The following is a 448,538-nucleotide window of genomic DNA, read 5'->3' on the forward strand; positions in this document are numbered from 1 at the left end:
AGTTTTGACTCGGTTCCCTTGCTCGTGTTTCAAGATATTCCAAGTGCACTGTGTATATTCTCTAATACATAGCAAAATCTCGTAGCTTGGTGTTTCTGCTTCTGTTCCTCCCAAACGGCAACACCAATTTTTATGGCTATAGGTTTTATACTATTTTTCACGTTCCTAACACCATCCACCGTTCTCAAATCGGGATTTTATTTTAGTGTTTTTGGATGAACAATATAAAATTGTTGATTGGTGCTATGGACAAATATGAGTCAGATGGCATAGTGGAATGGAAAAGTGCAACAACTGAAACTGAGACACGATTATAACCATTGAACGGCTTTTTCATCGGCACGGATCCAGATTCAAACCTAATTCTTCCAAATGAGGCAAATAGTTTGCAGGTCGGATAGTATATGTTAAATATATTACATGCTATAGTATTAGACCCTTTAATCAATTTCAAGTTCAAACATGGCACACTCCGAGTCGTTTCGTTTGGCCATACTATTGCTCAATAGACAGTAAATAGTCGGCACGGCACGCATTTAGCTCTACTACAGCCCCCTTTCATCGAGTCTTGGATCACGTTTCTGTGTGACAACATACATATACATATGTACAAAGATTGTATAGTACGTTACGTATACGTATATACTAGTTTCAGTTTAAGTTTTAGTTCCAGTTTCACTTTCGTTGCAGCATCTCGGGCCACTTAGTTGTCAACTCTGTGTGTTGGCTAATAGCCAGCGCTGCCACGCCCTGTCAAGTCAAGCTACCAAGAAGATTAAATAAGTAATATGCGTCCGGTACTTGTGAATCGGCTTAATCTGTTCAAATCTGCGCGCACGATAACAGCCAAAGCAAAGGCCAATCATAAACTGATTCCGCACTCCCAGCTAAGTGTTCCGCAGACCCCTGGACAGAGGTGGTATCGTACCGGACCATTGCACTCGCCAACTGCTGTTCGGCTTCGGGTGGCGCTGGCTTACATAGAGCGTGCTTTAATTACGGTCTGGCTACCCGTTCCCATTTCCTATTTGTATGCGCAACCTGTCGCCTGCGTGGCCCACGCTGACGCCCGCAACTGAAAAACAAAAGTGGTTCGAAACCGTATTGAAATCTTGGAAGCACGCACCAGGCCAGGCGATGAGAGACGCGCAATCGGATTCGAATACTCATAGATTCACTTGACGCGGCCACGCTCGAAACACGTATGGGCCTGGTCGGCTCTGGCGTGAGTCGGGAGACCAGCTAATGATCCAATCCAACCCGTACTCTGTGCACAGTGGCTTTCTCAGAGTTAGCTACGAGTCCGAGTCCGAGTCCGAGTGCGAATGCGCGTCCGAGTGCGAGTCCGAGTATACGGTGACTTTTCCAGTTTTCTTTCTTTTGATCTTGTTTTCTCAAGAGACCACAGCTTTGATTTTATTGCGATTCTGGTTAGGGCACAGCTAATTAAATAACGAAAGTGATGATGATTGATGCGAATACAAATAATAAGACCGACGAAGCCTTGAAGCCAGGGCTAAAGGTGGGGTGGGCTAAAGATCATCCATACCTTCGATAACCATTTGTTTAATCTCCCAGTAACAGCAAACCAGTGAATAGTAAAACCAACAAATAACCGGTTACGGATAATAGTTTATTTCTATTTGAGTGCTACGAGTGTTAGGTATCGGCTTCGGGCAGCAAGCCCTGACCATGAAAGCCGGAGTCTGAGGCCATCTGCCTCTGCCCGACATCAAGCTATAGGTGGAGCATATTAGCGTGTTACCCGCCAGGGAAATAGCAAATTGCTATAATCTTGCCCCACATCGAGCTGGATTCTACAAGTACGAGATTTCATTAATTACCCGTTCTCGCCATAAACAGATAATGGCTCTGGACTTTGGTTATGTTTGCTCAACATTATGCCCGGCAAAGCAAATCGAAACGGAAAAGTGAATTGAAGTGTTTCCAAATGAAGCCCCACCAAATTTGAAGTCACGCAATGATCAAAGCTCAAATGGAACTTCAGCACAGCACAGCACTCCCTCACTGCTCACCTTTTTCTCCCAGTGCAGATACAATTGACTCGAACACCATTCGGGCTACGGCTTCATACAAATCTCATTATGCACGAGTGCTTAGCGCATTCCTTTTGATATTCTAATGGCCTTTCGACTCAGCTCATATTTGACAATGGCAGCATCTTATTTTTGCGACGCATGTGAATAGTACAATGAAAGGTATCCAGCCTTGACCTACGCTCTGGGTGTACTTTATGGAATTTCCCCAATTTTGACGAGAACTCATAGTACGAGTACATGAAAATACACACATACTATAAAGCGAAGCTTAAAAATGGATTGGTGTTGTTGCAAATAGTTGTTAGATACGTTAATGACATGATGGATTACTTGACGTCTTAACGTCTAAAATAAGGCATCTACAGCTGATTTCATGGGTATTTGTTGAAGTTCATACACAAAAAGTATTGGAATTTCTTCCCCGTTCAATATTCAATATAAAACATCCAGTCAAAGAACACAGGAAATTTCCACAATTATTAGTGTATAATTTATTATTAAATATGTTATAAAATTTGTTTATCGTATAAAATATACTCTTACTCTCGTTTTACCCCCATCTATGTATGTATATATACATATATTTAGGTATATAAATATGTATGTGTATGCGTGTATATAGAAAAATTACAATCCACGATGGTATATATGGTATTGTTGTTTCCGTATTCGCTTTTCACTATTAGACAATTACAATTTTTAACTGCAACTCTTTATTTTATTACAATCTGTCGCTTGATTTTGGTAGATTTTTCTTATCTGCTTATAATGTATACATATATATATATATATATATATATATATATATATATATATATATACGATTACATTTATGTATGTATGTACCTAGTACACATTTATATTTATGTATGCATGCTATGTGTGAGAATGTATGAGAAAATTTTTCTCTATCGCGAAGCAAAATCATATTTAAAAGGTTTAAGGAGGGATTTTTGGTAATCGTTTTCTCGTTTGCTCTAGATTTAGTTTATTCGGTTTAGTCTATGTTTAAGTAACTATGTAAGTATTTAATGCATATGTATGTATGTATGTATGTGGTTAGTATGTTCATGCTTAGCTATCGCATCGATTTTGGTGTAGATCTTCTGTGAAAAGAAGATTTTCCGTCTTGATCCTGATTCTGATCCTATCTACTATCTAGTACCCTTCCTAACATATACATATACTCGCATCTATATGTTCATTTAGTATTTCGTATGCGAAACCAGTATCTGGCTTATCTTTTATTTCTTGTTCGATTCTGTTCGTTCCTGTGTGCATTTCTGTTTTCTTCTGTTCCGTTTTGTTCTGTTTTTCATTTTAATGATTAATGTTTAGAATAAAGTTAAACTGCGACACTGTCCCGTCTCGTCTTGTCTGGTCACCGTTCACGTTGTCGTCTTGTCTAGTCTCGTCTGATCTGGCTTAAAGTTTAAATTTGTACTCGTTTTGTACTCAATTGCTCCATAATTATAACATATGTTAGTATTTATGTGTGTATGTATGTATATTCGAATTTTGGAGGTGTCCAAAAAATATCTTTTAGTAAAGGTAAATCAATTTGTATTGCCAAATAAGAAATGTTTTCGATTTTAAATACAATAATGTTGATTTTTGTTTTTGTTTTTGTTTTGCATGTTCGAAGTTTGTTACAAACTTAATTGCTAAATGATCTTGACAAAATATATGTATGTATGTATGCACGCATGTACGATATACGATATTTATGCATATGTATGTATTGTATTTAGTATAAGTATGTTATAGATCTTTCTATAGTTATGAAATCATTTCTCTGCGCTAACCGAGAATTGCATTGTCATTAAAAAAATTTGACTCAAAATTGTATTTTGATATAAGAGTTCATTTCTTGTTGCTTTAGCATCGATTTCTCAATCGATTTGTTATAAAAAGTTTCTTTATAAATATGTTTTCGTTTTGAATTCGTCTGCTTCTTATTCTTCTTTTGTGCACCTCATTACTTTTGTTTTTTGTTTTTTTGTTTTTGGAAATCGTTCAGTTCAGCTCAGCGGTGTTTTGCTTGGCCGCACATCTCGAAGGATCTTTAGTCATTGAGTCAATTGTTTTGAGTTTCGCTGTTCTTAATTGCTAAATATGTACGTAATACCAAAAAATTTGAATACCTGATTTAAGTTTTGGATTCGTTTTTAGTATAGTATACATGTACTATACTTTAGTTAGTAGCTACGTGTATATGAGCAATTCGTTTTGCTTAAGGTGTTGTTGTTGGTTGGGCAACTTGTTTATTTGTTTGTTGTTTTTTTTTTTTTTGGAATATGGCGTTTATTTGAAAAAAATACCTGATTGCAAGTTTAATGTAGTATTTTTGGTATGGTATGGTATGTATTTATGTTGTAAAAATTTTAATTAACTATTTATGCGTAGGCTCTTGTTTTGTGTATTTATGTGTATGTGTATGTGTATGTGTGAGTGTATAGTGTCTTTATGTATGTATTATTTGTTACGCTCTTTCGTTTTGATTCTTAAGCCTTTGGCAAATTGTTCAGTATTCTCATGACTTTTAGTATTCCCATCGTGTTCTGTTTAACATACTTTAGTACTGTACTCTATAGATCTATAGTATATATGTATAGTATATGTTTAAATGCTTTTTATTTTAAATTATGGCATTCTGTATTTTCTTACATCTCAATAATTGGATTCCGTACTCGGTTCGTTTGTTTTTTGTTTTTTTTTTCTTGTTTAGTGCAATTATTTTTTTTTTACACAATTTCTAAACTGTGGCTTTTAGAAAACGGCGCTCATTTGTAATGATATAAGTATTTGTTCTTTAGTATTTGTTTTAGTAAACCTCACACAAATAGTATAAAATATGGCATTCTCAAACGTCTCGCTAGACGCTATACTATATGCATGGTATATATGATATATATACTATATACATATATCTATGTATGTACATATGTAGGTGTGGTCTGGCGTGAGTTGTTGTTTGTGGTGTGAGTGGTTTGAATGATTCGATCTGGATCACAAGAAATGAACGGCGCGTCAAGGTATGTACGATTGAATAAAATGAGGTGAGGTTGTGTCATGTAATGTTATGGCAATTTCGTTTGGGGCTCGAGGCTCGAGGACCGAGGATCGAGGGGGCTGCCTAAGCTAAGGTGTAAAATAATTACGATTTCTATTCTATATAGCTCTATATAATAGGTTTCCCTTTGTTCTGTCGTGTATAAATGTATTGTATATGTATAAATATTGTATAAGTATATGTTTTTGTTGCCTGTGCTCTCGTAGAGCAAGTGTGGCATTTTTGCATCATTTTTATATTTTAAGTGTATTTTTAGGGATTTTTTAAAATAATTTTGTTTAAGGGGTTTCTCTTGCTTGTTTTTTTTTGCGCATTTTATGCAATGTTGCTTTATACGTGGAAGGAGTGTTAGCTATATATCTCTCCCTTGCACACATTCTGGTACTATCTCTTTCACTCTCTCTCTCTCGCTCTCTGTCTCTCTCTTTCGCTCTGGTTTGATCAGGTTCTGAATCCGGGTTGAAACACAAATAGATATAATAGAATAGAACATAAAAATAAACTAAGTAACTAAGTTGGCTAATACATTTTAAGCGCCTTTCTAATCACGCATTGCAACTAATGCCAGGTGCGGTGCCGGGTATAGATCCAGGCCCACCCAGGATCGGTTCTAGTCGGTTCTATGTGTGTACTATATATTTGCTATTAAAATCATCTCACCTCTCTTCGACACAAAATTCAGCTAATCCATGCATTTACCTTCTGTTCTGGCTGCCCTTTTCTTAAGCTTTCATTTAGTATCATTTTACTTGTTTTCTTGTTATGTTTTGTTTGCGAGGAACATGTCACCTTAATGTGTATTCAATACGCCCATATATTGCTCTGGATTTTTCATATGCCTGCCCTACGTCACGCTAAATCTACTAAATGCTAATGAACACATTGAGTCAAAAATTATGATTTTTTTCGTTTTTGTTTCCTTTGTTTGTTTTCGCGACCAACCCCTCCCCTCTTGTTTTATCATCATTCCTTTAGCTAACCCCTCTTCTATCAGCCCGCTCTGCTGCTGCTTCTGCTGCTGCTGCTGCTGTGAGTACCCTGTGGGGGGAATCATTACAATCCATTACAATCCGAAATCCCTGCGATGAATATAGGATGAAATGAATGTTGGTGAATGTCAGTTAAACTCGGTTTAGCTATGCCTATAATGATTCATGATGTGACCGTGACTGGATGTGGATCTCTCTATATATAATATATATATATATTATATATATACTATATGTATATGTATATGTATATGTTGTATGTAAGTATGAGTGTTATGCTAAGTTAAGTTACTTTACGTTATCAATGTCATTGCAATTTGTCTGTGTGTTTTTGTGATTTTCATTTCACTTGTTTTTGGCCTCACCATATATGGTTCTTCAGTTGGCTCCGAAATTGCGGTTTAGTTAATCAGTCTTTGTTAAAAGTTCAACCAAAAGTCAGCGGGTTTCCTTAATATTTGTTCTTGATTTTCTATTCTTTCCTTTCCTTTACTTTCGTTTCGATTTGTTTTGTTTTGTTTTGCTTTGTTTCCTTTTACAAAGTTTCGTGTACTCACTTGCTCAGTCTCAATTATAAGAAATAATTAGTAAAATAATCAAAAAAATATTTTAAAAACCTATGTATGTGTGTATAAATGAAAAAAATATCTCTAAACGGAACTAAACGAATTAAGATAATAATACAAACATTAATACCATTCCAAACAATTCGTCTGAAAATTATTTTGTAGTAACTCTTGTGGAAACAAAAATCTTATTTAGTAGTTCTTTCAGCTAAGCAACCCCCCATAAAACGCACTTCCCCGCTAATGGAAGAGTTTTCCATTCCACTCCATTCCTCTAATCCTCCGGCTAGAAAACTGCTTTTCAGTCTAACTAACAGGTAGTAATATTTTCATCTAGTAATCCTTATTGTTGTGTCCTGCTCTGCTCTGCTCTGCTTTCGTCTTTTACTAACCCCGCGGATCCTTCACCAATTAATGTTGTATATGTATATATCTCCTATGTCCCCTAACCTGTGCTGTTGGTTTTCGCTTTAGACCTAATTGGTTGTGTTGGGTTGGGCTTTTTGTATATTCGCTAGATACATATTCGCATACAGATATATACAGATGTATAGATATCTGCATCTGTATCTATATCGGTACGGTATACATATGTGTAATTCGTATTGTATTGTAAATTACCAAATCGTAACCATAACTCTTAAGCATTATCGAGGTAATCGTTGTAGCACTTATGCTAAAAATTTTTTCTAATTTTCCATGCTCTCAATTCAGATTTTCTCTTTTTGTTTTTTAGTGTTTCGTTCTTTGTTTTGTTTTTGTTTTTTTCTTTTTGGATTAGATGTCTATTACGCTAACGTTTAGCTCTTGTAAATGGTCTAAAAAAAGATTGGTATTCGTATTCCCCTCCCATTCCAGTTGACGGCTATAAGCTTATTTAGAATACGTGCACAAACCGCTTGTAAGGGTTAGACCCTTCTTTGGAGTCTGGCGACAGTTCTATGAGGAATACGATGCGACCGTCTGGCATCATGGCCACATCGCAGGTTCGATCCTTCTCGTCCAGCGTCGGTGGCATTAGCGGATTGATGGAGGGTCGCACTTCGATCTGTAAACAGGATATACATAAGTTATAATCCGTCGTTCAATCGTGTAATTCAAAAGAATGAAAGATGATTGTATTGGATAGGCACTTACATCCCACATAAAGTCAAGATTTTGATTGAAGACCAGGATGCGTTGATTCTTGGAATCGGCCACTATAATGCGGCCCTCGTCGTCACAGCACAGGCCCGAGGGCCTATTGAACTCATGGAAGCCCGAGCCCTCATGTCCCTTCACGGACAGAATCTGTAGAAGAACGTATACAAGTCATAAATATTCATTTCTATATGCGCTTGCTCAAGGGTACTCACGTCGTTAATGTCAGGATCGATTAGATAGAGGCAATGGTTGTCAAAGTCGGAGACAATGATGTTCCCCGTGGGCGTATAGCAGACACCGCGGGGCGAGGCGATGCCCTTCGTCTGGCCATGGTTGTCGAACACAATCTGGCGTATGAAGCGTCCCTCGGAATCGAACTGCTGGATGCGATGGTTGCGCGAATCGGTGACCACAATCTGGCGACGCGAGTTTACTGCCACATCCCACGGATACTGGAACTGGCCGTACTCCTTGCCATAGCTGCCGAACTTGAGCAGGAAGACGCCGCTGGCCGTGAAGATCTGCACGCGATGGTTGTCCTTGTCCACCACAATGATGCGATTGTCCACGTCCACACAGATGCCGGCTGGCAGATCGAACTCCCCGTTGCCCACGCCCTTCCGACCGAACTTAAACTTGAGCGAGCCGTCTGGATTGAAGACCTGCACACGGTTGTTGCGCCGATCCGAGACCAGAACATGGCCCATCTTGTCTACGCACAGGCCCCACGGTCGGCTCACCTGCCCATCCTCGTGGCCTTCGGTGGCAAACGACAGCGACAGCGAATTGGAGTTGCGCACCTTCACCAGATCCATACAGCCAGGAATCGCCTGCGTCGTCCGAGGGGCGCTGAAGTGAAGGCCTGGGGAGCTTCGCAGTCCGTTCAATTCCCAGTCCAGGGCTGCGCTGGACATGCCGCAGGCGCTGCCGCCACGGGGCTGCATTATGGGCGACGGTATGCGGAAGCTATTGTCCCGGAGCAATGGACGACGCACGTTCGAGGATGCTACGCTCAGAGGATTGTTGGCAATGCTGCCGATGCCAAAGGCCAAGTCCATTCCATTGCCAGGACCTACACCGACACCGCCACCGATACCGACACCTACACCGCCACCGACACCTACACCGACACCACCACCGACACCGATTGGATTGACACCTACACTAACACCAGCTCCAACTCCTCCGATTCCCACGGAGGCGGCAGTGACGGCATTCACATTGGAGACGCTGGGTACGATGCCGCTGGTGCTTGTGACGATGGGCAGGTTCTTATCGTCGACAAGTATGACGCCTCCCTGGTTTCGGATATCCTGCAGAAGACTGTAGTCGGGTGGCGCAAAGGCAAAGACCTCCTGCTTGGGCTGCAGGTCCTTGTAGATGCCGGCGAACTGCTCCATCTGGCGCTGTCCGTTGGTGAGCTTCATCGCGATCTCTATCTGGTCCATGCTCAATGCGTTGTCCGCCACTTTACTGAGCATATCGGAGGTCTCGGAAAGGCCGGCCAGAGCGGACTTAAGTCCCGCCATCTGGTCGTGGAGAATGGCCAGGCGGCGCAATCGCAGCTTCTCCACAAAGTCGAGCAGAAAGCGCTCGCGGTCCTCGATGGCAATGATGAACTGACGGAAGGCCTTCCGTATGTTGTCGCTCAGTTCGCTGCAGTTGCGTTCGATGAGCCGGATGAATGCCAGGGCCTTGTCAATGCTGCTCTTGATGCAGCGCGTCCCCACTTGGCTGCTCTCGATGGCGCCCTCCAGCTTTTCCTTGGAGCCGACCATGAAACTCTGAATGGATGCGTAGCTGTGCTCCTTGTGCTCGTGCAGAGTACAGCACTGGCACACCAGCTTGCGGCAGTAGTCGCACACGTAGCGCAGCATCTCGTTGTGAATGTCGCAGATGAAGTTGGAGCTGGGCGGCGTGTGGGCGTGGGTCGAGCTGCCGCCCGTGGGCGAGGCCCCGATGGGCGTCGGCAGCGACACGATCGAGTGGTTCGAGGAGAGCGGACTGTTGCGGTGCTCCCTCAGGCAGTCGTTGCACATGAACTCGTTGCACTCGAGGCAGCGTATGGAGGCGCTCACCTCGCACCAGCCGCAGCTGATGCTCGAGTTGTTGGAAGACTCTGGAGACATCTTTGGGTTGCTGCGCGGCCCGCTTCCAATGGGTCCGATGCTGAAGTCGCCATGTGTGTCCAGTCCGCCAAGAAAGTTATTGATAAAGAAGTCCGTGCGTGGTGGGGAGCTGCACAAAAGCAAAATGATTGCTAGCACTGTAACTACTGCACTGTTCTGTACTGTCACTTACCTCTGTCCCACATTGGGCAGCAGTCCGACATTGAGGTCCCAGGCGGGGAAGGACTCCAGTATGCCTGCCAGGAGGCGCTCGGAGGAGTTGCTGGCGTTGCTGCTTACACTGCCGCTGCCATTGACAGTCGAGGAGGCAACTCCGTTGGCGCTGGCCGTATTGCTGCTAGCCATTTGTTGCGGAACCGAATTGTTTGACAAGAGTTCCATCATAAGATTGTTTGAGATCACTTTTCTAGCACAAGCGTAGTCGTAGTCGTAGTCGTATGTGCAGTTGCAGGCGTGGCCCTTTGCTGTCGATGAGTGACACTTTTACGCTGCAAATATCGTCGCGAAATAAAAAAAAATTTAATTGAATTTCCTAGACGTTTGTATGTGACAGAAATGGTTGGGTTGCTATTTGTTTTTCGGTTTCTAACTGCGTTTGGAACGCGCGAGAGACGTTGTCAGGAGACGGGAGGAGGCAACGAACTAATTTGGCCACAGCCGTTGACGTGCATTAAGTAGTCCGAAGAAAGGCAGGGCAAGACAGCCTTGAGGATCGAGCCTTGAGTTGCAGCTGCATCTGGGCCTGCGGCTTAGGTAGCCCGGAAAAACTCAGCCTTTTCGTCTTCGATTTTCCTGTCCTGTCCGTCCATATTGTGCCTACTTACAACGCGCTGATCCTTGATCCCTTTCCCTCTGTGCCGTCCCAAATTCGTAAAACGAGACCCGAGCAGATGTGTGGCGCGATCTGCAGCAGCACAAGCAGCAGGTCAGATTTGTTTTTGCTTGCCGTGCATCCTTAAGATACATTGGTATGTGTATGTATGTTGGCCCTATTATGAGATATCCCGCTGTCGGCACAACTCTAGGAATTGGAATTTAGAATTCGCCATGCGTATCCCTATTTATGAGCCCTATTGTCTTCAAGCAAACCTAAAATGGCGCGCAATCCATCGATTTGCGTCTAGTCCTGGCTGTACTCCCGTAATCCCAAGTTCCTCATAGTCCCACTCCTACTCATTTTGTGCAAGCTTGGTAACCCAAATAAAGGAGACCAGACCCCACCATCCCCCAAATAAACCGGAAAACGGAAAAACGGGAGAGTGTGGAAAGGAATTGAACTCAACCCACCCCCGTATACTGTGCAGTAATCTCAAATCTCATTGCGTAGTTCTAGCATTTTCCCGTTTTTCCGACCCCACCACCATCACCACTTCTACCCCCTCCCACTCACCCTCCTGTTCATGCTCCTTCAATGCGCTAGCTAGCGGCTTTTTGTGGATGGAAAACCCAAAACGAAAACGCAATAAAACGACGAACGAACGACTGGTTGCCATCTTCAAGACGGGGCCATCCACGTCGTACGCCCAATCAACCGACCCGACCCGACCGACTTTCATCCCCTCTCATGGTAACAGCCGGACGAGGAGGAGGGGTGCTGCAGAGCAGCATTGGAAACGGTTACATTTACACTCGAAGAAAACAGACCGAAAAGCAAAGATCTTGTTTTGTTTTCTTGTGGATACTTGGTAATTTGAGTTAATTTATAGCATAACTTCAAGGGTTGGACGAGGGGCTAAGCAAATCCAGTTTGGGTGGCTTTTGCTGGGTTGCTATCAACGAAAGAAGGATAAAGTAGACTCTAGTTGGTCTGGTGCTTCCGATACATGCAACGCCCCGGAATGGGATGCATTTCAAGGATATTTTTGTGCCGTGTAGACGAAGAGAAACTACCCTTGTCACCCTTGAACATTTTCCATTGAAAACGGGTCTGTCGCAGTCGCAGAGCCTCAGAAAGTGGAAAAAAACATGACCAAGAAGTTAAAGTCCTTTCACAAACAGACACACCACTACAGGGACACTTTCATATCCGTGTGTGTGTGTGTGTTTGTGTTTGTGTGTTTGTTTGTTTGTGTGTGTGCGGATACGACGCAAAAACGTGATGGGATGGGGATGAGGGTTGTATTTATACAAGAAGTCTCTCTATATCTCTCTACTACATACATATGTAGGTGGTTCGTTTGCGTTCCTGCGGCACACACACAGAAAACAGAAAAACGAAAACGGAAAATCCATCGAGATGTAAGAAATCTTGAGAATCTCGATATTTAGATTTAAACGAAGTAAAATAAAATATTTGCATTCAATTCAAGGCAATAGTTTATACATATCATTCTGTTGACAATAGTTCATATCAACCTCCCACTCTCTGCACCATCTACAGCACTCTCCTCTTCTCCGTCATTCGTACACACCTTTTTCAGCAGCCTCATGCAAGCCGCTGTGGAACGGAACTGCACACCTTCAATGGGTCTCCGTCTCCGGCCCGACACAACCGACACGACAAAACCGAATTTGACTCGTCGCTGATTCCCAGATTGTTTGTCAATTAGTTTTGATTCGATTCGGGAAAGAATATTGATTCTTATTCGCGATTTTTCAGTGGTATTCTTTGCGATTTTATGTTATGCGAGATTCTGTCGTTTTTCGACCGAGTCACCCAGAGATCTTATGCGTAATTCGTTTGCCCGTGCACATTCATTCGCTCCGACATTCATGTATTCCTTTTTCCGACTAAAAGATACATTCGACTAAAAACACAACGAATACTGTGTCAGCGCTCGACTCGCTCTCTCTTTCTCTCTCCCTCTCTTCGTGTGCGTGCTGCTCTTTCTGTTCTGTTGCTTTTGCTTATTCTGATTCAGATTCAGATTCTGCTTCTGTCTCTGCTACTCTTCCTCTAGCTAAACAAAAAATAAAATAAAACAAACCCCAAATGTATCTCGCAGATAGTTTTTGATTTTGATGTGCGCGCGCAATTCCTCTTTCACGCTCTTTTTTGCTTTTAACTTAGCCAGCACGCACACCAGTGTTGCGAGCTCAGCTTTTTTTCGTCAGATCTAGCCCGCAGCGGGAATTCATATTTTTGGTTTTTTTTTTTAATTGACGCACTATTGGGATTTTCCCACCTCCACATTAAACTAATTAAATTATTCTAGCCAAAATCCATAGTAGATACCTTCCCTGTTGCTTTGACTCACTTTAGGCTCACAGAATAAATAAATAAATAAAATAAATACATATTTAATCATCCCAGCTGATCAAAATTCTGCAATTCTACTTCTGATTTTTAGATTTTAATTAATTAATTCAAAGAATTTCATATAGCAGTATATTATTATAATAGTACTACTAATTTTGTTAACTAGTGTTTTTTTTTTTAATTTTTGTAGCCAATCTAGCTTTGTTTTAATCAAAAAAGTATTGTCGACACTGACGCACACAACTCGGGTCTTCTGCCTCTCTCACACTCTCTCTCTCTCGTTGGTTTATGCTCATGTGCACATTTTTATCTTCTATTCATTTTCACTTATGCCGCAAAGAACTGCAACCAAATGCGCCCCACATCCAAGAGGGTAGTGCCTGAAGTTAATCACTAGCCAACAGGGAACGAATAGAGGATCTATTTTATGAAACAGTTACATCAACTTACTAATAACTTAGCGCTAGGGACGACCCTTAAAAAGCCGATTGGATCATGGCGTCTGTTTTTATACAGGGTACTCGTGGGAGTAGAGGGGTATATGTTATTTGTGGAGATGCATGCACCTCACAGCAGGGAGAAATGAAATCCAAATTCTTAGCACTCATGCCTCATTTAGTCTCTATTTTTCTGCACCATTTCCAAAGTCACTTGGGAAGATGCGATTGTGCACTCACAATATTGTTTCACTTTCTCAGATCCAGCACAGAAAACAGGATATCGATGCTATCGATATCGTTGAAAAACGTGTATCGTGCTCAAGCCGACAATTATTTAAGTACACTCTTCCCGAATTTAATTGCTGTACCTAAATTTCAGTTGGGTCGACTACTCTTTGAAATACCCTCGTGTAGCCGTATACAAGACATATCAAATAAAAATGTTTCTTTTCTTATTTCAAAATTTGCGCGTCCATTGTTCGTTCTATTACTTTGGCGTGCGTGTTTTTCACTTGAAGTTTTAACCGCTCGTTGCGCGTGATTTTGTTTAGTTTTCCGAATACTTCTGACCCACTTAACGTGGCGACGGACTAGGACTCCTCGAAATCTACAACCTTCACGCTCAAACTGGATGCAAACTCTGTCTCCGACACAGCACTGACGCTGCTGCCCTTCTGGCGTGCTCATTATTGTTTTTGTTATATGCTCCTTTTGGGTAGGTATAGCCGAAATGTGGTCCAGTTTGTGCATCTTGGCTTAGAAGCGATATTTTTTACCTAAAATCAATTAAAAAATATTTGCCTATAGCTATACAAGGTTATACATGTTCCTTTTGGACAAAGTGAATTTGCTGTTTCTCGAACAAATCCAGCTTCTTTCATATATTCAATATAAGAAAAATATTAGGTTAGGTTGAGGCGGCTGCCGGGCTCGCTCGGAACCCGTCACACTTAGGCCGGTTTCGGCCCGTTGTGTAAAAAGAAAAATGTTAGAGTTAGGGCATTACAAAGCTGGCCTCCGCCGAAGGGAAGCTCATAGAGAGCGAGAGAGTAAACCAACGTGAGAGAATTCTCTTCACATTAACGGCGCATGTGTGTGGCGGGAAAATACTGATGGAGACAGACACCACCGGCAGAGGCAGAGGGCAGACAAGAGAGACCCAAACACCCTTAAGGAACTCGTTTTGCACTGACAAAAATTTGTAGCCCCCGTGTTTCCTTCCTTGGCTGCAGCACTATTATCGTATTAAGCCCGATGTTTCAGAGAACTGCGGGCGGCTGACGCTGGTCGCTACCTGCGCAGGTGCACCCGGCCAGGGCAGGAGGGACAGGTAAAACATGAGGTTATCCTCCGACACAAAGACAATGAAGCAGGACGATCTATGCTGAATGTCTATTTTCTGTTCGCCTGTAAAAGTACATATGTATGTATGATACGGGTCTATGAATCTTAGTACACAAGTGTACATTTGATGTATCTGCGTGAAGGGTCTTAAAACGAGGGCAGGAGTACTGATTACATGCTAAGTATGAATGCAGATCCACAGTGTTATTCAGTCGCGTGCTTATAATACTGTAAGCTAAGCTTAAAGTCTACAGAGCCAGGCTAATAGATCCGAAGCCGGCCGCCTAAGATTAGCCAAACTCCAACTCTTCAATGAGGACATTCTGGAGCTTCTGTCGCACACGTAGCTTCCGCCGCTCGTCCAGCTTCTGCAGGAAAGGCATCAGGCTGAGCAGAAACATACGATCGGCATCGTCTTGTAGCTCTGCCAGCGAGGTCTCGGTGTTGGTGGCTGCATCCATGCTGATGTACTTAAAGGGCAAATTGGATGTCGGTGACTGTGATAGCGACGGCTTCACATCGGGCTCCGTCTTCTGGCTATTGTTGGAGGTGTCATTAGTTGTGCACTTGACATTGGAGCTGGACAACTCCAGCTCCTCCTCATCGTCGTCCAGCACTTCGATGGTGAAGAGACTTGGGTCCGGTGTGTTTATAGTCTCGCTGCGCTTTGTGCGTTCCTCCTCGTTCTCCGAGGCAGCATCCTCGTCAAAGTCGTCGTCATCCTCCTCCTCGGGGGGGCTGGGCTCCAGTTTGATCCGCTTCCTATCCGGAGGCTCAGCCGGAAGGCAGTCTCTGTCCTCGAAAAAGGAACTGATGTCGGAGAAGCTTGGCTGGTGCAGCTCCGAGTCGTAGCTATCGCTCAGTTCACAAATTGGCTCCGTGGCCACGGCGGGTCCGTCATATTTCTCGTCCAGTATATTGTTGTTCTCCGTCCAGTGTCCTGGCGGGTACTTCTTACAGCTGCTGCGTGTCTGTCGCATGATGTTCTCGTGGACGGCGTGCTCCATAAACCGCATGTCATTGTAAAAGCGCCAGGTCGACGGCGTTTCGTTGGACAGATTGTTTCGGATGTATACCTTCCGAAAGTTGTCCCTCAGATGGCCCCACTTGATCCGGCATATGTCCGCTAAAGAAAAACGAGAGAGAGGGGGTAGTTTTAATACCACTGAATGGAATCAAAGGGGGGAAGGGCAGGGAACGACGGCGATCGTGATTAAACAGAGTTGGCATGTCTGTGTGGGCAGCACCAAACATCAAGCCACATACGAACATACATACATACATATGTATAAATATGTAAGTGTGTATGTACATACATGTATACATACATACAGCCATATAGGAATCTGGGCATTGGCATTGCGATACCTCTCTCCGTCTCTTCGCTCACCTGGCAAATTCACATCCTGGCCAACCTCAAACCAAATTGGCGTAATGTCGCTGCGCTTTTGGCCACTCACGTTGTTTCGCAACCAGAGCATGGGCCTGCGAGAGACAGCCGCAATGAGACGCTTCACCGTCTCAATTGGCAGCTTGGCTGTGTTCGTGAAGGCGAAGGAGGCGGAGAACGCGGGCGGCGAGGCCGAAGATGATGACGCATTGTTGTAAGCTACCTCCATAGTGCCGCCGCAACACAATATACACCATACAACAACGAGTCCGAATAAAGCGACGCACGCAGCTCAAGCGCTGAAACGGCACTGAAAACTGAAAAATACGGGTACGGTCCAACCAGTTTACGTGCCTTTTGGCTCTCAGGCGATGGCAATGCGAGGCAATGGCAATGGCGAAGGCGAGTCCAAAGAAAACCGAGAAGAGAGCGCAGGCACAACGGGCGCACAGCAACAGGCTTTGCCGCAAACTGGCATCAGCAATATTGTCCGGATGTAAAGCTTCCGCTGGCAGCTCGCGGCGGCTAGCTGGCAACGCCGTTGTCGGCTCGTATTTGTGCGCTTTACGGTTGTTAACTCTGCGCTGTCGTATGCATTGCTGTGGGGCCGTATCGAATCCAATGTGCTCTGCTCCGTCCACTCCCATCCAGCCAAAGCCAATCACCTCCAACTGAACTGTCTGCAGCAAAACTAATACAACAATACAAATCAATACAATCGGACACTGCTGAGTCCTGCAAAGGGGGTGACACTCTGATTAGGCTCAACGTTGCGCAGCACGCCCAGATCTAAAGTCCTTTTCGGGCTGTCGTATATGCTTACACAGCGGAGTGTAGCGTACTTGTTGCGCTTTGTTTATTTTTATCAAAACTGGATTTTACTACGGTCGGCTGGACTGCATGGAAATGGAGATGGAGTGAACGTAAAATATTCACGCTACGGAGCGCTGTCGGAAAAAGAGAGAATACGCACACACAAGAATGTACATCCATGTAGACCCATCTTCGGTTTTCACGATCGTGAGCCTGGGCCCTGGGACGAGTAGTATCTCCAATTGGTGCTGCCGTTGTCTGTCTGTCTGTCCGTCCGTTCTCTCCTCGCTCCCCGCTCTTGTGCCTGTGTGTACGTACGTTTTGGGGTTCGGCTCTTTTTTTCGTGCTAAGCTGCTAGCGAAAATGCAAGTGAAGCAAACATGGCAATTGGCGACTGGGTTTATTTATCAGATGTTGCTTGTTCGTTCTCGTTCTCTGGCTTTGTGGTTATGTTTCAGGCTGACATTTGATCCTCGAAGCATTTTATTTCTGAAAGAGAGCACCTACAACGTCTGCAACCACTGGATGCAATTTAATACCGTAATTGACCATTTCCACGACCAGTTTGCGATCCAAACTATCGACGTACACATAAGCGTACAATTCACAGACATTTAGATTACATTTATTGACACATTCAACGAAACTTAAGGATTGAGCGAAAATACAAATATTGTATACATACGAGTACATACGTATATAATAAGCCATAAGTACTCGACTCCGGAATCTATTAGGACTTGTAACAAATAGACATTCATATGCGCTTAACATTACGCTTAAATTCATTAATAGTTATGAGAAATATCGTTTTAAGAATCTGGAATAATATATGTATATATTGTATCCTACACGTACTGGATGTACATAAACGTACGGTAATGGATTACTTTTTGCTTAGTACTACGCCTTTCCCTGCCCTGCCTGTTCCAGACGAAAGCGCCTGCGCTCATGTCGGAGCCTGTTCCTATGGTAGCTGCCGATTTTTCCTAGAACTTTCCACGCATAAATCTATATATGTACATATGTCACTTAGATGGTAACCTGGTTTTCTTCGTTCTCATTATCTTCTTCGTCTTCCAGGGTCATGGGTGCGGGCGTTCCACGTTTGCTACTTGCAGTACCAGCAGCACCGCTCGCCGGCTGGCCACCAGTCATAATGGAGTAGCTCTTCGTCGAGGGCTTTCGGGGGCAAGTGGTAGAGCTATCTTTATCCAGTGCGTGCTCCCCATTGCTGTGCCCGTTGCTGCTGTGTGGGGAGCAGCTGCCGTTGCTGTTCCCGTTCCCGCTTCCATTGCCATTGCCGTTTCCGTTGCCAGTACCCGCTTCGTTAAGGAATGCATCCATGTGATCGATGGTATCATTCAGGGCAAAGCTCTGGTCCCGGCGCTCGCTCTTCTTCCACAGGTAATAAAACTGGACCAGTTCGCGCATGGTTCTTGTGCGCACCTGAAAGACCCCAACCATCCCACTAATTAGTCGCTAGGAGACGTTGAGCAGTCCTTTACCTGGTTCTGGCGTATCTGATAAAAGTCCTTGCCGTACTTATGTATGCCCTCCTCAAACTTAAGGCACTCTTCCTCCGACCAGCTGCTCATGGTGTCGCTCAGGGGCAGCACATTCAATCGTTTGCGCCGCAGGGCCTCATTGAAGTCATAGCCACACTGGACCAGTAAATGCAGGGCCTGCTCGTTGTCCTTTACCACGGACAGAGACTCGCCGTCACTGGCAACATTTGGCGCTGGCAGAACTCTTGGCGGAGCTAACGGGGCGGGTAAAGCTACGGGCTGCTCGTCGGTTGCCACAACTTCCACTCCCTCTTCTAGCGGTGGCAAGGCTCGGGTCTCTTGGATCTTTGCCAGATATTCCTCCACTTCCCGCTCTGAGACTTGACTCGGCTCCCATATTAACAGATCTTCATTCTCGTACGGCAATATATCTCCATACTGTGAGAGACCATCGGGAATATCAGCTTGGTAGTCCACTCCAACCATGATAATCTTCCTCGCGTCATCAGATTCGTTATCCGACTCTTCGTCGTCGTCAGCTTCAACTTCTTCGAAGAGCTCCTGAAGCGGCGTGACTGAAATTAATATTACATAATGAAATCTTCAATCTAGCAACTAGACCGCAGCCGAATCTCGATACTTACATCTTTCGAGTTCTTCCAGGGGTCCGATTAGGGGCGAACTTGCTCCAAAGGACTCATCTGGATACAAATCCAGTAAATGAGAGCGATGCTGTTTTTTTGCGACATCGGGCGGTAAAATAGCCTGCGGTTCATCTGTCTCCATGGGGCTCTTATTTCGCTGAGAGCTACACGATGTGTTCTCTTCCGAAGGGTCAACACCTGGGTCCTGTGGCTGCTCAAGGAAATCATCGACTTTGTCCTGCTGTGCTGCAGCGGCGCAGGATGTGGATGCGTGGGCAGTTTCTGTGTCTAGCTCCTGGTACTGCCGCTTGGTGGCTCGTCGCCGCCTTGAGCCGCCGCTCGATCGCTTCGAGCTGCTGGCAGCGGGCGAGGGTGCCATACTGTATTTGGCCAGCAGCTCCTCAATGGGCATTTCGCTCTCCTCCCTGAGCGTGGCAATCTCGTCATCCGGATTGTGTGCCTCCAAATTGGCCAGCGCCTCTTCCTCGTTCAATGTGGCCTCATCGTCAAAGTCATTCACCATCATGTCAATGGTGGGCTCGAACGTTGTGTCCGCCAGCGAGGACGTCGGCGACATTGGAGCCTGTACGCTGGTGCTTGTGTTATCAGAGCTGGTACCTGGCGATTTGCGTCGTTCCCGCTTTGTGGGCGTTAGTGTAAGTTCGAGTCCCGCCATTGTGAGATCGCTGTTTAGCAAGCTCCCAGAGTCCGCCGATGCCTCGGAGGCACTATGTGACGAATGTTCTGACGATTTGCCACACTCCATTCTACCTGTATGGGGCTTTTATGTTTCTGTTGAATTGGCTACCTCTGCTCTGCTGCTTGTTTGGCATTGCATTGGCAGCCATTGGTCACACTGTGATAGTCCAGTTACACTGCCGCGCATTTGCTATCGATATCGATATTGACGCAATTCTAGTCTGAAAGAGGAAACGACCCGTTTTCCAGCACAGATAGTGCAAACGGGGCATATAGTTGGGATTTTTTCCCACAGTTCGGTATTTTGTTGGCCAAAGAAACGTTAAATTCTTGTAATTTTTATTTGTATTTTCAAATGATTTTGTAATGATGCTGGGAATGAATAAGTGATTGGCATTAGCCGAAATTAAATTAACAAATGCGAATTGTATTTTTGCCCATTACAACAATGGCGCCTTCATCCTGCACTTCCTTCAGGGCATCCTCAAACTGTTCGCGCGTGATTAACTGAAAGGAAAAATATTATCATAGCAGAAACAATAAGCGGTTTGCCATGGCTTACAATTTGGGAGCCCTCCTTGATCTCCTTGAACAGTTTTTGGTAGGGAACGGTAGGCACTTTGCCCTTCTTCTTCAAGTTTTCCTTTATGGTTGCCACCAGATCTGCGCGCTTCTTGCGCGCCGCCGTAGAGAGACCAGTGGTCAATATGCCCACGTCGATTTTTCCTGACAGAGGATCTGTTGCAGATTGCTTTAAGGCCTCGCGATGGAGTCGCCAGGCCTCCTCGACGTCCAACAACTCAACCTCGTTGCTGAGCCGCACCTTGGCGTGGGCTTCGGACAAACGTATGAGGCTCTCCAACTGACGGGGATAGGCCGAGATCTGGCCACGTCCAGCGCCAACCTTGCGCATATCTACGTAGGCCTGGATCAGGCGCTGCTGGGCCTCGTCCGACAGTGTGGGGGACAAATGTTCGCGGGCATAGGCAATGTAATCGCGCAGCACACTCATATCCTGAGAGTTTCGACAAAAACAGCTCAAAATTTTTAGAAAAATACAACCAAAAAAAAGGTACTTACAAACATGGTATCCTCTTCCTCATGCCTGGTCACATAGTAGAGCGATACCAAATGACTGGCCAAACGCTTGTCGAATATCTCATCCTGTGGGTCCAGAACCAAGAAAATCAAATCGAACCGCGAGAGTAGGGTGTGTGGCAACTGTACGTTGTCGATGATGTTCTTGCGCTTGTTCCACTGCGACTCGGCGGGATTGGCAGCTGCAAGTATGGAGGTGCGTGCATTCAGCTGGCATATGATTCCTGCCTTGGCAATGCTCAGCGTCTGCTGCTCCATTACCTCGTGGAGAACGCTGCGGGTCGAATCGTTCATTTTGTCGAACTCATCAATGCAACAGACACCGTTGTCGGCCAGTACCAGAGCGCCCCTGCAACAACATTCGTAATCCATTAAAAAATATTTCCAAGCCCACAAAGAATAAAGTATATTTACGTCTGCAGGACCAGCTGGCGTGTCTCTGGATCCTTGGTCACATAGGCGGTTAAGCCGACGGCCGACGAACCCCGTCCGGAGGTATACTGCGACCGCGGCACTAGGTTGTAGACGTATTGAAGCATTTGAGACTTTGATGTGCCTGGATCACCGCAAAGCAGCAAGTGGATTTCCGATCTAAAGTTCTGGCGTCCCAGGGTCGAGTGTTTCTTCTTGGTTCCACCAAACAGCTGCAGGAGGACTCCCTTCTTGATGTCGTCATTCTCATAAATGGAAGGGGCGATGGCCCTGGCCAGGCGATCGTAAATATCCGGTTTCTTGGCCAACAGCTGCAGCAGCTCAATACGCTCAGGAGGGAAAATGTGATCTTTCCTGGAAGTTTGGGAAGAAATAGTTACATAGTTTAAAAATCATTTGGAAGATCATACGTACCCCTCTTCCTCCTCGTACAGACGCTTATTATCTACTTTACGGAAATGCACAACATCGACGTGGGTCTTGTACACGCTTTTCACTTGCTGGCCACTGCCTTTAAGGGGCGTGGCCCGATAGATGCCTGTTACTGTGACACGATCGCCGGGCTGAACCTTGTCGACGAGATCGTTGTGGGCATAGAGAAGCACGTTGTGGGGCGTCTGGCCGGCGGCCATGTCGTCGGGCGATTCCTGCAGCTTGATGAGCTGCTTGTCCGTGAACTCTGATCGGTTATGGATGAGACGGAAGCAGTGATTGGTGTTGCAGTTGGTGCACAACGTTGGTTGCGAAATGCGACCTCGATCCACCTCGACGGTGGTGCTGAAGGAGCAGATGTTGCAGCTGAAGAAGGCTTCGCGCATTTCCGGTATGATGTTCGAGGAGCGGATTACCATGCCGCAAATACTGATCAGTTGATCCATGTCCTCGGGATTGAGGGAGCGCATATTGCGCGTCTTGTCGGCGTTGAAGGGACGCACCTGTATCTGGTGCTCCAGCAAAGCGGCCGGATATCGTTCGAAGAACATCTCATTAATGGCCATGTCGAAGCCGGGAATCACCTCCTGAGGATAGCAGATCAACTGGCGGTACAAGTCCTGATCAAAGGTCTTCAGATGGGCACTGTTCAGATTCAGATACGGCTCCTCCAATGTGTGAATCTCCTCGAGCTTTTGCAGATACAGAGGTTGATTGACATCTATGTTCTCAGAGATTTCATCCTGCTCAGCGGTCGGATCAATAAAGCGCATAATGAACGACTTGAACTTGGACTTGCACTGGCTAACAACTACATTGGTGCCCCAGACCACTAGCTGGGGAGCTTGCGAAGACTCAGAAACAGGATCTGTAGTCTCAGAGCCCTTTTCGGGAATTGGTTCCAGCTGCAATAGAGGTGGATTCGTAGAGTACAGTTGGAAAGTAGGAGATCTTTACTCACACCAGAGCCGCCACCAATGGTCACTTGACGAATTCGCTTGTCTGTCCGAATATCAGGACGTGCACGCAGCGGAGTACCGCGAATGCCCGAACGGGGCGTACGAATGGAGCCCATGGAGCTGGGCGTGCCATAGTTGAGAGGTGAACTCAGATCGATCTCACTCATGTTGAGTCCGAGACCCCGCGCCGGACTCGTTGCAGGCAAGCTTATATTTCCTGGCGATGTGGGTGGCAAACTAATATTGTCCGATGGCCTGGCCGCACGGCCAGGACCCATTCGCATGGGCGTCTCCACATCCTGCGTTGCGATGCCTGCAATCGCCGGGAACAATCATTTATATATTTGTCGGCTGGACTGGACTGCTTTCTTTACCTCTGGTTGGTGTACGAGCTCCCGCTCCTTGCTTTGGGGTACCAGATCCGACACTGGGAGATCGAGCGGGACTTGACATTTCAGATTTAATCGCTTTGCTTTTTCTGTTATCTAAAAACCTTAACTGGAGCTTCTAATATTTTTTTTTTTACAATGCCTCGCTGGTTCTTCTTGAGTAAAGCGCGGGAAAAAAGGAGAGATGCAGCTGTGCTTAGTGTTGGAAATTACATTTTGGTACGTATGGTATATTCCTGAAATGTTTATCATTTCACGTCATATCTCAAGGGAATTGCACAGTTTATGGTCTTCTTATAGAGACCAATAATAGGTATTGTGATCGAGATATATGTATGTAAGGAATGAGTATAACAGGTAAAATGAAAAAAGTCATTATAACATATTCAAATCAGCTAGCAAAACCGAATTTTAACATTAATTAGGAGAAACAGGGTATAAAAATGTCCATACCCTTAGCTAAATCCGATTGACAGCTTTTATTTTTTGTTGATCAATCCAAAAAAAATGAGTACTTAAAATTAGCCAATCTTGTAATCCATCAGATAAAATTATGTGTTCAGGGTTGAGTGTCCTAGTTAGTTAGTAATATTAGACCGAATATCAATATCTATGAAAATGATTTCCGAACATGGACAGGGAACGATTAACCCATTGTCGATCAGGGAGTACTAAAATATTGAATCAAATAACCATTGAAGTGATGAAACTTGAAGAATTTTTGGCGGAGTTCAAGTGATAAATATTTTAAGTAAAGATAATGGATTTAAAAACAGTATTATTTAACGCGGGCTAACTCAAGTTGTTCACCTGTTTAAATAGGCGGTTAATGGGGTTAAGTAATTATATCGACAACAGTAATTATATCGATAAGTCCACTGACAACACACATTCAAAAGTAGTCGAGACGGGTGGCAAATACATATTTGTTTTTGTTATTTATTTTGGTTATCGTTTAATTACCAATGTAGTTCTTTTAAAAAGTACTACGCTAAATTTTAAAATTAACTAACTTTTGGCTGCAAAATTAAAATACCTAAAAGAAAAAGCAAACAAAAATGGCCATCTGAACATCGTGTGCAAATAGTATAAGTATTTGCTTGAACTGGAATCCAATAGAAAACACTAGGAACAAACATCATCCATATACACCGCATCGCCAGCTTCAGTCTGATAAAGCTAACGGGATTTTATGCACGAAATCAGTGCTGTGGATTAGTGATAGTGATTAGTGCAGAGGAGAACGTAACGGAACCATGTCAAGCGAGGAGATGCTATATGCAAAGGTATTCCGCACATTATATTGATGCCCTACAAGTGCATTGTTGGCAAATTGCGGCGGTGTCGGTGTCGGTATCGCTTTAGGACGCCAATAGTGCCAAGAATGGGGGGCTAATAAAAATGCATACATAACGTGAATTCTGCTCTGCTACTGTTTGCGTGTGTGTGTGCTCTCGTGTGTTTGCGCCATTTTCGTTTTTCACATTTCTTCATTCTACAAGCAGTGTGTTCTTGCTCTATTAGCCCTTTCCATGGCAGGTGATGACAGGTATTGATGTCATCCAGTCAATGACTGCAGCAAATATAAATATTTGGGAATGAATCACGGGTCTTATCAGACTCTCTCTGATAAGCCTCGATAATTGCACACAAACATACACAGGTGTACATATGTGGGTGATACAGGAGGATAGCTGATAATGAAGAACATGTTCCATGCAATGTTTACTGACGTTGTCTACATTCTCTTTTCGCAGGGGGCCAAGATCTGGGTGACCCATGCGGAACAGGTGTGGGAGAGTGCCACCTTGGAGGAGAGCTACCGCAAGGGAGCAAGCTTCCTGAAGATCTGCACGGAATCGGGCACCCTCAAGGAGTTCAAACTAAAGCCCGATGGAAGCAACCTGCCCCCGCTGCGAAATCCGGCCATTCTGGTTGGGCAAAATGATCTCACAACCCTCTCGTACCTGCATGAGCCCGGGGTGTTGTACAATCTGCGCGTTCGCTTCTGCGAGCGCCAGATTATCTACACCTACTGCGGCATCATACTGGTGGCTATCAACCCGTATGCGGAGATGCCCCTGTATGGGCCCAGTATAATCCGAGCCTATCGCGGTCAATCCATGGGGGATCTGGAGCCGCACATCTTTGCCCTGGCCGAGGAAGCCTACACGAAGCTAGAGCGGGAGAACTGCAACCTGAGTATCATTGTCAGCGGCGAGTCGGGGGCAGGCAAGACGGTCTCCGCCAAGTACGCCATGCGCTACTTCGCCGCCGTCGGCGGCTCCGAGTCCGAAACGCAGGTGGAGCGCAAGGTGCTGGCATCTTCGCCGATCATGGAGGCTTTTGGCAATGCAAAGACTACGCGAAACGACAACAGTTCGCGCTTTGGCAAGTTCACCAAGCTGCTCTTCAAGAACCAGATGGGTGTTATGTACCTGCAGGGAGCCACCGTGCACACCTATCTACTGGAGAAGTCTCGGGTGGTCTATCAGGCACAGGGGGAGCGCAACTATCACATCTTCTATCAGCTGTGTGCGGCGCGGGCTAAGTACCCTGAATTGTTGCTGGGTAAGTGGAGCGATCTGATCTGCTCGGACAAACTTATCTGATAGAATCCTCCTCCCACAGACCACCAGGACAAGTTTCAGTTCCTGAACATGGGTGGCGCCCCGGACATCGAACGGGTCTCGGATGCCGATCAGTTTAACGAGACTGCCCAGGCAATGACAGTACTAGGGTTCTCATTTCAGCAGATAGCGGAGATTGTGAAAATACTGGCTGGCATTCTGCATCTGGGCAACATTGAGGTGACCAAGAAATACACCGAGGGCGGCGATGATGAAGACACCGATTCCTGTCAAATATCCGTAAGCACCACTCAAGAGCACTTAACGAAAGGCATTAAAATTGAATTTTCCTCTTGTGCAGCACAACGATATTCACCTGCAAATCACTGGGGACCTGCTGCGGGTGAAAACAGAAGATCTGCGTCGCTGGCTTGTAATGCGTAAGATAGAGTCGGTCAATGAACATGTGCTGATACCGAACAGCGTTGAGGCCGGGCAGGCGGCGCGCGATGCGCTGGCCAAGCACATATACGCCAAACTGTTTCAGTATATCGGCGGTGTGCTGAACAAGAGCCTCAACAACGGTAGCAAGCAGTGCAGCTTCATTGGCGTGCTCGATATCTACGGCTTTGAAACGTTTGAGGTGAACTCGTTTGAACAGTTTTGCATAAACTATGCAAACGAGAAGCTCCAGCAGCAGTTCAACCAGCACGTCTTTAAGCTAGAACAGGAGGAGTACCTCAAGGAGGGTATTACCTGGACCATGATCGACTTCTATGACAATCAGCCGTGCATCGATTTAATTGAATCCCGTCTGGGTGTACTCGATCTTCTCGACGAGGAATGTAGGGTAAGATATACCTTACATCCCCTTGCAGGATCCGCGTTTAGCTTCCTTAATGGTTTTCTAAATAAATGTACAATCCATGAATGAATCTTATCTCCTACAGATGCCCAAGGGCTCCGACGAGAGTTGGGCCGGCAAACTCATTGGAAAGTGCAGCAAATTTCCGCACTTTGAGAAGCCCCGCTTTGGCACCACAAGTGAGTTTTCTCTGTCGCTATCTACGCAATCATAATTCCTAATCACACTCTCAATTCGTTAAAGGCTTCTTCATCAAACACTTCTCGGATACCGTGGAGTATGATGTGAACGGATTCCTGGAAAAGAACCGCGACACTGTCTCCAAAGAACTCACCTCCGTCTTGGCCCTGTCCGACATGTCGCTGGTGAAGCAGGTCATGGCCCTGGAGGACATTGACACTCTTGGTGTGGATGCCAACACAACATCCCCATTGGGCGGTCGCGTAGTTATAAGCGCCGGCCGAAAGCAGGTTTGTGATGAACATCAGCATATCATTTGATGAAAAGCTTATGTAAACGTCCATAGTGAATATCCATCTTTGATTATTGCTAATTCGTATTTTCCATTCGCTTGTCGTTCACTCCACCAACAACGGCCCTGGAACGTCCAACAGGAGCTCAATGAGACCCGTCGAAGAGTTAGTTGCCACAAAAGTATTTGTATTTATGATCCCAGCAAATGACTAACCCAAAACACATTGATTAACCAGGGTTTACTTTTAACAACGCCCGCCCCCTCCGCCATCCCCAGCTTGTTTAGTATAGTTTTTAGAATTAATTTAATTGGCGTTCACACGGATGATGGTACTGTTTATCTAGTTTTTATAACTTGTATTTCTTTTGTTAGTCCGCCCTTTCCCTAGACCGTACTCTGTGTGTGTTCTTCCCTGCAATTAAACCCATATTGATACTGCTTTCTCCGTTATTAGGTGGTGCCATCCAAGCAGCATAAGAAAACCGTTGGCGCCCAGTTCCAGGAGAGTCTGACATCGCTTATAACTACGTTGCATGCCACCACGCCCCATTACGTGCGTTGCATCAAGGTGAGTTATCCAAAGGAGTTTTTAGATTCCAATAGTCATACGCTTTCTCTGTGGTACTTTAGCCCAACGACGAGAAGATTGCCTTCAAGTGGGAGACCGCCAAGATCATACAACAGCTTAGGGCCTGCGGCGTGCTGGAAACGGTGCGCATCTCGGCCGCCGGCTTCCCCTCGCGCTGGCTCTATCCGGACTTCTATATGCGCTACCAGCTGCTGGCGCATCGCTCGAAGATAGACAAGAACGACTTGAAGCAGTCGTGCCGCAACATTGTGTACAAGTGGATCGAGGACGAGGACAAGAGTCGGTTTGGCAACACACAGATATTCTTTCGTGCCGGCCAGGTAGCTTTCCTCGAACAGGTGCGGGCCAATCTGCGCAAGAAGTACATCACGATTGTACAGTCCGTGGTGCGGCGTTTCATCCATCGACGACGATACCTGAAGTTGCAGATGGTGATCAGCGGTATACAGCGGTATTCGCGTGGCTTCATGGCCCGCGAGCGCGTCCAGAATATGCGTGAAGTTCGAGCCGCCCTTATACTATCAAAATACGCCAAGGGATGGCTGTGTCGGCGTCGTTATCTACGTCTGCGGCACTCTATTGCAGGGATACAGACTTACGCTCGCGGCATGCTGGCCCGCAGAAAGTTTTATGCCCTGCGAGATCACTATCGGGCCGTACAGATCCAACGCTTCGTACGTGGCGTGCTGGCGCGACGCGCCTACCATCACAAGCGGCGCAATATCATCATTTGCCAGGCGGCGGTGCGTCGCTTCTTGGCGCGGCGCAAGTTCAAGCGCATGAAGGCCGAGGCCAAGACCATATCGCACATGGAGAACAAGTACATGGGCCTCGAGAACAAGATTATTTCCATGCAGCAGCGCATCGATGAGCTAAACCGAGACAACAGCAATCTGAAACACAAAACCAGCGAGATCAGCGTCCTAAAGTTAGTATTAGTCGGTGAGCAAATGTATTCTCCTCTTAACACATGTTTCTTTTTCAGAATGAAGCTGGAGATGAAGAAGAACCTGGAGGGCGAGTTCAAGAACGTGAAGGCTGCCTGCATGGACAAGGATATGCTGATAGCGGCCCTCAACAAGCAGCTGGAGGCGGAGCGGGACGAGAAAATGCAACTGCTGGAGGAGAACGGACACTCGCAGGAGGAATGGCAGAGCCAGAAACAGACGTACTGCCTAGAAAACGAGGAGCTGCGCAAGCAAGTGGACCAAATGATCGAGATGGCCAAGAACGTAGAGGCTACACAGCACGACCAGAACGTGCGTATTCTGGCCGAGATCGACAACAACGAACTGAACGAAGCCTATCAGCGCGCCATCAAAGACAAGGAGGTGATAGAGAACGAGAACTACCAGCTGAAGGAGGACTTGAGTCGACTTCAGCAAAACGGCGTCTACAGCCTGCGCGGAAGGAGCGCGAGCAACGCCTCCAGTCAGAACGAGGAAGACGTTGGCTATGGCTCGGCCAAGAACACGCTTGACATTAATCGGACGTCAGATTTGCAGAGCAAGAGCTGTACGAGCGAGGCCTTCTTTCCAGATATATAAGATGGATCTGATGGACTCTAATTTCTTTGCAGATGATACCTCTGCGGACTGCACCAGCCTGGTGGTGAAGCTGCGCTCCATCTTGGAGGCAGAGAAGTCGAAGCACAAGGTCCTGCAGCAGCAATACATAAAGCTGGCAAGTCGCAACAAGCCTACGGAGGACTCGTTCCGGTAAGTGTGAAAGCCACCTTTCTCCTCAAATGACTGCTCAAAAATGTAGCCACAAGATTGATCGCTGGATCGATGTTACCATGCTACAACGACAACTACATTTATGTATTATTGCATGCCACACACTGCTTACCACACCACACACCATAGCGTCTCCGAGCTTGAGGTAGAGAACGATAAATTGCGCAGCGAGCACGAGCAGCTGCGAACGAGCATTAAACACGGTGTTGAGATCAACGAGCTCAATGGTAACAGCCTTCGCATGCCGGGCGCTCCACGCGGCTACCGTACTTATTCTGGCGTCCCCTGTTCCCCCCTCTTTACCATTGCAGCCCAGCATGCCGCCCTACAGGAAGAGGTTCGTAGACGACGCGACGAGTGCATCCAGCTGAAGGCTGTCCTGCTGCAGCAGAACCAGACACTGCGATCCTTTGAGCCGGAGAGCATGCATCTGCGGGGCAACGATGCTAATGAGCTTCTAGAAGCCTTCCAGTCCCAGAAACTTGTCAATCGGTGAGTGCTGACAAAAGAATCAATCGAAACACGTTCTCCATTCTCGCATTTCCATTCGCAGACAACTCGAGGACGAGTTGAAGGCCATTACGGAAGAGCACAACAGTAAGCTTGTGGAGATGACGCAGGAGATCGAGCGTCTGCACAACGAACAGGATGAGCTGCAGAAGGTAATCTTCGAGAGCATCGATGCGTCCGAGGACGCCAATGTTGAAACACTCAAGCAAAACGACCGATTCCTACGCCGAGAACTGCAGAAGGCTGTCGCCCAATTCCTGCTGGTCCAAGAGGAGCTGAAGCTGGCGAACGCCAAGCTCCAGGCCTACCGCCAGAACGGTGGACAGCTGGAGCACAAGTTGGAGGAGGAAATGAGCCGCAGCAAAGGTAGCGGCTCGGGCTCGGCTGACCAGAAGCGCCTCAGCAATGACTTGGGGGCGAATGTAACCAAACAAAAGTCTCAAAATCCGCAAGGCCTCATGAAGTTCCATAGCATCGACCTGGACAAGATACTGCAGCGTCTCCTTAGCACCATGACGCCGCGAACAGTAGTCGGCCTTTTGCCTGGATTTCCAGCGTATCTCATATTCATGTGCATTCGGTGAGCTCTAAAAATCTATATATGTATATATAAGGTTAGGTTAGCCCGGACGGCCACTCATGGGCCAATATCGGATGGGGGGTAAAAACTGTCGCGGGTACCGTACTCTATCCGCTGCTTGGCCCCTATATATATTATATATTATATTATATTCTCCTTTTCCTTTCAAGATATACTGATCTAACCAATGCCGACGACGATGTGCGCGAGTTGCTAAGCAAATTCGTGATTCAAATCAAGAAAATGCATCGCACACCGCATCCCATTGAGAACCGTGTCATTTGGCTGGTTAACTCTATTACGTAAGCCATAATCTCAGCTTCCATTGGTTGGCATCGCAATATCAACATGCTTCTCTCCCTATTCCCACAGGCTGCTTAATCTCCTCAAGCAATACGGAGACGTAGAAGAGTACGTGAAGCTAAATACGGAGAAGCAGAACCAGCAGCAGCTGAAGAACTTCAATCTCTTTGAATACCGTCGCGTCATTCTGGATCTGATCGTGAATCTGTACCAGGCCCTAATAATGCAGATTCAGGGACTGTTGGATTCCAAAATAGTTCCCGCCATTCTTAAGAACGATGAGATTCAGCGGGGCCGGCAGCCACACGGCATGCGCGGTCGCACGACTTCGATCGGAGCGGGATCCTCGCCGGAACACGGCGGCGGGCCAGCTTGGAAGCAGTTGATCGGCCAGCTGGAGCACTTCTACAAGCAATTCCAGCACTTTGGCCTGGACAATTGCTATGCAGAGCAGATATTCCACCAGCTGCTTTACTTCGTCTGTGCCGTGGCCCTCAATTGTCTTATGTTGCGCGGCGACATCTGCATGTGGGAGACGGGCATGGTAATACGCTACAATATTGGCTGCATTGAGGACTGGGTGCGCAGCAAGAAAATGGTGGGACTCCTCGACGATTATGTCATTTATATATCGAATTCTTCCACTAACGCTTGGTTCTTCTAGTCCAACGACGTTTTGACGGCCCTGTCGCCGCTGAACCAGGTATCCCAGCTGCTGCAGTCGCGCAAGAGCGAACAGGATGTTCAGACTATCTGTGATCTGTGCACGTCGCTGAGTACAGCGCAGGTCCTGAAAGTGATGAAGTCCTACAAGCTGGATGACTATGAGAATAAGATTACCAACGTGTTTCTGGAAAAACTCACCAAGGAGCTGAATGCCCGACAAACGGTAGGAAAATAACTTCATGTTGCCTTGTTGCGTATACGCAATGTTTTGGTTCTCTCTTTCAGCAAAAGGGCAACAGCGATGAGTTCACCATGGACCAGAAATTCATTCAGCCTTTCAAGGTGATCTTCAGGTACAGCGATATCAAGCTGGAGGATATCGAGCTGCCGTCGCATCTCAATCTGGATGAGTTCCTCGAGAAAATATAAATGTGTGGGTCCCGCCTTTTCACAGATCTGACTGCAATGCCATTTAGACCGACAGAGAAGCGCTTTCTTTTAGTGTATTATATAATATACATATTTATATTATAGAAAAATAATAATGTTCTTAGCAAATCAATTAGAATATGAAATTTTGAGAAATGTTTGCCGAAACGAAATCCATTTAGTTCCTGTTTAGCTTAAAATGACAAACACAACACTTGATTCCAGCTTACTTTAAGCTCGTGATCCAAGTCCATTCCATGTTCCCCCTGGCATCCACCGAAGATTGCAAGGTTTAGGTTATTATTATGCGATTTGTTTGAAGTGAAAGTGATGAGCGGTTCTGAACCGATCGTAATGTGAAATGCAATAAGTGCCGGGAGTAAGACTCCCTCCAACCATAAAGAAGAGCATTATTTGCCTCAGCCTTGTACCTTACAAAAAATTGTAGTATACCATGAATTTACTCGAGGCCGACTTTTGCCTTAAACTGTTTGTGTGGCTTATAGAGATCACAGACGTTAGGATAAGACTCATGATGAACACCGAAACGTTGCTTTACTCTATTTATTTATGTGTAGTCTCATTTCTTGTGTAGTTTATAGTTTTGTGTTTCTCAAATGGCGCCATGGCTGATCTGATTGATCCGTAACTGGAGAAGATTGGCCAATTAAAAATACGTTGGCATTTCTTTGAACTATTTATAATAAGTATTTTCCCTACTTATACACATACATATGTATATCAACTTAACAGATGCGCGTGTACAATTAAATACAATATATAAAAGTGAACAAAAAAAATAGAGGCAGCCGCTTTAGCTGGTTACTACCGCCTTCGACAACTTGTTCTTGGGGAGATCAAGGGACGGCAGTCGCTGAGTTATCATGCCCGTGGCCACAGTAGCTCCATTCTCCCGAATGGTAAACGCCTGGCCCGATGTCATGACCATTTTTCGCAGCAATGTAACCCGAACCTGACCGTGCTCACCCGGCATTAGCATGGCCTCGCTGGGCACTGTAAGATTAGTTATTAGTTGGGAGCATAGTTTAATAATATTAAATCTCCTCCTCACCCATGTCAATGCGCGCTGGGACATTCCACGTCATGCTGAACAGCTGCTGGATGTACTTCGAGAGCATCGGCTTAAAGCGGCCACCCTCGGCACGCGATAGCAAATACATAGAGCCCTCAAAGTGGTTCGAAACATCCTCTGAGCCCGATGCACAAAGAAGCATGCCTCGCTCCACGGTGGAAATTTTAATGCCCCGCAGAAGAGCACCGACATTTTCGCCGGCCAGGGCCTGGCGGACGCTCTTGCGAAAGATCTGTATGTCACTGACGCTCGTTTTGAGGTTCTGATTGAAGCCTAACAGATCTGCATCGGCATTGCGCAGAATGGTGCCCCTCTTGATGGTTCCCACAACCACTGTGCCACGTCCTGGAACAGTAAATGCATTATCAATTGGCAGGATGAATGGAGCCTTCACGTCGCGTTGTGGTGTTGGTATATAGGAGTCACAATGCTGCAACAGCTTCTCAATAGCCGGTACTCCAAATTCCGATTGATCCTCGCGGAGTGCTAAAAGAGCCGAACCACAAATGACTGGGCTGTTGACGCCATCAAAGCCAAAATCACTCAGCATCTCGCGCATCTCGATCTCCACCAACTCCAATACTTCCTGATCTACTAGATCGGCTTTGTTGATAAACACCACAATGCGCTGTATGCCCACTTGCTTCGCCAGCAGCAAATGTTCGCGAGTTTGGGGCATTTGTCCGTCCGTCGCCGCCACAACGAGTATAGCACCATCCATTTGGGAAGCTCCTGAGATCATGTTCTACATACAGTAGAGAAGGACAGTTAGCTGCTAGTTAATTCTCTGAGCTGGGTAAGTTTACCTTTATGTAATCTGCATGCCCGGGACAATCGGTGTGGGCGTAAGTACGCTCCGTGGTGGCGTAGCCGATGTGGCACGCGTTTATGGTTATGCCCCGTGCCTTTTCCTCTGGCGCCCGGTCGATTTGGTCGTAGGAGCAGTATTCAGCCAGTCCCTTATTGGACTGGATTTTTGTAATGGCAGCAGTAAGCGTCGTTTTGCCATGGTCTACATGACCAATAGTTCCCACATTACAGTGCGGTCTTTCACGTAATTTAGTCGCCGGGTTCTCACTGCCACTGGTGGCCAATTGACGGGTGCTCCTCCAGCTCCAGCTGCAGCTGATTCCCTTGACAACATATTTCTGGGAGACCGTCTGCCGAAAAACAGCATCACATTGATGCCACAACTTCGGAAGAAACCCTCTCATTTCTCAGTCAAGCCAAACGGAAAGGGAATAAATATGCACGTAACGTGTTTGCTCAATCAAAACAGGAACGGAACAGCTGTTCATACAGTGTTACACAATGCCCAGCACAATAAAGAGCTAGAGGACCGTTTGAATAAATTCTAGCAAATTGCAATTTCAAAATGTATTTTATTTGTCTGAAATGTCGTGAGATTGTGGGAATGTATGTTTAAGTAGGGAGTCGTTGGTAGTCTCAGCTCCTTTCAAAGTGTTTTTAATAATCTTATGGGTGCGCCTCATGTGAACACCCAAGCTAACCCGCTCAGAGAAACGGGTGCTGCAGAGTGTGCACTGAAGCGTTTTCTCCCGGTGTATGTGCCGATGCTTGACCAGGGCGTTGGCGTTCGTAAAAGCTTTCTGGCAGACATCACATACCTTGTCGCGTATATTTAAGTGCGCCTTAACATGATCCTTGAGATCGCGCTTGGTGAAAAAGTCTTTGGGGCACATTGTGCACTTGAATGCACGAATTTTGGTGTGCACGGCGGTTACATGCGTGCTCAGTTGAATCTTTTGTCTAAAAGATTTTCCGCAGAATTCGCAGATATACGGCTTGTCCACATGTTTCTCATCATGAGAGCGTTTGTGAGTGGCTAGTTGGCTGGCAAAGGCAAAGCTTCGACTGCAGATATTGCAGGTGAATGTTTTGCTCATGTGAACACGCTGATTATGCTGTTGCAGATGGCACCGTCTCTCGAAATTCAGCTCACACAAGGGGCATTTAAACCAGCCACCATCGCCTAGTTTGTGATCTTTGAACTGATGTGCCTGCAACGCATGATCAGTGCTGAAACTTTTTTCGCAAACATGGCATTGTAACTTCTGGCGGAACGTCTTCGTCGGCATAAAGTTCTGGCACCTCTCAATGTAGTCTTTCTCAGCCGTCGATAGGCCGACAGTCTGAACCTCAGTCAGAGTCTTCATCTTTCGAGAATACCACTGGCGTAGGCTTAGAATGCTGTCGTAGACATCGTAGTGGGTGATAACTCCCAGTGGAACTTCTGAGGAGAGCACATCTGTAATTTCTATATAAGCATTTTTACGCTCACTCAGACTCGAGAAGTTATTGTGGGCCGGATCGTACAGGTGCGGAAATTTGGAATACAGTTTAATAAAAAGACTTGTCAACAGATTTTCTTCCGTAAACAAGAGCTGCAAGAAGGCAAGTTATTATTAAATTATCGCATATTCTTTTAAATAAAGCTAACCTTGATCTTGCCATCGCCGCCATCGTCATCGCTGTCACCTTCCTCTACAATTCCTCGCTCCGCCAAAAAGTTGTATTTTGCATGATAGTACAGTGGGACCCTGGTCAGTTTTTGTATCTTTTTTTGCCGCGTTATTGCTGCATATTGAGAGTGCAGACTGGCTATAGACTTCTTCAATCTATAGATCGTCAGATGAATGTTGGCAGACGCTTTCAACTTCTCCATCAGGGACTCGTATGCATCAGTACGTTTTTCTTTGTTTTTATAGGACTCATCTGAAGGATCCCAAAGGCACGGATGATCTCTATAGAGCTCGATGAATTGAGTAATGCGTGGACTGCGTCGGTAGAAAGTTGGATTAAACTAAAAATAATCCAGACGACGGTTTGGATCAAAGTTTTCACCTACAAAGGGGTCATGTATGTGCTTACTTTTACTACTGGCGAGAAGTCTGTTGTTGTATGTGCTCGTGCTCCTTCCAGTTCGCGTGCAACCGGCATTGATGGGGAGTCTTCATCATCGCCTTCGTCTTCATCGGATGATATGGGAAGATCCACAATCATCCCCTCGGCTAAACAATCTTCATCATCCTTCACAGGCCCACGCTGCTTTGTCTCTGTTGGGGAGTTGTCACTGCTCTCACAAGCATCGAAGTCGCTATCACTCGCTTGATCCTCTTCTCCATGCCGCTTAATGTGCAAGACGAACTCCTTCCACCTCTCAATATCCATTTCCACGTCACAGTCATTGCACAGCCCACAACTCAAAACGAAATGTTCGTATTTGCTCCGTGCTAGAATGTTTCCACAAATCACCATTATTAAATCACATTAAACAAAACAGTAAACACGAAAAAAGTTCTACCGATGTAAAACAGCTGCTGTTCCAGCAGTGCTGGGAAACGAGAAAAGTTTGATGTGTTGTATTTGTGTGGTGTACACAAAATTTAAATAAATTAATAAATAAATGAATTAAGATTAACATAATAATTTATTATAATTTATTTCCAGAAAACAAGAAAACCCATTTGGCAGCTTTATGCAACTCCTTAAACTTATTAAATACAAGTCTGTTTTGTAGAGACTAACAATATTAGGTGCCTAATCTAATTTACTTCTATGATTAAATCTACGATGCCTAGACAGAGAAGAATGGTCATAAAAGGAAGCGTCGCATTTGTCGCATTTCTTATCACGGATATTTAAATGCCCCTTGAGGTGATTCGTCAGTTCAAATTTCTTACGGAAATTTTTTTCGCACATATCACACTTAAACGGCCGTATATTCAGATGGAAACCATTTATGTGGTGATCCAGCAGTAGCTTGAGCCGGAACCCCTTCCCACACATATCACACACATATGGGCGCTCGCCGGTATGAACTTTCGTGTGCACTTTTAGATCACACTCAACTGAGAAAAACTTATCGCAAAATGAGCATTGAAATTTACGTTCACAGTGTGCTCGCAAAATGTGTTTCTCCATGTCGTTTTGTCTTTCGAAGCGTCTTGGGCACTGGGAACAGAGGAATGGCGGTTCACCCTGGTTATGCTGCTTGAACATGTGCGTCAGGAGGTTGTAGTCCCCGTGGAATCGCTTGCCGCAGTGTTCACAGTACCATACGTGGCCGTCTGATTTGACGGGTAGAAAGCTGCACATTTGCAGGTATTGAAGTTCTTGTGGGGTGACGGCTTTAATTAGTTCCTTCGCCTTAATACGCCTCATGGCTTCGTATGCCCATTTCCGGAGTTTTTGGATCGCAATATAAACATCCGTATCGTTGGCCAGAACCACTGGCCTAAATTCGACGGCCATCCTTTTGTACGCACTTGTACGTTGCTCCACCGACTCAAAACCAGGATCCGAGGTATTGTAGAGAACTGGATAGTTTGCGTATGTATCTATAAAAGAGCTGGTTACCTCGTTCTCTACTTTGAAGTTGAGCTGAAACGGAATTGAAGTCTTAACGTTCTACATATACCGACCGTACTCACCTTAATTGTATCCAGTTGGATATCTTCCTCGTCGTCGGTTAGCGTTGTACAGGGAGTGGAACGGAGGAATTCACATTTGGCAAAGTATCGGGCCGCCAGTCCAATGAGCTTATCCTCGCCAGCCATTTGCGCTGCAAGAGTGTATTGACTGTGCAACTGCTGGATGGTTTTTATTAACTCTTCTTCGGTGAAGAGCACATTGGCTTTTTCGTCCAATCGCAGTATCATCAGGTGGTATGCCTCCGATCGTGCCTCCTCATTTTCGTAGTACTCGTCCGAGGGATTCCAAAGGCAGGGATGCTCCTTGTAGGCTTCAATGAGGTGTAACACGCGAGGATTGCGTCGAATAAATGTAACCTTTAACTGGAAGGATGTACAAATTAGTGCTAGGTCAAAGAAAGGTACATGGCAGCGTACTTTAAAAACTTGTCCGGGTCGCGTCATTCTGGGGCGACGGCCAAGTCTTAGTGTTTTTGGGCCCTCTGCTTCTTCTTGTTCATCATACGAGAAATTGTCCAGGTCATCAAACATTTCATCCTTTTGAGAGCCAATGCTCGAAAAACCGTCGTAGACAATTTCATCTAATTGGGCCTGCGCCACTTCAGACGATTCCATTTCCTCATACGTGAATTCTGTATTGTTATTGTCATATTCAATATCCTGGACGTATTGCATGTTCTGCGAATGTTTGAAGAAATAAAAGTGATTTTAATCTTATTATGAGTGATTTACTTACGTTGTCATCCGCCTCATCTTTGGGCCATTCCTCGTCTTTGAGTATGCAATATGGCAACACACTCTGGTCATCTACTTCTTCAATCGGTTCCGCATCGTCTAAGATCTGAGGGACTTCATATGCGATTGTGGAGTCCATCCTTGAGTCTTGCTCGTTCCAATTTTTGTCAATGTTTTCATCATCATCAAATTGGTGGGCATTTCTCACATGAATTGTGAACTGTTCCCAATCTTTTAGGTCGCTTTCAATTGTGCAATAAATGCATTTCAAACGAAACTGCTGGTAATTGTTAACCAAAACGCTGCCGCATACCTCCATTATGCAGGCTTGCAAATTCTCTGAAGAAATGAATATTCAGTGCACTGCGTTTGTAATATTTACGAAGCCACTTTGGTGCAATTATTGTCATTTCACCTAGTGCTGCAAAACGCGTAAATACTACCCGCAGATATCGAAATCGATATCGATATCGCCTATCGCATGGATTGAAAAAAGTATTTGACTGATTTCGAATGTTTATTTACTACATTTTAAACTCGTTTTAGCTGATTTCAGTCTCCACGATGTCGGTTGCCTTTTGTAAATTGTTTCGAACGATATTATGGGTGCGCTTCATGTGAGAATTCAGTCCCACAAACTGCGAAAAGCGTGCATCGCACAGTTTGCACACAAATTTCTTTACCTCGGAGTGTATTTGGCGGTGGCGGATTAGCGAGTGGCAGCTCGTAAATCCTTTGCCGCAAATTGTGCAAATTTTGTCGCGGATATTCAAATGGCTCTTGATATGATCCGACAAGTCGACTTTTTTCACGAAATCCTTGGGACACATCGTGCACTTGAAGGCTCTTACTTTCGTGTGAATTGCAGTGACATGGAGATTCATCTGCGACTTCAGTCGAAATGCCTTTCCACACAGCTCGCAGACGAAGGGCTTCTGGCCAGTATGCGTACGGATATGCAATTGCAAATCCGACTTGACGGCAAAACTCCTTTCGCAATGGCCGCATTGGTGCGTCTTGCCAATGTGAACCCGTTGCTTGTGGTTGGCTAGTTCACCCCGTCCAACGAAGCTCCGATCGCATAGAGTGCACTTAAAGGGCAGCTCGCCAATATTATGAGCCTTGAAGATGTGCGACTGGAGCACGTGATCGGATGAGGTGACTATATGGCAAATTTCACAAACCAACCTCTGCTTGAACATTTTCGGAGGCAGGAACCGACAGACCTTCAAATAAAACTGCTCTGCCTCATTGCCAGCGTTGATACCATGTTTCGAGCTCTTGTAGTACCATTGTCGTATGTTTTGGATGGCCCGAAAGATATCATCGCTGTTGATATCCACATTCGGCACCGAGATTTCGACAGCCAAACTCTCATAGGCCTGCTTGCGGGAATTCATGCTGGAGAACTCGCTGTGGGTGTGATCGTAGAGTTGCGGAAAGTTCCCGTATAGCTCTATTAGCTCTGTAGTAAGCTTATTTTTCTTGGTGAAGTCCAGCTGTAAAAAAAAATGCGATTAGCACTCGTGTTTTTCGTGTTTTTAGTTCAAATCTTGCCCGTATTTTTTCGTTTTTGTACAGGTCCTTCTGATCCCCGCAGTCTTGTAAAAAACTACAGAGTGTGTAATGGGTGAACGCAACTGATTGGGACTTCTGGGTGCCACAGAGCATTCGCTTGTGAACGGTGTTGTATTGCAGATGAATCTTTCTTAAAGAAGCTTTTAGCGAGATTTCATTTAAAAACATCGCTGCCTTCGCCTCCAAATCACGTATCATCTTTCGATAGGCTTCCTTGCATGCATTGGGGTCCTTAAAGTGGCTATTTTCCGGGTTCCAAAGGCAGGGATGTTCCTTGTAGAGCTCAATTAACGTTAGCGTTCGAGGATCCCGGCGAAAGAACGATGGGTGAAACTGAATTATTAAGGTGGGAACTAGTTTGGCTTGGTTTAGTTAGGCATTGTCTATAGCAGTACTGTACCTTGTATATGGGAGTAGCCAACGCAGCCGTTTCATCCTCTTTTTCTGCAGATCTATTTGAATCAGCCTCCAAGTCCGTTTCCACATACTCGGTTTGACTTTCCTCGGAATCCGACTCGTATAGCGAGGAGACTGTCTGCGATGTGACAGCCTCGATTTCCAACTGTATTTTTGTGCCATCTTGAACTTCATTATCTTGAGGCAGCACGTCTTTTAGATGGTCCAGATGCTTCAGATGCTCTTTTTCGTCATCCTTTTCACCTTCTTCGTCGGTTGCGTCGTCATCCTGGTAATCTTCATCCAGAAATTCTGCTTTAATGCTGGAGTTGGCGTCCAAGTCCATGCCCCCATGTTCGGCATCCAATTCCAAAGCGCTGTGCATAGTGCGATAGTGCACCACAAATTCCTGCCATTTTTCCACCTCAACGTCTATGGGGCAATACGAGCATCGCATCAGAAACGTTTTGTAGTCTCTGCTCACATAGATAAACCCACAAGTTTCCATTTTGGTGAAACAAGAAAATACTCAATTGTTTACATCCCGATCAGCTGCTGCAAAATCGAGCTCCATCGATAGTTTTTAATGTTTTGAAAAAAAAAATCAGTACTATCGTGATAGTATCGCGCTCAAATAATTAATATTATAAAAGGCTATTTTTCAATATATATTCTTATTTTTGCTTAATAAAATCGTTGTAATAGTTCTCGAAGATCTCACGCTGCTCACAGGCCAGGTACTCCAGCTTGCCCCTCATCTCTTGTTGCTGCTGATCGCTGCGCTTGCATTTGCTCAATGCCCATAGATCCCACAAATAAGTCATCTGGCTGAGATACTCCATTGAGGTGCCACCACTGTGAGCGGCAGTGCCCTCCAGTTGTGTCCCGATAATTCGCATTAGATTCTCATAGTCAACGTCGTCCAAAACGCAGCCCTCTGTACAGGAATAGATGATTGCCATACTCTTTGAATGTCTCTTTCAGCTATCTTACCGTCCATCTCAGCAAAGCATGCTTCGATGATCATTTCCGCTAGCTTCCCTTTCAGGATGTGGTGTTCCAACAACCACTTGTCCAGACCATCGAAAGCCTTGTAGAGTGCTCGCCTTGCTTTGACCTCACCACAGCAGTCGATGAGACACAGAAAATCGTTGTACCACGAAAAGGCTTGTGTCTCTTTGCAGACAGGGCAGCAAACGGAAGCCACCGTTGCATCCGGAGGGTGCATCCACCAGTTGAGGTTTGTCTGGTGGGGAAGTGGCTTTGGCACAAATTCTTGAAGGCAGTTCGGATTTTCACAGCGATACCGATGAAACTTCAACTGTCCAAAATATGCATGCGATTATTTAATTGTTGAGTCAAAGAAGAAAACTGCATAATATTTACGTAGTCCTGGTCCGGATCCGTTCGAGTACACTTCTCACAGCTGCAGTCAAATTTGTAAACTTGCTGCAACGGCTGCGACCTCTGGCGGATCATGCTCCTTTTGTAGTCCATCGTGTAGCAGTTGAAAATCTCTTCGCCCGCTTCTAATTCCACCGCCGACTGGCAGACCGCCGTGCAACCGTCGAATTTCGTGCGTATGGAGGGGGCACAGGCATGATTGCAAAGGCTCAGATAGGGCAGATTGATAGCTGTGAGGGGCTCCGTTTGGCTCAGATTATGCATTTGACCCAGCTTGAGGTGGCGCGGTTTCAACCACATTTCCGGCTGCAGTAGGCCAAACTCGCTGGCCTCCAGGTCCACTGGCAGGAGAGCGTCACCGACATGGCCGTTAACCAGGAGCTGCCCGGCACTACGGAGAATCAAAGCGGCTAAAATCAAGTGCCAGTCCTCAATGGGGGCAGTCATGGCCTGGAACTGATCGAAGAAGTTGGTGTAATCCTTTAAATAGAGCTGCAGCAGGTTGGCGCAGAGCATGTGGTAAACCAGCTCCGCCTGAGGCGCCTTGTCCAGGTGGCTTATCATGCGGAGACTCTGCAGATACTGCGGTGTCGGCTCATTTTCCTTGTCGGCTCCCTTTGCCAGCGTCGTGATAGTAGCCCACATCTCGGACGAGTCGGGGCATTCTTGCAGCTTTGGCAGCATCGACGGCATATAGCTCAGGACCATGCGCAGCGCCAAGTGCGAAACGCCTACCATCTTGAGCAGATCTTTACGGTAAGCGGCACATTCAAATCTGTGGATGGGTTTGTGGCGCTCGCGACATTCTCTGGAGCAGTAGACAACTCGCTGCCGACACTGCGGACAGGGAATGGGAGCGCACAACAGGCTGGCTGCGCATTGCTGGCAAATCAGTCTTTGCTCAAGAGGCACAAAGCAGGTGGCCTGCTCCCTGAATATGATTTTGCCTTGCGGTATGGCTTCTTTGGCAATCATGTAGCGCCCACGGCTGCCAGACTCTGTGACGCTGAAATAATGAAAATTGATTAGAACGGACCACACCACAGGAATGTGTATTCAATTACATTTCATGAATGGGACCGGTCTTCTCTTGATCATTGAATGATTTATCATTCGACGACTGGCTTTGTAGCAACTCCAAGCTCCTTTTCAGATCCTCCAGCTGCTGGCGAAAGCTTTCGTTCAATTCCAACTTCTCCAAACATACTATGTGCTCCGCCAGTTGCTCGATTCGTTTCAGTTTCCAAGCACAGTGAGCTTGCCGGAAGATTACCTTGTGCTGAAGTTTTGTCGGGTAGCCGCAGTCCAGGGCATTTGCACAGTCGTCGTATGCCTCTTGGTAGTAGCCGTATTCCTGCAGTGCCATTCCGCGGTTAGCAAATGCCAAACAGAGTTCAATTTCAGCGTCTTCTGCTGCTAATACGGCCTTTGTGTAGAGGCGACATGCCCCGAGGACCCGTTCCGCGTCCGCATCTGAACCAAGATCCTTTGAAGAGGATCTAAATAGGAGGTTCCCCTGCTCGCGCCACAGCCGTGATCTTTCGGCACACGATTCCGTAACATGTGGCTGTTCCAAGTCGTCAAGCAGCTTGAGCGTCAACTCCTGGAAATGCTGTCTCTTTTCCCCCGGCAGAGAGTGGAGTGCTTTGATGGCTTCATATTCATTCTGATATGCCCCAACCGGAGCGATTAGCTCGTCCTGTTGTGTGAAAACCTTCGCCAAACGGTCCATAAAATAAGTTGTTTGCCAAAATATTCAACAGAGACGAAGCTGGTTTTATTTAGTACACAAAGTTATCGGAATAGCCGCGGCAAAAATGTTTCGATACCCATAGATCGAAATATATTGGTGCAAACATTTTAAATTTAATTTTCTTTTTAGCAAAATAGTTTAGTGGACTCTCTTTTAATGGCATTACGGCCTTAAAAAAAAGATGTGCAAACTGGAGGGCCACGTCCATAAATACGGACAGCACACGAGCATAAAGGTCTTGGGTGGATTCCTTGTACGCATGCCAGCGGGGATTGAAGTTCACATTGGATGTCCTGCAAATCAGATCGCAGTCGGGACGACATATGGGGAAAAGGGTTTCGATCAGGTCACGTTGCACAACTTGCCGAAAGCTAGAGCCGAAGACCTGGGAGTCAATACAGCAAATTCGTTTGGTACATTGCCTGTGCCTGAGCTGACACAAATATATATTGTATCGTTAGTATCGTCTCTCGGCTGCTATCGATACGCTTTGTTTATCTTCTGAAACTGACAGGCGGGCGGCACTTTCGGAGTTTACAGTGAGCCGGGCAATTTTCAATGCAAAAATCGAAATGGAGCACCACAAGAGTCGGATGGGGTACACGCTCTGCATGCTAACTCTGTTCATGTGCGGAGCCGTTCTCTTCCTTATTGGATTTTTTCCAGCCTCTTATTCGGCGTCGGAGGAAGAAAAGAGCATACCCAATGACCGGCCAACAACACTCCATGGCATAAAGTAGGTGAACTATATCGGTGTCGGCACGCGACCAGATAACAACCTGATAACGTGTTCTCTTTTCAGGCTGGAACCGCCGCCACCGAGCTACGACTCCTTGATACTATTCCTTGTGGATGCTTTGCGCGAAGACTTTCCTAGTGCCACGTCCATGCCGGTAGCGTTTTCCAGGGCCTGCGAAAAGTTGACGCTTCACGTGGACATACCGACGGTGACGATGCCACGACTGAAAAGCATTACCACCGGCACTCTCTCCAACTTTATCGACATAGCACTCAATGTGGGCCACACAGAGCAGTTGGAGGACTCACTGCTTCATCGGCTTAAACAGCGGAACCGCGTCGTGTCCTTTGCCGGTGACCACACCTGGGTAAACCTGTTCCCCAGTGAGTTTACACGGCATGCGGAGAACAACGACTCCTTTTTCGTCAACGACTTCTACGAGGTGCGTAATCAAATCGGATCAAATCGGATCAAATAATAATTTTATTTGGCGCAGGGCGACAGAAACGTGACCAAAGTGCTGGAGTCAGAGCTGGAGATGAATGACTGGTCCTTACTTATACTGCACTATCTAGGCTTGGACCACATTGGCCATGTCGAGGGCAATGAGAGTCCAAAGGTGCAACACAAACTGAAGGAAATGGACGAGGCGGTTCAAAAGATACTGGATCATAGGGTGAGAGAAATTTGAAAAATCAGTTATTTCTGCTAAGTCGAAATATTTTGAAATGAACACAACCGCAGAACTTTCCAAACTACCTGGTCCTGTTGACAGGCGACCACGGCATGGCTGATGGCGGTGGACATGGAGGCAACACGCCAGCGGAGACTCTGGTGCCGCTGTATTTGTATTCGAAGAACTGCTCCAAGCCCAGGTACAGGCCCGCTTACATTAAACCTGGGTGCTTCTGTTAATCGAGTTTCAACTTTGTTCAGTTCTGGCAGTAAGCGATATAACCAAATCGACTTAGCACCCACCTTGGCGGTGCTACTGTCTGTTGAGATACCTTCCCTGTCCATTGGCTGCCTGATACCGGAGATGCTGCAGTCATTATCATTGGAGCACGAGATGTACGCATACTTTTACAACGCCCATCACCTGTTGAACAAGGCCAGAGTAAAGTTCGGCCATGAAATAGTGCGCCGCAGCGGTGTGTATGCTACAATATCCACCTTATTTATATTAACTGAGCAAGCTATATAATATTTTTAGATTACTACACCTGGTATCAAAACGCGACTCTGCTGCACAGGCAGCTGCTGTTGCCGCTTCGGGATGGGGACGGCAGCGGGACCAGCCAGGTGCTCTATCAGAATGCCAAGTTGAATTACATTCGTTTGGCTCGCGAGATTTCCGGGCTTCTCTCAGAGTCGCTGGTAAAGTTTGACTATGGATTCATTGTATTGGGACTGTCTCTTACCACCGCCGTAAGTTCATGAAAGGCATTCAATGTTCAGCATCCGTTTTCAATAATTTTTCAGACATCCCTTCATATCGTGCTTAGTGTCCTGTTCTTGGACATAACGGATCAGTTAAAATTGGACAGCCTCAAGGCGGGGCAATTGCTGGTCTGTATGGCTATGGCTGCTGTGCTCAATGTGGCCAGCCATATATTCGATATAATCTTCACAAGCTCAATGATTTATAGCATCCTTATCGTCGTGCCCCTGGCCTTGTCCATTTATATAACATTCGATGTAGCGCAGGCTCTGCTGAAGATAGCCCTGCCACCTTTATACACTCGTCGCCTGAGGCTCTCCATTCCATTGCCGCTACCCCTGCTCATATGCTTTGCCATTCGCACCTTCACGCTGGGATCCTCATCATTCATAGAGTTCGAGTACAAGACCTGGTACTATTTGGGCAACACTCTCATCCTGTTCACCGCACTTAGAACGTTGCGACGACGCATCACCAAGGCCAATGTGGAGCTGGACGGGCGGCACTTGCACAAGATTGCCTATGCATGTCTTTGGCAACAGCGCAAGATTTTTGTGGTGCTTATTCTGCTCACGCTCATGCGTTACCTGCACAGGTTCCATGACATCCGCAGCACCCTCATGTTGTTCTCGCTGATGTTGCTTTGGGCACGTCTGCGCAAGTTTAGCCAACTGCCGCAGAGCATTGCAAGTGGAGCGGCATTTATTGTGGTATACTGCTATCGCGGACTCAACGGCCAGGTGCAGTTCTTCGAGCTGCCCCCGTACCTGACGTATGCTTAAATCGATCTGTAAGCCGAAAAAACTTTACTAATCGCTTAATGTTTTACAGATCTCGCATCATGGTCCCCACTCTGGTGCTCTTTTGGTGCTGCCTTGCGCTGGTCTTGGTGCTGGGCTATCGGGCGGCGCTTCCACAAACTCGTTTAGATAAAAGATTCGATGAGATGCCGCCAAAAAGCGCTCTACTGCAGTTGCTGCAGGCTAATCTGACTAGCTCCCTACTGCTGGTGGCTTTGTTGCAGAAGGTGCAGAACGTTATACTCCTGCCTACGCTGCTCATAGCTCTGGATGAGACGTACAAGCTATGCGATGCCTTTGGCACCAGTGCCAGAAAGTTCTCGGTGCGACTTGTTCATGTGTACAAGATCATCATGACCATATTTGTGGCCAGAATGTTCTATTTCTACCAGGGAAACTCGAACAGCCTCTCGACAATTGACCTGACGCCGGGCTACATAGGCCAGACGAGCTACAATCCGGCCATTGTCGCGCTGTTCGTCACCCTCAATACGTACAGCGCGGAAATACATTCCTTCCTCTACCTGATTGTACACACGCTCCGTTCTGATCTGCGCAGTGTGGGCATTATGCAGCTGCAACCACCCTACTCGATTGCCGCGGACTCGCTGGTAGCTCCGCTCTATGCCAGCCTGGTCATGCTGCCGGCAGCCTTCTACCTCTGTCTAATGGTTGGCTTCCGCTACCACCTCTTTATTTATTCCGTCTTCTCACCGAAGGTGCTTTACGACTGTTACACGGTGCTGGTGTTCTATTTTGTTTTTTTAATAACGAGTTTGTACTTTAAATTGTTTAAACATGACGCTTAAATATTAATTATATTACTTTTAAAACGCTTAACGTAATCAAATATGTGGATGGATAGTGAGCTATGAAATTGTCTATTAAGTAATATGAATGATAATCAGTTGGCAGCCGCAATCTCTCCCACACGGAGTGCATAGTGGATATCGTCAGCGCTGACGTTCAGCAGAATTTTCTGAAAGAGATCGTTGCGCGAGTGCTCGCTTATGATGAGGCGCTCGGCCCCCAGCTTGGCGCAGAGCCGCAAGGCTCGTCCTGGCGGTGGCAGGGAGACTCCCATGAACGCCGCAATTGTCTCCACCTGGGTGTACACACCCATAAAGGTGGATTCCTCGACACCAGTGCGTGTGACCTCGGCAGCCACAGCTTGCAAGAAGATCTGTTCCAGTCGCGAACAGTTCTTTATGGCCTGTACCTTTGCGCTCGCTATCATCTCGCCAAGCGCCTGCTGCACGTGCAGCATTGTTACACACTTATCACGAGCCGTGTCAGCTATTTCCGTGGCCCGACGGCAAATATCCAGCGCACGACGAGCATCACCCGACACAGCGGCCACCTTGCGCGCCACCAGTTGGACAGCCTCCCCCTTGAACGCCTCCGACCCGCCCAGGCGGGCGGTGACGATTTCCTGCAGCTGCTTGTGAGTATATGGCTGGAACGTGAGGCGAGTGAGGCCCAGACGGGATGTTACTTTGCCTGGAAAATTGTCAAGACTTTAGTGGAACAGCTTGATGGATTTGGAGGATTGATAGCTTACCCATTAGCAGACGTTCTGGGAGATCCATTGTGTTGGCTATTGTGACCACAACCAGTCTGGCAGCTGATTTGGTCGGCCAATCGAGCAGATTGTAGACCACATCCTGGCGCCTGTTGCACAATATGTCCAGTTCATCGACTAGCAGAACTGTGGTCACGCGCCTCGGTGCTGGCGTGGTGAAACGCTTCTCCAGCAGCGTGTGAGCATGCTCCCAAGACACAGTCTTGCCAGTGAGCTGTTTGTATATCTGGACGTAGGCCTGGCGCGGCTCGGTCAGGCGCATTCCGTTAATCTCAAGAAAATCAAAGTCGGCTAGCTTGTCCTGGCTGACTAGGCGTTGCAGTGTGCGAATGACTCCTGTGACAGTGGCAGTCTTACCAGTGCCAGGGACGCCAGATACATACATACAGCCGCCGCACTGGTCCTGAATCTTGCCCTCCAGAAAACTGTAGATGTTCTCGAACTCCTTTTCGCGACACGGCAGGCTCTTGGGCACAACGGAGACGTGTAGCTGCTCACGTGCCAGCTGCAGCTGGGACTTGCGAGATTCATCCACGGGCTTGCCCGATCGCTGCTGCATGCTGGGACTGAGCTCGCCGGCGCGTATTTTCTTCAGCTTTTGTGAAGGTGTTATCGGTGCAGCTGAAGCTGAAGTTGCAGCGGTGCCACGAATCGGGGTCACTGTTGACTTGGCAGTGGCGCTTATGCGTCGAGCTCGAGTGGGCGTTTTCTGAACAGATCTTGGCGAGTAGTCTGCGTCCGCGTCCTCAGTGGACTTCGTTTTGCGCCCTCTTTTAGGTGTCGATATTATTTCATTGTCTTTGAACACACGCTGCTCCACAATGTTGGATAGTTGGATGCTTCTTCTGGGTGTGCCCTCAGCTGTAGTAGAGAAGATTAGAGTGGGTCGCCTAATAGGGGACAACCTATCGACTTACCCAGTCGACTAGTGGCCGACTTAAGGATGCTCTTCCGTCGCGTCGAGGGAGTCTCCTGTGCACCGGTATTGATGTCCAGCGGTTCCCTCGCTTTCTTAGTGGGAGTGTGATAAATGTCCCCATTGTTGACACCAAGTCGCTTGCGTCCCTGTGTGGTAGGTGTGTCTTTGGGATCGTCAACGGCTAGGGGATCGTGATCTATCGAAGCAAGGCGCACAGACTTTCTTCGCTCCGAAATGCGCAGTTTGATTTTCATATCATTTGAGGGTGTCCTTGGGTCCGGCGTCTGCTGCACTATTGAATAATTCAGACAGTCCGAGTCCGCTGTGCTGTCTGCGCCTCTGTCCAAACTCAGATTCAGGTTACGGCGTGCAGCCGACGCCCTGGACTTGGGCGTGTCCACTTTGGCGTTCTTTTCTGTCAGAGGGGAAGCCGTCAGGTAGTTGGCATTAACCTCTGCCTCAGCTCTGGAAGAGCTCTTTTTCTTCTCCGAAAGCCGCACCACGCTGCGACCCCCTACTATCTTGATGGGTGACACTTTGTTCTCGCAGTTGAAGTAGTTGACATCCACAAACTCCAACGAACTGGCCGCGGCCATGGAAGCCCGCCTTCGTTTCTCCGTGGTAGCTGCCTCACCAGCAACAGCCAACATCTTAGCTTTTCGCGCTGAGGCTGAACCTGATTTGGGTTCATTACGGTTTGATAGCGATTTCCGTGATCGGGATGATGATTTGTCATTGGGCTCGTCCAGCTGTATCTCCAGGGGTATCAGGCGATAAAGCTTCTTCACCTTGATGAACTTGTATCGGCTTACAAACATGGGGTAGTCGGAAGATTTCAGTTTAATTGAAGCGCGTTTCACTATCTGCTCGGCAGAGAGTTGTGATGTGCTTTCCAGTACCAGACACTTTCGGTAAATGGCTCCCAAGGCCACGTCGTTGTCGTAGGGACGATGCTCTTCGATCACTTCCAGGTTGAAGTCAATGGCAATATCGTCTGCATCAAACTCCTTATGCGGAATGGCGCTTGGGCGAGAGTACCACTGGACGATGGCTCGACAGGGCTCTTTGTGAGTCATTTCTCGAAGCTCGTACAGATAAAGGATCTTGGCGACATCGCAACCATCCACCGTATCTGGTTCTGCCGCATCTGCATTGGACACCAATATGTAGTCTCCCACTGTTAGTGTCAATGGCCCGTAAATGCACTTTTCATAGAAGTACACGTTTTTGTGCTCAAGATTTTTCACAAACTTGCTGGGGTCGTGGCTACCGATCCACTTCACCTGCTGGCAACAACTAATCACATTTTCTTTGTTAACCATAGCGTTGTTGATTTATGGAGAGTCGAGCTGTTTTAGTGCCGAAATTCTGATTCGTCAGCTATTTTAAATAGGTTGAGTTTTCTGTGCCACAATCTCTTCTTTGCGTTGCTTCGTTTTGGCGCAATTTATTTTCGTCTGCTTTCCAACACTGTTCGTCGCGTTTGTTATTATTTAGTTTATTACGAAACTCACCACAGACCACACCTCAATAAAACGTTAAAATTTAAATCCAAGACATTCGATTTTTAGTTTATGCAGTTAAACCCAGGAACAAAATTGTTGGCAATGCGTGCCTTCCTTCCATTTGGTCAACTCAACCCCAATTTACAACAACCTCCTCAGTTGTGGTCGTGCTGTCTTCATAACCGCTTTCTTTAGAATTATATGAATCTGTCGTGTTGGACGGCGTTGACTTTTTGTTGTTGATGACCTGTGGGTAGATGGTTAACATGTAAATGATGATGAAGTCGTTGAAGAGGATGAGAGATGCCAGCAGGTAGTCTCGGATACGCATCTCCGCAAAGCGTCCGCCATTGATTGTCTGGGCATGGTACATCACGAACTGAAAAGGATAAGGATAAAAGACGCCTTATAGGAGTATATCCATGGGACGACACCTAGACCTACCATCAGCACAATGAGCCCAATACAAACCATATAAGCGTAGAACGAATACGACATATTCATAATTTGATGCATCATACTCATGAAGACGGTGATAGAAAGGATGAGGAAAGCTATCACAAACAGAATGACTACATTCAGAGTAAGGTCTTGCTATGAAAGATTATGAGGTCGAGATCGCGGCTTAGAGGTGTATATACATAGCTATATTTACCGGTAAAATGGATCCGATTAATATGAACAGATATGTCAAGAGCGCACAGATGAGGAACCATGCGATCAAGTTTTTCCAATCAGTTTGCGCCGACAGCGCGAATAGTCCGATGATCAGAAACTCCACCTGAACGGATATAAGCATGAGAAAACTCAACCGACTGTCTTACCATATCGAATCACAACTACTCACAATGAGTAAGCTGAGCAGCCAGTTTAGGCAGAGCACGAATCGCAGCCTCTTGATGAATATAAACATCGTGAACAAAAGCATAGCAGAAATAAAGAATATCAAACTTATCCAATAATACTTGTTGACGTTATCTCGGAAGTCCTTTCTAAAGATTAGAATGCAAAGATTCACCTGGTGCACCACTGCACCACGTCTCAACTAAACTTACAGCAAGCAGACAGCCAACCACTGGGATAGGGCCAGCACCAGCCAGGCCAAGGTAATGCCGTAAACAGTGCAGGAGAATTTTCTGCGTGACTTCCGATATGCCCGAAGTCTTCGGCGGCGCTCTTGCATGATCCAGAATAAAGAATATAGTCGCTTATCCGTTTATATAATATTATACTTTTTTATACGCTTCCAGTATATCTACAAATCGGAGTGGTCAATAAGCGCCTTCTATGATGTGTTGTCGGATAAGGAGGGCTATAGTACACAGTCTCTAATACAAAGTGGAATTGTCGGGGCATGGCTGTCAGAATATCACGGTAAAAACTTAATTCACGCTAAAATGTAAGAATTTGATACGATACTATAGTATCGTGAAAGTAAAGAACTAGCTCCGAACAGTAGCATGATGAGTACTGAGTCATCGTTGGGCTATAGATGGCTGTCAGAGATTTTTTTTGCATTGGTAATTGGTGTGCTTTTATTTATGAATAAGAGTAGAGTATAATGTTGTTTTGGGTACGTACGTAATGAGTATAAACATCAAGCAATTGAATTAAACGTCTTGCATCGCATGCGTAACAATTTTATGTATAATACGTATAACATTTATTCTGTAATCCGCTTCTGCTTTGTGTCCTGTACTAAATCATTAAAGAAGCATAATATTCGACTACTGATTCTCATTGGGTTGTTTGGGGTTAAGTTAGTGTTGGATGACCTGTACTCATATACGCAAAAGTACGAGTATCTCGGGTGTGGTTTGGTTTGGTTTGCTTAAAAATAAAATAAATCACAATCTATATGTACATACAATAATACTCAAAATTCTTAGAACTCTAAACCAAATCAATGAAACGAAATGAGGATAAGCATCACTGCGTATGGCTACAGTCCTAAATAATGTTACAAAACAAGAGCCAACAACAAATTAAGCACAATTGAATCCGCTTCGAGAGTGTTGCAGATTGCTAGCAGTGTTTTGTGGTTGTGTGTCACTTGAATACAACTAACAAATATCGATATTGAATGAATTAATGTTTTGATAGCAGAGAATATGCTGCTTGGCCTCCGACCCAACGTCTATTCTATGTCGTGGAAGCGAAGAATGGCGCGTCCTGGTATCTCGGAGTTACACAGCTTCTGGATAACCTCGGCGGCCTGCTCGCAGGGGAACACGGAGTGTGGCGGCGGCTCAATCTTCTTTGTGGCAACCAGCTCCACCAGTTCCGCCAGCTGTTCGGCGGTACCATTTGAAATTGGTGTAATCTCCTGCTGGTACTCGTTCGACAGCCTTGAAAACTTTGGTAGCAACTTCTCGGCCACCTCGTCGCTGATCAAGACCACACCACCCTTAGACAGGCAGTGCATGGACCGATGGAGACTTCTGGAAGTTGTGCCAAAGTCAATCACCACATCGACAGCCCCACCGCATACATCCTTGGTGCGCTCAATAAGCTGTGGCTCATACAAGCATTCGTTCCACTGAACAACACTGACACTGCAGGGGGACAGACACAGACACAGAATTTTAATGTTAGTATTCAGTCTGGAGCAGCACAATTCAATTTCACTTACTTCTTAATTTCTGTGGCCAAACGGAAGCCCTCGTCTCGAAGACTAGCCACTGTGATGTCCACATTATCGGCGCCAGCCAAGGCAAAATGATAGGAAGCAATACGCACTGCCCACAGTGCAAGGCCGCCAGTTCCGACAATTAGGATTTTGCACTTCTTCTTTGGATCAGAGCTTGCGCGCTGAGCGAGGATCTGTGTGACCACGGCTTGGGCCTTGAAGACGGCGTTCATGGCCAAAAGGGCGCCCGTGGGCAGCATAGCCGCCACCTCCATTGGCAGGCTGTCGGGTATGGGCACGATGTGCTTCAAATCTGGTACCACCAGGAGCTCGGCATAACCGGACGGGGTCTCATCGAACGGATAGACAATAACGCGCTGTCCGATCCGCAGTCCACAGTTGTTGGTCTCCGTGACCTCTGAGCCAAGGGCCTCAATTACGCCTGCCACCTCGAAGCCCGGAAAGAACGAGCCCTCTCGAATGCCCTGGTGAGCGGGCGACATCGAATTCACCGACGGACAGTAATCGCTCAACTCTGAGGACACTGACGACATGCTGGTTATAGAATTGGAGCGATCCCGTCGACGGTAGCATGCGCCTGCGCACACAATCCTGATCCGAGCACCCAGTGCTGGTGTGTCCTCGATGGGCACAAAAAAGTTGAAGACGCAGTTTTTAGCCCCCGGCCCGGGCGACTCAATTGACACTTGGCGACACAATTTGTTCATGTTGTGTGGTGTATGATGAAGATCTGTATCGGTCGGCGGCAGAGCAGACGTCAGGGACAATGAGTTTAACGACAGCGAGGTATCTGTTGTTCCGCTGCAAATGAACAAAGGATAAATGATTTTGATGTCACAAGGCAGGATAAGTACCCCCAAAGCAGGATATCCCCAATAAATATTGTCGAGTTCTTGGCAGCTACGCATAATTTGACTCTCTTTTCTAAAAGTTGTCGGAAAAGGCAAGTTCGCGTCTCTAAATCATATAGCCACCATAGCAATGATCGTTCAAAAAAACAATATAACCTCTTAAATATGTGATAATAAAAACTGAGTCAACAAAAAAATACAAATGTCGTCACTATTTGATATAGTAGCTGCATTAGAACAAATCTTTCGAAAAACAACTCCCATACAAATACACGAACGCTCGAAATTCAAGGGCACTCAAAGCTTCGGCCCCCGAAGATAGCCTGAATAGATTTCGAATTTCGAATGCATTAAGTCTATTTCCATACCGGCGACAAAGTCGATACATTTTAACAGATTTTACAAATTGAGGAAATGGATGAAAATCTTGATCTGATTGGTCGGACTGGGTCTAAATCGCTTTCTCATCAGAACTTGATATGCTATAGCAAATTTGTTCTCTCCGTCCGTTCAACAAAAACGATAATTCTAGATTTCAATGCCAACAACATTTCAGCGTTTCCCATGTAAATAATATTCAAGTATGTAATTTGTTTTTTTCGTGAACTAACAATGTATGGGGTGCGCCAGCTAAGGCGTATCTAAAAGGCCAAGTGGGCAGGCATTCGTAGATAAATATGGTTTATGTATTCAGCATTCGGAAGAGCGGTTGCTGTTCGATATGGATCCCTTCACCTCAATGACTTGAAAATACTTTAATTATCAGATAACGCCTCTCATTAGATTTGCTTAATATATGACCAGCGTTGGAAAAATAATTGCTCATAAAAAAGATAAAATTTGTTCGCTTCTTTTTACCACGAGTATCATATATGTTATTTATAGTATGTACTGGCTCGTCTAGCTTGCCAATTAGTGGATATTGCAGTCCAGCGCGATAAGAATGACTGGATGGATAATCGACCATCGACCATCACGAAATCGTACCGGGATAGGCTAAATTTCAATATATTTCAGCCCTGTCACTTTCATTGAGCCATAATTTATACATATGTATGTACGTTTAGTTTACCTTCTTGAACTGAGCAAAGTGTGGGGTTGACTACAAATATCGACCGGCATTTCGTAGTCCTCTCTTCCCTACTGTGCGTTTACAGTTGCTTCTATGGCTATCTCAAGGTAGCACAATTTTGTAAATTAGTACTGCTAACACTTTCTTTTAACACTTTTACTAATGTTTTTAGACGGATCTTTCCCTTTGATGCACTTTGTTTCAGATTTTCGCGTCTTGACCAGCGCACTTCCAAAGAACAACTCAGTCGTAAATGCGCCGGAGCGGCAGCTAAAAGCAAAACAGGCCGGCCAGAGTATATTAAACAGAAGGTAAGGTAAGACGAATTAAGCGACTTTTCGTGCACTTGATATTCTATTTTTTTTTTTAATCGCTTAAGGTGGAAGAAAAAAATCAGTTTATTCATACATATGTACTCCAGTTGGTGAGATAGAAAACTATGCCATTGTGAAGTGCCTACTTGATGAGTGCAGACTTGCTGCATACCTGTGGGGAGTCTGCAATCTATGGCACCTAAACAGTGGGCTGCCATACCTTCTGATTAATGTACCCTTCGAACAACAACAGCATATTTTGAGCACGCACGGACTGCCTGATATATAAAGGCCATGAATATCTTGTTCTTCCTCTCTCTGCTTTAGATTTCCCTCTCCCCAACCCTTCTCTGCTGGAATATAAAATCTGTAGAAATGCATATAATAATTTCGTGAAATGAGAAAATTTCATATTTATTTATAGCGTAGTCGTTGCACCAGCAAATACCCCTTTCCCTGAGTGTACACACCATTCGATGTACCCCAACTGGCGGGTATCTCTGAGATGGAGAATGTTGTTTATTTGAATTTACACTCTTGAAATATGTATATATATAAATATATACATACATCCATATAGCAGAGTAGCGAAAGGGGCATAATAAAACAAACAAAAAAATACTAATCAAGAAAAACAAATGCACTTGGCCAACGCGTGCGACAGATTTATGTCCAAAACAAAGTCCGAGAACTGGTCAGAACGAACCTCTTGCCAAAATGTAGTCGATTGTGTTGCCGGGTGGCGGCCAAAGAAGTTTTTTTTAGATCTTTCTACGACAACATGTATTAAAAGTCCATGTGTGGGCGGGGGCGATGAGGATGCCCCATTAGTCACGTCGGAGTCTTTACTACAGCGCATCCCGTTCTGATTTGATTGCAATCTACACCTACTGCACTAGAAAAATCCAAGCACTTACAATATGTAATTGAAATGCGTCGAATGCGTTACCAGGCAAAAACCAGAATAAACAAACAGCAATCTTGCATAAGTGTGTTATATACAGTGCACAAAAAATTCTATATACGACCTTGGCGCTTATTACTATGCAGTTTATCAGCGGTATCTCATAAATATTTATGTACGTATGCACATACATATTTGTGGCTTCACTTTTTTGTGAAATGTGTTTCACTTATTCCAAATCACCAAACATCTTTGTTGACCTAGGTTATGACTGATAGAGATTTGAAAATAACCCAAAGAGATTTCTGTAGCAACGATAATAATACATATTACGGTTTAAATTTCGTTTAAAGAGATTTCTGTGTCGCCTCTTTATGTACATAACTGAAACATAACGACACTTCATTCAAGCAGTTCCACAATGTTCATTTAGAAATACAATGCTACTGGGATATACAAATGTATGTACATATATGTATGTATACTTTTTTAAACCACAGTATGTATCTGTCACTCTCTGTTTGTATTTAGATTGTTTTTGTTTGTAAAGCGCGAGAGAGTGGTGAGGTGGATGTTTGAATGAGAGTGTAAGAGGGCAAGAACAACAGAGCCAAAGCCAAGCCAAAAGCACGTGCTAGTTGCGTGATAATCACGCACCGCACGTATGCCTGGACAACGTCTCGTACTCTCTTTCGCTCTCTCTCTCTCTCTCTCTCTCTCTCTCTCTCTATCTCACTCTCTCACTCTGCATTGGTGTTCTGTCTGCCTCCCCACTGTAATGGACTGGAAAAAATGCGGCAGTCGAATGCGGAGTTGAATGAACAGCTTCTTTGTGCGTACTTTGTTTTTCTTTGTGAGCCATATATACCTAGGTATGTGCGTACATATGTATATACATAAATATAAAAATGCAGTTATGTATGTAAATTATTATTTTCCTGAAAACTGCATCCAACATCAACCGTCTACCCCGTGTTCAGGAGCTCTACCCTAATTACAGCCACATACAGCCGTAACAGAGTTCGTTGTATCTATGTATTTCGGATGCAACATCTGTTCGGAGGAAAAGGCAAAAGTACCATTTAAAACAAAACGAATTTATACAATAATTACGAGCAATAAATGTACACAAATACATATGTACATATCTTTAATTAAAAGCTCGGTCTCGGCTCCAATTAAAGCAACAAGAAGAACTTTGGACATGCCGAAGAGATCATGATCCTCTCTCCTCATCTCGATCAGCTCCACACAAGCTTACTGTTTACTGAATTATTTATTTATTTGTTATTGGACCACATTCCAGTTAATTGTATTTAATGGGCTGAATCAATCAAACTTAATGATTGATCGGGAATGCAAATTTGTCGCGTCGTCGCGCCGAAAAAATGTGTGCCGCGGGCTGCAGCAGATGTAAAAAATTATGCAGCAATGAGGCATAACATTTTATTGCACTCTTTGACAGTCGACCGCGATGAACTGGCTATTTTTAGTCCCTTTGTGTGCGAAAGCGATCAACGGCGATCGCAATCAGGAACAGAGCCGTCCGACTTTGTTTTTCCTTGTGTTTCCATCAACCCCGAGTGACATATACTCTAATTTACTATCCTTGATTGTGTTTTAATAAGCTAAATATGAATTATAAATTGTGCGATATTCTTAATGCTTAGTAACCGGTGATATTTCTGGGGTATATTAATTTGGCTTGTGACTGAATGATCTTCTGATCTCGTGCAAGAGTATCCCGCACGTTGTAATTATGTAGCATTAAGTAAGTTTTAACATTGTAACAAATTTTCATGGGAATCTATGTTGAAGTATTTTATAATTTTCGAGCGTGGAAGCGTTTTGCCAGCACAGAGCTGGCCCAAATCTTTAAGTGCTGATAAGAAAGTGCTCTTTTAATGATAGTATAGTTGAACGCGTGCTATTGTACTTGTAAAAACAAAAAACAAACTTTTTAATTTACAAGACACTTGACTTTATTTTTGTTGCTCCCTTCAAATGTTGTTTACGCTTTGATTCGATCTCACGCATGAGTCCTGCCCATGATAGAAATTATAATGTTTATTACGGTAGGTAAAACAGGATACTAGGTCGATACACATTGATACATAAATCTATGTATCAAAATATGTACATATTTGCATACATAATCGTATTATCCGGCAAAAAACGCCCTGATTGGGACTCAAACTACGCAGTAGAAATCCTCAGAGGGTGAAAAATCGACACCGGAAATTTGAGTAAGGTGGAGCAAGAGAGTCTCAGCTCCACCATGTTTTTGCACGGAAGCAAATTGCGTAATATGGATTAATTCACTACTTACCTTGTAAAAAAGTTAAAAGCTTCGCTACTCCTCAATTATTTATATAAAATGCTTCTACTGTTGGATATCAAAATATGTTCAGTGTCTGTTAACTTTAATTGTAATTATAAAAACGCCTCTGCAGCGTTGCAATTTTTAGTAACTTTTGCCACTCTTGTTTTGCTTGCCAATCCTTGGCTACTGTTTCGTTTGAGATACTGGAGCTGCAGGATAGGTTTGACTTTGAAGTCTCCTTTGCTAAATATAAGCGAACCAGGGCGTACGCTTAAATGTAATAATTGAGATTGCGCAGAGCAAGGTAAGATTTTGGCAGTTCAAAAAGTTAACCGTTATAGCTTGGTACAGTGGAACTAGTTCGTTGCTAGATGTGTTTATTATTTTTATTTGTTATTTTAAATCAAATCAAATATCGAAATAGGGTAATTTGATTTCCGATCATGAACGGAAACAATTACCTAAAACTTGAATTTAAGAGCAGTTCAGGGGAAAGATATCGTGTTTTTGTCGTCGTCTCGGGATCTATTCCACATGGTACAAAAAGATACCGTCGTGCCGACGCAGGTTTTTTGAATTTTCGCTATCTTAAATCGCACTTTAGTGCATCATTTATTCCAATGGATTGCATTTAAATCCCTGTCGCTCATTCACTTTCAAACAATTTCTATTTGGCGCGTATCCAGTCGATAGTATCGATAGCCGAACTTGAATCGGGTAAAGTAACAATGAGACTTATTCCATGCATAATGTTGCGGGCGACATTAATTTATAAGCCCTGGTTTAGTCAAAGTACAATACAATGCGGGTACTTGAAAGTAGATAATCTTGTAGAAAATTTATTCAAATTATGTGGACAAAGCTGAGAGATCTGAATTTTTTCGGTATTTTTTTAGGTCAAAATTGAACCGACGGTATATTTACGGTATATCGGTATATAATGGTATATTTTGCCAGTTTCATCAATCTATTAAATTTCATTTTCAACGTTATAAAAGCTATTATTTAAATTAAGTCAATCAAGTAGAAAACTGATTCATCAATCGTATAAAATTGAGTGGGCATGGCTTAATTTTCTATATAGATAGTATTATTCAACGGAATATCAAAAACTAAGAATAGGTATAGTAGAGCTAAAAATCGTCAAAATTTTTACGGTATATTTCGGTATATTTCTGAGGGTCAGACCGTATATTTTAGGGACAAGTCCGCGGTCACTTTCGTTTTTTTCTTCCCATTTTTGCTAAAACCTCTTTTTACGCAAAATGCAATAAAAGCAAGTATTAAGAATACACCAGTTAACTAGAAAATTGATTCATCAATCGTATAAAATTATGATGGCATGGCTAAATATTCTATCTAGCTAGCAATATTTCACGGAAGATCAAAAACGAGGAATATCTAAAATAGAACTTGAATTCGTCAGTATATTTACGGTATATTTTTCAAATGAGATTTTTCAAATCGAATGATTAACAATAGTGATGTAAGTTTGAATGAATACATCGATGTCGATTTAAACAAATGTATACCATCTATAGTAAATTTGATTCATTTTAAGTCAAATATGTTTACGGCATTGCTGTGTTGCTGCTTACAGACGACAAATACGCAATGATATGAAATTAATCTACCGATGTTTTGCAAAACATCACTCAACATCGGCAGCAGCAAAAACATCGGAAAACATCAGTAAACATCGGCAGAAAAACATCGATGTTTTTTTACATCACTAGCTCGAATGATTAACAATTAAACGCAACGCAACGCGTATTAGCAATCAAATCAACAAGTGAAGTGATCAACATTCAACATGTCTGGCGATGGCAAGAAAAGTTTTACGCGGGCCGAGGTTGCTAAGCACAACACCAACAAGGATACCTGGCTGCTCATCCACAACAGTGTGTACGATGTCACGGCGTTTTTGAACGAGGTGAGAAATCGACTGGGGTGACAACAACAAGATTGGTACACGTCGAATCTAGGACGCCCTTATCTGAGGCTTTGTCTACAATGCTGGAGTACCTGGAAAGGCAGACACTGGCAGGCAGAGGCAGACACACATGTGCTCATGAAAAATGCACCCTGCGTGTGAACAAAAACAGTCGGAATTAGATTTGTACTTTGACCCGTGAACATTGATTGACCTGTGGCTGATGTCGACGATTATATTTCGAGTTTCACAGAAATTTCTAGTAGACATCGGCACGTTGCTTTTTCTTTGCTCCACCACATCTATCCGAGCCCCCTTTTAGCTGTCGAAACTGCTGTTGCCTTCCGCTTTGTCTGTTTAAATCGCTCGACGCTTTGAGTTGAGAAACTATCCGCTCACAATATTCATAACTATGTACGTGGATACATATGTATGTACATATGTATTGTACGCGCACATGGGTATATGTAGCGAGGGGTCAAATGTTAAGCAAAACCTGGGTCCGCATTTGCATCTCATTTGGGTGGGTAGACAATTCCTATGCAATACCATTGTTATTGGGTGTAATATCATATCATTTGCTTTACTCCATCACCCCGATGAAGCAGGTCTAAGATACCGCCTCGCCCCCACTGATATCATTGAGATTGCTTCGTGCACTCTTGATAAGCTGGCTAGAACCTCAAACTAACGATGACGCTGCATTTTGTGGCTTGAAAATAGTAATAGTGTGGATGACAATGCTTCGCACTTCAGTTTAATTTCTAATTCCAATGTCTGCCGCAGCCGCTCCCAGGAAACGAAACAACCACTAGTCGGTCATGTTTTAAACATTCGCCCGATCACCGTGATCTTCGCTGTTTGTGTTCCCTTTTTTCGTTACTTGTGGATGTATTCTTTCAGGGTCATTCATTAGCATATTTGGCCAGCATATCAATACCAGCAACGATGATGTATGCGAATATTTATTTTCCTTTCTTTTCCGTTCCTTTTTGCAGCATCCCGGCGGCGAGGAAGTGCTAATCGAGCAAGCCGGCAAAGATGCCACAGAGAATTTTGAGGATGTGGGACACAGCAACGATGCCCGTGAAATGATGACAAAGTACAAAATCGGAGAGCTGGTGGAGAGCGAACGCACCAGCGTAGCGCAGAAGTCTGAGCCCACCTGGAGCACGGACACGCAGAACGAGGAGAGCTCGATGAAGACGTGGCTGCTGCCCCTGGTCCTGTGCCTGGTGGCCACCCTCTTCTACAAGTACTTCTTCGGCAGTGCCAAGCAGCAGTAGAAGACATTAGGAGCCAGAAGAGACTACGCCTGCTTCAGCGGAACGGCCGTGCGTTCCTCCCACTTACCACTTAGTTAGGTATACACGCAATCTACAAATCACACTCGGTCTGGACCCGGACGCTTGTAGAGGATTAGTTAATGGAATGGGATCCGATGATTGCATGGACAGGAGCAGAAGCAGGGCGTAGTGATTTTTTATAGTACATTTCTGCTAAGTTTTAAAGATAATTCTGCTGGATGTTTTTTAGCATTTGACCTTCTTTTGTACTCTTACTCTTTGTAATTCCTTCAGGCGGTGGGCTTGGCTTGAGCTCTGTTATTAATGATATTCTAACTTTGCGACACAAAACGAAAACCAAATAAAAAAAATAAAACATCTAATATGTTTGTGTACGTTGAACAGATTTCGAAAAAAAGAAATGAAAAACTTATTCAGTTTTATTTGTTAGTTCATCTGGGAGAAACCATATAAAAATTCAATATTTTAAATATCTAAATTTCAGCTGCTGCAAGTGGATATTCTCAACCGAAGGAAAGTAGACCGGCGCCAACCCAGACAGATCTAGAACATTCCCCACAATGGCCAAGATCCTGCAGATGGCAGTGATGTTTGGCAGTTCCAAGCTGGCCAACAGCAATTTTTCATATGATGATATGTCCAACGGAGTGGAGCAGATTCCACAGATGAAGCGGGAGCTGCCCACGCGCAAGTTTTGCCTGGACGCCTTCAAATCGAACATGTACGATGTCCTCATCATTGGCGGCGGCGCAGTAGGAGCCGGTTGTGCCCTGGATGCGGCCACGCGGGGCCTTAAAACGGCCCTAGTCGAGGCCGACGACTTTGGCAGCGGCACTTCTTCCAAGTCCAGCAAGCTGTTGCACGGCGGCTTCAGGGACTTGGAACAGGCGATAAGGCGTTTCGATCGTGCCGCCTTTCGGCGCGTGCAGAGCTCTCTGATGGAACGAAGCAGCATTGGGAATCTGGCGCCGCATCTCAACCAGCCAGTGCCAATCATGCTTCCAATACATCACTGGTGGCAGGCCCCCCTCTACTACCTGGAGCTAAGCTTGTACCACATGCTGGCTCCTAAGGGAACAAAGAGCTTCCAGTATCTCAGCGCCGAGGAGGCTGTGGATATATTTCCAATAATGCGAAGAGGGGATCTCTTTGGAGCCTTTATCTTCTACGAGAAGCAGTATGACGATGCCCGCATGTGCCTCTCAGTGGCATTGACGTCGGCCCGCTACGGAGCAGACATCTGCAACCACATGAAAGTCGAAAATCTGATCAAGAACAAGGATGGAAATATTGGCGGCGCCAAGGCCGTTGACCAGCTGTCGGGCAAGTCCTACAAGATAAGGGCGAAGATTGTCATAAATGCCACCGGACACTTGAGCGACAGCGTGCGCTTGATGGAGGATCCCTTGGCAGAGCAGCTATGCACTAGCAGCTGGGGTTCTATTGCCGTCTTTCCGCGTTTCTACTGTCCCGAGAATGTCGGCGTGTTCGATCCCCACACGAAGGATGGTGGTTCGATATTCTTTCTTCCCTGGCAGGGACACACTCTCGTGGGAACCAGCAACGAAGTCTTCGATGAGCCTGGAAATACGTCTGTACAGCCGCAGCCGTCGGAGCGAGAAGTGCAGTGCCTGCTGAACGGAATCAAGCATTTTGTCAGCCCCAACTTCGATGTGCGCCGGTGCGACGTTCTTGCTGTTTGGGGCGCCTTCAAGGCAATGCCGGTCGAATCGGCATCACTGAATAACACCCTACTGAAGAATCACGTCGTCAACCTGGGTCCCAGGAACATGGTCTCCATTGTGGGTGGCACCTGGTCCTCGTTCCGCATGCTGGCCGAAAAAGCCGTCAACGCTGCCATTAAATACGGCAATATAGACGTTCTCCGGCCACATTCGGTAACGGCGGACGCTTGCAAGCTTGATGGAGCCAATGGGTGGTCGCCAAGGATGTTCATACGGTTGGTGCGGGACTTCGGCATGGAGCGTGATGTCGCCGAGCATCTCTCGAACACGTACGGTTCCAATGCCTTCAAGGTGGCCGTTAACGCCACCAGTAGCGGCAAAGGTTGGCCCATAGTCGGAAAGAGGCTACACTCGGAGTTTCCCTACATAGAGGCCGATGTAAAGCAGGGCGTGAGAGACTATGCCTGCACATTGGTCGACATGGTGGCTCGCCGGCTGCGCGTGGCATTCCTCAATGTGCAGGTGGCGGACGAAATCCTGCCACAGGTGGCGAACGTTATGGGCCGCGAGCTGAAGTGGTCCAACGAGCGCAAGGCCAAGGAGATTGACGATGCGCGCAGATTTCTCAATACCCAAATGGGCCAGCTGAGCGAGGATCCCATCCATCTCAGCATCCCCATTAAGATGTCAGTGCGGCAGGTACAGAAATATGTGACGCACTTCAGGAGCCTAGAGGAGAACAACACCGGCTACGTGACAATCAACAACTGCTGCAAGGCGATGAAGGCGATGGGTGTCAAGGAAGTGCCCGTCGATCTGATGCACAACGTTCTACGCGACATCGACTGCCACGCACAGGGAAAGGTCAATCTGTACGAGTTCCTGCTGCTCATGTCGGCCGTAGTTCAAGGGGATACCGAATACCTGCGCTACGCCAAGATTTGTGTAGATCAAAAGCTTATGTCTGTAAGCAACCACCATCCCCATACAGTACCAGTGGAGCGGGCATGCGGCGGACTTTAACACTCTGAAGGCTAGCATGTTGTTAATGCTTGTAGTATCAATCCTTGTAGAGTATTTCACGTAGGAACGGATCCTTTGGGACCGAGACCATAAATAGAATTTATTTGAAGCATTCCAATTCACACATAATTCGGTTAGTCACAAGTATTTGTGGTAATGCATACACTTTGTGGATTTTTTCTTACTCCTTTGGCTTCGCTTTGGGATCGTAGGGCGTCATTAGGTTCTCAGAGAAGGCCTTGATGCTGTCCGGACCACGTACTTCCTTCTCGAGCAACGGCAGCTTGGTAACATGGAAGTCCTCGTACAAATCGGCAATCTGGTCCAAGTATTTCTCTTGTATCTTATAGCGAGAGGCGCACATTTTGCAAGAGCTGTGTGAATTGTTCAGGAACAGCAGCTGATTGACGATTATGTTGTGTACATCGATGCCGCACTTTGTCAGCTCTTGGATTAGTCGTTCCGTCTCATATAGGGAGAAGAACTCGGCAATGCACACGCAAACGAATGTGGTTTGATCCTGTCAACAGAAGCAATGCAGTCCCAAGTCCGAATTTTGGTCTGTTTTGGCTACTTACTGGATTTTTAAACTGTTCGTTAACCTGGGTGATCACTCGCAGCATGTCGTCCAGCTTCTGCGACAGGGTGTCCACATTCACATCGGCCATGCCCAGCATGGAGACGAATTGCGTTAGAAGAGGGGCCACCTTCATCTTGAGACGCAGCAGCTTGCCCAGGCCTTTCTCCACCACCTGCGGGAATGCAATAAGGCGAAGCGTATGTCCGGTGGGTGCTGTGTCAAACACGACTACGGAGAAGTTCATGCCCTTCACCAGCTTCATCACCTCGGCGTAACTCATGGCCTCATCGACGCCGGGCAAAGCGTTGATCATCTCCTGCATTACGCCCTTGCTAACGCGTAGAGCCTCGTTTTCACCCTCAAAATACTCCTCGGGCAACTCGTTGAGGCCCGCGTTTGGGTCTATTTCCATAGCAAACAAGTTGTCGAAGCCATTCACCTGGTGGATAGCAGCATCAAATCGAATTAGCTCACTCTGCGAAAGTTGGCAACGGTCTCCGAATTACCTTTGTGGGCACCTTGGTGAACTTCTGGTCGAAGGCATCTGATATATTATGTGCTGGGTCTGTTGAAATAATGAGCACCGACTCGCGCACCTTTGCCAATTGCACGGCCAAGCTCGAGCTGAGAAATACACGAACGCAAACATATGTAAATGGAATTAGCCAGACGTTCTCATGTGTGCACCTGTTTGTAGGTGCTCGTATCGTCTCACTCTCACCTGCAAGTTGTCTTGCCCACGCCACCTTTACCGCCAACAAAAATCCACTTCAAGGAATCTTGCTCCACGAGATTTTGCAGGCTTGCGGGTAGCGGCTCTAGGTTGTCGACCATATTGCCAAACCAATCAAGACAACGCGAAAGAAAATTAAGTAAAATTAGGAATTTTTTTTTAGGTTTTAAGTTACCATGCTACCCTTAAGTAGCGTAGGATTCTATGGCCGCCCGCCTACGTGAAGGTGGAGATTGCCGAGTCAAGGAATAGATGTTGGAGTACTTGATGTTTTTACATCAATTGCTATTGTTGTGGGCGGAGAGCGGGTGGCGCGACGCGACGGTGAGTCGGAATAATAAAATTTTGACATAAATTTTTTTTTTATCGTAAAATATACCAAAATATACTTTGTCAATTTAAAAATATACCGCAAATATACTGACAAATTCAAGTTATATTTTACATATTCCTCGTTTTTGATATTCCGTCGAATATTACTAGCTATATAGAACTTTAAGCCGTGCCCACATAATTTTATACGATTAATGAATCAATTTTCTACACAGTTGGTTAGTTTTTAGTCCTTGCTTTTATTGTATTTTGACTAAAACAAGGTTTAAACAAAATAGTTCAACAAAAAAAACAGTCGCAATGTTGCTGGTATTTGAAGACGTGATGCGTGTATAGCCTTTGTACACCCTATTTCGCTAATTTTATATGAAGATCAAACGTAATTTATTAAGACCTTTTCTCAAATTGATATTCTTTAGACATATTCAAGTACATTATTAGTATCTTGTATATATTTATGTCGATCCTGATACCTACTGAGCCTTGGAAGACAAACATTTTCTCAATTATATAATATCCTTTTCTCTAGGGTATGAGAATTATTGTTGTCAACAGCTATTCACCAATAAATGCTCGTTTTTGATCTTCCGTCGAATATTCTTAGCTATATAGAACATTTAGCCATGCCCACATAATTTTATCCTATTGATGATTAAAGTTTTTCAAGATTGGCTAGTTTTTAGTCCTTGCTTTTATTGTATTTTGGCTAAAACTAGGCAATAACAAAGTAGTTCAACAAAAAAAACAGTCGTAATGTTGTTGGTATTTTAGGTCACGATGCGCGCATAGACTTTTGTATACCCTATTTCGCTAATTTCATATGAAGATGCAACGTAATTTATAAACTCCTTTTCTCAAATTGATATGTTTTAGACATATTCATGTATATTTTTAGTATCTTGTATATATTTATCTCGATCCTGATACCTACGGAGCCTGGGATGACAAACATTTTCTTAATTCTATAATATCTTTTTCTCTAGGGTATGAGAATTAGTTTTGCCTGTAATTATTGTTGTCAACAGTTATTCACCAATAAATGCTCGTTTTTGATCTTCCGTCAAATATTCCCAGCTATATAGATCTCTCAGCTTTGCCCAGAAAATTTTATATGATTTCTGAATCAATTTTGATCAGGATTAACTACTTTTTAGTACTCGCATGTATTTTATTTTGACAAAAAAACGGTTTTAACAAAAATGTTCAAAAAAAAAACAGTCGCCATGTTGTGACGTCAATGTTGCTGGTATTTGCAGGGTTGCCATGCTACTCATAAATTAGATTTAGTTCAACTGGCGCAACAGCCAAAATTTGAATAATCAAATCACCGTAGATTCGAAATCAATCAAGAATTGCCTAAAAAACATTGCATGGTGGCTCTAGTACTCGAATAAAGATCATAGTCAAGTATCGCGCCACTGTGTATGTTATTGCGACCAATTTCTCAGGGCTCTGCTTCTTTCTTTCGTGCCTATTAAATGCACAAAAGCGGGAACGGAACGCAAGAAAATCACAATAAAGTGTCGCGGATGCTTGGCGTCTCTGTCTCCGCTCCCGCGCTCGCTACGGCCGGGACTGTTTATTGAGCAAATCGCGAGCTTATCACAAACAAGCCCTAGAAAGCGAAAATTGGAAAATACAAAAAAAGAATACATATACATATGTATAATTATTAACCACAAGCTTCACAAAAGCTGGCTCCAGTAGCTATAAATAGTGCCGAAAATACATTTAAAATTCGGATGGCTAACGTTGGTTTTTCTTTATCGTGAATCGCAAATCTCTTAGGCTGCAAATTCCATTGTCGCACCTCGCCGAGTTCCTTTCCAGTTCGCAGTGATCGCAGTAGCGGGCAAAAGCCCGGCCCGCCTAGACTATTTGTCTCGCCTAGTGCAGACGTACTCACCCATTAGTAAACCCAAAACAAAGTTCTTTATCGCGTATCGCGTCATACGGAAGCTGTGCCCCACCGTCCACCCACCATCAGCAGGGGTAAGTAATATGGAAATCTTTATACACACAATCCGACAGCTCATCTAAAAAAATGTTGAGAGAGCTCACGTAAATAACGACTGCAAATAGTACAGTAGATATCGGCTATAAGTGAATTTTATGAACGATAAAGAGAAAGGAAGGCCCAAAATATTTGTTTCCATACCGATCAATCGTTGCCATTTTTAAGACATTATATTTCACTTAGCTTAAACTTTATTACAAAAAAAGAAAATCTTCCCAAAAGACGTTTCTTTTGGGCGATTACGAGCTATTGTATACTGCATCGGAATTCATTCACTTATAGTGCTTAACAGGAATCGGATGTCTCACCTTTCTGATACCATGCTGGTACGAATGGGAATATTTTTATCATAAATAGAATAAAGGAAATTCCTTCCACTCGTGGCAGCTAGTAAATTAAATACACATCAATTAATGGTAAATAGATAATCTATTGACAATTCGATTTTTAGATATTGGCTCCCTGTTATTTGCAAGGCTAAAAATACATTTTGTACCGCGGTATTAGTTGACATTCCATTTAGGCCGAAACAGTTCAATTTCAATCAGTTTCAAAGTGAGGGTAAAATGATCTATCTATTTATTTCCCACCCCTGTTTCATTAAATATAAGCGCTTTAAATTTTATGACCATTTCAGCTTTGGTCCAAAGCACACACAATACACATGCAAACATATACATGTATGAATGTTTGTACATATATACCAACATACGCGCCCTTTCCCCCTTTTGTACGGGGGCTCGCGTGGACGAAAAGTGGAAAGTTAAACAATAACACTTCCATAAACAAAAAACCCAACCGCACAACCCACAACACCCCACCCCACCCCACACACACCCACACACACACAAGCACACCAACAACTGCAGACGTATTCCAGGGAATGCCAATTTTGTTGAAATAAGCGTTTCAATTACCTGGACCTCCCCTTTACCCATACCACTCATGTATGTATGTATGTACATACGTATATATACAACTTTCAAAACCAACTCTGACCTGTCCTGCGGTTAGCACAAGGTATATTAAGTTAAAGGTAAGCCAGCACCTACGCCAAGCACCCTGCCTTCATCAGATCTGCCAAATAGAGGCTATCGTGAAAAGGCTTGTGTGTATGTATGTAACAAATGTTCTTATCAGGCGCGTTTTGATAGGGAAATTTCCTCACCTCACCCCCAGCTCCAGGGCATGTTTGGGATCAACATATTTTGTTGAGTGTACTTTATCATAGCTTAGCACCTGACAATTTGCTATGAGGTATACGGCCATTTCTCTTTCTTTCCCTCTTTCTTCATCGCGGGATTTTCCCTCTCCCCCCCTTAGCCTTCGCCTTGTCTTTTGCAATGTGGTGGCTGCTATGCTGTTGTTGCCGTTAGCTGCGCATCGTCTGAAACGAGTCCCTCCCCGGTTGCTGCTCCTGCAGCATGATGGCTGTCGTTGCCGCCTGTCTCTTCTCGCCTGCCAGGCAACGCTTTTGAGACACGAAGCGCAGCGGCAACTAATTTAATTAAATCCGATTAGTGAGCCGAGCAGTGGAAACTTTTAGAGTCCTTATCGCTTGGCTTCTTGTTGCCGCTGGAAACGGCTCCTCTCCCGCCCTTATCATACTTATCCTACTATCCTCGTTCCCTTTTTAGCTTAATGCTCTGCCACTCTTCGAACTGAATTATGTTGAGCATTTCGGGTTTTAAACAATTCAATCCGTTTGGTAAATAAAAAAACGAAGAGGTCGTGGCGCGCCACGTGCATGCAACAGGCTCCTTCCGCCCCCGCCCACACAGCGAAGGTCTATTGAGTTGACAGCCCCATCAGTCACTCGCAGAAATCCCGTTGAATCACGGGCCGCAGTTCTGCATAAAAAAACAAGAGGGCCGGAATTTCCATCGCAAAGAACGACCCTTCCTTTGCTGTGCTATGCCTCTGTTCGACATTCCCAAGCACACTTCAGCCGGCGGCACTCCAGCGACAGCGGATTAGATTCCACAAGTCAAAGGATTCGACGGAAGTCGGTAAGTAACTGTGAAAGCTTAACTCCAACGATTGCCGACTGAATAGTTGCATCTTCCGCGAATAAAGTGCGCCTTGAGATTAATTTAATGATAGTTCGTTTTGCACAGATGTAAACACGGCTGTGCTATATCCCCTCGAAAGGCGAACATTTCAAATACACCTGTTGACGTTTTGTTAAATTTATGACTTCCTTGCCGGATTAAAAGTTATACTTGGATTATGACCAATACTTGGACAGTAACGGGTATCGACTAGGGTATCTTTCCCTTCGGCCCCAGAGGCTGTCCTTCCCCTCATGTTTGCTTGTAGTTTCAGGTTCGCCAGGAACTGTGATTGTGATAAGGGGCCCAATGGGGAGGGTATGTTCATCTGTGAAAGGGGGATGTGTTTGTAAGGATGTCATAAATCAAATCAACAATGCAAGTCGACAACAACTACTGACTACAGTCACACAAAAGCTTAGTGTGAATAAGTATACCACCACCCTGCTTTCTCTTCCTAGATTGTGCGGCACGTGTCATGCTGTTGAGCGAGTCTATAACTATAGATATGGTTGCAGGGTTCTCGCCAGCTAGTAATTAATATTAAACCGAATATCAAAATCGCGGAATATAATTTCACAGAACGCTTAACCCAGTAATATCCCCACAAAAATAACGAAACTGAACAATTTTAGCGCAGTTCAGGTGAAAGATATTGTGGAACAAATTTTTTTTTAAATTAAATTGGAAATATTTACTCAAGCTACCTGCTTAAATATAGGGGGGTTAAGTGTGTTAAGTTCCGTTCGCCTTAAAAATTTCACTCAAACCATCTTTGGTTTGAGTTCTTTTCTCCTTTTTTTGTTCTGTTGCCTTACTTTCTAATTCTTTCTAAATTGTTTAAACTTTTCAACCAACCAAAATTGTAGAAACAATGTTGGAAATTTTAAATTTTTCTAAGCACCTTGAAAAATTAAGATAGAGATAATTTAAAAGAGAGAATTATTATTAGAGAGGTTTGGTTTTGTTGAATTTAATACGTTGTTTGATTCCGGACTATGATTTCATAAGTTGGTTTAATCACCAAGAGATTCTTTACGAGTATATAACTGTATGGGTATATATTTAATATGAGATATATATCATATATATAGTATAGGTATCAAAACTATATCTAATTTATTTTTTTATCAAGCAACTGGCTAAATAGCTTTTTTACCTATTTTTGCGTTGCAAGTATGAGCCTTAGGTTCGAACATCGTTCTCTCTCTGTCTCTCTCTCTCTTTGTTGTTGTGGCGTTGGTGGTTTGATGGCGATTGCGCTCAAACCCAACGCAACTCGAATCCAACTTTTCCACTCATGTTGGATGGTATGTTAAAATGGTTATAACGGTATAGTCGTGGGCTTTGGGCCTCTTTCGATACCTCTATGTCGTGGGCAACAGCACGTCTATCCGAGTGCGGCGCGTGCAGCAGCAGCTGTTGTGGCCAGCAACAACAACAGGGACCACATCGGCATCACCATCCTCGAAGTAGGAGCACTGGAAGCAGCAGCAGCAGCAGCAGTGAACGGAAAGGAAAGTAAAGGAAGGGAGGAGGAGCGGGCTTAAGAGGAAGTGCTGAAACGGCGCGTTTATGTAAAGGAAGGAGAAGAACAAGGTGAAATTTGAGCCACATAAGAGGAATAGTTTATCAAAAATACAATAGATTAAAGAGCAGCAAATGAACAAACGATTGAATTGAATTGAATTGAATTGCATTGAAGAGTGTTTTCCCCTTGAACAATGTGACAATAAATTAGCCGTAACCTGCACCTTGTTATTAGCACCTGGATCCTAGTGGATTATACATACACACATACTCGTATTTGCTGCTCGAAACCGTTATTTTGTGGATTGTACTGGCGCTGGCTTGGAAGCCCAGATTAAAAAAAAACCGTTAAAAGCCAAACAGCTAGTAATCAAAGTTAATTTACCAATACAAAGGCATTGGATGCTGCATGCCTAAACCCACCATACACAAGTATCAACGGGCACAACGTGTCGAGAACACGTAAATTCTATTTACGCAAATAATACTAAAGAAAGCAACAAAAAGAGAAAAGAAGAGACGAATAAAAAGAATAAGAGGCTGCGAGCGCCAGAAAGTAGGCAACAGAAGCCACAGCAGAGCAGCAGCAGCGGAGCAGCGCAAACAGGATACTTAAAATATACACACGCACTTTCAGCCACACAAAAAACTCATACACCCACATACATATACTGTCGTCCTGGTGCCTGCTCAACGTCAACTAAAATTGTATTGCCTCTGTCTGTGTGAGTTCATATTTTTGGACTGCCTCTCGCACATGCCCTTGCCCTAGCCCTTGCTCCTCACCCCCCGCCACCCAGCCACACAGCCACACAGCCACCCAGCCACCCAGCCAACCGAAACAACTTGTGAGCAAAGCACGAAATAAATATAAAATAGACCCGAAACAACAACAGTCACTGCTGCGCGCTGCCGCTGAGGTGTTTTGGCCCGAGGCGAGGCGACGGGCGCAAAGCAAACACCAGAAAAAAGATACAGAAGAAAGATGCCCGAATGCTGGACAGAGATTGATGCTGGCTGCCGCCGACGTACAGCAACAACGACAACAACAACAACAATACCAACGACAGAGAGAGAGACAACCGACAGCAATTGAGAAATGTAAGTAATGCACACACACACATATTTACATGCATACATATATACATACGAATGAGCTATATATACATACATACATATATATGAATGTAGATATGTATTGGGAAAAAATCTTTATGCATATTTTTACAGCATTTAAGTGTGAAATGATGTGTTAGCGCATTATTTGACTTGGGCTCCGAAAATGCTAAGCCACACAGAAACAGAAAAAGACAGAATAATAGAGAGACAGGGAGAGGAAGAGAAAGAGAAAGAGAGAGAGCGGAAGGAAGGAGAGACAAAAAAGTTTGGGGCAGAATGAGATAGAATGAATTTGTTGAACCCAGTCCAATGCCCAGTACTGGTCCCAGGATCAGGCGGAGTTGAAGTGGAAAACAAACAGGGCAACATGGCAGATACACACACACACACACGCACACACACACACACAGACACAGGCTACAAGGAATCAAACTTAGACATCAGGTTGTATGATACACAAGTTGTATCAGCTTGTGCCTGTCCCTGTCCTCTCCAACTCGCGCAGCATTCGAACTCAATTTGGATGAAATAAATACACACACACGAACAGGGACACGATGCCTGCTTACTGAGGGGCATAATATACTCTCTGGGCAGGAATTGGTATGCCAAAAATTCCAAAAATCGATGCAACGCAACAGAAAAGGCCGAGCAACGAAAACGGAGGAAGAAAAAGCAATACAGAATATTTATCTGGAACTCTGGCTAGCATAATACCAAATATTTATGCATAAAACGAAATCAGCATCATGTTTCAGGATAAGTCAAAATTACACGACCCGATCAAATACTTAAATCAACAATTCCATTCTCGATAAAGTGCACTGGGAAATCAATTAGCAATGTCTGGCCCGATAGCAGCGACCAGACAAGGTCAGAATCAGAGCAGACCCTGCTCGGGTTCAGGGAACCCAAAGACATGGCCAAGACTTTAAATGAGCTTGATTAAAGGGATTGGAAATTGTATTCCTAGTGTTCACAGGGGTCAAGGCGCCATCAATATTATACTCGCTACTCAAAGTAAACAGAGTTCACGTGTGCATTCAAAATGCAGCAAATCTCACCATCTTGCTTTGCTGTGATATCATCGCACACACATATCATCGTTTTTACTTTGGTAATTTTTGTAATGATTCGATAAAAACGTAAACGCAGAATCATAAAGACTGGTTATTTTATATACCAGATTTCCGAAAAGTGGAATAATTATTTACGTTATCTCTCCCAGTGTGGCTTAGCTTTGAAGGGTAGATTAAATATCAATCTATCGCTGCAGCACTAGCTTTCTTTCAGTGAGACCTGTAATTGAAAAACAGCGCCCTCACTTTCCTGGCTTTAACGTGTTTTGATAGCTTGAAAGAAAACATTCCAACTGGTTAGAAAATTGTAAATTTTGTTAAGTAATATCACAAATGCATACCAAAAGTATCTGAAATACATATGTATATCATAGTCCATAAGAGATCGATTTAAATTTAATAGCTCCACAATTCAATCATTTATTTTATGATTGTATAAATGTGTGCAAATTTCTTGGTAAGCGCCCACAGATTAAGAATTATTCGTAACATATTTAACTAGTCCAATTCCCATTTCGTCCTGGAAATGCACGTCCCAAGCAACAACAACAATGGAATAGATAAATCGCTTCATTCCACTGCTCTGATCAGATTTTAATGAAACTCCCTGTGACCGGGAAACACTCCAAGCGGATTAAATCTGCAGTGGGAGGAAGAGTGAGGAATGTGGAATGTGGGGTGCGGGTGGAATAGAGAAAGGATAATTTAATAAAAGTCTGGGAATTGCGCAGTGAGCCACAGAGACAGACACGGACAAAGATAGGCCATGACACCGCCGGTTGCAGTCGCACCGCAGCTCCTGAAGTCGCCTGAAGCTGCAGCCTTTCTCAGAATTCTCTGCGTCCTTGACATTCGAAATGCACCTACACCTACCCGCCCTCCGCTCTGGCCTCCTACTCAGGAGAGCGGACTGGCGCGTGGTGGCCCACCACGGGGACGGCTGGCCAGACTGTCAAGTATTTGTAACTAAAAGCTTAAATTCTTCGTAACTTTGACTATCTGATTAAAATTTGAGGTGAAAAGGAGGAATGTCCGTTGGGGGGAACCACTGGAGCTGGAGCACTGAAGGTGGAGAGTAAATTATAACGGACAACAGAGAGAGGGGCGGGGGCGAGACAGAAGAAGTGTTCAAGAACGAAAATCAATTTCCGTAACACCCGACGACAAGGCAAACCGAACAAAACGGAAACTGAAATCGAAAAGAGGGAGGGAACGGCAGGGCCGTGATGTCTTCCTTTTTCCATCCACTGTACATACATATACGCTGCATACGAGTATGACCACGCTGCCCCGCTGCCCCGCTGCCCCACTGTTCGTTCGTCTGTCTACCGTTAACGGTTCGATGAGCACGATATATGTATGTATGTACACTCTGCAAACTGTATTTCTCTGGCGGCTCTTCTGGCTGTCGCCTCATTCTCCCTTGCCACTTGACACACACGCATACAGCTGTACGAGTAGAGGAGGCTGACAGGCACGACACCCATCATTGCCGTGGCAGGCAGTATAAGCCGCAGCCTGCCACGTGCGCCCAGCGAGACGTTAGAAACAAAGCGCCAGCGTCAGCGTCAGCGCCAGCGTCAGCGTCAGCATCAGTCAGCGCTGCCTGGCCGCATTAACTAATGAAAGTAAAGCATGTCAGCCCAGGACTCTGGACTCAGGACTCCGCCCCCCGCCCCCCGCCTCAGCTCCCTTCGATCAAAATGTAAACTGACAAAGAGGACAATGGCGTTGACGATGACAGTAAATATTGTACGTACAATGTGTACAATGTGGTCCCCATCCCATCCCAGCGAACGCATCTAGTATTCGTACACTTCGAAAAAGTTTTTTGAAAATTTACAGAAAATGTGGCATTTATATTCCTTCCTATTCTATAAAAGCGCAGTGCTGCTTTCCACGAAAGTTTGTTTTTTCCGAGTGCAAAAATATCAATTGCAAAAATGCTCTCTTTTGTCATCGGATTTGGCTGCCAGTCCTTGCTGCTCACCGGAATATATGTACGTGTATGTTTTATATGTGTATTTTGTAAGAAATAATTGGATTTGTTATTAATGAAGCAGCCTCAGTTCTGTGCATTCCCAGTAATTGCTTGTGGCACAATGGCATTACCTATTTTCCAAGAAGGGAACCTGTATGTAATGCTCCGCGTGTATCTTTTACAGACAAAAAGAATCAAACAAGTCTGAGCTTGTCTTGCGATAGTCACGGAAATAAAACTAGCAACCTAAAAAAACACTTTGGAAGCGATTAACGAGTAGACTAATAGAAATGGAAGGAACTTTTTGCAGATTGTACTCGTAACTCGTGTTTCTATCACACATTTCCATCCCAAAGTGACGCCCCACATGGCGATAGGCTCCTTCCTATTTGCACAGCAACCTCCATGGGCAGCTTCTTTGCAAAACTTTGAGGGCTTGTGTCTATGCAAATACGAGTACGAGTACGAGTAGGAGTAAGTTGTGTCAGTTAGTTGGGGTCCTGCGCCAGAAACCCTACTCGATGGCACCGGATCGGCATCGGCATCTCACTCGTACTCGCGCACAAATCTATCATGACAGCTGAGTGGCAGGCAAACAGCATCCAATTGCAAGGAGTGCTCCGGGGACGGGAACGATTGCGAGTATGTGCATCCGCATCTCATGTGGCCGATCAGATGGCAGCGGAAATGAGACGCAGTGAAAAGGAGACCAATCGATGGGGATGGGATGGTTGGGTTCCCAGAGAGAGGAGTTCTCGTTCTCATTCCCCGACAAAGATTGTCAATCAGTCGAACGAACGCCCTTTGAATGTAAAATGGAAATGGAAACCAAACGTTTAATGCTGGGAAACAGCGGAAACGCAGGCCACATAGAAGCAAGCACATGCAAACGTTTATCTATAAGATACAGATACATAGTACAAAATTTAAATTGTTGAACAATTCGTCCTTCTCCGTTTTGACTTTGAAGTCGTCCCCCAGTCCCTGTTTCTATCCTTTCTTTCCAAAGCCATTTGCAGCACGCGCTCGAACATCTATCCATACTCGTACGTGCCCGTTCACAATCACATTACAGGACTAGTATCGCACACCATCGCATTGCTGATTGCACAATTACGAACAAAGGCCTACTCTCTCCACATTCGCTGTGATATTTGGTTTGTTAATTGTATGGGCGTGCCCAGCAGCCTCTATACTGGCCGCCAGGCTGTCTGCACTTGCGAGATAAAATAGATTGTCACATAATTTCACAGTAGAATCAACTGTGAATCAAAACTTGCAACTGACTTTTCAAAACGAGGTATCCGTCTGGTCTGTCCTGCAGCATTGACGGATGCTTTTGAAGTTCAGTAATGTGAGATACATATTGTACATACTCGTATGACATCTATGGGCTCCCGAGGGCGTCGACGTCCCGGCTTGGTTTGGGACGGACGAGACCTCAAAGTTACCTGGAAGGCTGTTGCCGCCTGCTGCACAAACTAATTAAATGCTCAGCCATAATTTATGTGTGTCCCGTGTCCGACAAATAAGAAGCGGCAACATAAGCAGCGAGTCGGCCATAAATTTAAATTATGGCTGGAGCTGGAGCCAGAGCCGAACACGAGCCAAAAGTGAATACATACGCATACAACAACAGATAGAAAGAGAGAGATAGGATGGAAAGAAGTGAGTGCAAAAGTGCCAGCACATTTTAGGCATAGCTGAAGAGCCCTGCACAGCCAGCACTTCGTCCTCTCTCTCTTTGACGCTCTGAGCCATTCTATCCTCCGACAGCGCTGACCAGGATGTCCTTGTAATGAAATTCCTAGAACTTTGGCTTGGACGGTGGTGTTGGTCCCTGGATGCGCTGGATGTGATGAGCTCTAGGCAAATATGCCAAGGACGATAAGGAAACCTGAATTTGAATATGTTACATGTGCCTAATCTGTCTCACCCATGTCATCTGACCCTGATTGCACAGTCTTGGCAGGATGTAGGATGTGTGCCAGACATTGTGCTCTACCCTCGATAATTGGCCCCGTCCGTCCTCCAACCCTCTGCGCCATGGACAATGGACACAAGTGTTGATATTATTATGATTCTCAAATTCGAACTCCTATTACTCAACGGCTTAGTGAATGTTCGACTGCAAGCAAGGGTTCGAGTCTTAGCAAACAAAATAATTTGCCACTGTCCTCTTTAAGGGAAATTTTCCGCATTATCCGCATTTTCCCGACTGCTGATTAACTCAGAATTCCATTTCCATACGCAATACTTCGGGAAAATACTTTCGAGCATCAATGGTAGGAAAAGAAGAGTGGCAAAAGTAGGACTCGGAGTAGGAGTAGGAGTAGGCGCGGGCCAAAGGCATCCGCACAACTAGACGTATACTTAATAATGTGTACCAAAGCTATCAGGCCCACAGGAACAATTGCTGGCGTCCTGTCTGGTTTGGGTTTGTGGAATTTCAACCTTTTCAGACTTATATAAGCGGGTCTGGGGCTGGTGCTGGTCCCATCTGGACATCACTGAGATTTCTGATCTGTGAGTGGAATTTGAGAGGCTGACACTTGGCAAATGCGTCAACAATTTGGATAATAACCTAAAGGTCAGCGATAGATTAGGGAGCAATGCCAGGGAACGGAAGGGGAGATCCACGCCCCTAATATAATTTAATAGCCTCGTGCTCCCACGCCTCCTCCTCTACCTTCCTGGGGCAGGCTGATTGCTTTTGCGTTGCAAATTCGTTGGGTAACTTTTTGGGACAGGAACGCGGGACTGGGCCACACAAAAGCAAACAATTTATGGTTCATATGAGCTGGGAATTGCTGCTCAGCATACAAATTCCAGGCAAATAGAATTTGTATGTTTATCCTGTCTCCATATATATTCCTCCCTCTCTTTCTTTGGTTGTGTGTGTATGCTAATAGGAAAATTCTATGCATTTCCATGTGTGTCTACATACGAGTATTTGCTTATAAAACTGAGGAAAGGAAGCGCCTGATAAATGAACGTTTTAAATGTGTGTTGAACTGAAAGAAGAAACCTCATTCCATCTTATGATTTGTATGCGAATGTATAGATTATGAACCGTGATTTTTATACCCGATACTCAAAATGAGTATTGGGGTATATTAGATTTGTGGTAAAAGTGGATGTGTGTAACGTCCAGAAGGAATCGTTTCCGACCCCATAAAGTATATATATTCTTGATCAGCATCAATAGCCGAGTCGATTGAGCCATGTCTGTCTGTCCGTCTGTCCGTCCGTCCGTCTGTCCGTCTGTCCGTCCCCTTCAGCGCCTAGTGCTCAAAGACTATAAGAGCGAGAGCAACGATGTTTTGGATCCAGACTTCTGTGATATGTCACTGCTACAAGAAAACTTTGCCCCGCCCACTTCCGCCCCCACAAAGGGCGAAAATCTGTGGCATCCACAATTTCGACGATACAAGAAAACTAAAAACGCAGAATCGTAGAAGATGACTATATCTTCTAGAGTGCAAAATCTGAACCAGATCGTATAATTATTATAGCCAGAATCAAGAAAACAATTTCATTCTTTCTCGCCCTGTCTCTCTCTAACACACGTAGCATAGCCGGCTTTGCTTAGAGTAAAACATTAGCGCCAAGATCTCAGAGACTATAAAAGCTAGAGCAACCAAATTTGGTATCCACACTCCTAATATATCGGACCGAGACGAGTTTGTTTCAAAATTTCGCCACACCCCCTTCCGCCACCGCAAAGGATGAAAATCTGGGGATATTCAAAAATCTCAGAGACTATTAAGGCTAGAGTAACCAAATTTGGTATCCACACTCCTGTTAGATCTTACTATAAAACGTGTATCTCAAAATTTCGCCCCACCCCCTTCCGCCCCCACAAAGGACGAAAATCTGTTGCATCCACAATATTGAGGATACGAGAAAACTAAAAACGCAGAATCATAGATAATGACCATATCTATCAGATTGCTGAATCTGGATCAGATCAGATCATTTTCATAGCCAATAGAAACAAATCAATTTGCAGTGGCTACGCAGCGCCCGACGTCACGCTCAGACTGATTTTCTGTCTCTCTCTTTGTCGTGTCGTTTAATATTAGCGGCGTCTGCATGGAGGAGAGCCATACTGACTTAGTATCGGGTATAACCGTAGAGTTGAGGTCTCCGCAGCAACTCACAACGTTCCCCCTCGTTTTTTAATAAAATAAATCCCAACAACAACAATTGAGAAAATCCAATATGCTGCCATTTTTATGGTCAAAACAAGCAGAGAAAAACTTTCAATAAATACTTCGTGCGAAAAAGCACTTGTTGCTGTTGTACGATAACTGCGATTCCTACGAAGCATCTAATTAAATGTTTTTTATTAGATAATTAGCTGGAATGCCAAGGAAATAAATAGTTCAGCAAAGCAGATTTGATTGGAAATCCGACTTAAATACAATTTTAGCCGAGGAAAACTTATCTAATTATGGTTTTCTATCAGTTATGGGTTCTATGAGTAAACTTTCTCCCAGAGTAAATAGAAAACTTTTTCCTCGGGGAAAATTTCAATTCAGACAGCAACTCCATACAAATGCCAGGCATATGCAAACTCGGACGCAGGGATATGGAAATGGACACGAACAAGGGCCTAGGAATGCACGTGGTGGTCGAGGTGGAGATGGACATGCCGCCTTCTCACCTGCCAGAGTTGATTGCATCCTATTAGTGTCAATAGACGTCCTTGACACATCATGAACTCCGACAGCTCGCCTCTGCTCGACTAAGTGGGTGGCCAGTGGGCGGGTGGGCAAGCGGGTGAGTGGGAGTGTGGGCGTGTGCGCCTGCAGCTACCAGAAGAATGGATGCAAAATGTGGGTTTGTTTTTCCATTGTTCTGTGTGTTTGTTCGCCCATCAAACACCCCTTGCAATATTTCACCTGTTGACTGTCTCGCTCTGGCATAGGACTCTGTGGATTTATGTGCCTCCGATTTAAGTAGGTCACACCAGCATATTGACGAAATCCTTTCCAGGCTTGCTGACTCGTAGCTAGCTCGTAGATAGATTATCGTATAAAAGTATTGCATACTCGTATAGATTGTGCGCAGGGACCTTCTAGAGCCATCGCATCCTCCGCATCGATTTTAGAATATGCAAATATTCACTGTATTCCGAGAATTGCTGTATCCGAACATTCCAGAATCGGAGATAGCCACGTGAGTGGTCCTGGCCATTTGGAGTTGCAGTGTACCAGTCTCTGAAGGACTCTACCTATAGAAGAATACTCGTAGAACTCAATTCAGGGCACTTTCATTTGTCCCCATTTGTTGCTTAAATGAATTTCGATACAAACTCAATGAAAGCTGTGCTGCAGGGAGCATCTCTAGGGCCCAAGAGCCAACATTCACTCTGACACAATGAAGGCAGCAGGACAGTCGGTGCGAACGCGAAGGCGATGGCAAAGGCAATTTGTGGGGCAAGAGGAAGTGGCTGCTCTTTGTGTTATGAACCAACTAATGGCATCCATTAGACACAAAAGACCAAATTGCGTGGCACGATGCAGATGGCATCAATACGTTACGTTCCATACAGGAGTGTGTGTGTGTGTATGCTGTATGGCAGGGATCTATTGTCACGTGCCCGTGCCCGCCTCTACATACATATATGTATCTCCCTCAGGCTTGTCCCATTCCAGTAGTAGTGTGTGATGGGGTCGATTGTGTAGCTGATTCGTACGATTTGAATGACTTGCACATGCCGCACAGGCCGAGTCAGGCGGAATGTCAATGGTATAGTTTCCTTTGGATATGCATGGTGGGCAGACCGCTTGGGCCTGGGGACTCAATTTGGTAACAAAATTGCAATTGTAATTATGGTTTTTTCGACTTGTGATCCACATGAACGCGGAGATCACTCCGATAATCGACTCCATTTCGTTTCCCATTGCAGCTTAAACGATTAAGCCCTGAACGCACTCGAACATGAATAAACAATTCCTGAGCGTCTCCCAGGAGCAGCATCCGCACTCGGCCGACGACCAGCGCAGTCGCTCGCGGTAAGGTGCCGTCCCATCCTCCAGTCCTGGCTCCTGCCTCACCAGTAGAGGTCTCCTTTTCTATTGCAGCTCGGAGCGTGCCGCCAGCCTGGCGCTGCCCCTCAACTCTCTGCTGGACTTTTACGACAAGCAGCAGGAGCAGTGCAAGTCCGTCACACTGCTGCCACTGCCCAGCTCCAACCACAGCAGCCAAAGCAGCAGCACCAGCAGCATCGTGCGACGCCACTCCTCCCACTATTACCCCATGCTCGAGGATAAGCAGAAGCCGTCGCAGCTAGGCTCCAACGGGGGCAACGAAAGGCTGGTAAGTCCAACCCCCAGAAAAGCTAGCAAAAAGTCGGCTTTCTTTTCAATACTCACAGCCGATGTGTCAGATCTGGCTATAAAGCTATGCAGCCATAGGAGGGGCCTCTCTCCTCTGTTCATTTCATTTCATTTCCTCCTGCCCCGCTGTGGCAAACATTGTCATCATCGACATCATCACCTGCAACGCAGAATGGACTCGAGAATGTCCCCTTTTTACAAATCCGGATCAGCCACACCCACACCCACAGCCCCACCCCCACCAGTGAAAGCTTTTTCCGCTATTTGCCATTCGTGCAGAATCCGCGCCCAAGCTACATTCGGCTTAGCAGCTTAGTCCGTCCGCCTGGATCCAAGGGATTTGGCTCCGTGGGCTTAGACTGAGCCACAGGCAGCTCGCGGAATATTGCTATTTGGCAAGCTATAGCTTTATGTACATACACCTCCGACCTCTGACCCAGCCTCTACTGTTTCTCCCGCTTCTATGGCTTCTATGGCCCGTCGACGCAGGTTACCATGACGGACCTCAAATATGGCAAGTCAGCGCCAATGGGGGCTATTGGGGCAGCCAAGCAGCAGCAGCTGGTACGTGTGGACACGCCAGTCACGCCACCGCCGCCCATCCCGCGTCGCATGCTGCGAGGCAAGTCTGGCTGGCAGCCGGGCCCAGCCGGACAGGAAGGCGCCCACGGCATTGGGACAGTGTTTGTTTATCCGCAGCCAGCAAACGTGACCACAGAGGCAGCCGGGCTGCAATCAGCACTTCTTGTTGACATAGCCACACGTCCGGCGCACGGATATTCGGATGCCGATGGTATTTCCGATGACGACCGCATGAGCCTGGAGAACTCCGTGTTCGATGAGTCGCTGACCTCCACACCTGTCAAGGTCGCTGGCTACCATGCCAACCGCTACGCCGGGCTGGGCAACATGGCCAAGCGGGCCCAGCGCTCCTCCAGCAGCACCGTCGACTCCGCCTACGGCTCCTCGGGAGGGCACAGCGAGCGCTTTGCATCCAGCTCGACCAGCGTCGACTTTCGCAGCCGGTTCTCCTCGGTGGACACACAGTCCTCCCTCGACGAGAAGCCCTCGTCCATCCCCATTGACTCCCCCCTGGCCAAGGATACGTTCCGGCTGGAGCGCGACCGGGAGAGAGCCGTCGTCAACGATGCCATGCACAAGCTCAACAACAACAATCCCAGCCTCGGCCTCGGTGTCGAGTTGGCCAGCAACAACAATGTCGTCGCCAACAGCAGCAAGCTACCGACGGTGCCGGCCCGAAAGCAGCCACCAGTCAAGATTGCGCCTCCCATCAGCAGCGGCAGCGGCAGCGGCAACAGCAACAGCAACAGCTCCGAGTCGAATAAGGAAACCAGCAGCGTGTCTGCATCGGCCTCCACCTCGTCGGCAGCTTCGGCTGGCTCCAGCACCATCTCCAGCGGCACCATGTCGTCCATGTCGCTGGGCTTGGGCATGGCTCCCGTGCCCGCTCCAGCTCCGGCTCTAGCTGCAGCTGCAGCTGCTGGCAATCAGAAAGCCATCAGCCAAAAACGTCCAGGGCCACCGGAGCCGCCGCAGCGAATGAACAGCTCGTTTGATTCCGTGGATAGTACTCCCAGGGTTCACGCGGCACCGCCCTTGACCGTGCGCAACAAATTGCGAAGCAACAAGCCGCCGCCCATTGTCTACCCGAAGCTGCAGCAGCGCCAGGACTCAACCTTGTCCAGCGACAGCTACTCCATCAGCTCCAGTCCCGGCTACAACTCGAAGCTTATGGAGGTGCCGCTTCTGCCCTTGGCATCATCGAGTCAGAGCGGTCGCAAGGGCAACAATCCGGGCATGGCCCAGCGCCAGCAGACGCCACTAATGGACCTGGCACCCACACGCTTCAGCAAGCTGCTTCCGGCAGTGCCGCCGCCGCGGGGAAAGATCAATTTCCGCCAGGACTCGACCATTTCTAGCGATAGTTTCAGCCAGACTTCCAGCCCCGGCTACAATTCGAAACTCATGGAAGCCCCACTTCTGCCCTCCTTGTCGGCAAAGCGACTGTGCAGCGGTAAGTGATAAGAGGACATACGCGACACTCAAACTGTTACTAACTGATGTCGAATCCTAGCCCCGGCTCCGATTGTCTGCCGCCAGGGAGTGCAACACGAGCCCATCGAGGAGCTGGAGCCCCCGCAGACGCTGTCGCCCCTCAACAAGACGAGTGCTCCGCCCAGCAGCTTGCAGACCATTGTGCGCTTTCAGAATGGAGCACCCCACACCATGTCCTTGCAACATCAGGTACAGTGGCAGAACCTTGAAGCCTAATCCTAGAAAAACCTACTCAATCGATGACTTTTTAGATCATCAATCGACGCAAGAGCTCCAATCCGTACATCACCAACGGACGCTTGAAGTTCCGCCTGTTCCAGATACTGATCAACGCCTTTGCTCTGCTGGCCATTGCTGGTGGATTGGCCGCGTACTTCAACGCCTATCCGACCATCAAGTTCGTGAATAAGACCATCATCAACACCATCCATGTGGAGGAGAACTCGAGCTTTGGCAAGAACCCCGCCCCCGGCACCTGTCTGCCCATCATCGTGCGCTTCTGTCAGGGCCCGCAGATACCCTACAACTACACGGTCTTCCCCAACTACATCGGTCACTTTGGTCAGCTGGAGACGCAAGTGGTAAATATGGTGCGAGCTCCTTGCCATCCTATTAATCCACCTCGCTTGCAGGACCTGGACTCTTACGAGGCTCTTGTGGACGTCCGCTGCTATGAGCTGGTCTCCCTGTTCCTGTGCACCCTCTTCGTGCCCAAGTGTGGTCAGAGTGGGTGAGTTTTGAGTGGGTGAGAAAATGCATGGGTGGATCTAAGATGAGAGGCGATGAACAGACTCTGAAAGATGGGATACAAGTATTTTGGGGGAACCTGATAAAAAAGATTAGGGATTAGGTAGACTGAAAAAGGGCCTCAAAAGAACATGTGCATGATGTGCATCTTGAATCCTGACTAAACAAGTTATATCCATTCGATTCCATAGTGCCACAGTGCCGCCGTGCAAGACGCTCTGCACTGAGACAATGCGCCGATGCGGGTTCTTCTTCGACGTGTTCGGGCTGAGTCTTCCCGAGTATCTGAACTGCAAGCTCTTTAAGGACTTCCCCAGCTCCGAGGACTGCGTGGGTCTGGAGGAGGTGCGTGACGTTATGATAGCGGCCTCTAATCCCAGGTGCGATGGCTTTCAGTGCGACCAGAACCGCTGCCTGCCGATGGAATACGTCTGCGATGGACACTTGGATTGCATGGACCAGACCGACGAGGGAAGCTGCGACCGGTGTGGCGTGGACGAGATCTACTGTGGAGACAACCAGTGTATTGCAATCAAGCACATCTGCGATGGTATCATCGACTGTCCGTACGGCCAGGATGAGCGTAATTGCCGTGAGTATTGGGATCCTCTTGAGTCTGATTGAGCCCTCACCATGATCCATCGCCTTTGCAGTGAGGCTGAGTGAGCGGAATGGGGATGTGGGCGCAGGGGTTCTGGAGGTCTACCGCATCGGACAGCGCCAGTGGATGCCCGCCTGCGTAAAGAACTGGGACCGGGCCGTCTCACCCAGCGCCGTGTGCTCCATTCTTGGCTACTCGGCCGTGAACGCCACCAGTGTCCTAACTCAGCGAACACACCGTCCGCTACTGGCCTCGGTTAACGTCTCCACCGACATCTGGAAGATGTACGCCAAGCGGCGCTCCACCCTGATGCAGGAGTTCGCCAACTGCAAAAAGACCGAGGACTATCCCATGGCCGAGCTAACGTGCTCCAACTATGGTAAGTCGAGAAAAAGTTCTCCACTGTTGGAATGATGGCTGACGGCTGTTTTCCACCCTCATAGAGTGCGGCAGGGTGAAACGTGGACGCCACAAGCCCTCCAGGCGGATCATTGGAGGCAGCCAGGCCAATCCCGGCAACTGGCCCTTCCTCGCCGCTATTCTGGGCGGGCCCGAGAAGATCTTCTACTGCGCCGGCGTCCTCATATCTGATCAGTGGGTGCTCACCGCCTCCCACTGCGTGGGCAAGTAAGTACCGCATCGCCCTTACTGCCACTGCCATTCCATTTCCGACTCTGCCGCTTAATCCTGTCCTGTGTCCTTTCTGTGGTTGCAGTTACACCGTCATCGATCTGGAGGACTGGACCATTCAGCTGGGCGTGACGCGCCGCAACTCCTTCACATACACGGGCCAGAAGGTCAAGGTAAAGGCTGTCATTCCCCATCCGCAGTACAACATGGCTATTGCCCACGACAACGACATTGCCCTGTTCCAGGTAGGTTTTCTGGTCTCACGAACATCACTACATCCATGTAATGTATCAATTTTCCCACAGTTGGCCACGCGTGTTTCCTTCCACGAGCATCTGTTGCCCGTTTGCCTGCCGCCACCAAGCGTGAGGAATCTCCACTCCGGCACCCTCTGCACCGTCATCGGATGGGGCAAGCGCGAGGAAAAGGACCGTGAGTGAAGCCACTGCCAGTCGGGACGGGACGGGAATATTGGACTGATCTCTTGTTTACTCCACAGCCAAGTCAACCTACGAGTTCATAGTCAATGAGGTGCAGGTGCCCATTATCACGCGCAACCAGTGCGACGAGTGGCTCGACAATCTGACCGTCTCGGAGGGCATGGTATGCGCAGGCTTTGATGATGGCGGCAAGGATGCCTGTCAGGTGAGTAGCAGCTTCGAGCCGCTTCGAGCTGTGTGTGGATAAGGTGATCTTTTTTGCAGGGTGACTCGGGTGGTCCGCTGCTCTGTCCGTATCCGGGCGAAAAGGACCGCTGGTTTGTCGGCGGCATTGTGTCGTGGGGCATAATGTGTGCCCACCCAAAGCTGCCCGGTGTTTACGCGAACGTGGTGCAGTATGTGCCCTGGATCCAGGAGCAGATGCAAAAGCATGCACGACCTATCGGCGAGGAGCGCATCAACAAATATGATTTGCATCCGGGCGGACCTGACATGCTTTCCAAAATAGCCACGGATCCCTCGCGAAACGGGAAGCCCTATTACTACACCCACGGCAAGGTCATGACCCATGACTAAACACAGACATAGATTTAACAGAAGTAATGTATATGATGGGATAAGGAGAGAGATGAGATGCAGGAGAGACATCAGTGGACAGACGCAGCAAATACTTGAATACAGCATTTGTGCTTACAGCATTGCAAAAAGTACACAAAATAGAGTTCCAGAAACCGGAAACACCCAGATCAGAGGTGCTCAATGTGGCGAGCGATGGATAGGATATATTTTGCTACTGAACTTACGGTATTTTGGCGGATCTCGACGCGTATCGAGCTAGCTAGCATAACACCGATGCAGGCAACATAATCATGTGTCAATTTGCCGAATTTATTTGTCAATTTTTTTACAAAGAGATTTCTATGAACCCAAAAGAGAGCAACTGAAGGAAAACCAAAGATAATCCAAACCAAAAAGGCGAAACTATATGTCAATAAATAATGAATAACCGATTTATATATTTACACAAAAAAAGAAGATAAACGATATACAATACATATATAAACACGGAAGAGGATGTGGAGTATACCCTAAACCTAATCTAACCGATATGTAACCGATTGGTAAATGTGTCTAAATATCCCGAGTCGTCCCAGACAATAAATCAATTTCATAGCTGAATTTCGTGTTGAAAGGTACTGTTAATGGAAGCCTTTCTATAAATAAGAAAACGGCAAGCAAACATTTTATTAATCCCAAGACAAAAATGTATGATTGCCGCCAAATAAATATACAAATATATTTACATATATCGAGAAATTAATATAAAAAAAAATAACATACCTACCATATAGTAGATCCAAAACTATTAAGTGTTAAAAACTAGAACGGAAAATAATTTCTGTAGACACGATCTATGTAACTAAAACTAAACAAAAGGAAACTGCTGATCTACAGCATTTAAGGGGTGTTCCTGTTGCAGAATCTTCTTCAGAGAGCTGGTCGTATACCAAAGAATCTACATGGTAAACAGAGTGCAGTTGACAATAAAGATAACTACAAATGCACAATAAGCAAAATGTTTGCATCTAGTATATAAGTAATGAAAATAATAACTATAATGCGTGGGTTTCAGCTTTAAAAACACGAAAGAACAAAGAGAAATGTCACAAGGAACAGTACAGTACAGTACAGTACAGAATATAAATGTATATGTTATATAATAATATAGTATGATGAGCGATAATGAAGTAGTAATCCATATATGTGCTGCTTGTATTATTTACTATTCACACTGTGAATATCAGAATGTGTCTGTCTACATTCTTCTCAATAGATAATAGACATACAAAATATATAACTAAATATTTAGAGATATTTACACATCGGCTCAACTTGTTTCGCACGTGCCCCAACCAAGAATATCACCATGATTGGTACTATTTTCCCTACATTTCCCTCACTCATTCTATACCCTGAACCTATGCCACCTATGCTTACCTTAGGCGTAGGGTAGCACCTAGTAGACATGACATACTAAGGTACAACTATTTTGCTAACTGAAAAAGGAGAAACGAAAAGGAAGAAAATGTATGTAAAATATTCGTAACGTAACAAAAGACTCAAAATTGGTTGTTTCAGCTGACAGAATACACTAGAACACATACTACACACCACACACAAAGTTGAGCTTTGAAAAATGTACAGCTTTGGCCAGGATTTCAAGTGCTTGATTATTAAAAAACCTATGATTTCTAACGTATAACCGTTTACCGTTTACTAATAGCTCTAGTTGGCCTGTATACATATACAAATATAGCTATATAGCTATACATACATTCATATACATATATGTATATATATATATATATATATATATTATATACATGCATGTTTTGTACAATCAGTTTACAAGTGAAAAAAATGTATTACTAGTTTTAATGGGGGTTTAGTTTAATGAAGCGCATATTACACAAGGCACAACAGCATGTTTAAAAAGAACATGCACACAGAAAGCGAAAAAAAAAAACACACAAAAAACAAAACCAATATGTAACTGAAATATATACAAGAAATATACATATAACGGTATAGATATATTCTATATATATATACATATTGTAGCTGTAGCTTTTAAGCAGATGTGATGGTGTCTAAATATATACATACATACATACAAACATGCATATTAACAAGTGGAAAAGCTTAGTTTATACACAAAAGAATCTGTGGCTTTTGTAGAATAAGCCGAGGAAAACCAACAGATAAGATATATCAAAGACAATACATATAAAGATATACATATACGAGTATTATGCTTGTTTCGATTTCGTGCATTATATATATCCATACATATATAGAAAAATATGTGCAATTTTTGTTTGACCTCTTTCCCTTCAGTTTCTCGATCTGACTCATATTCATTTTGCAGTTCTGATCCATCCGATGTGATGTGGATGGATCGTCCACTTCCAGAGCTATTTTTATACACCCATGCTAGAGGCATGCTCCAGGCTACTATCAAAACGCTTAGCTTTATGTACACTTAGTCTAAACGAAACAAAAAATGAATAGAAAAATGAATACGTCAATATGTTTAAATGTAAAAATGCTTAGCATTGTCGTCAAGTGAAGTGTGAGTGAAATATGTTACATGCGGGGGTCACCCGATAGACAGGGGGCCCGGCATGAATTAGCAGATTAGATAAATACTAAGTACAATATGCATACAATCACAAAACAAAGTCCCACGAATAGGGAGCCCGCGCAAGCCCCAGCATCCTAGTTGAATAGCCGTGCTTGAAAGATTCGGTTCTTTTCCGCATGCTCCATGACACTTAAAAATTACATAAACTAAATATAAATTATGAAGAAAACCGATTAACCGAAAAAAACCAGAAAACTGTAGCGAAACTTGAATGTAAATGTAGCAAAATTCCAAAAATTAAGAAAAACCTGGAAGCTGATTAACAAACTAGATGAATTTACATGCGTCACGTCACGAAAAAGCATACACAAGTATCAGAATATCAGAATATACGATTACGAGAATATACAATACATATATGTATGTATGTTTAAAGAGCATAATTCGATTCGAGATTGAGGAGAGAAGCAGGAAGCACTTGTTATTTATGCACAGATGGAACTTTGTAAAGAATTTACAAGATCAAACATTGACAATAAAATACAAACTGAATTTTTTCCTTTGAGCTGGACAAGCGCAGCGCATCGGAAGCATTGAGAATTTATGAAAAGTTTTACAATCCGTGAAATTGTTGAACATTTTTTTTGGACAAAAATAGAGATTAATAACTTTGACTTTGACAATGCGGCGGTCATTTGGGACTGGCCATACAATAACTGGAAGAGTGCAGAAGGCCTAAATAAAACTACATATAATACACACAAACACGTATAACCAACTAAATGCTAAAAGCAAAATGTCATACATATATACATGATATATACCTACACACGTACATACATATATATATATATATAAATGTTAGAAAATAAATGTATAAAAACACATGTGTATTGTTGCCAATGTCTTTTTCTTCACACTTTATGCCTAATCTATGTAATTACTTATTTCTATGTACTATAGGTAAATGCAGCTTCATTTGAGGTAGCTCTGTACAACATCCCGCATATCCTTGATGACCTGTCGCTGATCGGTGGCGCCCACCACCGCTGTGCCCGAGACAATCATGTTGGCTCCCGATTTGGCACAGCATTCAATGGTTTTTGGGCCCACACCGCCATCCACTTCAATATCCAGATTGGGGTAGTTTTGGCGCAGCCATTCCACTTTGGGCATCATGTCGGCCATAAACGATTGACCCCCGAAGCCGGGCTCGACAGTCATTACCAGTACAACATCGGCTATGCTTATATACTTCTCCAAATCCGCCACCTGTAAACATACATACGTAGTGGGGAAAACATGTGTTATAGCGCTCAATTGGAATTATAAACATAACCTCAACTGACTTTGGTGCCCGGCTTAATGGCCAATCCCACCTGCATGCCGGCCTCCTGTACCAGACGGCTGACCTTGTACACATCATCCACCGGCTCAATGTGGAACGTGTAGAGGTTAACGCCCGCATCAGCCATGGGGGATATCCACTGCTCTGGATTCTGGACCATCATGTGCGTCTCAAAGAACGCGGTCTGTGGATTTACACGGGTAAGTCAAAATAAAGTGGAGTGGACCAAAAAATAGCCAATTTACCTTGATTTTGTTGCGCAAGCTCTTGACCATTGGATGACCAAAGGTGAGGTTCGGAACAAAGTTTCCATCCATCACGTCCAGGTGCAGGTAGTCGGCCCCATTGTCCAGTAACTTTTTGGACTCCGCAGCCAGATTGGCAAGATCGGCGTTCAGAATGCTAGGACCGATTTTAGCTTTCACCGACATTTTCTTGGCACAGCTACAGAGTGATCGAAGCAGTTGGGGGCTTGAGAACGCCGTTTTGTCGTGTTAAGGTCAAACAAAGGGGAGCCGGAGGAGCACGCTCGGAGTTTGCATTTGAGAAAAAAATTTGAGAGACTGAGAATTTGAGAACGCATCAGGCAGCTGTTGTTTGTGTAAAATGTCATATTTCTCGGATTTTCTGTTCGGTTTAGTATTAGTAGCTAGCTCAGACCCTCAGCACTAAACAGATAGTTTTATACGATAAATTCATATATTTTCCACATGATTGGATAAGTTTCTGTACTTTATATTTTCGGATTGCTTATAAAATAGCGTTTAAGTAAAACAGGTCAAACAAAATTTCCACAATTTACATTGTAACTACAGATTTTATACATGTCTATCTACACCAAAAACAAGAGATATATTTTTCACATTACCGATACAAAAGGCGCATCTCGAAGAAGTTGCAAGGTGTGAGACCTAGAGAGGGTGACATGCGAAGAGTAAAAGAATAGGGGTATACTCTTCAATTAATTAACTTTATTTAAATTTGTTCATCTTTGTGCTTAAAGGACTATGTTTAATGAGAATGTAAGTTCCAGCTTGCGCGGTGTCTAGAGCTCGTCCTTTACGTGTATGCCTGGGTATTCCTTGTTCTCGATGGAAACGCCCTTGCAGCGGTCCTGTTCGACCAAGAAGTCCTTTGCCTCCCAGGCTTGGCCACCGTCTTTGAAGAGAAAGATGGCACGGTTGTCATCGACCATATACCTCTCTGCCTGAATGTGGTTATTCCATAGGCTGGTCTGCCAGAGCTTGGTAATGGTTTCGCCTTCCTCACGCGTTGGGTTGCCGGTAACGGAGACGAATGTCATGAGCGTGCGTCCCTTCTTCGATACTTTTAACAAGTCTTCGGGGTTCTTGCTGTCCAGATTTGAGAGATCAATCTTCGGCTGAGGGCGCAAGTGCTCGGGCAGCTCGTCCGGCTCTAGTGGCTCCTCATCTTCCTGTAAAGACTCCTTTTCATTATTCTGGCTCTTTTGTTGCCATTTGTATGATACTTGCATCCCACTGGTCCAGCAGACGTTCCAAATCAGCTTCGCTATAGTCGCGTATGTCCTTCTTGGCCCATGCCGGTTTTTCTTCTTCTGCGAACTTCTTTGCCAGCACAACAGGCGCAAGTGCCAGGCACAGCAAAAGAAGACTTGCTTGCATTTTAATTTAATTTAAAGTTTATTTCGCACGCAGACAACCAAACACGTCACCTATTCATGTCCAAATAATCACAGAAAACATCGAAACAGAGAAAATCGAAGTTCTTCCACCTCTAGCACACACGTACACGTAAAACACAACGAAATATCGCCGGACAGCTGGGAGCGCAACGGACAAGAATTTTGTATTGCGTATTGAAATGCCGCACTCTATGCGGGTAAATAGTGTTTAGTAAATAGGGATAACTAAGTTTAACTATAGCTAAAAGCGAAGAAAAGACACGTGCAATAAACGGGAACAGTGCGCCGCTGATAGAGGGTTTCGGAAGGTGTGGAACTGACCACTACCTCACTTCGCGTCAATTAACGTGGGATATTGAAAACAATGCGGTCTATTAATATGTGTCAAAACATTTGACTTGCGTTCTCTGTCGGAACAGTCGGTAATGCCGATGACATCATCATCATTGTGTTTATGTGTTTGCCTCGTTCCATCTGTTTTGTATTTCGTATTTTTTAGAAAAATCTGTACCCACACAACGAAAGCGAGTGCAAAAGTGTTTAACGCAAGATACCCGCTAGACGAGCGCGGCGGCCTCTCCCACAAATTGTTTAAACAAAAGAAAGGAAGGAAGAAAAATCAATAAATAAAATCAACACGCCCAGCTGCTAGTACAAGATGGTCTTCGAGGCAGTTGTTGCCGATGTCCTCAACAAGGTGCTGGGAGACTACATCGAGAACTTGGATCGTAACCAGCTCAAAATAGGCATTTGGGGAGGTAAGTTCATAATTTTATTCTGAACCCCCCAAAGTATGACACAATTGGGCTCCACACGAACGCGATTCCAACTACCTTTGCCTTTGTTTAATCCATTTTATATATCACCCGCTATTTTATTGCTCTATCTGCACGCACTGTTTGCTTTTGCGACCCCCAACAACCACACCGATGACCTTATCCTTCGTAATTCATGATTACGCGAAGTGACCCAAATTCAGCCTTCGCTGAACGAACATAATAGAGAGGCATTGGCATGGGCCCGAGAGGCACAGCTGAGAATAAGTTTCACGCTCTCAACGGCACTCCCATGATTCGGATTCGGATTCGGATTCGGATTCGGATGGGTGGCGAAGTGGGGAGCGGCCAACTGTTGCGTCTGTAGAGAGCCAGCAGATGCGCCATGTGTATCATTCGTAGGGCCAGCCAGGCCACCCAGCTGCAAGCATCGGCAACAGGCGAATGTTTTTGCGGCTTCTATTTACACTTCTTCTTTAGCCTACATGTACAATCTTGATATTTATATAGGTATACATGTACATGCACATATCGAGTGGTTGGAAACTGTAAACACTTGGTCTTATTAAATACTGCGCCCATTGAAACAGTTTCTTTGGCCTCAGACAATGCTGCGATAGACCAAGTCAAGTGCACGTGTACTGTGGTATATAGGGTGCCCCTGAGGGGCCGTCCTTGGGGTCCACATCACCAAAAAATACCAAGTTCAAGGGACTAGTCAATAAATAAAAATCTACCAAACAAACTGGTTTATTTCAGGTCGGAGCCACCGCCAAGCTTGGTTTTTTTTATTTTTTGTGTGCGTTCAACTTGAACTTGATGACATAATGCTAGCCCGTGCAGCGTCATGAATTAATTTCGAACTCAAGTTATTTTGAACAGAGTGTATCCGAAGAGAAGAACAGTGGGCTTTTGTTTTATGTGACCAAAGGCAGTCTAGTAAGGGGTTATTTGTAATACGCCACTAGAATAAGACGTCTTTTCCGGCTTAGTTTTTGTAGGGATTCCCTTTCGACTTGAGATTATTGTATCATCAATTTTCTTGCGAAAATACAAAGCTCTCAAAGCATCAACATTATATATTTCATCACAAAAATGCAATGGAAATACGAGCACATCATTTATTTGTCATCATTTGCTGATAGGGCAGAAAAATTGCACCGAATTTGTTTTTTTTTGTAAAATAAACAATTCTTATCTCGGCTGGCCTCAATCATGCGAGTAGTAAACAGATGATTGTTTTCCTAATTTCTTGAGTTACTTTTTCTTATTGAATCGTTTCATTGATAAACTGAGCCTTTGTTTGGATTAATTCTCTTGCCAGGAATCGGGAATCACTTGTAGGTTCAGCCTCTATTCATAAGATAGCACGACCCGCTTGTGGGGCCTCCTATCAGTGGCTCTGTGATGTCAGTTGCATATGCTTTGTGTGATTAATGAACTCGCTCGCCAAACTATTGACCCACATGCGTTTAATTCAATTAATATTCAACGTTCTCCCTCTGCTCATTAGAAATTCCAAGCATTCAAGAAAACACTCGAAACTCAAAATATAAAAAGCGGCATGCCCAAAAGCCAGACGCTTTTTGTTGGAATTGATATATTGGGTGGTGTGCTGGTTCCTATAAATACAGCATACAGTGCGTATAACTAGCATAAGACAGCAAAAGAGTTAGTTCAATAACCGGAAATCTCTATTCAATGTCACTTTCTTGTCGGTCTGGGCATATTCTACTGTCACGCACTGTAAACCTTATTTGTTTATCGCCGCTTCGCTTTTGCTAACATGCATCACCCCCGCCCCCGCAGATAGTAGCAATACATCAAAAAGTTGACCAATTACTGGACAAATTTGAAGCAAATGGAATCGCATTTATTTCCCATTATATGTGCATATATGTACATATGTGAAATTACATGGCTCTTTACCCACTCTTTGTTTTTGTTTCTTATCAGGCGATGTGGTTTTGCAAAACCTAAAGATACGCGAGAGTGCCCTGGAAGATTTGGACCTGCCGGTTCAGATTGTCTACGGATATTTGGGTGAGTGTGAGGGACATGTAAGGGAAGAAAATGGGCACTGAAATGAGTCTCTTGTTAGGTAAACTGGTGCTGAAGATACCATGGAAGAATCTGTACAGCCAGCCCGTGATCGTGAACATTGAAGATCTCTATGTCCTGGTCTCGCCCAATAACAATGTCCAGTACAATGCGGAGAAGGAGGCCAAGTATGAACTGGATGCCAAGAGGGCGGCGCTAGATGCCCTCGAGGCGGCCCGCAAAAAGGAGATTGAGAAAAGTGAGGCTGAATAAAAATTAGACAGAACGTACTTGCGAACGCTTCATCTGGCCTCCTCTCTTTTCAGATACAGCCAAGCCCGATGCTGGATTTGCCGAGAAACTAACTGCGCAGATTGTGAACAATCTGCAGGTGACGATAAGCAATGTGCATTTGCGATACGAGGACAGCACAACGACCGGCAGTCCGTTCTCCTTTGGCGTATCGCTACACAGTCTCGAACTCTTCACCACGGACAGCAACTGGGACAATACCTACATGACGGAGCAGGCCTCCCAGGTGTTCAAGATAGCGAATCTCTCCTGCCTGTCTGCCTACATGAACTGCACCGCTCGTCTCTTTGCCAAGGAGGCGACATCGCTCACGGAACTCTTCCAGACGAGCATTGCCCGCAAGGACTTCAAGCCCCTGCACTACAACTACGTGCTGGGGCCCATCTCGTGCAATGCCAAGCTGAAGCTGAACATGAATCCCGAGCTCGATAGCCCGGCCTTCCAGATACCCAAAATAGATCTCTGCTTGGAAATGGAAACCCTGAATGTGGGTCTAACCAACACCCAGTTCGACAATATTATCAAGCTGGGCGATGCCATGAACCGCATGCAGTTGGGCCTTCCCTACCGCAAATATCGACCGCACAACCTGCGTAAGAATTCCCCAGTTTCCCATTCTGAATGATACAGCACCTTTTGCGTTTAACTTCTCTCCACCGTAGCTATCAAGGGCCATGCCAAGGAGTGGTGGCAGTTTGCAGCCACCTCCATACTCGAAGTCCAAGTGCGGAGACCGCGACGCTGCTGGACCTGGGCACACATCAAGCAGCATCGGGACCGCTGCAATACTTATGCACAGGTGGGTCTTCAATGCAATATTATCTGTTGACTCTTTGCTGACTTATCCCTGTGTCCACTGCAGAAATACAAGGAACGAGAGCTGAGCAAAAAGCCCCCAGCCATCCTTATAGAGACTTGTAGTCTGCTGGAACAGGAACTGGATGCTTTCAATCTGCTACTGATCCGACAGCGTGTCAACATCGAGATAGAGAAGCTGAGGGACGCAGCGCCTGTGCCGAAGACAGGCTGGCTGAGTGGCTGGTGGGGCGGCGGAGCCAAGAAGGAGAACGAGGGCCAAGATCAGAATTTTGGCAAGAAACAATGCTTAATACTTTCTTTCATGTGTCTGTGCATGGGCACATGTCTACAATCTAGAATTTTCATTTGCAGTCCAAAAATTCGAGGCTGCCATGACGCCGGAGGAGAAGGCCAAGATGTACAAGGCGATTGGTTACGAGGAGAACGCGAAACCTCAGGATGTGCCCGTAAATTATGAAGCGATCAGAATGAACTTTAAGCTGATTGCCTTGGAGGTGGGTCTATACCAGGACAAGGGCTCGGCCACCGACAATAGAATTTCGTACGACTACCAAGATCTGCCGTCGCTGGTACTGCTCAAGTTCTCCATGGCCACGGCCTCGGTGAGCCAGCGACCAGCTGCTGACGCCATCACCATCACCGCTGGCATGAAGGAACTCAAGGTGTCGGGCCTCGTTCGCGATGGCCGTACACCCATGATCGTGGAGTCGAAGATAACCGACGAATTTAATCTGCTGGACATATTCTTCGAGACGAATCCATTGGACGGACTCTGCGATCAGAGAGTGAAGATCGTGGCGCGTCCTCTACAAATCATATACGATGCAGAAACAATCCTGAACCTCATAAGTGTGTTCCAGCCGCCTAAGGATATGACACTCTCAAGGTTCGAGAACGCTGCCAGCCTGCAGCTGAACAGCATCAAGGAGCGCTCGGCCACGGGCATGCAGTATATGATTGAAATGAAGTCAGTTCTTGATGCGGACATCCTGCTGATGCCCAACGTTCTGGTGGTGCCCCACAAAGGCGTATATGCTGCGGACCAGTCCTCCCTTGTGGTCATCAGCATGGGACAGGTGCACTTGACGACCAACACCCGGCGCCGTGCGTCGACTAGTGTGTTTGGTTCCAGCGAGGAGCGCGGCGAGATTCTCAAGAACGTCATGGAGAACGCTTACGACAGATACATCATTAAGGTGGACGACATTCAGCTACTGGTGGCGCGCCCTGGCGAGCCGTGGGATCATGTCCTCAAGGCTGCCGTCTCCACGGATATGCATGTGCTCCAACCCGCCTCCCTGATGATCACTGCCGCCCTCTGCGTGGTGGACAATGACCCCCGAATGCCCAAGATGAAGGTGGACATTGAGATTCCCACCGTCCAAGTGAACATCTCCGAGGATCGGGTGATTGATGCCATCTCAGTGGCCACGAGCATACCCCTGCCAGAAGCGTCCGAGCCAGCGGCGCAGCTGATAATGACGCGCTCCCGCAGCTCGCTCTCCAGTTTCCTCAACAAGGACGTGATCAAGTTCGGCGGCAGTAATGGGGGGAACACCGCAACCTCGGCCGTGGAGGAGATCATACAGTACACCAATTTGGAGGTGAACTTCTCACTGAAGGAGATCTCTTTCGGCCTGTATCAGTCAAACAGGCTGTGCGAGAACGATTCGGATGTCACCATTGAATTTCTGACTCCGGAAGGAACTGCAATGCCGTCCCCTATGGATGCACCGCAACCGAAAACAACGGTGGAGGAGCCGAGCCTGGAGGCGGCCTTTGCAAGGCGTTCACCCCAGATTCTGTCCGTCCAGGTACACCAGCTTGAAGCAACATTGGCTCAGCGAACCTACGAGACAGTTGCCACAGTCAAGTGAGTAGATTCTCGTAGATTCGTGCAAGAAATGCCTCATCCCTATTATCCACTCTAAAATTCAGGCTGGGGGGCGTGAAGATCAAACAGTTCGACTGTCAGGAGAACAACCAGGAAGTTCTGGACATAATTGACACGCCCGGATACAACCAGGGCGAGAATCTGGACCAGAATGTGAACTACCTGTTCACCGTCTCGTATACGATGGCTGACAAGACATCGCCAGAGTTTAGCACCAAATACAACTTCACGGAGCAGCTGATCGTCGCCAACTTCGAGATGCTTCAGATTGTGCTGCATCAGGAGTGTCTGCTGCGAGTTCTGGAGCTGGTGACGGACTTCCAGAAAAATCTGGACGATTTGCTGCAGACCGACAAGCCGCGCGATCGCTATGCCCTCGCTGGTGCCGGCGATGGTCTCAAACAAAAGCTCAATGTCATCCTTGAGGACACTGAACAAATCATGGTCCCCAAGCAAACCAAAATGAGACGGATGAAGGCATCCCAGCGGCGTGTGGAGAGCGTGAAGCTGCGCTTGATCGCCAACCTCAATCAAGTGGGGTTGATGCTAACCTCGAGAAGCCGCCCGTTGGCGGAGATGAATGTGAAGAAATTCGTTGCAAGTCTGACCATGAAGAGCTCGTACACGGAGCTGAACCTCGGTCTCAAGGATATTCAGGTCATTGACCTAAACCCCCAAACGATTCACGAGAATGTAAGTGGCCTTGACAGCTGCCGGAAACCTGAGAACTTATTTTCTACATTTTCCACATACAGATATTGAGCATTGTGGGCCAGAATGCGTTCAACTGCCAGGTGGTGCTCTACAACAAGCCCGAAACAGTCGATTACAATTCTGATGACATGAAGATCACCGTAGACATTGGCTGCATAAAGATTATCTTCTTGAATTGGTTTGTCGCTGGCATCCTGGTATGTTCTTATCGATTATTTGTGGACTGGAGGCTTAATTGCTTTGATGGCTTTAATGCATTTGCAGAACTTCCTCAACAATTTTCAAGCAGCTCAGCGGGCGTTGTCCGAAGCCAGCGCTGCGGCAGCGGAGTCCGCCCGTCAGAAGGCGATGGATGCCTACGAAACGGCGACGCGCATGAAGCTAAGTGTGCGGATTAAGGCACCCATCATTATCATACCCATCGACTCCAGGAGCAGGGATGCACTGTCCCTCGATCTCGGCATGCTGGAGCTAACGAACAACACTGTGACTGTCCCAGTGGCCGACACAACCGAGCGGGCCGTCATTGATGAGATAAAGTTGCGGCTAAGAAATGTCAAGCTATCCAAGGTTATCATATTGACTGGCAACGAGACCGTGGTAGATGGTGAGTTTTGAATAGACGTTCAACCAATTCCAACTATGGCTTCTTCTGGCAATTAACTGTTTCGTTTCGCCTTAGACGTGGATGCTGCCGTTGGCTTCAAGTCGAAATTTAATATGATGAATCCCATGAGCTTCACCATGCTGGTCACTCGCAATCTGTCGAGCGCCTGGCACAAGGAGCTACCCGAGCTTAATCTGTCCGGTCGCCTGAAGTCCATCGAGGTAGAGTATTCAGATAAGATATTTTTGTATTGATATATTCGTATATCATCAATTAATGTAGCTCACACTTTTCTCTGACGACTACGCTCTGGTCATGTCGATCTTGAACCGCAACCTCAACGAGGGCGTGCAAGAGTTCCCGCCACGGGACGACCCACCGCCCACTCAACCATCGCCAACGCGGGCAAGTGTACTTGCTGAAGGTCGCGGCACTCGCAAGCATTCCTTCCAAGTCACGCCAATGCTAAAGAACGAGAAGATCTACGAGGTGCTCAAGTTTAATTTCCAGTTTGATGGCGTGATAATAAATCTGATGGAGGGTAAGTGGGAGAGGTAGAGTGGGGGTACGATCGGTATGATCAGTAAGATCTAACTGAGAAAATTCCCACTTTTAGACGAAGATGAAGGACTGGCGCGGTTTGGCATATATTTCCTATCTGTCAAGGGCACAAAGCTGGTCAACAACACCCTGAGCACTTCCCTGGTCCTCTGCAACATTCAACTGGATGACACGCGCACGAAAACTAACAGCCAGATAAGGCAATACTTGAGCCGCAAGGACTGGGTAGAGGCCAAGCTGCAGACGGACGAGATCATCGACGCCTGCTACAACGAGCGCAATTTTATGGTTGATGTCACGGCCATAGTCAAGGAGAACGATACTTTTGGTAATTGTCATCCCCGAACAAAAGTCGAGCAGAAAGATAACAGATTGATTTGCTTTTGCAGCCGAAGTTCGTGTTCGAGGCTTCGACTTGATCGTCTGCATAGACTTCCTACTCAAGCTGACGACGTTCCTGACCCTGCCGCCAGACAGCACGCCGCGACAGTCGTTGGAAGTGGAGCCCATTTCGGAGACGGCCCACCATGCGCAAAGTTCTTTCCGGGATACAGCCGTTTTTGCAGCTAGCGAGTTTATTGACCCGGAGTCAGTGGGTATGTATTCGAATGGGGTTCAACGTCCGATATCCGACAATAATCGGTACCTCTTCGCTTTAGTTGTTGGGCACAACAAGAAGATATATCTTATACTGCATGTGGATGAGCCGGATATAATCCTCGTGGAAAGCCTGGACGATCTGAACACAAATGCCATCATCTTCAATGTAAGTAAACAAAAAGGAACTTCCCTTGTCGTAACTTACTAGAATTCTAGAGGATAGCGCTGAAAGCTCAGTTATTGTGTTTACCGAGACCTAGGTAGGGCCGGGCATCCTTAGTTCCGAAGTTTGGCCAGATCGGTACAAAACTTTTAGAAATAACCGTTCGTCTCGATGTGCAGAAGCGGTTCTGATTGCAATGGACTCCAAAATCACGCCGGAACATTTCACCGTCCAGGTACAAAAAGAACTGCAATTCCTCTGAAAACTCTGCGTGGATCCCTGCTTAAACTATTCACCCTATCTATTGAATCTTCATGCTGCCCCCCGATCTGGAAGGAATCGTTTATTATTCCTTTCCATAAGAAATAAAGCAAGTCTTTTTTTGTCCTTTTCAGGCTCAAGCTCATCTAAATTATCGCGCCATAGATGACAAACAGATCATTAATGGACAAATCGATGCACTCAAGATTTACATGAGCGCCTTTCTGCCGGAGCGGCGGGAGCAGACGCGCCACTACATTTTGCACCCGTGCGTGATCAGCCTGCAGGGCTCCACGCCCGAAGAGCAGGGTCTGCATATTAGTCTCAAGCTAAGCGATATCATAATCAACGTGTCCCCTGCCACGATCGAGCTGCTGAATAAGGCGATAATGAGCATAGCCAGCGGTACTGCTGTAAAGGCAGTCATGGAAAAGGAAACGAAGGACTACACACAGCTCTGGTATCCGCACAATTTCCGCAACCGATTCTTTTGGTTCACCAGGGTGGATGAGGGCCTCGATGCCCTGCAGTTTATTAACAACGAATTGAAAGAATCCGCGAAGCAGAAGACGGAGAAATGCGTCATTGAGCTGCCCAGCATCACGGTTGTAATTGAGTCGGGCGTGGGATACTACACCAAGCCCCTCATATCGCTGGATACACGCATCACAGCCGTCTTTAACAATTGGAGCCGTAACCTGAGCGCACATGGATCGCTGACCCTCAACATGGTAAGCAGGTGCATCATATCGCTTGGAGGCTTCAATTTTATTACTGAAATTTTATTGCAGAACTACTACAACCAGTGCCTCGCCGAGTGGGAGCCAATTATTGAGCTAAACGAGGTGGTGGGCCGCAACGGAGTCAGCGAGTACACGCCCTGGGAGCTGAAGTTTGACTTGGCCACGGAGAAGGTGCAGAGCGAGACGAACGATGCGTTGGAGCAGCAAACCATCAACATGGTCATCCATTCGGATGAGAATCTGGAGATAACATTCAGCAAAACGAGCTTGTCCCTGCTCGGCGAACTGAGCGAGGCCTTCTCGCAGGCCATCGACCAGAAGGGTCTCGCCAAACCGGATGTAGTCGCGCCCTATGTCGTGGAAAACGACACGGGCTTTGACCTCACCCTCAATCTGCGCAGCGGCATCTTCACCCTGCACGAGGTGCATCGGGGAGGCGGTCATTCTGTCAACAGTTCATTGCTAATGTCCTCCAGCGAACTATCCTCCGAGGTGGATCCCAATGACAAACAAATTTGCACCATTTCAGCCGGTGGACGAGCCTATCTGCAGACCAAGGACCTCAGCACATTAACCGATGATCAGGCCGAGGACTACAATCTCTATTTGACGGTAGGATGGCACTCGTATAGCCTGATAGCAAAAGCCCCTAATGATCTTTATATGTCTGTTGTTTTAGATTGGTTCCATCGAGAAAGGAGTCGTGGTGCCCGTGTCAAAGTCCGATACAAGATACTTCCCCCTGATGCGGGGCATATCCCATGATCCCTGGGGCATCATTTCCGAAGTGAAGCAGGACTATGGCACCACCACAGTGAACATTCATGGTGTCGTCAGCGTACGCTAAGCAAAGCCATTATTTTGTACGAATTTCAGCTACTAATTGGACAATCTTTGCAGGTCTTTAACCACTTTACTAACACCATCAGCGTGTATCGGCGCAAGGCGACGGACAAAAGTGATATTTTTGTTGGCAGTGCTGGTCCCGGGAAAGTGTTCAATGTGCCCCTTCACGCCATTTACGCGGACTCCAAGGATTTGTTCTTCTCCTTTCCGGGCTACAAGACCTCGGTGCAGGGTATTTCCTGGAGCGCCAGTCCCTCGGACTTCAACTACTCGCATCAGCTGCAGTGCGACCCCATCTCCACATTTGAACCGCTGTACATAAACGCCACGAGGACAAAGAATGAGGTCTATCACGAGAATACCAACAAATTTAAGCTATTGAGCGCCTTCTACACCATCCACTTGCGCCCGCCTCTGTACCTACGCAATGCCCTCCCCATCAACATAATGGTTTCGGTGGCTGGGTGCTCTGTGCGAAGGGACTCGCTGGAGGTCACCAGCAGCTCACGTGATTTGGCTATAAAGAACATCAGAGAGGACTTCCTGGATTATGGCGAGAAGCAAGTGAGTCCCGGCGACGTTCTGCATTTGCCTACTGTCCGCCTGTCGGAAAAGGGAAAGGACGGCAAAAGCTTTCTGGTTGTTCGAGTAAGTATATCTGCATTCAGCCCAATTCTCCAAGAGCCACTTTCTGAGCCTCTGTCTTCCCAGCTGCTACAATACCTAGAAAAGGACTGGTCCTGTGCCACCGAAATTTCCGAGTGCAGCGGCGAACTCTGCACGTGGACGTTTTCATCGTACGACTCTGAGATGAAAGTGGATATGGAGCTCAATGTGCGGTAAGCGAATTGAAATCAGTTGCCATTTCTGTCCGATTTTCTGATTTCCGCCCGCGCAGACCAGAGGATCGACACGGCAGCATGATGCTCACGTTGTTCAGCCCCTTCTGGATGATCAACAAAACGGGGGAGATGCTCACCTATAAAACAGAGGCCACATCGGTGGAGGTGTTATACCATCCACCGGAGTACAGTGGACCTATACTCCTTACCTTTCGTGACAATATGTTTTTCGACAAGAAGAAAGCTTCGATTCGCTGCGACAATGGGGATTGGAGCGAGAAGATTCCCCTTGACGTGGCCGGTTCGGTGGGCGAAGTCACCTGCCATGCCAACGATCGAAAATATCACATCGGCGTTCATAATCACTTGACCCAGGACTCGTTGACCAAGCAGATCACCTTCATACCATTCTATATAGTCTGCAACAGATGCCCCTACAAAATCGAGCTCCAGGAGCAGAGTCGTCCGGGCGATCCGTGGATGGCCCTTCAACCTAATCAGTTTGAGCCTTTGTGGCCGAAAAACGACAACAAGCACAATCTCGTGGTTCGGGTGGAAGAGAAGTTGACGCCTGCCTTCGACTACACCGAGGTGATCTGTACCCTGCTGAAGCTGGAGAACAGCAGACATGGAGGCATCAACGTGGACGTGCAGACAACAGAGGGCGGCGTATACATAACATTCACAGAGTATCAGAAATGCGATGCACCGGGGTTGCTCATCAATCACACCAGAAAGGAAATCTGCTACCAGGAGAAGAACACCAAAGAGGGTAAAATTCTGTATGCCAAAAATAATATTATGTTCGCGTGGAGTGATCCGACGGGTCCCAAGATTCTTGTATTTGGCAAAAACAAACAGGAAACCGACTTGCGACGTGACGACATTGGTGAGGTTGTGTAAGTATCATATCGTACCGATGTTTCTTTAGTTTCCGCTAATGGAAATTCCACTCGACAGCATGCAAGACGGCACCAAGGCCTTCTGGGTCTCCTTCTTGGACGGCTTGCAGCGTGTGTTGCTGTTCACCGAAGTCGAGTCGATAGCCAAACGTACAGAAACCACCGCCTCCCTGCAGACGATTACGCAGAGCATCGATCTGCGCATCCATGGCATCGGTCTGTCTGTGATAAACAATCAGACAGGCCTAGATATACTGTACCTGGGTGTCACCAGCTCTGGCATCATTTGGGAGTCCAAGAAGGAGGGTAAGAAGCGTTTTAAGGAAATGACCATTCACGACACCGACCTTCTGGAGGCCGAGTACCAGCGGTATCTGGTGCACAAAAGCGTTAACGATGTCCAGAACTACAAGCTAGACAATAAATTTCCGGTAATATTCACTACGCACTGACTACATTCTACGGACCGCTCTATACACCTTTATTTGTATTCATTTTTCAGATCGATTTCGACGGAATGGTGTTAAAGAAGGCCGTTGATCGACAGCTGAGACGCAGCTTCTACCCGGCCATTTGGGTGTCGAACAAGTCATCACCATTCCAGAATCAGCTGCATATCAAAATCAATCGTGTCCAGGTGGACAACCAGTTCATCGATCCCATATTCCCAGTCGTGCTAGCCCCGATACCGCCGCCCAAGAGCGTGGCCAGCACCACGACTCTGAAACCGTTTATTGAGTGCAGCATGGTGCAGCGCGTCATGCCCAACTCGACGGTCAAGCAGTTTAAGTATGCCAAGATACTGATTCAGGAGTTCCACTTCAAGGTGGACATACTGTTCCTCACGGCCATTGCTGAGATGTTTGCTAAGGAGGTTTCCGATAAGGTGGCGGCCAAGCAGTTCCGCCAAGACGTCGACTCCATTGAGCAGCCCCTGTCCGCCTTCTTCGAACTTCACTCGCAGCAGGAGCAGAAAAACTTCTACGACAGTCTCCACTTGGGGCCACTCAAGATACATGTCAGTTTCTCGATGGCCGGATCGGACACCACTGCACTGCCAGGCTTCCTGGGCACCCTAGTGCAAGGCGTGGGCGTGACCCTAACCGATGTGAACGATGTCGTTTTCCGGCTGGCTTTCTTCGAGCGCGAATATCAGTTCTTCACGCAGCAGCAACTAATCAACGAGATTACCTCGCACTACACGGGGCAGGCACTGAAGCAGCTTTATGTCCTCGTCCTCGGCCTGGATGTCCTTGGCAATCCATATGGCTTGGTGGTAGGACTTAAGAAGGGCGTAGAGGACTTGTTCTATGAGCCATTCCAGGTACACCTACCATACTCTTTTTTCTACATATAAAATTAAAATATTTTCCATTTTTAGGGGGCTATACAAGGGCCTGGCGAATTCGCTGAGGGTCTCGTCCTGGGCGTTAAGTCCCTCTTCGGCCACACTGTAGGCGGGGCAGCTGGTGCCATGTCCAAGTGAGTTGAGCATTTTGTTAATGGATTTTCCTATCGAGCGTAATATTACCATTTACTAGGATTACTGGCGCCATGGGCAAGGGGCTGGCAGCACTTACCTTTGACGAAGACTACCAAAAGAAACGGCGCCAGGGCATGAACAACAAGCCGCAGAATTTCCACGAAGGATTAGCGCGAAGTAGCAAGGGCTTGGTGATGGTACGGTTCTAGACATTGAACATTCTGAGGCATTGAATATTTTTTAATGTTATTTCAACTTTTTCACCTTCACCTAGGGCTTTGTGGACGGGGTGACCGGTGTTGTAACTAAACCTGTGACTGGAGCTCGCGACCACGGAGTTGAGGGTTTCTTCAAAGGATTGGGCAAGGGAGCTATTGGTCTGGTCGCCCGCCCCACCGCTGGTGTGGTCGACTTTGCCAGTGGCAGCTTTGAGGCGGTTAAACGCGCTACAGAGGCTAACGAGGACGTCAAGCGGCTGCGTCCCACTCGCTTTCAGCACAATGATCATGTGCTGAGACCCTATTGCTACAGCGAGGCCATGGGCAACAAAATGTTGAAGTAAGTGGCGCGCGTAGGCAGATTAGATGGCCTGATTTGACTAATTGATTGCTCTCATCCACAGGGAACTCGACAAGGGAAAGTATGCCAGCACCGACAGCTTCGTGCATTGCGAAGAAATTATCCAGAAGGCCGAGTATCTTCTGGTCACCAACTACCGCCTGGTGTATATCCAGCGAAACGAGATGTTCGGCATCTGGACGGTACGTTGAACTTTTGCCCCCATTCAGAACCTATTGAGCATGCATTAATGAGTCTGGTCTTAATTTCAGTCGCTCTGGTCGTACCTATGGAATGACATTAACTCCGTGGATGCTACGACGCTCGGTGTACAAATCACTGTCAAAGTGGAGAGCAAGAAAGTGCTGGGATTTTTCAGCTCCAAGGAATCGCCCCGCAGGCTGGTGCTGCTGGCAGATGACCGCAAGCGCCGCGCCCTCAAGGAAATTATCGAATCTCATTTAGGCGACGCAATTTCCAACGTCACAGCCACATCCTATTATCCTGGTCAAAAAAATAACTAAATCTAAATTTATCTGCTAACTGTATTATAATCCGGCACATCCTCATGGCGGCTCCAGTGGCAGCTACTGAGCTACTGCCTTGATCCACCTTCTGCCTCTGCCTGCGTCTCTGCAACTGGTTTGAATAAATGCAAGCAAATCCACACTTAAATCCACATACAATAATGAATGCTTTTACTTATGTTAACAATTATGCTTTTATATTAAAATTGTATGTCGGTATAAAAATGTGACATCCAGAGAGCGGTTTCCACTAGCTTAAGGACTAAATCTACAATACATCTGTGCAGGGAAGGACTGAAGCGAGCGCAGAGGCGAGACGAGCAAGATCGCGATGAGTGCACCTGGATTTGGTCTACACCTTCTTGAGGAAGCTGCTGGGAGGTGTGGAGAGTGGCATGATAGGCTCGTAGTTGCTGCAGCTGTCGTTGTCGCAGAAGGAGGTGAGCGAGGCCAGGGCATTCGCCGCCAGCGCCTCCACGCTGAACATGGTGGACAGATGGCCGCTGCTCTCGAACTGATTGATGATCATGTTCACTTTGCTCTTGGCCTCGGCCTTCAGGCTGGGGGAGGAGGGACTGCTGTTCGCCAAACTCAGGTCGCGTTCGCCTGGAAGTGCCCCATCATAGCCGTAGCCCTCCCCGAGATCCGGATCTGTCAGCAGATTCTCCTTCTCGCTCTGCTTGCACTTGGTATTGGCAGGCGCAGCGCTGGCCGTGCTCGCTGTCTTCTGTCCTGTGCTCTTATTGAGACGACTGAGAAACCAATTCCTCGCCAACTTATCACAGTCCTTCCCGGGCGTGGACGTCATCTTCTGCGGACTCGTCTGTGCGGATGTCTGAGATTTGCGTTGCTTCTTCTGCTCCTTGTTGTTGGGGCTTTGAGCAGGACTCGTCAGCGACAGCGACAGCATTTCCGAATCGCTGCTGTTGCTTGCGCAGGAGTAGCTCTTCTTCACCGCCTTCTTCAGGCGCTCCGGACTGGGACCGCCTGGCGACAGCTGAGTAGACAGCTCACTGTGGACGGTCTTTACCTTGGCGTGGAAGTCCATGACCAGACTGCCGTGCAGACTGGACGGTTGTGGTTGTGGCTGTGTCTGCGCCTTGGTTCCGCCATCATTAAGTAGCACCATCGTTTCCACCTCCCCGACGGATGATGTCGCTTCCTGCAGCGGCTGCGGTGGACACTTTGGCACGTCATACTCAAAGCGTCTGGCCAGGGCGCTTGGACTGTGGGTCTTCTCAGGCAGTTTGGGTGGCGTCCCCGACAAATCCACGGTAAGGTTGTAAATGGGCGAAGGCTCTTCGTAAATGCAGTCCGTTGTTGTGGGCGTAGCTGAGTAGTTTGTTCTCTTCGTGACTGGCGGTGTGGGCAGTTTGCGTGGAAGCGGGCTCTTCAGGGACTGGTGCACAGTGGTGGTGGCATCGCCACGTATGGCTGCCTCAATGGCGTGGATCCACTCTTTGGCATCGACCTCGTTGTTGGCCTGGTAAACGAACTTCTTGTTGGGATCGTCGGTGGTTATCTGGAAGCAAATGTCGCGCCGCTTCCCCTCGCCAAAGTGCTCGATCTCAATGGCGGAGCTTTTCAGGTAGAGACTGCTGCTGGGCCGGCAGGCAGTCGGACCATCCGCATAGCAGAGCATCCACTCGTTGAGGATGCCGCAGTAGCACTTTCTGGTCTGATCGAAGAACAAGCGCTTTGGTACGATCCGCTGAAGCTGTCCGTATTTGGTGGATCTCTGCAGAGACAGGTGTCCGGCGGGGAGGTCCGCGTATGGACAGTCAATGATCAGCTCGTGGGTGAAGGTTATGACCTTTTGCGCCTCATCCTCGCCCTGGTCTTGGCCCTGACCCTGGCTCTGGCAGGTCTCATACAGCTGCTGTTCCTTATCATCCTTAGACGCTGAACCTGCTCCTGGTTGGTTGGCGGAGAAGCGAAAAGTCTTGTCATTGTCCAAGGAGCCACTGCTGCTCAGATCGATATACTCCCGCGAAGCGGCCACTGCAATTAGGGGTAATTACTAATTACTGGAGGTTCCAGGCAAATAACTGGGCTCGTTCTTCACTCACGCGAGTTCTTGGACGACGATGGCGAGGACAACATCTCCAGATAGCAACTGGGACCGGTCTCCGCGCCCACTTTGCTATCGACACAGTCGCCCATTCCATTCCCATTCGACTTGATGCTTGGAGCTGGCACCTGGACGTCTGCGTCTGCATAACCCGCCAGCAGCAGCTCGCAGCGCTCCAGCAGCTCCGCCGTCTGTTCGGAGGCCGTCATGTGGAAGAGATTCGAGGTGTTTTCGTACTCGGATGTCTCCAGCGAGGCACGAAAGTGGGCGCGCACATCTGCAACGAGACGAAAAGATCACCGCCATGAGTTCTAATGTTCGGTTGGGTTTGGTTCTTGCTCTGTTCTTGCTAAATATGGTGGCGGCCTATTAGCCATTAATTTCGAAACGCATCATTGGCCTTAATAGCCTGCCCTCCCCCTGCCAGCCGCAGTTGAGCAGTTGAGCAAGAGCCATCCCATTTCCATTCCCTCTGCGGAGGGCAATTAGCTGGCAGCAGTGTCTTTTGCAGTGACTCAGAGCAGAGCAGGAAGCGGACAGGCAAGGCTTCAGTTAATTGCTCTGGGCTGGCTCTGGCCCAGTATCAGTGCCAGTAACAGCCGAGCACCAGCCCCAGCCCCAGCCCCAAGACTACACATGAATGACCTCATAAGCTCTCTCGCTCAAGAGTCAACTGCGAATTGACCGCGGCAATTAAAAATAATTTCACTGACCAAGAAAGTAAACTCTTCGTCGGCGTTTTTTTAATTTTTATTTTTTTTTGTTCTTCTCTCCGTCTCCTCCCTTGCTAAGCTAAGTTTTTTGTGGTACATACAAACATATATAAATTATTTATGTAACTGTAAACCGAAAAGTAAAGAAATTTGCAAGAAATCTTGTTAAAATTTGAACACGCAAGCTATGAATAAGTCTGTAATCGTAATACTTCTGTTTATTTGAATAAGCCACCAGCAACAGAGAGTGCTATGCTTGAAAACCGAACAAGAGATGCTCTTTCAACAAAACTAAATGGAATTTTCAGATGTTAGTAGTAGTGAAGGGGGTATTCTTTCATCCTTTCTCGTCTCTCCTGAACTCTTAGCCTTGTCTTCGATAGGAACATGTAATTACCCAAGCATACTTTCATATGTATTCAAGGAAAGATTTCCATTTTATTTCGTCATTATGATATATTGAATCCACAAGGAGTTCAGTTTATCCCTTCTGCATTACCAAACTAAGATAAATTCGAAGCTCTGAAGATTGCTCTCTTCGCTCCGCTCGAACTTTTTGATATGGTTCCTACACTATGCCCTTCCTCTTGCCCAGTGTCAGTGGCAGAGTACAAAAACTTGTTAAAATATAGCCCAGAGATGGAGGCTTAAACAAGCGCTTTGAGCTGCGTTTATCCTCTTTTTATGGTATACCTTGCGGGCATACGGACTTGTATATATGTATATATGCTTCGACAGAGCCAAACGCCTTCGACAAAGTGTACACAAAAAACAAGAGCATGAGCCAGAACAAAAGCGTATTTAAAAATGGCCCCATCCAACGCTGCTGCGGACGCGACGTCGTGGAATGAGTCAATAATACATTGGGTTATTATTAATGTTTATGTGTTGAAGTTTCAGTTGGATCGGATCTCGTCTGTACTGCTCTTGTCTGCTCTTGTCTGCTCTGCTCTGTCTGTGGTGTGCGCCCCGGGCGGGCAGGCTCAAGGCACGAAGTTTTCTATAAAAGATTTTGTGTATGTAATTTTTAACTATGCAAAACGAACAAAGTTTTAATGATGAATCTGCCAGTAACTGCTTTTAATTTTGTTGTTCGGTTTGCTTTTGTAATGTGCTGAATATTCGGGTTTTTAGTTGAAGATAATTACACTTACCCAACAAAAACTGTTCCATTTCTGGACGTTTAGTAGTTGCCATTGTATCCATGTTATATTTTTTTTCTGTTTGTTTTTCAGTGTTAATTTGAGGCGCTTTGCGTTAATATGCGTTGAATGCTTGTTCTGTAGATCGTTTGATTTCTCGCTCGGGTTTTATTGTGGCTTCTCTGGCGGCTGTTTTTGGATTCGGATCTGTCATGTTCATCGAATGCACACAGTTTTGCCTTTTTGCCTTAGAAATTAACAGTTTGCTGTCAAAAGTAGATAACACATTTTATAAGATCACATGCACTGTTTATTGCGGGGTAAATGGTTGGAAATGGGGATCACAAAGGGGAACGGAACCCAGTAGTGGACTGCAGGGTAGCTACAGCTCAGCACTAGGGATAGAGAGCAATACAACGAGTATTTTGGGAGACACACGACACACACGCACTAGCAGAGACCGACTGAAGGTGTAGCTGGATGTTCTCCACCGCCTTCTCCGTTGAGGTTGAAACTCCCCCAGGGCGCCGACGAGCAACCCGCTGTGGTCCTTGACTGCTTTGTCTGCTCTGGTTGGGATATTAATAGATGAACTATATATGTATGTATACTACGTGAGCCTCGGGAGCACCACTTGATTCCATCGTCTAACAGCTACGCGTCGAAACACAATACAATTTGTATTGCGCTTGAATCGTGTTTTTCTTTTTGTAATTTTTTATTTTTTGGTTGCACGCTTCGTTTGGCTGGAAACTCATGGAAAATCAGCGGCTGATGACGTTATGCTTTTCGTTTTTCTTCCCCACTATACTACACAGTACTGGGTACAGGGGATTGCGAGTATATACATTTTTACACTCGCTTGTGTACTGTATTTGTCATTAAACGTTATTACGAAATCTGTTTCGGGCGCCCAATGGCACTGTGAACTTCTCGGGGTGTAGCCAAGTGAATCTCTATATCTTCCTCTATCTCTACCTCCTCTGTCACTTGCGGTTTCCACTGTTTTGTGGCTAAGAATTGAACATAGTTATATGTACATATGTACATGTGTGCCACAAAGACACACACCTACAGAAGGGGCAGTGCCTGTGCCTTGGCCTGGGCCTCCACCTTCTCCGGCCAAGCCTTTTGATTGTGACTCATCTGAATGGCGACGCGTGTCGTCGCCGGAAAGCAACAAAGAGCTTCGCCAGCGCCATGCAAATGAGTGCCAAGTGCTGTTGACCATCTCTCCCAGCACTTGCTGGGGGTACACGCTTTTACTTTTTAGTTTTAATACCACCATAAACGCAAATTGTAATATTATTTGCACTTGGCTGCCGTTAGTTGTTATTGTTGTACGGTGGCATCGCAATTTATCGCCGCCATAACATTTCTTTTTTTTTTATTGATTGAACACACATGTGAAACGAAACCCTAAACTTCTGTTTCTTCTGGCCAGAGCTTCTTTGAAATTGATCAGGCTAGGCTATTGCTTTCCGACAAATATGTTTTCGTAGAGGCTTTTCCGGCATGAAACGGGGAATGGCCTGTGCGCAGGCGTGTCAGTTGTTCTCGTCGTCGTCGTCGTCTCTCTCTCTCTCTCTCTCTCTCTCTGCCTCCATAGATGTGTGTGCATTTCCGGTCATTTTCCAACGACGGCCTCTGACGGGTCGCCTTCCTGCAGCCCGGACCCACAAATTACGAAATGTATCCACGCACAGAATTTAGTTTTGCATCCGGTTTTCAGTTCTTTTTGACTTTTAAGCACACGATTACACTTTGCGCTTGTTTGCACTGACAACGTTGACACCTTTTCTTTTCCGTCCTCTGTTTCTGTTTCTGTTTCTGCACTCGCCTAAGAACGATCGGCAGCCATTTCCCCGCTCTGAGTAAAGAATCAAGCGCGGCTTGTTCGGTGCGCGAGAATCAACTGACGGCCGCCGCTCCACTGGGCTGTTGTTTGCTCGCAGTGGGAGCAGAAGCAGAGGAGCCGAGTGCCCGAGCGTCGTGGAGCCCAATCGGGTCTGTCTGTGAGAGAGAGTGTGTGTGTTTTCGCAAATCATTTTATTACGTTTCGTTTCGTTTTTGGGGAAACGCTGGAGACAGCTGGAAAGCCGGCCGGCACGTTAGTAGAGGCAAAAGCTTAGTTTGGGCCAGTCCTAGTGCCATGCCAACAACTACCTACCCTACCCAAAATATCTGTTTTGCAGAGCTCGCCTTTGATATAATATTTTAGTGCCCATCATGACCAAAACGGTGCGAGCAAAAACAGGCTCCTTCATGCCAAAACCAACTTAAATAACCAGAAATCTTCTAATGTGCGCAGCCAACAAGAAAGCGGTAGCAGGCAGATGTTGTTGCCGCAGCTGCTGCTGCTTCTTCTGCGACCAAGAAATCCGAGAGCCTTTAGAGAAGCAGGGAAGCCAATCTGCGGCTGTCTGTGCGTGTGCTCTTTGTGCATTCGGCGGCAGATAAAGATTTGTGGCGGAGCCGAGTCTGTCGCCTTTTTTGGAAGCACCATGAAGGACGTGGACGAGGAGACATGGCTATAGCAAACAACTCAATTTTAATTAAATGTTGCCCTCCGAGAAATAAATTAAATATGCTGGCCCTGTTCGCTGCGCAATACCTTGGCAACCTTGAGTGTGGACGTCTGGACGGGAGTGGCAGCAGCAGCAGCAATGTTGCTCCAACTGCAGCAATGATAACTCCATTGCCGTTGCGTGACTCGACCTAGGCCGGCCTGGATAACAGGTTCCCACATCGGCTTATTTTTATCAAGTGGCCAGCCAGCAAGTCGCTCGCTCGCTCGCTCTGGTTCAATAATGGGGCCGGCTGTGGCAACCATCGATTCGATCTCTGCCTGTTCAGCACCACAAAGACTCGACTCTGATTCATGCCCCAATGGGTTTAGTATTGTGCTAATGCTTAATTATGTGCAATAACAAGTATTTTCATTCAACTAAACAACAATCTTGTGTACTTAAGTCCATTGGCAAGCGCTTTTCGCTTTTGCTTGGCACGCTACTTGAGGAACGCTTGCAGGCGGTTCTGCTGCGACTTGCTCGCGTCTTTAAACGCGTGCGACTTCAGCTGAGCAGCCAGCTGCAGCAGCGCGTTTTGTTTCTGCGTCTTTGATTGCGTCTTCGCCCCATTGCCAGAGCATGGGGCTGACTGCGCTGCTTTCGTTTTCTTCTTCTGCTTCGGAGTTTTGTGTTTGGCAGCGGCAGGATGGGTAGATTTCGAGGGGCGTGCTGGAGTTGTGGGCGCCTTTGCCTTTTCCTGCTGTGGGATCTTCGGGCCTGCTTTAATCTCTTTATTCAAGACCCTCTTTTTGTTTCCTTTTTGTTGGTTTGTGTCTGCAGTCTCCTCAAGTGACGTCGGCGTTGTGCTTGCTATTGTTTCATCGTTGGCTTTATCCCGTTTCTTCCCCTTCCGCTTTTCCAGTGGCAGCATTGTCTTGTGCTGACAAACGGCACAGTCCACAACCTGAAAATGCATTTAGTTTTAGAGAGAGTTTTATAAAAACGAAGTTTCTGCCACTCACAATGTTGCTGGCCATGTGCTTCCTCATCCACTTGGCCCTGTTCCTTGCCCCAGTGCTCAGCAAACCTTTCTGTTGACTCGCCTTGGCCATTTTCAGCTTTGCGACGAGTCTTTTTCTTTTGGCAGTGTCCGCCAGGCGCTGGGGCTGCAGGTGGAGCTGTTAGTTGCCATCGGTCCACTGGTTTCCACAGCGGGCGCATATCCGTGCCGCTCCGAAGCTGTCTTCGGGGAGTTTTTCGACAGGTTGTACTGCAAAAGATGAAGATTGGATTTTGGGTCCCAAAGGATATCTGCATATGCCACTCACATGTAATGGGATTTTAGCAGCCGTTCGACGTGCGATTGTGCTTCCAGTTTGTTTGCGCAGTTCCACACAAAGTCAACTGTCTTTTGCTCGGCCATATGCCAATAGTTTCCTACAAGAATAACATGTTTTTATATAAATACAAAATTGCGCGCTCAAAACAAACTGCTGTGCGACCGTTTACGGTATTTTTAATATATATATAGATATTCCACGGAATATCAAAAACGAGGAATATGTAAAATATAACTTGAATTCGTCAGTATATTTGCGGTATATTTTTCAAATGAGACCGCATATTTTGGTATATTTCTGAGGGTCGGACCGTATATTCCGAAAAAAAAGCTACGCGCCTAATTTCGAACAACAACGTTCGCGTACAGAGTCAGAAAACAAAAACAAAAAAACAAAACGTCGCAGACAGCAAAAAAATTGTGTAGTGCTAGTAGAAAAAACAATATTTGAAGTGCGCGCAATAAATATTCGCATTCATAGCATCATTAGCAGCTGCATCAGCATCAGCAGCAACAAAAATGGACCCCTTCATTCAGGTACACGGTTTTGGCCCCGCACACAGTGAAGCCCTTTGTCTAACTGCATTTGCATTTGTGTTGCAATTTTCCAGCACATGCTTGAAAAGGCGGAACAGCGCAGTCGCGCGCTCGGCATCAGCAAACCCAGCAAATTTCCTTTAACCGAGTGCAGCGTAGCATCATCTTCGGTGGCTCAAAATTTGGAACCCACCAAGCCCATGCCCAACAGGAGTCACTCGCCAGCAGGTCAAAGTATCAGCAGCAGCAGTAGCAGCAGCGGCGGCGGCAAAGTTGTGATCCTGGACAAGGCAATGCTGGAGGCATCGCCGACCAAGCCGCTGCGTCACTATGCGGCCATCAACAAAGAAAACATGGCAATGGGCATCGAGACAAACATAACATCAGCCAAGGAAATTGGGGTAAGTTTTGCCTCTACTCAGTCCTCATTTCCCCGTGTTCACTCCCGTGCCCTAGTCTTTGTCTCGGTGCTATTTGTTTTGGTGGTGTCCTTTATCATTGAGTTTCCTCTTTGTGCTTCGCTGTTTCACACATATGTATGTACATTCCACTAGGTGCAAGTTGAAATTCAAGAGCAAGAGGTGACGGATGAAGAGGAGACGCCTGGCGATGCTGTGGATAATCCCGTCCAGGCGATCAATCAGCCGCTCGCAAGATTGCGGGACACCACGAGGAGTCAATTGAAGCGAATGGGTGACTTGTACTCCAATACTGCCGAGCTGTCCTCTCCCATTCATCGTACGGAGGCGCAGTTCCATACAGGTGACGATGACGACGACTCAAGTCGACGGTCTCCTCGTCAGTGCAAACAGCTATTAGGCAAGCTGGCTGCACTGGCCGACACCGTTAACCAGTGGGAAGACGACATAGCGCATCACGATGTGCACAGACCAATTAAAGCAGTGGCAGTACCTCCACCCAAACCCAGCCGGCAGGGAAAGAAAGGACCTGCCCCGCAACCGCCTAAGCGAGACGAGGGCGACGAAGGCGGGAAAACAAAGCAATTGAAATGGGATCCCAAGGTACTGAGCTCATTGGAGGCCCAAGGTTTTCAACGCCGTGATTCGTCCACCATTAAACATACCTATGATTATGCCAAACAGGGAGAGGCGGCAGCCACTGCAACTGACACTGCCAAGCCGCCAGTTCCGGGAAAATCGACGGCGGTCAGCAAGGTGGCCAGGACTTTTGGGCCCACCGCTTCAGCGGCGGTATCCACGAAAATAGCTTCTGTCTCTGGTACAAGCGTCAAGCCTGGCTTAGTATCCGGGCGAGCAGCCATCTTTGAAAACAAAGCGGGCGCTGGAGGGCAGATGCAAGGAGGACACCGCTTCCAAAAGGATCCGTGCGAGTTTTCACTTAAGGAGCGTATGAAGCTTTTTGAGACCGGCAACAATAAGGCCATACTGCCGAAGGCTCCAATAGCAACTGCAGCCAGCATTACTCAGATAAGACAAGAGGAGTCGAAAGGTGTGTGCGTCTTCGGTGGTATATTAAGCCTAACTCCCATTGCTGCTTTTCCTGATCCCATAGCCCATGTTGCTGCTGTGCATCCTGTCACAGCGGCTGCTGTCTCCTCTACTGTGAGCGCTGTGGCGGCTCAAAAGCCCAAGCCAGAGAATAAGTTGCGCGATAAGGTGGCTACCCTTGTGGCCAATGCCCAGTCCAGTGCGGAGAGCCGCATTAAGGATATTGATCGCCAGCGTCAGGAAGACATGCAAGTCATCGCAAATCGCTTCAACAAACAGAAGGAACTCTTTGTTCCGGAGCCAGCGGCAAGAGCGACTCCAGCGCCAGCGTCCGCATCAGTACCGGTGACAGTAAGCAAACAGATAACACATTTTATAAGATCACATGCACTGTTTATTGCGGGGTAAATGGTTGGAAATGGGGATCACAAAGGGGAACGGAACCCAGTAGTGGACTGCAGGGTAGCTACTAGAGCCCTGCATAAGTGCACAGTATTACAAAAATTATCCCATCTGGCTTTACTGAATCGTGTGCTACTCGAACACTATCAATATTTCACACTGTCTACAAAAACACATTGACAACATTCTCATGTATGAGCTAGAGTCATGATTCAGTTGAACTGTCAAAAAAAGCCAGTGTGAGTGCGATTCCCAGCAAATGATTTAGATACACATCACAGCAAAAGCAGAAAGGCTACGCTGCTACTGTCATTCCACAAGCAACAGTCGATATTGTTGAACTGTGCACTGTGAACACTATGCACACTGTGCACACTCTGAGCATTGTGAACACTGTGTTAAAACCAGATTTGGTAACCTTATAGCACTTATGCCGCACCAAATTGGACGTGGCACCAGTAAACTTGAAAATCGTAAAACAATTTCGACATGCCACAATGTTTGGAATAACATTGCTGTCCTCTCCAACGACAGGACCAAAAACTTCCCACACCTTGCTTTTGCCACGTTTTTGTCTAATTTTGTATTGGCCAGCCATTATTTTTGCTTTTATATCGGCTGGTAATTCGAAGCCAGATGGTGACAAGGACTGCGAATTAAATGTGCATATAATATTCGAATAGAAACACACGTATACATTTTTCTACTAAACTTACATAATCAAAAGAACCAACAATCGAATTTTCCATTTTCAGTAATTAGCAAACAGTACAAGCACCGACAGAAAATTAAATGAAAATGTCCTTCTCGTTAGCTTTTTGACGTTTTCTTTTCTTTCGATTCGTTTGACTCACACATTCCACACTGCAGTGAGCAAAACAATGCACAACAAATTGAGCGAGAGAGACACCTCATACACTCTCTCTCTGTCACAACGTTTTTCGTAACAGTGTGAGTGCGAGTCATACGATTTGACAGGAGTCACTCGACAATTATGCCTTGAGTCAATGAGTCAGCAAATTAAGGAAAGAAAATGAATTGAAAGGTAGTGTGAAAAGGATACATGAATCATGTTTTGATACTGTGCACAGTGTGGCTCCTAACTGTTAATACGAATTAGTGTGTACTCGTGCAGGGCTCTAGTAGCTACAGCACAGCACTAGGGATAGAGAGCAACACAACGAGTATTTTGGGAGACACACGACACACACGCACTAGCAGAGACCGACTGAAGGTGTAGCTGGATGTTCTCCACCGCCTTCTCCGTTGAGGTTGAAACTCCCCCAGGGCGCCGACGAGCAACCCGCTGTGGTCCTTGACTGCTTTGTCTGCTCTGGTTGGGATATTAATAGATGAACTATATATGTATGTATACTACGTGAGCCTCGGGAGCACCACTTGATTCCATCGTCTAACAGCTACGCGTCGAAACACAATACAATTTGTATTGCGCTTGAATCGTGTTTTTCTTTTTGTAATTTTTTATTTTTTGGTTGCACGCTTCGTTTGGCTGGAAACTCATGGAAAATCAGCGGCTGATGACGTTATGCTTTTCGTTTTTCTTCCCCACTATACTACACAGTACTGGGTACAGGGGATTGCGAGTATATACATTTTTACACTCGCTTGTGTACTGTATTTGTCATTAAACGTTATTACGAAATCTGTTTCGGGCGCCCAATGGCACTGTGAACTTCTCGGGGTGTAGCCAAGTGAATCTCTATATCTTCCTCTATCTCTACCTCCTCTGTCACTTGCGGTTTCCACTGTTTTGTGGCTAAGAATTGAACATAGTTATATGTACATATGTACATGTGTGCCACAAAGACACACACCTACAGAAGGGGCAGTGCCTGTGCCTTGGCCTGGGCCTCCACCTTCTCCGGCCAAGCCTTTTGATTGTGACTCATCTGAATGGCGACGCGTGTCGTCGCCGGAAAGCAACAAAGAGCTTCGCCAGCGCCATGCAAATGAGTGCCAAGTGCTGTTGACCATCTCTCCCAGCACTTGCTGGGGGTACACGCTTTTACTTTTTAGTTTTAATACCACCATAAACGCAAATTGTAATATTATTTGCACTTGGCTGCCGTTAGTTGTTATTGTTGTACGGTGGCATCGCAATTTATCGCCGCCATAACATTTCTTTTTTTTTTATTGATTGAACACACATGTGAAACGAAACCCTAAACTTCTGTTTCTTCTGGCCAGAGCTTCTTTGAAATTGATCAGGCTAGGCTATTGCTTTCCGACAAATATGTTTTCGTAGAGGCTTTTCCGGCATGAAACGGGGAATGGCCTGTGCGCAGGCGTGTCAGTTGTTCTCGTCGTCGTCGTCGTCTCTCTCTCTCTCTCTCTCTCTCTCTGCCTCCATAGATGTGTGTGCATTTCCGGTCATTTTCCAACGACGGCCTCTGACGGGTCGCCTTCCTGCAGCCCGGACCCACAAATTACGAAATGTATCCACGCACAGAATTTAGTTTTGCATCCGGTTTTCAGTTCTTTTTGACTTTTAAGCACACGATTACACTTTGCGCTTGTTTGCACTGACAACGTTGACACCTTTTCTTTTCCGTCCTCTGTTTCTGTTTCTGTTTCTGCACTCGCCTAAGAACGATCGGCAGCCATTTCCCCGCTCTGAGTAAAGAATCAAGCGCGGCTTGTTCGGTGCGCGAGAATCAACTGACGGCCGCCGCTCCACTGGGCTGTTGTTTGCTCGCAGTGGGAGCAGAAGCAGAGGAGCCGAGTGCCCGAGCGTCGTGGAGCCCAATCGGGTCTGTCTGTGAGAGAGAGTGTGTGTGTTTTCGCAAATCATTTTATTACGTTTCGTTTCGTTTTTGGGGAAACGCTGGAGACACAGCTGGAAAGCCGGCCGGCACGTTAGTAGAGGCAAAAGCTTAGTTTGGGCCTGTCCTAGTGCCATGCCAACAACTACCTACCCTACCCAAAATATCTGTTTTGCAGAGCTCGCCTTTGATATAATATTTTAGTGCCCATCATGACCAAAACGGTGCGAGCAAAAACAGGCTCCTTCATGCCAAAACCAACTTAAATAACCAGAAATCTTCTAATGTGCGCAGCCAACAAGAAAGCGGTAGCAGGCAGATGTTGTTGCCGCAGCTGCTGCTGCTTCTTCTGCGACCAAGAAATCCGAGAGCCTTTAGAGAAGCAGGGAAGCCAATCTGCGGCTGTCTGTGCGTGTGCTCTTTGTGCATTCGGCGGCAGATAAAGATTTGTGGCGGAGCCGAGTCTGTCGCCTTTTTTGGAAGCACCATGAAGGACGTGGACGAGGAGACATGGCTATAGCAAACAACTCAATTTTAATTAAATGTTGCCCTCCGAGAAATAAATTAAATATGCTGGCCCTGTTCGCTGCGCAATACCTTGGCAACCTTGAGTGTGGACGTCTGGACGGGAGTGGCAGCAGCAGCAGCAATGTTGCTCCAACTGCAGCAATGATAACTCCATTGCCGTTGCGTGACTCGACCTAGGCCGGCCTGGATAACAGGTTCCCACATCGGCTTATTTTTATCAAGTGGCCAGCCAGCAAGTCGCTCGCTCGCTCGCTCTGGTTCAATAATGGGGCCGGCTGTGGCAACCATCGATTCGATCTCTGCCTGTTCAGCACCACAAAGACTCGACTCTGATTCATGCCCCAATGGGTTTAGTATTGTGCTAATGCTTAATTATGTGCAATAACAAGTATTTTCATTCAACTAAACAACAATCTTGTGTACTTAAGTCCATTGGCAAGCGCTTTTCGCTTTTGCTTGGCACGCTACTTGAGGAACGCTTGCAGGCGGTTCTGCTGCGACTTGCTCGCGTCTTTAAGCGCGTGCGACTTCAGCTGAGCAGCCAGCTGCAGCAGCGCGTTTTGTTTCTGCGTCTTTGATTGCGTCTTCGCCCCATTGCCAGAGCATGGGGCTGACTGCGCTGCTTTCGTTTTCTTCTTCTGCTTCGGAGTTTTGTGTTTGGCAGCGGCAGGATGGGTAGATTTCGAGGGGCGTGCTGGAGTTGTGGGCGCCTTTGCCTTTTCCTGCTGTGGGATCTTCGGGCCTGCTTTAATCTCTTTATTCAAGACCCTCTTTTTGTTTCCTTTTTGTTGGTTTGTGTCTGCAGTCTCCTCAAGTGACGTCGGCGTTGTGCTAGCTATTGTTTCATCGTTGGCTTTATCCCGTTTCTTCCCCTTCCGCTTTTCCAGTGGCAGCATTGTCTTGTGCTGACAAACGGCACAGTCCACAACCTGAAAATGCATTTAGTTTTAGAGAGAGTTTTATAAAAACGAAGTTTCTGCCACTCACAATGTTGCTGGCCATGTGCTTCCTCAGCCACTTGGCCCTGTTCCTTGCCCCAGTGCTCAGCAAGCCTTTCTGTTGACTCGCCTTGGCCATTTCCAGCTTTGCGACGAGTCTTTTTCTTTTGGCAGTGTCCGCCAGGCGCTGGGGCTGCAGGTGGAGCTGGTAGTTGCCATCGGTCCACTGGTTTCCACAGCGGGCGCATATCCGTGCCGCTCCGAAGCTGTCTTCGGGGAGTTGCACGTTGTGTCTGGCGAATTTTCGACAGGTTGTACTGCAAAAGATGAAGATTGGATTTTGGGTCCCAAAGGATATCTGCATATGCCACTCACATGTAATGGGATTTTAGCAGCCGTTCGACGTGCGATTGTGCTTCCAGTTTGTTTGCGCAGTTCCACACAAAGTCAACTGTCTTTTGCTCGGCCATATTCCAATAGTTTCCTACAAGAATAACATGTTTTTAAATAAATACAAAATTGCACGCTCAAAACAAACTGCAGTGCGACCGTTTACGGTATTTTTAATACTTCTCGGTATTTTTACGGTATATCGGTATATAATAGTATATTTTGTCAATTTCATCAATCTATTAAATTTCATTTTCAACGTTATATAGAAATCTAGTAAAATCAATTATTTAAATTAAACCAATCAAGTAGCAAATAGATTCATCAATCGTATTAAACTGTCTGGGCATGGCTAAATGTTCTATATAGCTAGTAATATTCCACGGAATATCAAAAACGAGGAATATGTAAAATATAACTTGAATTCGTCAGTATATTTGCGGTATATTTTTCAAATGAGACCGCATATTTTGGTATATTTCTGAGGGTCGGACCGTATATTTCCTACCGCCGAAAAAAAAGCGACGCGCATAATTTCGAACAACAACGGTCGCGTACAGAGTCAGAAAACAAAAAAAAAGAACAAAACTTCGCAGACAGCAAACAAATTGTGTAGTGCTAGTAGAAAAAACAATATAGGAAGTGCGCGCAATAAATATTCGCATTCATAGCATCATTAGCAGCGACATCAGCATCAGCAGCAACAAAAATGGACCCCTTCACTCAGGTACACGGTTTTGGCCCCGCACACAGTGACACACAGCCCTTTGTCTAACTGCATTTGCATTTGTGTTGCAATTTTCCAGCACATGCTTGAAAAGGCGGAACAGCGCAGTCGCGCGCTCGGCATCAGCAAAGCCAGCAAATTTCCTTTAACCGAGTGCAGCGTAGCATCATCTTCGGTGGCTCAAAATTTGGAACCCACCAAGCCCATGCCCAACAGGAGTCACTCGCCAGCAGGTCAAAGTATCAGCAGCAGCAGTAGCAGCAGCGGCGGCGGCAAAGTTGTGATCCTGGACAAGGCAATGCTGGAGGCATCGCCGACCAAGCTGCTGCGTCACTATGCGGCCATCAACAAAGAAAACATGGAAATGGGCATCGAGATAAACATAACATCAGCCAAGGAAATTGGGGTAAGTTTTGCCTCTACTCAGTCCTCATTTCCCCGTGTTCACTCCCGTGCCCTAGTCTTTGTCTCGGTGCTATTTGTTTTGGTGGTGTCCTTTATCATTGAGTTTCCTCTTTGTGCTTCGCTGTTTCACACATATGTATGTACATTCCACTAGGTGCAAGTTGAAATTCAAGAGCAAGAGGTGACGGATGACGAGGAGACGCCTGGCGATGCTGTGGATAATCCCGTCCAGGCGATCAATCAGCCGCTGGCAAGATTGCGGGACACCTCGAGGAGTCAATTGAAGCGAATGGGTGACTTGTACTCCAATACTGCCGACCTGTCCTCTCCCATTCATCGTACGGAGGCGCAGTTCCATACAGGTGACGATGACGACGACTCAAGTCGACGGTCTCCTCGTCAGGGCAAACAGCGATTAGGCAAGCTGGCTGCACTGGCCGACACCATTAACCAGTGGGAAGACGACATAGCGCATCACGATGTGCACAGACCAATTAAAGCAGTGGCAGTACCTCCACCCAAACCCAGCCGGCAGGGAAAGAAAGGACCTGCCCCGCAACCGCCTAAGCGAGACGAGGGCGACGAAGGCGGGAAAACAAAGCAATTGAAATGGGATCCCAAGGTACTGAGCTCATTGGAGGCCCAAGGTTTTCAACGCCGTGATTCGTCCACCATTAAACATACCTTTGATTATGCCAAACAGGGAGAGGCGGCAGCCACTGCAACTGACACTGCCAAGCCGCCAGTTCCGGGAAAATCGACGGCGGTCAGCAAGGTGGCCAGGACTTTTGGGCCCACCGCTTCAGCGGCGGTATCCACGAAAATAGCTTCTGTCTCTGGTACAAGCGTCAAGCCTGGCTTAGTATCCGGGCGAGCAGCCATCTTTGAAAACAAAGCGGGCGCTGGAGGGCAGATGCAAGGAGGACACCGCTCCCAAAAGGATCCGTGCGAGTTTTCACTTAAGGAGCGTATGAAGCTTTTTGAGACCGGCAACAATAAGGCCATACTGCCGAAGGCTCCAATAGCAACTGCAGCCAGCATTACTCAGATAAGACAAGAGGAGTCGAAAGGTGTGTGCGTCTTCGGTGGTATATTAAGCCTAACTCCCATTGCTGCTTTTCCTGATCCCATAGCCCATGTTGCTGCTGTGCATCCTGTCACAGCGGCTGCTGTCTCCTCTACTGTGAGCGATGTGGCGGCTCAAAAGCCCAAGCCAGAGAATAAGTTGCGCGATAAGGTGGCTACCCTTGTGGCCAATGCCCAGTCCAGTGCGGAGAGCCGCATTAAGGATATTGATCGCCAGCGTCAGGAAGACATGCAAGTCATCGCAAATCGCTTCAACAAACAGAAAGAACTCTTTGTTCCGCAGTCAGCGGCAAAAGCGACTCCAGCGCCAGCGTCCGCATCAGTACCGGTGACAGTAAGCAAGCCGGTACGACCCATGCCGCCGCCGCCACCGCCGCCCATGTCTGGCCTCTCACCAGCCATCGCCACCAGCAAGAGGAGCTCACGTAAGCACCGATTAATGGTACATGAACATTGTAGCTGACACTATTGTAATTTCAGCTGGGGATGCGCCAATTATCGACGAGGAGTCAAAACGCGCTCGCAAATCAAATTCAGAGCGCCTCTATCCCGCCCTATCTGACCTCGACTCGAGTGGAGAAAACTGCTGTGCGACGGTAACAGCCACAGCCACCGACGACAGCGACCGACAGGAGCAAGACGAAACTGAAAGGTGCGCTGACAATTGCTACTCCTGCTTGCTTTTCTTTCTCTGCATTGAATAACCATCTTACCTTTTGACTGATCGACTGATGTAGCCCTAGCCCTCACATAGCTTTAATTCCCCCTAGACAAGGCCAACAATAAAAATCTTGCTTAATTAACCGTTTATCTTTGATTCGTGCAGTTGCATAGATGAGTCGGAGGACCAGTCGCAGACTAAGGACTGCAGCACCGGCATGTGCAGCCTTGGTCGCGAGATTATGAAAGCAGTGCAGCGCAATGAGGCGGAGATACAGCAGCAAGGCAAGAAGGTAAGTTCAGGTAGAAAACTCTGGGATCAGAGGGAGGTCGCAACTAATCTAATTGTTCTTTGCAGACTGTGCGCTATGCAGATCAGGATTTATACTACAACCACGAGGGTCAGGACAGTTCGGATAATTCGTCGCAGGTATCGGCGGGCATTGACGACTATCTGGATGAGGCTCTGGTCGAAGACTTTGGAAGCACTCAGGATGATGACAGCGATGGCGCGGACGAGCACAACTCCAGCCACCTATCGCTGGGCGTAAGTTTTCTCTGTTTCCTCTTTTGTTCCACCTACTTATAATCCGTTTTTACAGAGCAAGGGTACAACTGCCTCAAATAGCTTCTCCTTCCAAAAAAACCCGACTTCAACGAGTTTCCTGCCTGTTGACGAGCATCAGGAGATCATGGACGTGCAGACGCCGCTTCTGAGCGGGGCCCAACCGGTCAGGTCGGACCTGAGCTTAAAGCAGGACAACGACAATCTGGTCACCCTCGTCCACACAGTGAGCTTCTATCGCCGCCAGCAGAGTGCAAATGTGCGTTACCTACCCCTACCCTCCGCTTCAGCGTGTCGCTAATATTTTACTCTTTTACAGATCTCAACCTCTACACCGGTGCGCAAGATATTTCGCGAACAGCAGGTGATGCGATCGGCTTTGGCTGGCGACTGCCACGCCAAGCACAAGCTAGAATACGACTCACCTCAGCATGGCGGGATGGCGGAGGCCGGTGCCGGAGCCAGCATGGATGACCACACCGATGATGATGACGAGGAGCTGCAGAATGCACGCGACTCCAATGATGCCACCCAGGCGCAGGACAAGATCAAGAAGTTACTGAGCGAGGTGTGCAAGCAGCAGCAAGTTATTGGCCAGACCAGTCAGGCCTTGAATCTGTGCGCAGCTACCGTGGAGTTCTCCGGCTCCACAGAGTCCGTAGAGGGAGAGCGGTATCTGTTGCTGGCAAGTGAGTTCCGCGTAAACGTTTTTCACATTTATATCCGTAACTAAATTCCGACATTCTTACAGCTCATCGTCGACAGTCCTGTTTGGATGAGGTACAGCGTCTGCGTGTGGAAAACAGCGTCCTACCGGTGGGTGGACCAAAAGAAAAGGGTCTGTTGACTGTCAAGGACATTATCATTCCGTTGCGGCATGAGTATTTGCGCAAAATGGCCTCGGGCAGCATCAATGGCCATCATCTCGTTTGTCTTCTCAAGTACAACGAACACGTGCTGGCCACCAAGACTGTGTCGACCATGCCCGGACTGGTGTCCGTTCAGTTTCCCGATGTTCTCCAGCTAAACAATGTCTATGCAGACTTTCGGGTTAGTTTAAAGCATATTTTTTGAGGATTGAGCGCCTTTAATTGATGGTTTTCCTTTGCAGATCACGCTTGGAATCTATGGAATGCTGGCACAACGGGAACAGTTGCCACACGACCTCAAGTACCACATAAACCTGAACAAGAAGGGCGGCGTAAAGACGCCAAAGAAAAAGGGAGGCGAGAATCGCTTAGTCATGCCACCAGTGCAGAGTCCGGCCGGCCCGCATGTAGTGCGAACGCCTCAATTGGTGCAATACGGGTTCGCCATTTTCTCGCTGCGAGAGATACAGCGCACCAGCTGGACGCTAACCCAAGTGCTAGGCGTCAGCCCTCTGGAGGGTGTCGTCCACATGAAGGTCAACTGTGAGCTGTCCGTGAGCGTGGAGTACAAGGGATTCCTCACCATTTTCGAGGACATATCCGGTTTTGGTGCCTGGCATCGTCGCTGGTGCTATCTCAATGGCTCTGTACTCAACTTCTGGAAGTACCCCGACGATGAGAAGAAGAAGACTCCCATAGGCAGCATCGATTTGAATGCGTGCAGCTCACAGAAAGTCACCACCGCGCCGCGCGACATCTGCGCCCGCCTCAACACCATGCTGCTCGAGTGCGAGCGCCCGGCCAAGGACACGGATCAAGAGTCGCTGATAATAGTGCCCAACGGACGCACCACCACAATCCGCCACCTCCTCTCCGCCGATACCAAGGAGGAGCGTGAAGAGTGGTCCGCTTACTTCAACAAGGCTTTGACTCTGCTGCGGGCCTGGGGGCCCACCCAATGATGGGACTAACTAACCGCTAACATTTTTGCAATTGCTGTCACCCGTGACCCATGACCCCTGACCCTAGATCCTGACAGGGGCTCTTTAAAGTTTTCTCTTTTTAAGTTTTTTAATGTTCTAATTTGCATTGCGTTTGGTTTTATTTTTTGTTTTTGTCGTTTCTTTGTTCAGTATTTAAATATTCTTCGTATTCTACTGGCACATGTTTGTGTTCGAGTTAGATATGTATAAGGTATTGTTTTAATACCTTTTATATGTACGACCAGATCATGTATATTGCCTTTAGGATGTGTCTCAAAATATATATGTATGTAAATCCCAGTAAAATCGCTGTTACACACTGATAACTTTATTGGATACTTTTAATATACACATACACATAATAACTCTTGGCTATGAAGTTGTGGGTACTTGTGTCGCATTAGCCCTGTGTTAACTATCTCTTAGAATTCCAAAAATCCAGTGAGAGTGGCTGCTCAACCATTTTCTTATGTAGTTTCCTGTGACTGCTTTGGCTGCACAGTTCTCGGGCGTCTTTTCTGTATGTACTGTGTAGGTGGTTGTCGGTTGTTCTGTTGGTAACAGATCATGTCAGGTAGTTTATGTAGTGGGTGCTCCCTCCTCTGCCATTTGGAATTGACTCTAGTTTTAATGGCGATAAGGTTACGTATGTCAGTTGGCCATTGGCCTAAAGGCTATCTACAAAATTTGAATACACTTTTCCCTCGTAAGTTTTCCTCTAGTTCCCAACGATATCATATGTATATTATATATATATATATATTTTGGATATATATGTAGGTATATTGTGTATATTGTGTTTGACTCTAATTGTTCTGCTCGTCACAGGCGCTTGGTGGTTGTAAATTCTCCAAAATGATTACAAGAGACGAACAGCTGTTGATCTTGCATGTAGAGTGTGTAGACACCCCTGAAGCGAAGTACCAAATCTTGTATTATTCTTCAATGCCAGATATGCTTATATGCAGGATTTACTCGTGCTTTGTACAACAGTAGCGTGATCTCTTCCGGATCGGGTCTGAAATATACTTATATACATGCATAGAAGTACATACATTTGGGGGAAGTGATGAAGTCTCGTTTCCGCTACTGTTTGTTTATAGGTCTGCCTGGGTTACACATCCATACAAAGGAGCTCGTTAAGGTCTGCTCAAGCGTCCGTCAAACTAAATCATTTCAAACTGCCTTTGGGTTCTGTACCGGTCGGTACATATTGTACAAGTATTTCTCTAGAATATTTTTTTGTGGCTAGAATACTGGGGGATATTTCTATATAACATTGTGTCTTTGCGAGTGTTGAGTGTGGTGGGGCATGGACAGTTGCAACAGAATGGATAAAGCTGAATTTCGATGCAAGTCATTGTATTGCAAAAGTTAACTTATTAATTACTAAACCTTATGCCTTGGCCAATATAAAATATAAAAAATAATTGTCTAAGCTTACTCATACATACAGGTGTGGGTGTGTATATGCAGGACTTTTGTGCACATACGTGTTGTGCGTGCACTTTTAATGAACATTTTAAAATTCAACACTTAGGGCTACAATAGAAGTGTACAGTAAACAATAAAATAAATTAAAATGTTAAACAATTGATATGCGTAGACAACTCGTAATATACATAAAAACAGTCGACAGCTCCTGTCTCTGAGTTGGGGTGGATGTTGTGGAGGATAGTGGGTGTGGTTAGTGTTTCCCGGGGAGAGTGGTGTAATGTGTTTAGGGATTGCCAGCCGCACTTCCAGCTTGGGCGTTCTGCCGCCGCAGATCGGACCGGGTGGCGGCCGTGATAATCGTGCCGACAATCAGCATCACAGCCATGGTAGTATTAGCGGCAATGTCCCCGAAAGCTGTGAAGAGCTCCGAGTAGAAGAGTGTGAAGCAGATTCCAAAGGTCTGGGCCGAGGCATTCAGCAGACCGGATGAGGTGCCCTCCGGCTCGGGGAACGTTAGTTCGGCGCCAAACTCAAAGCCCACCGGCAAGTACCCGGTCATGAAAAAGCTGGAGAGGAGGTTCGCAGAATTCAGTTAACGTACTAGTCTCCCTTTGGGTGGATCTGTGAATGTCTATCTGCGACTTACCCCAGCAGCGACGCTGTTAGGTACACCACCGCAATGTGTCCTGTGTCCAGGGTGAAGGTGAATATCCACATGCCCACCATGGAGAGTGCATATACCGCCAACGTCGTCTCCCTGAAAAGAGAGGGAAGAATAGCTTTGAGTAGCGCTCATTAGACATGGAGTGGCCTCCATTTAATTAATTGGAATTTGTGCGTCCGCCTGTTCAAACTTTGCCAGACCACATGGCGTATGCGTAATGAGTTTTCATAGTTTTGAACAGTTTTACGCCTGCTGTTCGTTGCTGCTGTACTCACTTGAACTTGTGCGTCTTGTCCAGCACAATGCCAGATATCACGGAGCCCAGCATGCCAGCCAGAACAATGCTTAGGCCAATGCGGCCAGCATCCACCTCGTGGTTGGGATAGTACTTGAGCACCACCTGAAACGCAGAGGGAGAGGCTAGCAAGTTAGCAAATGATTGAAGGCTCTTGGAGGGTAACGGCAACTCCTACCGGATTGAGCAGCGTGGAGATGGCGTAGAAGACGCCCACATTGATGCCGTAGGAGAGCAGCAGTAAGATGAAGTTCCGATTGGTAATCAGATTCTTCAGCGACTGCATAAAGCTGACCTGCTCGGCTTCGATACCCTCCAGCCGCTGGGAGGCCTCCTGGGCCGCCGACGGCGGGGTAGGTGGCCTGTCCTGGAAGACTGCAAGAGCAGAAAAGGATTCTCGTCCATTACCAATCCTCTATCCGTTCAAGGGTTTCGCTTACATAGCACCATTAGGACGAGCAGGATGCTGGTGAGCCCGGCCACCATGTAAAACATCATCTGCAGATCCTTGCCCACCGTTTCCAGATCTTCGGAGTTCGGCACCAGCATCGGCGGCAGTACAAAACCAATTGCCACGCCCAGCTGGAAATAAGAGGAGTTACACATGTCTACAATATGTGAATATGTATGTTTTCCTACAAGTTGCTCATAACGGAATACTTTTCCGCTCTAATTCAGCTTTGGATTTCGCCACCTGTTCTGGTTGCCATCGGGACTTTCCCTACCAGCCCCAGGCTCAGGGTCTCGTCCCCGTCCCCGTCCTTAACCCTACCCTATTTTATTTACAGTGAAACTGTGAGATTGATTTATATGGAGCTGCATATTCGAACTCCTGCCACAACAGCTCTCTGCTTCTGCTTCGGCTTCCGCTTCCGCTTCTGTTGCTGTTCTGTTTTTTGTTTTCGTCAAAGTTTGTGGCGCAATGCCGCGGATACACACGCCGGGTTCTAGGTCGACCCCGGGTCTGCTGTGACAGCTCCGTTTTTTTCCACACGCCATGCACAAAGTTGAGCTATGCAATTTTGAAATTTATTTCTTCACTTTTTGCGCTGCGTGTCAGGGATGTAAGGTTTATCCGTGGATTTCGACAGATTTTGTAGGAAAATGTTATGTGCCATATGCTCTGAGAATTTGAGCAGACAGATTCAGATTTGGCGTTTGGCTCTATACCTGGAGGAAAAGTCAATCTTTGGCTCTGAAGACTACCTAAACGCATACACCTCCGACTTCAAGTGAAAGTCACCAGAGTAGGGGGTATCTGATAGTCCTCACACTAGATTTCAGCATTGTTTGGCCTGCCATAAATCGGTTTTAGTGGCAGTTTGGCGTATTTAAGGCAAAGGGACACTTGACAGTCACGAAAATAAATTGGTCCATAAAAACCAGTTTTTCAAGCGAAATTTTTTAGTTTATGTCGCTCCAATTTAAAGTCAATTAATCGTCCATCCTTTAACTACTCGTGTATGCAGTAATTTGGCCATTGAAAAACTCCCACCTCTTAGGGTTTATCTGGGCTTCCGTAGTTGCATATTGAAATGAAATGAAGTACTATTCCAATTGTTTTTACTCAAACAAATAAAGCGAATATCATTTATTTGACCAGACCTCGAATACATTCAAAATATATGTATGAGTATTGTACAAAGCTTATTGTTCCGTCATAGCCAGGAATGGGGCAGGACACAAGCTAATTGGCTGATGGTGCAGTGAGAATTTTCCTTTCGGGACCGTGAAAAGAAATCCATTGTCATGACTACACCGACCATTGCCAAGAGATACCCAAGCTGCAGGCTGTCGAGAGTGTGTGGAGCAACAACACATAAATACATGCGAATGAAATACAATTTTCACTTTCACATCTATATTAAATCCCTAAATAACTAATAAATAAAGGGGTCAAAGAGAAATAGCGGGACAATATTGTAAGAAATAGAAATAGAAAGAAATTCTAGAACTGAACTAATAGTTTTCGTACACCCTGGAAAGAATATAGAATACTCAACCCAAAAAACTACTCCAGTGATATGGCCTTGTCTTTGTAAGGACCAAGGAATTGCTATTCAACTAAAAAAATCCAGGAAATGGACGGTGATAAAAGCATTTACATATCTACGAGTATTATAAAAAATGTATACAAAATAAACCATTTCTACGGACTGCCTTTCAGTTCCATTTTCCATGTAGGTATTTACAGCAAACATATAAACTCTATGAAATTCAATCGATTCCCATCAATGCCGTTAACAACAATATGAATAAAATATGAATAATTTTGTTTATTGTTTATTCCAGAAATGCCTATGTTGGCATGAAGAAATTCATAGAATTGCAATAATTTGAATAAATGGAATCGAGATATGGGCCGTAATCAAGGCTGGCCCAGAGATTATCCTTACCTTATCCCTCCTTCCGTTCTGTTCTGCTATTTGGCTTTTTTACAAAGAGTCGCGAAAGGATGTTCGAGTGAATTTTGGAGCCACTCGGCCCCTCCTCTCCTCTTCTTTCCCCTTACTCTCACTATCTCTATGGTATTAAGAATAAATATTTGAGCTGACTGGAGACTATGGCTCAGGGTCCCCGTCTGGGTCGCAGTCTCGGTCTCTCGGTCTTGGTCCCAACAGTTTTGTGCAAATTGAAAGAGCATCCATCGCATCGCAATAGCTTCACGGCTGAAATGGCCGCGGTAGAACATTTCTCTTGGTGGCAGAATTCGCTCTTGCCGTGTTTACATGCGCCTCAACACGGCGCGGCATGCTGTTGTCGTAGCAACTACGTATACGTATAAAACGAACGAAAAAACACCGAAAAAATAGAGGAAAAGAAACTATGTTTGCGCAGCACTCTGAAACAATGGAAGGCTGCCATGCCCGGCCCCGACCCCCAAATCCGCCGCAGCCGAGCTCAGCGGAGCTCAGGAATCACTGACAGTGCGGCGGGGCAGCGTGTGATGCGTTGTCCTTGCCAGATAAGGCGGAGACGAGTCGAATCAGCAAAGTCGGGGGAGCAAAGTAGGAGGAGGAAAATGCGAGCCAAGCGAGCTCATTCAATGCCACACCGTATGTGGGCCATTAAGGCGCCCCCCGTTGGCTTTTTGTGAGCGATGCGCGAGGTTTTTTGGGGACAAGTTTGGCTTGCCTTGCCGTTTCGACAAGAGACTACTCTGGCTGACTTAAAGCCTTGCTTCATCTCGCCTTGCGACCCAGTCGTCTCGAGCCAGGCCACTTGACCTACTCTTCCTTTCCAGGCTGCTCTTCACTCTTTGCTCTTTGCTATTGGTTGCAGACACGGACACGGACACAGGCCCCTCATCATCACCTCGTCTCATATTGTCACATCCCATGGTGACTTCCTGGCCTCTGTGTGCTGTGTTCTGGCGAACAACAAGCGGAAATTATACGCCTTTTCATCTGCACTCGACTGAAAGGCAAATATGACAATCCTTACACACACCTGCACTCACATGCTCGTACAATTACAGGTTAGGATGCAATGCGTCCTGCCAGCATGTCATTCGATGTTTGCACTCGCATCGAGGCAGAGACGTTGCATGCAGCATGCACGACGCACGACGCACGACGCACGACGGCCTGCCAACTGAGCGCACACACTGCACGGCACACTGCTCTGTCTCGTAAACCAACAATAGGAGCAAACTGCTACTATAACAACCCCCTGCCCTGTCATCCCTTTCCATTAGCATGCCTCACCTTACACCCCGAAACCCCACCTGACCTGGCTGGCATTCCAATGGCTGAGCAAGCAGGCTAATTGTTTTGCGGTGTTATAAGCCCATAAAATGTCCACAGCAAAAGCATTTGATATTTTGTCCTGGGTCAGGACAGGAGTGCAGCATGCCACAACAGGCCGAACTGAAGCGCTTTGACTGTTGGCACTAGCGGTATTGGCTGTGGATTTTAAATGGCTGGTTACGAAACTTGACCCCTCTTTGGAAGGAATACTCTTTGGCATGTAATCACAGGCAATACATTCATTCCAGACAAAGATAGAGTTTCCTTTCCAATTATGTACACAGTAATATCCCATTTCATCCTTTCTTATTCACTCCGCAATTAGCTTAAGGTCTTCTTGCGGTTTGCCACAGACAAAACAGAATTTGGCTATTTTCTCCGTATTTGCTGTGATTCGCGTGCGGTGACTGAATGGTGAGCCACAATCTCAAATCATCCAGCCGCATAATGCATCATTGGAGGGCACCTGCCCCACTGACAATTCAATTGTCTGTCCACTCTCGTCCCCCGGAGGACTTGGGGCCGTGGTCCTGCCAATCACTTAGTCGTTGGGGAATTCTGAAGAGGCCATTCCGTTCGTTTTCATTGCAGAATAAATTGAACTTTGTCTCCGAGCAAATGCAGTGCGGCAAATTGATTCGCCCAAAAGACTCTTTCGCATGCATTAGCATCGGGGAGGATGTCCACTGATGTGGAAGGAGCGGACGACCTTGTCGTTGTCAGTTTTGTTTAACTTGTGATGCAGCTGCCCCGTATTTCTCCTGGTTTTTCGCAATTTCGTGATTGCCAGTTAACCAGAGCGGACCAGAGAAAATGTCAGAGAAAGCCACATCCGCCTAGCCCAGCCGGAAGTGGGCAGGGCTCCGGGTCCGTGCCAGGACTTGCTACTGCCGCATCAATCTGCCGGCTGCAAATGGGCGTCTTCTGCCTTTTCTGTGTTAATGCAAATTTTTCGGCTGCAAATAACTAACTCGACAATGTCACAGCGACCGAGTGAAAAGTACGAGAGATGTCTTGCATGCTTACATGGCAATTCCCAGCGCAGATTGCTCCATCAATAGCAAGTGCAGCATGGCCTTGCAACACACGACTGACGACTTACCTGGTTGCCAAACACACCCACACTGGTGGCCGAGGAGCACTGATCGGGTCCGAACCAAACGGCAGCCAGGCGGGCCGGCAGCGACAGGATGCACACTTGGGCAAGGGCCACAATCGCCTGGCCAATAAAGCCCACGTAGAAGAGCGACGGATCCACCGAGCATACCTTTATCCAGGCTCCTATGCAAGTCCCAACGATGCCGACTAGGGCGGTTATACGTAGACCCTGTCAGAGACAACGAAAGAAACGAGGCAGGCAATTATAAAGAGTGGAGCCGACATCGCCTCGGCGTCTGCTTCCCACTTACCACTTTGTCCAAGAACCAACTGCCAGGAAATATGAGCGGTATATACAGGATCATATAAATCATGGATGTCCAGTCCACCCATTTATCGCTAATGCCATAGTAGCTGTGGAACAACAAAGGAAACACGATTAGAATGCAAGTTCGCACCGAAACAGCTCTTGGCTGGACGTGGCACTGGATGGGGGGAGGCCTGGATGGGGTCCGATTGAACTAGTCCCTCCGAGGAGTAAACTATTTGAATTCATTAAGCTGTGGTCCCCGGCCCCCCTCCCCAACCAGCAGCCACAGTCAAGCTGCCTAATGAGCTTTATGAAAACTTTTAATTAAATATGATGCACGATCCCAAATTGGATGGGCAGCAAAGCCTTGTTCGTTGCGGGCTGTGGCATCTGGCCCCCTCGCTTCTGGGCTACCGGCACTGCCATTCCCACTGCCATTTTCTTACCGTGTGATTATGTTGTTGATGATGGTGTATTGTATCCATTGCATGGCATTCGATGCTGAATACAACACAAAGAGAATGAGCACCGCCCAGCGTCGGGCGTAGACTTTGTAGCCTGCAAATAGAATGCGAGCCAGGTGAAAGCCACTTGAAATGCTCGTTGGAACAGCTTAGGTGTAGTCATGTAGTCATGCTCAAGGCCACCTTGGCTCCGCCGCCAGCAGCCTCACAGGATTAACTGCATTAAGAAGATGGCTTACCTGCTGACACACCCAACTACTTACTTAAAGGTAATGCTCTTTCCGAGCAGACATTCATGCAAATCAGCGCAGTTCCTGTTCCAATTTCCCTCTCGCGCGGTTTACAAAAGGTGTCCAAAGATTTTAGAAACTACTATTCAAAGCTGCTTTTCTATCGCTATCTATCTACCCCCAAGCCACAGACATCCCCCCTCTTGTGATAATTGACTGACTGACTGACTGCTCTCCAGCTTAAACCTTGCGTATTTAAAATCACAATCCGATACATGCACTTCGAAACACGCTTTGGCTCTATTTATATTGCCATCTATTCTCTCTTTACTGTGCACGTTTCCAGTACATCTTTTGTGTCGATTCAACTGTGATGCGATGGATGTCACTACCCGGCTGGCTGACAACATTTTGGTATGCATGGCATTGAAACACACACAACGCTTTGAAGTCTTTCTTATTTATTTGTTTGGGTTTCATGAACACACAATATATGCACCGTACTGTGCCATATGTGGATGCAGAGAGGGATGGGAGTGCATCTATGTGAATGTGTGGCTGGGGCTGTGGCTAGGGTTGGCTCTTGCCACGTGCTCGTGCTCGTGCTCGTGCATGTGTGAGTGTGAGTGTGAGAGTACCACTGCATACAAGTCCCAGCCACAGCACACACATCCACTAAACTATTGCCTACCTTGAGGTGCAGTTAGTGGAAAGAAAGTGGTGCCACACACACACATTAATGCATGTACGAGTTACTGCCGTCTGAGTTGTCTCAAATGATGGCTTACAAATTTAGCGTACCCTCAGAATAGACGCATACTATATTAACATCCACGAAACAATATGTATATCACCCTGAAATGTGCCACTCACCTTCTGGCGGAGCGTTGCCCGTGCTCACGCCCACTCCCCCTCCCACCTTGGCCGCCTTACTCTCCTTCTCCTTGGGCGAGATCATGTCTGTGGATTTACTGGCAGCAATATAGGAATCAGTGTTCTCAGCAGCTCCAGTGCCGCTGTGTTTCAGATCCATCCTGCTGCTGGGATCGCTTTAGGTTTTGGAAGGTCGTGCTGTGTGGCAGCTATAGCTGCGATCGGTGGTGTCGTTGACGTGCAGTGGTGGTTCGGTTGTATTCTGGTTTTCTTTCTAGACGATCACTCGTGGAAGCTTTCAGCTAATATTCTGCAAGTAAAATAACATGAATGTTGCCAATTATTATAAAAGCACAAGCCGCAAAGTAACAGATTTATTTTCAACATTCGGACTACTAAACCTAGCCATTAAAAGCATACATTTGTGGTCACAAAAGGTAGAATAATATTCATATGTAGGTATATATATTACAGCCTTTGGAAGACCTTGAACTTGGATATTCGATGGATTTTCGATATTGATTGATGAACCGCAGTTACAGCTCAATACGAAATACAATACGAAATCCAGTTGTACGAAGATTTTTAACATAGTACAAGGGCAATAAACTATAAAATGCGAATATCCTGATAATAAGATAACCTTAAGTTTCACTTATCCTAGGATATACAGCAGGGGTTCACAAAGTATAAATAAATGATAACATTCTGCCTAGTAGATGAAACCAAAAGGTCGTTCTGGTTACCGCTATTAGTGAAATTGCTTTTGGAGAGATGAAATGGTTTTGGGAGGGCAAACCAGATAAGCGTAATACCCTTTATTAATAAGCCCCAATTAACTTTTTGATGATGGCTATTACACGCAAATTTCCATTCGTTCAAGTGGCATATTGCTGCTGCAGTCGCTGCTGCGCTGCTGCGCTGCTGTTGTGACATTCCAATTTGCGTACGCTCGCTCATCCATTGCTTAAATCAAGTCATTGAATCAAATTTAAGCACAGCATTTACCCTCACGGCCACTTGTTGCTCAGGGACTGGCTCTGCCTCTGCCTCTGGCACTGGCTTTGGGTTTGGCTTTGGCTCTCGGCTCTCGGCTTTGGGAAATGCAATCATCCATCTCTGACTGACTTTGAGCGCCTCTGGCTCTGGCTCTGGCTCTGGCTCTGGCTCTGGCTCTGGCTCTGGCTATATCTCTACCTTTAAATAAATTGAGCGAATTTCACCCAGCGAGCATGCTGCCAAATTGGAATGTCGGATTTGGCTGGTGCGCTGATTTGGTCTCATTTTCACTGGTATTTTTCTGTTGGCTTGTTTGGCACGTGGCCGTAATGCATTCCGTGAGGTGCACTCTTTTAATTCCATTAGCTCCACTTGAATAAGCCAAATCGAAAGGGAAATGCTGTTTTCCCCATTCAGCATGCCGTGTCCAGTGACAAATTGTACAAATGAATGTCATTTCTAATTTCCATATCGCCTAATTAGATCGCTCATTGGGTGGATGCGTGGGCTAGGTCAGGAGTGCACTGCAGTGCACTGCCGTCAATCGCTATGCGTTTATTTAGAGCTGCGTGTGCACCGTAATTGATTTTAAAACTGATAATTAGTTTGTTTGAATCAATTTGCCTCATTAACGGCTCTCCCTGGGAAATTTTATCCCCATTCAGATTCAGTTTCGTACAATCGCAGGGCCGGCCTTTGAGGGAACGAAGATAATTACTGGCCTTTAATGGCCTCGACATGGCGGATTGTGTGTGAAGAAGTTCTCTCCTTCACATTCTTCCCACAGCACTCGCCATTATCTTCATTCTTTCTCAGTCCACCAAGGTAGGGGATTCTCTATCAATATGAGTACTCGTAAATGGAGCGAGTAGTTCACCTGCACTCGATGAGTGGCTATGAGCGATAAGACATTAGTCTTAGCCAAGACCTAGACCCTCGGCCCTGCCTGGCATGACTATGAACAAATCGCCGTAAACTTCAAATTGAACTGGCTGAAGGTTCCGACCTTCGTCTTTTTCCACAACACCGCAACGACACGTACATTTTGGATTTACCAGTGCACTGAACCCAGGGAAATCGGGCCAAACCAGAAGGCTTAAAGGTTAGACCACACTTCGACTCTCGACTCTCAACGTTGGAGCTGACAGTGACGGAGGCGGCGGCGCAGGTGGAGCACGACGCAGGTGGGGATACGAGACGAAACGAGACGGGACGTGGTATTGAGAACGCAATCGCGAACGGACAAAGCGGCACTGAAACGGAATCCGACAAGCGCTCAACTCTCGTCATAAAAAGCAATGTTGATTTGCAAAACGCTTTCGGCTCGCCGCCGCTGTTTGTATTTGCCGTTATTGCTGTAAAACAGCTGATTCGATGGCAGAGCAGCGCAGACCGACCTATACAGAGTAACCAACTACGATACCCTCACTTCGAGTGGGCCTGGGCGCTCCAGTGAGCGATTAGAAAACAGCGAGGGACTACACTGCGGGTATTGCGACCCCTCCTCGAAGTGGCATGCTCGAGTGGTGTCCGATCTGCTTGCCACATCGTACTATCAACCCAATCAAGTGTACTGTATTCGGCAGTCGGAATGTGTGATTTTGTTCTCCAGAAATTATCACAAAGCATTGGGGTGACAAAAATAAAAAAAACAAGTTTACGACGCAACGCAGCAGTTAAGCTGTTGACGAATTTTTAGTTACACTTTTCGGTTGCATAACTTTTTTTGGGCACTGTTGGGACTCAATCTGTTGTGAGAGACCGCTCATGACAAAAGTCCAGCTGTCATGAATCAGCATACAGTAAGCACCCGCTTTAGGGAATCAGCTTTGTTATCAGTACTCATGTGTGATGTTAAGATTGGTATACATACATATATGGATGTATATTTACAGATACAGGTACAAATATGTATGGTTATTATTGCATTAGTCCGAGTATTTCAATATTAAACAGGTACTTGGCATCTGACGGCTAATGTTGCCTCATGTTGGGTCGTTCATTGCACTGCCTGCCCACTGTAGTCTCTCAAACATAATTGCATTTTCAGTTCACTTAAAATTGACTTTTATTTGCTCTGCTCTGCTCTGCTCTGCCCCCGCCTTTATCGCACTTCCCTATCACCCACCTTTTCCTGGCACTGACTGCAGCACGTGTGTTCGGGCCTCGCTCTCGTCGGCTCTCCACTCTGACACTCTCTCTGTATATTTGATTTACGTTTCTCTGGCTTTTTTGTGATTTGTTTATTGAATAATTTGCCTGCGGGAACTTCCACTTGCACTTCCCCGTCCCGAGCCCCTGTCCCTGTCCCTGTCCCTGTGCCAGACGGGGTCTGGCAGGGCTCACAGCGTGCTAGCGACGCCATCGCCGTCGCAATGTCGACTAGATGGCTGGGGGTCATTATTCGATTAAGGAAAATTATTATGTTTTATTATTTATAATGCAAACATTAGTGCAGACACCGCCAGGGAATGGGGTCAGCTGTGGCAGGGGGACTGGAGGAGAGTACTCGTACTTTCATTTGTTTCAAGTGCCCTCGTTTGATGGATTCCAGACTTATCTCCCTTTTGCACATCGTCACTCTGTTCTGGGAAGTGCGAAAAAGTCGCGCGATTCGCAAACGAGTATACGAGTGTACGATAATAAGAACCTAATTCGAGTGCTGATAAGCATTTAACATGTCATTAGATTGATTGTTGTATTAAAGGGAGATTACTATTATTATGCGATGGCAACCAGTTTGTGACTCCGTAAATCCCCGTGATCGGATTGGTTTTTCGACTCCAAGTATTGTAATTCCCTGTCAAATGGAGTGGTCGTGGTCACGTTTCAGTGCCCGGCAGTCAAAGTGCACAAGGCTATATATGAACCTCGTGTGGATACTTTTAACATCCAGAACTATATATTGCCTCGAGACATAACGGCCGGATGGTAATTCGTTGGTGGAAAGAGAGAGTATGTTACGGTCGGTGGGATATAGATACAGCTAGAATATTTTGTATTGTAGACATAAGTTTAATTTGTTTAAATTCCATATGTAAACACTGAGTACCAGGTAGTATATTGTGCCTCAACTACCAAAGTCAGTCCTGTTTAATATGTGATTATGCAAGGTAGCAGGTTTCCCAGTTAGACAGACAATTAACGACTGGCTTCGGGGCCTCTACGTGTATCGTATATCACGCTGTAAGTAACGCAATTTAAAATGCAACCGCAAAATCTCGAATCATTAAATCAGTGATACTCGCAGGGGAAACACATATGTAACTAGGAAAAACCTTTATCATCGACAAGACAATAATGTCTCAAATGAGTAGCAGTTGTTACCAAAAAGTTGTTTCTTTTGCTAGAACACCACTAGTATTCTGGCAGCGGCAAACGGATTAGCAGAGACACGTGTGAATGGCAAAAAAGGGGAACGAAAAACGAAAGTGTTTCGATTCCCACACAATCTTAGAATCAATATATTTCTCGCTTCCCGACTTCCCAAATGCCGAGCCAGTAAAAAAACGAAGTCAACGCTGGTGCATGTGCATGCTAGTAGACCCACCAGGCAGCGGGTTATTTGGCATACTTTCCGTACTACCATCAAAAGGACAGACTGTCTATAGGTAAAAGGCGTTGCTATCTTTTCTTCGCTTGCTAGTCTGTTGCGAGCAGGCGTAATCAACTGACGTATACGCTGCTAATGGATTCTCGGTGCGCCATCCAGTCTTAATCCTTTTAATGTCCGCTTGCTCTGACAACCACCGCACCGCACCTCCACCTCCACCTCCACCACTCGTTCCGTGCCGTTCTGTTCCCACTTCTGCCGCGTGCAAAGCTAAGCTCGAGGGCTGATTGCCACATATCCCATTCACTTTTGCTGTCTGGGAGTTAGGAACAGTTGCAGTGGAGCAGTGAAATGCTTTTGTCTTTTGATTTCACTTTAGCTGGCGCCTGAATTCGAAATGCAATTTGTAGCTAACAGATGCCCGGCGGACATAGAAGTGTATTCTCGCAATTCTCTCGCACTGAGTCCGGCCCCAATTAGTAGCCTCGCAACCGGGAGCAGCAGGAGAGGTCCGCGCAACGGGGGCCACGGAAAGAGAAATATTTATACAAACAATTCGCGCGAGCAGCCTTAACAACACCCTTTGGCCATTTGCGGCCAGCCTCATCAAACTTGGCTCTAAATTAAGTTAAATGAGAGGTGGGGGTGGGTGTTGCCATAGCCCCGGGAAGGTATGAATATGATTCCATTGCCCCCGCGCAGAAGTACCTATAAGTGGAGAAATAATTAGCAGGAAATATTAAGCTGCTAAGACCATTTTGCATTTGCATTTGCAATTGTGTGTGCGTTTAAGTGGGATTTTTGCTCTTTGTGTTGGTGTCTGCTGTCTCTCTCTCTCTCTTTATCTCTGCTTTGTGGTCTCCCGTTAGGCAGCTCATTAATGCCTGCTTGTCGCCAGTGGGTGGGGGGGTGTAGGGCTGGCCGGGGCATTTGTCAAGCCCGTCCTAATCCCCAGCAAATCGCGTAATTATATACTATGTGCGTCATGCATACACGGGCCGGGCCGGCCCGGGCGGCCTGCTCCTTAGAATGCGATAAAATTTCCGCAACATTTATTTATTAATTAAAAAATTTGTGCCATTGATGAGGGGGGGCTTTCGCTTAAGCTAGATAAATTACCATAAATTGTACTTTATTGCTAAAGTTTGTCTCAAAGAGAATACAGCCCACAGAAGCACACACACACACACACAGATAGGTAGAGCTTTTCAGTTCTCTAAAAACGTGTAGCATACTTCTGAGCGCGCATAACATTTCCAAATTATCAGCAGAAAAGTTTCCGCGGCAGCAGCTGCTGCCGCAGTTCTGTAGCCATTTTTCTGTTTCCGTCACATGCTGCGGCTTCTTTGAGGCAGGGAAGTGCTCTGCCGCCCCAATTATGCAATTTTCGCCAGTGCAGCAGAGCCAGGGACAGAACCAGTGAGCCAAATCTGAGATTAGTATGCAGTTTTGTTCAGCTTTCGATGTCCAGATGCATTTTTAATTGCATCAAAAACGACATCCGCCACCAATAACCACCAAGCCTTGTCAGCTTCCTAATTGGACATTTGCAATTAACTTCAGTGGCAGTAACAGTGTCTGGACCTCTTTTCTTGTTGCCAATTTCCTCTTTTAGCTCATTTTTCACTCTGCATTTGGCATTTTTACCTCTCATCCTTCAGTACTTTTCCCCGGCGAGCTCTCTTGTTTCCTTTGATATTTATGTTTCGCTCGTTAATTTCCGGCGGAGTCTTATTTATTGACCTGAATGCGGCGGAAAAGTTCTTATTTGGTCTGCGATCGAAGTATCTGCGTTGTCATAATTAATCCTGCTATGATCCTATTATGATAATTGTAATTCTTGATTTTTATCGTATAATTATTATTATAATTGTTATTCTTGATTTTTATCTAATAAGTATTATTATAATTGTTATTCTTGATTTTTATTGAATAACTATTATTATAATTGTTATTCTTGATTTTTATTGAATAACTATTATTATAATTGTAGTTCTTGATTTTTATCGTATAATTATTATTATAATTGTTATTCTTGATTTTTATCGTATAACTATTATTATAATTGCTATTCTTGATTTTTATCGTATAATTATACCCGATACTCAAAATGAGTATTGGGGTATATTAGATTTGTGGTAAAAGTGGATGTGTGTAACGTCCAGAAGGAATCGTTTCCGACCCCATAAAGTATATATATTCTTGATCAGCATCAATAGCCGAGTCGATTGAGCCCTGTCTGTCTGTCCGTCTGTCCGTCCGTCCGTCCGTCCGTCCGTCCGTCCGTCCGTCCGTCCGTCCGTCCCCTTCAGCGCCTAGTGCTCAAAGACTATAAGAGCTAGAGCAACGATGTTTTGGATCCAGACATCTGTGATATGTCACTGCTACAAAAATATTTCAAAACTTTGCCCCGCCCACTTCCGCCCCCACAAAAGACGAAAATCTGTGGCATCCACATTTTTAAAGATACGATAAAACCAAAAACGCAGAATCGTAGAGGATGACTATATGTTCTAGAGTGTAAAATCTCAACCAGATCGTATAATTATTATAGCCAGAATCAAGAAAACAATTTCATTCTTTCTCGCTCTGTCTCTCTCTAACACACAGGTTTCATGGTCGGCTTTGCCAATTGCAAAATATGAGTTCAAGGATCTCAGAACCTATAAGAGCCAGAGCAACCAAATTTGGTATCCACACTCCTGTGATATCTGACCTTGACCGTTTCGTGTCCAAATTTCGCCACACCTCCTTCCGCCCCCGCAAAGGACGAAAATCTGGGGCATCCACAAATCTCAGAGACTATTAAGGCTAGAGTAACCAAATTTGGTATCCGCACTTCTGTTAGATCTCACTATAAAACGTATATCTCAGAATTTCGCCCCACCCCCTTCCGCCCCCACAAAGGACGAAAATCTGTTGCATCCACAATATTGAGGATACGAGAAAACTAAAAACGCAGAATCATAGATAATGACCATATCTATCAGATTGCTGAATCTGGATCAGATCAGATCATTTTCATAGCCAATAGGAACAAATCAATTTGCACTGGCTACGCAGCCACCGACGTCACGCTCAGACTGATTTTCTGTCTCTCTCTTTGTCGTGTCGTTTAATATTAGCGGCGTCTGCCGGAGGAGAGCCATACTGACTTAGTATCGGGTATAACTGTAGAGTTGCGGTCTCCGCAGCAACTCACAACGTTCCCCCTCGTTATTCTTGATTTTTATCGTATAACTATTATTATAATTGTTATTCTTGATTTTTATTGAATAACTATTACTATAATTGTTATTCTTGATTTTTATCGTATAACTATTTTTATAATTGTTATTCTTGATTTTTATTGAATAACTATTATTATAATTGTTATTCTTGATTTTTATCGTATAACTATTATTATAATTGTTATTCTTGATTTTTATTGAATAACTATTATTATAATTGTTATTCTTGATTTTTATCGAATAACTATTATTATAATTATAACGTTATAACTATTATTATAATTGTTATTCTTGATTTTTATTGAATAACTATTATTATAATTGTTATTCTTGATTTTTATCGTATAACTATTATTATAATTGTTATTCTTGATTTTTATCGAATAACTATTATTATAATTGTTATTCTTGATTTTTATTGAATAACTATTATTATAATTGTTATTCTTGATTTTTATCGTATAACTATTATTATAATTGTAATTCTTGATTTTTATCGTATAACTATTATTATAATTGTTATTCTTGATTTTTATCGAATAACTATTATTATAATTGTTATTCTTGATTTTTATCGTATAACTATTATTATAATTGTTATTCTTGATTTTTATCGTATAACTATTATTATAATTGTTATTCCTGATTTTTATCGTATAACTATTATTATAATTGTTATTCTTGATTTTTATAGCATAACTATTATTATAACGCCAGAACAACTTCATCGAGTGGTCAACTTCGCGCTTGATGCAATGGAGCAAAAAATGTATTCGGTAGCTGTGTTTATGGACATTCAACAAGCGTTTGACAGGGTGTGGCATGATGGCCTCCTCTTTAAGCTGAGAAACATATTGCCGCCGCAGCTATTCCAGCTGGTGAGTAGCTTTCTAATGGACAGAAGTTTTAGAGTTGTTGTAAATGGAGCAAAATCATAGAAGCGCCCAATCTGTGCAGGCGTCCCACAAGGCAGCGTTCTTGGACCAACGTTATAGTATACCCTATATACAGCCGATATGCCTTCCTCAAGGGTAATAACTGGGTTGGACGAGGACGATGTGTTGATAGCAACCTACGCGGATGACACTGCAGTGCTGACCAGAAGTCCAAGCATAAATCTAGCTACGGAAGCTCTGCAACAATATGTGAGCAGCTTTGAGGTCTGGGCTCAGAAATGGAACATAGGCATCAACAGCAGCAAATGTGCTAATGTTACTTTTGCTACGAGAACACTTTCTTGCGGAGGCATTAATATGCTGGGCTCCACACTTACGCACAAGAGCTCGTACAAATACCTGGGTGTTGTACTCGACAGGTCACTAAATTTCAAAACCCATACTACCATGGTTCGACAGTCGGTGATGGCGAAAGCGGGAAAGATGGCGTGGCTACTTGCACCAAGAAATAAGCAGTCGCTGTACAGCAAAGTCACGATATACAAGTCCATCCTCAGCCCCATATGGAAATACGCACTTCAAGTTTACGGCATCGCGGCAAAAACCAACTTAAATAAAATTAGAGTTGCTCAGTCAAAAATTCTACGACGAATATGCAATGCTCCATGGTACATACGAAACAGCGACATCGAGAGGGACCTAAAGGTTCCCAAAGTGGGCGATGTTATACAATTACATGCAGCAAGGTACTTGCAACGACTTGGTGGTCACCCTAATGCGCTAGCCAGACGTCTAATTAACCCGCCAAGGAAAAGAAGACTCAAAAGGTGTCATCCACTGGATCTCCCTACTAGATCCCTCCTATAACATCTCATTAACTTTTTGTAAATATTGTAAATAACAGTTATACCCGATACTTAGTCAGTATGCTCTCCTCCGGCAGACGCCGCTAATATTAAACGACACGACAAAGAGAGAGACAGAAAATCAGTCTGAGCGTTACGTCGGGCGCTGCGTAGCCACTGCAAATTGATTTGTTCCTATTGGCTATAAAAATGATCTGATCTGGTCCAGACTCAGCAATCTGATAGATATGGTCGTTATCTATGATTCTGCGTTTTTAGTTTTCTCGAATGTGCAATATTGTGGATGCAACAGATTTTCGTCCTTTATGGGGGCGGAAGGGGGTGGGGCGAAATTCTGAGATATACGTTTTATAGTGATATCTAACAGAAGTGCGGATACCAAATTTGGTTACTCTAGCCTTAATAGTCTCTGAGATTTGTGGATGTCTCAAATTTTCGTCCTTTGCGGGGGCGGAAGGGGGTGTGGCGAAATTTGGACACGAAACGGTCAAGGTCCGATATCACAGGAGTGTGGATACCAAATTTGGTTGCTCTGGCTCTTATAGGTTCTGAGATCCTTGAACTCATATTTTGCAATTGGCAAAGCCGACCATGAAACCTGTGTGTTAGAGAGAGACAGAGCGAGAAAGAATGAAATTGTTTTCTTGATTCTGGCTATAATAATTATACGATCTGGTTGAGATTTTACACTCTAGAACATATAGTCATCCTCTACGATTCTGCGTTTTTGGTTTTATCGTATCTTTAAAAATGTGGATGCCACAGATTTTCGTCCTTTGTGGGGGCGGAAGTGGGCGGGGCGAAGTTTTGAAATATTTTTGTAGCAGTGACATATCACAGAAGTCTGGATATAAAACATCGTTGCTCTAGCTCTTATAGTCTTTGAGCACTAGGCGCTGAAGGGGACGGACGGACAGACGGACGGACGGACAGACGGACAGACGGACAGACAGACATGGCTCAATCGACTCGGCTATTGATGCTGATCAAGAATATATATACTTTGTGGGGTCGGAAACGATTCCTTCTGGACGATACACACATCCACTTTTACCACAAATCTAATATACCCCAATACTCATTTTGAGTATCGGGTATAAAAAAAAAAAAAAAAATTTCCACCGCAGCAGCTGCTGCCGCAGTTCTGTAGCCATTTTTCTGTTTCCGTCACATGCTGCGGCTTCTTTGAGGCAGGGAAGTGCTCTGCCGCCCCAATTATGCAATTTTCGCCAGTGCAGCAGAGCCAGGGACAGAACCAGTGAGCCAAATCTGAGATTAGTATGCAGTTTTGTTCAGCTTTCGATGTCCAGATGCATTTTTAATTTCATCAAAAACGACTTCCGCCACCAATAACCACCAAGCCTTGTCAGCTTCCTAATTGGACATTTGCAATTAACTTCAGTGGCAGTAACAGTGTCTGGACCTCTTTTCTTGTTGCCAATTTCCTCTTTTAGCTCATTTTTCACTCTGCATTTGGCATTTTTACCTCTCATCCTTCAGTACTTTTCCCCGGCGAGCTCTCTTGTTTCCTTTGATATTTATGTTTCGCTCGTTAATTTCCGGCGGAGTCTTATTTATTGACCTGAATGCGGCGGAAAAGTTCTTATTTGGTCTGCGATCGAAGTATCTGCGTAGTCATAATTAATCCTGCTCTTTAGAGCATTCCCTGAAAGTGCTTTTTGTGGTCAAAGGGCAAGTTTAGAATTCATTTATGCTGCCACCAGGAAATGCCCTACTTTCTGGCCAACCCAATCAATAACGTTGACCCCAGTCCCAATGTGCACTGTTGCCAATTGACTGCCTTTGTGCCGCAGCTCTTGTGCACTCAATTACGTGTCGAAAACCTTCGCCCACACTTTTGACGCCTATAATCTCGTATCTGTGGCCGGGCCACCCAAAGGTGCCAATTGACCAATTCGAAAATAGTTTGTGGTTTGCTGTGGCGAGTGATAAATCCAATTTATGTATGGCATTTGTGTAAATTTGGGGACCGAACCTCACACCAAAAATAAAAGTAAACGGCTAGAAAAGGCTTAGGTTGGAGATTATATATCTTTTGCCAGTTTCCGTTCGGATCTATCAGCTATTTAAGAGCTTTGTACAGAGCCTTGCCCCAGCTTCCGATTCTGATCGGCTTAATTTTCGATGCATGCTACTTTCCATTGCCCATTAAATTCTAGATTTGTTTCTACTAGGGGCATTTTCATTAAAAATATGTGGGCATCTTTTCGTGTCTTCTAGGATTAATGGGCGTTTAGATTAATTTAACTTAAAAATATTTAAGAATTTTAAAATAAAATTGTATAAGAAGCAAAGATGCAATCAATCGAAGTGAAACCGAGTATATGCTCAGACAAAATTGGCTTAAGAACATCCATATATCCACAATAAGTAGATTTCAGAAAACGTATCGAAGACATTGTCATGTTAATCATTAAACATCCTGCATATTCTTAAATTAAAATTAAATATCACATCTTCACTCCAGGTCCTGCATGATTAAATGTGAGAATAAGTGGCCCTGGGCAATACAGATTTCAGTGCTGCCTAAGGACCTTTCACGCCTTGAGTTTGAGGCGTTTAAGAATTCCAATGCCTTGAAGTTTTTGTTTCGGTGTGCATTTGCTTGTGTGTGTGTGTGTGTGTGAGAGAGCTCTTCAGTTCAAAAACCCCCAAACATTACGTCACACTCTCACAGACACAGACGGGCCCACATAAACACTTGGAAGAGGGCTGCGGGCCAGACACGCATACATTCATCGCAGCTCTCGCACACATCTCTGCCGTCGGATGGCATGGTCGAGCTTTGGACTCAGGCGGTGAGTGGCAGCTGCACGGCAAGCCACAGGAAGTGCGGAAGTGAGAGAGACGCTGGGCGACTGCGAGAGAGAGAGGTAAAGAAACAACCGCTGACTGTCTGTGTCTGTGTCTGTGTCTGTGTTTTGGCTTTGTCTAGCTTTGCTTGGCCCGCCTTCTGGCTGGGGCTTGGACTCGGATTTGGTAAAGGCTGCTTAGGCGCAAAAAAAGCAGACACCTGGACCCGGATCTGGGCAAACGTTCTGTTTGTTGTCCTCCACGGATGCAAGCGGAAAAATCAATTTATGGATTTTGGTTTCACTTAAATTTAGTTTTGTTTATTGCCTCGCTCAGCATCTGTGTCTCAGTCTGATGCGGTGGCAGCTTGTTGATGCCACCAGCTAAGAGAATACGTATACGAGCACGAGTACGTGTGCAAGGCTGCAACACGCAATCAGAGGCGGCCTCCCCACTCGGATGCCCATGCAATCGTCCCAGCACTTGGCAAGTCGCAATTACAGCAATTTCTTTTAATTGCAATCAAATGAGTCGAAAACTTGAGCACTTACCCTTCCTCACTCTTCGTACAGGACCCAGCCAGGATCTTTCGTTTGCGCGCTAAAACGCGTGGCGTTGCGTGGCGTGCGTTTGTGCGTCGTTAGAGTTTTTTTGAATGGAAACAAGAGGCGAAAAGGAATTTTTATTAGAATGCTGCTCGGGATGAGGATGGGGTAAGGAGAAGAGTTAGGATAAGGACATTTCACTGCACTTGGAACCGATTCGATGTGGCACAACTTTCAGGATTAACCCACGTGTACTTGGTATTCACGGTCTAAATATTTGTTTGCACAGGACTCGCCAACTGCAGAGCGGTCCCTCGTGTTTTGCTGCTGCTCCTCTGCTTCGCTACGCTCGTTGCCAACCCTTGGAAAGAGTTCAGCAAATGCCACTGCCTCTGCCCTTTTATACGCCAGGCTTGGGTTCCACACCCCGCCATCAGCTGTGTTGGATGCTGATGCTGTGGATGCTGATGCTGTGGATGCTGATGCTGTGGATGCTGATGCACAGGACGAGGCTCTCTCGGCTCTCGGCCGCAGTGCGCAAGTACAAACAAGCAGGCGGCTGCCTTCCTTCCTCCTTCGCGGAGGAGCTTCATCTGAAGATAATGAATATTTAAAACGGTGTTGATAGTGTCAGGTGCTCGGTTCGGTCCCAAAATTACCTTTTAAACTGAATTTCTTCGGTCACAAATTGGATCAGCCTAAAAGATGCCACATGTTTCGGCATTCAGCTCTCAGTGGCACAGGGTGTGCCGTGTGTTCGAAGCTCCACAGCCACTTGTTGCGGCTGTTCAGTGTTTGATGTAAAATTAATAAACTCAAATCTTAAAATTATCATTAGTGTTCTTTGGGGAAATTCCACTTTAATTATCATTAGTTTTTAATTATTTGTACGACATTGATTTAAAGATGCCAACCTTTACGCGCATAAGCTCGATTCTCATGCCCGGAATAAGGCCAATCATAAGCCATTAATTTGATTTATGCAAACGAATTAATCTAAATTGTCTGGCGGTCATCGAAAGTGGCGGTTGATGAAATGCTTTCACCGTCCAATATTCGGGGCGCCAGCGTATTGGCCCTGAATGAAACTCGTTGATATTGGAGATCTGTCCCACGTTTCGGCCATAAACAGCTTCGGTTAATACACATACACATACACACATATGCGAATTGTTAAGTGCACTCTCTTCTTTCTCTCCATTCACTTATCTTAACGGACTTAAGCATTTACCGCATTCTTTGCTGCCTGCTGGAAATGCTGGATTTTAATAGTCATATTCTGTATCAATAACCCAGCAAAAAATCTATCTATCTTTGGGTTCGAAGCTTTGATACCCATGCAGATCGTTTAGTCGCTAACTTAGATAAAATGCTATGAAACAACAAAAATTATTTTAATTATTTTCAAAATACGAATAGTCATTGAAACCGATTGTTTCATTGGGAGCAACACGTATTGTCAGCACTGTACTTACAGTAGACAAGAGAATCATAATACCATCTGTAAGGGTACAAAAGTTTGCAAAAAAGTGAGGGAAAGAAATGCCGAAACTATTTCTAGTATGTACTTTGTCTTATTCTGCTATTGTTCGCGGGGTTCCTCCGAGTCGAGTGAGTGTATCAGGAGAGGGAGTGGGAGTGGGAGTGGAGGAAGCGTACATAAAACGAAAAGAAAACGAAGAAAATACAAACTCCGACAAAGCTCTGTCTGGGTCTGGGGCATGTACTCGTATCAGATGTCTTTCAAAGGTAGTTAAACGCTTCCTACTCGTACTCCAAGCCGAACCCAGGCGGCGAGACTCTGGGCTGGGTCAAAGCGAGGTAATAAACAAAGTCCGACTCCACTGCTACTCTCTCGCGGCCCCTATTACTGGATGGACAGTAGAGTATTTCCCGTATTGCCTGGTCGGTCCATAAACTATTTATAGCTTGACTATTATCTGTCTGTCTGTCTGTCACTACTTCGCGAGGCTTCTTTCTAACTGAACTTGCGTAACCGAATATCCCCCCGCCCACTCTTTCTTGAGTGGTCAGTCTCCCAACTCCAACGCCCTACCTCTTCCAGGCACTCCTTCTCTCCGCTGTGCCATCTCATCTCCCATCTTCAATTGCTTCCTTATGCATAGAAATTAACGTTTTAGCGCACGTCGCGGTAAGTGGAAAAGTTTCAAAGAGCAAGCCAGAGAGTGTGAGAGCGGAGAGAGAGCGCTTGCAAAAGAAGAAACAAAGAGGAGGAAAGTAGATAAGTACGTGTGACAAGAATTGGTGCTATGCAAATGCTCTAGTGTGCAGAATAGTCGCACTTTCCATGCCCTAGACTCTAGGCCTAGACCTAGACCCGATACGATCCCGAAGCCAAATCACCAGCTGAACTTGAACGGGGAACGGAACTTGTTTGGCAACGCAACCCCTACCCGCGGCGGGGTAGAACGTGTTTTACCCCTAGCCCTGCTAGGTACAAAGAGTGCAGAACAAAAGTTTGCCGCTAAATTTCTGTTCGCTTACCTTGCCAGCTGTTGAACAACAACAATAGAGAGATAGAGAGCGGTCACACACAGAGAGAAATACAGAGACTGAAATTGAGAAAGAGAGAGAGCGGCAGCGGGAGCGGGAGCGGGAGCACAGACAACAACTTCGCAAAGCCCGACTCATACCTGGGGACTGGCTCCGGTTCCCCACTCACGGCATTCGCGTTCAAACCTTTGCGTCGCGTGGTGCGCTTTGATAAAACAACTGCAACTCTTTTGTACTAAGTATGTAATGTAATGTACGATACGACAGTGTCGCGGAGCGCGGCCGATAAGTTTACTGAGCGGCCAGCGCAGCATCGCATCGGACCCAACCGTAGTCGTTGAAGCGAAAACTGTGAAGGGCAGGCAGCAGCCATAGGGCAGCCCCAAGCCTTGTCCCAAAACTGAAAACTAAAACTGTTTGAGTGTTCTGAGTGTGTATGTGTGTGTGTGTGCTGCGAGTGCTGCGATCGCTGTGCACTCCTAGTGGGTCACTGGAGCGTGCGATATGCCCAAAGCGGCGAGAGAAACATGCGACTCATGCGCTAGCTCCGAGCCAGTGGAGGGCTCCGGTGGCTTGGGTGACGGCTTAAAAGGGTGGAGGTGGACGGACAGGTGTCAATGTCAGTCGAAAATGCCGTTTGCTTAGCATTGAAAACCTTTGCACAGCAGCGAAAACGAGCACCGGGAACACAGAGTGGAGTCCGCGAGTGTGAGTGTGAGAAATGGCAACAGTTTGCTCAACCCGTGCACTTCCGCTGGAACTCAATCATTTCCATTGATTTTTGAGTGTGTTTTGACTTTTTTCACATTATTTTCTTGTTAGCCATGGCTGTGAAAACAACTTTTACAGAGAAAAAAAAGCCATTTCACCCGTAAATTGAAAACGAACAAAAGCCGAGTAACAACGCCGAAGAGGAAGAATGGGAAGCAGGAGGAGCAAGAAAGAAAGAGAGACAGATAACCAAAACCAATCGGACGGCATCGGTTAACAGTATTAAAGCAGCGACTGGACTGGCGTCTGTGGGGCCAACTTCCGTTCGTTTAAGCAGATTGTTGGTGGTGCTTCTGTAGCTGTTGTTCGTTGCTGCAGCGGGATAGATAGTGGGAATTCCGATAGGTGAAGAGGGGGAATGGAATGGAAACCTTGTGGTACACCACGAAAAAGAGACATCAAGTAAGGCCCGAAGTTTTGAATACTCTTGTGGATCGATCATATGATCATTTATTGATTTGAAGCAGCACATTTACACAAATCCGGATAAAGAGACGGATGATCGGAAGTACAGTGGTTCATGCGTATTTATAGAAGTACCCTCTGGAAGGGTATATAGATGCATATATGTACATACATATGTATATACAAAGAAAAGCATCGCATCATTGGCATGGAGTGGCTCCTCTGACTAATTTCCCAATGAATCGGCAGTTGAGTTGCGGCTGCGCCCTGCGGCTCTGCCCCTTGTATGTACATACATACATATGTATTTATGTGTGGTGCCACCAGCAGCGGCAATTAAAGCTGGAAAAGAGTGTGAAACCGTTAGTAAAAGTTACATTGATACCTCGGAAGACACTGACTGCTGTGGGCCTACTTCCAGCCCCCTCGCGACGGTGGGTGCCAGAGCCACATCAATCATGTGGCAAATATTTACACAGGAAAAAATGCAGTCATAATTAATTGAGAGACTCCTTGAGACTCTCCCCCCGTCGGCGGCGGTTCTCCGGAAGGGGCACGGGTGACGTGACGGTGACCCATTTGCCGGCGACCCAATTGCATTCGAAATCGTTGTTTAATTAGTCAGCAGATTAGTTACTGTAACAACTTAATTCGACATGCCATGCGAATGCGGCAAACAATTGTGTGAAAATTGCACAAAACTATCTCACGGATACTCTGAGATGCGGAGAGAGGAAGGTGCACACGGGCAACACTGTAGCATTGAGCAATGCATTTGGATTCGAAATCAATTTCTGTTGACCAACTTCAACAAAACTGCAGCCGACTCAAAATGATATGCAAAACGGATTTGGATTCGGATTCGGATTCGGATTGGGAATCGGCTTTAGAGCGGGGAAGTGTTGCAACTTGCAACTTGTCCGGGCTAAATGCATTTTTAATTGCTGCATTGTTTGAAAAATGCATATCATGCTGTTGCACGGGCCAAAATGACCCCTCCTCGCCCCGTTCGACCAAATCAGCAGCAAATCCCATTCAGAGAATTTCAACATTTGGCGTTTTCACCAAACACGAAATTTCTATGGCCAAGACCACTTTTGCCGCCTGCTGGCTGGTTGGCCGCTGGCTGGTTGGCTGCTGGTGGACACTGAACAACAAGTGCGACGCTGTCAGCTGGGCCGAAATGCGATACGGAATCGTAATCATCTTGTTTCTCGGTTCGACTCGGTTCGGTCTGTCTGCCTGTCTGTCCACAATCAGCGTTTCATGTCATCCATTTAAGTGGCCAACAAACCCGAGCTTGACTGAAGCTGCCCAAGAATTTCTCTTTTCGAATTTTGTGGGATTTTCGCCTCGGGGCCTTGCCAAATAATTGTACACACACACTCGTCAGGTTGATTTGATAGAAGATGCTGTCGAAGATGAATGGCTGGCCACGCCGCTCAATCCGTAGTACTAGATCCATGGATGAGCTTTGTTGCCGTTTTGGGAATCACTCTCTCCCTGGCCATCACCGTCACATGGCCCAAATCGATGCATTACCAAATTAATTGGCCCAAATACGAATACGTGCCCCGTCCAGGTGCTGGCAATTTACATATTTGGGCGTGCGGCCCAACAGAGCCGGGAATGCATATTTCATGCGAGTATTTCTTATTGGGTGCAGCAGATTTCAGTACGGTTTCGATGGTGACAGACAGGCAGACAGACAGACAGACAGATAGAGAGAGAAGGAGAGATCTATATCTGTGTCAGACCAACGCACAGCCAATACAAGCAGTGACGTCAGGGCCTTTGAATTGGGGGGAGGATGGGCCCAGCGTTCTGGTTCTGAAGAATCTGGCTATCTGGTTATCTGGGCTGCCGGGCTGGGGGCGAGAAGTTCGTTATCTTCTGCTGAAATTTGTTTATGGGTCTCACGCCGTAAAAATAAACCGAAATTCCTTTGATTGCAGTACGAAACCGAACGCTCACAGGCACACACAATACCCCCGCACCGCCTCCGATGCCAAGACTTGAATTTGTGTATCGCGGGACCTGATAAGCTGCTCCATAAGCAGCGTTTTCGTGTTTTGGAGCCCCCAAGTTAAGGCCCGCTTCCAGGGGCAAAACAATGGCGGCATCTGGCGCGTAATTAACACACAAAAAGCAAAAAGTAACAAACGAAACAAAACAAAACAAATTTTTTTTGGCAAAAGTGTTTCATGTGCGCGACAATTGCGAAGAATGAGATACGATACGATACCCGTGCATCCCATCCCATCCCATCCCATCCCATCGCGTCCCATGAGAGTGCGTGTGGCGTGAGTGCGGAAATGGCCTAATGCCTGTGAAAAGCGCGAGAAAATCACAAAGAAATCGTTCCGTACCAAACCAAAAACAAACACCAACGAACAACAAGCGCCCAAATGGCAGGCGAGTCCCCAGCAAGCAACAGCTCCGAGAGCAGTCCTGTCCAGCGGCAGTTGAACGGCAGCGTGGACAGTGGCATAGCCGTGCTGGAGGTGGAAACGCCGACGCTGAGGCGGCGCCAGCGACTGCAGCAGTGCCAGCGCATCCTCCAGGTGCTGCAGCGAGACCATTCCACCCACAGGCTGCTGCGCGATAGATTAAGGTGAGTATTTGCTCCAAGAACGGAAGCAGCTGCAGCCGCAGCCGAGGTGGGGCTCGGCTTGGGTGCGCTTCGAGTGAGTGACTGGCTGGTAGCCCACAGTCTGCGACCATTTGTTGCATGCATCTCCGTTGCAAGCGACGGATATCAATTTATGCAAATTTACCGACCTCAAAATGAAAATAATGACAAAATCTCAGACGCAGTCAGGGAATCTTTCAGCCAGAACTCCGATTCACTGAGTACTTGGGCGGCATCGGAATATTGAAAGCTTTTCTGGGAATCTGTTTATACGATTGCCACAGCGAAACTGAGTCAGCTCTTCTTTTGGCCCCAGAGTCCACTGCTGCAGCTACCCCACTAACGAAACGATTCCCATGCAACTCCGAGTGGCACTGAAATGAGTTTGCCATTTGCACAGGGAACCATGAATGAGTCGGGAAAGTTTCAGACCCATCCAATTGGTTGGCAACTTTATTTCAAAATAATCTAATTACGATAAATGTAAATTTGTACAATTAGATTTCCATACATTTACAGATCCAGATACTTATTTACTCAATTGCGTGTCTTTAAGAGACCCTTTGCCCTCTCTGAGATCTATCATCGTCATCTTCTAGGGTATCCAACATTCGTGGGTAGTAGGCCTAGACCAATGCCATGTTCCGTTCGCCACTCCATGTTTGTTTCGCTTTCCAACGTGCCTCTTGCTGCCTTGCCTACGGAGGGGAGCCACAATCTTATCGAGTATTTCATAATTAATTTGATTAATGCCAATTAATTGCTGTAGGCTTTGTATGGCCAATGGCGGGGCCAATCGATTTCGGATATTTTCTTCGGGCCAAACTGTGGTCATTAGCCGCCTCGGACATGTGACTGGCGGCTGGCAACGCATTCCACAGCTGCAGTGGCAGCGGCATTTGCATAAGGCCATATGAAACCATCGGGGCTGGACTGGGCTTTCTGTCTCTTTGTCGCTTTCTTGGGGGGATTTGCGGGCCATGCCCCCTTTTGTTGCATGAGCAGCAGCAAACCTCGGACCCAGTTCGCAATTGCGGCCAGTTCCGAATTGGTTACTCGCCAACAACGCACATCAAATCCAAAAAAAAAAAACAAAAAAAGTCCCCAAAAAACCCAACCATAAAACGTATAAATAATATCAGGGCAAAGAATACAAATACTACCATTCGTAGGCCCCGAATATGTGATATAACCGCGGAAATTGTCTTAACACTTATCTGCGAATTCGGTCACCGCGCTTCTTCGCTACCTTTATATACAGATACAGATAGAGCTACAGATACAGCCACAGACACAGATATACTTATATTTATCATTGTCCGCGAGTGGAGCTCTTATCAAATCAACAAACGGCTTATATGGCGAACCGCAATAACGAAATGGGCAAACAAATTCCCCCCCTCCAATAGCCCACTTATATATTACGGTTATACTCGTATGCGTATGTACAAACGGAAAGTAAACAATCCAAATAAAACTTGGCTAAAACAAACCTGTCGCCGCTCCAGTCGCAGTCACTGTCCCAGTCGCATTCGCATTCCCAGTCGGAGTCAATCGTTAACTTGAAGATCGTTTCCAGTGGAGGGAGCCCTTGGTTTAGTCCGCGCCTCGTGATCTTAATCAGTTCGGTTTGGTTATACCCATATTGTCGCAGTCGGAATTGTTTCAAATATAGCGTCATGCTTTTGGGATTGTTGTCGTTTTCGGGCTGAGATTGTGCTGGGCGGCGGGATTGACTGACTGACTGCCGGGGAGGTGGTGACGGCAATTAGCGAGTTCATGTGGCAAACACCTCGAAAGAATCACGTACCGAAAGAGTATATTTCCCAAAAGTGATTGATTGTAATCGTTGTTTGTACACACAACACAATATATGTACGGACGCGTGGAAACAAAAGCGGAGAAAACCCTCAAAATTGTGTGGTAATTATTTATCCAGATATTGCCCAGTGAAGTTCACTGCGTGAGGTCTGTGAAGTATTCTGTGAAGTCATAATCAATAAAAGTGAAGAAATACCGCATAGTTTGAAGCCAAGTGAAGTGAATTACACAACCAATAAAGAATCTTTTGTTTTGAAGCACACAAGCACACAGCAAACAAATGAATAATGCAAACCAAACCCCAAGAGCCCCCAGGATGTTATGCAACCCACACAGTGATCTCAGAAACCTTCTGCCAGAAATAGGCAATAGTCAAGCGATACAAACATACTCGATAAGAATCTTGGCTTGGAGCATGAGCATCTCGCATACATTTACCAACTTTAATTAATGATAATCGCAGCGAAGTGCAAAAAATAAACACAAAAAAATATATTAGTAAATAAAAAAAATGATGTATTTAATCGTGAGTCAAAAGAGATTGGTTGGAACTTTGAGTTATTGCAGTTTTAATCAATATTTGATTAGATTAATACAAATTTAGGTTTCAGTCTGAAACGTGCTGCAAAAATACTTAAATTTCCAATAAGTAGCTTGTATAGTAATTGCTTTTTTTAAATATCATAAACTCAATAGTTTTCGAAACTCAAATGCCTCACGAAGGGTACATACCCCACCCCACACACCTTCGCGTATAAGCCTTCTGATAAGGCTCCCTAAGGCCAAAGTATGAAACAAAATAAATCGAGACACGGACAAGGCCAAAACCAAGTACGTGAAGTACTTGGAGGAGAACTTTTCTGTTCTGTTCTGTTCTGTTTTGATAATCCAAAAGTATTTGCGATTGCACTCTTTTAGTTTTGTCAAACCTTTGAGAGGAATAGAACTAGAGTTACGTCGCGACGGGGGCTTAAACTATTGCGGGGGAGAGGGGTCTTGCTGTGTGCGAGTGTGTGCTTCGAATGCAAATGCTGCCAAATCGTTATTATTGCCGTTATCGAACTCAATGTCACCTCCGCAGTGCTGCAAGCGTTTGATACGCCCCTACATACGCCTCATGCAGCTGCCAATCTATCGTCCCGCAGCCGCCAACCTGCTGCTGGGCCTGACTTCGGTGGTGGGACTCGTCGGCGGGGCCTACCTGCTCCAATGTGGCGCCCAGCGTCTTCTTGGGTGAGTTAATCGAGTAGAGTAGCGATAACCAAATGAGTGTGCCCCCGTGTGTGAAACTGTGTGTGTGAGAGTACTGGAGGGCACACGTACGCGAGCGTGCAGATGCCAGCAGATGCACTCGCACATACTGGCACAACCACAGATGCAGATGCAGATACAGATACGGTCTCGGATGCAGGTGCAGATACATCCCGGAGAGATAAATACTGGCAGTGAAACTGAAACTGAACTTTCCGAGCTGCAACAGCAGCTTCAATTCGATTACGTGTCCATCGTTTCGCATGACTTGATTGCGTTTGCGTGTACGAAGAAAGCAAAGAAAAATGCAGAGGAAAAGCATTTCGCATTAAAAGAGATTTGACATAATTGTTGCCATTTTTATGCTTGGCACAGTTGCAACTGCTATTGCTGTTGCCTTTCTATGGTCTTTCCTCATCTCAGTTGGGCATCCAGTACGTACGTAGCTTCGCCTTAATTAAGGATTGCGTAAGAGGCATCAGGCCACCAGCTGCAGCGTATCATGGTGGCTCACAAATTCATTTTGCACCCGTAAATGCTTATGGATAACAGTACCGTTGGCCGTTTTATAACATTACCTGTTCATACATTACTGTCCATTCAATGGACTTGTGGTCAAGACGAATTTGGCCATCTGGCTAACCAGACAGAACCAAAGACTTGCGACGAATGGCAAACGGAAATCGTTGGCCAACAAAGGGCAGAACCCGCTGCTGCCGCTTCCAGTCATACTCCACAACAACAACAACAAAAGTGTCACGAAACGCCAATAACAATTAGCCGCCCGCAAATATTTGCCTTTTGTCACTAGCACTAGTCAATGGCAACTTAATTAGCCGTTATTCTTATAATATTAGAAAATACGAGTAGGGGTATGCGAGTTTTAAACATATACATATGTATGGTACCTAGTAAAGAAGTGTAGCATTTAATCTTGGCTGGCTGGCTCCTCCTTAAAGCAATGTTCCATTGAGCACAATATTAGCCGAAATAGACGAAAGCTGTGTTTTCCTTTTCTCTATTCAGAGACAGAAAGTTGCACGACAGGTTGCATTATAGTGCAATAGAAACCAAAACAAGTTCCGAAATTGTCGAAAGTCTAGAAAACAAAACTAATGCTAACCTTTGTCGCATTTGATACGGAGATAACCACACCTATTCTGCGTTTTAATATACCCGTAGTGCTGAGTAAACTGAAACGAGTTCTTGCAGTCGGTCGAAAGTAGCGTTGAGAGTGAGAGCCATCAAAAGCCAGTCACAGTGACAAATTGTATGCATAACCACAGTCGATTAGAAGCAATACTCCTCAAGGGTTCGTTCTTCGAAGAAGTCACCACCAGGACACAACGACACAGTTCCGACGATGAAGCCGGAACGCTGCTAGAAGGCGGCCTGGTACGCTAGTTAGCCGGAATCAGACCAAAGTACGCTGGCATATATAGATCTCATCCTTGAGTAATGGTGGTGGGCCTTTTTAGCCCGACTGTTCCTGTCAATAGCTGCAAGCAAACGGAACCAACAAAGGGTCGGTCAAAGTTGAAGCTTGCTTCTGGAGATGGCCCAGAGCCATAGGGGTAATTTGTGTAGAATATTTAAATGACCACTTAGTGGCGTTACCCGCCCTTTAGACAATACATTTATATTCCTGATCTGCGTCGAAATGAAAATCGTTTCATTTTAAATTTCTCGCGGAATATTCAAAAATGTTGCGCTAAAGCTACCAAATGTTGCGCAACTTTTCGACAATTTACCAAAATGTTGCAAAGCGCCACTGTGAAATTTTGCTACATGGACATGAGTTGGCATGTAGATATTTTGCAACTATTAAAAACACGTTGGTTAGGCCACTAACTGTATACTGTATACTGTATGGTTAGTGGTTAGGGTTTAAGTGGAGAGGGGACGAACGGCCCCAGCTCACTTCAGGTTGAAAATATCCGCTAGTCAACTTTACCATCGATGAATATTGAAGAGGGGATCGCTATGTCGTAGGCTTGTTAGTTAATTTCTAAAACTGTTTTATGATATCTTTAAAGTAGTGGGCTCAATCTAATAATTTATTGTTCTTCTGGCGATACGGGTAATTACTTTCCAGCCCCAGAAATCCTCCACTTATGCTGGCCAAAATTCTGCGAAAATTGAGAGCATCTTGTTCATCCCGACTAAGCCATTCATCTAAGCCAACCCAAACAGAACGAGACAGAAACAGGGCCACTTGACGATCTCTCGGGTTGAGAAATGCTAATGGGATGTGCCCAGCTTACATGCATATGTTAACCCAGATACTTGAGTCAGATTTCAGGGGAATCTGTACATACATATGAGAGCTCTCGCATCATCTTTCTCTTTGGGAATTTCCCAGCTGATGCTGTCGCCATTTATTCGCGAATCTAAAGACTATTCCAGTCACCATTCGATTGATTCGTTGAGGTTCCCCTCAATAATGAACGGCTTGGAGCATGCATAGATTTAAATAGACAGACAGACAGACAAGATCTGAGGCTAACTCGTTTGCGGAATGTTTCTCACAATTAGCATTTGGAAATTAATGAAGTTCAGGCCGAGACAAGAGATTGCCAAAAATTAATTTATAGACAAATGAATGCATATGCATACGGGTATGAGGCCCGAAACGGTTCCTGCTTGACCAGATGTCTACATGTTTGCGGATAAATCAAGGAAGAAAGGCGATAGATGGCCAGGGAAATATGCCTAGTCACGGCTGATTCCGCTACGTAGACCCGTTGGGCTGGTTTTCTATCCAGTGGGCAGGGGGCGTAAGGTAAGGTAAGCTAAGGCCTTCTTCTCCAGAGTTCACAATTGAATCTTACGTCATTAACGAGTTAGCTGCCTGTCTGCCTGTCTGCCACTCTCCCGAACGCTGCCACTGCCACTCTCTCTCTCTCTCTCTGGGTAGGCTTCTCTCCTCAGACATGAAACCGGCACGGGCATGACGCGGAGAGACGACTGTCACTGCTCTGACTGAGGCTCGCTCGGTCTCAGCTGTTGCCCGCTCAGAGCCAACTGCGCACAACAAAGGCAAACCTTGTCCGAGAAAGTTGTCAGTGTCGGAGTGAGTCGCAACGCGTTTCGTTGGCGAATCCAAATTAATGTGCTTCCACTCGAATATACATGCAAATCGGCGAAAACAGTTTAATTCGAGTGCCATGCCAAATCAAAGCAAACAAAGCACCAAACATCTCTTGACAGGCCACTCAAATACCTAGCACACCAAACACCAAACAACACTAAACCCAAACCAAACCAATTAAACCAGAGCAAACCAATCCGAAACCAAGAAACCGATCAATCCCACAGAAGCCATCGCAGCTATAGACCTCCACACCGAAGGGAGTGGAAGTGTGCGATAGAATGGTGTTCGCGTCCGTTGTGGTGTGCCAGGTGGAGAAATTGATCTGCATGCCAATCAGCTTTGCCGTATTCGCCTTCCTGTTCATGGCCTGCGCCATGGAGGTGGTTCTGCTGAAGATGACCACCAGTGAACCGGTGTTCGGGCGGCCTCCCGACGACGGCGACGAGGCCGGGGACGACGAGTCCGAGGAGCAGATCTACTACGAGAATCTCGGAAACAACTACGAGCACTGGGCACGCCGTCGGATGCGATTCCACCAGCGGCACCAGCAACAGCTCCAGCAGGAGGAGAGCCAACGGCAACAGCTGCTCGTATAGGTGTAGCTGCAGCATTGGGAATCGGTTGGATATCGGTTATGACTGGTTTCTTCTGTTTTCAAAATTATATGGTATATAGTATATGGATATGGATAGCGACGAGGGGAGAGAGTGTAATGATTTTGGTTTTTGTTTATGATTTCGTTTGTAAGCGATTTCAAAACGAGACATATTCAAATGTTAAGTTGAGCAAATTGTTTGTGATTAATTGTCAATTTTGAGCACGTTGTACCACAACTTCCACAACACACAACAAAACAAAACACGACTCATGCATGGATACGATTAAGTGTACAGTACAGTCAGTCGGAGGAAATCCCTTCTTGTCTCTGGCACTGTGAGAACTGAATGCATATCTAGATATATAAGTAGATATATCTGTATGTACATATAAGTATGTGCATATGTCCTACGAGAGTAGTTTGTAAGCCGTGTGATATGCTTAGTTATTCGATACCTACATACATAGATCCTAAGTGACGCGAATAAATCTGGCTATAAAACTCAACTCGACTGATATTTCGCTTGCCCCTGGTCCAACTGGTTTTGCCTGTGGCTTTCCTCCGCTTATGCAATCTGCTAGATGGGGGCGGGGGGGGGATAGGCAAGAGAGAAAGTCCATTGCTCGATGCTCGATGCCCCTGCAGTGCGGGACCCTCATACTCGTAGGTGGAGATCTGGGGAACTGGAATTTTGTCGACTCGACCAGGCGCTAATTGTATCTATCGGCTGAGCGCCATCCAATTAGTTGATTTCCTCATTTTTTTCAGCAGTTTGTTTATCTTAACCTGACCTTCTGCTGGTTGATCAACCCCAGCGATTTCGCAGAACTGACCTGACTAATCGCCATGTATCGAACTAATCGAACATTCTCCGTGTTCTATGAATTCTTTTCAGTAAAATAGCCGATAGGAAGTGGAAGAAGGAGGAGGCCAGCGAGCAGCAGAGCTGCAATGTCTGCTGTGCAGACTTGGACCAGAGCAGTCCCAAAACGTAAGTCAACCTCCAGCGAAAGCCCCCCTCAGCGACTAAGTTAGGGATCGATCTATATTTTTCAGCTATGTGACATGCTGTACATGCGGAAAGTACGTTTGCCGCGGCCCCAAATGCGCTGACTGGCGGCCCAAGGATGCCGACTGGGAGTGCCAGCTGTGCCACAGCTCCAAGGAGTCGCTGGCCCACACCTCCTCCTGGGTGGCGGAGCAGATGTCCTTTAACCAGCACAAGTTCGTGTATCCGATGCGGGCTCGCAGCGAGGTCTACATACCCATCACTGGCGATGGTGATGGCGATGCCAATGACAGCACAATGCGTAAGGAGAGACCCCATAGAAATATCCCTAACGTGTTTATAGAACGCCAAACTTTGGTCCTTTGCAGACATTGAGAGCATCAGCCAGATAGGGCAGAGCGTTCATCTCGACGAGCGCGCCAAGATTCGTGCATATGTGGAGGAAATCGTGGCGGAGATGTTGGGCGGCAGTCTGGATCACATCAAAGTGGGACAATTGTCCAAAAGCGAAAACTGTAAGTACAGCCCGCTGCAATCAGTTGTCGCGCGCCCAGATTGTCTTCGATTTGATTTGTGCAAATGCAATTGTCAGCGAATTCAGCTGCATTCGCGCAATTTACAATTTCCAATTTGCAAATGAGATTCAATTGGGCGGGCAACATATGTGCATATGTGCTTTTCGTTGGCAACATTCGCAAGCAACACATGCTGCCGGCCAGCGAAAGTTCGCTGCATACTTTTGGGCGAAGCTTTTGCTAAACTTTTTCCCACACATACACTCATAAACACACACAAACACCCCTCACACTCAAACTCACACATGCAAATGCAATGCAGACTTGCAATTCTTCCACAAATTTCATGCGAAACTTTCGAACCTGCTTATCAATGTGGAGAGCGACCTGCTCAAGGGAGGTAAGTCATCGGCCAGTACTATCCAGTAATCGAGTACTTAGTAATCGAGCGAATGCAATGTAATCGTTTTGAATGTAATCTAACCTCTCGATCCTGCATCCGTACTTGTACCTGTACCTCTCTCTATCTACATATATCTGTATTTTGTGTTGAGCACGTAGAACCTTGCCCCAAATATGTATGTAACAGAGTGTGAGAATGCCATAAAATAAATCTATGAAACAATGATTGGAGCTTTTATTGAATGCCAGTTGAAGTGCCGGCCAGCCTTAGTTTACTGGTAGTACAAATCGAAAGCCTAAATAAGCACTCTCTCACACACAGGGACAGGGACAGGGACCCTGACAGACAGAAAATCGGAGTCAGATAAGGCTACATAGCTCTGATAAGGTGCTTTAGCTATTGAAGTGCCGACAGAAATAGCAACGGCTACAGCAGGGAACATTGTGATTACAACGCTTTGTTGGCGCCCAAGTTCTGTAGCCTTAGAAAGATGACAGACCGATATAGGCATTAATCATACGCACCGTAGCATTGCTCACCAACTGGTTCGAGACTCGATTCGGAGTCTGCTCAGTGGTGTAAATTTCTAGCTTACACGGCCATTCATGAGGTTCTCTGTCTTAGCAATTGATTGACAGCGTCACGCTCGGAGCCAGGCGACTAATATCCACTAATTTGCACGGCAGCGTGCATGTAAATCTCAAAGCCAAACTCAGCTGTTGGCCAAGAGGAGACACCAGACACCAGAGAGTCTGGTGGAACGGCCGGGCAGTGCCGAAACACCCGAGACCGCTCTGTGTAGGGTCCACACGCACACAGACCTACGAGAGCGAGCGTGTGTGTGTTCGTGTGAGAGTGGGTCTGAGTGAGCGGTTAGGCGCTCGGCGCTCGACAATCGCACGGAACCGCTTCATTTGCCAGAAGCGTCGCGCCGTGATCGTAACGTTAAACGAGCTCCGGGTACACATACACACACACGCGCACAGAGACTGAAGAAGATTCCGCCTAAACGGGAGTACTAGTGATAACGTATTATATTATATTATATGATAACTACAAGAATTTTGGCCAGCCGCAAGAAACATACATATGTACGTCCATCTGCAACCGTCAGAGCAGAGATAACGCGAAGAAGCTGCTGCTCAGTTATGAGTTATCGTCAACCTTGACCCCGAACCCGAAGCTGGCAAAAAAGTTGAGAAAAAAGAGACAGTTGAAACTCAAGTCAATAATTGCGAGGTAAAACAGGCAAGACGAGGAAGAGACCTCAATCAACGCTAATCAATATTAATGATCCCGAGTCCCGCTTATAGCTCCACTGTGTGTAACCCAATCTGAGATTAACAACAACAAAAAATCCATCATTTTCCGACGATGATCGTGGACTTTTAACATGGAATGTGCTTTTAACTGTGCTCCTTAACGCTGTAGTTTACCTTTGACCTTAACCAATCAGAAAAACAAACCTCTCACCAAACTTATCGCAAAAAGTCGGCCCGATCCGAGCTAATGGAAAGTTATCGAGCCCCTCGAACCCCATCGCAGGGCTAAGCATTAAATAATCAAAATGGAATAAAGTGATACTCGTAATCCGCTCAGTGATAATTACTTAAGTGACTTGCTCGCTGAACCCCTGAACTTTGCTCGCGCCCAGTCGGAGAATACAGAAGTGATCCGTGTGGGTCTGGTACTGGTTCTGGGTCTGGGTCTGGGCCTGTTTCTCTGCCTGTTTCTGGTGTTATTTTCACCGATGACTCGCATGCGACTGTTTGTTTTCAATACGACAGTTTCTATCTTTGACATTTTTTGCACACCTGAATGACTAACGGCCTAGACATAGACCCGCCGACCATTCGGGCCATTCAGAGCATTCAGGCGGGCAGCCACCAATTGAATTGTTAGCAGACTTGGGCCGATAAAGAAATATGGGCGGCATTGTAACGCTAAATAGATAACTCCGGGCCATTCATTATTCATTATAAAATCGGGTATTTACCGCAATGCGACTATAGACTTAACATGTCAAAGGAAAATTATGAATATGCGAATGCGAATGCAAATGTGAATGCGAGCTGTGAGTATTCGCGATTTTCAGCATGAGTGGCGTTCGATTGGGTTGGGGACACCTGGCTGCTCAAGCGTTTAGGGGACTCGGTGATACACTTCTGTTTGCCAATAATTAGGGAGAAAACAAAACAATACAGCTTAAATATTTGTTTGAAATAATTAACAGCTCCACCGGCAGTTATATCAATGAAAACTCCAAACAAAACCCCAACACACTCCATTCAGACAGCAGAAAGCAGACAGCGGCCGCAAGTGTAGATAAACAAACAAAAAAGCAAACAAATAAACAAATAACCGATATCTGCGATTCAGCAACTTCATCTGGATCGCATATCGAACCATAACACCTATATAAACCAGTACTCGATCGTATGCATGCAGCATGGACTTTACTTTGGGCCTAATCACGGGCGTGTATGCCGTTCTGGCCGTTATTGTCTTTTACGTTGTTTACGTCATTGAGGTGAAATTAGGTATGGCTTATACACTCACTCACTCACTCACTCACTCACTCACTCACTCACTTACTTTCTTTACCTTTCACACACACATACACGCATACAAAAACACCTAGAAGTAAGTTAATTTTCACTTTTATTGTATCGGACTTGGCTAACCAAGCATTCAACTAGTAGTAGTTTTGGCCAGCCAGCATTCTCGGTCAGATCCAATTGACAATACTGTGTCACACATGCTTTCAGATCTGCCGGCCATTGTCAATGGGAGCAACAGCAACAGCAACAATAACAACAATGGAGACTCCGAGTCTCTGGCAGACATCTCGCAGACCCGTCTACGGAGTCTCATCGAGACCATCATAGCGGAGACGCTGCGCAACAGTGCCCTGAGCGTGAGCGGAGCCGTCTCGGAGATCAGCCTGGACACCCGCTCGCTGGCCGCCGAGCTGCCGAACAATGGGAATGGGCAGAAGCGCCGACATCGCACGGAGCACTACTTCGAGCCGAAGATTTATCAGGATCTGCTGGCCACAGCGGTGCTCAATAAGGTAAGCCTTGAGCCTTACACTGACCCATGCCCCTGCCACTATGCCACCTGTGGTACCACACATGACCTCTCCTCTACCCATTGTCGAGTGTCTTGTAAGCTGTGTGTACGGTCGTATTCTGGCCACTTCCGCCACGCGCTTCGTTCAGTTTTCGCTTTCATTCAACCCGCACTTGGCCGGCTTCGATTGTCCAGTTGCCACACCGATGAACCAGAACCAGACCACGCTAATTAGTTGCAGCCCATTGTCTCGACTGCTAAGACGTTTTCTTCAAGCAGCAGCACCACTCACAGTACAAGAATAAAATCAATCACGACGCTAATTGGATAAATCCTTATTCTGGAAAATCAAAAAAATCCCATTGCGGAAGAGTTTCTACATACAGGCCAATACAAGACAATGGAGGACTCCGGTGATAAAGTAAATATTAGTTACGACACGATTGCGGCAATTGAAACGCCAAATCCATGACTCAGCGAACCATATCAGCCACCATTACGATTACGTATTCAGTTCTAATCAGGAAATCCTAAACCTTATCGCAACTTCCATCCCCAAACTTCGCAACGTGGACAGCAAACTGGTTCATACGTCACTGAACACGATCGATAAGACGATTTTTCAATAATTATTGATTATAATCGATGGCGCTGGGAGCACAACGAAACCTTTCGTTGAGTGTCGTTAAGTGACGGACTGGATATGGCCGGGCCTAATCTGCTTAAGGGCCTTTTGTATCGCACTCATCGTTTGACTGAACCACAGACGACTCTCTGGGGTTCAACAACACTTTGCTGCCCTGCCACAATGCCAAGGTCAATAGACTAACACAACGTTCCCGTTGTTACCTTTGCTGTTTTCTGTTCCACAGATTGCCGATAAGGAAGGGAACACAAGGTTAATATCGGTGAGCACACCAGACTTGAGTGGTCACCTCATTGATGAGAATTACAATGCCGAAGCGTTGAGCACCACGTCCGGTAGTTCCATTGAGCCCCGAAGCGATTGCAGCCTCACCGACCATGAATTGGCCCTGGATGTAAGCTGCCATGCACTCATATTCTTATAATCCCCAGTATCCCCTGTTATTATCCCCAACATTCATCATTCCAGACTGGCAAATCCCAGTCCCTGCAGGCGGATTTGGAGCGTGAATCGGTTTTGAGTGATTATATAGCCGCCCACATGGTTCCCCTTCCGGACTTTTCGGCATCTGTTACTGAATCGGAGGATGGTAAGTTATATGCTACTCTCTAACGCTATGGTCCAGATTCTTCCACTCCCATTCTCCAATCCCCTTTAGATGTTGGATCAATCTCCTCGAGCATGATCGGCGATGGCACTTGGGAGGATAACTGGCTATTCAAGAAGAAACGCAGCTCCGTGCAGAGCTCGGTCACGCCGAGCAGCATTGGCATGCTGGTGCCGGCTCCCATGGAGAATGTGCGTGCCCAAATCGGCGATAGGACTGCGGACGAGGTCAGCGATCTGTCGGAGCTGGGATCGGATGTGGAGGACAATTCGCTTGATTTGCTGCGCTGCAACGATCTAAACGATCGCCTGCTGAGCAAGCATCTGATCGGTGGTCAGAACACAAAACTTGTGCTAGACGAGCTCGTAGATCGGACCAGCCTGATCTCCCACACCCTACCGGAGGAGCATGAGCCCGCATTTACGGAAACCACAAACACGTTCGTCGTAGCATCCTCGGCCGCGCCATCTGATATTATAGTTTCACTACCATCACCCATGGTGTTTCAAGATGACTCACTGAACGAGGAGCTGGTCCAGACTCCCATTGCAGGTAATTGCACTGCTACTTCCACTTCCACGTACCTCACGTACCACGTAGTACATCATCCTTACCCTTCTTAATATTGCGTTAACCCTCCCCTGTGATTAGACAGCATTAGAGAGCATCAATCCTAGATAGTTGATCCTAGTTGATCCTAGCTGTTTGAAGTCCGGAACCCTCCAAGTTATGTAGATCCTCAGCCCTCTTGTGCCTGATCTTGAAGCATCGACATTTAGCAGTCGTTTGTGTTACAGCCCAAGGCGAAACTGACGAACTGGCCAGCCTCGAAGGTTGCATTGGTTACAGCACAGTAGAATACATTGATGAAGAGCAGATGCGCCAAACCACACCGTCAGTTATCGAGATACTAGCCGCCATTGCCTTGGGACCGATGCTAGCAGTCCCAGCATCGGAGCAGCCGGGGGTCATAACTCCGAGTGAGATGCATACACTCAAGGAGCTAAGCGACTTGGCGCTGGCCGAAATAAACGCTCGCACAATGGACCTGGCGCACCATTCACTTGACATCATAGAAGAGGAGACAACCGAATTGATGCCGTTGACCGGGAGTGTCTCAGAACCTTCCACTATAAATGTCCATCCATCAACTCTGACAGACCCAACAACAAACCACCATTCTACAGAAACAACAGCCGCCCAGGAGCCAAAAGTGGTACCAAAACCTACCATAGACAGTGATGCGCCCATACATAACCCATCGACAACAGAAATTCTAACAGAAGATAAACCAGCAGCATTGGATCCTCCGGCAGCAGTGGAAATCAGTCCAGACGCAGAAAACGTAGCTGTGGTTTCTCCGGAAACAGTGGAAATTACTCCAGAGACTGAAACTGTAGCTGTGGATCCTCCGGCGCCAGTGGAAATCATGTCAGAAACAGCAACCGTAGCTGTGGATCCGGCAGCTGCACTGGAAATCGCTCCAGCCGCAGAAACCGTAGCTGTGGATCCTCCCGCACCAGTGGAAATCATTCCGGAAACGGAAATCGTAGCTGTGCATCTACCAGCAGCAGGGGAAATCAGTCCTGAAACGGACACTATTGCTGTTGATCCTGCTCCTCCAGCAGCAGTGGAAATCACTCCAGCAGCAGAAACTGTAGCTGTGGATCCTCCAGCAGCAGTGGAAATCATTACAGAACCTGAAACCGTAGCTGTGGATCCTCAGGCAGCAGCATTGGAAATCATTCCAGACGCAGAAACCGTAGCTGTGGATCCTCCCGCACCAGTGGAAATCATTCCGGAAACAGAAACTGTTGCTGCTGATCCTGCTCCTCCAGCAGCAGTGGAAATCACTCCAGCAGCAGAAACTGTAGCTGTGGATCCTCCAGCAGCAGTGGAAATCATTACAGAACCTGAAACCGTAGCTGTGGATCCTCAGGCAGCAGCATTGGAAATCATTCCAGACGCAGAAACCGTAGCTGTGGATCCTCCCGCACCAGTGGAAATCATTCCGGAAACAGAAACTGTTGCTGCTGATCCTGCTCCTCCAGCAGCAGTGGAAATCACTCCAGCAGCAGAAACTGTAGCTGTGGATCCTCCAGCAGCAGCGGAAATCAGTCCGGAAACGGAAATCGTAGCTGTAGATCCGCCAGCTGCATTGGAAATCACTCCAGCCGCAGAAACCGTAGCTGTGGATCCTCCAGCAGCAGTGGTAATCATTCCGGAAACGGAAATCGTAGCTGTGGGTCCTCCAGCAGCAGTGGAAATCATGTCAGAAACAGCAACCGTAGCTGTGGATCCGGCAGCTGCACTGGAAATCGCTCCAGCCGCAGAAACCGTAGCTGTGGATCCTCCAGCAGCAGCGGAAATCATTCCGGAAACGGAAATCGTAGCTGTGGATCTGCCAGCTGCATTGGAAATCACTCCAGCCGCAGAAACCGTAGCTGTGGATCCTCCAGCAGCAGTGGTAATCATTCCGGAAACGGAAATCGTAGCTGTGGGTCCTCCAGCAGCAGTGGAAATCATGTCAGAAACAGCAACCGTAGCTGTGGATCCGGCAGCTGCACTGGAAATCGCTCCAGCCGCAGAAACCGTAGCTGTGGATCCTCCAGCAGCAGCGGAAATCATTCCGGAAACGGAAATCGTAGCTGTGGATCCTCCAGCAGCAGCTGAAATCATTCCGGAAACGGAAATCGTAGCTGTGGATCTGCCAGCTGCATTGGAAATCACTCCAGCCGCAGAAACCGTAGCTGTGGATCCTCAGGCAGCAGCATTGGAAATCATTCCAGACGCAGAAACCGTAGCTGTGGATCCTCCCGCACCAGTGGAAATCATTCCGGAAGCAGAAACTGTTGCTGTTGACCCTGCTCCTCCAGTAGCAGTGGAAATCACTCCAGCAGCAGAAACTGTAGCTGTGGATCCTCCAGCAGCAGCGGAGATCATTCCGGAAACGGAAATCGTAGCTGTGGATCCGCCAGCTGCATTGGAAATCACTCCAGCCGCAGAAACCGTAGCTGTGGATCCTCAGGCAGCAGCATTGGAAATCATTCCAGACGCAGAAATCGTAGCTGTGGATCTTTCAGAAGCAGCGGAGATCATTCCGGAAACGGAAATCGTAGCTGTGGATCTGCCAGCTGCATTGGAAATCACTCCAGCCGCAGAAACCGTAGCTGTGGATCCTCAGGCAGCAGCATTGGAAATCATTCCAGACGCAGAAACCGTAGCTGTGGATCTTTCAGAAGCAGCGGAGATCATTCCGGAAACGGAAATCGTAGCTGTGGACCCGCCAGCTGCATTGGAAATCACTCCAGCCGCTGAAACCGTAGCTGTGGATCCTCAGGCAGCAGCACTGGAAATCATTCCAGACGCAGAAACCGTAGCTGTGGATCCTCCCGCACCAGTGGAAATCATTCCAGAAACAGAAACTGTTGCTGCTGATCCTGCTCCTCCAGCAGCAGTGGAAATAACTCCAGCATCAGAAACTGTAGCTGTGGATCTTCCAGCAGCAGCGGAGATCATTCCGGAAACGGAAATCGTAGCTGTGGATCTGCCAGCTGCATTGGAAATCACCCCAGCCGCTGAAACCGTAGCTGTGGATCCTCAGGCAGCAGCATTGGAAATCATTCCAGACGCAGAAACCGTAGCTGTGGATCCCCCCGCACCAGTGGAAATCATTCCAGAAACAGAAACTGTTGCTGCTGATCCTGCTCCTCCAGCAGCAGTGGAAATCACTCCAGCAGCAGAAACTGTAGCTGTGGATCCTCCAGCAGCAGCGGAAATCATTCCGGAAACGGAAATCGTAGCTGTGGATTTGCCAGCTGCATTGGAAATCACTCCAGCCGCTGAAACCGTAGCTGTGGATCCTCAGGCAGCAGCATTGGAAATCATTCCAGACGCAGAAACCGTAGCTGTGGATCCCCCCGCACCAGTGGAAATCATTCCAGAAACAGAAACTGTTGCTGCTGATCCTGCTCCTCCAGCAGCAGTGGAAATCACTCCAGCAGCAGAAACTGTAGCTGTGGATCCTCCAGCAGCAGCGGAAATCATTCCGGAAACGGAAATCGTAGCTGTGGATTTGCCAGCTGCATTGGAAATCACTCCAGCCGCTGAAACCGTAGCTGTGGATCCTCAGGCAGCAGCATTGGAAATCATTCCAGACGCAGAAACCGTAGCTGTGGATCCCCCCGCACCAGTGGAAATCATTCCAGAAACAGAAACTGTTGCTGCTGATCCTGCTCCTCCAGCAGCAGTGGAAATCACTCCAGCAGCAGAAACTCTAGCTGTGGATCCTCCAGCAGCAGCGGAGATCATTCCGGAAACGGAAATCGTAGCTGTGGATCCGCCAGCTGCATTGGAAATCACTCCAGCCGCAGAAACCGTAGCTGTGGATCCTCAGGCAGCAGCATTGGAAATCATTCCAGACGCAGAAACCGTAGCTGTGGATCTTTCAGAAGCAGCGGAGATCATTCCGGAAACGGAAATCGTAGTTGTGGACCCGCCAGCTGCAATGGAAATCACTCCAGCCGCTGAAACCGTAGCTGTGGATCCTCAGGCAGCAGCACTGGAAATCATTCCAGACGCAGAAACCGTAGCTGTGGATCCTCCCGCACCAGTGGAAATCATTCCAGAAACAGAAACTGTTGCTGCTGATCCTGCTCCTCCAGCAGCAGTGGAAATAACTCCAGCAGCAGAAACTGTAGCTGTGGATCTTCCAGCAGCAGCGGAGATCATTCCGGAAACGGAAATCGTAGCTGTGGATCTGCCAGCTGCATTGGAAATCACTCCAGCCGCTGAAACCGTAGCTGTGGATCCTCAGGCAGCAGCACTGGAAATCATTCCAGACGCAGAAACCGTAGCTGTGGATCTTTCAGAAGCAGCGGAGATCATTCCGGAAACGGAAATCGTAGCTGTGGATCTGCCAGCTGCATTGGAAATCACTCCAGCCGCAGAAACCGTAGCTGTGGATCCTCCCGCACCAGTGGAAATCATTCCGGAAACAGAAACTGTTGCTGCTGATCCTGCTCCTCCAGCAGCAGTGGAAATCACTCCAGCAGCAGAAACTGTAGCTGTGGATCCTCCAGCAGCAGCGGAGATCATTCCGGAAACGGAAATCGTAGCTGTGGATCCGCCAGCTGCATTGGAAATCACTCCAGCCGCAGAAACCGTAGCTGTGGATCCTCAGGCAGCAGCATTGGAAATCATTCCAGACGCAGAAACCGTAGCTGTGGATCTTTCAGAAACAGCGGAGATCATTCCGGAAACGGAAATCGTAGCTGTGGACCCGCCAGCTGCATTGGAAATCACTCCAGCCGCTGAAACCGTAGCTGTGGATCCTCAGGCAGCAGCACTGGAAATCATTCCAGACGCAGAAACCGTAGCTGTGGATCCTCCCGCACCAGTGGAAATCATTCCAGAAACAGAAACTGTTGCTGCTGATCCTGCTCCTCCAGCAGCAGTGGAAATCACTCCAGCAGCAGAAACTGTAGCTGTGGATCCTCCAGCAGCAGCGGAAATCATTCCGGAAACGGAAATCGTAGCTGTGGATCCGCCAGCTGCATTGGAAATCACTCCAGCCGCAGAAACCGTAGCTGTGGATCCACAGGCAGCAGCACTGGAAATCATTCCAGACGCAGAAACCGTAGCTGTGGATCTTCCAGCAGCAGCCGAAATCATTCCGGAAACGGACACTGTTGCTGTTGATCCTGCTCCTCCAGCAGCATTGGAAATCACTCCAGCCGCAGAAACCGTAGCTGTGGATCCTCCCGCACCAGTGGAAATCATTCCGGAAACAGAAACTGTTGCTGCTGACCCTGCTCCTCCAGCAGCAGTGGAAATCACTCCAGCAGCAGAAACTGTAGCTTTGGATCCTCCAGCAGCAGCGGAAATCATTCCGGAAACGGAAATCGTAGCTGTGGATCTGCCAGCTGCATTGGAAATCACTCCAGCCGCTGAAACCGTAGCTGTGGATCCTCAGGCAGCAGCATTGGAAATCATTCCAGACGCAGAAACCGTAGCTGTGGATCTTTCAGAAGCAGCGGAGATCATTCCGGAAACGGAAATCGTAGCTGTGGATCTGCCAGCTGCATTGGAAATCACTCCAGCCGCTGAAACCGTAGCTGTGGATCCTCAGGCAGCAGCACTGGAAATCATTCCAGACGCAGAAACCGTAGCTGTGGATCCTCCCGCACCAGTAGAAATCAATCCAGAAACAGAAACTGTTGCTGCTGACCCTGCTCCTCTAGCAGCATTGGAAATCACTCCAGCAGCAGAAACTGTAGCTGTGGATCCTCCAGCAGCAGCGGAAATCATTCCGGAAACGGACACTGTTGCTGTTGATCCTGCTCCTCCAGCAGCATTGGAAATCATTCCAGCCGCAGAAACCGTAGCTGTGGATCCTCCCGCACCAGTGGAAATCATTCCGGAAACAGAAACTGTTGCTGCTGACCCTGCTCCTCCAGCAGCAGTGGAAATCACTCCAGCAGCAGAAACTGTAGCTTTGGATCCTCCAGCAGCAGCGGAAATCATTCCGGAAACGGAAATCGTAGCTGTGGATCTGCCAGCTGCATTGGAAATCACTCCAGCCGCTGAAACCGTAGCTGTGGATCCTCAGGCAGCAGCATTGGAAATCATTCCAGACGCAGAAACCGTAGCTGTGGATCTTTCAGAAGCAGCGGAGATCATTCCGGAAACGGAAATCGTAGCTGTGGATCTGCCAGCTGCATTGGAAATCACTCCAGCCGCTGAAACCGTAGCTGTGGATCCTCAGGCAGCAGCACTGGAAATCATTCCAGACGCAGAAACCGTAGCTGTGGATCCTCCCGCACCAGTAGAAATCAATCCAGAAACAGAAACTGTTGCTGCTGACCCTGCTCCTCTAGCAGCATTGGAAATCACTCCAGCAGCAGAAACTGTAGCTGTGGATCTTCCAGCAGCAGCCGAAATCATTCCGGAAACGGACACTGTTGCTGTTGATCCTGCTCCTCCAGCAGCATTGGAAATCACTCCAGCCGCAGAAACCGTAGCTGTGGATCCTCCCGCACCAGTGGAAATCATTCCGGAAACAGAAACTGTTGCTGCTGACCCTGCTCCTCCAGCAGCAGTGGAAATCACTCCAGCAGCAGAAACTGTAGCTTTGGATCCTCCAGCAGCAGCGGAAATCATTCCGGAAACGGAAATCGTAGCTGTGGATCTGCCAGCTGCATTGGAAATCACTCCAGCCGCTGAAACCGTAGCTGTGGATCCTCAGGCAGCAGCATTGGAAATCATTCCAGACGCAGAAACCGTAGCTGTGGATCTTTCAGAAGCAGCGGAGATCATTCCGGAAACGGAAATCGTAGCTGTGGATCTGCCAGCTGCATTGGAAATCACTCCAGCCGCTGAAACCGTAGCTGTGGATCCTCAGGCAGCAGCACTGGAAATCATTCCAGACGCAGAAACCGTAGCTGTGGATCCTCCCGCACCAGTAGAAATCAATCCAGAAACAGAAACTGTTGCTGCTGACCCTGCTCCTCCAGCAGCATTGGAAATCACTCCAGCAGCAGAAACTGTAGCTGTGGATCCTCCAGCAGCAGCGGAAAGCATTCCGGAAACGGAAATCGTAGCTGTGGATCTGCCAGCTACATTGGAAATCGCTCCAGCCGCAGAAACCGTAGCTGTGGATCCTCCAGCAGCAGTGGAAATCATTACAGAACCTGAAACCGTAGCTGTTGATCCTCAGGCAGCAGCATTGGAAATCGCTCCAGCCGCAGAAACCGTAGCTGTGGATCCTCCTGCACCAGTGGAAATCATTCCGGAAACAGAAACTGTTGCTGTTGATCCTTCTCCTCCAGCAGTAGTGGAAATCATTGCAGAGACAGAATCGGTGGTTTTGGTTCCTACCGGTGCAGTGGAATTCATTCCGGAGACACAAACTAAAGCTGAGGAAATACCAGCTGTTGAAGTGGAGGCTAAGAGCGTTTCAGACCTTGGTCCGAATGCTTTAATCGACGATACGCAGTTGTTAAGTTGTGTTCCGAAACCGCTAAAAGAGTCAGATAACATGGACGCATCAACATTGGAACCATCATCGGAATGCATTCCAGCGCAAACATCCGTAGAATACACTAAGAGCGATAGTTCCGCTCTAGGTAAAGCGTCTCAAAAGTGCCTACGAAGACAGCCGAACATTCCTGACACAACACCGAGCGATGGAGACTCGGCTGCGAGACCCGAGCCTGTAAACCTCTTGGGGACCATTTGCAAGTTTTACATTAAAGACAAACGCCTATTGGCAACAATCGAACGCAGACGTCGACGCGCTCTGATCATGCACAAATACCTGAGCTCCTTTGATTCTATGGAGGAGACCATAGATGATATTAACGAGAGCCATCCCAGCCTTTTTAACGAATTGCACATGTATGCCGATGATAGTTTAGTTTCCAGTAGAGAGTCCCATATCCAAGTCAGAACCGAATCGGCAACCGTAGAAGAGGGAGTTGGCTGGGATAAGTGGGATAATGCCAGATTAGATAACACAGTGTCTTCAGTTCCTATATCCATAGAAGATACCTTTGCAGAAGAGCTACCATCGCAGTCCCATGACAGTAGACCCAGCGAATTGTACACAATAAATTTGGAAGATCCATTGAGTTTAGAGATTAGTCGTAGCAGTGAAACATTCTGTGATATAGCAGATGATATAGACATAGATTTGGAGACTGATTCAATCATTGTAGGTAGTTTGAACGAAATCACGTATAATTTTATTAACGTAATTCTCTTCTCAGATCAATTAAGTTCAGAATCAAATCACAGCGATGAGAGTCCGCCGTCCACCAGCTGTGAGACCTTCAACGGAGACGGCGACTCTGAACAGGAGTTCGTTAGTCAGAGAGTTCTAGTTTTGGACGAGCGCACGGCTAGGACTCCGTCGACAAACACTTACACTCCCAGCAACACCAACTCTAATACCAACTCTAACTCTAACACACATCCCACTTACACTGAAACCACAACTAACCACACAAATCCGGGTAGACGCACTAACGGCAAACTAACAAATGGTTCCCTAAGATGGTCGAACAAGGCGGGTGCCGGTTCCGGTGTCGGTGCCGGTGGCGGTGCCGGAGCCTGTGCCATGGCACTCCCGAACGGTGGCCACCTGGTGGCCCAACAAAACGACGTTGATGATGATGATGTTGTACTGTTGCGGCGCTTTGTGCCAGGTAACCCACAGACATGGCCACCACTGTCATCACTCGGTGTTTGTTGTCCTTACGTTGCTGCTGATTGCTTGGTCTTGCTTTGATTCTTTGCTGTTCGCCTAGCTTATGTTAACTGTCTATTACGTGTCCTGCACAAAGCCAACAGCCACACAGATGATCCCATTGTTTCTAAAACCCACACACCCACCCCACTTGCAGGTTCCATTGCTGAGCGCGAGGTCAAGAAGTGGTACAATGCCGTCGAAATGCCCAACAACCCTTATGCGCCCGACGCTCTGAAGCAGCGTATCAGTGGCACCCAGGAGCGGTACATGGATGTGCCAAATATCAGTCCCAGTGCCGAGCAGAAGGCTCTGGCCGCCGCCCTCACTGAAGATGGCGACCCGGCGCCACCTTCAACCGACTACCAACGGTAAGTCCAGACTCATCCCCAACCGGACTCCCCCCGTACATACACATATAACCATCCATCGATCACACAGCTACAGCCGCGACTACTACATCAACAATGCCCCCAATGGCACAGAAGTAAACGGAATCGTACGGAGAGCATCGTCCGGCGCAGAGAAGCAGCCGTCCGCAGAGGATGTTGAGCAGGACATAGTTATCACCGAGGTAAATCAACCAGAACCACTACCACCGCATGGCCGCATTTTAAGTAGCGCTCAAAGTAACGCGCCTGACCTCTCTCATTGGACACTGTCCACACCAGTGCGCCGTAGCAGTTCGCTAAAATTCATTAACAAGCGTCCATCCCCCTCATTAACGCCCGTCCCCATCAATGACTACGAGCGTCCTTCCACTTCAGCGTCGCACTACCGCGACACGAGCTTAGGGCTAGACGACGAGGACTTTGATGTGCGCTCCCACCGCTCCTGGCGTAGCAGCATTGGCCAGTTTGGCTATGGGTCCGCCAGCACTCTGCCCAAGCGTCGCACCCAGTCCAGTCTGAGCCTGCATAGCAATGGGAGCGGGGTCTCCTTCGGCTCGTCCGCGTCCAAGAAGCGCCAGGCTGGCCCCTCGTCCGGGGTTCTCACACAGTTCGAGAAGCAGTTGCTTCACAAAGACCTCAAGCGCAACAGTTTCCGTGCGGTGTCTGCCACCTCGAAGGATTTCGTGATGAATCCCCTATTCGAGAACGAGGCCAAGCTTGCGCTCAGGCCGGACACAGAGGACCCGGGGGACTCGGGAGTCGATAGCTGCCTAAACGGCTTCAGCGGTGCGGACGCGGACGCCAAGTACAGTAACAATAGTTTACTCTTCTAGATCAAGTGGTGGAAACAGGTTAGGATAGCACAGAAGGTCGGGTAGGATCGGGGTCGGGTCTATCGAGAGTTATACTCGTAGTTTATATTTGCCAAATCACGCATAGCTTAGTCAAATCATTGTTAATAAACACTAGTCAGTATAGAAAGCCAAGTTTCCCTGTATATACAAACGAGTGAAACGAAGGAGGGGCGGGTGTCGAACACACCACTACACACAGAATCTCCAGCACTGGAAGACCTATGAGCCAAGGGCAGGGTCAGGACATTCGTCACACCTTTCAGCCGCACCAATACGCACCAATCCAACAAGCTATGAGAATGTTTTGCTAGTGTTCTATCTATCTATGTCTATATATCTATCTAATTCGTAATTTTATTTAGCAAATATCTACGTAATGTAATGCTAATTCCCTAGAGTATGAAAAGTTTGTTTTTTAATCATTATATTTTGCTGTTAATTTTATTAAATAAATAATACGTAACAATAGTTTCAATCTGTATGCACTCTGCTAACGATCTTTTTATAAACAACAACCCCACACGTACATATCGTATGCCTATAAATATTTACAAAATATGCCTTAATTCCGAATAAAGCCAAACTATATGCAAACCAATAAAAACGCAAGCAATGAAACAAATGTTTTTAGTAGGTATCCCAACAAGCTATCCAATGGTGAGTACAGCCAAACCTTATTAATATTCAATTGAAATTTTCCCACTGTTTGGCGTTGCTTTTGGAATATGACTAACAGCATTTGTTTCGAAACAAACCATTTGAATAGCTGTTACTAATGTACTGTTTCGAGTGTTTGCATGATTCTGCTTGATCGAACATACTATAGATATACACCACACACCACACCACATCCACTCGTACATAACACGCAGACAAACTTTCAACAATAAAATCACCTACTTTGCCACACATACAAATGTACATAAATATACTAAAAAGCCCACTGTTCTTCTCTCCGTTTGAATGTTGACTTGACCGTAACTGCTTATGTACACTAAACCAACAATACACCCATCTACTAAACCAACTAAACCAACAACACACAAACCAACCTATCGAAACAAAAATGTCTTATCAAAAGGCGGCTCAAAACGCAAGCACAACTGCAAAAGAGCAGGATAAGGAACAGGAATCAGTTGCGGCTAACGTTTACACGGCCTTGCCAGCTCAGGTATTTGACGATTTGCTAGAGACCCAGTCGAACCCATCGCTTCACTCCCTGCAAACAACGACAACCACCAGCGATGAATCCGAAACGGTGCGCGTCTACGACTTTAACAAGCAGGAGACCACGGTCATCAGACCTGCCCCTGCGGAGCAGCAGCCGAGCTCCTCCACGACATCATCCATGGAGTCAGCTCAGAGCGCATCGGTGTCCTCTTCCTCCATAGACGCATCTGTGTCCAAAAAGCGTGAGCGACCAGTTGTCCTACAGTTTGGCCCTGCCGACTCGGTACCCACAATCGGTTCGCCAGTGAACACCCCCACAAGAGGCTCAACGCCCCCGGCGTTCCGCTTTCTCCAGCCAAAACGACGCCTCATCGAGCCGAGTCAAGTGTTGTCTGTGGACGAAGATGATGTGGTGAGTAAAAACATTAAGGTAGGACGTGTTGATTCTACCACCTTAAACAATATGCTTGACAGATGGAGCCTAATACACCCGTCGCCGAGAAGCCCGCCGTAGAAGATGAGGTGGTGCATGCAATGCCGTCAGTGAAAGCTCTGGCCCAGGCCTTCCTCTTGACCAGCAAAGCCCAGCAAGCCGAGCGACGATGGCGATCAAAGGTAAATCTGAGTAGTTCTGTAGAATACGATATATAAGTATGAGTTTTCAAATGGACGTATAATTTTACACAAGGTTCGGCTATCCTTACCAGCTGATACGTCAGACAAGTCTCCTACCTCCCTAGCACGGCGACACAAGCTGGAGCATGCTGTTTCCATGGCAGAGGTAGCCGATGAATCCACGATCGCCTCTGACTTATCATCCCTCGAAACGTAAGTTCTCTGTGTAGTTGAATAAAAGTTATGTTTCCGAGTTCTTTTCTACAATCACAGGGATCCATCTATTCAATCGGACGGTTCCACGAACCCACCTATCGCCTCTCCTGTGACCCCAGTCCCCGTACGTCATGGCTTTCTCCGGAGCAATATTGCTTTCTTTGAGAACTTAAAGTTTAAGTGAATAAGCGAAGGGGATGAGATGTGCCTCCATTGGTGGATATTCCTTGAGTAATATGCACGGTAATGGTAAAGCACTCCACGCATCGTCACCAAAAATTATGTGCCATGGCCATGGCCAGCATTTCCCAGCCAGAGACCTACCACACACACACAACAATGTACTTAACTTCAATTGTTACTTGTAGTCCGTATTTATTATTAATAACCATTATATCCATGGATACTTTTTTTTTTAGCCCTAAGATATGTATTATGTATGTATGTACTTATAAGGCGTAACAGAGCTATTTAAAGTTTTACCAAGAAATGTTACATTTTACCCGTACGTGTTTAACTGTTGCATACTTCTAATCAATAAATCTTACATAGACTCAAAGCTCTTTTGGAGTTCTCACAACTGAAATTCACAACGGACGAATATACATAGATTTGGGATTAACAGGACGGACCATGTAGCAACTTGGAAGACCCCACCATAATCCAAACAATTTAGAGAATTAATTACAGTACACAAAGTCCTTATTATTTCGAAAAAAGAGTCCATATAAATTTCTAGGGTTATATGTATATCAAATAAATTCAACGGCCAGCAGCTGCATTTAAAATGCGCCTGGTAGAGCTAGAACGAGTGAGAGGAAAGAGACGAGTTGTTGCCGGTACATTTGGAATGATGATCACTTCGGTGCTGGCATAACCAACACCAGCACCGGTCCGACCGGACCGTATCGGACCGGCTACTGCGAGCTGTGGTTGTGATGTGGATGCTCCGCAAGATAGACGACATAGACCAGCGGTATGACGACGCACAGAGCGAGTATGAATATCAGCAGACAGATCCAGGACATGTCGCAGTCAGAGCCGGACCAATCGATGGCACGCAGAGAGGGACCCGGTATGGGACGCACCAGAGGAGCATGCCTGTCCACAAGCAAGTCGTTCAACAGAGGTGCACTGTCGTCCGGCGATCGCTCCATATTGGCTGCGATAAAGTTTACAAAAAGAGACATTTATTAGCTATGGCGGAGAACAATTAAATGTTATGTTATGTAATCGTTTGCGAAACATCCAGAGGTAAATTTTTGTTTTATTTAATTAATTGCCAGTTGAAGGATATATTATCTATTACAGTTTCTCCTTCAGTGGATACAAAATAGTGCCAATAAAACTAGTCTTAATTATAGGTCATATAGCGGGGAGTGGCGCTAAACTTGGCGTAGCTCTTGATAACCTTGTTCACGGCCTCGAGGAAATCCTTTTCGGTGGCCACCTTGCGACGCGCACGAATGGCAAACATGCCGGCTTCCGTGCACACTGAGCGGATCTCGGCGCCCGTAGAGTTGGGGCAGAGACGAGCCAGCAGATCAAAACGAATGTCACGTTCCACGGACATAGAGCGAGCGTGAATCTTGAAAATATGCGAGCGGCCATCCTGGTCAGGCAGACCGAACTCCACCTTACGGTCCAGACGGCCGGGACGCATTAACGCTGGATCTAAAGTGTCGGGTCTGTTGGTAGCCATCAGAACCTTGATATTACCACGAGGATCGAACCCATCCAGCTGATTGATGAGCTCCAACATAGTACGCTGCACCTCGTTATCACCACCAGCACCATCATCGAATCGGGCTCCGCCGATCGCATCGATTTCATCGAAGAAAATGAGACAAGCCTTCTTGGAGCGTGCCATCTCAAACAGCTCGCGCACCATACGTGCTCCCTCGCCGACATACTTTTGCACCAGCTCTGACCCGATGACGCGGATGAAACAGGCATCCGTGCGATTGGCAACGGCTCGGGCACAGAGTGTCTTGCCAGTGCCAGGCGGTCCAAAAAGCAACACGCCCTTGGGCGGTTCAATGCCCAAGTTGACAAATTTCTCGGGATGCAACAGCGGAGTTTCCACAACCTCCCGCAGCTTCTCGATCTGCTCCTTGCAGCCGCCAACATCGCTGTAGGTCACATCCGGCTTATCTTCCACCTGCATCATCGTAACTGTCGGATCAATTTTCGGCGGCAGCGGTATGTGGATCTGGTACTTGTTGCGATCGACACCCACACGCATTCCTTCCTCAATATCGGTTGTGGCCACCGAATCGGCCAAGTCCACGACGAACTTGGCAAACTGCTTCACGTTGATAATGTACTTCGGGTCATCCGAGTCGGCGTTGATGATTTTGGTGCAACGTGCCACCTGAAGCGGTTGCTCATTTTGCAGAATTTGCTTATCAGCAGCCAGATCCCAGAGCGCAGGAGGTGCCAGACCTGTGTCGCTCTCCTTGATGCCAGTCAACTCATTGACCTGCTTCACAGCCTTTTGAATATCTTCCTCGATGTTTTTTATGGACTTGTGGTATTGACTCTGGCCGTATGTCTTGAGAAGTTCGATGTCACCCTCGTCCAGCGACTTTATTTCCTTCTCCTCCTTCTCGTCGTGTTTCACTTTGCGCTGATCATCTCCCAGATAGTCCGGCATCTTGTTGTATAACGAATTTATAATTTCCGACAGCAAAAAGGCAGCCTAGCTATGTTTTTCTTTTGTTTAAATGCAGAATGACTAAACAATTTAGCAAGCACTGTGACCAGTGTGACCGCGGACGGCGGTAAAAATATACGGTCTGACCCTCAGCAATATACCGAAATATACCGTGTTATTTTAAAAATATACAGTAAAAATACTGACGAATTGTTAAAGTTGTGCACTACCTCTGCAAATGGTCTCTTTACCGCACTGTAACTAAGCAAGTTCAAATTTGTCCTTATGCTAAAGTTGACATTACTATATAGTTCCCTGTTTGATTCTATGCACTTCCTCGCAGGAAGCGAAGGCTTAGTTTTTTGCTGACCGGAAGTTCCTCCGGTATTTGGTTGGATATAAATGTAATTGGACTTCACTTGACAAATTAGGACGTTGACGACCCTCACCATCTTTTATATTACAGTTCTTATATGTGTACCGAATATGAGCTAAAATTAGCCAGGGCATAGACTCACCTTCATCATTTGGAGACCCATGAGCTCCCTCGTAGTATTTGCTTGCCGCTTTACTCGTTGATGGTTGATCGTCGTCTACAGAGCCAGATGCATTTACTGCTGCTACAAGGAGTCTCTCGTCCAACATTTGGCGAGCATCCTCCAGTGGGTTGCGTTCAATGGCAGGCTCCCGTTCTATGTTGTGCCTTGGACTGTTGTTGCCGCTTCTGTGCACGGCTGGCAGAGCATCCTGAACTCCATTCCCCAAGAGAACATTGTGCACTGTTACAGGTATGCGAATGATGCGATGAGCGTGTATCTCATTGTCGCGGTCTATCATGTTCAGGCGTTTGATATCGGCCACGGAACAATGAAATTTGAGCGCCAACGCTTGCAAGGTGTCGCCTTCTTGCACGTTGACTTCTAGCGTGTTCTCATAGCGAGCCAATCTGGCGTGGCCGTTCGGTCTGTGTCCCAACGGCACCAGGTTGACAAACTCATCATCGTCGTAGGCTGGCCTCGCGAAGATATCCTCCACATTGTCTGGATCTGGATCGTCCCAGTTATAATTTTGGTGGCGCCTGAAAGACAAAGCCCGCGTCATAATACATATATTTTATTTTGTTGACACTCGAAGCAACAGTCGTGTTGGCGCTGACTCTTACACATTGCGTCTCATAGCTGACTTAGTTCTCGCGGAGGGTTTGTTTTCTTCTTAGGGAACGTCTCGGATGGTGATGCAGTGACTCTTCCTTGCTACGCTTTCAATGCGCCCAAGAAACCAATTAATTAGCTTATATTATAAGTGTAAAGTATCTTTCCAGCCAGACAACAACAACAATTACTTGAAAACAGAGCAATCGGTATCGATAGATACCAGTGTTAACAAACAGCTGTTTGTGTTTATTTCAATGTCCATAGATAGCGTTTAATTTATAGCTCATTATATTACTAAAATGGGTTTTTTTTCGTTCCTAAAGAGTCGCCCCATCTTCTGGCTGAGCGTCACCGGAACTACGGTAGGCGCCGCCTGCGCCATAAAGTCTGGGTTCCCGTATTCATTTACAAATGTCCGGGTTTGACTGCTTTCCCTCTTACAGAGACCTTATGCAAGGCGGCAAATTCACAAAAGAAACCGATGAAACGAACAAAGTATTCATTGTGACGGGGTCGAACAGCGGAATTGGAAAGGAAACGGTCAGGGAACTGGCGAAACGGGGAGCAACCGTTTACATGGCATGTCGAGACATGAAAAAATGTGAGGAGGCCCGAGAGGAGATTGTGCTGGAGACCAAAAACAAATACGTGTACTGCCGTGAATGCGACTTAGCTTCGCTAGACTCAATACGGAATTTCGTTGCCGCGTATGTATTCAGTTCTACTCTATCACTGTTTCTTAATATCTTGACTTTTTAGCTTCAAGCGGGAACAGAAAACGCTGAATATACTCATCAACAATGCTGGTGTCATGCGCTGTCCCCGATCACTTACAAAGGATGGCTTCGAGATGCAGTTGGGCGTGAATCATATGGGGCACTTTTTACTTACCACACTGCTATTGGATCTGTTGAAGGTGCTGGCTACAAACCAAGTGAAGTATTGCTTATTTTGATTTAATCTGTCTGCATTCTTAGAATTCAACGCCGAGTAGGATAGTCAACGTCTCGAGTCTAGCACATACACGTGGCGAAATCAACACCGGCGACCTGAACAGTGAGAAGTCGTACGACGAAGGCAAAGCCTACAGTCAGAGTAAATTGGCGAACGTCCTGTTCACACGAGAGTTGGCTAGACGACTGGCAGGCACAGGAGTAACGGCTAATGCCTTGCACCCCGGGGTTGTGGATACAGAACTCTTTAGGCACATGAGCTTCTTCAGTAACTTCTTTGCCGGGTTGGTATTGGTACCTGTTGTGAGCGTTGCAAAAATTCTTGGGAATCTCTTTTTCTGCTTTCAGACTATTCGTTAAGCCTTTGTTTTGGCCCTTCGTAAAGACCGCCGCGAATGGGGCACAAACCAGCTTATATGCGGCTCTCGATCCGGACCTGGAGCTGGTGTCTGGTGAATATTTCAGTGACTGCCAGCCCAAAGAAGTAGCGCCAGCTGGCACTGACACACAGACAGCGAAATGGCTTTGGGCAGTCAGCGAAAAGTGGACAAATACACCGCCCATCGATGTGAAAAAATAGGATAAAACGTTTATTACCGTAAAAAGACTTTCTGCGAGTCAAAAATGAATCATTTTCTACAATCAAAAGTATTCCTATCATGTTTTCAATCCTCTGTTAACTTGGCTAACAGCAGAGATTGCTATTTGCTTTGGGCGCCAGCTGATCATCGCTGTATGACCGTTTTTAAAATGTGTTCGATACCGAAACCGGTTGCTTGCCAATTTGATTATCATTGGTTTAAAATAGATACTGTGTACATATACATATTCCATTACATTTTAAGCTAAAAGCCCTCGGTTCAAAAGGTACGTTCCATAGTATCATAGGGAAATACAAGGCCTCTCGCTCGCTCACTGGTGTCGTCTACTTGTGCTTCCAGTTATCTATTTTAAAGGTTTGATTTGAGCAGCAGTTCTTAGATTATACGACATTCATACGTAGAGTGTTGCACTATCAATTTTATCAGTCGTCCATAACATATAAAGTTTCGTAGGCAATTCGCTGGTCACAATCTGGAATATAACTCACTTACGTCTGGACACTGAACGCGCCAAGAATGGAAATTATTATAAATTTTCTGCAAAGCATTGCCCCATTCTTTGTGGCACATGGAATTGTTGGAATTATTGCATTATGCGTGAGGTAATTATCGACTCGACCCAAAGTTAAGTGTAACGCCGATAGGTGCTATGAAATATGAGAGTGACATGGAAACATTACTATCAGAATTCGAATTTCACAATCTGGACACCAATGAAATAACTATTGTGTTACCTCGCCACAGGCTATACATGCAGGGGGAAAAGTTCAAGAAGCGCTCGGATGAGACGGGCAAAGTGGCAATTGTGACTGGCGGAAATACGGGTCTCGGCAGAGAGACTGTGCGTGAGCTCGCGCGAAGAGGAGCTACTGTGTACATGGCATGTCGAGACAAGGATAAGGGGGAAAAAGCTCGCAAGGAGATCGTGAAGGAAACGAAAAACTCGAACGTTTTCTCTCGGGAATGTGACTTGTCCTCTTTGGATTCCGTTCGGAACTTTGTCGATGGGTGAATCATTCGTGAACCGACATTCGTACTTTTTATCTAATCAAATCGACCTCGACAGTTTCAAGAAGGAGCAAGATAAGCTGCATATCCTGATCAACAATGCCGGTGTCTTCTGGGAGCCGCGTAGTCTCACCAAAGAAGGCTTCGAAATGCACTTGGGAGTCAATCATATCGGTCACTTTCTTCTCACCCACCTGTTGCTCGATTTACTGAAGCAGTCGGCACCTAGTCGCATCGTAGTCGTTTCTAGCAAGGCGCACGAGCGGGGCCGTATCCAAGTGGATGACATTAACAGCAAGCTGTCGTACGACGAAGGAGCAGCCTACTGCCAGAGCAAACTGGCGAACATACTCTTCACTCGGGAGCTGGCGAGACGTCTCGAGGGCACCGCAGTGACGGCTAATACTCTGAATCCCGGCATAGCAGACACGGAAATAGCGAGGAATATGATATTCTTTCGAACAAAGTTGGCCCAGTATGTAGTAGAGTGTGTCCAGTTCACCCTTGCCCTCTTGGGTATATTAAAAATTCTTCTGTATTTTCAGGACCATTCTCAGGCCTCTGCTGTGGTCTCTCATGAAGTCTCCCCGAAACGGTGCCCAGACAACACTCTTTGCAGCTTTGGATTCCGACCTGGATCACGTGTCGGGTCAGTACTTCAGCGACTGCAGGCCGAAAGAATTAGCTCCTGCTGCCCAAGATGATGATATGGCCAGGTGGTTGTGGTCACAGTCTGAGAAATGGACGGGTATAGGACTTTGAATTGGGTAGGGGGTATTTTTAAGTATGAGTTGCAATTTTCTTTATAAATAAAATTAGGAACGTCTCGCGACAATAGATAATTTTGTTTTCGCCAAACCAAATCAAACCAAATCCCTGACCCGAGAACTAACACACATACGGCACAGGTATCCCCTAACTTTGGTAACGTGTCAATTACTTTCGGCGTGGAAAGACCATGACCATGTTCATGGCCGCCTAATTTAGACAGTGTATACAGTAAATGTGCAACGAAGCCGCCAAATTGGCATGGCTCAAAAAGAACATTTAAATTACGCGGACAACGTAACGTACGTATCACGTAACCGAACTACGTTGCACTGAATCGGTATATAATTGATTATTTTATCAATTTCATCAATCTATTGAATTTCATTTTCAAAGGTTATAGAAACCCAATAAAAGCAACTATTTAGAATAGGCCAGTCAAGTAGAAAATTGATTCACTAATCGGATAAAATTATGTGGGCACGGCCGAGAGATCTATCTTGCTAGTAATATTCCACGGAATATCAAAAACGAGGAATATGTATAATAGAACTGAATTCGTCGGTATATACTTACTATATATTTTTAAAATGAGACGGTATATTTCTGAGGGTCAGACCGTATACTTTACCGGATTTTCCTTTTTTTTTACCACCACGTCTAGCTCACACACCACGCAATTTTATAGTATTTTCTAGTACTTTCCAGTATATTTTAAGACACGTTATAGACTCACCCTCTTGTGCAATGCACCAATGTAGAAACCGAGTAGAAATGCCACATAGAGCCATGTTCTAGGCCACATTGAATACTTATTCGTGATCAGCATCGAATTCCTGATCGTTTACCATCAAAACCTCACTTTTTTAAAAATGTCGGAAAAAACGCATGGTAAAAAGTGTATAACGGAGGTTTTTCGCACTGGCGCTTCCATAGGGATAATATGAAAAAAAACAACGGGTAAACGTACACACTTTCCCGTCAAGTGTCGCCTTTGGTAATTACATACAAGTGTAGTTAATATGTAGCAAATGTGAAGTTAGCGTGTAGTTACCATGTAAGAAAATATATGTAGTGGAAATTTTTGTTGACCGGCTTGGCTTAAACCTTATTTTATTAACAATCCAATAAAAATGAGAACTTACAGTTAACCAGTCTTGTAGGAAATTGATGTAGTAATCGGATAAAATAATGAATCCAGAGCTGAGCGTCTTAGCTAGCTGTTAATACTCAACCAAATATCAAAAACGATGAAATATGATGGAACTTGAATACAAATAATACGTCAGTATATTTACGGTATATTTTGAAATTTGTGACGTTTGACTCATAATATTCATTGGCATATTCATGCCAAATTGTTGAACTTTCGAATTATAATTATAATGCTTGTAAATCGCGCGCTCTGTAGGAGCTGGCTCTCCCAGGTGACGTAAGTACGGGCAACGGCGGTGTACGGGTCAGATTAACCATAGTTCGAGATCCCACAGACAAAGATATGCAAATGGTCAAAATTTTTCATGCCGACACATAGTACCTGCTCCTCGATCCAAGCCACCAGCACGATACGTTCACGGCAACAGTAAACAGAGCAGCAATGTAAAGCCCTCGGGCGGGGAGCCGGTCCCAGAAAGCACAACCGTTCCGAACAACAACTTATTCAAGGCGGTCGCATTCACAGGCGCAGTAAGTAATCAGTGTTCCATATGAAGGTCTTTCTGTATGTCTTTTCGATTACAGTTTACGGTGGGATGCTTTACCAGCGCCACCATCTGGGAATACGAAAACACACGGAGTCTGATCATTACCAAGGCTAAGCAGGCGCAATTTGGTTGGTGGCAGAGTCGATCGCTCGTGGACCGCAGCAGTTGGTCGCAGCTGAAACTGAAAATCCGCCAGCACTGGGACAATCTGAACACTGGCGAAAAGGTGTTTGCCCCCATCTGCCTTGTAAATCTGTTGGTATTTGGTCTGTGGCGTGTGCCACGCCTGCGAGCCACAATGATAACGTATTTCACATCCAACCCGGCTGCGCGTAAGTCAGGCGAGACCTTCAACTGAATCATCCGTTATGAACACCTGTTTCCCTGAGCAGGCATCGTTTGCTGGCCCATGTTTCTGTCCACTTTCAGCCACTACTCAGCCATGCACATATTCGCCAATATGTATGTGTTGCACAGCTTCGCCAACGCCGCGGCTACGTCGCTTGGCAAGGAGCAGTTCCTAGCCCTTTACCTGAGCGCCGGAGTGTTCTCCAGTCTGACAAGCATTCTGTACAAGGCGGGCACGCGACAAGTGGGAATGTCTCTAGGAGCGGTGCGTATGAAAAGGCAGGGTTTCCCTCGTCCCTTCAAATAAACCTTGTAATTTTCCTCTAGTCTGGAGCGATCATGACAGTGCTGGCATACGTGTGCGCCCAGTATCCAGATACTCAGCTTAGCATATTGTTTCTTCCCGCCCTGACGTTCTCCGCCAGTGCAGGCATAAAAGTGATTATGGGCATTGACTTTGCGGGCTGCGTGATGGGATGGAAGTTCTTTGACCACGCGGCGCATTTGGGAGGAGCCATTTTTGGAATGTAAGTAAACTGTAGGATGTGGCGGTTGACTTTCACTCACTCACTTGTTTATCCACAGATTCTGGGCGTATTATGGTGCACAGCTGTGGGCGAAACGCCTTACCCTGCTGAACTACTACCACCAGATCCGCGAATCGAAGCCGAAATAATGACAAATCAAAACCCTTTCCAACAAGAAACAATTGCAGTTCTGCTCATAGTTACGGATATCGTTTAGTCCCCCGGGGGCTCCTTACAATGTGTGGAAAGTAATAAAAGGTCAGACTCGGTCGTGTATTCATCCCTCGTCATTTCATTCTCTTTTTGGCCGGTGTTAAGTCCGTCTGGTCTGGGCGATTTCGCCTAGTCCGATGTTCCACCTCCTGGCTTCGTTTCATCAGTTTCTCCCGCAGCTCTTGCAGAGTCTCTCTTTCAGGCGCATAAGAGATGTGCAGGGTTCCGCCGTAAAACTGTTTGGCATCCAACTGCCGCTTTGCTCGTCGTGCTACCTCGAGTCGCTCAAACTGTACGGCAAAGACATCTGTAAAAGCCTCCAGTTCCACTGCAAACAGGTGTAACTTAGTTCTGTGATCAAGTGATCATGCCAGTGTTTTGCACGCACTCTTTGCAGCCATCTCCGAAGTTATACACGCACACGACTGCAATTTTCCAAAGCATTGCAGCTTGGTCTTGAGATTTCCCTGAAGGTTTATTTTAGGCACTCCGAAGATCAGCAAGTGCCTCGACTCGCTTGCAACAGTATAGACCTGAAAAACTGGGCATTCGTTATGGGCAAAGCTATCTAGTTTCTGTGTCCGTACCTTTACTGCCTTTAACTCCCGCCCCTGACGATATGGGAGTCGTGTGGTGCAGTATTGCAGTTGCTTGTGGTGATCGGTAGTTGCAGAGTCCATAACAAACGAAATTTCGAAAGGAAAACAAATTAATTAATTTTTTGCAAGCTGATTATCGATTTAGCGTCTTAAAATATACTGGAAAGAACTAGAAAATACTATGAAAAGTATAAAATTTGCAAGGTGTGTTAGCTAGATATGGTAGCAGGAAAATCAGTGTGACCAAAATAAATACCGATAACAAAACCGAACTTAGCCCACTTAGACCCCCTCTACTTTTCCCGCCTAAAGAAAATATGGGTTGTTTTCATTTTCTGCTTCTTCTCCAGTGCCATTCACATCAGGATTTCCATGTGTATTTTTTTCGTATTTTTGAAAGTGACTCTGTATATATCGGTATATTTCTATGGGTCTGACCGATAATTCCGTTTTGGCGGGAAAAGTAAATAGCTTGCCGCCCGGCATATAAGCCAAGAACCGCCGTTTTCCCAATCATTTTATTGTGAAATTTCAGACAACATACAACAGGTTTTCCGCGTAATATATTAACTTTTCTGACGACACTTTTTAAGAAAAATCAAATACAAAATGTCTCAGGTTGCTTCCAAGGAAAATATTGCCGACAACATGGAGAAATTCTCGCTGAAGGTAAGTGACACGTTTATGCAATGGAATTTACATGCATGCATACGAATGAAAATTACAAGTACATAGGCTATACATAGCCACTCGTTTTTCATGTGTATGTTCCCGTGTGAATACGTGAAATGGCGCAATATCGCGCATCACAACAAATGTACATACATACTATACATTTTTAAGGGTTTGCTAACCATTCAATTTACATATTTATCGTACTATGCATACATATTTAGAGCCCCAGCAAGAAGGTACTGACTGAAAACGCCAGCAACGTTCGCAAAATGTCCTTTGGCAATGAAGAGAATGGCGCAGTTAAGGAAGCCGATACCAGCAAGGCAGCGCAGTCCCTTATGGAGAAGACCGGATCGCCGTTTGACCCTTCTATTGAGCCCCTGCTCCGGGAGAATCCACGCCGCTTCGTTATATTCCCCATCCAGTACCACGACATCTGGCAGATGTACAAAAAGGTATGTACATGTGGGTGCTTGTATGTATGCGTATGTGTCTTCTTCTGGCGGGTAATTTCATGATAAAGCGCGCCAAAATCCAGTCACGTCGGTTGCGTGCACGATTGCATGAATCAAACTTTATGATAGGGCGTCTGCAGCCCCAGCCCTTGCGGTATGTGTTTACTTAATGAAACATGAACACGTTTTTGGCGGGAGATCCGACCAAAGATAATAACAACTACGAATAAAATGCATTGAATACTGTATATGGTATCATACATGTTAATACTTTGACATTGTATTCATCTCGCAGGCGGAGGCCTCCTTCTGGACCGTGGAAGAGGTGGATCTATCGAAGGACGCGACGGACTGGGCCCGTCTCACTGACAACGAGCGCTACTTTATCTCCCATGTGCTAGCCTTCTTCGCTGCCTCGGACGGCATTGTTAACGAGAATCTGGTCGAGCGCTTTAGTCAGGAGGTGCAGATCACGGAGGCACGTTGCTTCTACGGCTTCCAGATAGCCATGGAGAATGTGCACTCCGAGATGTACAGCGTGCTCATTGACACCTACATACGGGAGCCGCAGGAGCGCGACTACTTGTTCAATGCTATTGAGACCATGCCGGCTGTAAAGCGCAAGGCGGACTGGGCCATGTCCTGGATATCCTCGAAATCGGCCAACTTTGCCGAGCGTATTATTGCCTTTGCGGCCGTGGAAGGAATCTTCTTTAGCGGCAGCTTTGCCTCGATCTTTTGGCTGAAGAAGCGTGGTCTCATGCCCGGTCTGACCTTCTCCAACGAGCTGATCTCCCGTGACGAAGGTCTTCACTGCGACTTTGCGGTGCTCATGTATCACCATCTAGTGCAGCGGCCCAAGCGGGAGCGCATCATCGAGATCATCAGGGATGCTGTGGAAATCGAGCAGGAGTTCCTCACTGAAGCCCTGCCCGTCAATTTGATTGGCATGAACTGTGTTCTCATGTCCCAGTACATCGAGTTCGTGGCCGATCGGCTGCTAGGGGAGCTCGGTGTGGGTAAGATCTACAACACTAAGAATCCTTTCAATTTCATGGAGATGATCTCGCTGGACGGAAAGACAAACTTCTTTGAGAAGAAGGTGGCCGAGTACCAGCGCATGGGTGTCGTAACGAGTCGCTTAGACAACGTGTTTACCCTTGACGCCGATTTCTAGGGCTGGTCCCGTCCGAGGGCTGGCATTTCAATATTAATATGTAACCAAGAGTTTTTATATGTACTTTGTAATAGAAATGTAATTAAGATTAAGATCAATCACCTCCCCATTTATAACTTGACCTAGAACCTTTTGATGCACTTGACCTAGAGCAACACAACATTATTGTATATAAAACATGATAAATAAATTATGATATAGACAAAATATATACACTAAATGGACGAGTCTTATATTTTTGTAACGCCCATTTGAGCGGGCGGGAAATTTCAATAATATTCTCAATGGCGGGAAAAGACTTGTAGAGTCGCCGTTTTAGATTTGAATGAAGGCATATGTATTGTAGGTAGCGTGTGTATGCTTTACATTTTACGTGTATCGATAGTCACGAGGGACGTAATCAGCCGGATAGCAGCTTTTATCAGTTTTTAAGGTGATGTGATTGTTGCTGTTGTCTGTGAACCGCAAACAATTAATTCAAATACACCACTTCTGTTTATTTGCTATAATCAGTGCAATCACACTGCTGCTGCTGCTGCTGCTTGGATTATCAATTGGCATTAAAAAGATGCTTGGCAATACCTGAAATGCAAACAAAACGAACGCCGTCCACAGTGAGATTGCAGAACATAAAGATCAAATGAACAACGCAGGCACTGGGAATGAGGAGCAGTGTGCTCTGCTGGCGGACTCGTCCGTCAGCTCTGGGTCGACGGCATCTGTCTCCGATGAAGAGACAGCTGCAAGGCAGCCCAGGATCAAGCTGCGGGGAACCATGAAGCTGCAGCGGCGAACGCGCTTGCCTCTGCCAAGAATTTTGCGTCGGTTTGGATGCTACACCCTAATGGCATTATTTATTTTCCTTCTGCTCCTTGTCTACCTGCCATTGATGTACATGGATGGGCATAAGCGTCGAGGTAAGAGAAGCCGCTCAGGATGCTGAGCTCTATTGTATTGATCTTCGTCTTTTCGTTTTATATTCCGTTGCCAGTGGGTTTACCAGACTGGACACTGGAGACCTCCCGGAGCATAGGCGATTACATAGACCCTGTGCAGGAGACAGCACTGATTGTGCCGCGGGAATTTTGTCGGAACAAAACCTTCCTGATAATCGCCGTTTGCACTAGCTTAGGCAACTTCATCCAACGACAGACAATACGCGAGACCTGGGGAAACACTTCGGAGTTTAACTACGGAGCCTTTGTGAAGTTGCATGGTCATCTCAAGGGAAACTACTTGCCACCGATGACGGCGCGCCTGAAACATTATGCTGAGTACCTAAGCGGTGAAGGTGATTCATTGTCTGCCTCCGTACGAATTGTGTTTATTGTGGGTCGCAGCAAGTACGAATCCCTTGTGGGTAACGAAACGTTATCTCGAGTTCACAGCGAGGCGGAGAAGTACAACGACATTATTCAGGAGAGCTTTGTAGATAGCTACAACAATCTAACACTCAAGTCGGTGATGGCCTTGAAGCACATAAGCCGAAGTTGTGCCAATAGTACCGCCTACTTCCTCAAGTGCGACGACGACACCTTTGTAAATGTCCCCAATCTGCTGCACTTTCTGCTCGGCGGCTCCGTTCCGCTGTACAATGATACTCTGGACTATCATGATCGTTACACATTCCTTGTGAAGTCGCCGCAGAATCGAATGAACGACACGAGCGGGGTGATGTATGGACACCAGTTCTGCAACGTGGTGCCCGTGAACGATGTTAGCAGCAAGTGGTACATGCCCTCCTATATGTATCCGCCGGAGTCCTATCCAAAGTATTTGTCTGGAGCCGGCTACCTTCTCTCTATTGATGTGGTGCAGCGACTGTACGAGGCCTCCCTGAACACGACGCTTGTGTACTTGGAGGACGTCTACATCACCGGACTGTGCGCCCAGCGTGCCCATATCACGCGACATCATCACCCGCTCTTCAGTTTTGCCCACTCAAAGCATCTGTGCGCCTTCAAGGGCAGCATTACGCAGCATCAGGTAAAGGACGACACCATGGTGGAGGCATGGAACTATGTGTCCGACTACAAGATAAGGTGCCCGCCGCCAGGTCGTTACTTCAACCACATGCGATTGCACAAACGCCCAAATTGTTAGTAATAGAAGCGCCCAAGACAGGCTTGAATGACATTATATGTTCTTCTTGCCCCTACTTTTTAAAGACCCAGAAATACTTCATTATTATTTATACACGCCTCACAAGAACCCACTTTATGTTCCTGAAATTATAATTAACAGAATACTCTAGCACATCTGACATGTCCACATATAAGAAAAGTGATATATTAACCCCAACAAACCAATCAACTCATAGATATAGTGCTTGTATTATTTTCTACCCCGTTACATTGAAGATCGCAAGATACCATCCAATGTAATATTCTTCTGTCAGATCTAATTGATCTAATCGAATGTAATTTGAGTGTGCAGAAGCTCCATTAATCCATATCATTTCAAAATGTATTGCATATAAGGTGTATCACATAAATATACATATGTAAATGTACTCCTGCGTTCTAAGCTTCCGATTTGTTGAATCAAATAAAACAAATGTAGACTACACTAGATGTTTAAGTATTTATTTTTATTAATTATTTATTTCATCAATATCAATTAATATCCTAAGTACTAAATATTTTCTACTGGCTTGCTTTCTTGATCAGTTTCTGATTGCAAAATTTACTCATAAATTTTATAAATGGAGCAGTCCCAGAGACTCGTACCATTTCAGACCATCTTTAGATCGATGCCGAACTGCGTTAGCATTTCGGGAATATAACAATGAATGATTAAATGCAATACATAACACTATCCTATCATGAACATTTCTGTACAGCATGAAAAGGTAATCCCAAACATTATACCGATTCTGGTGTGAAAATATTAGATCGATATATGCTACCAATAGCACTTTAAATAAAGACATTTTCTGGGCGCCAAACTACTTTGCATTAATTGGAGTAATTCCCCATGAACTTGCAATAACATTATAATTAATTCATTCAGTTTGTACAGTTGTGAATCATAAATCCAAAAATATGAACAAAAATTTAGAAATATGTGATTATGTATGTTATATCGAATCACCAAATACGATTCGTAAAACAAGTTAAATTCAATTTAAACCAAATTAAAGTTACTAAACAAATGATTGGCTGTTTTCTTGTATCTCATTGGATCTATATACATATGCATAAACGACCAATGTGATATTGAAATACAGGGTGTCGAGGTCTTACGCAAAGTTGTCGTCGGGACCTCGAATGATCACCACAAACTAGCCGAGGAGTTGCCGGGTGGTAGTCGCATCTGAAGTAGACTCCTCCGAAGTCGTGACTTTCGAATCGACATTTTCGTGTAAGCCTGCCAAATATGCTTCGGCGTTGTCAACCGTCAAGGTAACAGTGGATTTAGAAGGAACCGCTCCGTTCTCAGTCAGTGGTTCAGATTCACGTGGCGACTTGCAGACCTCCCCGATTTGATTTTCTTTTGGGATGGGTTCACGCGATGGCATCACCGAAGTTTCTGTGTCAGTTTCTGGAGCTACAATTTCAAGATTGCTATCCGCTTCCGCTGTAGATACTATGGGACTGGGATTGCAAAGTTCTTTTAGTCCCATACCATCCACATCGTTTGCTTTATCTACTGCATCAGTTTTTTCACTGGGGATGTCTATGTCCATTCTTTCCAGCGGCTTAGCAGCGAGGCTTTCTGTGGAAGTGTCCATTGCTTCATTTAACTTAGATATTTCTTTATCCGAACATTTCTCCTTCAGAACTTCGGCTTCGGGCTCTAGGATTTCCAAGTCTTCACGTACAACTGGGTTAATACATAAGAATTCCTTTTCGTCCACCTGATCAACAGCTGTTGCTACAGCTTCAGGCTCGGTTTGAGCTTCCGTTTCAGGCTCGGTTTGAGCTTCCGTTTCAGGCTCGGTTTGAGCTTCCTTTTGCTGCTTGTCTCCTGCTTCTTCTAACTTTTGGTGATCATCATCTGCAATCTTTTCCCTCGGGACCTCTGCTTTGTCATTCTCCGCCTTTTCCGTTTCTTTGTCTGCTTCTTGTTTATTCGGGCTGGACTGCCCCTTGCTGCAGAGTTGCGGTTCTTTTTCTTCTTGGATAGGAATCTCATTGGGTCCGTCGGCTGGCGTTTTTTGAGCATCGGTCTTTGTCTGGTGAGCTTTACTCCCAATCTTGTCCTGCTTATCGCAGTTCTTAGCCCATTTACGCGCCACCTCAAACTCGTCCTCGGCTCGTCGCAACTTGACCCTGACTTTCATTTTCAACTTGGCATCGGTGTGCTTGATCTCCTCCATGCGCTGGCGCTCTAATTGAAGCAGTGCTGGATTCGGCTTGTTCGTTGTCTTTTTGCGAGGCTGCTTTTTGTGTCCTGGTGAAACGGACTTGGGCTCGGCAGTGCCCTCGGTGATGTCCACTTCGAGAAGACTGGCCAAGATGGTTGAACTAAAGGCGGCCATATCGGCCTCACTCGGCGGCAATTCCGCGATTTGGTTCTTCGGAGCTTCCGTTTTTGGAGCCTGAGACGCAACAGAAGTTATCTTTATGATCTTCTTGCTGTTCGAGTCCGAGCACACATCGTCTTCGTTGTCCGAATCAATGGTAATGGTATCCGTCTTGGGCTCCACAATCTCGATCTCGTTATCATCGTCATCGCTGGCTTGTTTATCTGCAAGAGACAATCAAAATTAGCAAAATACATAGAAATGATACTTGATCAGTTTTTTGTAAGCTAAGAACTCATTGAGGGTCGTATTTAAACAGAGGTTGGAAAATTTTTTATTCGATCTTGGTTTCGGTTGGTTATACATAAACTATGTTTAGATTGGCTGGAATGACACTGGAATTAAATGTTGAGGAAGCGCATCTCCTCTAGAGGGAAGTTTAAGCGCAGTTTTTGAAGAGTCTTTTCATTGGGATGCGGCTGTCGATTCAGTTCGCGGCAGTAGCATTCATAGGCAAATTTTGCCATTTGCCAGCGCTGCTTGCACGTCTGAGCATCTCGCTTGAAGCGTGGAAGGCGCCGGGCCACCTCAGGCCAGAGGCGCTCCCGTGCAGTCACATCATTGTAGTCCGCGTGACGTGGATTCCACAGAGTGGGGTAGGCGCGCATGGCCAGCACCAGTTGCTGAGCAAACTGATTGTCGTCGGCCATGTCCTTTAGTTTGCTGTCGGACTTATTCCCATTCTGTACACAATCCTGCTGCGGCTCAAACTCATCGCGCAAGTCCTGCTCATCAATTTTATAGAGAAAGAACAAGCTGGCCAAATATTTGGAATACTTTAGCTGTAGGTTGGCATGCAATCTTTCGTCCTTGATGGTCCTGAGGCGGAAGGTCTTGAACATTTCGTACATCTGCTGCCAGCGCCCTACCAGGTAATCGCATGGATAGTCTGGAAAAGGGGGAAAAAAAATTGCTTAAACGGGAACTAATCAACGATGTCCTCCTAGAGGACTACTTACTGGTTGCCGATTTACAAAAATTGAGCCACAGCGACTTCCGCGTCTGCTCGTCAATGCTATTGAACTCGGGATCAGCCGACTTGCGCCACAGTACGGGATGGCTCTTGGCAAAGTTAATGATGCGCATGTCAATATCCCGCACGGGCACTTGTCTCGCCCTCACCGGCTTCCGCATTTCCGCTTGCTTCGTCTGCCTTGTTCCGTGATCCTTGTCCATGGTGTTTTCAATGACGTCCAGTTGCTTGCGCTCAAAGCCATCCCCATCGTCTTCGCCACAGTCCACTTCCAGCCACTGGCTTCGTGGCAGGTCTCTGTTGGCCAGATAGTTGGTGGCCTTGTCAAAGTAGCCTTTGAAGCGCTTCCCCTGACGGTTGCGGCGCTCGATGCGCACATAGCGTTTGCGCACGTTCTTCCAGCGAAGCTTAATGTCGTCGCCGCGCGGAAAGTGACTGGCTATGACGCGCCACTGCTTGCGTGTGACCTCCATTTTGCCATAGTCCGGGTGATGGGTGCACCAGATCGACGGATACTCGCGCAGCAGTCTCGTCAGCTTGCGATCGTAGGCATGAGCCTGTTCGTTGCGGTTCATGCTCTCCTCAGTGCCCAGTTCGGCGAGGTCCTCGCTGTCCAGGTCATCATTGTCATCGTCCAAATCATCATCCAAGTCGTCAGGCTCATCATCAAACTCGTAGCTATCGGCATCGGCCCCATCGTTGTCATTATCTTTTTTGGGCACCGACTCGAATGCACTTGCATTCTCGTTCTCCTTTTCTGGGTCTTCGTCGTCAATGGGATCGCCCTCGGCTCGTACTCCCAGCGGCATTAGAGGCGGCAATGGCTCGCAGTCTTCTCCCTCCTTGAGATTCGCATGCAGACTCTTGCGGTATTCATACACTTGGTTGTGGAAGCTGTTGCAACCTGTGTTGAAGAGATCCACATCGTCGATTTGGCCAAAGCAGACATAGTCGACGGCTGGAAGCACACAAAAAGTGATAGCGAGAGATTAACGTTTAGGGAAAAACTGCTTCTGGGTTCTATTCCATTGCCTCTTTGGATAGTATTTTGCAAACACATGGACCAAGCTAAAACCAATCGCTATCGCAGCCAAGGAAATGGAACTTGCAGTTTTCCCTAAACAGACAATCAGTGGATCACAGGATACTTACATACATGCAGCCGTGCCGCCTCTCTCTATCCTCCCATTGCCATTCAGCAAGAGCAGGGACAGAAATAAACACTCGCGCACAAATACGAACGAACGAACAATGAACAACTGACAACGCCCGTCCATGTGTCGAAAATATTCTCCAAAGACAATAATAGAGATACTCTCGTCCCCCATCTTCTTACATTATAAGAATATTTGGAGCCAGGTGGCTACCGAACGGTGGCTTACATCTAAGAAATTACTTGGTAGAGACTTACCGGCAGCCAATTGGCCGTTCTCCAGGCTGTTGGCATCGTTCTTGAAGCCCATTTCACGCATATCGACCAGGCACTTCTCCTGCAGATGTTTGAAGCGTCCGATGGCATAGGTCATCAAATAGGACATATGAATGTACAGCTCCTTTAGATCCATATAGCTGCGCGCCTGATTATAGGCATTCGAATGGGTCAGAGAGACCACTTTCCCAGTAAGATGAGTGCATATGTCCATGGCATTGAATATCTGCTCCTGCAGCTGAGCACGCGCCTGTCCAATGGCGCTATTGGGAAACACATGGCGCATCAATGCAGGGCCCTTGTTCGGTTGCACCGTAGATATCATTGTCCCTGCTCCCCCATTAGCGTTCGACTGCGCCGGTAAAGACCCGCCACTGGCACTGGAACTTGCACTTGTCTGACTAACATTTCCCAGGCGCACAACTTGCGGAGCTCGCTGCTGTTGGTTGATCTGCGGATTGTAGATTCCCATATTGCTGCCCATGTTAGATGCCATGGCTGACGGTGTGCCGACTGGGCTAGGGTTTGTGCTGGGCACTTGGCGAATGGTCGTCGGAGCGGTTGCAAGAGAACGGGGTCGAATTAGGACCTGACCCATCGGACCCACAGGCATCGGAGTGGGGGGCGTTAAAGCGGTTGCAGGCTGACTGCCGGGTGGCATCTGGCGCTTGACCTGGATGAGCCGTCCATTGGGCAGGCGGTACGAGTCCTGCTGGGCGGCGCTATTCAGATCGACGCGGAATCCGTTGATGGTGTGGAAGACGGGCCCAGTGCTCCGAACGCTATTGGGCACCACGGTTCGACGCACAACACTGGCTGGTGAATTTTGGCGGTACCGAACGCCCGACCCACTCAGCACCAGCGGGGGCGGCAGGCTGGTCCGAGTAGAAGATGTACCATTGTTGCTGGGACTGGGTCCTGTATAGTTTTGCTGTACGGTAACAATCCGTGGCGTGGTGGTTGGTATAATAGCCGGTGTGGCCGGGAGACGAGTTGACGCCTTTGGCCTCATGGAGATCTGACAGTCGGGCTCCAGCATGCTCAGCAAATCGGGAGTACAGACGACTTCGTCGTTTGAGGTCTTGGGTCGCTTAGTAGGTGGACCTTGCTGCTTTGGCGCCGGGCTCTTTTTAGCAGAGCTCACGGAACTGGTTTGGCTGCGCTTCGAAGCAATTGATTCAAGGCTCTCCGCGGAATCGGAAAGGCTGTTTGCCTTCGCCTTGGCCAGACGGCAGCACGTACTGTTGTCCTTCATCATCTGGCGGCGCGCCTCCACTTCGGGCAGTTGCAGGCTCTGCAGGCCGCTGCAAACATAAAAGGTATTGAAACGTCACTATTTGATGGGAGGAAAAATCCATGGCCACAGTACCCACCGCTTTTGTGTTTGGATGTAGTTGACTAGAGCCCAGTGCTGGGCGCGCAGAGGCCATAGGATCTTGGGTGTGCAGTTGAAGCAGTTCCAGTTCTCGTTCTGTTCAATGTCCATAATGACGCCGCGCGACAGATTCTTGACGATGCAAGACTTGCAGAAAACGTACGGACATGTGGAGCAGCAATAGACCTCGCCGCCCTGGCCACACCAGCGGCAGTAGAGCTCCGAGCCATCCTCACCCTTGGAGAACTCTCCGCTGTTGTAAAAATCGTGGCACTTGACGCAGTGCGTCACGCGCAGAATGGGGTGCATCTTGATGGTGTCCTCCGAACCAGGGGCCGTTCCCATGTGCAGTTTGCATACAGTGCAGTGGACTTTTCGCTGGTTGATCACATCGACGGTTGGGTACGCTTTAAGATAGTAGCGACGCTCCTCGTCAGAAAGGCTCGAGTGCATCTCATAGTTCGAACCTGTTAAAACACGAGCCACGAACACGGTCTGAGCATTAGCATTGAAGTCCCAAAGAATCGGCGTATCGCTTTCTTACCTGAGAAGTCCACATCGAGTTTGGCCATTGGCGAGGGCGTCGCGGCCGGCACCAGCAGCACCTCGCTGTTTGGAGTGCTGCTCATATTGCGGCGCTACGGAGTCCCACGTGCAAAAAAATGTATTGCCAAAATTATGTACTTCTGTACAGAAGCGTCCGCGCGGCAGACAGGCAGCACCACAAAGCAATAACAACAAAGCGGCGCGGCAATTAAGTTCTTTGCAAAAACACAAACGCAACACTATCGAGTGCTTTTTAATTGCGTCCCGGGCAAAAGATCTTGCAAATTTTGGCTTCTATTGAAAATGATTAGTTTTTTCATTAATGCACAATCCGATTCCCACAGCGAAAATAATTTTTTTCACAGAAAAAAAATTCAATATGGCGTCCCCTTCGGGTTGTCCGAACCGAGTGGTGAGCACGCACGAAGTTGTTTGAAATGAAAATCGGGTTTAAAACTTTATGTTTTAGGAGGGAATTACTTTTGAATCGGTCACCAAATGATCCTCACAGTTGGAAAACTTTAAAATACAAAACAACTGTCTGGAAATGATGAGAAAAATTGATCGCATTCAAGTCTATACAACAATCTAAGCCAAGACCTAATTTTTCAGAAATGTAAAAAAATGTTCAAACTTGTTTCTGTTTGATAAAAGCTTAAATATTTAATAAAAAGTAAAAACGACTTGGTCTCTTGCGTACTTGGCAACCCTATATCCAACCAGTTGTCTCGTTCCCACTGCTGTCAGACCCATTAAGACCCGAACCCGAAGAGAAAATGCGCCATTTTGAATTACAGTTTCATTGAGATACATAACAAAATAATATTTATATAATTTGAAATCAACGAAGAAGTGTTTTCTATTTATTTAAGCCAGAAAGACTTAATATTAGCAAATAAATTTATTTAATTAAAAGCAAGCAAAATGTACATAGTGTGACCAAACTTGTCCAACGATGTTTGTCAAGGAAATCGAAGCGAGCGATAGTTAGTGTCATCGATAGGTGCATCCGAGGCGTCAGCAATTGTTGCTACTTTCTTTGTTTAAAAAAAAGACGAATTCTCTGGATCTGATCGTTTGAAAGTGTGCTAGCAATATTTAGGAGTCTATATAAAGAGCAGACATCATAAAAATGTGATCTGATGTGTGCTTGGAAACTTTGAGCATCTATAATTGGATAAACAAAACATGTATTGATGACTTATTTAATATATACACGCATGTATGTACATAAGTGCATCTACAACACATGAATGCAATTTTTTATTCATATTCGCTTATTCTTAGTGTGTTGCATTATCTTGAAGGGTCTGAGCTCTGAGCACGTCATCAGTAAGAAGAGAAGCCCTTTGCTGTTCCATTGATAAGCACATCCGCAAGAGCGAAAAAGTGCAATTGACCGGAGACTTGCGTACAACCGCACCCTAAATAAAAAAGCCGATACCACATAATGCCGATATTGTATAGCGTCATCTCGCGCGGCACCACGGTGCTAGCCAAGTTTGCAGAGTGCGTTGGAAACTTTGCCGAAGTGACGGAGCACATTATTGGTCGGATTGGGGTGCACAACCACAAGATGACCTACACCCACGGCGACTATCTAATTCACTACTCATGCGACAACAAGCTAGTTTACATGTGCATAACCGACAATGTGGGTTGAATGAACTGTGGCGGCCCTAAATACATATTGCTAATTAATTATCTCTACTTTCAGGAGTTTGAAAAATCGCGAGCTTTCTTTTTTCTGGCGGATATCAAGCAAAAATTCATACAGACCTATGGGCTGCAGGTGGCCACGGCAATCGCCTATGCCATGAATACGGAGTTCTCGAAAGTACTGGCCCAGCAGATGGTCTACTTTAGCCAGTCGAGTGCTGTTGATAATATTTCTCGCGTCCATGGCCAGATTGACGAACTGAAAGACATCATGGTTAAGAATATTGGTGAGCATTTTGAAGACGATAGTTACTTCAGTAATCTTCATGCTCCGTATCGTGTTGTATGCTTCTTACAGACAGTCTACGTGATCGTGGCGAAAAATTGGAGCTGCTCGTCAATAAAACAGAAAACTTGAGCAATAACGTAAGTTAATTCCAACATAAATAAATCTCCTCTAACCGCATGCATTCCTTTATTCACAGTCGGTTGCATTCCGCAAGGCATCAAGAAACTTGGCGCGGCAGATGTTTTGGAAGAAAATTCGTGTCTATGTTGTTGTTGGGATAGTGATAATATTTATAATCTATGTTATTGTGAGCATGTTCTGCGGCGGTCTCGCCTGGCAGACGTGCGTTTAGTGCACGGCCTACGATATTGTTTTAATTGTTATGGGTCTATACCGGATCGGATGTATATTTGCATATAAAACACATGAGTTACTTTCATTATCTACATATGTTCTATTTAATAAACATGAGTGTATACATGAATAATTATACGATAAGCAGAAGAAATGTTCAAAGACTGATTTACTTGTCCTCAACATACACAACATCATTGGCTTTAACTTTGCCTGGCTGCCGGAGACCCAAATGTATGCCCAGTTCTGGGGAGCTATAGTTGAACAGACGAAAGCTGATAAAAGAAATGGAGTGATTATAAGTTATTTCATGTGATTGTGTAGAGTTTAAGGAGGCCACCTTCTCAAAGTCTTCAACGGTTCGCCGTCGATGTCCCGCTCCGCTGTGTTGACATTAATATTCGGTAGAATGCAACGCGTGCAAGGAGCCACTGAACGGAAAACTGCCTCATCACCAATGCGAACCCATTGCCAATGATCCTCCGCATAGGGCTCGTCTACATCAGCTTTCAATTCGAAGTTACCTCGAAATTGTAGCGGATCTACGGGATTCTTAATTCGAGTGTTTAGATCGGCCACCGATGACAGATTCATGAGCATATAGCTTGTCGCATCGTTGAAGGTGCCCTGCTCGGTTAATTTTGTACAGATAAATATTAGTCACAGACTGTACCCACGAACACTGTTTGGTACCCACCGAATCCACTTGCTTTATATAGGGCATGTGCTTCAATCGTGGATTGATGATCTTCACGGCCTTCGGGTAAGGGTAGTGAACCAGCTTCAGTCCGGTCTCCGTCTTCAAGATGAACTGAGAGAACCACTTGTTAAACCGGTCGCCGCAAATCATAGCATCCACCGGTGCGCCCCAAACGGATGTATGCAAATCCTGGCCAGGACTCTGCAAGTTTTCGAAATCAAATTCCAAATCGGGCATTCCCGGGGCGCTGAATATGAGGCCATTGACCGAGACTTTCCGTGACTTTATCAATAACATTTGAGGATAGCCCCGTGCCGTCACCATCGTGTTGCTTTCGTCGAGCACCATTAGCGTGCGGTCGCGTATTCCCTCGAATGACAATCCAAGCACATCGCAATCGTACTCGAGGCCTGGTGTCAAGTTGAGTGGAGCACAGGATTTGACCGGAAATAAGTTGATTCGCTGCAGCGTTCCCACGCGCCTCCACTTCTGTGGCATAGCATCTCTGTATTGTAAATACCGGCGGTAGAGAAAAAAGCTCGCCCCTCCCACCACTGCCAAGCCAACGCCCACTCCGATGAGTGTCTTCGGACTAATGTCCAAGCTGGAGCTGCTGTCTACAGGGAAGCAAGTCTAATTTCTTGGTCTACTGTCGACATGCCAAATTATTTTCACTTACTTGCCATCGTCTTAAAATTTCTTTTAGTTATCACACCTGTTGCTTTCTCTGCGCCAAAAGCTCAACTGATTAGATTACTTCTTTTCTGCAGATCGTGTCGAAGGCTGGAAAAGCCTGCTTAATCCAAATCAATTATTTTTATGTACGAGAATGGATACATTTTATTAAATGTATGGATTTTTTAAATAAAATGTGGTATCTACATTTCAAAATCAATAAACATCCTTTTATTTTGTTAATTAAAAGCCCGCAATAGGATTGTGCATCCATCCCTGTGCGGGCTATCGATAAGTGTAGTGGAAGATCCAGAAGATAACATTCGCGTATAATGAAGTATTCGTGATTAGCACGTCTGTCTTGATGATCATCCATATCTCAGACACTGTATGATTCTCTGGATCAATCTCACTGAGCGCACCACCGCATAAAATCAGAATAATTCCAACTATTTCTTTTGTTATAAGTCGTTTTTATATAAATTCAGTTTTCATTTAAATCACACTAAGGGGCCTTCATTATTTACATACAAATTATAGAATGATTTACTTTTCCCCAACATACACAACATCATTGGCCTTAACTTTTCCTGGCTGCCGGAGACCCAAATGTATGCCCAGAAGTGGGGAGCTATGGTTGAACGAGCGATAGCTGATTAAAGAAATAGAGTGAGTGTAAGTTATTTCATGTAACTATGTAGAGGGTGAAGGTAAGTAGATAACCTTTTCAAAGTCTTCAACGGTTCGCCCTCGACGTCCCGCTTTCCTGTATTGTCATTAACATTCGGTACAATGCACAGTGTGCGCGGAGCTACTTGACGAAAAACGGCCTCATCACCAATGCGAACCCATTGCCAATTGTCCTCCGCATAGGGCTCGTGCTCGTCGCATTTTATTTCGAAGCCACCTCGAAATTGCAGCGGTTTTACTGGATTCTTTAGTCGAGTGTTTAGGTCGTCGACCGATGACAGATTCATGAGCATGTAGCTCGTCCCATCATTAAAAGTTCCCTGTTCGGATAATTTTTGACAGAAAAATATGAATATTATTACATATTGCCATGAAAATAGATGAATGAATTCTTGAAAATGGAAGAGCGGCAAAGAGATTCTTGCAATGGCAATGGCACAATGGTGCCGAGTATTATGTTCACTCACACTTTAGGCAATTTGAGGATACAACTGAAGACATCACAATGAGCAGGATCTTACATCTACACTTTAAGTTGGTACCTACCGAATCCTCTTGTCTCATGAAGGGCATGTTCTTCAAGTCGTCACAAATTATCTTCACTGGCTTTGGGTACGGATAGTGCACTAGCTTTAATCCGGTGTTCTTCTCCAAGATGAACTGAGAGAACCACTTGTTAAACCGGTCGCCACAAAGCTTAGCATCAACGGGGGCACCCCAAATGGATGTACGCAAATCCTGGCCAGGACTCTCCAAGTTCTTGAAATCAAGTTCCAATTCGGGCATTTCTGGTGCGCTAATTATGAGACCATTGTCCGAGACTTGCCATGGCTTTATTAACTTCATATGGGGATAACCTCTTGCCGTCACCATAGTGTTATTTTCATCGAGTAGCATTAATGTGCGATCGCGTATTCCATCGATTGACATACCAAGTACATCGCAATCGTACTCGCGGCACGGTGCCGAGTCAAGTGAAGCACAGGACTTGATTGGAAATAAGTTGATCCGCTGCAGCGTTCCCACGCGCCTCCACTTCTGGGGCATAGCATCTCGGTATTGTAAATAGCGGCGGTAGAGAAAAAGCTCGCCCCTCCCACCACTGCCAAGCCAACGCCCACTCCGAAGAGTGTCTTCGGACTAATGTCCAAGCTGGAGCTGCTGTCTACAGGGAAGCAAGTCTAATTTCTTGGTCTACTGTCGACATGCCAAATTATTTTCACTTACTTGCCATCGTCTTAAAATTTCTTTTAGTTATCACACCTGTTGCTTTCTCTGCGCCTAAAGCTCAACTGATTAGTTGATGACGAAAGCTTCTTTTGTGTAGATCATGTCGATGGCTGGAAAAATCGTGTGCAATGCATTCTTAACTCCCACCCAGTTCATTATATACAGAATTTGAATAGATTTGAAAATGCCTATAAGTCCTTTCTTTGATATAAACAGGTCCAGGCATTTTATTTTATTAATCTGCTGCTCCGGGCTATACATTTTTGCATCCCATCCCTGTCAGGTCTATCGATAAGAGTAGTCGCCATCAAGCCGGCACGCAGAATTGTTGTGATTTGATTTGTAAAAGGAGAGAGAACAAAACAAAGAGAAAAAGAGAAGAAATCGCCACAAAATGAATGACAACGAAGCTATGGAGCCGCATACGGAAACACGTGAAGTGTCAGCAGCCCCAGATCCTGAGCTGGATGTATGCAGCGAACACTTTAACCCACTGCGAGCGCTCTATGAGCCAAATTATAAAATAACAGAAGTACCTCCGAAAGTGCTGTATCAAAACCTAGCCGCTTTCGAGAGTGCTCTTAAAAAGTTTGGAGTATGGCAACTGAACAAGAGACAGAAATCTGGAACGTCGGCGGGACCTGGCCAAGCAGACCAAAAGTCTTCTTTGCCTTGCACTTCCAAGTCTGTGATGGTGCTGGAAGAAGCTCCCCAGCGTCGTTTTGAGCCCCATCAAATGCCAATGGTCAGCACTGTAAACAAGAAACATCAACGGAATATTTTTACATACATGGAGACGACGGTGGGCCCCCTAGAACTGTTGAAGAAATGCATAGTCGCACCAGCTCTAGAGAACAATTCAAAGATCCGCGTGCGGGTGGTAGTCCGCAAGGAACGAGAGATAGGTGGCAGTGTCGAAGGCGAATTGGTGGCCTACGATAAACAGTGGAATCTCCTCTTGAGGAATGGCACAGAGACATGGAAGCGGCGCAAATACAATTTTGGAGAGCAGAAACTTTGTGGAGCGCCTGTTGATTGCAGTGCTCGTCTTAGGGATTTAGGAATAGTTCTTCCCACAGTAGAGGTGAAGAGCTTGAATCGAAAGAATGTACAGGTAAAACGGGACCTGCCACAGGTCTTAATACGAGGGGAAAATGTGGTACTAGTAAGTTTAATTGATTAAGATGAAGACAACTAGTAGAAATTATCAATAGCTATCAATCAGCCAGGCTCCCTTTTCCACAAGCACAAAAGTTGTTCGATTTACTTTTAAATACACATAAATTGGGGCTCCCGGTTTCACATTCCGCAAGATTTAATCGTTTTCAAAACGAAAACATTTTTGTTGACGAAATGAAACGAAACGACCCTTAATTGCCAAAAGGAAAAAAGTAGATGACTTATTGATGCATTATCATAAACGTGACACCTTTTTGTAACTCAACTTTTGCTTTCTTAATAAATAATTTTATTTTAACCCAACCTCAAATTTGGCTCGGAAAAAATTGGCCAGGGCAACCACAATTTTCGTTTTGGTGCAAGCAGCAAAAATATGTGAAAACTGGAGAACCTTAAAACGAAAACGAAACGTTTTGGCTGAAAACGTAATCCGCAAAAATAAATGAAAAACGGAGCCTGCCTGAATGTGTATTTTTATATTAAGTGGTGTACTCCATTGCAACGCACTCTTCAGCGGCTACCTCTTGTGAATGTGAGTCGTCCTCCATCAGATGGTGCAAGCTTTCATTGGGATAGCTAGCAAAGGCATAAAAGTAAAATATTTCATAGAAAAAAATTAAATATCGTTCAAGATTTACCATTTAGATGGGCTTTCATCGCTGAGCATTGTTGTGGGAACAGTGGCCGAAGTACACTCTGGGCTCATAAGTTCTATTGGCGTCGGACGTCGCTCTTGCAACTGACGTGTGATCTCAGCTGTGCTTAGGGAGACAGCTGAAAGTAGCGGCTGTTGAGAAGGAGGTACTGTGGCCGTCAGCTGCCGTTTCCCGGCTGCCTGCTGTCCGTGGTTTGACGACAGCGCTCCAGTCAATACTTTGCGTCTGCGACCACGAGCGGCACCAACAATAGGCTGGTGAGGCGGAGTTGCAGTTGCAACGGATGCTCCCTTTTCTTTGTACTTTTTTCGAATGGTCTCCTTCGGTGTCTGCGAGCCTCCAGCTGCTGTGGACGTGGATGGCGTGGCTTGTTCCGAATCGGAGCTGTCTGTGGCCTCGCTGTCACTTGAGTCCTTGGCGGGGTGCTCGTACAGCAGCAAACGATCAAGAAGGAAAGTACGGTCTCGAGACACCTTTAGTAAGCGTCGCTGATTCGTGTGCAGCAAATCCTGAAAGTACTCGTTTTCCTGCAGGCACATAACAATATAATATAATGATATTCCGTGGGAAAAACTCTCGCCGATCCCTTACATAAATGAGAAACTTCAGTTTTCGCTTCAAGTTCTTGTAACGATCCTTGTAATCTACGGCACTCGCATTATTCGCCGTTCCTGCAGACGCTGAAGATGAACTTGCTGGTGCTCCCCTGGCGTTCGCATGGCCAATGTTCCGCGCGGGCTGTTCCTCATCGCTCTCCTGCTGATGAGGCTCGTCCTTAACAGCGCCCTCCTCTTGATTGGCAAGGGATCGACAGTACCAGCCCTCAAGCATGTTATTTTTTTAATGTAATTTGTGTTTGTTAATTTTATTTTCCTTATACCACAGAGATGGGAGCGCAACGATAGGTTAGGCAACGATAATATTACTTATCGATTCATATACATCGGCTATCGGTTGTGAAAATTTATTTGAACAAAAACTCAACCGAATTAACTGCTATTTGCGAGGTCCTTGAATCCTTTCGAATGTGTAAATATACTTTTCTTTCTATTCTTTCTAGTTGTGATTTATTTAAAACCGAATTTTCTCTGGACTTTTTATTAAAGGCTCTAGGTTTGGTTTCCATTCTCAAAGCTTTGAATATAGCGACTCATGCACCACCATCGACGATTGAATATCTTTCAGTGTTTGGCAGCCGATCAATGCCATTGTGATCTCGAAATCCTTTCTGAGCACACCCAACATTTCCTCAACACCCATCTGTCCGTTGTACGCTAGACCCCAGACAGCAGGGCGACCGACAAAGACAGTCTTGGCTCCCAGAGCTAGGGCTTTGAAGATATCATTACCCTGCATGATTCCCCCATCCAGCATAACCAGCAGGTCATTGCCCACAGCCTTCGCCACTTCGGGAAGGGCCTCTATCGAGGCTGGGACTGTGTCTATTTGGCGGGCTCCATGATTGGACACGATGATCCCGGCGCAGCCAAACTCTTTGGCGAGCACAGCGTCCTCTGCAGTCAAAATACCCTTTACGACGATGGGCAGGTGAGTAATGCTCTTCAGCCACTTGATATCCTGCCAGGTTATAGTGGGATCGAACTGGCTGGACACGTACTCATTGATGCCAGAGGCGCCCATTGAAGTAGTGGCCACGCCGGTGGCCTTCACACCCTGGAAGTTGGCCAAAGTCAAGTGGGATGGTAAGCTGAAGTTATTGCGAACATCAGCACGGCGATGTCCGAAGATTGGGGCATCAATGGTCAGGACAAGAGCCTTGAAATTGGCCTTCTCCGCACGGCGTACCAGTTTCTCAGTAATTGTGCTGTAATCAAAAAGAGAAGGCAGGACTGTTCAGATATGAGGGCTTTGAAAGGATCTATGCCTACCGGTCTTTGTAGATGTACAACTGGAACCATTTGCAGGTGTCGGGCGCGCCGGCGGCCAAGTCCTCCAGCGATGTGGTCGAGAGGGTGCTGAGAATGAATATGGATCCGGCTTTTCCAGCAGCTCTTGCATTGCCCACTTCGCCATCTGAATGAGCCATTTTCTGCATTGCAGTCGGTGCAATGCCAAGTGGCCATTTCATTTGCTCTCCAAAGATCGAACAGCTAATGTCCAGGCGGGAAACGTCTCTCAGGCACCGGGGACGGAGGCGTAGTCTTCGGAAGGCTTCACGATTTAGCCCCAGTGTAAACTGCTCCCCTGCCCCGCTTCTGTAATAGTCCAGTGCATTTTTTTCCAGCTTCCCTGCTGCTTTCTTCTCAAAGTCCTCCACACACACCAACGCCATGTCCGCAGTCAAGTTACGTAACAAGTGAATGGAAATGGTGTACAATTTTTGTTAGCACTTCTCGCCGCACTGCCCAGAGTCAAACTGAATCCACCGCAGATTAAAGACGAGCATCAACAGCTTCCCCTCGGTTGGGTCCATAAACCCACATAGCGATAAGCGCGCTGTCTGCCAGGGAACAACTGATAACGGACACCTGACCCTCTCCTCCACAAACGAAGGCAAGACCGAATCAGACGACGTAGTTTCCCAGACTACATGGGGGGTTGCAGTCGATGATCAGGCACTGGTGTTGTGTCCACTTTCGTTTGGCAAGGCCAAGGTTAAATGCTATCACGTACCTTTTATATACTTCAAATGGGTTCAAAGTGGAGCATGGAAGGAAGAAAAAGAGCCAATACTCGCTTGTAGAACTATCAACAGTTTGATTCAAAAAAAATAATTTAAAAATCTAGAACAACCAATTGCTACACCTAGATAACGATCTATAGGCAGGCCATTAAACGCTATAGGATGCCTTAAGGTTGTTGAAATACTCCAGATCCGTTTTGCTTATCGAAGGCACAAATTTGTTAAACGACTTTGTGAAGTCTTCCGACTCCACGATTACGGTCTCAGGCAGGAGTTCCTTCTCAGACAGGTTTCCACTCAGGTGCCGGTCTATGGTGCGTCTTACAGCCGATAGCCAGGCATTCGAGCAGATGGAGTATAGGTCTGCGCCGCTCATTTCGCTCTTCAGGCGCTCGGCAATCTCATCCATGTTGACGCCAGAGTCCAGGGCAAAGCGCTGAGTTTGCGCTCGCAGCACGGCTGCTTTGTCGTCGGCCGTAGAGCAGGGTCCCACGTAGAAGAGTTTATCGAAGCGACCGGGTCGAAGCAGGGCGGGATCAATCAAGTCCGGCCGATTGGTGGCAGCAAGTATAAAAATGGGCTTGCTGGAGTCGCCATCACTCATGCCGTCCATCTCAGCCAGAAGCTGCGACACAACGCGGTCCATAACACCGCCGGAATCACCCGCCACACCTCGATTCGGAGCCAACGAGTCCAGCTCATCGAGGAAGAGCACACAAGGGGCCGCGGACCGAGCACGGGAAAAGACCTCGCGCACATTCTGTTCACTCTGGCCCACATACATGTTGAGCAGCTCGGGACCCTGCACAGAAAGGAAGCTCAGGTTGCATTCAGTGGCCACGGCCTTGGCTACCAAGGTCTTGCCCGTTCCAGGTGGCCCGTACAGCAGAATGCCTGAGCGCCGTAGGTTCTTGCCCATGAGGTGAACGTGCTTTAGGGGCAGTCCAATGCTGCTCTGAATCTCATCCTTCAGTTTGGCCAGACCGCCAATATCCGACCAATAGACTTTGGGCACCTTTGGCGCACCCAAACTATCGGCAAAGGAGCTCTGCATGTCGCTCAAGTTCTTGGAAAAGTGGGATAGGTCAAGGGAGCTCCTGCCCAGCCTTTGTCGGCTCTTCATGCGAACGGCGCTGTCGTAGAGCAATTGCAGGTCACCCAGAAGGAATCCCTGTGATTTGGCCGCCACCTCCTGCAGCACACCCACAGTCTCTCGCCAACTAGGACACAGCCTCGACATGAACTGCGATTGATTTTCTCTCGGGAATAGGGGCAAACGGTCGATTGCCTTCTGATTGTATATCACATCGTTGAAGGTCTCGCGGGCGTGCATCCACCGTAGGATCTCAAATCGCTCTTCTTTGCTTGGCATCTCTATGCTGATTATCTCCAGAAACAGGCTCTGAATCATGGGCTTAAGGTGCTTGTCGCTGGTCAGAGCCACTACAACAACAGGATGCTTTCGATCGCGAGAGAACAGCTCTTGAACTTGGACTTGGAAGGCCGACAGCAGTCTCAGGTCCTCGTTGCCTTCGTTGTCGATGCCAAATATCTGAAAAAGAGTATATTGTTAGATTAGTCTCTCTCGCCCTCTTAGTGAGACGGTTGTACATACCTCGAAATTATGGAAACAGATCAACAGCGGCTCACTGACTTGACTTTTGGCGAAGACCGCCTTCAGCTTCATCTCCGTGTGCGAAGGTACCTGCGAGACGATCTCGGCACAGTCTGCTCCATACAAGTGCATGCCGAGCTCCTGGGCGACGGCATTTATGAGCTTCGTTTTGCCAGATCCCCGCTCACCCTGCAGTAGAAACACAGGAAAGATGTGCTTGGAAGATAAGCAGGCCGACTTCTTGGGCAGAAACGCGTCCACCGATGATCTCAGCAACTGGTACGACTTTCGAAGCCCACTCGGATAGTTCTCAACGATGGCAAAGTTGTCCAGTACTTGTCGTGGCAGGAAGTTGTGGGCATGCGGAACTTGCACCAGATTGCTAAGACCCTTCGCCACCACCGCCTGTAGCTCAAACTCGCTGCCCTTTGTCTCAAGATGAATGCAGCGAAAGTGGACGTGCCGCAGATACGCGAATATCAGATAATAATGGGCGTAGGCGGCAGTGCCCACCAGTTTGGCGTTCACCTCGATGCGATAGGTGTGGCCACGATGCAGCAGACGCGGCGTATTAAAGTAGTTGCTTAGGATCAGCTCCGTCACCTCAGCAGGCAGCTCGTGGGGATTGCTTAGCATATACACATGAGCCTTGGTGGCTATGGCGGGTATGGGTTGTTCATCGGCGAAATGTTCCAGTTTGATCCAGCAGTTGAATCGAATGCGAAACCGGTCCAAAACATTGCTATAGAAGTTTTCCTACCAGAGAAAATGAGGGTCTTTAAATTATCTTCTCAAATTTATTGGTGAACAAGAAAAACGTACCTGGACATAGATCCGGTTACCTTGACACTGGGCTACGGGCAATATCTGCGCCACTATTGTGTGTGGAGCCTCTTGCAGCATTTGCTTAATGACAGTTTGAGGCGTTGCATTGTGTCCTGTTGTCTGCTTTGCCGTTCCACTTCCGCCGCGGATAATCAGGTTGACAAAGTTAACATCTGGCGACTCGGCATAGCTATCGTACACATCCTGGCTGGCGAATACCAGGTGCTCCGACTTGATCAACTCATTTTTAATGAGCAGTTCGTAGAGGCGATTCGGTATGGGCGTCAAATGAAACTTGCCCTTGTAATATTTGGCATAGCGCCAATAGACAGCGTATGTCAGATATCCGGGGTAGAAGAACCAGGGCCACTTGGGCACCAACAACTGGACCGCGGAATTGTAGCCCTCTATCAGCTCCTGCATGCGTCCCGCGTAACTGTATCTTGGCTGGCCAGGATCCAGCTGATCCACGGAAACGGACGAGCGCTTGACGGCGACCTTTTTCTGCGAGTGGCAAGAGAAATTTTATTTCTGTATCTGGTTACTCAATAATACACCTACCGCATTAACATTTTCATTCATTTTTACCAAACAGAGACAAACACAATACAATCTACAGGTGCAAGGGTTAGATACCGTGGATCGGAGAGTCAAAGTTCAAGGAGTTGGAGGAAGGACAGCAAACAGATACACTAAAATAAGCAATAAGTTAGGCTCTCGTACCAAAAAAGCTTATTACGCTTAGTACTTTACGATTTATTATCATTTTAACGCTTATTTTTACCTTTTTTATTATTACTCGCCTCTTCATTTTCTCTTATAATCAGTGGACTTATCGATAAAATATACCGTCTTATTTTAAAAATATACCGCAAATATACTGACGAATTCAAGATCTATTTTACAAATTCCTCGTTTTTGATATTCCGTGGAATATTCTCAGCTATATAGCACATTTAGCCATGCCCGCATAATTTTATGCCGTAGATGAATAAATTTTATTCAAGATTGGCTAGTTTTTAATCCTTGCTTTTATTGTATTTTGGCTAAAACAAGGTTTGAACAAAATAGTTCAACAAAAAAACAGTCGCAATGTTGCTGGTATTTGAAGACATGATGCGTGTATAGGCCTTTGTGCACCCTATTTCGTTAATTTTATATGGAGATCAAACGGAATTTATTGAGACCTTTTCTCAAATTGATATTATTAAGACATATTCAAGTACATTATTAGTATCTTGTGTATATTTATGTGGATCCTGATACCTACTGAGCCTTGGAAGACAAACATTTTCTAAACTCTATAGCATCCATTTCCCCCAGGGTATGTTTGCATGGAATGGGACTCATTGTTGTCAACCGGTTATGACGACTAATTCCTGGTTATTCTTTCTTCCGTCGAATATTCCCAGCCTATATAGATCTCTCAGTTTAGCCCAAATAGTTTTATATGATTGTTGAATCAATTTTGATCAGGATTAACTACTTTTAAGTACTTGAAGGTTTTTTGTTTTGACAAAAACACGGTTTCAACAAAAGTGTTCAATAGTCGCAGGTTGTGACGTCAATGTTGCTAGTATTTGCAGACTCATTTCTTGTCAACCAGAGTGTGGGCATTTGTATACCCTATTTCGTGAATATTATATAAAGATACTATTTTCCCAGCTGCTTTCAAACGTAATCAATAAAGACCTTGTCTTAGATTGCATTTTTGTTGGTCCATTCATGCATTTGATTAGGTGTTTGTAAATAAATTCTGATCGCAGTACCAGTTCTTGGTCTCTGTAGACAGACGATGAGCTGCACAATATCGTTTAAAACAGAGGCTATCTAGTTTCTGCATTAATTAGAGCCTGGAATGACACACATATCCGCAATTCTATATCATCCATTTCCCAGGGTATTCAAAATTTTGCTCAATCCACGTAATGTTGAGGGACAGTGCTGCCCAATTTCACGGCACATGAGTCTGGCCCATACAAATTAATGTTGCCAATAACATAAAACGTAAGAGAACGTAAGTGAGTATGGAATGTAAGGGACATTGTTGAGGGGATTGCTTTTATTGGATTTCTATATAACGTTGAAAATTAAATTTAATAGATTTACGAAATTGAATAAATATTAAATATACCGAAAAGTATTAAAAATACCGTAAATTGGCACCACCGATAATATGGATGTTATCGCTTGAGAGTGCTGTCTGGCAACTCTGCAGACTCGGCAAAACAAAATAGAGAAGCGTAAAAAATTAAATTTTTCTTTAAATGAGCCTAGAAATGAGCAACACAAATGGTGGAAACGGCATCCAACGCTCCCAGGACAAGCGGGAGCTGCTCTGTCTCCTGAAACTTCTAAAAAAATACCAACTGAAGAGCACAGAGGAGCTGCTCTGCCAAGAGGCCAATGTGAGCCCTGCGGATCTGTCGGCAATCAGCGAAACAGATGTACAGCAGGTACTCGGCGCTGCTTTGGGGCTGGGCGAGGGTGAGAAAGAGCCGCCGCGGCCTGCTCCGTTGGAAACAAAGCAGACAGCGGTGACTGAGGCCAATGCGGCGGAGGCATTGGCCAAATTCATTGGAGACGACAGCTTCGACGCCCAGCAGCACGAGCAGGCCTACGAAGATCTGCGCTCATTCGTGGAGGATTCGTTGGACATATATAAGCATGAGCTGTCTATGTTATTGTATCCCATATTGGTGCAAATCTATTTCAAGATGCTCGCCATCGGACAAAAGGAAAAGGCACGCGCGTTCATCGAGAAGTACAAATCCGATCTCGACGGCTACTACATAGAGGGGCTTTTCAACTTGCTGATGCTGACCAAACCGGAGGAGCTGCTGGATAACGATCTGGTCGTTGCTATGGAAATGGATAAGTTTGTCATTCGGATGTCCAGGGACTCCCATTCGCTGTTCAAGCGTCACATCCAGGACCGCAGGCAGGAGGTAGTGGCAGATATCGTGGCCAAGTATTTACATTTCGATACATATGAAGGCATGGCTCGGAACAAGCTGCAATGCGTTGCCACTGCAGGCTCCCACATCGGAGAGGCCAAGAGGCAAGACAACAAGATGAGGGTGTACTATGGACTGCTCAAGGAGGTGGACTTTCAAACGCTGACCACGCCAGCTCCGGCCCCAGAAGAGGAAGACGATGATCCGGATGCTCCAGATCGCCCAAAGAAGAAAAAGCCCAAAAAGGATCCGCTGCTGTCCAAGAAATCAAAGTCGGACCCCAACGCTCCTTCCATAGATAGGATACCCTTGCCTGAGCTCAAGGACTCTGATAAGCTGCTCAAGCTAAAGGCCCTGAGGGAAGCCAGCAAACGCATGGCCCTCGGCAGAGACCAGCTTCCCTCCGCAGTGTTCTACACGGTACTTAACTCCCAACAAGGCGTCACTTGTGCCGAGATCTCAGAGGATTCCACAATGGTGGCCTGCGGATTTGCAGACTCCAGTATCAGGATATGGTCCCTGACGCCCGCCAAGCTGCGTACCCTCAAGGAAGCCGATGCTCTGAGGGAGCTCGACAAGGAGTCTGCGGATATTAATGTACGCATGCTGGACGACCGCAGTGGGGAAACAACAAGGAACTTCCTGGGTCACACAGGGCCTGTCTATCGCTGTGCCTTTGCGCCCGAAATGAACCTGCTCCTATCGTGCTCCGAAGACAGCACCATACGATTGTGGTCTCTTCTCACGTGGTCCTGTGTTGTGACCTACCGCGGTCACGTCTACCCCGTCTGGGATGTTCGATTTGCCCCGCATGGATATTACTTTGTGTCATGCTCTTACGACAAAACGGCTCGCTTGTGGTCGACAGACTCAAATCAGGCCCTCAGAGTCTTCGTTGGTCACCTATCAGACGTGGACTGCGTCCAGTTTCATCCAAATTCAAATTACGTGGCCACTGGTTCCAGTGATCGGACTGTGCGGCTCTGGGACAACATGACGGGCCAGTCGGTGCGCCTAATGACGGGTCACAAGGGATCTGTCAGTGCCCTTGCCTTCTCCACCTGTGGACGATATCTAGCCTCTGGTTCCACCGACAACAACATCATAATCTGGGACTTGTCGAATGGTTCCCTCGTGACCACCTTACTGAGACACACCAGCACCGTAACGACGATAACCTTCAGCCGCGATGGAACTCTCCTGGCAGCCGCTGGCCTGGACAACAACCTGACCCTCTGGGACTTCCACAAGGTCACCGATGACTACATAAGCAATCACATTACGGTGTCGCACCATCAGGATGAGAACGATGAGGACGTCTACCTGTTGCGCACGTTCCCCAGCAAGAACTCCCCCTTTGTCACCCTTCACTTCACGCGCCGCAATCTGCTCATGTGCGTGGGACTCTTCAAGAGTTAGGCCGCAGTTTAGTTTATTAAATATACGTAACGTAGTCTTAAGGATTCAGATGATGTTTTACCATCTTATAAAGTTAGCAAGTGTCTGATTATCAAATTAAAACCAACCTGATTTATTTGATCTACATACATATATAATAAATGTCAATTCTGTACATTTCTACTCTATTTTGGATAAGGTTAAAGGTGAAACGAGGTTATTAAATGTTCTTAAATCGTGAATACAAAACATCCGCATATACATTCAATGAATACGCCACTACGCCAGGAATCCTACGCCACTGAATCTTCAATACCAAATGTCCGACGCACTGCTACTGAGTTCTTTATGTTGTAGATTGCACACCGAGGAGGCTTCTCCCCACCGAATGCCAGCGTGTAGGGATCTTCCGGGCACTGACGCATGCACTGCAGACGACCCATGTTGAACTCGTGCTCGTAGACGTGCTTCGCCTCGGTGCCGTTGAAGTTCCAGACTTTCAGAGTGCCCTCAGTGGAGATGGAGGTAAGCAGATTGGGCATTTGGCTGTTGAAGCACACTCCGGAGATTTCCTCGCTATGGGCTTTCACGGACCACAGGATTTGGTTGGGTGTGCGCTTGTCGGCATAGTGGAGACTACCGTCGTTGGTGCCTATGATGAAGTAGTCGGTTTGAGTCGGGTGCCAGAGAACCTTCTCCACCTCGCCGTCCACTTTCCATTGGATGCTGGACGAGTTCACGGCCTCAGCGTCGCGGCAATCGAAAAGTCGCACAAAGCCGTCAGAACATCCGGTTAGAATGCTCTGAGCCTCTGTGGGGTGGAACTCCAGCGACTGGACTTTCTCCTCAAAAGCGGTGATGGTAGTGTGCGGTTGTCCCTCATCCATGTCCCAGAGAATCAACGTCCGATCGACTGAGCCACTGGCCAGGATGTGCTCGAAGTTACGGTTCCACGAGAGATCCAGAACGGCATCTTTGTGGCCATACTGCTCCTTCTGGTGTTTGCGACTGCCCTTGGAGCCCAGCTTGAAAGTGGGCTCAATGGAGTCCTGAATATCCAAGTCCCACACCGTTATGATCGGGTCCATGCATCCAATGGCGCACATGTTGCCGGCCTTGTCGCTGCCCGCATCGTGGTTCATCCACTCGATGCAGAGTGGAAAGCTCGGCAACAGGAAGTCGTGGTGGGTGTAGAGAGCCTCCTCCTCCTGATTGAACACCCACACCTCCATGGAGGCGGCGTCGTCCTGGACATGACCCACGAGAATCAAGTTGTCACTGGGCTTGATAACCTCGTCGTCAGCTTCAGAGTCTTCGTCTTCATCGGGCACCTGCTCACCGGCATCTACTATGTTGGCCAAACTTGTGACCGTCGCGTTCTCTTCGTTGTCATACGCATTGAAGTCAAACTCGTCCTGGGGATTGCGATTTTCGCTGTTGGCATCGTCATTGTCATCGTCCACGTCCATGCCGGCGCCAGCATCTGCAGTCTCATCCCCTTCATCATCACTGTCCTCTTCCAGCTCCTGCTGCGTGGCGCCGATGATTCTGGCCAACTCGCCTTGGGTCAGCACAATCTTATCGGGTCGATCCTTGGCAACGCCGCGAGGCACAAAGCACAATGCGGGCACAAAGTCAATGCTTGCCTCGGGTGGTCCTTCCTCAGCCATTTTAATTGAAAATTGAAATTGTTTGAAACAGAAATCCAAGCCAAACGAACAACACGTGCAGATCAGTTCGATAATTAACTTAGCGCACTTAAGCCCCCTCTATTTAAACAGTGAATGGCGGTAAATATTGCTGATTGTAAATTCTTCTTGTAGATCAATGCCATCTTCCTCTGTGCTTAAAAAAAAGCGATTTGTATCACCTGAACTGCGCTTAAACTAAAATGATTTAATTTTCATTATTTTCGGTGGAATATTAAAATACCCCCTTGGTCCACAATGGGTTAATCGTTCTCCATGGACACCATTGGAAACCATATTGCTCTATTTTGATATTCGATTTGATATTACTAGCTAGCTAGGACTTTCATACCTGAACACATAATTTAATCCGACTGTTTGAAAATCCCTCCTCTTTACTTACAACAAAATTACCATGATAGTGTACATACAAATAAATTACACAGCCTTATGAAATTAGACTTTGCTAACTGGCTGACTGGAAGAACAGAGACAACCTTTGGCGGCTATGGATTTTTTTTAAAATAACAATAGATACATTTCTTTGAAGTCAGACAATTAGACATATCTTTATCGACTATTGCTGCTGACAAAGAATATATGCATATACTTTATCGGGTCGGAAACGTTTCCTTCTGGGTGTTACTTCCATTCCCTCCTCAAATCGAATATACCGACTACAACTGTATACACGTATACCCTATGCAAATCCCATAAAATAGGACCGCTATCCATTGGACGGCTTTGAATTCTGTTGTTGCTATAGCAACAAATGGTACTTGTAGTTACAAAGTTTATGGTTACAAAATAAATATCTTTATCTTTCCTAACCTAATGCAAAAATGCACTCAAAGATTTAGATAAACTGCTAGTATAAAATATGTGTATGGTATTGTTTATTGTTCACTGAAATTCTTTATCTTTAGCAGTACTTGGCGCGAGATCAGCCTCTCAGTGACTTTTGTACGAACGTGGCATTTAGTCGCAATGGACGCACGTAAATTTTCCACCCACGTACTTGATACTTCGGTAGGAAAGGCTGCCGCAAGTGTTAGGGTAACAATTTCTGTCCTGGATGAGATTCAAGAGTGGAGATCCCTCCGAGCAGCCCAAACCAATGCGGACGGTCGTTGTCAACTTTTGGAGGCCGGGGAGTTTCCCAGCGGAGTCTACAAGCTAACGTTTCATGTGGGATCCTACTTCGCAGAGCGCAATGTAAAAACCCTGTATCCAGCTATAGATATCATTGTGGAGTGTAGTGAAAATCAAAACTATCACATTCCTTTGCTTCTTAATCCCTATGGATACTCCACATATCGGGGTACATAGATGTGGCGGCCAGTGTATAGTATCAATACAAAAATCATTGTGAATTATTATTAAAATAAACCAGATAAATGGAAATTTAAATAATGTGGCTCTAAATAAAATGAATGTTTATTTCAATCGCTCTGGGATCCAGAACATTATGTTAGACAATCTTTTTCATGGGGCAAATAAATCATTGAACATTGGACCATTCCATTTTTAACTTTTTAAGTCTTGATCTTTTCTTTAATAATAATAATCTCGTTAATAAATTACAAAATTGAATCCGTTGATTCGATTTTTGAAATACTTAAACGCTTTAGTTCATTTTGTCTCTACTCATAATAGCGTTGTAGCTATTTCGAAACGGTCACACTGTCTCTAAATAAAAATAAAAATGAATTGGTTTGGCTCTGTGGTCACACTTCTGTTGTATCTTTCGGATCGCGCTCCGCTGTCGGTTTTTGAAACAGCGATTGACTTTTGTGAGTGCCGGTAGTTTTTGAAAACCAAATATCCACTTAGTTTACATTATAAAATATACTATAATATATAATAGTAGTGACAAGTGCGGTATCTAGTTCACGAGCATCCTTTTGTTCATCTGCGTATCGGCTCTGCCTGCCCCCCACACAGAGGCGCAACAGTTTGTTCTCGCAGGGCGCAGAGCGAGTGAAGAATATATATGGAAATGATATCCGTGTGTTATTGAAGATTGAAGAGTTAAACAAGAAGCTGAGTTTGTTATTGGAAAGTACATACAAGCACAGTCACGCTAACACGGATAGATAGATACGCTATACGCTATACCTACACGCGCCCCACAGCCAAGTGAACAAATCCCCAACAAATCTTAAACCAGTTTCAAGATACATATTCTTGGTGTCAGTGTGTGCATGTTGATTTTTTCTGGCATTGTTTTCGTTTGGTGTTTTGTGGCTCTGCATCTTTTTTGTGTACCTTTTCGCCTGTTTCTGTTGTTCGGTTTCCCCCTAATCGCGTTTCAATTTTCTGGCTGCCCCTGCCCCCACCGCCGCCCCTGCCACAGTCGCTGCTGTTGGCTCTCGTCCAGGTCGGGGTCCAGCAAGAGCAACAAGTACCCGGGGGCTCTCAACTCGCGTCTCGCGTCCCGAACATACGAAAAGACAAGCCAACAGCAACAGCTCAGCCTCTAACGTACTGTGCCCCCCCCAATCGGTCCAATTTGAATGCGGTCCAATTCAAAGCAGCTCGAGAACCGGAGTATCTCGCACGAACATTTCTGAAAGGTAAGCCATGAACATACCATATATTATTTGTATCTTTTGATCTATTTTTATCTTAAGCCTATTGAGGGATTTTTTGTTTTATATTCAAACACGAATTAATTTATAATTTTAATGCATACAATTTGTAAAAACTACAGACAGAATATATAAATTAGGTATTTGGTAAAGTATTGTGTAGTTTGCAATAGTATGTTAGAACTTCTTGAACTGTTTAGAGATTATCTCGTTAGTTCGTTAATTGCCTGAGGGCCCTGCTTACAACATCCAAGACCTACCTACACAACAGATACATACATACCTTATTACCTCACCTTCAGTGGGTCATTTCACACAATTTCGTTTATCTAATAATTGAAAGGTAAAAAAATTAAAATCCAATCAAAGTGACAAACTGCCAGCGTTCAATTAATTGAATCAAAAAACAAAAACAATAACAATGAAATGAAAGAAACCAAAAAACCCGAAAAATATGTGTAATTGATAATCGATTCGACGATAAACACTTTCCAGGCCCGCAGCTCTATCCGACCACCAATCATTAATAACTGTAGTTTAAAAAAAGATGAATATATTGAATGGTACCGTTAGAAGCGACGCTGGAAAAGTGTCAAAAATGCTAGCTTACTCGTAAATGGATATAATTTGCATTGACGCAACACAAAAACCCAATATCCAACGATCGTTAAAAGCTGGCGGCAGATTAGAGAGCGACTAACCGCTCGGGCGGGCAAAACTGAAGAAAAAAAGGCCGCAGAAGCAGCAGAGCCCCAAGAAGAAACTGAGGAACAGAAAAACCTTTTAGTCATCGAAGCTGGGGGCAGCTCAGTCGTCTCTGCCTGAGCATGGGTATACCCTTGCGGAGGAGGATAGGGTGCCTTTATTTTTGCCAGAGTTTTGCAACGCAGGGAAGGTACAATCATTTCGAATGCCTTTAATGCAGATCCATTAGAGCTAGAAGACCGATCAGTTGAAAGGAGTTATTATTATCTAAAAATGTAATCTATGCAGAACCACTATAAGTATGTATCATCCAGGGCGAGGGCGAGGGCATCTGAGGCTTCGGCTCGAGAAGCTTGCTGCCCTCCCCTTCTGGTTGGTTGGTGCTCTGCTCGGCTCAGCTGACGTCGCAAAATGGCAAGAAGCCTCTCTGCCGTCCACTCTCGCTCTCTCTCTCTCTCTCTCGCTCTCCCTCTCTCTCCCTCTCTGTCTAGCTGAAATGGCAAGAGCAAACAGGAAATGAACCCGCATGCACTTTTTTAAGTACCTTTCGTTCGAATTCGCTGGCCGATTGCATCGGGTATGGGCGGGAGCTGTAGCTGGAGCCCGGCCTGAGCTTGGTCTTGGGCTCAAGTATATTTTGTCGTCTTGTGTTTCTTGGTTTGTTTTTATAAATACCCTGTTCCGTGTAGGGTTCCACTGTGGTATACTCAATGTTTACTCGCAATCGAATGGTCTTTTCAGAGTGGAGTTCCGTAAGCCTGAACCGGGGGGAAATTTGATATTGTCCTCGTTGCAATGGATATTCAATAGTCTTACATAAATAGTCGAAACCTTTCAGCTAAAATCTATAGGGTATGTTCCCCATGATGGGTATCACCTAGTCGAAAGCATATATGTTGTTGTTTTTTTGTTGTTAATTTTGCAAGCATTTTCAGACCATTTCATTCCACTTGGGCGTAGGTAGGCCCAATGTTTGTGCACAAGTATGTGTGAGCCAGTATGTGACAAACCAACCTGTTCGTGGCCAAGGGAATGACTCAGCTGAGAGGGGGGGGGGGGCCCGATTCCCGATGAACGATATGCTGCATGCAAGACAAGACTCAAGTGTTTGCTGAGGACAGCCATGTGTCTGTCTTCCCTTTTGACCTGCCCTCCAGCGTTTATCCATCGACGGTTTTGATTATTTTTATGCCCTTAGTAATGTCTCATATTACCCGGAGAATGGAGAATGAAGCTGTCTCTCCACTTGCCTCTCTCCAGCCTTCCTTCTTTTTCTTTACCCTCCTTGCTGTTTGTTCCTTTCCTGTGTTTTCCGTCTTCCTATGGGGTCTCTTGAAATGTGTGTTCAATGGGCGATTTCCTTCATGTGAATCTTTAAATGATACAATTTAAATAGTAATTTAGTAATAGTAATAGGTATTTACTCTCCATCTGTGTCCTGTGACATTTTTCCTTTTTCACGAAACTGACTTTAGTCCAGTCGTTCCATTCTCTCAATTCCAAACTGCCCGAAAACTATGAGATAATTCCGATGTAGTAGTGTGTCTTTTTATCTATAAATTCCATTACTATATTTTCAAAGAACATCTGCATACGACCTTGAATTAATCTGGGCCCTTGGCATAATTATTGTCTATGGCTTTGGTCTAGTAAATCCAGATAGTATTTCGAGTGTGGCTGCCTAGTACTGGTACTAACAGTACAGTGGTCTGTGGGCAGGGTGGATTGCGGCAGGTGGCGTGACTAATACATTCCGCCATGGCAAAGTGAGTTTTCGAAAATTTGAAACAAATTTCAGTTGGCCTCTTCTCGTCTCCATGCGCCTAACAATAATGGCCGAGTTGTTGTAGCTGCTAACGAGAGCTGCACAGTCTTTTATTTTGTATGTAGTTTTATTTCTGCATACATGCTCACTTTTATGGTTTCGGCATTTAAAACTATGGCGCAAAATTCAAACACTAAAACGTAATTGAAAAAGCATGAGAGATGCCGCTACAGGTAGTTGCTTGGATGGTGGGGAGGGGAGGCTGGGCTGGGCTGGGCTATGGGTACCGACCACCACCTTAGCCAAAGTCGAAGTCGAAGTCAGTCGCGCACTAAATCCCAATGGTAACGCAACCATTAATCACAACACAGGAGGAGGCGGCGGCGGCGGCGGCGGCAAGGGGAGCTTATTTCGCTCATTTGAGCTGAGTTAATAGAGGAAAAGTGGTAAGCGCCGCAGAAAACACAATTGGCTTGGAAAAAGTTCCTTCCAGAGAAACAAAGTACATACATATGTATATGTATGTATCTCATGGGTCCATCTATGAAGTGCAGGATCACACATTCATCCTCACAAGGCTGGGGGTGTGGACTCCTCGGCAATCGCGGCCCTCCCCCATTCGAACCATTATTTTTAAAAGTAGTGGGGGGGTGTGGGGATAGAGGAATACTTATATTATATAGTCCACAGAACTTCACACATATCATTCGTCATTGTACCGAATCTTGTTTCGTAGATAGCCGTAGTATTCATAGATGACAAATATCGATATGGCCGTCACACCTGCAACAAAACTATCGCTAATATCAAGAGTTGGAGACCCAATGATCGCTTACATAGCATTGTCGAAATGAAGAGTATCAATGAAAGCGCACTATCGGTCGCCATGTAGACCGACGCGGACAGAAATTTCTTTTCCAAATGGAAGATCATGAACAATACAAGTTCCAGGCACCGGGAGATAAGGATCGTCAATAGCCAAAGCACCAACGCCAATGGAATGTTCTTGATGGCTCCAATTAGTCCCAGAATCGAGCCAGCCGTCGTCACAAAATCAGAGATGGCCATTATAAGAGTAACTATGGGGTACTCCGTATCTGTGGGTATTCGAGGGTCTGATCAGTCTGCCGTCGCACTGTGTGGTCGGGGCCCGAACTGACCCGCCTGAACTAGGTACGAGGCGGTAAATATGGTCCCAATGATCCAGCCGATGGCAATGATTACGCAACTCACTCGCAGGCATTTCGCATTCAGAGCCATTTTCCAAAAGGAAAACTCACAAACATCTTTAAGACAGGCAACGCTGTGATATAGCGATTTGAATATACATTTAATGACAAATTCAGACCCTTTAGACCGTAGGACGCTTTAAGTAGGTATTCCATAGGTAGGGGTACCACCTCAGAAGTGTTCATTGTATCGAACCGTTTTGGCCAGCTCATTAGCCATTCGCGGCGCAAGCCACGTAACAGTAACAAGGCATAAAAGGCTAAGCAAAAATACATAAATACATATCAAGTATTCCATATTCACACCACTCACGATGGTCTATCAGGTTGCATGCACGCGATTCAAATCAATTGCCACAATGACACACATACAAATTGTTATGCTGCCAACAAGCTATATACTATAGACGGTAGGTACGTACATATGTATGGGTGTATCTGAGAATCGTCTAGTGCCTAAACCAGAACAATGACGAGCCTGTAAAGACCTTCACGGTGGCAAACAGAAACAGAAACCTAGCCAAGAAAACAGATGACGAGACGTCTGTGCAATAACAATACGAAAGGGAGGCCCCCGGCACCGAAGTTTTGCATACCCTAGAACCTAGAATTTATCAATGTCTGCCAGACTTGTTTTTAGAAGGGAAAAAAAGGGAAAGAAATAGAATAGATGGGTCTCTGCCTCTGCCTATGGAAGAAGTCTTAAAGCCCTTTGCAAGGGTATAACAATAGCAATAACACTCTACACACATTAACGTCATTCAGTGGGGGAGGTGGGGGGAGAACGGGGAGCACGTGCTTTGCATGTCCAATTACAAAATATGTAGCAAGAACCTGCTCGCAAAGACATAACTTACAAATTTCCATCGGAATCAACAGGTTCCCTCGAGTGATGATTGCAGGGTGGGGCGGGGGGGAGTTCGTGGGAGTGGAAGTGGGAGAGTGTTTCTCTTTTAACCGTTCTTTCTTCTGAATAATTACAAGGTTTCGAACTCGGATTCGGACGAATAAAATCAAATATTCAATCGACACAATGGCCCACATTTGACCTCTATTTTTGCCTCTTTGCTTTGTTGTGTTTCGGCTGCTTTACGTCTATTTGGGTTAATGTTGAAAAATTGTCGTCTTCTCATTCACTCTCCCTCTCTCCACTCCACTCCACTCCACTCTCCTCTCTCCAACTTTCATTGGGGCAAAGAAATGAAGAAAAGCGAAAAACCTTCTACTGGCCGCTCTAATCTTTTGCACTCCCAACTCTGGCGAACTTCTTCGCCAAGATCATGTCCGGCACCGGCACCGGCACCGGCACCGGCTCCGGCTCTGGCTCTGGGTCCGGGAGGAGTGACAGATGGAGGCCCAGTGTTTGCCATTTCACTTTTTATACTCCGCAGAAGGTTAAAACGATTAGCCATTAATGTTGGCCAATCTTTTTGATGCTTTTCTTTTATAATTTGTGCGAGTATCATCTGTTTTTTGTTTGCCTTCTTTTCCATTTGGGACAAAGTCATTATGTTCAGTCGGAAAGATATCAGATGGGTGTATATCCAGTACTATGTGAACACTGGAGCGCCAAACGGATGCACAGAAGGAAGTTGGAGACGATCCATCCTCAGGATGGAAATTTCCCTGAAATTTCTTGCCATACTAAACACTTTCGAATTCTCTGTTTGAGACCACAACTAATGACCTCTTAGCTCTTTAATAAATTATAATAGATAAAAGATTAATTGGATTCCAAGATTCCCCCAAAACAAAACCAAACTCTTAGGGGCTTTCTTCATAAAAGATTCATTCACTTTCCCTTTTTCGAGCTTATCAGCTACGAACGTGCAGGAAACGGTCAAGTGGAGGGACGACCTTTGAATGGTGTGGCAAGAATTCATTGACCCACAGCCGATAAGACCTCGTGAATATTCCCCTCGGTCATTTATCGCGAACGGACAGCATCCGGACGGGACCACACCCTTTGATAGAACAATACATTCAAGAGTGAAATGAGATGCCATCGTCATTGAACGACAGGGAGAGAGGGAGAATCATATCAGAAGTCATTTCATCGGATTTCACGCTCCGGCGGCTCTGATTAGACGCGTCTGATTTGGCCTGGCTTGTACGGTTGCTCGATCCGATCATTGCCACAATTAAATCCAATGAAATTTAATTTCGCAATTGAATTTCATTTTCAGCATGCTTGCAAATTGCTCAAGCGTTCGGGCTCAGGAATTCGCTGTGTTTTCAGTCCGTTTCCCCCTCTGTTCCCCTTTGTGTTCCCCCTTGTTGCGGCTTCTGTTTTCTGATTTTTCACTAGCTTTTCATTGATTGGGATTGGCTTTTCCATGCGTATGCAAAAATGCCTGCCCATCGACGAAAAGTTGCCAGAAACAGATTGGATTTCAAATCCAAACGAATCAATCAATAGTTTTAGATCATTTTTTAGCTGGGATTACGGGAGGATACATTTGATGACTGACCCACCGCAATGGCAAATGAATTGACAATGTTCCGAGCCGCCGTCGAGGTCAGTGCACTCTGGCATTGATTTCATAACAGGTTCCTGCGGCAGGAACCCTTCGGGAGCCGACAAATTTGTGGATTCGCTTCGGGCTTCCGCTACTCTGGCTCATGCCCCATTGACTTTGGACTGGCTCTGGCCCGATCGACCGTGAGCTGGCTCAGACTCGTTTCATTGTCGATTGGGCAGGCCTTGCGATATTCTATTTGATGGCTCATCGGTTATTCGGTCCCGGCTGTGGATCGTGGCCCCAGGCCCCAGGCCCCGACGAGCACCGATGATGCTCCAGCGATGTTCCTTTGTTTATGAGTATGTGCGGTCCAGGTGAATGACTAACGGCCATCAAAACTATGACTAACTGGTCTTAGCGAGTGGGTTGCCTCCAGAGTTCAGCTCTGCCTACTTTCCAGTGCCTGGATCAAGGATAAACCATCGATAAGCTCTTGAGTACTCAACAAACGGCTCTCGAATGGGATCGTTCCAGCCCCAATGCTTAATGGCTTAATGCTTAAGGCTTTTGTGAGCGGTTCGAGTCTGGCTCTCATGTTGTGGTCGTGTGATTTTCCACAGTTTTTCAGTTTTACTTTTCCACCTGGCGACGGGACGGACTGTCTTGGCATTGGAGTGTCGCCTTACCCCACACTGAAGTCCCTCACAGTCTCCCCCACAACATGGCGAGTGCGAGTGCGGGTATGTGACAAATTCTCCATAAATACATTTGGCCGCCGGACGGGAGTTCAGTAACCCAGCGTCTGAACTGACCTACATATCTGGCAATCTGGCAAAAATAGAGTGCGAAAGTGAGCAGCAGCCGGAAAAAGGAAAAGCACACTTTTCCACACTCAATCGAGGAGCCCCCCATACTAGCTTTGATGCGGAGCCTATTAGCGGGTGCTGACTGTGACATCTTTATCGAAAATATCTATAGAATGGCTTCCAATGGGTGGGTGTCCTTCCAACAGAGTCGCATGAAATCATCATCTACTTATTCACGACAATTATTTTCATAGCATTTTCCTTTCGTTTGGGGCCAAGGGGGGAGTTCGTTTAATGTTTGGAATATTCCCATTTCCGTCGTTCTGCATTCCCTGGCAACGTCCCCAGTCTGGGATTCGACTCACTTGCGTTCTCGTTTCTAGGTTTTTTTTTTGGCTTAAATTGGGAGAAAACAAAGCAAGCTGAACCGAAATGAAATACGAAATTCAATTAAGTTTTATGGATACAGATGGGAGATACAAAACGAATTTGAGTGCATAAAATTAATAACAAGAGCCGCCGAAACCCGTTCAGAATCCAAGTTCGGATCGAGCTCCGGAGCTCCGAGTCGCGTCTGTTAATTTATTCATGGACTCATCACTCGCCGCATTGTTCGATTTCCGAATACAAACTTTTACTTTCCATCATTGTTTTGGAGCCATTGTGAGTGCTCTCGAAGAGATCTTCTCCCCCTGCAATTAATCTTCGGATAGCCCACAGGGCCATCTTCCCTAGGGCCCTACGGCCCTACGGCCGTATCTGTGGGCAGGTGAAAGTTTTCCGTCCGTTCTAAGCCACTGGGCCTGGGGCCTTTCCGATCCCCATTTGCATAAACATCTCCACCTGCAGTGGGCAGCTGTTGCTGTTGCACACTCGATGCCTCGAAGTGCGTAGAAATCAGATCAACATTCATTTTCCAGCCCAGCTTTTATTTACCTGCTCAGCGGTGGATCATCACGATAAGAGTCTTGGTCTGCCCGGTACCGAATGGGTTTTCCATGTCATAACAACAACAACAACAACAATCTACAAGTTTCATTGCTTTGAAACAGATTTCGATTGAAGTTAAGCCTTTCTTTGTCTATAAATCAAATGTACTTTATGGCAATTACAAATGTTTAACTTTAAAGCAGATTTGAATCTAATGGATACTTGCTCTCCATTGCACTTGCTTAAGCCTTATCCAATTGCATTTGTATTTCCTCCACTCACAGGCTCGTTGCAGGCGAGTCTCACTTTCGTGAGTAGATTCCCCAGTTCCCTGTCGGGACCCTATCGACATTTTTGCCAGCCCATTTCTATGCAAATCAGCTGGGAACACGCACATCACACATCCCATCAGGAGCCAGGAGCCAGTCCTTGGATGGCCTCATACACTTATAATGGGGCACAAGCTTTCAATACGCCGCCTGATATGCGATATGGTGGGTTATGCAAATTCAAGGGGTTAATGGGAGGCTAGCCCAGCCAAATGCTAAAATTCTTTGGGCCACGGGCTTGGCTTGGCAGGAACGTGACAAAATGAAGTCTGTTTTTGTTTTTTGGTATTCAGACTTACGTAATGCGCTGGGCTTACTGGGGGCTGGGGCTGGGGTTCTGTGCCCGGTGATAATCAAGATTTACGGTCGAATTTTCGTCTTTATCACTGGCCAATGAGGAGCAGGAGGGGAGCAGAGATGTCTGACTTTGTCTATGGGGTTCACGGGGTTCACATTCGCTTTCTGGGCCATTGACCGGCTAATGTATTGATTGATTTCCTTACCAGGAGTTCCACTAACAAAACTTGTGTGTTGGCATTGTTCCATTGTGGGCCACATGTGTTCGGCACATGTTGCCCCTTGAAAACAGCTGATTCAACCTTCGATTGCATCACTACTAAATGTGTGCTTTTGTGCTTCGTTTCAGATCACCCACCCAAGACCTTCGAACCATGTAACGACAACTCGAACGATTCGACAAACATCAGAGGCCACAGAGATCCCACGAGAGGTCTCGTTGTAGTACCCAATACTGTTTCAACTTCAAGAAGTCTCCTCCCTAAGCGAAATCAGGTAAGTACTCGCCAGTCGGGCAATGGATTGAGATGGCTGCTTCGATTAGTAAACACTCAGAGATCAACGGGCAGGCAGCGATCTTTGATCTGCAGGAAATCGATATAAAGAACAAAGTTTTGCCGCTGGCCTTTGCTGGGAATTATTTGTATACCCAATACTCAAAGAGCATCAAAAGGTATATTAGTGTGTAACACCCAGAAGAAAGCGTTTCCGATCCCATAAGGACATATATTCTTGATAAGCATCAGTAGCCGAGTCGATATAGCTATGTCTGTCTGTCTGTAACAGCTGGAGAAACTACATTTTGTATCCAGACTACTGGCCCCCCTTCCGCTCCGTAGATACGAAAGCATCATAGAGAATGACCATATCTGGTAGATTGCCGGTTCTAGATCAGATCGGATCACCCCTTCCACGCGCTTACTCATCCTCTCTCTCTCTATCTCTCTCACACACACACACACACCCCTCCTCGTGCAGTGTGCGAAATCTGGCAGAGAGGGGAGCGAGATAGCAACACACATACTGACTGAGTATCCCGCTCGTTCATAATTCTTTTGTAATCATTGTTTGGTTGTGCTCCCATGGAGGAAATATATGTATGTACAAATGGCTTATTGGATCCACCCTGAAGAACCATTTATTTCTTTGCTTTAAAGCACTCGGATAATCCGGAGGGCAACATTTCAGGCATTCTTCTGTCTGTTTGTTTCAGGCGTTAAGAAAATTTATGTTTATGTGAGCAAAGGAAGCCCGTAAAAGTTGCACTGCAAGACCACACGTACGACCTTTTAAACACTTTAAAAAATATTTGTAAATCTTAAATAACATAAGTTCCAAAATCAAGTATACCCCATATTTCCATGCCGATAGATGGTTGAGAATTTATTCTGAATTTATTCTCATATATTTTCCCTCAGTGCAAACCCTACAAAGGTACAATATGACGACGACTCTGTTGTTATTTTAATGTGAGCTTCGTCTTGGGGTTTTATTCTGATTACAATGGAATGTGTGCAGGCAGCAGCAGACCTTCGCTGTGGAACAACCTTGAAGCTGTCTGTACGAACCGTATAATCAGTCTGCTTAACCCAATTTCGATATTCAATAGAGTTCGGCATTAGTGACTGCCACTCGCGAGGAAGTACAGTACAGTACAGACTGTTGCAAGGTGACGGGCAACCTTGTTGTGTCCTCAAATGATGCCTCCCGTGACCTGCCTCGCTTTAACGGGTGTGTCTTGATGGGAAATTCGGTTAGGAAGTCCGGAAAAGTTGAGGAAGGCAATTGGCAGCCTTCCAGATCGGCCTGGGTCTGGCTCTTGGTCTGGGTTTGCGTCTGTGGTGGTGGAGAAGGATGAAAAGCCGGTCCTTTTTGCCTTATTTGGTTATTCGGCGGCAGGCTCCTCTCTCTGACGATTTCGTTGACTAGGTCAGGCTGTATGCTTCACTTTTGGTTTCCGTGAGTGCAAAAGGGACCTGCGCAGACGGAAAAGAGAGGACAATAGTCCTGTGTCCTGGCAACATGAATTTGATTGGGATTTCATTTTCATTCGAAACTAGTCTGTGAAATCGGAATAGCATTGTGTAAATACAAAAACAAACGAATTAATTCTGCGAAAGAGCGGGAAAACAATCTCCAATCAACTTGATAGCTTTTCCATAACTTTCGGTGCTATTCGTGTGGCGCGGAGTGTATGTGTGTATAGCTTCTAGAGCTTCTGGCTTCTCTCTGAGCGAAAGGAAGAGAGAGCTCCCTCGCAGTTGCGCTCCTTGACCTTGGACACGCACAGACACGCACAGACTCGCATAAAATGTTGCATCCATCCATCTCCCGCAACATCTGCGATTCCGAAGACCAAAACCCAGCAGCAGCCAGTAGCCAGCAGCCAGCAGCCACATGTTGGGGCATCGCGGATAATTCTCGAAACAGGGAACAAGTGTGTGGCAAATAAATAAACATATGTAGGAAATACTATATTCTGTGGGACAGACATCTGTCCAAACGATCCCCCGCAATGGCTTCGAATTCGGACTTGGATGCCAGCATCGATGATACGCGGTAGGTAAACCTAAATTGGAGCATCAGGCCCAAGTGAGGCCGTGAAATCAACAACATCGGCGGGGCAGCATCTGAATCAGCAATCGCTGCGTCATCGCCATCAGCCGGCGCCCCTGTTATCAGAATTCGCTGCCCTTTCCTATTGATTTTCATCGCTCTATCATATATCTGCCATCCATCATATACAGATTGATTGATACGAATGGGCGAAGGGGGCTACGCGTGCAAAGGTCCCCGTTCATTTGTGTCAAATGGAGTGAAAACAGGCCCCAATCGAATAGAACTACGGAGGGGGAGCTTAGGGGAGCAGGAGAACAAGGAAGGCAAGGTCCCCTAAGGACATACACAAAAGTATCACCGATTAGCCCCCGGTGTTCCATTCGGTGCTAAGATACCTATAGAAAATCCCTATTATTACAACCATTTGATTCATTTATTGAGAATGCAAGACGCAACTTATCGGTACTGTGCTCCAATTACTTTGTGTTCCAATTGCACATTTCTTGGGTTACACCTTAAACGTCGCTGTTAAGAACAAATATTTCCCACATTTACTATCAGGTGAACGCCCATTTGGCAAATACATTGTGTGGCATTCGCAGTTCTTGAAACATCAGCAAAGTGCAACCATTATATAGCCCTGTAGCTTGGATTGGATCATCGCAGTGCTTCCCAAATCATTCAAACTATTCAATATTCAAGAAAAACCATTCAATTCAATACCCACAATGAAAGTGTGGCAAATTGGTTGTATTCCAATTTGTAATTTACATTTTCGCTGCAGTTTCTCGTGTCTAACTTTTGTTTGGGTTTGGGTTTGGCATTTTCACAATTCGCGGCGACCTTCAGGGCCGCCCCCAATCCGCGTATTGTTCAAAGTCGAAGCCTGCGAAGTGTTGGTCATAAAAGTTAATGGCTGACAGCTCCATTCAGTGCGGTAATACCCCCAGAGTGGCAGTGGCAGTCGGAATGGCGGGGTCTTGCATCGTACAATGTGCGATGAGCATGCAGTTTCTTCTCCGAGTTTATTTGGCTTTCGTTCGTTTTCCGTCTTCTGCCGCGGCTTTCCGGTCAGGGGCACTTTCCTTTTCAATTTGTCTAGCTCTTTAGAGCCATTTCGCAACGACGCGGCGTTTGTTTGCCATTGGGATTGGTGCTGAGGTGTCTGCCAACAAGTGTTTGCTCTGAGGCCATAATCGGAGTCGAGAATTCCGCTGTTCGCCTCAAGTTCGAGCCGGCGATGGCGATGGAGCTCCCGAGATGCCTCCTGCCCCCCCGGCATAATTATGTTGGCACATTCGCGTAATGGCCAACTGCAATTATACGCCGCGATGGAGCCCCTGTTCGGGCCTATGCAAAAGCTGTACATAATTATAATGTTCGTTGTGTGGTGGCTGCCTGCCTCTGTTTATTGTTAGTTGGTTTTGTTTGCGTTTCTGTTTCGGCTATGATACTCTTTCCTATTCCAGGGTAATCCCAAAAGTATTTACACAGAGGATCGTTTGGAAGTTCCCCTCTGGAGTTGTTATGGTACCAGTCTGAAAGACCCCGAAAGGGTATTGAAAGATACGGCTTTCGAGGATAGTTTTTGTTCAATGTTTGCCCCCTTTGCCACCGCAGATGTATCGTATCGTGAGGTTAGAGAGTGTGTGCTCATCTGCAAAATGCAAATGAAAGTCAAAGTTAATTTGTTAGATTTTCCCGGTGAGATACCCGCACTCGTCCGCAGATACAGATACAGATACACGGTCTGTATTGTGGCCAAATGTGGACGCCTTTTCGTGTGCCTCCTCTTGGGCGTTGCTTTTGGGGAAACCCCAATGATTCTACATACATTAGTGATTCCACAAATCGTAGAATCGTCAAAGAATAGCTAGCGCACTAATTTCCCACACTCTCCCAGCTCAATTGGCAGCAGTTCGTAATGAACTCGGCCTTGGCATTCCCCCAAGTTCAATGCCAAACCATATTTTGTGATCCAGACTCCAGACCCAGACCCCCCTGGTGGCAGTCATTTCATTTAATTAATCAACGCTAAAACGAAATGAAAATTTTCCAGTTGTGTGTGTATTGCTTTGTTCATCAGCATCGTCATCATCATCGTCCCCATCATCCCCATCGGCGTGCCATGGTTACTGCACCCACAAGTGGCGACACGAATCCGCGGCTGCAGTTTCCATTTTGATGCGCAAAAAATTCTTTAACTGCCAACCGCGCGAGGGGCAGTGAAGGGGTGTAGGTGAAGAGGCTTGTCCCCCCCCCCCCCCCACCACCTCACTAATTAGTACATAAATACTTTGGGACACACATGGAGCTGGCTGCTTGACTAACAAGGCTAACTGCGTTAACTAGGTTAGCTCTCAGGGCTTTCTGGTGCGGTCTGGTCCTTAAAAAGGGATATGTTTTCCAAAAAGAAAACCATATTTCATTCAACAATTTTAAAGCCCCAAATCTATTGCAAAAGGTCGCTTTCGTTCGTTGTGTAAAAATCATGTTGCCTATCTTCAAAATGACTCAACTGTTCCGAGTCTTTCCCCGCCTTCAAATGTAAATTTTACATGATTTCTACATGCATACTACACAAATGTGCCCGAAAGTATGCAACGAAAAATGGGTTTAAGGTTTTCAAATCACAGTACAGGCATGACACCTACTTAGATTGCACCTGAATTTTGGATTTTTGGTGTGTTCCTTGGCCCCATAGTTTCTATACAGATAGTGCTGACAAATATAAGAAAACAGTGGCTCTTGGCTGTGGCGTGGCTGTGGCTTCCATTGATGGATTCTTGTACTCTGCGAGTGCCAGGGGAAAAGTAAACGTGCTTCGAATTGTTAAGAAATGAGAAAATACCCACAAATTAATATATATACCCGTATAAACATACATATGTAAGTATAACAGCGTCTGTGATCATTCGGCATCCCCGAACTTGGAGTGAATCACTTCAGACCCATTACTCACGTTCCGCCTCATTCGTCTGGCGCCGAGAGAAGCCAGAAACAATTCAATAGCCAAAGGCAGCGGCATCGCATCCACATCGTCAACAGGCAGCAGGCCACAGAGTTCAGCAGCGAAGACAAATTCTTATTTGAAAATAGTTTTCCTTGAAATGCCTTTGGCCCGCCGCCCGGCCTGCACCGCTGCAGCTTCAATTTTAAGCGAATTTACTGCACAAATGGACAATGCATTTAGCTCTTGGGTCTGGGTCTGGGTCTGGGTCTGGGCCTGGGTCTGGGTCTGGGCCTCATGGCATTTATTTATTGGTTGATTCATTGATCGAGTGGGTTGTGGGTCCCACACACATATTAATTATGAATTTAAGTGGACATTTTCCGCTAAGGATTGATGTGGCAAAAGTCGGAGTCACCTTCTCCACCTTTTCCGCACGCTGAACTGCTGTCAGTTCGGGTGGCTTTTATCGCGAATGCAATGTGACATTTAATTTCCCCACCATCCTTGCCAATTCCTGTCAGGAGGACGATCGATCCATTAGCGAGGTGTCGGGGCAAGTGAGTGACGGGAACCACCGCGGAAGGCATCCATCCCAGTCCAAGGAGTAGCTCTAACATCAAAATATTTGTCATATTTCAGCTCATAAAAAACCCTTTTGTTTTGTTGTTTCGTTCCAGCATGTCTTCCGGCCTGATGTCGTGTGTGAGGGAAAACTCGCCGCCGCTGGAGCTCGAGTTGGATGCGAGTGCCGATGGTCCATTGTCACTGCCGGAGGGCAACGTCAGCAGGTCACATGGGGGGCCCGCCACCTCCACGCCCATCTCCAGCCCCGGAAACGGTGGCCACGAGCCCGCAAATGCCGGTGAGTTTTGTTACCAAATTGCTCCCATGCTCCCAGGCTCCCATCATATCCTTGGAAAAAGCTCGATTAATTGGCTTATTGTTTATTCGATGGCACACAGCTGCGAAATCATTCAAGTACGGAAAGTGGGATTATGAAATTGCCTTTGGTACCGACTGGGAATTGCCTGCCGTAGTGGAGCTTTCTGCTTCATCTGATGGTTTCCCCCAGCGCCTTCTGGCATGGCTTTGACTGACATCCCCAAAGGTGGGCTGCTGGGGTGGCATGGCAATCAAATACTTGTTGGGCTAGGCTTTAATCTCGACTCAAGGGAGGATAGTGATACACGACTAGAAGCATATAGTTTAGGGATTCATTTCACACATCACTGTACAAAGCGAGCACAGTCCGGGCTCAGTCGAGTGGGAATTGTTGGAAGAGATGTTCGGAAAAAGCCCTGTACTGTCAGATTTGTAGTGGGAGGCCGAGACTGGCTCGTCGTTTCGTATGTGCATAATTAGATGGGGCTCATGGCTTTGGGTACCGCACCACCGCCAGAGATACGAATACGAATACGAATACAGCTGCAGATGCAGATACAATGAGCGCGAGATACGCGCTTTGTTTGTCCGCTAGCTTGGGGCTTGGGCCAGCCGAATAACTGGATAATGTTTATATAATTGTGGGTAATACTCGTACAAGCCCCACGTGCTAATTAACGCCGACGACTTTCTCCGCTAAAGCGAGAATCGACCACAAATGTTCTGTTCTATTCCGCGGTGAAATGGGAATGCAAATAAGGAACAGGCATGGAATGGGATTTCACTTCATTTTGGGGCCACCCGAAGTGTTTCTGTGGTTATGACAACACCAATAGCAACAAAAACTTCCATCAGCAATAACAATGTGTACATTTCAGCATATATTTGTGTGCATAAATACCTGCTAGCTACACGGGTCGCTGCACAGTGGGTGAGATCACGATCCACCCGTACTACACTTTTGAAACCCATAAATTGAATGTATGCTGTATGCTGGATCTCTTCGGCTGCGGCCCATTGTGCAGGGTCTTGGGTTGGCTTAGCCCCTCACAGGCAGGCAGGCCGCGAAGAGCGCTAATCAGCCCGATTTGCCAACCTGGCTGCGACACAGCCAATAGGCCAAGACATGCGACGCTGTCGATGACTGTTGTTGTTCGCTTGGGGCTCTCTTCGGTTCGGTTCGGTTCAGTTGAGTTCAGTGTTTGATTTGATTTGAGTTCGCCTCGGCTGGGGTTTCGTTCGCTTCGTTTTCGTTTTCGTGGATTTCGATTTCGTGCGGCGGCAGTCGCCGCCTTCCCATTGATTCAATTCATTCTGTGCGCTCCGCTCCACCTGTACAGGTGAAACGATTTCGTATGCCGGTTATTGCACTAATTGAATTGTCGTCGCTGTCGCCGATACCCACGCTGCCCTGCCATCGAAGTGGAATCGAATTGAAACACTCAACCGCTGTTCGTTCCATCCGTTATTAAATCCGCATAATTTTTAATCAATATTATCGGCCAAGCACCAGAAAATACCTGGCACATCGCGGAGTCATTAAGTAGAGTGCATTTTTGTGATTCTGTAAAGTGAATTTTTCAAGTGTGAAGTGGAGTTGGGGGCTGTGGGGCTTGTTTACAAGAAGCAACAATCAGTAGAGTAAACATCGCGGGGAATTTCTCAATTGAACAGAACATCTGCGGCTATTTTCGGAATTCATTTATTTAAACAGGTAATAAAATGTATTGTTTATTGTTTATTTGGGATAGAAAAATTCCATGCATTTCGACTGTAAACAAGCATAATATATTTATGCCACCTTAGAGCGATATTATATAAATTTTGGGCCATGCCAGAGAGGCTTATCAAGCGACGATGATTTTTCGGGTTCAATCCCCGTACAGTGCAGGCCCCAATTGGGGCAGCGGCAACGGCAACGGCCAGACGCCTCTAATTGAAGTGCCGAGTGCCAAGAGTTGTGTAACCAATTCCGTGCGTCTCGCAGAGTGTCGATTGTTGGTGTGATTTGTTTGGCCCGGGGCGGGCTGGCGGGAGGGGAGCTGGGCTCTGATAAGCTCGTGGCCATTCAGCACGCTCCCGACCGATGGCAGTCAACGTCTTTGGGCTTTTGGGCGATTAAAACAACCTGCAGATTGGCAAAGAGCCAACGCGCTGCCTCCTTATCAGACCCGATGTTATATAAACAAGGTCTGGGATAAGACCAATCGATAGATTGGAATAGAGAGGGAGTCTACGGTCATACTCCTTCTGGGGACTATTTCCACAGCCAGATTAGAGAACTCTTCGTTCGGGATAGAATGGTGCCTGGTTATCATCTCTGTTCTCTTCAAAACCCCAATTCCCAATACTCGATATTGGTTATCATCTCTGTTCTTCGTGTAGTTCAAAGTCTCTTTTCCGATTGGTGCTTCATTGGCGGCTGGTAGATTTCTGTACTGATTGGTGGCTTCTTCCACACAATACAACGTTTGCCCTGAACAATGGCTCAAATATAAAGTAAATAATGGTATCAATTGATATACGCTATCTGCGAAACGTGAGTGATATTTGTTTTGACATCATTTTCTATTTGGAATAGCGTTGCAGGCACCCCCGTAGTCCTGTACCCTTTTCACTGGCCCAGACCCAGGGCTATGCCTCGGCTAATCCATGGAAAGAATATCCAATTCTAGAAGTTTGCCTTGTAGCGGCTTACGGGCCTACAGAATATATTCAGCGTCTGAAGGCCGCAAGACCTGTTTGCTCATAAGAACAGTCGTTGAAAAGTGCAACTCTCGGGGCCTCCCCTGGCTGGGGGCTGGGGGCTGGGGCTGGGGCTGGGGGCTCACTATTCTAATTCCACTCGAGTGGACGTGGTGCAGCGCGACACTGGCTCACTTGACCTTCCCCAAGCCGAAGACTGGCAAAGCCCACATCCGCTCGTAGTGGTGCCTGGTGGTGGCTTACAAAACTCGCCAATTACTGCAGCGGATTTGCATTTATCATGATGGTGTGGTGTGGCAACAGTTTGCCAATGATTAATTAATAAATGAACCCACTCGCCGCATCGAGAATCGAATGGTTTCGAGTAGGAATTGGTGTCAGTGAAACTGTCGGAGGCCCACGCACTCCGCCCCTGGGTACAGTGGGCACTCGGGGAGTTTAGAGACAATCGAAATGATTCATTATCGCAGTGCATCATGTTGCCAAATTGAAAAGACTTGAGTCTATTTTGATGTATTACAAAATCTGACAATGACATGGCGGAGACAAAGAGGCAAGCAAACAGTTTCGCCCACATTCGCGGAACTCCAACCGATGACAGCACGCGAAAAAGCGAAAACAGCGAAAACAGCGAAACGGGAACCCAAGCAAAAACAGATCTTGCTCAATAGACTTTAGATGGATTAGAAGTAACACAATACAGGGGGGGTCTGCCCCTTTTTACTTCGTAAATTTGCAAGGGCCTTCCTTCCATATTAAGGCCGCTCTCAGTCCCAGAAGGGTTCGCCTTCGCTGACCCAATTAGCATTCTATAAATACGCGATTGTCACTTGTCGCAGGGAGGTACTCTTACTCGTACTCGTACCCCTGTACTACCCCCTGTTTGGCGGTTAAAATTCCATTAGCAGCAGGTCCCCAAGCAATTTCCAGAGGAGGCGAGACCCAGGCACCCCCCAAAAGCTAATAAATAGAATGACGTGCAAGTGCCCTTCGCCTCCTCCTCGACTTGGGGGGGCGACCGTCAGCGACCTCTTATGAGTAATCAAGCGATGACCAGCCCCAACGCCGCTGGAACTAATCGTCAGCATCGGGCAAATAATCCGTATATCTTTGTATGTACTATCTGGCCGTGTTCGCGTGCCCCCAAAACGTGACCGCCATTCGAATAGGCAGACCCCGAACACTTTGATTAGGCGGCCCATTGGGGGAAGGTCTGTCTTCGGTATTTTAGAAATCAATATGCATATACACACTCGTATATAGTGGCTTCCGTTCTGTTGAGAGTTGGGTTCTCTTCCACGTACACTTTTTTTTCTGGTCTGGTCTGTGTTTAGTGAACTTTCTTCGACGGCATGACACATAACACACATCCATGAATGCAATGCCTTGCACAGTAAATCTTGTGGAGTTCCAGGAACTCCTGGAGATGAGGATGATCTCTCCAGAGAAAGGTAGCCACTAGATGGTTTGGAAACCACCGAATGCCCGGCCACAATCAAGAGATGTTCTGCACTGAGTTTGGTATCGTGTAGCTACATATGTATTCCACATTCAACATTCCATATCGATCGATAAGGAATCTACCTGCAGCCACTCTCTGTCTCCCTCTCTCTCACCATATTATCGCCCCATCGAAATGAAATAAAAAATTGTTGAATAGAAGTCGACGGGCGACCCAGAAATTCCACTTCAATTGATTATATTTTACGATTCTGGCTTATTACGTCTCTGGAATGGCGTCCAAGAGGTTCTATATATATCTATATATATAGATCTATATAAATATGGATTTCTGGTCATAAATGGTCCCAACTTTTCTGTGCACGTGGTGCTGGATTGAAGACTATTCAGAAGCATTTCTCTCAGTGTGCATGCACTATCTATCTATCTATCTATCCGTCTATATCTGTCACGTTTTTTCCACCTGTCCTCCTCGCCTTCCCCTTTTTTCGTTGATTTGGGAGTTCCCAATTGAAGGCCCTCAAATTTTTGCCTATTATGGGCATGTTTTTCGATTCGCTTCGTTCTTGCACATTTATTGTTTATTTCTTATCGCTCCGCCTTTCCGCTACGTTTCTTTGGCTCCTACCCTGAGAAAGATTCTATTAGCAATCGATGGATGGTCATGGTCTCCGGGCTGTGAGTAACTGAGGAAGTAGGATGGAAATCGGAATCATGATTCTTACCGCTTTACCGCTTACCTCATCGGAAGTGTTCTACCACTAAGAATCGGAATTCGGGATGAATAACAGGCATTTATTTAGTTATTTACTTTCTTCGTTGTTGATTCAGAGCCTCCTCTCCCTAAATTGCTCATATTTCTACCGCATTTTGGCAAGCTCCTTATTTAATCGTTCTTCTCCGCTCTTCAGTTGCTTAAATATCAAGCCTTTCTTGTGATATCAATCCAAATATTGAGCCAAATTCAGCCTAACCTGAAAACCTATACCCGTAAAAGAATAACGGTCGCAAAGGGTGGCACAAGATGGTTACAAGATGGCACCAAATTAAAGGCAAATTGTTAGAGTTTTCTTCAATTTTGGATAGCAAGGCTCCAAATAAATACGCCCATAGAACAAACCAACAAATAGGAACAAGATCGATTGGTTTTTTAAGACATTCTACATACCCGTGGCTTTCTGTGTGCCATTCAAGTACCCACTTTTCTAGAATTTACACAATTTACAAGCCCACAAAGTCAAGAACAAGTTTCCCGCCTTTTTGGCACCACTCGGACCAACAGCTGATCGAACATCTGACTTTAAAGGGCTGCATTTCTCTGGCCAATGTATGAACTTTTCAAATTTGATTTTGTTTCCATGAAATTTTTGAATGTACGCCAGAATTTTGATCTGTGCTCAGCAGGCCTTATGCCATATGTCTCTTTATTCCGTATTAAAGTAGTTTCCAAACAAACAATAAACATGTTTTTGTGTCAAAATTTATGTCTGATCCTGGGCCTTTATCCTTCCAGAGCAACAACTGCAGCAGCAGCAGAAGCGTCGGCGTTTCCATCCGCTGCGTAATCTGCGCCGCATCTTTCGGCGTCGCACCATCAACAGCTCTGCGGACAGCCCGTCCCCAGCACCCGGACCCGGACCCGTACCCGTACCCGGACCTGGACCTGGCTCCTGCAACACCTTGCCGCCACCGGCCAGCAGCTCCAGCGAGAAGAATCTGCGCAGTGTTAGCGCGTCACCCGCCTCCTCGGCCGCCGCCTCCTCGCCGGGCTCCCCGCTGAACCAGCAGTCGCTGGGCGAGAGCTACCAGACGCAGTCGCTGCCCAAGTCCAAGTCCTACGGCTCGCACCGCGATGAGCTGCTGAGCGTGCTCCTGGGCAAGAAAAAGGCCAGCAAACAGGCGCAGCACAACTCCGAACAGCAACAGCAGCAACAGCAACAGCAGCAACAGCAGCAGCATTTCCCGGCAGACGCCATGTACCAGACACAGCGCCAGCGCCAGCTGGGCGTGGCCGTCTTCCCCGAGACGCGCAGCCTGAGCCGCAGCAGCTACTTCTCGGAGCAGCGGCACCAGCAGCGACACCTGCGCAGCGTCGGCGACTCCACGCAGGAACTGGGCGTGGAGCGGGAGGGCAACGCTAGCACGGGGGGCGGCGATGGGGCCGCCGACATCTCCGACAGCCAGCGCAGTCTCAGCGAGGGCCGTCTCCTGGACGTCGACGGGTGAGTGGTCCAACCCACCGATCAGATCCGAGTGTGTCTAAGACCTTTCCCATCTCTCGTTTCACAGGGACTTCTCTCGTGAGACTCTTTCGCAGTCACACGACAGCGTCTTCTCCGAATCGGCGACGGCCAGCAGCCTATCGATTGTCCTGAAGGTAAGTCGGTTCCAGAGGACTCCTCCTCTAGTCTTTCAAACTCTATCTATGAAAACTATAAAAGCAGAGCTTATCACACAAACTTGGTAGCATCTTTAGCCTCCAGTGATTGATGATCACTACTTTTCACTCATTTTTTCCACATCTATTTCTACAACAAAGCTTTTGTTTGGTTACCATGGATGGTCTCTTGGGAATCCGCTTGGGGTTTCTGTTTCTGTTTGTGCTGCAATCAATCTAAATTGATTTTAATCAAATTTAATTTGTGCTTTTGTTGGCATATCAGCAGCTGTGATGTGATCAAATCTCCCCCAGTCAATGGCCATTGACTCACATACGATCGATTCATTCTTTTGTGCGGCTGCTTCTCGTTCGGTGAGGCAATCAGAGACTCTGAAACAGAGTTTACAAGGCAGTCAACTGATTAGCTGTATTATCTGGGAATTCAACAAGTCCTCATTCATTCGGGGATTGAGTTCAGTGAACTGGGGCCTTGATTGGACTAGAGCAGAGATTCCTTCACATTTCTCCTAGATTCATTCCGAATTGCGTAGGAGTCCGAAACGCTATGCTCTTGCCACAAGAGTTACCTAATAAACTGAACGATCATCATTAGCCATATCATTATCATATGTTGTCTGTGCTTTTTGGTGGAGCAGCAAACCGCTGAGCAACCGCCACAGGGAAAGAGTGAAAGAGGGGAAAGAGGAAAAGGAGGAAAGGCACGCGTCGTGGCGCAACTGGAAACCGAACTGCAGTTGCAGTAAACCATCCCATCGTGCCATCGCACTATCGCTGTATTGCTCCCCACCCCCAACGCGTGGCAATTTGCGGCTTCTTCCTCTTATGTTGCTTCTATTGCTTCTCCGGTTTCTGGACAAACGAGTTGCCAGGCCGATGGTTGCTTGGTCGCTTGGCCGCTTGGCCGCCCGGCCGCTTCTTGTTATTCCACTTTTTTCCACTTGGCTCCACTCGCTCTCTATCCCATCCCACCCCATGCCATGCCATCCCATGCCATCCCATCCCGTTCCATTCCATTCCCCTGGCAGCTTATTTGCCAACCTGGTTAGCAAATAAATCGCATTTCTTTCTGTTTCTATGCTATTGAACTCCTGCAAAGCTTTCCGCTAAATCAGTTTGCATCTAGCCATTTGCCAGTGAAGACCAAGGCAGCGCGCTCGCGGTTCTCGCTTCGATTCGATTCGATTCGATTCGGTCTGATCCGCTCCACGATCCCTAGCGTCTAGGCTCGTGAAGAGCACCCAAAATACTTGGTTCAACCGGTACTGCGGGGTAGCTGTGGATGCACATATTCTACTGCGATTCCTGAGTACCAGATCCCAGTCATTAGAGATTAAGATTCGGTCGCAAATGGAGGTTTTATCAGCAAGTGATCGTTGATCAGTGATCAGTCTGTACCGCCCTTTTGAAGCAAATATCTGTAGTGGTTCCGAGGCACTTTGATCCGCTTATTCTGAAGCAAACCTTTTCGTATATCTTCTGGGCTGGTCTGGGGCTAATCCCCCACTGAAAGACTGGTCAATTTTCCTTGGAAAAGCTGAAGAGCAGCCCGAGGAACGAGCATAGGTCTATAAATATTTACCACTCGCAGATCTGTCCCAGACAACGATCTGCTCCAACCCGTTTGATGCATTAATTGTGGAAAACAGAAAGAGAAATACATCTAGTCGATGGCCATAATGCAGGCACAGTCAGGGAGGGGGAGAGGATCTGTGGAGGAGCCATTAGCTTGGACGACATGGAATGACAGTGATATGGTAACACGGTAACACGCATCGACAGTCACTGGGGCCGCTCAGGAGTAATCAGAGCCGTCATCAGGCCGTCCCCATCACCGTCTCGCATTTGGATAGGGGGGGGGATGGGGACGCCAAGCGAAGACATTTCACACGCTTCTCTCTAATTGACCAACTCAGAGGGAAAACAAGGTGATGGGGGGAGGGGGGGCTGATGCAGAGGCCTGCTCCAAGTGACTTCCTGGCCTGTCGGGATCCCCTCTCCTGGTCCGAATTCGTTTTCGGCCTACATTCACTGCACTCCCATGTGAGATCTGTGACACTTCCCGTCTGGCCTCGTCGGCTCCATTGCATAAGCTCTGCATCTGTGAATTTGCGTACATCATAGATTTCCGTGTCCATTCGGCACTGGATGGGGGGGGGATGGGATATACTGGGCCAACGACCAGCGTCTGCAGTATCCGCATAAAGATTTTAATTGCATTTCTTCGCACGCTGCGCCCGACATTCTGAAGTTCAGCAAAAATGCTGCCCATGTCCATATCTGTCGGTCCACTCTGCTCCGATGGGTGACAGATGGGGAGAAATTCGTTGGCCAGACGATCCGAGCCAAAGGGTTGGAATCTACCAAAAAGATACCCTACACGAGAGTGCATCCTGCTTGTCTTGTCTGGAGCTAGGCTGTGGGATCAGTAAATATATATAATAGAATCTTTATAGGAAAACCTTTCGTATAGATTGGATTTATGGAGCAGTTGGAGTCAAGGTCAAGCCATTCTCCGAGCGGATGCCCCCATCTGGCTGGGAATAGACCGTTTATTCCACTTACGGCCTGCGGCAGTTGCCATTTGTTGGATGCCTGAATTGCAGCTCGGACAGCCAAGTGATGCAATTGCATTAATTCAAAGTGATTGCCAGCCCCTACTCCCACTTGGCCAACTGCTGTTCCTATTCTCTCTCTCTGCCTCTCTCTCTCCATGCCCCTGCCACAGCGATTGCTGTCGGAGCACAGATTGCGGCGAGGTGCTGTGGTAATCAATGTTGGCTTGTTGGCTTGCTGGCTTGCTGGCTTGCTGGCTTGTGTGTGGCCATGTTTGGAGCCACTGGCCACTCCCCCTTCACCATTCCGCCCAGACGAGTGGCCCACTCAGCAAGTGTGCCAATAAATCAGTGAACGTGACGGGGCTGAGGCTGGGGCTGGGTCTGGTCAGTGATTTGCACCGGACTGGAAGTCGGATTAGTCACCATTAGAATATGTAGCAAATGCCTCGATAACGAGGGTTCAGGGTAGATCTACCTGGCAGAGGGAGGAGAGACTCGTAATTCCCCGAATAACATCGAACAGAGCAGATGTGCAGGATTGAGCTTGAGGAGTAAACAGCAGGTAGGGGAAGGAGCTCATTATGCCACACAAAAATAGAGATCTCTCACAGAACATTGAACTCCGAGAGACAGTCTCCGCCTCCCTATATCCATCAGCAAATCTTTAAAATTGATGGACGAGGTCTTTAACCTGAACCAGCCCGGCACTTAATCCTCGTGCAACGAGGCTCGGGCCCCCCCCCAAAAATAGAACTTTGACTAGTCCAAGCAGATGGTGGCGTCACGTCACGCGCCCGTTCAACTGATAAATGACATAGGAAAAGGAGCCGAACGAGCCGCACGGCAGAGGCTGTGAGAACATTCGTTTGTTTACACCTACCTACCCGTCCGCTCTATCGTGTGGGCACTGTAAATGTAAAGTAATCCGAAAGAAAGCGGGGAATGTTTACGTTGGGCCTGCATCTGCATCTGCATCTGCATCTGTACGATTTGCTGTGCCTGCCTCTGGGTACCCTTGAAACGCAATCGAGAGCTGACAGGGCCTGCCTCGCACTCAACTATGTTCGACTAGGTAAAAACTCCACTATGGCGACGCCATTTCGATTTCCATTTCAATTTCACTCTCGTTTTTCCCTCGTCGAGGGTCGATCTGCTCTGCCCTCTGTTCTGCCGCGAGACAATTTTCAGTTGCACATTGCACTTGGATGCGCATACATCTGCGGCGCTGGCTGATGTGGTTTTTCTGGCTTTGTCTCAGTGGAAAGTGAAATCATTGGGATCGCGTGCCGCCTCCATCGGAGACAGACAACAATAGCCCTTGTTAGTGCCCCGCTCGTTAGAGAGGCTCGAAGATGGTAGCCGGAAGCACGGGTTCCCTCAAAGTGCAGGCCAATCCATTCAAGCTCTCGTTTACGGTAAGACTTAAGGGTTGGGCCCATTCAGGAGTCGCAGGGACACAGCTGCACAGTTGCACAGCTCCACAGTTCCCCCACAGCTAACCAATCGACCACGTTCGCAGTCATTCGTAGCCTCGACACCGCATTGAGGCACTCGAAATGATCGACTTCAAGCAGAATCCGTTCAAGATGAGGCTGAGCGGCTCTAGCATCGGCGAGAGTCGTCTCGGCCGCAGCTGCCTGCGCGCCCGCTTCGTGTTCCGCTGGAAGAGCTGGGTAACGGCACAGCCGCCCCCTCACCCGCCCCCCCTAACCCCTAATACGTCTAAGAAGCAGCAGATTACCACATTTCGCTTTGCTTTCCATTTAAGGCGGAGCTCACAGACGTCCTACGCAAGCGACGCAATCGACCCGATGCCTCCGACGAGGATCTGGGCCTGCCCCGCAGTCCGGCATCGCCGCAGAGACGGGTGGCCGGAGGCCAGAGCCGCAGTGCCGCGGCGGGTCACAGTCAGACCCGTGGACACAGCCAGAGCGAGGTGTCCTCGCTGAGTCTGCAGAGCGTGACCAGCGCCGAGGAAACGGAGGACAGCCAGCAGAGCCAGACCCAGACCCAGACCCAGAGCCAGAGCCACAGGTACCACTCGCGGGTGTCGACCAGCTCCTCCGTCTCGATGGGCTCTGACATACTGCGCCCGCACCCCGAGGACGAGGTGGATGCGGTCGGCACGGAGCGCCACCGGCTGTCCCACGCTGCGGCCAAGCACAAGATGGCCATCAGGCCGGCCAAGAAGAAGGGACCCAGCCGACAGCACCGCAGGACATTGGAGGTGAGTGAAGATGCGCCCATGGCCTTGATAACATATGATACTGATTCCTGCTCGTATCTCCAGTCCTCCATACCAGAAGCCAACGAGGATATGCAGAAGACATGTCCGGGCCTAAAAGCAGTCCGTGGTAAGTGACCCAAGAGGCTGTCAGAGTTCTCAGCTAATGTGCATCCTCCTTTGTTCCCGCAGATGTTGACCTCAAGAACAGGACACGCTCTCTACCACCCAAGACGACCGCTGCCATCAATCCCAGCCCCAGCCCCAGCAACACGACGGCCCCCAACTCCAGCTCGACCTCCATCACGACGAAGCGAACCAAGACAATCGAACAGGCGACACGAACGACCAGTCAGGTGACGAGCACGTCTTCCACCACGGCGCAGATCTTCGGACTGCGAGCCCCCACCACCAAATCCACCACCACCAGCACCGCCAAGGTGACCAAGGCAAACACAGTGCTCGAGAGCAGGGGCGAGTCGTCCACTGATGGGGACAATGCCCTGGCCGCCATAGAGAGCACTGAGAGCGGACTCCTGCGGCGGCTTATCCACAGGAACTCGAAGCGCAGCATTGCCAGGGCCAACGATGGCCTCGAGGACACCGACTCCAGCCAGAGCGTGGCCAAGAAGCTCCAGATATCGAACTCCTGTCTGGAGACGGGCTTTCGAGAGCCATTTCTGATACCGGACAAGTCGCGACAGCAGCACGTGCAGGAGACCCGCCAGATGATTAAGCGTGAGATCCACATCGAGGCCAGCCACGGCCGCAACGCCATAGTCGGCAACTTGGGGGCAGGGATCACTACCCAGCCGCAGATGGCGCCCAAGCCCAAGTCGGGACCTGCTGCACGCCAACGCTACATCCCCCAGGAACTTGGCTCCAACTCGCCCGCCGCCATCCCGAACAGCAGTGCCTCAAACGACATCACCAACCTGCTCTCCAAGAGCACCCGGGGCAACGACACGTTCCAATCTACAACCCTGGTCCGCGAGCAACAGGTCAAGGCCGAGACCACCTCCCACTTCGAGCGTAAGCCACGGATCGTGGGGCTCAGCGCCTTCCAGCAGAAGCTGTGCCGCTCCAGCGACTCGGTGGGCCAGAACTCGAGCTCCTCCAACTCGCTGGAGACCAGCACGGACGAGCCCTCGCCGCTCTACTACGAGGAGAAGCAACGCAAGACGGTCGAGAAGTCGCGCAGCTTCCGCAACTACCAGGAAGAGCGGGAAGCCGTCGTTGACTCGACCGTCGTGCACAACCACATGCCCAGTCTGCCCGACCTCTCGATCAGCTTCCGCCTGCCCTCCTACTACAAGCAGAGCTCTCCCCGCTCTCCGCCACAGTCCCCGCGCTCGCCGCTCTCGCCGAACACCAAGTGCGTGTCCCTGGGATTCGAGATCAACGACAACAAGCTGCTGCAGGGGCGCGCGGAGTCTACGGGCCAGCTGCCGGCGCTGGCGAAGAGCTCACCGCAACGGAGCAACAAGCTCCTGGTACAGTCCAGTCCCGGCCCAGCCAACATCTCCCAGATAGAGCAGAACATCGACATGATCGTAAAGTCGCCGCTGGTGAGTGTCCTGCGCAAATCGGCCACAGTCAGCGAAGAGCTGACCGTGGAGCAGGCCACGCCAGCAGCCAAACTGCAGCCGGAGCGTCCAAAGCTACTGGACCTCGGAAGGAAGACAATAACCAGCACGGCCATCTGCACTCCCAGCCCGGCCAGCCCCCTGACCAAGAGTGCCAAGCTCTCACACAGCCCTCCCGCAACTCCGGCTAAGAACAACAACAACAACAACAACAACAACAACAGCGGCGGAAGCAGCCGCCGCAACTCCAGCAATGTGGAGACTCCAGTCGAGCCGGAGTTCATGAAGATCCAGCTGAACCGCGTGGATCAGGCGAGCCTGCACAAGAAGTGTAACCACCTGGTGCTGTCCAAGAACCTGAAATCCCCCACCGAGCGAAGCCAGAGCAGCGATGACCTCAGCCTGCGGCGGAGCAGTGGGGCAGGGGGGGAGGTTGTTGAGCACACAGAGATGCCGCTGGGTCCTAGCACTGTTCCACTTAACCTTAACCTTAGGCAGGCCCTGGAGCCGAATCTGGGCAGGCAGCCGCGTTCTGTAAGCGCGACCAGCGTGCGGACGAGCTTTGGCAGCAGCAGCGGCAGCAGCGAGACACTCTCATCCGCGAACACGCCTGTGACGACACCCATTACACCAAAGAGCAACGGTCTCCCCATCCCTATCGCCACCCCCAAGCTGGAGGCAGCCCCGAGGGAGCAGCATGTCATACAGAAGGAGAACAAGGTAAACCGCCTTTCGCTGGAGGATCGCAAGCGGCTCTTTCTCAACGAGGAGCGGAAGGAGCGCATTGCGGCGGAGCAGCGAAAGCAATCAATCAGCAAGGCGGAGATGCCACCAGCTGTGGGTGCTCCAGCTCCTGCCACTCCACCAAAGACACCGGAGCTGACCGAGGTCAATGGCAATACCAATCCCGTGGTGCTGCGCAAGAAATCCTTTGCCAGCTGCAATGGCAACGCCTCTCCGAGCAAGGACGACCCCACGCCGGAACTGATGAAAGTGTTTGCCCGCCGCTCGCTGAAGGTGAAGGACGAGGAGGTGGTAGCCCCTGCCCAGCCAACACCTAAGAAGATGTCAACACCCATCGGGAGCCAGAGTGTGGACAGTGATAAGGAGAACCAGTCCAACAGCGAGGAGAAGCTGGACAAACTGTCACCCAAGTACGAGGCGCAGGTTAGCAGTGAGTTTACCAAGACATCCTCCCAACATCCCACCAGCAACCGGAACTCGGTTGCCGACTTCCGCAATCTCAACAGCAGCAACAACCACAACAACAATAACCACAACAGCAGCCACATCAGCAGTAGCCTGCAGAAAGCGACCAATACACAGCAGAAGGTGGTAAGCTACCTGCCCCCCATCAAGGTCAGCAATGGAGTCCGGAACAACCTGAGCAACAGCAACAATGGAGGCGCCAAGCCTGCGAACGAGCGCTTGTCGCTGCAACTGAAACAGGCCCCATCACCAGCACCAGCTCCGACGGTACAGGCAGCTCCACCCACCACCACTGCCTCCGCTGCAGGAGCAGGAGTTCAAGCCACAGGTGCCATGTCCATGTCCGGCAAGCCAATCGAACGATCGGCGACAGTGGGCGAATTCAAGGGCATCCATCAGCGCCGGGCCGAGTGGGAGCAGCGGGCCAAGGAGGCCCTCAAGTAGATGCGAACGCTCTCAATAGACTGGAAGGAAAAGAATTCAACTAAATGCGAAAAATAGAATAATCAAATTATCACAACGCGTATAACCATAGCCTTAAATTGTAAAAAGGAATAGAACAGATCCAAGTTGCGGGAGCCGACACTCGATGGACGCAAGAGTCCATTCAAAGAAACTGGTGGCGCACTCGAGTTCTGCTCCCGAATCACATTAGGAAATAGCAACCATATATCGATCTTCAAAAAGTGACTAGCGTGTATTTATTTTTAGTTTCTCTGCATGAACTTTAACGTGTCGTCAACTTTAAGGCCTAATCACTCTTACAGATTAGCAGGGAGCATACGAGTATGATATTCGAATTAACTAAAGCTAGTTTTGGATCGGTCGAACTGAAGGATTATACATTTTACATAGATTAGCTATTATTTTGCAATACGTACATATAATTTCTCCGCTATTATTGTTTCCGTAACAGTCCTGATATGTCGGATCCTTAATGTCAGCTGCGATTTCAGAATTTTTCAAATAAGAATACATAACCTTTCTTTATAGGCATACCAGTAAATATATACCTACATATTATAAATGTACATACAATAATACCGACCTAATAAATATCCAAGGATGCAAGAATTTGACTTTTAAATCACCCAAAAGCTATATACTGACAGTACGTATTCTGCTGGAAAACTTCGGAAAAGTTTATTTTTATTATGTTTATAATAACCTATTTTGGAATTTAAAGGGATGCCTAACAAGGGATACCTCCGGTAAATATATAACTAAGATTCGGTAAAGACAAAGAAAAATGCCCCGCAACATGGGCAAAACCTAGGGCATACCCTAGGGAAAAGGATATAATGGAGTTAAGAATGAGTACCGGGATCAGGATATACAGGAAACTAATCAAATGCATGTATACGTCTAAAATGTATCAATTTCAGACAATTTCTTTATTAATTATGTTTTAGAGTGTCTTCATATTAAATTAACGAAATGGGGTATACAAATGCCCATACTCCTGATTCTGATTAGGAACAAGTCGACAATTACCAGCAACATTGACATGACAACATTGCGATGGTTTTTTTTTTTACTTTTTTGTTTAAACCGTGTTTTAGTCAAAATACAATAAAAGGGAGTACTTAAAAGTCGTTAATCTTGTAAAAAATTGATTCATCCACGGATAAAATTATGTGGGAAGGGCTGAAGGTTTTAGTAAACCAGCATTATTCAACGGAATATTAAAATTGAGCAAAGGAACGATTACTCTCTTACATATTTTTTTTTTTACCTTTTCCGCTAAAACCTTTTTTAGGCGAAATCCAATAAAAGTCAGTGTTTAAAATAAACCAGTCAAGTAGAAAATAGATTCACCAGTTGGATAAAATTATGTGGGCAGAGCTGAGAAATCTGTCTAGCTATAAATATTGCACGGAATATCAAAAACGAGGAATATGTATAAAGAACTTGAGTTCGTCAGTATATTTACGGTATATTTTTAAAATGAGACGGTTTATGTTGGTATATTTCCGTGGGTCGATAACTACATTTTCCCAGCTGATTTTACTCTGTTGTGTGTTATAATATGCAATTGTTCATATAAATAAATAAAATAGGCCACGAAAATGCTGCTGAACCTACGTGTGCAGGGCTCCAGATACTCTCTCCGCACGGGGAACTGCAGCCGTAGCCGTTGGCTGGCCAGCAACGCTGTTGTCGAAAAGTCACCGCCTCCCGCGCAGCCACAACTGGAGGTGAATGGGAGCACGTACGCCACCGACAGCTGGACGAATGTAACGCCCAAAATTCTGTCGTACCTGGGAGCCAATAAGCACCTCCAGAAGGATCATCCCCTGTCGATCATTCGCCAGCGCATCGTAAATTACTTTTATGGAGCCTACCGGAATCATCGCGGAAATCCACTGTTTTCCGTCTACGACAAACTGAATCCTGTTGTGACAGTGCAGCAGAATTTCGACAACCTACTGATACCCAGCGACCATGTAAGTCGCCAGAAATCAGACTGCTACTACATTAACCAGCACCAACTGCTCCGCGCCCACACCACGGCCCACCAGGTTGAATTGATCTCTGGTGGACTGGACAATTTCCTGGTGGTGGGGGAAGTGTATCGGCGCGATGAGATCGACAGTACCCACTACCCGGTGTTCCATCAGGCAGATGCAGTGCGATTAGTCACTAAAGACAAGCTCTTTGAGCGCAATCCTGGCCTGGAGCTGTTCGAGGAGACTTGGACGGGCTCATTGGCCGATCCAAAACTGATTCTTCCCTCGTCGAAATGCATGGACCAGACGAAGCAGTCCTGCCACACTCTGGAAGCGGTTAAACTGATGGAGCACGAGATGAAACACGTCCTTGTGGGTCTGACAAAGGAATTGTTCGGCCCTCGCATCAAGTACCGCTGGGTAGAAACATATTTCCCTTTCACGCAACCCTCCTGGGAGTTGGAGATCTACTTCAAAAACAACTGGCTGGAGGTTCTTGGCTGTGGCATTATGCGCCACGAAATCCTCCAGCAGTCCGGCGTCCACCAGTCAATTGGCTACGCTTTTGGTGTCGGCCTCGAGCGTCTGGCTATGGTGCTCTTTGACATACCGGACATTCGCCTGTTCTGGTCCAATGACAGCGGCTTCCTTTCGCAGTTCAGCGAAAAGGATCTGCACAATCTGCCAAAGTACAAACCCATCTCCCACTATCCGCAGTGTACCAACGACCTGTCCTTCTGGCTGCCCTCCGATGTGGAGGTTGATGCTGGCTTCTCGCCCAACGATTTCTACGATCTGGTTCGGACGGTGGCTGGCGACATTGTGGAACAAGTAAGTAGAGTGGAGGATAAGTCCCTATAACTCTAACCCTTTTTCTCTCAGATCAGTCTTGTGGACAAATTTAAGCATCCAAAGACGGGCAAGTCGAGCGTGTGCTTCCGCATTGTCTATCGCCATATGGAGCGCACCCTGACCCAGGCGGAGGTTAACGATATACACAAGCAGATAGCGAATGCCAGTGTGGATAGTTTCAATGTGCAAATACGTTAGTTGTAGTCCAGTTCAGCCTCAATTCAAACCAAAAAGTAACAAACAGTAAAAGTACCAAACAAAATCAGGTGACGTCGAGCTATATTTCTCCACACTTTCATATGGTCTCAAAGCATTTAACATTCTGTTCGATCCATTCGTTGGCGCATTTCAGCAGCTTGGGATTATCGACAAACTCCCTTTGAGTGTGCGGACCATTTTTGGCACTCTCTCCACCGCCGCTCCGGACGAATCCCGCCTCGTTTTTGTTCAGGATTCCAACGGAGGCCATTTCATGCATGTTCACGGACTTGTTTTCCCGGAAGTTTTCAATGCTCAGATGATCGAGTAGTCTGTCCAGGTCTGCGGCAGTCGGTCTACAATCCAGAAAAGAACCAATTCTATGCACAGTGCCTGGCAGATCCTTCAGCATGTCCTCATAACGCAGAAAGAGAACGTTGGACAAGTGGCAATGGTTCTGGGCTTCATTCACGTGGCTGTAGTACGGTAGCCAGGGATCTGCAAAGTACATTCGATGGACAAGCTTTAATATGACAGATGTTGTGACAGATCACCGACTTAATCCTCGTTGGAAGTATCGCCAGAAGCGCTCAAAGTCGCCAATGTATCCCTGCGTGCGGAAGAGTCGGTTCAAGTGGTAATAGGAGACTGCGACGTCCTTGGGATTGCGGGCAACGTAAACGATCTGAAAAACATACGTAGTTGGATTACATTTGTTATGAAAAAAAACTGCTTAACAAAGAGTCAAACCTTGCATTTGTTCTGCAAGACACTCGGCGGCAGCAAGGAGAATGGAAAGTGCGTCTTGATGAAGCGTCGCTGGGAAGAAGGCACTTCACTTAGGACCTCGTATCCCGGCCGGGAAATCTTCTCAATGAATTCCAAGGCATCAGCTGATTTATGGTTCTCCTCCAGAAGCTCTGCCTTGACCTGGCTGTGCATGAAGAGTGGAAACCTAAGGGAACAAGACGCAGTGAATACTTTGTTGCCCAGCAGAATTGTCAGTGGACCAACTCGAAGAAGGGAAAACGCTCGGTGAGAGGTCGCCGCTGGGCCTGCTCAAAGTCCAGGCCATTGGCCAGCAGCCAGATCAGCTCCTGTGTCCAAGTGGTGCCTGATCTGGGCACTGTCACTATCCAGACGTCATTCGGTCGCGCCTCAAAGTTGTAATACTTCTCCGCCTCGTCTTTAAACTTGTTTGGAAAGAAGTAGCCCTCGGCTCCAACCTGAACAAAACCATTCCGCTCGCCTGAAAACGAATCAGGTTACTCCAGCTACACACAGGCAACATGCTAGATCGGACACACCTTTGAAGTACTCGAGCAGTTCGGCATTCGTGGACTCTTCCACATCGCGAATATCATGGGGAAATTTGAGATGCGACTTTTCCATTGCTCGCGCGACCAGTTGCCAGCGTTGACTGAGCCAGCGCTGACTGTTGACTGCGAAAGCGACGTGACCCCACTGTCGGCCCGCAGAGAAAGTAAGAACTGGTTGGTCTGGAGTACTGCCTGTCTAAGCGTAATTTAAATACGAATGTACTTGCCATCATGCCCTCACAAAGAGTACTGTCGTTTTTCCGTGAAGCTTGCATCTGCTCCAGAAAATTTTAAATTGTGCTGATTTTAAACCAAGTGTTCTGGTCCCATGTCTAAAATATTGGATCATTGTATTATATAGCGCGTAGGGTATCGATCGGTGGTCACACAACGACCAGATATTGAATGGAAGTGTATTTCAAATTTGGGGCCCTGCCTCTTCTCTTTGTTGAACCTATTTTTTTTAATTACTTGCTGGAAAAGTTATGTATGTCAACGGTCCAAGTCGGTCGATTTCTAAACGTACTTGGACCCATCATTCCTTTTATTATGTAATTTTGATCAATTTGAGCACAAAGAATTTGGAATTTGAATTGGTTTTGGGGCGGTTAAGCCTCTGGCTACTCGTTTGTGTTGTCCACTCCATCGAAGAGGCTGAGGAGTTCCTGCTCCTTGCGATTGATGCGTTCCTTGATGTCGGTGATGGACTCAGACTTCGGGACCTCACGGTTGAAGAAGTCGTCCATGGACTTGAAAACGTTCTGGTACTGATTGTCGTAGTTGGCGTACATGACGGGTGGTGGCTTCTTGGGACTGCGCTTGGTGACGGCATTGCGTTCCATGAACTCCTTTAGCTCGTCCAGATGCTGTTCTTCCTGCAGCTCGTACGGGGCGAATCTGCGCATCGCTTGGCGGTCTAGCCTGGACTTAGTTTCACGACGCTCCCTTTCAATTTTCTCTATCAGTGGCTGGGAGGGGATCACTACCCTGAAGCCAGGAAGCGGACCATGGCTGAGTATCTCCTGCTCGTTGGTCTGAACGCCCGCCTCCAGCAGGCGATTGGACACATCCTCAGCCGGAAGATGTCCCTCCAGGCAAGCCTCGGCCTCCTCCGCAGCCTCCTCCAGATTTATGGCCTGAGTTTCCTTCTTCAGGCGGAGGGTCTCTCCTCCACCCGTCTTCTTGGAAGGCCACAGACGAGATCGAGCCGCTTGCTTCGCCGACTCTGTCATCCCAACCTCTTTCTTGGTCCAAGCTTCTCTTGCAACACTTTTGCTCTTGGCGGCCCCCTTTGCCGACCTATTCAGAGTGGCCGTCAGTGCAATAGTGGCTCGCTCGCGCTGCTCCTTGACCGACTGTTGATTGCTGGATGCCCTCAGGGCCGAAGCAATGGTAGGCCGCGCCAGGCGTGCTGTGAGACCTGTCGCTGATGTGGAAGCACCTCCCAGACGATGTCCTTGCATCTTCCAAGAAACTCCGTCAACGGAGCCTCCATCGCCCGCCCCGCAGTGAGACGCCTTGCGTGCTCCCGCCGAGTGACCCGATAGCGGCGCCATCAAAATGGCCCTGGAGGAGGTTGCCTCGTTGTCTCGCGTCGCGGCCGTGCTGCGTCGATTGTAGTTGGGGGCTGTGGAGGCACCACGCCCATTGATCTTCCCAGAAGCATTCATCCCGCGCTTGGAAATCTGTACGTTTATACTGAGACGCAACGTAATGCCGATCAATCTTGTGTTTGCTTGCACAATAATTTTCAAGAAATTCTGAAGGTTTTTTCTTTTGACTATTGATGTTGTGGAAACCAGTAACGAAAAATTTGTGTCTACGTAGAGGTAGACGATTTTCCCCCTTCACACTCGAAATGTTCAATTTGCAAGGCCAACTGTGTTCTTTATCAAAGCTGTAGCTGAAAAAACGTGTGGTGTACTTATTTCTTGTACCGAAAAGTAAAAACGCAACCATTCATATGTAAGGTTTATTTGTGACTAATAAATGCTCTGCTCGCAGGCAGATAGAGACCCAACGAAAGGGAGAACAAAAAGGGAGATAAGAGAACGTCGCTTCGTTACGTCTCTCACTCATACATACGTCTACATACTCATATGTCTGTCAATACATGCGTGCATTGCTAGAGATGGTCATTCTTCAACACCCTTTTATGTCTTTATTGTTTGCCTTTATTGAAATCTGGGTGTCTTTGAGTAAATGGAAACGTAAGTGCTGGCATACATAGAATTCTTACCGGTCTCCCATTTAAATAACATATATGTATATAGCTCATACATCATGTCTTTCAATTAATATTAGTTTAACAATTCGTATGAACAACAAAAGTTTAATTTTGATTCATTGAAACATATGTATCTAGTTTTCTAGTAAAATTATTGAAATTGAGGATGTTAGCGTACGCTTTCTCCTTTACATAAAAATATAAATGATCAACTTCTTTTCTGTATTTATCTGGAACTGACTCCAGGAATTTTCGACTCCAAAAAACAATGAATAATTGCAATGAACAATGAACAAAAGACTCTTTGTCTAACATTAAATCATATCATAAAATATACACTCGCATTTGGTGCGAAACCAAAAGGGAAGCAGATAATCAGAAATCAAATGACTTCTTATTCGCAAAGGCGATGTAGTTACACAACAAATGCGTGTTTTTTTTGTAAGTGGTTTTGCTACTAGTCACGCGGACGATCGGAGACCGGTCTAATGCCAAAATAGCAAAGTCAAAAAGAGGACCCAGCAGACGACTGTTGTATCAGGCGACCGCCCGGGTCCTCATAGGGGCTGTTAGTCTAATTGGGTTCCTTAACTATGAAATGGCACATTTCGATTCCTTCTTTTTGGTTTTGGGTTCCTCTGGCCATGGATGGCTATAGCTGTTCCAATTTCCGTGGCTTGTGTTGAAATGCGACTCAGACGGCGCACGCATGTTCTCGAATTGTGCGGATCCGGTTGGAATATGTCTATACTCTGTTGGTCCTCGTGTTGGTAGATTCGTGAAGGTCCTTGGCGAACTCATTGATGGAGCAATTGGATTAGAACATCGCATCGGACCCGTGAAGCTCTTTGGCTCTGGAACAGATGCTTGTGAAGATGGCTTGACTGGAACTGGCTCCAATTTGGTTGAATTTGTTGCCAGCAGTTTGGCTTCCACCTCCGTTTTATTCTTCACCTTCAGTTCCATCATTTGAGCAGAGACAGAGCTAACAGCGTCCGAGCTGTGATCCACGTAGCGCGGAACCTTGGGCAATTCATCGAATAGTTTGTCCAACTCCGACTTGGCGTCATCCTTTGACTCGAAGCCCAGCTTGATAAGCTCCTTCTGATTGTAGAACAGCCTGGACGCCTGCGGTGGGGTGTCGGTTTTTGCTGCAGCTGAATTAAAGAGGGAAAAGTTAGCTTGGGGTTGCTCAGTGGATGTGGGGGACGGGGCCAGAGAAACAAGGAGCTGTGAGCAGTGAGGAGGATGTGACGGTAGAGAACTGTGTGAACTGTGGCTACATGTCTGCCAATTTATTTTGCAAGTGGAATGGAATCTTCGACATTGGATTGTGATCGGAAAATATTTATTTGCTCACGATATCTGTTTCTCTGGGGTTAGTCGCAATGGCCACGACCACTGGGATTACCACGTCCCAAGCTTTCATTCTTGCCTATTTCAGATTCTCTTGCTCCTCCAGTAGCAGTTCCGTTGACGACCTTCTTGTCATTTTCATCCGTATAATAGGGGGAACCCACAAGAGTCCTCCGCTCACGGCACAGATCGATGATACGCCGGAAGTCATGGTTTTGGCTCAGCGTACGTGGATTGCCGATCATAATCAGCATAGACATCGGCCGCGAGAGCAAGACATTCAAACGCTGTGTGGGGTAAAAATATTAGTTACAGAGAGAAGACCCTTCCAGAGGGAAGTCACTCACCCGATGATTGTCGAGGAAGCCCAGCTTGGTTGTGAACGAGCGCACAAAGGACACGATGATGATCTGCTTCTCCTTGCCCTGGAATAACTCAACAGAACCGCAATCGATTTGCGTCCAATTGCGCATGTTAAGCTGCTCTTGGATGCGTTGGTATTGATTCTTGTACGGCGAGATGATCCCGATGTCCGTCTGCGCCACTGGCTCTCCGTTGATGCCAAAGTACATTAGATCCTTTACATAATCCATTACAGTGTCGATCTCCTTGTTGTTGCACAGGCTGCGGAACAGAGAAAACGTAGATGACGCTTCGGAGTTGTGCCATGGCAGCTCCTAAACTACATAACTTTACTCACCTAACCGACTTTTTGGTGTTTATTACTGTGCCAAAGGCCGAATGGAAAATAATCGGGAAACATTCGTTGGTCGTGTGGAACCAGTTTTGCAATCGACAGACATTCTCTGCAATCAGAAAAAGATTTTCTGCATATTATCATATTCTGCAAGGCAAGGGCGGAGGATCTGCTCACCCATGGGAGCCTGCGCCTTGAGCTCGCCATTGTAGTAGAGATCGTTGTAGAGAGAAACGATCTCCGGGTGGGAGCGGTAGTTCCGAATGAGACGCGTTTGAATAGCTGCATTGTAGCCACCGCCCGCATCTACCTGGTAGCACTTTCGCTGGATAAGCCGCTCGAACAGGGACACGGACAGACCCCAATCGTTGGCCCGTTGCGACTGAAGCACTGGGCCGAGCTGCTTGTGATCTCCAGATAGAATTAGATTCGTGTCAGATGAGATTGTGCAGGTGATGCCCATGAGGGACTCCGTCTCGGTGGAGGCGGCTGCCTCATCGACAAACACATGCGAGAACACGGGCTGCTTGCAATTGTCGAGGGCGAAGCCACCCGTCGAGAGCTTGCCTGCCAAGCTGAGGGTACAGACGACGATGCGGTACTGGTGCACTGCCTCGACGGCCGGGTAAAAGTGCAGGGCATACATGTTGGAGTACTCCAGTAGCAGGTCATTGATATTGTCGATGCGTCGATCGCAGCAGGCGGCGAAAATGCGAGTGAGGGGCCGCGGCTGGGTCTTCGGCGCCTTGGCTATGGCGCGGAGCAGCCTCAGCGCAATCTCATCGCAGGCGGTGTTCGATCCGGCCATCACGAGGATGTGAGACTCTGGCCTGCACACATACAGCTGATAAATGGCTTCGCAGATGGTTGCCGTCTTGCCGGTTCCGGGAGGGCCGAAGACAATATAGGGAGCCGGCAGCTTGGGACACAGAGCAATCTGCTTCACTGCCTGCATCTGCTCTGGATTGCTGGATATGCCCTGGTTGTGAAGCTTCAGAGCTCCCACGGCCACTGGCTGGCGTGGAATCTCTGCAGGAAAGAGAATCCGCTGCACATGCTTACTGTTGATCAGATCCAACTGCTCGAGAGCCCGGTACTGGTAGCGCATTACAGCCCGCACTGGTCGGAAGATCAGCGTATACGTGGTGTTGTCCGCTAGCTGTCGCTCGCAGGTGATGTGCACTCGCTGGGTGGATACGCCGAGGACGCGGGCAAAGTAGACCCGCAGCTGCTTATTCAGCGATCCGAGCATGTTTTCCACACTCCGGGCCCACTTGATAATCGCATCGAAGTCCATAAGAGCCAGTTCCAGAACGAGGTTTTTGTTTTCCAACAGTTTCCGAACATCTTCGGGACTCCCATTCGGGACACTCTCGCTAATTATCAGTACGTCGTCGCCCGGAGATAGGACACCCTCGACACTTCCATTATTGCCGGAGGACAGTTTTATCTTCACCGACAGCTCCCTGCCGAACTGATGTGGTTCCACCTTCGACTGTGTCAGCCCCAGATAGTGCTGCAGACACTCTATGTCCTCCACCTGTAAGAGAGTGCGCAGAGCGCCGCCGATATTCATCTGCGTGAGCTCCCTACCCCGCTCACAGTAGTTGCGGTAGTCTTTGTCGTACTGCGCCAGAAGGGACTGGGCATTGTCATGCTTCAGTGCGCGCACTACCTCCGCAGGCGGATTGGCACGGAACAAGCCCTTGCTGCGGAAGATATCCTTGCTGCACAGCCTGTACGGGTTTATGTTGAACATGGGCTGGGGCAGGGCGCTCGTTCGCATGAAGTGGTGCTGTTCCACGTAGCGCTGACCTTTGCTCGTGAACCCGATCACAATGGGCATCTCCCTCAGGATCGTGAACACGTGCGAGTCCACAAAGAAAACCATCTCCCCACTCTCGGGCATCGTCACCGGCATCCGTCTATTGTACACGTAGTAGAACTGGCGCAACTGCACAATAATGATCTTCTGCACGACCACATCTTTAAGGTCGGTCTTTAGGGTGAAGCCAAAGTAGTGACTGTCCACGCATGTCTGGTACGAGAGGGTCACTAAGGGTTTGGAGCTGTCGAGGGGGAAGCCAGGTTAAAAGATAGGCAGGATATCTAGGCATCTACTTTGGCCTTACAATTTGGTCATTTTCTCGAGTGACTTAAAGTCCGACTCATCGCCATGGTGCTCCACATGCTCCTCATACTTTTCAATCGACTCAAAGTGGGTCTCGCATATGTAGCACCCCAGGGAGTTGAGTTTAAAGTTCGTTGATGTCCCCATTATTAGAGTTTTCTGATACTTTAAAGGAATCGCCGTGGCTGCCGTATCGAGGACATACTGTTCGATTATGTTCCCCTCAATTCTGCCCACCACAGCAGCCCCTGGCTCAGTGATAGTCACTCCATCCCTCAGACGATGCCTCTCATCGATCGCATTAATCTTCTCCCTGCGAAACTCCATCAAAGAGAAGCTCTTAATGCGATAGTTGGAGCTTCGCCGCGGCGTGTTCATCAGGAAGTTGGTTCGTTGCATCAGAGACCCAATCTTGAATTTGTAACGAAAAATTGCGATTATTCTCTGTGTAAATTGTTTATTGGTTACTTTACCACCCACACTGATTATCTCTGCTGCCAAGTTGCGACGTTTGCGTAATTTGAGACCTTTATTTTGCTATTGCTTTTGTTTAAAGCTGGGAATCACAAGACTCCAAGTTTTGGTTTCAGATGGCACAATAGTATATATGTACATACATATGTATGTAATGAAAGAGTCATAATTTACATACATACATACGTACAGACACGAACAGACACGTACATATGTATGTAATACACACATATGGACGCGTATATATCTTTTATAAAGAAAATCAACTTGAGTTTAAAAAGACTACCCAGAGAACTCCCTTTGTCTGAAAGCCATACATATATATTTACTTTTTTTTCTTAAGTTTGGTAAGCAAACCGAGCGAGAGATGAATCACAATCATTCATTGGTGTGCCCACAATCATTCATTGACTCGTTGGTGATACTCGAACAGGTAATCTAATCTGATGTATCATATGAATGCTGCATGGATAAGATTTTTGAGTCGCATCGACGAGTGTCGAAGGTTGGCAAACAAAGGAAATGCATGCAAAATCTGTATGTGCTTGTATTCTTTCTTATCGCGAACGGGCTTTTCTAGTATGTGTGCGAGAGTGTCTTTGCTGCACTGAGAGCGCCCCGATACTCACGTTACAGGCTCCATTGACTGACAGTTTGATGCGAAGCTCCGAGTATTTGGGACTCTTTCCCAGATAGTCCTCAAAGAGCATCCGCATTTGCGTCTTATCCACGTACCAATCATTGCGAGCACTGATCTTCTGACTGTCGCCCATCTCCAGCAGAAACTGCCCAATGATTTCCCGTTCTATGGGGAAGAGAAACATGGTTTTGATGAGCACTGAAAGCCCCGTAGCCATGGACCCGTTGCTTACCCCAGGGGACAGTGGAACTTCGATTCGTGCCATTGCCGTAGTTGTTGGCAATCTTAAGTCCGTTTTTTGGTGGCGTGCCCGGCGACTTCACAATGTAGGCGGTTGTGATCTCTTCCCCTTTTATATTACTGTTCTTGTCAGAAGCGGCCTTCTTTTTCTTGCTCTTCGTCATTTTCCTAGACTAACCGGCTGGATATTCGGTATCGGCGGTAATAGGTGTATCAATAATTAGTAATTTTCGCAAACAGCACACGAACACACACGAAATACACATATGAATAGATTAATTCAAGGTTTATCGGTATGACTGCAGCACAAAACAGAAAACAACAACCGGTACGGACAATTTTCAGTTAACTAATAAATAAGCGCTGTCATATATTTTTTCACTCATCGATGTGTATGTGCATGCTCAAGTGTGCGTCGCTTTAGAGTAACGGCGACTGTCAGAAAAATAAGCGATGAAATGGAAAAGCTTCCAGTGTTGAGTGCTGGCAAAAAGTAACCAATACTACAGTACTACTCACAAATTACTGTAAATTTTTAAGTTTCTAACCTGAGCTGTGCCTCAGATTTTTTTGGAGTGGCTCTTTCGTATGTGCGTAAATGATGTTAGAAATTGTGACGTGTAATACTCTATAAAAAGTCAAACTAAAGTGTACTGGTACTGGTACTGGTCTGACATGAAATTCGCTGAAAGTACAGATTTCGATTCGATGGTTCGAGTGTGACCAGCCGCCGAAACAATCAGCCGGCAGTTAATCTAACCCATTGTATTAAATGATTTATTTATTTTATAGGTACTTAAATAAAAGGCCTAATTATATGTTTATTTTTTAGCGAGCTTTAGCTTCTCGGACCCAAATATAACCCCTGTGTCGACCAGCTTGCGTTTCATGGCAAAGGGATTGACAGAGTTTAGAGGAGTACGCTGTTCCGTGGATTTACCAGTCGCCACCTCAGACTCGGCGTCAGCGAAAATGTTCTCCTGTGTATCCAGCGGGGTGGTTAACTCGGGTGTTGAGGGTCGAGTAGCTGCCTTGAACATATTTGGCGAATTAGTGAAACGTTTCAGGGCCCCGCGCTTCGAGGAGCTAAACTCGATGGGCTTGGGCTTAGGTCCCTGACCCTGAGATCCCGCCGTGGGTGTCATGCGTCGCTTTAGAGTAACGGCGATTGTCAGAAAAATAAGCGATGAAATGGAAAAGCTTCCAGTGTTGAGTGCTGGCAAAGAGTAACCAATACTACAGTACTACTCACAAATTACTGTACATTTTTAAGTTTCTAACCTGAGCTGTGCCTCAGATTTTTGGTGTTAGAAATTGTGACGTGTAATACTCTATAAAAAGTCAAACTAAAGTGTACTGGTACTGGTACTGGTCTGACATGAAATTCGCTGAAAGTACAGATTTCGATTCGATGGTTCGAGTGTGACCAGCCGCCGAAACAATCAGCCGGCAGTTAATCTAACACATTGTATTAAATGATTTATTTATTTTATAGGTACTTAAATAAAAGGCCTAATTATATGTTTATTTTTTAGCGAGCTTTAGCTTCTCGGACCCAAATATAACCCCTGTGTCGACCAGCTTGCGTTTCATGGCAAAGGGATTGACAGCGTTTAGAGGAGTACGCTGTTCCGTGGATTTACCAGTCGCCACCTCAGACTCGGCGTCAGCGAAAATGTTCTCCTGTGTATCCAGCGGGGTGGTTGACTCGGGTGTTGAGGGTCGAGTAGCTGCCTTGAACATATTTGGCGAATTAGTGAAACGTTTCAGGGCCCCGCGCTTCGTGGAGCTCAACTCGATGGGCTTGGGCTTAGGTCCCTGACCCTGAGATCCCGCCGTGGGTGTCATGGGGAGGACAATGGTGGCTGCTATCCCGCTCGCGCCTAGCAGCGTCTGCTGCTTGCGCGCCTCCTGGATAGCCTCCAACTGGGGCAATAATTCGCACAGGCGATCAGAGAGATGAATCCGTCCCCGCTTGGTGGCATATTTGACAGCTAGCTGTAGGAGCTCAGTGCAGGCAATCGACTCGATTAGCTCGCGGGCCCGTGTCTCGCATTCGCTGCTGCAGGCCAGCGCAAAAAGCTTGATGGCGGTCTCCTTCTGCATCTTCTCGGCGCCCTCCGCCTGCATCAGACTGGATCGCAGCAGGGCATCCTCCAGTTCCGACTTTTCCACTTCGATATCGCATAGTGGGATTTGCATGCGCAGTTCCTGCAGCATGGGGCGGGGATTGGTCATCGGATAGGATGTGCCGCGGCAGAGGACTGCCTGTACGATTTGCCGACGCTCGGAGACGGCCACCACAAAGTAATTGTTCGATACGCTGGAGCTCTGCTTCATGGTGTCACAAATGGGGAACCAGGCATTGCTGCTCGTCCTGTACAGCTGCAGCAGACCCATGTGGTCTGCCATGCTAGGCGACCCGGTTTCACTGAAGCCGAGCCAGGCTATCTGTCTGCCAGGAGTGAGTGGCACAGGCAGATGTTCGAGGCGAAGGCTAAGTCCATTGATAGTCACTAGCATGGCCGAAAGATGCTGCTGGGTCTGGCTAGGAGCAGAGCTGTGGTAGACCAACATCAGGCTGTGCTCGTGTCCGGCTAAAGCCACCACGGGGCCTGGTATGCTTAACACCTCGCGCTGGGTACCCATAACGCTGAAGATGCGAAGGAAACTGGAACTGGTGGCAACTGCGACCAGGTGGCTGGTGGCCACCAGCGCATCCACGGACTCGCAGTCCGGCAGGCTGAGAGACCACTCTTTGTTTCCCGCGGCGGCCAAAGCAATCACCACCAGCTTGCTGGACTCGTTGGAGGCCAAAGCCAGGGCCCCGCTGCTCAGGCTGGCCAGATTGTGCTGGTTATAATTGCTTATGTGCAGCGAATGGTGAATGCTCGCATCATGGAATTCCACATCTATGGAACTCTCGCCAGACGGCTCCACGTGGCCTGAGACAATGCCGACATCGTTCCAAGCCATGTATCGGTGCTCGAGATCGCAAGGCGTGGAGCTGGGCTGGAAGGCAGACTGCTGTTTGAAAAGTTTGATTTGAGGTGCAGCTGGTGCAGGCTCCACTCTGCTGCTGCTGGCCCGGGAGAGCTCGTCATCAATGGGATCCGCATAGTTCATGACGTCGCGCTTCAACTGCTCTAGACTAACGCCGTCACCATCATCTGCAGGCGCTTCTGGATTTCCTGCTCGCGCAAACTTAAATTTGCTTAGCAGATCCGCTCGGACGTCTTCTAATTCCTCCTCCTCCATATCGGCTTCTGCGTCTTCGCTCATGAATACGGTTCCCAGCTGCCCAGTGGCATCACAAAAGGCCACTTCCTCCTCGTCCGCCTTGCTCCAGGCCAGGCAAGTGATGGAATTGCAATCATTTGGCGGCGACTCCACAGAGATCGCTGTTCGCTTCTTTATGTCAAAGACGCTCACTTCGCCCTTGGTTGTTCCAGCGGCCAGACGCTCCCCGTTTGGAGAGAACTGGCAGCAGCTGTAGTTGCTGGAGACCTTATCGTCGCGCAGCTTGTAGGCGACCTCCCAGTTGGCCGTATTGAGCACCACAATTTCGTTGTCCACTGCATAGGCCAAAAGTTCCCCGCTCTGGGGCTCAAAGGTGGGCGTGCCGTATTGAGTCGCACTCTCGAAACTGTTCACTCGTGGAAGTCCAGTAATGTTCTTCAGCTCTGTTGCCGTCTCAAAGTTCCACACCTTCAGTTGACCGTCGCCGCTGACCGAGGCCAGTAATTTCCTCTCAATAAACATGTCCAGAGCGAGTATAGGTCCTGTATGACCCTCTAGGACAATTACATTGCCCGCATTCTCGCCGCGTAGCACCTTAATTGTTGCATCCTCGCTGCCTGCTGCCGTGTACTCGCCATACACTTTAAGACACGTTGCTGGGGCGGTGAACCGCATGAGGATTCCATCGCTGTCCATTTCGGGAAACGTGTAGGCATGAATGGTGTTGCGGTCGGTGGAGGCCAGAAGGCGGCTGCCCGAGTGAGCGATGCACATGACAAACTCCCCCAGGCAGGTGGAGCGCGGGTCATCGTCGCTGATGCACGTCCAGTGGCGAATATCACCATCGGTGCCGCACGTAATGATAAACTCGCCCTTCGGCGTGTACAGGAGCCCAGTGTATCCATTGGTGTGCGCATAGCGTAGGGCACTTCGCGAGAAGCTCATTTTGTTCAATGTTCAATGAAAATAAAATAAACACAGACTCGCGCTGAACTACGGCTTTTGGCGCCAAAAAAAAGTGTAATAGACAGACAGTGTTGGGCAGCGACAGCTGATTCAAACAGCTGATTCTGTTTTGGTTTGTTTCTCTGCCGGTGTACTGGATTTGTTACCGCATACCATACATTTAATTTAATTTTACTAAACGGACTATGTTAAAGAACTTAACAAAGTTATCAACCTTGAAGGTCACCTGTGATCTGCGGGCCCTCTCCTCACTCACACAGCCCACGCATCAAAACATCTTTGACCGCAACGCCAAGCGGCTACAAAAGGAACGCGCCGCCCTGAGGTAAGTTTTTCTCGGGGTTTAAAGAGGCTTTCTAAGAACTGTTTGCGTCCACAGTGAGGATGTAGGACTTTATGACTATCTGAAGGAGGAGGTGGGCTTTCGACTGGCGGATCGTGTGTTTGACATTAAACGCGAGTTCAAGGCGGCCGCCGACATCGGATGCAGTCGAGGCTACCTCTCCAAGCACATTCTGGCAGAGAGCGTGGAGCATCTGACGCTCACAGACACTAGTGCCACGATGCTTGAGCAGGCGCAGGGCACGCCAGGCCTCAAAATACACAAAATAGTCAGAGATGAGGAGAACTTGGATGTGGGTAAAAAATAATTTGAATTTCTTTTCAACGATCACGTGCAACTTTTTCTATTCACAGTTTGAGGAGAACTCTCTGGATCTGGTCATCTCCAGCCTTAGTCTGCATTGGGTAAATGACCTGCCGGGTTGCTTTGCCCAGATTAAGCGCAGCTTAAAACCAGACGGCGTCTTCATAGCATCCATGTTTGGCGGGGATACGTTGTATGAGTTGCGCTCCTCGCTGCAGTTAGCCGAGCTGGAGCGCAAGGGTGGCATCTCACCGCACATCTCGCCGTTTACCCAAATACGCGACATCGGATCTCTCCTAAACCGCGCCGGCTTCACCATGCTGACCATAGACACCGACGAATTAGTAATTGGCTATCCCAGCATGTTTGAGCTGATGTGGGATCTCAAGGGAATGGCGGAGAACAACGCGGCCTTCAATAGGCCCGCACACCTTAGTCGTGAGACAATGCTGGCGGCCAGTGCCATCTACCAGGAGCTCTATGCCAAACCCAACGAAAGTGGCGTGCCGGCCACCTTTCAAATCATTTACTTTGTGGGCTGGAAGCCGGGACCCAACCAGCCGCAGCCATTGGCACGCGGCACAGGCGAAGTGTCGCTCAAGGATCTGGGAAAGATTATCGAAAAGGGCGGCAAGCTGGACCCACAGACGTGAAAATGGGGGGACGCGCAAGTTCAGTTAAGTTTTATTTTAAAACGCTCTTGAACATAATCTATTACTTAAATAAATATGATTCCCTTGTTGGGAAACTTAATTTAATGATTCATGGTCTGATCCGTGTAAATTCTCATCCCGGAAATAATTATAAAGAATGCACTATCATTTCGTTCGTCAATTTGTTGCGGTTTTGTATAACTACATATATTATATCTATCATAATGATTCGATTCTTCGATTAATATTTGGTTGCATTTGGCTCCGGGTCCGGCTCCGGCTCCGGCACCGGCTTTACACTCGCTTACATTTCTTGGACGTAACTTTTTAACGTTGCTTTGTATTTTCATCGGTACGTATATACAAGTACAATTTACAACAATTTATAATATATGTTTATTTGTAGTTCAATATGCAATCTAATAGACTTCTAACCGGTTTGTATGTGTATTAGATACGATTTGCTCTTGCTTAAATATTGTTCCTTTAGCATTTTGCATTTAATTCTCAATTGCTTAATCAATTTTCCAAACAGAAGTTACCATTCTGCAATGATCATTTAGCTCCGTTGTACCCCAAATTCGATCAACTGAGTCCGCCAAAAGCTTCTTTACAAGCGCCATTTCTTTGTTCTCCAAACTTAAACGACTTATGTACAGATGGTGTGATTGATGATTATCATAAATTTGTTCGCTACTCTTGGAAGTGGTGTGTTTGCCAGCTATGCTGCTGCTGCTGCTGTTCTAGTTGCTGTGGTAAGAATAGAAGACTCAAGGCAAGGCATAGGCAGCAGACGAAAACGAGCAGGCCCTAGGTTATTCCAGTTCGTTGGTTCGTTGTCGTCTGTTGCTTTGCCAATCATCCAAGAGTTAGCGGCGACCGGGGCGGAACAGGCGGCGGTGTTGGGGTTGCTCGTGGAGAAGACGTGGCGGTGCTCCCTAATGCTGTTGTGGTATGATTTTCTGCAGCTGCCAGCGTCGAGCTAGACGCCGGCGGCAGCTGACGTCAGGTGCCCAAAAGCATCTCTCGCTGTGGCGTACTCTGAAGCATATTGGCGGTTTTCAGGTGAATACTGTAAAGAGCCATGATCATCAGCCGGGTTAGTTGGGGGTCTACAAAATTCCAGGCTACTTGTTACTTGTTACTCACTTGTTGTCCTCCAGCGACATGGTATCCGACGAGCCGTGCGAGGCAACTGAAGTACCTGCAAGCGAACTTCGTATTGAGTGCGAGTCCTCGGGAACAGTAAGCGTAACTAATAAAATGGCATTTAGTTTATTTGTTTTTGAATTATCGAACAGAACACGTCAACGTCAGACCAATCCCAGTTCGGTGTGTGGCCAATGCGTTGTAAAGAAGTTTGGTTTTTGAAATTTTCATTTAGTTTTCGTTGAGATTGGGAGGTGATTGATTGGAGTGTAAATGTGAAGTGGTTTTTGTTAGCGGTGTTAGTGTTGTAGTGGTTGTACGAGGTGTATGTGAGGTGGTGCAAAGCGAGCCGGATTCATACTGATATCTGAATCTGAAACATTTCTTTGCATTTCAAATATTGGATCGGTAATACATATGCATGTAGTCCTATTTATGTATATTCATTAATCATGCTGGCAAGTGAGTTCATTTTCGATACAAAATTATATTTATTTGTGTGGTACGGTACGGAACTTTTGCTATATTGTACTCGTATGTAGTGTGTACAATCATATTGGTATAATTATTGGCTAATCAAATTACAACTACCATTTCAATTTGGCTTTAATGTAAACTAAATTTGAGTTTCTTTCTGATTACATATGTAACATGAGTAAATGCAAGGGAAAGAAGCCTAACAAATTATGTGGAAATTGGTGCAAAGTAGTTTAGAAATGTCGTTAGGCGGATATCAATAAATATTAATCGTTGTACGTAGTTTCAAACGGAATCGTTGGAATCTTAGGAGTTATCAGTTTTGGAATACATATGTAAGTAGTTATTTAATATCAAAGAGTGAGGAGGAGGCAACATAAAAGTAGAAAAAACTAGATACAAACATTGAGTAATGCTAGAAAATGATTAATAGTTCAGTTTTCCCGATGCAACGCGTTGAAAATACAAAAATTAAAGCTAAGTACGTGGAAATTTTCATTGTGAGCAATGGGAATTGGAATTGGAATTGAAGTTGGCAAATGCGTTTTACAAACCATAAAGGAAGACATTAACTACATAAAGAAAGATTAAATATTATAAATCAACTAAAAACTAAAGTCGCGTGTTCTCCACGCTCAGCGCATCATCGTTATCGTCAGCTTTAGCATCATTGGCATCGTCAATGGCACTGGCACCATCACGCTGCTGCTGATCCATGTGCCTGCCTCCATTCTGCACGATATAAATACCCTGATTCGGCTCCCGGTGGCCAGCTGCTGATGTTGGCTTCACGTGCATGTGCAACTGCTGTCTCTGGAGCGCCTCCAGTGCCTGATCCAGATCGAGGCGATTGCGACTGTCGCTATCGCTGCTGAAGCTGTGCCGCATGTGCTGCAGCCCATTGGGAAGGGAATTCTGCGGCGGCTGAGAGTTGAGATAGGTGAGATTGTGGATACTCTGGCTGCGACTAGGGTCGTGGTCGTGGGCATTCTCAACTGTGGTCACCACGTATCCGTTGCTGTACAGCGAGTAGCTGCTATTTGCCGGCGAGGTGGCTAAGCTAGTGATACTCTGATAGGTTTTCATTGAGTATGCATCACCTAGGAACAAAATTACAGAAGCGATTGCGGGTTTAGTTCATATCTGGATTTACTTTCAGATTTGGGCGGCTCCATCATACCGGGCGGGGTCGGGGGCGGACGCAAACCCAAACGCAGACGCAGAAGCGAAGCGGTGGCATGTGATCGATGTAGACATACATATGTACATGTAGCGGACAATGGGTTAGACATGGGTTACAAAATGGATCATCCGATTATGTGACATGAACTTTAGGGGGCGTACTTAATAAGCGTGAACTGGATTGATTGTTTGGTTACGGCTGGACAGGGACTGGGGCAGCCCTTAGATGGTAATATTTATACAGCATAGATATATGTATGTAGATACAGTTAGAATTAGTGCCCGTTAGATCCGTTACAGCTAAGGGGTCCTTGAAGTCCTCGGTATTCCATACAAAACCACTAACATGAACTAACTTCCATTAAATTTACTTCCAACTATCATCCCGTTTCTATTGATCGAAGAACTGTCCTCTCCGCTCGCCACCGTTCAAAATTTGAATTAAAATGTAAACTTATAGGGAGTTGTCTCCCCCTACAATCCAGGATCTGAATATAAGTATAATCAAAATAAAATCTATACATCGCTATGAACAAATACAAAGAAATACATATACCATATCATAATTAAACTAAAAATGACGCTGTTTCGGGGGGACATCAATATACAGATACATAAACATTTACATGTACATAATAGTAGTGCAACACCAACTCAAATTCGATTCGGGGAAACTGATTACATTTCTTTCTGTTTTGTAAAAAATGAATACATGTCTTAAACGTGATAAAAAACTGTGCACCACACAATATACAAAACGGAAACTTGAATACAAATTACTGAGTTACTTGGGTTTGTTAGTGGATTGTGGGGAAGCAAGCGTTAGTATTAGTTAGAGTATGTACAAAAGTGTGGTGGAGAATTTGTCAAACCACGCGACACTCACCCGTAGCGCACTCCGAAGTTTCATAGGACACCGTCGATTGCACATCAATTGCATTCTGCTCTTGTCTGGAAATATAATACGAGTACTGAGACCTGAGACATTGTTTATCTTTTTGAAATATGCATTTACAACCTTGATATCACATCTGTTATGACTTGCTTCTCCGTGTCTGTGTAATCGTTGCGTCTGCGACCGATTTTCTTTTCCATATCCGCCTCGACGAAGTCTCCCAAGGTCCGTGTGGGGAACTCATTCGATTTGGCTGGTGGAGGCACATCAAGCTTCAAGTCTTTCAGCTTCTTCATCACACGTTCGAGGGCATGTATGGCGTCGTCGTCGGAGTAGCCAAAGTTCTTGTGGAGCTTTACTTGCAGATACTCGATGATGGCATCCATGTCCTTCATGCGGAGCAGTTCATCCTTGTGGAGATATAGAATGGTGATGGCCATAGCCAGAATGACGCGATCACCATCCAACAGAAATATGTCCCAGACGCGTAGACTCAGACTGAAGGGGACCTGCAACAGAATCAAGCAGGCATTCATTTAATTTCAACTGAAGTTAAACGATAGTGCTTACCCGCTCTACGAAGACCACGAAGAACCACTTGATGGCATACAGCAGGGCGTCAACATTGTGTTTGGTGAAATGCTTATGTAGCTTGCGCATGATCTTGGACAAAATGCGATCATGGTGGTCAATGAAGCGCGTCAGCTTGGGGAATCCCTCAATGAAAAGTCCGTGCATGCCGTATTTTTGGTCGGTGATCAGGGTATTAAGGGCCCAGAAAGCCTCCTCCTCCTGCATAAATAGGAGCAGCACGCCAGCCACGCAAGCCATTCCCTGGCAGTAGCCCAGCTCTGAGTTGTAGATACTGTAAGCATTGAGCACATTGAACAGCGAGCACTGCTTGATGCTGTAGCGCTCCCGATAGGCAAGATTGTCTCTGAACTGGCGATTCACATCGGCGTCGATCTGGCGCGTCTCCGTGGAGTACTTCTTTGCCAGCAGGAGCATACGGGGATAAACGCCGGCATTGTTGGCTATCGACTGGTCGACATTGAGCAGCTTCTTCCAGGCTGGCCAACGAACGGCCTTGGGGATACCCTTGTACACACGTGTGTGAAGCTTGTCCTGAGGGGGCGGCCACTTGGCCAGCATCTTCATCCACTTTTTATCACGCTCGAGCTCAATCTTGGTTAGCTGCATTTCCTGAGAGTCGCGCGTGGTGGGCAGGCGAGAGTCGTGCATAAAGCCATATCTGCAATGAAAGAGATATGATATCAGCGGACAGTAGATTAAAGGACAGTGATTAAAGAGTCAAGAACTCACTTATCAGTTATGTGATAGATTTCGAATGTGGGATTCTCCCAGGGATCCACAATGTTGGTGGGATCGAGGCCCAGCTCGTAGCGCTTGACAATCTCCTCGCGCTCATCCTCGGCACGCCTAACCAAGGCCTCCCGCTGATCACCATCCGTCATCGTGGTCAGGCAGGGAGGAGAAGGTGGGTGAGGCGGTGGCGCTGGCGGTGGCGGTGGCGCAGGAGGAGGCCACAATTACAGAACTACGAGACTCTCTTCTCTCAGTTGACTTGGGTGAGTATGGGGAGTGGCTTAGCGATAGCGCGAAACTTTGATAAAAGACAATAGCATTAACATATGAAAGTAAAAACACTCATTTACTCGTGCATATAATGTATGCACACACGACACACCAATTCACGCGGACACATGCAAACTCTCGCGAAGTTAATGTACAATCTATACATATGTGCACAAACATACACATAAATGTAGTGGAATCGATTTCGCTGAACGATTTTTGTTCAGCTGCTTGCCACAAAGCGTGGCCAAAAATGACGTGATATTCAAAATGTTTAAGGCATCGCAGCATCCAAACCCGAAACACACTGCAAATTAAAAAAACGCCCCCACTGACCCCCGAGATGAAGAGCCAGAACAGAATGGAAAGAGAGAGTGGATGTCTTCTGTCCGTGACATCATTGACAGAACAGAGGATGCTTATTAGGAATATATAGTTATAAATTAATTGCTGGTGAGTGCTCTTTATGTTTTATCTCTCGTCCACTTCCTGTTTTCGCTGCGTTTTGATTTTGTTGTATTTTTGTCAACACAGACGCACACAAGCACACACTACTGATGCCAACCAGAAAGTTTTGTTCTTTGGCTTTCACTCCCGAGATTCTGCCCAGTTTTAAGTGTGTACTGGGTGAAAGAATTGAGGGGATTTACCATTTAATTTTAAATTTAAGCTTAAACTTTTAACAAAAAACACCATTCAAGTGTTTGTTAAACAAATTCTTCACTACTTTGGCTGCATTTGCGATTATTCGATTGTTACACTCAGCGATGGCACATCCCGGTACCAATAAACTCACGGCTCCCACAACAATTTCTGTCCCGGTCTAATATTAAATATCGTTATGGGCCAGATGTTTATAATAGCTTAACTTATGTTTTTAGTTTTAGCTCAATTATAATTTATGTACATAATTTCATGTTACTTATTTGGTATTAGTGGTACTGGTACATTTTTATATGGTGTATTTCTGAATATTGCATAAAACATCGATGACATCGATTTTACGATCGATGTTTCTCCAGGCTCTAACTTCGACCATTTTTTTTGCCACGGATTGTGTATGTAGTTTTTTTAATTGTGCTCGAAAAATCGAAAGAAAACTTGATTTCAGCGGTCAGAGATTGCAATTAAAAGTATTTGAATGTGAACTAGACAGTGTGGTCCACCGTCAGACGTAGAAAAAGCGATGTTCATACAATAATTCCATTTAATAAAACGGGTACGAAAACGGAACTCTCAAATGCGTAGAAAATGTCTTGACGGAGACGGAGACTAGAAAACTGACGCTAGTGTAGATGTACGCCAGCTTCAAAATATCCCATATAATATTAGCAAATATGGCATATGTAATGCTAGACCTCTAATTCTCGTGTTGTAATGTTTCAGCAGAACGCAGGAGGAGCTGAAAGATAATTCTGTCCACCCTTTTGAACCATAGAATATCGACTTTTAGAAGATGGTTTCCACCCGCCAAATGTGTGGCGGTGCCGGACCCGCCACTGGAAGTGGATCCGTATCTGAACCAGCGTCCAGTAGCAACAGCTCTCTCCCTGCCCAGAGGGAGGCGGCTACACGTACCTCCGTCTTGAGGCGCACTACAACCTGCAACAGCCAGCCGCAATCTTCGCCAGCTAGCCTGGCCTTCTCGGCCCGTGTGGAAGCTCGCCAAATCTACCGGGCGGGATCAAGTGGTGCCTCCACGAGCAGTTTGTCGAGTGGCTTGTCAGCTCCCGTTCCCAACATTCTCGATTTGCCCACGGAGCTGCTGGAGAATATTGTCGGCTTTTTGGGTTACAAAAACGTTTCAAATCTGAGAATGGTAAGTCTTCCCGCTGTCACTCTTTATTTTTCCATTTCCTCTAGTTCTCTCTTCGGCACCTTTTCGCTATTAAATCAATAAAAAGCAATTTTCCAAGTGCAAGCGTGGGACGGGCGCAGAGAGTTATCCAACTACCTGGCATGCACTTGTACGAGTATGTACTGTTGCTGTTATTATTTTTGCCACTCAAAGTCGCTGACACGAGTCGTCATCAGTCGCCGATGCGTTGCTTCTGTTGGCCTGGCCTCCTGTTCCCATTGCAGGAGGCAATTATAACTTTGTCACGGCATTTACAATGCACATGTCTGAATCGGCGTACATACTCGTATATCCATGGGCATGCTTAGGAATAATTGCATTGTTGGTCAGCAAAAGTCGGATGTGCAGAATATTTAGGGCATGCAAGGATTTAAGGGTGATCGCAGTTCGGTGACTGAAACAGAACCTTTTGTTCTGGTGTTGGTGATGCCTCACCCTGCCTCTGTGTGTGTGTTGGTTTTTAGGTAGCGACGACAAATGTAACCTGATATAATTTAATAGCAGGCAGATCCCCACCACATTGTGGATGCGGGCCAGCAGCAGCCCAAATATGCAACCAAAACGCAAATCAATAAACAATTTGGAAGTTCTTTAGTTTGAAATCTGATGCGAATTTGCATGTTTGCAGGTATCGCATCGCTTCAATGACATTTGCATGGTCATCCTGAATGGAGCCTTCGCCAGGCAGATCAAGACCACATACAACCGTTTCCACTCGATAAAGGCGAACATGCCGCGTCGGGAGTCGGCCCGTCGCAGTCACCCATTGGCCTGCGAGTGTGACATCATCGAGACATGCTACATGCGGCTGTCTCTGCTGCACATGTCTATGGGCAAGCATATCGAGCGAGGCCATTGCTGCTTCTTTCCAGGCGCCGTAAGTGCGATGCGATGGTGTACACGATCAGCATTCATATTTAACATTTTCACTTCTCGACTTGCAGATACTGGACGAGGTGAATGCTATTCTGAAATATATCAGTATTACGCCCAAGTTGCAGCGACCTTATCGGGTGACCGACGAACTGTTTGATCTCTCGACCATGGCCATGGAGTACTTCAAGGATCGCATTGAGCCCATTCTGCCTGGGCTGGCCTATTTCAATAAGAGTTTCTATACCTTGCCCACCACAACAAAACGACGTAGGTGAAGGGCACTTTAGTTTTGTGCCAAAGCTAATCCCCCACCCTCCTGCTTTCTCGTCTGCAGCCACTCTCGCCATAGCTTCGGATCTCGCGGACAGCGATAGCAATTCCCCCCCACAGAACCACATGGTGCTCCGCAAGGGCATACGCAAAATCAAGCAGGGCATGAAAATGTACAATAATCAGTTATCAGTGCTGCGCACCGACCTACGCACCTGCAAGCGCAAAGCCGCCGAGCAGAGCAAACTGTTCGCCGAGCAACAAAACCTGTTGTCCGAGCACCAAAAGCAGACCCTGGAATACGCTAGTCGGTTGGACGAGAACGACAAAAAGAACGAGGAAATGGCACGCAAGCTGTCTACTTTGTTGCAGGTGAGTGAAGCGGGAATGTGGCGGGCCCAGTATCATGTGTAAAGCCAATCTAACCCTTTTTTTGTCTTTGCAGGAGCTCAACAAGTGCAAGACGGAGCTGCAGTTCTGGCGCTCCAAGAGCCCTGCCATTCCTGCTGTGTGCAGCTCGTGCAATCAGAAGGTGGCACCTGTTGTGCCGCCAGAAGATTTCCAGGCACTCGTCAATCAGGGCGTCGATCCGGAGCACATAATCATCATCAACGATGATGCAGACAATGAGACCGAGGTCAGCGTTGGCGAACTTAAGGAATTCACCTCTCCGGATGAGTCCAACACGGCAAAGCTACTGGCTGTCAACTCGGCCTCCAAGAATTTGAAGCGCAAGCATCCTTCAGAAGCACAGTCCAACATACTTGCGTCCACTTCTAAGGCAGCCGACGCAGCCTTATCCCTAGAGCTGGGGTGTCCGAGTGGTGGCGGCGCCAGTGGCGGAACTGTAAGGGCAGGCGGATATTCGCCGAAACTCTTTTATGGCACTCATCAGCGAAGCGGGGTTATCGTCAGTCCAGTATCCATGAAACAATGCTCATCTCCGCCACTGGGGACCATGGCTCTTGCGCTTGAGGCTCTCGAGGAGCTGGAGGAGTCGAAGAAAGCACGTAGAGTACAAAAGGCCAACAGATGTGTAAATACGGCTGGCAAACGCAGTAAATAAGCAGCAAACATATACACTTTACATATTTTGTACGGATAATTTACATAAAACAAAAACCAATCTTCGGCATGTCCCGCTCTCTGCTTCCACAGGATAAGGTGCAGGGATTGGGGCATGCGCTGTAGTTTAAACGGAGGAATCAAATTAATTTTACATATACATGTATCTATTATTAATGTCAAATGCATTAGGCATAACGGTTATTATCATTATTATTAATACGAATATTATCTTGTACAACAAACGTGTCTGTATGTCTTTTTTCCAACCGCCAACACAAGAGAATAATTAAAGTTTACCAACCAACACACTCTTAGACACACAACCCAACCTCGTAGATATTGGCAGAGCAAAACAGATAATAAATTAATAATAATTTTAACTAAAATGCAAAAGCAAAAGCGATAAATATTTTAAATAAATCTTTAAAAGCATTCAAAATCAAAGAGCAGCGCAGCAACGTGTTAGACATGATATGGTACTTGTTTTAACTATTTAAAGATTTAATCGTGGATTACGGTAAAACATATAGTCCATATTGGAACATTCAAATTATTTACAAGGTCAGTTGTGAAATTAAACATTTAAAGCTTTTGGGAGCGATCCTTCCCAGCCAGTGGTTTGTTGCGTTCATCCCAAAGCGTAACTCCGTCACAGGCACAGATTCTCTTAAAGTTCTCCATTATTCCCGCCGAACGAGCAATTATCCCGCAGGCGATTCTGCAAAGAAATATGCACTTGCAATCAATACAAAATACGTCGTCATTTACATACCTTTCGCCCGAGTTGCCATCAATCAGACTTTGGTCGTTTGCACCTTGCCCCAGATCATCGGCACTGGCTGTTATAACAACGGCTCTTCCGATTATCTCGGCCACCTCGAGCTCAGCATCTACGAATCGGGTTTTGGCCCGTCCACTCTCATCTGCGCGTATATTCCCCAAGTCACCGGCATGACGTTCTGTGGCCGATGCTTCTGGGCTGCCGTGACGCGACCGACGCGGATTGTAGTGGTCGCCAACAGAGGCGCACCCTGAGGATACGTCGCCACTTTCATGAATGTGGAAGCCGTGCAATCCCGGCTCCAAGCCGTCCACTACGACATCTACCAAAACACCGGGCGCCTTTGCACTGATGGCCGTGAATCGCACAACACCCTGGACAGGCGTTCGGTCCACCACACTGCCGGTTGTGTTGATCAGGGCAACTGCCGACTGACCGCCAAAGCCCGAAAGCACCGCCTTGCGACCGGTGGCCTCAATCTTCTCGTGCACTTCTGACCATGGACTCTCAGTCTGAACAATCACGCGCCCCTCTTGAATGTCTACATCCACTTCACCCAAACCATCCAGAGCCTTTCGCAGCGTGTTCGCATAAGCCTCGTCCCCCTTTTTCATCTGAACTGCAAATTCAATCTACACTTTAAAATGAGCGCCTGTCTTCTCCATCAATATTTACCTTAACAGAACCCATTCTGATGACATGCACAAAGTGCCGACTAATAATGATAAACAAAGTTCTCTTTTTTTAGAGTTTAAGTTAGCATGCTACCCTTGAGCAGCGTGGGATTATTTGGCCGGCCGCCTGTAGAAGGAGGAAAATGCCAAGTCAATGAATAGTAGATTGTAGTACTTATTATAGTTTTATATCAATTTCGTCAATATTATCGGTGTTGTTGTACTTTTTAACAGTATTTACAATTCACACGACCGGAAGAGCAGAACTACGCGGTAACTACACATTTGCTACATAATGGGAGGAAAAAGAGGGTATGGAAAACAGGCAAAACGGCCAAGAAAATGCATCGCATGCAAGGTAAAATCCACCGCTTTTGCTTACTATACCTTGAAAACGAAATCGGCTGTTTTTTGATAGAATATGGTCACATTGCAAAGTGTGCTGATACGTTTATGGTCGTATGACACTGCACCTCAAGACCAATCAAGTCTGCCAGACAGAGATAACATTATGGTAAGTTTGGCTTTCCATTTCCAAAACAGCGTAATTAAAATTCCGTTCAGGTCGTTCTAAATTGTCACAAATAGTGTCACATGTCGCAGCTCTTGAACTGATCGCCGTAAGACAGTAGACTAGATATAATGACGTCTTTCAGATTAGATTAAGTGCGTTGTTATACGACATGACTCAAAAGTGCTTAATATTTGTATCTCTTAAAATATTTATTTCAGCCTAGATTGTATTAATACATATTTACAATAAGCCAAACTTAAACTCTAGCGCTTAAATATGTACTTAGGATGCACCTAATAAAATCACACATGTTCATTTCTGAAATGAAAAGCACACACAAATTGACATCTGTGCGGCCCAGAGTGGCTCGGGAAATGCAGCAGTACCCAATCACCCAATCAAACTTCCGTATTGGATGCCGTGTTCGGCAGGGTCAGAGGGGCACCGCGGCCAACATTGGTGTTTGTTGGGGTCTGTGCGGCACGCGATGTCGACGGTTCCGGCTCCATCGTGATGACTGTGGGTGATATCGCCGACCCCGCCCCCGCCTCCGCAGCCCCGGCGTACGGATCTGACTCCGAATATGGCGGAGCTGGCAAAGCCGCTATCCCAATGGGGCTGGGAACAGCCAAGGGCGAGTGAGGTGCCGCGGCGGCTGCCGTTGGCGTTGTCAGATTACACATGCGCATCACCTCGTCATAGCTGGGCAGCTCCTTGTCGTCCTTCTCCAGCTGGCTGCGAATGCGGGCCGACTCCTCGCTGCTTGGCTCGATGAAGAATATATCGCCATACCGGTTGTGCGGCCGATCCTCCGAAGTGTTCAGCGCACCCCCCTGGCGATCTGGAAGAAATGAGGCAATACCAATTAGCAACACAGTCTATATCTATCCACACGATTAGCGAGCGGGTACCAAGCTGGCGCAGTCGTTGTCGGTTCTGCGCCACGGAGTCGTGCATGCGCTTTGCCAACTATCAAATCAAATCGAAACAAAATAAATCAATTATGGGCCCATTGTTACTTGTCGCTCCCTCCGACCGAGCGAGCGAGCGAGCGAGCCTCAAGCTCAATGGATAATTACGTATATCAGTTGGCTTATTGCAAATATGGCGAACACAAAACCAAACGCCACAATCAAATTAGATGTCAAAGTCATTCTGCGGCTGCGGCTGAAGTTCTACTACCAAAATAATCGCCCCACACCACCGCTTCAAGCCAACCACCGAGTAGCGATTAGATAAACCCCCACACAGCCCACATTTGGCACACGTTACCATTTCCAATGTCATATCGTAGATGCCTCTGTCGTTGCTGCTGCTGTTGCTGCCGTCGTTGTCGTGGTGGGCAGATCTTGGCCAGCGTTCGACTCTTGATGCGCACATAGTAGCAGGCGATCGGTAGGAGGCAGAAGAAGAAGACAACAAGAGCTATGTAGATGACCACATGGATTCCAAAGTCAGAATCGCCCCAATCCATTACGGGAGCGTACATGCTCGTATTGGGAGCAGTTCGAGCAGTTGCCGCTGCGAAGTCGTTGCCTACTGACCAAAGCCGGACTACATCCCCAACAAGCAATGGTTTCTACTTCAACGCCCATAGGGTTTCTAGGTTCTAGTTTGGCACGGCCATTGATAATCACCCGATTAGATTGTGCGCCATGTTTTGTGCACCCCGCACGTATACGATAAAACTCCGACCATATATAACCCCGCGTGGGTCATAAATTACATATAAAATGTCTGCATAGAGCCACTCCTGAAGCAACTTACACGGCGTAGAGGACATAGCCATCTCATCGATTCGGTTCGAATCGTTGGAAGTGTTGCCCCGATCGAGAAAACATCTCTTTGCGATACATATGACGAAGCACTTAAAGTCAAAATAATGGATCAGTTATCAAGAGAATGAACGGGATCGAAAACGGGAGGAGGAGGAGTGTAGTGTCACCTGCAGCACGGCATAGGCCAGAAAACCGATGGTTAAGAGTAGGAAAAACGCTATCACAGGACCCGCATCCATTTTGAAACAAACTCGCCAAAAGACTAACTCCATCCTGATTCGCAATGTCTGCAAGGCGATTCAACAACAAGAGAACTAATCGCAACTGGGCGGCTTATCAAGTAACACTTCAGGGTTTTATTGATTTATGGGGGAGCAATCGGGACGCACTCATACGTACGAGTCTCCGTCTACAAATATGTACGTACCAATAATGACAACACGACGCCGTGGGCGACGGCGACGTTGGTCCTGAGAACGCTGGGGAGGATTGGACCCACAGCATTTGTTTAGAATGAACCAGAGCACAAACTTGGGGGGAATATCAGACGATAATATAAGAGGAGGAAATCATGTATAGCTCCCGATCCGGAAGAGGCTTGTACCTGCATCAAGAAGTATACTATAGGCATCACAAGGAAGAGTATGAAGAAAGCTCCCACATAGACGATGAACAGATCCATTTCACTGTCTAAACACACATTCGACGCACTTGAATAACCAGCCAATACTGAGCACTCTTCTGGGCGAGCGTTGAACTAATCTTATCGGGGCCAAGGAAGCGGGTATTGAAGTGTTGATTGGCCAAGTCAATTGACTCAACAGGTCGCTATCGCACTCGACCGCATCTCCATTTCCTTCCCCCTTGACCTCTTTTCACCGTGATCTAGGAGGGATGGGATTCAGATTCAGATTCAGTCAACCTACCGTGTCGTTGCCTTTGGGGTCGAACACGGGCTCTACGTCTATCCGGTCCGGTCCTCCAGGCCTCGTAGCAGGCCCACATGCAAAAGCGTAGGCAACAGAAGGTCACGGCACAGGAGATGAAGGCGAGGAAGAAGAAAACTAGGTAGGGCGCAAGGGCCGGCATTTTTCCACCGATAATCGAGCGCGGAGGGATCTGAATCGGGAAACCACGTAGGGTAGGTAGTCGTGTGCGCCTCTGTGAGTGATATTCGCTCCATAGAGCGGCCTTCGTGCAACTGGTAATCCTCCATTCTGGGCGCACTCGAGGCGCCTCTGGCCAAGACTTATCAGCGACTGGCGGGGAGTGCTGGCAGCAGGGATTGCAGGTGCGTCAAGGGCCGCCTGATAAGCATTCTGTGCCGTATCGCGTCGGATAAGATAGTCGTCTGATAGTCTGTTCTGCCTTGTCTGCTGCTGCTGCCTCTGCCATTCTATTGCCATTTCATGTGACGAAATGCGTAATTTATACGAGTACACACACCCACACGTGGAAAATGGTAACCACAATATATCTAGCAGATATGCCCCGTATAATGATGGCTGAAGGTAGAGTAATGCCAGAGTGCGGAAGCATTTAAAACAATCGCTAATTAATTCAGAGCCAGCGTAGTAACATCGTCTGTATCATGTGGAGCAAAGCACTAAACTAAAGCCAGACAAAGGAATAACCTTTCGGACATACCGGAAAGTCACTTGTACCCTGCCCTGCCCCTGCCCCTGCCCCATATGGGAACTTTAATTCAATGCCAAAAATACCAAGAATACCTCTATGCTCACCTGTCCCATTGAGCGACGACGATGGGTATGATGCACTGTACCTGCTCATGGGAGTACTGACAGGGACGGGCCTCGGATGGCTGCATTTCCGGGCCACATAATTCTAGAACGGGATTGGGATTGGGATTCTCACACGCTCCTGGTGGCAGATGATGCTGCTGCGGGGCTCAAACTTACCCTCACCGGGAGGTAGACAATCAGAATGAAGATGACAAGCAAAACCCCGAGCTCGAACCAATGGAGTTGGTCGGACATTTTACACAAAGTGCACTGGATAATTGGCTACATTATCGGATCGAAGGCGCTCAGGGCCAAGTGAAGACTGAGCCCTCTCGCCTACCATCTGGACAAAGTGTGTTTGAATGGAATGAGCTTCTGCTGTGGCCCCTCGAGCCCAACAGTCGTTCGAAAAGATAAGCGAAGAGAGATAACCGTATCTGGGACCCAGCTGACTCAACGATTGTCGATGTGAATGATGAATCGACCGGGCTTAGTCCTCCTCACCTGTGTCCGCATTGGCTCCTGGCGGATCGATTCGATAGCTCTGCAGCACACGTGTTGGACCTGCACCCGCACCCGCACCCGCACCCACACCCGTACCCAGACCGGGACCAGGACCACGGTAACGTGTCCTACCCTGCTGCTGAGTGGAGCGACTCTTGTGGCGGGCGCAAAGACAACACACCTGCAACGATGAAGATCAGTAGGTAGGGTATCGATATCGATGTCGGATAACTCCACGCAACTTACGCGCACGAGCACGACCACAATGACGACAATGAGGAACCATCCCAGGAATGCGCTAACGTAAGCTACCATTATAACTGATCATTGGAGACTAGACTGGACAAATATGAGTATTCACCGAGTTCAAGTTCGAGTCGCGCCAGAGAACTGGCCGAAGAGGCGGAAGTGTAAACAGTAACTGCCTAATCAGACAAAAAAAGTCAAAGCCTAAAGTAAAACAAGCCTTATCACGGCATGGACAAGCCCGTTATTAATGGTATGTGAATAGAATTTTTTTGCACTCGACTCGGTCTATCAGCCATGGACTTTATCACTGATATGCCCCTCGATTTCCTCACACACTCGAATTGGTACGCACCTTCTGCCACCGAGCTTTGAGCACCGCTGTTCGCCAGCATCGAATTCTGGTTCGCCTTGCTCTTGTAGCACAGCTGTCGGAGCAAACAGATTTATTGGTTAGGAACAGATCGGGGAAGAACAGAGGAAGCGGCAGGTTGGGGGCTGAACTCACAAAGGACACCAGGAGGAACAAGAGACAGATGTAGAACACGTCCGTTAGTTGCATTTTGTAAGGCCAGCAAGCAGCGAGCTAAACTGAACCGATTGGAGTCTGAGTTGGGGACGACTGAATGGCTAAATACGGCGTAGAATGCCCAACAAGTGGTTGGCTCATATCATAAACAACTTCTTTATGCTTATACGAGCAACAAATGAGCTGATATAGAACGTTACCCCCCTGAATGCCGGGGATTATGACTATCTTATCGGGAGAGGAGAGCTTTTGGGGCTAGGAAAGCTTTTGGGGGTGCGTTGAGATGGACTTTCTTACCCTCGATGGACAGCCGCAGCATCATCTCCTCACGCAGAATGCGCTCGTAGACCTGAATATTCCATTCCTCGACTTTCAGTTTGACGAACAGGTAGCACTCCTTGGGGCATGGGGGGAAAGGTACAATGGGAATAGAGAGTGACAGAGATCGCGAGCTGGGGTCACTTCTGCTGGGAGCAACAGACTTACCCGGCCGACAAGCCAAAAGACGATCGAAAATAAAATACCACAGAACCAGAATTCCGTGTACATTGGATAAGACTGAAGAATTTCGTTGGCAGACTTTCAATTTTTCCTACACCTAATAATTTCGACAAGCAGATGACGGCTGGAGCCGAAGTTGCTTGGGGGGAGTCTTATAGAAGGGGGAAAAAGTACAGATTAACTCACCCGGTTCCCGGCCATAGGCGAGGCAGCACAGACATTTCCAACTGTGCGTGGGACAAAGGTACGCCTTTGGAGAAATCGAAATCCAGTTGAAAATCACCATAATGATATCGTCCCGAAGCAGAACACTTACCCGCAGCAGAATGAGGAATATGAGAAGGAAGGATATGAAATAGTAATACTCCACGAAAGACATTTCAGCCAGAACCGAACCTGAGCGATGGGATAAGTTGATGCAAATGAGCCTAGAGTCTAGAGGCCCCACACACCTGACCCATCCAGATTTTCTCTGATAAAGCACCGATAAACAGCGGAAAAGATAAAGAGATATCTGCCTTGCATCACCTGGCATTCGCGAATCTTTCGTAACTCGGCTAACCAGATAAGCAAAGCAGATCTCTAATTATAGCCAAGTTCTGGTGTGGGCCAAATAAAGTAATCAGGCATGTGCTGTGCTGTGATTACCACTATCAACTTGAATCATTTTGTGTAAATGTAGACAGCTTACCAGTACGTCTGAGAGCAGCTGTAGCTGTCCTCCCGGAACGACTCGTGCTCTCCGCACGACCAGCTCGCTTTATCTTGTTGTAGGCGTTGGCAAGGAACTGCAATTGAAAATCCTATAGAGGGGACTCCACTGGAGGATCTGAAACGAGTACTCACGACCATGATCATTACGATGACTAAGATCACTATGGAGAAAGAGCTGTATTCCGCACCCATTCTTGACCAAGTTCACGTACTAGTCCGTGCACAACAAGTGCCTCATGACAACTGACTAGGCTATCGACCCCCCATCAGTGGCTATTTTTAAGCCTGATTGCACACATCCTTATCTTATCATCCTCTCCACATTAGTGCCAAACAATCAGAAAACAATAAAAATTGAATATTTTTCTCGATCAAATTAAAACGTACCTCTGCCTCGCACACTCCTGGTGGCCATCAGGACAATCTGCAAGAGAAAATACACATATGCAATTCATGGCTTACACACCCTCTCCTCCGCTCCCGCTGTCCCAACCCACCTTGATAAATATGCTGATGCCAAGGCCCAGAAACAGCAAGCACGTATAGAGGGCGACTGACCTTTTTGGTTCGCGGGGAGGGGAGACCGTGATGGTCCCGCCGAATCAGATGAACACGGAAAGCCAACTGAAGACTCTCTCCCATGTGGCACCAAAGAAGAGTCCAATTTGGTTCTCTTTCTTATAGACTCGCACAATATTGCGATAAGGTTACGGCGGGTTTCTAATCGTTATTGGTTCACAGACTATTGACAATGATACGGGCCCGAAACTCTTGATACCCTGCAGATCGATTCCTAGCAAACCATCTATATGATAGACAGACAGACGGGAGAGCACATTGGATTTGCTATGGACCTTCAGAACTGAGGAACAAGCTTGCCCTTCGACTCGTCTGCTGTTGCTGAAAGGATCCTCTTCTGTGTTACCAAATCAAACGCAAAATCATGATACGCAAGGGTACACTCGAATAAGATGATTAAATCTGTCCATATCAACACATTGCGTCCAAATATGTGAACTGTTTGATTACCAAAGGGAAATCACCGGAAATATGTGGTAAGTGCATTGGAACTGAAACGAATGACGGACTATACCATCCAAATCGACTGCTCCTTCCAATTTGTGATATCTGGACGAATTTAGACCCGTCTATTCACATATTTGTAGGAGGGATCGTTTTTTAATTATAAATCAATTAATCTTCTATAAACTTACGAGCCTCAAGTACTTCATTCCCTCCAAATGTGAACAACCGTCAGTATTTTTTTATTTTGAATAATTTCATTTTCGTTTTTAGCATTTTTCTTAGCTCGGAAATATCTCAGAGGCTGGGTGTAGCCTGCGAAATGGACACTGAGGGAACCACCCCTTCTTTGTCGATCTTCGGGTACCCTTGCATTGTACTCGAGTGGGAAGACAGACAGAAATTTCAAGTTCAGAGAAGCAGTGCTGCGGCTGACCTGACCCATTTAAAATAAATCTGAGGCAATTAAAGCGAACCGCTCTGGTAATTATAGGGCGGTCGGACCCCAAAAACAAACAGACTTTGCTGAATTGTGATAATTAATAGTTGGCCTGGGAGTGTCCGAGGTGGCTGGGGCTGGGGCTTGGATTTGGATTCGGATTCGGACTTGAACTGCACCCAAGACAATGAAAATTGTAACAAAATTGCGAATCTACTCGTATTTCGAGTGCCCGTGTGTTTTTTTTCTTTATCGCGTCTACACTCCAAGTTTTTTTATTGTTACAAATCGGCAACGGAACGAGCGAGTTTACGTAAAGATACAAAAAATGTTTCGATGCCTTGAACTGAAATTAATGAGCCCGTTAGCCCCGAATCAGCCCCAGACCCAGCCCCATCTGAAGCCCCAGCCCCAGCCCGCAACTTCAGCCTCCAGCTCGGAGTGCGAGTCAGCATTTCTTTTGTGGCGTTTGGGATTGGGATTGGTAACGCCCGAAGTCTCCGCCACCATCACTGCCCGTTAGAGCCAGCCAGCCATGCCCAATCGGACTGTCCATGGCGGAGGAGTGCATCAGAGTCCAGTCCATCAGTCCGTCAGGTGCGCTGCTCCACGGGCACGCTTCATGCTTCAAGTGCGCAACAATTGGACAAAAGCTGATTTGGCTTGCTTGGTTTGGGCTATGGGTTTTTTTTTCTGCCCTCACCATTTTCTTTGTTGCCTTTGGTGGCGTGGATTGGTAATTTGTAAGCGGGGGCATTGCAATTGATTTCAATTGAATCACTCATACTCCAATGACCGGCCCCACCGGGGATCTCAGAGAGACGTCAGTTTCAGCTAGAGCCTATCCAAGTGGCGCTGATTCATTGACGGCCCCAACCCCGACCCCAGCTTTGACTTCCTTCCGCTTCACTCTCTCGCGAGAATGGTCAGAAATTTGCATTTCTTTGGGGGGCACGCCCTCTCAATGTCAAGTTCAGAGTCACTTCCTTCCCAGAGACTGTTTCCGTGCACTGGCTTCTTATATGCAGAGACGTAACAGCCACTGGTCTGATCCGATCCGATCCGATCCCATCCGATACGATCTGATCTTGATAGCCACCGAGAAACAATCCAGCTAAAACTTACAAATCATGTAGCGGACAAGTTCCGGCTTGAATCTGGCTGTTTATCATCTAAAACTTGCCCATTGTTGACTGCATAAGCGATGATTATGATGTGAATGCGAAGTGAATAAATCTCAATGGCTAATTGTGGGTGCGGGTGTGCTTTCGCAGGCTTGGGCTGGCTGATGCTGGTACTGCTGATGTCAGTGGAGTCTTTAATCATCAATTAAATAACTTAAGGCACACACGGCTCTGGCGCTAATGTGCGCCAATTATCTCCTCAAGTCCCCCGCTTTTCTTGAAAGCCGATTTTCAGCTACCCTTTTCCAAGGGAGTTTGAGAAACATTCCGCACCTCGTGCTCCTTCAATGCCACCTCTCGGAAGAGTATGTCCAAAATTACTCTATTACTCTAATCTAAAACAGATCCAATCCGCGCTCATTAATGGAGCACTGAAACAACGCCCAGATGTAATTAATTTCGATTCGCCACTCTTCGAGCTCGGCCTTGAACTTCAAAAGCCGAGAGTGACGTGGCCAATTAGAACGTTAGCGGATCAGAGTCAGAGTCAGAGTCAGAGGCTAGACTTACTTTCGCTTTTTCATCCATCAAGATAGCCCCGTACCGTCGCTCGATGGGCGCGATTCTTGTGAAATCCGCAGATTGAGAGATCGGCAAGGGGGAAACCCTGACATAACAGCGGCTTACGCACTCCCAGACGGAAAATATGTGGAGCATTAAGCATTAGGGCTAATTAGTTAATAAACAAAAGAGGGCTAGCCATCGTAGTGGATGGGAAACATTTCTCCATGCCCATTCCATTCCCATTCCCATTCCCTCGCTGCCGATTGTCTGTCTCTTTCAGTTTATTTCATTTTCTTTTCTTTTCTTATGATTTCTTTGGCGGATCAGAGTCCAAGAGTTTGCGGTGGTGTGTTGCAAGCTGGCCAATTCTCAATTGCAGCTAAAATAGTTGCAACACTGGGAGAAATTTGCGGGTAGAAAAGCCAGAGAGAGGAAATGGTCAATGTTTATTTTACGGGACAGAAATACTCTGACTCTTACCCGTAGTTGTAGTGCGATTTGGGGCTTACGTTTTTGTCCAGTTTGGCTGTGACTGCAATGCCTATAATTTCCCCCAATGAACCTGACCGTCGCGGTGGTTGTTAATGCTGTCGATGGGGCAGCAAGCACAGTTATGATTATGAGAGGCCTTTGTGACAATCAACTTCCTCGAAACGTGCCGCACTGGAATGGCTTTGGCATGGCTCTGGCATGGCTCTGGCCTGGCTCTGGCGTGGATCGGAATGGACTTGGACTTTGCATAATGGTCGGCCAGTTAGCCAGTTAGCCAGTTAGTTCGTGTAATGAATTTTTACCTGTGTTATTATGGGACAATAGTAGCTACCGGCGGGCCGGGAGTCAGCGACATTGAAGGAGACATTTGCACATGGGCAGGCGGGCGAGTGTCTATTTTGGCAAGCTCTCGTCTGGGCTCTGGTTGCGCTGACTAATCCCGGCAAACATTTATTAATTATGCATTATAATTGAGGCACCCGCCTGGGAACGATTGTGATTAGCTGCCGCCTGCAATTATCCATCAGCGTCGTGAAGTTGTTTGCCGCGACTATGCATACTCGACAGCTGCATATGTGCAATATGACGGGTGGGGTGGAGTGGAGTGGAGTAGAGAAAAAACCGAAAAGAAAAGCCAGCAAATTATGTGAACTTGTTATATCACCTGGCGGCCAGAGCAAGTCACTTCAACACTTGAACACTTCAACAGGCCGCAAACACTTTTCCCAAACAGCCACAATAATAACAGCAGCACAAGCAGCAGCAAGTTGCACTTTCTTTGCGATACGCTTCTTTGCATCCATTGCCAAATCTATATGTGTATAGTACATTCGAAATATATGTATATAAATATATATATATATATATAAAGATAATGGTGCGGTCAGTGTCCAGACATTGAACGCCAGGCAAATGCAATGCTTGAATGCTGCCCGCCGAAAAAGATTCAGATACAGATACAGATACAAGTGGAGATACGAGAGGCAGAGGCAGATGCAGATGCAGATACAAGTGCAACAGCAACAGCAACAGCAGCATCGGCATCGGCGACGGCACAGAAACGCAAAAGTTCAACAGACGGAGGCGTCAGCATCCCGCTACCCGAACATCTCCCCCACTTGTAGGCGTTTGCAGTATTGTAAATTAATTCATATTAGCTAAACAAATGCATCCGTGTGCGAGTATCGGTGTGGTGTGTATCTGTGCGCTGTGCCTGGGTTAGCTTTTAGCATTTCATTCGGTGGAATGGATGAGTTGCCGCACAGGTTTCTGTGGTCTGCGCCTCGTCGCGATGCATCGCGGCATTGTGGGAGCATCATCGCTGCAGCCTCGTTGCAGAAACCGGCGCAAATGATTTTTATTTCCATTTACCTCGTATCTGGCGTTGTATTGAAAATAGCAAACATGCAAAATGCGCCGCGAAGGCTGAGAAAATCAGCGGCGAAAATGTTAATTACACTATATCTAAGCAGCTTCTATCTGCCAGCCTCTTAGGGCCGTCCAATGGATGCAAATCTGGAGAAGCAGTTACAGATCTCAGCTCGAAATTATGCTGCTGCATGAGTAATATCATTTTCGATGATTATGACTAATGGACAGGCACAGGCCCAGTTCTAGCCACCCCACAAACAAAAGACTTCGGCAACGAACTTGACGGCGAAGGAAATTACACTCAAATTTGTAATTCGAATACCATTTTTGAGCCACTCTCCGCCACAGAGAGGGAGAGTGGGAGAGAGAGGGAGAACTAAGCAGTGACCAAGGTATATTAATAAAAGGGTAAGGCAGTTGCACTCCACCTCTCCCCTCTCTAGCAAAAGAACAAGTACAAATATGCTTATGCGCGTATAGGTCACTCAGTGGCACTGCCTTACCATCTTGTTCGTATACCTTGACAGTAATGGAGAGAGCTCAAAGGCAGACACGAGAGAGACAGAGAGAAACATGCTCTTGGGGCCCGATCTCTTGGGCGGCTTCGGCCGAGTGCGGCGGCGAATTTTTGGTATAAAGCATTAACCAGCCAAAGAAAGTCATTCATTTAGTTGTTTGAGTTGGCCGAGCGAACCGTTAGCAGCTAGCAGCAAGAAAAGTGCTGCACTAGACAGACATTTTTTCCAGTGCGACTCGGTGTTGAATAGAAATCTCGAAAGAAGACACTAGAACACCAAAACCCAAGAACACAGACCAAGTGAACGAGAAGTGAGAGAAGTGCAGTGTTTCTACCAGATCCAGGCCCAGACCCAGAGGATATTGCCAAAGGATTACCACGAGGCGTCTGCCACAGAATGCAGTAAGTGCTCCGCCCCCTAAGCCCCCTAAGCCCCCTAATCCCCCTAAGCCTGTGACCTAAGCACACAATGAATCATAGGCCGAGAGACCTAAACCTGGACCTGGACTGGCCCTGCAGACCAGACCCACAAATTCGTGCCGCAACCTCAACCAATAATTAACATTTTGGTATTGTTTGACTTCTGTCTGAGTCTCTGTTTGAGTCTCTGGGGTTCTCTCAGCCCAGTTTTGCGTCGCTTGGCAACCACGAAATATTCTTTTGAAAGATTTCAAAACCGACCAACATACGAGTATTGTACGTAACAGAAGCGGAGACAACAGCCACAAATGCAACTGCAACTGAAACTGCAACAGAAGCAGATACGATGCTCGTACTTGGAGCGTGTCTCGGGGTTTTCCTCCTCCAATGTCTGCCCGAGTCTGCCCCTGCCTCTGTCTATGCCTCTGTCTCTATCTCTGTCTCTGTCTCTGTCTCTGTGTTGGCGTGGGAGTTTTTGTTTTTGTTGGTCTCTTGCCCGCCTGTGGCACTGACAGTTCATTCAGACAGCCAAGTACCGTCACTAGACGCTGGTAGTGGCAGCTGCGGCTCCACCAGTTCACAATCCCCAATACACCAGGGGGGATCAGCCCATTACCTAATCGGGCAGGGAGAGTTTATGGCCAAAAATTTGTGTTTGCTTTGTGGCAATCCGATGTCCAGGCCGGGTGACGGTGACGGTGTTGGTGACTGACTGACTGACTTACTCACAGCCGAAGTAGATCAATCGATTAGGAATCGATTGGACCTGGTCACGCCTCTGCACGGAGACGCAGACAGAGAGAGATAGATCACAATCTCCGACATAAATTACCTCACATAATCGGGGACTTGTCCTTTCTAAAAGTCGTGTGGATTACTCATACGCATGCGTTATATAAGCCCCGCCGAATATGAGCGGCAATTGTATCAAATGCACGGGGCGTATACGCAATATGTCAGCGTTTGGAATTACAGTTACGCACAGAAATGTGCAATTGCCCAAGCGTGCCATGCCATGCCCCGTTACCACGCTGCCCCACCCCCACTACCCAGCAACTGCCTTCGGGTAAGCTCTTTGGGTATTAGGCCTTGAGGGTATCATGATTCTGGCTAGTTGCTGGCAGCGCTGTCAGGCGAGCATCTCTGAATCCTGAATCACACATACATATGAATACTCGACAAGATAGTGTTTATCCATATTCAAGTCGAAATATCATGGAAACGATCGAGCTGCAAGGGTATGGCAGGTTTCGGCACCGAAGCACGCATACCTTTCTTTTATTTTGGGGTGTGTTTTGGGCAATTATTGATTGGAATGGCCTTTGGCTGGAATTGATGTCTTTCTCTTTTGTTTGGATGGAATCCAAATGGCACTTTGGCTGTCATCGAAACACACACACACACACACACGCTCTTACTCCCTCTAAGCACTGCCTAGCCCTGGCGAAGGTCAGCCCCAAAATGGTAACAAATTTGTGAAAATTATTAACGCAACATTAATACGATAAACGATGGAGATGGAGGTGGCGATGGAAGTCGAGGTGCAGAGAAAAGAAACATAAAATCCATTGCCACGAGCAAATTATGGAGCACATTATCCAGATGCCCCGAAAGCAGCCAAACGTAAATTTCAAGCACATTAAAAATCCACCTCACCCTCCCAACTCCCTCCCAACTGCACGCACATTAGCAGAGTTTAATTTTGTACAGAAAAAAACTTCAGTTGAGAAAAAGTGAAAAACGAAATTAAAGCAGTGCAATGCAATGTAATTTATTTGTGGATTTTCATGTTTCACACACACAGTTTAATGGCTTCGGAAGGGGGGCTGTTAACTGTTAACGAGCTTGCGTTTAATTAAGCTCTCAGTTAAAATGCTCGTAGATCCATTGCCTGCCCGCCTTGCCTCCGTTCGGGGTTTCGGCCGCCTCCCGTGGGGAGGGGAGGAGCTCTTGAAGGCAGTGAAAACAAAAGACTTAAGCAACAAACGACAGCGACTTGTTAAAGCTGGCAAATTACATGCTTAAAAGAGCTGGAATTGAAATGACTGGTAACCCAGGGATACTGCTCGTACAAGAAGGGAAGAAAAGTAATCTCAAAAGAGACATCCATCCAATTTGGATCCAAGTTGGGTAGCTTGCCAAATTTCTAGGATAATTACGAGCAGGTACCGAACAAACTCATCAAAATGCAGGTGGCTGGAAATAGTACTGTATCTGTCGCAACACCAGCGCTTATGTCACCCCAAAAATGTCCGTCTAACATGACGCACACCCAACATTTAAGGAAATCAAAAGCAAATATAGTCCGAGCCCACATCGAGGCGGCTGGCTCGTAAGAGATACAGCACAAAATGCATACGCAAGAAAAGTCTGCGGCAGAGAAAAATCAAGTCAGTCTCATGTGCTATATAACGTAACCAACTCTCTGCCTGGCCTGTTTTGTGGTCTTATGCCAGAAGTGGCTGAAAGGTGGTCTAGCAAGGGGGGAACGGGAACGGGAACGCGAACCGAGTGAAAACCATCAACGCATCGCCTCTACTGCCTGGCTGGGATGTGATGTAATGGCAGTACGATAAAGTTTCCATCTGGACTACAACCAAGAGCTAGAGCTGGAGCTTGTGCTGGAGCTATAGCTGGAGCTTGAGCTGGATACAGAAGAGTAGAGTCAGATCCTGAGACATGCAACTAATGCACCATTTATGGCAGACAGACTGGCTGGACTGGCCATGCAACGCAGATTACGACTGCGATTGCGAGTGAGAGTGCCCACATGCAGAGCAGCAGCCATAGGTGGAATGTTCGGAATGGCTGGCATGAATGGAGATGGGGAGGCGAGCACTCTTTGCATGTGGGGCAGGTGCGAGAAGAAAGCGCAGTCTTTGGCGATGAAGTGATTCTCCTCCATTCCCTCGATTCCCAGGCACATTTCGCAAAAGGTTTGTTGACAGTGACAATGCAACAAGCGGTGGCAGGCTGCGCATCTTCAGCCAGAGGCTGCCTAAAGTTCAAAGGTGCATCAATTCCACTGCAGCAAGCGAGAGAGGCGCCGACAAATTGGCGCGCAGCTGGAAAACTCGATGCACTCGGATCCACATCGAACACTTTTCAGCCCTCATGCAGGTCAAACTGTATTAACTTGCCCCAATTAACCGCGATGCCGATGCGGAGATTCAAAGTCAGAGCCAGTCCCTGATCGACGCCCAGCCCGGTTGAGCGTCCACTTAGCCAGGCATTCGCATTCGATTGGCAGGAAAAGTAAAAGTTTGGCTCAGACTCTTGCTTTTATTACCACATTTATTTCACTTTGCTCAACTATTTGTGACTGCTGCTCCGGCTTTCCAAGTTGCGGCCTCAATTAGAGGCAGGCACGTAACGTTAGCTAATTGGACTGACCAGCACCGAAGCCCGACCATCGGCCAGCGGCCACCGTCCACCGTCCACTGTCGACCGGGCAGGAATGCCTCGTAGAGATTATGCGTATGAGTAGCAGTTGACATTCAGCCAAAGCTGTCTGTGATCCGATCCGTGTGTATGTGTGAGAGTGGGTCGTCTCGATTAAATGGCAAGTTGAGCATCTTCATTGTACTCCCTGGAAGAGGGTACATCAGCTATTTAAGTCAGAGATCAGTGTCCCGAAGGATGCGGACAAGAAAGTGCCACAAGGTGCTCCACACTACACTCCAGACTCCGCCGTGAGGTTTTCGGTTTAGGCATGGAACTTCGCCAAGTGTATTCCATCTTCTATGATTTCCAAAGCCAAACTTTCCTTGCTGGCTTCTCAGCCTCGGTGGCATCTTCATGGGGAACGGGGCGGGATGGGACGGTGCGGTACGGCACGGGGACTTGCTGTTACCTTATAACAAGTTTTCTGGCCTGGCCTGGCCTGGTCTGGTGTGGTCTTGCATAACTGGTCGCTGGGCCTGCTGCCGATGCCGATGACGATCCGATGGTACCGCTGCGGCTGCCTTCTTTGGTTGCAATTTGGCGGCATCTGCGAGTCGAGAGAAAAAAGGTTCGCAAAAATATTTTCCCGCGTTTTTTGTGGGTCTTCTTTCTTGATTGTCTGCTTGCCACAGAGTTTCCCATATCATAAAGTGCTTGTCTACTGGTGGAATGGCTTGGGATTGACTCATTTTATGGCTCTTTTCTGTTTTTCTTGCAGCACACACCCAGCCCTGCTACTAGTCCTGGCGGTTGCCACCGGCCTGTGGGCCAGCGTGGATGGAGCCGCCACGGGAGCACCATCGGCCACGGCCACCACAGCTCAGCCGAAGGGATTCTCAGCCCGTTCGCTGGACCTGAGTGCCCGCGGCGCCGAAGAGGAGGATGACTTCGAGACCCAGGCCCAGACGCATCTAGCCTACAGGCAGCAACAACATCAACAGCAGCAGCAGCAGCGGCCGCAGTACGAGTACAGCGAGGAAGACCAGGAGGAGGCACCGCGCCAGGTTTACATCAATCGGAATTCCAAGCAGCAGAGCAACTACCTGAAGCAACAGCTTAAGAAGCCACTGAGCGAGGAGAGCGAGGAGGAGGAGGAAGAGATCGAGGAGCCCGACCGTCTTTCCACGCTGCTGAGCAAGTCAACCTTCAGCTGCACGGACAGGAACTCGGGGTAAGCGTTCCACTGGTCGGTCCCTCAAGGTGATACTCATCCACTGTCCTATACCTGTTTTAGCTATTACGCGGACGAGTCGCTGAGCTGCGAGGTGTTCCACTACTGCCAGGAGAGCCAGAAACACTCGTGGATCTGCCCAGAAGGCTTCACCTTCCACCAGATCCACCTGATCTGCATGCCACCCTCTCACGACAACATCTGCAAGCAGTCCTCCAAGTACCACATCGTCAACGACTACCTGTACAAGCCCATCAACCTGCAGGAGCACCAGAGCAAGCCCAACGTGACGCTCCGCTACTCGGAACGCTACTTCCCCGAGAACTACTACGAGCACGAGCGCTACGACGACGAGGAGGAGGAGCTGCCCGCAGCACCCAGGCCCCGTATACAGCATCAGCAACAGCAACAGCACCATCAGCAGCCCCAGCAGCAGCAGCATCGTCAAGTGGTCTCCTATCAGCAGCCGCAGGTCCAGCATCAGCCACAGCCTCAAGTGCGTGTCCAGTATCAACAGGCGCAGCAGCAGCAGCAACAGGTCACACAAATCCGCCACCAGCCACAGCCGCAGCCGACCACCCTGGCCTACCGCAAGCCCCAGCCCACGACGACCATCCAGCCACAATTGCAGTTGCATCAGCTGCACCAGCCCCAGTTGCAGTTGCACCAGCAGCGGCCACAGACATTGGCGCCCACTGTAACGCCGGCGCCGTACCGCTTTTTCACTGCCGCCCCACAGCTGCAACATCTGCAGCAGCAGCATCAGCAGGTCTTCCGTACGCCCGAGGAGATTAATATCTCGCTGCAGCAGCGGCGGCCGCAGGTGTTCATTGCCACAACGCCAAGGTACTACGAGGATGAGTACCTCTACGAGCGCCGGAAGTGAGGAGTGAGCAAACAGTCTTGTCGTTCCACGCCCTCCCCTTCCCCTGCAATCCGCCACTTGTGTACATTTCTCCCTCCCCCGCCAGTTTGGGGTCAACTCTTTTAGCTTTAAGCTGTGCTCCTGCTCCTGCTCTCTGTCCCTGCTGGCAAGGGAAGCGCTGAAAATTGAGCCTCCATGTGACGGTCTCCGTCGCCCCTTGTCAGCTCCAAATTCATAGCGCGAGTTTTGTGTACCTATTCGTAATATTTAATGTCCTGCTAGAAGAATCCGCCTTCTAACTCAATTCGTTAATAAAGGAAGCCACATTTAAGTTAGCTCCTCATTGTATGTCTATCTCCATGTACTGGTCGGCGTTGGACAGATGCATCGCCGTGCTCTTGGTGTCCTCGTCCACAACGTAGTTGGGCCCGATGATGCAGTTCTTTAGCATGGAGCCGCTCTTCACGTGCGCCCGATTTCCAATAATGCAGTTGTCTATGTTGCAGCCCTCCTCCACAATGGCGTTGGACATGACGAGGGAGTTGCTCACAATGTTCTTCGGATTGATGACACAATTGGGTCCAAAAACACTATAGTTCAAAGAGGTCTTTTCCGACAGCTTGGCGTTGTCGGCCGCTATGATTTCTTTCGTTTGCGTAGACTTAACCAAAGCGCCAGGTGCGATCAGCGGATGCGTTTCGCCACACAAATTGTTCCAGATACTGGCCAACTTCCGGTTGATGGCCAGAAAACTGAGCGTGTTGTTCACTCTCACTCCGATGGCATCTTTTGGGGCCTGGACGGCATAGCAGCGTACAATGTCACCGTGATAGGGAACATGCGACAGCGATTGATTGAACAGCGACGTCTGCGTGATTTTCTGATCCAGAGCTGTGTGTGGGACGTACTAAAAAAAATTATTGACTTGGGGAAATGCACTTGATTGATATTGTAATCCTTACATGAAGAATGCTGTCCTCGAGCTTGGTAACCAGACCCACCTCAGAGGTAGTATCCTGAACAGCCTTGGCAGGCCGCTTGGTATGCTGTTTTTTGATAAGATGCGGTAGGAACTCTCCCTTGAACGTTGAGATATTTTCCTTCTGCAATAATGAAGTTTTAGGTAAGAATGTATCCCTCTGGAAGATCACTAGTAAGTACCCTTTGTAAATAGTTGATGACCCACTTCTTTAACACATAGATGTGGGCATCTGACAGACGGCTGTAGACATCCAGCTGTCCCTTGTTCTTCAGTAAATGCCTTTGGATGTTGAGTGTATCCTCGCAGTCGCTGGCTGCGGTCAGAAAGGCCAAACGTTGGGTAGCCGAATGAACTCCAATCAAATCACGCTCCGGCTTGTGCTTGGTCTTTGGGCCCGGCATGACCACATCCGACTCGAAGCCGCTCTTGAACAGAAGGAGCGCCAGCGCGGCATCGTGTTCGCGGAACTTGTTGATCAGCGGGTACAAGCTCACGTTGCTGACAATGTCGCAGCTCACAACAAGAAAGTCCGATTTGATCTTATCGTATATGTACCGCAGGCTGTCCGCTGTGCCGAAGTCACTGTCGCTAGGAATTGTGGCATAGTCAACCTTCAGTTTCAGCGGCGTGTTCTCTAGGGCCAATTGAATTTCTAGCTTCTCCTGCTCCACAACCACCACAATAACCTCTGCAGGTGATACAACAGTGCATTAGAAGTCTGAGTTTCTCTTGAATGTACTCATAAGTGCAATTACCGGAAAAGTTGTGTTGCTGTAGCATATTCAGTGGATACCACAAAAGCGGAAAGGGCCCCACCGGTAGCAAGCACTTGGGCGCATCGCCGAGGACTTCGGGCAGACGCGTGCCTCGACCGGCAGCCAAAACCACAGCCTGGAACTCGAAATTGGTCATATCGAAATCAATAAATTGCTAAATATTCAGACAGACGCGTGAAAATCACAGAATTCAACTACGTCACACAAGCAGCTGATTAACTGAACGTAGCGTTGCCCAGCACTGTTTCCAATCAGACATATGTTTGCAGTCATGTGACCGTGTCATTGTGCATTGTTTTTGCTATTGTATAAAACAAGTCAGATGACTTTTTTTCCAATTTAAAATGAATGCTATCCTTTATTTTGATGCTCAGATTACAGGAATTGCAACACATAATACGTTCTATGGAACAACAAAACTTTAATGCAGGATTTGCGCACTACAAAAATGGAATACATACATTTTTCGTATTGGAATATACTACATACATAAGTTGGTGGCTTGCCTTTTTCGAATTAAAATGGAACAGAAAAATAGTTTAACAATAGTATTGCTGGAATATACACACAGATGTGATAATACTTAGAAGAGCACATCATCGTCGCCCTCATCGAGAATGTTGGCTTGTTGGCGGACATCGATGCCCTGCTTCAGTAACTCCGCCTTCTTGGCGTCAGCCTTAATTCGTGCCTCCCGCTTCTTGTCCTGGATTTTCTTGAGGCGATAGAACTCCTCACGCTCCAACTCGTCCAGCTCGGAGATGATGTAGGCCAGGGTGCGATCAATACGAGGAATAATGACGTGCTCGATGGCGTTCACACGGCGGTTGGTGATCTTGATGACCTCGTCCAGCGTGACGAACGACGTCTGCAGCGAGGCCAGCTCGACGAGGAGCTTCACAGCGCTCTGGTAGTTCTTCTTCAACTTGGCCAGCTGCTGACCACCTCGGGCCAGACCAGCCAATTCGTAAGTATCGGCGCCATCCGTGTATGACTCAAAAACGGGCAGCGTGACACCAGCTACGTTGTCCTTCTTGGTGCGAATCTTTATTTGAGCTTTGGTCACGTTCTGGAGCACCACCTGGTTGATATCACCCGACGTGAACTTGGCCTCGGCCAGCGAAAAGGCAGCTTCTTTCATAACGTCGCCCATCAGGGTCTTGGTCTCAATGATTTTGCCCAAAATCATGCGAAAACGCATCTGCAAGGCATCAGCCTTCTTTTTGAGCAGTCCATGGCCCTTTTGTGCTCCCGCCAGACGTGCCTTCATCAACATCTGGGCACCACGGGACGGAAAAATCGGTAACCTATCTTTGCCAGACATTTTGCGGATATTTTTTTATGAAAATTTGGCAAGTTACACGATTTTCTAATGCGCACCAAAAAAACTACACCAGTCGAAGACACTGAAAAAATCCAATTGGAATTATACAGTGCTGTATAGCAACTGCAAGAAATCGATAGCAGACAAGTGCTGAGAAAAGTGTTGGGAAAAGTTGAGAAACGGCGGACAGCACAGCTGACAGTAAACAAAGTTCTTGGATCTGACCTGGTGCAATATAATGTTGTTTCTGCCACGGGTTTGGATACCACAAATTCGTAACCAGCTCCGGCACTATACCAAGAAGTCCAAGTCACAGATAAAACCATCAATGGCCGTCAACAACCAAGTGGTGCACCAGGAGGTATTCCGTTATGTAAACCCATATGCCAGGATTAATGTGGTATCCGATCTGACTGTGTTAGTCAAGTCGGCCGATGTGCACCAATACACCAGTGGTGATGTCTTCATAGCGCAACTGCAAGGCTGCAGGCCCAAGAACACAAAAGTTACGTTTGATGTCAACACTTCCGACGATGAAAAGGTCGTGAATGTTGAGGTAAGAAACACGGCGGAGAAGCCTTCACGATTTGAGTGCCATCTTCAAATTCCCGTGCGGTCGGACGTTTTCATAGAAGGAGGAGCCAACGTAAGCGTTGAGGGCATACAGAGCGAGTGTCTGCAGGTCAAGGCAGAAGGTGCAATTGTTACCAAAAATGTGCGGGCCAAAAACATTTCTCTTTACAGTGAGAATGGCAACATCACCTGTGAGGGTACTCTGCTGGGAAAATCCACCGAAATTGAAACCAACAATGGTGTATGTAATGCCTCTTATATCTCCCAGGTGCATTAATCGATTTTCCACGTTTCAGAATATTGAGTTGGACAAGCTGCAAGGCGACAGCCTGAAATGCTTTACCAAGGGAGGCAACATTATTACAGACTGTTGCTACGTGGAGAAATCGAAATTTCAAACAAAAACCGGTCGACTGGAACTGAGAAATATTCACAAGACTAGTGAAGTGCATGTCCACGAGTCGGCCGAGCTCAATATGAGTGAGTAAAAGGAAGAATTTACCAATTCCAGCTCCTAATTCACTCTCCAATTGCAGCTGGAGTCCACGGCAATCTGCAGGTGGTCACCAAAGGAGGCAGCTTGAATCTGCAGCTTTCTGTGCTGATGGGACAGTGCAGGATTTCGGCTGATAATTTGGAAAGCGATGCCGTAATCCACATATCAGACAGCATTGAAAAGGAGATGAACATCGAAGTAACAACAGCATCTGAGGTCAGGTTAGACGACAATCTAGCGCATGTGTCACATGCGCTGAGCGAAGACAAGAGCAAATTCTTACTCAGCAATGAGAATCAGCATCATCAACTGATAGTCAACAGCACTGGGGAAAAAGGCGTTCGATTGGGAAAGCAATCCTGGATAGACATGATGCGGCGGAAGCTGCAGGACATGGCCACTGAAAATCAAAATTAAAATAAGACTCATTAAGTTACGAATATATTGTGCTGCAAGCTTAAATATCAGTCCTTTCTTTTTGTTTTCCCTATTAAGAAGGGCTACTCTTAGGCTTGGCCCGATTTCTTTTCTAAAGCATCGCTCAGGCGCTCGTGGGCCTTTGAGAAGAGCACATCCTGTTCAGCCATTAGAGCCGAAATAAAGAGTTTGATTTTGTTGGCATCAATGTCGTGTAGATTCTGTATGTCCTCCGTATTCTTTGCCTTGACAAGCATGCAGGCGAGCAGCCGCAGCAGCTTCGAGGAATTCTCTACATACTGCTCCTTGGGAGCATCATCCTCCTCCTCCTCGCCCTCAAAGTCATTGTTGTCTGCATCGCCTTCGGTGTAGTTTTCAATGTGCTGTCTTAGTCTTGACCACACTTCTAGAAGATTTTTGAACGCCTCTTTTTGATAGAAATAATTTAGCCGCTGGAATGGAGGCAATTGATTAGTGTTTTGAGGATTCAGAGATGAGCTTTCGCCTTACACTGCAAATATGAGCCAGATCCTCGAGATACTCTTCTTGACGTTCGCCCAATGGAAGGAGCTGCTGTGGCTGCAGAAGGAATTCCAGAATCCGCGTCAAGCAGCTTACGATGCTGGGCGCGTAGACATCCATAGACGCCTGGGCTTCAGGCAGTTGAACGAGAATGGTGCAAATGTTGAGGTAGGTTTGTATGATCTCCACATCACAGGTTATTTTGGGCGAACACGACTCGTAGCCGACATCTGCATCTTCATCGTCTTCGTCTTGTTCGACGGCCTGGCCATCATCCTCCGCCACGACTTCATCAGTCAATTTGGCCTGATCATCGCGCATGAGGCGCAAAAACGAACTGTTCACGCCATCGCAGAGCTCCTGCACCAGGAAAACCTCCGCAAAGGGCTTAAGCTTGACTGTAGAGTTGGCATTTTCCTCCTCGACCAAAGCACAGCTGGCCAGTACAGCATTGATGGCTTTCAAGGCAGCCGTAAGAAGGTCGTCGCTTACCGACTGCTGCAGAATGAAGCCGAGATTCCTGGCCGAGCCATCGAAGGCGGCGAAGCAGACGTACCAATCTATAGCAAACTGCTCCTTGCCGCTCGTCACATGTACCATTATGTACTGATAGACACGCATGAGTTGGATCAGCATGCAGGTGTCCATGCAGGTGGCAAGCTTGAGGAGCGTCTCAATCCACTCCGCATTTGCCGTCAGCTGCTCCACGCACTGAGCCTGAGCACACATGTTGCCCAGCAGACCGATGAGTATCTCATAGAGGCGCATATCATCGCTTCCGGAGATGGCGTACATAAGCAGCTCGATGGCATCGTTTTCCAGCAAGAGAGTCACCACCTCCGGCGACACGGACATGTCCCAAACCTTGCACAACTCATCCTCCAACTCCTGCCCCAGCGTTTCAGTGGCCTCGTGTTGGCTGAGCTTCATCAGCGTCTGCAGTATGAAACGCCTGCTGTACATTGTCTCACCCACAGCATCCCCACGCATGCGCTCCAACAGCTCCTCATCGTTCTCGTCATCTGGGTCGTCGTCGTTGTTTTTGACGCCATGGGCGGGCGGGGGAGTGTCTGATTGGTTGCTGCCACTCGCACTGGTGCTCCTAGCGTCGTTTCCTTTTCGAATGTGTTCTGCTGGCAGCGTTTCATTGCTTGATGCAGCTCTTGGAGCTACGCCACTGTTTCCGCTACCCGCGGCAAGGTCGACATCTTCGTTGGGCATCTTGAATCTTTTAGCCCATTGATGAATCAATTTTCTACACAATTGATTAGTTTTTAGTCCTTGCTTTTATTGTATTTTGACTAAAACAAGGTTTAAACGTTTTTTTTTTTTTGTGCAAAATTTTACAATGACCCGCCAGTGTGACCAGCAGTCTTATCGATAAAATATACCGTCCGACGCTCAGAATTATACCGAAACATACCGCCTCATTTTCAAAATATACCGTAAATATACCGACAAATTCAAGTTATATTTTACATATTCCTCGTTTTTGATATTCCGTTGAATATTACTAGCTATATAGAACATTTAGCCATGCCATTATAATTTTATACGATTGATGAATCAATTTTCTTGATCCTTCTGTAAGCACTCCAAGAACCCCAACCATACATATATAGTTTTCTCGGCTATTTGTGGCCCGAGTTTTCTCCCTTATTAGTGGCCCTATCGGGGCTAACCATGGCCCGACGTCTTCCTGTGATCAAGGATCAAGGACATTTTTCTCAATTAAAAGTATTTATTTTTCTCCACAATTTTAAATCGGGATAGTTTCCCCGCTATAGGATACAGCAAGGATTATTTTTCAATATTTTTATTTATCATAACTTAGCCTAGTATAAATAAATAAACAAGTGGAAAACAATTGTATCTACTATCTAAGTATATGGACGCGTATTTCCTTAAACCTAACAGCAACAATATCTATCTAGAATCTAGTAGCCATAGTCAAAGTCCGAAGGATGACGATGGCTCGTTAGGTTCCGATCTTGGAAGGGATGAGCCGTGCGCCTCTGTCCTGCTGTGATACGATTCTGTCTAGCTGGGATAGGACTCGGTCTGTTTCGAATAGGCCTCGGCAATGATTGGATAGGACTCCGTCTGGCACAATTATATACTGATTTACTTACGCGTCTCGAAGCTGAAGCTCAGCGTTTGATTCGGGACTAGTCGTGAACCAACAATTCCGCCAACGATCTCTGGTCCTTGCTGCAGCGGACGGGTCGCCAAATTGTCGACTCAGCGACACAGCAGCAGGACAACCAGTGGCTGCAACGCACATCCCTTGGACCTTCCGCCACAGTAAAACATTGTATAAAGCAGTTTGCGTATGAACTAGGTTTTCTTATTAATTAATGACTTAGAAGAATAACAGATAATCACAGTTTATGCGCTTTTTGGTTTGCTGCTGGACCTCAGCAACAAGCTCGACAGATTGCTGTAGGGCACCTCAAACGCCAGGGAGAAAACGATGGAAACCAGGTACACAATCAGAGTGAAGCCGCAGGAGACCACGGACTGAAAGGAAGTAGGAACTTGGTTAAAAAAGGCTAAACTGAAACCAACGACCGATTATAACCCACCAGCATGAAGGGGTCCGCGTCTGTGCTGGAACTGGTCAAACTATAGAAGAGGCTTATCACTAGTGGATTCATCAGGTAAATGGCATACGAGAGTCGATTCAGGTGCTGGAAGCACTTGGCCTCAAGCATGCGCGACCACCACACCCCAGTGGCCGTCGCACTGCCCAGAATCATCCAGCACACCGACAGGGAGAAGATCCCTCGTCCCAGCACGAACAGCGTGGTGGTCAGCAGACGTCCCACATCCCGCCGGACAGTCGCGTAAATGCTAGATATGAATACACTTAAGGCGAAGTGCCAGAGCCAGCGCGTCTGCTGCTCACTCAGCTCCACCTGCAGGCGCCGCTCCAGCAGACACCAGGCTGCGATGGCCCCAATAATGTACGGCAGGACGCGCACAAAGGGACTCGTATAGATCTGGGTACCGGTGGCGTAGGTGGCGTCGAACGAGAACTCTAACTTGTAGTTGATGCAAATTCCATAGGACCAGGTGATGGTGGCCAGGAGTCCAGTGATCGTCAACAGCTTGGCAACTTTCGGATGTCTGTTGGCAATAGCAGTGTAAAGGATACATATGTCACGATACTATGATGACGAGCCTCCCCGGTCTCACCTGGCATAGACAAAGAGAATGACATTCGCCACTAGGAAAAACTGCATGTCGCAGGCCAAGCTCCAGCTCCAGTTGACGCAGAGATCGCGGTGATCGAAGAGGTTCTGAATGAAGAGCAGGTTCCTCCACCAGTGCTGCGTGCAGAGCTCATCGTACCGCTCGTTGATGTGGTAGAGGGAGACATCTCCGATGTAGGCAAAGGCCAGGTCAACGCTGCCCATGAGAATGAGGTAGAGGGGGCCCAGCCTCAGGTATCGGTGGAACAGCAGCTTGCCAAAGAGCTTGGCATTGCCCCATAGGCCATTGCGACGCACTGACTCCATTTGCTTGGCGTTCCGCATGAAGTTGTAGGTCTGCAGGAAGCCGCTGAAGTCGTACGGATCCAGAATTAGGCAGGAAGTTACATATGTGAAAACTGGGAGAAACTTACCTGATGGTGAAAAAAACATCCACCAGGAGGGGGGCCGAGGAGACGTACTGGAAGAAGGCCTTCTCAGCGTACGAGAGGAGCACCACCTTGTTGTGGACGGTGAAGTACATGTACCAAACCACGTGAAAGATCAGTATTCCGATGGCGCACACCGAACGCAGTCCATTCATGATGGGAATCTCTCCGGAGCTGTTCTCCCTGGTGGCAAAGATCTTCCTCCAGTTAGTGGGCACATCGTAGCACGATACGAAACTCTGCAGGGGCTGCCACTTCAACATTGTGTCCAGAGTCTGCCACAGCTCTGACTCTACTGGCGCCAGTCCGGGACTGGGCTCATCCCCACGCTTGGCTACGCGCAGCTGCTGGGCACAAAGCGTCAGAGCTCCAGTGACCAGAAGCGAGGCCACCATCAGCTTGAAGGACGTTCGCTGGAAGAACCGTTTGCTCAGCCTCAGATCCTTCATATAGAGTACTTCTGGTCGCATGTCGAAGATGTCGTTCTTGTTGAAGCTACCATCCGTCACGTATTCCCTGGCCAGCTGCTTCACCTCCTCCGAATCGCACGCCTTTGGCAGGCAGAGGCCGATGTGAAGGATCTGTTCCGACATCAGCTTGATCTCCACCTGCCACGGCGAGCTGTGCCGGAGGTAGATCATCCGATAGTCCATTTCGAAGGGGGCGCTCTGGGTCAGAATGCTGTAGTGCATCACCCGCTCGTAGTTTCTCGACAGCGTGATACCCACCGGACGCTGAACCCCTTCGCAGACTGCCCGGCTTCCTAGCCAGTAATTCTGGCCAAACACGAAGCCCGACGGCTTGGTCCCAGAGGCGTCGAGCACTGGTAGTATGGTAGAGAATGGTGTTAGCGTTGTCTCGAGACTTGGCACGAATCGACCTAACTCACCTTTCATGGCCCACGGCTGTTGGCTGAGGATGCCCCGCTGTACTTGCTGCAGCTGGGTGTGGCACACTCCATTCACATTGCTCTCGTTGGCGGCTTTGGCCAGGCCAAAGATGATAGAGCTGCGAATCAGATGCGTCTCGTGATCTCTATCTAACTGGGAGCTTCTTCGGGGCGGAGGCAGAGTCGAATGAGGGGAAGGGGCTTGGGTGGCATTGAGTTTTCCATAACTATAGCGGTAATGACTTGGTGTGGACTCGTTTACGGCAGCATCAGCCGCGAGTGCTCCAAAGATCCAAACTATGATGACGGCCGCTTTCCAATCTCTCCCCATGCCGATCGTCCGCTAACGAGCGGGAGCTGGAAGATTGCAGAAGTTGTTTACCCATAAATATGACTACGAGTGAGAGTACTTGTACTGTCAAGTACACGTAGTGGAACACGCGACAATAGCGGCCCTTTAGGAATCGTTTAGTGGCTGCACAAACATTGACGAAAACCATTTCTCGGTGTGCACAACCTACCGTAACAGATTCGATGCATTTCGAAGCTGTGTTCGGAGCTCCAGTGTACGGGGAAATACACGGGGAGGCATCCATCTATTGCCTAACATTCGCTGACGCTGATCTCAAAAACGAAGACCTCGCAAGCCGCGGGGTCGGACATGGCCCGGGGAACGGACAGATGCAGAACATGTGTTATTCCAGCAGACCGACTCGAATCTCAATCGCAGAACATGGATGTGCTGTGAGTGATGGAAGTGACACGGCGCTGGACAAGGTGGAGTTCAATTCAAACATCAATTAGCTACATCCGAGGCTGGAGTGCGTCTCAATGCCAGCCCGGGACGTAGGCCACATTGCGGCGGATTAGTTTTATATTCAAGCGAAAAATCTCGCCAAAAATACGTACTCGTACAGATAATGGACGGTCGTCACTTGAAGGTTTATGGGCTGCCAAAAGCAAAAACCCCTTCGATCTTGTCACTGGCTGCTTATTCATTAGACCTCAAGTATTGATTGTATGGAAAGCTCAAAAAGCAAGAGATCTAACTGTTAAATATTATTGATATTTTATTATTTCTGCATTGTGCAAAGATCAACGACTAGAGAGGGTTATATTCGGGATGGACTACCATTAACCTAGTCCATCGATCGATTGAAGGTTTTTGAGCTGCCAAAAGCAAAAATCCCTTCGATCTTGTCACTGGCTGCTTATTCATTAGACCTCAAGTATTGATTGTATGGAAAGCTCAAAGAGCAAGAGATCTAACTGTGAAATATTATTGATATTTAATTATTTCTCCCTTGTGCAAAGATCAACGACTAGAGAGACCCTAGTCCATTGGTCGATTAGTCACTCCTTGGCTCGCCCCAACCCAGCTCCGGGAATGTGCGACAGAATTTAATTGCTCACGTTGGATTCCAGCCAAATTTGTGTTTGTCTCAAATACTTATCCCATTCGGGCAGTATTTGCTTAGGTCTCGCATGCTGATCAACAACCAGAGACTCAGCCTTAGCTCCCTGAGGCTCTTTGCTAATTTAATGCATGCGTGGACAAAAATCGAATAATTTTCGAATATTTCCAGTACTGTTGAAGCAGATCCATCCAATCCATCCCATCTAAGACGCGTAATAAGCCGAGCGGCAAGCGCGTTGGCATTTTATTGTATGGCAGTTAATGGGTTTCCGATTTAATAAAACCGTTTCAAGGGTAAATCTGCGCTTGGATTCGCATCTCTTTTTTTTTGGCTATGCAAATGAACCTTCACCTTAACTTTGGCAGCCAGCGAATCGGATCCCGATCGAAAGCTATTCGCCCAGTTTTTGTCCACACTTTGGACAAACGATGGTTTTGTAACTAATATTAGTGGCTTTTTTGCAACTGACTCCGGTTTTGGCATGTTTGCTGGCTCGACTTTGTATGGAAATGGTTTGTTTTGTTATTAATGAAAATGGCATAAGCAAGTTTACTGATTTATTGTTTTTGCTCCTTATTTCTGCTACTCGTATGTGGGTCATGTATCAATTTGGCACAGGCTGATATTAGTTTTTATGGGTCGTCACTCGAGTTGATCTTAAAGCAAATCCGAATTCGTTTAAACCACTTCTATGGGTATGAACACTTAAATTGACCTACTTTCCGAGTCGAAGAAAACAAATATCCAATCAATACAGAATTATCCTTGAATTATTGCTATTATTCGACTTGTTTTGTTCGGTTTTATCTGCAGATCTCCACTTGTCGGAATAGAAACCAAAAAAAAAACTCCTGCGAGTATTTCAAATTTCCGTTTATTTTTTTTTAAGTTGGCTCGCGCCGGTTCGCGTCTGTCCGCGAAACTGTGGCGCCCTTCGCTGCGGCTCCAACCTTTATAAACTCCGTGAGCGCTGGAAACACGTGAACAGGTAGCAAGCTCGGCATCGGCATCGGCAGCAGCAGCATCAGCGGCAGTGCCAGCGCCAGGGGCAGCAGATTGACAACCTGAAACAACAACAGCAACAAGTCCAGTCCATCGATGAAAGCGAAATTGTCGTTCGGCTGTTGTTTTGTTGTTTTGTGTTTATTTGGGGCTTTGGGGGAATCTGGCCGACGGCGTGCAGTCGGTATTGCGTCTGCGTCACGGGCAGAGCTTGGAACAGCTCTCATCGGCATTTCTGGTTTTTCATTGAGCCAATTGAAGCGTTCATTGACACTTCGCTTCGATAAGGGGGCGTGAATCCTCTGAATCCTCATTGCAGGGTTAGCCTGGTTAATAATAGTTGGAAGGTGTAATACGAAATCGGAAGTAGTACTTTAATTACAGCTTCTACAGAAATAACACACAGAATGAAATGAACATAAAGGAACAACGTCGAATAGAAAGTGCTACTGTATTATATGCAGGGTCAACAGGAATTACACATGTATATGGAGATACGAAAAATTAAATTGAGCTGGAACTAGAACGTAGAATCGTTTGCTGATCAATAAACAGAAGCAATGGCTCGATTTGTAAAATGTTTTCTTTTGATAAAAACATTTCCACACCATAACCACGTAAGACCATTTGGTTACCATGGCCGCTATATATGATATAGTGATCTTTTGAGCTATCCAAAAGATATATGTATGTATATAGTTACACAAATGCACATTGGTTTGATTGTCTTTATAGATTTCGAACCAATTTCGACGAATCTGCAAATTAATGAAATAACTGATTAGAAACAGGCTGGGGTATACTCGACATGAAGTCCTGAAATTTATGTAAATTCCACCCCGTCCGTTCTGCAATTTGAGGTAATCCTTTCTATTTAATGTATCCTTATTTAGTTAACGCACTTAATTAAACAAGATATAAATATGAGTAGCTGCGAAGCTGAGTGGCGGTGGTTGCGCCATGGTTACATTGGCGACAATTTTATCTCCAAATTAAATATAAAAAGCTAAAAATATATACGCGCTGAACGTAAAATATTTAATTTTATAAAAACAGAAACAGAAAAATTTGAATTTTTGTTGCCGATACTTCGCGCCTACAAGAATATATGTGTTAGAGATGTGTACATAATATATTGAAATGTGTTCCGGCATGGCAAAAAATACCGACAAATATCATATCGATGTTTTGGTTGTTCAAGATATATTTAACATCCCATCTCTATTGTCAGGGCTACCACTTACGGTAAATTATATTTTCTATTTATTTTGATGTAAAAGTTTAGTTAAATATTTACGGTAAATCGGTATTTCATCAAACCACTAACTTCAATTTTTAAAGGTGTATTAAGTAGCATAGCTTATCAATAGTGGTATTTTTTTCGAAATTTTTTGAGATCAAAATTGAACCGACTGTATATTTACGGTATATCGGTATATAATGGTATATTTTGTCAATTTCATCAATCTATTAAATTCCATTTTCAACGTTATATAGAAATCCAATAAAAGCAAGTATTTCGAATAGGCCAATCATGTATAGAATTGATTCATCAATCGTACAAAATTGAGTGGGCATGGCTAAATGTTCTATATAGATAGTATTATTCAACGGAACAAAGAATTGGTCGTTTTTTGAATCGAATTTGAGTTCGCCGCAGTTCGCCGCAGTTCGCCGCAGTTCGCCGCAGTTTCGCTTTAGCAACAATGAGTCTCATTCCATACACAATGTTGCGGCAACATTTACTTGAAAACCGTATTTTAGTCAAAATAAATTACGTAAAGGTAATTAAAAGAAGCAATCTTGTAGAAAATGCATTTATCTATGGGATAAAGCTAAGTGGGCATCTATAGCTTGAAATATAGGCAATACCCGATTCGCCGCAGTTTCGGTATTGCAGCAATGAGTCTCATTCCATACACAAACATGTTGCTAATTCCATGCACACATACCCTGGGGGAAATGAATGTTATAGAATTGTGAATATGTTTGTCTTCCAAGGCTCAGTAGGTATCAGGATCTACATAAATTTAAACAAGATACTAATAATACACATGAATAAGTCAAAAACATATCAATTTGAGAAAAGGTCTTCATAAATTACGTTAAATCTGCATATGAAATTAACGAAATAGGGTGTACAAAGGCCTATACACGCATCATGTCTTTAAATACCAGCAACACTGCGACTGATTTTTTGTTGAACTATTTTGTTCAAACCTTGTTTTAGCCAAAATACAATAAAAGCAAGCATTAAAAACTAACCAATTGTGTAGAAAATTTATTCATTAATAGGCTGAAATCATGTGGGCACGGCTAAATGTGCTATATAGCTAGTAATATTGAACGGAATATCAAAAACGAGGAATATGTAAAATATAACTTGAATTCGTCAGTATATTAACGGTATATTTTTTAAGTGAGACGGAATTTTTCGGTCTATTTCTGAGGGTCGGACGGTATATTTTATCAATAAGTACTGCTGGTCACACTGACGTGTCATTGTAAAATTTTGCCCAAAAAACGATAAGCGTTCAAACCTTGTTTTAGCCAAAATACAATAAAAGCAAGCATTAAAAACTAACCAATTGTGTAGAAAATTTATTCATTAATAGGCTGAAATCATGTGGGCACGGCTAAATGTGCTATATAGCTAGTAATATTGAACGGAATATCAAAAACGAGGAATATGTAAAATATAACTTGAATTCGTCAGTATATTAACGGTATATTTTTTAAGTGAGACGGAATTTTTCGGTCTATTTCTGAGGGTCGGACGGTATATTTTATCAATAAGTACTGCTGGTCACACTGACGTGTCATTGTAAAATTTTGCCCAAAAAACGATAAACGTTTAAACCTTGTTTTAGTCAAAATACAATAAAAGCAAGGACTAAAAACTAATCAATTGTGTAGAAAATTTATTCATTAATAGGCTGAAATCATGTGGGCATGGCTAAATGTGCTATATAGATAGTAATATTGAACGGAATATCAAAAACGAGGAATATGTAAAACATAGCTTGAATTTGTCAGTATATTAACGGTATATTTTTCAAATGAGACCGCATATTACGGTATATTTCTGAGGGTCGGACGGTATATTTTATCAATAAGTACTGCTGGTCACACTGACGTGTCATTGTAAAAATTTGCCCAAAAGACAAACGACGCGAAAAAAAAATGAAAAAGCAATATAGAAAAACAAAATTAAAGATAAATTAAACGCAACTACGTCGGATTACAGGTGCGGTAGCCAGTTGAGCAATAGTCGAAGCGAACACAAGAAACGGCGCAGTGCTAAACAAGTCTAGCTTCGGGAAAAAAGAGCCATAAAAATCGATTCTTCAAAGAAGTCACAGCACAGTCATACGCTGCGGGCAAGAATTTTCGCGCGGGCGGTGTACCCTGGAATGGTACCTGGCGTTACTTTTGCCTACAGCTCGCCAATTTAAAAGGGGCCTCGAAAAACTTTAGATCTATCTCTGTGCGAGCGAGGGGAGAGATTGGTGTGGAGGCCATCCCAACCTGTGCACTGTGTACTATGCACCTGTAATTGTGTGAGTGAGAGAGTGTGTGTTCATGTGCGAAAAGATAATTCTATTTGAGGGTACATTCATTTGTTTGCGAAACAAACGAACCTACAAATCGGACAGGACATTCGAATCATAATCTTAATTAACTAATTTTGGGCAAACATTTGAGTGTGCGTCGCGGCGCGCATATAAAGAATGTCAGCACACAACAGTGAAACGCATGTGTGTTGTGTGAATGTGTCTGTGCGCAGTAATAACAAAGCAGTGAATGACGAAAGTCAAGAATGAAAGGGAAATATGCCTCCCCCCCAGGCACAGGCAAAGGCAAACACACACACAGTCCACCCCCCGCATGACGTATGTATGTATTGTTGGATGTGGGTCTGTCTGCGCGGCGCTAATTGAATAGCTCACACAATTTTGGCGCACTCCCCCCCTCGCTAGTCCGTTTAGAGCCTTACAACTTCCACCTGCCTTATAGATTGCGTGCGCACGACTCCCCCGAGGACAACAAAACCAGCCAAAAATATCCATAATAAAGGAGACCCAACTCTGCCGTCCGTATAGTCCCCTCTGGCGTCGAACGGGGCCAAGTGAGTGGTGCATGAATCACTCCCTCGCCCGCATCAACATCCACATCCATCACCAGCTTCGAAGTCTTCACGATGTCAAGTGATAAGATCAAAGTTGCAGTAAGGGTGCGACCCTTCAATCGCCGCGGTAAGTACATTTTCCCTTGGCCATAATCCTCCATCTGTGATTAGCTCTGCGGGAGCTGCTGTACCAGTAAAGCCGTAGCAGTATCCCCACAACTCAGCGCCCTTGCAATGAACAATGCCCCATGTACTGGGACTGCAGTGCCACACAGTCAATGCTCCTCTCTTCTTTAAATCAATAATGCAAACAGGCACCAGCCAGCAGCCAGCAGCAAGGGTCGGTTTTTTTAGGCTAACAAAATTTACATGGCTCTTTGGCGTTTCCTTTGAATTTCGGTTTCGTTTTCGTTTTTCCTCCACTGCTGCGACAGCAAATTTTTTATTTTATACCAGAGAGGCGCAGCGGACTACCTACGGCCCCGAGCCCTGGGCCCTGGCCTGTCAGCAGCCTGTGTGACTTACAGCGATTTTCGTTTCGTTTCCAGCTAATTTTGTGTGTCTCCCATTGCAGCGGTGAAGTGTTGCAAGTGCAAAAACAAGCAACGGCAACAGCAACACCAACAACAGTGTCAGTCAGCATTTCCAATGTCAACGCCGATCATTCATTTGGCTTATCCATGACTCACACGGGGCGAAAGCGGAAATGAAGGAAGAAACTGTTGGGGACGGGCAGGCACAGGCACAGGCACAGCCACAGGCATGGCATAGGCAGAAGCTGAAGCAGACACAGTGTGGGGCAAGGTTCACTTGGATTCTCGCATGAATAGGGACTTATTGATTGGATGCCAAAAGTGCTTGAATGGTGGCAGAGTTTCCCCGCCCGTTGATAATGTTTTTATTAATTTCATGGTTAGTTTTCCTGCTCTCCGTTTCCCTGTCATGTCGCTCGCTTGTTATTCGGGCTGATTAGGTGTCGTTGTGTGACTGTATGCGGGAATCGTAGTCACCAGAATGTCTGCGATAAGCAGTGCAGAAATGTTATCTCAGCTGATAAACGTGTGACTGGTGGATGTTCCACATGAAGTGTGTGCGCCCGTAATACAGCCATTAGTCAATCTTTGGCATCGTATTTGGGCCATGTCCGAAGCTGGTGACCCCTCCTGCAGGGGCCAGCAAAGCGTAAAACGAAAGCAAACGCAAACGCAAACGCAAACGCAGAGACACCAGCACACACACACAATCAAAGCCAATGGCAAAGACCGATTCAAACGAGTCAAAATGAAGTCACAGCTTTGACCAGCGCAGAGTGGAGCAGAGTTACTACCAAAAAGCTTAACCTGTTTTGAACCGTGCCAATGTCTGTGAATGCGAGTGTGCATGTGTGTGGCTGTGTGTGTGGATGTTTGGATGTTAATTTCAACATTGGATGGACAATAGCCAAACAACGGTCAACGGCAAGAGAAAACTTTATCATCATCGAGACAACTTTAAGGTTATAAACAGAGAGACGGACAGACAGACAGGCAGGCTGTTACCAAAACTCAACTGACCAGAACTACGTGTAGTCGTACAAATGAGAGACCATCAAATAATTTATGACACGCCTCCGTTACGTTCGTTACGGGGCAGACGGTAAAAGGCAAACGGCAATTGCTGAGATATTCTATATGCTACATATATGTATATGTATATATAGTATTATTTAATGTACTACTCGCAGAGTCGAGTCCTTTGTGGCTCTCATTTCCATGTCTTGTCACGTTCTGGGCTCAGTGTCGTTTTGTAATGTAAACCGGAACGGAAGTACCAAAGGCCAGGCCACGCCAGGACGTGTGTATGTAGATACAAATGTATGCAGCACATGTGAGTGTGTGGGCTAGAAATGTGTCTGCCTGTCTGGGCACAGGGCTTTGACGGTACGGCTATGTTTTGCTTTGTTTGTTTTGGCATTTGCTCTCTGCCATTTCGAATCGTTCTCGACTGGAAGAAGCATGCGAAGGACATGATGAGGAATCACAGCTGAAATATTTCAACAATTTATTAGCCGGAATGTACATACTTTTTTTTTGTCCGGGGAATGTCCAGTAAAAAGTCATTTCTTGTTGGGTTTCTGTTTCTTCTGCCTGGATTCTGTTCTATCCCCCATATTTTAGACTGGATTACTTCATAGGAAAGAGCTGTCAAGGGCATCCGTAGTTCGTCTTAGGGAGTATCTAATCGAATCATGGTTTTATTGTTGCTGTTGTATTTATATCGCCAAATGGTTGGGCAACTGTTTTTCTGCCTTTTTATTCGAGCTTTGTTTACAATCATTTGAAAGGTTCTGTTCTCCTCCATTGAGTTTTTGTTGTGTGTGGCATTGGACGTATTCCACACCACACTCACTTATCGCCTCCCTCTCTCCCTCTCGCTCTCTTTCGGGTGCCCCTTTTTGTGAATTCATTTTCGCACTTATGTACGAAACCCCCAACATGATATAAAATGTATTCGCAGAGAAATGTGTGCGCTATATACATATAAGTACCTATGTGGGGTGCAGCGAAAATATAAAATGAAATTGTTTTGCCATTTTGAACTTGTTATCACCCCACGGAGAGAAGAGAGAGAATAACGGGGGTATTATCTCAATTTTACACATAATTCACAACGAATATAGTGTATTTATAGTATAGTAGTATGTATTCCGCAACGAGATTCATTGAAAGTGTTTGACTCTACTTGCAGAAATCGAATTGGGTACAAAATGTATCGTGGAAATGGAAAAACAACAGACGATATTGCAGAATCCACCACCATTGGAAAAAATCGAAAGGTAAAATATACCAATAAAATTTTATCAGGCATGCTATAATAATATAACGTAGTAAAATGATATCACAAATACAGTATATCTATGATTAATGATCTTTTGCTTCACAATCTAAAAACAGAAAACAACCAAAGACATTTGCATTCGATCATTGCTTCTACTCGTTGAACCCGGAGGATGACAACTTCGCGTCCCAGGAGACGGTGTTCGATTGCGTGGGACGTGACATACTGGACAATGCATTCCAGGGCTATAATGCGTGCATATTCGCTTATGGCCAGACAGGTAGGGCGGCCAGTGCCAGTGGTTGGCAAGAAGATGATTCATCAAATGGTTATTCTTGCAGGGTCCGGCAAGTCCTACACGATGATGGGCTCTCAGGAGAACAAGGGCATTATACCGCGCCTGTGTGATAAGCTCTTCTCGGCCATTGCCAACAAGTCAACGCCCGAGCTGATGTACAAAGTGGAGGTCTCCTACATGGAGATCTACAACGAGAAGGTCCACGATCTGCTCGACCCGAAGCCAAACAAGCAGTCGCTCAAAGTGCGCGAACACAACGTGATGGGTCCCTATGTCGATGGTTTGTCGCAGCTGGCCGTGGCATCCTACCAGGACATCGACAACCTCATGACCGAGGGCAACAAATCCCGGACGGTGGCGGCCACCAACATGAATGCCGAGTCGTCGCGCTCCCATGCCGTCTTCTCGGTGGTGCTCACCCAGATACTCACGGATCAGGCAACGGGCGTCAGCGGGGAGAAGGTTTCGCGCATGTCTCTCGTAGACTTGGCTGGCTCCGAGCGTGCCGTGAAGACGGGCGCTGTCGGCGATCGTCTCAAGGAGGGCTCCAACATAAACAAGTGGGTGAAAAATTGCCAAGAATCTTGGTTTATACCTCAATTTGTATCATCTTTATACCTCTTGCAGATCTCTGACCACGCTGGGCCTGGTCATCTCCAAGCTGGCCGATCAGACCAATGGCAAGCGGAATGGTAACGACAAATTTGTGCCCTATCGGGACTCTGTTCTCACCTGGCTGCTGAAGGACAATCTGGGCGGCAACTCCAGGACCGTAATGGTGGCCACAATCTCACCGTCGGCGGACAACTACGAGGAGACGCTGTCCACGCTGCGCTATGCGGATCGGGCCAAGCGCATCGTCAACCACGCCGTGGTCAACGAAGATCCCAATGCCCGGATCATTCGGGAGCTGCGACACGAGGTGGAGACGCTGAGGAGCATGCTGAAGCACGCCACGGGATCGCCGGTGGGCGATGTGCAGGATAAACTGGCCGAGAGCGAGAATCTAATGAAGCAGATCTCGCAGACGTGGGAGGAGAAGCTGGTCAAGACGGAGCGCATCCAGAACGAGCGACAGCAGGCCCTGGAGAAAATGGGCATCAGTGTGCAGGCCAGCGGCATCAAGGTGGAGAAGAACAAGTACTATTTGGTCAATTTGAATGCGGATCCGTCCCTCAACGAGCTGCTGGTCTACTACCTAAAGGTAAATGGTACTCAAATGCTTTGCAGAACCGATCTAAACGATGCTTTCTTTGTGCTCAGGAACGGACGCTGATTGGCGGTCGCAGCATTAGCGGACAACAGCCCGATATACAGCTCTCTGGGCTGGGCATTCAACCGGAGCATTGTGTGATCACCATTGAGGACAGCGGGCTGTATATGGAGCCGGTCCAGGGAGCGCGTTGCTTCGTCAACGGATCGGCGGCCGTGGAGAAGACTCCGCTCCAGAACGGCGATCGCATCCTGTGGGGCAATCATCATTTCTTCCGCGTCAACTCTCCAAAGAGCAACAACACGAGCATGAGCGCCTCGGAGCCACAGACGCCGGCCCAGCTGATCGACTACAACTTTGCGCGCGACGAGATTATGCAGAACGAGCTGAGCAATGACCCCATTCAGACGGCCATTGCTCGCCTGGAGCGCCAGCACGAGGAAGATAAGCAGGTGGCGCTGGAGAAGCAGCGGCAGGAGTACGAGCGCCAGTTCCAGCAACTGCGCAACATTCTCTCGCCCAGCACACCCTATGCCCCATATGCCCCCTACGATCCGCTGCGCATGGGCAAGATAACCCCGAATACTCCTACCTCCCAGATGCGGGTCGAGAAGTGGGCACAGGTAAGCCAGGCGCCTAGGCTGATGTATGACTTGGATAATCCTTGAATCTTTTTCAGGAGCGCGATGAAATGTTCCGACGTTCGCTGGGGCAGCTGAAAACGGACATCATGCGAGCCAATTCCCTGGTGCAAGAGGCCAACTTCCTGGCCGAGGAAATGGAGAAGAAGACCAAATTCTCGGTCACCCTGCAAATACCGCCGGCCAATCTGAGTCCCAACAGACGACGGGGGGCCTTTGTTAGCGAGCCCGCGATTCTGGTGAAGCGCACAAATTCCGGCAGCCAGATATGGACGATGGAGAAGCTGGAGAACAAACTGATCGACATGCGAGAGATGTACCAGGAGCACAAGGAGCGCGTGCTCAACGGATTGGTATGTTGAATTCGCTCTACTCTCCATCCATCTCTCGCTCTGTGTGCTCTGTACTAACCATTTACCATTTATAATTGTATCGATTCACACACGCATTCAATTAACCCCTGAATACAGCCCCTTGTAGAGCAATTCTCAGACGATGAATACGATGACAAGGTAATTAAGACACGACACCCCCACACCCCTAGATCACCCCTAAACAAGAACACCACACACACACACACACCGTTCTAAAAACTATTTGGCAGTGAAATTGTGTGATTGCGACACGAAATCGAATTATTATTTGCTCTGCTTTTTGTAGGACGATGACAATGCCAAGCCGCAGGACCCGTTCTACGAGTCGCAGGAGAACCACAATCTCATTGGCGTGGCCAACATATTTCTGGAGGTGCTCTTCCACGACGTCAAGCTGGACTACCACACGCCCATCATCAGCCAGCAGGGAGAGGTGGCAGGACGCCTGCAGGTGGAGGTGGAGCGCATAGCCGGCCAGATGCCGCAGGACCGCATGTGCGAGTCGGTCTCGGAGTCCTCGGAGAACTCGCGCGACGAGTACGATGACCCTGTCGATCCCTCCTCCAACCAGATCACGTGTCGCGTCACCATCAAGTGCGCCACAGGCCTGCCCCTGTCCCTCTCCAACTTTGTGTTCTGCCAGTACACGTTCTGGGGCCACCAGGAGATGGTGGTGCCCGTGATCAATGCCGAGTCCACGGCCCACGATCAGAATATGGTATTCAAGTTCGAGCACACAAAGGACTTTACGGTCACCATCAACGAGGAGTTCCTCGAGCACTGCATCGAGGGAGCCCTGTCGATTGAGGTCTGGGGCCATCGCAGTGCCGGATTCTCCAGGACCAAGGGCTGGGAGGTGGAGCAGCAGCAGGCCAAGGCCCGTTCCCTGGTCGACCGCTGGGCGGAGCTGTCGCGCAAAATCGAGCTCTGGGTGGAGATTCACGAGCTGAACGACAGCGGCGAGTACTCGCCCGTGGAAGTGACCAATCGCAACGAGGTTCTGACCGGTGGCATCTACCAGCTGCGCCAGGGTCAGCAGCGACGGGTCAATGTGCGCGTGAAGCCTGTCCAAAACTCGGGAACGCTGCCCATTATCTGCCAGTCGATTGTGAACGTGGCTATTGGCAGTGTGACGGTCCGTTCGCGGCTGCAGCGGCCACTCGACTCCTACCAGGAGGAAGATCTCACCGTCTTGCGTGAGAAGTGGAGCGAGGCGCTGGGACGTCGTCGCCAGTACCTGGACCAGCAGATCCAGATGCTGATCAAGAAGGAGGAGAAGAACGAGCAGGAGCGGGAGCGGGAGCTGAGCCTGGTGCATCAGTGGGTCTCCCTGACGGAGGAACGCAACGCAGTGCTGGTGCCGGCGCCCGGTTCGGGCATACCGGGAGCCCCTGCTTCCTGGGAGCCGCCATCTGGCATGGAGCCGCATGTGCCCGTGCTCTTCTTAAACCTCAACGGCGACGACCTGTCCGCCCAGAACACCAACGACGAGCTCTCCATTGCGGGCATCAATTCCATTCTCTCCAAGGAGCACGGCCACAAATTCTACACGCTGCAGATCCTGCAGCATCTGGACAAGGACGTGTGCTGTGTGGCCAGCTGGGACTCGTCCATGCACGACAGCCAGGCCCTCAACCGCGTCACTGAGGCCAACGAACGTGTCTATCTCATTCTGCGCACCACAGTGCGTCTCTCGCATCCTGCCCCCATGGATCTGGTGCTGCGGAAGCGCCTCAGCATCAACATCAAGAAAGGACAGACGCTAACGGATCGCCTCAAGAAGTTCCGACTTGTGCGGGGCGAGAACGCCATTTGGCAGAGTGGCGTTACCTACGAGGTGGTCTCCAACATTCCGAAGGCCTCCGAAGAGCTCGAGGATCGCGAGTCGCTCGCCCAGCTAGCGGCCAGCGGGGACGATTGCTCGGCCAGCGATGGCGAGACCTACATAGGTGAGACCAATCAATTATACCTAGTCAGCATAACCAGCCCTCTATCCTCCAATTTTGCAGAGAAATACACGCGGGGCGTTTCGGCAGTGGAGAGCATTTTGACCCTGGATCGGCTGCGGCAGAATGTGGCCGTCAAGGAGCTGGAGACGGCCCATGGCCAGCCGCTGTCCATGCGCAAGACCGTCAGTGTGCCGAACTTCTCGCAGGTAAGGCCATGTCCGCATCCCGCCCATCATTCTATTCAGCTTCTGCTGCTGCTGCGCTGTTTCATCATGTCGTCGCTGCCGTTGCTGCCGCCTTACGCTTCCACTTCCACTTACACTCACTCACTCACTCACTCACTTGCCACACTCGCCACGTGCTAAATTAACCAAAAACATTTGACTAAAACGCAAATTCTTTCTCTTTTCACATTCTTCTATGCGCTTTCACCAAAACTAACCCAAAAAACCAAAAATAATTATGATTAACCACCAAAAACAAAAACCAAATACCAAATACCAAATTCAAATTCGGCGCGCACTTTTTTCTGATATCTGTGTGTATGTGCGTGCGTGTGTATTGGTACTATCTCTGCCTTTGTCTGTGATGTGTATGTGTGCTATGCCCAAACGCTTTCCACTGCGCACATAGGCGGTTAAAGACACCACCAATACCGGGAGTGTAAGTAACTTGAATCCACTTTTTCCACTTCACCTCTTCCTCTATCCTGTGTGCCATCATCCTGAGCACCCACTACCGTAAATGTGCTTTTTGTAGACGTTGTCTTTTTCTGTTCTTCTGTTACGTTACTCTTTCACCTCTTGAATCTTTCAACTGGGTTCCAAAACTCTCTCTCTCTCTCTCTCTCTCTCTGCGCTCTTCAGTTTGCCATTTTTGTAGTTTGTCGTCATTTTTGATTTTGATTTTCATTTTTATTTTCATTTTCATTTTGGTTTCTTTTTGGTTTTTAATAAATTTGTTTCATCATACTGAATAACATTTGTTGTAAAAAAAAACAAAACAAAAAAAAAAACGTTCGCATATGAAATTTATGATGCAAGAAACTCATGAATAAACTCACGCAGATCATGCGCTTCGATGCGTCGATGGAGTCGCTGTTGAATGTGGGACGATCCGAGTCCTTTGCCGATCTCAACAACAGTGCCCTGGGCAATAAGTTTACGCCAGGTGAGCCCAAGCATAGCATTCAAGCACTCTTTAGATCATTGGAAACTAACCCAATTCTCTCGATTGCAGTTCACAGCGGAGGGGGAGGATCCGGCAACGGAGTCATACGCAACCGGCACAGCTTCGGCGGCAAGGGCAGCAGCGAGGATTCGCCTGGAAAAGCCTTCGGCATTGGTGGGTATTGGTTGCAAAAAATTGATTTGTCTGAATCCACCGATTACCACACCATAATGCCACCTTTTGAACAATCTTTCGAAAAACAATGTTTACGTACTTTAATCCATATAATCGAATTTTATATCCACTATATATCCACTTAATATGTACTGCATATTCAATAAGTAATAAGTAAAATGTGCATATGCTTATGCGAAACGCAGCGTGCGACCTAGTTGCAGGCGTGCTCTAGAGCAAGGGATTTATCTTTGTTTGAACTTCGATTGAACTACCTATCGACTACCTATATAATCCGTAATTTTGGAAACTCCTAGTTCTCCTTCTCCGTATATACAAACTGTTAACTGTTACGTTACTTGTAGTAGTACTTGACTTGAACTAGTATTTAGTAAAAATCAAATCATACTATCCCAATGGCAACAAGATAAATCCTTTACCGAATGATTCTGTGCTCCCCCGCACACGCATCGAACCGGTTTTTGTTATGCCTGCTTATGCTTTCCTGCCTCCTGCCTCCTGCCAAAGAGCAACTTCTTAATTCTGCGAATTCTCGCATTGCATTGCTTTGTCACAACTTCTGAATCGTAATTTGTTTGGCTTTTTGCTTCGATGCAACACCTGCAGCAGCAATAGCAACATCAATAGCAACAGATCAACAGCAATAGCATCAACTCGATCTGAAGATTCGAGCAATTCTTATTATTGACGCACCCGAGTGTTCTTTCTGTTCTTTCCTGCCACATTTCATTGCTTATCATATAAATTGACATGCATACGACGAGTACACGAGCCCCAAAGCCATCCATCCAGAATCCAGTCCACATTGCTTCTCCTCTCTTCTCTTCTCGTATTTATCGTATGGTTTCTCACTTTGTCAAATTCTTTTCTGTGTCTCCAATCTATATCGTAATATAAATGAAATTCCACGGCCAACAGGCTCTATATCTCTGCTGTCAGGTAAAGGCCGTACTTATGCCCAAATCAAATCCAAAGTGTATTCTTGACTGATGTTCATTGTTAGATTGTTAGTTGAGTTGAGTTTAAGTTTCAGTTTCAGTTTGTCTGTCTTCACGCCCATCCACACAGACACAGACACCGCCACGGAAACACCTACCACCTCATACCCATACATGGACATAAGCCTATTATTTCAGTCCAAGAGGGGAGGTTGGGAGTCCCAGCCCATATTTAGTCCATGTTTAAATGTAGTTTTGTGTTAGTGTTCGCTTGCTGGTAACTCCTTCTTTCAATCATACCATACCCCCACAAGACTCTCTCTCTCTCTTTCCAATTCAAGTATTCGTGCCATTGTCGTCACCACCATGTACATGCATCAATCACTTGGTCATTCCATTCCAGCCAACCCACGCAATCTGGCGCTCACAGCACACTGCCACTCAGCAGCCACGCACACCGCACGAGATTTGAGCACGAACCGCGTATCTGTAGCATTTTGCACTCTTACCCTAGATCCTAGAGCAATCATTATCTTTGTTAGTGTTCCTCGAGGTGCGAGCTAGTCGCAGCTCGGGCTAGAGTGATCAGTCATCGAAGTCTGTATATTGCATTGTAACTAAACATTAAACATACCCATTATCTTCCCCGCCCCAATGTGGAATGCAGCGCGTCCAACGTTTTTGAATCTCAATTTGAACTTGAACACATTGAGAATTGCGCCAACGAAACGTATGTGGTTTGTCTAGCTCTAAGTCTAGCACTGTTCTCGCTGAGAATCGTAGAGTTTGCTAATCTGTCTTGAATGTCTTGTGTCCACAGCATCGCCGGCCACCAGCAAGCTGCTGGGCATGCGCATGACCACGCTGCATGAGGAGCCCCTGGGTGGACATCGATCGCTCGACGAGGAGCCCGAGGACAGCTACAGCGACTCGGAATATGCCGCAGAGTATGAGCAGGAGCGCCAGCAGAACAGGAGCCTGGCCACGCGGTCACGCCTCACGGCGTCCAAGACCATGGACTCCTTCATGGATGTCAGCAGCCACTCGAGCAACAACTACTTGAGCTACACGTCGAGCGCCAATGCGAATATGAAGCACTTGACAGGCCTGGCCACGCTCAGCATGAGCTCGTCCACCAGCAGTGGCTATGGCTCCCAGGCCGTTTCCTGTAATAATCTGAGCAACGAGGACATAACTTCCATGCGTTCCATGAGCATTGACGAGACTCCAGGTAAATCCAGATGGCAAACAAATCTGAATAACAACAATCGTCTCATCTTTTCCTACTATCCTACAGATTTGGATCGCGTCAATTCCAATTCGCCACCAAACCGTCAGGCTCGAGTCAACCCCTTCCTCAAGGACATGCCTAAAGCCAAAACACAAGAGACAGTCGAGCCCCAAGCTAAGACGCTGCGGGAGGCGTTCACACACCCCCTGGAGCAGCCAGAGTCGAAGGAAGCCGGCCAAAGTGATGATGAGTGCGAGCAGGTGCCCAAAAATAAAATAAACAACAACAACAACGATAGCATTGTCAAGAAGGAGCCACAGCATGCGCCCGATGAAGAACTTCAGGAGGTAGTGGAAGATGAGTCAGAGCAGAGACAGGAACTTTCCACAGACAATCAGAACGGCAATCAATCGCTGGACGAGGCCACACACAACATTTCAGAGCAGAACCTTGAGGGCGATGGCATCGTCAGAGAAGAACTGCCGGCTGGCAAAGTGATGCGGCGCAAAAAGTCCAATACGCAGCCACCGCACAACATTGGCAATAGCAACAATAATAATAACAACAGCAACAGCACGAGCCAAACGGCACGCATCCACCAGCGTGCCTCGGTGGCCAAAATGGAAGGCCTGGCAGCGCACATGGACCCCAGCATTATGTCCAGCAGCACAGAAGTCGAGGGTAAGCATTCGAATTCAATCGCTAACTCGACTATTCACGTGGCACGTACTTTTGTAGACGATGGCAAGGATGTGGTGCATCTGACGCTGCCCGATTGGATTGTGGTGGGTGAATCGGTGCTGATCCGCCCGTCCAACGCCAGCGGCGTCATACGGTATGTGGGCACGACACACTTTCAGGCTGGAGCCTGGGTTGGCGTGGAACTGGACACGCCTACAGGCAAAAACGATGGCACCATGGAGGGCATACAGTATTTCCAGTGCAGGCCAAAGTACGGCAAGTTTGTGCGACCTGACAAGCTGCAGCTGGACAAGCGCGGCAAGGCGATGAGAGCCTACAAAGCCGCCGAGAAGAGCAACAGCATCAGCAAAGGTGAGTCGTGGATAACATTGGAGTGAGGCAGTTTTTAATTTATGGTTTTTGGTTCGCCTTCGCCCCGTTTAGAAATGAGCAGCTCGATGACACGCTCCAAGAGCCGCGGCGACTCGCTAAATGTGTCGGCGCGCAAATGATCGTACCCAAAATGTTCGCATCAGCTGCAGCGTTGGACTAATTGCAGACAATCGACGCTGGTCACAGGCGCTCTCAGCCAGCCAACGACCTGCCACAGATTGCGTGCAACCAGCAGCGCTGCAGATGCGAACAGTCATGGCAAAAAGTGCTATGCCAATCGACGCTCGACGGCCTTCTAAGGCTGCCAACCAACAATGACAAACGATGACGGATAATGTCGATTACGAAGATGATGACAAGGTCGTCCAGCAACGAACAATGCGGAGCATAATCCACATGCCAACCATTTACTAGCTTACTTAACTATTCTCTCACCACGCCGCAAATGAAATGCCGTACACTTAACCCCCGCGCTTCTCTAAGTAGTTTAAGGCGGTGTCTACAGCAGAACAGAACTAAATACTAATCTAGCTAAACTAAACTAAGCCAGGCAGGGCGTTCGCGTTCGCGTTTGCATTCGCATTCGCGTTCGAGTAGTTGCAATACCACGAGCACTTGGGCACGAGCAAAATCTAAATGTGTAGCGTACTTCTCGAGGAATGTATGTGTAAATTGTGTAATATCTTCAGATTCCACTGTTTTGTTTTGCGTTCTGTGTTCGTGTAGTAAATTGAGCGCGTTTGATTATGATTATTATTGATTGATATACTATACATATTTTTGTAATGGTCCTTTGCCTTTAGTTTAGTTCAATTGTTTTTATGTCGATGTGAATTGGTTTATGATGAGCATATATTTTTAATTGTTATTGACTATATATATATGTATATCAAATTTATGAGATCATTTGTATATATTTATAACTTTAAGATCATGCAATATTTTCTTGTATACACGTATGTATATTCTACTTTCTTTCCTATTTCCCGAGCTCACATTCTGTTAAGCGCATTTATATACAGAACAGACTACCGGATTACAATGTTAGTAATAATTAAAGCGACATATTCTATAAATCTGCGTCGCTGCTATCGCGAGGCATCGTAAGATGGATCCCATCTTTGATCTTAGTCGCCGATTAAGAAGCTTCGCACTGACGTAGTAAATACATGTGTAAATTGTATTATTTTGATGTGATGTATTTATAATTTCCTCTTTATATACATATACATATACATATATATGAATAAAATTGATTTTATCATATATGTACCTAATTATTTTATGATTTTTCTTACGTTCTTACGTTCTTACGTTCTTACCTTATCCCGGTATGTGCAATATCCTAGGTGTTAGGAACTTTTCGTTGTACATATGTACGTACATATTTATCAATGTTGAAGGTTGTGCGACTATGTTTGTGAAGCGTTATTAAGTAACATTAACTGAACACCGAACACTGCGAACGAAGCTTGTGTTTGTCCAAGAAAGCAAGATGAAGTGAAGCAATAATTGCATTGAATATTCAATTTTATGTTAAGATAATCTATGTATGTAATACTTGTTCGTACAGACGAAGGATCAGTGAGTCGGAGGTGGGCCGGAGGTGGGCCGGTCTCTCATTGGCAGAGCATGGAAGAGTAGAAATTAAACCGGAAACGGCTAACCGCAGTAAACCGTAAACGTATCCATCCATCCATCCAACCAACCAACATCCAAGACACTCCAAACTGAGTCTGAGATAAATTGCAATTTAAAACACAATAACAAGCGATTTACACTTAGAAACCAAAGCGAAAGCAAAACCAAAACCGAAACCAAAACCAAACTGATACTAAAATCCAACAGGAATGCAGAGATGCTTGAGATCAAACGTTGAAACATCCAACTGGAAGAACTACAGCCATTCATCCAGTAGTAAAAACATATACATAAGTATATACACATATACATATACTATATAAATGCATGCATATACATTAGGTATATATTTTCGAAACTGTGTTTTCTACTTGCGTATAGATGAGAGAATCAACTACACTACCAAAAAAATATACTTGAAAATACGTCCAAAATTAAAAATTCAAGAGAAGAGCAAGATACAACTCCAATATATGTATACTTACAATTACATGGATATTCATGAATACAAATATATACATACTATGATAAATATTTACCAATGATAATCCTAACGTACGGACTAAACTAAATCTTTGGCCAGCCAAAGTTGAGAGGCTCCTTGAGAAAGGGGTCTCGTCTCGTCTCGTCTCGTTTCGTCTAGTTTCGTCCGCTCCCAGACTACAGCCACTGAAGGGGCGAATGGGTGTATGTGTGTGCGATTCGTAGACGCCGCAGTTTTATTCTGTTGAGCACTCTCCATATGGTTTAATTGTTGCACCCAGCCACGTGCCACATGAGTGTATGTACAATATGTACATAGTGGGGCATTAATACTGACAAAATCAATGAAAATTAATGCATTTAATAAGCGTAATTAACATTCAACTAGAGCTTGATTGAGTTATGAAATCCTTAAATCCTTAAGCGGATAGTAAATCGAAATCAGTAAATTAGCAGCACGCACACTCGGCTTTAGGTGTAAAATACATATATCGAGATAGTTCAATAGTATAGAGTGCCATGCGCTTGCTTGATTATAATTATCATATAGAAAAGTAACACGTAGCCTTAGGGTAGCCGGAACGGACCGGAGTGGAGTCCCAGAGATCGATTGGCAATACTGACAAATTGAATCGTACCTTGATGTTATTAAAGAACTAATCATATTTTTGTGCAATCCAGTGCTGCTCTCTCGCAATCGGCCCCCCAATAGTTGAGCCAAATTGATTTGCAGTTGCATAGCAGAACAGAATGTTAGACACACACATATTATATGGGAAATAGCATATACTAGGATGGGGAACGGAGTCATACGATATACATAGCCTTCGAAACAAGTTACAGATAGATACTCGTAAGTTTGCGCACTCTTAGAGCTTTTAGCACGGTCAACGAAAAAACGTTATTATGAATCAATTGTAGCTCGATACCAGCAGCACGCGAATCCATCAACCGTTAAATAAATTAACCAAGAGTTGAACAAAAACGTTAATTACCAAAAAAAAGAGTACATGCATATGCTAACAATTGCTTTAATCATACTAAAAAGGTAGACAGAACAGGGCTAAAACCCACTTTTTGATGATGATGATGATGCATTTGTTTCTTTTGTTTTGTGTGTCAGGATGGATAATTATAACCGACATGAAGTTCATACACTCCACATGTAGTTTTAACAGTGCGGGTACTTCAAAAAGTACACAAAACAAAACAAGATAGTACACAATAATGCGATCAAATTTCTGTAATTACAATTGTTTGACTCCAATTTAAGTATTTTAAATTCAACACGTCAGAAAAAGATGCAAAAAATAAAACACACACGGTAATCAGCAAATTTGAACAATTTCAGCAAAAAACAAAAAAAGAGAATATGAATATGTACTTATATCTACTTATAAATACAAATATACAAACATGCAATGAATATATTGGAATCGAGTTAACTTTATTTCTGTACGCTGTCACAGCTGTTTCGTTTCCATCTGGTTGATGTTTGTGAAATACATCGGCGGGGTAGGGTAGCCTTGAACTCGGCCTCTGGCCTCTGGTGCTAGTTGTAACTGGTGCCATTTCCCCAAGGCTAACGCCTTTGACCTGGTATATGGGGACATAGGAAAACGAGGTCAAATTGTTGAAGACCAAGTGTGTCTTACACTTGGATTGGAAGTGTTTTATTTATGAAAACAAATGGCAAAAAAGGTATATTAGTAGATAAATGCTTACAACACTTTTAGTTTACAGTTTACATAGTTGGTTATTCGAGGAGACTTTCGATGAAAGCGGATGATTCCCTTACGTCCGTTCTCTCTACATCCGTGGAATGCAATTGTTACACACTTTGCCATGCATCGCGTCGCTTTCATCGTTCCGTGATCACATTGCGATTATAATTATCGGTGAAGCATTTACATACTCGTAGGATGTACCGACGTTCTATTTTACAACTTGTTCTAATAATATTTATACACGCAAAATACACAACACACAGGTAATTGTTATGCCTATTAGATTTCTAGGTGACTTGTTTGTGTTTGATTCGCCGCTGCTTTTGATTTGTTTAAATATATTTCGATTTGCACTAGCTACCGATCCGGTGATCGGCGGACCTCTCAATGGTCGTGGTATACACGTACAGCGTATAGAAAATATATGATTCTAGAATTCGGTTATGTATTTACAAGTTGCTGGCGCTAATTCGAATTCGGGTCTGTGCTGCTTGGTCAGCGTTAGTCAGTTTCTCTCAGTTGGTTTGGTCCCGTCCCCATCGCAATCCCTGTCTTCGTCTTCCCAGTGCCTCCTCAGTGTTCGATGGTCCAACGTTGCGTCTCGCTGTTGGGGTCGCAAGGCGCCATCTGGGCATCGTCGACGGTCTTGAGGCCCTTGTGGTCCAGACACATGCCCGTGTTGCTGTGCATCAGATGCTGGTGCTCGAATTTCCACTGCTCGTTAAATTCGTCGTTTTCCATGCACGGCACCATCACCACCCGGTATGGTGGTGAGTCGCTATGCTGGACTGTGGCGCAGCTGAGTTCGTTGCGCAGCACCTGCGAGTTGGTGAAAGAAAAGAGCTGAGACTTTTGGAGCACCTTGCCGCACGGATAGAGGCCCACGTTGTAGGGCTTTTCGTTGTTCTGCAGCAAGTCATCAAGGCACAAGTTGGAACTGACAGATTTTACCTTGCCCCAACCCACAACATCCGCGTTGGGCACAAACTTTTCAGGGTAGATGTTCTTCAGGTACCACGCGAAACTCTTGCAGCGTAGCTTCTTCCGAAGCATCACTCGGTGGGTGACATCTCCGATGTCCGCATGGAACTTCAGATCGGGCCGGTTGAGGAAGAATATATTGATGAACTCATCCATCCACACCAAGGCCATGCGGGCCGTATTGATGCCGTGCGTGTCCCGGTCATTGGGGAATCTGTGAAGGAATTAAATTAAATTTGTTCTCATTATAGAAGCGGATGATTTTTGCCTTACTTGTAGGGATGGAAGTCGCGGAAGATGTGACCCACTCGGGAGCAGGGAATCGTCTCAATGGTGCCCCCGCACTGCCAGATCCTGAACGACATTTCCAGGTTCTCGCCTCCCCAGCCGTCCATTTGCTCGTCATAGCTGCCCACCTCCCAGAAGTAACGGCGATCCATGGCAAACAGTCCCCCGGCCATGGTCGGACTGTAGGCTGGACAGATCTCTCGCTCCTGTTTACATTCGCGTCGTTGACGCTGCTTCTCCCGCTCCGGCAGATTGATCCAATCGAAGTGACCGTTCCACTGGAATCCGCCTACTTGGAAGGACTTGTAGCCGTTGGTGCTGTACTGAAAGTCATTGGCATCTATCACATCGATGATGGGCACCAAGACGCTCGTGCGCGACTCCTTGATCCGGTGCAGCAGCGGCTCACACCAGCCCACGTTTCCCTCGCAGTGGGCGTCGAGGAAGATGAGCACATCTCCTGTGGCGATGCGGGCTCCGGCCAAACGGGCGCGTATCAGTCCCAATCTAAACGGGAAATACCAAAACTTTCTTTAGCCAATCGATGTGCATTTTTGTGAACTGTGCTATGAAAAGAAGAAAACAATTTATTGGGTCATCGAGCCGCCTTCGAATCTTTGCCAAGCGGCAAGCCAGCACACTCCAACATCGCCAAGATAAACTTTGGGCGTACGAAGCTCAGGGGCAGCTACCCCGACCTCTCTTGTGGCACAGTGTAGTGTACGCAGAAACCGACTGAGAGTTACAAAAAGTCAAGCCCAAAAACACACATAATCTTAACTTGACGAACTGGTTTTACGGTTCCCGTTTCGTTTCGTTTCTCCTCTTTCTGTGTGTTGTGTTTTTGGTTATTTGAGCTTTTGTCGGTTCTGACATTATGCTGCCTGCTAAAGAAGATGCTCCACCGCGTCTGACACGGCACTGGGCCACAAACTAGTTATTCAAATGATGGCAAGCCACGAGCGATTCGATAGCTGAATAGCCGAACTTTCCTAGCCGTAAGACAAACAATTTGTAAAATGGATTCACGGCCTTTCTCCGCTCCGTTCAGCCACTCACCGATTCTTCAGGCGCAGCACCGTCACCTTGCCGGGGGGAGTACGGGTGCGAATGTAGTAGTCCAGCTTTCCCCCCAGTTCGGGGTTGTCACTGCCATCGTCCACAAGGATGATTTCCTTCAAGGCCTGCTGGTTGCAGGTGATTAGCGTGCTGTGCACGGTCCGCAGCAGCACGGAGTACGGTTCGTTGTAGAAAATTACGATCACGCTGGCACTGGGCAGAGTACTGGAATCGAAGTGTTGCGCCAGGCACAAGGGGTTGCGGTGGTCACCCACACTGCGGTTGTAGGACAACTGCTCGCTCAGTTCCTCGTTTAGGGCGATCTTCTTGTAGATGGCGTCGCCGCGCTCCTTGGCTTTGCCAGACAGGTGCACTGATGCCCCCTGCTCGCCCAGGCCAACCTTCTGTTTTTCTAGGTCCAGCTGGATGCTCTGTTCATAGGGGGACACTGTGGCCGGTCGAGCGATTTCGTTTTCGCTCTCAGCGTATGCGTTGTATCTGTCCCGAGCGTGGCCCCGGAGGGCGGCTACTCGAACTGGAGGCGCTTCATCGCCGCTTGGCTGCTGCACCTTGCTGTACAGGATGAAGCAAAGGGCTACCAGTATGAATATGATTAGTTTGCCATAAAAGGAACGAAACCGAGGCAGCATTCTGGTTGCTTTCGTGGTGGTTGTGGGTGTTGCTTTGGGGTTGAGGTAGCACTGGTCTGGTCACTTTCAATTGCAACGCCACAGACGCAGACGTGGCTGTGAATCCGTCTTCCTCGTCTCTGGCTAATGTTTCTCTCCTACACTATTAGCTTCATTTGTCACGGAGTCGAGTCGCTGGCGAAAATACACACTCACGGCGCACGGGCATTGGATTGCTATGCATATGTTTTTGTTCGTAGATCTGAATGGCTGTGCGCGAATGCGAATGAGAATACGAATTCCAGTTTTTCCTCGTTTCTAGAAGCAGCGCTTATTGAATAGCGCCGCTCACCCGCTCTAGTGGCTTAAACGCTTAAACTAGACTAAATGGAAATATTAATTCTAAGCGCGACGACCCCGACGTCCCTCGCCATCCCATTTGTTGTTGTAAAACTGTTGGACGAGGGCGTCTTTCAGGCGTATTTTCATCACGTGATTGCACTATATCCCTATTCAAACTGTGGCGGCACTTGTAAGCTTATTGTGCACTTAGCTGTTTTTATTAATTGCTGTTATTTAAAACTTCAATTCGCGGGATGCAACAATTTTTGACACATGTTACTCGTTAATAGGTCGATAAAGAGGGTATGGAAAACAGGCAAAACGGCCCAGAAAACGCAACAAGTGCAAGGTAAAATCCACCCCACTTGCTTAATATATCTTGAAAACAAAACGGCTTGTTTTCAAGGTATATTTTCCTCGCACGTGAGGTGAGGTTCGTACGCACCTTGTCATTTGAATTGTCTGTTTTTGCCTGAGGTCCATACCGGGTTTTATAGCCCATGCAAAATTACGACTCATTTTTTCGTTGCAGGAGGGAGCAGCAGTGTGACCGTCTGATCCATAGAAATACCGCAAATATACCGATGAACGAAGCGAACTTAGCCCACTTAGACCCCCCTTTATGTAAAGAGGATAGCAACTGAGTTCCTGGAACTGGAAAATTTCGTTAAAATAGGTTTATAACGGAGACTTCGTCAGATGACAAACATTTCCTCAGTTATATAATATCCTAATGTACCTAATGTATCTCTTCCGTAAATAATGTTTCGTAACTAGTTTTTTGGTGAAAAATTTTACAATAGCGTTATATTCTATGCAAATTAAAAAGAAAATACAGTATGTATGAACAAAGACTATATAAATAGTAGTATACAATTATGTATATCAAGATAAGAAATATAAAAACAAAATAATACCAATTCTTAAATTTTTACGTGTATTCTCCCAAAAATATGCTATGAAACCAGACCTGTTGGAAGGGGCAACGCCTTGGCGGGCCGTTCAAACCAAAGATTCAGAATATGTATATGAAATTAATTTATTGTTCAATTAGGCGAAAAAAAATAAGTTTTTTGCATTTTCATGCTTTAGACTTTCGGTTGGTGCGAGGACATAAATCATAAATAAAGTTATCATGTGCCAGACACTTTTACTACCCACATTGCTGCCCAGTTGACATAGCAATTATTTAAAAAAGCGGAAACTCATATCACTTAAAATGGTGCCTAGAGCGAGGCTGGAAGCGAAAGGGACTGACTGAGTGACTACCTCGAAACTGTCACACTTGACACTTTTTCTGGCACTTAATGCACAAATTGCATGTTCATTTGTTGTTGAAACGAGACAAAATGGATTTCCTATTAAAAACCTGTTGCTACCTTTGACATGCAACACAGCGAGTCAGAGAGGTGAGCGTTGGAGCTGATGTTGCTTCTTTCGTTTCGTTTCTTTTCGTTGTAGCCGTTGCTTGTTAAAATTAAATTTTTGTTATATCTAATTGACAAGTGGGGTGTATTCTCGACCCAACTTTCATTTTGTAATTCTGCGAAATTATGCCAACTATTCTATCTGAGTGGAGATCATTTGGAGCTGGCTGTGATTAATTGCTGTAATTAACGTACGAATCTTTATTGCGAACGGTCGTCGCAGTTGGCTCTCCGGCCGCATAATTAATACGTTACGTATACGCATTGGTGACGCTGCGGGAGACGCAATGGGCCAAATCAGCGGGCGGACGAGCAGCCGACACAGCCACAAGCAAAAGTTCAAAGTGCTCTCCAGCCAGTAATTGGAGTTTCGGCGGGGTCCCAGAGAGCGAAAACATTTGTAGGAAGCTGAACCGCTGCACCGCTGAAAGGTGGCAACTGTTTTGCCAATCTTCGCTAAAACTCTTTTAATAGCTCTGAGCGACAAAAACTAGGAAGGAAATAAATTACTTAGCCAGTTTGGAGAGGGTGGCATGGTGGCTGTGCCTTTGTTTTTTCGGTCCCCGACGAAAAACACCTCCAAAGCAGAAAGAGACCGACACAGAGAAAGACAGACGGGGAGAAGGGGTAGCGAGAGGCAACCAGACTTTGGAATTCCATTTCGTGTGTGACCTCAAAATACAAGTTTGTAAAAATGCATCAAGTCCGGCATTGAAACAGATTGGTTGCTTCGTTCGAGAAATTAACACCTCCTAAACCGAAACACCCTTTATTACCACCGAAAATTATGCATTTTCAGCACATTCGTGAAATAGTTAATGCTAGAGGTCGAATTAGTTTGCTTTTATGAGTTATGAGCCGCAACCGGATTGAAAATCAGCCACCGTCAAGAGCCAGCAAATACGTTTGGGTAAACAGCAGAAGTGCTCGATAAATAATTAAAAAAATTACTCTATTGAATAATGAGTGGAGCTCCAAACGAGGCCTCATTAATACAATAAAAAAGGGTTAAAAAAAACAAACGAAAAACAGTTTAACTGCTGCCAGACATAGTTCCACATGTGAGCCGACTGTGGTTAAGGCGCTCGCCATAATGGCTTCAGCCACAGAAATCTATTAATCTAAACGACCCTGAAGAAGGCACAAGCAGCTGAGAAATGGTCATCATCCGTCAATGCGAATGGGTAGTCGACAGCGTATAATAATAGAATTGGGATTGCAGTTGAGAAATGCTTGCCAGAGATTGCCAGATAGTGGATCATGGACCATGGTCTGGCCTGACCTGACTGTCTGATACTTTCGTTTCGCTCCGAAAGCCTTTTGCAAATGTCAAAAGGTGGAGCAATTGAACTGAACGATGGCATTGCATCGGTGGTTTCAACAGATCCGATTCAGATCCGATTCAGATCCGATCTGATCACGGCTTCCCATGACAAACCAAACTGATGGACCTGGGAACCATAATGATGCGCACCACAAACATGCGTATTTAAAGCCATGATTTATGATCCAGCTTACTCTAAATTAAGCACAGATTGCTTTACTACTAAATTGACAGTGAAAGATTTCGAAAATCCCGCCGGCGATGACAGTGTCAGACCATTGTATTGTATCACCCACTGGGGTGTTTGGGGTTCCGTTACCCAATCCCAATTCCAATCAGCACGCTTCAAAAGTGGCGCCAAAGTGACGAACCGAGTTATGATGCGGATCAAATATGCAAGTTGGCCCCAAATAAGCACAAATTATAGCGCCTTTATGATGGTAGCCAGTTCGGGTTTTGCATAATCGCAGACTTTGCTGCTGCTGCTGCTGCGTCTGTGACTGCGACTGAAACACCCGCATTGTCGTCCGTTTATGGCCATATTTATGTAAGATCAAATCATGTGAGATGTCATCGAATATTTGGCCAGTTCATTGGGTCGACTCATCGCCTGGAATGCACATTGCGTCCGTCCATTTGGGTTTTCACAATCGTTATAGATGGACAGATATAGATAGACACATCCGATTGTCTTTTAAAACCACATCAAAATCAATAAAGCGTATCGATCAAAACCCAAAATTGAGCATTGTCTCAATGTTTGCAGTCCCTGATGCGATGATTCGATGTCGATTTGAATAACAGCAACAACAGAAACAACCGCATCAGCATATCCGCTATCATTTATTTTGCGGAGGTGGCGAATCTCTATTCAACATTCCTTTGTTTGGCGAAGGTTGCTAAACCAACAGCGAATCGGACCAGAATTAGATTAACTTGGCTAAAGAAGCTTTTCAATTTATTTCAGATTAGGCAGACAAAGAAAATGTGATAAAAAGTGACTCGCAATCTCCATGATCTCCAGATCATATGTATCTCTGCCTCGACCTCAATTCGGGGCTATGCATCGCCCCCATTTCGACCAGAACCTGGAGCCCCAGAGCTCCAGGGCAAAGCAAAAGCAGCAAAGCAGCATGGCAACCAGGTACAACGACATTATCCAGGATATATCCTCCAAAAAAATGGCGTCCCATAAGGCCTCTGGCGAGCTAAAGTCCTTCAGCGGAGTCAGGCGAAGCCTCACCATGTCGTAGAAGCTTCTGTCAATCCAAAACTTGAGGAAGCCAAACTCCTTTTGCCGCAGCATATGCTCCTCGAAGAGCTCGCGGTACGGCAGGTGCCGGCGCACCTGCACAGCGAGAAAGAAGAAACGGTTGATGCAAATGTCGTCCGAGAAGTAGAAGACGGGCTCGGCAAAGAGCTTCTGCTGCTCCATGTAGGTGTTCCAGCGCAAGTTCGTTACCGGAAAGATGAAGCTGGCATTGAAGGATTCTCGCAGATTAAGGAACTCGTTGTAGTCGTCAAAGATGTAGGTGTGATTTTCGCTCAGTTGCTGGATCCCTTGATGTCCGGAGGCCAACAGCAACTTCATATCGGCTTGGCTGATGGCGACTTTATAGCGGGAGTGTTGCACATCGTTGAAGGAGCGGAGCAGCGGCTCAGGCGGCGGACTCGTGAAGAAGGACTGCAGATAGGCCTCGTACATGGTGGTCATCATCACACTAGCGAAGCACAGCAGGAAGCAGACAAGCTTCATTTGTTTGCTGGAGTCACGGGGAAACGGAAAGGACTGGCCCAGGAGGCCGCGCAGACTCTTGTCGTTCAGCAGGATGTTTGCCACGGTGAGACCTTTCCAGGACATCTGCTGGCTGTAGATCAGGAGGAGCGAGAATAAGCAGAACAGGACGAAGATGATGCCCAGAACGAGGGGATCCACAATCATCGTGTATATCTGTCGATATGGCACCTTGGGCGGATGTGGGACCATGAAGCAGAAGCTTCCCGTCACATACGGATAGGTCATCGTGTCGAAGTTCCGTCTTATCCAAGTGGTATCCAGGGACATTCCAATATCGAGGAGATCCTCATCCACCCACTTGGATATGTTGCCATAGTAATTAAATATTCCGACCTTCGATCTAAGTTCCGAAGACAGCTGTAATCTGGCATTTAACTTCTGGGCGAAGCTATTCAACAGATTGGCCACGAAACCGGTCATTTTCTCCTCGCCAGTCTTCTCATCATGATACGACATAGATCGGGGGGCCAATTGATCCGCCAGAGTTTTGATTGTGGCCCCGCGCATATTTCTGAATTGTTCCACAAAAATTGGTTTATGGTCGAATAGATGCAGCTCTTCAAAGTTGAGCTCTTGAAAGCAGCGACAGGTGTAGATGCTGCCTGATTGAACAAAGTCCGCCTTCACCATGGCTATGTTGTATTGCTCTTTGAGGGAGTAGTTGTCGCAGACCTCCTCTGGCTGAATGTCTTGCGTTAGGTATATCAAACGCCTCCTCATTTGCAGCTTAATCAAAGTGCGATAGTTGCCCTCCCTCTCAGCACTAGCTCCACAGCTCAAGATTAGTGTCGAGCTGCTGAAGTTCCAATCGTAGTCCGAGCTGCCCGAGGAGGCCAGCACAGTGGACGCTTCCAGGCGTTTGGACAGCGTATGGAAAACGCACTCCTGTCCGTAGATGAGCAGAGTGTCGAAGTGTTCCTCAAGACGCAGTCGCAGAAGCAGGCGCAGCAATGTTTCCTCCAGGTCCAACTCACTTCGATTGGTGATATCTGAGAGTTGGCCACCAACATCTCCGAGGCAAAAGAGGAGGACGACAATCCCCAGCGAGGCCATAGCAAAACTGTTGTGAAATCCCTCGATGCATAGACTTTTGGTAACACTAGCGTTTGTGCTCCTGGTTGATTCCCTGGCATGCAGTTTTCGTGTTTGTCGCAGCTTGTTAACACGGTCGGGTGTGCACATGGCTCCACAGCTGCGAAGGTCGTGGCGGTGTCCGTGCTTGGGCAATTAGCTGCTTTATTAAAAATTCATTAGTCCGAATGGGTCAGCAAATAAACGCTTTAGATGGGCTCGAGATAAGGGGTTGAATTAATGTTGGAGGATCCCATTGTGCGGCTTTCTCCTTCTTCTCCAAAACCAAAGCTCAAGGATAAAGCAGCAGCAACTTATTCCCATGGCTGCCCCATAGAGCTTCAGTATCCAGGAGATGTCATTCACCAGAATGGACGGGTTGATATATGGCGGCGGGCTGGAGTCCCTCATGGGCGTAAGACCCAGCCTTACCATGTCGAAGAAGCTCCTGCTCTTCCAGAATTTCACCAATCCGAACTCTTGCTGCCGCTGCATGTGCTCCTCGAAGAGGTGCCGGTATGGCAGGTGGGGGCGCAGAGGGATATGGAAAAGCAGAAAGCGATTGAAGCAGAGATCGAGTGAGTAGTAGAACAAGGGTTGCGCAAACATCCTCTGCTGCTCCTGGTAGGTGCTCCAGCGATCCTCGCTTACCGTGTAAACGTAGCTGTCGTTAAATGAATTGCGTAGAAGCACGAAATCCTCATGATCTTCGAGGACACAAATACGATTCCTGCGTATCAGGTGAATATTAGAACTTTTGCGGGCGGACAGGACGTTCATCTCGAATCTACTGATGGCGAGCTTGTGGCGGGAATTGGCTATATCCTGGAAGGTGCGGATCGATGGCTCAGGCGGAGGGCGCGTGAAGAAGGACTGAAGATAGGACTCGTACATGGTGGTGATCATCAGACTAGCAAAGCACAGAATGAAGAAGACCAGCTTCATGTTCCTGCTTGGGTCTCGCGGAAACGGAAACGACTGGCCTAAAAGGCCGCGCAGGCTCTTGTCGTTCAGCAGGATATTGGCCAGGGTCAGGCCTCGCCAGGACAATTGCTGGCTGTAGATCAGCAGAGCTGAGAGCAGGTAGAAAAGAACGAGGATGATGCAGAGCACAAGTGGATCTACTATAACTGCGTAGATCTGGTTGTATGGCAGCCTGGCAGGGATCGGAACCATCAGGCAGTACGATGTCAGCAAATAAGGATAGCTGAACGAATCCAAATTCAGTACCTGCAGAGAGCTTACCATGGTGGTGCCAAGGTCTAAACGATCCTCCTTCACCCATCTTACTATGTCCTTAAATACGGACTCTACCTTCTCGCCATCCTTCCTTACGAAACGAAAGTCCAAGGTTGCATTTACCTTCTGGGCGAAGCTATTGATCAGATTGGCCACGTAACCAACCATTTTATCCTCGCCAGTCTTTTCGTCACGATACGATATACATCGAGGAGCCAATTGATCTCCTAGAGTTTTCATTGTGGCCCCGCGCATATTTCTGAATTGTTCCACAAAAATTGATTTATGGTCGAATAGTTCCAGCTCTTCAAAGTTGAGCTCTTGAAAGCAGCGACAGGCGTAGATGCTGCCTGATTGAACAAAGTCCGCCTTCACCATGGCTATGTTGTATTGCTCTTTGAGAGAGTAGTTGTCGCAGACCTCCTCTGGCTGAATGTCTTCCGTTAGGTATAGCAAACGCCTTCTCATTTGCAGCTTAATCAAAGTGCGATAGTTGCCCTCCCTCTCAGCACTAGCTCCACAGCTCAAGATTAGTGTCGAGCTGCTGAAGTTCCAATCGGATTCAGTGCTTCCCGAGGACACCAGCACAGTGGGTCCCAACGAGTGCCTCAGCATCGAATGGAATGCGCATTCTTCTCCGTAGATGACCAGAGTGTCAAAGCTCTGCTCCACGCGCAGTCTCAGAAGCAATCTTAGCAACTTCTCCTCCAAGTCTACTCCTTCGTGAATGCTTAAATTGGACAGTTGGGCAGTTACCTGCCCGAGACAGAGTAGAACCACAACGAGCCGTTCTGAAGTCATCGCGAAACTGTTTGAAAATCCGGCCGGTCGCCACTTTTTGTGGCACGACCAGTGTCGGACAATGTTTAGAAGGAGATGTGCTGGCATGCACTTTTCATGTTCAAACCTGATGAAACCTGCAGAGGGGCGACGTCAGGGCACGACCCATGCAAGGGTAATTAGCGACTGTACATTTCTCTCAGACTGATTGGACGGTGAGAATGTAAGCGGTTCCACGCACAGCCAGTTGTTGGACTTGTTGCTCGGCTCAGGCGCGTGAGACTGCATCATTTGAATGGGGGCTTGTGGGGCTCTTAACAACTTCCGCTCCACAGCCGTGCTCCAACTCTAACGCCAGCTCCGGCTCCAGCCGCACTTCCATTTCAAATGCGATTGAATGTTTGGCATGTTCAGCAGATGCAGATGAGAGCGATAGACAGACAGACCCAAAGCAATTCGATTGCTGAAATGAAATTTTCCGGCAATTTGGGCATAGTCAAGCTCATTGCATTCGATTTTCGTCTTGACTTTGACTCCTTTCCTCATCGAAAGTGTGGAAATGCAAACATTTCGCTTTGTGCTCTTAATTGCAGTGCAAGTGGATTTCAATTATTCAAATGAGTCGCTTCCCTGGCATGCCACTCGAAATCTCTCTCGGGGCTGCACTTCCGAATTTTCGCTCCTCCAAAACTGGTCTAGACCATGTCGCCTTAATGGCGAACAAAAGACACAGAGCCAGACCGGCAGGGGGAGATGCCGAAGAGGAGGCCGAACTGGAACTGAATTTCTTCTGCTTCATCATCATCTCGTGCTGATATCGTGGCTTTATCTCTTGGCCTGCCTTTTGCCATTTGGCTCTCTGCTGCTGCTGCTGCTGCTGTTGGGAATGACGTTTCAGCGAAAGTTGTTACGTTACCATCGACAACCAGCACCGACGACAAAACACTGAAAGCCTATGCAAAACCGGTCGGTCATTGATTTTTGGTTACTGCAAATTGTCTGGCCATGACCAGCTCTGGAGGGAGACCAGCTCATCTCCAGCTGCAACTGCAGCTACAAAAATGTTTCGCTCCACGCTGCGTATACTCGATTTGGCCGCAACGACTTTGGATTTAGTGTGCGCAAGTGGCAGTGCGTGGCTAATTTACAGCTTATGGCTGGCTGTGCCTACACAGCCACCCCAGATTAACATTGTTCAATATTTGCTCGGAGTAAATATTATTTCAATACGCAAACAATTGAGATGAAGCTGATCAATTCATCGGCTGGACGACTACTATAAAGAAAGATAATCTCTACTGATTCGTGTCTATTCAAACAAGTCTTTTATTTTTGAAAAAACATGATTTACACTCGCTATTGGATATCAAAACTGAGTGGCATTATATGTTGAAATATTGTGCCACAGAAACGGAAATAAAGGATAATAAACTGTTGGTACATTTATCTTACCAGTAAGATTCCACGCAACTTCTGAGTTGTGGGATCTACAAAGATTCTAGTATGTTTCCACATTCTTATAAGCAGGCCAGGAGAGTGGCCAGTGCTATTGCATATTTCTAAGCCTTACAGTACATTTATATTACATTAAATATTCCCTGTACTATATATTTAATGTTAAATATTTGAATAGGAACGTTTTCCCAGGCCAACGCCCATTGGGTCGGCTCTCTTTATTCACTTCCTTTCACTTCTTGGACAGGCTTGCCAAATTGCTTGTAACCCAGGGAGCTATAAACAAGCCCAGAGCCACCGAAAGCTGCACAATCTGCTCATTATGTCTTCGATTGTGTTTCTGTGTTGATGTATTGTTTTTCTTCTTTTTGGCGGACTGCATGTATTTTTGGCGTGGCTCTCTTAGCGGTAATGTGCCCACTTTGGGCCTGTTTGTCGGGCATTTTGCCGGCGTTTTTAACACACATTGACCAGGGCATTGTTGTAGATTCGGTTAACTGTCTGGCGGCACAATTCCAGCTTCAGTTCGGGGCTACTCTCTTTCATTTCTTTCGGTTTCGGTTTCGTTTCGTTTCGTTTCCTCCACTCCATTCCAGTGGATCGGATCGGAGTAGATTGGAGGCTGTTGGAGGCTGAGCAGTTGCCATTGAAAGTAAGGCTGAAATGAGCCGTTGGCATCCAGATTCACTTTCGATGCTTTGATTGAGAATGCTTGAGTCCGGTATTGGAATCTTCAGGTCGTCAGAGTATCAAACTCACCTCGTGGGGAACATGGCAAGAGTATCTTCCTCAGCAGTGCCTCTGCTCTCTCTGTCTCCGTTTCTCTCTCTTTCTCTGTCTCTCTCTCTCTCTGGCGGTTGCTTCGTCTTCGTTTTGGCCAAGTTGCGAGCCGCCGTCGACTTCAAGTTTCAGTTACAATTCGGCAGCGACTCGGCCTGGTTGCAATTCCCTCAATTGCTCCGCGCGTGTCTCTTTGTGCTTGTGCGTGTATCCTGAAATATAGCCACAAGGATATACCAATAAAGTGGGTGCAGTGCCAGTCTGGAGATATACTTTCAGTCTCAACTCCAATCAGTGTGTTTTCCCTGTGCTTATCGAGACGATTTTAATTTTCAGCTGCTGCCTCATTCGGATTAGGAATTAGTTTTCATCCTGTCGCGATGAGAATTCTGCCATTGCTGGTAAGTCGGGTCCGGACCAAAAACAAAACAACTCAGAAACTTACCTCACAATTAAATGGGAATTTATGCAACAACAACCACTTGGAGAGGTGTCAACGCTTGCTTGACCCCTACGGGCGTGCGACCTGCCCTAAGCCCCCCCGAGGAGGCATTCCCCATCATTGACATTGACAAATAGTGTCATTGCATGGTGGTGAGCCGGGGGGAAGGGGGAGGGAGGCCGGAGTAAGCCAAGTGTAAATTGCCTTCCGGCTGCCTCAACACTCAGCAGTCAGCAGTCAGCAATCAGCACTCTTGCCTCCAGACTTCAACTTGGCTCTTGTTACGCGAAGAAATGTTGGCCTATCTGGTGGATCTCTTAGCCGAATGGCTCGACATGTGGTGGAAGGTGTGCGGTGTGTGCCCCGCCTGCGAATTGTCTCATTGTTTCCCTTGCACTTGTTAGCGCTGCCACTGGCTCTGATCGGAGATATTCCCTGGGTCACATTTGCCCAATTGTTATTGGAAATTACTCACACAATAAGATAAGATCAAGGGGATTGTATCCTCTCAAATCTGTAGTTATCGCTTGCCCAATCGTTTCTCTGCAACGTCGTGTTGCATGCAATCAGCAGTACGAGCTGCACGGGTAGAACCTAGTGTGGCAGCTGGCCGAACTCATTAAACATCTTCATCTGCATCATCAGCAAGACCAACATGAGAGCTCCAACTGTCCTCCTTTCCATCTTGATCTCTGCCTCTGTCTCTGCACGTTCGTCTGCCTTTCAAAATTGAGGCGCCGAACGACCATCAGGTTTGGCTTCAATCTCCATCTCCATTGGTTGTGCAAAGCCAAAGGCAAAGGCAGAGGCATCCAAAGATGACTCTAGACTTTTGCAGCCGAAAAATCCCCCATGACGATCATTTGCGGCTGCCATTGAGTCCATCACATGTGCAAGTGTGTACGTGTGTGTGTAACCTTTACAAAAACGTCTTGTAAGGCGCTTCATTTATCGAACTATTGCAATTCGGACTGAAAAGAGCAGCGGTACTCGTACTCGTACAATAAATGTCAAAAGCTGGCCCAGATAAACATTATTTCAGTTGTGTAGAAAACCGTTTCATGGCTAATTTTCAGTCGCATAGAAAGGAAAATGCTGATTGTCATTGCCCGATGTTTGCGCGGACAAAAGGCGGAAGAGGGTGAAGAACCGCCTGACTTTCTGTGCTGTCTGGCTGGGGGCTAATGCTATGGGTATGGCTGTAGCGTGGCTATGGCTATGCTCACGACACCGCACACTTCAGCACCTGCTGCTGCCCCTGGGCCCCATCTCCACTCGCCAGTGCCCCCAAATAGGCCGAGGCTGAGCATATTTTAATATGCTGCACGCATGCAAACCGACCATTTGTTGCCTGCCGCTTGGAGTGTAGAAAGTTGATTGGCATTATTTTGGCTCTGTCTCCGATTCGATTATTACTATGTATCTAGATTGTCAGCAGAAAGTTTCGTTTCAACTGCGACGACAAGTGCAGCTAATCTGCAGCTTCGGCCCCAGATGCAGCCCTACCAGATCCGTCCCGAAACGGAGGAGGAATTCACCTTTCACTTCTCTTCTTCACTTCCCACTGCAGCTCAATTATTTCCATTACGAGTATTGAAATCGAAAGATGCGCTTGCTGCTGGCCGGCCTGGACGGTCCAGCCGAAATTCAGCGGCAAAAATGGTTATAAATAAAAGGAAAAACTTTTGCAACTGAAGACGAGCTGCTACTAGCCAGTTTTTAGCTGGACAAATGTGAATGTACCTGCACCGCGATGGAGTTAGAGCTACCTCCGCGAGGAGACACACGAAATTCATATATTTTGGAATGCGGTTTTCGACCGCAGACAATTTTCTGTTCGTAGCGTAATTACAATACTATCCACAACTCGGTGGTTGGTTGGTTGGATGGATGATGCGGAGATATTTATTTTAATTAAATGTTACTCAAGTAACCAGCATCTTGGACTCGAATCTGACCTGAGTTGCAGTTTTGGGCTGCACATGAAACTCACATGAATATTAATGATGATCCGAAATTGCTCGGATGTCGATTAGGTTGTCTACTAATTTGTGGGCCCCAGCTTGTTTGCGGCTTATAATTATACGGCTTCTTTCTTTTTTGGCATTCGCCGAGGAGGAGGGAGCGAGAGAGAGAGAGGGAGAGGGAGAGGGAGAGAGCATTGCATAATAGTGCGTCATGAATAGCCTAAAAATGCGGCCAGAGTTCATCGCGGTTCCGGATGGCTATCAGCGGCGACCAAGTTTGTTTAATTTATGCACACTTTTTCTTCGAGGGTTACTGATTGTTTATTCGATTTTTATTTATTTTATGCAACGACCTTGCTCAGCGCTTAACTAATTAAAAAAAGCAAAACACACACACCAAAATCTTAAGCTTTTTTTAGAGCCTGCTGCCACTGAACGCCCTCAACCGAAGTCAGTTTTGGATGGGTTTGTTAATTAGTTTGGGTTTGATTGGTTTCGTCTGGCTGCTGCATTGGGATGGGATTCTCCTTTCCATTTCCATTTGCACATTCGCGCCCCAAAAGCGTGTCTCTCCAGTTCGTTGCCTAAGTCTTTTGTCTGCTAGCCTCCTGGCACGCCATGGCGGCGACAATATTGGCACTAGCCGATTGCTTGTAACCAATTGTGGACATAGATACTTACATGCCTACCAGTGGCTGCAGACACACACAGATACACACATCGGCGGACTCTGGACTTTGTTAGCTGTCGTTTGCATAACCCGGCTGTTGTCGCCGCCGCTCATACGCAACATTCGTTCAATTGCATTTCAATTTGCTTATTACTCGGCAATTTGCAATTGACACATTGCTAAAATATGAAATGCCAAGCGACAGAGCAGGGATTGCATCGTGAGCCACAGCCCGAGTCCCCAACAAAAGTTGGTCAAATTACAATTACGAATTGAGATCTCTGGGTGACAGTCTGCTACAATTGTTTGCGCCCCCATTGGAATGAGAAGGAAAGGCGCAATCAGCTCGAGAGCTACCACACGTTCACAGAGACCAGCCTCATTTGCGGCTGGGATTCCTTGGAGTGGTTGGACAACTTTTACATTCGCCCGGCGTGCAGTGCTGCATCATCTTCCATCATTTTCCAGTGCCCATTATGCAGATCAGCCTGGCTGGCGGTCCCCTCACGCACTGCTCTGCTCCCCCCTCCAAGATGCTCCAAGCCCAAGCACGCACACGAAAACCTGCTACTTGTCGGCACGTTGCCGCCATTGAGGCTGCCTGGTGGACCTTCTTCAACATCATCTGCTGGCCCGCTTTCTCGCGGCCAATTCATGTCACGTTGAGGTAGATTCGACCCCAGCGGAGCAGAAGAGCAACAGAGCAACAGAGCAGCAGAAGCATAAAAACACTTTCATTTTTCATTTAATTTAATAATTCATCATTCATCATCTCTCATCTCTGCCTCCCATCGTGTTGGCCTTATCTGAAGCGCCCAAAAGTGTTTATAGCCTGGTCCATATTTTTCCCCGCTGGCGTGTCGCTTACTTCCGTTTTCGGTGGTGGTGCTGGTGGCACTTCTGGAACACAATGACTGCATAAAAAACGATAAATGCTTTATTTTCGTACATGCCGTTTTTTACACCATTTCGGCTCGCATGCCACGTTTGTCGCTTGAGTCTTTCGTTTGTTTTCTCAAGTCTCACATTTTCTACCGCCCGATCCGAGCACTCACTTCCTTTCTTCATTCCTGCTGGTCGCGCTACAGTTATTCCATTTGGACAGCTGTCTCAGTGTCTCAGTCGCAGTGTCAGCCGCCTCTTATGCAACCAGGGCCTGGGATTTAATTATAAGGATTTACCAGATTGTCGGCAATTTGGCGAGAAAACGAACGAGAAAGTGACGCATTATTTACATCCGCTTCGGTTTCGCCTCTCCGCCTCTCTCACTATGGGAAATGATGTCAGTTAAGGCTGGACGAGCTCGTATGTTCTCAGACCCGTCCCAGCAATGGCATACGCTTCCTCATAATTTGAATGGACATTAGGTTTTTGCAACTTTTTGCATCATTTGACGATGACTGACGTTCCTGGCCCACTCGCGTAATTGGCCCGCAGACAAGCCACAGTTCGCCGTCCCGGAGTTCTTGGTTGCAGACACCAAGAGACTCTGTTAACTGCCTTCGTGCGGGGGGTATGGTGGTTCACACAGAGATGACTCTCAAGTTGTTGGCCAGAATAATTGTGCCGTGTCACATGCTGGTGTGTTGGTGTTGCCAATCCACTCGCATTCACATGGCTGACGGACTAACAATGGCAGATCAACTGGCACATATCATAACTGCTCATCATCGGGTGCATGAGATGAGATTGCCAGGGGCTAATGGCAGTAACTGTGTGTCTAGACAACAAAGCAGCCGAAAATAAACACAATTTACATGAGAACTTGTTCAGCTATTTGTCAGTTGCAACTTGACTGTGGCAGCGGCTGCGGCAGCCCCAACTGTAGGCAGCAGTGGGAGCTCTGTAAGATTTCACTTGGCAAATCGGCGAACGCCAACACGAGCAGCAAAGGCTGAAAAAAACCACCGTAAAACGTGCCGCTCGTCAGCACAGACACCAAGCAATCCAAGCCATCCAAGCATCCAGCGTGGCTGCCACTTGGCGGCTCATGCCACATGCCACAAGTTGTTAGTCCTGCGGTCAACTTCAGGTTGTCCATGCCACTGGCTTGTTTGGCCATTTCCATTACACAACATCTTCACTTTGGGTCTGGCTTTGATTTACACTTGCCCACTAAATGCTTGCCAAAGATTCGGAGGCTTCTTCTTCGTTTGGCGCATTGCATAATTCTTCTGGCCAAATGGAGGAAAACTCCGGAGAGTTCCCCGGCTGACATCAGATTTATTGGCCTGTAAACATTTTCATTATGTTAATGTGTGAGTTCGGGTTCAGCTCTCGAACAATTTTGGGCCCTGGCTCTGGCTCTGACTCTGGCTCGAGATGAATTTTGATGGCTTTTTGCCTTACTTACTGACTGGTGGCTGGTGTGTAAACTTTCTCCCATTGTTAGCATCTTTCTTTTCATGAACTGCTTTCGGCTGTTCGCGCCAGCTGCTGTCGATGCCCATGTTGATTTGATTATTTCTCTACTGTTTCATATTTTCCCCCGTGCATCATTGTTTTGCCAAATCTTTGACATTTGCTTATTGTGTATATTGTATGTGGTCAGCAGAGTGTGTGACGACTGGCTGGCTTTCTTTGTACAATGTCTAGTCTAGAGTCGAGTGGAGTGGAGGGGATGGGACTACCGAAAGGCTTGAGGTGTAGGTCAGTTAGAGGGACAAGTATGGTAATATCTGTTGCTTTGGCTGTGACTTTGTCTGCACAGCAGGCAGTTTGTATAGGAAGTCACTGTTGGATAATCGGACTGTTTGTGTGGGTTTGACAATGTCCGCGATTAGCATATGTCGCGCACAAAGGTTATGTTATGGCATAACCCCCCGAAAATACGCATGGTCTATCCGGAAAGTGAGTGTAGGCCTGGACCTAATTATTTCAATTATATGCTGTCAAAATGCGTGCTGAGACAACATCCAAAGATACCTATGAAATAGAAAAAACAAAAGCCAGTCGCAGCAACAAAGGTTGCCTCAGGAGCTGTCAAAACTCGGTCTCACAGCTTCCGTTTTGACATGGCTCCAATCCACGGACCAAAGGTACACAGATAAAGGCCAAAACAATGTGACAAAGATGCCATAATCAGCAGCAACTACCGTGAGATTGCGTATACGCCACCGCCAATCGACAACTGGGTTAGACCCCACCATGTGGAAGTGGATTTGGATGTGGATGTGAATGTGGGTAACTCTCATTGTCGGTTGAGTGTGTATTATTTTCACTTCACTTTCGGCTCAGCCATCAAAATGTGTTATATACTTGTACCCCATTATATAGATACAGATACAAATCAAATGTCAAGCGCCCACACAGTGCGGCCGACATCTGCAGGCCAAATGCAGTTTGGAAAGTTGAGAAAACTGAGCCTCGGCCAAGTGAAACAGAATGGGGCAAGCCCCATTTTCCTTCTGTCTCTCTGGCATTTTTGCGAGGGCGTATCTTCACTACTGGCTGCTCTCTGGGGCTGCAGGCTGGTCTGGTCAATTGAAATTCGTCGCCGCACTTCAGGGCAACTTTCACGGCTAAGCCAGAAAGGCCGGGCAGCCCGTGACTGATGATGACTCAATGCCCTGACACGGCTGACGCGGCTAGGCTGATTCGCTGATTCACTGATTAACCATATCGCGATCGGGCAAAAATTAACCGCCAAAAGAGGCTGGAACACTTGAGGTGAGGTCTAGCCTTGCCTTTAACCCATCGAGCCGTCGGCGTGTCGTTTCTGTGGTCAACAACTCAATCTCAGCCACATCTCCATCCCAGCAAAAGCCGCAGCCTCCACTTGACATTGACCCAATGCAAAGATGGAAAGACGACAACACACATTCATCCATTCATCCATCCAGTCCCACTTTGCTGGGCTAATTTCTGATGCTCGCTTTTATTGCGTTTTTAATTCGCCTCTTTTGGCCAATTCACAAATTGGCTCTGCCATCTTCTGTACGTTTTGCGGCTGGTAAAAGTGTTTGCTTATCTCTGCTTTTGGTCGGGGTCTCGACCTTGTCTCAAGCTAAATCCATTAAAATATTTTCAAGCTTGCAGGAATATCTTTTTAAAAATGGAAAGTTTGTTGGCATTTTTGTGATTTTCCACGAGGAGGCCATTTGTTATTGTTTTTTTTCACTTAACACATATATTTCAGATATCTCAGTTGATCCGTATCTTTGGTAATTTGTTAGATTCCTCCAACAGACTCGAATGTGGTTTTAATTTGATGGAGCTCTTGCGAATTCCAAAAATATCATCACCGCTTGTATAAATATTTCGTAACAGTCTCCTTCCGAATTAGTTTCGCTTTTAGGGCTGTGGCATCTGCCTAATCGAGATATGTATCTAGCGGATAAATTTGAGCTTCACGGAATTTTAATTAATTATTTTGGCATTTGAGCGAGCAGGAGTAATAGGTTGAAACTTTCTTTTCAATTTGCAGTTGGCGCTGACGCTGCTGGCCATTGGTGCCGCCGCAGCAGCTTCCACGACCACGGCCAAGACCACTACCATTGCTTCCACCACGACAGCAAAGCCAAAGAGCGGGTCCAAGCCGAAGGCTGAGGCTGAGAAGCCAACTAAGCAGCCATCGCCGTCTGCAAAGCCATCGTCCACAGCTGCCACCACGCGGCAATCGAAGGCGCTGAAGGCACCTGAGAATCCTGGCGAGAACCGCGGCAAGAGGACGCTCTTCGACTTTGGCAATGCCGGCTATCTGTATCCGGAGGTAGCCAGCAGGAGGTCCGGCTATGTGGACAACACAGCCAGCTATTATCCCCAGACTGGCTACTACAGCGGACAGAACGCCATTGGTAGGTTGAATATCATGGCAAAAAGCAGAAGAATCATTTTGAATATCCCTCAATTACAGCTCAATATCCCGGACACTTCGGTCCGGCGTATGCGCCATACCCGCAGTACCTGGAGGCGCCTGAGCCCATAATCGAGATCATTATCAAGGATGCCAATGAGACACTCGCCGAGGAGCCTGCCCAGCCGATAGTGACCAGGAAGAAGAAGAAGAAGGAGAAAGTCCACGTGTTCTATGTGAATTACAAGAAGGACCAGAACAACAAGCTGCACCTGGAGTCGCCGATAGCCTCATTGAACAACGACGACAACGAGGAGGAAGAGGAGGAGGAGGAAGAGGTGATCCAGTATCCGGTGACCCCTCTGCCACCGCTGAAACCCACCACCCTGCGCACCATCATCCACCCCGACTCTGAGAAGTTCCACAGCAACTCCGGAATCCACGTCTCCTTCGGGGCAGAGAACAAACACCAGACTGGGCACATTCTGGAGGAGCACGATGCCGAGAGCATTCAGCGCCAGGTGGTGGCTCTGCCGCTCCCAGTGAGCGCCAGTGGCCTCAAGGCAGATGGCGGCTTTTCCGGAAACACCCGCGCCGACTATGGCAGGGAGAGCAGCTTTGTTAGGAGCCCCGGACCCATCGGCAATCTGCTCTTTGGAAGTGGTGGCAGCTCAAACAACTTCCACCAGCAGTCGAACCTGCACTTCCAGAGCCAGCAGCAGCTTCCGTCGCAGCACGGCAGCAACTATTTCAGACCACCCTCCGCTCTGGTGGGCCCTCCTCCCTCCTATCAGAAGCCAGCGCCACAGCAGCAACTGCAACAGTCGCAGTCACAGCTGCAACATCAGCAGCAACAGCTCCAGCAGCCACAGCAGTCGCGCCCAAGCATCACGCAACAGCAGTTGCCTTCCACCTCGTCCCAGACGATCTTCAACAAGCTGGTCCAGCAGTCGCAGTACTACATCAATCACAATCAGCAGTATCCGCCGCATCACCAAAGTCAAAGTCAGCAACACCAGCAGCAGCAGTACCAGAAGCCACCCAACAAGCAGGTCCAGGTGCCATTCTTCCCGACGATTCCGCCCAAGACGCAGGACCTGTCCTCGCGCCCGAGTCCAGCGCCATATCATCCCATCAAGTTCCGTCCCACGCCAGCTCCCACGACGCACGTGAAGCCCTTGCCGCTGCCCGTAAAACTGGACAACGCAAACTACCAGCAGCAGCAGCAGCAGCAGCAACATTATCAGCCACAGCAGCAACAAAAGGTGCCACAGCCTTACCAGTTTGTTCGACAGCCCCAATTTGTGCAGCAGCCACAGTTTGTGGTGCGTTCCCCCACGCCTGTGCCGGAATATTACCCGCAGCAGCACCAACAATCGCAGCACCAACAATCGCAGCAGCATCGCCAGCAGCAGCAGCAACAGCAACAGAAGACCATTCAGAGCACCCTCAACTACTTTGATATAAAGCCATCCAAGGAGACAGAGCTGTTGAAGTCCATACCCAAGTATGAGCAGCACATCATTGAGACCGTGCAGAATCCCATTAATCCCTCACAGCAGCAACATCATCATCATCCTCAGCAGCAGCAGAAGCAGCAGCAGCAGCAATTCAGTTACAGCAGCACTCGTAATGAGGTGATCCACGATGTGCCCGCTCCCAATCTCGCACCCTCTGCCCAACAGCCTGTCTCCGGCCATTACATAACCGCTAGCTCAGGGAGTATCCAAGAGCAGCAGCAACAGCAGCAGCTGCAGCAATCTCACTTCGCCAGCTTTCCCAGCGAGGCTTCGCCCCAGCCTCCCGTCTATGCGGAGTCCACGCATGGCCAGAAGGTAATGGTAGTCACACCCGTGCCCCCATCGGCCAACTATGTGACCTACAACCACTACAACCAATTGGCAAACGAGCCCGTAGTCCATGTAAACTCTCAGACCGCCGCATTGCAGGCCCAGGCCAGCACAAACTTTGCCCAGCAGCCCAGGCAGCCGGCTGCCTCCCAGATCACCGCTCCCTCGACGGACCACTCGCCCTTCAGTGTGTCCACCTTCCACTCAGATGTGTTCAAGGAGCTCGAGCAGCGAAACCAGCAGGAGCAGCAGTCACAGCCACAACAATTGCAACAGCAGCAGCAGCAACAGCAGCAGCAGCAGCAGCAACAGCAGCAACAGCAGCAGCAGCAACAGCAGAAACAGCAGCAGCAGCAGCAACAGCAACATCACCAGCAACATCAACAGCAAAAGCAACAACAGCCAAGTGCTGCTCCAGCTTCAGTTCCAGTTTCCGCGCCAGCTGCCTCATCTGCTTCCTCTCCGAATGGAAAGGCCTCGCAGACGCTGCTCCAATTGCCCGACGAAGTTCCCGAGGATCTGCGCCAGCAACTCTTCTCCTCTGGCATCCTTAACAACGCCGACATCTCCATCCTCGACTACGACAAGCAAGGAGACATTGCCCTGGAGAACCTTCCCGCCGAGCATCTGCAGCACTTCTATGGAGCCGGCGGTGGCGCCCAGATTGCCGAGACCAACAAGGTTCTCACTGTGGTCAAGCCAAATGGGGACAAGGTGGCGCTCAGCGAGAAGCAGATCGATCGCGTCAAGCAGAGCAACTCCCTGCCCCAGAAGCAGAATCTGGACGTAAAGGTGGTACGCTATGATGCGGGACAGGGCCAGAGCGTCAGCGAGAAGTACGTGCGCACCGATGCCACCGTGGTGACCCCCGTGGACCTGACCGAGCGACAGCAGTACAACCGCTACCTGCCACTGAAGATTAACGGAGCCCAGTTCCCCATTCCAGACAGCGAGGAGCTGCAGGGCAAGAAGATCGTGAGCGTGGTGGTCCTGGCGCCCGTCGAGGCCCAGCCGGGGACGACGAGCAGTGAGGGGCGCAGTGTGGACAACAAGGAGGTCAAGTTCTTGGGAGGCGATCTCATCAAAACCCTCGTCAAGAAGCCCACCAAGGACAACTTCAAGCGTTGGCTGGAGAAAGAGGCGCGTACGGACCTCGAGCTGCAGTCCGTTGTCCTGCTGGTGACCAGGTAAATGTCCATTCCATCCCCTGGATGGAGCAGAGCTAACCCGTTTTTCGTTTTCCTTGCAGATCCAGCGACTCATCCGCGGATCAGGAGATCTTCATGTACGACATCGGCACGGGCAGTATCAACCGGTTGAACGGGGAGCTCTCCAGCACCTTCGTCAACGTGGCCGAGGAGAACGCCAGCAGCGAGGATCTGGAGCATGCCGCCACCCTGGACCCCAGCTCGCTGGAGTCCATGATGCATCTGCGTCGCAGATAGATTGAGTCGCCACCGCAGTCCACAACGAAATGCCATTTAGCTACTCTTCAACATCATCGTGCGCCAATTCCACAGTTTCATATCGCTTTTTTTTTTTACCCCCCCCCCCCCTTCCTTAGTTTTGCATTCCCCTTTTCTCTTCTCTTTGATCTATCCTCAGGTTGCACTTCTTCCACCAAAAGAGAATCATGCTTCATTGATCACGGCATTGCATCCCCAATTCCTCTCGTAGTATTTCCATTTTGTAAATATTCTATGCTGATGTTACAATTATCTTAATTTAAGTTAATTTACGTAAAACAATCAAAATAAATAAGAAAAACGTAGTCGTGTCAGATGCAGTATTTTGCGATTTTTGTTGCAAATTTCTGTGAAAGAACGCATGCAAATAAGAGACATTTATATATGTACCTACTAGAGCCCTGCATGAAGGGGAAACAGAATCTATTCGAAGGGAATAGGTATTCTCTTCGTTCGGTCGGTTATAGTCCGGATAATGGACCTGTGAGTGTGATTGTATATTAAAGTACCAATCATACTCAAATCACGCTAATAAGCGTAATGTCATATGTGTCTATACAATACATGTCTGCAGTAAGTACAAAACGTAGGAGGTACAATATTCATTTGAAAAGCGCGGTATTATCGATAACGACATCAGTTCAAAGTGGTTTGTTACGTACGTGATACGTTACGACATCAACGGGTAGTGTTGCAAAGTGTGTTGAATTATTAACTTAGTCGTGTTGCAAACCACAAATATCTAAGTGGTTGAATTGTATTTTAATAAATGGTTTTAATTTAGCATAAATGCGTTGTATTCCTAGAAAAACCCAGGAGGAGACCCGCAATAACAACGAACAACTTGGACATTACTACCCATTTAACATTAGCATTTGAGCTTCGCGCCTACAGAAATGAGGTTGATAACACTACATGTGTTGCGTAAAGCGTAAATTCATACATGTTGCGAAAGACATGTTGCAAAGATGTTGCTGAACAATGCTATCTTATATTAAAAAATTTTAAATTAAAATTAATTTAAAAATGTCTTATTGAACATGTATCCATGATATGCACTCGCGAACAGAACCGATATTGCACTGGAATCGTTTGAACAGGATAAATAAATACCTTCTATTTGGGCTGTCTGCCACTCCCAGGTTTTCGGTGTTTTATACCAGCTTCCAGAGCATTTGGGCCAAGGTTAGCCACTGGTGGGCACCTCTGAGTGGGCCCAACAAGACGCCAAACGTGTCTATGTGAGGGACTTGATAGCAGGACAAGATTTCATCCAAGCCCCACAAATCACACGCAATACGTGACCGTGCTATCGCAGAGCGGGCGGCTCCCATGGAGCTGGACGACGTGACCAGAAGCTGTCGAAGAGCAGGCATACAGAAAGAGCCGCTCTGCCAGCAAGTCGCTCTCTTAAAGACAGAGAGTCTCTCACAGCCAGTTCGGCTTTATGGGCATGGCTGTAAGTGCAACAAGTCGCAGTCGGCGTCAGCGGTTGCAGCGCCTATAATTACATGTAGTTTATTTTTAGCTCCACAATCTACGCGAGGCTGCAACAACGGGGCAACTGCAGCCACTCGTGTAGACTGGCAAGCGGCCAAATGCAGCGCAACGACACAAAAACAGCAATGCATAAAATGGGAAAATGGAGCCAGGTTTTTCATGCTGGCCATACCGGCTGCAGTCGCTTTGCTGCTGCCGCTTCTGCTGTTGTTGCCATGAGGTGAGCCGTAACAGAGATATTGTTGCTGGCCCGATCTGGCCCGATCCGGTCTCTGCTGGCCAAACGGTTTGTTTGCTTTCCCGTGTTTACCTTATGCAATGCTCAAGAGTTTTCAATATTTTGTTGCCAGACAAACAAAAACTTGAAGACTCTGCAACTGCAAATTGACAAAGTTGTAAAATCTACTATTTCACTCTTCATATGCACATATGTACGTACTTTTTATGTACTTAAATAAATATATATAGTAAGTCTAAGTAAATGTGGAGTTGTTGTGGTATCTTTAATTTTTAGGAACACGTCTTGGAGTGAAGTCAATGAAGACTGAGATACATTCCAGACCGATCCGACAATGCCCACCCGTACCGCCCATAGAACGTGCAGTTTTTACTAGTTGTTTTATTCCCGTGTACCTCGTCAGGACAAAGCAAAGGATCCGATGTACCTTTTGTATGGATGGATGGATGGATGGGTTGGGAAATTTATGGGGATCAACTGCGCTTTAACCTACTTTCTGATTCCGTTAGCCTTGGGAGCGAATCCCTGTCACCTCGCTGGGCTTAAGCTTAAGGTAAACTCCAATTTGCTCTGCCGCACACACACACACACACACACACACAACGGGTATACATATTGCAGGCATCGCTCTTGTATGCAGATGTGTTTCGTGCTCTCATCCCGTCTGACATATGTATGTATGTATGTTGTTTGAACTGTTTTCGATTTTTTTTTTTGCCGAACGAACGAACGTCTTTTGCCGTAATTTTTGTATTCCGTCTTCCCACATCCCCATGCAGGCGACATGGCTGCGTTCTTTTTCCTTACTTTGCTGCCGCTCGTCACCCCGTCACCGACTCTCGACTCTCGACTCTCGACTTGACTCGTTTCAAAATTGGGTTACAGACCCCAGAAAAGACCCCAAAAACAGAAGAGAGCGCACGCAGGAAAAAATACAGAAACAAAACAGAATGCAAAAATCCGTTTGACGCCCGTAAGCTCCATGAGTCACAGTTGTTGTTGCACTGATTGCTGATGCTTGAAGTTGCTGGGTGGGGGCGGGTGGCTGGTTGCTGGTGGCGGGGGAGAACACTATTTTCGTGCTCAAGATTTCGATTTCTCTTTTGCTTAGCAGCTTCCTTGGCTTGGCTCGTGCCTGCCCTGTCTGTCTGATTGTCGCTGTCTCTGTCTCTGCCTACCTCCGTCTGCTTCGTTGGATTATTTGCGGCGTTACAGTTGTTACGAGCTTTTTTTTTGTTGTTAGGAAGAAGTAATTTAAGAGCACGCCCCATGCCAAGTCAAAGAGTTTTAAGTTTCGTTTTCGTGAGAGCAGAGACCAGATCAGATCGATCGTATTGCTCCCTCGTTGGCGTCAAGGTGTGTTTGTATAAGGTGAGGCATTCTGAACGGCGCTCTCCTAACAGTGACCAATTCGAATTAATTTGCGCTTAAGACTTCGATACACTGCACTGCATTCTTATCTTTCAATTGTAATTTAATTTTCCCTATTCTATTTGCCTGTACATACATACAGCCTGTTCTTAACCGACTGTATTCATTCGAAGAGAGAGAAAGGCAAACAAAACGGTCACCTTCTTTTCATGCACCTTGCGTTGATCGTCGTCGTTTAGGCGAGGTAGTCGCGTCTGCGCCAAGCTGCGCTGCGCTCACAACGGTTCCATCATTCGACGCAGCAAGTTCAAGTGCACCCAGCAGCGTATCAGTTTTCGGCCCCCAGTCGTGTCGTTGTCGAGGGTGGCGCAGAGAGCCTGGCTCAGATTCAAAAAGTCCGCGCGAGTGAACGATCCACACCCCCAGTCCACTAAAATAGCCAGTGAATACTCGTGAATTTTTTTCCAGTAGCTATTATGCAACAAAACCCCCAGTGATTAAATCGTAACTGTGTTTTTGTGGCCCCGAGTGAAATCCAATACCAGAGCCAAAACCAAACGACGATCAACGGCACTTTAAAGCCGTATTTATACGAAACCTAACCGTAATAGCCGCGTCCCATCCCACACTATCGCTGCGAAAAACATGGCGTCTGCTGCTGCTGCGTCGTCCGTCTGCGCCAGCTGTTGCGCCGGCGCAGGCAGCCATCGGATTCTGCACATTTACAGCGCGTGGGCGTTGATCACGCTGCTGGCCGCCAGCGCTGCCATCGTCCAGAGCGCCGCGGTCTCCTTTGGTTAGTTGGAAGCGTGTCTGGGAAACGGCTTTAATTTTAATCGGGTCTCTATCTACCTCTATGTACATACATACATATATCTCTTCATCGCTTCATCTCTCTTTTTCCCCACCTTCTTCATTGTGTGCAAATGTGCGAAGAAATTACTGGCAAAAGGAAGCAAAGCAGCACGAACACAACATTTCTGCAGCTCAAATTGGCCATTGAGGCTCCTCTCTGAAGTGCCCTTATTTTTTGAGGTGTCGAATCGGGGAAGTCCCCGCACATAGACGCCTTTGGGAGACTTTTATTTCAGCGATGAGTTCTCCCGTCCACCGTCCACCGTATCCCGTCTCCCTTCTAATGCGCTGCGAACCACTGTCATTTGTTGTGTGTGTTTTAATTTTGTCGCCCATTATTTTTTGCCGTTTCTGTCTCGCAAACCGGTTGCCGCCTGGGCCTGGGCCTGGGCCTGGTCCCACTCGATCTCGATCTTAACCGCAATTGACCGAGCCGTGCACATGGTTTTGTGTATTGTTTTGGCTCAATCTGTTGTTGGTTTGGCTTGGCATTTGGCAGAGCGCCTCCAGCCCTAGCCGTCCGTCTGATAAGCCTGCAATCTTCCAGTGTTCGATTGGGCCGTGAAGCATGGCTGCCCCTAGGCCGCGATGAGACAGAGAGAGAAATAGGGAAAAAAACACGCGGAAGCATTGCGGCATGAAATCAAGAAAAAACAACGAATACAAATACGAGTAATACGGATAAAAGAAAATAAATTTTGTTTGTGAAACTTGAAACAGAAAAACTGAAAAACAGAAAAACAGAAAACGCAACTCGAACCGCGAGACAAGCTCGAGCGCGACCTCATTGTCATTGAAATACAGTTATGGGATGGAAGAACAAAGACACAGAATGGCGAGCTACACAGCACTACAAAGCTCGGATCTACAGATCCACAGATCTACAGATCTGCACTGTTGCAACGTTAACCCTGGGACAGTGCTTAAGCGCGTTCCGTTGAACTCTCCTCTCTGTCTCCCAGCGAGCAGAGATCCAAGAACGGAAACTAGCGAGAAAGTGGGCAGCATTCGAATCGGAATCTTGATCTGCTAGATGGTGTTTACGCTTGAGATACACTAGATTTTTTGGCAAGCACAATAAACCCCCACCCAGCGACAAGAAGCTTTATTTAAACCTCTATAAACATTCATATATACAGATGTATGTACATATGTACATATGTTTTTACATATGACTCGTTTATATACTCACGTATGCAAACTGGTTTCCAGCTTCGTGTAGTTATATGTAGATGTTTTTGTTGTTGTTGTTTTGAATATCAAATAGAATTAACATATGTTGCCAGCAGCCAGCCATGTGTAGATGTTCTGTTTCCCCCAAGTCAAGTTTTTCATTTTATTTCAGTTGTTTCGTGCTGTGGTGGCCGAAAGCTCTTTGCTATGCAACTGGATGTCATCTGGGTTCAATTTTGTGGGTTTCCCAATCTACAATCTCCAATATCATGGCCCCCCCCCCCCCCCCCCCCCCCCCTCCGACCCCTGGCTTTTCCCATTCAAATTGGAATTCAAAGTTGTTCAGGCAAAAAGAGAGACATACCCAAAGACAAAGATAAAGATAAAGATGGGCAAACGGCAAATCGGTTAATTAAAATGCAAATTGTACAGAAAAGGTGCCACTTTGAGCCATTTTACTTGGTTTTTCTCTACTCTATCCATTCCAATAATTCCCTTGCTTCTTGTTATCCAAGTGGCAAAATGGCTGCTTTGATTTACGTTTGCGGCCATTAGAAGGCATGTTCGACCGGCTTCTCCACTGAATGCTTGGCCAGCTAAGCAGCACCGGTTGCCGTTAGCTCGACAGTTGTGCTGCATGCAACAGCTCAGCAACAGCAACAGCAACAGCAACAGCAACAGTGGCAGTAGCAACAACAAATGCCAAGTTCTGTGCCTCTAAAGTTTTCTCGATTCTTGTTTGTTGTACAATTTATTTATTTGGTCGTTCTTTTGCTGAGCAAACAGACAAATGACAACGACAACGACAACAAAGACAACAACGACAGCGGCAACAGCAACACTAACAAGAGCAACAACATGATGACACATTCGCTTGACCTATTAGGAAAATTGGCCAACGGGAAATGTGGCGCACTGTCCGAAGCCAAGACCCGGGTCCAGAAGCGAGCTTGGGCAGAGAGGTGGGAGGGGCTGTGGTCCGGCGGCAGCGGAGAAAGGTGCGAGGGCAGAGATGAGGCAGCAAAAGAGACAGAGGGACAAGCACTTAACCCTTGCCATTCTGACTTTGATAGTTGACCCAATTTTTTCAGCTTTACAAAATACAAAAAAAAAATATATGCCAGACGGAATAAATTTTACCAGAAGAGACGAACGTCGTATGCCCTATAAAGGCAAATTAGGTGTTCTAGGTATGGGACTGAAACTGAAAGAAATTCTGGCCAACAGAAGTACATCAAAATTGAAGAAAGGATAAGATCGAACAGATCGAAGGAGACAAAACATATGGAATGATGGACAATCGTTAACTGGAACTATCCGGAACCTTTACAATCGGAAACCAATTCCAGCTGTTTGAGTGCTTTCCCTCCTCGATTCTGATGGAAAGTTTTTGATAACCCGGCCTGCCCACCCCCGAGGAAGAAGAGTATTACGAACTGCACTTGTGGAATGAATGTTTTTGTTTGTTTCTGTTTGTGCGTCGAGTGGCATTCCAATTCCCACTGTGAATGTGTGCGCCGGTGTGTGTCTGTGTGGGCCAGAGTTGTGTAATTTTTAACAACAACTTTTTTCGAGTGTCTCTCCATCGTCCGCCCACTGCACTGCACTGCACTGCACTGCAGAGCCCTCTTCCCGTCCCGTTTTTTTGCCTTCTGTAGCCAGCCAGGCGTAATTATGATGAGTGAGCGGAGGATCCAGCATCCAGCATCCAGCATCCAGCATCCATCCAGCATGCAACACGCGTCCGCATCGCGTGGCAGCCACAGAATTTATTATGCCCAGTTGCCACTCGACAAAAAAACACAGCCTCAAACGCTTGACAATCTCTGCACGAGCAAGTCGCAGTTTGCTCTCGGCCAAGTTCCCTTTTTTGTGTCTAAATCTGGATCTGAATCCGAATCCGAATCTAAACAACAACTGGAAACTGGCCCACTCCAGAGCCACGTACATACATATATGAGTACATCAACTTACTACGCATTTGAATGCGCCCTTTTCAAATGGAAGTGGCTGCTGCTTGACCTACACACAAATAATCGCCAGCACATTGCTACCCATACCCACTGGCCAAAGATACACAACTGGCAGCAGATACAATGTATCTTTTTGGGCGTACAACCATTTTCTGTAAATTGTTTTCCATACGAGTACGAGTGCGAGTATCTGTATCTGTATCTCCATCGTCTCTTACCTGACCTTGCCCAAAACGTAGTGCCGAGCTTTTTGCCTTGTTGGCTCTAACTCTGGGCATGGCTTGGCCAAGTTCAAAGATACTTATCAGCCGGTGCTCTGACTCTGACTTTCCCTAGAAAAGCATTCATAGTATTCATTCATTCATTCATTCGGCTTTCTGCTTTCCCAAAAAACTATTCGGTTCTGCTCTGAAAACGTGGACAAATTATTAACGGCATATTTTGTGGAAAATCTGAGTGAAACCTATAGTTTATGTCCCTTTCCTCGCTTGCTGCTTGGCTGTAAACGGATATCTGTATAAACAGTGCTCCCCGAATGCCCAATCCATTCACCAGTTCCATTCCACATTAACCCTAATGCTTCGCTTCTGCCCATCTGTGGCCGGCAGCAACCCAAGCACGGAACCAGCAACATTAATTTAACTTGTAAACTCATCCACATACTCGTGCACTAGATATATGGGTTGTGCGAGTGCGTGTGCTTTTAACCCAATTAGCAGGGGCGCTCAGTGGCATTAGATTGAATTTTACAGCTCTCTGTTAGTCGTCAAACAAACATTAATCATTACTTAACTGTATGCTATGCCAGACTTGTTGTTCGTTCTGCGCTGTTAATGGCATCTGGGCTCTACAACAATTGCGTCTAATTGTGCGGCCATAGCTGAGTGCCACAAAGCGTTTGCCTTTGCCTCTGAATGATGGATGGAATGATGAGAATAGCTAACTAAAAGGTGATCGATGTAGGAAAGATCAAAGTACTATCAAAAAGATACACCTATTCAATGGATCTTTGCTTTTCATTCCATTGTCGAGTGCTGTTACAATTTCTCCCATACAAGAACGAAGCAATTTCCCTATTAAATACGTGTACATACCTATGTGTGCCTACATTCCTGATCAGCATCTGTTGATATCTGCGGAATGACTCCCCCCCAAGCACTTGTCAATCTTTAGCGCAACAATTAGCCTGTAGAACTGTGCAAATACTATAATTAACGACACGCTGATGACAGTTTGGAGTGCTTTTTCGGGTTTCTCGCTCAAAGGCTGATTGAAAGCCCCGCACGTGCAGGGCAGGGCCACCACTTGACTATTAATGTCAAGTTCGGAATGGGAATTAGCTGGGAAATTGCACACTCAGACACCGGCGGGCGGTGGGCCGGTGGGCCGGTGGATGCAGCAATTTCCACGGGCAGACGCAGATACTTGCACTCGTACTCGAGCTCCCTGCCAATGGTTTTAAATGGTTCGCAATACTCGAATGCCGGGCGGCAGTGTGTGGCGCAATTGCCCGGCAACGAGGCGAGTCAACAGTAAACAATAAGGCTGTTGCAGCAACAGCAAAAGCAGTAATAATATAATAATAACGAATGTGGTGCAGTCAGTGACCCAGAATATGTACACATATGTATGTATGCATACATACAGAGATGTCTGTATTCAGAGTAGTTTTCCTACACGAATCGAGAGATATTTCGCGTTTATCACAAGCCCCAACCATATCCACTATCCACTGTATTTCTGTATTATTAATTGTGGTATTTAGTATGCGTAGAGTGTGTGTGTGTATCTGTGTGAATCTTTAACCTTTGTGTCGCAAAGTTCGAATACGAGTGCAAAATAATTGAACAGGGGAGGCGAACACTATGCTCCGTGCCTGCCCTGGGCCTCCAGTAGGTAGGCAAGGCAGTTATTCAATTAGTGCACGAGTGGAATCCATTCAAATTAATTGAATTTTAGTTTCGTCAAACAGAAACATGTTCGTACGTGAATGAGAGCATGATAAACACATCTTTCACCACAATTCATTTTCATTTCTATTTTCAATTCACACAAAATTTCTATTTTCGGACTTGTCACATGGAGTGGAGTTTTTATTTGATTTATTTTGGTTTTATTTGGGTTTTATTTTGGCCAACCTGCGAGTTATTTATTGATTTTCGGCAGCTCGCGGATGATGTCTGCATTCGAAGCGGTTTTTTTTCGCTTTCGTTATGCTGTTGCATGCAAATGAAAACAGTTTGTGGGCCCGACAGTCCCCCTCCATTCCATTCCATTCCATTCCGACCCTGCATATGTATGCACCATCCATCCATACATACATACATATATCGTGATATATGCTCTAGGAATTAACAGTCTGTTGCAAATTCGCGCTCAAGGCGTCTCTTCTATTTACCAAACAAAAGAGACTCATCCCACGCCTCTCTCCCTCTTCGTTTCAGGGGATCTGCTATCGCATCCGACATTCAAGCCGCTGTGCAGCGCCCAGCAGGAGCACTTCATCGAGAGCGATGGCAAGGAGTCCAGCCTCATCATCGAACTGAAGCCGGGCTCCTATGGCGCCGAGCACCCCTCCTGCTCCCGCATACTGAGTGCCCCGCCCAACTACGGCTTCATAGTGCGCCTCATTCTGCCCAAGCTACGGCACACTCAGCCGGACGGCGTCGCCCCATCGTCGAGCATCATGCCCGCGGCCAGCAGCACAGCCAAGCCACGGCGGACACCCAAGACAGGTGGCCTGACGGAAATGTCCGCGTCCACGCCGACCGCGGACCGCCTCAACACAACGAAGGCCATGACGACACCCCGGGTGGGACGTACCTGTCCCCTGAACATCGTAAGTAAACGCACCCGAGTCCCAACCCCAGCCATCACCCATCACCCATCCACCATTCAGAGGTGATTAGTGCGCGATTGCCATTTTCTGCACCTTCCGCTTTGACTATTCGATGTTCTCTCGCTGATCTCGTTGCCCTGTCTCTTCCACTTGGGTGCGCATGCGCCGCCAGGGCCATCAGTGGTTAAGTGTGAGAATCATCAAAATCATTCCTCTCTCTTTCGCGACGACATTGAACTCTAGAAGAATTCGTTTTGAAGGGCTCTCTTAATGGACAGTCTTAGACCAATTCAAATTTATTCCACGAAACCTTCAAATGTGCTCCCAAATGATTACCAATTCTTGATGCCTTTAACGTACAGGGAGTATCTCTTTCCACTCGGCATGTGCATCGACAGCGAATGACATAATAAATCGGAATTTCAAATGATTTCATCGGAATGATGTTTTGACTTATTCCATGAAACATAAAAGTGGATTTCCAAGCGATTACCAATCCCAATCGCCATTGTCAAATAGATTAAGTTGTTGATATCATTAAATATTGAATACATATGGAACAACTACTGTACTGGGAAACCTCCCATTGATTTTGTTACTTTTTTGTGGCTTTCCGATGGGACAGCTTGACATCCATCTGAAATTGTCTCCAATTACTGGCAGCCTCTCACGCGAGGCAAGCTACGAGTAAAACCACTTGCTGGAACGAACAGTAATTCGTCGACAAATCGTTGAGATCGTCAAGGTGTTGTCGATTATGACTTATGGGACTTTCCATTAAAGTCTGTCACCCTTTGGTCTTGGCCCGTGTTCAGCCAGTGGGAAATGTTTCACTTTCTGCAAAGCCAAAAGTTGAAACAGAATCTGAAACAGAACCAGCACCAGCACCAGAGACAGAGACATACCCAGGCCAGAGTTGGGGATCTCACCCACATGAGCTGTATTTGCATAAGCGCGCCAATTTCAACCATTTTGTCAGGGCTTTTTCGTATTTGAAACACGTTTGTCTCATTTGGCCAGAGCGGAGCCCGGCAGAAACACTTTCAGACCCCTAGCCATAAATCCGCCGACTCCAACTGCCTGGCTGGCTGACTGACTGACTGACAAGCCTGGCCATAAAAACAAACTATGCTGTGCTGCCAACTGCTGGGCTGTGGTGGGGCTGGGGGTGTGTCGATTTTGCATTTCCAGTAGAGATATCTTCTTTGTTCTGTCAGAGTCGCCCCCTCCCCAAAGTGCAAATGATGATGCGTCGCATAACTGCGGCACTATCTTTCCAATGAACAGGCTAGAAAATCGAGTGCATGCCCAAGTCTATAGTAGACATTTCTTCGGAACAGGTTTAATTGCTGTTTACTGCAATTGCCAAGCTGTTTCACAGTTATTGAACCTGCCAGAAGCCAGAAAGCCAGCCCAGTCGTAGCTTCCACATCTCTTTGTTTGCGGCATTCCCTGCGGCATTCGTATCACTCCGATTCGATTGTTGGCTCTGCACGTGACGCCACTGCGGAGACACGGAGACACGGACACAGCGCCACCGCCAGAAGCAGATATCATATAAATGGATGTATTTTTATACGATTCAGACGATTCTCAGGCATTTCGTAGATCTCGTATATACAAACATAGATGTATGTGTATGTATCTGGCGGAGGTTTAACAGCTTTTTGTTTTGTATTTTTCCAGCGCAAATATTTAATTTTGCATTATGTGTGTAAGCGCGTGTGTGCCTGCCTCCGAGGGGGAATCGCAGTTTAGATCGATCGCATCGCGGATCGTTTTGCGGGATTTAACAATTCCTATCACGTCAGCTTCTGGGGACGGTGTCCGTGTGGGCGGGGATCGTGTAAACTGTTAGTTCGCACGTTCGCGGCAAATATTCGGTACGCCATTAGGAGATACTCATGCGCATTTGGGCCACGCTTTTAGCCAGATCGCAATAATTGGATAATTCTATTTGCCTCCACAGTTCAGCTCGCTGGATCCCCACACGGCCCAGTGGCGCGTCGACCCCTGCCAGCTGGAGGACACCGCCTCGGAGATGGAGGATCCCGTGCGCCTCTTTCACGGCCGGGTGAGGATCGTGTGGGAGCACGGCCTGCACGCGCTGCGGTCGAAGCTGATGGTCACAGTGCTGGGCAAGGGAGAGCAGTGCAAGGATGCCAGCAAGCATCAGTGCCTGAGGATCGGGTGAGTTTTTGGACAAAGAGAAGACTCTTCAGCCCGATCAAAGTGTAGCAACTTTTGGGCATGTATCCTTTCCAGGGACGAGCCCATCCTGTGCATCTCCAAGGAGCTGGCCTGTGACGGCATCCGCCACTGTCCCTACAGCAACGAGTACGACAGCGATGAGGACTACGAGATGTGCCTCAAGCAGCGCCGACCTGGTGCCGGCAATCTGCCCGCGGGCCTGGAGTCGGACCTTTTCGAGCAGTTCGCCCTGGAAGTGTTCCGCAATCTGTTTGCCTACGACGCCCCAATGGCGCCCGAGGATCTGCCCCTCAACGGATCTGTAGGCCTGGACAACTCAACGGCAACCACATCCACGACAACGCTGAGAAAAGTCCACACCAAAGATATGAAGAAGCCGGGAGGCGATGGCTCCCCCAACTCCATAGGCCCCAACGTTGTGGAGGGGCAGGGAAAGTCCGAAAACGATACAACGGAGTTGGGCGCGGGTGCGGGTGGGGGAACAGGAGCCGGCAGTGGCTTCACCCGCCGCAACTCGACTCGAACTGGCCTCCACTCGGACCTTTCCAAATACGGGCCCTGGGGATACCTGATGCTCGGCATGCTCCTCTGCGGCGGTGCCCTGCTCATCTGCGGCCTCTGGGGTACGTTCAATTGCACCATTTTCTAGTCCAAGTAAGACACAGTCCGTTCTCCGCTCCCCATTTTCCATCCATTCAGCCTGTGTCATTAGGAACTGCACCACACCTCTCATATTCCACTCTTTTGCGATCCCCCACACTGAATCCATCCTTTCTTTTGCAGCCTCCGCATCTCAGCACGCGGTCAACAATGAGAGGGAGGCGGCGCTGGCCGCTGCCAACGGCGGAGGTGGAGGCGGTGGCCTGGATCAGCTGAACGCCGCATCGCCACCCAACTACGAGGAGCTCGACCCGCCGCCGGCCTACTCGGTGCTCTTTCCCAACCAGAAGGCTGCCAGCAGCACTACGCTAGACCTGGATGCGGGAGCGGCTAGCACCAGCCACACAACAACAACAACAACCACAACAGCAGCAGCAGCAGTGGCATCGGCGACGACTGCTCTAACTGGTGCATCACCAGGCGATCCCCAGCAGCAGCAGCAGCAACAGCAGGAGGAACAGCCAACGAACTAGATCGTAAGCCTGACAAGAAGGTGTCGCACCTGGAATAACCATAGATTAGGTACCCAACATCTCTCTGACTGACTCTGATGCAATTAGCTTAAAACCAATTTAGTGATAGATCTAAGTGTAACCTCGATGTTGAATGTTTGACTATGCTAACCACTCCAACCGTCCTGCATCCGAACCGCGTCTGTCCCAGGCCCCAAAGGCAGTTGACAGACCCATTAGAATCAAAGACCAATAATCGAAGACATATGTATGTAATTGTAAAGCTGCCGCAGCAGCAGCCACTGACGAATCGCTTGACTTTTGTATTTCTGTTAATTTAAAATTTAATGTGATATAAATTTAAAACTCAATAAAGAAAGAAATGTGTTTAAGTAGTTTTACGGTCCAAAAAAAGGGTACGGCACGGTATTGCATTGTTTTATTGGACTTTCCATCAGGTTATATTTCTGGATATTTTCCTGTGACATTTGAAGGGAGATTTCTTCCGATAAATATGGGTTCTATAAGAATTGTATGATATAGTTAGTAGTATTGCTATAACATAAATGAGCGAACAGAATGAGTTGATATGAGTTACACATCGGACAAACAGCAATATTTGTATATATATGTATATATCTATCAGCAAAATCAGCATAGATCGGCTAATAGCCTATTTGGGGTTCACACATGGCCATCGGAACATTTGCTCGGCACTGTAAATCCATTTTGTGGCAGCTGTCAGAAAGTAAAAAGACCACATAGCTCGATCATTGATTTCACAGAAGAGGGTCGAAGGAAAAACGCACCCCATTTGGTGCCCACCAGCACCGGGCAGCCCCCATGCTCGGTTCTTGGGTCACCTTGGAGACTGCTATTCATGTTGTAAAAGACCACAGCACTGCCCTTCATGGGGCTGCGGAAAATACCCAGACGTGGAAACACCGTTTTGCCACCCTGTTCGACATCGTTCAACTGCAGGACAATGATGGCGACTATTCAGATGCTCAGCTCCTAAATCGATATACTCACATAGAAGAGAACTGTTGCTATCCTGTCGCCACGTTGAATATATTCGGAATACTGCAAATCCATTATTAGGGCCAAAGCCAACCCCATCTAATAAACAAATGCTCACTTGGGGTCCAAAGTAGTCAGAATGTGTCAAGTACTGTGCGGCAGTGGCGTAGTTGAGAACCAGCAATTCATCAGAAGATCCATCTGCAAGCACTTCGAAACCGGTCATGTGCATCACACGGCGATTGACCTTTGTCACGGCCCTGTATTGGTGGTCGGTTTGAAAGGCGCTCATGGAGGTGCGACCAGTGTTCTTACTGTCCTCGTCCGAGTAAGTGTAGACTTTGCTGCGCTCCATATCTGGGAAAGCATTGTCCTTGAGTTCCTCAATCTCGCTGTCATAGATCACATCGTGATACATGGCTATGTACGGGTCCTGGCTGAGGGGCTCCACTTTGAAGGGGGCCAGCCGCAGAAGAGGATGAGTGTGGAAATCGTAGTGGCAGCTCAGACCTTCGGGCGGGTCGAAGAGCCCGCGGCAACCCCTGACATAGTGCTCAAAATTTATCATCTTTAACTGCCTTGTTCCTTGTGTCGGCTTAAGATCTCCTCTCTCCAAGAGCTCCAATTGGCGAAGGATGCTCTGGTCGTCGATTCCAAGGGTCGAAACCCGTTGCAGCACTGTTAAAGCGAGCTCCTTCTTGTCTGCAAAGACGTTGTCAGTGGACGGATGGATCTACAGGTCGATCCCGACTCCTTACTCATGTTCAAAAGGTTTCTGGCATAGAGCTGCAGAACAAGAGCCCAACTGTAGCCCAACACCCGGTTGATATCATCATTGTCGGAGGTCAGCGCGATGGCCTCAAACCAAGCTTCGGCCAGGTCAAAGTATCTCCGCTCAAAGCCATGTCGGGCTAGAGCAAAACAGTCCATTGCACCGAATCTTTTCGATCTGAAATGGAAAACTTGTCAATGATTCAATCGCAACAGAATTGAGTTTCCCTATGGATTCACTTGTATTGCTTTCCATTGATCAGACCACGGGAAAAGTCACCGACGGACAACCCATAGACATCGATCAGGATATATATAGCTTTGCAGGCCTCCATAAAATCGACCTTAGAGGGTAAATACGGTCGTAGTTCCTGCGCGTGTTTCTGCCACGCTGAAATATCAAGAAGCGAGAATCACTTCAGCACTTTTCGCATCGTAATCCATGCCATTCCGACCTGAGGCCACCTCTTTTCGCATAAATCGCAGCCACTGAGGCCAATCCAAGTGCAGATGTCGCAGAAGGGAAAACTGCTTGATGCCGCTGAATACTCGGCCCACGCGGCTCTCCTCCATCTGTTGCACTTCCATGTCCATCTGTTCTATGGCGCTGAAAAACCGCAAGCTCAGCAGCGACCAAGTTAGCTCATTTCACTCACAGCTCCACTTTATCCAAAGTTCGTTGCAGCTCCCCTGCATACACTTGCAGATCGACGACCAGGAACTTCTTCAATCCCAGCAAATTAATCATATCGCTGTTGGAATATGTATAGCCGTCGTGGTAGTATACCTGGTTTGATTCCCCTCTGGCCATTATAGCAATAGACAATGAAAATATAGACAAAATGAGCGTTCTCATCTTAGGAGCACCTGGCGCGAATATGAATTTGGAAATACATTTTCCGTTTTAGATTCTGATTTTTCCTAACCATGACTGTAACTAATGGATTGATATGCATAATGAATCAGTTTGAAGATCAGTTTTCCTACTGAAATGCTCTATATACGCCCTATCCATTTCTAGACTTATTAGTTTATTGCAGTTTAATGGACAAATCGACACTACATCTGGCGTCCGAAGTGGATCCGATGACCAGGAAACTACAATCTTTATTTGACGGTAGGATGGCTCTCGCATATCCTGATGGCCATAGCCTCTAATGATCTTGAAATGTGTGTTGTTTTAGATTGGTTCCATTGAGAAGGGAGCGGGGATACTTATGTGGGTAGTGCTGGTCCCGGCCAAGTGTCCCATCCTAGGATTTCCTGGATTGCCAGGTAGGTGTTTCCAATCCAATCTGTTGTATATGCCATAGAAGCTGCCGCTTAATGTGATATACGAATATAGCGATGTAAATAACGGCATTACCGGAGACGAGCTCAAATAGCACTTCTACATTTTTTTACATGCAGCTTAAAACCAAATTCCACCCAAAAATATGCTATAAAAGCTTGAGAAACTTACTAAATGCCATGTAAGGAACTGAAACAGATTGCGATTTATAGATCTGAAATGCATACCTTACACAAGACGTCTTTCTGGTGTGGAAACGTGTGAAATACGGCCAAGAAAACCGTGCATCTTTTTTTCCCACCATGAAGTCTAAGTTCTTCAAAAAATATACATAGCAGACCTCATGATCACATACGCTGTAATGGAAGACTTTTGTGAAATTTGTTCGTTTTGGCTGTACATGGACTTGCATTGAAGCAAAATAAAATCATATATCCATCGGTTCAGCAACCGATATTAGAGATATTAATCGTTTCAATCGCTAGCGGTTTCGGTCAAAGTTAAATATCTCCATAATTTCTATTTCTAGTTAGATTAAGTTAATAATATATGTATGTATATGTATGTATGGTCGTACCTACTTTTATACCTGTATGTGCCTCTGGTAGGGACTTTGGCAGACATCGTTGGAGTGACATCCGTTCTGGCCCCGGAAGAAACAAATAAACTTAGTCAGTGGGGGTTTTTTTTCACATCGAATAAACATCTGTTTTATTTGCATTTCAGGGAGGTCGCAGCTCAGGGGAAAGATTGGGGAAGGGGTGTTTTGTCACATTTAATTGCAAGTGCTAAATGAGTTGAGTTTATCTTTCGTTTTCGTTTTCGTTTAACTATTATTTTTACCGATATTCTTACGTTGCTCTGATTATTACCACCCACTCTATTACCACTCTGATATTTTTCTCTAGATACTCGTATTGTTTGCTTGTATGTATGTATGTATTTTCCGCTAGCTACCCAATCTCTTCTATGTCTATGAATGTGCCGTGCCTCAGGAAGCTCGGTTCCGTAGTCCCTAGTCCTCTGAAACGGAGGAACACCGAAGCCTCGCTTCCCTACGACACACTGAATCGTACTGGTAATCGTATAATCGCATATATGTATGTATCTAAAACCGAATTTACACACTAAAAACGTGAAGCAGTTTTTCCGAGACAAGACAAGACAAAAAAAAAACTAAAACCAATCCCTTCGATGGGCTCTCCGGTCTCGTAAACTGGCAAAAAGTCGCACTACGGTTGCAAGTTTGGTTTGGTTTACTCGAAAGTTCTACTACGTTCATGTACTATACATAATCGTACTATGTATGGTGTTGTGTGTATGTTTATGTATACTTAATTGCCAATTTCAGCAGTTTTGATGCTCGCAGCACGCAGGGTCGCAGTGCCAGCGGTTATCCGGGCTGAATTCTAGTTTCCGGTTCTACTTACATACTCATAAGATTTGGGCGTTTTCGTGTTCATCGATTCCATTCATTTTACAATGCTTTCTTAGTGGCTAGACGTGATCATAAATACTTGATACTCGATACATATGTATATTGTATAATTAATTGGGTGCAGTTTATGGATATTTTCTTACATCTGTATAAGTTGTGCAGATTCCCCGTGTTCTCCTGTCATCTCCTGTCGTCTCTGTATCTGTCTCAGTGTTTGTATCTGTGTCTGTGTCTTTTTCAGTGTAAGCGTGGGGCTAGGAACACGGTCGCCACTTGACAAAAATTTGTTTAGCCAAAAGGGATCGTTTGTTCGTTGCACGGATTCAAAAAAGGCGGTTCTCAAATTCGGGCAATACTTTTTGGCCTGCATATTCACTTTTTCCATAATCCATTACTCCTCAGGGGAGATCGAGGAGATCTGGTCGTGGCATGCCATTTTGGCAATCATAAAATACATAGACGATTAGTAAATCGATGGTAATCGACTGGTTACTGTTGCTGTTGCTCTTCCAAGTATTCACTGAAATATGCCTTTTACCCCACGAGCACCGAGTAGAAGAAAAGGACCAGAGTGATTCAAAAGGGATTCAAAAACCCGACCCCTTTTGGCAGCTTAGGCGAAATAGTGGCAACCGTGGCTAGGAAATACTCCTTCTTACATCTAAGTCATAGGCCATAGGGTACACTTAGCAACTAGTTGTTGTATGTGGTTCAAGAACACGTTTGATACATAGATAAAAACCGATCTCTGATAAAACGTCCTGTGGTATGTTTAGCTTGTATTCAAAAGTCATTAAAAATAAATTCAAATTCAAAATCGTCTGCTTCCCCGTAAGGATTCTCCTTTCGCTAAAAATGTAATATTCTTTGAAGGTTCTGTGTTTTGTTTTTGTTTTCGGTTTCTGTTTAGTTTGCTTACATGCTACAAATACTCGATAGTATAGTTCGTCTTGAGCCCTACACTAGTTGTCTATCATTTAAAATTGGACGCCAAAAAACAATTAACAAAATCGACGCGAAGCCTTACGAGTATTACTTGCTGAAAATTTCAATTGTAATTGTATTTGTGTGTGTTTGGGTGTGCATCTTTATCTGCAGATACAGATGGAGATGCAGATGAAGATACAGATGCAGATGTGTGTTCTCGTTTCGATCGAGTGTTTGTGTGTGAGTTCAGCTCATTGGTTGCTCATTTGCTTACTTCTGAATAAATAAGGCCAGTGGATACGCATACATCATAAAAGTACAATTCATATTTATCATATTCAATGTTTCACATTAATATACAAATCTAGTTAGTTTATAAAAGCGCTTTTGTCGGGTCCAAGCCACAGACTTGCCAAATGTATGTCCTTTGTATAATCCCTTCTAGTAGCTGCAATGCAATCTACAAACGTAGCGAAAAGCTTGTATCCTTAACAATCCTAGCGATTTTATTAGCTCCCTCAGTTTAGTTGCTTCAAAGTTGTCTGGTATAAAAAATAGAAAAAATTTCGTGACAAAAAAACGGTTTTCCCTAGTACACATCATCTTCCATCTACATATTTTCGTATTTTCGTATTTTCGTCGTATCGTATTCCAAAAACTATCTCAATATCGATGCCAAAAAGTATCCCTATCGAGAGCGATCATTAGGTAAATGTTCTTTCGAAGCTTCAGTACTAATAAAATCGGCTTAACTGCTACAGAGTAGGGCATACAATAGGTTCTCATACTTGAATATGAAACACGATATTAACTGCTTAGCCTATGCACACATGCACATGCACATACACATGCAAGTGTATCTGCCTTAAATATGTATGTATGTATTCTTTTGTATCTCTATTGAAAATACGCTGCTGATTGCTTAAAAGTTGCTCGAAAAGTTAGTGTATCTGTCTTTTGCTGTTATTGAACTACATTCCTATATATGGGTATACTGCTGGGTATGTGCTGCGATTTCTCTAGCGATGTTCATCGTATTAAAAGCACATTGATTGTACATGTAATGTGTATATACGTGTGTTTGTTCTGTTCGAGTGAGTGGCCGTTTGAAGAGAGAAGAGGATTCATTCATTGCTTATCCGTAAGCGTTGACCGACTAAGCGATCTGTCGACTTATCGATTTATCGGTCTGTCTGTATCTTTCGATACCTAATCACACACTGGCATTTCCATCTTCTAGATTCGACAATCTTGACTAAGTTCTTGGTCATGTTCTTGTAGTTTTTTTTTTGTGCTGTTTTCCAATGGTATGGCTGTAGTTGTTGTTCCTGGATTTCCTTTTGCTGGAGTGTCAGTTGCTGCGACAACGATGAATCAATCAATGAAACAATGTCCCTGCTCCCATTGCTGAACCAAAAGCAAATTGTGCGAATGAACGAGGGCGACGAGGACGAGGACGAGGACGACAACGACGAGTGGTGGTTGAGGAGGAAGTGGCGCACTCGAATAGCTGCCAGCGCCACAACAGATGTGCCAGAGCCCGAGCCCCACACCCAGCCCCAGCTCCCGACCGGCTTGAATGTCGATGGAGCTGCTGTTGGGGCAGGACTCAGGAACGTGTGCGTTTGGGTTGCGTGCCGCTGTTCGCGAGTCTTCTGGATTTCTGGAGAGTTGTTCAGGCAGTCGCTGGGAGCATAACTAACAATAGTTGCCATTACCATACCACGGAAAGGTCCAGCACCATCAGTGCGGAAGCATCAGAGGCCGTGCCGTGCTGCTCAGTCTATGATGCGACTTGTCGATGCTTCCGCCTCCACATCCGCCTCCGCCGTACTCATCGTAGCTGAGCAGAGGGGATATCTTGAGGCCAGTCTTCTCGGGGATAATCTTGAAGTGGGGCTGGTCGGCACTCACCAGCAGCGGTCGCTTCATCGAGGAGTGCATGTACTCGTGGGGATGCGGGTGGGGATGCGCGGCCGCTCCAAGGGGTCGCCGGGTGCTGGGCACGTTCATCTTCTTGCACGGCTCCGGCTTGCTCTCGTAGTTCATCTGGCAGTTCTCCGGCGAGTACTTGTTCGGCTTGTAGATGGAGAAGATGTTGTTGATCAGACTGAGGGCCGAGTGCCCGCCGGCGGAGGCATGGTGGATGCCGGCTGTGGGCTGCTGTGTGAGCACGTTGCCCACGGTCGGGTGACTGTGCTCGGGGTAGAAGTTGTTGTACTGGTACGAGGGCAGGACGTCCGCGGTCGGGTAGATTTTGTGCCCGTAGCCTGGCGCAGGCACATAGGCGGGCGCCCGACCCGGTCCAGAGAGGTGATGGAAGGAGGGGGTGTCGGCATTCTCAAAAAAAGGATATCCAGCATTGTTCGAGGACTCACTGGAGTCCAGCTGCGGCGGCGAGGGCATGCCTTCGAGCAGGGACTTCTTGATCATTAGGCGCTCGTGCTCCCGGTCGTGAAGGTCGATGGGCTGTCCGTTGTTGTAGCACCTCACGTTAACGTTCTTCACCTTGAGGCTGCTCTGCATGTTGCGCCGCATGTCCATGTTGATGGGACTGGGGGGCTTGTCCAGCTGCTCCCAGTACTTCTCCAGATCGATGTTGAAGTCCTCCAGATCGATTTCGGTTGTGTCTGAGCAAGTGTCGTCGTCGAACAGATTTGATGGTTCCATTTCCAGCAGGGATTTGCTGCGTGTGGGTCGCTGGTAGTTGGGGTACCGACGCGCTGGGCTGCGGGGAGCAGGTGCCGCGGCCAAGTACCGTTCGTCCTCGTCCAGGAACTTGTCCTGCAGCAGCAGACGTTCGCGCTCCGCCCGTATGAAGTGCTCCAGATCGGTGTCGTAACGGCAGTGCATGTGCTCCTCTTCCTCTGCCGCTGGATGGTGGCCGGGGCAGTGAACACGGGACCGCGGTCGAACCACCAGATGGGGCTGTGGCTGTCGGTGGCAGCAGCAATCGTCCGCAGCACAGCAACATATCACGGTGGGGGCCAGCGTCCTCGGAGCCCGCCCCGCCCGGTGATCGGCCTCTGCCCGCTCCTCGAACAGCCAGTCCGCTGCGTTCAGATTCAGATTCCTGCTGCTGCCAGCCAGCAGCTGCTGGGATGGGGCGCGACCCCGCGATCTGGCTGCCGCTCCTGATCCCGGGTAGATGTCGTCCAGCAGGCACCTGGCGCTGGTGCACTGGTCCCGGGCGCAACACCGGTGGGCCAGGGTTCGCTCGTCCAGGCTGTTGCTGTACAGCATGTGCATGTTGCGCCTGTAGGCCTCGCGCTTCTCTCGCCGCGTGTTCGAGGCGGGTGGCAGCTCGTAGTCAATGATGTCGAAGGGCATTGTCTTGGTGCTGGCACTGAACGAGTAGGACTTGGGCACTCCCGACCGATTTTTCAGTATGGAGGTGGTGGCCGGAGCAGCTGGGCCACTCCCACTCCCACTGCCACTGGCCACACCGCCGCCGCCCTCAAAAACGTTGCCCTCGAAGCACCAGCTCTGCGACTTGGGGTACTGGAACTCCTTGCAGCTCTTGGAGCGACTCAGGCCGTATCCCGTGGAGCCCTCGCCCTCGCCGCGCCGCTCCCGGTTGACTCCTGCCTCCTCCGGATACTTTTCGTCGAGCTCGTTAATGTCGCGGAGCGGGCGGTAAGCGCCGTACTTGATACAGTCCGGTACATAGTCCTCATCCATGTCGTCCGAGCGATTGGAGTAGATGTTGTCCGTGTACCAGGTGGAGTCGAGCTGCTTTGGTCGCGGCTTTGCCTGTTGCAACTTGTCCCGCTTTGATTGGCGGTAGCTCTCGAAGCAGATGTTCTTCATCCTCTCCAGCTTCTGCTCGCGGATCCGTTCCCAGTTCTCCCAGTTCTTGTCGTTTTTGTTTCGGCGCCCGGACAAAATGAGTACGTCCTTGTCCTTCTCCCAGTCGGCACTGCTCTCGTCGCCGTAATCGATGTTCAGTCGCTTCGTCTCGGCCTCCGCTTCTCTAGGGATCTGGTGATTGGAATAGGTGGTGTGTGATGGTGCAGGTGCGATACTACTTCCGGCTAAGCTGCTATTATCGTTAACTACAATTCTAATCCTACGCTTGGTCTTATCCGTCGTCCTCGACGACGTTTGCAACGCCGACTTCTGCGGCCTATTCCGCTCGTCAGAAGGCGGCTCATCTTCTGGCTCTTCTGGCTGTCACACCTCCTGCAGATACTTGACCGGACAGTAGCCCTGGCGGTTGTCGGCTGAGCGCACCATGCACATACCATTGACCTCATCGCCGACCTGGTTGAACGAGCCAACATGGAATAGGAGGTTGATGTTGTTTCAATTCGATTTCGATTTCATTACCTGTATGACAATCTGGTCTCTCAGAAGCGTGATCTTGTCGCTGCGCTCCCCATCGGACACTTGCAGATTGTGGGTAACCTGCAGGGGCTTCTCACTGGCGTTCAGACGCACACAGTACTTGGATGGAAAGAAGCCAACGCGTCCCAGGACCTTGCCCTTCCACCAGTCCGGATCGGATGTGTCAATGACAGTCACCTGAACGAAACGTGAAACAATTTAGTTGATGAGAGCTGATCCACGTATCTGCATATCAATTCTTGACGTCTCCTAGCAAAAACCTTATAAGAAAAGCTGGCAGAAACAGACTTGAACCAACACCTAATTATATTTGTGTCTCCCTCCAATTGTTGTGAAATAGAACCATTATGAGAGAAAAATGCATTAAGCATGGAAAAGGCATAGCTTATAGAGTAGAAAATTCGAAATTCAATACATCTGCCAAGTGCCTAGATGTAAGTATCGATCTGACGACTGAAGACTCGTCCCAGATTATCGAACCGCACAGTAAAGTATAAAACAAAAGTTCGGTTTATCCACCAGATTGCTCCTCTGGCAAGGACGAAGCCCGAACAAAAGCTAATCTGTAAATATTGAACACTTTTCTAGTGGGGGGGGAGGGGAGGGGAGGGGGCACACGCAATCAACGAAAGTACACAGAAACGCAGCAACTATTATTATTTCTTCTTATTCGCTGTTTGCGTTGTCCTGTTTACGCAGTAGAAAAAAAAGAGCTCTGCCCCTCCCCCCTCTGCATCCTCTTTATATTTCTGTCTTTGTGCAGATACATACGAGCCTGAACAGGGTTCTGTTGTCCTTGTTCGTTTAATATTGAATAAAGAATGGGAAATGCTAAATGCTTAATGCGAAATGCGAATATTTGTGTAAGTATATCGGGTGTACGCGTATTTCTGATTTTTTTATGCCAATTTCCTGTGCAGCGCAGCCATTGTGTGAGCTAAGCGCTCCGCTTAGTGGATTAAACAAAGCGTGTTGTTTATTATTCATAGTCGTGCATATGGCATACCATACCGATGGGAGGACGAGAACGGGAGTGAGAGTGAGAGTAGGGGTTGGTACGGGGGGAATTGCTCACCTTATAGCCAGCCTTGAGGTCGAGTTCATCGGGATGCCGCGCCTTGAAGTTGTAGAGGATGACGTACAAGTTGGTGGGCAACAGACGATGCGATTTCTTGAAAATGTCGAATCGAAGCGAATCGAATGAGATGGGATTAGATTGGGGAAAGCGTGGATGCGTGAATGCAGTCATTGGCGGATGGTGCAGCGAAAATCAACGCACGAATAGCGAATGAGATTGAGAATGAGAATGAGTGAGTGAGTGAGTGAATGAGAAGGGATGGGGGGGAATACCTGGGGATGTCTTACTGGTGAGAGGCATGGCGAAGTGCTGGCCGAGGACTGTGACTTCTCCAATTCATCCGGTAAATCGACGCTGCCACCACGCATGCCACGTGTGGCATACAACAGCTTGCGGCCCGTATGCGAGGGACTCGATGGCGCTGTAATGGTTTTGGATGCGTTAATCCCTGTTCCAGGACATGCTCAAGGTGTTTGGTTAGTTGGATGTAGTTGAAGTGAATGAACGTAAAAGAACAATTACAAAGATTAGCAATAGAGAAATGATCTATAAAATACGCATAAAGATAAAATAGAGATAGTATAGAGCAAAGAGATAGAGAGCGGGATTAGAGATTAGATAGGCGCAGTGTTTCAACATACAGTACTTCAGATAGTCCCCACTAAGGTTGAGAAATACCGGTGTATGTTGTTGCAGCAGATGTTGTTGCGATCTTTAAAGCAATATTAACTGGAGCTTACGGTTTCTAAGTAATCATTTAATTACATAATTGTAGCAAGTTTTACGAGATTAACCAAATCAAACTACTCAACAAAAGCTGTACTACGCAGAGTAGCGTTTTCAACGTATTTACATTGTAAGCGACTACATAGTAAGTGTGTTCTCTCTGCTATTGGATAGTTTGTGTGACTTAGATGGTGTTGGGTGTATACGTACTAGATCGAAATTAGGGTGAGGGAATTCGTTAGATTCGTTAGGAAGCCAAAGAGGAAGAAGAGGTGCCCTTTTTTCAATAGTTGATCGTAGGTACATAGATGGTTGTTGGTTGGTTGGTTGGTTGTTTTTGTGCAGCGACGAGATTATTCGCAGCTCTCGTAAGAGTCGGTATCGGTATCGGTATCGGTATCGGCTTTGGGGCCGTTTACGGAAACGGAACGGGAAGTTTTACTGGGTTGCTACTTACAGTGCAGACGGCTGTTGTTCGATGGAGGAGTGCTGTGCTCCAGGTGGCCTCCCGATCCGCCGTGATAGTAGCCGGGGGCCGCTGATGTGGAGGCGCCCGCCACCGGCAGCTGCGGACGCCGCCGGAATTGGCCGTGCAGCTCCGACGACTCGGGGGAGTCCAGGCTCAGGGATTTCATGCGTAAGTTCAACTTTTGCCGGCGCGGTGAGTGCGGTGCTGTTGTTGTTGTTGTTGGAGTTGTTTTTGGTAGGGTTTATTGGTGTGTGTTAGACCATGTTTTGTTGTATTTGTGGTCGGACAATACAAAACATGAGAGATGTTTTTGTTTTTGATAAAACGTGGAATAAAAATATATTGATTTTAATTTCATTTGTTCAGCATTGATCATGTCGATGAAAAATAGAATCTATGCATCTACAGTTTCAAGACAGAAACCAAACAAATACCGAAAATGTAATCAAATTAAAATTGAAACATTCAGTGGCCTTGCGGCCCCACATCGAGAGAAATTATTATTGTAGAAGTACAGTATGTAATACATATATATCTATTGTTTCTTAAACTTAGCAACATTCAACGTTCAGAGACAGAAAGAGAGACAGCGAGTGTGTGTGTGTGGGGCATGTCCAGTGTTCTCTCTCTGGGCATCCCGTTTCAGCTGCCGCCAGAACAGAAACAAGAACAACAACAAGAAAGAAGGAAACTTTCTGTTGTCGTAGGTGTGGAAACAGTGGAGAACTTGATTCCAGTCTGCACTGTGAAACAGTGCTGTGCTGTGCCAGAGGTACAAATTGTATGTGAGTGTGTCCATGGAAAATGAATGTAATGAAGTGAATGGGTGGAAGTCCTACGAGCTAGGTTCTTATACCAATACGAATACGAATACGTATATGTGAATGAGAACGAGAAGGCTTCCCTTTCACATCCTTCTCGTTGTCCGTGCAATATTTACAACAATCAAACAGCAAAAGAACATGTGCAATCGTCAAATATAACTTAATACTTTAATCGTACAGTACGTTTAAGGTTGCTCACATCCAGGCTCTATAAAGTACAAGAATCGAAATTAACTACAGTTTAAATAATTACGAGTACGTACTATGTATACATTTATATAGCTCTGCACGAGTATGGGTGAATAAACTACTTTGAGTATTTTATAATAATTACTGTGATGCATTTGTAACATTAATTGAGCTAGGATTCGTTTCTAGGGGTACAGAAAATTCGAAACTTAAGAGATAGGGGATAAAATAATTGTTTTATATATGAAGACTTTAAGTGTCGCTACGCAATGCTGCTCCACCCCCTTCTTCCTTCCTTCTTAACATCTCTTCTATTCTGTTCCGTGCCTCAGCTCAGCCGGACTCTGCGCCTGGCCTTGGACTCCTCCGGGAGAGCGGCCTCTGGGCTCTTAAGGCTGGCTCGCGGCAGCATCAGGGGCTCGCCAAAGGGACGGGCTGTGTCAGTTTTCGGATTCGTTGATGCTGTGTCAAATAAGTACATTAATATCATCGCTTGTAATTTCAGTCCAGCTTTCGGCAGTTTTCATGGTTAGTAGCATGTAGCTTCGATGGATCCAGCTCATTGTTAGGGGAACCGAACCGGATGGCCCCAAGCATGGTCGAGTGTTACCCCCAGCCGCCTTTGACCGAGCGCCTGGGTCGGAGGCCAGTGCAAAGAAATGTGAATTAAAACTAATTATACCAAATGAACACACAAAGACCCCAAGAAAATATTAAACAGTAAGACGCCAGCGTCAGCGTTCATGCATAAGGAAAACCAAAAGATGCGGGCACCGAGGATGGAAAGTGCAGAGCAGGGACCGCCAGCAGCTGCCGCTGCCTGTAATAGAGGCCAAGTAATAGAGCAGAAACATAATCCTAGGGAAATAACTACCGAGTCTCGCTCGAAGGAAGTCGAGACCAACAACAACAGCACACAACTGACGACAACATGCAGAGAGGAATGGCGAAAAACAACTCTATAAAAGGCTGACCGACAATAAGATACCCGCTATTACTCCAAATTACTCCCAGCGAGCTTATCGCTTTACAATTTAAGATTCCTTTGTACACAAAATACAAGCTTTCGAAATAGTCGAGGTAAAATTGGTGGAAGATTCAAGCGATCCAAGTGCACGCAGACCCTGAGAGGTAAGGACTTATTTCTGCCTGCTGCATACATGGGCATGGATACATTATACCCTTCTCCGCTGCGAGTACTCAGTATTAAAGCAGGCGGAAAGCCCTGGGAAAGGCAGGCCCAAAAAGGAATGAAAAAATTGTGTGTCATAACAATTTTTAGCATAATTATGTTCGGCTAGGGACAGACCCCAGATCCTAGTTCCCAGTCCTCCCTACCCCCATCTCACATCCACGCGCTAAGAAGTTACATAGCCGAAGACAAAAAAGTTTTTCGCCAGCGACTTTAAAGTTGTTTCTGTGGGTGAATTCTGGATCGGGAGCCGGAGCCGGAGCTGGGGCAAGGGCTGGCGTTGGGGCATCAGAAATGCAGCAGGCTTCAAGCACAAATGAACTCGCCTCGAATCGAGTTGTGGGAGTTGGCATGAGCTGCGAAAAAAAGTTTTTTCCCCGTCAGCAACATTTGTATGCAACTCCCACTGCTTGGAGCATTCGCACTCGTTCTTTACATTTTCTAGGAAGTTATGCGGCTGAATTTTTGCACAAGAGTTGACAATGGCTTGTAATTTACACGGCATCAGCAGTAGGCAACAACACTGGCTGAACTAAAGAGGGGAACTCGGTGTTCTTTCGCCTCAGACCAAGCTTGAGCCATGATGGAGCCGCTTTCACCAGAAAAAGGAACTCGGGCATGTACACAAATGATGGGAATATGCGCCTGGACTGCAGTGGCAGTGGCAGTGGCAGTGGCTGTGGCTGTTGCCGTTGCCGTTGTAGTTGCTTTTGTTTGTTGGTGTGCAACGGAAATGAGCCATTTGCCTGAAGTGCAAACTGGGTTAAGACTAATTGGCATTTACTCTGGCCTTTGTTTGAGCGGGATCCGCTGCCTAGCACTCACGACTCGAAATTAAAATAACTGAAAAGCGCCTGCCTCTTCTGTCTTTTGGCTGGGGTGCAGACATTTATTGTAAACACAGATGCACACAGACGAACAGATACGTATATATGTACACTCATCTGTGGCCCGCCACAGGACAAAAAATTAATTAATGGAAGACAAGGCTCGGCGGACCGAAGACCTTGGTACCCCTGCAGATCGATCATTGCCTCGTGAGCTTTAGAGAATAGAGTGGTCCGATATGTATTAGTATTGATCAAATTTGGAAAGTTCTGGCATATTATACTGGCCTCTGCAAGGGCAAAATCGATACAAGAAACACTGAAACACGTTTTAAACATCAATTGCGAATGATAACTAAAAGCATTACTATCTTGACTAGAAGCGGTGATTTGAGTTTTTGTTGAAGTTGATGTCGATGTCGATGTCGATGCAGTGCTGGTTGAAGTTCTTGCAATATAAGGGGGGGTTTGGGAGGATGAAGATGGTGAGGTGCTCAGATGGTGGGCTGATGGTGGTGATGACTTGTGGTGCTTCATGAGAGGGTTGTTGGATAGGTTGGGAAGCTTGTGATAATGACTATAAGGTCTATTGCTATGATTATGGTTATGGTTATGGTTATGGTGTGGCTCTTGCTGGTATGTGTCGTATTTACTTTCCGGCAACGAGATCGATCGATTCTGGGACGATTTCTTCCGCAAGAGTCCGTAACCGGACAACGGTCGAAACCCGGCGAACAGACGCCTCCGCAGTCCCGTATCGTTCGCGAGGTAGCTGCTGCCGCTGCCGGTGCCGGTACTCCCACTGGTAGTGGCACTGGCACAGGCGCCGCTCCCGGATAGCTGATGATGCAAGGGCGACGATGTTGCTGCTGCTGCTGCTGCTGCTGCTGCTGAAGAGGATGCGGCATACTGTGGCAGCCCCGCATACGGCTGATGCAGAGCGCCGGCGGTATAGTAGTTGATGCCGAAGCCATTGCTGATGTACGCCGAGCTGGACATATTCGAGACGGGGGCAAAGAACTGCCCGCAGCGTTGATCTTTGTGTTTCGGTTCGAAGTTTGTTGTTTGTTGTTTGATGTTGTTTGTTATTTGATTGGTCATTTGGTTATTTGGTTAATTAGTGGTGGCAAGCGAAACGAAAATTGGCAAAAAAGATATGGACACGAAAGAATATATAGATATATATATATATATATGTATGTATATACTGCACATTTCACTAAGCCTAGAATGTGTCTGTGCTGTGTAGAGGCCGGCCAGGACAAGATACAAAGCATCCCAGAGACAGACAGGAGGCGATAGGCAATCTCCAATCAATCAGTCAGGGGCTGCATTAACACTCTCTGCCAATTGGAATAATGCAGCTGCAGACCGCAAGGGAATGCCAGTTGCGGGTTCCATGTTGCTGTTGCAACATGCAACTGCGGCGCTAATTATGTGCACATTTGTCAAGATTTAGGACGTTTTCCGTCTGGGAAAAGCGCCAAATAGCAACGTCGTTTTATGTGATTGCTCTTGAGACTATAGAAGAGCCATCCTTGGCCTTCCTGTCTGCCCTGGGCGTTTTGTGGCAATCTATTTTAATGGAAACTCATTCGCTCGTGAGGCAGACTCGGCTCGGAAAAAGCTGCAACACAGAACTCATTCGCACACACTCACAATCAGAAACATTCTCGGAATCAAGCTGATGCTGTTGACTCTTCCCGATTAGATTATTTGAGTAGAGAATGCATGGATATTGTCTCCGTATATACGTATATATGTGGCATAAGTAAATCAAAGTGTTTAGCATATACAATTTAATTGCGGTTAACTACATACGATATGGTTCATAGATACTAGATATCTTTGCGTTCATTGTGTATATGTATAGGTATAGGTATGTATGTATGCTGGCGATGCTGGGTGATACTGTCTAAGATACGAGAAAAATGTATTCAGAAACTGTTCCAGTCAAACGCACTTCAACTGAAACTCTAATATATGTATATTTGATTTATAGACAAAATGCATATTGATATGTTTTGTTGGTGTGTTTATCCGTGTATCTGTCATTGATCTGTACGTGTGTACGGGTGTCTTAGTAATTGTTTAAATACTGGCCAAAATCTAAGTCGCAAGCGTAGTATAAACTGCCAAGCGAAGCAATAATGGGGGCAACTATTTGATTAGGGCAATGCGAATGAAGTTGAAATTGAAATTGAAATTGATTTGCCATATCTAGATACAAATTTGTAGAAAAAGACAGAGAGAAAATGCAATCGAGTGTAACTAAATACAACTAAGATATGTGAGTGGATGGATGAGCAACTACTTTCTCAAGAAGATATTATGGAGGAAATCTACATGAGGTATCTTTTGGATTACAATCGACGCGTCGACTTTGGCTTGATGTGAATGTTGGGGAGTGTGGGGCTAGAGAAATGCGGAAGATGGTTTCTAGTTGGGTGTGGGGTGGTGGTGGTGGGGGTGGGGGTAGCTGAAGCACTGAGACGGTATACGGGGGTATATGGGACTCGGGACAGAAACAGACAGAGATCGAAAGTAAGAGGAGAGTCAGAGAGGGAATACAGAGGAATACAAAAAGATGAAACCAAAACCAAGACCGAAACCAAAACCAAAACCAAAACCGAAACTACAACATAACATACTTATTTTGAAAAGATCAGAAAAATGTGAACTCAGCAGAAAGAGAAACAGAAAGAGACAGAAGTGGGTGAAGTGAGGTGAGTGTGAGAACAAAAGACAGATGGGGATAGATGAAGAGATAGTTTTTAGAGAGATAGAGAGTAACAACAAACTACTTTTGCTGCCATTTGGTGATTTGTCGGACCTGAACTACTCGATATATCTTGGGTGGGCACTGGCAGGCCGCCACGTTGCTGCTGCAGCTCCTGTTGCTGCAGTTGCACGCCCAGAATGGGCATGGCCACGGGCGGCGGACGCACGCCCCGTCCGGCCCGCACCGCTGCCGCCTGCGCCACCGATGCCAAACTTCGTTGCTGCTGCTGATATTGCTGCTGTTGGAGCTGCTGCTGCTGTTGCATTTGTTGCTGCTGCTGCTGTTGTACTTGTTGCTGTTGCTGCTGCTGCTGCTGTTGCTGCTGTTGCTGCTGTTGCTGCTGCTGTTCCTGCTCCTGCAAGGCCAGCTCGGAGACACTGACAATAGGTATATCCGCAGGCCGTAGCCCCGGCACCATCTCCCGCTCGGTGAACGCGGGTCCGGGGATCGAGCCTCCCACGAAGCTGCCATCCAGAACCTTGGCCTGGACGGACTTGTCGGCGCCTGCTGCAAGATGCCCGGATTTAAGTTCGCCGGCTTGTTTCAGCACGCGGTAAATTTGATCGATTTCGGTTATTTCTTTGGGTGCCGTAGGAGAGTTGACAAGTTCATTGATTCGGTTCATTGGTTGGTTGTTTGGTTGGTTGGTTGTTTGGTTGGTGAAGGGCGATGGTGGCCAGTTTTGATTTTGGTTTGATCGATTTCAATTCGTATTCAATTTTGGATACAGTATTTTTGATGACCGTGCGTGGTTGATATTTTGGAATTGATATTACAAATTGGAAGTGGTTTGAGCAGTTCTCTAATTTGGAATGAGCTTAATGGATGGGGAGGGAGTTTGGGTACCGGTGCCTTGGGTCTACTTATTATGATCTCAACTGCATAGAAGTACATAGTATGTATGTAGATAGGGGATAGTGTGGGACTGAGATTTGACTAACGTTACGCTAGTGGGTCGGGTACATCCTGCTCGCAAGCGATCGACCTCCTCGAGGTCTGTTGGCTGCCCGAAGACCCCTCCCAAGGAGTACCCCGCAAGAGCTATGCGGATTGAGAGTGAGGCAACTTCTAGTGAACTGTTCGACATACTGGTGAATTACTGTACGAGTACGAGTACGAGTACGAGTAGGAGTATGTGGTGGCTATAGCATGCTCCGCTACTGCAATTGATTTCGTTTTCTTTGGGGCCCTCAGCTCCTTCGATTTACCGACGAGTGGGTGTCCTCCGAGTGGATCTAGCTTAAGTATTTGTGTAAGTAATATGTATGTTTATTCGTGTTTGGTTGTATGTTTTGATGTTAGATTGACTCTGAGCTGATTGTTCATTCGCTGATTGTCTCGCTAGTTAAGTGAGTTAAAGCGCAACAGTCAAACAACAACGAAAAATCCAAAAATCCAATAAAAATCATAAGGTTCAAGCGCATTGCAGTCGAGTATCTGGCGCGGACATCGCACGACAACACGTACACGAGTACGTATAGATCGCAGATGCTATGTATAGGTATATATTGATTTATATGTGGGTACGTACAGCTATGGCATATACTATGTATATATGTTAGAGTAATACTGATCATTTGGATACCTAGCTGCGCAATGCGTTGCATGAAGGGCGTCTTTTGACGGAATTTCGCGTTCGGATTTGAACTCGGATTCGGATTCGGATTCGGATTGGAACTCGAACTCGAGCTCGGATCCGGCACACTCAGCTGATCCTCTGCCTGATCTTCTACCGTTGCCACAACGGACTCCTGTTGCCATGCTAGTGGGGTTCGGTGTGGTTTGTCGGAGGGGTGTTCGGTTTTCGGTGTTCGGTGTTCGGTGTTCGGTGAGTGGGGGAAGAGGATTTCAATGGAAATTCAGATTGAGTTATTCACATTAATGCTGAGACGACAATTTGGAATTCGTGTTGATTAACTACTTGTAGATGGATGGCACTTGCATTCTCGAGGAATGTAACAAACTGGCACTCCTTCACAGTTCAATGAGCAGGCAAATCATCTTCATCATCATCATCCTACGAGTATCTACACACTGCAGGCACCTCTGTACGTGTATCTGTTTCGAGGACAACGGGACAGACGGGACAGACGGGAGGGCCAAGAAAATTTGCAAAGCTCTTGTTCGCTGGTGCTTAGAGAATTGCGACACAAATCACAAATGCCAGAGCCTGTATGCCGCCACGAGTGCCATAAATCCATTGTGAAATCAACTGATACCAAGGCAATCACAGCCCCCCGCAGTGGCAGGGACTCGCTCCGCCCTGAGCAACTCAGATCAATAAATGTATGCCAAATGGTAAGCAAAATGTATGCAAAATGTGGCTTCCGTGGTCCGGGGATGGTGGGCGGAAGAGTGCCAGTTGGAGACCAGAGACCAGAGTCCAGAGACCAGAGACCATAGACCATAGACTATACTAAGAGAACAGAGAGCATGCAATGCAATTGTTTCGAGCTTCAAGGTTAGTTCCTGGAACAGGATATGCCAGGTGCTGCCTCCATGCAAATGCAGTTAGGGCACGGTTAGCCGAACAAATTGTTGGGGGACTTGGACTTCCAGCCAAGCACATTTCGGCACGACAACATTTCCCCCACAAGTCGTTAGTTCCCCACATTCCCTCCAAAGCGGGTCTGTCTCCGTGTTGGTGAGTGTATCTGTGTATCTGCATGTGGGCTTGCATGTGAGTGTGTGCGTGTGTGTGTGTGTGTGTGTGTGTGCGAGCGTGTTTGTCAGGGGACATGGCTGTGATGATAATGCGTGCCAGATACTTACTTTCCTCCTCAACATCAACACGATTCTCCAGCTCGGAGGTGCTCTTCTGGCGCCGCAGGAGCTTCTGCTTGGGCTGGCAGCGCGGCAGATTCGGGGCACAGTCTCCGTGGGCATTCAGCTTGCAGATGCGGCAGCGTAGACCTTGCCGCGTGTGTCCTATAAGAAGGAAGGACCATTGCCAGCAAATGGTTAGTGGCTTACTCGTAAAAGTGTACGGGTTTAGGTGGGGATAGGAATATACGCACCTCTCAGTATCTGCGAGCAGGCATCGCAGGCCGTTATCTTCTTGTACGTGTACTCCTGCAGATGGTGGCTACCGTCCAGGTTGGGGCGCAGCGGCTCGGAGGCCGTGCTGGAGGCACCATTACGCCTGTGAGGGAAGGGGGAAGGTGGCAAAAGGGTTCGGCATCAGTAAGAAGGCTACGCAATGGAGTCGTCGCAAATGTTGCACTTGTCCCCCATTTCTCGTTACACCACTGGCCGGGCCAGGCCAGGCCAGGAGCATATGCTGATCAACTTTATGGCAGCTTTTGTTTCATATTTTATGCTATTTCAGATTGCTGTTACACACGACAAACAATGCAAAACAAACAATGGGGTGTGGACAATACACTGTGCACAGTGGATAATAGACAATGGACATTAATCAAACGCATGAGGAGTGTGAGTGTTCTTGGACAGGAAAAGAATTAGAATAAATGTATTTAAAAGCAGACATCGCTCGGCTCTCTACTCAGCCCTATTGGATTCATTGTAAACTGTTCCAACGCCCATTTGTTAATGTTCGAGTGGACTTCACAGCCAGACGATCATCTCTGCCAAATCCACTGTGCCGTTATTTATGTTCTGCACACAGCACAACGAAAGCATTTCAACAATTTAATTTCATATTTAACACAGAGATACAACCAATTTGCAATTGCAACTGAAACTTTTCCCTCTCTCTCTCTCTCTCTCTCGCACACAAGAGGCGCACTTTTATTTACCAGAAAAAAGCAGAAAGGGTGAAAGAAGGCTGGCACTCCTCCGGCTCAGGCTCAGGCTCAGGCTCAGACCTAGGCCCGGTCCGGAATCAGGAGTGTGTTGTAAGTGGCTTATGCACACAGATGCGGATGAGCGCAGAGGAACGGACATCCAGGCAGCCTGCAGTGGGGACAGACAGTCGAACGGACGGACGCACGAGAAAATAAATTCAGTTGAGCACATCGGCACAATATTTATAAAGTTGTGTGCTGAAAGTGCGTAAAATACGAGTACACAATTTCCCCCAAGTGGCCGGGCGATTGGTGGGAGAAGTGGAGGCCGGAAAGTGGGGAAAGTGCAACACTTGTGAATAACCAACTACAGATGATGATTGATTTTGCATTTGCAGAGAATTCTTAAGCTATATTAAATATTGTACAAATTATGTGGCACTGCCAGCAAATTACCAAGATAGATTTCTGGCCAAGGTGTCAACTCTCTAATCGATTTATAATTAAAATACATCTCTATTGTGTACATCGGCTATCGGAGTATGAATGTATCTACATATGTGTACTGGGGGAGGCTACGATTAATTGAGTTTGGTTTTGGATTCAATGCATTGGCATACTTAATGGGTTGTTTACTCGTATCGAGCTAGTCGTGTGGCTAAAATATCACACGGTATATTGTACATTTACTAGGTATACATACATATATACTAGGCATGTACTAGGATGTGGTGGTGGAGGTGTGAATGTGAATGTGAATATGAATGGGTCTGTGGTTGCAGTTTCTATGGCAAAATGCTAAAACCAAAGAGCGGCATAAATAAATAATTATTCACATTACAAATTCATTATTGGGTTTGTACACTACTTAAAAGTTTCAGCAACCTGAAAATAAACCCCATCAGAACCGAAAAACGCAAAAACGGAAAACACAATAGGCAGCAACGAAAACTGGACCACAGCGAAATGAGTTAACTTTCATTTTGGGGGAGGTCCAGTTTCGGGGTTCTGTAATTTTGGGGCGAAACTTTTGTAATATAGCAAAACTCAACATTTAACTGGGACTTTCTTGTCACGTTTGTAAATGCCCAGTCCAGTCCGTATTTTCGTTTACGTTTATTTATGCGGAGTCTCGCCTCTGATGAATGCACGAAAAGTCGGAAATAATTCGAAACGAAGTTGAGGGGATAATGCGCGCCACCCCCCCCTCCCCCCTTCACACTCGCACTGACTAAGCCGATAAGATTTCCAGATTTATCATCATTGGCAGTGCAGACTGTCGGCATTGAATTAAGTATTGTTGCAGTTGCCACTACCCACTTCCCCATCTCCCCATCTCGACCCCACAGCCAGCAAATGGCAAATGCAACAAAATGCTGGCCATTTCTATGGGGCGGAAGCATGTGTCCAGTCTGTGTGTCCATTGGTATGGGTATGGCTATGTTCTGTTGGAGGAGGATGGAAAATTTATAGTTTTGCAATTTTTCCCATATTTCTCAGTGCTTCAGTGGCGCCGAGTGGAATTTACTATGTCCGCCTGTGGCATCAGCAACAGAATCAGAAGCAGAAGCAGAAGCAGGAAACTTGTCCGGAACATATGGAGCCCACTCGCACTCTCGATCTCGGACACATTTATTCCCAGCTATCGAAGAGTGTAAACTTTGCTGCTCGACTTGGACCCGATCCATGTAGCAATGGCCATTGTCTTTGCTCCACTTTAACTGGCCGTAGGTACAGCATTCAGCCGCTTTTAATTGCCACATGTGGCAGCAATCGTGATTGATCACTTCGGAGTGGTGGCAGGTGCACTTCATGGCAAATCGGAACCAATAAATGGCTAATAATAATAAAATAATAACGGATATGCAATGTGTACGTGCTGGAAATCAATTAGCTGGGATAATTGTCTACATTGGCGTGCAACATTTAGGACAACCTCGTACGGCTTTGTGGGACAGAGTGTCATATATGTATGTACATATCGTATACACATGGGAATTACTTTACTTATATGTATATACATTGAGGTTCTAGATATAGTAGTTATGTCTGAAGCTTGGACTGTTTTAGTTTTAGTTGGTGAATTTTGGTTACCTCAAAGTCAAAACGGTTGATACAGCGTGGTACATTTGATTTTGTCGGGGTGGTTGGCTGATTGGTCGCGATTAAGTACCGATATATCGATTGTATTGAGTGGCAAATCAAAAGCATTGCAATTTCAATGCGTTAAGTGTTCAAATGAGATGGCATATATTGTACGTATGTATATGTATATATATTAATAGAGAGAAAGTGTAGAGAACATTAGTAGTCTGAACTTTGCCCAACTGAGCGTTAACTTAACCTAGAGTGGGGGCTGGGCTGGGCTGGACTGGTTTCTGGGAGGAGGGCAGCTCCTGTGGCCGGGTTATCTGGGATTATCTGTTGGAGTGCCATGGCTGGATTGCATAATTCGAAGTGTGTAAATATGTACTTGCAATATACATACATGTATGTTGCAGTCTGGGGGCTTTCCGCGATTGCTTGAATAATTGTGCGCCTTTTCCGCAGGCTTTTAGGCATATTAACGTGCGGGCGGCTCCTTCTCTACTCCTCTACTCTTGCCCCACAGGCACTATTTCATTTTGAATGTGGTCGGCACTCGCTCTTTCTTCTTTTTATGGGTGTGGATGTGGATGGGGATGTGGATGGGGACGGGGACGGGACACTCGTACTTTGCTTTGCTGTGGTTTCTGTTCGCTCTATGCCTGATAATGTTGTGTCAGAGGGCAGGGGAGGGGACGCTATATGGGATGGTGCGGGGGATGGACTTACCTGTCTGCTTGTTGTGCTGAACCAGAACCAGCAGGCTTTAGGCTCTTAAATGCTTTCAGCCACTTTGTTTTCATCGATGGCGCTGTGGCAGCGGAGAATTTGCGTTCGTTGCGCGGCGACGTAGGCTCAACTTTGCTCACGAACAGCTCCTTCTGCAAGAGAGAACGAGAGCAAGAAAGAGAAAGAGAGGAAGAGGGTACGGGCATTAGGCCAAATGCAATTTCCATTTAAACGTCTCACGTTGCAGCTTAATTACAAGCCATTTACACTTGCAACCCATTCCCATTCCCAGTCCCATTCGCATTTCATTCTATTCCATTTGCAGCAAAACTTTGTCTGCTATTTGCCAGCCATTTTGATTTCTGTTTTCCCCTTACGACACAAACAGGACACACACACATGCCTGGATGCGGAGAGGGGTGGGGGGGAAGGGAGAGCTCGTTATGGCATAATGGAGCCATGATTACATGGACAGTGTTTAGGCAGAGGCAAAGGAATGCTTAAATATTTAACTGATATTCTGATATTCTGATAGGCGACAGCGTTGAATAAAGCTATTTTAATTAATAATCAACACTTTGTCGAATGCCACAAAATGTAATTAGGCCTGGCACACACACACGAACACAGACAAGCTCCACGGCTGGACACATCCACAGTACAGTACAGTACGGCAGAGTACGGAGCAGAACTCTTGGCAATAATTAAAACCACGTGTGACATTTGGTCACAGTTTAGTAAGCCTCGTTGTCCTAGTTGTCCTGGTTGTCCTGTCCTTGTTAGAGTAGTGGAGATTTGCGTTGCATAATTAGATGAGTTTCGTGCATAGCACCGAAATATGTACATATCTGGGCGCCATATTGGTTTAATCAGTTATACTCTGCTTTATTATTGTTTAGACAACAATTTACTCCTGCCGGAGTACAGCCAGTACGGGTTTCATTGAGTACGGGTAGAAGTATTCGAGTGTTTTTATTTCGGCTAAGACGCAATTCTTGCAATGTAGAAGTGCTCTAGAAAAAGGTATTTCATACCTAAATAATTACAATAACAACAACAAGGCCTTGAACCACAAAAGTTTTCTTTCTGCAATTTCCATTTCATTTCATTGATTTTTCCTTCTGTTTGCTAAGGTCAATCAAAGCCATAATCTGAAGGAAGTGCATCTGACAGCACTGTTTCAGACCGATTCGCGAGAGACAGAAGCCGAGCGTGATTTCATGAGGCCAATGGCAGTGGCAGTGGCAGTGGCAGTGGCAGTGGCAGTGACAGCCAAAACAAGTTAAAAATCATTGCACTCAATGCAATTGGCGCATTTATAATGCATCAGGAGCGCGTTCGACTCGACTCGATTCGATTCGATTCGGTTCGGTTCGGTCACTCTTTGGTGGGTCTTTTTTCCACATGTTATTTTTAGCACTCTGACAGTCTGACAGAAACTGAAGGGGCGAGGCCACACTCACACATACAGAGAGCAAGGGGTGGTTGACAGGCAGGATATTAAGTCTGCCATGTGTCCCTTGTCCCGTGTCCCCATATGGTGCAGCGTCATATCAAAATCAATGTATCAGCCACAACAACAGAAGCAGGAGCAGCAGAAGGAGCAGCAGCAGCAGGAGTAGGAGGAGCTGAACAACAAAGGTTAAAATTCCGGTAAATAACCTTTTATGATTGCAGGAGAATGCGCTTATATAAATTAATTCTCGCGCAGCAATTGTAATTAAAAATTCATTTTTCAATCTTTTTCATCTTCGCCCAGCCCGGCATAAACGACAATATTAAATGTCCAATTAATTGTTACGCAAATTCTTTGCAAATACGGAAATGGGGCTGGTTTTTCCAGCATCCTGCGCTCTTGCTTTAATCGGATTTCTGGTCCCAATGATTTAAGATGCCGCCCGACTTGACAGAGCCCAGATAAGAAGGTCTCTGGCTCCCGGCTCGTGCTCTTTTGCTGGCTGGCAACGGCAACCAGCACATTTAAATGCTGTCCACCCACCCAGTGCCGAGTGGCCGCCCCCGTCTGGCCATAATGGACATGTGCCTGTCATGTTGCCTTTGTCATTGTCGGCGCCATTTGAAGGCGGGGTTCGGGCTCGGGCACGGGCTCGGGCCATAAATTTATGCATACAGTGCATAAAATTCAAATTAAAGGAGCTGCTGCACATCCTGCCAGCGACAAGTACACGTTTTGACACTTTACAACAGGCCAAGTCCCATCCAGGCCAGCATCGGAGCCCGCAGCCAGGCCAGCATCGGGACCAGGACCGTGGACCTTGGGAGTGGGTCTTTAAACGGTATAGTGGTGCTGGTGGGCGGACAGCTGGGATGTGGGCATCCTGCATTTTGCATCGGGAGCAGCAGCTGGCTCTCCTCTGCAGCAGCTATACTCAAATCAAATGATGCCTTGGCCGGGACCAGAAAGGCTTAAAGCGCTAGTGCTCCAGTCCTCCGTCTCTGCCATAAACTGAAACCTAATTGATTTCGCCCGACTTTTAAGCTACTTTTCCAACCAAACGGACAAAAGCAGCAGCACAATAAGAAAATAGAGCAGGGGATTGGAGGGCCCTTGACTGCTTGGAGCCACTTTCGTGCTTATTTTTTCCTCTTTTTTGGCTTTTTTGGCCACTTTAATTATCTGCTATCTGCTGGTTGGCCTCCTGTCTCCTTCTGTGGGTCCCTGGAGGGGAGTCAAGCCAAATTTATGGCTGTCACAATTTTTAATTATGTTTCCCATTGCCAGATTGAAACCACAAAGGTATCGTAAATTGCACAGCCTTTCCAGCCAAAGACAAAACGGAACAAAGCGAACCGAACCGAACCGAAGCGAAGCGAAACAACAATGATATTTCTTTATTAAGACCACAACAAAGCAGGCGGCAAAGCAAAAGGAATCTTTTGTGATTTCATGGTTGATCCGCTTGACCAACTGCTCCTCGATGCCACTTCCACCTTACAATAAGCATTTCAATTGGCCCACGATGAGCCATTCGAGCGGCAGCAATATGAGAGCATATTTTATTGCCACTTTGACGAGCAGCAGCCGGAGCAGAGGGATAGGAATGGATGTGGGCTATATAACCTATATTTTCCTACCCCGATTATGACTTTGTAATCTGGAGTACGTACGGATGTGGGTGTCTGGGTGTCTGGGTGTCTGGGTGTGTGTGTGTGTGTGCATTACGCGGGAAGGGGAAAGTGGAAAGCTTCCACTTACTTCATGGCTTTTTCCCAGCTCCCACTAATTGCCGCTCCCGTAGTCGGGCTGAGTTAAGGATGCCGAGAGCTCTGCAAACATGGCCAAGACAATTTAGCAAACATGCAGCACACAGCGAAAGAGCGAGAGATAGAGACAAGGAGTGCCGGAGCGAAGGAGAAGGAGAGAGAGTGAAAGTGGGGGGGACGGACGGACGGGCAAACATTTCCGTAAATTACACGCATTTGTCAAAACGAAACAATGGGCAAAGTGTTTATTTGTTTTAGTGAGTGCTTTTGAGCGCAAAAATGACTCGACACAAAAACAGACAACGGGGTGGGGCCGTTGGGGATAGGGCTGTTGCAACTTCTAATGGGTTTGCTTGTTGCATAAGTGTGCTGTAGCGCGAAATGTAGAGCAGCTATTATGCAACCACATCACTGACAATACACCCACCATCGATCCAATCCATCGCGATGTGATGTGATGCGATGCGATGCGATGCAGACCAAGGACCATGTGGCGTATACGCAATGCGAGTAAGCACTTTTCAATTTTCATTAACTGCGGCGGCAAATTACTGGCACAGCCACAGACATTGCCGAGGCACACTTTTTATTTGACAAGCAACGGCAACACCACTGCCAACAATCTGCGAGCGAAGATTGAGTCGACAGTCGACAGTCGACAGTCGACAGTCGAAGGGACAGATGACACAGAGAAGTCAGGCCCGTCTGGGATGCCCCGATGTCGGGTCGCTCTGTGGTCCAGTGGTTAGCCGCACTTCGTGCTGTTCTGCCGCACTTTTTCGAGCGCTTAATAAATATGTTACTCGGCCTCGGATGTTAAATTTATGGCCAACAATTAAAATTTCACAATGTTGTTTGCCCTGGCCACACACTCTCTACTCTTTACTCTTCGCTCTGTGCTTGTCGGTATGAGTAAGCCGGGAAGCCGGGAAGCCAGGAGGCCAGGAAGCCCGCCAGCAGCTGCTAGAGCTAGAGCAGGAGCAGGAGCTGGAGCTGGAGCCGGGCCAGCTGATAAGCTTAATCGGCTCACGCTCAACGCCTGCCTGGTCGGGTCGCATGGGGTCGGGTCGACGCAGACCAAGCCAGTATCGGCATCCTTAACCATTTGCCTGGCCTGTTGCGGCTTTTATTTATTTGCTTCTGTGGGGAGCATGTGTAGACCTCGCCACCGCCGGCCTTGGCTCCCCTCAAATTGTATGGCTTTATGAGGTGCTCCCTCACCCCCCCACTCCCCTAGCCGCAACGTCCCTCTGCCACCACAATCTGGGCCAAATAAGAGAGCAGAGGCTTTCATTAAGCCGAACCGAAATCCTCAAGGATGTGGAAGGCGTGTGGGAAGTGTTGTGCGGTTCAAGCTGCGTGAAATGCCTTCTGATTCTTCCCGTAATGACACTTGCATTCACATCTTGGTCTGTTCTGTATGTAATTTGAATTTGGTGCCTCGACCTCGACATCTCCTTACTTTTTATTTTTATTGCACAAAACAAAATGGAAAAATGGAATAAGGGGGAATATGCCAGGCGTGGACCTGGACCTGGCCCCCATGTTTCCACTTCTTTTTATGGATTTTCTCTTGGCTTCAGGCTGGTGTGCTGCTCCACCACGCATTCTACGTGACAGCCATCAATTTTCAGTGGCATTGCCGCATCATTTTGCATACAAACAGGTGAACGAGAGGGCGAGAGGGCGAGAGAGCAGAGCCAGCGGATGTCCTTGCGCTCTTAACTCGATTTTGAATTGGTTTAAAAGGCGTCATGTGCGACGACTGCTGATCACACCTGAAATGGAAAGGCTGATGGCAAGGCGGATAGCAAGGCATGAGGCGAAAGGGAAGATTCACTGACGAGTTTTCCCTTTTATGTGTTTGTATGATTATTGCAAGTGTAAATGTGGAAAACTCACAGGAAGCGTGCGTCAGTGTGTGTGGCCATTTATTGTCCTATTTCTTGTTAGCCTGCCCGTGACAGACTGCTGTCCATCCCTGTGACCGGAGCTGAAGCAGTGCAAATTGATTTTCAATAGCTGAGTGGTTTTTGATTCAATAAAATGACATACTCAGTTGGGTCTCACCCAAGTAGCAGACCAGCCAAGGACACTCCCCCGACTCGATGTGAGCTGTCCTGTGCTGTCCTGTCCTGTCCTGTCAGCTTGCGGTGGAGAAAAGTTTTCGATTTCCTCCAACAACAACTCAATTCACTCGAATGTAATTAGGTTCTGACCAACCCCAAACTGGTATGCAGATTCCAGCCTAGCATTCCTTGTCAATCCAGGCAACCTTTTCTCAGTCTCAGCTAGATTGATGATGGTCAGGACAGGATGGCTGTCAGCCCAAAACCGATTTATTATTATGCGATCAATGGCTAGGTCTGCTTCAAGCTTATCAATCAACATGCATAAAGGGAGTCTCTCGCCCTACTGCCTTCTGCTTCCAAGAGTGCGAAGAGTTCTCAGAAAGAGTGAAAGATGGGGGAAAGTCAAGTGAGGCCTACGAAGCTTTTGCGAGCCTGCTCAGCTAGGCGCATGAATTTCTAATTAAAATCCTGCGCTCCCTCCAGACACTCACACACACACACACACACACACTCTTTTGACTTGTATAGATATGAATACATACATATGTGCACGGGTACATGTACAGTGGCTGCTATCTGCTTAATTACTTGGTGGTCCGACCGGGCGAATTATATGCATAATTTAAAGTGCATGTGTCCCAAAAGGAGGTCCCACCGTGCCGCATCCCTGGACTCCTCTCCCAGCTTCCCAGCTTCCCGGTTCCCAGCTTCCAGGTTCCCTCTTTCTGCTCTGCGACCCAACCCGGTGCTGGGCAACGCGATTCACACGCAAGCTTTTATTGCATTGACAAAGTGGTGCTCCTCCGTCTTTTCCTTGTCCGCCAGCCACTGTGGGAAATGGAGCGGAAAATATGCGCGACAGTGCTCTCTGTCGCTCCCCCCAGCAGGATATACGGGTACACATATGAATTTCCCTTCTTTTTTTTGCGGGCCACCAAAAGGAAATCAAAATATTTCCGCAGCTCAAATTGAAAATTGTCAATTTTCAATTTTTTATTTCGTTCTGTAGCGGTTACCCATCGACCCACATCCGACCCCGCCAGGTGGGAGTCGCCCCTGTTTCTGTTGTGGTGTTTTTGCTTGTACATGTGCGAGTATAGGTGTATACTTGTACACAATTGGTTCTGGTTTTGGTTCTGGTTCTGCCTTTGCTGCCTAATAAAAAATCAATTAACTTGTCCTTGCGCCGTGCTTCGCTCCGTGGGCCGTGCCTGCCTGCCTGCCCACCTGCACATGAGTCGCGTTAGTCAATGCCAAGCTTAAGCCAACTTCGGGGATGAAAATCGATGGGTCGCTGGGGCCCGGGTTGTGCCAGGTTGTAGCTTAGCCCGGGTGCGATAATTGATGTCAAATGCTCCTCACATTTGTCTCTCACTGTGTGTGCGTGTGTGTGTGTGTGTGCAACAGTTTGAGAGAATTAAGTCGTTAATCATATAGGCCAAGGTGTATGTGTGTATCTCCACAGCAGCTCCTGTGAGTGCCACCAATCGACAACGAAACTTAATAATCACCAACTCTGATGGGAATAGAAACGTTGAATCGACCTCTCCAAAGTACTATGGCACTAGCACCCGGAAAAGTGGTCAAAATTGGTTGAAAAGCAACTCCGAAGAAAGTTAATCAATCTCCAATTTTCCAATTAAGACGAAAGCCTTTCCGCTCGCTCAAAAAGTCTCGATTTCAGAGACGTTTGCTTCATTTTGGTGACTGTGGCGCCCATTGTACATTGGGACGTGCATAATTAGTGGATTGGCAAGGAACAAAAATTGATGGCTGCCACAGAGCGAGGCGTGCATAGCTCTCGGCTCACAGCTCCGAGTTAGGCAGGAGCTCAGCTCTCGCTGATTGAGTGGCACGGATTAACAAATTCAGAGGCTGCAGGCTGTGACAGCAAACAACAAACATCGGGGCATGGCAATCACAGTGGTTGCCGCATACTCGTCCTGCGCCACACGAAACACACTCGAGGCGAACAATTTAATTCGTTTGGTAAACAGGACACGGGTTGCGCGGATTGGAGGTGAGGGTGGAGGTGCTGGAGAGGCTTGTCTGAATAAATAGAGGCAAGTGTTGGACATGACTACGCAGTAAGTAGCAGCAACCACTTCCTGTCATGGCCTAAGCCAAAGCCTTAAACGCAACGCGTCGCACCTTGGCTGGAAGGGCATCCTGCTGATTTCATCTGGCCCTCCGACGGTCTCCCCGAGTCTGTCTGAGTCTGCCTGCCACACCTGCCTGGGGTGTCACTTTGGCCAGCACGAAACTTTTAATGCTTCTACCGCTGCCACTGCCACCCCCGATGCCGCTGCCTGTGCTTCTTGGTTGGCAGGGTCGCGGCCATAAAAGTATTCATTTGTCATTGTCAAATGCTGTGCAAGCTGCAGCCGAGGAGGAGAGGACTCCTAGAGACACCTTTTGGTTGCCTGCCAAATCGCTTTAACCGAAAGCTCTTAAAGCGTTCAACGAGCGGAAGCTGGCGGGGGCACGGGACCAATGCCGTTGGGCTCATTAATATGCAACACCAACAGCAGAGTCCGCCCACCGTCTCCAGCCTCCGCCGCATTACTCCTGGCATTGCAACATGGTTTTCAATTATTTAAATTTTCATTAAAATTCTAGCAAAAAAAAATGAAGGTGAAGGAACACTATTCAGCGCAAGGAGCTGCAAAAACCTTCTCCAAACCAATCCCAGACCCAACCCGATTTCAGTTTGTTGCCTTGACGAGGAAGACTAGTCGAAGCATCAGGAGCAGGAGCAGGACCAGGACCTGGAGCGGGAGTGCCTTGCCAATTTCGTGGCCTACTCGGAAATTTCGAAAAGTGTTAAAATCAGCACAAAGAGCAGCAGAAAAAGTGAGCGAAGTGGAGGAGCAGACGGAGCAGACGGAGCCGACGAACCAGAGCGAAAACTGCTGAAAATGCAAAGCTTGGCGGAATTTATTAAAAGGCCAAGCAAAAGAAATTGCAAAATTGCTTTTGATAAAAAACGAAACCCACGACAGCTGCCACTGGGGACCGCACCGGAGAAGGAGAGAAAGGGGATTTCGCTGAGTTGCCAATATTGTAAATTGCATAAATGAAGCATTTTCGTTTTCGGTTTTCATCATTTGAATTTCCGTTTACCTGATCTCTCGTGTCATACAATTTGGCCCTCGAAACTCGAAGTGAGCCGGCAACTTTGCCCCTTCGTCACGCACACGCACACACAGACACGAACGGACACTCCGGACACTCCGGACACTCCGGACACGCCGAACACTCTGCGTATACGTAATAACTTGTGTGAGCAACTCTGAAGACTGGTTTAGAGCCCTGGCCTGGAAGGCGTAATCCCAGTGCCAAGTGCCAATAAGTCAGTTATAAATTTGATGTAAAATTAAGCAAGCGGCCGGGCTGCAGCCCGACAAATTGCTCGCAAAGACTCGACAGCATCCTCGCCACATTGTGCCTGGGCTCTGTCCTCACATGCGGACGTGGGGGACGGGACGTGGCTGGAGCTGCAGCTTGTTAGCGTAACGATGCTGATGCCGATGCCGATGCCGATGCCCATGCCGATGCCAAACGAGAGCACACACTCGGAGGGAGATAGAGAGAGCTTGCCACACCCGCATGTACATATCTCCGCCTGAGGGTCCTGCAAATAAGTCCTTTCCAGACTCATATTTCAGGCATGAAGCAAGGCTCCGAGTCTGCCACAAGCAGCACACAAATATTTGCAGCAAGCCAGCCAGTTGCTGTGCCTCGGCCATCCAGCATGCACCATGGTGCACGTGTGTGCAAGTTGTTTGAGGCAGTTGAATAATGCCACAATTTATTGATTAAAGTTGAAACAGTAGGGAGACCAGGACCAGGTCACGACATAATATTAGTATATGTTAACTCAGCTCGGTCTCCCTCCAATCCTGCCTACTTCCCTGCCTCTTCTCCGCCTCTTCTCTCCCCCTTCGATCCCTCCTGACAAATTGTTTTCGGGTCGGACATATTTATGACGTTGTCCAGGGTCAAACAGTTCTATTTACACTTTCTATTAGTCATTTCTTTTTATCGATTCGATACTTGGAAACTGCTTGGCAATGGCAGTAACAGTGGCAGTAGCTGTGGCAGTGGCCGTGGCCGTGTAGTGAGTTGCTCAGCAGTTTATTTTCCGAAAGTTTCGGCTGTTGGAAATTGGAAATTCCATACAAATTGTATAATTATGTATGGACATGACCATGAAGGTACAATTTCCGATTCTAGCTGGAGCTCGAATTACTACTTTTTGAAAGTTTCTTTTTCATGCCTGGAAAATCCTTGGCTGAGGAGGGAGCTTGGGAAAGTTTTCAGCTGATTGATAAGACTCTGCTGCTTGCAGCGAAAGCCTAGCCCCCTCGGGGATCTTCTAGACATCCTAATCGAATGAAGTTGCAAGCCCTTTGAGAGCCCAGGTCTTCTCCATTTATTTGCTCCTCTCGCTTTCCTTTGTTTGCTCCAAATCGTTGCGATTTGCTTTGTCCTCCTCTGAGGACTGCTCTTCGCTTGTTATCTTTTGTAGCATTAGCGCTTCTTTGGAAATGGATGCGGCAATTAAAAGCCATGGGACAGTCTGCACTTTCCCGCCCCCATCCCGATACCAACGGGCAGGAATAGCAGCAATCGGTAATCAAATAGTTTGGCCATGGATACACCCAGCGCGGGATCTATCCATTCTCCTTTTCTCTGGCGAATGGCTAACGGAACTATATCATTGAACTGGCAGTATCGCGAGACCGAGACCGAGACCGAGTCCGCGTCCGATCCCCCATCCACCATCTGAGAGCCAGTTCCAATGCCAGTGCCATTAAAACGTAAGCTGATATAACGCGCTACATTCTACCAAATGGAATGTTTTCATCTTCCTCAGTGGCACTTTTCCATTCCCCTGCCGATGGCCCCGTGGGTGGGGTGGGGAAGCCGCCATGTTGGGGTGTAAGTGAAAGAGCAAGTAGGAAGGAGAGTGTCAAATTTCCGCTTTCAGAACGGCACTGGAGTGGCTGCAGCAGCGGGGGTGCAAACACTCTCCACTAAGCAAACAGTTGTCAATTTCTGGCAGTGCAAATATTTTTTCACATCTCGCCTTTTCGCACTCGGAGAGGCTCTCTCGTCCACACTTCTGTTGACTTCTATGCCATTCTTCAGCCGAATGCTAATAGTTGTAGTTGCACTTCTTCTGAGCATCTGCCAAGTGGCGCCGTTATTGGATCGGATCCGAGACTCGACTGCAGATATTGGCCGAGTGGGTACCCAGGCGAAAGGTGGCGACAAAAGTTGATTGTCAAATAGAAATGCAACCAAAATCCTTGCCGAAGCCTCCGACGGCTCCAGAGGTAGGCCGCATTTTCCCTTCAAGAGTCAGTGAGCGAGGAAGAGCGAGAGGGAGAGGGAGCCATTCTCTGGGCGCAACGAGCTATGCAACTCTCGCATTGACAACACATGTTCAAATGTTCAAGAACAATGGCACTCAAAGGCACTCAACTGGATGTTTGTAAACGTTGCTCAGGCACAAGGACCTCTCTGCCAATGAGCACCACCACCACCACCCACAACAACAACACGAAAAGGCATCTGCCTGGGAGATAAACGCATATAAAACACAAGCTCAGCCGAGAGAGTGGCTCGAGCAACGAAACAAAAGCTCTAAAATTCAGTGCAACGCACTCGACAGATGCCCCGCCCTGCCCCTGCCCCTGCGCCTGCCCCTGCGCCTGCCCCAGCCACGCGCCTTCGGGCCAGTGTGTCTCTATGTGGGCAAGTCATTTAGTGCAGCACAGCCCGCTCGGATGCGATGAGGTGCAGCAAGCAGGTCGGTCGCGTTGCAGCCCGGGGAGGCAGCAGCCTGTCAAGCTGGCTGCAGCTTGTTTTTTGTTTTCTGTGAGATTGTGCGATATCCGGCTTGTGAAGGATGTTTGCTCTGCTGCTTCTGCCACCGCCACCGCCACTGCTCTGGCACGACCCTCCTCCTTGTGCGACTAGTGCATGTTAAGTTGCGATTATAGGCTGTTAGTGTTTCTAGCGCAGGCGATGACGAGGATAAGAATGAGAATGAGGATGAGGCCCGCCTAACCGATGATTGAGCAGCAGGAGGCAGCTTCTGTTCCAGCCCTCGCTGCTGCTTCTGCTGCTGCTGCTGCTGCTGCTCTTGCCACAGACAGCAAGCAGATTTGCATTCTCAAGTGGACCACTGAGGGGCTGACAGAATGTTTGTTCCTGCTGCAGCTTCTCAAATGTGGATCAAGTGTGACTGACAAAAGACCCATCAGAGTCCCCACCGAATGCCATGTGTAGGACATACATATGTTCTCCCTGTCAGTGGGTTGGGGTTGCCAAACCAAATCCAAATTAGCATGCTTCAAAATTCTGATTGCTGCTGCTGCTCAATGCTTATCCAACTCCTGTTGCTGCAATTCATAACGAACTAATTAGGGGCTTAAAAAGTCATCCCCTATCCACACACACCGTATTCGGACGATTATGGTTATTTGTGTGCATGAGTGTGTGGGGTACCATCCATTGCAATTCATTTAGTAATCGCATTTGGCATTCGAGGTGAATTGTCGATTCGAATTTCAATTTATTTGCCTCGTGCCAGTTCATTGTTAATTTCTCAATTTCATTTAGCCCGCTGTGGTCTGTTCTACTGTCAACATAATCGCATTGAGTTGCCATTAGTGTGTGACATTAATTAAATTAATCGCCAGCAACAGCAGCAGCAAGAAGGGTACGAGTATCAAGCTAACGATTGTGGGAAATGCGTTCATGATACAAGCAGAGAATCGAAAATCCAATTAGAGCCAGTCCATCGCTCAGTCAGTCAGACGCTCGGTTAGACAGTTTTCAAAGCCACCGATTAGCCGAGGGTCCAGTCCACCTCCTCAGCTCGCAGAACAGGCCAACACTTGGCGGCTCTCTATCTGGTCGGAAACAGCGCGGAGGTGTCCGCCGCTTCAGAGGACTCTTTCCCAATCAAATCATAATAAATAATAGTATATTAGCCACTATTTGATTTGATGCGCCCTCGAGGCAGTGATTTATGTACTTTCCAGGCGGCTCCCTGGAATTATTGCCCAACCTTGAGAGTTGAAGTATTGGCCATAATTTCACGGGCAATTTGCCTTCAGCTCCCTTCTCAAACGAAGTCAATTGCGCGTGTGTATCGCTCTCTATTTTTCTATATGTACTGGTATGTGTGTGATGTAATTGGATTTAGGTTTGTGGATTAGAGAGAGAGCGGGTAAAAGATGTGGCTGGTACGGACTAGACTGGGTAACAATCTCGAACTCAACGCCACAAAGCCACCACCGGAGTGGGGTGACAGCGACAGCTACAGCGACGGGGCTGTGGATGTCTGTCAGTTGATTTCAACACGTTTTCCCCACCAGTCAAGGCTCTTGGCCCTGTCCCATTGGCCCACCTCTGCCCCACAGCTGGATAATATGGAAATGAACTTTTGCAACATGTGTGCGGTTTCATTCAATTATGTGTAGCAAGTGCATTCATATTTTATGACTCATTTATACATGAGATGCTTCAGAACTTCATTTCGCTTTCCGTCTCTCTCGGAGTCTCTCAATCAATAAGCACTGATGCATATGGAGATAGTAAACGGCCAGCTTAAATGTGTGAGGGGAGAGGAAATCAGTTTGGTTTTCTTCGTCCTGGGCATTGATTATTTAAGCCATCTCGGCTGAGTGCTGTGGGCCATTGATCTGTACCGCTTTTATGAAAGTTAAGGCCAAAATCGTATATGCAAAAGGGTAAAAGTTCTTCAAGTCAAGGCATTGCCTGAGATAACTTGAAGCGAAGCTATGCTTAGTAAAAAGAAGCAAAATATATAGGAAAACGACATGCAGGGCAGAGACTGGCCATGAATATTTCAAGAAATCCAAAGCAGGCACACACACACTCTCGCAGGCAGAGGAGCCCGCACAGAAGGGCTTGCGTGCTGGGGGCTGAGAAAAGCTAAGAGAGGAACGCTGGAAAGGAGTCTGCTCTGCTCTGCTCTGCTCTGCTCTGCTCTGCTCCGCTGTCTTCGTTGCTTAAGCGCAAACAAATCATACGGCACTCTTGCCGCAACAGACAATTGAAGCTGTGTGGGGCAGGGGGTTGATGCCACAAAGTGCACTCGAGCATCAAGAAATGAAAATACTATTTAAGCCATTTTATCAACATAATCGTAAATCATTTTGCACTTTTCGCATAAAAGTCGTTGTCGTTGTCGTTGTCATTGTAGTTGTCATTCTCGTTCTCGTTGTTGTTGTAAGACATTGGCGCTTGGTCCTGCTTTTCCTGTCGCCACAGCCGGCAATAACAGACCAATTGTCTAGTGCATATAATTTGTTATTGGATTTCTGTTCAGTGTACTTCCACAGCTGCTCCCCCGTCTCCAGAGTTCGGTGTTGATTTTGCTGGATTTTCCCCATTGTTCCTCTGTGTGCATGTATTTTTAGCTCATCGCTACACGCTCCGCACTCCGCACTTGGCAGCGCAGTTTTCCTCCTTTTGTCATACATTTCACGCTCCAGAGGACAGAGGACTGGAAGACCACATCATTATAGATATATGTATGTATTTGTGTGTGTGTGTGGCAGGACTCTCACGCACACACTTGGACCCCAGCACGGACACACGTTGCTGGGCACCCATTTATGGCCTGCCTAAGTGGAAATGGTAGCAGTTCGTGCCTGTGCCTGGATCCAAACGCCCACGCCTTTGCTCTCTGTATTTTGCCGCTTACTAACAATATGTGTTGAGCTGGCAGCTTATCTATGGCAGCACAGCGTCTCGAATAACACTGAAATATTTGTCTGGCGCTCGCAAATGGACGCACGGAAAGCTGCCCAAATTCCCATACATATGTTTATGGGATAGTTTTCCTTTTCGGCTTTTCCAACTCGCAAACACGTGGCCAGGACCAAAAATCATCCAATTAAAATTCCATGCCAATGCGTTGGCCACACGAATCGTTTATGGATGGAAAATGGAAAATGCAAAATGAAAAGCAGGGATAAAGTGGAAGTGGAAGAGGCAGAGGCAGAGGCAAAAGACTGAAAGCGTGGGCAGTGTTTTCTTTGTAAATATTTTTGCTAACACCAGCTGCCGTCCCCTCCCCTTATACCGCTCCCACCCGCTCCCATGGTATCAATGTGTAAACTGTTTGCGTTCACAGGCAAATGAGCAGCACAGTTAAAGTGAAATGGAACGATAACTATGCCAGTCACGTAAAGCAGGCCCCCGAAAGGCCCCCTAGTAATCGATATGGGAGCGATAATTATTGCAATTCAATGGGTGTGTTCAGTAGATGGTTTTCCTCCCAAAGGAAACAAATCTCTACAAAGAGCTACTGCAGCAGAAGTCCGCTTTAATTGCTTGTCAAGCAGTTCTTACAAGCCATACCCGAAGACATCACAACTCGAAGATCTATTCGAAGGCACAAACAGATTCATTTTCATCTGATGCATATATGTACACATACTCGTAATGGAATACGACAGCTCTTTGCTATTATCTGTCTTCCATATAGCACTTCTCGACTCTCATGCCAGCCAGGAGCTGTTTTCATGGGATTAATGTGGAATCGATAGCTTTTTCGTTCTCAATTTTCAACAAGGAACGGGCTTTGTATCTCCGTTCAATTATGCGTTTCGGCTTGTAAAATCCCGTTCAGCGGTGGCCTAATTTTGCCCTTCCGCTGATGTGGCATGAAGAGGCAGAGGCTGAGACCAAAAAATATATAAAGTCAAATTACCGCAGCTGTCTGTGGCACATTTCTTAAGCAGGAAGATGCACAAGGAGAGCGGATGGGGACGAGCAACTATTTCCTTTTGCCGTAATAAGCGATTTTCCGCTCGTTTTCTATTAAAGGCATTTTCGCATTGCTGCGAACGGCCATAAGATGGTAGACCCCAGGGCGATTTCTGTGGCTTAAATGCGACACGCCCACACCCAGTCCCACACCCTGTCCCACACCCACACCCACTCAGTGGAACACCCATTGAAAGTGCTCTATGTGCGGTAGGTAAAGCCTGCAAATGTATAAAAGAAAACGCCACGTTCTGCGCCTTGTGGCTCAATGTGCTGCAAAAACTTTCGGCCTTGTACCAGTTGCACTTACTGGCACATACTCACTCGCTACTCCGCCCACGGCCGCCACAGTATTTATTGTATTTTCCAACATATTTTCATGTGCCTGGCAATGGGAAAAGGAAAGGCCGAAGCCGGATCCGGATTCAGAGTGAGAATTGGAATGGGATAAGAACGAGCTAGATCTGCGCTGGGAATTGGGCTGGCTCTGGGCACACGGCGGCAGTAAAGCTCTCCCATTGCGGACGATGTAACGAGGCTTTAATTGAAACCTAGCTACGTGCATGGAAGTTTTCGCTGTGGAGCGGAGTAATTCGAAGGAATTCAACCGAATCAGTGTATCACTGTGTATCTAGCATTCAAGGGGGTTTCGCAATCAAGTTGTCGCGACGACGGCGCCCGGCATGCAGATGCAAAGATTAAATGGCATTCTTGCTGCTCACATTTCTCCTACCCACCCAGCCCCCCTGCCCAGTACCGAGAACTTTCTGGCACCGCCCCATCGCACCCAGGGCTGCCTGCATTGATTTATTGCAAATTGATGGTGTCAGTGAATTGGCTGTCGCGTTTTTCATTTGGACGAGCGATCAATGCAAATTCGCTCCTCGATGCACATCACGTGGCATCGTTTTCCACTTATGTACCCAAGAGGGGAAGTGGCAGCTGGGAAGGCCTGAGAGGTTGGCAATGGTAATGGGGTAAGCCCGTAAAAGGGGCGATATCTGTTTTGCCTTTAAATCAAGGAGTGGAGAGAACGAAAAAGAAAACTGCTTAAAACTGCAGGAAGCGCTGAAGCAGTGCAAAGTGAGTGTCGTACGGTATGAAGCAGTGGCAGAAGAAGGTATCATAAAAACAGTAAATCTATCATACACACACACACATATACCATATTCCATATTCCATATTCAGTGCACCCATAAGTTATGGGATTTGTCTTCCCTCGAGTCTCATCAACACAACTCGAGGCGCACCCGCGTTTCCTCATTGATTTCACTGCACACAGACATTTTTTTTTTTGGGAGTTGCTGCTCCTTGGCACATTTCAAATGGTACAAATGAGCGTGCGGCACACGCTCCCGTTGCCAGCAGCCATGTGCAAGCACAGGACACATGTTGCAACTGCAGCTGGCGCCCCGCCCCCTAATAATATATGCAGAGCACTAACGACGCCAGTACGAGTAATAAAAATTCATGAGACTGTGGCCGGCAAGAATTGCGACTGCGATAAGGCGCCAGAGTGTGGCTCTGGGTGTGGGTGTGGCAGTGCTTAATGTGCGAATGCATACGAAAACGTTTCGGCATGGCAGGGCCTGTCCTGAGGTCACAGCCTAGGGGGTGTTTCCATTGCGAAATGCACAGGCGCCAGAGTTAATTGCCACCACACGGCGTATGCGTGATTTGCCCGAATTCGCCTCAAAGTATGCAATTGTTATTGACCACAAACATGGACCGCACCGCCATGCCCACGGCCCCACCAGAGACCTGAGCGAAAATGCGAAAACAAAGAAATGAAAGAAAAAGTTCAAATGCACAAAGTTCGGTGTTCGGGGCTCAGACCACAAGAATGGCAGCGAGAGAAAAAGTTTAAAATTCAAACAGCAAACTGAAACTCACACGGAGACCCCGCCTTGGAGCCCCGCATCAGCGCCTGCCACCGACTCCCGACACAGAGGCCGCTCCGAAACAGACAGAAAACACAGTGATAATTAAACTTTCGACAACGGCAGAGCTCCAGCAGAGCTCCGGCCAGACTGAGGCACTCCTGGCGTATCACTTGCTCCCGCCAGCTGATGGCTTTCGTTTGCCATTACTCAACTATTTTACTGACACCCGTAACACTTGTCGTGGGCGGCCAGCTACAATCAACATGCACTATCCCAAAAAACATAGGGAAACAAGAACGGAGGCTGGCCCTGGGCACCGAAGCCTTATATACTCTAACAGAACGATCGATTCTGTGGCACAAAGAGTGGTCTTAGTATCCATCCAATTTGGCAGAAGTTAATTACAGGTTAAATAGTAGTAGGTTGTAGTAGTAAGAGGCATGGTCTGTGCATAGCTTCTTCTCCGCTTTTGATCCTGCTGAAGAATATACCCTCTTTGGTTTTCGAACACCTGATCAAAACTTTAATAGCCACAGAAAGAGCATCAAAACAACCGACAATAAAAGGGGCAGGGAATGAGAAGTAAACTTGTAACAACATCCTTATGCGATAACAAGCACGTTGGCTGGCAGTTTGGTCGGGGGGCGGTGGGCGGTGGGGAAAGGCGTGGGGGCGCTGGCAACAATGGAAGCGAAACTTATTTGCATAAATAAAAATTGAAAGAGCGGAAAATAAAGGCAAAAAGAGAGCCGAAAGGGGAAACCGAACAGCACTGGGAACAGAACTAAGTGTAAGGCAAAATAAAAGACAAGTGCCGAGCAAATACTGCAAAAGTTCTTCCTTTGAGGGCAGAATGCAGCTCAGCAAAGCAAACACAACTGAATGAGAGACAGAGACAGAGACGGAGAAAGAGACAACTAGAGAAAGAGACGGATAGCGATGGGGAAAAAAGAGACGGGTATAGATTATGCGCCTTGTAAACGTTATTATTTTCTTGGTCTTATTTTCGGTTTTTTTTTTATCTTTCTTCTTCAGTTGCGGCAAAAGTTTTGCTTATTGAATATGCAGAGGCCAAATGAAATTATGGAATTTATTTGGACAACTATTTTTTCTCTTCTCGGATCAACTTTGGCCACAATGTTTTGGCCCAGCGTGCCCAAGTTGGTCCCTTATCAGGGAGCAGTGGCCGGAGCCGATACCGAGGCGCACCGCACTCATTAAATATACAATAAAGGATAATGTCAACGTGGAAATTAATTAACTCAACTGCGTAGAGTCGACTCTCCGACTCAGACGACGAAGGCAATTTCTGGCTCATATTTCAATCAAAACTGCGACAGCTGCAAGCCGGCGGCATAAGCTCGAACATCATTTTGGCAACGCTCCATCAACGGTCTGAGTCCCCCTCCCTGTGGCACGGCTCATCAATATTTACAGGCGGCCAGCCTCGAATTTGTCACCGTGGCGGGGCCAAAAGGCGGGGACACGCGGCGCGACCGAGCCGGAAAGTTAATTGCTAAATGACAAAATTAATGCAGAAGCAGTCGAAAAAAGCCACAAGAACAGCAGCTCGGCCACAGTCCACACGCCACAGGCCACACTCGCTCGCAAACAGGAACAATTGACAGTTCAGGGCTAACGGAGGCAGCTTAACCTCAAGATTAATGTTCGGCAATTAAACGTTTAAGTGTTGATTAATGTGACTCTGGGCCATTGGAGGGGTCCACAGCTGGGCACTCTGCCAGCTGGTCTGTCAATCTCGAGGAGAGGAAAAGCGAGAGTTCAGGCATTTTCCTGTGCCTTTTCAATTTCGCCGTTGACTTTTTTGTTCGTTTTGTCGGTGGCCCAATTCGGTTTGCGCATCGCCATAAATTCCTTGAGTAGGTACTGCAACAACTCAAACTCAAACGGCAAAGACATTCGCATTTATCATCTTTACGGGTTAACTGCCAAAAATGCTTTGAGGCGCTCCCAAGGGGGCGTGGGACCCAGCAGGGCCACGCAGCAGCCACAGCCGCATGGAACGGCTCCATGCCCGCCAAATCCGCAAAGTCAAACAATGTTGTATGCTTTACTAGTTTTTCTTTTCCATTTCATCTTTTCCCAGTGCTCCTCCTAGTAGACTGCTTTTCATCTATACTTTTCCTTTTCCTTCTTTTGTTTTTTTTTTATATCTGCGCTGCGTTTATCTTGCTGGAACCCGGTGAGCAGAACATGAAGCATAAACTATAAATGTCAGATAAACAGCCATCACTTTGAGGGATTGCTTTAAGTGGGTGAGCGCATTCCAAAGCCATTAGGTGAGGCCTGAGTGAGGTCACGGAATCTGGGTCAAAGCATAACTCAACTCGAATCAACTCCACTCAACGGATTTCAATAAGGAATCCACTTAGTAAAGCACACCATACTGATTCGGGAATACATAGTATTCTTACGATATTTCCATATAAAGAGGAGAAAAGCACTATCAACATCAAGAACGAGAATATTTTTCAGAGTATGAACAAAACACTGCCACGAATCTTAATATTTCAGTATTAAATAAGTCTTGGCCAATTCTTGGACTACATATAACGTTGGGAACTGTCCCTGCCAGTCCATTGGAATGGAAAGCCTCGCTTAGCAAAACTTTAACCACAGATGCCTACTCGTATTTCTTGTGCTCCACAAATATCTGTACAATACAGTCGTTGCTCTTTAATTTTCGATCCTTTCCGTGTCTGTTGCCTTGGAATATGCCCAGTACAATTTAGTCCCCACTTTGACAAGCTCTCGGCACATCCAATTGTCGACTAGCAATAAAATATTCAAGATACAAGCATATCAAGTTACGATTTGTCTGTCCCTGCACTTTTTCTACCAATTTCGCAAATTTCCATCAACTTGGCTCCTGCTGACAGGCGAATATTTCTTTTGCAGCCAAGAGAGCCAAGAGTGGGACCGAGGAAGCGCGGCTGGGCTGAAGGGGGGAAAGACAATGGAAAGTTCTCGTGGCTGGCAAAACAAATGACTAGAAGAGATTACAGCAGCATTTCTGCTGATTTTCAAATGAAATTTTAATGAACGCCACACACACACACACACACACACACACATGCAAAGGGAAAACCCATGGCGTGTGCCAACAATCAGAGAGAGAGCGAGAGAGAGAAAGGCAGAGAGAAGAAAAGTGTTTTTTGCCAGTCGTACTCCGTGTGGCATGCGTCAACGAAATTTGAAATCTCCAAACAGCACAGATCTGTCTGTCTTTCTCACCCAAACGACCATAAAGGCGTCGTCCCGCCCTTCGTCCTCCCTGTCCCTTTTGGCGCTCGTGGCCTCGCTGCCCGGATTTCACTTAAATATTTATCAGAGGAAACAATAGGGGAGCAACAAAACCCTTAGCCGCTCCCGACGCCGCGGCGTCAGCGAAATGCAAAACTGCAAAACATTTTCATATCGTGTTCATTCACAAAATTAGTTGAAGCATACATCCTTCTGATACGACCATGGCATAACAACATAATGACAATGACTGAGGCTGATTAATTGATACCAAAATTTGCAAATGAATTTCAATTGTTCAGTCGTACGACTCGTGGTCGTGGTCATGGAACAGGTAGAAAAGAAGGCAATTAAAAGGAGGCGGCGTTTGAGCCAGATTCAGCCATTATGTGGCGCCGTTGATGTCTTTAATTAAATTCGCCTTTAGCCGCAAATCCTTTTATGCCCGCGCCATTTTACTTGGGCTTCCTTTGGCATTTGACTTTCCCTCTCTCTCTCTTTTCTTCTCGCTTTGGGTGTGGGTGTGGGTGTGGGTGTGGGTGTGGGAACCCAAGGATGCAACCGCAACTGGCCTCAGCAGAAACCCCAACCTCAGACCCAGTCTCAGACTCAGCTCCAGGCCCCGGCGGCATCTTGTGATTTATTATTAAACATGAATATGAATTCCAGGAGATGCTCGTTCTATGCGGCAGGGTATGGAATTTAAGGGAATGAAGTGAAATGAAATAGAAGGCAGAAAAAATAGCAGGAAAGACCTGTTGGCATTTTTATGCCCACATTTTTATGATTAATTAAAATTTATGCTCGAGCAAATTATTTAGAGCCAGATACGGGTATGTACGCGCACGAGTGCATGTTCATACAAATATCCCTATTCAGCGAGCGACCATCAATTCATCTGGTCTTGGGACCGTCAAGTTGTGTGATTAAGATTAAGATGATTGTCATAAAGAAAAAACCCAATTTGGACAACTAATTGAAGGCACTCGAGGGGCAAACTGCGCGGAAAACTATGCCGAATGGGAAGGTGGCAAAAAAGTAAGCGCATTTCATATTTATTAAAGCAATAAAATAAAGGAGAGCCCGGACAAGGCCCGAACCCTAAGAGTTGTGGCTCAGATAACGTGTCGGGGACAGAGTCAGAGCCGCAGAGAAATATCACTGTGTCACCCACACACGCACACGCACACGCAAACGCACACGCATTCCGAAAAACACGCACACATTCATAAATTCAGGGAGCTTAACCCATTGTTGCTTTGGTCGTGGTTGTGGTTAACGTGCAAATTTGTTGCTTCCTCTTGGCTCTTAGCCTTCCGGCCCTACAATTCGCCATGGCCATTGCCTACGCCTACGCCGTCTGAGGGGGTCCGGGACCGGGTCCGGGTCCCTCGACAAGGATTTTGGGCGAATAAGCAAGAAGGGCACGGCAATAAATTTAAAATTAACCCTTTAGGAGCATAGCTTGTGACCTTAACCCACACACAGAGTGGTGGTTGGTAGTGCCGTTGCCCATCCAAGCAAGGCTTCTCAAGTTGGCAATGGATATTCCTCTTCGGCTGGCCAAATTAATCGCATTACCAGGTGGTCTTTGGAAAATCTTTTCCCCTCTTCCGACCTTTTCCCACATACATTTTAATCTAGTGAAATAATCCCTTTTCGTTTGATTAATTAATTGAATGAGTCTTGACGCCAGTGAAAAGGAATAATAGTAATTCCGAGTATATTGGATTGAGAAATGACTGCGATGCAACTGCGCTGCTCCGCCTGCAACCATGCCCCTTCAGAGTGAGCTGTCAATGCAACACGCCGAACAACAATAAATAAAATGGAAAACATGACTGGGCCCTAGGCTCCACTTGGGCCAAAAAAGAGCGAAAGCCAAACGTAAGAGAAAGAGACGTAAGCGAACAGCGCCAAAAGGCATACTGTGGACGGGCAGGATGGCAGGATGGCAGGATGTAAGGAAGGAGAAGCTGGTTCAAGTGGCTCCCGACTCAGTCAAGACAATTCAAGAAATGCTTTTAAAAGGAAATCAGAAAAGGAATTTCGCTTATGGGCAACTGATTGTGCCTTCGAAATGGGCAGAAACTTGAACAGATCCGGGGCCCAGGGGAAGAGAAGCAGGAGGAGGAGGAGCGGCGAACGAGTTTTTTCTTTGATTATTCCTTTTTTGGCTGCCACACTTAGAAAATTGAATTGTTTTAGATTTTCCTCCATTTTCGTACTCTCTCTTCGCTCTCCTCGTTTATTTCTGCCATCCGACGCGAATAAATCAAATTGGATTTTCTTGTGCACTTAAATCGGAATGGGAAATCGAAAGCCGACAGAAAACTTAATCAAAATCTCTTCAAGAAAAGAAAGTTCTCTAAGTAGGCTGGCAGCAAATCGTCTTTGTCATTCTCATTTGCCTTGAGTGTGTATCTCAACGACTACAATCTCTCCGTAAAAAAACACATCGTAATCGTTTAAAAATGTCGTTTATTCTAAATTTGATGGGCTCGTCCCTGATCCCGGCTGGCTCGACGCCGCAGGCGGGATCGTTGGAAGACGGTGCTCAGAGACGCAGCACCAAAGAAATGGTCGGACTGAAAAGCTGCTGCTACTTCTTCGATCTGAAAATGGGCTGCAAGCTTATAGCCTTCTTCGAGGCTCTGCTTGGTCTGTTGCAAATATACCATTGCTACAATCTGATCAATCAATCGGAGGCTGTGTCAATCGGGACCACAACTGAGTCCGAGTTTGTCACACGGGCGATCGAGGACGATTCCATGGATCCCCATGCGAGCCATTCGAGCAGTGGGAATCACTATTTTACCATGGCCCTAGAGACGGTAGCTGTCATTAAGTCGATTCTGCTCATTATAGGAGCTAAGACTGTGAGTAACCATGACCGATTATGGATCGACTAATAGCTTTCGTGTATTCTCTACAGGAGCACAAAACTTGTCTATTGCTTTGGCTTTACCTTACAGCAGTCGCGGCATTCATGTTCGTGCTCAATACTCTGTTCATCAATTTGGTTGTTGAGCATTTGGTCTTTGAGGCGTTGTCAGTATGTGAGTTCATCTTCACCTTGAGACCTCCCTGCTTTTGTTATTGTCTGAACACCAAGTATTTCCAGCTCTAGAGACATATTTTGGATTCGTCGTTCTGTCTTTCTACTGGGAAGTACAGCGAAAACTCTACGGCAACCCCTCGGAAATCGAAGTGCTCTTTACGGCCAGTGAGGATACATAGAGTCCCTCTAAGCCGACAAACAAGCCGAATTGTCCACAATTTGTAATCCACATACTAGTACATACATATTTTAGTTAGCTTAAAATTCCAAGCACAACATTGACACTGTTTAAGCTAGTTCTTAAAGTCTATAATATGGCTTTATCCAGCGTATGAATATGCGAAATAAATACAGTTTTGGCTAATACATAAAGATTTATTAATAGTCATAGTTTAATGGATAAATATAGTATATCATGCCAGGCCACTACAACCAATTTTTGAGCTAATTTTGTAAAGATGGCTACTAAAACATGCTGATAAGATTACGAGTTCATTGCACTTCCATTGGAGATCTAATACAAGTACGTATATGCGCGGTGAGCAAAGTTTTGGCGTGAAAAATTTGCATAAATCGAGCAAAATAAGTAAATCTCAAAAATTGATTGCACTGGCAAATTGGGCAGGAAGCAAAGAACTGAAATGCTCTCTACTGCTCGTGATTTCTCTACGCGCATACAGAGCATCCCGGCCCATTGCATTCCATTCCGTCCTATCGGCATCATATCGGCAAAAATTTAAACCAAATATTGAATATATCGAATTTATTCTTACTTTTGCGTACGCCGTTTTTTTCGGCGGCTCGCGCGACGCGGTTGCCGCTGTTGCCGTGGGCGTGCCGCGCTTGTTAGGGCGATTCTTTTTCAGTACGATAACGCGCATGGTGTATGGTGTGTTAGTATGTAGTATGTAAGTGGTATATAGTATGTGTATTTATAGGGATGGGTACTTAAGTGTGGACTTGGATCTCGATAGTTGTGTTAAATGTTCTATACAATTGCGACTCTCTTGTCTCTTATTCTGTTAAGTGATTGCAGTTCGCGGTGCCGTTCACAAACGGTGTTCCACTCCACACAGCATCGGGGAGTATTGTGTTGGATGGTGTACAAGAGGTGTAGTACGATTACAAGCACAAAGGACACGAAATGACAAAGGACAAAATGCAAAGCGAGCTGAGCCTCTAGCTCCAGATGGTTTTTTACATAGTTCTTATTGCAGTTGGTGCTACAGATAAGTCAACTACTTTAGTTCTAGGTTAGCAAAGATTATTGGTTATTTACAGTACATGTTAGAATAGAGTTTGTTGTAGAATTGTGGCATAGATAGTATTTTCTGGCACTAAAGAATTTTTACAAGCTTGATTGATTGATTGGTTGATTGATTGGATTGGATTGGTGAAGAGTGAGCTTTCGCCGCGAATTTCGACTACCAGCTAGAGCTAGAATTTGTTTAAGTTTTAAAGCAAGCAATTAATTTTAAGAAACTCTGACAGTGTGCTACATTGATTTGATTTGATTGTAATTAATTTGATTGATTTCAGTCGAATTGAGTGGATTCGATTCGATTCGATTTGTTTTTGAGAGCGAATTCTTTGGGCGCACGGTGCGGATGCGTGAATTGTTAATAAAGCTAGATTATTTAACATAGACTCTCGACTAGTTGTGGCATTACTATTGATCGATTGGTCAATGGATGGTTACTTACGCTGAAATTGATTCAATTAAATTTTTGGGGCTATCAAAACAGAACTCGCCTCAAGAAATCACGCCTATAGAAGCCTGCCTGACTTTGCGCTCTAAAATGATGGATATATAGATATAGATTGTCGGTTGTTGGGAATTAAAAAAATTTTCAATGGGGACAACGCCTTTCTGGTTAACTCTTGTTTCAATTTGTCTGGTTTTTGTGTTTTTTGTTTGCTAACTAAAGCGAAGTCCTGGCATTCTTATCCCGTTGCAATTGGCAGCCAATCAAACCTCAGCGCGACTACCGCAACGATTGCGACTACGACTACGACTACGACGGCTATAACGACGACGACTACGGCTACGGCTCCGTACGTGTACGTGAACGTGTACGGTTACGGCTACGGCTACGGCTACGGCTACGGCTAATTTGTCGAACGGATCACTCGCACGAGCGACGTAGAAAAACTGAGACGGCGACCCGCGTATCGAATGCGTCGGAATGCAAGCACGTGACTGACTCGGAGCGAGTGCTGCACGGTACTTTTATAAACAGCAGCGGGCTCGTCCAGCAACGGTCTGGCGACGCCACGCATGCACCTGCTCTCTCGAGCTCTTTGGAGCCCTTGAACAGCTGTTTTGCACACGGACTCTGAGGTTGAGGTTAGAGTTGTTTGCGCTTGCTTGGGCTTGGGCTTGGGCTGGGACTTGGACTTTTCCACCCGCCCACCATCAGCAACAAAATCAACTGCACATAAACAATGAGGGTTTGCTGAAGAGTTGGAATAACAGAAGAAAAATCAGGGAAATCACACACAAAACGCGCTATTTAGAGTTTTTTGTTTGTCGCATCTCCGCACTGACCATACACAAGCTAATCTACCGCAGGACTAAGCGAAGGACGAAGTCAACCCAGGCTGCTTGCTCCACACAGCCAAAAAAAATGCCAAAAAGAGAGCCAGAGAGGGCCTTGGTTTGGTCACATGCGCAGCGGGTCTCCGAGTCAGCTGTTTGACCCACATACGAGCGCCAGTTCATCTGTACTTAAAAGCGTGCAAGCGCCAAGGACAAGCGTCGAGCAACAGGTTCATCAAAATGACAGTTGACAGCCTTGCCAGATCATTGAAACCGACTGTCAAACGATAGCTTTTTTCCAAAGGAGCTTTCGAAAAGTTGACAAAAGCTTTCCCCGGCAGCTTTTAAGCTTTTGTAGCTTTCGTAAACTTACATTTGACATTTGACATTTTACTACGTCAACTTTTTAAAAAGACCGAGCCGAACTGAAGGATCACTATAAGCCCTTAGATTCTGATTTTCTCCACTGTATATAGTTTTTTTTGTTCACATCTGCCCCCAGTAGATGGCGCTACTCTCAGCCTACTCACCTGAGCCCGTATGGCCGCCAAATGGATTTGCTTGGCGCGCAAGTCAAACTTCTTCATGGATAAATCCTCCTGCAGCTCGTTGACCTTGTTGTACAGCTGCCCCTCAATGCCACGCGTCTGTGTCCGATTCAGTGCATCGATGGCGTCCTGTCGCGCAAATGATGAGCAACCAATATAAACGCACACATTAGCCATCTATCTATCTGCGGGGACGTGAAAATCGTCTTAGTGCTGGGCTCACCTGCAGCTGACGTATCTGCAATTCCAATTCTATGGCCTCACGCTTCAGTGACTCCAGGGCCGAGCGCTGCGACAGCGTGGAGTGGCGGTCAAAGACGAGCTCGTTCCTCAAGTTGGGGGTCATCTCCTGTAACACACACTCTCGCCCATTCAGCCGCATGCCGCAGACAAGTTTCTCGCATTCTACTCACATTATGGTCACCCATCTCCTCGCCTGGCTCGCCTTGGGGTGGAGCAAAGGGCCGCCGAGGAACCTTCTGGGCCTGCGATGGCTGGGCCAGGAGGCGCACAAAGTTGGCCAGATCCTGTGGCGGCGAGACCGCACTGCACTGGTTGGTCAGGCTGATGTAGCGCTTGGCCTGGTCGCTAGCCTGGGCGAATGGTGGCGGTAACAGAAAAACATGTGATTATGACAAGTATGACAGTGGTAGACCCCAAACAACTACGACTCCCCACACGCAACTTACGCAGGAGCTTTATCCTGTGGATGTGGATGTGGATGTGGCCTGTGTCCGACCCTGCCCTGCGCTGCTCTAACCATTAAGCAAATTACTATGGCAAATTGCGACCGAGGGTAATTATTATAATCGTGCACAAATTATGCCACAGGAAACAAAAGTCGTCACAATATTTAGCCTTAATTCCAGGTGCCAGGCACAATTATCAGCACCATCCCTAGCAACTGCATCACCAGCAGCCACCTGCTGCAGTTATAAATCACTTCACCGCCAGCTGCCCCCACTGGCACTGGCCCCCTCGCACTCACACTCACACTCACCTTGCTGGCAATTACATCGGCTCCCTGAAACAGTGAATCGGAAACAATGCCGGACAAGTCATTGTGTATCTCCTCCAGCTCCTGCATCAGGTGTGGCAGAGTGTCGCAGTGGTAGGCCTCAAGCATTCCATTCGTGGCATGCAGCTGCTGCACGTACGCATTGTGTGCGTCGATGTATTCGGTGAGCGAGTGCTGGCTGGGGTTCTGTCGATGGGCCATGTGGCACTGCTTGTAGTCCATCCGGCACTAAAAAGGAAAATCAAAGTGGGCTGGGACACACCTCAAACAAGAATTTATGGCTAAACGGAATGCAGACAAAACGCAATACGAGGTCTTTGTAAAGGCCCAAATCGAGTATGCGGTTTGTGGGACTGGCAATGATTTTTCCCAGGACTTCCACCAATCTCCTAATTAGCAAAATAATCCATTCACTCACCTTTGACAGCTTCTCTTCAGTCTTTGCGATAATAGTCTCAAAAGACTCCCTGTGTGTAAATATTTTACGGCTTTGAACTTTGCGATGAAAGGACTTGTCCAACATTGGTCGCGACACCTGCAGGTTTGGTAAGAAAATTAAGAACGTAAATTGGAACGTGAATGTAAGGATGTACAAGCCCGTGCTTTCGTGCTTTCGCTTTTTATATATGTATGTTTTTCCGCGCCCAAAGACAAACCATCGCGGAAAATTAATATAAAATGCATAAGCCAAACAGCATAAAAACATCCCACGAGCGCGAAAACAAGGCAAACAATGGGAAAAATTAACATTATTCGGCACTCCAATTACACATGTCTTTTCCCAAGGTCCCTCGGCGGGTACGCCCCCTAATTAGGCATAATTAGAGTCTGCTTTTAATGATGACCTTTGTCTGCTTAATGGTTGGCTCAACGGATCGATGCAGCATTCATATATGAATTTAATTATCATAATATTCCATATACCGAATAAACAAATTAGCTTTTAGATTTGATTTATAATAAATTCGCATAAATAAAAAATTTGTTTATCTCTTTACTGAATGAACAACTAAAAGCGTTTCCTGGATCTCTTAGTGACGAATTTCAATCAATATTTCAATCAATAAACGGCATTATTCCCAAAAATAAATAGGCTTGAATGCATTTCTGGTGGAGCGGCTCTGGTCTATTTTCGACCAAGGTAACTGAATATGTCACAAAGACACGATTTTGCCATTAACTCTGGAGGCTTTGTGGCCGGCATGTAGACCCTTTCCATCCAAACAAGCACTTACCTGTCGGGAGAGGACACTGGCCACATCGTTGCAGGCCTGCGAATCGGTCTCGGCCTCCTGCAGGAATGATTCCCATGCCTGAAATATGGCCAAGTGGCAGGCGGGTCTGCACCCCACTCCTCGGTTGCCATCAAAATAATTGGACAATTTTTGAGCCAAACTTACCTTTCTTTGCGCAGCTCAACATTCTTTTTGCGATAATTGGACACTAAAGTTTGTAGGGCAGTTGCGTGTTCCTCATACAGTTGGGAAAGCGTTTCGGTGAAATCGGATACTGCAATGAAAAATAATATAGTTTTATTCAATTTCAGGCCTTCCTCAGCACTAGGTTAAATTTTCTGAAAGCCGTGCCGGGAAGCATTCCAAACATTTTAGCTCAAATCGACAGGCTTTATGGCCCGGAAACAAAAAAAAATGCATTAGAGATGAAAAGCAGTAAAAGAGGGGTCTCGGAAGGAAAGGGGGTCTTCCTCCTGAACGACGGTTCAAAACGTTTGCCCTGAGATGTGAGAACTGCTTCACCTCGCATTTCCAGCTAAGCACTTCCTGTGGTGGTGGAGTCTGCCAGGGAAAGCTTATAAGGTGGGAAAATGCCAGAGCAAGACTCTCCATAAAAGCTGGATAATCCATCATATTTACGATTGCTCCAGTATGAATATGTCGTTCCACTCAGACTTGCCTTTTAACTCTTCAACTTGTCAGTTTATTGGCCAAGCGTTTTTGTTGACTTTCGATACATGATGCGTCCCTTGGGCAACACGCTGTCGGGGAAATTTAGAATTTCTCATCAAAGATGAGAATCTTAACTTCATTTTAATCAATATTTTCTTTTCTACCCGAATGCTGGACTTGGAACTCATAATGGATCCAAAATGCTATTACAAACTTGCAATAACCATCCCCAAACATTGTTGAGCTATGCTAGAGGGGGATCGAGATGGTTACTCCCCTAGGGAAAACTTTCTGTGACAACACCGTTATTCAAAGTCAAAGTAATGCCAAAAAGTTGCATCTGTGCCGGAGATAGTCCAACGGGTCACATGGTTGGAGTAGGTGTGTGTTCTTGTGTGCAAACAAGATCCAAGATAGGAGCTTAAATTTATGAGGCTTTAGTTGTAGCCTGTAGTTGTGAGAACACACGTGCGAGTGCTTGCAGGAGGCGCACAGATTTATGTCTCCATCAGATGGCATCAGAAGGCAAGAAAAGCCGAAAGACAAAGACAATTGGCAATGGGAATCAATAAGCCATAAAAGCTACAACAGCCGACGGAAAACTTATCAAACTAAATGCTCCCACATAAATTGTTTTATTTTCTTGTCGAAAAATTGCCTCGCATGCTCCTTCAGGTGCGAGCCAAAGCTGAAACCTATCCCCAGTAACGTTCCCGCCGTTCCCTTCCCTGGCCCAAGGGTACAACACGCTTGATTCTGGCCCCACCTGCTGTGCGTGTCAGGCTGCGGCATGGCGTGTCGTCTCCTGTGGCATGAATGTCACTGGCAACGCGAATTGGATATGACTTGACTAGGGGAAACACAAACTTGTACATAGTCGTACCCACACAATAGATTGGCTTTGCTCACCTGTTTTAATTAACTTAAAGTTGACACTATTCTGGGACTTGAAAGCCTCGTTCAAGCTGCTGTGGCTGTAGTCCTTGAGCACGCCGCTGTAAGACGCCATGCTGCCGCCGGCCCGGGGGCTAAGGGAACCACCTCGTGGCCCCCTCCACCCGAAGAACTTACGATTTCTTCGACCACTTGAAGATTTTACCGAAGAATCTGCGAGCACGTTGAACGTTGGACGGAAAAAATAACGATTTTCATTAGTTTCGATATTAGTTGGCATATTTTCAATAGAACCAAAAATTAATTAACTCAAAAACGAACGAAACAAACGAACAGAATACAAGAAAATTCAAACAAAACAAACCAAATTGAATGCAAACAAATGGGGGGATTTTCAAACGAAATGTGATTTGTTTTCTTGCGGAATAACCGGAATCAAGTGTCCGTCAATGAAGCAATGTCGGGAATTATTTGGGCTATGCTGCGAATCAAACAGATCGCTGCCTCTTGTATTTATGCATAAATAATGAACGCAAGCGGCACTTTTCCTCCGTCTTCCCAGGCGGAGCCCTTCGCTGCGAGTATTTTCCTTTTCCTTTTTGTTCTATTTTTGATTTTGTTGTTTTTGTTTTTCGGGGCCGAGAGCGGAAATTCTGAGGGCCATTACTAGAGTCAATACGCGGCGAAATAGGTTTGTTCGGATGTTCCAAAGTCAAAGTCTTGGTCAGGGCAGGGGTCGGGTCGGGTGCGAAGGGAGTCGGTTCATTTAAAATTCAATCAATAAATGAAGCGTAATTTCATTGCCGCGCTGTCAGAGCCGGGATTTTGTTTCGGCCATATATATACTCGTACTTATACCCTGTATATGGCTAAAAAGACCTGGGTCCCGGTCCCATACATCGCGTCCAGTCTGTCCAAGTGTCTAAAGTGTTTGCTGTCTATTTGTTTGACTCCTGCTCCTGGCCCACACACTCGCACAACCAGCTCAATTGCAGTTCACATAAAATATTCACGGGCCGAGATGTAGCTGGAGTGGAGCGGAAGACAAAGAAGAGCTCATATCGCACCCACGTACGGGTGTGTACATCTATTAAAGGACAGCTGCAGTGCACAAAATGGCTTGGCTGTCGTATCCTTTTATCCTTGTCAAATTTGAAACGAAATAAACAAGGCGTGTCTGAGATTGCCAGAAGTTGGCCACAGCAACAATCACGTAGCCCTGTTGCTGTTGCTGTTGATTTACTTTGCCGTTGGTCATCAAATTTTCCGTGCTGTGAACTTTTAAATGAATTCAAGTGGGTGGCTGGTGGCTGGCTGATGGGGTCCTCCATGGAGGATGGTGCCGCACGCTCACGTGCCAGCTGCAAGGATGTGCACAGCCGTTGCCGTTGCCACTGCCACTGCCGCTGCCGTTGTCGTCACTATCGCTGTTGTTGATTACACTTCACGCGCTGCTAAGCTGACATTCATTCCGGGACGACAGTCACAGCAGGATGTGCTGCTGCTGCTGTTGCTGCTGTCGCTCTCGCTACTGCTACTCCTTCTGCTCCTTTTTCTTCTGTAGGAAGAAATTATGTGCGTGCTCGCATTTAGCGAATGCGCCAGAGGCACGCAATTCACTTTCATTCCCAGTTGCACTTCCAGCTCCATAAGAAAGAATGTAACCCACTTCTGCATGCGAAGCTTAAAAGACGGATCAAGGGTGGCAGGCGGAGAGCAAGCACCTTAAACGCCTTTAGCTCTCCTCCTCCTCCTCCATCTGTTCGTTTAGTACGGAAAAGTTAGCCAAGCAAGGACATAGCACGACTGAAAAGCTAACTCTGGCCAGGCCAAAGCAGGCAAATCCTTGGATGAACTGGAAATTCGATAGGGCGGGGGTCTTTAACGTGGCTTTTTGGCTCTCAGGGAGCTACGGCTTCGGATGAAAAATGTACCCCTTGGAAGAAGATTAGAGTACAATCGGACAATACTTTAACTGATTTATTGATTCTTCGTTCGTTTCGGACTTAGGGCACTCTCATTCCTTGAGCAATTGTCAGATCATTCCAAGGATACGCCAGGCAAAGGCAAGAACTTCAATTCAAACTCAAAACGGAACTCAAACTGCAGCTGAAGAAACTTGCAGCACATTTAATGGTGGCTTTTAATGTTGTGGTATGTTATGTGGCATGGCGGTCGAGAATGCTCTACGAGACGCGCGAGGCGCAGCAATCAACTGTAAACGATTCGATTAGCGGGTGCAAGAGTAGACTTGGAAGGCACCTGTCACCTTTGGAGTGCGCTCCGGCCGAACCACCGCCGCCACCGCCTGCAGAGTTGGATCCCCTTTCCACAGCGCCCGCACCAGCACCCGCACCCGCAGCCGCACCCGATCCTGGTCCCGCTCCCCCTGCTCTTGCCCCATCGTACTGATCCGCACTGCGAGTACGAGCGTTGGCCATGCGATCGCGATCCTCACGCGGGGAACGGGCAAAGAGGCCACCGCCACCCCCCGCCTTTCCAGCGGGACTCCTCGTCCGGGGCGAGTCGTAGACACCCGCGCGGCCCTCCAGTGGCGGCGAGTAGCCACGGCCCCCCTCCGCTGGTGCGGAGTTGGGGGTGCGCGGCTGGAGCTTAATGACGGGCTCGCGGGCCTCAAAGAATGCATCGAAGTTGTTCTGGCGCAGGTTCTCGCTGCTGAACACCGGGTTCTCCACATGCACGTGAACGTCCTCACGTAATCGGTTGCTCTCCCGCGTGTCCGAGGATGTGGAGCGGCCCAGCCGCCCCAGAGGCAGGTGGAGCTTGGGTCGCAGCCGGGACTTGCTCGTTGGAGACCTACCGGCACTGACGCCTGGTCCCACCCCGCTGCTTGGCGACTTCTCGGGCGGAAGATCCATGGGCGACATGGGCCGGCCCCAGCCGGGTCCGAAGTGGGCATGTGTGGGATCTGGCGAGGGTGTGGGTGGTTCCAAGAAGATGCTGGGGCTCCGCGACCGACTGACCAACTGACCAGCGCCATAGTCTAGGCCACCGCCAAGGGCTCCCGCCTCGTCGTCATAAGCTGCGCTGCTGCGCTGGAATGGTGCTCGTCCTGGTCCAGTGGCGCTGTTCCCCTGCATCTGGCTGGCATCATTATACATGGACGCAGGCGGCAGGCGTCCGCTCCTCACGCTGGCCCGCTTGGCGGAGCTGTGGCTGTGGTTCGAGTGGGTCAGCGAGGAGCGCGATGCTCGACGTGTGGGCGTGGGCGGCAGGCTCTGGGACTGCGGTGGACTCTGGACCAGGGCTGATTGCTCCTCAAAGCTGAAAAAGCTGGTGTGTCCAGGTGCGACCGGTGCTAGTGCTGGTGCTGGCGCCGGTAACAGTGGCTGCGGATATTGGTTGATGCCTATGGATGGACTGGCAGGCGGATCTTCGAACGGAAACGGAGTGGGAGTGAAGGCGGTGGCTCTGCTGCTGGTTGTGGCAGCGGTTGAGTTTTTGGCTTTGGTTTTGGTTGCGGCTGCGGCTGCGGCTATGGTCGTAGTGGCGCCTCTCTCTGGGTACTCGATGGGGACGAGCGGCTCTCGGAGGCAGTCGAGTGAGGGTCGCGGTTTCACACGTGGCGCAAAGAAACCATATGTCATCAAGATGAGCTCATCGGCGGGATATATTACGTACATTCCTTACGGCCCCCATGTGACATGGTGACACTGCGCTAAGTATATCTCAGCTAGTTCTCGGATCGTATTGGGATCGGTACAGAAAACATTACACGTACTGTATTCGGAATAGTTCGTTCCGGATTTAGTTGGGTTTTGGTTACGTTACGGGCTGTCCTGTCTTTTGTGGGGGTTTCTTCAGTTATTCTGTCTTTACGTGGGTTTTCTCAGTAAGGAGAGTCACCAAAAAAATCATATATAGAATAGTATCTAACTAGAGGCTAGGTAAACGTACTTTCCACAGCGTGGGGCTATCACAAAGAGAGTTCAAATTAGTTTAATTTCACGGGTCGCGCTGTCATTTGGATCGCTGCATGCTGCCGATGCTTGAGGACTGGATTCTGCAACGGGAGAAGGAAACGAAGGCAAGAAAAAACAAATTTCATTAGATTAATTGCTCGACTTTTAATTTTCAAACAACACAAGAAAAGTTTTGCCACAAAAACCGCTACAGAGCATCATTAAAAACATTTCTTTCTGTGGGTCTGTGGGTTTGTGGGTCATTCGCTCATGCGAGTATTTTTGCTCATTAAATTGTTTCGTTCCATGGAGTATCTTCTTTGACTTCCATCTGCCCCAGGACTAGGGTCAAACTTCTAGCTGGCTACACAACAAAGTTTGGCTTTTCCTCGTTTTCCCTTCTGTTAATTTTGCATGCCCCACGCCGTCAATGACCAGGTGGATTTCGGACAAAGTCAACCTGCTCCTAGCGATTCACGTAGTTCCTGTTCCACTCGAAGTCCTATTCCCATTCCTGGTCCGCCTATAATTGATCATTTAATGGCAGCGAGTCCGAACACAAATCAACTAGAATTGCCAATGACAGCTGGAGCTCAAAGTTTACCCAACAGCCTGCCCCCTTTGGGCCAAGTGCGTGTGGAAGCCTCTTGTGTGGGTGGATGGGGGGGTGGCAAGGTGGTCTGATAAAACAGGCGGCTTGCCACATGCACGGCTTACTGTTATGCCATTTTACTGGCCCATTGATGAGCCATATCAATTAAATTTCCATTAAATATTTACGATAACCGACGACTGCACGCCGCCGCCTTAATTATCGTATCAGAATTAATACAATATGATGAGAAATTATTAACCCCCCGAGCCCCCTTTCCATAACTGTGTTGGGGGAATTAAATTTATGGTGAGCTCCCACAGTTTAATGGATTGGTTCGAACTCTTTTAAGCAGCTTATTTGTTGAGTTCATGTCGAACTCAGAGAAACAGTACTATGAGAGTCTTTATAGACTATAAAGAATGAGTTCTCTTCTTCTATTTTGAGTCTGAGCAATAGATTAAATTAGATTTGAATGAATATTCTTAGCTTTGAAGATATATTTCACAAATTTAATTCAAAAAGAAAGGATAATCTTCCGTAACTATATTTTGTAATTGTATCTTTCGCGCCTCCTGATTAAACACGTTTATACGGAACCGAAAGGTATAATTTTTTTGCATTATCTTTACCCGCAATCTTAACACGTATTCTTTATAGTTCTCCATTTCCTGCACTACCTGGAACTATTATAAAAATATTAGTGAAAATGTAAAGCTGGAAACCAATCAAAAAAGTATTTTAGTGGAATTTCCCTTAAACCACTTGTGCCTTAGGTTTCTAATTTCACTTAAGCGCGTGTGTGTTTTCCTGTTGCATTTGAGATGTGAAATTTGCATAATTGAATTATAATTGATATTGGCCCGATCTAATTTGCCCTCAGGGAACAGCCGACTAGGGGCGGATGCCATGGCCGGCATTAAAATCGCATTACGCGAACGGCGGCACGGGGAAATCGGTCGAGATTAAATTCATATATTGTCAGAAGCCAGAGCAGAGCGGCCTTGCGTGTTCGGATGCGAGAAAATGTGAGGAAAAACCCAAAAGAAAACTAGCCAGAGGAAGAACGGAAGGGGGGGCATGGCGCGAATGAGAGCCACGGAGAAAACTGAGCCCAGCACAGAAATTGCATTGCATAAATAGGTGGCTACATTTTGTGTTTGTGGCAAGGCGATTCGAGTCGAGAAGAAATCACGCAATTTAATTCAATGTGAATTATTTATTAGCTGCCACAGAGAGACAGGGCAGGCAAGAGAGTGGTGGAGAGGTGGAGAGCGCGGCAAGCGAGCCGTGTGGCACATGAATAATTCCCCATTTTTAATTCCGAGGCAACCTGGTTCTGAAGGTTGAAAAGCGAAGGCGAGGCAAGATGGGATGAGATGGGATGGTGGCACTATCTGACGCTGTACGCAAATATTTCCTTTCCATTCGACTCGCCCCAGGCCTTTCCTCCTCGCACACCCACACGCAGACACTTTCCATACACACGCAGATAATTGAATTGTTTTGCTGCACTTTACCAGCTCGTTAAATCTGTCAACATTGATCAATCAAACCAGGCCAGAAAGGGGGCTGGGGCTGGGGCTGGGGCTGGGGCCGGGACCGTGGAGTGCGGAGAACACGACGGCGCGGAGAGGAGATGGAAAACCGAAAGTTTTTCCATCCGATAGCGTGAATTGGGGGACGAAGTTAAAGTTGCAAAAGCAATAAAGCAGCAGAGGATGTATGGGTGAGATTTTACGGGCATGCGGATGACATTTTAAAAGGCATTCCTCCTCAGCAACAAAAGAAAAGAAAAAAAGGAAAAAAAAGTGCAAAGAGTTCCCCTAACTGCACTGCCACTGACGCAGACACTAAACACCAGACATCAGACAGGATTTTCCATATAAGATTACTATATAATATTCCATGATGTTATCTATCGGTTTTCTCGTCTCTTTAAAATTCTGAATGCCACAGAACGTTGCCATTGTGGGGTACAGTCGGGGCGAAATGGTATGATATTAGAGGAATATGCATGCATATACACGAACCTTATATACCCCTATACTCTTTGAGTACCAGGTATACATACATAACAATAGACAGGCGACGCTGTGCCCCGCTTATCATTCACGGGGCGTGCCCCCAAGAAGGCCAAGGTGTATTCTGCATAAGTGGCATGAGGAAACAGGCAGCAAACAAAATTTTATAAATAAATAAGAGACCCATCCTCTACCCTCCCGTGCATTTTGGCAAGCAGCAGCCCAGGAGAGATACAAAGATAGAGAGCGCGAGGACGGATCGGAGCAGATCCGAGTAGAGGAAGCAAACTTGACTCAAGTGCATTGTCAAGGCGTCCCAGCGACGCTGTGCCAGGGGATGCGATGCGATGCGATGCCATGCTCTCGGACATAAACATAGACATAGACATAATTGCATCTCAGTGAGCCCAGAAGAACCCAACGTCTACTACGACGACGACTACGATGACGATGACGATGATGATGATGATGATGATGATGATGCTGCCCCAGCGGCACCCAAATGCAAAAGTTCCTGGCATTACACATATTTACAGATATAGAAATGTAGAGACATACGAGTATAACGAATTCATGGCATGGCTGTATGTCGAGCTATTCTGTGCATGCCATGAGACTGCAAATTAACCAAATTCTTGGCGACTTGTAAAAGAAAACAAATCCTCAACTCTGAGGAAGAGCAAAGAGAAAGAGAAAGAGTAAGACCCCGGCGGCAAGACCTAGTTCGAGCTGCAAGGTCAAGTTGCAATCTACTTCGAATGAAAGCAGCTAAAAGTAATTTATTTTCTGGATACACTCGGAGTAATGGGCTCCATCAATTTCGACCAGCAATTATGCCCTCCTGCCAGGGGCCATCAGTGTAACAAGCCCAACAAAGCAGACGTCATAAGATAACCAGATAACCAGATATAGGTACAGGTAGCATATCCATGAGATACACACTTAACAGGATGAACTGGTTGGGGGAAACGAAACTGCCGAAAAGAGTAAGCCCAATTTATGGGGAGAACACTCGGAGAGGCTGGGAAAACACGCACCAGCATCAGCGCCAGCAGCAGCCAGAAATGCCTCTGCGCAATGTGGCGCCCCATGAATACAGCATGAAGCTGCTGCTGCATAATAAATATTCCTTTAACACTTTTTGGCAGAAAACTTGCTCCGTACCAAACCGTAGCAATACTTGCAATATTTCTGGAATGGAAATTTCAGAAATACATACGTATTCCTAGATGTCCCCGATTACGTTGGAAAAGGTATCGCACCACAGTCGCTATAGAGAGAGAAAGGGCTCTGGAAGCATGTATTGTGTATAGCCAAATCTTAGAGGCGTCTCGAACATTTTCACTTACCGTTATCGCTATGGCTAAGACATCACAATGGAAGGGGTTTGTTGTCCTTTGGTCGGCATTTCTGGGTTCTGTTCTGTTTAAGAATTTAATTGAAGCACAAGTAAGGTCGATTTTCGTTTGTTTGCTCAAAGCTTACGCTCAACGCACAATTCTTTGCAGGCTTTTGGTTTACATTCAATTGGTGATTTATTTTTCAGCTGGGGCTTAGTGTCGTTGCTCGAGAATGCTCGTTTGAGTCGTTTCAGCTGCTGCTACTTTCAATCCCACTTTCGGTTCGACTTCACTTCCGTTTCCTCTGTTCATACACACACACACGCACAAACACACACACACACAGATACAAGCGCGCGCGCTTTTGTGGACTTGTGGAACCACAACACTCGTTGCTGCCGATCGACGACGAATTTAGACTGATTCTAAAGCAGCTGTGAGCACCGAAATATTTTCGCAACTTTTGTCTTTTTCGCCACGGCTCTCCTTCTTCTTGCTGTGCTTTCTCGCGATTCTCATGGCTGCTCAGCTGCTGATGCTAATGTTATCGATGCTGCTGCCTCTTTGCATGCTGCTATTGCTGCCGTTGCTGCTTTGGATGACTCTGTTGCTGTTGCTGTTGCTGTTGCTTGCCGTTCATTTTCCTCCCGTTTGTCTGGCGCTCTCATTATACCAGGTCCACACGGGGTATACGCGATATGTGGTTTATTGGCCTGGCCGGACCAGTTTATACCGCATCCGTGACGTTGCCGAACCGAACGCAATCACTTATCCAGCCAATGACGTCATAGTTGCCATCGCTGCGGCTGCCACTGCCACCCTGCCGCTTTCACAGCTGTCACGCGCACAAAGTGTTCGATCCCTATTTATAGATGCACGGCCTCCTCCCGACCGCTGCCGGTGTCCGTCAGCCAGCTGCTGCTGCTACTGCCGATGTCGATGCCGCTGCCGATGCCGCTGCCACAGCCACAGCCGGCGCTGCTGCTAATTTTTGCAAGTGTTTTTCTTTGCGCTTTTCTTGGATCGCATCTGAAAATAGAAAAGCAGAGCGTGAGGAAAAAAGTGTCGTTTTTGTGTGTGAAACTCATTGAAATGTTTGCGCGTACTCAATTTTATTCGCATCGAATACTCGTACGAGTATATACCTATGTATATAAATATATTCACACACATTTATTTATAAAGAAGCGATGGCAGCAGAGTTTACTCATCCGCCCCCAGAGCCCGCTGCAAATTAAATTGCATTCAAATGTTTTTATCCCATTTTAAGGTGTATGCCGATGGACCAATCAAATCTCTAATTATTATTTATGAGTCAGAAATGATCACTACGAACAGCTGAAGAGCTCTCAAATTTACACCCAGTGCAGTCCCGTCCCTCGGTTCAGCTCTGAACCCTGAGAACCCAAGTTGCTCAAGCTATATTTTTAATTCCGGCACAGCCCAGCAAAGTTCTCAGAGTTCTTGCTGAGGGGCCGCAAGAGACTTGGAAAATTGTTTAGCAGCTGAAAAGTTTTGCTGATTTGCATTCTCCTAGACGGTCCTAGATGATGTGGAAGGTCTATTCCCACAGAGCCTCTCCCCTTGCCATTTCGAATAGGTGTAATTTAGTTACTCGCTCTCACGCCTTTGATGTTCAGTTTTCTTTAATTGCATTAAATTAATCAAATGTGTTAACAACATCAGAGGCAGCAGCAGCAGCAGCAGCACGGTCGTCCTTATAAGGGACCTCCCCTGGGTGGATTGGGATTGAAGGGCGACGGCCTCGTGTCGAAGATAGGTCCCTGCCGGTGACGCGCCTCGGTAGGCGCAAGTGGCCCAGCAGCAAGCAGACCCAGCATCGCCAGAAAAACAGCTCCCAGATTAAAGTGCATCTTTGTTGAGTGTCGTGAATGAATTGATGCCCTAAGTGGCAATCTGAAGCAGCTTTTATACCCGGCTTCCGACTGGGGACTTTTGTTCTAGCTTTATTGATAAGCAGCCGACCGCATGAAAGCCAAGTGTCAGCGCCGAAGATAAGCGTCTGAGACTGGGGAGTCACCCGTGTGGGGACATCCCACAGGGGAAGTATCAATCAGATCTCAGCCAGCAGAGACTAAATATGAATATAGAAATGTAAATAAGCACTAAGTATTTACAGTCTCGAACAAGGTCACGAGGTGGAGTCTGCCGCTTGATGTTGTTTCTGCATTGCAAATTACCAGGACAGCCTTTAAGAGGCCACGTCGAAGTGCGTCAACACGATGCTCCACCCACTGCCCCCTTTCTTTGGAGCTGAGAGGCAAAGGTGGCAAAAGAGACAGGTCTCCGGATGTAGTGGCAATTGCCCCTTGGCTCGATTAGAGCACTTTGTTCGTTTTCTTACAGCTTCCCCAACAGCACAAAATGGAGCGATGGGGCGTTAGAGGTTAAACGGCATTCTACCGCTGTATAATGGGATCCGGGGGTGGAGTCTTGGCCTCTTCATACCCTGACTGACATTTTCCGTAATTATCCACTTTCGTTTTGGTTTTTTTGTTGCACGTTTCTGGAGCGGAAAGAGATTTAATGCATGCCTCATTGCGCGTAAAAAAGTGTGTGACTCTCTGTGCCATCAATTCTGGAGATGGGCGGGGTTTCCAAGAAGAATGGGTATGGGGGACTACTGTGACGCAATTTCCGTTTCATCCAAGACGCAAGTTTAAGACAAATAAAATATAACAAAACTTGTTTATCAAAATTGTATCAAATCGATTTGGATTTTCGCCTGTTCGGTTTTTCTTTTATGTTCTATGGCCAGCAATAAATCAAATAAATCAAACAGAATTCCAAATAAATTTAATCCATTTTCATGGTTAGCACATTAAAAAATAAATGTACCGAATTGTTTACCGAATGGCTTCTCTATAAACAACAGATCCGAACGGATTTCCAGAGTAAACAGCGGAGGGCGACAGGCAAATTGAGGCATTAGTCCATCAATCATTGCCATTTTCTGTCGCTGGCGCTGGCCCTGACTGACTGCAAATGGCTCAAGAGTCAAGTAGAGCCAGGGCTCCGCTCGCCCTATAACTAGGCCAAGAAATATGAAACTGGCTGCGGCAAGAAAGGGAACTTTTCATTTTGCCATTTCGCCATTTCGCTTTGGCATTCATTCCCTTGCTGCGGCTGGCATTTTGAAATATTCGTTGCAAATTATTGCCGAGCGCCCCTCCACCAGCCCACCACGGCACAGCCCGCGCTGTCTAACGACAGTGGCAGCAATAACAGCCCAACAGCACTATGCCCCATGCACCGAAAAAAACCTTAACATCATTGGTTGTTCAATTGGCGTATGTTTCATATAAATTATTCATCGAATACAATGATATCTGCATATCTATTGGTACTATTTTTAAACTGTGTGTATGTTTTTTTTCGAGTGTAGAAAAATAAAGATTTTGGGGCTATGAAAAGTTTAATTTGAGCCGATAAGAGCACAAATGGAGGCAATTCAATTGAAAAACATGAAATTTTGTCAACTGGCAACCGAGTTGAGTGGAGCGGGGGCTTGGGTTGGGTTGGGTTGGGGGAAAACGTTTTCGTACCGTTCCTAGGAAACGGATACCAGCTCGAAGGTGAAACACTCGACAAGTTCTCGCCACCAGCCCATCAGCCCAATCGATACGGCCTTGAGGGAGGCCGCTGACAGCTGAAAAATCACTGAAATATTCTCAAATTATGTGCATATCCACGAGAGTTCATTGTCTTGCAATATCAAAGGAAGCTGGCTAAATTCAACAAAGTTATAAAGTTTGTGACAACAGCCTTAAACCAACCAGTGATGATCGGAATTTGGAAACCATTTCAGAGGGAGGAAAATACGAGTTTGTTGCCCTTGTTGCCCAACTGCATAATTATTATATTGTATGAGTCGGTAATCATCAAACTCTCGAGCTGCCGAAAAACTAAGAGTAATTTAAGGGAGTAACAGCCGCATGCCAAGTTCATAATTCAGAATTCTGGAGCTGGAGCTGGAGCCCCATAAAAAGGTCAGACAGTGCTCTGAAACAGCAAAAAGTACATCCCGAAACAGGCATAAAGGTGAGTTTTAACCTCTAACTCGGGCAGGAAATGGGTAAACTGAAGCTTACTGGACCATTTAGGTGAGCTTTCAGCTCACAGCTCGAGAGCACAAAGTTCATTAGAAATGTATGGCCAGGCGGCTAGATGTAGGCGCAAAGCGAGAGGTGGAGGTGGCAGAGGGGATCTAAATGCCAGTCGCTCGTCCCGAAAATGGATGCCATAAATGTGCCAGCCAGCTCATTTCAGCCGAGCGGTTGGAGAGGTAGTAGCGAAATGGGAGTTGGCGTCTTGGGGATGGAAATGAGGCAAATGCCTCTGTTTCTGTATGGCCAGGTCCTGCCCCAAATGTTATTCAGACAAGATGAAGCACTTAAGAACACGTTGTGCGCTGTCAGTGTCGTGGGGAAGGTGGAATATCCCCCTGTCAGAATATCATATCGCTTTTGCCTGTATCGCTGCCTGCCTGTCCCGGACGGACAGGTGATAATGAACGCACTTGGAGCCCCGCACACAGGCAGACACATTCCCACATGGACACGGAAATGTTGCCATTTAAGCAGTTAATGATGTGTTTAAACCCAAATAGCGTTGCCAACTGGAAACGGGCAACGGGAGAGCAGCCAGAGCAGCCAGAGCAGCAGCCAGACGTGTCGGCTACATTGGTTATTAACTTTGCAATTTACGTGATGGGCGTTTTTCGTCTGTCTGCGGTGCAGAGGCGCAAAAAATGCAAAGACAAAAGGTTAATTATGGAACGTCAGTGTTTGTTAGCAAAGCTGCTTTTATTTCACGCCATATCCCTCTCGTGGGATATCAGGGCTATATTTTTTCCTTTTAGGTTGAAAAGTTCCACCTCTCCGCAGCACTGCCACCTTAGCAAACTGGGATCAGCCGCCCTGCCAACCGTATTCATTGATGTATGTGGCCGATACCCCTTTAAGTGAATATTACGTGTAATGTTCTGACACTACGACTGGAATTACAGGTAATCAATTGGTCCAGCTTCGTCCTACTGGATAACGCGCTTCTGTGGGCGGGTTTTTCCGTCAAACAGAATCCACGGGGAATATCTCGTTACAGAGTCGCTGTTGTCAGAGTGTCTACTATGGAAATGTTATTGTTTGTGGGGCGTGGCGCAGCGTGCCCAGAATGTAACACATTATTTCCCTATGGCTGCCAAAGGGCCAGACTGCCAGTTAATCAAAAGTCGCAGATGTTGGGCTGGTGGCAGCTCAGTGCAGCTGTACTATCACAATGACAGCGTGAGACCAGATCAATCAAAAGGTGTACCTTTTGATATTCATCTCAGCATTCAGACTCTCGATTCGACTCGACTCTTGACTCTTGTGTCTGCCTAAAAAATTAGATTTTCGCCTTTATTGAGCTGCCTTGTGATTGCCACACGCCACATGCCACACGCTCGGAGAGGACGTGCTGTTGTTCTCTGTGCAACAATGGCACAATGACACATGTCCGGAAAAAGAGAGACCGGACCAGGGCCCGGGCATACAAATTGCCCCGAAATTCACAGGACAAAAGGCTCGGACAAAGTGCTTTTAGCTGGTCAGTTTTGGACAGGGGCTGGCAGGTGAAGGCCTGTCAATGTGGGCCTAAATTTGTTTAGGTTAGGTAACGCGGTGCCTGGGGTCTGGAATTGAGTATACGCACCGTTTGACGGAGAAAGCCAGCGCAAATCTAATTATATTTCACATGGCTATCCAAGCACCGAGACGGACACTTGTTGGCGGCGTTGTCCGAGCCAAAGGGAACCAGAAGTCGAATATCACAATTTGCGTAGTCTGACAGGAGCCGCTTTCCGCCCCATCGAAACTGATAGCCATCTGAGGGGGGAGGCTTTTGGTTGATTTTGCGTGAATAATGCGAAAATGACAGCCACTGCTTAAACGTTTATATGAGCGAAATATGTTCACGGTACTCGTGTTTTCGTGTCTCATTTGGGAACAAGGTGCATGCCTCGCTGTTGTCGTTATTAGCCCTGCCGTCATTATCATCGCCCCCATTCATGTAAAACGTGCTCGAGTGGGCATGGTCGCGTGCCTCATTATTCTGGAGGGCGGAGCAGGAGCAGCTACGCCGGGAATGTGCGCTAAGGTGCTAAGGTCCGTCTCCATAGAGTGTTTTCACTTGGAATTTCCTCTGCTGTTGTTGCGGATAAAGAAGAAATCAAAATCAGGTCAGAGGCAGAGGCAGAGGCAGATGTTGTTGTGGGGGCAACAAAAACTTGAAAGTCACTTTAAGGCAGCAAAACAACAAAAACCAGAAAAATAAAGAAAGAAATGGAATGGAATAAATGTTAAGGTCAGACACACACTAAGAGAGAGAGAGAGTCAAGCCATGATGGCTCGAAATATTCACTTTTGTAATTGGATGTTGTTGTCTCTGGGCTGGCCACTGCCTGGTGCATACCTTCATGGCAAGAATCGCCCTTACAACCATTTCCCCATTGGCCCAGCCCTAAAACAGAAGCCCGGAATGAATGCATTCATATGTATGTGTTGTTCCCTCCATAAAGCTGGTTTCTGTAACTGTACTGACATTTTTTGCAGGCTTTGTTTCTGTTTTTGCCTTGTTTTATAGTTATTGCTCTCAGCCATCGCATCGCTCCATCGCCCAGCTTTCGCTGCTCCTTTATCCAGTGGCTCGTCCGTTTCCTTGCCCCCGCCAGTTTATGCACGTTTAATCTTATGACAGCGAAAATGCTGTAAAATTGTTTATGGCACTCTGTGACATGGTCAGTATTTTTACGTTCCTCTGTTGTTTTTTCACTGCTCTTTTTGCCCATATTTTGTCCTCATCTGAGTGGGAACTATAAGAGCATTAACATGTTGTTTCTGAGTGTTATCAGGTGGCCAAAGAATGCGGTGTCGGGCGTGGGATCGTGTGAACGGTTTGATTATCGAATGGAAATGGAAATGGAAATTCAGGCGAAACTTAAGCCGAGTCTTTCCTGCGGTAAACAGTTTTCCATTAATGAAATATAGTCAATATTGTATGAGGAATGAATTTATTTTCCGACTACAGATGTTTGTATGTATAAGTATATATTTCTCATTAAATTTAAATAAATTGATGAATTTGTAACAATTATTTTCTCTTTAGCAAATACTAAAGAAGTCCGACCGGCCATCTTTTATTCTACATGTACATTTTTCCCTTCTATGTTAGAACTTCTGTAATACTCTGAGTTTTCGACTTACCTTTCAATGGTAATGGATCCGCTGGAGCGCTGTCTGCCACCAACAACCTGTTGGGGCACTTATTCCCCCTTCGAGGCTCTTATCTCTGCTGCCTTCACCGTGTGAATTTCGACAGCGGGACACTTGGCAGGCTGTTTAGTTTTCGTGTCGAAGCACTGTCCAGTCCAATTTGGTTTATATTTTGAATCGAAATATGTTTTGCCAAACTGTCTGCTCACACCAGCAAGCACCCGTACGGGAATCTACATATACGTGTCTGTTTGTATGGGTTGCCTCGATTTTCAGCATATGTATGTTTTGTCGTTTGTTTGTCTGCTTTGTTGTCGTTTAAATGTGAAAATTATTAGTAATTTGTTGCTTGGTCTGCAGACAGTTTTCTCTCTCTCCCTCTCCCTCTCCTCTCGGTTTCGCTCTCCGTTCTCTCGTGTATACCCCTTGCCCCTCTGTGGTGTGGGGGCTGTGCGAAAATTGAAATGGGCTTTCAGCAGCTAAGAATTTTTATCACGTTAATTTATGATTGGAATATGTGTGGTCAGTTAGCGCTAGATAGATATAGGTATCTTCTGTATAGTGGCGTAGTATATAGTATGTAGTATAGTATCGAAAAATAAAGTTTTTCTTCCTTCCTTCCTTCGTTCCTTATTTCCCTGTTCCTGGTCCCGTTTCTGGTTTTGGTTTTGGTTTAGTTGGATTTGGTTTGGCATTACTTTCGAGTCTTAAAAGGCGCTTATTATACTTAGATGCTTTGAAACCATGCTAACCCAAGCTCACACCCAGAACTTCAGAATAAAACAGGTTCAAATTGCCTGATTGCATTAATTATTCAGTGCAAACGTAGTCGCATTCGTCGTCGTCGTCGTCGTCAGTGGCGTTGCTGGCTTCACATCCTGGCGCATGCCAAAGTTCACTTATGTAAATGTACCGGACGATCAAATAAAAACTTTCCAGAGTTACAGGTTGCGCGGGGCACGAGTTACGAGCTACGAGTAACGAGTCTCGAATACACAACTTCAACGGGGCTCGCGATAGTTAACATTTAAAGCATACTTTTCAGGTGTGCTGCGCTTTGATTTGCATCTACACAACACACACGCACACCCAGTACACACACACGGAACACACGCACAGCCGTATGTAAGCGGGCCACACGGCAAACGGCGAACGGAAAAAAAAGAAAGTTCTGCTTAGCTCGGTTCGGTTAGGTACTTGTTGTTTCAGCGGCTAAATAAGTACTGCCTCCAGGCCACACTTGTTACTGGACTGGTGTTGTCGTCTCGGGACTGATTGTTAAGACTGTTCGGCTTGTTTCTATTTTCCGTGGTGCCGTTCCGGCCAACATCACGTCCAGCTAGCGACTGAGCACAGTCGACAACGCTGCGTATACGCAATGCTCCCACTGGCCTGCTATTTTCGGAATAGCTTGCAGCGCATGCCCCAACGAAAGAGAGGGAGAGGAACAAGAGAGAGATAGAGAGAGAGAGAGAATGAGTGGGAGAGGGAGAGCGAAAGCGAGAGGAGATTGAATAGCACAAAAAGAGAATATTAGGCCAAAAGAGCAGCCAAACAGAATCAAGCAAGTGGTTGAAACACGGACCCATCGTCCCATTGGGCCAGACCAAGCCACCTTTGGGCCAAAAAAGTTAATCATCTGGTCGTGATTATGGACGAATTATGAGTTGTCCTGATTAATTGCATTACTAATGTACGATATTGCTCGATAAGCTCGTAGTCGATTAGGCCAACTTTTTGACATTAACCAATTTGCCGAGCCAGACAAAAGAGACCCTTTCGCTACCCTCTACTGCCTGGGCCAACTCTTTGGCCAGGTTTGGAATCACAAGTTAAATCCGTTTATGTGTAGTCATGATATTTCCAAGCGACTTGGCAACTCATTAAAGAGAGCGCCACAAAAAAGGGGAAAATTAAGTTATGCACTTCTACAGTACACTCGTACATAATTTAATATAAATTAAAACCAACTTAGTGGGAAAGGAGAAAAGAAGACCAGAAAGCAGAGCTATCTGCAGCGGTCGTTCCTTGGAATACCCTTCACCTTTCTCATTTGTACAGCATGCTGAATGATCGTCTGTGAATATGATACCCAGCGTTTGGACATAGTTGGGTGAACAAAGTTAATTGCCCTCGCAAGTCGTAAGTCAATCAACTCCTTGCTGCTGGTCAGGGAATAGGCATTCGCCTAGAGGTAAAGCAAGTTCGAGTAAACGAAACAAGTCCAAGCTCCTCTCAAACGTAGCTGAAAGTGAGCAGAAAATCGATGCAATCGAAGGAGGAAAGAAGAACACCGAGACACGATATCCGTTTCACCACAGGAGAAGAGAACAGAGGGGGAGCCAGAGATTATCTTGGCGGTAAGTGAGAAAACTTTTTAATTAAAATTCACACGCAATATGTTGCGCATACGCAGCGTCGTACCTCAGCCCCACAGTCGTTGCTCATCAGCGTTCAAATTGTGCGCATATCGTGCAATTTAGATTAGATTTAAATTGAAATTGTTAAGCAGATTCAGCGGTTGCGGCAAAGTGCTCTCCTAAGTAGCTAGCCCCGCAGAGCTGCCTATACTAGGCGGGGAAAAATATTATGGCTTACGCTCAGACCACACTATAAATATTAATGAAGGCAGAAACGATGGCTTCTCCGATGGAGCACATTCGTCAAGTAAATGACGTCCACGTCCACCATAAGCAGAGGTTCACAGATATCACGCTTGATTATGTGACCCCTGTATGCCTGTCAAAGGATGCTGTTGGCCGTGAACTTGTCCATCAGAGAGGAAAGCATAAGCTTGATTTGGTTTAAGAAACAAGTGAGGAAATTCTCTGCATGGGCAAGGTGCATTTGGGTCCCAGCTCCCCAAAGTTTTCCCTCTATTTTAGGTTTTATAGATGCTAACGATACGCACGCATTGCGTACTTGTTGCTCAAAGGACACGTTCCGGGAACGCCTCATTGGGTATTCGAAAGGCATTCGCACGGGGTCCCCAGCACAGACTGGGCTATTCAGTCATTGAGACAACTTCTGATTGGAAACTTTTGCAAATTGCAATCACCGCAGATGCAATTCCTCCTTTGACATCTCGAGTGTGAACAGATGGGTCCGGAGTCGGCGGTGAGTGCGAGTGCGAGGGTGATAGAAGTGTGCTTAAGTGCAATGATTGCAGTTCCCGGGGGTAATCAAATTTATGCACTTACTTTGTCCTGGCGACTTTGTCAACTTTCAGGCCACGTAATTGCGTTTTAATTACTGGTCTCATCACTGCAGCTACATTCCTGTGGCTGCCTCTCAGGAGCCGGGAGTCGAGAGTTGGGCCTCTATAGGGTCACGTATTGGCATTGAAGGAGGCATCTCCATTAGCACTAACTGAGCGATAATTGGTCAAGTGGCCGACCTTCAAAGTAGTTACCGAGGCAGCGCGGAAATTTGTGGAAAATTCTTAATTAGGAATCCAATTAGTGAAGCCCGAGAGACTGCCGGGAGCTATGGGGATATTAAATTGCCATTTCGATTTCGGTGGAGTAATCCAAGCCTTCCTTCTTTCTTTCTCTCCGTTCGACTGCCCATCAAGTGAACTGGCAAGCCATCAATCAATTCAATCCATAATACTGTCCAAATGCTGTGTAGTTTGTGTTTATTTTTGGTTTCCTCGCTGTTCCAGTGCTGGTCAAACCCATCGATTTTGCTCCACTAATCATGGGCATGGGCATTTTCGTTGTTTTCATGTCGCGAAGTGCCTGCCACGTGAAGCCGCAACCAAGCCGAAATCAACTGACAAAGGTAAATCATGGCAGATGACGTGCCACCCCCGCCCTCCCCAATCGATCCGGTATTGGTCCGAGGGCAGAGCTGAGCGGAGCGCAAGAAGCCAACTCAAGCATCGGAAATGTGAATGACAATTTCAATTTAACAATTTCCATGCTAATGTTATGCGGAATGGAACGGAACACAGGATCTGGTGCGGTGTACGGGGGAACGAGATACGAAGGATGGAGCATCCATTTACATTTTCGTGTGGCTCTGAGCCAAAAACCACCTCCATTTAGCTGTCAGCTCACACAATTGAGCACGGGATATATGTGTGTGTGTGTGTGTGTGTGTGAGTGTTAGTGGGTGGTTTGTTATTTGACAAATGTGTTTCGGCTGTCCCTGCCTATCGGCCCCCGGGTACTGCCCCCAACAACCCTCTGTCCCTGCGTGTCTGCCCATAGTTTGCTCAGAGCCTGCCCCTGTCGCAGTTTCGATTAGCCAGAAGATAAACCCGAGTTACATTTACCTTTGTTAAATTTTCATTAGGCTGCCAACACAAAAGCAATTATTATGTGGATATACTCGTATATGTATTGTTGCTTTTGTGCTGACTAATTTGAATATTGTCCTTACCGAAGGGCATCCGAAGAGGCGTTTTTGGTTTTGGTTTTGCCAAGCCACAAGCCACAAGTGCGATAAAATCGGTTCGCCAAAGTAAATGATTATCTTTCGGCTCAGTATATCCCAATTTGCATCACATAGATGCATCCATAAACAATCCTTAAATGGTAAAGCACATTCAATAACAATCTTAATCAAGCATTGGCACAGACTTTGCCTATCGAAATGTAACTAAGGGGAAGCGACACCCAAAGACTCCTCCAAGTCCCCATTCATTTGAACGCTATCTGGGGCAACTTTCAGAGACATGATCGCAATCGAACACCTTCCGAGTGAACAAGAAATTAATAAACTTGAGCTAAAAAGTCGTGCTGAGCTGCCTTGGAGAGCACAGCACACAATCGTGCTGAAGCCAGATTGCAAACAGACAAACTAATTGCAATACATGGAACACCATGGGACTACTCCTTGCCAAATGCCACTGCCACTGCCACTGCCACTTGGCAAAGTTAAATGAGATGAATCTCTCAGTGCTGCTTCCCGTTCCCCCATTCACCACGTCCTCGAGGACGATGATGTCAGCACGTCGTGCAGCACTTATAACTAAGTATGGGTCCAACTGCTGCTCCGTGCCTGCCTCGCGAGGCAAGGTAATCCTTGAAACTACGCCAGCCAGCCAGCGGAAGCGATGGGGTAAATAATCTGCCGAAAATCCCGCTTAATGAACTGAAAATAGAATTTGGAATGGCAGCAGCAGAAACCGGTTCAAGGTCAGGCTTGAGCAGATTTTAACGTTAATTTCAATTCACAGAGTCTGAATGACAAAGTTTGAAATTGCACAACAAACTTCGGCGTTTCAGGCAGGACTTAAGTAGTAATACTAGCAGTAATGCAATAGTCTAAAATAACACTATGATCATCGACCAGTGTACTTTTCTCAAGAGAACCAACACCGCACATTCGCACATGCGAATACAAACATGTATCCATTTTATTGGATGTTTCATAAAAACCATATACGAGCATGTACTGATGTACTACATGTACCGGCTACAAAAAGGGAACAGCTCAACAGGAGCTGCTGGGAAACCCAGGAAACCATTGGATCGACCAGTTAAAAGCATACGTTCGGACTGAGTAGAATCCGGTCCGACCACAGACCACCCGATAATTAGATTGTGCAGCTATTTGGTCAACGAAAACAACTGAATCTGCCCTGGACCAGTCAACCAGATGAAACTGAATTACAATGGCGAAATAATTTACATTTGCATGCCACATGCCGCATGCCGCATGAATTCTGCAGATATTCCCCCGGATATTTTTGTTGTTTGCTGCACTCGTACTGTACTCTGACATTCGACGTCTTTTCGGGCTTTCCTTACGGGACCTTTGGGGGCCAATTAGGTGAATAATTCATGCACCTCTGAGCCGGGCGGAGGTTCCAGTGGCTTGACTATGTAAATCATAATGTCCCGTCAACCGATTCTGTCTCTGAGTGTGGTGCAGTTGAGCTGTTCCGGCTAAGGACTTCAACCATAGACAAGCATGTTGCTACGGGATACTTGCCCCAAAATATATGTATGTATACTCGTATATGCCAATGCTGTTACTGCACAGTCACGTACTATGTATTTTGTTACACATTTCGATACCATTCACGTTCCATACAAAATTGAATATGCTTATTTATTTACGCGACTCTTTTAATATGCAGGACATACCGGAGCAGTGGAATTGAACGGCGGGCAGCGATAGCCGCTCCCCCTCACAGGCACAGGACCGGTCAGAACGTATGGGAAGAAGAGGATGGACAGGCATAAGCCCAGGAGTCAGTCCAGCACTGAGCACTATAAATCCATACACTAAGGGAAAAAGTTTAATTACGGATGAAAATACTGTATCACATAATATGACCATTTATTTAGTCTCTGAAATATATGTATTATTATTTATTTCTTGCCCTTGGATAGCGTTTCTGTTCTCAAACCAGAGCCAGCCCCATACCCTATAACTACGGTTCGAGTCATGTCTGTCGTCTATCTGTTTCTGTGAGAACTAGCTCCTCAGCATTATACATAACTATCCTACTAATATTTTGCACAACTGTTGCCTCTATCTCTAGGCAAACTGTAGGCATTCCGATAATAATATCTGCCCTAGAGTCAGAATATTTGATTTGGAAACTATGTGTATATTTGTATATTCCTGCCTTAACTATGATTTTTCTCAGTGTTCTGTTCTCTGAAATGGCAAAGTATCATTCCATTCCAACAAGTACAAAAGCGGCCTGTTTTACATAGACTGCTTTGTGTGATTGATCTATAAGAATCCCCACAGAAGTCATTAATTTCCATGTGCCGCTGAAATTAGTTTCTAAGCCAGTGTAGAAGATTAACCTGTAGCCTCTTGTCATCGGAAATCAATAGTAAACTCTCCAGTATGATATAAATTTCTAGTAAATTCAGCAACATTCAATTATCACTTATAAACTGTTATGAGTTTTATAACAACTACCTTCCCCAATTCACCATTTGGAAAAACGACGGTGTCGCCAGGACTTGGACATTCGATTTTGGTGTAAATTATTAAGGCCCATAGCCTTTACCCCGGCACATCCCTTGAATTTATTGGTTGTTTTACTACATAAACAGATCCCAGGATGTACATATGTACACCCAGTTTTATGTATATGGGTATACATATATACCAGGGAGGAGTGACGCTTACGTCAGGCTGTGGTCTGTGGTCTTTGGCTGCAGTTGAAATGTAAATCGAAGCTCCATTCGCCACGGCCAGGTTGGCTAGGATGGACCGGGGGAGTGGCAATCAAGCGAAAAGCTTGTAGCGTATACATTTTAGAATGGTTTGGCTGGGTTATATTTAATTCATCGGTGCTGCTCCACTTCAGGAAAACCATGCCATCCAACCCTTGCACGAGCTGGGCCCTGCCTAGACCCTTTCTGACTTGTCTTTTCTTTTCTATGCTATCGTCTTGGCCTGGTCCTGGTCCTGGTCTTAGTCTTGGTCTTGGGCTATTATATATTTACATTTTTGATGGCTGCGGTCGGCAAAATGTTGCCTTGTTTCTGTGTGTTCTTCCTGGGACCCAAAAACTCGAATGACATTTCCGCCATGGCTCTGGCGTCTCAATTAGTCGGTGCCCCAGACAAGGTACAGTGAACGGAAATTCTTCGCCATTTGCGGAGTACATATGTAAATACGAGTATGTGCTAAAGGAGAGCTAAAACGTGCGGAAAATGCAGCGCGAATGGTGCAACAAGTGGAGCCGTGTGGGGATTGAGACCCAAAGCAATCGTCGCAAAAGGCGACGCGCTCCCTCGTTACAGCAATCGTGCCAAGAGGCAGTCATCGGGAAGCAAGGAATTCCATAAATCCACTTTACCCTGCAATGAAAATAAAATATGTAAATCAACACGCCCACACAAGGGGAGAGGCTCCACACCCACGTCGATTCTCATCGAGTCGGCGCCGGGGCCTGCTCCGAGTTATGTCCGCACAAAAGAAATCGATTGTTGTGCAGAAAGGGAATCCTTAATGGCACAATGACTTATGGCCAACTGCAGCGACCCCCACCACCCCCCACCTACGAGCACTGAGCACTGAGCCCCAGGGAAAACAAATAAATATCAATAAAAAACGTATGCGCCCCGCGCATGTGAGCAAAAATAATAATAATAGCCTCCGAAAGGGTAGCAAAACAAGAAAGGACGCCAGGCTAAAGCGGACAAATATGTACCTTTTCGATCATACTTCAACTGTGTGGGGAAAAATAATGCCAAAGCCAAGCATCCTCACAATGGGATACTCCACTTATAGGCATTTTAAAAAGTGCTCTCCTCGATTAACAGGATCTCATGGAAAAATCACTAACAAAACCAAAGTTTTTCTGCGATTCCTGAGATTCGGCAGAGAAATTGAACACACAATTGAAAACAATTTGTTGTTGATTTTAGGTAAAGCCTCGGGCGTAAAGGGTGAAGATTGCTTGCGTCTCTAGAGAGGACCCCAGGACTGTGGGCTCAGCGAAAATATTTTTATATTTATGTTATGGGGAAAAACTCAGGGACAACTGTCAAAATGGTGCCACTAAATATTTGCCAGTCCACACAAACGCACACACACACTTATGCACTTGCCATTATAGCCATAATTGTCAGGTGCCAGCGCCAAGTTCCGGCAATTTCCGGTTGCGCCAAAGAGAGAAACCGAAAATGCGGCATACTTTGAGGCCATAAAAACAGGAGCAGAACGAGTCAGATGATGATGTCGTTGTGGGCGGAGATTGACCAGCTCATAAATATGGTAACACCGAAAGCCGAGTCCAAGCGAACAAGATACTTCCATTAAGAGCTTAAACTATCCGCAAAAAGTTGGCCTTCAACAGCTCGTGGCCAGAATAAAATTGAATTACGGCCCGCAAAGTCCCAAATTTGGCTAAGAGCCTAAGTCTTAAGGAATTC

The 448,538-nt window shown here is 46.7% G+C and overlaps 77 protein-coding genes, 1 long non-coding RNA gene and 1 pseudogene across 157 annotated transcripts; 32 read left to right on the plus strand and 47 right to left on the minus strand.

The window, feature by feature from the left end:
- Positions 1-3,564: 3,564 nt before the first annotated feature.
- On the minus strand, positions 3,565-13,947 carry LOC117188336 (protein wech). 3 transcript variants are annotated; one of them, XM_033392030.1, is made up of 5 exons: positions 13,837-13,947; positions 10,133-10,448; positions 8,044-10,069; positions 7,826-7,978; positions 3,565-7,736 (listed from the first exon to the last, which is right to left on the minus strand). In XM_033392030.1, the coding sequence occupies exons 2-5, from the start codon at positions 10,342-10,344 to the stop codon at positions 7,566-7,568; spliced, it is 2,562 nt and encodes an 853-aa protein (XP_033247921.1). In that variant the 5' UTR covers positions 10,345-10,448; positions 13,837-13,947; the 3' UTR covers positions 3,565-7,565. The 3 variants fall into 3 exon arrangements, with proteins under 3 accessions (XP_033247921.1, XP_033247920.1, XP_033247919.1); XM_033392029.1 differs by lacking the exon at positions 13,837-13,947 and adding an exon at positions 12,372-12,691; XM_033392028.1 differs by lacking the exon at positions 13,837-13,947 and having other exon boundaries at positions 10,133-10,620.
- A 1,025-nt stretch (positions 13,948-14,972) lies between these two features.
- Positions 14,973-17,025, minus strand: LOC108158117. Its single transcript, XM_017290294.2, has 2 exons — positions 16,334-17,025; positions 14,973-16,069 (listed from the first exon to the last, which is right to left on the minus strand). Exons 1-2 carry the CDS (start codon positions 16,560-16,562, stop codon positions 15,234-15,236), a joined length of 1,065 nt encoding a protein of 354 aa, XP_017145783.1. The 5' UTR covers positions 16,563-17,025; the 3' UTR covers positions 14,973-15,233.
- Positions 17,026-17,750: 725 nt separating this feature from the next.
- On the minus strand, positions 17,751-20,164 carry LOC108158106 (mesoderm induction early response protein 1). The gene is made up of 3 exons (XM_017290274.2): positions 19,299-20,164; positions 18,655-19,229; positions 17,751-18,595 (listed from the first exon to the last, which is right to left on the minus strand). Exons 1-3 carry the CDS (start codon positions 20,062-20,064, stop codon positions 18,179-18,181), a joined length of 1,758 nt encoding a protein of 585 aa, XP_017145763.1. The 5' UTR covers positions 20,065-20,164; the 3' UTR covers positions 17,751-18,178.
- A 149-nt stretch (positions 20,165-20,313) lies between these two features.
- Positions 20,314-23,389, minus strand: LOC117188335 (DNA replication licensing factor MCM4). The gene is made up of 7 exons (XM_033392027.1): positions 23,293-23,389; positions 22,921-23,231; positions 21,942-22,864; positions 21,510-21,881; positions 21,078-21,444; positions 20,560-21,012; positions 20,314-20,504 (listed from the first exon to the last, which is right to left on the minus strand). Exons 1-7 carry the CDS (start codon positions 23,369-23,371, stop codon positions 20,409-20,411), a joined length of 2,601 nt encoding a protein of 866 aa, XP_033247918.1. The 5' UTR covers positions 23,372-23,389; the 3' UTR covers positions 20,314-20,408.
- Positions 23,390-23,423: 34 nt separating this feature from the next.
- Positions 23,424-32,169, plus strand: LOC117185683 (unconventional myosin-Va-like). 5 transcript variants are annotated; one of them, XM_033392018.1, is made up of 18 exons: positions 23,424-23,526; positions 25,065-25,878; positions 25,939-26,177; positions 26,239-26,727; positions 26,828-26,921; positions 26,986-27,212; positions 27,357-27,380; positions 27,672-27,785; positions 27,848-28,734; positions 28,792-29,321; positions 29,386-29,524; positions 29,675-29,772; positions 29,857-30,037; positions 30,099-30,635; positions 30,806-30,937; positions 31,008-31,536; positions 31,603-31,827; positions 31,890-32,169. In XM_033392018.1, exons 1-18 carry the CDS (start codon positions 23,446-23,448, stop codon positions 32,031-32,033), a joined length of 5,484 nt encoding a protein of 1,827 aa, XP_033247909.1. In that variant the 5' UTR covers positions 23,424-23,445; the 3' UTR covers positions 32,034-32,169. The 5 variants fall into 5 exon arrangements, with proteins under 5 accessions (XP_033247909.1, XP_033247910.1, XP_033247913.1 ...); XM_033392019.1 differs by having other exon boundaries at positions 29,389-29,524; XM_033392020.1 differs by lacking the exon at positions 23,424-23,526 and adding an exon at positions 24,210-24,593.
- Positions 32,170-32,585: 416 nt separating this feature from the next.
- LOC117188338 (elongation factor Tu-like) lies at positions 32,586-34,428 on the minus strand. The gene is made up of 3 exons (XM_033392041.1): positions 33,933-34,428; positions 33,106-33,871; positions 32,586-33,047 (listed from the first exon to the last, which is right to left on the minus strand). Exons 1-3 carry the CDS (start codon positions 34,338-34,340, stop codon positions 32,848-32,850), a joined length of 1,374 nt encoding a protein of 457 aa, XP_033247932.1. The 5' UTR covers positions 34,341-34,428; the 3' UTR covers positions 32,586-32,847.
- Positions 34,429-34,474: 46 nt separating this feature from the next.
- Positions 34,475-36,487, minus strand: LOC108158104 (zinc finger protein 782). Its single transcript, XM_017290273.2, has 3 exons — positions 36,019-36,487; positions 35,588-35,950; positions 34,475-35,531 (listed from the first exon to the last, which is right to left on the minus strand). Exons 1-3 carry the CDS (start codon positions 36,403-36,405, stop codon positions 34,509-34,511), a joined length of 1,773 nt encoding a protein of 590 aa, XP_017145762.1. The 5' UTR covers positions 36,406-36,487; the 3' UTR covers positions 34,475-34,508.
- Positions 36,488-36,564: 77 nt separating this feature from the next.
- Positions 36,565-38,734, minus strand: LOC108158103. The gene is made up of 4 exons (XM_017290272.2): positions 38,317-38,734; positions 37,998-38,258; positions 37,581-37,943; positions 36,565-37,530 (listed from the first exon to the last, which is right to left on the minus strand). The coding sequence occupies exons 1-4, from the start codon at positions 38,632-38,634 to the stop codon at positions 36,688-36,690; spliced, it is 1,785 nt and encodes a 594-aa protein (XP_017145761.1). The 5' UTR covers positions 38,635-38,734; the 3' UTR covers positions 36,565-36,687.
- Positions 38,735-38,813: 79 nt separating this feature from the next.
- On the minus strand, positions 38,814-40,814 carry LOC108158102 (myoneurin). The gene is made up of 3 exons (XM_017290271.2): positions 40,294-40,814; positions 39,873-40,226; positions 38,814-39,814 (listed from the first exon to the last, which is right to left on the minus strand). Exons 1-3 carry the CDS (start codon positions 40,795-40,797, stop codon positions 38,858-38,860), a joined length of 1,815 nt encoding a protein of 604 aa, XP_017145760.1. The 5' UTR covers positions 40,798-40,814; the 3' UTR covers positions 38,814-38,857.
- An 88-nt stretch (positions 40,815-40,902) lies between these two features.
- On the minus strand, positions 40,903-43,873 carry LOC108158099 (SET and MYND domain-containing protein 4). The gene is made up of 4 exons (XM_017290266.2): positions 42,758-43,873; positions 41,676-42,699; positions 41,283-41,610; positions 40,903-41,226 (listed from the first exon to the last, which is right to left on the minus strand). The coding sequence occupies exons 1-4, from the start codon at positions 43,423-43,425 to the stop codon at positions 40,964-40,966; spliced, it is 2,283 nt and encodes a 760-aa protein (XP_017145755.1). The 5' UTR covers positions 43,426-43,873; the 3' UTR covers positions 40,903-40,963.
- A 70-nt stretch (positions 43,874-43,943) lies between these two features.
- Positions 43,944-47,263, plus strand: LOC108158094 (GPI ethanolamine phosphate transferase 2). Its single transcript, XM_017290261.2, has 8 exons — positions 43,944-44,182; positions 44,249-44,627; positions 44,682-44,861; positions 44,930-45,060; positions 45,122-45,336; positions 45,399-45,613; positions 45,668-46,398; positions 46,458-47,263. Exons 1-8 carry the CDS (start codon positions 44,019-44,021, stop codon positions 47,233-47,235), a joined length of 2,793 nt encoding a protein of 930 aa, XP_017145750.1. The 5' UTR covers positions 43,944-44,018; the 3' UTR covers positions 47,236-47,263.
- On the minus strand, positions 47,171-50,373 carry LOC108158093 (origin recognition complex subunit 1). Its single transcript, XM_017290260.2, has 3 exons — positions 48,926-50,373; positions 47,988-48,869; positions 47,171-47,926 (listed from the first exon to the last, which is right to left on the minus strand). Exons 1-3 carry the CDS (start codon positions 50,247-50,249, stop codon positions 47,331-47,333), a joined length of 2,802 nt encoding a protein of 933 aa, XP_017145749.1. The 5' UTR covers positions 50,250-50,373; the 3' UTR covers positions 47,171-47,330.
- A 148-nt stretch (positions 50,374-50,521) lies between these two features.
- Positions 50,522-51,841, minus strand: LOC108158122. The gene is made up of 5 exons (XM_017290302.2): positions 51,488-51,841; positions 51,280-51,424; positions 51,088-51,213; positions 50,877-51,026; positions 50,522-50,811 (listed from the first exon to the last, which is right to left on the minus strand). Exons 1-5 carry the CDS (start codon positions 51,613-51,615, stop codon positions 50,563-50,565), a joined length of 798 nt encoding a protein of 265 aa, XP_017145791.1. The 5' UTR covers positions 51,616-51,841; the 3' UTR covers positions 50,522-50,562.
- Positions 51,842-51,939: 98 nt separating this feature from the next.
- On the minus strand, positions 51,940-58,689 carry LOC108158115 (zinc-type alcohol dehydrogenase-like protein C1773.06c). 2 transcript variants are annotated; one of them, XM_033392043.1, is made up of 3 exons: positions 58,553-58,689; positions 53,065-53,883; positions 51,940-52,987 (listed from the first exon to the last, which is right to left on the minus strand). In XM_033392043.1, exons 2-3 carry the CDS (start codon positions 53,787-53,789, stop codon positions 52,570-52,572), a joined length of 1,143 nt encoding a protein of 380 aa, XP_033247934.1. In that variant the 5' UTR covers positions 53,790-53,883; positions 58,553-58,689; the 3' UTR covers positions 51,940-52,569. The 2 variants fall into 2 exon arrangements, with proteins under 2 accessions (XP_033247934.1, XP_017145781.1); XM_017290292.2 differs by lacking the exon at positions 58,553-58,689 and adding an exon at positions 55,006-55,252.
- A 1,586-nt stretch (positions 58,690-60,275) lies between these two features.
- Positions 60,276-62,145, plus strand: LOC108158125 (cytochrome b5). The gene is made up of 2 exons (XM_017290307.2): positions 60,276-60,479; positions 61,478-62,145. Exons 1-2 carry the CDS (start codon positions 60,360-60,362, stop codon positions 61,763-61,765), a joined length of 408 nt encoding a protein of 135 aa, XP_017145796.1. The 5' UTR covers positions 60,276-60,359; the 3' UTR covers positions 61,766-62,145.
- Positions 62,146-62,202: 57 nt separating this feature from the next.
- LOC117188337 (glycerol-3-phosphate dehydrogenase, mitochondrial) lies at positions 62,203-64,610 on the plus strand. Its single transcript, XM_033392031.1, has one exon. It carries the CDS (start codon positions 62,347-62,349, stop codon positions 64,492-64,494), a length of 2,148 nt encoding a protein of 715 aa, XP_033247922.1. The 5' UTR covers positions 62,203-62,346; the 3' UTR covers positions 64,495-64,610.
- LOC108158118 (ATPase ASNA1 homolog) lies at positions 64,549-66,143 on the minus strand. The gene is made up of 4 exons (XM_017290295.2): positions 65,796-66,143; positions 65,581-65,698; positions 65,073-65,513; positions 64,549-65,014 (listed from the first exon to the last, which is right to left on the minus strand). The coding sequence occupies exons 1-4, from the start codon at positions 65,906-65,908 to the stop codon at positions 64,676-64,678; spliced, it is 1,011 nt and encodes a 336-aa protein (XP_017145784.1). The 5' UTR covers positions 65,909-66,143; the 3' UTR covers positions 64,549-64,675.
- Positions 66,144-67,745: 1,602 nt separating this feature from the next.
- LOC108158092 lies at positions 67,746-90,729 on the plus strand. 3 transcript variants are annotated; one of them, XM_033392025.1, is made up of 14 exons: positions 67,746-68,132; positions 81,835-81,940; positions 82,010-82,244; positions 82,754-84,299; positions 84,360-84,529; positions 84,592-84,921; positions 84,973-85,070; positions 85,279-85,679; positions 85,741-86,067; positions 86,132-86,315; positions 86,404-86,563; positions 86,624-86,750; positions 86,818-86,963; positions 87,023-90,729. In XM_033392025.1, exons 2-14 carry the CDS (start codon positions 81,867-81,869, stop codon positions 87,332-87,334), a joined length of 4,110 nt encoding a protein of 1,369 aa, XP_033247916.1. In that variant the 5' UTR covers positions 67,746-68,132; positions 81,835-81,866; the 3' UTR covers positions 87,335-90,729. The 3 variants fall into 3 exon arrangements, with proteins under 3 accessions (XP_033247916.1, XP_033247917.1, XP_017145748.1); XM_033392026.1 differs by lacking the exon at positions 67,746-68,132 and adding an exon at positions 71,546-72,839 and having other exon boundaries at positions 84,592-84,918; XM_017290259.2 differs by lacking the exon at positions 67,746-68,132 and adding an exon at positions 71,547-72,839.
- A 65-nt stretch (positions 90,730-90,794) lies between these two features.
- LOC108158123 (ribulose-phosphate 3-epimerase) lies at positions 90,795-91,938 on the minus strand. Its single transcript, XM_017290305.2, has 3 exons — positions 91,497-91,938; positions 91,253-91,435; positions 90,795-91,175 (listed from the first exon to the last, which is right to left on the minus strand). The coding sequence occupies exons 1-3, from the start codon at positions 91,680-91,682 to the stop codon at positions 90,879-90,881; spliced, it is 666 nt and encodes a 221-aa protein (XP_017145794.1). The 5' UTR covers positions 91,683-91,938; the 3' UTR covers positions 90,795-90,878.
- A 264-nt stretch (positions 91,939-92,202) lies between these two features.
- On the minus strand, positions 92,203-92,973 carry LOC108158124 (LDLR chaperone boca). The gene is made up of 2 exons (XM_017290306.2): positions 92,745-92,973; positions 92,203-92,686 (listed from the first exon to the last, which is right to left on the minus strand). Exons 1-2 carry the CDS (start codon positions 92,892-92,894, stop codon positions 92,297-92,299), a joined length of 540 nt encoding a protein of 179 aa, XP_017145795.1. The 5' UTR covers positions 92,895-92,973; the 3' UTR covers positions 92,203-92,296.
- A 40-nt stretch (positions 92,974-93,013) lies between these two features.
- Positions 93,014-107,714, plus strand: LOC108158088 (vacuolar protein sorting-associated protein 13). 2 transcript variants are annotated; one of them, XM_017290235.2, is made up of 29 exons: positions 93,014-93,111; positions 93,414-93,672; positions 95,647-95,733; positions 95,792-95,989; positions 96,057-96,635; positions 96,705-96,841; positions 96,905-97,133; positions 97,213-98,734; positions 98,800-99,448; positions 99,511-99,666; positions 99,734-100,076; positions 100,152-100,297; positions 100,359-100,617; positions 100,693-100,965; positions 101,027-101,233; positions 101,297-101,403; positions 101,796-102,392; positions 102,453-103,016; positions 103,084-103,242; positions 103,305-103,898; positions 103,962-104,089; positions 104,149-104,991; positions 105,053-105,425; positions 105,497-106,318; positions 106,376-106,476; positions 106,536-106,674; positions 106,752-107,035; positions 107,100-107,238; positions 107,308-107,714. In XM_017290235.2, exons 2-29 carry the CDS (start codon positions 93,573-93,575, stop codon positions 107,557-107,559), a joined length of 9,987 nt encoding a protein of 3,328 aa, XP_017145724.1. In that variant the 5' UTR covers positions 93,014-93,111; positions 93,414-93,572; the 3' UTR covers positions 107,560-107,714. The 2 variants fall into 2 exon arrangements, with proteins under 2 accessions (XP_017145724.1, XP_017145725.1); XM_017290236.2 differs by lacking the exon at positions 93,014-93,111 and adding an exon at positions 93,154-93,336.
- LOC108158101 lies at positions 107,567-114,256 on the minus strand. Of its 5 annotated transcripts, none has more exons than XM_017290270.2 (4): positions 114,103-114,256; positions 111,501-111,754; positions 109,632-109,910; positions 107,567-109,563 (listed from the first exon to the last, which is right to left on the minus strand). In XM_017290270.2, the coding sequence occupies exons 2-4, from the start codon at positions 111,550-111,552 to the stop codon at positions 107,915-107,917; spliced, it is 1,980 nt and encodes a 659-aa protein (XP_017145759.1). In that variant the 5' UTR covers positions 111,553-111,754; positions 114,103-114,256; the 3' UTR covers positions 107,567-107,914. The 5 variants fall into 5 exon arrangements, with proteins under 5 accessions (XP_017145759.1, XP_017145758.1, XP_017145757.1 ...); XM_017290269.2 differs by having other exon boundaries at positions 113,284-114,256; XM_017290268.2 differs by having other exon boundaries at positions 113,193-114,256.
- Positions 114,257-114,361: 105 nt separating this feature from the next.
- On the minus strand, positions 114,362-115,527 carry LOC117188340 (annotated as a pseudogene).
- A 149-nt stretch (positions 115,528-115,676) lies between these two features.
- On the plus strand, positions 115,677-116,454 carry LOC117188341 (anillin-like). The gene is made up of 2 exons (XM_033392053.1): positions 115,677-115,874; positions 115,949-116,454. Exons 1-2 carry the CDS (start codon positions 115,857-115,859, stop codon positions 116,426-116,428), a joined length of 498 nt encoding a protein of 165 aa, XP_033247944.1. The 5' UTR covers positions 115,677-115,856; the 3' UTR covers positions 116,429-116,454.
- Positions 116,455-116,508: 54 nt separating this feature from the next.
- LOC108158098 (anillin-like) lies at positions 116,509-128,010 on the plus strand. 3 transcript variants are annotated; one of them, XM_033392024.1, is made up of 12 exons: positions 122,885-123,111; positions 123,191-123,517; positions 123,671-124,138; positions 124,220-124,586; positions 124,650-125,027; positions 125,083-125,254; positions 125,429-125,555; positions 125,621-125,809; positions 125,865-126,086; positions 126,147-126,516; positions 126,579-126,877; positions 126,939-128,010. In XM_033392024.1, the coding sequence occupies exons 1-12, from the start codon at positions 123,094-123,096 to the stop codon at positions 127,656-127,658; spliced, it is 3,657 nt and encodes a 1,218-aa protein (XP_033247915.1). In that variant the 5' UTR covers positions 122,885-123,093; the 3' UTR covers positions 127,659-128,010. The 3 variants fall into 3 exon arrangements, with proteins under 3 accessions (XP_033247914.1, XP_017145753.2, XP_033247915.1); XM_033392023.1 differs by lacking the exon at positions 122,885-123,111 and adding an exon at positions 116,509-117,694 and having other exon boundaries at positions 124,220-125,027; XM_017290264.2 differs by having other exon boundaries at positions 122,884-123,111; positions 123,671-124,586.
- On the minus strand, positions 121,385-122,563 carry LOC108158128. The gene is made up of 3 exons (XM_017290309.2): positions 122,370-122,563; positions 122,044-122,311; positions 121,385-121,985 (listed from the first exon to the last, which is right to left on the minus strand). Exons 1-3 carry the CDS (start codon positions 122,462-122,464, stop codon positions 121,521-121,523), a joined length of 828 nt encoding a protein of 275 aa, XP_017145798.2. The 5' UTR covers positions 122,465-122,563; the 3' UTR covers positions 121,385-121,520.
- A 955-nt stretch (positions 128,011-128,965) lies between the features above and the next one.
- LOC108158110 (feline leukemia virus subgroup C receptor-related protein 2) lies at positions 128,966-150,047 on the minus strand. Of its 5 annotated transcripts, none has more exons than XM_033392038.1 (11): positions 149,952-150,047; positions 149,709-149,757; positions 136,800-137,109; positions 135,679-135,790; positions 135,234-135,336; positions 134,927-135,151; positions 130,516-130,657; positions 130,254-130,450; positions 130,056-130,180; positions 129,763-129,873; positions 128,966-129,682 (listed from the first exon to the last, which is right to left on the minus strand). In XM_033392038.1, the coding sequence occupies exons 3-11, from the start codon at positions 136,957-136,959 to the stop codon at positions 129,400-129,402; spliced, it is 1,458 nt and encodes a 485-aa protein (XP_033247929.1). In that variant the 5' UTR covers positions 136,960-137,109; positions 149,709-149,757; positions 149,952-150,047; the 3' UTR covers positions 128,966-129,399. The 5 variants fall into 5 exon arrangements, with proteins under 5 accessions (XP_033247929.1, XP_033247930.1, XP_017145776.1 ...); XM_033392039.1 differs by having other exon boundaries at positions 149,969-149,986; XM_017290287.2 differs by lacking the exons at positions 149,709-149,757; positions 149,952-150,047 and adding an exon at positions 138,854-139,056.
- Positions 150,048-152,380: 2,333 nt separating this feature from the next.
- Positions 152,381-182,226, plus strand: LOC108158090 (titin). 20 transcript variants are annotated; one of them, XM_033392015.1, is made up of 18 exons: positions 152,381-152,455; positions 155,348-156,006; positions 163,684-163,779; positions 163,845-164,098; positions 164,166-164,312; positions 164,635-164,712; positions 167,484-167,788; positions 168,660-168,827; positions 168,902-169,022; positions 169,092-169,592; positions 169,838-171,459; positions 174,766-177,166; positions 178,445-178,658; positions 178,729-178,861; positions 180,615-181,115; positions 181,178-181,318; positions 181,392-181,531; positions 181,592-182,226. In XM_033392015.1, the coding sequence occupies exons 2-18, from the start codon at positions 155,801-155,803 to the stop codon at positions 181,716-181,718; spliced, it is 7,155 nt and encodes a 2,384-aa protein (XP_033247906.1). In that variant the 5' UTR covers positions 152,381-152,455; positions 155,348-155,800; the 3' UTR covers positions 181,719-182,226. The 20 variants fall into 20 exon arrangements, with proteins under 20 accessions (XP_033247906.1, XP_033247902.1, XP_033247903.1 ...); XM_033392011.1 differs by having other exon boundaries at positions 169,838-176,286; positions 176,443-177,166; positions 181,592-182,124; XM_033392012.1 differs by having other exon boundaries at positions 169,838-175,650; positions 175,807-177,166; positions 181,592-182,124.
- On the plus strand, positions 162,114-163,294 carry LOC108158127. The gene has a single exon (XM_017290308.2). It carries the CDS (start codon positions 162,469-162,471, stop codon positions 162,784-162,786), a length of 318 nt encoding a protein of 105 aa, XP_017145797.1. The 5' UTR covers positions 162,114-162,468; the 3' UTR covers positions 162,787-163,294.
- LOC117185845 (lysM and putative peptidoglycan-binding domain-containing protein 3-like) lies at positions 182,219-185,523 on the minus strand. Its single transcript, XM_033392052.1, has 3 exons — positions 185,353-185,523; positions 184,709-185,268; positions 182,219-182,696 (listed from the first exon to the last, which is right to left on the minus strand). Exons 1-3 carry the CDS (start codon positions 185,364-185,366, stop codon positions 182,452-182,454), a joined length of 819 nt encoding a protein of 272 aa, XP_033247943.1. The 5' UTR covers positions 185,367-185,523; the 3' UTR covers positions 182,219-182,451.
- LOC117188339 (26S proteasome regulatory subunit 7) lies at positions 182,814-184,292 on the minus strand. Its single transcript, XM_033392042.1, has one exon. It carries the CDS (start codon positions 184,188-184,190, stop codon positions 182,889-182,891), a length of 1,302 nt encoding a protein of 433 aa, XP_033247933.1. The 5' UTR covers positions 184,191-184,292; the 3' UTR covers positions 182,814-182,888.
- Positions 185,524-185,570: 47 nt separating the features above from the next.
- Positions 185,571-186,948, plus strand: LOC108158119 (retinol dehydrogenase 12). The gene is made up of 5 exons (XM_017290296.2): positions 185,571-185,729; positions 185,788-186,051; positions 186,104-186,260; positions 186,322-186,581; positions 186,646-186,948. Exons 1-5 carry the CDS (start codon positions 185,644-185,646, stop codon positions 186,875-186,877), a joined length of 999 nt encoding a protein of 332 aa, XP_017145785.1. The 5' UTR covers positions 185,571-185,643; the 3' UTR covers positions 186,878-186,948.
- Positions 186,949-187,163: 215 nt separating this feature from the next.
- Positions 187,164-188,750, plus strand: LOC108158120 (retinol dehydrogenase 12). 2 transcript variants are annotated; one of them, XM_033392051.1, is made up of 5 exons: positions 187,164-187,253; positions 187,353-187,501; positions 187,644-187,907; positions 187,966-188,394; positions 188,453-188,750. In XM_033392051.1, the coding sequence occupies exons 2-5, from the start codon at positions 187,416-187,418 to the stop codon at positions 188,667-188,669; spliced, it is 996 nt and encodes a 331-aa protein (XP_033247942.1). In that variant the 5' UTR covers positions 187,164-187,253; positions 187,353-187,415; the 3' UTR covers positions 188,670-188,750. The 2 variants fall into 2 exon arrangements, with proteins under 2 accessions (XP_033247942.1, XP_017145787.1); XM_017290298.2 differs by having other exon boundaries at positions 187,220-187,501; positions 187,966-188,382; positions 188,453-188,748.
- Positions 188,751-189,884: 1,134 nt separating this feature from the next.
- On the plus strand, positions 189,885-191,529 carry LOC108158499 (presenilins-associated rhomboid-like protein, mitochondrial). Its single transcript, XM_017290813.2, has 6 exons — positions 189,885-190,107; positions 190,166-190,361; positions 190,416-190,710; positions 190,771-190,991; positions 191,054-191,253; positions 191,312-191,529. The coding sequence occupies exons 1-6, from the start codon at positions 190,061-190,063 to the stop codon at positions 191,400-191,402; spliced, it is 1,050 nt and encodes a 349-aa protein (XP_017146302.1). The 5' UTR covers positions 189,885-190,060; the 3' UTR covers positions 191,403-191,529.
- On the minus strand, positions 191,442-192,243 carry LOC117188057 (RNA-binding protein 48). The gene is made up of 3 exons (XM_033391300.1): positions 192,054-192,243; positions 191,855-191,999; positions 191,442-191,794 (listed from the first exon to the last, which is right to left on the minus strand). The coding sequence occupies exons 1-3, from the start codon at positions 192,144-192,146 to the stop codon at positions 191,541-191,543; spliced, it is 492 nt and encodes a 163-aa protein (XP_033247191.1). The 5' UTR covers positions 192,147-192,243; the 3' UTR covers positions 191,442-191,540.
- A 300-nt stretch (positions 192,244-192,543) lies between these two features.
- LOC108158498 (ribonucleoside-diphosphate reductase subunit M2) lies at positions 192,544-194,581 on the plus strand. The gene is made up of 3 exons (XM_017290812.2): positions 192,544-192,734; positions 192,962-193,195; positions 193,491-194,581. Exons 1-3 carry the CDS (start codon positions 192,675-192,677, stop codon positions 194,370-194,372), a joined length of 1,176 nt encoding a protein of 391 aa, XP_017146301.1. The 5' UTR covers positions 192,544-192,674; the 3' UTR covers positions 194,373-194,581.
- Positions 194,582-194,789: 208 nt separating this feature from the next.
- LOC117188055 (beta-1,3-galactosyltransferase 1) lies at positions 194,790-196,952 on the plus strand. Its single transcript, XM_033391293.1, has 2 exons — positions 194,790-195,289; positions 195,364-196,952. The coding sequence occupies exons 1-2, from the start codon at positions 195,013-195,015 to the stop codon at positions 196,473-196,475; spliced, it is 1,389 nt and encodes a 462-aa protein (XP_033247184.1). The 5' UTR covers positions 194,790-195,012; the 3' UTR covers positions 196,476-196,952.
- A 33-nt stretch (positions 196,953-196,985) lies between these two features.
- Positions 196,986-203,665, minus strand: LOC108158489. 2 transcript variants are annotated; one of them, XM_017290797.2, is made up of 5 exons: positions 203,222-203,665; positions 202,676-203,144; positions 201,285-202,606; positions 199,860-200,831; positions 199,146-199,789 (listed from the first exon to the last, which is right to left on the minus strand). In XM_017290797.2, the coding sequence occupies exons 1-5, from the start codon at positions 203,304-203,306 to the stop codon at positions 199,242-199,244; spliced, it is 3,396 nt and encodes a 1,131-aa protein (XP_017146286.1). In that variant the 5' UTR covers positions 203,307-203,665; the 3' UTR covers positions 199,146-199,241. The 2 variants fall into 2 exon arrangements, with proteins under 2 accessions (XP_017146287.1, XP_017146286.1); XM_017290798.2 differs by lacking the exons at positions 199,146-199,789; positions 199,860-200,831 and adding an exon at positions 196,986-199,064 and having other exon boundaries at positions 203,222-203,648.
- Positions 203,666-204,215: 550 nt separating this feature from the next.
- Positions 204,216-205,617, plus strand: LOC117188056 (vesicle-associated membrane protein 7-like). 3 transcript variants are annotated; one of them, XM_033391297.1, is made up of 5 exons: positions 204,216-204,445; positions 204,511-204,877; positions 204,941-205,169; positions 205,241-205,308; positions 205,368-205,617. In XM_033391297.1, the coding sequence occupies exons 2-5, from the start codon at positions 204,674-204,676 to the stop codon at positions 205,521-205,523; spliced, it is 657 nt and encodes a 218-aa protein (XP_033247188.1). In that variant the 5' UTR covers positions 204,216-204,445; positions 204,511-204,673; the 3' UTR covers positions 205,524-205,617. The 3 variants fall into 3 exon arrangements, with proteins under 3 accessions (XP_033247188.1, XP_033247189.1, XP_033247190.1); XM_033391298.1 differs by having other exon boundaries at positions 204,531-204,877; XM_033391299.1 differs by having other exon boundaries at positions 204,216-204,413; positions 204,531-204,877.
- On the minus strand, positions 205,602-207,023 carry LOC108158492 (mitochondrial amidoxime reducing component 2-like). Its single transcript, XM_017290803.2, has 4 exons — positions 206,905-207,023; positions 206,223-206,842; positions 205,866-206,152; positions 205,602-205,800 (listed from the first exon to the last, which is right to left on the minus strand). The coding sequence occupies exons 1-4, from the start codon at positions 206,909-206,911 to the stop codon at positions 205,695-205,697; spliced, it is 1,020 nt and encodes a 339-aa protein (XP_017146292.1). The 5' UTR covers positions 206,912-207,023; the 3' UTR covers positions 205,602-205,694.
- A 240-nt stretch (positions 207,024-207,263) lies between these two features.
- Positions 207,264-208,928, minus strand: LOC108158493 (mitochondrial amidoxime-reducing component 1-like). Of its 4 annotated transcripts, none has more exons than XM_033391294.1 (4): positions 208,818-208,927; positions 208,523-208,755; positions 207,624-207,910; positions 207,264-207,552 (listed from the first exon to the last, which is right to left on the minus strand). In XM_033391294.1, the coding sequence occupies exons 1-4, from the start codon at positions 208,822-208,824 to the stop codon at positions 207,447-207,449; spliced, it is 633 nt and encodes a 210-aa protein (XP_033247185.1). In that variant the 5' UTR covers positions 208,825-208,927; the 3' UTR covers positions 207,264-207,446. The 4 variants fall into 4 exon arrangements, with proteins under 4 accessions (XP_033247185.1, XP_033247187.1, XP_017146293.2 ...); XM_017290804.2 differs by having other exon boundaries at positions 207,334-207,552; positions 208,137-208,755; positions 208,818-208,925; XM_033391296.1 differs by lacking the exons at positions 208,523-208,755; positions 208,818-208,927 and adding an exon at positions 208,058-208,230.
- A 175-nt stretch (positions 208,929-209,103) lies between these two features.
- On the plus strand, positions 209,104-210,297 carry LOC108158495 (U7 snRNA-associated Sm-like protein LSm11). Its single transcript, XM_017290806.2, has one exon. It carries the CDS (start codon positions 209,215-209,217, stop codon positions 210,001-210,003), a length of 789 nt encoding a protein of 262 aa, XP_017146295.1. The 5' UTR covers positions 209,104-209,214; the 3' UTR covers positions 210,004-210,297.
- LOC108158494 lies at positions 209,976-211,599 on the minus strand. The gene is made up of 3 exons (XM_017290805.2): positions 211,247-211,599; positions 210,638-211,182; positions 209,976-210,575 (listed from the first exon to the last, which is right to left on the minus strand). Exons 1-3 carry the CDS (start codon positions 211,484-211,486, stop codon positions 210,479-210,481), a joined length of 882 nt encoding a protein of 293 aa, XP_017146294.1. The 5' UTR covers positions 211,487-211,599; the 3' UTR covers positions 209,976-210,478.
- A 104-nt stretch (positions 211,600-211,703) lies between these two features.
- On the minus strand, positions 211,704-213,260 carry LOC108158491 (peroxisomal (S)-2-hydroxy-acid oxidase GLO5). The gene is made up of 2 exons (XM_017290802.2): positions 212,545-213,260; positions 211,704-212,480 (listed from the first exon to the last, which is right to left on the minus strand). Exons 1-2 carry the CDS (start codon positions 212,946-212,948, stop codon positions 211,784-211,786), a joined length of 1,101 nt encoding a protein of 366 aa, XP_017146291.1. The 5' UTR covers positions 212,949-213,260; the 3' UTR covers positions 211,704-211,783.
- Positions 213,261-213,348: 88 nt separating this feature from the next.
- LOC108158490 (peroxisome assembly factor 2) lies at positions 213,349-216,598 on the minus strand. 2 transcript variants are annotated; one of them, XM_017290801.2, is made up of 5 exons: positions 216,524-216,598; positions 216,301-216,431; positions 215,737-216,243; positions 214,915-215,670; positions 213,349-214,851 (listed from the first exon to the last, which is right to left on the minus strand). In XM_017290801.2, the coding sequence occupies exons 2-5, from the start codon at positions 216,319-216,321 to the stop codon at positions 213,448-213,450; spliced, it is 2,688 nt and encodes an 895-aa protein (XP_017146290.1). In that variant the 5' UTR covers positions 216,322-216,431; positions 216,524-216,598; the 3' UTR covers positions 213,349-213,447. The 2 variants fall into 2 exon arrangements, with proteins under 2 accessions (XP_017146290.1, XP_017146289.1); XM_017290800.2 differs by lacking the exon at positions 216,301-216,431 and having other exon boundaries at positions 216,524-216,583.
- Positions 216,599-217,927: 1,329 nt separating this feature from the next.
- LOC108160078 (transcription initiation factor TFIID subunit 5) lies at positions 217,928-220,343 on the plus strand. The gene has a single exon (XM_017293845.2). The coding sequence runs from the start codon at positions 218,007-218,009 to the stop codon at positions 220,113-220,115; it is 2,109 nt and encodes a 702-aa protein (XP_017149334.1). The 5' UTR covers positions 217,928-218,006; the 3' UTR covers positions 220,116-220,343.
- On the minus strand, positions 220,201-221,845 carry LOC108160079 (periodic tryptophan protein 1 homolog). The gene has a single exon (XM_017293846.2). It carries the CDS (start codon positions 221,762-221,764, stop codon positions 220,388-220,390), a length of 1,377 nt encoding a protein of 458 aa, XP_017149335.1. The 5' UTR covers positions 221,765-221,845; the 3' UTR covers positions 220,201-220,387.
- An 879-nt stretch (positions 221,846-222,724) lies between these two features.
- LOC108158182 (5-hydroxyisourate hydrolase) lies at positions 222,725-223,226 on the plus strand. Its single transcript, XM_017290400.2, has one exon. It carries the CDS (start codon positions 222,770-222,772, stop codon positions 223,109-223,111), a length of 342 nt encoding a protein of 113 aa, XP_017145889.1. The 5' UTR covers positions 222,725-222,769; the 3' UTR covers positions 223,112-223,226.
- Positions 223,227-223,541: 315 nt separating this feature from the next.
- LOC108159677 (flocculation protein FLO11) lies at positions 223,542-254,519 on the plus strand. 3 transcript variants are annotated; one of them, XM_017293167.2, is made up of 8 exons: positions 223,542-224,358; positions 233,246-233,391; positions 239,086-239,270; positions 244,971-245,679; positions 245,747-245,834; positions 250,182-250,640; positions 250,704-250,767; positions 250,830-254,519. In XM_017293167.2, exons 3-8 carry the CDS (start codon positions 239,087-239,089, stop codon positions 253,874-253,876), a joined length of 4,551 nt encoding a protein of 1,516 aa, XP_017148656.1. In that variant the 5' UTR covers positions 223,542-224,358; positions 233,246-233,391; position 239,086; the 3' UTR covers positions 253,877-254,519. The 3 variants fall into 3 exon arrangements, with proteins under 3 accessions (XP_017148656.1, XP_017148658.1, XP_033248393.1); XM_017293169.2 differs by lacking the exons at positions 223,542-224,358; positions 233,246-233,391; positions 239,086-239,270; positions 244,971-245,679; positions 245,747-245,834 and adding an exon at positions 249,561-249,828; XM_033392502.1 differs by lacking the exons at positions 223,542-224,358; positions 233,246-233,391; positions 239,086-239,270; positions 244,971-245,679; positions 245,747-245,834 and adding an exon at positions 249,944-250,086.
- On the minus strand, positions 226,737-228,163 carry LOC117185949. Its single transcript, XM_033392503.1, has 3 exons — positions 228,004-228,163; positions 227,680-227,940; positions 226,737-227,626 (listed from the first exon to the last, which is right to left on the minus strand). Exons 1-3 carry the CDS (start codon positions 228,101-228,103, stop codon positions 227,547-227,549), a joined length of 441 nt encoding a protein of 146 aa, XP_033248394.1. The 5' UTR covers positions 228,104-228,163; the 3' UTR covers positions 226,737-227,546.
- Positions 254,520-255,416: 897 nt separating the features above from the next.
- LOC108158522 (probable phenylalanine--tRNA ligase, mitochondrial) lies at positions 255,417-256,999 on the plus strand. Its single transcript, XM_017290903.2, has 2 exons — positions 255,417-256,713; positions 256,765-256,999. Exons 1-2 carry the CDS (start codon positions 255,502-255,504, stop codon positions 256,930-256,932), a joined length of 1,380 nt encoding a protein of 459 aa, XP_017146392.1. The 5' UTR covers positions 255,417-255,501; the 3' UTR covers positions 256,933-256,999.
- LOC108158524 (sulfotransferase 4A1) lies at positions 256,997-258,642 on the minus strand. Of its 2 annotated transcripts, XM_017290904.2 has the most exons (6): positions 258,479-258,642; positions 258,240-258,396; positions 257,947-258,181; positions 257,683-257,887; positions 257,491-257,617; positions 256,997-257,430 (listed from the first exon to the last, which is right to left on the minus strand). In XM_017290904.2, exons 1-6 carry the CDS (start codon positions 258,524-258,526, stop codon positions 257,030-257,032), a joined length of 1,173 nt encoding a protein of 390 aa, XP_017146393.1. In that variant the 5' UTR covers positions 258,527-258,642; the 3' UTR covers positions 256,997-257,029. The 2 variants fall into 2 exon arrangements, with proteins under 2 accessions (XP_017146393.1, XP_017146394.1); XM_017290905.2 differs by having other exon boundaries at positions 258,240-258,642.
- A 92-nt stretch (positions 258,643-258,734) lies between these two features.
- LOC108158525 lies at positions 258,735-260,212 on the minus strand. Its single transcript, XM_017290906.2, has one exon. It carries the CDS (start codon positions 259,919-259,921, stop codon positions 258,872-258,874), a length of 1,050 nt encoding a protein of 349 aa, XP_017146395.1. The 5' UTR covers positions 259,922-260,212; the 3' UTR covers positions 258,735-258,871.
- A 351-nt stretch (positions 260,213-260,563) lies between these two features.
- Positions 260,564-266,582, minus strand: LOC108158519 (DNA-binding protein SMUBP-2). Its single transcript, XM_017290898.2, has 9 exons — positions 266,565-266,582; positions 266,009-266,197; positions 265,766-265,941; positions 264,664-265,073; positions 262,709-264,600; positions 262,535-262,640; positions 262,182-262,458; positions 261,914-262,121; positions 260,564-261,635 (listed from the first exon to the last, which is right to left on the minus strand). Exons 2-9 carry the CDS (start codon positions 266,178-266,180, stop codon positions 261,070-261,072), a joined length of 3,807 nt encoding a protein of 1,268 aa, XP_017146387.1. The 5' UTR covers positions 266,181-266,197; positions 266,565-266,582; the 3' UTR covers positions 260,564-261,069.
- Positions 266,583-266,779: 197 nt separating this feature from the next.
- Positions 266,780-270,280, minus strand: LOC117188047 (WD repeat and HMG-box DNA-binding protein 1). The gene is made up of 2 exons (XM_033391259.1): positions 267,298-270,280; positions 266,780-267,232 (listed from the first exon to the last, which is right to left on the minus strand). The coding sequence occupies exon 1, from the start codon at positions 270,199-270,201 to the stop codon at positions 267,541-267,543; it is 2,661 nt and encodes an 886-aa protein (XP_033247150.1). The 5' UTR covers positions 270,202-270,280; the 3' UTR covers positions 266,780-267,232; positions 267,298-267,540.
- A 43-nt stretch (positions 270,281-270,323) lies between these two features.
- LOC108158526 (arginine-hydroxylase NDUFAF5, mitochondrial) lies at positions 270,324-271,626 on the plus strand. The gene is made up of 3 exons (XM_017290908.2): positions 270,324-270,547; positions 270,602-270,857; positions 270,919-271,626. Exons 1-3 carry the CDS (start codon positions 270,408-270,410, stop codon positions 271,519-271,521), a joined length of 999 nt encoding a protein of 332 aa, XP_017146397.1. The 5' UTR covers positions 270,324-270,407; the 3' UTR covers positions 271,522-271,626.
- Positions 271,541-277,580, minus strand: LOC108158520 (USP6 N-terminal-like protein). 3 transcript variants are annotated; one of them, XM_033391260.1, is made up of 7 exons: positions 277,471-277,580; positions 276,548-276,848; positions 275,795-276,476; positions 275,348-275,733; positions 275,216-275,280; positions 272,671-272,725; positions 271,541-272,593 (listed from the first exon to the last, which is right to left on the minus strand). In XM_033391260.1, exons 2-7 carry the CDS (start codon positions 276,697-276,699, stop codon positions 272,527-272,529), a joined length of 1,407 nt encoding a protein of 468 aa, XP_033247151.1. In that variant the 5' UTR covers positions 276,700-276,848; positions 277,471-277,580; the 3' UTR covers positions 271,541-272,526. The 3 variants fall into 3 exon arrangements, with proteins under 3 accessions (XP_033247151.1, XP_017146389.1, XP_017146388.1); XM_017290900.2 differs by having other exon boundaries at positions 272,671-272,776; XM_017290899.2 differs by lacking the exons at positions 271,541-272,593; positions 272,671-272,725 and adding an exon at positions 273,142-274,247.
- A 266-nt stretch (positions 277,581-277,846) lies between these two features.
- On the plus strand, positions 277,847-281,215 carry LOC108158521 (F-box only protein 28). 2 transcript variants are annotated; one of them, XM_017290902.2, is made up of 6 exons: positions 277,847-278,039; positions 278,207-278,639; positions 279,307-279,555; positions 279,623-279,821; positions 279,889-280,196; positions 280,270-281,215. In XM_017290902.2, exons 2-6 carry the CDS (start codon positions 278,277-278,279, stop codon positions 280,888-280,890), a joined length of 1,740 nt encoding a protein of 579 aa, XP_017146391.1. In that variant the 5' UTR covers positions 277,847-278,039; positions 278,207-278,276; the 3' UTR covers positions 280,891-281,215. The 2 variants fall into 2 exon arrangements, with proteins under 2 accessions (XP_017146391.1, XP_017146390.1); XM_017290901.2 differs by having other exon boundaries at positions 278,210-278,639.
- A 156-nt stretch (positions 281,216-281,371) lies between these two features.
- Positions 281,372-282,580, minus strand: LOC108158527 (copper chaperone for superoxide dismutase). The gene is made up of 3 exons (XM_017290909.2): positions 282,349-282,580; positions 281,665-282,305; positions 281,372-281,610 (listed from the first exon to the last, which is right to left on the minus strand). Exons 1-3 carry the CDS (start codon positions 282,361-282,363, stop codon positions 281,475-281,477), a joined length of 792 nt encoding a protein of 263 aa, XP_017146398.1. The 5' UTR covers positions 282,364-282,580; the 3' UTR covers positions 281,372-281,474.
- Positions 282,581-283,045: 465 nt separating this feature from the next.
- LOC108158528 lies at positions 283,046-289,299 on the minus strand. Of its 15 annotated transcripts, none has more exons than XM_017290920.2 (3): positions 289,008-289,120; positions 288,853-288,949; positions 283,046-283,702 (listed from the first exon to the last, which is right to left on the minus strand). In XM_017290920.2, the coding sequence occupies exons 1-3, from the start codon at positions 289,065-289,067 to the stop codon at positions 283,260-283,262; spliced, it is 600 nt and encodes a 199-aa protein (XP_017146409.1). In that variant the 5' UTR covers positions 289,068-289,120; the 3' UTR covers positions 283,046-283,259. The 15 variants fall into 15 exon arrangements, with proteins under 15 accessions (XP_017146409.1, XP_017146410.1, XP_017146399.1 ...); XM_017290921.2 differs by having other exon boundaries at positions 288,853-288,925; positions 289,008-289,117; XM_017290910.2 differs by lacking the exons at positions 288,853-288,949; positions 289,008-289,120 and adding exons at positions 288,348-288,411; positions 288,478-288,572.
- Positions 289,300-294,548: 5,249 nt separating this feature from the next.
- LOC108159741 (GATA zinc finger domain-containing protein 10) lies at positions 294,549-300,636 on the plus strand. 2 transcript variants are annotated; one of them, XM_017293277.2, is made up of 3 exons: positions 294,549-294,807; positions 298,988-299,440; positions 299,504-300,636. In XM_017293277.2, exons 1-3 carry the CDS (start codon positions 294,803-294,805, stop codon positions 300,324-300,326), a joined length of 1,281 nt encoding a protein of 426 aa, XP_017148766.1. In that variant the 5' UTR covers positions 294,549-294,802; the 3' UTR covers positions 300,327-300,636. The 2 variants fall into 2 exon arrangements, with proteins under 2 accessions (XP_017148766.1, XP_033246744.1); XM_033390853.1 differs by lacking the exon at positions 294,549-294,807 and adding an exon at positions 298,746-298,837.
- LOC108159739 (translation initiation factor eIF-2B subunit gamma) lies at positions 300,550-302,282 on the minus strand. Its single transcript, XM_017293276.2, has 4 exons — positions 302,043-302,282; positions 301,467-301,975; positions 301,268-301,408; positions 300,550-301,212 (listed from the first exon to the last, which is right to left on the minus strand). Exons 1-4 carry the CDS (start codon positions 302,197-302,199, stop codon positions 300,646-300,648), a joined length of 1,374 nt encoding a protein of 457 aa, XP_017148765.1. The 5' UTR covers positions 302,200-302,282; the 3' UTR covers positions 300,550-300,645.
- Positions 302,283-302,464: 182 nt separating this feature from the next.
- On the minus strand, positions 302,465-303,481 carry LOC117187909 (V-type proton ATPase subunit D 1). Its single transcript, XM_033390854.1, has one exon. The coding sequence runs from the start codon at positions 303,385-303,387 to the stop codon at positions 302,647-302,649; it is 741 nt and encodes a 246-aa protein (XP_033246745.1). The 5' UTR covers positions 303,388-303,481; the 3' UTR covers positions 302,465-302,646.
- Positions 303,482-303,551: 70 nt separating this feature from the next.
- On the plus strand, positions 303,552-304,918 carry LOC108159742. Its single transcript, XM_017293279.2, has 3 exons — positions 303,552-304,201; positions 304,257-304,440; positions 304,497-304,918. Exons 1-3 carry the CDS (start codon positions 303,626-303,628, stop codon positions 304,871-304,873), a joined length of 1,137 nt encoding a protein of 378 aa, XP_017148768.1. The 5' UTR covers positions 303,552-303,625; the 3' UTR covers positions 304,874-304,918.
- Positions 304,885-306,751, minus strand: LOC117187908 (protein saal1). The gene is made up of 2 exons (XM_033390852.1): positions 305,384-306,751; positions 304,885-305,325 (listed from the first exon to the last, which is right to left on the minus strand). Exons 1-2 carry the CDS (start codon positions 306,614-306,616, stop codon positions 304,963-304,965), a joined length of 1,596 nt encoding a protein of 531 aa, XP_033246743.1. The 5' UTR covers positions 306,617-306,751; the 3' UTR covers positions 304,885-304,962.
- Positions 306,752-307,234: 483 nt separating this feature from the next.
- On the minus strand, positions 307,235-312,651 carry LOC108160996 (nose resistant to fluoxetine protein 6). 2 transcript variants are annotated; one of them, XM_033392258.1, is made up of 6 exons: positions 312,065-312,651; positions 309,928-310,284; positions 309,024-309,861; positions 308,594-308,959; positions 307,981-308,524; positions 307,235-307,915 (listed from the first exon to the last, which is right to left on the minus strand). In XM_033392258.1, the coding sequence occupies exons 2-6, from the start codon at positions 310,256-310,258 to the stop codon at positions 307,784-307,786; spliced, it is 2,211 nt and encodes a 736-aa protein (XP_033248149.1). In that variant the 5' UTR covers positions 310,259-310,284; positions 312,065-312,651; the 3' UTR covers positions 307,235-307,783. The 2 variants fall into 2 exon arrangements, with proteins under 2 accessions (XP_033248149.1, XP_017150793.1); XM_017295304.2 differs by lacking the exon at positions 312,065-312,651 and having other exon boundaries at positions 309,928-310,717.
- Positions 312,652-315,476: 2,825 nt separating this feature from the next.
- Positions 315,477-328,921, plus strand: LOC108159355 (kinesin-like protein KIF13A). 8 transcript variants are annotated; one of them, XM_033392405.1, is made up of 20 exons: positions 315,477-315,594; positions 316,365-316,603; positions 319,204-319,291; positions 319,410-319,573; positions 319,635-320,151; positions 320,219-320,795; positions 320,855-321,427; positions 321,484-321,798; positions 321,916-321,957; positions 322,106-323,768; positions 323,829-323,974; positions 324,402-324,431; positions 324,836-324,938; positions 325,008-325,112; positions 326,052-326,072; positions 326,739-326,801; positions 326,892-327,302; positions 327,369-327,983; positions 328,041-328,355; positions 328,428-328,921. In XM_033392405.1, exons 2-20 carry the CDS (start codon positions 316,549-316,551, stop codon positions 328,493-328,495), a joined length of 5,871 nt encoding a protein of 1,956 aa, XP_033248296.1. In that variant the 5' UTR covers positions 315,477-315,594; positions 316,365-316,548; the 3' UTR covers positions 328,496-328,921. The 8 variants fall into 8 exon arrangements, with proteins under 8 accessions (XP_033248296.1, XP_017148060.1, XP_033248297.1 ...); XM_017292571.2 differs by lacking the exon at positions 326,052-326,072; XM_033392406.1 differs by lacking the exon at positions 324,402-324,431 and having other exon boundaries at positions 324,812-324,938.
- A 3,211-nt stretch (positions 328,922-332,132) lies between these two features.
- Positions 332,133-335,866, minus strand: LOC108160296 (polypeptide N-acetylgalactosaminyltransferase 1). Its single transcript, XM_017294206.2, has 3 exons — positions 334,556-335,866; positions 333,482-334,003; positions 332,133-333,422 (listed from the first exon to the last, which is right to left on the minus strand). The coding sequence occupies exons 1-3, from the start codon at positions 335,203-335,205 to the stop codon at positions 332,801-332,803; spliced, it is 1,794 nt and encodes a 597-aa protein (XP_017149695.1). The 5' UTR covers positions 335,206-335,866; the 3' UTR covers positions 332,133-332,800.
- Positions 335,867-339,235: 3,369 nt separating this feature from the next.
- Positions 339,236-341,275, minus strand: LOC108158043. The gene has a single exon (XM_017290189.2). It carries the CDS (start codon positions 341,255-341,257, stop codon positions 339,326-339,328), a length of 1,932 nt encoding a protein of 643 aa, XP_017145678.1. The 5' UTR covers positions 341,258-341,275; the 3' UTR covers positions 339,236-339,325.
- An 83-nt stretch (positions 341,276-341,358) lies between these two features.
- On the minus strand, positions 341,359-343,498 carry LOC108158042. The gene has a single exon (XM_017290188.2). It carries the CDS (start codon positions 343,271-343,273, stop codon positions 341,384-341,386), a length of 1,890 nt encoding a protein of 629 aa, XP_017145677.2. The 5' UTR covers positions 343,274-343,498; the 3' UTR covers positions 341,359-341,383.
- A 2,053-nt stretch (positions 343,499-345,551) lies between these two features.
- LOC108160467 (mastermind-like protein 2) lies at positions 345,552-356,895 on the plus strand. Its single transcript, XM_017294484.2, has 5 exons — positions 345,552-345,801; positions 352,906-353,275; positions 353,335-355,417; positions 355,532-356,311; positions 356,374-356,895. The coding sequence occupies exons 1-5, from the start codon at positions 345,781-345,783 to the stop codon at positions 356,567-356,569; spliced, it is 3,450 nt and encodes a 1,149-aa protein (XP_017149973.1). The 5' UTR covers positions 345,552-345,780; the 3' UTR covers positions 356,570-356,895.
- A 748-nt stretch (positions 356,896-357,643) lies between these two features.
- LOC108160466 lies at positions 357,644-358,572 on the plus strand. Its single transcript, XM_017294483.2, has 2 exons — positions 357,644-358,049; positions 358,119-358,572. The coding sequence occupies exons 1-2, from the start codon at positions 357,923-357,925 to the stop codon at positions 358,307-358,309; spliced, it is 318 nt and encodes a 105-aa protein (XP_017149972.1). The 5' UTR covers positions 357,644-357,922; the 3' UTR covers positions 358,310-358,572.
- Positions 358,573-359,964: 1,392 nt separating this feature from the next.
- Positions 359,965-370,254, plus strand: LOC108160464. The gene is made up of 5 exons (XM_017294478.2): positions 359,965-360,495; positions 366,145-366,539; positions 368,509-368,729; positions 368,805-369,373; positions 369,534-370,254. The coding sequence occupies exons 1-5, from the start codon at positions 360,345-360,347 to the stop codon at positions 369,881-369,883; spliced, it is 1,686 nt and encodes a 561-aa protein (XP_017149967.1). The 5' UTR covers positions 359,965-360,344; the 3' UTR covers positions 369,884-370,254.
- LOC108160465 (prolyl 4-hydroxylase subunit alpha-1-like) lies at positions 370,245-372,525 on the minus strand. 2 transcript variants are annotated; one of them, XM_017294480.2, is made up of 8 exons: positions 372,310-372,525; positions 372,109-372,260; positions 371,894-372,044; positions 371,641-371,831; positions 371,001-371,584; positions 370,895-370,945; positions 370,672-370,837; positions 370,296-370,600 (listed from the first exon to the last, which is right to left on the minus strand). In XM_017294480.2, exons 1-8 carry the CDS (start codon positions 372,507-372,509, stop codon positions 370,536-370,538), a joined length of 1,560 nt encoding a protein of 519 aa, XP_017149969.1. In that variant the 5' UTR covers positions 372,510-372,525; the 3' UTR covers positions 370,296-370,535. The 2 variants fall into 2 exon arrangements, with proteins under 2 accessions (XP_017149970.1, XP_017149969.1); XM_017294481.2 differs by lacking the exon at positions 370,672-370,837 and having other exon boundaries at positions 370,245-370,383.
- A 173-nt stretch (positions 372,526-372,698) lies between these two features.
- LOC108160055 lies at positions 372,699-373,418 on the plus strand. Its single transcript, XR_001775384.2, has 3 exons — positions 372,699-372,770; positions 372,838-372,928; positions 373,064-373,418. It is a non-coding gene; the product is annotated as an uncharacterized LOC108160055 (long non-coding RNA).
- A 208-nt stretch (positions 373,419-373,626) lies between these two features.
- On the minus strand, positions 373,627-441,014 carry LOC108160054. Its single transcript, XM_033391021.1, is given in 21 exon segments — positions 373,627-379,572; positions 379,639-379,833; positions 380,732-380,827; positions 381,022-381,155; positions 381,918-382,133; positions 387,795-388,250; positions 390,516-390,671; positions 390,761-390,885; positions 393,584-393,640; positions 394,304-394,455; positions 420,694-420,840; positions 420,935-421,060; positions 421,125-421,304; positions 421,712-421,957; positions 422,148-422,264; positions 422,965-423,070; positions 423,130-423,238; positions 424,546-424,743; positions 426,800-428,554; positions 432,419-433,438; positions 439,672-441,014. Coding segments are annotated over 19 exon segments (6,711 nt in total). The 5' UTR covers positions 428,175-428,554; positions 432,419-433,438; positions 439,672-441,014; the 3' UTR covers positions 373,627-377,052.
- LOC108160051 lies at positions 392,504-393,358 on the plus strand. 2 transcript variants are annotated; one of them, XM_017293796.2, is made up of 2 exons: positions 392,504-392,921; positions 392,990-393,358. In XM_017293796.2, exons 1-2 carry the CDS (start codon positions 392,863-392,865, stop codon positions 393,270-393,272), a joined length of 342 nt encoding a protein of 113 aa, XP_017149285.1. In that variant the 5' UTR covers positions 392,504-392,862; the 3' UTR covers positions 393,273-393,358. The 2 variants fall into 2 exon arrangements, with proteins under 2 accessions (XP_017149285.1, XP_017149287.1); XM_017293798.2 differs by having other exon boundaries at positions 392,504-392,915.
- LOC117185842 lies at positions 416,962-417,990 on the plus strand. 2 transcript variants are annotated; one of them, XM_033391022.1, is made up of 3 exons: positions 416,962-417,442; positions 417,499-417,622; positions 417,679-417,990. In XM_033391022.1, the coding sequence occupies exons 1-3, from the start codon at positions 417,038-417,040 to the stop codon at positions 417,801-417,803; spliced, it is 654 nt and encodes a 217-aa protein (XP_033246913.1). In that variant the 5' UTR covers positions 416,962-417,037; the 3' UTR covers positions 417,804-417,990. The 2 variants fall into 2 exon arrangements, with proteins under 2 accessions (XP_033246913.1, XP_033246914.1); XM_033391023.1 differs by having other exon boundaries at positions 416,963-417,442; positions 417,688-417,990.
- On the minus strand, positions 434,038-434,320 carry LOC108160053 (metchnikowin). The gene has a single exon (XM_017293799.2). It carries the CDS (start codon positions 434,281-434,283, stop codon positions 434,128-434,130), a length of 156 nt encoding a protein of 51 aa, XP_017149288.1. The 5' UTR covers positions 434,284-434,320; the 3' UTR covers positions 434,038-434,127.
- Positions 441,015-448,538: the final 7,524 nt, after the last annotated feature.

The sequence above is a fragment of the Drosophila miranda genome, chromosome 3, assembly GCF_003369915.1.
Source record: "Drosophila miranda strain MSH22 chromosome 3, D.miranda_PacBio2.1, whole genome shotgun sequence".
Lineage (NCBI taxonomy): Eukaryota > Metazoa > Arthropoda > Insecta > Diptera > Drosophilidae > Drosophila > Drosophila miranda.

What these genes read in the sequence shown, in the direction of transcription:
- LOC108158104 (XM_017290273.2), bottom strand. Translation starts at nt 36,405, where the DNA reads ATGGTGATTTGTGGAAACATTCTAGCACGGAGCAAATACGAACATTTC. An exon ending in ACTTCTCGCCAGTAGTAAAA is followed by an intron (nt 35,951 to 36,018) that starts GTAAGCACATAC and finishes GATTATTTTTAG; the next exon opens with TTTAATCCAACTTTCTACCG. An exon ending in GCGGCGATGGCAAGATCAAG is followed by an intron (nt 35,532 to 35,587) that starts GTTAGCTTTATT and finishes GCCTTCTTGCAG; the next exon opens with CTCTTGTTTACGGAAGAAAA.
- LOC108159677 (XM_017293167.2), top strand. Translation starts at nt 239,087, where the DNA reads ATGTCTTCCGGCCTGATGTCGTGTGTGAGGGAAAACTCGCCGCCGCTG. An exon ending in GCCTATCGATTGTCCTGAAG is followed by an intron (nt 245,835 to 250,181) that starts GTAAGTCGGTTC and finishes TTTCCATTTAAG; the next exon opens with GCGGAGCTCACAGACGTCCT. An exon ending in AGCACCGCAGGACATTGGAG is followed by an intron (nt 250,641 to 250,703) that starts GTGAGTGAAGAT and finishes TCGTATCTCCAG; the next exon opens with TCCTCCATACCAGAAGCCAA.
- LOC108158182 (XM_017290400.2), top strand. Translation starts at nt 222,770, where the DNA reads ATGGACGCACGTAAATTTTCCACCCACGTACTTGATACTTCGGTAGGA.
- LOC108158499 (XM_017290813.2), top strand. Translation starts at nt 190,061, where the DNA reads ATGCTTGTAAATCGCGCGCTCTGTAGGAGCTGGCTCTCCCAGGTGAC. An exon ending in CGGTCGCATTCACAGGCGCA is followed by an intron (nt 190,362 to 190,415) that starts GTAAGTAATCAG and finishes TTTCGATTACAG; the next exon opens with TTTACGGTGGGATGCTTTAC. An exon ending in GGAGGAGCCATTTTTGGAAT is followed by an intron (nt 191,254 to 191,311) that starts GTAAGTAAACTG and finishes GTTTATCCACAG; the next exon opens with ATTCTGGGCGTATTATGGTG.
- LOC108160465 (XM_017294480.2), bottom strand. Translation starts at nt 372,509, where the DNA reads ATGAGAACGCTCATTTTGTCTATATTTTCATTGTCTATTGCTATAATG. An exon ending in CAGAAACCTTTTGAACATGA is followed by an intron (nt 371,585 to 371,640) that starts GTAAGGAGTCGG and finishes ACGTCTTTGCAG; the next exon opens with ACAAGAAGGAGCTCGCTTTA. An exon ending in CTGACTACTTTGGACCCCAA is followed by an intron (nt 370,946 to 371,000) that starts GTGAGCATTTGT and finishes ATGGATTTGCAG; the next exon opens with TATTCCGAATATATTCAACG.
- LOC108158090 (XM_017290244.2), top strand. Translation starts at nt 155,801, where the DNA reads ATGGCAGGCGAGTCCCCAGCAAGCAACAGCTCCGAGAGCAGTCCTGTC. An exon ending in CTGCTGCGCGATAGATTAAG is followed by an intron (nt 156,007 to 163,683) that starts GTGAGTATTTGC and finishes AATTCTTTTCAG; the next exon opens with TAAAATAGCCGATAGGAAGT. An exon ending in GGTCCAGACTCCCATTGCAG is followed by an intron (nt 169,593 to 169,837) that starts GTAATTGCACTG and finishes TTTGTGTTACAG; the next exon opens with CCCAAGGCGAAACTGACGAA.
- LOC117185842 (XM_033391022.1), top strand. Translation starts at nt 417,038, where the DNA reads ATGTCGTTTATTCTAAATTTGATGGGCTCGTCCCTGATCCCGGCTGGC. An exon ending in TCATTATAGGAGCTAAGACT is followed by an intron (nt 417,443 to 417,498) that starts GTGAGTAACCAT and finishes TATTCTCTACAG; the next exon opens with GAGCACAAAACTTGTCTATT. An exon ending in CTTTGAGGCGTTGTCAGTAT is followed by an intron (nt 417,623 to 417,678) that starts GTGAGTTCATCT and finishes CTGAACACCAAG; the next exon opens with TATTTCCAGCTCTAGAGACA.
- LOC108158495 (XM_017290806.2), top strand. Translation starts at nt 209,215, where the DNA reads ATGAATGACAACGAAGCTATGGAGCCGCATACGGAAACACGTGAAGTG.
- LOC108158043 (XM_017290189.2), bottom strand. Translation starts at nt 341,257, where the DNA reads ATGTGCACACCCGACCGTGTTAACAAGCTGCGACAAACACGAAAACTG.
- LOC108158128 (XM_017290309.2), bottom strand. Translation starts at nt 122,464, where the DNA reads ATGGCCGAGCAAAAGACAGTTGACTTTGTGTGGAACTGCGCAAACAAA. An exon ending in CTGCTAAAATCCCATTACAT is followed by an intron (nt 122,312 to 122,369) that starts GTGAGTGGCATA and finishes CATCTTTTGCAG; the next exon opens with TACAACCTGTCGAAAATTCG. An exon ending in AGCACATGGCCAGCAACATT is followed by an intron (nt 121,986 to 122,043) that starts GTGAGTGGCAGA and finishes ATGCATTTTCAG; the next exon opens with GTTGTGGACTGTGCCGTTTG.
- LOC108160296 (XM_017294206.2), bottom strand. Translation starts at nt 335,205, where the DNA reads ATGCTGCCTCGGTTTCGTTCCTTTTATGGCAAACTAATCATATTCATA. An exon ending in GTGCTGCGCCTGAAGAATCG is followed by an intron (nt 334,004 to 334,555) that starts GTGAGTGGCTGA and finishes TTTCCCGTTTAG; the next exon opens with ATTGGGACTGATACGCGCCC. An exon ending in CGCGACTTCCATCCCTACAA is followed by an intron (nt 333,423 to 333,481) that starts GTAAGGCAAAAA and finishes ATTCCTTCACAG; the next exon opens with ATTCCCCAATGACCGGGACA.
- LOC117187908 (XM_033390852.1), bottom strand. Translation starts at nt 306,616, where the DNA reads ATGCCCAACGAAGATGTCGACCTTGCCGCGGGTAGCGGAAACAGTGGC. An exon ending in ATCTGGCTCATATTTGCAGT is followed by an intron (nt 305,326 to 305,383) that starts GTAAGGCGAAAG and finishes CCTCCATTCCAG; the next exon opens with CGGCTAAATTATTTCTATCA.
- LOC108160078 (XM_017293845.2), top strand. Translation starts at nt 218,007, where the DNA reads ATGAGCCTAGAAATGAGCAACACAAATGGTGGAAACGGCATCCAACGC.
- LOC108158092 (XM_033392025.1), top strand. Translation starts at nt 81,867, where the DNA reads ATGAATAAACAATTCCTGAGCGTCTCCCAGGAGCAGCATCCGCACTCG. An exon ending in ACGGGGGCAACGAAAGGCTG is followed by an intron (nt 82,245 to 82,753) that starts GTAAGTCCAACC and finishes CCGTCGACGCAG; the next exon opens with GTTACCATGACGGACCTCAA. An exon ending in GTCAGCTGGAGACGCAAGTG is followed by an intron (nt 84,922 to 84,972) that starts GTAAATATGGTG and finishes CCTCGCTTGCAG; the next exon opens with GACCTGGACTCTTACGAGGC.
- LOC108158125 (XM_017290307.2), top strand. Translation starts at nt 60,360, where the DNA reads ATGTCTGGCGATGGCAAGAAAAGTTTTACGCGGGCCGAGGTTGCTAAG. An exon ending in TCACGGCGTTTTTGAACGAG is followed by an intron (nt 60,480 to 61,477) that starts GTGAGAAATCGA and finishes TCCTTTTTGCAG; the next exon opens with CATCCCGGCGGCGAGGAAGT.
- LOC108158122 (XM_017290302.2), bottom strand. Translation starts at nt 51,615, where the DNA reads ATGCAAGAGCGCCGCCGAAGACTTCGGGCATATCGGAAGTCACGCAGA. An exon ending in TGGTTGGCTGTCTGCTTGCT is followed by an intron (nt 51,425 to 51,487) that starts GTAAGTTTAGTT and finishes TCTAATCTTTAG; the next exon opens with AAAGGACTTCCGAGATAACG. An exon ending in GGCTGCTCAGCTTACTCATT is followed by an intron (nt 51,214 to 51,279) that starts GTGAGTAGTTGT and finishes ATATCCGTTCAG; the next exon opens with GTGGAGTTTCTGATCATCGG.
- LOC117188339 (XM_033392042.1), bottom strand. Translation starts at nt 184,190, where the DNA reads ATGCCGGACTATCTGGGAGATGATCAGCGCAAAGTGAAACACGACGAG.
- LOC108160053 (XM_017293799.2), bottom strand. Translation starts at nt 434,283, where the DNA reads ATGCACTTTAATCTGGGAGCTGTTTTTCTGGCGATGCTGGGTCTGCTT.
- LOC108158528 (XM_017290911.2), bottom strand. Translation starts at nt 287,200, where the DNA reads ATGGTAGCTTACGTTAGCGCATTCCTGGGATGGTTCCTCATTGTCGTC. An exon ending in TTGTGGTCGTGCTCGTGCGC is followed by an intron (nt 287,067 to 287,131) that starts GTAAGTTGCGTG and finishes TCATCGTTGCAG; the next exon opens with GTGTGTTGTCTTTGCGCCCG. An exon ending in AGGAGCCAATGCGGACACAG is followed by an intron (nt 283,703 to 286,885) that starts GTGAGGAGGACT and finishes CATTTCTTCCAG; the next exon opens with ATCGCCAGGGGGGTGCGCTG.
- LOC108158498 (XM_017290812.2), top strand. Translation starts at nt 192,675, where the DNA reads ATGTCTCAGGTTGCTTCCAAGGAAAATATTGCCGACAACATGGAGAAA. An exon ending in TGGAGAAATTCTCGCTGAAG is followed by an intron (nt 192,735 to 192,961) that starts GTAAGTGACACG and finishes ATACATATTTAG; the next exon opens with AGCCCCAGCAAGAAGGTACT. An exon ending in TCTGGCAGATGTACAAAAAG is followed by an intron (nt 193,196 to 193,490) that starts GTATGTACATGT and finishes TTCATCTCGCAG; the next exon opens with GCGGAGGCCTCCTTCTGGAC.
- LOC108158088 (XM_017290235.2), top strand. Translation starts at nt 93,573, where the DNA reads ATGGTCTTCGAGGCAGTTGTTGCCGATGTCCTCAACAAGGTGCTGGGA. An exon ending in GGTTTGTCGCTGGCATCCTG is followed by an intron (nt 99,667 to 99,733) that starts GTATGTTCTTAT and finishes ATGCATTTGCAG; the next exon opens with AACTTCCTCAACAATTTTCA. An exon ending in GACGACATTGGTGAGGTTGT is followed by an intron (nt 104,992 to 105,052) that starts GTAAGTATCATA and finishes TCCACTCGACAG; the next exon opens with CATGCAAGACGGCACCAAGG.
- LOC108158522 (XM_017290903.2), top strand. Translation starts at nt 255,502, where the DNA reads ATGCTGCTGAACCTACGTGTGCAGGGCTCCAGATACTCTCTCCGCACG. An exon ending in CTGGCGACATTGTGGAACAA is followed by an intron (nt 256,714 to 256,764) that starts GTAAGTAGAGTG and finishes TTTTTCTCTCAG; the next exon opens with ATCAGTCTTGTGGACAAATT.
- LOC117187909 (XM_033390854.1), bottom strand. Translation starts at nt 303,387, where the DNA reads ATGTCTGGCAAAGATAGGTTACCGATTTTTCCGTCCCGTGGTGCCCAG.
- LOC108158102 (XM_017290271.2), bottom strand. Translation starts at nt 40,797, where the DNA reads ATGGAAACTTGTGGGTTTATCTATGTGAGCAGAGACTACAAAACGTTT. An exon ending in TGGCTACTCCCATATACAAG is followed by an intron (nt 40,227 to 40,293) that starts GTACAGTACTGC and finishes TTAATAATTCAG; the next exon opens with TTTCACCCATCGTTCTTTCG. An exon ending in ACAAAAACGAAAAAATACGG is followed by an intron (nt 39,815 to 39,872) that starts GCAAGATTTGAA and finishes TTTTTTTTACAG; the next exon opens with CTGGACTTCACCAAGAAAAA.
- LOC117188057 (XM_033391300.1), bottom strand. Translation starts at nt 192,146, where the DNA reads ATGGACTCTGCAACTACCGATCACCACAAGCAACTGCAATACTGCACC. An exon ending in GGGAGTTAAAGGCAGTAAAG is followed by an intron (nt 192,000 to 192,053) that starts GTACGGACACAG and finishes CCAGTTTTTCAG; the next exon opens with GTCTATACTGTTGCAAGCGA. An exon ending in TTCGGAGATGGCTGCAAAGA is followed by an intron (nt 191,795 to 191,854) that starts GTGCGTGCAAAA and finishes ACCTGTTTGCAG; the next exon opens with TGGAACTGGAGGCTTTTACA.
- LOC108158521 (XM_017290902.2), top strand. Translation starts at nt 278,277, where the DNA reads ATGGTTTCCACCCGCCAAATGTGTGGCGGTGCCGGACCCGCCACTGGA. An exon ending in ACGTTTCAAATCTGAGAATG is followed by an intron (nt 278,640 to 279,306) that starts GTAAGTCTTCCC and finishes GCATGTTTGCAG; the next exon opens with GTATCGCATCGCTTCAATGA. An exon ending in GCCCACCACAACAAAACGAC is followed by an intron (nt 279,822 to 279,888) that starts GTAGGTGAAGGG and finishes TCTCGTCTGCAG; the next exon opens with CCACTCTCGCCATAGCTTCG.
- LOC108160466 (XM_017294483.2), top strand. Translation starts at nt 357,923, where the DNA reads ATGGAGCTGGACGACGTGACCAGAAGCTGTCGAAGAGCAGGCATACAG. An exon ending in TCGGCTTTATGGGCATGGCT is followed by an intron (nt 358,050 to 358,118) that starts GTAAGTGCAACA and finishes GTTTATTTTTAG; the next exon opens with CTCCACAATCTACGCGAGGC.
- LOC108158124 (XM_017290306.2), bottom strand. Translation starts at nt 92,894, where the DNA reads ATGCAAGCAAGTCTTCTTTTGCTGTGCCTGGCACTTGCGCCTGTTGTG. An exon ending in GTCTGCTGGACCAGTGGGAT is followed by an intron (nt 92,687 to 92,744) that starts GCAAGTATCATA and finishes GAGTCTTTACAG; the next exon opens with GAAGATGAGGAGCCACTAGA.
- LOC117188336 (XM_033392030.1), bottom strand. Translation starts at nt 10,344, where the DNA reads ATGATGGAACTCTTGTCAAACAATTCGGTTCCGCAACAAATGGCTAGC. An exon ending in CTGCCCAATGTGGGACAGAG is followed by an intron (nt 10,070 to 10,132) that starts GTAAGTGACAGT and finishes GCTTTTGTGCAG; the next exon opens with CTCCCCACCACGCACGGACT. An exon ending in ATCTTGACTTTATGTGGGAT is followed by an intron (nt 7,737 to 7,825) that starts GTAAGTGCCTAT and finishes TCCTGTTTACAG; the next exon opens with ATCGAAGTGCGACCCTCCAT.
- LOC108158525 (XM_017290906.2), bottom strand. Translation starts at nt 259,921, where the DNA reads ATGAATGCTTCTGGGAAGATCAATGGGCGTGGTGCCTCCACAGCCCCC.
- LOC108158494 (XM_017290805.2), bottom strand. Translation starts at nt 211,486, where the DNA reads ATGCTTGAGGGCTGGTACTGTCGATCCCTTGCCAATCAAGAGGAGGGC. An exon ending in AACTGAAGTTTCTCATTTAT is followed by an intron (nt 211,183 to 211,246) that starts GTAAGGGATCGG and finishes ATGTGCCTGCAG; the next exon opens with GAAAACGAGTACTTTCAGGA. An exon ending in GATGAAAGCCCATCTAAATG is followed by an intron (nt 210,576 to 210,637) that starts GTAAATCTTGAA and finishes TGCCTTTGCTAG; the next exon opens with CTATCCCAATGAAAGCTTGC.
- LOC117188337 (XM_033392031.1), top strand. Translation starts at nt 62,347, where the DNA reads ATGGCCAAGATCCTGCAGATGGCAGTGATGTTTGGCAGTTCCAAGCTG.
- LOC108158491 (XM_017290802.2), bottom strand. Translation starts at nt 212,948, where the DNA reads ATGGCGTTGGTGTGTGTGGAGGACTTTGAGAAGAAAGCAGCAGGGAAG. An exon ending in TTGTACATCTACAAAGACCG is followed by an intron (nt 212,481 to 212,544) that starts GTAGGCATAGAT and finishes TTTTGATTACAG; the next exon opens with CACAATTACTGAGAAACTGG.
- LOC117188047 (XM_033391259.1), bottom strand. Translation starts at nt 270,201, where the DNA reads ATGAGCTTCTCGCGAAGTGCCCTACGCTATGCGCACACCAATGGATAC.
- LOC108159739 (XM_017293276.2), bottom strand. Translation starts at nt 302,199, where the DNA reads ATGACCAATTTCGAGTTCCAGGCTGTGGTTTTGGCTGCCGGTCGAGGC. An exon ending in ACAGCAACACAACTTTTCCG is followed by an intron (nt 301,976 to 302,042) that starts GTAATTGCACTT and finishes TATCACCTGCAG; the next exon opens with AGGTTATTGTGGTGGTTGTG. An exon ending in TCATCAACTATTTACAAAGG is followed by an intron (nt 301,409 to 301,466) that starts GTACTTACTAGT and finishes TCATTATTGCAG; the next exon opens with AAGGAAAATATCTCAACGTT.
- LOC117185683 (XM_033392018.1), top strand. Translation starts at nt 23,446, where the DNA reads ATGCCTCGCTGGTTCTTCTTGAGTAAAGCGCGGGAAAAAAGGAGAGAT. An exon ending in TAAGCGCCGGCCGAAAGCAG is followed by an intron (nt 27,213 to 27,356) that starts GTTTGTGATGAA and finishes AACGTCCAACAG; the next exon opens with GAGCTCAATGAGACCCGTCG. An exon ending in AGCTGAATGCCCGACAAACG is followed by an intron (nt 31,828 to 31,889) that starts GTAGGAAAATAA and finishes TCTCTCTTTCAG; the next exon opens with CAAAAGGGCAACAGCGATGA.
- LOC117188338 (XM_033392041.1), bottom strand. Translation starts at nt 34,340, where the DNA reads ATGAGAGGGTTTCTTCCGAAGTTGTGGCATCAATGTGATGCTGTTTTT. An exon ending in GGCATGCAGATTACATAAAG is followed by an intron (nt 33,872 to 33,932) that starts GTAAACTTACCC and finishes TACTGTATGTAG; the next exon opens with AACATGATCTCAGGAGCTTC. An exon ending in CCCAGCGCGCATTGACATGG is followed by an intron (nt 33,048 to 33,105) that starts GTGAGGAGGAGA and finishes CTAATCTTACAG; the next exon opens with TGCCCAGCGAGGCCATGCTA.
- LOC108158106 (XM_017290274.2), bottom strand. Translation starts at nt 20,064, where the DNA reads ATGGAGTGTGGCAAATCGTCAGAACATTCGTCACATAGTGCCTCCGAG. An exon ending in CCTGGAAGAACTCGAAAGAT is followed by an intron (nt 19,230 to 19,298) that starts GTAAGTATCGAG and finishes TATTAATTTCAG; the next exon opens with TCACGCCGCTTCAGGAGCTC. An exon ending in ATCAGATACGCCAGAACCAG is followed by an intron (nt 18,596 to 18,654) that starts GTAAAGGACTGC and finishes GGGGTCTTTCAG; the next exon opens with GTGCGCACAAGAACCATGCG.
- LOC108158490 (XM_017290800.2), bottom strand. Translation starts at nt 216,550, where the DNA reads ATGAAGAGGCGAGTAATAATAAAAAAG. An exon ending in GGCGAGTAATAATAAAAAAG is followed by an intron (nt 216,244 to 216,523) that starts GTAAAAATAAGC and finishes TGCCACTCGCAG; the next exon opens with AAAAAGGTCGCCGTCAAGCG. An exon ending in GTAACCGGATCTATGTCCAG is followed by an intron (nt 215,671 to 215,736) that starts GTACGTTTTTCT and finishes TTTCTCTGGTAG; the next exon opens with GAAAACTTCTATAGCAATGT.
- LOC108158042 (XM_017290188.2), bottom strand. Translation starts at nt 343,273, where the DNA reads ATGCCAGCACATCTCCTTCTAAACATTGTCCGACACTGGTCGTGCCAC.
- LOC108160051 (XM_017293796.2), top strand. Translation starts at nt 392,863, where the DNA reads ATGCTGGCCATTTCTATGGGGCGGAAGCATGTGTCCAGTCTGTGTGTC. An exon ending in CTGTGTGTCCATTGGTATGG is followed by an intron (nt 392,922 to 392,989) that starts GTATGGCTATGT and finishes CATATTTCTCAG; the next exon opens with TGCTTCAGTGGCGCCGAGTG.
- LOC108158120 (XM_033392051.1), top strand. Translation starts at nt 187,416, where the DNA reads ATGGAAATTATTATAAATTTTCTGCAAAGCATTGCCCCATTCTTTGTG. An exon ending in ATTATTGCATTATGCGTGAG is followed by an intron (nt 187,502 to 187,643) that starts GTAATTATCGAC and finishes ACCTCGCCACAG; the next exon opens with GCTATACATGCAGGGGGAAA. An exon ending in GTTCGGAACTTTGTCGATGG is followed by an intron (nt 187,908 to 187,965) that starts GTGAATCATTCG and finishes CGACCTCGACAG; the next exon opens with TTTCAAGAAGGAGCAAGATA.
- LOC108158492 (XM_017290803.2), bottom strand. An exon ending in ATATAAAGCAAGTGGATTCG is followed by an intron (nt 206,153 to 206,222) that starts GTGGGTACCAAA and finishes TTAACCGAGCAG; the next exon opens with GGCACCTTCAACGATGCGAC. An exon ending in CCGTTGAAGACTTTGAGAAG is followed by an intron (nt 205,801 to 205,865) that starts GTGGCCTCCTTA and finishes TTCTTTTATCAG; the next exon opens with CTTTCGTCTGTTCAACTATA.
- LOC108158127 (XM_017290308.2), top strand. Translation starts at nt 162,469, where the DNA reads ATGGTGTTCGCGTCCGTTGTGGTGTGCCAGGTGGAGAAATTGATCTGC.
- LOC117185949 (XM_033392503.1), bottom strand. Translation starts at nt 228,103, where the DNA reads ATGGCTCTGAATGCGAAATGCCTGCGAGTGAGTTGCGTAATCATTGCC. An exon ending in CTCGTACCTAGTTCAGGCGG is followed by an intron (nt 227,941 to 228,003) that starts GTCAGTTCGGGC and finishes GAATACCCACAG; the next exon opens with ATACGGAGTACCCCATAGTT. An exon ending in CTTCATTTCGACAATGCTAT is followed by an intron (nt 227,627 to 227,679) that starts GTAAGCGATCAT and finishes GTTTTGTTGCAG; the next exon opens with GTGTGACGGCCATATCGATA.
- LOC108158493 (XM_017290804.2), bottom strand. Translation starts at nt 208,637, where the DNA reads ATGCCCCAGAAGTGGAGGCGCGTGGGAACGCTGCAGCGGATCAACTTA. An exon ending in TCATGAGACAAGAGGATTCG is followed by an intron (nt 207,911 to 208,136) that starts GTAGGTACCAAC and finishes TTATCCGAACAG; the next exon opens with GGAACTTTTAATGATGGGAC. An exon ending in CCGTTGAAGACTTTGAAAAG is followed by an intron (nt 207,553 to 207,623) that starts GTTATCTACTTA and finishes TTCTTTAATCAG; the next exon opens with CTATCGCTCGTTCAACCATA.
- LOC117188055 (XM_033391293.1), top strand. Translation starts at nt 195,013, where the DNA reads ATGAACAACGCAGGCACTGGGAATGAGGAGCAGTGTGCTCTGCTGGCG. An exon ending in GGATGGGCATAAGCGTCGAG is followed by an intron (nt 195,290 to 195,363) that starts GTAAGAGAAGCC and finishes TTCCGTTGCCAG; the next exon opens with TGGGTTTACCAGACTGGACA.
- LOC108158115 (XM_017290292.2), bottom strand. Translation starts at nt 55,055, where the DNA reads ATGCCGGTCGATATTTGTAGTCAACCCCACACTTTGCTCAGTTCAAGA. An exon ending in ACTTTGCTCAGTTCAAGAAG is followed by an intron (nt 53,884 to 55,005) that starts GTAAACTAAACG and finishes GTTCATTTGCAG; the next exon opens with CGGAACAACAGATACCTCGC. An exon ending in TTGGCCACAGAAATTAAGAA is followed by an intron (nt 52,988 to 53,064) that starts GTAAGTGAAATT and finishes GTCCCCCTGCAG; the next exon opens with TGTCAGTGTTGTTCAGTGGA.
- LOC108158110 (XM_033392038.1), bottom strand. Translation starts at nt 136,959, where the DNA reads ATGGATCTGAAACACAGCGGCACTGGAGCTGCTGAGAACACTGATTCC. An exon ending in TGGGTGTGTTTGGCAACCAG is followed by an intron (nt 130,658 to 134,926) that starts GTAAGTCGTCAG and finishes TCTTATTTCCAG; the next exon opens with CTGGGCGTGGCAATTGGTTT. An exon ending in GCTCGTCCTAATGGTGCTAT is followed by an intron (nt 130,451 to 130,515) that starts GTAAGCGAAACC and finishes CTGCTCTTGCAG; the next exon opens with TCTTCCAGGACAGGCCACCT.
- LOC108158103 (XM_017290272.2), bottom strand. Translation starts at nt 38,634, where the DNA reads ATGGAGGTATGCGGCAGCGTTTTGGTTAACAATTACCAGCAGTTTCGT. An exon ending in AAGATGAGGCGGATGACAAC is followed by an intron (nt 38,259 to 38,316) that starts GTAAGTAAATCA and finishes AAACATTCGCAG; the next exon opens with AACATGCAATACGTCCAGGA. An exon ending in GACCCGGACAAGTTTTTAAA is followed by an intron (nt 37,944 to 37,997) that starts GTACGCTGCCAT and finishes ACATCCTTCCAG; the next exon opens with TTAAAGGTTACATTTATTCG.
- LOC108158527 (XM_017290909.2), bottom strand. An exon ending in GATGGCAACTCGGGCGAAAG is followed by an intron (nt 281,611 to 281,664) that starts GTATGTAAATGA and finishes ATTTCTTTGCAG; the next exon opens with AATCGCCTGCGGGATAATTG.
- LOC108158520 (XM_017290899.2), bottom strand. Translation starts at nt 276,699, where the DNA reads ATGACGGATGGTGATCAGCGGGAGGCCTTGGTTAGGCGTGCCGAGGAT. An exon ending in ATCTATCACATAACTGATAA is followed by an intron (nt 276,477 to 276,547) that starts GTGAGTTCTTGA and finishes CTTTCATTGCAG; the next exon opens with ATATGGCTTTATGCACGACT. An exon ending in TCGTGGTCTTCGTAGAGCGG is followed by an intron (nt 275,734 to 275,794) that starts GTAAGCACTATC and finishes ATTCTGTTGCAG; the next exon opens with GTCCCCTTCAGTCTGAGTCT.
- LOC108158519 (XM_017290898.2), bottom strand. Translation starts at nt 266,180, where the DNA reads ATGACGAAGAGCAAGAAAAAGAAGGCCGCTTCTGACAAGAACAGTAAT. An exon ending in GCTTCCTCGACAATCATCGG is followed by an intron (nt 262,122 to 262,181) that starts GTGAGTGACTTC and finishes TACCCCACACAG; the next exon opens with CGTTTGAATGTCTTGCTCTC. An exon ending in AGCAAGAGAATCTGAAATAG is followed by an intron (nt 261,636 to 261,913) that starts GCAAGAATGAAA and finishes TCTTTAATTCAG; the next exon opens with CTGCAGCAAAAACCGACACC.
- LOC108158119 (XM_017290296.2), top strand. Translation starts at nt 185,644, where the DNA reads ATGGGTTTTTTTTCGTTCCTAAAGAGTCGCCCCATCTTCTGGCTGAGC. An exon ending in GGCGCCGCCTGCGCCATAAA is followed by an intron (nt 185,730 to 185,787) that starts GTCTGGGTTCCC and finishes TCCCTCTTACAG; the next exon opens with AGACCTTATGCAAGGCGGCA. An exon ending in ATACGGAATTTCGTTGCCGC is followed by an intron (nt 186,052 to 186,103) that starts GTATGTATTCAG and finishes TTGACTTTTTAG; the next exon opens with CTTCAAGCGGGAACAGAAAA.
- LOC108158099 (XM_017290266.2), bottom strand. Translation starts at nt 43,425, where the DNA reads ATGGACCGTTTGGCGAAGGTTTTCACACAACAGGACGAGCTAATCGCT. An exon ending in CGGATCCGGACCAGGACTAC is followed by an intron (nt 41,611 to 41,675) that starts GTAAATATTATG and finishes TATTTTGGACAG; the next exon opens with TTGAAGTTTCATCGGTATCG. An exon ending in ATGCTTTGCTGAGATGGACG is followed by an intron (nt 41,227 to 41,282) that starts GTAAGATAGCTG and finishes ATTCCTGTACAG; the next exon opens with AGGGCTGCGTTTTGGACGAC.
- LOC108158101 (XM_017290270.2), bottom strand. Translation starts at nt 111,552, where the DNA reads ATGGATACAATGGCAACTACTAAACGTCCAGAAATGGAACAGTTTTTG. An exon ending in AATGGAACAGTTTTTGTTGG is followed by an intron (nt 109,911 to 111,500) that starts GTAAGTGTAATT and finishes GTCTCGTTGCAG; the next exon opens with ATGTGCGCGCCCACTTTCGT. An exon ending in ATCGTCGTCCAAGAACTCGC is followed by an intron (nt 109,564 to 109,631) that starts GTGAGTGAAGAA and finishes CCCTAATTGCAG; the next exon opens with TGGCCGCTTCGCGGGAGTAT.
- LOC117185845 (XM_033392052.1), bottom strand. An exon ending in TGGGTCTCCAAATGATGAAG is followed by an intron (nt 182,697 to 184,708) that starts GTGAGTCTATGC and finishes ACTTTATCGCAG; the next exon opens with CCAATATGGAGCGATCGCCG.
- LOC108159741 (XM_033390853.1), top strand. Translation starts at nt 298,755, where the DNA reads ATGCCGATGACGATCCGATGGTACCGCTGCGGCTGCCTTCTTTGGTTG. An exon ending in TGCGAGTCGAGAGAAAAAAG is followed by an intron (nt 298,838 to 298,987) that starts GTTCGCAAAAAT and finishes TTTTTCTTGCAG; the next exon opens with CACACACCCAGCCCTGCTAC. An exon ending in TGCACGGACAGGAACTCGGG is followed by an intron (nt 299,441 to 299,503) that starts GTAAGCGTTCCA and finishes TACCTGTTTTAG; the next exon opens with CTATTACGCGGACGAGTCGC.
- LOC108160464 (XM_017294478.2), top strand. Translation starts at nt 360,345, where the DNA reads ATGGCGTCTGCTGCTGCTGCGTCGTCCGTCTGCGCCAGCTGTTGCGCC. An exon ending in GAGCGCCGCGGTCTCCTTTG is followed by an intron (nt 360,496 to 366,144) that starts GTTAGTTGGAAG and finishes TCTTCGTTTCAG; the next exon opens with GGGATCTGCTATCGCATCCG. An exon ending in GCTCATCTGCGGCCTCTGGG is followed by an intron (nt 369,374 to 369,533) that starts GTACGTTCAATT and finishes TTTCTTTTGCAG; the next exon opens with CCTCCGCATCTCAGCACGCG.
- LOC117188335 (XM_033392027.1), bottom strand. Translation starts at nt 23,371, where the DNA reads ATGTCAAGTCCCGCTCGATCTCCCAGTGTCGGATCTGGTACCCCAAAG. An exon ending in CTGTACGAGGAGGAAGAGGG is followed by an intron (nt 21,882 to 21,941) that starts GTACGTATGATC and finishes CCAAACTTCCAG; the next exon opens with GAAAGATCACATTTTCCCTC. An exon ending in CGCCAGCTGGTCCTGCAGAC is followed by an intron (nt 21,445 to 21,509) that starts GTAAATATACTT and finishes ATGTTGTTGCAG; the next exon opens with GGGCGCTCTGGTACTGGCCG.
- LOC108159742 (XM_017293279.2), top strand. Translation starts at nt 303,626, where the DNA reads ATGTTGTTTCTGCCACGGGTTTGGATACCACAAATTCGTAACCAGCTC. An exon ending in AAATTGAAACCAACAATGGT is followed by an intron (nt 304,202 to 304,256) that starts GTATGTAATGCC and finishes TCCACGTTTCAG; the next exon opens with AATATTGAGTTGGACAAGCT. An exon ending in GTCGGCCGAGCTCAATATGA is followed by an intron (nt 304,441 to 304,496) that starts GTGAGTAAAAGG and finishes CTCCAATTGCAG; the next exon opens with CTGGAGTCCACGGCAATCTG.
- LOC108160079 (XM_017293846.2), bottom strand. Translation starts at nt 221,764, where the DNA reads ATGGCTGAGGAAGGACCACCCGAGGCAAGCATTGACTTTGTGCCCGCA.
- LOC108158118 (XM_017290295.2), bottom strand. Translation starts at nt 65,908, where the DNA reads ATGGTCGACAACCTAGAGCCGCTACCCGCAAGCCTGCAAAATCTCGTG. An exon ending in GTGGGCAAGACAACTTGCAG is followed by an intron (nt 65,699 to 65,795) that starts GTGAGAGTGAGA and finishes TGTATTTCTCAG; the next exon opens with CTCGAGCTTGGCCGTGCAAT. An exon ending in ACGAACAGTTTAAAAATCCA is followed by an intron (nt 65,015 to 65,072) that starts GTAAGTAGCCAA and finishes TTCTGTTGACAG; the next exon opens with GATCAAACCACATTCGTTTG.
- LOC108158098 (XM_033392023.1), top strand. Translation starts at nt 116,564, where the DNA reads ATGGGTGACTTGTACTCCAATACTGCCGAGCTGTCCTCTCCCATTCAT. An exon ending in GAGCAAGACGAAACTGAAAG is followed by an intron (nt 125,255 to 125,428) that starts GTGCGCTGACAA and finishes TGATTCGTGCAG; the next exon opens with TTGCATAGATGAGTCGGAGG. An exon ending in GCCGCCAGCAGAGTGCAAAT is followed by an intron (nt 126,087 to 126,146) that starts GTGCGTTACCTA and finishes ACTCTTTTACAG; the next exon opens with ATCTCAACCTCTACACCGGT.
- LOC108159355 (XM_033392405.1), top strand. Translation starts at nt 316,549, where the DNA reads ATGTCAAGTGATAAGATCAAAGTTGCAGTAAGGGTGCGACCCTTCAAT. An exon ending in ATTCGCTTATGGCCAGACAG is followed by an intron (nt 319,574 to 319,634) that starts GTAGGGCGGCCA and finishes TTATTCTTGCAG; the next exon opens with GGTCCGGCAAGTCCTACACG. An exon ending in GAGAATTGCGCCAACGAAAC is followed by an intron (nt 326,802 to 326,891) that starts GTATGTGGTTTG and finishes TTGTGTCCACAG; the next exon opens with CATCGCCGGCCACCAGCAAG.
- LOC108158094 (XM_017290261.2), top strand. Translation starts at nt 44,019, where the DNA reads ATGGAGCACCACAAGAGTCGGATGGGGTACACGCTCTGCATGCTAACT. An exon ending in ACAACACTCCATGGCATAAA is followed by an intron (nt 44,183 to 44,248) that starts GTAGGTGAACTA and finishes TTCTCTTTTCAG; the next exon opens with GCTGGAACCGCCGCCACCGA. An exon ending in GAGCTGCCCCCGTACCTGAC is followed by an intron (nt 46,399 to 46,457) that starts GTATGCTTAAAT and finishes AATGTTTTACAG; the next exon opens with ATCTCGCATCATGGTCCCCA.
- LOC108158117 (XM_017290294.2), bottom strand. Translation starts at nt 16,562, where the DNA reads ATGGAGGTAGCTTACAACAATGCGTCATCATCTTCGGCCTCGCCGCCC. An exon ending in CCAGGATGTGAATTTGCCAG is followed by an intron (nt 16,070 to 16,333) that starts GTGAGCGAAGAG and finishes GTTTTTCTTTAG; the next exon opens with CGGACATATGCCGGATCAAG.
- LOC117188056 (XM_033391297.1), top strand. Translation starts at nt 204,674, where the DNA reads ATGCCGATATTGTATAGCGTCATCTCGCGCGGCACCACGGTGCTAGCC. An exon ending in ACATGTGCATAACCGACAAT is followed by an intron (nt 204,878 to 204,940) that starts GTGGGTTGAATG and finishes CTCTACTTTCAG; the next exon opens with GAGTTTGAAAAATCGCGAGC. An exon ending in CAGAAAACTTGAGCAATAAC is followed by an intron (nt 205,309 to 205,367) that starts GTAAGTTAATTC and finishes CTTTATTCACAG; the next exon opens with TCGGTTGCATTCCGCAAGGC.
- LOC108160996 (XM_033392258.1), bottom strand. Translation starts at nt 310,258, where the DNA reads ATGGGGAGAGATTGGAAAGCGGCCGTCATCATAGTTTGGATCTTTGGA. An exon ending in ATTCTCTTTGTCTATGCCAG is followed by an intron (nt 308,525 to 308,593) that starts GTGAGACCGGGG and finishes TATTGCCAACAG; the next exon opens with ACATCCGAAAGTTGCCAAGC. An exon ending in ACGCGGACCCCTTCATGCTG is followed by an intron (nt 307,916 to 307,980) that starts GTGGGTTATAAT and finishes ACTTCCTTTCAG; the next exon opens with TCCGTGGTCTCCTGCGGCTT.
- LOC108158489 (XM_017290797.2), bottom strand. Translation starts at nt 203,306, where the DNA reads ATGAGCAGCACTCCAAACAGCGAGGTGCTGCTGGTGCCGGCCGCGACG. An exon ending in ACTCGATGTGGACTTCTCAG is followed by an intron (nt 203,145 to 203,221) that starts GTAAGAAAGCGA and finishes GTGTTTTAACAG; the next exon opens with GTTCGAACTATGAGATGCAC. An exon ending in TACATCCAAACACAAAAGCG is followed by an intron (nt 202,607 to 202,675) that starts GTGGGTACTGTG and finishes TTATGTTTGCAG; the next exon opens with CGGCCTGCAGAGCCTGCAAC.
- LOC108158524 (XM_017290904.2), bottom strand. Translation starts at nt 258,526, where the DNA reads ATGCAAGCTTCACGGAAAAACGACAGTACTCTTTGTGAGGGCATGATG. An exon ending in CTCTTTGTGAGGGCATGATG is followed by an intron (nt 258,397 to 258,478) that starts GCAAGTACATTC and finishes GCGGGCCGACAG; the next exon opens with TGGGGTCACGTCGCTTTCGC. An exon ending in ACTGCTCGAGTACTTCAAAG is followed by an intron (nt 258,182 to 258,239) that starts GTGTGTCCGATC and finishes ATTCGTTTTCAG; the next exon opens with GCGAGCGGAATGGTTTTGTT.
- LOC108158093 (XM_017290260.2), bottom strand. Translation starts at nt 50,249, where the DNA reads ATGGTTAACAAAGAAAATGTGATTAGTTGTTGCCAGCAGGTGAAGTGG. An exon ending in GTCGGCCACTAGTCGACTGG is followed by an intron (nt 48,870 to 48,925) that starts GTAAGTCGATAG and finishes TCTCTACTACAG; the next exon opens with CTGAGGGCACACCCAGAAGA. An exon ending in CCCAGAACGTCTGCTAATGG is followed by an intron (nt 47,927 to 47,987) that starts GTAAGCTATCAA and finishes ACAATTTTCCAG; the next exon opens with GCAAAGTAACATCCCGTCTG.
- LOC108158526 (XM_017290908.2), top strand. Translation starts at nt 270,408, where the DNA reads ATGTTAAAGAACTTAACAAAGTTATCAACCTTGAAGGTCACCTGTGAT. An exon ending in AAGGAACGCGCCGCCCTGAG is followed by an intron (nt 270,548 to 270,601) that starts GTAAGTTTTTCT and finishes TTGCGTCCACAG; the next exon opens with TGAGGATGTAGGACTTTATG. An exon ending in GAGATGAGGAGAACTTGGAT is followed by an intron (nt 270,858 to 270,918) that starts GTGGGTAAAAAA and finishes TTCTATTCACAG; the next exon opens with TTTGAGGAGAACTCTCTGGA.
- LOC108158123 (XM_017290305.2), bottom strand. Translation starts at nt 91,682, where the DNA reads ATGTCGGTGAAAGCTAAAATCGGTCCTAGCATTCTGAACGCCGATCTT. An exon ending in GCTTGCGCAACAAAATCAAG is followed by an intron (nt 91,436 to 91,496) that starts GTAAATTGGCTA and finishes GTAAATCCACAG; the next exon opens with ACCGCGTTCTTTGAGACGCA. An exon ending in CCATTAAGCCGGGCACCAAA is followed by an intron (nt 91,176 to 91,252) that starts GTCAGTTGAGGT and finishes GTATGTTTACAG; the next exon opens with GTGGCGGATTTGGAGAAGTA.
- LOC108160467 (XM_017294484.2), top strand. Translation starts at nt 345,781, where the DNA reads ATGAGAATTCTGCCATTGCTG. An exon ending in TGAGAATTCTGCCATTGCTG is followed by an intron (nt 345,802 to 352,905) that starts GTAAGTCGGGTC and finishes TTCAATTTGCAG; the next exon opens with TTGGCGCTGACGCTGCTGGC. An exon ending in GTTGTCCTGCTGGTGACCAG is followed by an intron (nt 356,312 to 356,373) that starts GTAAATGTCCAT and finishes TTTTCCTTGCAG; the next exon opens with ATCCAGCGACTCATCCGCGG.